Genomic DNA, 542,533 nt, shown 5'->3' on the forward strand with positions numbered 1-542,533 from the left:
ATTATTATTACTTTTTATATAGATATTAAGGGGCTATAGAGAAGTCCCTAAAGAAGTTTATAGTAATAATATCTAGATACTTATTAGAGTTATTATTTTATAATAATATAGTATTATTCTTATTTAGAGTTAGATAGTTAAGGGGGGTTTATAAAAGATATTTAGAGGAGTTTCTTTTTAAAAAGTCTTTATAGGTATTTATATAGATAGGAAGTTATAAGAGATAATAATTAGACTTTTTAATACTCTTTTATACTTATAGCTATATTAAGCTTTTCTATAAGCCCTAGAGGTAGTAGTAAATTAAAGCTATTACTATTTAGGTTATAGCTAAAGGTATCTCTATTAGGTTATAGGTAGGAACGCTATATATTTATACTATATATTTACGCTATATATTTATACTATACTATAGAAAGCTAGGTTATAAATAATATTAAATAAATAGGAGCTAAATAGGAGCCTAATAGTATAATAAGTATATTAAGTTATTTAGTTAAGGCTTCTTTACTAGGTATATATAATATAAGGTATTATACTATTTTATAGGTTATTTATACTAAGTATTTACTTATTAAGTTAATTTGTATAACTAAGACTATATCTAGCTTTAGCTTAAGCGTATAGAACCTTAATTATATAAATTAATAAGAATAAAAATAAATTTAATTTAAAATAATAGATTATTATTATTAATAAAAGATCTATTAATAAAGATAAATAACTTAATTATAGCTAAGTTTAATAGAATAAATATAATCCCTCTTTTAAGATTATCTTATTATTATTATAGTCTCTTATTTAATATTATAATATAGTCTTTTAAGGGGTTTTAATATTAAATAGTAGTTAATAAATTAAAACTAGCTTCTAATTAATAGATTAAGGTAATATAGGTACCTCTTACTCTCTATTTAATATATTACTTCTTAATTATAGCGTTATTATTACTATTTATATTAATAGTTATAATCTTTTTATTTTATCCCTTTTAGTATAAAATAAAATTATCCTTTTCTTAGTTAATAATCCCTCTATTAAAGACTAATAGATTATTATAGCTAATTTTCTACTTTAGCTTTATTAATAATTTAGTATTTTTAAGCTCTTTCTCTTTTAAGTTAAAAAAAGACTTTATTAATAACTTAATTATATTATTAGTTTAATAACCATTATAGTAATACTATTAAATAGTTTTTTTAATATTAATAAGTATAAATTAAATAATAATTATACTATGTAGAGTCTTTCTCTATAATACTTACTATATATTATAAACTAATAGGTTTTAGCCTCTATAATAATATAAAGTAGTTTAATAATATATATTATTATTCCTTTTAAATAGCTATTTTTAATTTATTTTAATAGATATATTAAAATAATTTAATTTAGCTTAATATTAAATTATATATATACTTAAGTAATATCTTATATCTATAGAATATAACCCTACTTTATTAGAAATAGAGTAATTATCAGGATTAATTTCTAGCTATATTATTAAATTATTAGTACTTATATTAATATATTAGTCTTATTATAATTACTATAGCTTTATACTATAAGTTAAGACTTCTTATATAAGATATCTTTTAAGTAATATTTAACTTTATTAATAATATAAAATTAAAAGATTTTATACTTATTATAGGTTTTTAAGTTATAAATAATAATCTTAAAGACTTTATACTTTTTAAAGGCTTTAATTTTATTTTTTATTAACTACTTAAAGGGCTTACTTAATATTATAATCTTATTACTTTTATATAGCTTACTTATAAAATTTAAAGCGTTTTCTTCTTTTATAGAAATAAAGTTTTTAATAGTAATTTTATTAATAAATATATCCTCTATTAGTATTATAGTAACTAGATTTACTATAAGAATCTTATTAAGTATTAATATAAATACCTTTTTAAGTCTTTTATATTATTATCTCTTTAGTATTAATAATATAATTAAAGCTACTTTTATATTTAGTATTTCTATTTCTAATAGATTATTTAGTAGAACAATTAGGGTTTTAATATTAAGATTATAATAATATAGTTATATAACTATAAATTAATCTTTTTAAATAATATTATATATATAGTAGAGATATATATAAGATCTCTTAACTTTATGAATTAAGTTATAAGCCTCTATAGGGACTTTAATTATAGTAGTACCTATAGATATTATTAACTATTTGAACTATTATAATATAAAATCTATTTCTATATTTATAATAAGATAATTTAATAGTTTAATATATATATTAATTTAATATATCTTAATTATATTTTAAATAATATTAATAGAAAAGTTATAAATAAATCTTATAATATTAAATCCTATACCTCTATTTACTATATAGATTATAAAGTAGCTATTAATATAAAGAATATTAATAATAATTTTATAATTAAATTTATAATTATTCTAAATCTTAAACTTAAAGTATTAAAGAGTAGCTACTTTTATTTAGTACTAATAGTAAATCTTTATTAGCTTTAATATTAACTATAAATTAATATTATATTTAGCTCTTATAAGTAATTTATAAAAATAATTAATTAATAGATAACTAAATCTATAGTATAATTATTAAAGTTTAGTCTCTATTAGCTAAATATCCTATTAATACTTTAAGGATAATAATATCTAAAGATAACCCTATTTATAGATAATTAATATCTAAATCTATTAATTTTAGACTAACTTATCTATTAAGTTATTATATTTTATATTACCTTAATTTATATTATTTAAGCTAAATAAAAAGAATATATTTATTATTAAGATATAAAAATAAAAGGGGCTAAATAATATAGTAATTATAATAGTTCTAAGGGATAAATTATCCTTATTATTATTAAAATAGGCTTCTACTTTTTTAGCTCTCTTATTATTTAGCTTAACTAAGGGGATTATTTATTATAATACCTTTATCTATTTATAGCCTCTTATTAATATATTTATTACTTTAATATTTAGTAATATACCTTAAAATAGCTATTTAAAATACCTCCTATTAAATAGAAATTAAGAGGTAGAAACTAAATTTAAATTAAAATAAATATCTAGGTCTTTATAAGCTATAAATTAGTATGATAATAATTTATGATTTATTATAGCTATAATTAGTATTTAGATATAAAACTATTAATTATTAGCTTTAATTTAATCTTATTTAGTAATATAGTCCTCTTTTAGCTATTTAGAGTAATAGTTTTAAGCTATTTCTTTTATATTTAGATTATTATTAATATTATTATAGTTATCTTAAATAGGATCTTCTTAATATTAAGTTAGAAATTTATTATATAACTTAATATTAATATTATTATTTATCTTTATAATTTTAAACTTATTATATACTTATTTATACTTATTAAGAGTTTATTTTATTAATTAATAGCCTATCTTTCTATATATATAGTATTTTAATAGTTTATTAAGTTTTAATCTCTATATAGGTTAGCTATATTATTATTATTAGCTATTATCTCTTAGCGTTTTATTAGTAATAAAATAGTTAGTCTTTTAATAAGAGATTATAACTATAGAACTAATTATAGATTATAATTAATTATAAACCCCTTTAAATATAAATATAAATTAAAATAAATAGAGTTTTACTTTTTTTATTTCTTAATAAGTATTAAGTATTTATTTATAAAGAGGTTTATTATTAATCTATCTAATTAATAGAGCTTATTAAATAGTTATTAACTTAATAATTAATAGATTAAAGTATTTAAGCTTTATTTTCTTTAGGTTTATAGTAATAATCTATTATAATATAAGTTCTTACTATTTAAATAAATAAGCTTATTATAGTTTTAATATTTTAAAATATAATTTAATATATATTATAAAGTTATAAAAAGAGAGGTTTATCTATTAATAGAGATAATTATAATAGTAATTAATAGCTATATCTTTTAATATAATAGAGAAGGCTATTCCTATTTATAGTTATATAATCTTAATCTTTATATAGAGGTCTCTAAATATAAAGAGTTTTAATTTAAATATATTATATATCTCTCTTTTAAATTTAATATTATTATAATATAACTTATTAAAGTTAATAAGTTATCAAGGAGTTAATATAATTAATAAGTTAATATTAATATCAAGAGCTAATATAATTAATCTTTAAAATAAGTTATAATAGCTTAAATTTATCCTTTAGTTCTCTTTAAGTTTATTTACAATTAATATTATTAATCTATTTAGTTCTATAGTTATTAATAGAGTATAAAGTCCTATATATAGATCTTAATTATTTTATTATTATTAATTATTTATAAAATTATTACTATTTATTAATAATAATAGATTTATTATTTAGGTTTTAGTAATCTTACTTTAAAACTCTAGAACTTTTAACTTTATTAATAGCTATTTACTATTAACTATAGCTATAATCATCTCTTTATTAATCTATATATAATATATAGTAAGTATAGTAATGTTATATAGATCTTATTAAGGTCTTATTCTATTATTTTTTATATATATACTATTATTAATAAGATATTGAATAACTTATTTTATAATATTTATATCTAGCTTATTCTAAAAGTTTTATAATTAATTTTAAAACTTATTATAAAAGGATTAATATAAGTTATATCTAAATAGATTATTAGCTTAAAAGATAATAATAATATAATTAATCATAATAATAATAATAGTTTTAAATATTATTATAAAGTTAATCTTATTTATAAATCCTTAATAATATTTATTTATTTACTTCTTAATTCTATATAGAATAAGGTATTTCTTAAGGAGTTTTATATTCTTATTTACCTCTAATAGAGTTAATAAGTATATATTTTATAGAGAATCGTTTATTTTATTAGTTATAAATATAACTAAAGATATTATAAAATTTAAAATATATTAAGTTTCTATTTATTATTAGATATTATTTAGTATTATTTTACTCCCTCTTAATAAAGTAATTAAGTAAAGTAATTAAATAGCTAATAGTTAAAGATAATAATTTTATAATATTATTAGTAATAGCTTTATTATTATTTAAGTTATTCTTAATATTTTATATAAATAGAGACTTTTAACTATTTAGTATTTATATATTTAGAATACTCCTATAATAATAATAATAGAGAATAATAAAGATTATAATTAATATATTATTTTAGCTATCCCTCTAGATAATAGATAATAATATATTCTAATTTTATTAAATTAATTTAAAGTTTTTAAGAATCCTTATAAAATAGAAAGTGAATTATTACTCTATTTATCTTATTATTAATAATAACTTCTTTTTATAGTCCTCTAATTATAAGTTCTTATTATTCATATAAAATATATTATCTTTAGTATTAATAGGATCTATTAGACTAAAATATTATAGTATTTTATTATACCTAATTAAGCCTTATTAAAATAAGTTTATTATTTATAATAGCCTCTTTAAGGTTTTATTTAATATAGAATTTATTATTATAAATATTATTTATTTTATAAATACCTCTAAGAGAGATAATTAATATTAAATACTCTAAAAGTAATAATAATAAATATTAATAATAAATAGAAGTAAATAGAATAATATATTATTATTAAGGTTATATAGACTTATAAGATTTTAAGGCTAAATTACCCTTATTATAATTATATTTAGTTATTTTTATTAATCTATAATAGAGATCTTATTATAAAAGTCTTAATAATATAATTACTAATTAATATTAAATTATAAATCTAATAATATTATATAGATATAAACTATAATATATTAAGCCTAAAATACTAATATAAATAGGTAGTATTTAAGCTTATATAGTATAGATTTATTATTATTATTATAACTAACTAACTAGCTATAGTAATAAGATCTTATTAAAAGATATATTAAGGGTTATATAATATAGGTTATATAATTACTAATTAGCTAATAGGATTATAGCGCCCTACCTATAGGCTAATTACGCTGCGTTGTTCCAATAGTTTCTATGCATTGCTATAGCATCAACCTAGCTAGTGCTGATCTAGGCTCAGTTGGAGAACTAATCCTCTGAGATTGTTTCCTCACTGCGTCCCCAGAACAGTTGGTGGTGATCAAGGGCCCAGTTGGAAGCGGGAAGACGACCTTTCTTCTCGCGCTTATCGGTAACATACAACCGTCTTCCGGGTTACTCGAGGTGATCGGTCCAGTTGCGTACGCCCCGCAGAAGCCGTTCCTTATCAATGGAACGGTGCGAGAGAACATCCTGTTTGGCCTGCCGTTCGACGGTCCCTTTTACGAACAGGTAGTCAATGCGGTTGAACTTAAGGAAGATCTGCGCAGGCTGTCAGACGAAGACGCAACGGATCTGGGGGGCACCGGTGTTACCCTCTCCGGAGGCCAAAAGAGCCGCATCGGCCTTGCCAGAGCTATATACGCCAGAAGGAAAGTGGTTCTTCTCGGCGAACCTCTCGCTGCTGTGGATGCGAGAGTATCCAGGAGCCTTGCCATGAACAAATGCAATACGCCGCGCAATATAATATAGCCACCCTTATAATCTAGTTATAGATATCTTACTTTACCTAATAAGTATATATTTAATATTTTATTCTAAAAGAATAAAACTTTATCCTAATAAGCTTTATAGTATATATAGTAGCGTATTTACTTAAATAGCCTCACTTAAGGTTAGAGGGGGTAAGACCTTAATAAGGGATGCTAGTCTATAAGAGACCATCCCTTCTGCTAAGATTGTACTATAAACTTCATTAGCTTTGCCATAAACGTCTTGGGGCCGGATGGGATCCTTGAGGATTCCACCAGAGTTGTCTTGTCCAACTCGAAACATGTTCTTGGCATTGCAGATGCTGCATACACAATTTTGGATGGTACTCTGAAAGAGATATCGAAGGCATCTGCACCTTATGTCGACGAATTCATGGTAAATCAAGACCTTGGGTCCTCAGCAACGGACGATACAAAGAACACGAGCACCAGCAGAACCTTTGCCTATGGCGCCATTGATAACTCGCGACTTAAGCCGACACCCGAAGTGACCCAGACGGATTTAGATCTCGAGGAAGGGGCGCCATTGCTAGGAAGATCTCTTCCTGCACTCCAGGAGCCCAAGACGAAGCCGTACCTCTCGCCACATGCCTGCGATTCACGGGCTTGGCAAAACGGTATGGATGGTGCATTGTCATTCTCGTTGCTTGCATCGCTAAGCTGGTTGAAGTCACAGGGATTTATTTCCTCAAACTGTCAAGCAAGGAGTTTGAGACGAGAGGCTCCTCCAATAAGCTCGCACTCTATGCCACCTGTGGTTTTAGCAGCGCTATCCTCTCGGCCACCTTTATTGTTACAGCGTATTCCAGATGTGTTATTCCTACTGCGCGTTCCATACACGCTGACTTAGTGGATAGTCTCCTCAGTGCTAAGTTCCAATTCTTCGACACGACACCCACTAGTTAGATCCTGAGCCGGTTCACAAATAATCTCAATAAGACTGCTTAATTTAAGTTTTTACTATATAAGTCTATAGTAGGTAATAGCTATAAATAAGCTATAATATAAGGGTACTCTAGCTAATATTAGATCTTAAATAATTATATTAAATAAAACTATAACTATAAAGCTTTATTAAGCTTTATTAAATTATAATTAATAATAATAGCTTTACTCTTAAGGTTCTTAAACTATTTAGAGGTAAGTTGTAAATAATAATATAAATATATTTTCTCTTTAGAGAAATTATAAAGTAAATTAAACTAAATAATATACTTTTTAAACTATCTATTTTTTCTTTCCTTATTTATTATTTATTATTGATATAATAGATCTTAATAAGATGGACCTTATAGTAAGCAGTGGCTTTATCTCCCTAGCAGCCACGTTTGTGTCGGCCTCGGCCTCTATTCTAGTTATAGTAGGGACCTCATGGCTCAGCTTGCCATATTTGGTACCTCTCGGCGTTGTCTACGTCATGATCCCGAGTTACTATTTGCACGCGTGTCGCCAAATTAGGCGACTGGAAAATGCGGCGCGCGGTCCCCTCCTCAACGTCGTCTCTGAGATGAGAAATGGTGCTGCGGTGATTATCTCATTTGGACAGCTTGAAATGTTTCAGCACAGCGCAAGACAGAGAATCGACGATTATGTGAGGGTATGGGCCCCGTTTCTGGCACTGGACGTCTGGCTTCTACTTCGACTCCAATTTCTTTCCAGGTAAGTATGATTGGCTTGCGATGGAGACTCGGAATGCGATACTGACCACCATTGTTCCTAGTTTGATTCAATTTCTCTCCGCCACTCTGTTGCTCTGGCTCGACAGCACACCAAGCACCCTAGGTCTCATCATGAACTTTGTGATTCAAATCACGGCGCAATTCAACGTACTGGTTCAGAACCGAGCCAATCTCGAAGCAGACATTACCTCAACAGAGCGAGTACTTTCGTATGTCGACCTAGAGCCCGAGGAGCGTTCGGATGAAAAAGCCGCTGTACCCTTGACATGGCTGCGGACTCCAGTTATCCAGTTCAAATCCTTTACGATGGGCTACCAGCCCAACCAACCTCCGTGCCTGCGCGACATTAATATCACCATTAACGCTGGCGATCATATCGCCGTCGTGGATCGCACTGGAGCCGGAAAGTCTTCTTTTGCGCTCGCTTTACTTCGTGCCATTGATAGCGAAGCAGTTCATAATGGAAAAATTGTGGTGGATGGGCAGGACATCTCGAGTCTCAGGATTGATGACGTCCGCCAGAGAATCACCCTTTGGCCGCAGGAAGCTCCCATATTCCGAGGCACACTACGGGACAACGTTGACCCTAGCGGTATGGTAGCCGAAGAGAGAATTCGGAATATTGTCAATGACTGCCTCATACCCAAATTATTCGGCATGGAGACCAACCCGAATCCTCTGGAGCTACAAATTAACAGCTCAGGGTGAGTCGTCGAAACATTGAATGCTTGTGCAACATCAGTATCTTGAAAGAGGTGACAACTGAGGAATGATAGGTCCAACTTGTCTGCGGGACAGATACAAGCTATTGCGCTTGCTCGGGCGATGCTGTCTGAGAGCAAAATAGTGATACTAGATGAAGGTGAGTACGTGATCTTTATGTCTCCTGCAACTCCGAGAGGAAAACGCCTAGAAAGCTAGGTATAAGACACAAAGACCAAGCCTACAATCTAAAAACACAACAGGAACCGCGACTTTTGACGCTTCCATCTGCGGTTTGGTTGAAGAGGCAATTCGGACCAGGTTCCAAGGGTGCACTGTCGTTTCCATCACGCATAGCATGCAATCAGCAGTGAGTCGGGTCTCATATATGACCGATTAAAAGACGGGAGAGGCAAGTTCTAACAGGCTTTATGATATAGGTGACGTATGATAAAGTATTGGGATTGGATGCGGGACAGGTGGTTGACTTTGGCCCTCCAGTGCATCTACTTGCGGAGAAGGAGTCATTGTTTTTCCAGATTTACAAGGAGGCACAGGAGATTCTAATTGACAAGATCATGAGTTCTTGTTGAAGTGATGATGTAGCCTAATCTTTTACATGGAAAACTATTCCTCAAGTGGTTGCATGAAACGAGTTTTCCTTCTTCTTTCGTCCCTCCCAATCATCGTCACCCTTCTTCTACTTAGATCTTTGCGCTTGTTTATAGATTCATGTAGTCTATAAATTTACAATTGGCTCACTAATCTTTCAATCAAAAAAGGGATATCTTTTGGCATTGGGAAAGAAGTGACATTTAAGAGCGTGACATAATAGAAACATGAAGTGTGGGATTGTGCTGCTGCGTCAGATTTAACTAGACTTTGTGTCTCCCAACCATAATGCCAAGGCGTTATAGACTGACTCGACGCCATGGGAGAATCATTGAGTTGAAAGCCAATCTTTGGGCTTTGTATTCAGGACAAAGCTGAAGCAGAAAAGACAAGCCTCAACCTTCTATGAAATGGAGACTTCTATACTCCTTTTCACTCTGTTGGTTGTATGTATATGTAATATCCACCGATGCGAATCATTGCTGGTTTGAACACCCTTGACATCACATAACATCCCCTTTAAAACATGCACTTTCGATTTGAAGTTGTACCTTCGTCACCACATGCAGCCATTGTTTACTCATTTAAGACTCTATGGAAAATGCTATGTTGGTCTACAAATGTACAGTATGTTACCGATCACCTGGCTTGCTGAAGTTGAGCTGCCCGACCCGCACATCAATTAATGGAGGCAACGGAACTTCGCATCTGACCACCATTTAGAACAAGGCTTTTATTATTACCTCTTATTCCGCCATTTTCAGCGTGGCGGGCTATGCATGTGATACCTAAAGTGCACAACGTGCCTCCAATAGCGAACAAGAAGCCTCGTTTACCATGTGCGTCGCTCGCCTCACTTTTCACGCGTAAACCAATCAAGATCAGAAGATGTCAGTTCAAGTGGCTGTGGGGGTTGCCTTAGTCGTCATAGCATGGCAGGTAGTTAGGCAGCAACGCGGCATTTTCTAATCCTTCCGCGATCTTGCGCATAAAGCTAAGCTTCTCGCTCTGTTCATTCATTATGCCTCACAAGTATCACCCTTTAGGCCACCTTTCGGCATCAGTGCAGTCTAGTAGTCGAACACAAATGCCAGTCGTCTTGAAAAAACAAAAGCACACGTCTTCAAGCATCTTCAAGTTATCTCTCATACTGGCTATTGCCCGCCGTATGAATCTACGGCGATCATTCAAATCAAGCAGCTTTACCTCTCGTAACCGATAGGAACAAGATGTTCCCAGCCCTGGCCCTCCGTCATACATAGGTCATAGCCATCAACCGAGAAAGGTAGCAATCTCCAGCGATGGGGTTCGATAAAAGCCTCCTGGACGCGGCGTTGAAACGTCTGGGCTTTCCGCTCTTCACCCTGATTACTGGGCGCGAATCATCTCCATCTAAAGAAGTCCAAACTGAAATCGAGGAGCTCAAAGTATGGAAGATCTTGGCAGAGGCCTTCAAGTATTCCCCAGACTTGAAACCTGAGATTGAGTTGTTGAAAAGAATATGTGGCCAATCAAGCATGAAGGATATGAGGAACAGTAGGGATGGGGATCCCCAATTAACAGCGTGGCTCCACGACGTGGACCAGGAAAATCGTCCTCGCTCTTACAACGGCGCGATGTCCACAGCTTCACTCTACTATGCTCTCAACCTCAAGGTTGTATTCCATGTTACTCTTAAATTTTCAAAATAACTGTCAAATAATGGCGCTAACCTATGGACGATAGCGCTCAGGCGGAGAAGAGTCCACAGATGCGGTTAGACGTCGTCTGTAAGTCACAGCATGAGTAGTCAACTGCGCCTATGCGCAGGGCGAGACCTTCGAATTGATTGAATGCTTCAAAGGTACATACCGCATCCAATGCCATCTACGCTGGGTGCACTGTTACTAGCGACGCCCCAACTTCAACTGCCGGTCGTCAATGACTTGGTTGCTAAACATTTCAGTGCTTCCACCTGCGTCGCCCTCAATACGTCTGTGAGTCAAGGTCAAAACCAGCACACCGTTGCATGTTCACACTGATGTATTGGTTGACTGATGGCGGCTCTAGCATTCCGAACTAGAACTCACCTTGGAATTCCATTTACCTCACTATGTCTGGAGAGCGGGTAGTGTTTCCATGCACGACAATCGCAAGACAATGTCTGGTGATCCTATCAGGCTGTCACTACAACTTCCCTCATTGACGTCTTCGACCAGTGAAGGTAATGAGTTTCTCTGCGAGAGTACTACATCAATCTGCGTGGCAGCTTCTTCGTACTTCTGGACGGCTATCTGTCTTGCGGACACATATTGCGAAGATCTGGACGATGATCCGTATTCATTGTCCCAATATGGCTACGGTAACGACGAAAGCAATGCCACTGCTTCTGATGTCGACATCGGAGACGGCATTAGCTTGGGTGTTCTCGGAGCCAATCTGGTTGAGGATTGCCGTGTATATTTTCTACTTGTTCTTTCGACGCAACTGATTCGCATCAAAGATGAGTGGAAACACCTGGAATATAACCTCCGATGGAGAGTCCATGACCAGGTAAGAAATTCCTGTCCAACTATGTCTCGATCTTCTGCCTCATGTTGTCCCGCTGAATCTGTTGTCGCCGACAACCATTGCTTCTAAGATGCAAATGTTGAGAACAGACTTCATGACCATGACACTAAGATCAACCTTTTAGCTACAGGATCCCTATGCACGAGCGTTACTTCGAGAGGACGTGAACGCGGCCACCACAGATTGGGTTCAGCAAGCCTCAAGAGCGGAAACATGGGCACTTCAAACCAATGAACTCCTCATGAAGCTGACTAACCTGCTTCGCAAAAGCATTGGGGCATGGGAACAGTTCGTGTTGAACCAGTGGGATCAAATGACAATTCAAGCGGACCCTTCGACAGACAGTCGTATTGAGGAGTTGTACGACATTATCACGGACTCTTTTGAATCGTTAGACTGGGATTCTCGAGCTCTTGCTCGGTTGAAGGACGAGGTAGAAGTGTTTCGAACAAAGGTAATTTCACTTCCTGCACACGAGCACATCGACAGGAATACTTCAAGAACACACCGAAAACTAATCAATAATACAGTTGCAAATTCTTGCGTCGACTAACCGAGCAACTATGGGGGGAATTGATATTGCAGTGTCAGAGGTTGGCTCTAGTACCACCAGTAGCGACGGCTTATCTGGTGTTCCAAGTACGCTTCGCACTGAATTGCAGCAGTCTACGAAAGCCTCCTCTTTTTCCACCGAAACTGAAACTCCGATTGGAACTGCCGCAACTGAAACCGTACAGACTTTCTATCTTCACAAGGATGCCGCGAAAAGTATTGAAGAAGAAATCAACAGTGAAATCGAGTCAATTGTCTCCGACGACCAAGACATACATTCACAAAGCGAAGTTGATCAGACAAGATGGAAGCTCATTCGTGCCGCGACTAGTTACTTAGCAGAGATGCTAACCGACAATGTCGAGCTGGCTGCCTTGTATGAAGAGGCTGCGCTCAGGCTGGAAGAAGATCGCTTTATTCGTAACCACGTCAGAATCCTGAAGAGGTACTACACGTACTTGAGGTCAGAAGCAGTAACTCGCAAGCAAGTAACAGCAATCAATTTTCTCCGACCTCGGATGTACCGAACAATGATTTCCAAGGATATTTGGGACAGAGTCAGGTTATTCGACGCTACAACAAAACAGCTGGTGAAGGCTCAGTTGCCGCAACAAGAGGAAAGAAATTTAACCTTGGAACGCCTGCTCAAAAGCGTTGATGAACCATTGGAACCCTGTACTCCAGAGAGTGCAGGGATTTCAAGTGTCCATGCGGACAACTGGGATATGAACGTGGATGACAGCGTGGGCTCTACTGACGACGAGTGTTCTGATCACGATGAAGTTATTGAATATGTGACGTTGGAGGAGGCTAAAAGCTTTTTCCTCACGGGAACACCATTGCAAGAGTTCAAGACAGAATTGCGGGACTTCGTCTATCCAAAGCCTCCGACTCATCGTTCTGCCTGCACAAAGACTTTATGCACCTGGCAGGTTGAACTGCACAAGTGGTTCATGGGGTTTTGGTCTCCGCCCCGGTCTGGCTACCGAAGAATATGGTTTGAATGTGTAAGTCGCGAAAACAACCCTATTTTGGAGTCCCGTGTTGACAGAGAACATGAAAAGTCCTGTGGAGAGACTTTGAAACTGGACGTTCTGGAGATTAGTCCCGGCGGAATCCAGAGATTTCAGGCGCAGCTGATGGGTCATGGGCGCGATGACACTGAAGGGGTGAGTCGCGAGGCAGCATCCGCCACCACGAACGTTCCACCACGACCCCCTCCCCGTGCTATTATTCGGGATCAGCGAGACCGCAGCAGTCTAAGTACGCCTTCCGACACCGAACATACTGCAGACATATCCGTTACTTCTGAATCCTCGTCAGCGACTTCTTTGTCGCTAGACGAATCGACGCCTGAATCTTATGGGTCAACACCTCAATATCTCTTAGTATGCATCAACCAGAAATTCCTTCCGACCCTCATCCAGATCGATTGTGCCGGCTTAGAAAACGATCAATATGTCTTCCAGAGAATAATGCAAGAATACCGCCAGGCACGCCTGGCATCCGAGTGGAAGTTGTCGTACATCATACCCTGGTCAATCTGCGCAACCTTCTCCCATTTATCAGACTTGATGCGAAGTCGGTTTCCCGCTTGGCTGAAGGGTATGATCAAGTGGTTGCACGCAGGTATCGATATTGAGTTATATCGCATGAATTCGGCATATTTTGTCCAGGTATGTCACTACAACATGTTGGATGCAAAACATCTCAATTTGCTGGTCTGTTAACTGACGTTTCAAAGTTTGAACTTGTACCTGTCTGCGAGGTCTCCGTCCCAACCGCTTTTAAGAAAGGCGAATTTCCCCCACAGAGCGAGGTGGAAAAGGGGAACTATGTGTACAGACCAGTCCCGATGAGCGATGTCAGATTCAGCTCCATTCCACTTGCTCATCTAACGAGACACACACCGCGGCCCGCAAGACATATGGACAAGTTCTGGATTACTAGGTTTCCAAAAAAGCTACAGTCTCAACTGCTTCGTCAAGCTGGGGCTTATGAAGAGCCGATCATAGGTTGGGGCATACGAGTGAACGAGAGTTTCAACTGGAGCCATTTCTTTTTTCTTTTACTTCTCATTTTCCTCCTTATCGGCGCAATTTTGGGCATTTATTTACTGTCGCGGCCAGATGACGCATCTGTGTTTGGTCTGGGTGCTTTTCTGGTTGCTGCTGCTGCTATCTACATTCCTCTCCAGTATTCCGCTTGGAGGGAAATGCTTGATTAAGGAATTCGATGTAGTCTAGCGCAATTAGTGGTGAACATCTGAGAAGAATTCACAATGGTTGTTGGTGTTTTATTCAGACGACTCGGAATAATGGCAAGCGGAGCTGTGTTTGCTTTCATCGTCCGACCCTATGTCTGATGCCGTTGTTCGTGGTGTCGTCCGCGATTCAAATAGGGCGATTTGCCTCAAGTGCTGCGTACTTGGCTAGGTTGCCTATGCGGTGTTAGCCAGCTAATTAAGTCCAGCTATCAATACAATCCAGGCCAAGTTACAACTAGCTGGCGGCAACTAGACCAGTCAAAAACGACTCGACGTCGCCTGCATGGACGCACATGATGAACAGTACAATAACGGGCTCCTTCGCATCCCGATACGGCCCACCTCCGTACGACGTCGTTCAGTCGCACTTTCATCGGATGAGGACCCAAGTGGTTCGCATGGGCCCTATCGTATTCGTTCTTATGCAAGAATGAGCTCAACATCCCGACGATCCCGGACTTTAGACTGCCCGTCGCGCCCCGTCTGCCGAGGCGACCCACTTTCATCCGCGGGGCACACGGGACGGTCGGCCAAATAGCAGGCGGTGGACTTTCACCCCGGGACATGATGATGCAGTTGGGATGTCGAACTCCGTACCACGGAAAGTTTGATAAATCCCTGCACGCTTTTGAAGTCCCCGTGCGGGGAGATTTATAATCCTTCGCTCCGTTCCGCATGTGCAATTCACGATATACTTCAGTATCCCCATCATCTAGTGCTTGTACGGTTGCTCGAACTAGAGACGAGCAGCGTGTTCGACCGATGCGATTTCCCTCGACATCCCACCACTTCTGACTCACCAAATTCAATATACCTGACGATATTTCAGCATGGCTCACGCATTTGGAACTGTCCCCAAGGGTGCAGCGAAGCAGCCTGAGAAGTACACTCTCCGGGTGCCCGATGAGGAGATCGATGACTTCAAGAAGCTCCTCGCCTTGTCCAAGATTGGACCAGAGACGTTCTACAACAGACAAGAGGACCGCCAATTTGGTGTAACTCGCAAGTGGCTCATTGAGGCCAAAGATGCCTGGCTCAACTACGATTGGCGCAAGCGGGAGGATCGCATCAACTCATTCCCAAACTTCAAGGCAAAGGTCGACCACAAGGAAATCGGCACCACGGATCTTCACTTCGTCGGCCTCTTTTCATCGAAGCCGGATGCGCTCCCAGTCATCTTTATGCACGGATGGCCTGGCTCTTTCCTCGAGTTCTTGCCTATGCTCGACCTCATCCTGAAGAAATACACTCCAGAAACCCTCCCATACCACATTATTGTTCCCTCTCTGACTGGCTACGGGCTGTCAGCATCGTCAGCCCCACTGGATAAGGAGATTACCGTGGATCAAGTAGCAGGTATCATGCATCAGCTGATGCTGGACCTCGGATTCGGAAGTGGCTACGCAGCTCAAGGAGGCGATGTCGGGAGCTTTCTGGCTAGATTCATGTCGGCGAACTACAAGGAATGCAAGGCAGTTCATTGTAAGTCACGGAACGCGGGCTGATCTGTCATGAGCTAATGTGTCAAAGTGAACATGCTTTATCCCAGTCCCGATGACCAACCTGGAAGCACTGACGATCTCACTGCCGAAGAGCAGAAGCACACTCAGCACATGCTCCAATGGAGAACTACGGGAATGTCGTACGCGTTGGAGCACGGTCTGAGACCGGCAACCATTGGGCTTGTCCTCTCGGCCAGCCCAATTTCCTTGCTAGCTTGGTATGGCACCTGAATTCCGGACAAAGGCGTGAAGCCAGCGCTAATCCAGGTCTAGGATCGGCGAGAAATACCTGGAGTGGGTTGACAATTGCTACCCGCTGCAACTTGAAACCATCCTCGATCTCGTCAGCCTGTACTGGTTTACCTCCACATTCCCCAGGAGTATTTACCCGTACCGGGCTCTGGCCCAGTGGATCACCGCTGGGAGTGTAATGCCTATTCCGACATCAAAGGAAATACCACTCGGGTACTCTTTCTTCCCGAGTGAGGTCAGTTTCATGCCCAAGGCATGGGCTGAGAAAACTTACCCCAACCTCAAGTTCTACCGAACTCACGAGAAGGTGAGTGATGGCCGACCTCATATGAATCTTGAATAACATACTAACACTGGCATTCAGGGTGGACACTTCGCTGCGCTCGAACAGCCCGAGCTTCTCTTGCAAGATGTCGAGGATTTCTTGAAGTCGGTGAAGGCTACGTCGAAGATTTGATTTGTAACACATGTTGAGCTGAAGGATACTTTCACATGATTGTCAGTCAATTGAGATACATGTACAAACGAATCGGAGATATGATTGGCCCTGATTGCATTTGTCTTTCACGTTGTGTCAAACACTTAGCACTATATTGAGAAGTGAATACGAGTATTGGTTAAAGTCTTATATCATAGGTTAAAAGAAAACTCATAAATATCTCATATCTAGTGAGTTAGAGCGCGTAGGACTAGGGAAATAGAAGTATATATTTAGGTATATAAAGCTATCTAGAATAGGTATAGGATATATAGCGTAATATATAAACTACCTTATTATATATAGAGTTATATAAAAATATAACCTACTAAAAGGCTAAAGTAGTAAGTAAGGCTATTATAATATACCCCCTTAGACGTTAAAAATAGCTAAATATATAATTTATACTATATTAGGCTTAAAATACCCCTAAAAAGTCTATTAAAATTAATCTAAGATATCCTTTATAATTAGAAAAATAAAATAATAAAAGAAAGATATTTCTAGTAATATTTATATATTATTAATAGGTAATTTTTTATTACTCCTTTTTATTATTATTAAGGCTAAAAAAGGCTATTAAGTACTTAATAAGATAATATAAATAAGGTATATTGATAGTCTAAAGTATAGATATTAATAAATATCCTATTAGCCCTTTTACTTTAACTTTTTTTCCCTATTTATATTATAATAACTATTATAAGTTATTCAAATCTCCTCTTTAATATATATCCTTCTATATAATAATTTTTTTATTATAAGATAATACTTTTTAATATTATTTTAAATAGCTAAATTAAAGAAATTCTATATTATATTTAAATATAAAGAGTATAAATATATAGGCTATACTATTACTACTATTATTATTAAGGTAGCTACTAAAGTAGCTAAAGAAGCTACTAAAGTAGCTATTAAAGAGGAAGAAAAGAAGAAGTAGTTTACTACTATTAAGAGTATATCTTTATTACCCTATTATTTTAAAACTTATTTAGTAATATTTATAATATTTTAAATTATTAAGTATTAATATATTAAAATATAAATAAAAAGTATAAAAGAGAGGAGGAGGAGGAGCTTAACCTATATTATACCTACTCCTATAAGGAGTACCTTTAGTCTATACTTTTAAGTAAAACCTAAAGTTATTATTATAATTAGAAAAAGCTCTCTAAGGAGGCTCTTACCTCTTATTATTATTATAAGAACTATTACTATAAGTATATTAATCCTATTTATATATATCTCTATATCCCCCTTACCCTATTAGTTATACTTTTTACTATAAAATTCTAATAGGTATATAAAGCCCTAAATAAAAAGTCTACTTAGACTATAAGTTATTTTATTTTATAGGTTTAATTTATATTTTAATATATTTCTATATCTAAATATTATTTTAATATAAGGAATAAGACCTAAATTATCAATATTATACTATTAAGTATACCTTTAAGCTAGTTAAAGCTAATATTATTTTTATACCTATTATTAGAGTAATTATACCTATAGTTACTCCTATTATACCTATTACTCTTATATCTACTTTTAGTCTTACTATATTTCCTTTTATACTTATTACTATTATTCTTATACCTACTTCTATTATAATTACTATTTTAAATATACCTACTATCTCTATTATACTTAGTAGCTAGCTTTTAGATATTATATTTAGATGCTTATATTAAAAGTACTTTTCTTACCTTTAGGTAATGCTATTAGGGTAGCTACTATTAGTAGTCTTCTTTATAGTTCTTTTAATAAGTAGGTAGAGTTATAGCTAGAGGCGTTATATACCTATAAGGGCTAAGTCTTTTTATATTTAGTTCTCTTTTCTATTAATATATCCTTAATATTATAGTTAGGCTAATATACTCTAGTTAAGAAAATATACCTTTAGGCTTTAGATTTACTTTTCTAGCTCTTATAAGCTATATTTAAGCTCTCTAGCTAATAAGCTAAATAAAACTTCTTTTTTAGTTAATATATTAATAATATAAATACTCTTTTTACTCTAAAATATTTATAATAAGTAACTATATATTCTAGAGGTTTAAGAGAGTATAAAAGTATTTAAACTTTACTCTTAAAAGGTTCTTAATAAGTCTATTAGCTAACATAAGATCTATAGGTATATATATAATATTAAAACTTCTTTTTTAGAACTCTTATTATAGCTATATATTCTAGATATTAATATACCTTAAGTAGGTTAAAATATATTCCCTATTATTAATAATTAGTCTTATTATCTATTAATTATTATAATTAATCTTTTAGGTACCTTTCCCTACATATAGAGCTATATCTTAAAAGAGTTACTTAAGAGCTATAGTTTCTTTAATAGTATTCTTAAAGCTTAAAAGCTCTACTTCTATTATAGAAGTTAAAATAGTATTTTAATATATAGCTTTATAGTAAATAGCTCCTTTAAAGAGTAAAATAATATATCCCTAAGAGGATCTATATATTTCTTTATTATCTATAAATAAGGTATCCCCCATAATTACTAAGGCTTATTCTATTTTACTCTTTATATTTCTAAAGTATATATAGAGAAAATATATTAAATATAGATATTAAATAGCTTAATTAGCTATTATAATATAAGCTATAAAGGGATTTATAAGGAAATAAAATAGATATATAGCTATAAAAGCTATATTAAGGTATATTATAATAATAAAGTATAAAATAGATCTTATTTTCTCTTAGTATTCCTTAACTTATATTAGAAAAGCTTAATTTAGGTTCTTTTTAAGCTTTATAGTTAGAAGTAGAGTTAAAGAGAAGAGCCCTTTTAAGAGATTAAAACGCTTTATAACCTTTTTAGTATATAAATTATATATAAAAAAGAGTTTATAATTTAAATAGTTTTATAGAATATACATTCTAAAGTAGTAAGATATTAAATCTTAATTCTTAAGTTTATATATATTTATAAGGCTATTAATAATATATTTTCTTTTTTAAAGGTAGTCTTAATAATATATTATAAGTATATTATTAATATAAAATAGGATTATAACTTTATAGTCTAAATTAGTAAATAAATATACTTCTTCTAGATAGAGCTAAAGTCTAAAGCCTTTAAGAGTTATAGCTAGGTATTTATACTAAAGAAGTAGTATATCTTATAGTCTATATAAAGTATAATTTAGTTTAATATACTTCTTAAGCTAATAGAAACCCTCTAGAAGCTTATAGTAGATTAGAAGTCTATTAGGATCCCTTTCTATATTTAGAAATATATTATTTATATTAAACTATTAGACTTTAAGGTTAAACTATATTATAATAGCTATTATAATATAAAAAGTCTTTATAGCTAGAGTTATAATATATATTATTTCTAAAGAGGATTCCTCTTATAGGTTGCTATATATATATATTTAAGCCTTAAAGTATTTAAGAAAGCTATTCTTATTAATCTTATATATAAAAACCTATTTTAGAGGTAGAGGTTTTAAGGTTATATTATTTTAATTAATAATTCTCTATATACCTTTCTTAATAAGCTTATATATTTTAATATATACTACCTTAATATAGTATTCTTATATATACTTAGGGAGCTTTTTAAGGTCTTTTTAATATATAGAAGGCTTCTAAAGTTCTAAAAGATAGATTTAATAGTTTAAAACCCCTTTCTATTTTAGCTATTATTAGCTTCTAACTTAACTTTAAATAAATAAGTAAAGTATTTTATATCTTAAATCTCCTTCTTTAATAGCCTTCTTTTAGTTTAATATAAATATAATAAAAAAGGTTTTTTAAGTAAGTTAGTTTTTAATTAGGATAAATCTTTTATTATATTTAATTTAATTAAAAAGTTATTTTAAAATTATTTTTAAGTTAAAATTATCTTTTAGACTAACTATATTATTAATATAGAAAATTATAATATAGAATTAGTTTAATACTTTTTATTTATATTAACTTAAGTAGATAGTAGGGCTATAATCCTTCTATTTATAGCTCTATTTTAAAACTATATTAGAGATTATTATTAGGGCTAAAGGCCTTTTTAAACTATTAATATATAATTTTAGTTTCTCTATTAGAATAAGAGCTTTATTTTTAGTATCTTTATTTAGAATAAGTATTCTAAGTCTAACTTAAAGTTTATTAGTCTCTTTTAGGAGATTATATTAATTATTAAGAGATATACTAAAAGTATTAATCTCTATATTATATATAGGAAATATTATATTAATAGTCTTTAGTATTTTAGCGTCTTTTATAGGCTTATCTTTAAACCCTATAGGGTTAAGAGTTAGCTCTAGAGTAAATAGACCCTTTAGAACTTTATTTCTAGGTTCTATATATATCTTAACGTCTTAAAGTAATATATTTAAGATCTCTTACTTATTAAAAATATCTTTTCTAACTATTTTAGTTTCTTTTTATATACCTCAAAGCTTAAGAATTTTATTTAGAAATTATTTAATCTTTAATTTATCTTCTATAATATAATAGATAATATTAAAAGTTAATTCTATATATTTATCCTTAAGTAAATAAAACTTAAACTTATTAAACTAAATATTTTAAGTAATAATAACTCTCTTAAGTATAGATACTTAGATTTAATAGAGATTATATATATTTAGTATATATCTTACTAGATATTTAATATATTCCTATAGATATACTTTATAATACCTTTTTCTTTAGCCCTTTTCTCTTTTCTTTTTAAGTAGATATATATAGTAACTATAAGTATAGACCTATCCCTAATAGGGCTAAAGGTCTCTTATAACTATAATAATATATAAGGGTATTTATTAATAGAAGTACTAAAGATATTATTCCTCTTTAGCTTAATTTAGGGACTTTTAATTAGACTTTTTATATAGACTTATATTATAAAGGTAGATTACTATAAGTATAGCTTTAATTACTATTTCTAGAGGTAAGTTTATATTAATCTATATCTTAATACTATATATAATTACCTCTTACTCTATATATTTATTACTACTAATTAGTTCCTTTATATCTAAGGGAGGATTCTCTATATTAATATTATTATTCTATACTTATTATTAATACTTTATAAAGCTATTTATAATAATAATAGCTATTTTATTATTATAGTAGACTATATATACTATTAAGCCTTAATACTATTTAACTTAATATTTAACAAAGAAAAGTATTAAAAAGACTTTCTTAAGCGTTTTATTAAAAAGGGGAAATCCCTAAAGTCTTTTAGTAAACTTATTCTTAATTATAAGGAGGTAATTAGCTCCTATATATATTTAAGGGTAATAAAAGATATTCTAAAAAATATAATAATAAGGTTAAATTGCTTTTCTTTTTAATATTAAATATAAAATAACTTATTTAATATAGATTTTAATATAGTCTTTATATTAAATATATATTAATCTTTATATTTTTACCCCCTAAATATTATTAACTATATATTTAAGAGCGTTAGAACTAAAGTATCTACTTTATAGGTACTAGAGGTAAGTATTATTAGAGCGTTCCTTATAATAGTTATAAGAGTTATATTTATAAGGGAGCTTAATAAGTTAGGTAGTTATAATAATAGAGGTAAGGCTTATTAAAATATATTTAAAAGGGTAGATAGAAAGTAGCTTATATTTAAAGAAAATAAAGCTATACTTTTTATATAACTTAATAAGAATAATATTTTAAGAAAGCGTTCCTATATAGAAAGTATAGTCTAAGCTATAGTATTAAACTTTACTCTTAAGAAGAGTACTTTCTAAAATAATATTAATATAGAAACCTTTAATATATATAACGTTCCTTAGAGTAAGGTCTATTAATATCCCCTTATTATTTAGAATACTCTTTATAATATAGATATTATATTTAAAAATAGGAATCTTAGCTATTTTAGCTTTTATAAAGTTATTTAGCTTAAATAAAATAAAAGAGTTATTTTAGAGACGTTTTCTATTATTTACTAAGTAGGTTATACTATAATTATTAAAGATAGTACTATCTAAAAGCTAATAGGGAGATATAACTTAGGTTAATAAGAAAATCCTAAAAAGTATAATAAAATTAGTATCTTAATTCTTAATTAATATATTAAAATTAATAAAGATTATAATAATATTTTTAGAATATTAATCCTATTTACCCCTAAGTTAAAAGACCTACCCTAAGTATTACTACTCCTTCTACTACCTTATCTATTACCCCTCCTATAGGCTCTACCCTATTAGCCCTATTTATAACCCCTATTATAAGCTAAAGTTACAAATAGGTCTTAAAGCTACTCCTTATAGATTAGAGTAAACTTAATATATAAGAATTCCTAACTATTAATAATAATAAGGGTTTCCTAAATATATTTCTCTTCTATTTTAATATTATAATACTTAAAATAGCCTTAATATATATATTTAATATATTTATAGTTTTTAAGAAGCTAATAGTATTTATCTCTATAAGGGTAAATATAAAGTTATCTTAATAGCTAATCTATTTATCTTATAAATATAGTAAAAATACCTTAGGATCTATACTATCTTTTAGCTTTATATTTTTAAATAAAAGTCCTAAAAATAAGGGTATATTCCTCTATACTTTATATTAAAAAACTACATATTATATTAAATTATAATTAATAAAGTTTCCCTCTAGCTTATTTTAAGCTAAGTTATTAACTTACTACTTTTAAGAAGCTTTAAGCTATAAATTCCCTTTATATTTTAGGGATTATATACTATTAAGCTTCTAAAAAGTTATAGTTTTATTTCTTAAGCTAAATAATAAAATTAATATTTAAATTTACTTTTTATAATATCTAGAGGAAAGCTAAATAAACTATATTAATTATTAATAAGTCTATTAGAATTAATTACTTTTTTAGAGTATAAATTAGGTTTTAAACTATTACCTTTAAGTTAAATAGGTCTTTAAAGATAAGCCTCCTATTTATAAGTAAGTTCTAAATATAGATTATAAAGAAAAGAGCTATTATAAATATAACTTAAGACTAAAGATTAAAATAATATATTATAAAGACTTAATACTCTATAGCCTCTATAGTTTACTCTTTAGTCTCTACTTTATATTTATCTTTAATATTACTAACTAAATATAATAGGAATTAATTTCTTTAGCTTATAAAGCTATACCTAAATATATTCTACTTATTAAGCTTTAGTTATATTTTTAAGAGGTTTAAATATATAAGAAAAAATCTTTAGCTAATTAAAGACTTTAGCTTTATATATTACTTATTATTAAATATCTAACTTCTAAATAAATATATCCTTATTTAGTTTCCCTATAAGTATATCTAAAGGGTTTTTCTAATTAAATCTTTTAGGGTTAATAAACTTCTAGATATTTCTTAAATATATATAAAACTTAAGTTATATTTACTATATAAGCTACTTACTTAGAAATAAAAGTATAATACTTATAGTTAGAATTATATTATTAAGATTTATTATTATAATAAAAAAAAAGTTTAAAATATTAAAATAGTTTTTAAAAAGAGAGTTCTATATATAACTTATAATAGAGGGGTAATTAAAAGTAAAAAGGTATTTTTAAAGCTAAGCTTATAACTCTAATAAGTTAGAGCGTATAAGACTAGGGAAATAGAAGTATATATCTAAGTATATAAAGCTATCTAGAATAGGTATAGAACGTATAGTATAATATATAAACCACCTTATTATATATAGAGTTATATAAGAATATAACCTACTAGAAAGCTAAAGCAGTGAGTGAGGCCATCACAACATCATATTTGCTAGGTATGCCGTTATAAAACCTCCTCTGCATAGGCAGAAACTTCCTATTATGTACCTAAACGCTATTAACTAACGGGACCAGCTAGTACTTATCATTCTATTCCGATACCATTGGTCATGGTCTGACGTAGACATTGACCTGAGGCTTATCCTTGATCTGATTGTATTCACCCAAGGGAAATGAGTCCCTTGCATATGCGATCTCTCCAGCGGATTTCGCTACAGGAGAGTATTTCTTCTTCTGTCTGAAGTATCTGCACAGTTTACTGTCAGCTGGGTTCAGAATAGCTTGTGAGGGGAACACATACAAGAGAGCTCCAACAAGGACACCCAGTCCAAGAAGACCAGCACCGACGCTGACGCCGATGACGACCTTGTTGTCAACACCGCCGACCTTGCCATCAAGAATACTGGTTGGACTCGATGTGCTGCTGGTCGAACTGGTTGTGGGCGGAGGAGGAGTAAAGACCTGCGGAGTACCACTTGTCGAGATCATGGATTGTACTCCTGACCCGAATGACTCCACGCCCTGTACAACGGCATTCGTTACCGTAGGGAATGTGGCTGTCACACCAGATGCCACAGCAGTAACAAAGGTCTCGGTAGCAACGAACTTCCTCAACGTCTGCAGCGCTGGAGGGCAGTTGACGAGGCCGGTAGTCAAGCACTCGACGCCGGTATAAGTGAACTTCTCTTTCAATGTTGTAGTTGTTAAGCCCTCGTCTCTCTTTGCCTTGGTGGTAGTAGCCGAGACAGTAGCAATCGTCGTAGTCGGCACTCTGCGACTAGCACAGCCATCCGCGAGCGTGGTGTAAAAGATTGGGATCTGGGTGTTTGGCGTGGGGCCCCAGATGCGATTTCCAATCTCGACCGACGCACCTGCAGCAGCACCCAAGGCAAACTGGTAGGCATTGACGGCTCGGAGAATGCAACCGTCTTTGTCGGCTTCCGGCAGGACGGTCACGTTGGTGCTGAGCTCGGCAATGTTGGCAAACACGGCGACCTCGATACCGGCGGACGCTCCAGGAATTTCGACCGTCTTGTTGAAGAGCTCGATCTCCTTGCTGTCGACGGGAGAAGAGATTTCGATGCCGGCGTTGATGCCGACTCGGAGAACGGCTTTCATGACTGCGCCCGCGCTTTCGATGATGACGGGCAGAAACTCAAATTTCCCGCCCTTGCTGAATGACAGTCAGTATCAAGTATGAGAACAATGTTCCGGGATGGAGGCACTTACAAAGCAACACTCGAGACATTCTTCGAAAATAGAGCGATGTCAAACATGACACCATCATCCATCTTGATGTGGAAACCACTGCTCATCTGAATCTCAGTCTCGACGCTCAGAATCAGATCAACATTGAACACGACTCCAAGCAGAAGATCATCCCCAATCTGCGAACCCAGGGGAGTCTTTGAGCTGTAGATATTCAAAGTGTACGTGAGACCAGCGGACAAGGTAGTGTCGAGCTCCATATACATCTCGAAGTCGTCGAAGCCGAATCCCAGACTGCACTCAGGGAATTCGGGGACGTCGACATCGAAGGTGATGTTGAGGGGAGGGAAGTCGAAATCCTCGGCGTCAAAGCCATCAGATAGCTTCTTCGCCACCCCGGAGACGTAATCCTTTGCGTAGGTAGTAAGATTGTCGAAAGTCTCGACGAATTCGTTGCCGATGTCCTTGGCGACCTTGGTCGCGTTGAAAGTGCCATCTATGGTGAGGTGTGCGGTGGCCTTGCCCTTGACGTAACACTTGACGCAGACAATGTTGATACCGGCTTGTACTGTGGCATTTGCAGTGCCGACTTCCACGTCCTGCTCACTTCCATTCGAGTACTGTCAGTAATTGCAGTCGACGGGAAAGGACAACTAAGCGCACGTACAACTTGAAAAGGACTGCATTATTGAAACTCTTCTCCAGTGACGTGCTGTTGCTGAACTTCTTTTCTCTGCCCTCAAGCCTCGCGTTGAAAAGGTATCGGCGGATTGCACGAAGCGTATCTGAAGGTGACCGGCCAGGGCTGCTCCTTACTACCAAATCAACTGGTGTCGGACTTGAAGCAGCCACGAGGACGAGAGTGATCGCCAAGACAAAGGTGTAAATGAATCGCGGAAGCATCATGATGGCAACTGGTTCTCATCAAGAGAATAGTGAAGCACAGCCAGCCAGGATACTTATGTCATTGAAAGGTGCGAACCACCCTTCTTTTGAACAGGGCACCCTACATCACGAGAAGTGTTCTGTGGCTGTTTGATGTGCAAAGGGATGAACTCCTGTCGGGACCACGACTCTGGTCTGGGTTAGCCCCGCAAGTCTTGGCAGCCCATGCGAGTTGATGTTGTTGGAAAGGTTGACGGTGGGCGCAGCAGGCTGGGTTCAGCTTCTTGGCTGAGCACATGCACGTGTATGTAGATGCAGGAAGTCACTGCATCTGCATGCTCCGAAATAGACTGCAAGAATCCTTCCCATCCCACAGCCTTATGATAAGGCAGTCGAAGAAGAGACTGGAGCGGTTGGGGCTTTCAAGGGTAGTTCTCATGATTTTGGGTTAGTTATCGGCGACATGGTCATGGACTAGGATCAACAGAAACGGCGCCGTTGACAAGCGGCTGTCCGTGCTCGCGAACTAGACGAGATCGCGACATGAGATGGCGTGCGCGATGCCCGAACTGGCCTTCGAGCAATTAACAGTTTAATCGCTGAGAGTTCTGACGGCTCAATCAGGCAGCAGTTTGATCGAGTCAGGCCGGGGTTCTCGGTTCTTGGCTGTTGTCGAAGGGGATGTAACATGGTCTGGCTTCCTCGCTGTAGCCAACGTTACTGAAACATTGTTGGCACCAAGACAACCCTCTGCGATTTCACGATTCTCAGTAGAAATAGCGATTTATTAGCCGGAGTGACCAACAGCTGTATGCACGGCGGCGGCGTTATCAGTGCAAAATAGAAACTCATGCTTCTGTTGGCCCCCACGTCGTGTTGGTTGCTACCCATTTGCTACAGCGCCTCCACTGCTGCGACCCCGAATCATGGCACTGCATGCTGTTGGTTTCAGGCATGTTTGCTTTGTCTTCTTGGAGGGCTGTTGGAATTGAAAGCAAACTTGCAGCTCGAGATGGCGAAGCCGGGGCGGAGTACTCATTTGGCCGCCACAGCTTTCGAGCCAGCTGGTAGATCGAAGACTTTGCCCGGGTTCATGATCCATCTGGAAAGTTATCAACGTTGAGCTCTGTGGATATTATGACAATCATAGATGGACTTACTTTGGATCGACCGCCTGCTTCAGCGTCTTCATGAAGTCAATTGCCTCAGATCCGAGCTCATCCACGAGACAATCCTGCGCGCATTATTAGTCTCGCTCTGTATGCAATTAAGACCCCAACAAGGCAATCATACCTTCTTGCCAATACCAATGGCATGCTCGCCCTTTAAGATTGTCAACTCACGAGCACAAAGGTCGACTGGAAGAATAACGAACCGATACTGTTCCCTCCATCTCAAGTGCTCGGCTCATCATGTCGTGAACGCATTGGGACACCGAGCGCTGATGCTGTTCGTTCTTCGCATCGTACATGACAGCCTGGTGAAAGTTTCCGTCACCAACGTGACCAATGACAGACGCAAAGAGTCCAAGTTTGCTTGAATCCTCCTTGGATCGATCTTTACGCGATACCAGTATGTTAGCTACGAAACGATCTCTCAAAAGTGAGGGTAATGCCGTGCTCCGCAGCTGGCTTCTGACTTACTGATAATCTCTGCGAGGCGAGAGATCGGTACGGCGACATCTGTCGACCACATAGAGTAACCCTCCGGCTTGATCGAGGTCATGGTCCAAAGCGCCTCCTTTCTCGCGGCCCACAAGTCTGCTTCTTCTTGCTTATCCCGTGCAAAGAAGATCTTCCGGGGTTGGAAAGGCTGCACGATACCCTTCACCCTGGAAATATCGCCCTTGATCGCATCCGTCGTGCCCGAGAACCTAACATGTGGCAATCAGACTCTCAGCCCTGACCAGATGGGAAAGTCAACGTACTTGAGGAATAAAGTCGGACTCTCGTCCCACGCAGTCCTACGCACAGCCTCGCTCCCGTGCCGATTGATGACCTGCATCTGCACTTCATCCATGAATTCTAGTGCTCCCAGCTGGATTCCGGATCGAATCAACTTCGTCGCCGCCTTTGCAGCCTCGTCGATACTCGGGAACGAGATGACCGCCACGCTGGTGTCCTGCGGCACGACAGCAAGCTTGAGAGTGATCTCCGTCACGATCCCCAACGTTCCCTCAGCGCCGACAAATAGCGATGTCAGATTGTATCCGGCAGAGTTCTTGCGAGGGCGCCTTCTGGTCTTCAGAACGCTCCCATCAGCGAGGACGACAGTAAGGTTGATGACCCAGTCTTTCATGGTGCCGTAGCGGAATGCGTTCGTGCCGCTGCAGTTGGTAGAGACCATGCCGCCGACCATGGCTGTCGGTGAGGGGTCTAAGGGCAGAAACAAGCCAGAGTCTTCGATGGTCTTATTTAGGTTTACCCAGTTCACTCCAGGTTGCACAACAACGTCCATGCTATGATGATACCATCAGCACAGGAAAGCATACTGACACAAGAATATGGAAAACTTACTCGTCGGGGTGAAATTCAATTATTTTGTCCATGTGGACAAAATCAATGCAGATTCCGCTGTAAGGAGATGAAAAGCTTCCCTCGACAGAAGAACCCGCTCCGAACGGCACTATGAGAGTGAGCATGAGTTGTTACTCAAGACTAGAGCGTGACTCTCACCCATTGGAACATTATACTTGTGACAAACTTTTGCTATCATCGAGACTTCTTCCGTAGTCTTTGGATACACGATAGCAACAGGGCGTCCGCTGGAGTTGGACGTTGACCAGTCCGAGTGGCCGTGCTGCTCAATGACGTCTTCGTCAAAGCTGACCGCATCCTCGGGTAAAACAGCCTGAATCTCATTTGCCGCCTATGCGAATGAATTGTGAGTTTAGATGGAATCGCCGAGGAGTACGTGAACATCACCTTCAACATGTGGTCCCTATCCGCAAATTCCACTTGCGAGGACAGGCCGATCTGACGTTTAGTCTCCGAAGGAGAGAATATATAGGTCGTGTAACATCCAGCAACGAATGCGGCTAAGATGAAAGGGGCGGCTGCAAGGCCTGGGTTGCGTCTGTCTTCGGGCTTGGTGTGAGCTGCGCGGTATTGCTGAGGTCGTGGGAGGGCCGGCCTTGGCCCCGCTACTCGGGGTTGAGGGCGGCGCGAAGTGCTTCGCAGCGCACTCAAGTTAGGACGCATAAACGCCCGAATTGTCATCCTGGTTTATTGTATATGAAGTCAAGATCTGGAAAGTTGAACGATGGAGATGGACTGCTGCGATCGCGTCAAATCTCCCACTCGGCGGGGACGGACGGAGTTGGGGGAGCCGCGTAAGGACCTGCCTTGAAGCGCGGCAGGATCTGGTCGGCACTGGAAAGTAGGCAAATTAGACGTGCTGAGAATGATGATATACAAAGACTGGATCGCAGACGAAAAGAGGGATTGCAAGGCCGTTGATGGAAGGAACATGCGAATGCTGGGCTACGATGCGTCCGGGACCGGCACAGCGGGGGCCATTCGGCTCCGGACGAAATTAGGCCGAGGTAAGCCGCCCTGAGGCGATAGTAACCAAGAATATTCATCCATGGCATTGAAAAGGAATACATCTATTATCTATCATCTTGAATCGAATTGAAATTGCTATTTACGTCAAGAAACATAGAATACGCTCCAAAAATTGCGAGTATTCAAACTTTGGCCCCGAAGAACCGGACCGGCGGCGATGAGTGGAGCCGGGCTCCGATACTTCGGCACCGAGACCACCGTGGAACGGCATGCCAGAATCTGATTCGGCCGAGATCTGAGGATTCAGCAGGTACGCCATCCGACCTTCCTCTTACTGCGCAAGTGACTCACATTTCATACCTCAAGATCACGACCTAATATATCTCGACTCCAACCCTCACGTGAAAATCATCTGGTGAACGTGAGCATCAACCCAGCGATGTCCAAACCCACCAACATCATCCTCCTCCCGAAATCCCACCCCTCCCCGTCTACATGGCTCCAACTAGTCTCCCGCTACAAAGCCTTCCGCCTCCAATCCCTCCTCCTCTCCCCCGAAAGCTTCGGCTCGACCCACGCCCGCGAAGCCGCGTTCCCGCCAGAGCGCTGGACATCTCGTCTCGCGAACCCGCAAGCGAATACCATCATCGCAGTTAACAAATCCCCCAATTCTCTGTCTGAAAACACTGAAGGAGACATTGATCTGGCCTTGGAGTCAGAATGGCTGGCTTCGCTGGTCATCACCGGGCCTCTAGACGCCGGGACGCTCGCATCCCAGCTTCATCTTGAAGAGTCCTTTGTAGACTTTGGAGAGGCGCATCGGGATGGTGAGGCGAGGGCCCAGTATGTGCTGAACGGGATGTACGTTATCCCCTCTGCTCGAGGAAAGGGCATCGGCGTCCAGATGTTGGAGTATGCAAAGCGCTTCGTTGCTGCTGAAGTCAAGCGTTCTGGTGAAAGGGGGCGGATATCTCTGATTGTGGACTATGAGAACCCCCCGGCGAGAATTACGTATGAGAAGTGTGGGTTCAACATTGTGCACCGGTACTGGTTCGATGATTATCGCGAGGGTCGAGAGGCTCGGACTGAGGCTGCGGTCATGATGATTGATCTTAATGATGATGCGAAAGTTTAGATGGTCTACGAAATTGTACAGAGATATTGCAGGCACGGGGTCACTTTAGCACGTGGATGGCAGCCTAGGTAATAATTGTTACAATTTTTGATGTTATTCTTTAGCTACTACAGACCTCTTTTGGATCTAGCATAGAACTACGATAAAACACTGCAAGTTTGTGAAGTGCATTCTTTCTCCTCATTATTCCCAAATTTCCTCCTGTCCACACGTCTGAGACAAGAAATCAGAGCAGACCTTCAGCAGCGGTCAGCAGCTGCTCGGTTCTCTCATCTCCCACCTCGCCCTGAAGCCATTGGATGGCTTTCTCTTCCATCATGTCCCAGCTGTCCTGCTCTTCAGCGAGCTTCTTCCGCAAGTAGGCAACAGCCAACGCAGTGGCCATGGCATCACCCTTGCTCAGCAAGATGCCCAAAACCTTGGTGACATCCTCCTCGGACAAGCCAAAAACGTTGAGCAGCTTGGACGACCAGCTCCAGAAGCCACTGAAGTCTTGCAGAGACACAAGAGCCGAGAACTTGTCGCTGCTGTCAAGCTCTTCTCCGTTTGAAGACGTCGTCTTTCTCTTTTTCTTCTTCTCTCCGACGGACATGAAGCCATCCAGATCAGCGTCGTCATCAGAGTAATCAATAAGATTAGCGTCGTCTGACAGATCCCGCTGATAATGGGCCAAGATAGCCTGGTCGATATGTGCCTGGGGGACTGCGGGGGCAGCGGCTTGCTGGAGTTGGGGCGGAACTGCGCCGAATGCTTGCGTGCTGGCAGCGCGAGAGGCGAAAAAGCCTCCCGACGGAGGCGGGGGTTGGGGCGCGCGACCTGGAGACGTCAATGAGTTTCCAAACAACCCAGACGATGTAGATCTGCTTGCAGAGGCAGAGGATGATGCGGAGCCAAAAGCAAACGAACCGCCTACGGCAGGAGTTCCGGTTGGTGAACCAAACAACCCGCCAGCAGTTGGAGCTCTGGAGTTCAAACCGAACAGACTACTACCACTAGTAGGAGCTGCTTGGGAGGATGAGCCGAACAAGGCAGACGTAGTCTTAGCTCTAGGGGGTGAACCGAACAATCCACCGCCAACAGGAGGAGGAGCTGCGGAGGATGAACCGAACAAGCCGCCTGCGGTTGCAGCTCCAGATCCAGCGGATGAACCGAACAAACTACCGCCAACAGGAGCTGCGGGGGGTGAACCGAACAAACCACCACCGATAGGAGCTGCTGCAGGGGATGAGCCGAACAAACCACCCGCAGCCGGGGATGTATCAGGGGAGGAATCGAACATACCCATACTTCTGGTTTGAACAAGATTGTTCTGGGAAAGACGAAACGCACCTCTCTTCTGCGCCTGGTGTTGTTGTTGCTGCGCCGGCTGCACTTGCTGCATCTGTTGCTGCATCTGTTGTTGTTGCCTCTGCATGATTTGTGCTCTCGCAGACGCGGCTGTGTTCCTTCGCCTTATGTCCTCTTGGAAGGGGTCGAAAGCACCGTACGCCGGAGTCTCCGAAAACGTCGACATGTCGTCGGCCTCGTGGTTGTTGGTACTGTCGGCAGTGTCCTTGTCGTTACTCTCCACGGCGACGAACGAGCACCATTTGCCTCCGACCTGGAACCCAACTCCGAGACGGACTGCCTCGCGCTCAACCATGGAAGAGAAGCGCCCGGGGTGGCTCTTTTCCAGCAGCTTGCCATCTCGGCCCTTCGCGTGGTAGATCCATCCGCGTCCTTCCTCAAGCTCTTTGACGGCTTTACGGGCGGCCAGTTGGTGAATAGTCTCGCCAGCCTCGGAAAGAAGGGTGATGGGGATCTCCAGCTCGAGGGGACCCTGTGACGACGTTCCACGGAGAATCACGGACGCCGGAGTCTTATCCCTCATGGACCTCTCGGGTGACAATAGAAGGTAGACACTTGTCCGGCTGTAGGGGTAAAGCGGAGGAATGCGGAAGGGTGCCTGGAGGACCTTGGGAGGTCGGACCGCGGGAACATGGGAGAAGCGATCAGTGCCGGTGCCATCAGTTTTCGCGTCGGTATCCTCCATCTCTGCGTCCTCGGAACTGGGGTCGAAAAGAGAAATTGGGTTCTTCGGTTCCTCGGTCAGCCTTGCCTCAGAGGCACCCTCCTGAGCTGGTCTGGTCTCGATGGTTTCGAAGTCATCCTCAGGCTCCGTCTCGGACTCGGCGTCGGCGTACTTGATCTCCAGAGAATAGTCGTTGACGTGGGGAGTAAGAGCTCCCTTGAGCATGCGGACGACCTTTCCAGACATCTTCTCTTGTTCAGAGACGGACTGCGAGAATCCATTACCTGCTCGGGCTAGGCCTTCGATCAGGGCGTGACTGACGCTACGACCAATACCCAACGTGAAGATGCGGACAGCTCCCTTTGACTTCTCGATGTTCTTGTTGACCATGTCAAAGAGGGCCTCCTGGTTCCAGATCTCGCCATCAGTGAGGACAAACACCTCGAGCTCCATATCCTTGTGGCGACGCTTGAAGGTCTCCTCGATGGGGGCGTACATCTCTGTGCCGCCAAAGTTGGAGGCAAAGGTATCAATGTGCTTCATCGCCTCGTTCGAAGTGTCTTGGTCGTAGGTCTTGGAATTCTTGAACAAAAAGGAGTGGCGTGAGCCGAAGCTGCAGATGTTGAACATACACCCAACAGGCAGGGATTTGATGAAGATCCGCAGAGCGTTCTTTAAGTCGTCGATCTTTCCACCCATGGAGCCTGAACGGTCACAGATGAAGACGATCTCGGGCTTGGTCGCGGCCAGCTTGAACTTGGGTACGAGGGTAGCCATGATGGCTTGCTGGTCGGGGATGGTAGGGTGGGTTTCCAGAACGGCGATGGGGTTGGATGTGTTGGTTGCGATAATCTGAACGATGAAGTCGTTGTCCAGCTCCGTGGTTCCCAGAGAGAGAGTAGCCGATGCGAACTGGAGGGAAGGGGTGGCGTTAGCTGCCATGGTCGAGGTCGTTCCGACAGATACACCTATCGGGTGGGAAGGTGACTGGATGGACTTGATGACGCTCCCAGCAGGCATCTCGGCGTCAACAACGATTTGAATGCCCTGGTACGAGGAGACATTGGTAGGCTTCGCCATCATAGTGCCGGGATAAGAACCGTAGCGAGGGGCGATTGAGGTGGGAATGGTGAATCTGATGCCGTCGACCTCGGCATCGTGCTTGAGCTCGCCAAGGTAGGTGATATCGACTCTGATCTTTGCACCGGGCGGGACGTTTCCAATTGTAGTAGTGAAGACATCGCTGGCGTCGGGCAACTGTTCGAAGAGGCCGGCAGTCTCGCCTTTGGCAACGGCCTTGTCGTACGTCTTGCGAGCGGTGTTTTTCTCCTGGACGACTCCATGGATGACGCGGTCGTCATTGATGGTGCAGGTGAAACCCACAACAGAAACTCCATCGAACAAGGGAAAGGTGTAGCGGAGCTCGGGGATGGCTTCTTTGGTGGACGAGTTGACGTAGGTCTGTGTGAGAGTTGTGCGCGAGGTCGAAGCTACGACGCGGGCGTGAATAGACTGCGAGACGGAGGGGAGATATTTCCTCCTGGGGTGGTTGAAGATGGAATTGGGCTCTCCGTTGAAGGGCTCCAGAAAGTATAGACCGCAAATGTAGGGGCTCGCCATATTGTTTCCAAGCGAACCAAACAGACTGCCGGGGGTGTTCGTGCTCTGGGAAGAGTTTCCGAATAGGCTACCGCCAGAGGTCGAGTTGGAGTGGCCGAAGAGACCTCCAGAGGAATTAGCTAAAGCGCCAAATACCATCTTGTTGATGGGCTACTTACGAACAGAATCAGGAGAAGATGTGTGCTTGAGGTGTGCTGAGGAAAGACACCGGCTCGTTCTCGTTTGCTCTGCTGGGTGTGTAAAGTAGGTAGCCAGGTGCTGCCAGCTGAAGTGATCTGGTATGTCGTAGCAAGAGTGACTGGACCGTCACAATTCTGTCGAAATGGAAAGATGGATGACGATGAATGCTCAGGAGGAAAGCAAACAGATGAGCTGTCCCTACCTTACTTATAAATTAATGGGATGGGATACGTTGAAAGGGAAGAGGCATCCTTTGACTGTCGGTCTTGAGCTTCCAGGCGCAGCCAAAGTGCAGGCAACAGCTAAATTGGACAAAGAGCCAATCACAGCTCATAATTTTCGCCAAGACGGCCTCTCATTGGTCAAAAATCTAGATGGACGTCTGCCTGCTGCGCTACAGCAAGGATCAATGATTCCTCCCAACGTTTTCCGCCGCCGCGTATTACACACAAAGCTTGACTTTCTGCAGTAAAAGGCCAATGAACGAGACTGCTTTCTTCAATTTATGTCTATAAGGGTTCTTGCTTAGAAATGCATTGCAGTCTGCCTTATGAAAAAAGCTTTGGATTTGATTCATCTCTTCTTTACCCCATTGAATTCAAACTCAATCGGCCGAAGCCGTCTGCTGCCCTCTGCTGTAGCTTAGGGTCGCATACCATTATTGGGCGCCGCCTGGCCGCCTGTAAGGCACACCAGATCCCTCAATTGGTGACTCACAACTCCAATGGCTGCACCCTCATACGAGCGATGTTGATCTGAGCACTCTAGACCAAGATTGTGTATTTCTAAGCGTCTGATGATTTAATTCAACTTGGCATTGGAATACACGTTTTCTGAATCCGCATGCGTCTTCTCCTCCTTCAAGGTTGTCCAAATCCTCCTCTCAACCGTGACTCACTAAGCTTGGCTGCAGCTATCGTGGACGACTTCGTCATGTTTCCCATGGGCTTGCTCAGAGTAAAAGCTTCCATAAACTTGGATTTCAGACGAGAAGCATCCAATAGTTGGGTTGAGAACGAAATGGCTACATCCTCATTGATTTTGAAGAGTCACTTTCAATGAACAGTGCCCCCGACAATCAGGGACGCGACCAAGCTTGCTTCAACACTAAGATTTCACAGAATAGTGAGTCTACTGATCTCTCATCAAAACGATGTCAACCTCGTCTCCCGTAACCTCCAAGTCAATCCCAAAGCTTTCGCTCCTGCCGCTCATCTCGAACGTTAGCCGAAGCTTGCCGTTGTAATACAACCCGTAATTCCCCTGCTCAAGTCCAGATACACGAGGCGTGATCCTAGATCTCCATGTTAGAAACTTTCAAAACAACGGCACTACAAGACATACCGTGTGCTCTTCCCATCCCAAGTGCGCATGGTGATGGCCAAGGCCTGCATCTCGCTGTCCCAGCTGCCACGCAAGAAGTCCACCCCGTTCGACAAGTCCACGTCCATCACAAACGGGCAAGTCGCAAAGTGTTCCGCGTCCCATGGTTTCTCGTAAATCTTCCTCTGTCCATCGATCACGTTGAATCGTCCATACGCGATGCCCGCATTCCCAGTGACTACGTCGACAGCTGGTGACTCATAGTCATACGGCGTCGCAGACTTCCTGTAAGGGTAGAACAACCCTCCGTTCTCCCAAGTAGGGTTGAACTTGGCATCAGCGTATGATAGCATGCCCTCCAAATCAGCGCGATCGCCGAGCTCGGACACCCACATTACCCCGAAGGCGAAGTGAGGTTTAGTAAATGGTATCATGCTCTTGGGCAGTCCCTCTTCTGCCACTGCCTTAGCCGCCTTGGTATAGGTGACTGGATCCATGGGGTCGACATGCTCCGAGGTGACTAGCTCGCGGATCTTGAAAGACACCTTCGGATGCGGTATGAATACGTGGTCGTCGGATGGCTTCGCGAGAAATCCCGGCTGGAGGTTTCTGCTGGTCTTCTGCACAAAGGTTGGGTTCCATGAATTCATGAAAGCGAGTGCCCTGAAATATCACCTTAGCTGCCACCTCCGAGGTATCGAGTCTCGTTGTCACATACCACGAGGAAAATGCCAAATCATCTGCCGGCTTCTTCTGGTCCTGCTTGGGCGAATACCAGTCGTAGAACAAGCCGTCTTCTTCTTGAACCATGCCCTTTGCCTTCCAAGCAGCCTGGTATTTCTCCAACACTTCCGGTGAAAAATTAACCTTGTCCCTGACATCGTTGTATCGGAGTGCGATCAACTTGACCGACGTTAGCTTGGTTGAAATACCACACTCGAATACTGGATTAGTCTGCTTACGGGAAATTGGTTACAAACCACAAAGATACTATTGGGCTCGCAGCAGACACCCATCCAGTTCTCGCGTTCCATTTCTCTCAGAATGGCTGCTTGCAACGACTTCCTCGTGTAGGAGAACTTTTCCGGGCCCATTCCCCAGAACACGGGGTTCCAGTTGAACGCGATGGCATCCTCCTGATCGTACTTGCCCTCGTTGAACAGCATCTCATGAAGTGACACCATCAAGAGTAGATGACCGGAGTACTTGAAGGCTTGTCAGCGGATGGTGTTGGAAAGAATGTTGAGTTCGACTACAAACCATGATGTTCTCTCGAACCACAGGATCCGCCCAGGGCTTCCTCAGTTCCTTCAGGTCCGGGTCAAGCATAATCCCACTGTGACTCGTCAGAAACCAGTAGCCCCAGACGTCTCTCAACAGCATCTTGTGGATGATGTTCTCTAAGAGCGCCTTGAACATCGACCTCAGTGCAGGCATGTGGTGATAGTGCGCTGCGCCAGCGGTGTAAGCCATCGTGGCCAGCTGATAGCGATACGCATCGAGCCATTCCTGACCCGGTTCCTGACTTCCCATATGTCTCCATTCACCGTCGGTATGTGTCGTGAGATTATGGAAATGGCGTAGGTGTCCTGCCTGCTCTCGTGAGAGTTTCGGGCAGCGGGCGAGGAAGTCGGCAGGGAGGGTTTCTGGGAGGTTGTGAGGGAGGTCGCCACGGAGCCGGAGTTCCGCCTGCTTGTCTGGCAACTGGGTTAAACTGGTCGTTGTTAGTTTATAGTCATGGTATCGTGATGGAGGCGTACGTTATGGTGGCCATGGTCAGATTGTACCGACACCTAAACCGAAGATGAACCTGGAGTAGGCTTCCGCTGTTCAACGCGAAGATAGGATTTGCCGTGACATCGACGCGATGTTTTCCACCAGGATTAAATACACTGCGGTGCGTGGACGGACTAATACACCACTTATACATATTGACTTCCACCGAAATGGAGGAAATGCAAGAGGATCAGATCATTAAGATGTCGACCCTAAAATCTGACTGTGTCCACCAGCCCGACCGACGCGAATAAATCCGTGAGAGAAACATCGTCACTCGTCGCTTTCGCGAGAATACCAAAGTCCCTGATACGCAAGCCATCTCAGAGAACTCTCGATGCATCACAGCTCCACGGGACCGGGAAACAATGGAACCATTCCCACATTGTGGATGAACGGAGCATGGCTGACGTTACTTGAGTCCCGGCAGGCCGACCCCGCAAACAAGGAGCACGCGGGTCTGAGGCACGGAGTGATTGTCCTATTTAGGATAATCGTATGCCAAAGTCCTTCTTCGCCATTCAAACTCCTCCACCAAACACAATTTTCGTTTGTGTGGGAAACCCGGGGGTCGTCTTGAAGGGGGGTATGGCGAGATATCAATGACCAGATTATAAGGGTGGCTGCATTGTATAGCGCGGCATATTGCATTTGGTGTCTATTCATCCCGATTGTTCTCGTGTGGTTGGTCGCCTGGCACGATGGATGAATGCTTGGTTGAGGCTATTGTGGATGCGTCGTGCCGATACGGCAATGCGGACTGGGCTTTGCTTGCATGATGGATACATATAAATATGTTTTTTTCGGCACTCAAATCCCTCGAGAAGGGTGTCTTTCTCGTACTATGAACGAATCAGAAACCATCATTTCTTCGATTTCGCGAGGATCAGGTTCGCCCACACTCTGTCATGCTGTAGGCTTCACCATGTCGCCAGCCTTGCAAGTCAGTGAGATAATCCAAAGATGCTTCATTAAGTACAACCGACGAGGTAAACCCACTTCCCTCGGTCTCCGTAGATCCCCTACCCATAACGCCCGACATGGAACGGACGACCATCAACCGCCGAACCCGAGAATATGCCTCTCCAGTTCCCCAAAGTCTCCCAAATCCTGCCCAGTAAGCTCAAGATCCTGATTATGATATATCGAATAACAATTGTACGCATCATCAGGCAACAAGTCCATCCCATTCGCCTGCTCAGACGGCTGCGGGTCGTCACTGCTCGAGGGCTGTATCCACAGATACGAGATGTCATTCCACAGGCTCGAATCCAACAGACTTCTCGAACCCAGTTGACTGCTCCGCCCAGAGGGCGTCAGCACTTCGACCCCGCCCGAGTTCCTCGGCGTCAAGCCCGGGAAGGGTTGCTGTCGCATTTCAGAATCCTCTTCGTTGCCCGTTGACACTGTTATGCTCGAACCTCCTTGGTTCACCGCAGTCTTGGCTGCTGGGTCCGGCCTGCTGGTGCGCACCTCGCTCGGGCTGTTCTTGGGGATATCCAAGAATGTCGATAAGTGGTCCCTCATACGGCGGACTTCGCGGGCTCTCTGTAGCGCAAACTCGTTACCACAGCCGACCAAGTAGTCGAGAATTTCCAGCGCCTCAGAGAGCCCAGGAGTAGGCGCGAGCTTTTGGCTTCCATCGCAGGTCGAGTCGATAATCAGGGTTAAGATCATGATGAACGCAGCGGAGAAGATCGCGTCGAGATCGAAGAAACCGAATGTTGCTGAAATGCAATGTTAGTATCAATTCTCTGAAGGGACAACAGCACTGACTCAGCATGTTTCCCTTCCGTAAGGCCATCAGTACTTCCAACAGTCGTCTCGCCGCTTCAGAACAAGTCCGACTTAACCGGTTGAGTGGCGATGAGGCAAGACCAAGATTGGATCCATTCTCATCGTCGAATATGAGCTTTGACACGTGCAGCATGACGGGGCGAATCGTGAGAAGGATTGCCTTCGCCAACTCGTCAGTAATAGAACGAAACTGTCGTTAGGGCTTGGGCAACATACTTGGTATAACATCATGTGAAGATAAGCCGATGTCCTCAACGACACATCTCCCTCCATGGAAGGAATGTCGAACAGCTTGCTCGAAAAGTCTCCGGGGACCTCTTTCGCGATCCAGTAAAGCGACTGCACGATTTCTTGGACGTTCGGTACGAACATCTCTTCTGGATGGTTACCCGGGCCGTAGATGGCTGTTGGTAGAATGAGCAAGTTGCAAAGGGTAATTCTGGATCTCGCGTCTTACTGGATAGAATTCGACCCGTGACCCTTGCAATTTTGATGTTTGTTCGCAATGGTAATGCCGGAGGGAATCCAGGTGAGTCGATTGGCATCTCGATCTCTATGACATCGTCCACGATACCAGAAGGGTTGCCAGTCGCAGCAGCGAGTCGCCTAGCGAAACCAAAGCGATTAGTAACTCAAGCTGTCGAGATCATTCATGCAATGTGTACCTCTCTTGCATATACACCGTCCACCACAGTCGATTCAAGTGTACCTTCTCCGACTGCAACAAATGCTTCGTCCCCGACTTTCGGTGGTACCCATGGGTCGTAGCAAGTCGAAGAGCAGAACTAATCTGCGTTCCAAAGTCAACCGATGAAAAGCATAGCACTCGGGCGCGACAAGTACTCACATATAAGTACGCCTCCTCCTTCCTGTTCGCATTCTGCAGATACACCGCAGCCAAGGCATGTATCTCAATCCCCAGCTTCCCCAAGCCGTACAACTCGCTCAAGCTCGGCAGCCTCGTCTGGACATACGTAAACATGCCCCAGCCCGGCAACTCCGTTCTCTCACCACCGTCAAACTTCCCCGAGAACAGCTTCCCGATGGCGAATACCAGTATCATCTCCAGATACCACGGCGTCTGCGTCTGCGACGGGTCGCCGAGGTTGGCGTAGAAGAAGGCGAGCCGGTCGGAGAACTCTCGCGTGTCGATGTGATGTTGCGTGTAGCCGATGAAGAAGGACATGCTCTCGAAGAGCTTCCGCCCTTCTTCTTCTGACGGTAGAGAGGGTGCTTCATCTTTCGGACGAGGTGGCGGGGGCTGCGATAGTTGGCGACGAGGAGGCTGGTTGTTGTCTACGCCGCTTAGACGTGGATGCTCGAGGAGGTTCTGGAGGCGGGATCCGAAGTTGTGGCTTGAGCTCAGGGTCGAGTCTGCGGGGATAGCTGGTGGATGAGGTGCATTAGTGCTTGAGAGATGGGCCTGGTGAGGACACTCATGTTATCTTACTTGAACCCGGCGAAGACTCGACAATGTTGCTCACACTTCCTCTTGGTAATGTGCTTGTCGACGGAGGAGAGGTAAGCTGGTCCAAAGCCAACCCAAGCAACGTGGAGGCAGCATTGACCTGCGTGGCATTATCAGTAGGTGTATGCGCCGTAGCGCTGGTCGTAGGTCGGCGAGAGTTCTCGGTCGGTTCTCCAGCTACTCTGATTGTCTCATTATCTCGGTCTGTGAATCGTGTTAGCAAGCGACGGATCGGTCTTGTATATCTACGACCACCAACCCTCTGTAATCGCAAATCCCAGCCCGTGATTCTCATATCGCGCCAACCGTTCCTGGAGATCCTGGATTCTCCTGTCGAGACATTAGAGAAAAGATGAAATCTGTGATGACATCTTGAACTGACGTGACGGAGTAGACCCGCTTCTTCCCCGGCTCGGGGAAGCTGCACTCCAGGTCGCGTTTGCTGCAGTACGTGCATGGCTTGTCGCCGGAGCACTTGACCTTCTTGCGCCTACACGTCAGACATCTACCGTATATTTCATGGCGTCAGTAGCTTTCTTCCAGGCGTTTCGCGACGTAAAACAGCCCGCCTTCCAGCATCGGGGGGCCTGGTTGCCTGCGTCACCGGACGGTCGGCGGAGGCCATTCCCGGAGTGTATTTCGGAGACTTACGCCGAAATGGCCTTGGCCGCGTCGCGGCTCCCGCCGATTCTCCCTCCCAGAGACAACCTCCTGGGCGATGCGCGAGACTCCGCGTCCATGTGTAACTAAGGTTTATGAGATATGTCCCAGCGGCGACGGCGGTGAAGAACGGTTCTGCCGGCTTGATCTGTCGTTTCTGTTTGTTGATGGGAGTCTCGGATGTTGACTGAATGAGGGGTCGGACAAGGATTCTTGGCGGGGGGCTCCGAGGCTCGGAGCGGAGAAAGCATCGCCAGCAATCTGCGCGATAAGGACCAACATCGCGAGATGAACCCAACAAGTTGCGGCTCTGTCCAATGCTCAAAGAGGATTAACTCTAATAACTCGCGATGTTCGCGTACGTTATCTTAGATATCTTATTTCCATATTTGAATCGAAGCAATATGTCGATTGTGCCCCGCAGCAGCGATGCCACCGGGCACGGAGTCTCACTTTCTCATCAACACCACATCGACAAGCCCTTAACCCTGTGTGGCTCGATGCGTGAACTCGTGCTCACATGCGGATAGCTTTAAACTATTCTTTCTTCCATCTACAATTCATTACAAATGTTGGACAGGAATGAAGTCGATGAACACAGCCCTTCGCCCATGATTTCCCATGATTGGCCAGCATCGGTCACCTGCCTAATCCGGCAACCACCCGAATCCACTGCTGTGACGAACACCTACCTAGGCATCAACGGCATCTTCACATTTTTCCACTTTCAAAGACCACGGAAATTATGACAAGTCCTATACATCTACAGTACTAATCAGCGTGAAAAAGAAGCCGCCTCTACGTTGATCCCGTGCTGTCGACACTACCGGTGAAAGCCAAGTCCTAGTGATAAGTGTTGAAACTAATTGGACATGACAGATCCGTCTTTGGTATCCAGGTTTGACGAGAGATTTCAATTTCAAGATCCTCAGTATGAATCCGCATATCGACAATAGTCAGAAACCGATATATCCCATCATTCTCAGCCCGCAAAGAAGAATACGTAGCCAGGATATTGGCGTGGGACACTACTGACTGCGTACGCCGTACGCGTACGACAAGCCACCACGGACAACATCTCAGCCAGCAGGAAGACGAAAAGGTGGAAGTCATGGCATGGGTCAACAGAAGGACCGGAGATACGGTGAGGGATTCGTCCAGGCGGTCGGGGGACGTGAGTAAGCAGTTCGAGCCCCGACGCCGTTTTGTGCCCCGAAAGTCAGATGAACCTTGACTTGTATTTTTTGGCTCCTCGAGAGGAAAATGATTGATAGAGTTGTGGACTTGGACGTTTGGGTGTCGAGCGTTGGGACGGGTTCGGTGGTGTGAAGCGGTCGGCGGACTGAGGTTTCGTGTGCACCAACGCCGAATTCGGTAGAGTCTGCCGCGGATACCTTTACGTTCCAGTCAAGGTTTGGGTCCGTTGATATCTTTCACTCTTGAATGTTTCTGAATAAGTGACTTCGCATGTTCGTGATGAGATCGCCTCTGTGTCGCATTGCTGAGGAGTGTTCAGCAATAGTGAGACTGATCGTCAAGTGAGGAGGGACGCAAACTCGCATCACACTAGGAAGATGAAGATTGTAAAATTTGCTTGAATTTCTTTCCACAAATGACCCGATAGTTACAGGTCTTAAAAAAGGAATGATGCATTGCCAAACATTCGTAAACAATATCAACCATCCGCCGCCTTCACCATGACCTTCCCAATGTCTATGAGCCCGCAAACTCCATGCTTAGTGCCTAAGGTATTGAGGTTCCAATTCCGTAATCCCTCACTCCTATTCGTGTATGTATATATGCCTGGTTGTAGGATTCTAGAAAACCCTCTGTGATGCGCGCGCCTAAGTCTCATCGCTAGGGATCTGCTCGCCGCGTAGCGCCTGACGACTGTCAAACATCCTTGATACACGGTTCTCTTCCAGTGTGTGCTGAGTCTCGTGAAGCCTGTTGAGGTCGTAATGACGAATCAGGAAGCTCAGGAAGAATGCGATGACGGCCAAGGAGACATAGACGCCATGTACACCCTTGAAGCCGAAAGCGTACGACTCCAGGATCGCATCCTTGAACGTGCCGTCGGGCAGAGTCTTGATGACGAGGAGGTACTCTTCAGCACGCTGGGCAATGTCCTGGGCGATACCCTTGCGCTCGAGCTTAAGCGCCATGACGTTCTGGAACGTGGTCGAGCCCACGTTGACGCCGATAGCGCAGCCGAGCATGCGGAGGAACAGGTACATGCTCGCGGCATGGCCCGAGTTTTGAGGGTCGACAATAGCGCCCGTAACGAATGTCTGTGCGTTGAGGATGAAGCCGTGGCCAATACCGCCGATAACGAGGGTGATCACATGCACGGCAACGGGAGTGTCAACGTCCCAGTAAATGAGGAGACCAGAGGCGAGGGCGAGCAGAGCCCAGCCGATCCAGATGGACCAGCGGTAAGCGTTGAAGCGAGAGACAAGAATGCCGGAGATGATGGAGCCCGGCAGAAGCAGGAGGGTGACCGGCAGCATTGCAACACCAGCCATTGTCGGGCTGTACTGCGAGACCGAGAGGAAGTAGAAAGGGACGTAGTAGAGTTGACCGTAAAGCTGGAAAATCAGTAAATATCAACGGAAGAAGCAGGATATCAACTTACAATGAAGCCTTGCAGGGCGCCGAGGATGTAGACCGTGATAGCGCTGACATCCGCGAAGAGGACCTTCTTCAAAAATGGCACCTTGGCAAATCTGTGCTCGTAGAACAAGGCGACTGCCAGACCTGCAGCGCCAATGAAGACGGGCACAAGCGTCTGGGCGCTCCTCCATGGGAAGTCATTGCCTCCCCATGAGATTCCGATGAGGAAGGTAACCATAGAGCCAATGAAGAGAAAACCACCAAGCCAGTCAACGCGCTTGAGCTTCTCGCCAAAGGTGGCCGTGGGTGGCTTGAGGGTCAAGAGGACGGGGACGGCGAGCAGTGAGTAGCCGCAGATGGGGAAGTTGATGTAGAAGATCCACCTCCAGGTAGTGTGCTCGGCGATGGCACCGCCAAGAATGGGGCCGACGAGAGAGCCAATTGCCCAGGCCATTTGACTGAGAATGTTAGTGAAAATCGACAAAAGACCGAGAATCGCAACTCACATGATACCGTACAGCTTGGGTCGATGGCGCAGAGGCACGATGTCGGTGAAGACGACCAAGCTAAGAACGTACATACCACCAGCACCGATACCCTGGATGACACGTCCAACCAGAAGTAGCGTGATATCGCCCGCGACGCAGCAAAGAATTGTGCCGACGGTGAAAAAAATCAGACTCCCGATGAGGATGATGGGTCGGCCGAAGATATCGCTGAGAGATGCCAGGAATGGCATGGCTACTGCACAGGAAATTAGGTAGGAAGTTCCCACCCAGAAGGCTTGTGTTGATGAGCCTCCGATATCTTGAATGATGGCCTACGATTTTATCAGTACCATGATCAGAGTTACACTCAGTTGGTTTGCCAAACTTACACTCAGAGACGTGACGATAACGTTAGCGTCCAAGGCAATGACAAAGGACATGATAGACAGGGTGACGATGATGATCATCTGGTGCTTCGAGGCCTTCCATGGTTGAATGGTAGCAGACTCGTCGATCAGCATGGGATCCGAGATGCCCCGTTGCTCATGTTCCTTCAATTCTTGATCCTTGATCGCCGTGTATGCCGCCGGATCATACGCCGTGGAGGCGTAGGTCGACGTCGAAACGACGCTGTCGTGATTGTTGCGCTCTCTGTACTCCATCGTGACAGTTGCTGCCCGAGACTGTCCTACTCGAATGGAATAGAAAAGGTTGAATGGTTGACAAACTATGGAACGGACGAAGGGAAACCTGCAGGTACTCGCCCTTCTATAGTATCTTCGCAAGCACACACGCTCAGTCGGTGCTCAACGGGGACTAGACGTGGCAATCACGTCGTCGGACTGTGCTGCCGTGCGCTGGCGTCTGCGACGAGCAGGGGAGCAGACTAGCGCATGGCAGGTAGCTGAGGTACATAATGACATTTGCACGCTTCTTGCAGGTTGCAGGAATCGTGGGCCTCGAGGAGTATCATAGATCGGCCCAAAAGGGAACTGACAGCAGCCAGAATCCGAAAGACGACCAGCGGTGTTCAAAGCGACAGACAGGTTGACGCCCACCACTCCCGTGTCTTGAGGCTCGCTCGACTGCGTGCGGCTCGGCGTTTGCTTCGTTGGCTTCCACACTAGTCCGTTGTTTGTTTCATTGGAGACCGCCGTGTTGATCAGTGCGAGATAGCGTCCACTGACGCCACATGGGTTTAAAGCAGGGCTGAAACTCGTTTGGGGTGTAAGGGCACTGGATGTGCGTGGTCTGGTACCGACTGGTCTGGTTCGCGGGTGCTGACTAGATTGATATCTTGGGAGCAGGGCTCGGGCATAAGCCACTCGTTGATAACGTGGCCGAACTCGAATCGGTTGTTCGTCAGAATCCATCAAGATTAAGCTGATTATGTTGGAAACATCCACCGTTGCGATGTACATCCGCTCCAGTCATGGCGCGCGATAACCTTGTGGCTGGGCCTTTGAGTGCTGACGGTCTGACAGAACCGTGTTGTTGTCATGAGGCTCAATGCTGACTTGTTTGGTGCCCACACAAGCTCATGTCAACCCAGCTCCATGGGTGGCTTGGCCGAAGAAACCCAACGACTGGGTCGTAGCCGCTCGCTTCCGACCACTTTCGACTAAGGTAGTCCGGGTATGTGGTGTTGTACCCGAACCCGACACTCGGACACACCCTGAGTGGCGGCAAACCTCAAAGCTAACTTCCATCTCGCTGGAGCAGCCGGTTGGCTTACTGTTTTGATGTCTCAAGATATCAGACGATCGGACCGGGATCTCGAACAGACAGCCTTGGGACAAACCCAGTGCGAAGCTGCTAGCTGGCCGAAGAGGTCTGATGGCAGCTTCATTCGTTCTCTACCGATGCTTTGGGTCTCGTCCGACTGACACACGCCTGCGCTCAACCGTGGACGAATTCTCGAAAACAGAATGTTGTTGCCTATTGCCTGCTGCCAGCTGCGAATCGTTCGAGGAATTGAATTCCAATCATCAGCTGTCGCCGCGTTTAGCACGCGAACCTGGCCCAAGAAGGAGCGTCAGCATATGCATCTGACATGCTCCCAATTTGTCGCCAATAATCGAGACTTGCTGCTACCCATTCCGGCAGCCCCTACATGTCATTGCTGACAGACAGCGCCCAACCGTGTAGTCTCACCACACGTCATGGTTGATTGGAAACAATACACAGCCACCGACATTGCTCAAGCGGAGAGATCTTGAAGGTCGGTTCCTGTCCCAGGCGGAGAGTCGGCGCGCCCGGTGGCCGGCAGGGGTTTAGACTTTGCGACTCGGCGTACGATGTTGGTCCCATCTTCGGGTGCGCGGACCCTTTTGAAGGTTCGGCGCTGCCAGATGCTATGTTCATGATCCGATGACGCTGCAGGATGCCGAAGTGCCCTATTAGACGAAGGGTTTCCTTGCGAAGGAGCACACTTTCAACGACGATCGCACGTCTAACTTCAATTACTGAGATTGCCGGGCTGCGTTGTTCGACTTGGGTGCTGATGGCAGCGCCAAAAGAAACAAAAGCCGTTGTACGACAGGTAAGGCTCACGGACGAAGATTCGCTCGACGGTCGATGCGTAACGGTTACAGAAGCTTGGCAACTGCATCTTCAGACGAAGACGCTCGCCAGCACGGTGCGTGCAGATGAGTTTCATTGCAAAACAAAACGTCTCAACGAGCGCGCTTGAGGCGCGGCCTGATTCCGATTGTCCGTACAGCAGGAGAATCGCAGGATCATGCAATTCATGCATTCTTGACAGGTAAGAAAACGATCCAACCACTACACACCAGGGCTCTGAGCTCTAGAAGCACCATTCTCTTGCGCGTCTCCCGTTGAATTGGTCCATTGTCGGAACTTCCTTGCCGGTAGCCTCGACTCGAACATGCGATCAATCTCTGCTGGCGTTCGTCCCTTCATCTCGGGAATGCAGAGGAAGGAAACGACGAGCCCGAGAGCACACAGCCCCGCGTACACGAAACCGGTCTTCGCTTTAAGGTTCCCTTTGTCGGGGTTGAAAATGTACGGCAGTACAAATCCGAAGATGGCATTGTTCGCGCCGGCCGTGAACCAGCCGATACCTTGGGCCTTGGATCTCAGATGTAGAGAGGAGGTTTCGGCACCTACGACGTGCGAAGCAGGCCAAACACCCAAGCCGGCCACGATAACAACCACTATCAGCGAGATGGAAGTGTACCTGCAATCTTAGGTCAGTCCATGTATCGGGACCCCCACAGCCTAGAACGACTTACCAAACGGTCACAGGGCCCGACCAGCATCCCGAAATACCCACGGCAGTCCATATGACAGTTAAGAGAGACAACGTGCTCAAGATGAGTTGTCTGCGTCCGACCTTGGAGAGGACCCAGACACTGGCGATGTTGGCAATCAGGCCACAGACGATTCCGAGGATGAGCACGATGATACTCAAATTGGCCTTCATACCGACGACTTGGACGAAGTAGCTTGACTTTGAGAGAATTGTCAAGCCAAAGATGTTGGGCAGCGAATTGGCGAACATGATGATCAACGTCCGTCGCAGATTCGTCCCTCGAAAAGAAGCGAGATATGTTGCGTCTGTCTGCCGGCGTTCATGCTCGATGTTCTGCCGGATGACATCGAGCGTCTTCTCCGGATCCATTCCCGGCGCGTCCAGCCGCCTCTGCGCCTTGGAAGCCCGCTCGTCCTGGTTCCTTCGGATTAGGTATGTTGGACTCTCTGGGATGATGAAGGCCATCAGCAATGGGATAGCCGAGAAGGGCCACTGCGACGCAAAGGCAATGGTGTATCCGTTCGAGAGGTTGAGGCATGCGAAGATGACGGCGGCGCCGATCAGCTGGCCCAGCAGCGTAAAGATGGGGAAGAATGCTAGAAGGGGACCTCGAAGGTTGGGTGGAAGGATCTCGGACATGTACGTTTGGCTAGTTGCCATCACCATGCCGATAGCTCCGCCCTGGAATCCCTTGCCTGCGAGAAAGATGCCCCGTCGCTCGTGGATATCGGAAGAGAGGTTCGAGATGAAACAGATTGCGACTCCCACAGCTGACAGAAAGGAGCCTACGGCGAGAGAGCCGCGACGTCCGTACCGGTCTTGGAACAGACCACCGATGAGTGCGCCGACCATGGAGCATCCAGGACTCACGAAGTTCCAGAGTCCTAGCCAGAGAGACGGCAGGATCCACTTGTCTTCATACTGCTGGCCGAAGTCTCGCCTTGCAAATTTGGGTTAGCCGTTGAGGACAAATCTCTGAGGCAGCGGTCATACTGAAAGCTGGGCATCGCTGAGACGGTACCGACAATGACATAATCGTATCCGTAAAGCAAGATGGCAGATGTCATGCCGATGCAGTAGAAGACGACGCGACGCCATTTCTTGATGGATTGCCACAATGTGAGGTGGCCATACTGGTTAGTCTCCGGCTCCGAGGTGCTGGCTATACTGTGGACGGTGTTGAAGCGGCCCGGGTTCGCCGACTTATCGCTTATGCTGCTTTGGTCCGCCATGGCATCTCTCGTCGGTAGAGCAGAAGCGTCGAGAGAGGTCGGGAGGCTATCGGCTTGTCGTCGAAAACCGGAGATGGCGCTTGTTCGGAATCGGGCTTGAAAACAATGAAGGGGGTGCGTCGAATTGAAGAAGAAGGCGTCTAGAAGAGCGAGAAAGCAGGCGCCTTTTGATGAAGGATATTGGCATGCGATTTGCGCCAACAAATCTAACTTCACATCCCCTGGCTATGCTAGCCCGCTCCCAGAGCTTGGCAAGCCTCTTGGGGGCATTCGCATGCCTCCAAGACAGATTTTGGTCGCACTGCAGCAGCGCCAAGATGGTGTATTAGCCAGGATGAGTTCGTGGCTGCAAATTCCCCTCGAGACCATCCAAAAGCTAGCCAATTACAATAGAGTGACTTGGGCGAGATGCTGCAAGTCATTGTCGGCCGAGAGAAAGACTACTGAGCAACTGCGACATGCAGAGGCGGCCGTTTGAAAATAGAACGACCTGCATCAGCCTGGCAAAGTTGCTGTGGAAGATGGAAGCACGAAGCCGAATTGTCTGAGGCAAGACACTTGCATGCGGTCGTATTTCCACGTTGTATTCTGGAGAGACATACTGGGATGGTTGATGTGTCCCCTAGGAGTCCTCATTCCAGCCGTGGAGAAGAAACTTTGCGCCAGGGAGACAGACTCGCACCGAGTCGCCTCGTGGCTTGTGGACTTTTGTCTCGCCTCGACATGTCCAGGACTCGCACCGAGTCGCCTCGTGGCTTGTGGACTTTTGTCTCGCCTCGACATGTCCAGGCCAGAGCAGTGAACGGCATCCAGGCATTCAGGGTCGTGGATTTGACTGCCGGGCGATTATCCAACGCGTTCACATTGGAGAGGGCGGACAAATGGGAAATGTGTCACGGCTTCGGTCGCCATGCTCGGTCTTTGACGCATCAAATGGCAGCATGTCGGCGCCGTACGACGAGTGCTCCCTTCCGTGTTGCAGTAGGTCGCCGGTCTGAGTCCTGGAGTTCCACCGAGTGATACGTGATACCGGCTTCTCTGGGCAAGACTGTCTCTTGACATCCGATGCCCATCCCGTCTAAAGTGTCGTCGTAAAGTTGCCATTTTCAGAGCAGGTGACGGCAGAGGCCCGCCAGTGTATCGAGTCGCATAGTAGTAGAGGTAAAGTGAGCTGTGAGCATCATGGCCTGTTCAGGAACTGGTCGAGAGGTTTCCGTGACCCCTGTAGCACGCCCTCTCGTACCTTACGGCCGCGACAGTGGATCGACAGGCATTTCAACGGGCGAATATGCACGTGGCCGCGGTGCCGTATGCAGAGATGCGGAGAAGGATTGACAGCGAGTGCGAGATGCGGCGGTCAAAGGATTGGCGCGAGAGATGGGTTGGCGGGGAAGATTCCGAGGCCTGTCCATCGACGGCGATGGTGGCTTGCTGACGGAGGCATTCACACCTCGAATCCCGGCTCGGAATGCGTCGTTGAGGAGGAGCGGAGACTGTCTGTTGACATGCGAGTGGCCAGCAGACAGATGAGATGCATATTTGTGATGATTTGGATAGAATTGCAGGAGGGGAATGATGCGCCAAGATCGACCACGCTGCGGGTGAAGAGCAGAAGGAAAAAGCAAAACTCGAGTTGGTGACAAATTACTGGGGGAGAAGTTTTTTCGGCGCAGAAGACCGGGAGTCTGCGTTGATGTTCACCAGGAGGCGGTCACGCTTTCTTTCCTCTTATCGAGCGGAATTACAGGAGCAGGAAGGTGCAGCAACCGGACCGATCGTGCCTGCCTTGAATTCGATTATTCCAATTCAACAGAGAAGAAGGAAGTCGCGATGAAGCAATCGCAAGTCGCGCCTTCCTCGGATTCTTACTACCGGTACGTACAGTTGCTCGGTGGAGCTGATTCCACTTTCTGGACCGTCCTTCTCTCTGAATGGTCAGAAAGGCGCGCTAAGTGCACGTACCACTGGATCTCGCTTAGGATAGCGCTAGTCTGTAAACGGGTCTGGTGGATCCAACTCATTGACATCACCACTCACAATGTAGCTGCGACTGAGGCTGATGATGCTCCTTTTTGATCTTCAGGTTTGCCCCTGGATTTCCATGCAACTTCGAATTCAACTGCGACACGCTTTCGTAACATCCAACTCCTTCACTCAAAGTATCGAATGATCAATACATGCGCTCCAGCATAATCAGCATGGCGAGAGCGACACGGTCCAGTGCCCGTTTGGCCGCCAGTGCATCGTTGGCCGACAGCTCCGAGGCCAACTCCAAGGCAACTACCAAAGCCACCACACAAGATTCAGCCAAGAAATCAAGGTCCTCACCACTACAATCAGACAAGAGGAAACGTGCTTCTTCCAAGGCGGCCAATGGAACACCAGCGAAGAAGGTGAAGACGGAAGACGAGGCCCACACGTCGTTCCTCTCCGATGTTCCTCCTTCAACGCCTATCAAGAAGGAAGACATCAAGTCTGAAAGCCCTGAGAAAAAGCCAAAAGTACCCAAGTCACCTCACGACTTGCAATCGAAGAAGCTCAAGGCCTACTCCCAGTATTCTGACAAGTCTCCCTTCCCGGACTTCCTACACCCGACACCGGAAGAGTGCAAACTGGCCCATCGTATCCTCGCCAAGTTGCACGGCAAAAGAGAACGTCCCGCGGAGGTCAAGGCCTCGGCGGACCGAGCCGGATGTGGAGACTCACCCAGTGTTCTCGACGCCCTCGTCCGGACTATCCTCAGTCAGAATACGAGTGACACTAATTCCACCCGCGCCAAAAGGAGCATGGACTCCGTCTACGGCGGCAGTGATGAGTGGGACAAGATCGTTGAAGGAGGCATACCGAAGCTCCAAGAAGCCATTAAGTGTGGCGGCTTGAGTGCGGTGAAGAGCAAGGTCATCATCAGCATCCTCACTCAGGTCAAGGAGAAGTACGGGTCGTACTCCTTGGATCATCTCTTCAACGCCAGCAACGAGGACGCCATGCAGGAACTCATCAGCTTTCAAGGAGTTGGGCCAAAGACAGCAAGCTGCGTGTTGCTTTTCTGTTTACAACGAGAGTCTTTTGCTGTTGACACCCACGTGTGGAGAATCACAGGCTTGTTAGGGTGGCGTCCCAAGAGTGCCTCTCGAGACGAGACACATGCGCACCTGGATGTGAGAATACCGGACGAGGACAAATATGGGTTGCACATTCTTCTCGTTAAGCATGGCAAGGTATGCAGCGAATGTAAAGCCGGTGGCAAGAGTATTGGGAAGTGCGAACTGAGGAAGGCCTTCCGAGAAGAGAAGGTCAAGAAAGAGGAGGGAAAGCCATCTGAGCTCGATGAATAGTATCGAGACCTTAATATCAACAACATTCAAGTCTAGGCCTGTTTTCTATTGACTTCTCGGAGTCGTCGCTTATCCATCTCGTGCTCCGTAGACTTCGGAGTTCACTAGAACCAGGGTGCACTACGTCGAGGTCGGCCTGGGAAACGTTCAGGTCTTACATACTTCTCTTGACTATCAGGTGAGTTCTGTTGATGTGTCTAAGGCAAACGGCGTCTATCGGACTACGTAGTGCGATCACCAACGCACTTGACTACATGTACTGAGAAGGAGAACATGGCTCTCTTCACTGCGAGGCCTCAAAAGTAGCCAGAATCCTGCTGAAGAACAAGTTTATCACATGCGCTGAATCGCTCAACATCATGCGTATTCAGTTTCGGGGACTTGACGATCTGTTGTCACAGCCAATATCAAGACATGACGGCTCAAGACAACCTCTCATAGATCTGGGCTCACAACACCACATGGCAGTGCACATACTGCTCATTGCCGACACCGTTTATTGCCAACAATTGCATCTATTTCAATTCCAGACGTCATTTCCAACTACACAGGTTACTCAACGAGAAGACATTAGATGCCAAGACGAAGGCAGAAATCACCGAGTGCGCCCTCCAAGCCTCCCGCTCTCAGCGGTCACGCCCGATGAACAACAATTCACTCGATCGTGAACACTGAAATGGCTATTTATGGTCTATGACCTCAGCGCCAAGTAATCTTCTCGTGATTGAAGCTTTTCAAAGCGCTAACTGGTGAGGCTACATCAAGCCACAACGGCCTCGGTGCCACCGTGCCTTGGAGACTAAGCGCGTCGTCAGAACTGTACAGACTAGTTCGTTCTGGTCGATCTTTCTAGTCAGGTGTCTAAGCGGCCGAGCTATCGCGTTCTTGGAAGTGTGCTCGAAGCTTTTGGTTTGTTCACGTCTCATGAGCTCTGTGTCTCGACCAACTCAAACCATCTGGCCGGTCTTGATTGACCAAGTCATCACGGTGACTGACAATGACACTGGAAGATCGACAGGCAGGCTACCTAGTCTCTCACCTGAATAGCTCACGTGTCGTTTGACAAGGTAAATGTGGTTGGAATGTGGTTTCCTACATCGTCCTGCTGCCATCTGAAGAGCTCTGATTGCTTGAGTGTATGATTGAAGGAAGCCCTTGCTGTGTGAGCAGGTTAGTCCAAGAATATGACACCGAGCAGCGTAGCGATGCAGTCAACTTAATCACTCTTTTCAGCTCAGCTGATTTCCGTTATCCCTGTGTCATCCCGTCGTTCTCGGCAGAAGCATGTTTGACTTTGGTTTCCGCAAGCTTGTTCACGATTCATCGCAGGGTCTGCCTTGACTCGACAGCCGCCTTGGGTCGCAACAAGCAACGGCACCCTACCCGACGTCGTTCCAGTTCTGAAACTTGACCTTCCGGCTATACCGACAATGCCTATAATGACTGCTTGCACGGCGGCTGTTCCGCCAATTGGCCGCTGTCATCTCAACTCTTCAATGTTGACATTTTGACACTCAAGCAAGCTGAGGCTTTGGGTGCCGCGTGATTCGCGTTCTCTTAAATAGCAGTCAAATAGCACAAATTCGAGAGCTATCTGGGTCTAATGATGTTCCTTGAACAGCAGCGACAGTAATGATGTTCTTATAAGAGCTGCAAAGGACGTTTGGTGGCATTTCTTTGAGTCCGATAACATCCAGTATGATGAATGGAGAGGCATGCTCAGCCGAGAGATTTGCGTCGTAATCGGCAGCGAGTATGGAAACGGATCACCGTGGTATTGCTCCATTAAAACGATTAAGCATAGTGTTAACCGTTTGACACCTGCGAAGCCCACCAGCGTCGATCATACCCCTCAAAGCTGGAGATAGCTGAGACGTTTCACTGCTCCCGACGGACTGGAACTCCAGCCAACCAATGGTGTTCCAGACATGTCTAGGTCATGGAGGAGCCCTTTTTTCCATACGCGTGATAAGTTGTATAAATGTTGTCATTCCGCTACTCTATCACGACGTCTACCAACATCGACATCTCAACTTCTAATCAAGCCTCATATTCAGTCTTCTTCTACGGTTGCCGGTCAACCCTACTTTTCTCGCTCTACTTTAGTCTCTTACATTCACCAAAATGCAGCTTTCCATCGCTTCTTTCTTTGTCGCTCTTTTCGCCATGAGCCAGCTTGTTGCTGCCGCTCCTGTGAGTTCCTCTCATCTACGCTCAAGACATTATAAACACAACATGCTGATGATTTCATGCAGCAGCAAAACAACGCCCGGCAGAAGTTCAAGAACGAGAAGTGTCAGAGCCAACCTTGCAGGGATTCAGTCGACTCGGGATGCCCTCTCAGCAACATCAACTTCGTCCTCGGTGGCTGCGATGATCCTAGCCAGTAAAGAGGCCAATCTTTGAGAGGGGGCTGCGGGACATCTGAAACTTAGCCGGAGAGCCCAGTCTCTAGCTTGAATACAAGATTTTCCAAAGCCAATTCTCGCAGCTGTAATGCTTGGGACTGTACTCGTTCTAGCTTCGCCCAATCATTGACATTCAGGCTTTCTGACACGAACGGATATCTTGTGCGGGATATGCAACTCCACAAGTCAGGGACTGTGTAGTGCTCGAGCCGGACAATTTGTTCACGGGAGTTTATCTACCAAAATAGGCATTAAATCAAAGGGTCCGAGATTTGCCTCGGGCGGGTATCATTAGTCCAGCAATCAGGTGATAAACTGGGTGCAGCGACCCGGCCCGATACGAGTTGGACTCAACGCGAAACCGCCGCCAACAGTGACCCTTTCAGGGACGGCGCGGGTCTCAACGTTCGATTTCTTCTTCTACGGCGATCACGATTTCTTGACGGGAAGTAGTCACATCGCTCAAACAGACGACTCGCGCCACCTACGACAAATTGACACAGTCACCGGCCTATCGCCAGAACTTCACCAAGCGGCACAAGCCAGTGACGTTGTTGAGCAAACTCTCAACAACCCACTTCATTTAGCTGCGACCCGCGCCCAGCCGGATGGGCTCCGGTCAGGTATGGCCCACGGTGGATGAACATTCGGTTGCGCGGGAACGCAGGGGAAACTAAGCTTATCGCTCCCGGCCTCTCTCCCCATGGCCTGGGCCGCACGATCATGGAACCTTCCGATGACTATCCAAATCAGCCAAGCCGCTCGTTAGCGGGGAGGCTTCAACCGGCGCCGTGCCATCGGTGCACCGCGCTACTGCCAGGAGAAACGTCCAGGATTTGACGGGCCACGTGTTTTCTGTTTCGTTTTCGTGTAATTCCAGATTGCCAGTCCTCCGTTTGCCGTATTGGTGCCAAGAAACCCGTCTAGTCTAAACCTCCTCGGGTGCAGTCCGCCATGATTTCCACATCAGCTGTCGATGCAGGGGAGCACAGATGCTTCTTTTTCCCTCCCACGGGATTTGTTTGCCTTCACCCATGTTCACGATGCAAGGTTCCATGACGATGGTGTGGATGCGCTCTAGCTAAGACGGCGGGGGCGTAAGCCGTTTGCTTTTCTCGTCGTTGCCGAGACGCTACTCGGTCCCTTGCATGACACTTTGTTTTCTGGGAGAGAGTGAGGCGATAAGCTCGAAATAATTTTCAGATATATAACAAGAACTTCTTGCGATGCCCACTAATGATGAAAGTCTCATCAAGCAGAACAGCATCTTCATCTTCACTCTCACTCTCTACCCAACAAGAGGATTTCCTCTGTGTCTTTCATTTTTCACATATCCCACAATCGTTTAAGATCTCACCATCGTTTTCAACACGATGAAGTTCCTGGCCCTCTCTTCACTCGTCGTTGCGGCATCCGCTGCGGTTGTTGACAAGCTGGAGGCCCGCGGCGACGGCTGCAATGCCGACAACTGCCTCCGCGCAGTGAGGGCAACCCGCTTCGGAACTGCCACCATGGTCCTCCGCATGGCCGAATGCAGCTCTTACCTTGCCGTCACTGAGACTGCGAGTGCCTCGTAGGTCCATCCTCTGCCTGACAGGAGTTGCCACCAGACTAACCCCATCCACAGAACCATCTTCGTCACCGAGACCAGCATCGCGACAGTCACAGCAAACACCACCCAAACCATCTACCAACGCGCCGTCGAGACTCCTCTCCCGACCAAGGAAATCCCGGCCTATGCCACCGCGTGCCCGGACGACGCCGCCTACCGCAGCGCCTGCTCCTGCTTCGGCGCCACCGCGGTGACGACCACGGCCCCGGCCCCCATCGTCACCTCCACCGTGTCCTTTGTCGCGACCACCACCGTCGCCCCCTTCGTCAACGTCACCCGTCCCGCCGTCTCGTGCGACAAGCCCTGGACTTGCGGTGACAACGTCATCCCCACCTGCTCTCTCGACTTGACGGCTGGCGAGAAGGGCTGCGTTTGCTTCCGTACCGTGGAGGGCCGCGATGTCTGCGCCGTGCCCAACGACTGCAAGCCCTCTTGCGACACTACCAACGACTGTGGCAATGGCGAGGTCTGCATCAAGCAGAGCTGCTGCTTGGGCGGAACTTGCATGAAGGTTGATGTCTGCCTGAACCAGGTCCTTCCTAAGATGCTGTTCAAGAAGCGTGCCGGCAACCGCGCTTGGGTCAAGAGGCAGGCCAACGCTGACTTCTCGAAGCTCAGCTTGATGCCTCACGATGCCAGCTCGGAGGAGGAATGAGGTGCTCACCTGAATGGAAGAGATGGATGATGATGTAGTTGTTGGTTTGGAAAAGTTGTGTACACACTGGATACCCTTCACACTTGCATATTTTTACGATGGATTTGCAGATATGCTGAGTAAATATCTGCCAATAAACATGAGAATTACTTCTACCACATGCGCATACCTACTTGTATGATCCTGCAACTTCATGCAGGGAACTGGAGACCCAGCATGATTGACCACGCCTTGATCGCTTGGTGTGGCGGTGTCCGGGGTACAACATGCGCAACATGCAAGCCGGGATAGGTGTTCCACCTTATTGACATCTTCTGTCAGACGTGAGTCACCTGAACAGTGGCTTCTTCTCTTTGCGTTGTCATCCCAGTGATGAAGGTCTTGAGGCGTTGAAGTTGCCGGCCACGGCCTGCATTGAAACTCTCACTTCTGGATTCATAGAAGATATGGACACCGAAATACGAACATTTCGATTGGACGCGGTTTGGGGACCGCGACCCTGGGCTGTCAGCAAAGTCGACGAGCTGCGATCATTTGGCAGAGCATTCACCCAGGACCCAAAACCGGTCCAATTCCAAGATGGAAGCGAAGACATCGTCAAGAGCATCGAGGCGTTGGAGGAGCTGACTTGGATACTTGCGACTGCCGCGGCACGATTGATCGAATTCTTCGAAGCTCCAGAGGGAGACAACGCAGTATTAGAACTTTGCAAAGATGCTGGAAAGATCTGCGAAGAGGTGCAAGCGCTTAAGGCGAAGCTCTTTTCATTACAGAATCTTCCACGCATCCGGGCTTCTGCAACTGGCGCCCATGACATTTGTCAGTTCTGTTGGTGGGCATTTCAACGGATATTGAGAGGGCGGGAAGCCTTGAAAGAGGAGCGACGTGAGTGGAATTTTTCGCAGATAGAGAGAAATGCCTAACTTCATCTTTTTAAGCGGAATATGTGTATTCATACTTCAGCGTTGCCCATCTCTGGCAAGCAGCCTCTGAGGCCTCTCTCCATTATCACGAAGAATCAACGAGAGATGCTTGCCAGTCTTGCTCGTGTGTACGAAATACCTTAACGCCTCATGTCGACGAGCTTGGCCAAATCCAACCCGTGACTACTTGGATTAAATTCTGTTGGCGGGTTGTGTGGCTTAAGAGTCCCCAACCGGAGGTTCACCTCTGGTATGTCAGCTTTGAGAGTCTCTCGTTGCGCACGGGAGATTGCAAACAGTCATACTTCCATGTCGAAACGACCGGTGGTAAGCTTGAAAACCGCAACTATGTTCATATGATCCCTTCTAACCAGAGAGGAGCTACAGAGCCAATGCAATACATCGATAGACTCTTTGACAGAGTGCCTGAGCCTGAGCCTCTCTCCGAAAGAAACATTGAGTTCATTCGCAGTAAAGTCGATAAAGATCTGGCTGCTCACGTTCCCGGATTTCAGCCTTCCCGCGTTATTGACTTGGGAACGAGTAATGATGCGTGCCCGAGACTCAGAACCACAGCAGCCGAAAAGGATGCCACGAGTCCACATCTGTCGGGGGCATACGCCGCCCTCAGCTACTGTTGGGGACCTCCCGAGCATGCTGCGAAGCAGTTGAAATTGACTAGAGACAGTCTGTATCGGTACCGCGAAGGCATATCGCTTGACATAATGTCGCCAGTTATGCAAGATGCGGTCAGAGTTTGCCGGGTGTTTGGTATCCGATACTTATGGATCGACTCCGTCTGTATCGTCCAGGACAGCAAGGCCGATTGGGAAGTACAGAGCTCCCAGATGAATGAGATATACGCAAATGCATTCATTACGATTTGTTCGGCTTCTTCTTCATCCTGTCTTGAAGGATTTCTCCAGCCGACCCCAAGCCGTATCAGTCATGGTCTCCAAATCGACCTGGAGCCCATAAACACGAAGGATGCATCGCCCTTAAACTTAACGCTGAGATTCGAGCCGAGAGAAAGGGAGATCATACAGCTAAATGAGCCGCTTGCTCTAGATCTGTCCACGACTTTGTGCTCTTGGAACCAACGTGGATGGACTTATCAGGAGAAGGCCCTCTCTCCGCGAAAGCTGGTCTTTGGAAGCGCTAGACTGCACTTTATTGGGTTCAGGCAGCTCTGCTATACGGAAGGGCACCGCAACTACCTCAAGATCAACGCTACCGGAGACTACATAAAAACCGTTGATCCAATGGCTGTCATCTATCCATGGTCACTGGAGAAACAAGAGAACCTCGGCCATTTCCGTCCGTTGATGTGGATACACCTTGTGGAACAATACACCACGATGCAGTGGTCATTTCGAAGAGACGCACTACCAGCTCTGTCTGGCGTCGTCAATTGTTTCGTGCAACATATCCCCGACAGGTGGGGATGGGAGAAGGACGAGTATCTGGCCGGCTTGTGGAAAATGGACCTTCATTGCACGCTAACATGGTACGGCTCCGACTTACACGAATTACCAAGCAAAAGTCTTCACGAGCTTCTGGGCAAGACACGCAATCAGTTTCGACAAGAAGCTCCAATGTCGAGTTCACCAACCTGGAGCTGGGCCAGCCGAGAACATCCCGTCAAATTCGCCATCGCCAAGGGAGACGGAAGACCCGTCTGCAGTAACAGATACCACATGCGGCCTGAGTTCGAAATCATCAGATCTAACGAGCAGGCTGAGGGCTTGAACCCCTTTGGAAGGCTGAAATCTTCTTCCCTGCAGCTTTCGGCGAAGTTGCTTCCAATGAAGCCTGGGCATATGACCACGACATGCTACAACGTCAATCGGCAGCATTTACCAGTATGGAAGTACCAACTCAGTCCCGAACAAGTCGTGCACAATGTGACAGACTGGACGTGGTCTTCCTGTGAGGGAGCAGATCGGTTTGCTATCAACGAATCTCTGGATGGACTGCAGCTTCTGCTGATATCAAGCTGCTGCACCTACACAGCGAACCAAAAGCCGAAAGCAGGATCTTTGCCCGATGAAGAGGTTACGCCGGGGAACTTTATGCACCCTTTCATCAGCGAAAGGGGGATATACCCTCATTATCTTCAGACCATATATACATGCCCCTGGCCGCAGCCGCTGATTTGCATGGCTTGTAACTACGACCCCGCGTGGAAGAAGGATATTTGGGGCTTGCTGGTCTATCCGGTTGACACCGAGCCTGGATCCTTCTATAGAGTGGGTATGTGGTTTTCGTACGCAGATATGGGCGGTTCACCAGTCTTTGAGGGCGCAGAGAAACAGGTCGTTACATTGGTTTAGAGGACACAAGGTCATAAAAGACTGGTGCTCACGTGTTGTTTCAGATAGTTGGAAACGAACGGGCTTATCATGTAAGCATATAAAACTATTGAGAGAGGTTGATGTAGTGAACCCAACAAGTCCACAGCGTTAAAGGGCATGGCAGGCATATGCGTGTTATGGTTGCAACAACATGAAGCTAATTCAAAGCCCATTTCTTTTTGAGCAGGGCTCGTTTCTTCGTTACAACCCTCCGCTGCCGGATAGTACAATGTACAAAACATGTTATTACATACAGGTAGATTATCCTTCATTCAGCTACGAAAAGTCTAGCTGCGCCCTGTTTCTTTTCATCAGGTTTAATCATGCAAATGCCGAAGCATGTATGCACTTTGACTGCAAATATGAGCTTCCCGAGCCCAACCACACTTTCACACTTTCGAAATCACAACATCTCTTCTGTCGAACCAGATTAGGCCGGAGGCGCTGCTGCGGGAGCTTCCGCAGGGGGCGCGGCCGGAGCAGCGGCGGGGGCTTCGGCGGGAGGCGCAGCAGGGGTGGCCGGAGCGGCCGGGGCGGCAGGAGCAGCTGCGGGAGGGGCCCCTCCAGCTCCACCGCCGCCGCCGCCGCCACCACCTCCGGCACCCTGGGCCGGCGCCGGAACGAACGCTGCGTTTGCCAAGGGGATCTGTCCAACCGCTCCACCAACCACCGTCTTGCCGTCGACGTTTGCCTTGGCAGCTGCTGCGAGTTTCGAGTACTGAACGACTTGTTGGGCGTTTGTACTAGTCAATTGTTAGTTATGAACCCCGAATAACTGGTGAGAAGGCACTCACGGGTTGATGACCAGCACCTGGCCCTCCTGACAATGAGGTCCCGTGGCACAGTACATGAACATCGTTTCGGTACTCGTAATCGGCATGTTGAAAGTTCCGACCATCGCTTGACCGTCCTTGAAGGGAATGTGTCCGCTGTGAATGGCGGTGGGTACGGTGTCCTGAAGCGGTTGGCACGCAGCGCCCTCGGCGCTCTGGGTCACGGTGTGGTTGCCGTTGCTGAACTGGAATTGTACGACATCGCCGACCTGGGCCGTGATCAAGTTCGGTACGAAGGTGTCTTGCGGTCCGCCGACAATCACCGGGATGAGTTGGTTTCCTTGAGGAGTGGCCGGTGGTGCGGCTGCCTGTCGTCTGACTGATGAGATTGTTAGCTGTTTGTAGCGAACGTCTATAAGCCCGTGTTACTTACTTCTGAAAGGACGATGAGGAACGCCGCCGACGACGGTTCCATCAGGCGGGAAAGGGTCTCTCTTGTGAAGCGGTTGAGGGATCGCGGTGACGGTCGCGGCTGCCATCAAGGCCCAGGCTGAGAGAACTCTCATGTTGAAGATGATCGATCGCTGATCGAGAAGAATCGAAGGGAAATCCGAAGGAGTGACTGAAGTTAACACTGCGCAGCAGCGACCTGTGTCCGAAAGATTAAAAAGGTAAATGACAGTCAATGCCGATCAGGAAGATATCACGGCTTGTCCTCACTAGGAGGTAGGAGAAGAAGAGAAATGAGAGTGAAGATGGAGACAAAGATCTGAGACCCAACTTCAAGTAACTCTAAATTTTGAATTATATTAGCTGCGGCGGAGGGTACATATTTGCATCCGAAAAGAAGCGAAGCCAAGACCCGAGAAGCCTTTTCTCGGGTTTACTAATGAATGATGAATTGCCGGCGCCAGGGGAGCGGAGATGGGGCCCGGTGGCTCTTCACTGCAAAGTCAAGACAATCCAGGATGAACTACTCGAAGGTTCGGGCTCGGCGTCATTGAGGCTCGTGCTGCCAAGATGTCTGATGGTGTTCCGTGACGGTTTGAGGCTCTACACGACGATTCCTCTTCTGGCAGTCGGAGGCTTGCAGGGTGGGTGGCGATCTGGCGGGAGATCATGTCGATTGGATCGTCGCCGTCTTGTCTCTCCACCGAGGATCATGGGATGGCGTAAGTCTGCGTTTCCGAGTTGAGATGTCAGTGGGGCCGAGGTGGGCGGACGGATCCCGACGAGGAGGATTGTCGCGCGCTTCTGGCGTTTCAAGACGACTTCAGGTTGTCCTTTTCGGCTTATGTGACAGCCCCTTCTCCCTCCAAGAGACACCAAGAAGTTCATCCATGGCGGTTTGGTGGTCTGGGAGGGTATCCACCCCCGAGACTGCGACGGCTTGTCAGTGATGGCATGACAGGCCTTGACAGCTTTTCTTCAGACTGAAGTTGTCGGCATCAGAGTTCGGCACTGCTCAAGGAGGGCGCCAAGATGCTTGCTTTGACCGCTTAGTCAGTTCGGTTGACGGGTGAAACGATGCCAGGATGAGACGAAGAACTGATCAATCCATGCTTCGGTAACATTCCGGGGCGCGCGGACTGCTCGGTCGCAATAAATGCTCCGCGGCCCTCGTCAAAAGTTGGGGGAACTCGCCAAAAGTTGAAAAACATCGACGGGTCCCCAGGAACATCTTGCTGAAAGATCGACGGCCGGCGCGTATCAACCAACTCGTCTTCGGCCTTGGTCCTTGAGGAGCCACGACGGCCATTACGTCCACCTCTTTGCTTTTGCGACAGAGGCTATGCTCTTGTCGGCTCAGAACGAGCTGCCTCCTCACTCCTTGACGGTTTCTGGATGTCGCTTCTGCCCCACTGCTTCACTCGCCAAGCTACCCATCGCTCTTGGTAAAATCTCGGAAATCCCGCTCGGCCTTCGTTTCTTCAATGCTTGTGTCGCTCTTTGGGCGAGACGAGGAGCACCCTGCCTCATCCAGCGCCCGGAGCAGCCCGTCAAGGGGAGTCTCGACGCATGACTTCATTTTTCGAAGAGAGAAAATCTGCAACGACGAACGCGTTGAATGTGAGGGTTTGTAAGCCATGCCCGCGGGCTGCGTCATCCAGCATCAATGATTGACTTTGCCTGCCGGTAATCAACTCTTCGAGTTTGCTGCGTGCAAAACTTCCCATAACCCACAGTCGCAAACTGCCATTCCTCTTACGCTGCAACGAGGAGGAACACGTTCGCGTCAGGCTTACCCCTTGTAACGCTGCCAAGGGACATATCGACGCTTCCCCGGCGGCCGAAAAAACCGGCGCCGATTCCGATCCACCTCTGCCCTGTTGATATTACTTCCGTTATCGATTTCCGGCCGATTCCGACTGGACCCTGGGGCACTATGATTTCACTCACCGAGACGAGATAGAAAACCACCACGCGAACTACGAATGGGCCGCAATACTGAGCACTGACATTTCAGCTTTCAGGGACTGGCTCTGCGGATGCTTTGAGATCCTCATTGTCCGCTCGCAAAATGAGTGCAATGAGTCTTCAAATGACCCCCGTCTCGACATCTCTCAAGACCATATCCAACTAAATGACGAGAAACTCATGGAGTTCTAAGTGTTGTCTCCCAGAAACATCTCACACATAAGCTTCACATTTCGATCTATGCATTTCATCCTTCTTCAAAGGGCTTGATTAAGTTGATCACTCGAGGCGTAGTACGTCACATAAGCCCATAAGTGTGGTGGGGACTCCATGTCGTCCAGGCTCATTCCGAAGGTCCATTCCGAGCCTGTCGCCGATGCCACATCTTATCCCATCTCAAGTCTTTCACACCTGCGATGAACGTCTCCTGATTTCGCCATCAGGATAAAACAATTCGGACGGGTACTAAACCATCCGCTGTTAGTTGCCGCAGACATGCGATGAGCTCTCGTCAGTTAGATGGACCACGAATCCACATGCATGTGTTTGTACATGTTGGTTTCATGCGTACATGTCGTCCTGTCAACGCCGGCTTACAAACTCAGTCTGAGCTTGCGCGATATGTGGGTTTATGCGACCAGAGCCTGATCGATGACTACCCACATTGCCCCGTTTCTCCTCTGCTCATCGAACACATTACTTCTCGCCAATTAGCAGTCCCAGTCTCTATTTCATCACCTTTTACTCTACTGGTCGACGAGCTATCGAAGTCCAGGAAGGCTTACCGAAGAGCTTCAGTCAAGAGGATGGGTACCTCATGGATCGTTGTTGCTGTCGATCGCGTAAGTGGTTACTGAGCAGAAGTTTCTGCATGTTTTGTCATTCCAGTCTATGTTGCAAATCTAATGCACACCATTTACCCCGTTTGCTTTCTTCGCCTGAAACTCCTTCTTGAAGATGCCCTCCATTTCTTTCCGGAAAGCCACCGCCTGGGCCTTCTCGCTGTACTCAACATCCTGCCAGCTGAGTCCTTGGTCTTTCTTAACATCGCGCTTCAGAACGAAGCCGTGAGCCAACCCGATTGGCAATCCTTCAATTGCCATTGAGTCCTCGGCGGTCATCAGTTTGCCATAAACTGTAAATCCGCCTTCACCATCGAGCTTTTCTCCTGCTTTCAGATCACGCTTCGCCGTGGCAACGACGTCACCAGCCCAGGTCTTCGTCTGGCCAGTCGGCTCACCGCGAACCATGATCGTGGCAACAGAGATGCCCAGCTCCAATCCAATGAGATGGTAGGGCTTGTACTGCGCAGCATACCAGCCTGAAGGGTCTGTCTTGAGGCCATACTGCTTGAAGCATTCTCTCTGGTACTCTCCGGGTGCTATGTAGAGGCGCCATGTTAGCGAACTGGAGTTGACAGCATTCGGTAGGACTTCTCACCTTTGATGATCACATACACTCCCCAACGCAAATCGTTGAACACCCATCGTCCGTCCTTCTCCATACAAGAAACAACCTCGACAGTTCCGTTCTTCTCCAGCTGGCCTCCCTCGCTGGAAGGTTTCAACACAGTTGGAAGGTCCCAGACACCACAAGGAGGGAACCTCAGACCGTTTGTTGGAGGACTCAAGTCACAACCATTGGCAACAGCCGCCATCTCCAAGGCGCTCTTAGTGCCGTCGAGGAAACTGTTGAACATCTGGGGGTTGAAATCTCCGCCGGCCAGTTGCTCTTTGGTGAATCCGTAGTGGTTCCATACCGTATCCGGGGTCGAGTAGTGGTACTCAGGCAGATGCTTTGTGCCCTTACCCGCGCAGACGACCTCAAAGCCAGCTGTCCTCGCCCAGTCAACCATCTCAGCAATCAACGCTGGCTGGTCTCCGTAGGCCATGGAGTAGATGATGCCGGCCTCCCGGGCCCTCCGAGCCAAGAGCGGTCCTGCCAGAACATCGGCCTCGACATTGATCATGACGATATGCTTCTTATGCTCGCAGCAGAGGAGGGCGTGACGGATACCCGCCGCCGGGTTTCCAGTGACTTCGAGGATCACGTCAATCTCGGGCGTGGCGATCAGGGCTGCGGAGTCTGTCGTGATACCGGTCTTGCCGGCGGCGATGGCTTCAGAGATGCTCAAAGATGCAGTGGCGTCGAACTGGCCTTCGGGATAGCCAGTGCGCTTGAGAGAAGCAAGAGCCCGCTCGGGCGATAGATCGGCGATACCGGCAAGGTGGACACCGGGGGTGCGGTGGGATTGAGAAATGTACATGGATCCAAACTTGCCAGCACCGATAATGCCAACTTGAACCGGCTTTCCAGCCTTTTCAAGATCGGCGAGTTTGGTTGAAAGACTCGTCATGTTGATAGATGTGCGTATAAGCTTTTGTTTTAAAAAAAATTGAAAGATGAGCTTCCAACGAGTATGCGAAACCAGTGATTTACCGAGAGCTTCTCATGAGTGTGTACTCAGCTACTCATTCAGTCATAAGCCTTCCTGCGCACTCGACACTTTTATCTTATTTCCTCGGCATGAGCTCTCCATCCGAACTTCGTGAGGCTCTCGATGATGTGCAGCTTCTCCACCACGGCCTCCAATAATGCTCGGTCTTCCCCATCGGCGTTTCCCCGATTTCCCGTGCCCCCCTGCGCCAGATGGGAAATGGACTTAAGACTTCATGTTCTGCAATGCCGATGACACATCCTGGCTGGAATGATAGTATTTCTTTTTCCGGCTAAAGGAATCAACTCATGAATGCTAGCCTATGCCGGCCGTGGCACTTTTCCACGAAGCCGTCTGAGGTCATTCCCTTCCGTCTGGCCGACGGTGAATCGGTCTTTGAAATCATTCGGCAAAGCTTTCCCCGGATTCTCTTACCCCAGTGGTTCATAGGTGTTCATGGAAGCTTGGGAACAACTGCCTTACAGTGCACACGTAGCCGGGAGTGTTGGTAATTGAGTTTGAAGGCCGAGCCTGATTACCGGGTATAAGATGGATGGCCATCTCATTTAGATACTGCCTTACTTTAGACAACCTTGTGTTTCTATCGTTACCTGAGCGAATGTGTGTCAATTTCTACGTCTCGCGGAACCCTACGATTCTTTCCGGAGACCCTATTCCAGGCGCGCCTTTCGTGACAAATTTGGCGTAGAGAAGAAACTGCTACCAACATGTCGAAACCTCAGAATGAGGCCGTCATTGCCGCATCTCCCGTGGACTTCGCATCAATTGTCGCGTCTTGGTCTCCGGAGGAGCGCGCCGATCGAGAAAAGAAGCTTGTTCGAAAGATGGATTGGAGACTCCTCCCAATATTGGTAGGTTTCCTTCGCCTCCCAGAGGACGTTTTCTATCACACTTGTTGGGTTATAAACTTGCTGCAGAAGTCCTAACCGATTGAATAGATCATTGTCTACATCATGAACTACATCGACAGAAACGCTGTCCGTAGGTTGTCATGATCTTTCGTGTGTTAGAAGCATAATCGCTAATAAGAAGTAACACCTAGCGCATGCAAGAGTCCAAGGGCTTGAAAAGGATTTGAACATGTCAGGCTATGAATACAACATTGTTCTTTCGGTGACATTTGTTGGATACATCTCCATGCAGAGTACGCGACCGTCAAACACGAAGATTACAAGCGAAGCTAATGAGACTTAGTCCCAAGCAATATGATTCTCACCAAAGTGCGTCCCAGCTGGTATCTGTCTGGTTGCATGGTCGCATGGGGCATCGTCAGCGGCCTTTCTGGCGCGGTTCACAACTTTGCTGGACTAGCTGTGAACAGATTCTTTTTAGGAGTTACGGAGGTTCGTTTTGCATTCCGTTCAGGGTTTCTCCTTCTTAAGCGATGACACTAATCCGAAATCTCATATAGGCACCCTTCTTCGTCGGCTGCGCATTCTTGTTCAGTGGCTGGTACACTCGGAGAGAACTTGGTTTCCGTCTTGGATTGCTGTACTCCGCGGCCATGATCTCCGGAGCCTTCGGCGGTCTCTTCGCCGCAGGCATAGCTGCCGCATTCGCCAACAACCGACTGGAGTCATGGCGCTGGCTCTTCATCATCGAGGGCATTGCGACGGTCGTGTTCGCCGTAGTGTGCGCTTTCATCATCCCGGATTGGCCTTCCAACACGAAGTGGCTTTCTCCCGAAGAGAAGGCCATCGCCGTTATGCGCATCATCGAAGATGCCGGCGAGGAGGAAGAAGACATCAGCACGGGGACGGCCTTCAAGCTCGCAGCGAAGGACTACCGTGTCTGGCTCTGTTTTCTGGGACAGACTTGTTTGCAGGCCGTGGCTTCATTGACCAACTTTCTACCGACGCTGGTTCAGAACTTCGGCTACAGCACGATACATACCCTTCTTCTTACCTCCCCACCGTACATCTTTACTGCCCTCTTCTGTCTTTCCAACACGTGGTGGTCGGACCGCACTTCTAAGAGGTCAACCCACATCATTTTCCCGTCTGCCGTGGCCCTTGTTGGAATCATTATTACGTTGGCGACTACCAATACAGGAGCACGGTACTTCGCCTTGTTCCTGATGCTGCCAGGAACCTACGGCTGCTTCCAAATCTCGAATGCCTGGATGGCAAATATTGCAGCACGACCTCAGAAGAAGAGGGCCATTGCTCTCGCCGCCAACAACTCTATCGGCAACCTGGCCCTCGTATGGACTCCATATCTCTATCCCGCGAGCGCGGGACCACGGTACACCGCAGCTTGGTCAGTCAATCTCGTGTTGATGGTCATCACCATAGTCAGCACCATTGTATTGGCGTTCTTCCTCAGAAGATGTAACCGGCGAGCAGAAACGGAGAGAAATGGCATCAACTTGGAACACGGACAAGGAGATTACAAAGACAACAGTGCCCACATTGAGGACAGTAATGGCGAAGGGGACCACGTAACCCCGGTCAGAGGTTTACCAGTGGTATACCAGACATAAGTCAAGGGTTGAACCCTTCAGTGCGACTTGGACATTAGACGACGTGGCGTGCACATTCTATCATCTACAAACATCGTAGAAACTCAGACTTCCAGACTCAGTTGCAAAATGCATAAACGAACAGTTCACACAATTGCTCAAGTTGAATCTTCTACCGGAACATGCCTCTAACTATCATTCAGGTCGTACGACAACGTCTGATAAGGATCCACAGCTACAGCACTAACCCCGCGTTTTCATCGCAGCATCATCCTCAGTGTGTCAACACTCTCCACTTTCCCCGCCATCCGGTCTCGGTACACGTCTTCCAGGCCTCGGTCTTTTCCCGATTTCCCGTCAGCACGAAAGTGAGGATGGGGACTCGTCTCATCCATTGCACCGTCTGCGATATGCGTCGGAGGAGTGTGAGCGACTGGTGGAAACCGACGAAGCAATGCCAGAATCACCGGACCACTCATCGCAGCCGGCGACGACATCCAACATCAGCCCCCGACCGGCCGAACCCAATAATACTCCGAAAGATGGCCGGTTGGGTGGCCCGGGAAGGAAGTCAAAGGCTTGTAAGTCGGGAACACAAACGAAATGCTTCTGGTCCATATTTTAGATGCTGACGATGGCACCGCTCAAGGTCTCGATTGCAAGAAGCTCAAGATCAGATGTGAGGTTTTCCCCGGGGACAAGAAATGCAAGCATTGTCTTCGACGCAATGTCAGTTGCATTATCAAGCGATCTTACGGTGCGGATGTCGATACGGAGGAGGATTTCTTGAGACCCGCCGATGTTTATGAGTGAGTTTTCTCGTCATGAGAGTTCAAGGCAACTCATTGACGCCTGGTTTCCCAATCAAAGCAACATCGACTCTATGAGATCGGAGATTTCGCAAATGAGGGCTAGCCTTGATTCTGTTTTAGCTGAGGCTTCCAGACTCCGAGCAGAGTCCGTGAAAGACACTCACTCACAGCCACGAGACCAAGACGAACGACAACCTCAGCCACAAGGTCATCCTATCCATCTCTTTCTAGATGATCCTCCCACAGCAAGGTATCATGCATCGCCGCAGCAGCGTGGACCTCCTTCTGGCACCCCCGGAAACACGACTAGCCCTGCTGGTCTATCGGCAAGAGAAGACAATATGCAAATGGCCATGACCCGAGAGAATTCTCCAGACCTGGTGTCGAATGGCGACCCTGGCAGTGGCTCGGTAGCTGTGGAAGAACCGATGGGCAGTCTCTACGAAGTCACTAGGCTACGCAACATCCGCAGCAACAAGGCGAAGATGACGAGACCCCAACCGGCAGGTCAAGAAGAGTTGAATGATTTCATCTCAAGGGGGGTCATTACAGAAAGCGAAGCTGAAGAGTTGTATAGAATGTGGGTAATATCGAGTCTTTGGGGTGGCAGATGGCTGACTGTTACTAGTTTTCACACTTCGTTGAATCACTACCTATGGGTTGGTCTGGAGCAGACGCATCCATCATTCATCTCGGTCCGAAGGTCTTCTGAGCTTCTTACTGCGACGATTCTGACGGTTACAGCGTTGCATATTCCGACATCCTCAGCCGCAGCAACGTTCGACATTTGCTATAAGGAATTTCTGTCCCTCATATCCTCGTCCATGTTTTCTCGGTACCATTCCATAGATGACGTTCGGGGTCTATGTATCGCTGCATTCTGGCTGTCCGAGGTATCATGGAAGTTGTCCGGCCACGCGATACGTATCGCCACGGAACTCAACATACATCAGTCCTTTACAAGCGCCCTGGAAGGGGATCGAGAGCACTTTTTGAGAGCACGGTTATGGTATATGCTGTATGTCTGCGATCATCACTTCAGTATTGCATACGGACGACCGCCGATGATCGCCGAGAGCCTTCAAATCCGGGAGCACGAGCTCTTCCTGACAAGCCCCTTCGCCAACGCCCTAGACGCAAGGATTCTGAGCCAAGTCAACCTGATGCAAATACTGACAAGAGTCTACGACCGGTTTTCAGAGCGCAAAGTTCCTGTCTTGAACCAGATCAGAGCAAACGGAGGCTCACTTGGATCTCATAGGGAGACTCGCACAGGGTCGAATCAGAGCAGTACAATGGGCGGCTTGCCTTCGGGCGGGGCGAACGGGTTCCCTTACGATAGATTCAACGCGAGCGAGGATCGGCGATCTAACAACGATCCATCAACGGCCATGCTTGCCGAGTCTGACTTCGAAGCCCTCCGGTCCTTCAATCTGGAAATCGACCAGTGGCGCATGCGCTGGCATCCTCTCCAAACGCAGAACTTTTGCATTGGTAGTTTCCCTCCACTCGGAATCATACTCTACTCCTACTTCGCAAAACTCCAGATCAACTCGTTAGCAGTGCGCGGCATCTCTCTTACGACTTCGTCGCCGGACCAGTTTCTCTCCACTGAGCGCAAAGAATTCGCCAACCTTGCCGTGTCTGCCGCCGTCAGCATCATCACGTTCGTCCTGGAGGAGGATGATATGCGCAGAGCTCTCGTTGGCACGCCGCTTTACGTGCATACGATGATTGCGTTCGCGAGTGTGTTCTTGATGAAGGTAGCAACTAGATGGAACTCGGTCATGGGGCTGAAGGTGGAGGAGGAATACGTTGCTAGACTTCTGGGGAGGATGATTGGGGTGCTCAAAAGCGCCGTCACATCTGATCGACATGTTTTGAAGCACATCGCTACAGGCCTGGAGAAAATGCTGGACAGGATGGAGGAGTCGCGAGAGCGGAGGCATTGCTCTGAAGGTGAAGGAACAGTCCGAGAAGGTATGGATGCGCGACGGGCTGCAGATCAAGGGGGAAGTATGGCAGGTTATCTGTACGAAGGTGGTTATGGAGGCAACATGGCGACACCTCGCGGAAACGAGTCTGGATTTAATCGGCCTGTGGGAGGGCCTGCCGCACTGGAAGCGCAGTTTCTCACACCGGCAACATGGGTTCAGGGAGGACTGAGCCAGTCTTCACAACCTTCGGGACAGGACATCTTTGACGACGACCTTGCTTTGATGAACGACAACTTGATCTTCGAGGCTTTCGGCACGGGGTCAGCAAATGATGTGTATAATCTTCTGTCGAGTCAATTCTCGTTGGGATAATCACCGCTCCTACGCGGAACATGGCTTTCTATTTGAGAGATACTTCTGACGCTATCAAGCAACTCTTTTCCTGCCTCACCATCACTGCAAGAACATCGTCCATCGCATCGGACGTTTCCTGCTCGGCTGGATTGTGATACCATAACCCCTTCCAAGCCAAGGTCCTACATGCCATTCTTTGCTCTGGCAATCGTGACTAGTCGATCACTCCTCCTCGGTAGGCTCGCTGGGCCAGTAGAACCACGACAAGACAATGATGAACTTCATCACGGCCGCAGTCCACAACGCCCCAGCAATGCCGACGGAACTATGCGCAAACAAGCCTCCGCAAATGGCACCGATGAGAAGCAAAACGGGTGCGCCCACTCTACGGTTCCTCTCCGCGTTGCGTGCCGTAAACAACTCGGCGTCGGAGAAGAGATCGCAGTAGATGCTAGTCAGGACGACGCTGGTGAGCGCGTTGTACTTGAGCGCACGACTCGTGACGGCCTGCCCGCAGCTCTGGAACGCGATCAGCGCGATGGGGATGAGCACGTTCCACGCGATCTCGTCCTTGCCGGCCTTGGGGCCGAAGGTCAGGATAACGGCGGCGGCGACGCAGAGCAGCGTCTGCAGCATGAAGGACGCGCAGAGAACCCAGCGGCGCTTCGGCGAGAAGAAGCGGTGGAAGCGGCTGAAGACGAAGGATCCCAGGCAGAACGAGCCCAGCGAGGTGGCGGACTTGATCCACCGGGTCGATTCTGTGGGGGCGGCGAGGCCGAGGCCGATGTAGACGGTGTTTCCTGCGTGTTCGTGTCAGTTGAAACGTTTGCTTTATGCATGATTGATGGGGGGCATGTTTACCTGTTTGCATGGAAACGAAAGAGCCCCAGATGGATATCGACGAGCTGTCGAGGAGGCCGGTAATGATGTAGCACGCCAAGAGGACGAGGTCGGCCCAGTCGCGCTGCACGTCGGTCGTCAACTTCTTGCGAAGGGACTTGGAGGGAGGTTTTCTGCCTCCCGCGAGGAGAGGTGCTTCTTCATCGGCATGGGCGCGTGAGTCGCCGTTGACGACCGGCGCCGCGTTGGTGACGGAGCCGTAGCTGCCCCCGTTTGAACTCATCTTGGGATCTACCAGAGTTGTCACCGAAGCTGAGAAGTTCTATCGTTTGGAAGATGGCGGGAAAAGCCTGAGAACACGAAGTTAACAAGATATCGTCACCGAGCTATGACCTCAATCCGGAAGCTTACCCACTGAAAAACGTCTGACCGGGTGACGGAGTTGCAGTTATGAAATAAAATAAGATCGATGTTACAAACTGGCAAGACGGGACGCGCAATTGCCAATGCCGGATCTGCCGCGAGTCCACAGAGGCCCGCGAAAAGTTTCCAGGTTTTCCAGCCTGGTTTATATGGGCCAAAGGAGACGCCGAGGGTCGACGATTGACGAAGGACAAGACGAGCGCGGATAGCAATGCCGAAGAAAAGCCAAGATCTCACCCCGCCCTGAGTCGACACAGATGCGCGGTTCTATCTTTGAATGAGGGGTGAAGGATACCAGGGACCTCACAACAATCAAGGGGGAAAATGGCACATGGGATTCAGTCATTGGAGAAACGAAAGCCACTTTGACTAGATTGGATGAGATATGCAGCAGCTCGCTGCAGATGCAGTGAAACCAGTGATCCCGGAGCCTGGCCGGGCCAGCTTCTTCTCCAGGATCCCCGACATATTCCCCGTCCAATTGCAGCGGGTGGTGGTTCTTGGAGTTAAGCTCAATCCGCAGGAACCTGCGTCATGGCCGCTGCAGAGTCCCCCCATGTTGCATGGAGTGGATTCTCTCACAGTCTCATCGCGCGGAAGAACGATTGCGAACGAAGGGCAGGAAACAAGTGGGATTCAAAGTGATGAGCATTGAGAAACGCTGAAGCTTTACCGAATCAGGGCCTCGGTGACTCGGTTTGCCCCCCTCGTTCCCCGTCATTCCCCCTGGCTCGCTTCTCACGAAAAGAGACAAACTACGCGGTCCATCGTGGTTCATCCCCGCACGATGAGCGCTCGCTCGCTCTTTGCCGCGTTTCAGCCTGTGGGAGGGGCCGGTAGTTCAGAACTTCAGCTGTGCCAGTAACACCTGTGTAAGTCAGCATTGAAGCAGATATGGAGGGTGACATGGAGATGCAGTGTGTGTGCCTCGAAGCTACTACCTTGCCATGCTGCTGTAGCTGCGGGGGAGCTTTGGAGCTCGGGGGTTCGGCATGTGCGTCGATGATCTCTCGTTGGTGGTGTTGGATGGACGGATATGCAACCCGTTGTGAGGCGTGTGTGACGGCCTGCAGCGATGGACAGGCGAGGTGATGCGCCGATGACTACGAGGTCGACCTTGCCCTTGGTAAGCTCATCCCTCCGTGTTTACGTACCATAACACGGTTCCGACGGCCTGCGACGAATTGGCAGAGCCGAGGAAGAGGTCAAGGCAAGGTTCTGGACTGGCATGACATGACAATGAGCTGCGAAGAGAGGAGAGATGACGCGACGAGAGGAGGTATAAAGCCTACTTGCCTTCCTGCTGTCACAAGCTTTGTAGACTGTGCTTTGCATTCGTAAATTCTCTTCCCGTCCCTCTCGTTCTTATCGCGAGAGCTTCCTCCACCAAGTGTTCCCTGCCGAGGTCGTTTCTTGGCAGAGAGCTCGATTTCACGTCGCATCCCTTCTGAAGCTCCATCAATCCGCGCCCAGCCATGCAGCTCACCCAACCCACGGCAGCCAAGCTGCTGCTCCTCTGGGCGTCCGTGGCCTCGGCGATGCCGCACTTCGACAGCCCTCGCGAGCGTCTGCTCCGGGGCATGGAGATCCCCGAGAGCTACCGCAAGAAGAGCGCCTTCGCGGACGACTCCAACCCGAAGAACCCGTACACCCCCGGGTTCCGGGACCCCAACGACGGCGCCGTCGACTCGGTCGGCGACGGGCTCGACCCGCTTCCCTACCGCAACGGGCTGGGCTCGTCGGTCCTGGGGCCGTGGAACAAGGAGCGCTCGCGTCAGAACCCGGATCTCGTGCGCCCGCCGTCGACGGACCACGGTAACATGCCGAACATGCGCTGGAGTTTTGCGGATTCGCACATCCGAATTGAGGTGAGTTGCGACGTCTCAAATGGTTTCATTGCAGCTCCAATTGAGTTGTCAGAGAGGCATTGAAGCTTAGGTGCGATGATGGCAACTAACAACCCTCTCTCTTCGATAGGAAGGCGGCTGGACTCGCCAGACGACTGTCCGTGAGCTTTCCACGAGCGTCGAGCTCGCAGGCGTCAACATGCGTCTCGGCGAGGGCGTCATCCGCGAATTGCACTGGCACAAGGAGGCCGAATGGGCATACGTCCTGGATGGCGAGGTCCGCGTGACGGCACTCGACTACGAGGGCGGCAACTTCATCGCGGACGTCGGCAAGGGTGACTTGTGGTATTTCCCCAGCGGCGTCCCTCACTCGCTGCAGGGTTTGAGTCCCAATGGCACCGAGTTCCTCCTCATCTTCGACGACGGCAGGTTCTCGGAGGAGTCGACTTTCATCCTGTCTGACTGGCTTGGTGAGTGACCCCAAACGCACCTGAATTACCCCTGCAACATGCTTCGGATGCGCATATTACAGCGGTTTCGACCCCCCGACCGTCGTCCTTTTAGCGCTTACAGCATGTGTTCGCGCTTCATCAACTTCAATGCGTGAATATCTCCATGGCTCAGATTGACTAACACTGTCAAGCCCACACACCAAAGTCAGTGATCGCCGAGAACTTCCACCTCGACCCCGAGATCTTCAAGCACATCCCCGAGGGCGAGAAGTACATCTTCCAAGGCACCCTGCCCGGGTCCATCGAGGACGAGAGGCCCACCGGCAAGCACGCGAAGAAGTCCAAGTACAACTTCGTGCACAAGATGCTCGCCCAGGAGCCCGAGATCACGTCCGGCGGCGAGGTGCGCATCACCGACTCCAAGAACTTCCCCATCTCCAAGACGGTGGCCGCCGCCCACCTCACGATCCAGCCGGGCTCCCTGCGCGAGATGCACTGGCACCCCAACGCCGACGAGTGGTCCTTCTTCATCAAGGGCCGCGCCCGCGTGACCATCTTCGCGGCCGAGGGCACTGCTCGCACGTTTGACTACGTCCCTGGTGATGTCGGTATTGTGCCTAAGAACATGGGCCACTTTGTCGAGAACATTGGCGACGAGCCGATTGAGATGCTGGAGATTTTCCGGGCGGATGAGTTCCGTGATTTCTCTCTCTTCCAGTGGATGGGCGAGACCCCAAAGAAGCTTGTTATCGATCATCTGTTCAAGGGCGACAAGGAGAATGGCGAAAAGTTCTGGAATGAAGTTAAGGAGGCACAGAAGGATCCCATCACCAAGTACCAGAAGACCGACGTCAAGGCTGGAGGTTCTGTCCTCGACGGCGCGTCTGATGAGCTTTGAGTGAGTGGTTCGAGGGATGAGTTCACGGAAGTCGGGCAAAAGTGCATTTAAATATGTAAAGTAGACTATGGTCATGACAATCACACGTGTTGAGTTAAATGGAAAATAATCACTTCATATCAACATTGCATACGCCCCTATAACAGCTATGATGGTAAAGGTAAACCTCAATTGGAATTAACGTGGTAAATACTAGTACACCACAAAATGACCAGCCCTAACTATACAGAACCTTTCCTTCACAACGCTGCCTTTAGTTCAACTCATGGTTCGACTTGATGGCCTTCGATTTTCCGGTGTCCAATACCACTGCCGGGTCGTCAGGGTTTCCGTCGCGCGACACCTCGTTTCCGCGCTTCGTCTCGATGGTTGTCCTAGAAGATTGTTAGCACCAAGAATCACCACTCTTCGCCTGCTTCTCGACTTACTTCTCTTCCTTGACGTCGAGCACCTTGCCCTCAGGCTGCCCATTGCCCCAGTTCCAACTAACGGTATCACCCTTCTTCGGTCCCTTCTTGGTTGTCTTGCCGCTGCCATTCTCCTTATCATCACCCTCTTCACCGTCGTCCTCCATCTCCTCGTCGCCATCTTCGTCACCACCCTCGGCCTCGGCCTCTTCCTCTTTCTCATCATCTCCGTTCTCATCGGACTTCTTAGCAGACTTGCCCTCGCCCTGGCGAGTTTGCCGCTTCTTGTTCGATCCATTCTCCTCAGATCCGTTCTCCTCGGTGGACTTCTTGCGCTTGTCGCCGGCCTTCTCTTCCCCCTCATCCTCAACCTCCTCTTCCTCTTCCTTATGATCGTCGGTCTTCTCAGCCTTCTTGCTACCGTTCGACTCCTTCTTGGATCCATTGGACTCGGCCTTCTTCTCATCGCCCTTGGACGACTTTCCGTTCTGCTCGCCGCCATCCTTGCCTTGTGCCTTCAGGAAGTCGTGGCCCCAGTTCTTCAACGAGGCGTATGACTTGGTCTCCTTCACCTCCTCGGGGGACTTTTCGCTGTTCGACTTGGTTTCTTGGGCCAGGTGACGCTTGCTGCTCCCGGTCAACACGCGTCATCCCGACACAGCATGAACTCGCACGACTCACCAGTACGCGACCACCTTACGCATGTGTTCGACCTGCTCATCCGTGTACTTGTCTTCCTTCTTTTCCGGGTTCTTCTTGAGAATCTCCACAATCTTGCGCCCACTGTCGTGCCCAACGGTCTCTCCGTCTCCCTCGGCATCGTCCTTGGGCCAGCCGGCGCTGTTCGAGTCGCCCGACTTGAGCCATGTCTCGAGCTCCTCGGCCGTCATGTTGACGTACTCGTTGAACTCGGAGATGACCTCTTCCTTGCCCTTCATTTTGACGGTTTTGCGAGATGTAGTGTTTGATGAGGTTGTGTAACTGAGGCTCGACTCAATTGACGTAAATCACGGCGGCAGCAATATCAAAACGGATGAACTTAGCAACCCCCGGCGACAGCGGATTCGATAGCTATTTGAGAGAAACTCAATTCACATTTCTTGCTTCCTCGTTTTCCCCTCCCGGCCCTTGTGTCACTGTTCCCAATAGCCCAGCCTCCTCCACAACATCTGAACCCACCGATGCGTTCACACATGGACCCGGCCGCAAACGACCAACATTCGTCATGATGTCTCATGTGGAATGGTGTCGTCATAGAAACACCAGCGCGACCCCTTGCATAAGTGGCTGAATTGGCCGCACCAGTGCTACCGTGCCCGCAAAAGAATGAGCTGACTTGACTACATCTGACTACAGCTATGCCTCACGAAGTAAAAAAAAGCAATGGACGAGCTTAAGCTCAGCTTTGAGCTTCTCTTCCCCTCACTCCCATTGACCAATGACGAGCTGTCATCGCAGAGCTCCGTGAGCTTGATGCTTCACCTTGTTATCTGAGCCCCTCCACCCCATCGTCTGTCATTTGCCGTCACTGGGTTCATGGCTGCTGTCATGGCAATTAGAATTTCCACGGATCTTCCGATCATTACGATGTATTAGGTATGGAATGTGTCTAGATGCCACCCGACCGCTGCTTGGACCCTTCCGGGTTCGCGTCTCCCCTCACTCATCTTCACAGGTTCAAGCGCCAGGCACTGGCTTCAAGTTACCCCGGAAAGTTTCATTCCTTAGCCTGCCTGTTTTCTCCATGTCTCAGGTGAACAGGCAACCGGTCTGGTCGGTCTTGACAACGTCGTCGAGGTTAGAGCCGAGCTGGCCGGCGCGGGCGATCCAGGCCTGGCGGGTAGATATTAGCGGCTGGTTTCTCTGCGCGACGTTTCGCATTACTCACATCGAGAACCTCGTCCTCGGGGTTCTGCTGGCGACTGAGCACAAACAACGTGCTGAAGTTGTAGGCTTGGACGAGCGCGAAGTCGGGCGTGTAATCTGCGGGGACGCTCTGTCAATGACCTATCCATATGACGGTACCTGATACTCCGTCGTCGGGGTGGGATTATTCGATGTGTGTGTGACTCACCTTGGACAATGTAGTTTGGTCCGGCGCAGGCGGGCCCGGGCTGGCCGGGGAACTGCACGCGCAAAACACCCTTGGCTCCGTAGGACGGGTCCGCAGGTGCGGCGTTGCCGAGAATGTTGATCGGGCGGTCTCCGGCCTGGCAAGTGTTGTTTACCTGCACCGTGCCGTTGTCCTGGGACAAAGTTAGCATACCTTGCTCTTGGGAATCCAGGACTAAAGCGAAACCTACATTAAGAGAGTACTGCGCGAAAATGCACTTGCAGCCGGCGGTGAACGGCGCGACGGTGCCAGCGACCTGGTACCATCGTCCAAGATAGGACTCGAGATCGAAAGCAGCGTCCGGTGTAGGATAGAAACATTGCCCGTCCCAGACCGAAGGCACGACGTTGGGGATGGCGGGTTCCGGGGATGTCTCGTTGGTAATAGCGGCCGCTGTTGCGACAGCAGCGCAGGAGAAGACGGCGGACAGGGTTGAGGGCTTCATTGTGCAGTCTGATAACTTGGTTCCAACTCTAGAACAAGTCTAATAACTTCTTGCCGGCGCGTCTGATGTGTGCGAGATGCAGCGTTCGTCTCAAATACGACTGTAGTGTGAGGTGAAGGATTCTATTGCCGGTTCATCCCATCATTCCCTTTTAACTAATTCCTCCCGACAGTCTGACAGGCCTCCATCGTGGAGTCGTCTCATGGCGGTGTTGATTTTGTGTAATGATGAACGCGCCAATGTCGACCTCGCACAACTCAACTGCCCGAGGTCCGAAGTCAAGAAATGAGCTGTTGGATGATTTCTCTGCGCAGAAGCTGGCGGGACTTTGAAAGTGGTGACGCCATTGATGCCTCTTTTGGCTACGACCTCGCTGTCGCCAAGTCGGCTGGCTGCAGCGATGTGGTGCTGGTCCCTGAGCCGCCCATTCAGGGCGGTCTTGACAAACGGCAGACCCTGTCTTGGGTGGATTTCCAGGCTTGGAGGTGCGCCGATCATCATGAGGTTACCCCTGTTAAGCTGGCCGTTTCTCCGCATCTGATGGGCTTTTCCATCGGCGATTTCAGTGTTGGATCTGGTGGTTGGTGACACAGGCCCACGACGACCAAGATTGCCCGTTTTATGAGAGGATTTTTCATTGGATAGATCTAGACTTCCGATGACTTGAGGTTGGCTTCTTTGACAGCGGCACGCACCGTTGGCACGTGGCTTCGCATGTGTTCGTCGGAGTATTGATCTTCAGGTTCCAGGGGAACTGGACGCAAGTTCGATCCGCAAGGCCAGAATCAGTCTGGAGAACAAGGCCGACACAAGCAATGATAGGAGCTTCCGTCCGTTTGCTGGACATTTTTATCCCGCACGTCGAGCGTCATGGAGAATTGCCTCGTTTTTCTCATGGGATACCACATGAGTGTGGACCTTTTTGATTTTCTGAACCCATTGGAGGCCATTGGGGGCCATTGGGGGCATCTTACCGATGGACCATTCAAACAGCGCGCTTAGACCGTGATAGCTGTCCTGCTACGCTGGAAACCCTCGAAAGGGGATGCCCCCGAGCGCCCCGGCATTAGCACCGGTCGGTACCCGGCGAAAGTGGGGCCGGGGCCGTGACGCTCGGAGGAAAAGTGGAAAACAATACCCGCCAGCCATGGCATCACTTTACCCGCTGCTGCAGCCCGTCGGTTGATTAGATGTCAGTCAAACCAGGACATGATCTCGTATTCCCTTACGCAAGATCCCGAACTCTAGAACTAGAATACCACTATGTGCCCAAGACAGACATAGGAAACCGGAACGGTTTGAGAATATTTAAAAACGCATCTGCGCCCGGCCGTTTCTTTTAATTTATTGAGTCTTTCGGCCGTCCAAGACCGGAAAGTCATTAGCCGGCATACATCCGAGCGATATACTTATACTCAAGGACTGCAGCTTTCATCGTCCGAATAATTTGTGCATCAGTCTATCTTGTCAAGCAACCATGGGCTCCAACGTGGCCGATATCCAAGGCCCCGGCCTCCTCTTCGTGAACTCCAAGATCACTCGCCCTGGCCTCATCGATGAAGATGCGTTCTTCAAGTGGTACGACGACGACCACATCGTCGAGATCCTCCAGACCAGCGGCATCCAGTCCGCCTTCCGCTTCAAGGATGTCACCGGCAGTGATGCGGATAGGCCCTTCCTGGCCATGTACCCCATGAAGGACATTGCGTTCACCCAGACCAAGGAGTTTCGCAACATCAGCGTTCATAGCGAGATGCTCCCGCATGGTGGTCCCGTCTACGACATCGCGGACTTTGACACGCGGTACTACAACCTCGTTCAAGTGATCGATCCGACGAAGAAGGGCAGAGGTATGTTCTTGGACCGGAAGGATGGTGAATGCGTACTGATAAACTCAGGTTCTGTGAAGAGCGTCGTGGTGGCTCAGTACTCCCTTGATGTGGCCGATGATGAGTTTAAAAGCTGGCTTGAGAGACGGGTGAGATGCCCCCACAGCATAATGAAGACATCTCACTAACTTAATGAATAAAGCTCTTTGAAGGCCTCGCGGGTACATCGGGACATTTGCGGACAACGATGTACAAGCTCGTCTACGCCAGGTCAAACGCCCAGTCCCGCGCATTGAAGGGTCTGTCAACGACCAATGAGACCTCTGAACGACCGCCTCTATGGCTTGTGGTTCATGAGTTCGAGTCCGCGGACGTGAACCCGGAATGGCTTGAGCGACTAACTTCGTATGTTTACGGACCGCTAGCTTACGATCTGGGAATCAAAGTTCGTCCAAGTGCTCAGAAGCATGGTGTTTTCAGACTTGTCAAGACTCGTGGCCAGGGTGACTTCTTCCACGGGGTCGATATGTAGTAGCATCTAGCTGGATTGAGAGGGCCTGTCGCATTCTATCTTATGAAGCCGTCGTGAAGACTTCGAAATAGACTGATTATGCAATGTCTTTGCTTTGGACAATGGTACCAAATGCGTCCCCAATTTCACTCAGCGCAACCTTGGTGAGCTGCGCAGCATCGACTCCGGGAATGTCCCGATCGCCAACTGCATCTTCAGCCACAAGAACATCGAATCCTCTCTGCGCAGCCTGTCTAGCCGTCGTAGAAACGCAAACATGCGCCTGTAGAAACATCAACATCTCATCCGTCACACTGCCTCAGCGGAATCAGCTCACCATGTAGCCCGTCAGAACGACCTTCTTCCCCTGCGTACCCTTGCCTTCGAGATGCTCCTGAAGGTCCGTACCCGCGAAGGAACCAGGGAAGTTCTTGCGGACGACCTTCTCGCCGTCCTTGGGCTTCAACTCGTCAAACTCCTCCGCAAGCCGCGTCTTGGGCGTGAAGACGGGCGCGCCCTCGGGCGTGTCGTGCACGATGTGGACGATGCTGCCCTTGGCGTCGCGGTACTTCTGCAGCAGCGCCGCGATCGCCTTGCGAGAGGTTTCGACGTTGGAGACGGTCAGCTTGCCCTCTGCGTATTCATTCTGGGCGTCGATGATGACGAGAGTGCTGTCGGTGGGTGAGGCGGTTGACGGCGGGGCGCCGATGATTTGACGGAACGAGGTTGCTGAGGCCATTGTCGTGTACTTTGAAAGTGCTAAAAGTGAAACTCCAATTCTTTTTCTTCAAACGAGATGCCGCAGGATCGATAAGCTTATTTGAACGAAGAATTGATCAGATTGATTTGGTTTTATGAACTACTCGCCTACGGCCAAGCTGTCATGTCTCCGCACTTTTGTCATTGTGTCCCCCGCATTTGTCATCGATCCCGTCATCCAACCCCGGTGGGAGAAGCAAGACATCCAGCAGCCCCGCCCCGATTCCGAGCTCGCTTTCCGAGACCATCGAGGTTGAACTTCACTACCGGGGTTTGACAAAGACGCTTTGAGAAGTGCATTGTCCCCATTGTCACTCAGGTTTGGAGCAACCTAAAGGATGGCGTTTATTTCAAATTAGCTTGAGTTGAGCTATTATTACAAGCCAAATTGGGTCAACAAAGCCTGGGGAGGCCAGTCTCCTGTGACCTCCTCGCCCAGAGCGCTCTCAAACATATAGTCGCCAGAGCCTATAGTCTTCTCACTTCCATCAGGAAGAGACACTACCGCAGAAGTATTGGGAGGGACAGTCAACTCCAACACCAGCTTTCCCTCAGACGTGATCGCCCATCGACTTCGAACCCGACCGTTCGGGCTCAAGTACTCAACCTCTGCGTGCTTCAAGTCTCCACCAGGCCGCGGTCTGACCAAGAATTTCTTCCACGCCGGCTCCAGCGGCGACAATCCGCCGATACTAGCATGCATCCAGTTGGCCACGCTTCCCAGAGCATAGTGGTTGAAACTGGTCATCTCGCCGGGGTTGATGGTGCCGTCCTCCAGCATACTATCCCATCGCTCCCAGACCGTAGTGGCACCCTTGCTGACGGGGTACAACCATGATGGACAGCCCTTCTCCAGCAACATCCGATAAGCGTGCTGTGTGTAGCCCGTCTCGGACAAGGCGTGCAGGATGACCGGTGTCCCCGCAAAACCCGTTGAGACTTTGAACTTGGAGTACTGCACCAGCTTCGCCAGCCTCGCCGCTGCTGCTTTTCGTTGAGCAGGGGTCTCGTGTAGGCCGAACAACAAGGCCAGGGCCAGAGCCGTCTGCGAGTCGGCGACGACGAAGCCTGCCTTGGTGATGTACTTGTCCTGGAAGAGCTGTTTGAGACGCTGGTGTTTAGCGGCAAACTTCTCCGCATCTCCGGTGATGTCCAGGACGCCGGCGATCTGAGACATCACGCCGGTAACGTGAACGAGATAGGCATCTGCGACAAGAGTACCATCCGTTCTCGCGAGTCCTGGTTCGGCCGGCGGGGCGTTGGGGTCCAGCCAGTCTCCCAGTTGCCAAAGCGAGCCATCCCAGAGTCCGTCTTCGCCTCTCTTGATTGAGTTGAGATAGTCTTTCATCCCGGGGTAGGTCTCCTGCAAGACGCCGGCGTCTCCGAACCACTTGTACATCGTCCACGGCACCAGAATAACAACATCATCCCAGACGGCTTGCGGCAGAGCAGGGAACGGTCCATCTTTCATGACGTTGGGAACAACAAGCGGAACAACTCCGTTAGCATCCTTCTGGTCGAGAATCACGTCCCGCATCCAGTTGCTCAACATCCCGCCGCAATCATACAGGAACGACGCAGTCGGGCTGAAAATCTGAATGTCGCCCGTCCAGCCCAGACGTTCGTCGCGCTGAGGGCAATCCGTCGGGATAGAAACGAAGTTTCCTCGCATGCTCCACACGACGTTGCGGTGCAGCGTGTTGACGTCCTCGTTCGAACAGTTGAAAGACCCGGTCCGCTGCATGTCGGTGTGCATGACGACCGCGGAGATCGAATCCAGAGTCACCTCGTCCGCCGCCCAGCCGTCGAACTCGACGTAGCGGAAGCCATGATACGTGAAGTGCGGCGACCAGTTCCCGAGGGGCCGCCCACCGCCAAAGATGATAGTGTCGGTCTGCTTCGCTCTGCGCAAAGGGCGGATGCCGAGATAGCCGTTCTCGAGGACCTCTGCGTGGCGGATGGTGAGACGGTGACCGTCGGGCTTTTGGAGGTTGTGGATGACCAGCTTTCCGACGAGGTTCTGGCCGAAATCGACGAGCGTCTTGCCGGAAGGGTCCTTGAATACTTTGATCGGTTTGATCGTTTCTGTGATGCGGACCGGCGGAGATGAAGATGCTACGAGTGCGGGCTTGGGGAACGGAAGAGTCTCCACTGCAGACCATGTGGACTTGTCATGGTGCCAGTCGTCTACCTCGAGACCAAGATCATACGTCTCGCCGTCGTAAATATCGCTTCCTACGATAGGCGAGGGCCGACATTCCCAGGTCTCGTCTGTGGCGAGGCGAAAACTCGACGGGCCATCGAGGACGTCGAGCTGGGCGAGAACACCGATCCGGTCGCCGTAGAAGCACGTCAGGCCGTCACCCCAGAGAACACGACCTGCATACCATCCTTCGCTCACTTCGACAGAGAGAACATTGGGTTGTCCGGGCTTCAGAAGCGAACCAACGTCAAAAACCTGGTACTGAATGCGGTGCTGGTACGCCGTCCAGCCAGGAGCGAGCCACTCGTCTCCGATTCTCGTGCCGTTCAGGTACGCTTCGTAGATTCCCAGGGCGGTGATGTAAAGTCTCGCACGGTTTTGGCCGATGTCAGGCGCGTTGAAAGTCTTGCGGAACCGAACGGGGCGAATGCCGCGTTCATCGGCATGGCGGTCTGATCGTATCGGAGCGGTGATGGGCCTGGCTGTCCAGTCGTCGCGGGATTGAAGACCACTCTCGACGGTGGCTGGCTCAGACCAGTCGGTATCTAGAGGCCCGTCCTCGGCGATGCCGTTTGACTTGACGCGAATGGTGACAGCTTCTGCGGAAGATAAGGGGGTGCTGGGCCATTTTACGAGGACGGTCGAGTCGCTTTCGACATGGAATGTTTCGGGCCCCTTCCCTTTCCGCGTGACTTCGACGTCGTAGCTCTTTTGCTGCCAGTTCTTGGGCTGCGAGCTGGACTTTACTCGCCAGGACATACGAGGGGTCGGAGTAGGGACACCGAGCCCGCTTGGGAGTTGTTCGAATCTTAGGTCTATGATTTGCAGAGAAGACATGATGATTTGATGTACAAAAGAGGAACGTGAAACTAGAGAGATAGAGCTAGATCCGGGAAATGGTATTTAGATACCATGGGCTTCCAGGGGTCCGAATACCGCGAGATCTCGTCAGATCTGACCCAATACCGTGCATCGGCAGGTGGTTTCGGCTTCCTCTTTCGACTCAACGCTGGCCGAGCCCCGCGGCCGGTGACATCAGCACCGAGATGCCGAGCGGAGAGGCCCACCGGCCCGGGGGAGTTCAGGCCGAAAGTGAGTGTTTCTAGCAGGCATCTCAGCTTCTACAGAAGTCTTGGGTCTCGCATTCTTCAGGTTCGTGGGAATACACCATCGAATATGGTTTCGCCGAGAAATCTGAGATGCACAACCCCTCTTCCGGCCTGGTACTCCCGGCATCAGAAAGCTTCCGGGGTCACCAACAGGGAGGCTCAGCCCCGGACCTGACTTGGCACCGGCTGTCATCAGATCATCAGCAGGAGTATCTGTCGAACTGAGTATCTGTCAAGACAAGCAAACTTATTAATCACCACCACGATATATCGGAAAACATCCTTCTCACCGACTCTCACCGGCCACCCCTCGGCATGTAGCCCCTTTCCGGCTAACACGCTGCCAAGTGGTAGCCATCGCCGGCCCCCCCTCGCAGCAAGTGGAGATGACAAGAATTAATGGTCTTTTAGTCTCGGAGAACCGAGGAGAATACATCCATGACACCCAATCACCAACGCTCAGTTCCCCCGCAGTTTCCGCTAACTTGGGTTCCCCGCAGCAATCAATGCGTTGCTCCATGCATTTGCGACTCTCCAAAGGCCCCAGTTGTGAGAGGTCCATTGTTTTTCTCCTCCGCATGACCATCCGAAACCTTCTCGTCGTGGAAAAGGGTCTCGAGAACGTCGACTTTCGGTCTATCAAGGTGCTTTTGCAGATGTGTCGATCACTGCGCATACTACATTACCTTCTACAGGCTGTGTTCGTTTAGACTGGATTAAGCAGAATGCTTTCGCCGACGACGGTGAACGACAACGACTCGACCACGGCTCCCCTCGACCGAGTTGAAAGCTCCGGTTCTCAAGCAACCCAGGCTCAGTCCCAGGCTCAGTCTCACGCCCATTCTCGATCCCAGGGCCCCTCTCACTTCGGCGGCGGCGCCGTCACTCCGGCGGCCTCATCCACATGGGGCCTTGGCGACCCGACTCCATCACAGCACCTGTCTTCCGAGGCCTCGACGTCGCCGGCCGAGTCATGGAGGCTGGATGAGTTTGTCACGGACCCCGGTTACCTCGCTTACCAGGAGGAACTGAGATGCCTCATCTTCAACACGGCTCAGACGGCCGCCCCCACGAGAGAGGGCACGCCCGAGGCGGCTGATGGCGGGTTTGCCGCGGGAGGCTTCGCTGCCCCGGGGTCCATTCTGGGCGATGATTCGGCCTCGAGACGGCAGGCTGGGCAGACTTTGGGAACGGGACGAAGGCTGGAGTATTTGAAGAACTACGTGGGCGAAGTTGCACCATGGGTAAGTGGGCATACGTCGCAATGATACCATGTTGGGGAAGCTTACGCCTATTTAGCTGGACATGTTTGATAGCGATCGTGCTTTCGGCATCCAAGTGCCGGTACTGGCGCGCAGCTCACCGGCTTTATTATACGCAGTTCTGGCGTTATCGGCTCGCCAGATGGAGCGGAAAGAAGGAAAACAGACATCGTTCGACAGTCTAGAGCTTTACCAAGAGGCCATCCGCCTGCTGACGCCGCTGCTCCAATCGCGAGACCAGAAGATTATCCCCATTTGCACCATACTGTGCTGCCTGGAGATGATGTCCGCCAGTGCTCAAGATTGGCGGAAACACCTCGAGGGATGCGCAGCTCTCTTTGACTCGTTCTACGTCCACGGATTCAGCGGCGGTCTCTTGCAGGCTGTCTTCTGGTGCTACGCCAGGATGGGTATGTGTGGCCTCTTACTACCTACATGCTAGTTCCGAACTAATCGTCTAGATCTCTGCGGTGCACTCATTTCCGACGGAACGGAGAACACTCTCCTCACTCCATCAAAATGGCTCCCGAGCGGCGCTTCTCACAACGAGGCACGAGAGCTCTTTCACCAGTCCGGCACACCCGACATGCACGCCAACTACGCAGTCTATCTATGCGCCAAGGTTTGCGAGCTCGTTGCAGACCGGACGAGATACTTCGAGCTCGGCGATGCCAACGGCTGCAGTCCAGACGAGTTGACCGAGCGCTGGATCCGCCTCTGGGAAGACCTGCAAGCGTGGACAAGAGACCGTCCGCCAGAGCTTCTGCCCGTTCAAAGCATCCAAAGCAGTCCTTTTCCTCAGATTCTGTTCCTCCACTGGGCGGCCATTTCTTCCAACCAGCTCTACCATACGGCTTGCACACTCCTCCTAGGATCAATGCCCAGACCCCTCAACATCAAGCTGGGCGTCACGGGCTCGGCGATTTGGCATGCAAAGTGTATCTGCGGCATCTCGCTGGCGAACCCTCACCAAGGATGCTTGAATAACGCCATCCAGCCTCTGTGGGTTGCCGGACGGCTTCTCAGTCACAAGTCCGAGCACGCGCTTCTCGTCAAGCTTATCCGCAGCATCGAAGCAGTCACTGGATGGGGCACATGCTGGCGAATCGATGATCTCGAAACCGCTTGGGGCTACAAAGTACGCAAAGAGCTTAGAGATGCCGGCATGGCAAGATGATCGTATTTGACGTCATTTGATGCGAGTATTACTATCGTCGAGGTTTTGTCCAAGGCCGCCTGGTCATTACCTCATTTTGATTATCACGCCTACATCAACCCCCAATCCTCCCGGACCTTGGCCGAGAACCCGTCCACGTTCCAGCCCGTCAACGACTTGACACGATCAAAGCACTCCAGTATGGCGCGTTGTTGCGGCTCATACGTCATGCGCTGCGCCGCGAGATACAGCGACGCGACAAGACACAAGTCCCAGCTGTCCCTCCGGTCATTATTCAGGGCGATACCACATACGCGCTGGGCGTGCCACAGCGGCGACATGGACGACGACTTCTTCCCCGCCGCCTGCAGCGTGCGCGGCTTGTTCTGCAACAGGAGGAGCATGGCGGTGTGGTAGAGCTGGTTCGCGAAGACGGCGGCGCCGTTGGTGAAGAGGATCGTGGGGAACAGGTTCTCGTCGCCGTCGATCTCGACCATCGGCCGGAACTCCTGCGCCCGGTTGGTGTACCACGCGTTCAGCGCGTCGTTGAGCATCGTCCAGCGGTGGACGGGGGTCAGGGGCACGCCGAGGTCGGGCGTCTGGGGCGGGAAGCTGCCGGCGCAGAAGTTGACGACTTTGGCGCAGAGGAGGAGCGGCTCGATCGTGTTTTGGAATATTTTCTCTGCGACCGGGGAGGAGGTGTTCCATTGCTGGGACATGGGGTTGTAGTTGAGCTGTTCGGGGACGGATATGGGCGAACCGGTTACGAGGGCTGCGGCGAGTTCTAGGGCGGAGTTAGCATTTGTTTTGATCTACAAAATTGGAGGTTGTTGAAGGATTTATACCCAGTCGTATTAACACAGAGAGAATCGAGATTGTCTTTTGACTTGCTTCGGCAAGCGTCATTGCCCAGAAGTTATCGCCGGTGACGATGGGAAGTTCATTCCAGCCATTTGGAATATTTGCGATAAATCGGCACGCCGTTGACAGAGTCAAGTGAACAAGTTCTCCGTCACTGATAGATTGGACGCCATTATGCTCCATTGACACATTCCCAGCTAGAGATTTGAGGTATTCGACATCGTTGGAAATCGTTCGCAAGTCCGCCTGTTGAACAGTTGCTGCCACCGCTAGAAGAGCATGAAGGACACCCTCAGACTCGATTGCGAGGCGGGGAACATATAGGCCGAAAGTCTGGCCCATGTCGCAGAGGTCAAGCTGGCATGGTGTCAGTTGATCCGCAGCATTATTCTCTCAGTATGACGAGGAACCTACCCAAGGCGCAACTTGGTACCTGAAATGACGCAGCAGCTGCAGTAACCTGTCCTGGGATATACTGTTGCTTGTCGGAGCATGTACAACACTCGACCCTCGTCTCTCCCTCGCCGAGTTTGGCGAAACAGACATCAGATCTCTGGGACTCAAGCCGATTCCATCTGTGCTGATCGCAAATGCCCCGGAACCATGTTCGGGCGATTGGCCGAGGCCATTCGTGCCTTCGCTACCAAGTGACAGTAAGACATTGAGCGCAGTCTCATATGCTGCGTCGTTGACAGGCAACGCGCCGTTCACCTTGCCTGCGATGTCTAGATTCCGCACCGGAGATGACAAGCTCTCATGCCCGAGACTCGGCGCACGCCATTGTGTCGGCGGGGGTTGTTGATTAGGTGCGATGCTCGGTTCGATGGGATTCGGCTTCGGAGTCGGTGGCTCAGATGGCAGCGGGTGCGCTTGGAACGTTAATACGGTCGGCGTTTGCGCTGAAGGTGGTAGCGGCGGCGGCGGCGGCGGTAGTGACGGCGCATCCTTTGCGACGGTAGGATTTTGATGCTTCTGAGCCGGAGATGAAGGCGACGCTTCTTTTGCACCCTGTTTTGATGCTCCTGGGCTGACAAACTGGCAACAATGTGAGTCGCGGTGACGATGTGGTGAGATCGGGCGATCATCTCATACGCGTACCTGAAGCCTCGAGTACTTCGGCGTCGTCGCCGCCGCTTCAGGTGCCCTCGGCGAAGGCGAGACGGTCAACGCATTTTTGTTTAAAAAGGTCAATCGAGGACCATACTGGCAATCGAAATTCCCGTCGATGCATCGCTGGCAGCGTGGTTTGCCTTCGTCGCCTGCGCAGTGGAATCATGAGGTCAGTTCCGTCTTCACCGAGTATAACCGAGGGATACGAGGAAGTGAGTGAAGAACACCACACCACGGTGGGTATACCTCCCACGTTCTCAAATCAACCAGCGCAACGATAAACAGGACGACGAAATGAGACGGTGATAAGAAACTCACATTTGCGCCGTCGGATCCGACACTTTAGACAGCCGGTGCGCGTCCTCTTGTGTCGGGGCTTGGAGGTGTTCGTTTGTTGACTCCCACCGGTGCCTCCGCCAGCTCCTCCTCCCGCCGCGGTTCCTGATGCTGATTCTGTGTCGTCGGCCATTATCTGTGACGACCGTGCTGCTGCGCTGGGTGTGTGCCATTGCGGGAGGGATAATTTTGTCGGATTGGGAAGGCAGAAGACGTCCCCAACAAATAGTGGAGGACGCGGAGAGACGCGGGTGAAGGAGGGTACCTGACGAGGGGCGAGGAGGAGGAGCAGGGAGGATGGCTCGAGGCGTGATGGTGGTGTGGCGGGGAATAAGACTGGAAAACTTGGGGTTTGATTTCACGCGATCACGGCAACAAGGATGGCGTTGACAGGGAGATGAGCCGCAGGATGTTGGATGTGGGATGGGAAAGTGAGCTGGCAAACACGGCTGGTGGAGGGACTCACTCACCGTTTTCTCAGAGTGGACTGAATGTCATCTTCTTCAGCCTAAATTGAGACGATGATGACGATGATGATGAGTTCTCACAGAGCCCGGCGTATTATCGGCGAATCTTTGACACCAACACCAAGTCACATCTCCGAGATGCCTCAATATTTTCCTTGAGGACATAGGATCCGTCCAAATAGCATTTCGCATTGGATAATTGGCTCCCATCTCATGTGAGCGGTCTGTCTCTTCACCAATTTGTTACCCCTCGTGGAACCCCGTCGAACACAAGTCAAACAGGGGGCCGCTAAGCGCGGGGATGCTTGCCCTTTTCTGTTAAGAGTGCTTAAGATTACCGAAATGGGCAGTTCTTAGCACCGGCGAAGATGCCCCTCCAAGACGATGCGTGAGAAATGAGGCCGGGCTGCGACGCAATGAATCTGCCCTGAGGCGGGGTCGTTGTGAAAGGTTCTGAAATATTTACATTTGCAACAGAACTACAATCTGCTCATCTTCAACCAACTTCATCCTCCTCACTCCAAGACAACTCTCGTTCTGAGCTTCTTCCCAACGCATCTTCTTAGCATCTACACCCTTTTTTTCTTTCACATCTTTCAATCACAATGGGCAAGGACACCATCACCCTCGCTTCCGGCCGCGAGATGCCTCTAGTCGGTTTCGGCCTGTGGAAGGTTCCCCGCGAGACCTGCGCCGACACCGTCTACAACGTGAGCCCCCATCATAGAGACCAGAATCTGTGAGAAGCTGTTCTAATTCGATATCAAAACAGGCCATCAAGACCGGTTACCGTCTCTTCGACGGAGCCTACGACTACCAGAACGAGAAGGAGACCGGCGAGGGTGTTCGCCGCGCCATCGCCGACGGCCTGGTGAAGCGTGAGGACATCTTCATCACCACCAAGCTGTGGAACAACTACCACCGCAAGGAGCACGCCCTCGAGATGGCCAAGAAGCAGAACGAGACTCTGGGTCTGGGCTACATCGATCTCTACCTCATTCACTTCCCCGTCGCTCTCAAGTACATTGAGCCTTCCAAGATCCCCTACCCCGTAAGTCTCATCGCGCAAGCAGTTCCAAGCTGGCACGCTCAAAACCACGCAAATACTAACAAGTCATGTTCTGCAGGCTTGGTGGCAAGATGAGGCCCAGACCATCGTCGAGACCGACAACGTCCCCATCCGTGAGACCTGGGAGGTCCTCGAGTCCCTCGTCGACCAGGGCATCGCCAAGTCCATTGGTGTCTCCAACTTCCAGGCCCAGTCCCTCTACGACGTCCAGTCCTACGCCCGCCACCCCATCTCCGCGCTTCAGATCGAGCACCACCCCTACCTCGTCCAGCCCGACCTGATCGCCATGGCCCAGGAGAACAAGATCGCCGTCACGGCCTACTCTTCCTTCGGCCCCCAGTCCTTCCTCGAGATCTCCAACAAGCGCGCCATCGGTGCCAAGGGTCTCTTCGAGGTCGACGCCGTCACCAAGGCCGCTGCCGCTCACAACGTCACTCCCGCCCAGGTCCTCCTGAGATGGGCCACCCAGCGCGGCATTGCCGTCATCCCCAAGAGCAACAGCCAGGGCCGTCTCCAGCAGAACCTGGAGGTCAACGGCTTCAACCTGACCGCTGAAGAGATTGAGGCCATCTCTGACCTTGACCTCGGTCTCCGTTTCAACGACCCCGGTTTCTACCTGCCCCAGAAGCCTCTGCGCATCTTCGCTTAAGCAGCATTAACCTTGTAATGACTTTGGGATGAACGCTAGGAAATTTAGAGGGTTTAATGGTGGGCGGAGGTGTTAAGAGGACCATATCAGGATCATTTGGTATCATAGAAGCGGCCCTGAAGAGGCCATGAATTGACGAAAAGTTTCACGCGCACAGATTGTCGCAAGTCCGAGTGCCCTTGGATGATTCAAGTGACAGTGTCATCAACAGTATTCGTAGATGTACTGGAGAAGCATCTTTCATGTCAGTGTGATACACGTTGATTATGTTTGAAGAAACGACAGATCTTTGAACATGAATGGACTACAAGATCGGTTTCACAGCATTTCATCGCAAGAAGCTCAAGATCTAAGCTCCAAGCTCCAAGTTCCCGCCTCCAAGAAAGCTCGGAACTCGGCCGATGGAGGGGCGGGCATCGGCACCGGAACCCGGACCTAGCAACCCCCGGCGTTTTGCCGAGTGACATTTGTTCTAGAACTGCCGGGTGCTTCAGATTACCATATTCGGAAGTTTTTACAAGCCAAGAGACGATGAGGAAGTGTTACTCGCTCGGTCAGTTCCCCGCTCTTCCTCACACTCAATTGGCATTGCCCAGGCATCTCCCCGATTGTCCGGTTCTCGACATTCTTACCGACCGGGACATATCACACGACGAGAAATATTTGTTTAGAGCGGGACGGGACGCATAAGTTTAGACTTGCTGAGCTAGCTTCTCATTTCTTCTCAGCGAATCGAAACGTGGGAGATTATCCGGCTGAGCTCTTCTTTAATACCTTTTTCCGTTTCAACTCTGACCTTCTCACACACTTCTACCTTTTTGCGACGCGACTCTTGGTAACGAACAGCTCCTCGCCGTCCACCTTGAATACCATTCGGCAATTTCCATTCTGTCGCATTCAATCCATACCAAACGAAATCCAGAATGTGCGGCACAATAACCTCAAGAGCGCCCGTCAACGGTGTCGCGCCGACTAAGAACGGTGTTGTCGTTGTAACAGAACTGGAGAAGCCCGCCGAGATCCTGAAGGCGCCGCTCCCGAACCCTTCGCTGGTGGTCACGGCCGACCACCAACTCAAGGCCGAGGAGGCACCCGTTCTGGCGCCCAAGAAAGGCGAGGTTTTGATTCATGTCAAGGCGACTGGTGTCTGTGGGTGAGTACAATGATGCGACATACCTTGCGCCAGCTTGCGCGAGCCGCGAATGGCACACGGGGGCTAATAGTGATCCTTCATCAGTTCCGACATCCACTTCTGGAAGACGGGCAAGATCGGCACCCTGGTCTTCGAAGGTGACTGCATCATCGGCCACGAAGCCGCCGGCGTCGTCCTCCGCTGCGGCGAGGGCGTCAAGAACCTGAAGCCCGGAGACCGCGTCGCGATTGAACCCGGCGTGCCCTGCGGCGAGTGCTTCCTCTGCACGGAGGGCCGTTACAACCTTTGCGAGGACGTCCAGTTCGCCGGCGTGTACCCTTACCACGGCACCATCCAGAGATACAAGTGCCACCCGGCCAAATGGGTTCACAAGTACGTTTTTTCAATCACTCTCGACGAGGGAAACCGCTTTGACTGACAGGATCCAGGCTCCCCGATAACATCTCCTACGCCGAAGGCGCCCTCCTCGAGCCCCTCAGCGTAGCCATGCACGGCATCCGCACCGCCGGCCTGGCTCTCGGCGTCGGCGCCGTTATCTGCGGCGCCGGCCCGATCGGCCTGATCACCCTCGCCGCGGCGCGCGCATCGGGCGCACACCCGCTCGTCATCACCGACATCGAGCCCTCGCGCCTCGAGTTCGCCAAGTCGCTCGTGCCGAGCGCCATCACCTACCGCGTCGACCCGGCTCTCGGCAACGAGGGCAACGGCAAGGCGATCCGCAAGCTGTTCGGCGACGACGAGTACAGCGCCCCGCGAACGGTTCTCGAGTGCACGGGTGTCGAGAGCAGTATCTGCACGGCGGCATTCACGGCGCGCCGTGGTGGTACGGTCATGGTGATTGGTGTTGGAAGGGAGATTATGAACAACCTCCCTTTTATGCATCTTTCTCTTGCTGAGGTGAGTTCCCTTGGTGGCTGCAGACTATTGAGACACTTTTCCAGGAGACTGACAATTGCGCCTTGTAGATCAAGCTCGAGTTCATCAACCGCTACCGCGACACGTGGCCCGCCGGCATCGCCTGCCTCAGCAGCGGCATCCTCGATCTGAAGAGCCTCATTTCGCATACCTTCCCACTCGAGCAGGCCGTCGAGGCCCTCACACTTGCCTCGGACTACAGGAATGGCAGCATCAAGGTGCAGATCGTGGATGAGATCGAGGCTGAGATCTTCTAAGGCCGGTGCATGATACATGAGGTGCGGCGTAGCGATCGGGGGTGGAGGATTGGTGTTGAGGGGTTGTGTACTCTTTTGGCTGGGCAATGAGGTCAATCATAGCATACTTAGCGTTATCGGTGTTACGGTTAATGGATATAATTTTGAGATTTGACTGTGCTTTGCGGTCGGTTCAAGATGGAGTTGCTTTCAACATGGAAGCAGGTTAGCGCCACTCACCACCTTTTACTTTACCCAGAAGTATTGCTTTTTTCTTCGACCATAGTACCATGGAGGTCTTTTTATGAGCCATGAAAACCATATTAAACCTGAAGGGCTACTCTGTTGCTAGAAGCAATTTCCATTCCTGTGTGCATGCGCACTTGAAAACTCTCCTGCTGTTGCCCTGATCTCTTGACTCACCAAGCGATGTTGCCGATGTTAAAACCATCAAAATCAACAAACCCATTACCTCTTGTTCCTTCCCTTCGCTGCTCCTGTGGTTGCCCTCTCGTTTGCTCCCTTTGTTGATCTCCTGGCTCGTTGATGGGTTCGTTCTCCAAAGATCTGATACTCAGACCATCCCCGGTGTATGTGATCTCCACTTGCCGCTGGTGCTCGCGGTGATCGGACCATATGCTCATATCCCAGGGCAAAAGGAGATCAGTCTGCATTTCATGGACAGGCTCCACCAATTGTAGTCGATACGTCCGTCTCGTATTCGTGGCAACGAAGGTATGAATCCATCGGTAGAATGACCTTGTGACGAGGTCGCCCAGATCGTCGAGACAACGTCGAAAGTCGTCTCTGAGAGCGATCTCATCTCCGAATCTGCTCAACAGATCTTGGATGGGACTTAAGTACCCCAACGTCAGGGCGGATTGCCCTCCGGTAAGTCTGAACGCGGTGACTAAGAGCTCGAAGGTGGAGCCACCATATCTGATGGTGAAGGTGGCTTCTGGTTGTCTGGTGAGATAGTTGTCAGGAAACCGAGCGCCTTGATTACGCCAGACGCGGGTTAGTAGGGTTTGTGCTGGGGTCGTGGACGTTCCAAGAACCACAGACGTAATGATAGATGGCTGAGTTTGACCACCATCTTGATCGCCTGGGGCGACAGGTTGACGAGGGCGATCTGGCTCGGGATCCATTGGGGTTGTTGTTGTGGTTGCGCAGATATGATTCTTAGAGGGCGAGCTCTCCGTCAACCAGTATCCTTTCGCTTCAAGGGCTCCAGTCAACAAGACAGCTTTTTTGCCCTGTTACTGGCTCAAATTTATGTCAATTCACCCCGCAAGGCTGCTTGAGAGTGAATCGCACAGCACGGTCTTCTGCTCGGTGAATGAATAGTCGAACGACTGTTGGAACATCGGTGAATGAGCTAACCAGCCAGATCGCCAATGAGGTTGAAAAGTTAAGATTGTTCAACTCAACGTACATGGCAAACATTTCTCTAACAGTTGTTTCGGTCTTAATGTGCTGGGCCTGTTAGAATATGTTAATGACTAGCTAGGCAACTCATGGTCGACAGCCGAGGAAGGAAGCAGAGGCTGGAAAAGGCATAGCATTTGTCCGAGAAACTCTATAGCGTGTCTATCTCTATGGTCTATTTTCTTTTTCAACACAGGCAATGAGAATTGCTCTGCTCATGTGCGCTCAGTTGAAGGCCTCCGTGGCCCGACTGGGATGCCACGTACCGTTACTTCAACTTGAGGTCTACGCCAAAAAACCACCAAATCCCAAATCAAACTTTTGTTCCCATTTTCTTCTTCTCATTCTCCTCCTTGGCCATCATACGCTCAGCCCTCCATTGATGACCGTAATTCCAATGGATCACCGCGAGCGGCGTCATTGACACAGTGATCAGCGCCAGGCCTAAGAACGTCGGCCCCACGCCCGTGAGGGCAATCATCTGCTCAATGAAAGCAACGCCAATAGCACCGAGACTGCACCGTACCAGGTTGTTGATGGCAGTAGCGCTCGCACCCTTGCCCGGGCAGAGATCAGACACCAGGGTCTGGTTGAGCGCGAAAACAGCGTTACTGGTAGCCGCGATGAAGAACTGCAGGACCAGCGGGACCGCAACCCAACCGCCCAGGCTTGTGATCGAGGGGTATGCCAAGGTGAAACCGTAAGCTGCTGTGGTGATGGTGAAGATGACTACGATCCATGGGAGGCGCATCAAACGGGCTCGTTCGATGGGGAAATCTGCGGGCACGTCCTTGGACGATAGCTTCTTTGCTGACGGTATGTTTCGCGCAGACTTATATGCGGCCTCGAAAGCTGCAAAGTCCTTGTTCATGAGCTTGCCAACAATAGTAGAGCCCACAATGGTGCCGATACCTATCAATGTGAGAAACCGGGTTAGTCACAGGCAACACTAATTTTAAAGACGACCTAAACGTACCATTTGGAAGAAAGCAAAGACCGATCTGAAGTTCGCTCAAGCCAAAGCTTGTCTTGAAGAGACCGCTTGTGCTTGATGTTACCATACTCCAAATAGCATAGATGACGCCTCCAAAGACAAGGTTGATGAGAATGTCTTTCTGAACTAGTAGCCTCAAGGGCTCCAAAAATGTCGCAAGAGTAATTCTTTTCTTGGGCTTTGTTGTTTCATGACTCGGCTGAGTGTAAGTGGGCTCCCCGGTGATGTACCACACCAAAGGCTTGTATATCCCGTTCTGTTGAATGGAGCCATTGCCGGCGATACTTCGCATCGTCTCGGGGAGGAACACAACAATGACTGCAAGAGTGATCGTCGAGATGATGAGGAGGAAGACGAATATCGAACGAAACCCGAGGAAGTTGGACAAGAGCCCTCCAAGGACGGGACCGACTGCGATACTGAAATTTCGGACTGCGAAATATTCTTAGTGGGCATCCAAAGAATAACATCAATACTGGTGAACATACTCGCTTGGTAGAAGCTGATGAAGCCACCTCTTTCCGAAGACGGGGAGATGTCCTGGATAACACCATTTCCTGTTAAAGCCCTATTGTCAGTCCCTGTAGGCCACGGCTAGCAAGACCAGGATTACCTACCAATACTGACAGTCGATGCACTTCCAGCTGCTTGCAGACCCCTGAACACAAGTAATATCGTGAAGCTTGGAGAGAAACTCAAAGCAATGTTTGAGACGATGTATACTGCGAACGAAGCGATGTAGATAGGCCGACGTCCAAGAACATCGGAAATCGAGCCCCAAATCAGAGGGGAGATTCCTTGGATGATCAAGTACGAAGTTATGGTCAGAGAAACCATGTTCAAACTAACATTCAGATCCTGTCACAAACCAAAGATGAGTCAACCAATCAACAAACTTCTGAATACACTGACAAACATACCTGTGCAATAGCGTTCAAAGACGGAAAGTAGATGTTGGAGGAGAGGCCCGAGAACAAGCCAGCGACTCCAATGATCACAATAACCATCCATTTCTCGTTCTTCGAAAAGACGTGATACGGCACCTCGGGCGGTGGGCAAGGGGTTGTGGCTCCGGAGGAATCGGAGTCGTAAGGCGGGAGCGGGCGATCGTTGGATGGTATGTAAACCATAGGCGGTTCAGAAAGGGACTTGGCCGACTTGTGATGACTTTTCTCTCTAGGGAAGAAGTCGTATTTGGTAGAAGCGGTGGGGGACTGTGAGTCCTGACCGGAGAGTACATGATCAGATTTGGTAGACCTGTGGCCCAAGTCCTGCGCCGGGCGGACTTGGGCATTGGAACTTGACGACATGTTGCTAGGAACATCTTTCCTGAACTTCGTGTCAAGAGTCGTATCTCGCGGGAAAGCCATCGTTGACTTCTCTAAAGACTTCAAAGGGAAAGAAGATAAACAAAAGACACCAACAAGACTGAAGAAAGCAAAGAAAACACAAACTCAAGTGAATGAAGAGCGAGGCATGGAGATGGAGTACATGGCTTGATAATATTTCACCCGCCGCTCTGGAGTCTTCTAAATATCTAAGCCTGACAGCACGTTAACGCCAAGAAGATAAGTGACGGGGGCACTCGGACAAGCTTTCTACAGAGCCCGGTCACATAGCCGGGGGGCGTGGGCCAACGTAGTAGCCACGCAAGTTCTCCCTCAGCCGCTTCAACGGAACGGCGCCGGTACGAGTATGGATAGGCCCCGCCGGCGGTGCCCGTGGGTCAAGCAAGGAGTCTTCGGTTACCTTAAACGGAAACAGCAAGGAATATCTACCGTCGGGCTCGAAGCACGTATCTTCTCGTGTTGCAGGTGGCGCGTGTCATTGGTTGGTACCGTATCTTCTCTTTTGAAATTCAGAGGCTGAGCGTGTGTAATATTCTTCCGTGTAAGGGTCCATCAAGACAAACTCATGTCTTGCACACAACTGGTTCAGTGGCTCCCGACACGTCCCGTTACAACTACCGGCCTACCCGCATCTTTCCCGTACGTCGAGCCTGTTTCGATCTACGCCGAAGACCGTCTTGGCGCCTGAATTCTCTTCTATTCTGATATTAAATTATGGACCGTTTACGCTTAGCTTGACGTCGTGCTCCCAGAGTTGAAAACTCAAGCCGTACAGAAGAAGGTACATAAGTGCAAGCATTATCAACACCGACACGGTTTGCACGCCAGAAAGAAGTGACAGGTGTCACAGCAGTCCCTTCCAGAACCCAGACCCGGACACTTGAGTATTCAGAAACCGCAACTTGCCCTCCTTCACAGTTCAGTCTCCTTATCCACATACTTTGACAATGGACAAGCGATCAACATACGTACCGAACACGGGCCTTGTGTTAGTGGTGATTCTAGGGAGTGTCGGTAAAGTAACACCGCTGGGACCGATTTCCGCGAGTTCTGTTTCTAACGGTCTCATTCAGCTGGCGCGTCGATCTTAGCTGGAGTCTTCATGCTCTGGCGGAAACGGGCTAGAGGGTAAAACAACGGGTGAGTTGCTAATCTATCTCCTTCATTGAACAGGCCATATCCGTGACAATGCTGATCCAAGCCCATCAGAAGGGAACCATCTCGGGTGACCGGGATAAGTTGGCCTCAATGACACAATCAACTCAGTCGGGTTAGTGGTTGTAGGGGAATATTGTGTGGAGAAACACTTCAGTTGGGTATCTTCTTTAGAGGAGATCATGGAAATCCCTTACACACGCATATGTAGCCGCGCAATGAAAAGCCTCAGCTCAGAGTTCATCATGTCTTAAGCCGCGTGTAAGACTCAGACGAAGTGGAGATAAGCATGATGAGCTAGAATATGAGATGCTCACATCCTTGCTCCGGGATGTGAGTGTTTTGGAGGGGTTGAGGGGGTCCGCGCCCAGCCCGGGGCAACCTAATTTTCAAGCTAGATTGGCTGCCGTGGCGGAGTGGGTGGTGCTATAAATGGATCTATCTGCTTCACGAGTATGCAAGATGAACGCTGTTGACGCGGGAAAGGGGAGATCACTGTTCGCCAGGACTCAAATTCCCGACGGCCGTGTGGGTATAGACGGATCGAAGCTTGTCCGTACATGCCTCTAGATGCGCCTAAGCTGAAATGGGACTCGGTGACACTTGCGATGTGTCGAACAGGACGACGTGGAATCGGTCTTGGAGACGGGTGCCGATGCAGATCGTAGTCCACCTCTACCCGCACGCTTGAGGTCAGTGTGCGTTGGAGCGATTTCTATGTGCCAAGGAGTGCTGCGCGACAGTCTCCGGCCGGATCTTGTGTGATTAGAGACGGCCTGGAACTTCTCACATCTGTTGTGTGATGCGGGAATAAATTGCGTATGAGACACTATCTCCTGCCAACTGATGCCTCAAGAGTAGGGAGACGGAAGGCTAGAGCCCGTTGCCGATCTGTTTGTGTTATGACAGCTTATAATAGAACATCAAGGTAGGAAAGACCCTGCAAACATGGTATCGTTACCGAGACTAAGGTAAAGGTTTGAGGAGACAGGACTCAGGTCAAGATAAGCCGCGCCCGGACAGTCTCATAGTTCGGCCCAAGACCTGAGTCAAAGATTGTAGACGAGCCAAGATTTCATTGATCGCTTCCCTCTCATTCGGAGCCCGGGTCATGTTACGGCACCTTTGGGGAAGGGGCAGTGACTCTGTACGAAGCCACCTTTGACCTCCAAGACCAGCCAAACGAACTTGTCCTCGTCTTGGATCAAATTTATTGACCTGTGATTGACTCACGTGTATCTCCCACGTTCTCAAGAGGTCAGGATGTACTGGGGTGATTGGCATGATGTTATCTCAAAAGTTCAGGACGAACTGATAGTTCGGAGCAACAGCTGCCCAACGAAATCCTGACGTTACGTTCGTCTAGTGTTCTTCGCATATCATGATCCGGGATCGACAAATTACGTTCAGAAAAACACATTAATCTGCCCCAGAGTTACAGTTTGGCGGTAGTCGATATCTCCTTGCAGAATTTTCAGGGGCTTGCTATGTCATTCAGGACTGGGAAAAGTGTGAAGCCAAGTAGGATAACGCAGCAAACCACAACGTGCGGAAATGACCCATGTCTCTACCCGTGCAGATTCTGCAGTCACATTTTGATTTACGTTTTGCTATGTCCCTTCGGAGTTGTTCTTATTCAACGATGTGGTCATTGTGCTTTGGCGATGTTGGCTGCAACTTGTTAGCCGAGAGAGCAGGCCGCAAGGTATGAGGTCACATGCTCTTCGACGAGTTGGGATGATGAAAATGTACCGAAATAATGGCCGGAGTAAAGTAGGTAGACAAAATGACGATTTTGACGCAGCACGGCCTAAAGACTTTAATGAGCGAGCCCAAAGCAGGTCGGGCATATATCAGGGGGCGATTTTCGTCCTACACAGAAGCGAGACCGAGATTCTTCTGTCGATAGAGATACTCGCCTCTGATAGATCTCGCCATTGCCACGTGCCTGTAAATTACGTTTATGGGACGTAACGAATATCATGACGGTGCGAGGTCTGTAGTGGGCAGCGGACGCGGACCAGCTCGGCGTTACCCCTTGATATCACCGAGGTCTCCGAGGGCTACGCGATGGCATCGGGGACTGAACTAGGGCCCATATAAGACCGTGCCTGTACTGGAAGGTTCCCTTGGTACCATGAGCTTCGTTCATACCCTGCCACAGTGTTTTGTTTTAGTTATTTTGGTCGCATGCCTGCGTCGGCGAGAATCTAGCTTCAACTGCCAGGGATAAGCGTCTCCCGTTGATGAAACAATCACACTTGCCTCTCTGGAGTAAGTGCTCGGTTAGAGCCGAATAAGTGGTCTGATTGCTTCTTAGATACCTGTTCCAGGATTGAGATGACAGGAAGGTGCTCTAGTCTAAGACTCTAATGTGATGTGACAAACATACAGGCGGGCATCCGACGGCCGTGTCTTCATCCTGTCACCTGTGTCATATCCGAACCATCTTCCGAACATCGTGTTCGTTATGACTCGTACAATCAACCTGATTTGTACTTGGGACGTTACCAGTTGTCTGGTTTGACAATGTGGCTATGACCTGGAGATAACTAAAGTCACATTCCAAGGCACTGAAAGCCAACCACTTTTGCGCCCGAGTCGGAACCCTTACGTGGGATATCGGTGTAATTTTCAACAGAATCCGTCTTTCGGTGCTGATCATTGGAATACTGCTTCTTCTACCTGACTATTTCGTCTCTCGCCGCCGGCCGTGCTTGAACCGTCTTTCGCCAGTAAGCAAACTGGTCATCACCAAACCAAGATCTACTCTAGCGCCTGCCATGTTTGCAAGCATACCCTGCAAGACTTTGATGCAGATCATCTGGAAGAGGCCGAGACTGTCCCGTTGTCAAACAATAGTGAACAACGTCGGCTTCGTCAGCTGCTCAGCCCCTAAGCAGCTTCCCTATACCCAGCCGGGAGACACTAGTTCCGAGACCCCCAAGGTCCTACCTGGCGAGGCTGCCAATATGATCTGTGCGAATGTCAAAATTCTTGGGAAGGGAGTCGGCATAGAGCAAGGGGGGAAAGCTTCAATATCTTGTAAGTTGGATGGTTAAACTGAGAGCTCGAGAAAATGCCAACACATGGTTCCGGCAAATATCTGGAGCGTGGGTGTACATAGAAAAAAGGGGGCTCGCACCACAAAATTACCCCAGCTCGGTAGGCATCTGTGATACTGAGAGAATCTCACAGGGAGAACCACTTGATCCCAGCGCCTTGCCTGTCTAAGGACCTCTTGTGCGTCGCGTAATCCTTATCACCGTCAATTCCATTCGTCCATAGCGCTTGGTCTCTTCGCCTCGATGGCTTGAGAAAGATGCCCACAATACACCCTCATTCCCGAATGGGTGTTGCTGATGTGTCGAACTTCATCTACAGGAAACAACCAGAATAACATCTAAAAAGGAAAGTTGATGTAATATTCGTAAAGCTGAAGCTAATAAACTATATCGGCTTGTGAAATTGTAGCTGGATTTGAGAGTCTAGCGTGAGCATGAGCATGACGCCTGACATCAAGCTTCCACAAGATCTTCATTGGAGGGTATCAGCCAGACGCCCGTCACAGCATCAGTTAACGGTTCAGGGATATTTGGAAGTCAAGATAGCCACTTATGGCTAAAGACACGACCAAAGTGAGCACGATCGCTGTGTCCTTTGCTCACAGTGTGGTATCAGTCGAAGTGTTGCCAAGTTTGAGAGGTGAAATGTTCATACATGATCCAAGAAATAAAACCACGAACCAGGGTAGCTGATTGCAAATAGATTTTCCTTATAAGACCAGAAATCCAGCAAGACAACGGCGGCGGACATTGCTAGAATCCGTGAGAGTATCTCTGTCCGCTCACTCAGGCCCAGGGAGCCCTGGCCATCATAGCCACAAGGCGGGCGATGTGATGAGCAGTAGAGACACTCCTGGGACCAGGGCAACCATACGTGTTCCATTTGAGTTCGGCTTATCGTATCCCGGGGAGCTGTATTGGCCTTTGGGGATCATGGACAGTTCTCAGTCCGTTTCATGTAATTGACAATACCCCAATAACGCTGGCGACCACAAGTTTCTTTAAAGCTGGTTCTTCTTGACACTGACAACCCTGTACAAGCTGTATCATTCCTGATTCTTTTTGGGGAGCGAATTTGAGCCATCGCCGAGGCAGGCAGCAAATAAAGTCACGGCCATGTCACGTTTAGTGGGGTCTCAACCACGCAGGCGGCACGCTGGCGAGGATGAGTCCAGGAGAATCACCCACGCCAATCCTTAAATAAATAGCATCCCAAGGAAATCCAAACTATTTTATTGTTTTCTTCACTGTTCACTGCAATCAAAGAGATTCAAAATAATCCCCGGCACCTTTGTAACATCGAAATTGGGGTCTCAACGAGACCATCCACGGCAGCCATTCTACACCCAGCGACGAGGGCACCGGAGAGTAGGCCTAGTTTTTCGAGGTCAGCTACAGAGAGTAGGTAGATAAGGATGTATTGACACTGAGTTTAGCTTGGTTAGCACGTTTTCAAAGGACCACGCGGTAACTTGAATGTTGCTCGAAGTGTTGGAGTGACATTACTACTGACGTGAGGAGCCAGCAGAATGAGCCACACGTCTCTATTAGAGCTGGTGTCTGACGTGTTGACACTTTCTTCACGCTACCTTTGGATGATTTTCATGGTGTCCTGGTGCGACATGAATGATTTCAAACTTTCTGAAGACTTCGATCTGACTACGGACTTCGCGACGAGACTATTATCCACCGTGAGATTGCCAGAGAAACTACCCACACGGGCCATAGAGTCATTCTACCTTTCGACACGGGCCCAGGCGAAGGATCTATTGGCCCTTTTGCCTGCGAAGTTGGTAGCCAGCAGGGGGTCATCGAGCCTGTCGGTTTCCCCAGTGCCTGCATTTAATCTCAGTTCCTCCCATGTCTTTAGCTCGTTCTCTGGTGTTTCCATAGACTCGCTCGCGTCTGTATCTGACTTCTCTTTGTTCTCGTACATCAACCATCCTGACAACGGTCGAATATTAACAAGGTCCGCGGACTCTGCGTGGCTGTCGACGCTCGATGAGTCGTCGGAAGAGCCCCTAACAGCTTCGGGCCTGGAAAACCCCTGGATCCCAAAAGAACCCGCCAGGATGGTGCACTTGAACTCGTCGCCGTGGTCGCGGACCGTGACGGGGACGGAAGCCATGCCGGTCGGGATGTCGTCGAAATCGACCGAGGGGTAAGGAACACCATCAAGCACGATGTCTTGCCTGAAACGCGGCTTGGCTATGCCTTGGGGACTCCAGTAGCAGAAGGCCGTGATCCATCCGGAAATGTAGTCCATGCCGCTTCCCACTAAATTGCGCGTCGCAATCTTGTTCCAGAAGTTCACGACCTGTGGGTTAGCAGGAGCTCCGAAGGAGAGAATCATGTAGCGCAATATCGGCCTCAGCATCTCGGCAAACTGCGTCGGCTCGTCTCCTAGCTGCTCAATCCTGTCTAGTCGCGCAAGAATGTTCTCGTAGTCCGCGACCTCGCCCAGCAGGGTAACCGATGGGATACCGCAGTCCAAAGTCCAGTTGTACGAGAAGTACTTCTGCATCGCGCCCATGAACAGAACCGAGGCCACGACCTGATCGGTGGTGGTCGTCGTAGAGAAAGACGGCATGACCCAGTCGCGCAGTCCGGGATCCTTCACGTTCTTGGCAATCATGTGTGTCATGCGCTCAGCGAAGACACTAAAGTCGGCGTAGTCCATCGACCCTGCGTCGACAACCTCCAGCTCTTTGCTCCCCTCATGTTCCACGAAGAAGTAACGCAGCTTTTCGGAGTTGCCATTGATATGAAAGCTCAGCTGGGTGAGAATGGCGAACCAGATGTCTTCCGGGCGGAGGGTAAGGTGGTGATGGTCGCTGTACGCCCGGCACGCGGCCCAAACGAAGCCGTTCTCGGAAGGGGACGTATGGGTCTCGCGCAAAGTTCGGCGCGTCAGTGAAGTTTGTATGATTCTCTCGCTTTGTGGGTAGTTTTCCGGACAGACCCTCGCGAACAGTTCCTCCGGCGTGGTCGCTTTTGGAACCGCCCACGACGTGGCAAGGTGATCGACGATTTGCAAAGTGACGGGCATTTCGCTCGTTGTCTTAATCTTCAATTAGTCTTCTAGATTTCAGACTTTCTCTTCATAAATATAGCGGGAGAATGAAGTTTTACAGAGCAGATTTCACCGCGTATCATCCGCGTTATCTTGAGCAGGCTGTGGAATTCTGCTGTGTGCCCAAAGTGGATGCTGCATGTCAGATGGTTGCCCGACTGGATACTGCGGAGAACTTTTCAGCCAGTCAGATAATGAGCTTACTTCGATTATTTTATCTACCGGTGTTGCTAAAGGAGACGTCACAGTTTAGAGACTATGGGCTTGACGTTTGTCCCCTCCGTCTTCCTCAACGACGGCCTGCAAATTGTATTCAAGCTTATTCGATTTACTCCGTCTTTGTGGCATGAAATCAAGCAAGGAAGAACGCGCGCTGAATCCGCCGGTCCTCCGCGGCCTGTTGCGTGATTTTCACAGCAGCACCAACGTACTCGAGTGGACCGGAGTTGTACATGTAGGACCCGAGCGTTATGATCCTTCGTCGGAGGGCGCTCAAACTTCCGGATGGTTGCTCACGTACCAGGCGGAACGCCTGCAGAATGAGACCTATATCGAGTGTGGCACGGAGAGGTTTGTGAAGTTTAAGCCTCCCACAAATCAAGAGCTGGTGCCGCACACCCCTGGTCCTGGAGATGCATGCCTAGCTTGCGAGGAGGTTGAGCTAGAGAAGCTGCTAACTTACTTTCCCGGGCGAAAACATCATCTCGGCTGGTTCAGAGACGTTGCTGCCTGCCGCAGCTGTAGCCTTTGTCGCCTGCTTTCGAGGGCGCTCACGAAGGAAGTTTCCAGGCACGTCGCCAGTCACCCTCGTCCTCAAGACGACGACTTTGTGGTCGTTACGACGAGGCCTTCAGCAAGGCCACTCCCGTCGCGAAGAAAAGACCGCACGTACGAGCTCGAAGTCCTCTTGATACGATCCAGCGGAGTGATCATATCGGAAGTCAGCCTCCGCCTTCAAGGCGACAATGCAATCCGTCTCCGAAAATCACCGCGGTTCTATGGACGGCAGGTGGAACGGGACGTTGCCAACCTGAGCCTTGCGAAATTCTGGATGCAAGAGTGCGCTCAATGCCACGCCGATTCCAGACCTTTAAAAGAGAAGCGCGAAGCCGAGCTGCAGCTCACCGTCATCGATACCGAGAGAAGCTGTCTCGTCTCAGTCAATTGGGATTCCGATTACGTGGCATTGAGTTACGTCTGGCCCCTTTTCGACACCACGAAACTGTGCTTGCATAATTTTGACCGACTACACCAGCCTGGATCCATTGATTCGTCTCGCATCAGTTTACCAAAGGTTATCATCGACGCCATGGATGTTACCCGGGGCATGGGAATACGATACCTGTGGGTCGATGCCCTGTGTATAGTCCAAGACGATCCCATCACCAAAGGCCGTCTCATCGAGTCCATGGATCAAGTCTACGGCAAGTCTTTTTTCACTATCATAGTAGCCTCTGAGTGCGACTCCAGTCAGAACTACGGTATTCCTGGCATCAATGGACTTCCTAGGGCCAACAAGCAACTCTCAGAGCAGGTGGAAGGTCTTGACATCCTTGTCGCTCTGCCAGACTATGACCGGGCACTAAATCGCAGTCGTTGGTCGAAGAGAGGGTGGACATTTCAAGAAGGCGTACTCTCACCCCGGTGCTTATTGTTCACGGACTATCAGATGTACTTCCGCTGTCCACACGATTCGCGGTGCGAAGATGTCCACGCTGAAGGGAAGGACCGATTCGAGCAGCACACCGCCAAACCCGTCGAGCGCCGTGGCCAGCTCGACTTTCTCGTAAACTCCGACTTCCTCACCAGGGTGTCATCACATCGGAGTTTCTCGGAGTACGCCTTGCTGGTATCTGGGTACAGCTCGAGAAGCTTGACTTTCGACACGGACATCCTCAACGCCTTTACTGGCGTCATGCGCCGTCTCGCGCCCCATATGGGACCGTGTGGTTTCTTCCTCGGCATGCCACTGGATCACTTCGACACGGCGCTGCTGTGGTATCCCATCGACCAACAGCAGCGGCGCTTGGAGGCCCATAACGTGGTGGAAATGACACGGTTGCCGACATGGTGTTGGGCGGCGTGGAAAGGCAAAGTGGACTACCAGGGAGACATGATGATGATCCAAGACAAAGAAACGGTTTTGACAATGGTGCAATGGTGGGCGAGAGGGGGAGGAGGGACGGAACTTGGGCGGAACTTGTGTCCCATCAGAAACTATACCGGCACTCAGCGCCCGGAGTGGGCGCTCAGCTATGGAATGTTGGAAGCAAGGGTCACAGAACTCAGTATTGGATCTTTGATTTTCTGGGGGACTTGTATCAAGTTCCGAGTTGACCCTCGGCCACGTAAGCTGTTGAACTGGTTGGTCGACTGGCTCCAGGAACTGCCTTGCTTTTCCATTCTGGACAGCGACGGCGACGTCTGCGGGTTGCTGCCCTCCCCAGATCGTTCCTGGATAGATGATCTTCAAAGGCAGGGAAACGATCAACTGTACGAATTCTTGCTACTGTCGTTCGGCAACCAGTCAAAGCATGATGGCATCGCTGAGCGTTCTATCTTTCTTCATGAAAAGTATAGCAGCGAAGGAGACGCGTATCGCTGCTTTTACTACGTCATGCTTGTGGAACATATTGGGGACGGCCGTTATGAGAGGAGAGGTATCGGCCGTATTCACTGGGATGCTGGAAATGAAGAGTTATGGGATAGGTGGGAAAGGAAGATAATGGTCTTAGTGTGAGCCCTGGTATTAGTTCATTCCCGTACTATCCGGTGCGCAAATTCAATGCTAGGCGAGGACTCTGCAGCATTTAATTTGTCGCAAAATTTCTACATACACGACATGATCGTCAACTACCAAGCAAACGGTTCCTCGATCAGGTCTACCGCATAACCATCACGCACGCTGTTGACAACGTGCTTCGTGGCTTCATCCGCCATCCCACTCGGCCCGCAAACCAGTACTGTTGTTCGGCACCCTTCTTCCAAGTAGTGTCTTATGACGGCCTCGGTATCCATTCTGCCAAATATAACCCCTGTCGTGATGGTCGTCTCCGTGTCCCGCCTGCTCGTTCCCTTAAAGGCCGCCATTGGAATGCTGGCTCCTGTACACCAGAACGAGCATTCAACTCCAAGGGCATTGTCCAGAAACCTTTGTCTGACGTGTTCGATGAGTGACATTTCTTGGGCAGACCAGGCTAATATGAACCGCTTGGCCTTCTTCACAGCACCACGGCTCTCCTCGTCGCCATTGATCACTGTGCTGGCGTACTCTTGGACGTACCCAAGCACACCAGTGACGCCAATACCTCCAGCGATGCACAGTACTGTATCGGCAGTGAGCAGCGGCCAGTGTCTCGCTCTGTGGCCTCCGTAAGGTCCTTCCGTGTAGACTGACAAGTTTATGCTGGAGGACGTCGAAAGAGCTAGTCGACGATGAAGGTGTGCGGTAGTACCAGAATGTGAACGAATCAAGAAGCTGACAGATGCCGGAGTCCCCTGTTCAACCTCACTGGTGGCAACCTTGACTCTTGGATCTTTGGCGAGATCTTCTTGAATGGCTGCGGTATCAACAGACACAGGATTCGTCGCCCCCTTCCAGCCAGCTACACTGAAAGGATGGTTCTCCCAAAACCTGCCTAGACCTGGAAAGTAAAGAACGCTGTGCTGGCCAGGTCGAAACTCCCATGCCACATGGGGATAAACCGTGAGATGCATGACGTTAGAGTCCGGTATGGCCTCCAGGACGGCTTTGGAACCGAGAAGCCGATTGTAGTATGCGACCCGAGTTATCCTTGCTAGGCGGTCGAAAGCCCAGAAGGCGAAGCAGATGTAGAGCCAGGTCTGGTAACCGAAGGCATAACCGAAGTGAGGAACTATGTGATACCAGCACGCAACCAAGGCGAAGCCGACTAGGGCTATATGGAGGGCCAGAAACGCCTCATAGAAGTTGATACGCATCGGAAGAACAGAAAACCCTGCAACCAAGCAGAAACATATTGTTGCAATAATACCCCACCACTAATACGATACGTCAGCGCACTCTCTTGGATTGAGGCCTTGGGAAACGGGGTACAAACATAGAACGGTTCAGCTGCTTTTGCGACGTAAGCGGAGGCTCCGTCATATCCCGGCTGCCAATACGCCAATGTGTATACGATAGAGTGGACGACGGCTTGTACGACAGCGATTCGCGCGGTCCAACGATGCAAAGTGAGGAACGTCGTCAAGCTCCATCCCGTCCAGGCGATCAAAAGATTGTTGCGTCCCGCAAATAGAATAGTAATACTCGCGTTTACGAGGCTGAGGATGCCTGTTCGGTTGCCGACGTACTCACATAATTCGAACCCCTTGGACTTGAAGTTGATGTTCGGCTGGAAGCTTCCAAAGCCTACTGCCGAGAAGATGATATTGAGAATGACATATACGAATATGAATATACTCAAGGTTCTGCGCGGGACGTATCCAATCTGTCCTGGCAAGGGCTCGAGGCGCCGCGATCCGGTGAGAGCAGGTAGAAAAACATGTTGACGTAGCTTAGGCCAGAACTTCGAACTTTCAAGCCTTTTCTGCAGCACAGGGAAGCCGACGGCTATCTGAGACAGAATGCCGCAGGAGACGCAGGCTCCGATGATGAATATACACAGAGTTAACCTGAAATAGCTTTGTCAGTGACTGCAAACGACGACGTATCGGGTAACGGTTCCATACGCGTATTTCGAATGTAGATATTCAGACCTTGCGAACTCGCCCTCGCTGCCATGAGTGGCATAATAAACGTCCCTATTTACCAAGCTCGTCTCGTTGAGCCACGTCGCATTGGCGGTCAGCTCGACCGTGGGGGCCATCGCTGGCAAACTTTGCTGAAAGGTTGGGGTCGGAGCACCGTTCACAGCCTGGTTCCGAAAGCATTCAGCCTGTTTGTTGGTAGGATAGCCGTCGAAATCACAATTTTGCTGGATGCAGTACGCCATCGTCTGGAGCCACGGCGTGTTGGAGGCGTAGCATTCCGGACTTGTCATGCCCATTGACATCATGCCCATCGGCATGCTCATCTCTGGCATACCGCTCATACTCGACATGTTGCCAAACGTGGTGCAACTGAGAAAGAGAGTGGAGAGTGAGTCGTGGCATGCCTGGCAACATAGGTCCTCATAGAGGGTGATGCCGAAGCCGATGATGCCATTTCCGCTTTGACCGTGGGTATCGCGAACCAGGAAGGCAATGAGAATGACCAAGAGAGATCTTACGTTCATCATCTTGATTGATGCGAAGTTGCCATTGCAAGTTGGCCAGTATTGAAGCAACTGACGATGGCGAAAGATAGACGTGCAATCAGCTGCAATCCTGCTAGCTGTGAGACGCGCGCTCCCACGTGAGCGGGGAGCAAAACCCAACTCTAATACTGCTGCGTCTTTTAGTAAAGCACAAATAAAACACTGCGAAACGTCAGTAACTCAATCAAGAAGTTTGTCTTCATCAGCCACGTTGAACGCGCCAAGGGTGCGAAGGAGCAGCATTTACGTTTCTAAGTAAGCCAGGGTAAGCTATCATCCTCTCTGGTTTGAATCGACTTGATTCTGTCTCTCAACATTACAGCCAGCGGCCGCTGCGGCTTAAACTTTCAACCATGTGAATCAATACGCCGGGCAGAACCTTCCCCCCAGATCTTGGATGGAAGGGAAACCCGTTGACGCGGTTATGCGGCTGAATGCTTAAAGTGCCTTTGTAGTGGTGATTTCGGCAACGGCGACATAATCAACTAAACAAGTTACCTTTCTAAGCGGCTTTTCGTCTCATCCATCAGACACAGAACAGGACAGGCAGTCCAAACATTTCGCCGGCGATCCCCACGGAACCGCCCGTGCTTGGGAATTGGAGTGGGATCCTGGACCTATTGGTGCATGAGCTTCGCTCTGTAGAGCTCTCAAAGTTTGCTTTTATGGGCAGACGCATGCCAAGACAACTTCCGCTGATGTGCCATCCTTCTCTTGCTTTCATTTCCTACAGGTTGTTATCGTCAATTCTTTCTTATTATTTGCTCTCATTATCGGGTGCACATATGTCAGTATGGTGTCCCGGGTCTCGATCGTGGGCGCAGGGCCAGCTGGTTTCGCCCTTGCTGCCGACCTCCAAAATCACGGTCTCAACACACTCGTTTATTCGCACCAGACTCATTTGCGGCATGCCAAGGATGTCATGAAGAAAGGCGGTCTGCAGCTGAGCGGCATGATGGAAGGGTTCATGTACCTGAGCTTGACTACCGATATTGGCGAGGCGGTAGAATTCTCGAGAATTTTGATTCTCACGGTCCCTTCCACTGGCCAGCAGACAATCTTGGACGAGTTGAAGCATTACGACTTGCGTCGCCACACGATCATTGCGGTCCCGGGGAACCTCATCTCTCTGCTGATGGATGCTGAAATCGAAGTGGGGAATATCCTGGAGACCAACCTGTCACCGTACTCCTGCCGCATGGACGAGAACAATTTGCTTGTTTTCGGGAGGAAGAAAGTGGTCTTCATCACAGCCTTACGGAACGACGTTCACCCCAGATTCTATGACGATATTCAGAGCATCTTTCCAATGCGGCTCAAGTGGTGCAGCAGTGTGATCGAAGTCAGCTTGTCCAACGTCAACGGGGTTTTCCACCCGGCGATGATGTTGATGAACGCTGGTCGTATCGAAAGCACTGCAGGCGACTTTCTCCTGTACCACGACGGCCTGACTCGATCAGTGGCCAACACGATGCTTGCCATTGACCAGGTCCGCATGAAGATCGGCGCGGAGTTTGGACTTCGTCTCGGAAGCGCCGTTGACATATCCAACGAATGTTACAATCAAGGCTTCACTGACCTGGTTGATCTGGCCCGTAACTCTCCGCCTCACAACAAGCTCAAGGCTCCAGGCGATATTGAGAATCGAAACATTTCAGAGGACGTCCCGGACCTGCTGGTGAGCTGGCATGGCTTGGCCGAAAAGCTAGGCATCGATGCTTCACCCATCGCCGCGATCATTGTTCTCGCCGAGATGGCTACCGGTATGGACTTTCGGAAATCGGGCAGAAATCTCAGAAGGCTTCACCTGGAGGGTGTAGGACGGGGCGAGCTGGTTGCGATGTTCAGCCCCTTTCTCGCCACACAGAGTGAGGCCCGATTGTGAGAGACTGCACGTCCTTTCTCCATGGCCTAACGCGTGCATACTGTCACGAGCATATATTCAGAGCTTTTGAATGTACATAATACATAGGCATTGAGCTTTACATACAGAAAAAAAGAGGTTGAGACATCTTGAAATAACACACACGAGAGTAATTGGTCATTCAGTCTCTGGCCCATCAAACCATTAATCTTCCGCAATCTGTTACTTTCTTAACCCCATTTTGTTTTGTTTGTTTGTTTCTCGATAGAGGAAAGTTCTAATATTTATTATCTACAACTTGACTTTGTTGCAGCCCAAGTTGCGTATCTTAGCACCATAAATAGCTAATGTCCATGGTATTGGCGCACATGCTAACGTTAGGAAAGCCAGTAAGCTGTTTCCCCATCCCCATCCGAGAGCATGATACATGCTTAGGCCGCTCAACGGGAGAAAAGCCCCGACAAGTCCCCTTAGCACCGCGTTCGCTCCAACAGCGCTGGCAGCATAGCCCTCAAACGCATCAATGAGATACGTCTGAATGCCTGAGAAGATGAGGATGGAGCCAAACCCAGTCACAGCCGTTCCGATCTGAGGCACGATCCAATGAACGTGATATTCCACGCACCACCCGTACATCAGCAGGCCGGCAGGAAACGTCAATGCCGCAGGAACCGTGATGATAAGTGAAAGGCGGTCCTCGGGCGTGCTCATACCCCCGGCAGCTATTCGCCTTCGGACTATCCTGTCGCTGAGCGTCCCAATGTAGTAAGCCCCCATCAATGTGCCAATCCCACCAGGGAGGAATACCAGCCCATCATACAGGGCTGAGAACTTGTATACCTCCGTGAAGACGAAAGAATAAGTTGCATAGAGAAGATAAAGAGTACCATAGGGGATGGCGACGTAGGTGCACATGACTGTGACAAGCGGGCAACAGAGAAGCAACTTCACAGGCCGCACAATACTTCTTCGGAAAAGCTCGCGAGGAGTCAAGTCTGTCGCGAGATAGGACCGATAATTCGGGTTGCTGGTTTCTTTTCGCAGCTTGGCTGCCTTCCACTCCAATAGCACAGGAGGGTAGGTCTCCCGGAGGACCAAGAAGGTGAAGATTGTGACAACAGCAATCTTATCCAATTAGCCAACGCCGAAACCATCAAGACGGAAGATCTATCGGTGACTTACAACGATCGATATTGACCAGAACACCCATCTCCAACCAGCGCCCCTGTCGACCACCTCACCACCGATGATAGGACCTATTGTCGGACCCAGGATAGTACCGACGGACCATATCGAGACAGCCTTGCCTCTTTTCTCCCTGGGCATGAGGTCTGCAATTGTCCCTGAGCCTATAGTGATCGTTGCTACCCCTGAGAAGCCCGCAAGGAACCGAAAGAAGAGCAGCATTCCCTCATTTTGCGAGAAGCCACAGAGAATAGTTGCAATCATAAATATGACGTTCGTGACATTGTAAATGATCTGACGGCCATACATCTCACTGAGCGGAGCGAGTATCAATGGCCCGCAAGCAAAGCCCAAGACGAAGATGGATACGACGAAGGTTGCGAACAGGCTTGAGGTTGTGTTGAAGTCACTCATGACCTGCGGTACTGCTGGTGCGAGCATGGCCGACACAACGGGCCTTACTTCATCAGCTAATGAACGGTCCAAGTAGATGCCTAACTTACACCAAGAAACTAATGGTTGCTATCGTGAGCACATGAGTCCACTTCACCAGGGGCGACCAGTTCATTGGGTTCTCAGGGTCCTGGTCTTCTGGCTCGGCCCATCGAACTATGAAATCTGAGCTACTCTGGTGTTCATTCTCTTCGTCAGAGGACTCGATTTTCGAAGATATGCATACTTGAGGGTGGTTCGTCCCAGTGTTATTGTGCTTTTCCTGGGAATGTATGCCAGACTCGGCCTCCTTAGGTTCTTGCTCGGTTTCCATGTCCAAGAAGCAAGCTAATCGGCAACGAGAAGACCAGCCGTCAGCGTTAGTTCTCGTGATACCAGAAATGAGTCAAGCTATAGGAGGGAAAGTACTAGCTAAACGCACTTAGGATCGCCCGAATTGAAACTTTTGCTGAGACTTACAACACCGCGTGGACAGACAGGGGCTATTAAGTCTACCAGAATTCCTCTTTCGCAACAACATGCCACACAGTCTGAAGTGGCAACTTATGCCGTGTCATCAAAAAGCTCTGACACTCCGTCACAATCCCCTGACTAACCTTCCGGATTCATTATATGCATAACATACCAGAAGATACATGGTTTCTTACCTCGAAAATGAGATCTCACGTTGCGTCCCTGGCGATAGCGGCCGCGTCGCCTATCGTTCACGGGAATATTTTCCGTCCAAAGAAAGCAAACCAGTCATTCTACTAACCAGACTTCAATGCAAACACCCAATTCCAGAAAGCCTACGCGAGAAACCGTGTCCGAACACATCAGATTATTAAACTCTGTTGCAGAGTGGAACGAAGGGGTGGCACGGATTCGGCGAGGAGCCAATGACTTGCATGATCAGCAGGTCACATAGGGAAGATGAGCTAGCTTTGCGATCAGTCCAAAGCTTGTCTGAACATCTCTCGCCGGGACAAAGCGTTCCGACAACTTACCCAGCGATCATGACCCAAAACATGACAGTATTGACAACCGCGTATTCCGACTTCACTGACTAGTCGTTCTACATCAGATCCGAAACCGAATTGATGACAGCAGTCATGTCGGTCAGACGTTGCTGTTTAACATCACAACTTGAAGTCACGATAGCTTCGTCACAAAATCACTCTATGATAGTCAGTTTCTAGTTGCCACAGTCACCAACAGTTCCATGTCCATGTGAATCCCATCCTTCGTGGTAAGCTTATCCCACTCCTGTAGCATCTCCTCCCGCACCTTCGCCTGTAACTCCGGAGGAACACCACCGTAAGTCTTTCCAGATGAGCTCGTATCCAACCAGTTTATCATGGCATCTCCGTCTTTCGCGATCTTCACGATCTTGTTTATGGTGAAGTCTTTCTCGTGAAACCCAGCATCCTCTAAAAGACGTTCCAAATCCCCCCGTTTGATGAATTTTGGTCCGTTCGACACTGGGAAGTTCTTGTAGGGTTCTCTCGACAACACTTCCTTCTTGATCTTTTCGTGTGCCGCAACGAAGTCGCCGGAACCGCCAGACATACCGAGTCGGCCCCCCGGTCTCAGGACGCGCGCGAACTCCGCGACTGCCGCGGGCTGGTCCTGCACCCAGTGGAAGGTGGAGTTCACGAAGACAATGTCGAAGCTACCCGAGGGGAACCGCGACAGGTCCTCGGCTTTGCCCTCGTGAAAGGACAAGTTCGGACTCGTCTTCTTTTGCGCGAGGGAGATGCGTTCCTTGCTTGGGTCGACGCCGGTGACTTTTCCATCAGGCCCGACGATGTTCGCAATGTGGGCTGTCAGGTCGCCGGGTCCGCATCCGACGTCAAGAACGCGCATGCCCGGTGTTACATCTAGTCTTTTGAGGAGAAACAGCCCCGCGTTGTGTTGCGTGTCGTTGACGAGGGTGTAGCCTCTTGCGAGCTCGTCGGAATCCGTCATGGCCGCTGCGTAAGGTAGTACGAGATTGATGTGTCCAGGGTGATCCGGTCACAATCACACGATTTACCGGCCGCCTGGTTGACGGTCAATCTTATAGCTGTTTGAACACATCAGTCAGTGCGTTGATCCATCACGGGAAACGCTGCGATGGGACCGGAATTCAAGTGCCTCGGTAGATGCAATATGATAGTAGAGTTACAAGCCGGCGGGATGGTGCCGCTTGCCGCCCTGAGAGTCCTTGTTCATGCGGGGATCGTGGGTTTAGGTCTGTGTCTGGGTATCCCAGGGGATGGTTTAAGCTTGTCCCCGGAATGTTTCTTTGGCTAGCATTGTTTCGAACATGTTTTGATTAGAAGCATAGGCGCGCCCGCCGCCGGCCACTAAGGACAAGATTCAGCTTATCTAACTGAGTTTTTGTTGTTGAGACGTTTTGGATAACTTCCTATCCTAGAGAGGACGCACATGACGTACACCATCCGTCGACTCTGACGCGATGAACTGCCAAGTCGCCAAGTTACAAGTCGTATAGATCTAATCATGAACTTTAGTTCAGTACATAACGTCAAGTCCGCTCTAATGCTTCTCTAACGTGATTTAATTCTGTGTCCGCCTATGGACAAATATGACCCCCTTCAACTTCGTATGAGTTAGGATTGCGATTCTCTATACTGCGACGTACTCATCCTAAATAGTCACCTCTATAAAGTAAGAGGCAGATGTAGATTAGAGATCGATTTTCCACAAGTGTAATGACGCCATTGAGCCTTAATTTGGGCTCAGTTGGCTACATAGCTGTGGCATCTTGGCATCTTGATGGACGGCCTTAGATCACGGGAGTTTAGACGCGCTCCCGGCTCGCTTCTCATGACTCTCCAATCCTAGAACGCGTCAACATATCGGTTGACTGCATAGAAATATGAAAAATGCGGCAGGCGAGCAAGAAACATTTCGTTTTGTTTTCTCGCGGCCGGGTACAGGAGTGTTCCCGTGTCTGATGGCCATCGGCAGGCAGGCCGTCCCCTGAAAGACGACGCCTCCCGTCCCGGCCCGGTCTCCACCGCATGTGGGGCCGGACTTGGCGGCCGCCGGACCGGATATCTGATCAAGCCAGAACCTTCGTAGATATTCAGAGTATGCACGCCTGAATTAATTGAGCCCTGAAGATTTCCGATGCAGAATACAAGGGTGGTTTGCTTCCGACTTTCATCGATACTGGTTCGGTAGCATTATGAGACTTCTTGTGGTGGAATACTATCAAATCACCGCTTGAAGCTCTCAGACGGACCCAATCCATTTGCCTTCACACCACCAAGATCGACAACAACCTTCTGCACCACAACTCCCGGCTCAAGCAGCCACAACCCCAAAGAATGCTTCCCAGCCGCCAAACCCCCCTCAACACTCGTCGTAACATTCCACCCACCAGTAATCACCGAATCAGCCCATCCTTCGGGGTTGGATCCCAACGGGCTGTCCCCGACAGGTTGGACCGTGACCACCTCCCCATCGTCGACTGCAAAAGCATATTTCAGCGGCCTTGTGCCGTCGAAGTTACGCGAGCCGCCTAGATACACCCGTACGCTAGCATTGTCGTGGTCTGAGAAGGTGTAGAAGTCATACGCCAACCTTGGTGCTGTCTCCTGGGAGAGCGAGGGAATCGTTACAGGCCATGGTGTGATCCCCGAAAGCGTCTTGCCGTAGTACGGGATCTCGACGTACGACACCCCATTCTTGGTCTCAGCATGGGTGAAGTGGGCCGCCTCCATCGAGACGATTCCATTCGACTCTAGAAACCGTCCCTTCAGACTGCCCTCCGGGACGGAAGGATTGCGTAGAGGGAGCAGTGCTGTCACCTCAGTGTCGTTTCCGTCGGTCTTTCGAATGGTGAGAGAGATGATGCTATGCCCTGTCGGTGCTGCTTTCCAGTCGACCTCGATGACAGCTCGCGCATCCGAGTGATTGCTCGCTGACAACACCCCCGTAGATTCACTCACCGACACCCATGAAGCGTTCGCATGCACGCTGTAGGCGAACGTCCCGTTGGCCCTCGTAAACACATCAATCCACCGTCTCTCCCCGGGCGGCATGTACGGGTCCATCGGCAACAAGCTCAGCTCCGTACTCTCCGGATCGCCCACCTCGCCCTGCGCCGCTACACCCATAATTCCCAGCCCCGCCACGTCGCCGTCACTCACGTATGATAACGTAGGCATGATATCCCGGCCCTGCTCATACCACCTCGTGTACCCGATGTGGACCTGGCACATCATTCCGCTCCATTCTCCGCCGTTCAGGGCGTTATACTCAGCCGTAATCTCCGCGTCGCGTGAAAAGGCCGCCCGCGCCTCCGCGGCAAGCTTGTTGGTGCTCGTGCGGCGCTGAGCTGCGTATAACTTCCCCAGCTCTGCTTTGATATATAATTCGTTGACCGTCTTGCCCGCGGTGACAGGGTGGAGGATCATTTCGTAGAAAGCAGCCCTTGATGTTTCTGGGAGACCGTCGTAGACAGCCTGGGTGTAAGCTACAAGCGAGGACCATTCGGCCAAGGCGTTGGTCGCCTCGTCGTGATAGATCGTGCTGTATACGAAAGGCGGCATATTGAGCGTCTCGTACTTGCGGCGGTTGACGAGGCGGCCGTAACGGTTGAGGACTTCCGCTATGGGCGCGGCGACATCGGCGGAGAAGGTCTTGGAAGCCCACGTCCGGAGCCAGGATGTCGTGCTTGAAGGGGTTTTGTGGAGGGACATGTCGTAAGCCATGTCTAGAAAGTGTGTTGCGGGGATTTCCTGGTGATTGTCAGCGTCAGTAAACTGATAGTACGAGATAGAAACAGGGAGAACAAACGAGCGGCTTGATATCCCCTACGTTGACAATCCAAACCTCTCTCGCTCCGGCCTCCCATGCCAGGTGCATCTGCTCCCACGTCTTGACGAGCTGAATCGTGTTAATCCATTCGTACATCTTCGGCTCTCCGACATAATTGACGTGATAGTACACGCCTGCCCCGCCAGCACGGGACGTTTCATTGGGATACGGTATGCGGAGGAGGTTGCCGAAGTTGTCGTCCGTCCAGAGCAGGGTCACGTCGTCGGGTGCAGTAAGCCCTGCTTGGTAGTACTTGCCGACCTCCTTCACAGCTTGTCAGCTTTCCATATGACCAGATCAGACCAGATAATGTTAAACTTACTTTATATAGAGCCCAGACTTGAGGGGCTCCCACGTCAGAGGAACCGTTACGGGTGAAGGCGATGATGTCCTGCTGCACGGAGATGATCTCCTCAAGTTGCGGCGCGGTCAGGGTGGGCGACTCGCGGTCTCCCTCGCCGCGCATCCCAACAGTGTACAACGTCTCCCAGCTTTTCGTCCTCTCCGCCCCTACACGCATAAACTCCGTGATGTTGTCCTTGTTCAGGCTCCAGTCCCAGCGGCCGTCGAGTTGATACGTCTGCTCCGCGTATGCGCGCGCCATCGGCTCGTGGTGACTCGTGCCCACAACCACGCCAAAGTCATCCGCAAGCTCGCCGTTGGCGTCGTCTAGGTAGAACATGCTGTACTTCATGGCGGGCCAGATGGAGTTGGCCTTGAGGCGTAGGATGAGCTCAAAGACGCGCGCGTAGAAGGGTGAGGTGAAGGGGCGGCGAGGGTCAGAATCTGCGAGGGGGAAGCGAGTTTTGGCCCAGGAGGTCAGGCACTGTTCCTCGTCGTTGATGAAGATGCCTCTGTATTTCACGGAGGGGGGCCCTTGAATTCTGGGAAGGGGTGAGATGGTAAGTGTGGGAGATGTCGCGACAGGGACGTTGGCCCAGGAGGACCATGGCGATACACCGATTTGTTCAGAGAGGGCGTAGATGCCGAAGACTGTGCCGCGTCTGTCGGAGCCCGTGATGGCTAGGGCTTGTGCTGAGGAGGTGCCCGGGTCGGAAGGGGTGACGAGCTCGTGGGTGTAGGATTCCCATTTCCCGGAGATTGAGGAAGTTGTTATGACATCTGCCGGGATCAGTTGGGAGTGAGAGAGCGTGCCAACAATGATGAGTGGTGAAGTTGTGTTTTGGGGGAGAGTATCGTAGATCAGGGTTGTGTTTGCGCCAAGGACGAGAGTGATGTCTTTTGCCAAAGAAGCCGCTGCGAGCTTGACGGCTTTGGCTTCATTAGACGACAGGATGATAATTGGAGGGTGTTGGGAAGTGATCGTGAACGAATCAACGGTTGCAACTACACCGAAGCTGGAGGTGAAGACAGTGACGACAGTCACCAAAAGAAGTAAAAGCTTCATCGTGACGAACTTGTCGCGTTCCTTGGGAGATTAAAGAAGAGTTAGTTCAAGGAGCATACATACAGACTTCCAGATTTCAAGGCTGATATTTATAAACACTCATGCCAAGAATGTCTGACGAGGCCTACATCTGGTGATAGATCCAGGATCAATCTCATGCCTATCCGGGCACTTGATGTTGTCCCGAAGAGTGAAGCCAATATTGAGGGCTCCCCTCCAGTTCGGCTCTCTCTAAGACGATAGAGCGAAGCTATGCTCATCCATGTTGCGCCGCCAAGAGATCATCCCCACGATTGCGATGGCGTGCAGAAGCGCGCGGGTTGATCCGAAGGGAACGGAGCTGCCCATGGCCGATCATAGCTGCACATCATGTCAGTAAGGCATTTTACACCATGAACCAATCAGAGGTAGGCTTGACCACGCATGGGTATTCAGCTATCGACTCTGGCGTAACGAACTGCTAAGTCTTTAATGCCGGCGAGATGCGTCTCAGGTGTTCGTGTCTGACAGCTTTCAAAATCTTGACGATATCGAATTGCTACATTTTTTCACACACGGAAGCTCTTCCGAGAGAAGGCTTCTAGCCTTGAAGCAACCCAATCGGTTATGACTTCAAGATGTGATCTCATCTTTGAGGTCTTCATGAATCTCTAATGAGCCTTTAGGGGTGCCCGACGTGACTATGTAGATTCCGAAATGACCTTCGGCTCCATGCTATGAGTTAAGACTAGAAATTCTGCTGGATATCTTGTCTTTTCAGTGAATGGTGGTTGGGACTAACCACATCATCGTATGCTTGGCTCAGAAGCGAGCTCGCAAGTGACTGACACTTTCATCTGAGTTAACTCGGCAGCTATAGTGAATCTCCAACACGCATCGCAGAGATCCCACTTCGCTGGTGAATCATCATGATAGGGAACATACTTAACCTCGACAATATCTGGCTCGATTCAACTTCCAACGCTGCGGACAAGTCAGAACCCGAAGGACCTCATCTACGCGCAGCCCTTCACAGCCTGTGGCACCCATCTCATGCCAACTACCCAACGGATCATCAACTTCACATCAAGCATGCCTTTTGGCGGTCCACCTCTGGGTGGTCGCGACAGAACCGCCTTCATCCTGTCCAAAATCTCCCATCTCATCGGAGAGGCGGTTCTCCAAGCAGAGGTTCGCAAAATGCCCAGAGATTGGTACGATGCCATTCCTCAGCTCGGCGACTTCACTTACCCTGAATTCTTCGACAGACACAAGGGTCAAATCCTCGACGAGTACCTGAGATATTACTGCAAGTTCTGGGGTGACACGCAGCCGAGACCCGCGAGGGAGGAAGACAGACTCGCTAGCGGCGCCGGTGGTCTGCGCCTGTTCAACTATGAGGAGAAGTTGGCCGAAGACGCGATGATGTGTGTCAGACACCGCTTGCCACTCAGCAGCTGGGAGAAAATCGTTGATTACTTTATCGACATCGGTCACGACCACGAGGACTTGGGCCGACACAAGTACTTCATATTGGATTGCTTCCTCGCTCACTGGGCCGACGCGGTGTCGAAAGACCTTGTCCGAATGCAGTTTTTCCTACCGAATGGCGTCGTCTCGGCTCATGGCACCAGAGACTCGGTGTACCTGGTTGCGGATGTCGATAATGGCGAGCCGCGCATTTCGAGGCGCCATGTCCAGAACATGCGTCTCGAACACAGAATTCGCAATGGCAGCATCATGTTGGAGTGTCGGTTATTGGACAGTGCACACATGGGAGAGGTGGTGCGGATGACGTTCGGGGTTATGGACGCGGAGGAAGCGGTTGATCTGTTCCGAGACGGGGTCTGTGTTTCCTCCAACATGGAGCATTGGGGAATGCGACGGCGGCCTATTGATGTGGAAGAGATTGAGATTGAAGAGGTTTGAGTAGAGCTGAGGGTTGACAATACTGAATAATGAGTGTAACCGAGGCAAACAACTAGAACTCACGGGGCATGAGAGAGAGATGCAGATTGACAGCGCTTGAAATTGGTATTACTATGTATCCATCATAACTTTTTTCATCATCATATCATAATCATCCTCTACAGACCCAGGGCCTTGACAATGGCCTTTCCGACACCGTGGGCAGAAGCGGGGTTCTGGCCGGTGATGACAATGCCATCAGTGATGACCTTCTCACCCCAAGGGGCGTCGGCAAGGGCGTAGTTGCCGCCGACCTCCTTCAGGCGGTTCTCCAGCAGGAAGTTCATCTCGGGGGTGAAGCCAGCCTGGTCCTCCTCGGTGTTGGAGAAGCCGGTGACGTTCTTGCCCTTGCAGAGGTACTCGCCGTCGTGGGTCTTCGCGCTGACGATGGCGCCGGGGCCGTGGCAGACGGCGGCGACGGGCTTGTTCTGGGCGGCGAAGTCGGCGATGAGCTTCAGGGACTGCTCGTCGAAGGCGAGGTCGAACATGGGGCCGTGGCCGCCGGGGTAGAAGATGGCGTCGAACTCGGAGGCGCGGCCGACGAACTCGGAGAGGGGCTTGGTGTTCTCCCAGATCTCCTTGTGGTTCTCGAGGAAGTTCTTGGAAGAGGGGTCCTCCTTGAACATGTCGACGGAGACCTGGTCGAGGGGAGCGACGCCGCCCTTGGGGGAGGCGAAGGTCATCTCGACACCGGCCTCCTTGAGGACATCGTAGGGGTGGGCAAGCTCGGGCTGTAAAATTGGGGGTTAGACGTGATCGTTGAAATAGTACGAGCGTTGGTTTCAGCTTACCAGGTACCAGCCGATGGGCTTGCCGGTCTTGGGGATCTTGTCGCAAGAGGTGAGAACAACGAGGACCTTCTTGGCAGCCATTTTTGATGTGTTTTGTTGGGGTTTAGATGGCGGGTTTCAAATAGACGTTGAGGGGTATCGAATGGGTATCAAATCGTAGGAAAGTAGAGAATGCTGGATTTCTTAGACAAAACCTCCTCTCTCTTAGTCGCGGGGTGTCGAGCTCTTTTGTAGTCGTGTTCTCCCACCCCCGTCAGCTCCGTTTCCATCACGACCAACGGTGGTCTGGCCATCACGGTAGAATTCCGCCCTCTCCAGCTTACCCCACCATCAAACAAGTGAAGTCGGTAGCTCGTAAGGTGTTGGTAAGAGTGGCATGGCACGGCAAGGATTGGAGGAGCACATAGCTTCACCCCGCCAATTGGTCAGCTTGACGTCACACCGATGTGATTTCCCCTTTCCGTATGGCGTCTCCGTGGCCCTAGACGGCATTGACATGTGTCGGTCATCGGGTTTGACTCAGTTCATCTCTCGTCGACCCCACCGATTCACTCTCCAGGAGAACGTGGGTTGCAAATTTTCTTCAGTGGTCGAGGCCAACTCCACACGTCGATTGTTGACAAAGCATGCGGACGATTAAACTCTCCGGCTGCTTCCATGCCCTGCCACGTCTTGCCATAATCGGCATCCGGAGACCAGGGACCTGGGGGCGGGAGGAGGACGCCGAGTGGGTGAAGCGGCGAGAGCGAGTGGGGGTTTTTGGAGTTTTGGAGGGGGAAATCTCCATAGAATCATGATAGAACTGTGTCCATTAAATCCGATGGGGCAAATCGTCATAACGCCGACGATCATGTCCTGGAATTTTCTTCGAAAACGAGCCCCGAGACCCCCCGGCAAAGATGCCGTTTCCGGCACGCATCCGCCGAGTTGTCGGGCAACTTGGCAACCGCTTTGTCCATCGTTATCGGTTCCCATCAACCCATCCAATGTGGATCTCCAGCTCATCGGCCTCGGCATCTCTTTCGTCTATGCAACGGCTACACCCGATCATGCCGCGGCTGCCGTGTGTTACGCGCCTTGCGTGGAAGCTTGCTTGAACATATCACTCGCCAACACCCCGCGTTCTCATGATAAAGTTGACCATGAATCGTGCCTTGCATGCGTTTTGATATTCCAAGTCTTGGACGACAGCTATCACGACAGGAATAACAACCCGAGAACGAATTACTCCGCGGGCTAGCGGAGTTCAACACCAGCAAGTCACGATAACGTAGTCTCACGAACCCTTGGCTTCACATATAGTATCTCAACGTTCTTCCGGCCTATCCAGCGGTTTCGGATCGCGTCTCAGCCGCACGATGAGCCCCTCCTGCATTCAGAGGCTTCTGGCCCCAGACCGCCATGCTTCAAAGCGTCAGCATTAACCACGTAGTCATCAGGGTCGGACTCACATCGTCAGATAGGCGTGGATGTTTCTATCCGCCATGTCCCTTCGCACATCCACGAGCAGCATCTCGGCTTCCTCGCGAGTCCATCCCAGCACTTGGGTGAAGATCTTCATCGTGATGCCCTGCACTCCCTCGAGGTTGTTGGTCATCTGCATTGCCCCGAGTATCTTCTGGTTCCGTCCTCTGGCCCACGGCGTCGACGGGACTGCGTACTTTCTTTGCTGGATATTCTGGAACCCGGCCTCGGCCATGTTCTCCGCGAATCCGAACGGCGATAACGCGTTGCGTCCAGCCCGACGAATGCCCTCCAAAAGAGAATCGTTCCAGCGTCGCAGAGCAGTGCCCTCCAGCGAGCTGTCCACAGCCCTGAAGTCGATCACCGTCTCTTGGAACTCGACCCATCCCCCGGGGTTCAGGTTGTCGTAGATCTGGCAGAACAGCTTGGGGAAGTCGAAGATGGAGGTGCACATGTAGCGGCCGTGGATGTAGTCGAACTTATGCCCGTACATCCACTCGTCCTCGGCGTCATCGATCTCGAAGCGGCAGTTTCCCGGGACGTATTCGGGCTGGATGGGACTCAGATCGCTGCCAAGGACCTCCGACTCCGGGTTCAGGTCGGCGAACTCGATTGCCCAGATCCCCGTGCCCGTCCCGATGTCCAGGACGCGGTGGGGCTTATCAACGGGGGCCAGGCCGAGCTTACCGTCGAGTATGCGGAGGGCGATGGCATGCTGTAGGTCCAGACGACCCTGCTCTTGCTGCGGACGAAGCGTGTCAAATTCTGTGTTTCCGCAGCGTGTCTGGACAGCACGGTTTCATACCTCGTCATTGGGAAGAAAGTATTCTGAGAAGGGTCAGCCAGTGATCGATGCTGGATTCAGACGTCAACTTACTTCCTTCTTTATACCTATGGTACGTCCGTCCAAACTCTTCTACAAACCTGTACACGCTTGAGGCTACCGACGCCGACGACGAAGCTCTTTCTCCGTCGATGCCCAGAGCCGAGTCGGCGTCACTGTCATCGGTGTCGATACTAAGCTCAACGGACGAAGCGCTCGCGCCGTTCACGGAATCTACTTCGTCCAGGTTCACGAGGGTTGTCGCTATGCTGTTTCTATCGTTGCCGGTTACAGGGTCCGCAGCCCACTCGCCCCCAACGACGTGACGGTCCCCGTCAACCGATCCGTGAGCCGGTGTGCTCCGGTCCCCGGCCCCGCTCTGCGCGTTGGAACTCTCCATCAGTGCCGTTCGCCGTTTGAATCGCCGGTATGAAGCGTCTCAAGCTGTAAACATTCAACGCGCCGGCCAGAAGAAAGCTGGCGAAATGATTATATGCGACTGGTAACGTGAAGGCATCGTGGGGCTGAAGAAACGAGCGCGACGCGACCGCAACCACTTCCCAAGGAGACCGAGGATTTCCCAGGGCGACGACGCCATGGCGTCACACCATGACCCAAATGCATCCCAGAATCTTTGGTGGCTAGAATTCCAGACCGCTGTCGACCAGCATAGCGGCATGATTAAGCGGGCGAATTAATGGCTGCATCGGGAGAAGGATGTCACCACATCCGTCGCGCTAGAGATAGCGTCAAAGATCGTCCTGATACATCATCTATCCTTCTTTGCCGTCTTTCTCATACGGTTAATCGATGTTGGGCGCGAGACCATCATATCCGTAATTCAATGAGTGAGCATGAGGTTTTTTACATATACAGACAGTTCCCAGATGAGCCCTGATCAAGTATCCTTGTTATCAACAACTTCATGCTTAGGACATCTACGACGATTACAAATGCGAGACATTGATCAACTCTACCAGGGTACCATTCTTTGCGCCCGCACGCTGCTATTCTAGAAAGGGAATGGCATTTTCGGGACGTACATCTCCTCGAGATACTTCACCTCCTCAGCGCTCAACTCGAGATCCAGAGCTCCAACAGCTTGATCTATCCTCTCCCTCGTCTCCAAACCGCAAATAGGCATGCATCCCTTGGAAATCAGCCACGCCTGGGCAATCTGAGCCATCGAGACACCCTTCTTAGCCGCGAGGTCTTCCGCCCTTCCGACAATCGCCCTGTCGGCGCCATTCTCCGAGCCCCGGAAGAGCAGCTGCAAGAACGGGTCCTTCTGCTCTCGCGGATCGGTGCGGTCGGTCCATGGGTGCGCCAGGACTCCGGCGGCCAGCGGCGACCACGGGAATAAGCCGACACTCGTGGCGTTGCAGTACGGGTTCATCTCCCTCTCCTCCTCGCGGTAGAGCAGGTTGTACATGCCCTGCATGGAGATGAACTGGTGCCAGCCGTTCTGCTTGGCGACGTTTTGGAGCATCTGGAACTCCCAGGCGGCCATCTGGTTTCACTCGTTGTAAGTTACACGATTGGCACAGGGACCAGGAGCACATGGCCCATCGACGGGAGGGAGGCTTTCAATAGACTTACCGAGCTGGCTCCGATGTATCGGACCTTTCCACTTTCAATAACATCATTGAGCGCTCTCATGATTTCCTCCGGGGGAACATCGCGGTCCATCCGGTGAATTTGCAGCACATCGACGTAAGTTCCGAGCCGCTCGACGCTGCGGTCTACAGCATCAAGAATATGTTTTCGAGACAGCCCGACCTGGTTGACGCGGGGTCCGTCGTTGCTGGTGAGGTTCGCAGGATCAATAGGGCCCCTGTCCTCGTCGACGAACTGGAAACACTTGGACATGACGACGAGCTTCGAGCGCGGGATGTTGTATTCCTTGATGGCAGCTCCCACGATCTCTTCGGACCTGCCGTTGGAATACGTATCGGCGACATCCCAAGTGTTGATGCCCCGGTCGAAAGCGTACTTGAGAATCGGCAGAGCCTCGTCTTTGTCGAGGAGCCATGGTTGCCAGTTCTTGTCGCCGAAGCTCATGCAGCCGAGGACGATCTGGGAGACCTTCAGGCCGGACTTGCCCACGCTGAACGACAGCTTGTTTAGCCTTTACTTTGTGTTCTTTTTGTGCGCTTTCCACTCACCGGACGTATTTCATGGATTTTTCTGTCATCTTGAGCTGCTGTAGACGAAGGACTAAAAGTAGCAAGATGTTGGTATGCGTCTCGATAGTAGATGGAACGATTGCAGTGCAGAGGGAACATCTCTGACGATAATCCAGACCTACTTATACGTCTTTCATGAAAGACTCGTCTCATAGCACTCGATGCTCCGTTCCAGTCTCAGCAAGAGGTTCATAGCATCTAGACCTCGATGTCCCAACGCCGAACATGGGTCAGCCCTCCGGCCCGGCCCCGGCGCATGTCCCACAAAATAATCCAAGTGCATTAGTGCCGTGCCGTTGAGCTGGCGGGGCCGTCGGTACTAAGAATGGAGATAAGGGAACTTGCTGACAGCCCAGTCGATTGCGGATCTTGGGAATGGCAGAATTGCAGCATGACTCGCTTGATTCAATGATCCCAGGGAAGGCGGACTCTCAATGTCCAAGCCAGCGAGAACATCATGTATGCCTCCATTGCCTGTGTTCCAATGCAGTCTACGTCATACCTAGAAAACAATCATCCGCTCTCCGCGTTTTGCTCTCCAGTGATTAGTCGCCAGCAGCAGTCCTGGACATCCTCGTGTCAGGAACCCCCATTTTCGGAAGAAAGCATCGTTGGCTTCCCACGCCGTCTGGTCCCAAGAGTGGCCCCATACTATCAGCGACGGCCTACCGCTGAGCTCTTCGTCCTTCACCTCCAGTATATCGGCACACAGCTCATCGTCATCCACCACCGCAGCCTTCATCCCGAGAAGCACATTGTCTCGGAAAGTAGGAAAGGGGAACAGGTCAATCCACGGGTGATGAGGGACCGTCTTCTGCAGAGGAGTTGGACATAAATCCGGGTGTATGGACTGATCATGTGTGACATAACCTGGTCTAAGGGGCCCATTCAAGTTGAACACGGATACGGAGTCTTCCCGGCAGAGACCATCGACGGGAATTCCTATGGCCGTGGCATTATGTGCCAGGGCAGCGAGAACTCGGAGACGAATGAGAACATGCAAAGCTGAAGGCCTCGGGGCGTGTAGAGAGTAGCCCTCGTATACTTCTCTGATGCGGCTACGAGCCAAGCTCAGTCTTTGAGGGCATGCTATGAGGTCGCACCCTCTGAGAAGGCCTGTCATAACGCTTCTTCTGCATGTATCCGGCGTAAGACTAATGGTGTCTGATGTCGCTGAGCTCTGGTCCCCACAGGACCCTTGGTTCTGTTTTCTTCTCCTGCCTTCACTTGGTCAGTTTCATTATCGTCTTCTGGTATGAGTGAGAACGAACGATAGGCGCGCTGGTTGAGTTTGTTCTGCAGCTTCTTTCTGCGTACTTGGTTTGAGATGCCCGTCCAGACATCACCTGGCTCCCATACATCGCAATGCATCGACATGATGGGCTTGTTGGACAGGCAGCTCGGGGTTAGATCCGAGTGGTATTTGTGAGATGGTGTGTGTTCGAGTAAGACCGTAGAGGCAGAGTAAACTGTGTCTCAACTTCCAGGGTAAAAAAGATGCATCACCAACGTCAAAAGAGTCAGCAACTCTCAGAAGCAAAAGGTTTGGACGAACAGGGAATCGAACCCTGGACCACTCACAAGTTCGGGAATTCTTTCCCACATGCTAAGCGAGTATTATACCACTAAACCATTCGCCCAAGATGATTTCGCCCGGACTTGAACCGGAGACCTTCAGTGTGTTAGACTGACGTGATAACCAACTACACCACGAAACCATTTGATTTGTTGAGGTGGTGTGGACGACAAGATGGTCATGAAGGGTTGGATGTTGTGGGCGAGTAGGGCAGGGCGGGCCGGGGCTTGAGATGGCTTCAAATTTGTGGTTGCACGCGTCCGAGATGGAATGCGGGGCAGCAAGCTGCAAATCGGGTAAATTGGCTCGAACAACGGAATGCCAGTCTTTGAAAACCAACCCTTGCCTGAAAATCCAAGCTAAAGTCAAGTGGACCGGTGGAACCAGATAACAGGGCTTTTGCTGGCGGAAATGAACCTGTTTTCAGCCCTCCGACGCCGATATGGGTCTCTCCGGTCCGGAGCCGATGAAAGGTCGGACGAGGAGTCGCGCAGGCCGATGAGACTACGTCTTCCCAAGCAGTCTGACCCTAAGACATGCGAATGCGAAGAAGATCAATTGTGAGCGACTCTCCAAGACGTCAGTCTCAGCCTAAGTGCAACAGAAACAAGTGATGTGTCGAGCGATCGAGCGTATTTACGCTCAGAATAATAAGCACTCGACAGCACTAGTTCAGAAATCTGCTGGCTTGGCGAAGGATTTGGTCTCCTGTGAGAGGCCGCTCTCGAACTGGATTTGAGGCTGGGCGTGGCGGTGGCCGTAGGATTCTGAAGATCCCTGAGATCACAGCCACGCCTTGTATCTCACAATACGCATTTAGTGTCACAAGCTATGTTTGTGGCTTTGGAAATCGAGGAGAAGAATGACATTCGACGTATCCAATTTCAGTATGTCGTCCGCAAATCCATTGAGACGAAGGTTCATCTCAATTGTTGCGACAGGTAGCTAAGATGAACCAGCGGGCAGCCAACCAGCTCGATACGCCAGGATCCTTGCTGCTTTCTCCAAAGTGACCGATACAGGGGTAGCCATCTTTCAGTGCCGATATCAACTCAGCTGCTGCTTCGGTCTTTACGGTGACGCAGATGAGCGACAGAATAATGCGATAAAATCTCCTTGGCCGAGTATACGGGCCACTCGCAAGTCTCTCGTCTTAGGAATGTCATCATTTGGACAAGAGGATCTCTGCCTGCCGGATAGCGTAACCGCATAACAGGTACAACACAGTACAGACCCTGCAGATCCAGTCAGCAAAGCCAAGAAGAGAATCCATCTCAAGACACATCTCTTGAATACGACTCTGATTGGGCAAAGTAAACAGGCAGCCGGCGCCCTCAGCCCTCTCGCACTCGAACCCCGGACTTTCGCACTCGCTTAATCCAATTCAGTGGGGCCAGATCCCGCTCAAGCTGCCTCCGGGGGCCGAACGTCCAGGGCGCCGCGACCCGATCTTCGGGACCGCCTCAAAGGCATCGCATGCAGGACATCATCCATCAACATATAACATAAAGGGAACTGCGGCTTCTATTCATTGTATTTTCGATGCTATCAGTCAAGAATCGTTTCCTCCCTCAACTAATAATTATTTTCCGACTTCCACTTCAAATATAGAGCTACAGTCCCTACTGCACTTACACCAAAGTTCCACAACCATGGCCGTACGCGAGTTCCGCTTCCGCGACGGCGTAGCCATCGCCCAGATCATAGTATTCGCAGTCTTCCTCGCCTTTGGCATCCTGTTCCGGTTCCAAAAACGAATGGGCTGGTTCGGCATCTCATTCATCTCGACAATACGAGTCGTCGGCGCGGGCTGCATGCTCGGAACGATCTTCACCTCCTCGAAAGGCCTCTGGGCCACCATCTTCGTCTGCGAGTCCCTCGGTCTCGTCCTGCTCACGTTCGTGCTGTTGGACCTGCTGAAGAGAGTGTAAGTCTATTCATCAAAGGATCAACATGACATAATAACAAAGCCCTCGCTTACACATCCCTCAGAAACCACTTCGTTCAAGCCCTCACGCAGTGGCACTTCCGCGTCCCCGAGCTCATCTGCTGGGCCGGCCTCGCCATCTCGATCGCCGACTACGTCCTCGCCAGCAAGAAGACGGAGAACGCCATGGCCCCGGGTTCCCTGACGAAGGCGGGCGTGGGTCTCTTCGCCGCTCTGTATTTCTGGGGCGTTCTCCTGTTCCTCTGGCTGGCGCGTGAGTGGAAGAGGATTCCCGAGGGCGAGAGACGCTCGATGATTGGCTTCGGCGCCTGTTTCCCCTTCATGGTCGTCCGCATCTCCTACACGATTGCGTACGTCAGCACCGGCGAGAGACGGTTCAGCGCCGTCAACGGGGATACTATGCTGTACCTGTTCATGAACTTTTTGATGGAGTTTGCCATCTTGGGGTGTGTGGTGTGGACTATCTGGGGGTTGGAGAGGTTGCATCTGCATGAGCGAGTTGGTCAAGGTCGAGACAAGAGCAACAGTATGGATGAGCTAGTTGGTTCTGGTAGAGGGGATCGAAATGATGAGACCGACGCGGTACATGCGAATGGAGGGCAAAGGGTTTAGGGGGGATGCATGGTTGAGTAGTGTTTGTTTTTTTCTTGTCTAATTATGATACCCTAGACTTTTCGAGTCCGTTGCCTGGCTTCTCTCCTGAGTAAGTCTTCGAATTGTAAACAACTCGTGTGGCAACTCATGGAGTTTGTTAGCACATACCGATGGTATAAAAGTGATCCAGATGATAGCTTGTGCAAGCAGCATGGGTGGACATCACCTACGTCCAAGTTGGTTCGGACAATCCTGGATGTCTCGAAAATCGAAGAACTTGTCGTCAAGGAAATGAACAACTCACACGAACCACGAAGCTAGAGAAAGTGATGCCAGTACACCCATCGGGCTGCATAAACCACACCAAACTCGTGCAATCATAGCAGCCAACGCTCGTTTCCACTTCGCCCCCACGTCCCTGCTTCTTCTCCAGTAGACCGGCACGGCAATCAGTGCAGCGACGGTCATAATGACAGGGGCGATTTCCATGTAAGTTGTCTTCGGCGTCATGTAGTTCCTGATCTTGTAGTTGGGGAACCGACCCCAGGTGACGCCGATGAAGTCGGCGGACAGGATGTACAGGAGTATCTCGGCCACCAAGGTGCTGCGGTATGAGTCGACGTATACGTCCTCCTTTTCTAGGATGCCAGAAACGTGGAACTCCTGGGGTGTTGGCTTCTCTGGAGATATTTGGTCGATGTCCTCCTGAGGTGACATGATGTTGCTTGAATACGTCGTCTGTCCCCCGGTCTTGACGACGGCCAAGCTGTAGAATAGGTTCCCGAGGAATAGGAATGAGATCATGAAGCTGAAGATACACACGTACCGGAGTCGTGCTTACCGTCGGACATTGAACTGAAGATACACTGCTGGGAGCAATGATTCATTCTATGGGAATTGGTGGAAGCTCGTCGGAGTCGGAGTCGTAGGAGCCTTTGCTGCCGTGGACCAGATATCCAGCGTGACTTGATTCGAAGTCGCCAGCCCTTTTGATATCCGAGAGCCCTTGATTCAGAGCTTTCTAACGTGCGGACGGTCGAGATTCCGCTTGTCTGAACCCAGTTGAAGCATCGTCATTTATTTGCTCTCGACTCTTGTGTCCGAGCAGCGCCGCTAAGGGACATTCTGCGTTGCGACATGCATACATTCTGCACCGCTTCCGAGTCACCAAGAGATAACTTCAGTTGACCCGGATTTCAATATCCGATTGGGGTATCAGTTACACTGAAGTATTCAGTGGTTCGATACCGACTTTAAAGATGGACTGGGTCGGTAGGAAGAGTTAAGGTACGCTTGAGAGCATAGGAACAATACCCCCATGACCGTCATCGGAACATGAGGTATCTGTAATAACAATACCAAGAATGAAGATTGCCATCCGGTTGATGTATGAGTAACTCCGATTTGATATGAATCCCCGCCTCATTGAAGTGAGCGAGATGGATTGAAAGGTGAATTCAATGGTTTGTGAGATTGACGTTGACTTCAACTGTGCTTCAGGCGAGCCCATCGCAACTGCCACTGTAACAGACCCCGCTTCAGCACCTTCCTCAGCAAGGTCCAGCGAGCTGTACTGGCTCCACCGCAGCATCTCCTTACCCCAACTTTTCAGCCTCGCCTTCAACTTTACGTCGACACCACTTTACTCTGCGCCTCGTCGCATCACCATCACCCGTCGAAGCACGCCAATCGAACGACGCGATGGCGGCCAACGACGCGCCCAAGCTCCTCTGGAACCCAGAAAACGTCAAGGACGTCGCCGAGTCCGTCGGCATCTCCAACCTCAACGACGACGCGCAGCGCTGCCTCACCCAGGATGTCGAGTACCGCATCGGCCAGGTCATCGTCGAGGCCCTGCGCTTCATGCGCGCAGCTCGCCGCACGACGCTGACCGTTAACGACATCAGCACCGCTCTCAAAGTCCTCAACGTCGAACCTCTGTACGGCTATGACTCGACGCGCCCGCTGCGCTACGGCGAGGCCAGCTTGGGTCCCGGCCAGCCGCTGTTCTACATCGAGGACGAGGAGGTCGATTTCGAGAAGCTCATCAACGCGCCCCTTCCCAAGGTCCCGCGCGACATGAGCTTCACAGGTGCGCCTTCCGTTCAATTCACGTCGATGATTTGACTAACGCTTACCTCGTACAGCACACTGGCTCGCAATCGAAGGCGTCCAACCCTCGATCCCCCAAAACCCGACCACCGCCGAGTCTCGAAGTCAAGAACTCGTACCCAAGGGTCCAGGCGCTAACCCTGCCCTGGCCGCTCTTGCCGGAAACGATTCCCTCTCCTTCCGCCCTGCCGTCAAGCATGTCGTCTCCAAGGAACTCATCCTCTACTTCGAAAAGGTCCAAAACGCCCTCCTCGACGATAACCCCGACGAAGAAGTCGTGCGCCTCCGCCAGGCCGCCCTCGAGTCCGTCCGCGACGACCCCGGCCTGCATCAGCTGATCCCCTACTTCATCAACTTCGTCGCCAACCAAGTCACGCACCGCCTCGACGACGTCTTCACCCTCCGCCAGTCGATGGAGCTGACCCTAGCCCTGATATCGAACAAGAAGCTTTACCTCGACCCGTACGCCAACTCCATCGCAGCACCAGTGTTGACCTGCATCCTCAGCCGCAAGATTGGCAACGAGGACGGCGCCAACTTTATTCGCGAGCAGTACGAGCTCCGCGAGTTCTCCGCTTCCCTGCTCGGCCAGATCGCGCGCAAGTACGCCGCTTCGAACAACCTGCTTCGTCCCAAGCTGGTGCGCACATGTCTCAAGTTCTTCATGGACCCGGATAAGCCGCCCGCCACGCACTTCGGTGCCATCTCGGGTGTCGCGTCTGCCGGCGGGCCTGAGGCTGTCAGGGTGCTAGTGCTCAAGTGTCTCCGGGCGTACAGCGACAACATCTTGCAGCCGTTGAAAGATAAGGAAGGCATCGAGTTCGAGATGTTGGTGGGTGGCATTCTTAAGGCTATTGCTACCATGGTCGAGGACGAGAGGACCGCTGTCAACGGTGTCAATGGCAGCGTCGACAATCACGCCGCAGAGCTCAATGAGTTCATCGGCCCCATTCTGGGCGAGCGGCTGATTAACCTGGGAAACAGGAGACTGGTGCGACAGGTGCTGGATGCTCGCAACATTGAATAGAATTCGTCATTTCCAGCATCCGAGGCGTATGGGCGTTTGGGCTAGGCATGGCAAAACAGGATTGGGAGGCATACCATATTAGTTTGCACACGTTGGTGTAGATATTCAATCAGGACTTTCTTGACGCAGACCGTCTTCGCATGGTTCCGGGGACGTCGTTATACATTCCCGTTCGCGGGCCAAGTATGCATGTGTTTGAACGGATGAATGGATTAACTTGCTTGTTTAACTCAAGGGAATTCATTTTACAACTTTCAGTCTATACAGTCCCTTGCCTTGGGCAATGGGAGGCCTTACGCCCGATAACCTCGAAGCAGGGCGCCGCCCGGTGAAAAACGCCAGTCGCCCCCATCTTCCTCGCAATATCCCGCCCCTCATCCCCTATTACCATTTGTCTTCGGAATCTTCCGTCCTGAAAGAACCTCCTCTTCTCATAAAGGGAACCGTCTACCACGCGAAAGCAAGACCGAGCGCCGAAACCAGCGAGGAGGTCCAGATGACCCAGCCCCACTTGACGATCTCGGGCTTGGCGAAGCCGAGGGCGAAGTCGTAGGTCAGGTGGCGGATGCCGTTGAAGAAGTGGAAGGTGAAGGGCCAGGCGACGAGGAACTTGAGGGCGGCCTTGACGGCGACGGGGGCGGCGGCGGCGGCGCTGACGAGCGAGGCGGACTCGACGTGCCAGCCGAGGAGGGGCGCGACGAGGTAGGTGCCGAAGTAGACGTAGAAGGCGGCGGAGAGGCCGCCGCCGGTGATGCGGGTCCAGATGGAGGCGCCGAACCAGGTCTGCTCCATCTTGTAGATGGTCAGGTGCGGCGAGATGGGGCGGTTCAGGCGCTGCTTGGCGAGGATCTCGTTGCCGTCCGTCGGGGAGAGCTTGGCGGTCGCGACGGGGCTGCGAGGGGCATGGACGTTAGATTCTCATTCTGAACTCTTTTTCCGGGAGATGTTCCTTAATCGAGGAGGGGGAGAGAGAGGCATTGGCGTACCGGATCTGGGTCGTGGACATGCTTGAGGCGACGACGGCCTTGGGGATCTGGGAGTTGAAGAAGACGGAGGGCTTTCCTGCCGCTGTTCGTGCCGCGCCTCAATCGTCAGCATCGCCAATTCCTCTCATAAACCTGCTTCATGACGTTTACGGACCTCGGCGCAGGGCCGACACGCCCACCCGTTGCGCAATCATGTTTGATATCGATGGAAGTTCGAGAACGTAGAGGTGATTGAAGCCAATCAGTTCGTGCGGTCGGGGAAGGGCGGTCGTTGGTCTTGCGGCTCGGCGGCGCTGCTGCAAGGGGTCGGAATCGGATTGTGAGGGTGTTGATGTCAAGCTCTCTCTCAATGGGCGTCGCCGGAGAGGAATCGCTCCTCGGCTTTTCGGCTGCGATCGACCAATCAGCGCAGACTACTTCCTAAGCTTCTGTGCCCACGTGATCATCGCGCAGATGGGTGAGGTCGGAAAGCCAAGGACCGATTCATCTCCCTCTTACCTAAGCAGGACCTTCCGCACAGACCACATCGGGAAAAAAAATTCGAACCTCTAAATTGGCGCGAGGCTTGGGAAGATTCTTTTCCCTTTCTTCTTCTTCTTCTCCTCAGATAGATAATGGCCGGCCTGCCGCAGCATAACTAATGGGTTTCTTCGGGGACCTGATGAAAGGCGCTGTTTGGTGAACCTTTGGGTTTTTGGGGCTGGCCAGAGAGTAATTCTGGGAATGGATCCTTTCGTTGATCTCGGTGCTGGTATCTTTCCGTCTGGACACCGTTTCATTTATGGGTATCTACATCTTTTCGCCTGCTGCTTCGTGATGTTTGTGACCGGACCTCGCATCCACGGGTCAGTTCGTATTCGAGGGGTATCTGCCTTGGAGTGACCGCGTAGCACTCCGAAAACCTCGTTGCGCGTATATTTTTCGCGGCCTTCCCATGATTGGCAAACAGTCGCCAGTCGAACGCCCGCAGGCATCTTGAGGCTGGTCGAGTCATCACGTCGAGCTTTCCGCCGAACGCAACGCAACGTATGGGCAGTCCTGTCATTGGAGGTCCTGTGCCGCCTATGACTTCTGGGTGATGATTTACCCGAAATCACGAAAATCCCGCCGCTGTCTGGCGTCGTTGCCGTCTTCGCTCAAGATCACAGTTGAATACGCGACGGACAACGCTCGTATGGAACTCTCCGGCGTCAAAGGTGTTCATCGTCGTCGGTCTGTAACAGCGGTGGAATTCTTTGGATGAGGCGCCCACTGAGTGCACTCAGCCACCACAATATAGGTACTTTCATCGGGTGCGACCTCGCAATGCTGTCACAGGCTTTGGAATATCTCCGACCCGAGGATTAAATGGGCCGTAGTCTTGGCCCGACGCCGCCTGCTGGATCATGGACGGCAGCTGACGACACCGCATTGGTCTCTTACTTGAGGGCTAATACATTTGCAATTGCGACAGGAGCAGTCGACAGCAGCAGTCTAAGGGGGGTTTAATAACATAAAACATTCCCCAGTCCATCACTGGTGAACCATTTTCGTCGTTCCCCAGATTCGAGTGTCAACTTGAAGGCGAGTTGACAATAACTGACCGGCTGTGCAGCCGTCATATGGATAGCGACCAAGAAGGCACGGAGAAGATGACGGACCCTGTTGTGGTACAGAACGAAGAGATGGAACCTCAAAAGAAGGAGACTTCGGCTGCTTATGCCTGACGGAATACCTGAGAGACACCGCCGCTGACGAACAGAATCGGACATCGTAATCCTGACCCGGAAAGGCATGGCAAATGTCGCTGAGGTTGACTCGCGATCAAGGTCGTTGTCCTACCTTAGGAACTTGAGCACACGAGGCGTCTGAAAGCGTTAGATATGGGTCAGTCCTGCCAGTTGTCGCTGTTCGGCGCATAGCCACGAGCGAGGTAACACGACTTAAATACTCAGATGGTTGGCACATCCGCGAGCGATGCAGTCTTCTGTGAGACGATGTCAAGGAAGCCGGAGGCCAACGCGTCAGTATGGCGTCCCAAGACCTTCGATATGGATTGTATAAAAAGCCGGTACCGCCCCCTCGTTCCATGCTCTTTCAACCAATTGGGTGTCGACCAACTGCCGTGTCACACAAACTCCATGCAGATGACATAGGTTGTTTATATGGAAACCGTCAGAGCCGTTGACTCCATGAGCGCGAACGAATCCCACACGCGGTGACGTTGCCGTATCACACAGTGAATACTAGACAGACGACGACATGAATGCAGAACGGCACGGCATGAGGTTGACAAACCCCCGCGCTGTCACGAGTTACGTGACTGACATGATGAAGTTGATGAAATCGAAGACAGCAGGTGCGCCTTTTCTATGGAAGGAGACGATTGGCCTACAACATTATCTGGTGCTGGAAGCTACCGGATACGACGAGGACCTATCATATATACCGCAGCATTAACCCAATAAGAATGAGCTGATGTGTGATGTCAGCGATACTCGTATATAAACAGTAAACGCAGCAGATGGCCTGTCGAGGTGTGAAAACTGGTTGTTCTTGGGCGTCTTATCTCTGCACCTCAAGCACGGCGAGAAAGGCCAGGAGCTCCGAGTCAAGTCTAATGACCTTGGAAGTCGCAACTTAAGCTCACGTTGATGATGCAGACATACACCCTTCTGTTGGAATACACGAGAGACGCCGACGTTGGCGAACGCCGAGAAGACATCAGCCTCTCGAGAATCAAGATCTCTCAACGCCGCCACATCCCTTACATGAAAGGGACCTTCTGCTTGATGTGAACGACCGTCAAATCGTCATTTGACATACAACCACTTGCTCCAACACTTTGTTAAGGATACACCACCCGCGCCATCGGTATATACCCAGCCACTGACGCGATGATACGACGGGACCTCCTCAAACCCGATGTCCCCAGACCGATATTCCCAGATGCACTGCGGGCGAGCGATATAAATGAGTGAATGGGGCCGCTTCTCCTGGCAGTCTCACAGACACCTCGTAATAGAGGATTCTCCCCTCTTTCCAAATAGCCTGCAGAAACGAGAGCGAAAATCGTCGACGTCAGTGTTGGCTGACATGCAAGAGACCACGCCTCCAGCAGCCCGCTGCGCAAGTGAAAGCTATCAATCACCTCAAGTGCACTGGACGAATACGCAGAGAGCGCTGACAATCACCAGAACCGGACGTCGAGTATAAAGCATCACACTCAGTCCGTTCGCTCGTTCATCCTTACACACATGCACATCCATCAGCTTGCCTGCGATGATGGTTTCTCGGCACTGTCATGCCTGGAGTACCTCTGCCCTTGCTTGAACTCAAAGCTAACAGCGCTGATCAGGTTCTTATACTCCCCTCAGCAGCACCAAATCCGCCTCTCACTCACTTCACACAACACCACAAAAAGACACAGCACTCGCAGCGACACCCAAAAAACGTCAAAAAATGAAAAATGAGTGCCAATCGCGGACGGGGATGGAGCCCGACGTGGGGGTCGAACCCACAACCTTGAGATTAAGAGTCTCACGCTCTACCGATTGAGCTAGCCGGGCGACTGAACCCAGCTGGTTTGTTGAAAGTCGCGAGCCGGAAGCCACCTATCAAGCGCGCGCGTGGGGCGCCCGTCGTGGAGCGCCGTCCTCGCCCGCCGCCATTTTCGCCCGTTGTCTTCGCCGGCCCTCGAGGCTCGACTTTGCCTACCGCTCTCTTTGGCCGTGACTATATTTGTCCGCTATCGTCTTTACCCTCTATCTTCACCCGTTGTCGTCACCCTATATCTTGTCGTCTCTCATCAACTTCTAGCGTTATTTGCCGTCTCGTCCCGCCGCCGTGTCCCGATGTCTTCGCCTTCGTCGCCTTCGTGGCCGTCGGAGTATTCGGCCTCACGCGTTAGGAACTGATGCACTAACAAACAACTCAATTAATCCGCACTTTGTGCCTAACGCCTCCGAATCTAATGCAAAGTGGTATGCCATAGCCCATAAAACCCCTGATCACACAGCCCACGCCCAAAAAAAAGCTTTTCTCCTTTTCTCGCAAAACTCCCCAACAAACAAATGCCAACAAAAAACCGATGCCAGTGCCTGTATCACCAGAAGACTGGTCTGGGAATGCCATAATTGGAAGGGTAAGGTACCCGTGGAGGAGGTGGGGGAGGAGCAGGACGTAAATCCTAGTCACCGTCAAGCAAGGCATCCATGCCATTTCGCTCGCTTTCCAGGCTTTCGGCTGTAATCGGACCGTCGAACGCTTCCTTCTTCTCATCGTCTTGATTCGTCAGGTCGTCAAACATCTTGTTGACGGCCACTTCCTCCTCCCGAGATCTGGGTGCGTCGTCTCTGCCGTTAAGCATGCCGACATCCCCCTTGAACACGTCGGGTCCGAACATTTCTACGGCACGTCTGCGCCCGACCTCAGTGCGACGCAGGATTTCGAGAGCCTTACTCTTCCCAGCCTCGGTGTGCAGGTTAAGCCCATCTTCCTGGCCCTGGAGGAGGCGCTCTTCAAGAGACATCGACGCGTTATCACCCACGAGCTGAGGGCCGCGTCCGCCAAACAAGCCGTGGAAAGTTGGTCCGTTGTCGACGTCCATGGGGTCGCCCTTGCTGCCAATCGACTGGCGATGAGGGTTGCCGTGGGAGGTGCCAGGCGGCGTAGCAGACGAGTGCTCCGACTTGCGGTTGTACGATTGATGAAGACCCGGTATGACAGTGGCACCGGATGCAGAGCTCGCCGCAGCTTGGGCAGCCGCCTGAGCGGCCGCCTCAGCATTCTGAGCTTTGCGCTTCAGACTGGCCGCCTTGGCCTTCATGTTTTCGGGGAGGTCTTCAGCGTCATCCACGCCGAACTGTGCCAAGAGCTTCTGCAGTTTCGTCGGTCGCGGCTTGCGGGTGCTCTTCGAGACCTCGAGTACCGGCGGTGCGTTCGGTGCAACGGGGCACCATTTGTGCAGTTCTTGCCGGAAGAAATTGGTCTCGTAGGCGAGTAAGATCTCTGCGCCTTCGATCTTGCGCAGGTAGAACCGCTGTGTATCCGCCTGAGCTTCGGTCGACATGAGGGGATTGCAGTAGCAAGCGATATGGTTTCGGAATTCCTGAGCATTGTCGATGATCTTCTGCAAGACATCCTCTTCCTCGGGCTGGAACGGTAAGCTTGGGATCTTATCGGACCAAGCAATAAGCTCTTCGAGTTTGGGTCGTGCAGCGTCTCTCGGAATCTTGACTCGCCAGTCGCAAATGGGGCAGGTATATTTGTCTTCGTCCTTGACCTTGCCGCGAGCAATCTTGAGGCATTTTCCGTGATACCTAGGGAAGTTAGCAGTGGACTATGTTCCAACAGGACAAGGAATCATACCATTCGTGGCAAAGCTCACACTCAATCATCATGCCAGCCTCAACCTTTCTGCAAATACAGAAGACCTCCCGGAATCGGGGGTCCTCCCACCGGTGAACCCTTTCGTCCGCAGGGCTGGCTTCTCTGGAGGCCGGTTCGGCAGGCATGCGGGGCTTGTCGTTCTCAATGTCGAAACAGTCCTGGTTACGCTCGAAGACGTAGTCCATATGACTCTTCAGAATATGAAGGGGCGCGTTGGTCTTGCCGAACAACTTCTTGCCCTCTCTCATCCAGTCTTCGTGACGCTTCTGCTCACGCTCCAGGTCAAGTGTGCCGTTTGGTTTCGAGTTCAGGTCATCCAGCTTGCGCATGATGTCGGCCACTTCGGCATACTTGGGTCGGTTGCGGATGTCGCGGTCTCGCGATCTCTCAGTCAAGTCGACAATTTGCCGGTGTGCCTCTCTCTGCTTGTGGAGAATCTGGTCCACAGCAGCCAAGGTCTCGGCTGAGACGGGCAGGAAATTGACAGTGACCTGCATGGACAGTGCCTCCAGCTGAGGGTAGTGGACGATCTCTGCGTTGATCAGCTCCCTGGCCTTCTTCTCCCATTGTTGTCCAGCGTTCATCTGCTCGATGTAGTGTGACAGATGGTCGTTGTACGGCGGGATATCCAGGCGCTTGCCTTCCTCGATGAGCTCGCGGACTTCGTTCAACGACAGGAGCACGATTCTGTTATTCCTGGCCTTCTCGTTCCACTTAAGCTGCTGCAGAACGTGGGAAAGACGTTCGACTTCGGGCATGTCGACGTTGAAAGTCCTTCCCTCCTCAAGTAGGTCTTCGATTTCTGAGAGTTCGGCGAGGTGGATCTGTTCCAGCGCTTTAGCTGCATTCTTCTGGAAGGCCTCGATGGCCTCGGCCCGCTCCCTCAGCTGGGTAATCTCAGGGCAATCGAATCCGATTTGCTCCGCCTCACTAAGCAAGCGGTACACGTTGGAAACATTCCGCGCATCTCGTTCTTTCTGGTCCAGCGAATTCTTTCGGTTGATGGACTTTTCGCTCTTGCGCCTGTTTTGCTGCTTCCGGACCGTGTAGTTGGTGGCCTCCTCCACCCAATCGTTGCATCGTTCGACGAATTCCCGAAGCAAAGGGAGCGAGGGCAGGTCATGGGGTATTTTCTCACCCTCGTGTAGAAGAGTCCGCAGAGTCTTGAGAGAAGGGATCGCCTCCTCTTCCAGAAGTTTCTCATACTTCTCTTCCCAGGCTTCCGGCGTGCGGGCCTTCTCAAGCACCTTTTCATAGACCTCGTTGATGGTCTCCTCGGTCTGTCTGTAAATGACGGCATGCCTTTCGCCATTGAATCGTTGCTGCTCGGGCACTTCACAGCATGGCTGGTGACCAGCGTGCGCGAGACAAAGAACCTTGCCCGACTTGAGGCACTTGAACCTAGACAGGTATGTGAAAGCTTTGCAGTAGGAGCACTGATACTCCTCCTCGGGCACATTCTCCTCATTGACCTCGAATTTCAGAGGGCAGGAGCTCTCCTCTTTGCCCGAAAGAGCGCAGTTGTGCCACTGTGGCTCGAGATGCTTGGCCACAAAGTCAGATCGGTTTGCCATCTCCCGCTTCTTGATTCGGTCGAGGGCAGGTGCCAGCCATTTTGCGGTTTGGATGTTGAGGCCGCCGTTAGTCGTGCCCTCAGCAGCCGTCCATAATAGCTCGTCATGCGAGAAGCACGGCTGCCTGCGGAATACCTGGAGTCTCTCAACGCCAGAGAGGCCAAATGGCTCCCAGTCGCAAGGGGCAAAGTTTACAGCCTCGTTGAAGTTGAAACCGTGGTTGAAGCCGGCATGATAGGCCTGGGGAAAAGTGATGACAAACTGTCCTGCTCGCTGGTCCAAGGCGTACACTCGCACACCAGCCTTCTTCAGTTGCTCGGGGGTGAGAAGAGTGACCAACTGGAACAGCAAATCCGGTTGCGTCTCGAAGAGCTCAGGAACGGCCTCACGCATAGCAGCCTCGAATTTCTCGGCGTCTTCACCCGGAATACCGTACCATGTCTTGGTGGCTCCGAAATGCTGGTAGTTGGCAGAATAGGCGTAATGGTCCTCGTTATGCCAGCAGAAGGTCGAAAAAATCATGCCGACGTAGACCCATGGCACCGTCATGCCAGAGATATCCGACTTGATGTGTCTGAACAAGCTCTCGGGATGGAGCGGCAGCAAGTTGAGGTTCCAGAGGTCAGTCGAGTAAGCGTTGTTGGGCTGCTTCTCAACAGTGGGGAAGCCAGAGCCATGGGTGGTGCAGTGAATGTCGGCGCCATACTCAACCTCGACGGTCTCCTCGATATCGGCAACAAGGCGCCAGAATTCGGTCTCAACATCTTCCTCTGTAACAGGGCGGTGACAGTTGAGGACAGGGTCGAAAGGCATCTTCTTCTCGAAGTAGCCCTGCTTGAAGTCTGCAGCCTTTTGCTGAAACTGCTTGAGAGAGTAAAGGCCGCCTTCCTCGAAGCCATACTGGCCATCGCCGACCAAGCATCGTGGACAGTTCCATTCGGACTCGGGCTTGTGCTTGAGAGGAGGATCGAGACACGTGCCGTGGTAAGCGTGGTCGCACGATTCGCAGACAATCAAGGGTCCTCCCTCTTCTGCCTTGCCGCATTGCTCACATTTCTGTGGGGTGTCAGCGCTATGAAACAACAGTTGGGATGATTGATCGCAACTCACCTCTCCAGGGGCCGACGCTTCATCTCGGGGAATGCTGGGTACGGACGGTCGGAACAGGGACATGTGAGATCCGGCCACCGTAGGAACAGTATCTGCAAAGACATGGGTTAGCGCACACTGCTCGTGCAGTTAAAGGGCAGATAATTGGTAAAAATTTGTCGTCTTTCGGAGCTGGCAGTAGGTAGGGCAGGCCATGGTGTCTGCTGGCATCCGGAGTCCGCCGCAACGGCAGAAGACAGTTGGCAACACACATGCTGACATGGGACGATTGCCGATTGGGACTCGTGCAGAAACGAGGGGAAGTCACTCACCTTTCTTGAGACGCTTACTTCGTCTGCTTCCACCATCGGCGTCTTCCTTGTCCGCGCCATTGTCCTTCTTAGCTGAATCGAGGCTATCGCAGCTCATTTGACGCTTCAAGGCTGCGGGACCCAAACTCGAGGGTCTGTACTCGGGCGTAGCCTTGGCGGAGTTGAGAGGGCTGAAGGACTTTTGAGGAGTGCTTGTGGCATCATCTTGAGGTGTTGGGCGGTTGACGCTCTTGAAGCCCGAATTGACAGCTGTGAAGCCGCCAGAGTTGATCGCTCTGAAGCCTGAAGTGACCGGCGCAGGGGTGGGCGCGGGCGCCGAAGCAGGTGGTGCATCCGCCATGGGAGTGTCCCGATCGCCTTCCTTTTTGAGCCCGTTGATACTTGCTTGAAGGGCGTCGGACGCCTGGCGAGCTGGCGAGTCGCCACGGGCACTGGCAGGCGTATTGACGTTGGAACGCTTCATGGGCGTCACGGCGGGGCTTGGTGTGTAAGGGCCGCCGTTCTCGAGCTCCAGTTGCTGGTGCACACCTGGTTTGGCGAGGCGGAGATACTCCTCATACGGGCAAAGCCATCTTTGGTATGAGTTCTTGAGTGAGGTGGAAAGCGACGACATGATTTTGCCACTATATCCCAAGTCGCGGCCAATCTCAGCCCACTTCTTCAACTTGCAGACCTTATCGAAGCCGCCCCGAGCCTCGACCGCCTTCTTGAGCCTGTACAGGTCAAGGGGCTTCTTGTCGACGTAGGGCAGGCGATGCAGGTTGTTTCCTTGTTGCCGGTGGAATTTGGCGAGCGCGTCGAGGTACGAAATGTTTGCTCGCGTGCCTGCTACTGTCAGCGTTGACCGAGAAGGGTGCGCACGTGGCGACTTACTGCCTTCGACCGAGTTCAACTCCTGTTTTCGCGTTCTGAAATGGAATCTCTGCAAGTCTTCTAGTCAGCACGGTTCCGTCTCTTGCCGACCCTGGTCTCGTGGTCGATCGCGCACCAAGGCGAAGTCGTAGTATCACCCACCTCTGTATCAATAGCGAACTCTGGGTTCCATGAATCGGGAGGGATGATCTTGCAGAGTCCGTAGTTCTGTGCCTCCGGAGAGATCTTCTTGATGTACTCCATCGGGTCCTTCCACTCCTCTTCGGTCGGGCAGTATGTAGGCGCATCCTCGAGGCCGTGGGGGCGAGACTTCTTCTTGACGGGCTCCTTGATGGCGGTAGGCTGGCCTCGTCGTTCGACCGAGGCCAGGTCCAGCGGCGTGCTTCGCATAGAACTGAGAGGGATCTGGGGGTTCGTCGGGTGGTAGCCGTTGGAGTTGACCTGGGCGGCCTTGGACTTGGCCGAGGCGGTCGCTCCGACGGCTGGAGAGGCTCGCGAGCTCGCATTCGCACTGCCGGTGCCGTTGGCGCCGCTTGCTGTAGAGACAGACACCATTGCAGCGATGGTGTGGCCGAAGCCTGTTCAATAGGCGAAGGGCGAGGGCAAGGCTTGTGGTCGGATGAGGGCGTGTCGAGTGCGTGTCGAGGGCTTGGTATCGCGGGTCAGAGGTAGGCGGGTTGGCGGAGGGCTCCGGAGGCGATCATGCGAGCGGATGGAAATGGGTGTGCTAGGGAGACTGTCGCATCACAGCCGGCAATCGCAAGGTCGCAGTCAGACAAGGTAGTAGGAAAAGCCGATTGTCGTTGTGTATTAGAAGCCACTACTTGAAGGACAGTATCGGTCTGAAGCAAGAGCGAGGGATGTCAGCGGAGATACCTACGGTACCGGAAAAGCTTAAAGAGTAATAGGGCCAAGAGGTGCGAACAAATGATATGCACACGGGGGGACTCACTGAGCGATTCACTTCCGGAGAATGCGGTGCAGTGCACTCTTTTCAAAGGCGAGTGAGCGAGTGAAGAGGTCACCTTCAATTATGGCCGGATTTGGTGGATAGGCCGAGTCATGAAGGTGTGTTGTGTGTGCGTGTTGGTGTGTGTAGGTGAAGAAGGGAAGCCGGGGGAGAGGAGGTGGAAATGTGAAAGTGTGGATATGCTTCTAGGGAAGGGAAAGGGAAGATGGAGCGGAAGGCAAGGTGCAGGACATGCGATGAAAGTGGAAATGGCAATGGCAATGGGAATGGGAATCAAGGTACACTGTAAGGCGCGGTGTTCTTTCCTCGTGCCAGACCAACAGAGAAGAGGTGGAAGGTGCGCCTCTGCGGCAATAGTGAGAGCAGGCACGGGTACGGATACCTGAGTACCTTACACTGAGGTCGCAGGAAGGAAGGAGGAACCGTCCACGGTCCACGGGGCAGGCGCGAGATGGAGGGCGAAAATGGGCGGAACGGAAGGGACAGCTCACGTCTGTCGGTGCAAAATCCCACTACAAGTGGGTCCGCACTGGACTTCAAGTCTCCACTCCGTCTGGGAAGGGAAGTACCGGGTACTTTGCTTCATGACGTTCACTGAGTCTTTCCCCTCCCCTTGCCTGCCTGCCTCTGCCTCAAGCCACCAGATGAAGCCTCACCCAGAAGCTTTGCATTTTGTGCGCTCTCCTGCACTTTATCCAAATGGTGTGCCTGGAAACCCCTCCAAAGTCCTGGTTTATGCTTGTCAATTACCCAGATAGACATATGAATCAACTGTCATACCAGGCTAGGGAAATGTCCTCGTATCAAAGGGATTGGACATGTTAGTCCAGCTAGCAGTCCATAGTGCCTACGCCAAATATCACCTCGGCCTGCCCTTTGTGCCTCAGACAACCCTGTCATCATGTCAGCCAATTCGGCCCCAGGTACATAAAACATCCGATCAGCTTAGGTACCGCAGTACATGCGCACCCAAAGCTGGCATTCGACCTTGGAACCTGCGACATCAGACACACACACAAACAACACCAGACAGACACCATGAATCGTTTTTATTCCCCTTGGACTTTTCGCTGTTGGCGCACGGTCGCGAATCTGCCGCAGCCCTTTCCCTCATTCAGGCCGTCGGCAGATGCGCTCAGGAAGGCCGTCTTTTGGAGCCCGGCGATCAACCGACGCTTAATCGGCTATTGGCCGAGCGGCGATACGAAGAGCCGTTCGGGTGGTTTTCCTTTGCCTTCATGAGGTGTTGCCTGCCGGAGTCGATTCATGCAGCGATGCCCATGCTATGCAACAGAGAGATGACGCAGATAACTCCTCTCGCGAATGTCATCGCCTAGCCTGGTCAGCACACTCGGCACCATTGGCTGATTGAATTGAAGCCATCTCCGCCATCACCAACTGAGTGGTTCGTGGGGGCCGGCGACAAGGCGAGGCCGACCAGACTTCACGGGTGCCACGGACCACTCCCAACTCTCGCCTGCAGGAGAAAGAAACCGCACCAGCAGGCAGAAAAAAAAACCCAAACTGAGCATCTGATATCGCCAACTGACTCGACAAGGGTTAGCCATTGTCAATCGCTAAGCGAGCCAATCAAATCCGTATGACGTTGGAGAATCCCGCCTAGCGTCCCCAGATCGGTCCAAGGCCGAGGATAAGCCCTGTTTGCGGGGGCGGGCGACTCAACTTTGCAGCAGCCCGCCTGGTGCACTTCATCTCTCTCGCTCTTGCCTGCAATTGGCTCGGATTAGTCATCCGCGTCCAGACATTGGAATTGGATATCACGCCCATCTAGAGGGCTTTGATGATTCTGGGTTGGGTTGAATCATGCATGGTGTGTTCAAAATGGGCGATATTGAACACCTCGGACAGATATCCCGGAGTCTTTGGCAACATTTTCAGCTGGTCGTGTCGTGAGAGGGACTGACCCATTGGCCTTGCCTACTTGAATCAGTATGACCTTCGTGCTAAGACGAAGATGAAAAGACACAGGGCTTTTGTTGGCAACATTTTCACTCTCCATAGCGGCTGGGACAGGACAGCACCGTATCACAATGGCCTACGCTTCTGCGCCTTGGACCCAACTATTGCTCGGCAGCTTCATGATGTACGGCAGGCACTTCTCGAAGGGTCGTCAAAGATTATGTGAGATATACTGCCAGACACGTTAGACACTATCGGAATGCGTTCATTATCCAGTAGTCTTGGGCTCACTAAACCAGAAACTATGTCCTGGTCATCGACCAGCGCCAGTTATGCGAGTTGGCAACAGTGATCTCTTGGGAGAGGGAGGATGGTTGGGCTGCAGCCGTGGAGCGTCACAGACCCCAACCATCAACACCATTCGCCAGCATGCATTCCGCCAGCTCTAAGTTAGGATTGCTCCTTGTGATAGACTTCTTCATCACCACCGTCTCTGAAACATGCGGGGATGAATAAGGCCAGGAATTGAACGGGATCAGACCGCGTGAACTAACGCATGTGTCGCCACGATGAGGGCACCAAGCAGCCGCAATGTAACCGTAGTGAGGCGTCAGATCAGCTGGCCTAGGAAGACATACACCGCCCGAATGCTCGCCGAGAGATACAATCAGACTCACTGACAAGGTACATATAGACAAGAAGCATATAGAGGCCGGCGGGCTCGTATAAGGCGGCCAGCTCGGAACGCAACGACAGAAGGTTACGCAATAGGTTGAAAACAACGGGAAACGCTTCTAATGAGTAGGGGAAAAGTTCACCGGGCCATGGACCAGTTTCTGGGTCTATTTCAGCTTCACTGGGTTGACTTCACAGACGAGAGTGTCGAAGCCCCGATCAATCACCAGCTGTAACCTTGGGTTTGGCCTTAAAAACATCACAGGTCTTGACTGGAGTGACTTGGGCGAGGCAATGTTGAAAAACCCTGTGTCCTGTTCGTGATTGATGGTTGGTATCAGACGTACATCCAGCTTGATGTTGGCCAGAATTGACTTTGCTCATCTATGCCGCCAACATATCCCACTCACAAATCCAACCTCTCTTGTCAGTTCGGTCCTTCCCTGTCGGCTGCATATTAGATGCGAATACGACAGCAAAGGACGTTAATCAGTCAGCATGCAATATACACCGTTAAGGTATGCCAAAAGGACATCAATACGATTATCTTTGACTGAGAAACTTGGTGGACTGTCATATGTTAACCGGGCACCATAGCCAAACACATAAGTGTTGTGTGGACCCTGGAGAAACAAACTGCCCTTGCCTTAAGTACACCCCAATATGTTGAGTGTCGCCGAGATCATACATGTGCATTGCAGTTACGTTTAGTCGAGTCTTCGGTGCCATTAACCTTTGGGTACTGATGTACCAGATGGGAATCCAACCGCAAGCTATTTATACAACCAAATCCACTCAAACCTGATACGGCTCAACAGGTTATAAGGGAGGGCAGCCCCAGTTGATGGAGATTGCGCGAACCAGGGAGACGAAGAGGTCTGACACCGAGTCGTTGACCGACGTAGTTCGTGTAGTCTCTTCACTCAACCCCTAACCAACAGCCATCGCTTTCCCTCGTCGTCCTTGATTTCTACGAAAATGAATACATCCATGACTCTGGGACTTTGAGCATGTCGTGTCATTTCTACGAGGTGGTCGCGAATGTATTCATGGGCTAGAGTGGTGTCTTGCGCAAAAGCACCTGTGAACAGCGGTAGAAGATACATAACCTTACACCCTACGTATTGGTGACTCTGGAAGCTGTCCTGCTCACATGAGACTTAATCTTTATACCTAATCGAGGAACAGAATCCCAAGTGAGTCAATTCCTCTCACGACATTTTCCTACTAAACACCACAAGACGACTGAGTCTGCCTATTCGTTCCTCGTTTAGCTACTGCTTTCTCATCTTAAACAACCATAGAGTCAGCACCAGCATACGATATCAGTATTTATTGCAGTCTAGATCACGGACTTCAGTGCTAGGTCTCAACATCCGAGGCACTGCCTCCGGTGATCCGATGTTTTCTTCTTGGAGCTCTGCGGATCTCCTTCCGACCAAGTCTGACGAAGGCAAATATCGGAAGAAGCGGGTGCCATCATACTCAGCAACACCATATCATCACGTGTACTTTCGCTACCCAAAGCAATAACCACTCTCCATCACCGCCCCCGTCCCCGGCGTATTCTCAAAGAGTACAAAACCCAAGGACGACACGAGGTTTGTGGACATCTCATCACGACATGATTGCGCGTGAGAATGAGGGTTAGGCAATAGGCGACAACAGCCAATCCGCCATCTTCCTTTGCAACTGTAGGGCCGATAGTGACGCCCGCCTTGACGATGAGGAGAACGACCTTGATGACGTCAATCTTGACGAAACTCAGTTCTCAAGACTTCCCTTTCAGGTGGAAGTAGGGGATCCTCTATCAAGGCCGGCTTACGAAACCGCACCGATTGCTGGCCCGTTCATTTATAGAATCAGCCAGACGTTCACGGAACACAGAGCAACTACACATCTTGATTCTTCGAGGATATGCGTCTGGCGATACACTGAGTACATCACGGCCAGGTGATGAACGTCTACTGAGGCTTGAAACCAAAAGTACATATGTACCAAGACCCAGAACAGCGCACGAATCAAAACTGATACCGGCGAAGCGACGTCGCTCGCCAACGAGCTCTTAATTGAATACGAAGTCGGGAAAGAATCAGCACCTGCGGCGCGCCAACATCACGACGCCCGCGTATTCAAAAAGCCAACTCGAGCACCTAGCTGCCTTTTTACTGGTAAGCTACACCACGTCCCACGACGTGCGAGCTTCATGCCCCTACTAAAGACCAACGATAAGGCATGTACCCAGAACGACCTAAAGCGCAAAGCCCGAGGGACGAAGAAGCTCAGGGGCCATCATCTTGCTGAAGCGCAATCGGACTCTCGGTCGGCTGCGATGAGCAGTCGATGGACTGGCAAGTAGACCAAAAACCCAAACGCGGAGAGTCACGACATTCCCATGAATATCTTAGACATTGCGAACCTGGGGTCTGGAGAAATCTGGGGATGGAAAGGTGTGAGTCTACTCCATGAAAATACAGGCGGAGGTTGAGACACGAGGATTGCGACAGACGTCAAAAACGCGGGGATGCCTCACAAGACAAGTTTGAATCACCCGGAATTGAAAAATATTTGTTTCTGGGGAGCTTCTTCAATAGCTCGAATTTCTGATAACTATCTTCGCATGGTGTTCTGTCACTTGCATTCCAGCTAGTGGCAGCATTTCCACACCGCTTGCAGAGCTAGGTAGGCTCCGGGAGGTCTAAGACCTGTGGCGCCAGAGAGCTCACCGACGTTGAAGATCCCCAAACCGTCTCGAGCTCGTCGTCGGGCTTGTCCAGAGACGGACGACATCGGAGTGACACTTGTGCACCTAGCGCTGGACCTCACCTGTAGCCCCTTCAACGAAGTGAACACTACCTTAGGGTGTATCAGCACTGGGAGTTATCAGACCGCCCCGGACGGCGAATTGTGCCGCAACCGCCTGAATCGCGCATTCCAAATCCAATACTTGGCCGCTGTAATCATCGCGATGTGAGTTGATGATCAGCGGTCTGGAAATCGGATCTGAAGTCTTCAAGAATCTTACCAGACTGCTGGATTGAAAACTGAATCAAACTGGAGGAGAGTAGAACTGTGAAAGCGCAGAATTCCTCGAGGTGAAACGCAAGGAAGAGCAAGTAAACCCTACCGCGTGCAATTGCAACATCCATGAGCAGGTAAACATAGGGCCCTTCTATATTCCAAGATGAGCCCCAAACAATACCGAAGTCCTCCGCTCAGAGGTCGACCACTCTGATCCGTACTAGGGAGGGTGACCAGACTTGCGGGATTCGACCAAGACTGAGGAATGCCACTCATGTTTTCTTCTTTCGGCCCCTTTTTTTAATCGTCAGGAGAGCCGAAATTTCTTTCGCTCCCCTCTCCCTCAACGTCAGTTCTTTCATCATGTCGACCCATCGCACATCACCCCCACATTGAGGACAACGACCCTGAATGGGAATGACAGCTTGCCGTTCTCCTTCTTCGCGGAGAAAGTGACGACTCCAGCATGATAAGTGACCGACGCCCTCGCAACCATTGTTGGGACAGATAGCAATCAGACCCTGGCCATGAGGTAGTTCTTCGTGACAGACAACACAGCTGCCTTCCCTCTCAAAAGTCGTGATGGACTGCCCCTTTTCGACGTATTCCTTCGCCGGTGCATAGTCCAATGGCAAGGCATGGATGCCCCAAGGCGCGGCAGTCTCGTCCGAAGGTGCGGAGGGTTCGGGGGCGAAGTCGGTGACAACGGGGAGGGTGTTCCGGAGGGGCTGGGTCGAGTCGGCGACGGCGGTCAGCCAGGCCGCGTGGACATCTTTTGCGAAGATGTGCAGTGTCAGCGGCCAGCGACAGAAGCTCGGAACGCTTAATAAGAGTTGCAGGTTGGACAGAATCGAGGCCAGACTCGAGCGGGGTCGGCGGGGGTGGCCATTCTTCTTAACTCCAGTCGAAACAGTAATGCGCGAAGCGGTAGGAATGTGTAGAGAGAGATGCGGGTTGTTCAAGGCCCACCTGTTTGTGTCTTGGTTAGCAGTTGCAGTTGCAGGAGCACGAGCACGAGCGGGAGAGGGGAAGCATCGTGAAAGGAACTATGTAAGCTAGGGGGGTGGCTCGGGGAGGCTTCATCCGAAGGCAGAGGAGAGGGAGCAGCAGTGTCCGAGACGAACGGGAAGAGGACTCACTCGAACTTTAGAGCAGCGATGCTACCCGGGAAGCCGGAGACCAGGCCAACCATTTCCCAGGGGCGCAAGCTCGGACGAGAGGTGCGAGCAGCACCGCCGCGAGCCTCGCCATTGTGTTGCTTCAGACGGCGGGGGGGATTGGGAGTCGAGCCGATGTAGAGAGACGCGTGGCGGACGGTGGAACGGAGGATATACACCGTGTAAAGGGCGGGGATGGGCTTGGACTGGACGGGCATGACTCGGCAGGGAAGAAGAGACGGACAGGAGTCAGGACATTGTGCGACGTGTTTTGGAGGGCGGACGAGTTGTGCTTGTGCTGCTTGTGCTGCTTGTGCTGCTTGTGCTGCTTGTGCTGCTTGTGCTGCTTGTGCTGTGTGGTGTATTCGTAGACAACAGGCCTAGACTCGGGGTGCGTACGCGGCTACGGTTTTGGGCGTGTATCGGGGTGGTCGAGGACCGGTGAGCAAGTAATGCAGAGGTGCGCGGTGCTAATGCTGGTGTTGGCAGGGTGGTGCAGTTGCTGCCGTTGCTACTGCGCGAGTCGGCCCTGGTGGTGGTTTGTTGGTGTTGATGGCAATAATGCGCGAAGTGAGGCGAGCCTTGGCGGGGGGAGCGGCGTGGGATGAGGTGAGTGAGGTGAAGGGTGACGGTGAGCGGTGAGCGGTGAGCGGTGTGCAGGCAAGTTTGCGGTTAGAGCTGCCCAGAAAAAAAGTAGCCAGGGAGCGATGTCGGCGTGGGATTTGGGATTCGTGCAGGTGAACCCCGGGGCATGAGACGAAATTGAAAATGTTTTTGGTCTCTCGGTGTCGGAGTCGCACTCGGCCAGGGACCGACAAATTGGATCTGGTCAGGCGCGCACTCAAGCTTGGGGGTACCTAGTGTAGCAGTGTAAGACGCTGCAAGTCGGACGTGCTGGAACGCTGGCAGCAGAAGCGAAGCAGCGAAGGCAGGGGAGAATTGGCCGCTGCTGGGGTGAGATGAAGGTGAGTCAAATGGGAAAAGAAACCGAGATGGGGGAAACAAGCAATTTTTTGGGAAATGTCACAGTCACAGTCACAGCATGATTTTTTTTTTCTATTTTTTCGTTTGATTGGAAATAGAAACGGCGTTCGGGAGTTGAATCGCGCTAGTTCCTTTTTGGGAGATTGATGCTGGTTTGGGGGCAAGGGCGGAATTTGGGAAGGGAAGGCAGGGGCGGAGTGGAAGGTGGAAGCAGACAGATTCTGGAGGGAAGGGACTGGAGGCAGGGGGAGCTTCTTTCCTTCCCTTTGGCGACTTCCTCACGATGCACCAGCTGGAAGGAAAGAACGCACCCCCCTCCCCCTCCACCCTTGCGCCTTCCCGTTGGCAGGTGCCCTAGCATCGTGGTCCGGCTTCGTTCCTCGTCTTCCCCGATTCCCCGCTCTGCCGTGTTTCCCCCATGTTTTTACCCATGATTTTATTTTAAATTCCCATGTCGCGACTTTTCATCCCGTGATGAACAAACCTTGGGGGGCACGGGGGTCAGAGACAAGGGAGAGCTTCCCCCAAAGTATCCGACACCACGCAGCGACACCACCGCAATTGGCAAACCACAGCTACCGACACTCACACCAAGGAGCAATCACGACGGAAAAGCTCTTCATTCTCCAAGCTCCAGACGGAAGCACGCCGTGATGCCGGTTTCACATCCACGACCCCCCGGGCCCTTGCCATCCGTTGTCGAGCAGCATTGCGAAGCAGAACACAGAACGGACGCCTGACCAGTGTCCAAAAAATCAATCCAATGCTACAGACAAATTGCCCAGACGGCGACGTCCAAATGAGGGCCACCAACACTCATCGATCATCGAGGCTGGCTGGCTGGCTCAGCAGACCACGGGACCAGCTTCAGGAATCAAGATGATGAATTCAAGTCACCTCACTTGGCCTGGCCGTTATTACGAAGCACCGCATAGTCACGCGCGAGATGGTGTCAGGGCAGCGCCACAGTCGTGTTCGGTCTTCACAAAATAGAAACGAGCAATTGATTACCCTGCTGGTCTTGCGGTCGGTCTCATGCTTACGCAGTTGTGCCACTACCCTACCACTGCCACCAAATACCAACCACCACCACCGGACGCACCGATCGAGACTTCGAGAAACACAGACTGGGCGGCTGGCTGAAGGAATTGGAGGACAGACTGAGGAAAACACGGAACACGCACACTGAGGTGGTTAAAGCGACAGGAGCTCTCGTCCTTCACCTCTGCCCGCCTGCCTCTCCGCCCCGGAGATCAGACTCCAGAGAACAGACTCATTCCTCGATAACCGCTGGAGCTGCATCCAGTCGTCCCAGCGCACATCATTTTGCCTTCCTGCCCTACAGAACCACTCTCGCCCGCATGCGATCCTCATCAATACTCCGCAAATGATTGGAGCACGGTCAATTGCATTCTCGGATGGGCATTCTCGCTGCTTATCGCTCTTCGCTTGCTGATCAATGACCTGTGCCGTGGAGTCCGTCTTCCGAGTCTGGAGTTGACCTGCATTGGTGCTCTCCAAATGTCGCCATTGTTCGCCTCCGACCGCGGCCAACCCACGCTGCCTGGCATGCTGGCATGCTGGGTTGACTCCGACCCCGACTCGGCGTCTGGGGGAGGAATTCTTGAATCTTGACCGAGTTTGAGACAATGGGCGATGCGGACACCGCTGTCGACAATGCTGCTGTGGACACACCAGGGCATGCCATGCAGATTGCATTGCGAGCGCGCCACCGGTGCAGGTGCAGCTACAGACACCTACGCAGCCAAGCAACCTGTTCAATACTACTAATCCTCCAGAAGATCAAGCAGCGGTTCATACTTTTGGCTGTTTCCTGGGCAAAGCGGCCAGAAAGCCTCCTCAACTGACTGGCGCTACGCTTGCTGCGTGCGGCCTTCCGACTACGCGACGGCGGATGACTGTGGCCGCTGTGGATGAGAACTTGGACAGCCACCGACTTGCGGAATACGACTTGCGGCTCGCTGCTCACCGGAGCCTCCATCATCTTCATATGATCGGTCACCTCATCTACGCCACACCCACCTGACCCGGAAATCTTTTAGATGCAGGTGGTGCAGCGAATGCAACATGAGAACGAGTCCCGAACTGTCCAGCCCGCGACAGCAGGCATAGCAGGCACCGCAGGATAGCGGAAGCAGTCCGGTCTGTCGGTGACAGCGGCATGCCAGCCAACCAGACCACCTGAAGCGGTCACACTCTATCAACTCGTGGGTGCTGATGGTGTCCTTGTGTGCTGGGAGGGTGTCCAGGTTGGCTGCAGGCTGCAGACGTGAGCGCGTACCTGGGAAAAGGAGGAGGGGACCCCTACGATAAAGCTTGTCGAGCTCTGGCTGATCCCTGCGGATCAGTGCTCTCTGGACTCGTCTTCCAAGGTGAAGCAGCTGCAGACCTTCCAAGTACAGCTTACGGCGTCCCGTTTTCGAGCGGTTGGACACTGTGGCAGCAGTGTTTCCGTCTGCCAGCGAGGAGATCTAGACCGTCGGTGGACGGCCAATGCCACGGCGATAGACCGATAGGCCACCCTCCATGACAGAGTCCCAGCACTAGAACCATGCACTTACAGATGTAGCTTGCCATGGTAGCCGTTCGACACGAGCACTAGGAGAGAAAAATCTTTTTTTTACTCTCCCACGGGTATTCGGACCCGGATGACTATTGAACTGTTTCCCCCTTATCCGTACTATGCGGTAGCCCATCACTCAGTCACTCATCAGTCAGTTCACCGATACCAACAGGTCAGCTGTAGCGAAGCCTATTTGACGCCTCACCGCAGACGGCCGCGAACGACCCGTGGCAGCCGCTGGCTCTCCCTAGTTTAGATACTATAGTAGATAGCTACCAAGGTAGAGCTGGCGTCGATATTGATGCGCTGCCAGATGCTATTCCGGGCGATGGCCAGTGCCTGCCTGTCTCTGCCAATGCTGGATGATCAGAGACGGCGCTGATGCCAGTGCCAGTGCTGAGTGCTGCTAGCCAAGCCGCGCCCAGCCGGCACTCGATGATAGTAAAGAAACGTGCCCTTCTCCTCGCAGCTTGATTCACCGTGGCGGGAGACGCTACTCGATAACTCCGGCCGTGGGCTTGCTCAAGCCGCTGGCTGCAGCTGCAATCAGGGGAGAGTCTGGACTTTGAGATGCTGCTCGGGGTGCCACACACCTCAAGTGCCAAACCCAAACCTTACGGGCTTTACGCTAAAAGCTTGCCCTTCTTTCTGGGCCTTCCAGGTGCTTGGCTCCTTCTATTGCTGGCTCTGCCAAGGAAAGATACGTACCGGAGATAGGATCCACCGAGGGTACGTACCGCGCCTTCCAGCCCACTATAAGAACCCCTCCTGTAGCTCTTGGCGCTCACGCCCCCTCCACACCGCATCTCACACCCACGCCCACGCCTCCGCCTCCCCTGTCGCTAGTTCGGTCAGGTACGACCAAGAACCTAAGTACCCGGCCGCCCGTTAAAGAAGCGTTGCTCCTCCGACTCGACTCGCAGTTCTGACTTCTCTGCTCTGACAACCAACTGAAAAACTCGATTCAACCTTTTCTATCTCGACGACTTCGTCACTTTTTAATAGACTTTGCTGTCTTTCCGGATACGATCTACTTGGATGACGGAAACCTCGTGCTAGACCTTTCTTCCCCACAAATCGGCCGATATATCTTTCTAATGACCATTATCGACCTGGTATTTCTCAGACAGCCACCCGAAGCTGTTACATAAAGAAGTGAATATCACGACGACAACGATACCCGATACCGCGAATCGAGACCGAATTTAGACACAAACCACCACATCACAAACACAACACACAACATCGATACAATGATTCCCAGAGGCGTCGCTGCCCTCGGCACTCCGGCCTTGGAGATCGGCCAGATCCTGCTTGGAAATGCCAGCAGATACACCATCCAGAAAAAGATCCGCGAGGGTGTTTGGATCGCTACGTAAGTCTCGAAGTACAAGGCATCGCCGCTCGGTTACTGACCATCAACAGAAACCCCATGGGAAGCAAGTCGATTGTCAAGGGCGTCCAGGGCATCTCGGGTGCGCAAAACGAGCACAATGTCCTCCGCAAGTTCCAGGGCAACCCCTTCCTCCGCCCTGTCATCGACGAGATTCAGCAGGAGGCCCCGATGATTGTCCTCCGCCACATGGACGACACCCTCCTCAAGGCCACCGTCAAGAAGCCCCTGACCAACCGCGAGATTCGCTTCGTCGCCCGCGCCGTCCTCCGCGGCCTTTCCACCCTCCACAAGGATGGATACGTCCACACCGACATCAAACCCGACAACATCCTCGTCAACTACGCCTCCGCCGATGAGGCCGACCCCGACTTGCGCTTCTCCGACGTTCAGATCGGCGACCTCGGAGCGTCTTACTCGGTCGACTCTGATGTCGCGCGCAAGGGCTTTCTGATCGGTGCCCCTATCTGGACCAGCCCCGAAGTCCTGATGGAGGTTCCCTGGGGTACGGCAAGCGACATCTGGGCTTTCGGTTCCATGATGATCGCCCTGCTTCACGGCGGCGACTACAACCCTTTCCGTCCCGCCAATGCCTCCTACCACGACCGCAGCTATATCTTTGAGGTCCTCCGCCAGCAGTCTCGCCGTTTCGGTGCCATCCCCGAGACTTATCTCGAGCGCGCCCGTCCTGGCAAGGCCATGGCCGCCAAGGCCCTCACTGTCGGCCGCAAGGTTGAGCCTCTCGACTTCCGCACCGCCTCGCACTTCATCAACCGCATCATGCGCATGGACGCCGCTGAGCGCCCGACTGCCGACCAGCTTTTGGAGGAGATGTCCGGTCTCTTCGAGGACTAAACATGGCAACGAATTTTCCACATTTTTTACGATTACGCATGATATCCTACGGGATAAAGACATCCGAAAGACGGATGAAGCCAGCGATTTGTTTTTTTGACGGCGTCACAAAAGACCCGATTACACACAACCAGGGGATGATTGCAGCATAAAGATACCTAATGTGGAAGAAAAAACGGTGATGGTCACCAGGTTTTCCATTTGTTTTTGGGATCAGGGACAACAGGCGGCGGGTCTTTGTCACTTTCAGCGAGGGTTTATTACACTACCCGGTACTTGGGTATTCTGGGTCACAATGGGAAAAGACAAAAAGTCATTTGGGTTTTGTTCAGGAATTAAGGAAAAAAGAAAAGGACAAGGGCTGTCCTGTACATTGAATAGAACATAGACACTGGGGACGATAAGAGTATAGACAAGCTACCAGATGCGGCCATACAAAAAAGAATGGCTCGATTTCTACATCAAACACTCCTTCCACTATTCATGTGACGTTGATTTTCCAGATACTGATGGGCGGACGTCGATATGTGGACAAGGTGGAATGAACATGACTCTGCAAACCGCCTATGATGTCAGCGGCATGAATTGTGTCTGAGTTTTCCTCCTCATCCAATTTTTCGCCACCCGCACCCGCTCCCACCACCACCACCGATGATCTCCCGAACCCTGAAGTCCTGAGATGGCATCTCGGTTGCCCCTGATCTGCAAAACTCTGACGCCGATGTTCAGATGGTGGGTTTTCGGGCCCGCTGCGCCGTGAAAGTCTTTTTTTTGAGGCTTTTTCTTCTTGCGTGGAGATGTCTTGCGGATTTGGTGGTTGGCTTAGGTCGGTGACGTCGCTGGGAGGGGTTTAGAGATTGAGGGATTGTGGTAATTCTGAATCGACACGGCCAAATTGAGCCGTGATGGCGATTTTTGTCAAGGTTTCGTTAGTGGGTAGGTGATTGAGTGACGAAAGGAGAGCAGAGGATAATAGTATGGGATTGCTCACACCATACGACTACATGTTGATGAAGAACATGAGACTTGGGTTTGTCCCGTAAGCCTGTTGACCTTATATTACAGACGCAAGGCAGACTCTCCGTTATTAGAAGTGGTGAAGCTGGAACTAACAGCATGAAAACTCGGATTCATACCATGGCGCAATGAATACTGCCTCGACGCGATAGCTTTAGTCTCGATTAACGATGAATGGTATCATTAAATCCATTGTACATCTACACCTCTTGCTTTTGAAATGGCCTTTTGACCTCGACCAACTACATTTATAATGCTGCCCCAAACCACACCGTCCCGAGCTTCACCAACGCCCAATCTACAACAGACCCTGCTTCTGCAGGTCGTAGTACACCTTCTCGGGCATGACGTTGCCCTCGGCGTCCTCCATCTGCACGATGCTGCCCTCGTCGACCTTTGTCTTCTTCGTCTCCCTCTGGATCTTGTCCCACAGGTTCGTCGCCTCCTCGATGCTCGTGATGTCCCGGAACAGGCTCGTGTTCGTGATGCCCAGACACCGCAGCCCGTGGACGTGCCGCGCCTCGTTGAAGTGCTTGTCGAACGCCCGCCGGCCCATGTACACGAAGTTGCCGCAGATCTCGCACGGGAACTCCACCCCCAGCCCGTGCAGCCGGTACAGCCAGAACGGGATCGGCTTGCCGTCCCACGCCAGCGGCAGCTTGAGCGGGTTCGAGAACTTCTCGTCCTCGTCCTCCCCGTCCTCGTCGCCGTCCTCGTCGCCGCCGTTCTGCCCGCCTCCCGCGCCGTTCTGCCCACCCATCGGCGCGTACGCCATGTTCATCAGGTTCTCCAGCTCCTGCTGCCTCTCGCGCTCCGTCATGCCCTGCTTGCGCTCCACGTTGACCCGGGTGTCGCCGCGCTCCGTGGACATGGCGGCCGCGAGGCGCTTGACGCGGTACTCGCGCTCCGCGACGGCCCTCTCCTTCATCCTCGTCGCCGAGATCCTGGCCCCGCCGTTTGTCGTGGCGTCGCCGCCGTCTTCTTCTTGTCGCCCTTTCCGGGCCTCGGCGGCCTTGATGTGCTTGCGTCCATTGAGATGCGACTTGTAGACGTTCTCGTTCTTGAACTCCTTCTCGCAGTCGTCGCACCAGACGGCGTCGGCCGTGCTCGTCTCCTTGGCGCCGCCGCCGCCGGACGACGACGATTCCTCCTTCTGCCAGCCGGGTACCTCGTCCTTCTCCCACGCCGTCTCGAAGTCGCTGTCGAAGCCGTGAAAGACCTTGTCGAGGTTCTCGAGGGGCCGCGTGCGGCGCATGAAGGACTCGAGGTACTCGGACAACTCGCCGACGTACTTGAAGTACTGGTCGGTGAGCTTATCGCCCCTCTTCAGGCCGCCGTAGCCGGGGGCGAAGTTGTCAAAGACCTCGAGGTACTGCAGGTACGACAGCCTCTTGACGTTGGGCAGGTTGAGGTAGCTCTCGTGGCAGGTGTGCAGGTCGAAGAAGCGGCCGAAGCCCTCCTCGCCGGTGAAGATGCGGTCGACGACGTAGGGCATCAGCTCGCCCTCGCCGGGCCTCTTGACGCGGTAGCGCAGCTCCGAGTTCTCGGCCTGCTCGTTGGGGTACTTTGCGTGGTGGTCGCGGACGTCCTTGAGCTGGCCGTAGAACTCCTCAAAGGGGTCGCCCGTGCCGATGCTCTGGATCTCGCGGGAGCGCTGGCCGGCGGCGTCCTGGTAGATGTCGAGCAACTTGACGGACTGCGACTGTATCTGGTCGAGGAGCTGGCTGATCTCGTGGTCGCGGTTGAGGCGGTCGCGGATGTGTTTCGGCTCGTCGGCGATGCGGTCCGCGATTCCCTGCTCGAGGCGCTCGAGATCCTCGTGGAGGTAACGCTGCTCTTCGAGGATGCCGACCATTTTGGCGGTAATTGGACTGGTGGTGGATGGTGTTGGAGAGATGGTCTTTCGGCGAGGCTCTCTGGGGAAAAAGTCGCGGCCAACGAAAGGCTGCGCGCCTGAGTTCGTCGCGATCCACTGAATAAGGTCGCCTTAGCTCCACGAAATGCGCTAAGTGCGCTGTGGGAATTAGTGCTTTCCAGGCGGTTCGAGGCCCATTGTGATCGATTCCAACAGGCCGGATAAAGGATGCGCCGGCCCGAGACAGCTGTCGTCCCTTCTGCAGGCTGCAAGTCGCGCTGAAGCTTCGCGCGCCCCTCTAAAATTTCCGTCTCGACCTTCGTCTTGTGTAATCGACCATTGTCGCAACAACAATCAAACCACCACCCACATCACTCCCTCGAACAATCGACATTCATCACAATGGCGGAAGGCGGCAGCGGAATCGACCGAAAGGCCGAGGAGAGGATGGAGTTCTCCACCTCCAAGGAAGTCACCGTTCATCCGACCTTCGAGTCCATGTCTCTGAAGGGTAAGCAAGCCTGGTTGCGATATCAGCCATTGACCAACCGCGAACTAACATGATGTCCCAGAGAACCTCCTTCGCGGAATCTACGCCTACGGCTACGAGTCCCCCTCTGCGGTCCAGTCCCGCGCCATCGTCCAGGTCTGCAAGGGCCGCGACACCATCGCCCAGGCCCAGTCCGGCACGGGTAAAACCGCGACCTTCTCCATCTCCATGCTCCAGGTCATCGACACCGCCGTCCGCGAGACCCAAGCCCTCGTCCTCTCCCCGACCCGCGAACTCGCCACCCAAATCCAGTCCGTCGTCATGGCCCTCGGCGACTACATGAACGTCCAGTGCCACGCCTGCATCGGCGGCACCAACGTCGGCGAGGACATCCGCAAGCTCGACTACGGCCAGCACATCGTCTCGGGAACCCCCGGCCGCGTGGCCGACATGATCCGCCGCAGACACCTGCGCACGCGCCACATCAAGATGCTCGTCCTCGACGAGGCCGACGAGCTGCTGAACCGCGGCTTCAGAGAGCAGATTTACGACGTGTACCGCTACCTGCCCCCCGCCACCCAGGTCGTCGTCGTCTCCGCCACGCTGCCCTACGACGTGCTCGACATGACGACCAAGTTCATGACGGATCCCGTGCGCATCCTTGTCAAGCGTGACGAGTTGACGCTCGAAGGACTGAAACAGTACTTCATCGCCGTCGAGAAGGAGGACTGGAAGTTCGATACCCTCTGCGATCTGTACGACACCCTGACCATCACGCAAGCCGTCATCTTCTGCAACACCCGTAGGAAGGTGGACTGGTTGACGGACAAGATGCGCGAGGCCAACTTCACGGTGAGCAGCATGCACGGCGACATGCCGCAGAAGGAACGCGACAGCATCATGCAAGACTTCCGCCAGGGCAACAGCCGCGTGCTCATCTCGACGGACGTGTGGGCTCGCGGTATCGATGTGCAGCAGGTCAGCTTGGTGATCAACTACGATTTGCCGAGTAACCGTGAGAACTACATCCACCGTATTGGTAGGAGTGGTCGCTTTGGAAGGAAGGGTGTTGCTATCAACTTCGTTACTAGCGAAGACGTGCGCATTCTTCGGGACATTGAGCGTAAGTCTCTTTTGTAATGTTTCGAGCAACTGATACTAACGAGGTAACAGTGTACTACTCTACCCAGATCGACGAGATGCCCATGAACGTTGCGGATCTCATTTCTTAAGCGTAGGGGTTGATATCGGATGATTAGTTCAATGAATGGACTCAAAACAAGGCAGACGCAAAGGTCGTCAAGCCGAGAGAAGTGGAGGAAGGGGGCCTTCTTCGGAAGCAAGTGAGCATACCACCACAACCAGCACCATCACATCCCTGCTGACTCTTTGATCGCAAGATACCAGATTGTCAAAAATCAATAGTGGACAAAGTTTGAGGACAACGCAAGAAAATGTCATTACTCGTACTACTACAGACAGCCGCGCCCCGCGCTGAAGGGGTATACAATAGCACGATACCCTCGCCTCCTTTTCGTCCCCCAACGCCGTGAAGTGTTACTGTGATGTCGAGCCATGCTCGCTATATAATACATGGCGCATTTTTGCGTCAAATTTCAGTAGGGACACAGCCTTACAATGATGCTGCCCCGTTAATACATGCTCGCTAAATGAACCAAAACGCCTAGCTCATCGTACATTTCTCCGTCATATTAATCTTCTTCCAGGAACAGGCGGAGGCGGCGACGAGTTTTGCCGATCGATCGACTCGTACCTCTCATGCCTCACTGAACCCCAGGTTATTGTCGACCGCGACCCGAGCCGCTCATGCCTCGACGTCGTCGACGGACCCCTCGAGACCATGGGGATCTGCAGCCTCGACCCTCGAGCCCAGCTGGAAAACCGTCCAAAGGGCGACGGCGGCTGCACCTCGGGCAGCCTGAACTCGCTCCCCTCGGCCGCCGTTACCGTGGCCAGCTTCGTCGCGCTCGTCGGCGTCGCAACCTCTACATGCTCCCCTCCACCGCTCTTAACGTCGGCCACCAGGCTCGCGAAGGTGTCCCGCCTCACTGGTGGACGGTTCGATTTCGTCCCGATGGTGAGGGGTCGCTGATAGCCTTCCAGGTCGCCGGTGGTGAAGTTGTCCTCGAAGTCCTTGCGGCGGCGGGCCTCGGCCGCGGCGGTGGTGAAGGCGATGGGGGCCGGGGACACCAGGGCCGGGAAGAAGGCGCTCAGGAGGGGTTTGAGGGTCGTCAGACAGGCTGTGACTATGGCGATGTGGACTTCGACGACGGTCCAGTTTGCGATGCGGACTGCGGACCAGGTGATGTCCATCACCTCGTCCTGGGTCTCGTCGGTGTGGAAGAAGGATGTGAGGCGGGTGATTGAGATTGCGCATACGCTGCAGGGGATTTGTTAGGTTCTTTCTCCGGATTTGAGATGCGAGATGAGATTGGGGGCATGAGAAACGTACAGAAAGGCGAGGCAGAAGACGAAGTAGAGACCCATCTTTTGCCGGCGTGGTAGGCTCATACTGGAGATGACTGGCAGCGGGAGCATGAAGATCATGAAGTCCGTAAGGAGGTGAAGCATCGCGTTCACCCAGAACACGGGCACCGGGTGGCAGTACACGGGCGGGTTGGCGGGGTCGTAATCCCACGCCGCGCTCAGCGGGATGCACGTCGTGAGGATGCTGACGATGATCCAGGTATGCGAGACGAGGACCACGCCCAGCAGGACCTTGCCCAGCAGCCGGACGAGGTCGTAGGTGAGGATGCGGATGTAGAGCAGGAGGATGGAGACCTTGGTGAGGGTGAGCGAGACGGAGTAGAACAGGTTGGTGAAGATGCCGGCCTGGACGTAGAGCGGGAAGGTGTCCCAGACGAACTGGAGGTGCGCGCCGAGGCCGTAGTTGAGCTGGGCGATCATGCCGCCGCTGGTGGCGACGGCGAAGACGAGCGACGTGAGGATGAACCAGTCGTCCCACTTGACGGAGCGCAGGAGGCGGACGCGGACGTAGAAGCGCATGGCGACGAAGGCGGTCGAGAGCACGGCCGCGACGACGGCGACGGGGATGACGGAGCCGCCATTGTACTCGGAGGGGTCCGCGGGCGGGATGCCGAGGGGGAGGCCCGGCGGGGGGAGGGTCGTGTTTGTTTGTGATGTTACTGCGGCGGCGGCGGGGTTCGATGAGCGGAGGAAAAGGAATGGCGGCATTTTTGGTGCTTTTGTTAAGGGTTTTGTGTGGTTGTTTGGATCAACGCGATTCCATGGCTTGTTGATGGACGGCCTCGTTAAGGTTTGGTGAAGTCGGAAATTGTTCGAAATGAAGACGGTAATGAATGAGTGAGTGAGTGAATGAATGAATGTGTCGAGTGTTCGTCTACCAGCCACCTGTGGCTTCCTCGTATTTCGTTCCGGTTCGTTGAGTCCCTTCTTTCGCCTGGAAAGACGATACTACCTCATCATCTTCGTGTATCGTTCGTTTGGTTATTCGTCAAGCAGTACTAGCAGTTCGTCGGAATGAAGCTGTACAGATCCCAAGAGGACGAGAAAAGAGAGCAAGAAAGAGAGCCCTTTGGGAGGGCCGCATGGCGGGTCTCGTTCGTACAAATACCGAAGGCGAGAAAAAAAGGCCACCCTCCTCCTCCCCCTGGCTACTGTTACCGAGAGAGGGTCAACGATGTGAGGTTCCCAGGGGTAATGGATGGGTGGGGGAGAGGTTCGGTTGGCTGTGACGGGAGGCAGACGAGGGAATCCCGGTTTTTGCAGCCAGGTACGGGCCCCAGATTTCGGGAGAGGATCCCGTCTGGCGGTTTGGATTGGACGGAAGGGGGGACCTGGGATTCTGGGAATCCCAAATTTGGCCGCGGCTGAAGGGGACGGGTCTGCTTGGTGGCCCAGGCCAGACGGGAGAGGAAGAGGGAGAGGCAGGGGAGGGGTTTCTTGGTGGTTGGTGAAGGGATGTGGAGGGGGGGAGATGTGCCGTTTTGGTTACATGTATGTGACCGTGGTGCCATTTCCGTGCTGTGATGAGGCGGCGCGGTTCAGAGAGTGCGATTGGTGTGTTGGTTTGAGTGAAGGTGAGGTCTATCGACAAGGGACATCTTCGATCGCCCATCTGTGAGAGGAGAACCGTGTTTTTGGGGGAGTGATTATGAGTATCGGCGCCTACTGATGGTGATCTGCTGAGATCCCCAGTCTGATTCGTGAGATTTCTTCACCGTTGACGCTCCTGCGACTCATGCTCACTGAGTCCAGGCCGGACTGACGGGCGGTAGAAACACCGTGGACACGAGCCGAGCAACGACTTGTTGTCTCGGGATATTTCCATCTCGAACATCATACACGAAAAGGTGAAAACACCCGCGGAAGTCCTCCCGATCACTCGGGTCCAGCCAAGGGGCAGATCGGCAAAGACACCAGCATGAAGGCCGCTTGGCCAGCCAGGAACGCCCTCCCTCGGGACATTTCAGTGCGGTTGACAGTGGTTCAGGCCTATGATTGACAGCGGCCTCGACTGGGTGAGGCCGTTTCAGCTCGTGAGGTGATCCACAGGGTCCCGACGATTTGTGAATTTGAGCGTCCTCACTCTTCATCGCCTCACCCATGAATGAGGGTCATCTTGGTTTCGTTCATCTGACCGTGCAGCAACAGACTCTCAGGTGGCAGTCATCGACTATCGAATCGATATTGACACCATGACGACGGTAACGGGAAGAAGGTGAGAACATCGCAATAGAACATGAGAATAAGGAAGGCCGGTGAGACATGAGATATACCTGAGGAAAAGAAGAGGCAGGCGTCAAGTGAGACACTGTGAGGGTACAGAGTAGGGATCACCCCTTCTCATCGGGGCCGATCGGTAGTCTGTTGCCCCTGAAGCTAACTGAAGCCCGACTGACGCGGCTCCGCGTGGGCTTCATGCCAAACGTTTCCAGCGGTCCGTTGCCCGAAAATAACAACCGCCGGATGTCCAGCCAGGAGGCGAAGCACGGTGTTTCCCAGCAGTTTGGAGACGTCGCTAGCACGGTATTCTGGAAAGAAGAGAGAGAGAAAATGCCCCCTGAGATGTCAATCTCGAACCGCGGCTCATTCTCTCTCTTTCGGACCTTTGCTGCGTCTCATTTCGGAAAATCTACAACATGAGCGCCAGATTGACGGAAATTTTCCCTTCCCAATCCAGTCGGCTGGATATCGCTTAACCCGTTTCGGGTCCATCGCCCAGATTGAGTCTTGACTCGACCATCGCTCTACCGCCCAGAAGTTATACGAGGGTAGCATATAGAACGGAGTCCAGAGCGACGAGACCGAGCACACCTGAACTCAAATTCACTTTTGCCGCCTTCGTCGTGTCATCCGGCGTCTAAGCCAGCCTCTATCGCGAACCTTCGCGGCTGACGATGCCTACGAATGCCTCGGCCACACTCAGCCCATCCCTGTCACCACAGATCCCGGCTGACTAGACCTGTGCTCGGAGCCGGGGACCCCCTGGCTCCCAAACGGTTCCTCGAACGCGAACCGCAGGAAATTAATGAGGCCGCAGCCGCCGTTGGAGCTTGGGTAATTTACGGCTCCGGCAACCGCTGTCTTGGGAACGGCTACCGGCCTGGCGTGACCCACGGAAAATCCGTTCTCCTCGATCTCTCTCTCCGTTAGATTAAGGGAACTTTTGTGAGGAACACCGCATCTGAGGAAGATTGCGTTTTAGACTTTCGGTGTTGTTAATTAATTAGAGCCCGGCCGGCTGTCTGAGTATGCGGGGCTTGGTCACGTAAACCTCCGAAGAAACAAATCGTTGCTGGGGATAGAGGCGAATAAGAACGGAAACACTCTGTGGGATATGAGATGGAAGAAAAGAAGAAAACAACGAGGAATGCCAGCGCAAGCTAATCGCCGCACAGTAGTGTCTTCGAATAGACAGATGGATGATCAAAGGTCAGAGACAGACAGTGCATGAGCGTCGGACGATCGAGTTGCGAGGAAATCGAATCCGGGTGGAGAATTCTGCAGGTGTTTCAGGAGCGACCTGACAACGGCAATTTTCCGCGTAGTTGTGGGCCTATTGTCGGTGAGACGAACCGTTCTCGGTGACGAGACCGAAGACACCGACTCCCGGTCAATTTCTCTTGAAAAGCGTGGGACCCGGACCGGGCGGGGCCGGGATATATGGGGCCATCGCCGTGTGGCGCCGGCAGCAGTGTGATTGAAAGATTCCACGTGGCTATGAATGCACGAGAGTATGCCCAAGTATTGGCGTTTCGGTATTTTAGAAGACATAGGGTTGAAGTTTGTCGTCTGGTTTCAACTCTCGTCCAATTGGATGGACCTTTTACTGCCATCCGGGAAGACCTCGTCAACCATACGTTCCGGACGCGCATATCCTTCAAGAGTGTACCCCCCCCCCAAGTCAATTTGTGCAGTGTCAGCAAATCCCTCTTTTCGTTTGTACTAAAGTATGAATAGTCAAGCTCGATTGTAACCAGGTGTCCAGCATGATGAGGTCAACTGCAGGTTGCGCGGAGAAGGAGGCGAGATGTGACGACGATGATGAATTGAATTACAATACTTTTATAACATCTAAGCAATGGATGGATACGAATATGTCTAAAGAGCTCATGATAAATCTCCATGGAAATCGATCATCGGATCAAGCTGAGCGCCGAATGAAGGCTACTGGGCCTCACGCTTGGCTCCATCGGCCTCCTTGCGAGCCGCATCTTTCAAGTCCTTGTCATCGGGCCGGCTAAGCTCTACTTGCGGCATCAAGAACCATGCCACGAAGAAAGCCAACGCAGCAAGCCCCGCCATGACGAGGAAGATGATACGAAACGCCTTCCTGTAGCCAGGAAGAAGGACAGCTCTGGCTCTAGCCGCATCGGCCTCGGACATCTCCCCTAAGACATGCTGAGGGTTTGCGAGCAACTTCCTCGATTCATCGTCATCCAAGCCTAGCCCTGCTATGCTGCTAGCCAAGATATTGTTGCTGTTTCTGTCAGCATTGTGGCATACGCTAGTTGCCGAAGGTGAACTTACATGAGCGTGCCAGAAATCGCAAGACCTATTGTACTTCCAAGGTTCCTGATGAAACTGGAAACATGTTAGTATTCATTAATTCTTGAAACATCATTATCCTTCAACTTACTTGCGGAATGAGGTAACGACAGCCATATCCCTCCGGCTGACGCCAGCTTGGATTGCAATCAGGGCGCTATGCAACATGTCAGCAGAGGTTGGTATGATGTCTCGTGAGTCATGTTGAACTTACGGCTGAAGCGTGTTGCCAACTCCAGCACCGATGAGGAGAGAGTATCCGACTTGTTTGCCGACGCTGGAGTTCTCGTCAAGTGTCGACATCAATCCAACACCAACTGCCCACATAACCCAGCCGAGAAGGATGCACTCTCTGTAACGCCCGATCTTGTGGACAACGAGCCCAGACAGCGTACTGAACAGAGTTTGGGTCAAGGTGACGGGAAGCAACATAGCTCCGGCTTTCGTGGCGGAGTAGCCGTAGGCCAGCTGGTAGAATGCCGGGATGTAGTAGACCTGGACGACGAAGTTCCAGCCGTTGATGGCCATGGTGATGCAGGCGCCGTTGACGATCTTGGATTTGAAAATGTGCACTGGGGACGTATCATGATCAGCTCACGAAGCAGAACGATCGGGGTTGATGGATACGTACACGGCACAAGAGGAAAAATCGCGCCCTTCCACTGCCAGAGGACGAAGCCCACACAAACGAAGAATCCAACCACGATTGTGGCAATTACATGAGCTGAGTTCCATGGATACTCGCCGCCGCCCCATGTAAGACCGAGCATGAGAACTGCGGTACCGGCCAGAGCTAAGGCACTGCCGATGAAGTCAACCGCCTTCAACTTTCTGGCGTTGCACAACTTGTTAGCTTAGTCTCAGAGACAACGTGAATGAAGCTCAACGTACACCTTCCAGTCACCTTCAACCTTCCTCAAGGGCATGAAGAAGATGACGCAGAGAGTACACAGAAGGGTGAGAGGCATGTTCAGGCGGAAGATCCATCTCCAAGAGTCATGGGACTGCGAGGCCAGGGCACCACCGATGACGGGCCCGATACCGTTTGCAATCGCGACAACTGCTCCCTGTTGTGATCATTAGCTCAGTACCTGACGAATTAAGTCTCTCAGTGAACCTACCAGAATCCCCTGATACTTGCCCCTTTCCCTCAAAGGAACAACATCGCTGACAATCATCTGTGCCACGGTCATGAGCCCACCGCCTCCGATACCAGTCCAGGCCCGGAAGACAATGAGCTGCGTTCCCGTCGCAGCCACGGAAGACGCGAGAGAGCCGATGAAGAAGATCGCAAGACCGATGAGAAGAATCACTTTGCGAGACCAGATATCGGACAAGCGGCCATACAACAACTGTCCCGTAGTCGAAGTTCTATACCGCGATTGTCAGCATTTGGCCGACTCTTGGGTACTTCGCATCACTTACATGAAGTATCCACTGGCAATCCACGCAGTCTGGTTACTGGCGTTTAAGGCGTTGCCGACAATGTTCAAACTCGCGGCCAAGGTGGTTTGGTCCATGAGAGCCACGAGGTCGACACTGGCACAAGCCAGGAAGATCTAATCGCCAATGAGTTGTGAGCTAACGGTGACATACGACGTTTCGACTTACAGTGATGATGACCCTCGGACGAACATAGTTCGTCTGTTCGTTGAAGACAGGGCCGGTGCTCTTTTCGTCCTCCGACTGATTCAGCGTCTTACTGCCACTGTCAGACTTGGTCTCATCCGCTGTAGTTGGTACTTCAGTCCCTTGTGAAGGGAAGACTCCGCTCGACTGTTCGTCTTTCATGGTGTATGAATCTCCGACAACGAAGTTGACCGCAGATCTCCTGAAAAGATGGAAGGGAAGAAACTTCGCATGCGGCGGCTGAAGACACAAATGAAAGAACGACGAGTTGGGGACAGAAAAAGGGACTCCGGGATCGGTTTCCAGCATCGGAGACCGACTTTCTTGCTAGTGACCATCCGGGTGGCCGGCCAAATAAGCACCTTGAATGCTTGATGACGCTTTAGCGCGATGTAGGGGTCGACAACCCTGGTTTTTCGACCTTAAACTGCCGGATGCCAAGTTGAGACTATTTGCTGAAGCTCATGATCATCGTCGCGGTAAGTGGGTTTCAATCCTGGTCTGGAGGGTCTGATGCGCTGGGCAATCGACAGGGATTGGCATGGAAACAAGAACCCTTGTGGATGGCTCCCGTGAAACAAGCTCAACTGGAGATTGAACGGGAAAACCAGCTCAAACTCTCTCTATTGGAACGTCAACTAGCAGGGCTTTTATATATCTCTATCGAATCGAGTCGACTTTTGAATAATTAACTACGGCTACACGGCAGTTTTGCGATGTTTTGCGTCCAAAACTCAGCAATACGCTCGAACTCCAACGTTGCAACCTTCTCATAATGGACCTGCAGGAACCACAAGCGACGCGTCCCCCTTGCTGACCGACACTAGCCTCGCAAGGTGTCATGGAAGAGTCCCGAACGACCTTGATGGAACTTACGACGATCAATCATCTCCCAACGTTGCGTTTCGTGATGTCGACATTGCTGCGAATCGGAGCTAGGTTCTGAATTCCAGACCAATCATGTTTGGAAAGGAGACAACCTTTAGATGCTGAAGAAGGCAGGAGCCCGAGTTCCAATTATTCGCGCAAGTCATCTTTCCTCCAGGTTTCCAAATCAGGCATGATTTGACATGTTTTGAGACGACAACGTCAGGGACATGTCGTCTTCGTACATGTTAGCTCCATATGGGATTGAGAACATTTATGGCAATGTAACCTCACGGAGCTGGCTACTCTATTGTAATGTTAATCCGGTGTCTATGTACCCAGTAATGCTGAGTAGGCTCATATTGTATGCCCTGCGAACCGGGTATTGGTGAAAGCGGCTCAGATCCAACATCCAGCTATAAATCACCGGGAGCCGAAGCTTATTCTTATCAGATGTATCTCAACAGATACGCTTTCTTCAAGCAGGATCATCAAGCTTTTTCTTATTCTTAAACTCCGATATCTTCCACAGGGGTGTTTCAACAATGGCTGACCTGAGCCATCTTAACGTTTACAAAGGCCCCGATGCCGTCAAGAACTACTTTGACCCCGACATCGGTCCTCCGCTGCCTCTGGTCGAGATTCCGGACTGCCTCAACCCTTATCGCGATGATGGCGTTCGGATATACGCCAAGATGATGTCGATGCATCCTGCAAACAACGTCAAGGCCATGCCGGCGCTGAACTTGTTGCAGAACGGTGTTGTGCCCGGAAAGACCAAGACCATCGTGGAGTACAGTTCCGGCTCGACAGTCATTTCCATGTCGTTGGTGTCGAGAGTCTTCTACGGACAATCAGATGTCCGAGCCTACCTCAGCAACAAGACAAGTCAAGCTAAGCTACGACTGATGCAGTTCTTTGGTCTAGACATGTAAGTCTTCTCACTCTGGTCGACTTCCTTCCTTGAGTAAGTCTTGGTATATCAAGGGGCTAACGCAACTTCTTTGCAGCACACTGTTTGGTGGACCATCACAGCCCGAGCCTGCGGACGAGAGGGGCGGTATTCGTGCTGCCAAGGATATGGGAGAGAAGACGGGCACCGCTTTAAACCCGAACCAATACGAGAATGATGATGTGGGTGTCCACAAGAACATGAGGCGAGTTCAAGTGCTGACTTGGATATCCTACAGAACTGGAAGTCACATGTCCGCTGGACGGGACCCCAAATCCTCAAACAGTTGCCAGAGATTACACTTCTTTGCGCCGGAATGGGTACATCTGGTAAGTCGTTCTGCCATCGAGACTACATCGAAGTCCCATAAACTCACCGTTGCTTTGTAGGCACGATGACCGGTCTCGGTACCTACTTCAAGAACAACAAACCATCTGTTTACCGACTCGGTGTTTGCACGGCCCCAGGCGATCGTGTCCCGGGCCCTCGGTCGTTCGCACTCCTTCAACCTGTCGAATTCCCCTGGCGAGAGGCGGTTGACCATATCGAACATGTCGGTTCGCACGACTCCTACTCCATCTCTCTCGAGCTTTGCAGAGAAGGTATTGTCTGCGGCCCTTCATCCGGATTCAACCTCAAGGGTCTTTTCCAGTTCCTTGACCAGCGGAAAGCTGCCGGGACTTTGGCGGAATTGACAGGCGAGAACGGAGAGATTCACTGCGTCTTCGTCTGCTGCGACCTTCCATACCAGTACATCGATGAGTACTTCGCCAAGCTTGGACCTGAGCATTTCCCCCAGATCCACAACGAGGTGAGCACCCCAAGCTGCAAGAGTTGCGAGTCGCTCCGAGTCCACATTGCTGACGTTCAACAGGATCTCCAAAAGGTTGACCTCCACCGATATGATGAGGCCTGGGAGAAGGACCCCATGGATGCGTTCATGTACATTCCGCATACCACGATTACCCCGAACGAGCTGAACGAGAAGCTGCCCAGTACGCCCCGATATGTTGATACGAGCAGCTCCTCCCTTATCCCGCGACACGCAAACACCGTCATCATCGACCTGCGGCGCCAAGAAGACTATCAGACACTCCACATTCCTGGCTCTGAGAACATCCCCGTTGTGGAGTCGAAGGACTGGGAGCCCTTCTCCGACGCGAAGATTCTTGAGACTTTGTGGCTCAAACTTGAGGCGACTTTCGACAGCTCAAGCGAGATTGGAAAGAAGATGAAAGAGCATCGCCAGAAACCCATACTGCTGCTCTGCTACAACGGCAACAATGCTCGAGTCGCAGCCAGCGTTCTACGAAACAAGGGATTCGAGGCAGAGTGCGTAAGAGGAGGCTACCGAGCACTTGAGTCGTTGCAGCAGGATGGGCAGGCGAACAAGCCCACGATTCTCTCGAAAACGAATCGGAGCGTCCATGTCGAGGAGCTCGCGGCGAACGAGGAGAATTACTTGAAGTTGGTATGAAACGTGTTTACGAGATTAAGGAACAGCAATAGCACAAGATAACCATGAAGATCATTTCCTTACAAAGTCCTTTTACCATATTGAATGGTGATTCAACAGTTGAATACGAGAAGTGATTCACGACCACGCATGCTGACATGACTGATGTTCACTCGGCCCTCCTTAAACCTTGGTATCCAAGCCCGGGACGAGCTTTGGCTGCTTCAAATCCCTCGTGGTGGATTGTCGTACGAAGCCAAGTCCTCAGGTGAGTCAATGCAGGTGAGCCTCAATCAGGTTCTCGACCGTCAACCGTCAACCGTCAACCGGATTCCCGCCACCCCGTCCTTCCGTGTGGAATGGTGGCTCTTACACGTCCCAGGCTGAGCTTTCAGCTAGGCTTGTCGGCAGGGTGTTCTGGAATGGACGCTAACTTATAAAAGACCAAACTTGTTCCCTTTTGACTCTAACGCGCATGTAAGGCTACCGAGGGAGGGCAAGCGGGATTGGTGGTTCAACCTCTCACAGTCTATGACCCGTCCCCACGTGCCGGAGTTGTCTCCGTATCCAGGCATCATCAGGATGATTGACACATGGTTGAAAGGTTTCCCGACTATTGAGTCAGCATTCTGGGTATCGCACAAATGCTACGTGAAGTCCGTTCCTTGATTCTTGATGACGACTCGCTTGTTGAAGCATTTTGTTGAGTGACCAAAAAGCTCCTGTGTAGTTCTCCCCATTCAAGGGCACTCTCCAGAATTCTCAAACACAACTGGCGTTTTCACTTCTCAGTTGCCGGGCGAAGCCAGCCACGAGGAGGCTTAACCCACCTCGACTGGGATCGTCAGACCTTGAGACAAGGGAGGACGCCCGGGAAGGGCCCGCTTCCCCGGCCACGCTCCGTTAGCTCACCAACCACCCACTCCGTCCGGATGCCGCCGGCCCGCATACCATATGTTGGGTCATCTTATGAGAAGAGAGATCAACTGAAGATGAAATCTCACGTTCATAACGGGAACCTGCGAGGGCCGTGTCGGCATCTATCTGGATACACAGTCAGCTTCCCTGATCTACAGGGGTAACTGCCCAGAATATAGAATAACACAACACGGATAAAATCAGCCGAACGGTTGAGACTTTGCTTCTCAAAGTTGCTGTCAGAATAACCCCATGTCTTACTCTTGTTCTTACTATTTCGGACAAAACGAGTTCTGCTGCGTGGGAAGAAACGCCCTCAACATTTGCCAGCCGTTTCATCCTACCAGACTGGAATGCCGTTGTCTGAGGCTTCACGAAGGCTCCGGCTTACGGTCTTTGAGCCATCGACCAGACGTTTACCTTGAGAATGAGCAGCACGAATGCTACTTCGATAAACTATATAAACCGGTGCCTCCAAACTCTTTTCAATATCCAGTTCATCATCACAACAGCATCATTCACTCACTACCTAAGCTTCATTCAACTCTTCAGTCAACTCAAGCCAATCACCATTCGCTCTTCAATCATCATGAAGTCCCAAGTCTACATCGCCGCCGCCGCCGCAGCATTCGGTCTTGCGGATGCTCAATGCAACGCTGTAGGTTCCAACTTGATGAACACTGAAAGCTCGCTATGGATGACAGTATACTGACTTGCGAAACAGAACAACTGTGCCAGAGCCGTCACAGGAACTCGTCACGGACCGGCCACTCAGGCTTTGCGCCGAGCCGACTGCTCCTCATACCAGAGGACCACTTACACTATCTTCTCTAACACCGAATCGATCATTCTCACCACCTTGTCTTCAACTTTCACACGCACCGTCGCTCCTACTACGGTCACGGTCACCACCACGGTCACGCCTTTTGTTCTCCCGACCGTAACCATCGACTTCCCCGAGCCCCCCGTCATCACCGCTTTCTCTGAACCGGAGCGCCGTGACCTCGGTGACCTCGACGCTCGGCAATTGGTTCCCAGCTTCAAGCCCATTCCGTTCTACGCATCTGCTTGTGATGGCTCCTTAGCCTACAAGAGTGCTTGCTCATGCTGGGGTATCACGGCCACGGCCACCTTCATCACTCTGCCCGGAACTACCACCGTCAGCCGCACATCTTACGACTATGACTACATCACGATTGTTGACACTACCGGAATTACGACTACCACCCTTCGCATCACATCCACCCCTTCGGTCAGCGCCTCATCGAGCGACGAAGCCTCTCCAAGCCAGACCATTTCCTCCCTCGAGCCCTCTGTCACTTCCGAGAGGTCATCTTTCATTCCAACAGACGAGCCCACCTTCACATCAAGCGAGGAACCCTCCGCTACTCAGACCGACGATGAGGCTTCCTCCACTCAGACCGAGGAACCATCTGCCACGGAGACCGACGAGCCTACTTCCTCGGCTGATGAATCCTCATCCATCACCACACCTCCTACAACCTTGGTCACCAGCGTTGTCTCTGCGACTTCGGAAGACTCCTCTTCTACGGCAGACGAGAGCTCCGACGGGGGAATCGTGATTACCCTGCCTTCGCCCCTGCCTACGCTGACGATCATCTAAACCAAACCACTGATGAAGTCTCTATCTCTTGCACTGCCGGGCCCGAAATTTGCACCCAGCACTATCAGAGACGATTCCCCCCACACTCCTTTGACCCTCTAGTCTCAGGCTTTTGCACTTGCACCTACGCCAACCTGATCCGCGGAGAGGGCTTCAACGCGGAGCCTTAAGATGCTGGCATCGAACCGGCGTGATGTTTGGCCTTCGGGCCATTTCATACCCACACTCGCTTACCAAACAACTGTGTTTTCATCTGGTGGAAGAGTTGACTAGTTGGAATCTACAATAAATGAATTCACTATTAAACACCGTCCCGTTGAATGACCCCGGTGAACATGATCATGAATGAATCTTCCAACCAGCTATCTTATCTCAAACGAAACTTAAAAGGTTAGATACATGAGCTAACTGATTCAACTGATTGGAAGTCATTCTGCCTTGCGCCAACAGTCATGATTAGAAGTGGGAGCATTGAGATTCGATTAAGTAAACAAAATACGATAGATACGGTGAAGACCTCAACTCCAAATCCGTCCCCCACGCTTCGCTTGAATGCCCAAGTTTGAGTGATTACTCGGTTGACAGATTCCACTCCAATGCCGCGCGCAACATGTCCATGACGAAAGGTGGTGGCGAAGTTGTAAACATGTACCCTCTACTGGTGTATCGCAACTCTCTGATCAGGCTTTCAGGGCCAGTGAGGAAGCCCGCCGGCAGCCCGAAGATGCGGTTGAAAGAACCACAAACAAGGACGTGGATGTTTGACCTGGAAGGGAATGAGATGAGTTCCCGGGGGTTCAAATAGTGAGAGGTGCAGTGAAGAAGAATAGTCATGGAAGATTCGGGTCCAGTAATGGTGGCAATCTCATCCAGGACGTTGGAAAGCAAGTGGTGTGCTGAGTCTTCGCCGACTCGAACATAGACAGTAAGGCAAAGTCTCTGATTGGTGCGTGAAAGCCTTCTGACCTGTTGGACAAGTTGGAATAAATCGATGTAGCCCATCAACGTAGTGGCATCCTTTTTCGGGGCCATCACGAGTCCATCACGAACAAACTGGCTCACGCCCCTCTCAAAGAGCAAGTAGTGCTGGTTGTACCCCAGAAGAGGCCTTGAAAGAGCAGCGATGGTCGAAGCGAGTCCTATGGAGGAATCCGCGTAAGTCAGCCCAGCCTCCATACCAGTTGCTCTGGCGATGAGATTCTCCACGGCCAAGTGAGGCGGAAAAGTGCCACAGATCCAGCGAGCTCCACCGGCGCCAATGCCGTACTGCAGCCGGGACTTGTGACCGATCTCGAGAATCTGAGAACCGCAGGTGTTGTCGAATCTTTCCCTCTGAAGGCTCGTCGGGCTGGCAGTGGCGTCCATCTTGATCAAGCCTCGAACCCAGTCGAAAGACTTGGCGGCTTCGTCTGGGTCCTCTTCAACCGTGAAGGAATCGGTACTCGTCTTGAAAAGAAACCGGACTGTACCGGGCGATCTGCACATGCCAACGCTAACAGCCGCACGAATGACTGCTTCGATCAGTCGGTTGACTTCGTCATCCGTGAAGTCAGCGGAGAGGTTGATGCGGACTCTGCTCTCCCAGAAGGGAACGGCTGGAGTGCAGACAGGCGTGGCGAGGAGTCCAGCAACACGCAGGGCGTAGGACAACTTGGCTGATACGCTAGGCCTGCCGGTGTAGACCGGAAGTACCGGAGTGCCGACGTCTCCGTAGACGAAGATACCGAAGCGCTCCAGCTCCTCACGACAGAAGCGAGATATCTCGGCGAGTCGTTGCAAGCTTCGGCTGATTCTTGCAGGTTGTCCGAGAACCCAAAGGGTCTGCACCATGGTAGAGCTTGGGAGGGAGACATTCTCCTTCTCGGCGAGGTTCTCGATGCGTTCTCTTATCGTCTGTTCGAACTGGGACGTTCCAACAATGATACCACCGATACCACCAACAGCTTTGGAAAGAGTTCCGGTCCGAATGTCGATGAGGTCCCAAGGGAGGGTGCTCTCTGGGTGGTGATCGTTCCAGTACTCAAGGCATCCTCGACCGGTCTTGCCAATAGACAGAAACGAATGGGCCTCATCGCAGTACAATGTAAAGTTGTATTCCTTCTTCAATCGGTGAATATCATCAAGAGGGGGAACGTCACCTTCCATACTATCAGACAGGTTAGTGGCGATGCGAATGTTAGTCGGCTGTTAGAGTGCACTTACCTGTATAGACCTTCAATAGCGACGATAATGTTATCCGTACCATCAACACATCCACTCAAGAGCGTCTCCAAGTGGTCCATATTGTTGTGCTTGAACTTCCACAGGTTGGGACAGATGCCGAGAAAGACACCCGTGAACATGGAGTTGTGGCAGTTCTCGTCCATGATAACAATGGTAGCGCAGTCGACGAGTGCCGGGAGTGCGATGTAATTGGAACCATATCCCGTACTCGTGGTGAAGCAAAAGTCGGCGTCGAGAAATTTGGCGATGGCTTGATGTGTTTCGTCTCGAAGGAAGGGAACGGCTTCGCTCTCGGAGACGGGCAGCATCTCAAGACACAAACGCTGGAGCCTCTCGGCCTCGGCGGTGGCCTTGTAGAAGCCGGCATAGTTGTGCGAGGCGCCATTCACCAGCTTCGTCGCGGATCCGAACGCGTCGCGGGCCTCAACACGACCGAGGCACTGCGTCAAAAGAACTCGGTAGTTGGAACCCCACCAGTTGAAAAGGGGCTCGACGTAGTTGTATGCGAAGAGTCCCTTCTGAGAGATGGGCTTGCGAGCTGCGTTGCGCTCACTCAAGAGAACTCGGAGCCGAGTAAGAGCCAGGCGAACCAGTTCTCTCACTTTCTGAGTGCTTCCGACGTGAGGAGGACGGCGCGACTTGACAGAGACGAGACTTGATGTCGTGCTCGTTGAGAGAGTTGAGAAAGTTCTCCGGCGTTCCGATTCCCCAGCCACGGCGGAGATGGAAACCACAACGGCCTTAGTGTCTCCCATGTCAGTTTGACGTGTTCAAAACGACACAGCCTCAAATCTAGGCGTGAATCTGGCAAGGGTTCGTTAGACTTGGAAAGGGGAAGATAGGGGGTTGAGGCGTGAGATGTGTGAACGAGGGTAGCGATCGTCGATTGGAAAGAGAAGCGAGAGATGACCTCACGGAAGCAGGGCGGCTTTTCTAATCATCGTGAGATGACTTGCATCGCAAGTCTGGCAAACTTGAACTAGTCCGATGGGCATGCCGTTGGCTTGGCGGTCAACATAATGGAGAGGCGGGAGCGAGCACGGGGGCCACCAACATGGAGACATGCAAATCACCGCACGAGACCCGGGTCTCCAGTTCGGTTGTCAGCATCAAGCGTCGAACCGGCGGCAATTCTTCCCCTCCATTTCGCCTTCCACTTCTGTATTCCTCTCCATCATCTCTCATCCCTCGTCCTGCGTGCATTGCGTCCCTTAGGCCCTCGTGAGCGATTTCGACCCATTTGGAAAGATCTGTTATTGAAACTGCGACACCAGTGCGCCCGTTGGCCTGATTCTGCGGGGGTAATGCGGTTGTTGGAAAAAGAGGAGTTGTGCGGTTGACGATGGAATTGTTTTTGACAAAGTATCATGAGCTCAGGAGAATTAGACAAGTACAACGAGAGCATCTGGCGGAGGTTTTGTATGAGGGATTTGTCTTGGCGGCGCAGTGGGTTGGGGTTGATTTCCAATGTCTCGTACGCAGCGGGCGTTTTGTTGCATGGAGACCAAGCTTTTTTTGGCCGTCGTTAGTTTCGTCGGATAATTCTCTCAATCCCATTCGCTGATCAACTCCTTGTCCTACTTCGTGTCTGGGGTAAAGGCAAGGCCGTTGTGCGCATATGCAGTGCGGTATTAATCTCCTACCCTTTTCCCAGCTTTGACGGCAGTCTGTCCCATGCGGGATGCACTAGACAGAAGCTCGCCGTGTATCAGGAGGCCTCTTGGATGTAAACAATCCTCAGACCAGCAACGCAAGTGTACTTGTCACATGGCAAAATCCATCAGTCAGATACCTCGACTATCGTGCTGTTTGACCAGCACAGCCACCTTTCTGCTCTGCTTACGGTGGAGATGTTGTACAAGATGCAATGCGGTGTTTTGTTCCTCTCGCACGCGGCGGTTGTTGATTTCCCGGACGCGCGCAACCAACCACCCATCCCCAGTTGTCATCACGGCAGATGTTCTGGATTAGGATATCGGCCTGAGTCCGCGATGCCCACCGAGGTCGTATCGTCGAGGATCTTTTGATGAAAGTTTCAATGAATTCCTATCATCGCAACGGACAATCTGAGTCATTGCCGTGGACTTTCCTGTGACCATCGTGAAAGTTACAATAGTTCCATGCGTCGGTGATGGAGCGGTGAGAAATTTGTTCTTCGCGAAAGCGGCATTTTGACTTTTCTTTACAGGTCATGGGTCGAATGCTTGAGGGAAATATTGCACGGACCTGGGTGGGAATATCATCAAATCTCCCTCGAGATGACAGCAAAGATGCGGATCTGGTAGAAGATCTTGCTTCCGGGGCAAGAACGAGAGACTTCGATGATTAAATCAGAAGGGCCACGTGGAAAGACTTTCGGGATTTGAAGCGATTGACTTCTTGGTATTCTGATTCTCAACCTTGAGTCCTCATCTGTTGGAAACGATCGAAGACTTCTGCACTTCGCCGTTCTGGCTCAGAAGATCTTCCAAACCACCAAGCCCACATACGGAACAGCCTTCTGATTCAATATTAATCACCATGGACAGAGATCCAAGCATCAAGTCAGAAGCCACGAAAGCTTTCCCGTGCACCATCTATCCAATACCAGGACCACGGCGTACGTTACCTGCGTTGACACATGGGTATGGATGGAGGATGACTGAGCGTTTTCTTAGCATTGCCGCTCCTTGGGAACATTCTGGACATCGATCTTGTCAGCCCCCTCGACTCATTGATCAAATTGGTCGGGAAGTATGGTGAGTAGATTTTGTGTTGACTCTGTTCTTGCCTCTGTTATCGACCTGATTTCGACTCTGCTCTCAATCCTGTTCTTTGAGTATTCACATGCATACTATAGGTCCTATTTTCTCCTTGACCTTCGCTGGTAAGAGGGAAATCACAGTATCGAGCCGCGAACTCGTAGAAGAACTCTCCGATGAGTCCAGGTTCTGCAAATTGGTTACCAGCGGTGTTGAGACCATGCGAGCCGCCGCCGGCGACGGCCTTTTCACGGCCCAACACAATAACCATACTTGGGGTGTGGCCCATCGCATTCTCATGCCAGTGTTCGGCCCCCTGAAGATTAGGAGCATGTTTGATGAGATGAACGACCTTTCTGAACAGCTTTGCCTCAAATGGTTTGTGGTCCTCTCCTGTTCCACCACAACCCTCCCGACTGACACTGGCCAGGGCTCGCCTGGGTCCATTTGTACCTATTGAAGTGGCAGATGACTTTACTCGTCTGACGCTAGACACCATCGCACTCTGTTCCATGGACTATCGCTTCAACAGCTTTTACCTGGATAAGAAGACCCACCCTTTCGTCGAGAGCATGATCGCCGTCCTTGGCGAAGCCGACTTGCAGGCAGTGCTTCCTGACTTCGTCAGCCTGTTCCGACCTAGAGCAATGTCGCGATTCAGGAAGCACATCGAGCAGATGCAGAGCACGTGTCGAGAGATCATTGCGCAACGACGCGCTTCACCCATCAAAGACCAGAGCAACGACCTCCTCAACGCCATGCTCAACGGGCGTGATCCTGAGACCGGCGATTCACTAAGCGAAGAGGCAATCGTGCACAACATCATCACATTCCTGGTGGCAGGTCATGAGACCACGTCGGGCCTCTTGTCATTCGCCATCTACTATCTCGTGGAACATCCAGAAGAGCTGCGGAAAGCCCGGGAGGAAGTCGACCGGGTCATCGGCGAAGGACCTATTAACGTTCAGCATCTGCAACAGCTGCCATTCCTGGACTGCGTCTTTAGGGAGACCTTGCGGCTTATGCCCACTGCACCTGGGTACTACGTCACTCCCTTCAAGGACGAGATCGTCGGTGGCCAGTATCTCGTCAGGCCTGGCGAAGCCCTGTGTGTTCTCTTGCATACACTGCACCGCGACCCTGATGTCTGGGGCCCAGATGCAGAGGAATTCAAGCCTGATAGGATGAGGAATCTCGACGATATTCCAAACCATGCCTGGAAGCCTTTCGGAAATGGGATGCGAGGCTGTATTGGAAGAGTCTTTGCTTGGCAGGAGGCTCAGCTTGTAAGTCGGAGTACCATCTGAGATGTATTCTCATTTGCTGACTTGACACTCCAACAACAGGTCATTGCGATGCTTCTGCGCAACTTCGACATGAAGAAGGATGATCCAGACTATGAGCTCAAGGTCAAGCATCTTCTTACAATCAAACCTGCTGGCTTCAAGGTGCGTGTAAGGTTGAGGGACGACAAGCGACCAACCGACTTCCTCAAGAGTTTGAGATCTCGATCAACAGAGAGCACTATTGCTTCTCAACAGGTCCACAGGAACCAAGGCGCTGCAGAAGGCAGACAGATGCTGATCTTGTACGGTTCTGATACTGGCACATGCGAAGCTTTATCGCAACGCCTGGCCGCGGAGGCTTCCTCGAAAGGCTTCAGTCCTACGATGATGTCCATGAATGATGCAGTTGGCAAGCTGCCCAAAGATGTGCCTGTTCTCATCATCACTGCGTCTTACAATGGTTTGCCATCTCGAGACGCGTCGAAGTTTGTTTCATGGGCTCAGACTCTCCATCCTGGAGATCTGGAAGGCGTTCAATATGCCGTTTTTGGGTGTGGTAAGCTTGACGTGCCTTTTTTTCAGGCCTGTCCTCTGACTTCATGCTGACTTACATCTCTTCAGGCCACAGAGACTGGCCTGCCACTCTGTTCAAAGTACCAATGGCTTTGGACACCATGATGGACGCAGCCGGAGCTAAGAGGTTGACCCACCTTGGCACTGCGGATACGGCTACCACCGACGTGTTTTCGGCCCTCGAGGACTGGCTTGAGAATCATTTTTGGCCAAAGATGCTAGACGGCCCGCAAGAGTTTGACGTCAACCACGGCACTGACGTGGACATCGAAGTCACTTACGAGCCTCCGTCCCATGCAACCACGCGCAGCGGCTTCGTTACAGCTGTGGTTCAGGGCACCTGTGTGCTGTCGTCCAAAGGGGCTTTGCCAAAGAGGCATCTTGACCTCAAGCTTCCCGACCATGTCTCGTACGAAGCCGGCGACCACCTTCAAGTTCTGCCAATGAACGACCCTCAACTTGTTCAGAAGGCTTTATCTCGGTTCAACTTGAGCGGCGACACACGTCTCACAATCACCTCTTCAACCGGGCGTTCTCTTCATGTCCCAGCGAACACGCCGGTCACTGCTTGGGACCTGTTCTCCTCTGTGCTTGAGCTGTCACATGCTGCGACTCCCAAAGACATACGGATCCTGGCAGACGTAGCTACTATAGAAGATACGCGTGCGACGTTGAGAACTCTATCAACTCAGTCAGCAGCACCTGGCACTCGAGATAAGCGTGTTACTGCTCTCGACTTGATGCTCACATTTCCTGACATCAAGTTGGATCTTTCGGTCTTTCTCCTCATGCTTCCTCAGATGCGGCCTCGAACCTACTCGCTGTCTTCGACCCCTGGCTGGCAAAAGCGTCACGCAACGCTGACCTACACTGTCGAGGACAAGGGTGTTGCGTCGAACTATCTCGCTTCTCTGCTGGAAGGGGATGTTCTTCAAGTCTCACCGCTACCATCAACAGCAAACTTTTCCCTTCCATCGCCAGCTGTCCAGGCAAACACACCAATTATCATGATCGCAGCAGGAACTGGTCTCGCTCCTTTCAGAGGTTTCATTCAGGAGCGCGCATTGCTCCATCGTTCCGGCCAGGACCTAGCACCCGCTTTGCTATTCTTTGGGTGTCGGGCTTCCGATCTTGACGACCTTTACCGAAACGAGCTTGATGAGTTTGAGTGTGAAGGGGTTGTCATGGTTCATCGCGCATTTAGCCGTCAGGCGACTTCGTCTTACAAATATGTCATGGATCAACTGCGAGATCACATAGAAGAGATATCCGACTTGTCGAATGATGGCGCAAAGGTCTATGTATGTGGCGCAAAGAGGGTTGCGGATTCTGTGTTGGAGATTTTGGAGCCGATACTTGCTGCTGGCAATCTGGAGGGGAAGCAGATCCCAGACGGCCGTTACGTGGTTGAAATCTTCAACTAGCTTGTATGGAATTCAATAGCTAGAATTTCAGGTAATCCCTTTTGGGCCAGAAGGTGTCCCTTGCTGCCGCGACTGCATTCGGCAACGAAACACTCGGGTGGTTCCGAATCATTTCCGTACATGAGAAATGGTACTTAGAGGAAGGTCGTCAACGCATAATGAAAGCTGCCAGGCTCGCCGGCTTTCGATTGCAAATCTAGTCTGTTAGGGAATGAACAGCAATCGTGGTCAAGACATGCTGTTAGAAGTTACTTCACGTAGATGGTATTGCCTTTCTCCGGGCGTCATCAAAAGACCTAGTGGTCATGAAATCGTTTCCATTCGCTCATCTATGTTGCCCTATTGAAAAATTTATAGGGCCATCGTATCTAAAGAGTCCAAACCAATACACCGCTGAACTTTAGTCATCACAACTTCCCCGAAGGACTAAGAGACGTAATCTCGTCATAGAGCAACCTGAGAGTCCATTAGCGATGTTCTCCAATGTTACCTCAAATACGAGGGGTCCTTACGTCGTCACAAAGTTGGCGTAGTCTTCACCTGTCACCTGCGGTCGTAGGTACTTTGCCGCCAGCTCGAACTTGTTGTTCGCCGGGGCAGAACCGGCAAGTTCTTTGGTGAGTTGGTCCAGAGTGTTGAGCACGTAGGCCTTGTCGATCTTGTTGCCTTCAGCGGTGCTGGCACCATGCTTGACCCATTGCCAGATTTGCGTGCGCGAAACTTCAGCCGTGGCAGCATCCTCCTGTAGACTTATTAGTAAAATGAGCCTTCTGAACAAGCTGCCCGCTTTTACTCACCATCAGATAGTTGATGGCGCTGCATCCGACGCCGCGCAGCCAGCCCTCCATGTAAGCCAAGGTAATGTGTAAGTTCTTCTTCACGCCATCGTCCGTGATCTGTCCGGGAACAACGGGGTTGAGAAGGTCGTCACGTGTGACATCGACCTCAGGCCGCACGAACATCTGGTTCGCCGTAGGCATGTGCTCGTTGAACACTTCGCTCGCGATTGAGGCCAGCGCGGGGTGAGCAACCCAGGTACCGTCGTGTCCCGCCTTGACCTCACGAAGCTTATCCGCGCGAACGCTGTCCATCGCCTTTGCGTTGGCAGCGGGATCGTCCTTCCGTGGGATGAGAGCAGCCATGCCGCCCATCGCGTGAACTCCGCGGCGGTGACATGTGCTGATCAGAAGCTTCACGTAGGCGTCCATGAACGGCACGGTCATGGTGACGTCGGAGCGGTCGGGGAGGATGAAGCCGGGGCGGTTGCGGAAGCGCTTGAGGAAGGTGAAGATATAGTCCCATCTGCCGCAGTTCAGACCGGAGCTATGGTCTCTGAGCTCGTAAATGATCTGTGGCTATAATCAGTAACTAACAAAGGAAAAGAATGTGAATGCAGAGTTTACCTCGTTCATTTCGAACACCGCGCTAATGGTCTCGATCAGCACCGTGGCCCTAATTGTGCCCCGGGAAATGCCGATATAGTCCTGAGCCGTGTTGAACACGTCGTTCCATAGTCTGGCCTCGAGATGTGACTCCATCTTGGGCAAATAGAAGTAGGGACCAGTTCCTCTGGAGATGAGCTCCTTAGCATTGTGGAAGAAATACAAGCCAAAATCGAAGAGAGCCCCGGACATGGGCTGGCCGTCAACTGTGAAGTGGTTCTCGTCCAAATGCCAACCGCGGGTCCGGCAAATCAAAGTCGGCAGTGTGCGATCAGTCCTAAGCTTGTACTCCTTTCCGCCGAGCTTGAAGTCAACTTGGCGGCGAATCGCATCATACAAGTTGGCCTGACCCTGAATCATATTTTCCCAAGTCGGCGCATTTGAATCTGGACCAAGGTAAGCAAAATGCCATGCGTTGAGAGACAACGAAATGCACACCTTCGAAATCAGCCATGTAGGCCCATACATCAGAGTTGAGCGCGTTCACAACCATTTTGCGATCTGTGGGCCCGGTAATCTCGACTCTGCGATCAACAAGGCCAGGTGCGGGTGGTGCACCCTTCCAGTTGTTGTCATCGCGAATGTGCTTGGTTTCGGGGAGAAAATCGGGTAGTCTGCCCTGGTCGGTCTCAATTTGGCGCTGTTCTCTCAATTGAAGTAGGCGTCTGCGGGTTGGCTCGAAACTGCGGTGGAGGATAGACAGAAACTTAATCGCCTCCGGTGTGAGAATCAGGCGGGAAGCATCATTGCTTGCACCGAGTACGGCAACGCCGTTTGAGCTGGAGTTGGACTGAGACATTGGGAGCTTTCTGCGGTGTTCGTCTATGATAATTTGGTCAAGTGCCACTGTTCACAGCAGTATGAAAAGGTGATGTAACATGATCTTAAGTATATATGAGGCTTTTCGAGCTTTCTCCGATCGTAGCTCGGCTATCATCCGTTGAGTTTTCCATCATTCGTGGTAGAGCTCGGGTGTCTTCCGATGGTGTTGAAGTGCGGCAGTGAGACTTATTGTCCAGCTCGGCCCGATACCCGAGAGGTGCGGATGCCGTCCGATTGGCCTATCGAATCGCAAAGACGTCTTTCCAGATTACCGACGGCCAAATGGAAAGCTTCTGATTCATGCGGCACACCAATCAGACGTTAAAACCCCAACTTCATGTTTCCGGAGAAAAGGGTATAAGTCGGATATGCCGTTGTGGCAATGAATGTTGCTAATTAGACTTATCATGATCCGAATCCACCCGGTGCCATCATCTTCTCCAACTCGGCCCAATCCAGCTGGTCAACTCCCGTAAGCGGTAGCGTCGGATCGTTGAAACTCGCGTAAATACCCTCGGCCTCCAGACTGAATTCCTGGCCAAGGCTTCCGTTCAAATCCAGCCCGAAAAGCTGGTCAGGGTCATAAGATTCCGCCGATTCTGTGCCAAACATCTCTCCGTCCCATGACGGCTGGGTGGACGGGCTCGGATCGGGCGGGGATAAGACGACCTGAGATCCCGAGCCTTCTCCAGATTGCCCCGGAGTTCCCAGCGCCCCGGGCCCTCCCGTGCGGAGGTGATCATGCGGGGTCCCGGAGTCCTTCATCTGCACGTCACCGTCCTTTTCGGCTTGGCGATACCTGGCCCACACGTATGATTCTAGTTGTTTGATCTCCTTCAGACGATGCGAAGCAGCATTGTTACCTGCTGCTGAGAGATACTCAAGGACTTCCACAGCTTGATGTAGTTCTGGTGGTGGCGGCTTTTGGCTGTCGTTCTTGTGCGCGAAGCCTCGCATGATGAGCACGAATGCTGCTGAGAATGCCGCGTCCAGGTCGAAGAAGGCAAAGGGGGCTGTCGGAAGTTAGCATTGAGTTCTCCATAGACCAGATTCACACTCACCGATTTCGTCTTGTTTTTTCATGGCATACAGAATTCTGATCGTTCTCAAGGCCGCCTCGTTGCATAGTAAGCAGAGCTGGGAGATCGCTGGTGTCACGATTTGCTTCTGAGTATCCTGGACCTTGTCTTTGACTTTCTGAAGAAGTATCGGTCTGATACAGAGGATGATCGCCTGTTTGACACTTTATAAGCAGGAGCGTGACTGGCACTTGGTATGAGTGAACCTACCGAGAATAACCTCAAGTAGAGTGATGATCCAGCTCTCGTGACCGCTAACTCCTTGCTCTTGAAGTCTATGGCTATGTTTGCCGGGATAGAACGTCCTGTGTCGTACAGCGACTGCAGAACGTTGCGCATTTTCTTGATTAGGTCTCCCTGAGACAGACCACCGTTGCTGTACAGTGCTATGGGCGAGTTAGTTTGAACAGAACATTTCTTTATGTGGAAGAGACGCACAAGTCATTATTTCAGAAGTTGCACGGGCAATCCGAACGTTAATATTGAGTGCTTCGGGGGACTCAAAACCAGGTGATGGGCCGGGAAGGTCGAAAGTGATTTGCCGATCATCAACAGACGCCGGCAAGCCAAGTCCTGCGGAGATTCGCCTGAAGCAGTCTTCATTAGCCTGAATGTCACATTACTTTTGAACCTCGAGTGAAGACGTACTGATCGAGCATGTAGGCAGTCCACCATATCCTTGTCCTGTGGGCTCTTTCTGATGGAAGACATTGTTGCTCGGAGAACGGAAGATTACAACCCAGCGTCAGGGCAAGTCGGACAGCTGTACCAACCTGAGAAGTGTTAGCGCTTGGACTCTGTGTTGAAATATGAGAAGTTTGTCATACGAAGAAGTAAGAATCCTTCTTTCTGTCGCACCATTGCAGGTATGTTGTTGCGAGGCATAGAATCTCCACGCCGACAATACCATATTCACTGATGCTGTGAAGCGGTGGGAAGCGCCTCATGGCTTCTGCGAAATAGAAAGCCCCCGGAGGACCGTCGTAAATCCTTCTGTCAGCCTCCATCAGCTTGCCCATGGCCATCACCAGCATGTACAGCGTGAACCAAGGACTGTTCAACTGCTTAGTCCGCGTAGCATGGTTCTGGAAAAGTAACGTCAAGTTGTCCGCGAAAGTCCTCTGGTCGATGAAATGCTGGTTTCCGCTCATATAGTCGTTGAATAGTCCAAGTAGACGATTCGACTCCGCTTCCCCTGGTAGTGTCTGGGGAGGAATGCCCCTGATGAGTTCTTCTGTTGAGGTCCATTCCGGAGTAAATGGGGCGTCTTGCTGCTCATCATGTAGGGGCATTTCCGGGGAGTCATGTTCTGGAGATCCTTGTGCTGTGTCCCTTCCAGAGTTCTCGTGGAACAGGTTTCGCACGCGCTGTTCGAACAGCGGGCCGGGAGCGCGTTCTATTGAGGCTATGACATTGTGTGAACACTAAATATCTGGAGAAACAAAAATAAGAAATGTGAACGTGCTTACAATAACTTGGCGGCGGTTGCACTTCCCCTGTCGGTTCTGTAGGTGCAATGCCCAGAGTGTTCTCTAATGCGACTGAGACACCGCCGGTTGCCGGTGCGGGTGTTGATGACTTGAGTTCTGTAACGGGATCATGGTTAGAAACAATTCATTTCTTTTGAATAGAACGTGAGCGAATTTCTGGAGAATCCCTCACCTCTTATTTGAGACTCATAGCGCGTTACAGTTGCCCTCAACTCTTGGACATAACTGGTAAGGTAAGTCAGCTTAGTCGGCTTCTGCGACCATGATCAGAACGTTATGTACTCACGCTTCCGAGTATCGCTGCCGACCAACGCCAAATTCACAGTCAAGTTTGTTCCGGACGCAATTGCGACACGGCTGTTCCCCTGAACACTTCACCTTGCGACGCCTGCAGGTGTTGCAGCTGGGTTGAGCGTCAGTACCACATACTGCTGCGATCTATGAGGTCATGAGACTGACGCGTTCGCTGACCGTTGCTTGCCGGGTGTTTGAGCGGGCATCTCGATCGCATTAAACAGTACTTTGTCATGGAAAGACGTGCCGCTGAAGTCTCTCGCATGCGACAGGGTGTTATTAAATCGCAACGGCCGGCGCAATTGAGGCGCAAAAGTCTGTCCGATGCCGTTGAGCTCATCGGTGGGTGGCCAATGAGCAACCCGGTGGGAAACTCGAAATGAGGGGTGGCACGGGACTGTAGCCCGGGATACCGACCCCCGATAGTCGGCGTATTTTGATAGCCGGTGTATCGACCCCGCATAAATCTCTCTTATCTATGTACCCTGACTCATGCAACTACACAATGTCCGAGACCCGATCACATGACGATCTTCACAGTTGAGTAGCAAAGTCGAAGATAACGTACTGGAGAATGATAAGAAGCTATTCATCATGTTATCATATTTGGCTGCGCAAACAAGAAAGCATACATATTCTGATGAGGCGAGGGTTGATGGGAGAAGTGCTATTTGTAGGTACTTATTTGTGGCTACAAGCACAAGCCCTCGGCATGTACCCGAACGCATCTTCGGTTCTGGCAGCCGAACCTGAGATGGCTGACAGTGAAGGCAGTTCATTATGATTACAAGCAGCCAATGTCTAGAATAAATTATTCTTTGGGCTGCTTTATAACCGAATAGAATTTAGCATCATACTCGGCCGACTTACTGAGAAAGAGAATAACACGTCAATCGTAGCACCTCATTTTGAGTACGGGCGGAACTGCCTTTTCCCGCCTACAGTACGAGTCAAGGATGCTACAGTGGATTCAAACACCCCGCTGGCTGGCACTCGAAATAAGCCTGCGTTTCCCTCTCCTTTCACCTCGAGCACTGATTGATTGCGAGTCACATCTCATCAAAGGGCAGCCCGTCTTTTACTCGGTTCATTTCCGCTCACCATCCTCCTCAAGCCTCGCTGAGAGGCTTTCACAAAACTGCAAGAATGTCGCAATCACTGCTCTACTCCCCGCTCTACTGGGCTCCAGCCGTCCCTGTCGCATGAAACCATCGAAGGTTGGCCCGCGTTGCCATCTTCAGACCTATTGGCAAAATCGTCTGTCCCGGACCCGGTCGGAGGCCTTCATAGTGCCACTGACAGCTTCAACTACACGGCAACCTTCGGTGACGCATCTTATGACCATGTCGGAAACTGGATTTCTAGCGGCGACAATAGTTTTCTCAGTATGGGCCCGTTCCGCACTCAGCCAGACAAGATCGTTTCGAAGGACTGACCTAAACACAGGCCCGCCGCTCCCTCTTCCGCCTGAGATTGATGATGTCAATTCAGCCCTCTCAGTCACTGGATCTGAGGAACATGGCTCGACGACGGTATTTCCTGTGAATTTTGTCCATGGCTACACCAATCGGCAGGCGGATAGGACCGACAACACCACTTCATTCCCACTCTCATCAAACCCGGCATTTCTCACAGCGCCCGCATCTTCGTGGCACCACGAATCCCGTCCAGATAACCAAACGTTGCGTATTCTCAAACGAGAGCGTAACACGGCCGCAGCACGTCGATACAGGCAAAAGAAGTTGGACAGGATCGCAGAGTTGGAGGCGGCGTTATCAGCGGTTGAAGCAGAGCGAGACGAGTTGCGGTTGGAGGTTGAGCGTCAGAGAGCTGAGTCGTCGGCACTGAAAGCCGCATTGTGTCATAGCCGTAGCGGTATTTGGGCAGACTGGCCAGACGGAAGCTGAGTGGCAAGCCAGCCTGGGAACATGCTCTGGTATTGGCGACTTGCAGTCTTTTAAATACTTTCAGTGCAGTACTCGAATTCGGCATTCAGCTTAGGTAACGTTGATGCCGAGCAAGACTGCTCCATTGAATGCGTTTATATAACGCCGCAAGACACTTACAAGTAGATTCAACTCTGGTTGCTGCGTGAAAGGCGGCTTTAGTGGGATGCTTGCTGAATAATTAAGGCCGGTTCGACAATTACTTTCCGATGACCCAACTCACTTACAGATCACGGAAACGCCAAGAATTGTGTGCTCGGAGGCATCGACGAGAACAAAGAGGATAGATTAGGTTCTGCTGCGGCCGGTGTCTACCAACCGCTTGTGACCAACTGTACGTTACGCGTGTTTTTGATCTATAATCTGTTCTGCAATATAGGAGTTGCAAAATCTGGTTTATCAGATGTTTACAAGAACTACTCATCAATCGCGACAACCTCAATCTCAATCAGACCCTCCGGGCTCCCCAGGGCACTAACACCGACAGCCGTCCAGACAGTCTGGTGATCCGGCATGTACTTCTTGACGTTCTGGACACAAATCTCGAGGGCCTCGTCGCTCAGAGGCACATGGTAAGACGTGACGCGAAACACTTGGCTCCACCCCTTGCCTCCGGCTGTGCGTAGGTTCAGGTCCACGTTGGCGAAGGCGAGGTCGATTTGCGTCTTCAAATCGGGGCTCAGAAATCCGGTTTTGGGATCCCATCCACCTGCTAGCGTATTAGCCTCCTTCAGAACATCAATCTTTGCCGACATCTTCGGGAAGAAGCTGACCTTGACCAGAGGTTTCGATGCGATTGCCGAGGCGGACGGCCTGGGTGTAGTTGTATTTGGCCTTGCGATCTTCACAGTGGCCCTTGGGAATGAAATATTGGAGATGAGACATGACGACTTGTTTGGTGGTGTTTTGAAGGTTTGATTTGGCAAGGAGTTGTTTCTTGATGCTGATGTCCTAGATGTAACGTTCCATGGGAGACATTGTCTTCCTTTATACACGTCGAGATGATCGTGTTTTGATATAAAACCTTTGAATTTCATCTCTCAATCGAACTTCACATATCCACATTATAATTGAAGTATTGAAAGCTGCACGTATGATGCATGCGGTATGGTGCTGCACATCTGATGCGGCATGCATCATACTTGCATCTACAAAGTATGGGTCTCTTGTACTTAAGAACCAATGGCATTTCAATGAACGCCTCGGTCTGTGGGCCTTGGCCGTCTCTGTCAGGGGTGAATCATGTAGACTAGACAGCAGTTGAGGATAATGATACTACAACTGACATACATTCAGAGGAAAGAAATAATCCGTTTGCACTACCCATCTCAAAATGAGTTCCAGCCAGAACGTCAAACAGCCCGACAACAACCTGGCGTGTCGAAACATTTCTCAACCCTGCCAGTCTTTGCCTTCATACTTCCAAAGACGACGTGGATTGGTGACCCAGATCTTCCGGATGAGTTCATCATCTCCAGCACACCACTCAATACACTGGTCAAGAAAGCCAGGAATATCGGGCGTCATGAACTCCTGATGCTGAAGTCTATCACCCCCTGGATTCTTATGAGGACCTCCAACATGCGGCCAATCGCTCGCCCAGACAATCTTGTCCGGCGCTGTCTTCAGCACCTCCTTCACATACTCATCCAGACCCGGAGTCGTCGGAAACCGATACGTCCCGCTCAACTTCACCCACGTATTCCCAGATCGCAGCGCTTCCAAAATAGCTTCCCGCCCGGCCGGGTCGAGCGCCGGGTTCTGCGGGTCCGGGTATCCCAGATGATCGATGACGACGTCCACTCCCAGATCCGGTGTGAGAGATAGGATATCGGGGTACTGGTTCATCGTCCCGAAAACCTGCAAGACCCAGCCGCGGCCGCGGATCTTGTCCGCGTATGCTTGGAGAGTGGATTTGAGTGACGCCTTGTCTGGGGTTGCGCCGAAGCTCCACAGATTGAGGCGGACTCCGACCACGCCGGCGCGGTGCAACTCGTCGAGCTGGTCCTCGGTCACTGTGTCGGGGTGGATGCAGGCCACTCCTCTGCCTTTGCCTTTCATTCGATTGAGGGCGTCGATGATGCTGCGGTTGTCGTCGCCGTAGATAGACGCCGCTACGATGACGGCATGGTCAATCCCGAGATTCTCCTCGAACTTGAGAAGGTCATGGACGGTGGCTTTCTTGGGCGTAAACGGTCTATTTGGGCTGAAGGGGAAGTTCTCCTGGGCTCTTGTCAGTGATGCTTTTATGCAAATTGGGTGTCTCCGAACCCACCTCGTCAACAACGTGGACGTGGGAGTCCCACGATCCCGGGTGTAGCCTCGTAGTCCGTGGCATTCTAGCACTGTTTTATGCACACGTAGAGTGAGAGTTGTGAGAGGTCACTACAATCGTACAACGGCAGCTTCTGAGGCCAGAAAACGTCTTGCAATAGTCAATGTAACAGAAAGGGACGATGGAAATTCGGGATCGGTGTCACACAGCTTTCGGAAGAAGTCAAGATTCCCCGCGTTTTAAAAGGCACGTCTACTGTCCGAAGGTATGGTTATCTGATGGCACCCGGGTGGCATTTTGACATCATGGGTGACTGGTAGCCCCGGCTCTTCGGGAACTCGTCCGAGCGGGGTAGTCTGAGCACTCACTCATACATAACAATGAGACCGAAGCCCGATCGATGATCCGATATTTGGAGGTGAACCTTCCGGTTCCCGGGAGAGACCATTCATTTTACCATTTTGATTTCATCCGACTAAGGTAGTTCGGCTGCACAAAAGACCACAAATCACAATGATCAAACAAGACGATGTCATGTTCGAGTAACAGCGCTGTTATTCTCGGGTTTTCAATGCTATAATACAAATGCCCACGAAATCTCACCAATATCTACAAAGCAAAAAACTCGCCAAATGCCACCGCAATCATCATCAACCTCGATGTCTCATGCCTCCACCATTCCACCAATGTGTGTGCCCTTGACCTTCACTGACTGACCGATGCCCAGCGTCTCCTGGGAAGACAACCCAGACTCAATGTTGTGGTATCAGATTCGCTGCTGTATGGGCAGGGTCGGCTCAGTCTTGTCGTCGTCGAGGAGAGAGAACGCTTAAGCGCTCTGGGTAGGCGCGGGAGGAGCGCCGGAGGGAGGGGGACCGGTGGGAGTGCCGGTCGGCTTGGGAGGGGGGGTGCCGCTGGGAGCAACGCCCTCGGGAGCAACGCCGGTAGGGCGGGGGCCGCTGGGAGGAGTGCCGGAAGGAGGAGCGCCGGAGGGGGGAGCACCGGAGGGCTTCTCAGCAGGGGCAGACTCGGCGCGGCGGGCGTTGCCGGTGGGAGCGGGAGCGTCGCTGGGAGGAGGTCCGGTAGGAGTGCCGGTAGGCTTAGGGGGAGGAGTACCGGAGGGAGGAGCACCGCTGGGGCGGACACCGGAGGGAGGGGGGCCGGAGGGCTTAGCTCCAGACGGCTCAGCGCGGCGGGCGTTACCGGTGGCAGCAGGGGGAGCGCCGGAAGGAGGAGCACCAGAAGGAGGAGGGCCAGAGGGCTGAGCACCGGAGGGCTTAGGAGGAGGAGTGCCGGAAGGAGGAGGTCCAGAGGGCTTGGCTCCGGAAGGCTGAGCACGGCGGGCGTTGCCGGTAGGCTTAGGGGCGTCGCTAGGAGGAGCACCGGAAGGAGGAGCGCCAGACGGGGGAGCTCCGGAGGGAGGAGGACCGCTGGGACGAACGCCGGAGGGAGGGGGGCCAGTAGGCTTAGCACCGGAGGGAGCGGCCTCCTCGGCACGGCGAGCGTTGCCAGTAGGGGCAGGGGCACCGGAGGGAGGAGCACCAGAGGGAGGGGCGCCGGACGGGGGAGGACCCGAAGGCTGAGCTCCGGAGGGCCTGGGAGGAGGAGTGCCTGAAGGAGGGGGGCCGGAAGGCTTAGCACCAGAGGGCTCAGCGCGACGAGCGTTGCCGGTAGGCTTGGGAGCATCAGAAGGAGGGGCTCCAGAGGGAGGAGCACCAGAGGGAGGAGCTCCGGAGGGAGGCGGGCCGCTCGGGCGAACACCGGAGGGAGGTGCGCCAGACGGGGGAGGGCCGGAAGGCTTGACTCCCGAAGGCTCGGCACGACGAGCGTTGCCGGTAGGGGCCGGGGCATCGGAAGGAGGGGCTCCGGATGGGGGCGCGCCGGACGGAGGAGCACCGGAAGGGGGAGCACCACCGTGGCCCTGGCCCTGGCCACCAGGGAAGCCAGTCGGGCGAGCTACACCGCTAGGGAAGTCGGTCGGAGCACCGCTGGGGCGAGGAGGAGGAGTGCCAGAAGGCGGAGCGCCGGAGGGAGGAGCACCGCTCTGCTGGCGACGGTTGAACATGCCACGGCGGCGAGCCGCGGGGGTGCCGGCGGGTGGGGCGCCGCTAGGGGGCGGGCCGGAGGGCCTGAAGGTTCCGGTCGGGCGCGGGGGAGGGGAGCCGCTCGGGGGAGCCCCGCTGCCGTTGGGTGGGGGAGGAAGGCCGGTTCCGGAGGGGGCCGGGGGCGCGGAGCCACCAGAGACCTGGGGCGCCGGCGCCGCTTGGCTGATGGCCGCGATGGCGGTGACGAGAGCGAAAATGATGTTGGAACGCATCCTGGCGACCGAAAGAAGGTTTGAAAGTTGGTGAAAAAAGGTGGTCGAAAAGTTGCGATCAAGGTGGGAAAAAAAGAAGGAGCTTGTTGTAAGTGAGCTGTTGTCGAAGAGAAGGAAAAGATGTTGATGAGATGAGTGTGGTGAGGAGAGGGAAAAAGAAGCCGAAGATGATGGACATCTCGACTGTTTATATCCTCCTTTTTCCTCTAGAGGTAAGCTCTCTGGTATGACGCCTTTTCCATATTGCACAAGTCTGCAATACCTAGATTAGCACGCCTTCGACTCCAGGAGTTGGCGACAACGCGGCTCAGCTCCGCAATCAACCCCGTGGCTCCACGATGTTCTGGGCCCGTCAGGCAATATTCCGCAACGCTATGATCGAAGGACACGGAGAGAAGCCCCATTGCTGCGGGACTGGTCAATGCTTGACTGCAAACAACGATCATCCGCCGTCTAATGGCTGTGGCATGTACGCTTGCGCGGCTCCTATGCCGCTCATCGCTGTCGTTCCCAGTCGGGCGGTGTCAAGTTTAGTGAGGTGGTTCCATTGGGGGCCATGGATCGACCCTCGAAAGGAGGCCGTTCGTCGGGTCTAGGGCATCTGAAGTCTCTGGGATTCGATTGGTATTCCGAGACCGTTTGTTTCGAAACGTCTGGTTCCGAGCATCGCGGTTTGTCAAAGAGAAGTCGTCCCCCCTTGTCAGTCGTCAGGACGGCCCCCTTGTGGCTGGACACGCAAGCCCGCCCACTTCCCGGATTAGGATCCCGGATGGCGCCCCGAAAGGCTGGCTCCCGCCCGGGGCCAGGGGCGGATGGACCAACCATTTCGAGGAGTGTGGCGAAGGCATGCTTCGTCGACACAATGTCGAATTGCTTCTTTTCCATATTGCCTGCATATTGAAGTTGTCAAAAGCATCGGATGATGATGGCCGAGTTTTCCCAAATCGGCGCCCTCGGAGTTGTGAAGTCTTTGGAGTTCCAGCGCATGATTGTGACTGACATGCGGACTAGAGAGACGAAGTTGAGAGCGACGGAAGATTCCATGTCCACTCCCCTTTGAATGGATCCCACGATGACGTGGACTGGTGTTCAGGCGGTTCTGAGTAGACACGCATCTATTCTTGGAAGGAAACATGTTCGTCACATAGTTGAGTCGTCCCAATTGGGAGTTGTCGTCCTCGAGTGGAAATGGAGAAGGCTCTTGTGGAGAGCTGGTGATGAAACCGTTAGCTCGGACGAGGCAACGTACACCACAATCAATTCGATTCAAGCTCTCCTGTGGCGTCGATCAACCGAGATGGAGGAGAAGAGAACGGAGCCTGGAGAGTCTGTGAGTCCACATCCAGGGCCAATCGCGCGTTGGACGGTTTAGCCTCATGCACAGAAGCATAATCGCCGGCAGTCGTCACACCATCGCGGAGAATATCCTGCCATCTATGGATCGACATAGCAAAGTTTATCCATCCAATAGTTTCCTGATTTGTGGGTTTTCTTTTGATGATGATAATCAGTATGCGTACGTGTAGAGCTTCATTTTTGAGCAAGTTAAGCCCCGAGAACGGCAAGAATGTCACATCACGACATTACGGTAGTCGTAGTATGTTGCTTCTTTCCAGATTGCCACCAAACAAATGATTCTCCGCTGTATGACAGATTATCCAGTGTTTCTCTCGGTATCACCATTCCGCTGTGCCGTCCCTGTTCATCTAAACAACGTATCATCGACGACAGGGCATGATATTCCACCACTCTCCCGTCATAGACTTGGTAAACGACGGAGAAAATAAGCTCTGCACTGTGATCCCATCAAGGGATGAAACGAGCTAAAACGATGGGATGCTACTGGCGAAGCTATTTTGATCATCCAGGTTGTTGGATGAATCTCCAGGTTGACGTGGACAGGCCGATCTACACCAGACAAACAAGAACAGGTCTGACCGCTTGCCGCTCAGCGGTACCCTGGATACCAAACCCTTGACGTAGTAGCATATCCAAGTGAGCCTTTTCTAGGGTAATGGCTTCTCTGTCTTTGTTGACATGAGCTTTTGCTTAGAACTCATGGAATCAACTGAGGATGGCTTCCTGCTTGTTCTGGTCTCTTCAAGCATTAGAGAACACAATTGTCAACTTGAAAATACCTTAGCTGAATAAAACGACATTCAATGATCTCTAGGTATTCACACTTCAAGAAACATTCACTTGCTCAGATCCAAGATCGACGTCCATTGCGTGTAAACTCGGTTTCTCAAGCCGGAGGCAAGGAGGGAACCCAGCGAACCACTAATCCGGGCCCGCAACAGGGCGGGGTCTTCCCCTGACGCAGCGCATAACCGCCCTATAGTGCATCCAGCCACAGCGACGTAAGCTGCTGCTAACTCCCCTAGCTCTCGGCTTTCAGCAGGGTGAGCCCAGTAAAACCACCCCCAAGCTCCAACCGGGCTTTGCCCTCGGACCGGCCCCACAGCACGGAACGGTGCAGCCGCCGCCCGCCGCCGCTTAGCCGAAAACTGAATTTTCCTTCGGCGCGGCGCAGCCACTTTTCTTCACCCGCCACATCACGCAACGCAAGCTCACCCACATACCTCACAAACCCCTTAACCACAACTCACCTTGCACAACTCGCCTGTCGCCTTCTTCCGTTCCGAGGCGCCGGCGTGGCGATGCCTTCTCCGGCGCTCGGGGTACACAGCCTGTATCTCGGAATCTGCGGCGTAGCGTTCTGCCTGCTTCGTTCTGTGATCATCACGTCACTCTCAATCGTCTTAGTTGTACTAGCCGTCGTTGCCTATCGCCTGCTCTTTCACCCCCTTGCCGGCGTGCCCGGCCCCAAATCCGCGGCCATCTCTAGTGTTTGGTATGCCTACCATGCACGCAATGGTCGTATGCTCCAGTTGGGCAAGACTCTTCACAAGAAGTACGGCCCTATGGTGAGAGTTGCGCCAAACGAGGTTTGGTTTGACTCGGTTGACGCGTTCAAGCACATCTACAGTGGGTTTCCTCTCAGCTTTACTAAGAAATCACCCGCTAATCATGTGCAGGAGCTGGAAGTGGCTACGAGAAATCAGAATTCTATCGTACGTTTTCATATTCACTTCGTCATAAGCTCGACTCATCTCACAGCAAACCTTTAGTGTCAACCGCCCTTCAGAGACCCGACATCACATTCACCCCTTTCCCGAACTTCACATCCCCAGAAACACTCGATCTCCTCTCTGAACGCAACACCGCCCGATACCGCCTGCAACGTCGACTCATCGGGCCTCTCTACCAGACCAACCACCTGAAGCGCCACGAACCCGCCCTCGACGCCGTCCTCACGCGCGTCATCTCCACTCTTCGCGCCCTCGACGGAGCAGAGATCGACCTCAAAGAATGGATGCACATCATCGCCGTCGAGTCCCTCTCAGCCGTGGTTCTTTCCTGGTCGCCCAACTACCTCAGGGACAAGACGGACCACTCATCGAGCAGTCACGGCTACCTAGGCTGGCGCCGCAAGACCGTCTTCGGACTCTTTCCCCTGGCAGTCAAGGCCGAGCTGTTCTCGAAAGCTGCCGGCAGGGCGTTCGCGAACCTCTGGTGCATCACGTACAAGACGCCCAAGAACTTCAAGCCGTTCTTCACGGGCGTGTACCGCCAGGTCTCCCGGCGAATCACATCCTCCTTGGCCAACAAGCCCGTCTCCAAGAACGACCGCAAGGACGACTTCCTCATAGACCTGATCCAGCTGCACAAGGACAAGCCAGAGTTCACGGAGACGTACCTCCGGCGGATGGCCATCACCAACTTCGGCGCCGGCCACGAGACGATGTGCTCCGCTCTGACGTCCATCATGGCGATGATCGGCTCCCATCGCGAGGTACAGAAGCGGGTTTCCGACGAAGTCCGCTCAGCCGCCCAAGACCCAAAGGCCTACGATAACGCCGTCCGTCTCGCGTATACCCAGTCAACTATCAAAGAGGCCCAGCGCCTGTATCCAGTGCTGGGAATGTCGCTGCCCCGCACGGTACCCCCTGAAGGACTGACCGTACACGGCCAGTTCTTCCCATCTGGGACCACGGTTGGGTGTAACCCTGTGTCTCTGCATCGGAACATCTCGATATTCGGGACTGACGCGGAGGAATACAATCCGGGTCGATGGCTGGATGACGAAAGGGATATCCGGGCCATGGAGCGGTTTAATCTTACATGGGGAGGGGGCGGAAGGATGTGTCCCGGGCGGCACCTTGCGGAGTTGGTCGTCTACAAGACCATCCCGGCCTTGATGGAACACTTCGACGTTGAGGTGGCGATGCCGGCAGAGGAGGATATAGAGTACTACTTCATGGCCATGCTCACTGGCGTGAAAGCTCGATTCTTGCCAAAGAAAACGGTCAAGAACAGCGATGCAACTTGCTGAATGGTGAGCCATGGTTAAGTTTGACTCGGCTAAAGCCCTAACGACTTGACCACGTACGTACAAGAACGGTGCGTCATGAGAAACGATGATCACGACATAGAAAGGCACTACGGTGCCACTGGGATAGACAAAATTCAACTAGATCTCATGAAGTCATGAAGACAGACTTTTCTTCTTCTTTGCGAATACTCGAGAGCAAAACCAGTCCCACGTTAGATCTTGTGGTCTCCTTTGAAATCCGAGGAAGACTTGAATTGCCACATTCAGTCTCGACTGCTGAAGATCTCCCTCTTATAACTGCCTAGAAACCAGCGCCAATGGCTCGAGTGTGGCAAGGATGAATAGTACCCTAAGTGGTAAGAAGATGTCTTCGAAGTCGGAGATGCCGGATTTCTTCAGAAAGGTTTACTTGGTAATGCGACGGTTGATTTGAAACAGGAGGGCTATATATGTATATATTGTAAAGTGCGAGTCTCAGATCTCCAGGTGTTGACCCCAATCAGGCTGACTGAGATGTACTGTGTTCTGTCTGTTTGAAGTATGCATATCTGAAGGTTTACATCACGCATCAATGTTCCTGGTCTGGGTTCCGTCTCGGCTAGGCTCAACAAAAAACGCCATTCGCATTCCTTAGCGAAATAAAGTAAGCCTGGAAAATTCGAAAAAGATCGAATCGCGCATCAATAACAGTTGAACTGCTCTATTCGGAAACAACTCTGTGTGTATTGTCCAAAAGCATCCAACCATGCTTTAACAATGTGAATTCAAGAGGTAAATAGTACAATTCAGAATGAATTATTAGTTGGATTCATTGGATTTAAACCTGGCTAAAGCAACAAACACCAAATTCTAAATAGTAAAAGGGGATTCATTGAGAAATGATTTTAGTGATTAAAAGTGAAATAGTGGTTATTATGCAGACTCAGCTCGATTGTTCAAGTGAGAGTTACAGAAGATGAGGACAACCAGCAACAAAGTCGAGCAAACTGCGTTGATCTTGTCAGTCTGGTTCAAGAACCATCGGATTTACTAGCTCAAAATACATCCCTAAGTTTTTGCCAATATATAAAAAGATGATTTGAATTCAAACGAGGCTACTAAGGACTTCCCGAAACCTTAAAGCTGTAGAAAGGCCTCAGCGATACCAACATCGTGATGGCTTCACAGTAGATGAACAGGCTGTGATCGTCCCACTTCGCACAGTACGTACTATTCGTGCTTACCTAAGAGTCTGGAGAAATGGTCATTCCGAATCCCCGCAATTTGATGAGGTCAGTGCGTCACGGCCAACCCCACCTCTTGGAGGCTCTGGAATTCTGGACGGTGGCACTGGCTTCGGACGGCCTAGCGCATCCCACCCTGAAAGCCAAATTCCCATCTGCAACGTCGCCAACCGAGCATCACGAACCACCACCTACCCTCAACTATACCCAAGTCGGCTCCATAGCCGCAACCGCCCACCATGGTTCTCCAAGATCTCGGCCGTCGCATCAACACGGCTGTCACGAATCTGACAAGAGAACCCAATCTCGACGAGAAGGTACGCACTGCATGCCCCGCAGAACCCCGAGTCGCCTCTCCAGTCCTGTCGCGCGACCATTCGATAAAGACACGTTTGCTGACGGTTCGCTATCACACAGGCTTTCGATGGCATGCTCAAGGAGATCTGCGCCGCCCTGCTCGAATCCGATGTCAACGTGCGCCTCGTAGGCCAGCTGCGAAAATCGATCAAGTCCTCCGTCAACTTCAAGGAACTCCCGCCCGCCGTCAACAAGAAGCGCCTCATCCAGAAAGCCGTTTTCGACGAACTCGTCAAGCTCGTCGACCCCCATGCCGAACCGTTCAAGCCCAAGAAGGGCAAGTCCAACATCATCATGTTCGTCGGTCTCCAGGGTGCCGGTAAAACGACAACATGTACGAAGCTCGCCCGACACTACCAGGCCAGGGGGTTCAAGGCCTGTCTGGTGTGCGCTGATACCTTCCGTGCCGGTGCCTTCGATCAGTTGAAGCAGAACGCCACCAAGGCAAAGATCCCATACTACGGTTCCCTGACGGAGACGGACCCCGCGGTCGTCGCACGCGACGGTGTCGAGAAGTTCAAGAAGGAGAAGTTCGAGATTATTATCGTGGATACCTCCGGTAGACACAGGCAAGAGGAGGCGCTGTTCCAGGAGATGGTGGATATTCAAACGGCGATCAGACCCGACGAGACCATCATGGTCCTCGACGCATCCATCGGTCAGCAAGCAGAGTCGCAAGCAAAGGCGTTCAAAGAGGCGGCAGACTTCGGTGCCATCATCATCACAAAGACCGACGGTCACGCCAACGGTGGTGGTGCCATCTCCGCCGTAGCAGCAACACATACACCCATCGTTTTCATTGGTACGGGTGAGCACATGCTCGACCTCGAGCGCTTCGCACCGCAGCAGTTCGTCCAAAAACTACTCGGCATGGGTGATATGGCCGGCCTGGTGGAGCATGTTCAAAGCCTTAAGTTGGACCAGAAGGAAACGATAAAGCACATCACCGAGGGTATCTTCACGGTACGCGACTTGAGGGACCAGCTTTCCAACATCATGAAGATGGGCCCGCTATCCAAGATGGCCGGTATGATCCCCGGCATGAGCGGAATGATGCAGGGTATGGACGACGAGGAGGGCAGCATGAAGCTCAAGCGCATGATCTACATCTGCGACTCCATGACGGAGAAGGAGCTCGACTCGGACGGCAAGATCTTCATCGAGCAACCGACGCGCATGACGCGGATAGCCCGCGGCTCGGGAACATCGGTGCGCGAGGTCGAGGACCTCCTGACGCAGCAACGGATGATGGCCGGCATGGCGAAGAAGATGGGCGGCAACATGAAGAACATGCAGCGCGCGCAGCAGGCCATGGGCGGTGGAAACAAGGCGCAGCAGATGGCTGCCATGCAGAAGCGCCTGCAGAGTATGGGCGGCGCCGGAGCCGGCGGCGGCATGCCGGATATGGGCAGTATCATGAAGATGCTCGGAGGCGGAGGAGGCGGTGGCGGAATGCCCAACATGCAGCAGATGCAGCAGATGATGTCGCAGATGGGTATGGGCGGCGGTATGCCCGGAATGGGAGGCATGCCCGGTATGGGCGGTGGGCGTGGAAGACGATAGAATTGGCGGATCATATCTGTACATGATCACACAAGAAGACGGCTCTGTTGATAGCGACAACGAGAAGATGTGGATGAAGGCATGATACTGGAGTCGCTGAGGGCGGGACCACATTTGGAGCCCTCTTACATATAGGACTGGCGTTTGGCGGAGGGAAATACTATCAGACCCATTTCTGCACTCTCCACGTATTTCGAGATGGTGTCTGTCTCAAAGGCAGATGCACTCGCCGGCCTCTGATGCCATCCCCGCTCTTCGGCGTACAGCCCCACATAATCGGCGGACCCGCCGCGGATGGGTCCCGACATGCCGTGTAGTGGGTCCCCATACCGGCCGGTGCCGTAAATTTTGCTCGTTCTCCTGCACAGTACTCCCATCCACTAGGCAGAGCCAAGCCCAAAGCTGCAGCTATACTCCCCTTGCCCTGGTTCATCTACAATCCGGAATCCGGGCCAAGGGAGCGAAGTAGCTTTTGTGGCGTCTGTCACCAAATCGAAAGAACCAAGACACCGAGTAGATCTACAGTTCCCACAGGAACAGCCATCTCTTGCATCAAAAGACTCGGTGACAAAACTTAGAACCCCTTCAACCCCGGTTGGACCCCTATTTTGGCCCTTGCTGCAGCCCTACCAGGTCCGGGCCCAGTGGTCCTGCGACATAGCTGGGTCTATGAAGAGCCAAGACTCTTACCGCTCTAAGCAATTGTCGGCCGAGAGACGATACTTTTTCTCGGGAGTACTTATTTTCAACAAAGTATCAGGATGTCAACAGATCGTCCGGATGAGGCCTGGGGCATTTTGTAAGTGGGTCGGTGCGTGTAGTCTCGTTCTCGCTCTCGTACGTCCGACGGAAATGGGCAGGGAAACGAGGCCATGGCACGAGCATGGAGTTCTCTCAATACCAACGAAGAAGGGAGACCCCTTGCCCTAGATGTTTGAAGCATGGCTTGCAGCTTCAAACGACGCGGCTGCGGTTGTCATGATTCAAGAGACAAGAGACATTTTCAGGTCAAGAGGGACGAAGAGAGAGGATATTGTCGAATGAGTGGGTTCTATTTGTTTGAAGTCTCCCCCATCTTCATTTCGAATTTCTCAGCGCCAGGTTCTAAGACACCCTGGAGCTATCAGCACGCTGTTCGGCACAGCGCCCGAAAATCTGCCTTACCATCGGCCGTATGGGGCCGAAGTGACTGACCCTGCCCCCTGCTCTCCACCGTATCAAGCTACCAATCATTCAAGTGGGAAAGTCAGACATTCTAAGGCAGTTTCTGGAAGCTTTGTCGTGGAGCACGGACAAGAAGATGTCCGAGTTCGTCCGAATCGACTTTGTTCCTTGAACGGGCTCAACATAACGGACGTCGGCTCGGTCACAGTCGTAAGCCGAGTTACACCGAAGTATTTGAGTCTGGTATGTATTGACGCACCGTTACTTTGATGGCGTCCAATGGAGGCTGTGTCTGTATTCTTATGCCGCCTGCGTGCTCGCAGTCTGATAGCAAGGTGAACGAAACGGCACGGTACTACTACAGAAACACTGAAGCGAGCCAAGGGCGTGGTAAGTAAAGAGTCAGAGAGCTCGCCGGCTTACATTTCCCGCGTTTCTCTTGGCTCCCCATAGTCCCCGGACTCCGCCGCCGCTGCAACTCGACAAGCGATGCGTCAGCCACCATCCCCATCTTCATTTCGGCCCGTACGAAACGAAAGGCTCAAATGGGGAGTAGTAGATCTTGACTGGACGAGCACAACGTTCTATGAGCTTATCACCACCAAAGAGAGAGATGGTTGAGCTTGGCAGTCTCAGGGTCCACTGGTGGCTAGTCGTACAGGCCCGCAACGTTTTGGCCTCCATGGCATAGGTTTGTGATAATCCTCGTGGGAGGACCTCACAGATCATAGGACAATAAATCTATCACAGATCGTGGGGTGCTAACTTGCTACGATTGGGTACTATGCCTCTGAGTAACTGCAGGACCGAAAATTCGATGTGATCAACGTGCGCTCATCACAGAAAGAGATGTAGACCGTACATGCCGAGAATCCGAGCCAGCCTGGTCAAGCGGCAGTTTCCAGGGCTCTCGGCCTTAGGAGAAATGTCCAGGCTTAGAACCGCTCAAAGCCTGCGCTCCTGTCAGCCGCCCTGGTTCAAGGATCGTAGCTGTGCAGCCCACTGGGATGGCATGGTCACGTTAACCTTATGGCAAGAGTTTCGCGAAGTTTTGTGGTCTGATTCGCATCGATTCTGGTTTACCCCAGCAATCTATCGTAGAGAACGGCTACCTGATGCATGGAACTGTGGGTGACGTCGGAGAGGTATGTGCAGATGCCTTTGTAGACTAAACCAGATTCATGGAGGAGACAGCAAAAGGATGATATTCAGAAAATGACTAGCCTTTGAAGTATGGTTATCACCGTAACTTTACTACCCGATGTATCTTTCCGGAACGCCTTATACGCCTTCTAATTCCAAGCCAAAAGATCGCAAAGTTTCGAGCTAGCGGTTCGAAGCCCCCCTGGGGCCGAAATATGGGTTATGGACTACAGCTGCCGGTAGAATGCCGCTGGCTGGCTGGTGACCCTGATGAATCCAATATTGAAGGCGTTTATTCGTACAAATAGACACCTGGTGAATCTGCTGGAAGTATCAGATCAGCAAAAGAGCAGCGCGGAAGTTGAAACCAGGTAAGCTCAAGTCAGACAATTTGATCGCCGAACAAGCGGCGTTCCGGCGCGATGGGGGCTGTCAACATGTCGGGCCCACTGACCTTTATACTTGATTTGTGGTTCTGGCGTGTTGGCATCCAGCATCATCATATCCTGAAGACCATCTGAAGCACAGCTTGCTTTCCTCCTTGACTTTCTGGTCTTCCATTTCCATGTTTTCTTCCAGATAAGAGACATTGATGATGGCGGTTGGCTCGGTCTAAAGATGGATGTTCTATCTTTCGGGGAAGTCGGCAGCGGAGGGAGATAAATAATAATAGATGTTTTGAGGGGAAGCTTGCTGACTCGAAGTGAACCCTGTAATCAGCTGTATCTGACGCAACTATGTGCGTTCGAGTGAGGCCAACTGACTGCAGATCTGGACTTCGGACGACGCTTCCAAGAATAAGTACTCATGACCAGCGACCTTTCGAGCATTTTTCGTTTTTACTAGTAGTAATTTAGAGGACAGGTCTTGGGGGATCTGAGGCTATGTATTATGGAGGTGAGGCCCCACGCTCATCTGAAAACCGGCCGAGGGGTAGATCTCAGGCATAGTCGCTGCCGAGTTTAGGGGGAGTCTGGCGAGGCCTCACGTAAGGCTTTCTCTGGAAAGAACTCACGTTCTCGATTTGTGAGCAAGCAAGTGGACCTACCCATGAAGGATGCTCTTGCTATTCGCGAGGGACTAGAACTTAGCTCAGGCCAGAGTATGATGATGCAGTGGTAGGTCGGGTCCCAATTCGATCTGCACATGATGCAAGTTGGGATGGCGGCCTTTTAACGGCGTCTCAACGAGTAAGATAAAATGCATTTGTATTCAACATTACCCGGCCAGACGGAAGATAGGGAAGAAACATTTCGATGCGCATTCGGAGTCACGATTTTGCAGTTCCTGATGCATGACCAGTCCATAATTGAGTAAAGAAGACACTAGAAAGCGTCTGTTTATTTGTTCTATCAGATGGTTGAAATGTAGTTGGAGATAAGTAATGAGAAGGAAATGCGATTTATATCTCTCCTAGAGATGAGAAAGTCCAGCAACGGATGGTTGGTTTTCCTCAACCTCTTTACAGAGCAATGGCAGCGGCAGCGGCAATCAGCGCCATCTCCAGTCCTTGTCCCAAGGGGTTGGCGGCGTTGGTGGCAGTGGGCTTCGCAGAGGCCGTTGCGGTCGCCTTTCCCACAGCTCCAGTCATAACATTGGAGGCCGAGGCCAGCGCGGCGGTGTCGGCAGAACCGCGCACACTCTTGCACATGGTGTCAAGGACATTGTTGGTTTCTAGGCGTTCACACTGTCAACTCTTCCCGTTCTGCATCTGCACCAGGCACCAGCAATGTCGGAGGTGCTATTTGGCATGACGAATGAGACACTACTTACGGCCGATCTGATCCCGGGAGCACTCGCTAGTGAGGTTGCAGATGCTCATTTTGGCAATGAGCTCACCATCTGTCTCGCAGAGGCACTTGAGGTCGCCGACGTTGCACCCGATGGCAACCTTGATCTCGTCAAGGCACGACAACGCGCAAGAAGGAATGTTGGATACCAGCGCAGGGAGAGCAGTGGGCAGCGAAGAGGTAGTTGTGGTCTGGGCAGCAGCGTTGGCGATGGCCAAGCCCACAAGCGCAATGATAGAAGAGGATTGCATGTTTTTGATGGGGTGAAGTATCAAGATTTGGGTGAAGAGAATGACAGAGAAGCCCGAACGAATGACTAGAAAGAGAACAAGCGTATGAGGAATGAGAGCGATGCTTGAAGTCCTCGAAGTAAGTACCCCGTATCCTACTTATAGCGAGACTTCACTTTTTCTCAAGTTAGACTCGTCTCGCAGCCCTCTACCCCTAATGCCCCAAAAGGTTCACATCTGTATCCTCACACTAGTTTCGTTCTCAGGATCGGGTGCCGAAGACGCCGTCGCCTGCTCAGAGCCTCGGTCCAAGATCGTGGAAGATTAGCTTGGCAGCTACTTCGTGCCAAACGATCCCAGATTGAGTGGATGAACACCATCGCCAGTTGAGTCGTGGAAGTAAGAGATTGTCCTGCCTCTAAGCGAACTCAGCCTCACCCCAGGCATAGTGGATGAGGTGCCGCATCTGTCAGTCGGAGTCCAGATGTTGAAACCCTCACACTCAGACCAACTCCCGTAACCCCTGCCATACTAAGTATCTTCAGTCTAGGCTGGAGTAGTTCAGCCGTGGGCAGTCTGAGGGGCCAGTTTTACATTTGTCCAATGAGGCCTCTCAGACTTACCTTAATCTTAATTTTGATGGCAGTGCTGCCGTACGCCCTAGGGAGATATGGGGAAATTTCCGTAACGTGTTGTGACAAATGAGTGCCTTTCAAGCAAGCCTAGCAGTTTTTTCTGACCCGCATCGGCGTACCCGGGCGCCTAAGTACCGGGATCCCGGTCTGACTTCGAACATGGACCCATGATACTCTCCACTAGTGCTCTCCTACTAGGAGATGCTAAAGACTGTAATGCGGTCTCCGTACCCAAATTCAAACTTCTCTTCCTTCCCTCTAATTTTTTATGTCCAAGATTTTGACCTTTCGTCTCCTTTGCAGCACTTCTAACCACGTTCGATCTCCGTTCTAGCCACATCGCCAGCCATGCCTATCGTGTAGTCAGCCTTATACAGGGTCTAGCATGCAAGGAAACGGGGCATTCAGGCGCCTTTCGGAAGGTACATTCATGTCTTTTGGTCATATCTTACCCCTACCTATTCTTCGTACGAGTATCTGAAAGGGATAGAGCTGATCTACGAGTACAGGTGGCCCGTCAACTTCGGCTGTCAGCCTTAAAGGCTCGACGGCCAAGCAAGGCAGATTTCAGGGCCTGAGAGCTCGGAGAAAGAGCAGGTTGTGGACCTACTGTGGAATCCTGAGTGGATGGGTGATTACCTGGACCATTGTCGCTGCCATGTACTTCATGCTCTACTTCTATTCGGAGGTAATGCAAATCATGTCAAGCACAACGAAGAAACAATTCAACGCTGTGATCACTGGGTTGTCGATAGCGCTCAGTATCATGGTTGTCAAGAGTCTCAATGACTTTGTTTCGACGCTTCGCTGGTGGATACTCAGCCGACGACACCATTCGCTGCGAAAGGTATGCAAGACAACAAACGGAAGTTTGTTCCCAGACTTTCGGTCCCTCTTCTCTTGACTGGACTCTTGTCACAGACTCACAAAAACTTCGGATCTTTTACCAACTAATAATCAACAGGTTGATCTGATTTTGCAAGCAGAGAGCGCCAGCCGCGTCTTGATGTTGGCGACCAAAACACGCCGCTTCCCTGTTCATGCTGCCGCAGGCGTGTGGTTATGCACAATAATTGTAGGGACATCTCAGCAAGCCATATGTTTATTCATGGCTGTGATTTACCAACAACTAACATGGCATGAAATTAGGCTGCGCAGATTGGCATGGCCCTGCTCGGCCTCTGCTACTCAGTCGAAGATCAAGATGCTCTTGCCCTCGTAGTTACCGAGGGAAAGGTTTCGGTACCTGACATGTCAAGTATACAGACAGCAAAGATTGTCAACGGCCCTTCTTCTCCTGAGGCTGAAGAGTACACTGCCAACAAGTAAGGTTATTTTCTTTTCTTTGAATCGACTTAGTCTATGTATACGTGGAAACTAATTCGGTGAAGCTACGGCCAGATTTCCCTCGCATTTACCACTGGCACCCCCGACGACCATCCGGAAATTGGTACCATCTGGACCCCTTCGAACCCTCTCATGTTTTGCGGCGTAGACTACTGCGATTACATTTTCCACGAAGAGTCTGTCGATTCAAGCGTAGACAATGGTAACGGAGGCGAGGACCAGGACGAAGACAGCACGCCTCCAAAGACCCTCGTCGTCACGACAGACCGAAATATTGTCTCCACAGCTACATGTCACAGCTGGCGCGTCGTGAAGGGAGCCAGCGGCAACGAAACCATTATAACGATAGACACCACCGCCGACGACATCACGAATCGCGATAAGAATGTCACCATTCCTGTCCGAGGTGGCGTCAACCAGACAACATACATGACGGACAACTCTGAGAATTGTGGCGCTGGATGTCGACTCGTCAACGCATTCGAGGTATCAGATGCGGCGGCATGGTACTACAGCTGCAATGTGACAGTCAGCAGAGTAGCCAATGGCACCATCCCCGAGCACGAAGTTTCCGAATCATTGAGGTCAATGGCAGCCGCTTCAATAGCTCTCCAGGGGAGCGCGGTTCTGTCTCTGGACAACGACAACATCCAATACCAAATCTACCCGTCAGAGTCAATATTTGGCCTTCCGAACCTTGGCCAAAACAGCTCGATGGCGATGGTCATGGCCCGCTTTGCCATCGGAACCGTCGCCGTTGCCGCACACGCCAACGATCCTATCGTGGTCAACGGCTTCGCACCGGTAGAAGGCTCACACGTGGTCATTGATCACTGGGACTACGCGATTCTCATCCTCAACTCTGTCGTTTTTGCGCAGTTCGTGCTTGGTGTTGCGACTGCCGTCGTAGCCAGCCGCGTCGTGATACCGGAGGGAGGGCCGATTGCTATGGCGCAGGTGCTGAGGGCCATTGCTGATCGTGTCCAAGGCTGTGACGGAGACGATGCAATGTCATCGGGCGGAGAGGGAGGTGTTTGGATTTACAAAGCTGTGAAGACGGCGGAAAAGGGGACGTACGACTTGTACATGGAAGAGCGACCCTGCGGCCCGAATAACACGCACAGCATGGAGCTGTCTTAGCAGCATGAAGTAGCCTATAATGTGACGTTTCCCGATCGGCTTGCCGAGATGAGGTTTCTCCGATTCAAGCTGTTTGCAGTGCGGCGCCAGCAAGTCGTAAGCTTGTGTCAGATCGACAACGAGGAGTGAACATGACGTTGGAAGGAACGCGGCTTTCACGCGGTGATAAAGAAAACTCTTCCTCAGATGACTGTGATTGGCGGAGTAAGACGGATAGACGTGACATGGATACGGAGCCCGGCCGAGAACCCGGCGCGGCGGTGGACGGGAATGACGTCGGGTTATGTGCCGGGATGGCTCGCGGGTGTATTCTTTGAGGGGGGAGACTAACCTACACTCTCGCCCCGGGAAGTCACCAATGTGTTGCCGTTGTTATCCACGGTTGGTGCTATCGACCGTCTCATTTATTGCTGTTATCCTCGTGTTACTTAGTCCGTATTCAGCCTTATCATTCAGGCGCAGGCCGCTCGACTCTTAGAAGGCAGGGCAGCTATAAAATGCATCCTGCATTAGGTCTGTTGCGGCTAACCTCTACAAAGACGTTTGGTCTTTGAAAAAGCAGTCTAACGTTTAAGTTTGAAGCCACTAAGTCCTTAAAGTTGGGGGCATCATGTGGTAGGAAAAATGTGAAGTCACTCCCATCATCCCGTCAAAGAGGCATGATTAAGATTGTGTGGCCTGGTCGAACTCAGATCCATAGTCTCAGGGCATTAAATTTGCAAGTCTCTGAGTTAGTGAAAGGCATGCGGTGCACCAGTCCATCTGATATTACCAGTCATAAGTGCCTACCAAAAAGTGACATACTTTCGATTTCATGCCTCACCGAGTGCCTGTGAGTACCTAGGTAGGTAGTTTGAGTATCTAAAAGTGGACACCTGGCACCAGCTGCATGAGCTCACGCTTGCCATTATGGTGTTCTCATGTTTTCCCTCTCTTTCTCATCATCATTCTATACCCTGAGTGTCTCAGATTCATCTCAGTGTGGCAGCTCGATCACTACGAATACGCAGGTCGAGACCTTGATATTGCAGAAACGACATCAATAGTGGATGCAATGGGCCCACCAACCCGACGTTGTAAGCCCGCGATGTCGCAAGAAGTGGGCATGTTGGTGATCGGCGCCACACTGCAGGGAGAGTGAATCGAAAGAAGTCAATACGTTAAGCCACCGGAGCAAATCGACCGTTGCCCTGTGCGTGCCGTGAACAAACTGAATGTTGGGACGGGGGTTGAAATTCGACATTTTCATCGTCTCGTATGCCGTGGCTTGCCTCTGTGCATCATCAGGTCCAGACTTTCGCAGTCTCAGAAGGATCCAGGGATTTGATTGGCGAAGTCGGATCTGGAGTGCCGTGACAGGGGCGCCGACGACGGGAACAGACCCGGCTTTGCCCAGGATGCCCACGCGTCTTGGGCGGGATGACGTCGATTGGCATTTTCCTTAGCTTCCAGCAGGGATTCCTCTGTGATTCTCGTCCTGCACGACCACACCATCATGACCGCACCGGCTGCCACAGCTCCTCAGCTCGTCCAACGGCGTCAAGCCACTAGCCACAATCCGGGGTCTAGTGTGTAACAGGAATCCCAAAAGAACCAGAGAAAATGAGCCGTGTCTTGCGTTGCCAGGGCAGGCAAACCGAGAAATGAGTCTCTCAATCTCTGTACCAGACGCTAACGAGGTGCGGCTGGAATGACATACGGAAAACCCACTCCTGATGCAAAGCAGGCGCCTCGGGTGGCCTCTTGCTTGCGCGTGCGTTGGCTTTCCCTTCCCTCGGTTCAGTCGATTTCCCCAACGGCAAGAGAACTTCGTCCCAAATCGACGATGGCCCCCCATGACTGCAGTCTGGACTTAGACAAACATGACGTCAAGCAAAAAGACTTCGACCAAGCAAGCTCCCGCCTGCCAAACACCTTGGGCACCACTACCTTAATTCTGAGCTTAAAGTCGACGTCTGCCCTCCTCTCGACGTTTGTTTCCTCCTAACTCATCAAGCCACACATCCATCCCACACCTCGCCAAGAGATCTTGCAGCTCTTAAGGCACAAGCATAGCCATCCCGCCTTGGCATTGTCTTGTCTGTCTTAGTCCAACATCCATACCGTCGACATCCATACCAAATCATCGACAACACTCATCACCAGTATCACGATGGGTTTCTTCAACAAGCGTTCGCGCGACGCCTCTTCGGCCGAAGGCCACACTGCTGGTCATACCGGCAGCCATGGTCTGCGCCATGATAAGGGCGAACCGTACACCATGTCCCGCCGTCCCAGCTTCGGACAATGGCTGAAGGGGACTCTGCTCGACATCATTACCATGATTTGCATGGGTGCCATCGGCCTCGGTGTACGTTGACGGCTTTCCTCTTGCTAAACCCCTGCTAACGAAGTCGCAGATCTACATGGCGCCCCCCGCCCCGAACCGGTCGTTCGCCGTCACATTTTCCGATGGTGAAGTCGTCTACCCCGAGTTCGCATACCCTCTGCGCAACGAGATCATTCCTATTTGGCTCGCTGCCTTCCTTGCCTCCGTCATCCCGATCGTGATCATTTTGATCATGCAGATTCGCGTCCGCTCCTTCTGGGACGTCAACAACGCCGTCATCGGCCTGCTGTACTCCCTCATTTGCGCCGCTGTCTTCCAGGTCTTCATCAAATTCCTTATCGGTGGACTTCGACCTCATTTCCTTGAGGCATGCAAGCCTGATCTTTCGCGTGTTACCGCAGATCAGGGTGGCATCGCCCGCACCGGCTACAGCCCTGCTGGTTTCAACGCCATCTATGTGACCAAGGAGGTCTGCACTGGCGACATGAAGGAGATTAACGACTCCCTCGAGAGTTTCCCGTCTGGTCACACCACTGCGGCCTTCGCCGGTTTTGTCTACCTGTACCTCTACCTCAACGCCAAGCTCAAGGTGTTCTCCGACTACCACCCCTCGATGTGGAAGTTGATCGTCATCTACATCCCCATCCTGGGCGCTGTTCTCATCGGCGGTGCCCTCACTATCGACGAGTTCCACAACTGGTACGATATTTTCGCCGGTGCCGCTATTGGTATCGTTTTCGCCTTCTCTTCGTACCGCATGACCTACGCCGCGGTGTGGGACTTCCGCTTCAACCACATTCCCCTCAACCGCGGCCAGGCTTTCTCCTATGGCCCGGACGCCGAGCTGTACGATGCCGTCTTCACCCGCAAGGCCGGCTGGGGTGCGCGCGGAGGTGGCGGTTTGCTCCATCGCGAGAAGCATCACCATGGCGCTGCTACCGGTACGCACAGCGCAAACGGTTACGACGCGGGCATGGGTGCTCGCAAGCCTGTTGGCTCTGGGTCTAGAGCGCCCGACACGATGGTTTAATCAAGATGGTTGAGAAGCTTTGCCAGGCGGGATCTTGGCATGATCACTTCCAGACAAGATCTCAACAACTTGTTCTTGAGCCTGGAAATGCGCACTGGTGTCAAGGAGTTTTGAAGTAATGAATAAACGGCCTGTTGAAACCACAATACCCTACAGGAGAGAAGGTTGTATGATAGTTTATAGTCTTATTCCTAATCCAACTACACTAATGCCTGGAATATCGCGTCTATGTTATTTTGGCGCATTGTGCATAACAAGGGTGTAGTGAGCGGTTGGTGTCTTGGCTGTTGGTTGGCATTGCTGCCTGGTGTGGCACGCGCTTACATAAATATGGCCTCCTCTTCACCGCAACATATCCTGTGATCTCAATTCACTATTTAGTCAATCCGTTCATATGAAAGCTCTGACGCGTTCACGATATTCTTTGCCGGAAGAATTCGGCACGATACACCAAGACCACGCTATCCAGTGCCATGTCCTATCTTACTCGAGGTCTGTATCAGCAACTCCGGTTTTCCGACGAAGACCGTTACTCGGAAGATGACGACCCAACACTCGCATACCAGCCATGGGGTTTCTCGATCTATCGCACCGCATACGGGCCCGAGTCCGAAGGTGCATGGCAAACCCTGATCAACACAATAGGCCAGCAAGCTCGCGAGGACCTCAGGCTGTTCGGCGAGACCAAAGCAGATGAAGAGCGAGCTGCACGACTGTCATCGTGTTTCCATCTCGATCTCGGAAGTGACGAGGACGCGCTCCGCGGCGCCGACATGCATCGCGTCCGCCGCCTCCACAGGGAGGTGGCTGCCGAGAGTGGTGTATGGTCGGAAGAGAATTTTGCTTCTCGGCAATACTTCCTCCTCGCCGACGAGGAGGTCTTGGCTGACGTTGCCACTGGTGACTTTTGGGTCAAATGCGTCCAGGCCGACTATGAGGCCGATAGGTATGCCTCGCGGTGTGCACGTACGCCTCAACGCTACTTCGGTTGGATGAAGACGACCGCAAGAACCCTTTCTGAGCTATGGGGTACTTTGGAGGAGGGCCTGGATAGGATTGCGCCGCCGACTATCGGCGGAATGCATTTGGTTACTTGGGAAGGAGATCCGTACAGGTGATTATACGTGAGCTCGATGAAGCCGCTAAATAGGGCAATTAGAAGCTACGAAAGACAAAAACGCGTAGTTGACTGGGTCACGTTCAGCTGATTTATATCACAAAACCAAGTTATCACAGTTCAATATGATCCAGACTCTTGCAGCAAGGCTTATGAAGTAGGCAGTATTTAAGAATCTTATTGCCAAAACATATAACAAATGGAATTCATTTGGCCATGGGTTTAACAGGCAGCTACATCGGAGAGAGGAAACCTTAGTGTGCAACCTTGAATTCCTCATGTTAACGTGCAAAAAGGTAGGTCTCGACGTTGGCCTGATTCGAACAGACGCTCCCGAAGGAACAAGATTTCTAGTCTTGCGCATTAGACCACTCTGCCACAACGCCAATGAGTTAGGAAGCTCGAAAGCGGGTATAAGATGGATGGACTCCACTGGGTACCTGAGCTGTGGAGTTGTAACGATTCGTACTTCTCATTTGTCTGATTGTACACAAGGTAACATAGGAACTTATAACTAAAATCGGCTGATGACGCTATAAGGTATATCTAAAATACCCTCTTATTTAAATCTCGTTGATGTAGGTCAGTGAGGTTGCGTTATGAGGTTATAGGTATCCGCACGTGAGTGGGATACAGCACGAATATTAAGGCATGGAAGCTGAGCTACATCGTGCTCAAGCATTGGTTCATAGACACAACATGAAGTTTTTCATCGACACAAATCTCACTGAATAAAATGGATAAGCGGATGGTGCTCCTATCTACATCATACCCAGATTGGCTTTGAGGAAAACTGATTCACCGTATCCGCGACTGCTTCCAAGTCTCAACCACTTAAAATCATACTTCTGTTTTCAAACGCTGAAGGAGTTCATCTCCATCGCTCCCCTACTCTAGCACTGTTAGTGTGTATTGGTTATTTCTCTAGGAAATGAAACATGCTTGCCTTTCTCCTTTTTATGTTATCGCGCATTAATTGTGCGAGCTGCCGCAATTGCCCCTCGCTACTACCTCATTCTGCTTGTGAGACTCATCTCCACAAGTGTCACATCTTTTTCCTGTGGCCTTGGTGTATTCCTTTCCACATGTTTTTCCAGACGAAAGCTTTTCAGTGCAAGTCTCCCTGTCGTTGAATCGCGACGTGGTCCCCGGGCAATCGGTCCGAGTACACGAACCCATTGTTGACTGTGTTCCGTGTTTGAGAAAAAGGGTGGTGTTGATAGTATAGAATAGATAGCAAGATATTGATCTCGGATTAATTCAATGAAGAGCAAGAAAGGAGAGATTGACGAGAAATAGTCTCTATATATACACGCACTGGAGGGTGGGCAAGGCCCTGGCTTATCGCAAGCCGATGGTTACCTAGGCTTACATGCAGCTGATCGCCCACTAGTTTACCAATTGCCGTGTTCAATCGGTAGGAAAGAAGTCGCAGCTGATCCTACAAATGCATATTATTCCGTAATTGGCAATCATGTCGTTGACGTGTCGTCCTTTGCCTTTTTTTTCCAGTCGTTGATGTGCACCTTTCACTGACCTCAAGTCGCCATTGGTAAACGCGTACGCTCCCACTGACCGAAAATTGCGACGCACATGCTTCATGTGAATTGTATTGACAGGATTATCTGGTCATCGTTGATGTGAAGTGCCCCATTCGGATGAGTCGGCAACATGTCTTCCGCTTGTTGCAACGTGAGTATTTCAGGGTAAGACGGTCCTCTCAACTCTATCATCGTTGGTGTCGTTGGTGTACCTAATCGTTGTCATCGTGGTATTGAGTCCGTACACATTACTAGCGATGAGTCATTGAGATAATCAAGACCGCTATCACAGCTGTGAGGGAAGCGACATCGGTAGCCGGACCCAGTGCCACGAATCCGCAAGTAACCGCAGTCTTACGGTTGCCACGCAATATTACGCCCATTCATCCTTTTTGGGCAGCGTGGCGGCCTGAAATATTGATTGCATCGAGACACATATTGCAGAAGTTTGTATTTTAGTTCAAATGGAGTAGTCGATGAGAGTTTGATGCCGGTCACGTGTTGCCACCGACGCCTCAATGTGAATCACGCGTCCCGACGCGTCTGGGTGCCACACCCCTGTCAAGAAACCTCCATCTTCCATCTCAGGGGTTATCCGAGCCCCTATCGACGACGACAACGACGACGACAGGAACGGCGATGGCATCGGCACTCAGATCAGACCTGCGGCGGCGCCGACAGTTTATCCATGCTTCTCGTGTCATCGGCTTCGATTACGTGGACGGAAAGCTACTGTACGAGGGCATTCCACGTGTCGATGGAGACCGATTGCGCGAGCTGTGTTTCCCAGAGACCATTGAAGATCTCGAGAAGAGAAAATTGGCGATCCAAGAATCCAAAAGACTCTTTAGGAGAAAACAGTGGTTTGCTGCGCAATCAACATTTTACCATTTTCGGCTCACGCAGCTGGAGATGAAGACGCTCAGCGGACTACGCTATGATCTTTGTGAATTAGTCAAGATGGGCAGAGTAAGTGATGTGCTATGAAAATTAAAGCCCGGCCAGCCGATGGATGAAGTTGACGGCCCATAGTGTGAAGAGCCTACCCGTGAGGCTGCAGCGATAGAGGCGGCATTCGAAGACGCTGAGCGAATGTGGCGAGACCGCGAGAAAACTTTCCTGGAGTTCGAATCTCCCACCATCCGAGCAGTCTGGGACTTTGAGCTTTTCAAGGAACATTATTTTCTCACGGAAGGACGGCCAGATCCTACCAAAACGCCGGAGCCACTCGTTCTTCACGACATGGACGATATATTAACCGACAACATTGTGGATTTGGTTGAAGAAATCGAACTTGAACTAGACACAGGAACATATATGGGCAGACCCTTCGCTATTATCGGGTGGAATGGAGCAAAAGTCATGCAAGAAGCCGCGGAACTTATCGCTGAGCCATCTAATCTCTCCGCTCTACCAAATATAGTAAACAAGGCGTGGAGAGGGGCCATGGCATTGCATCGCGAATATCTGGCCAACACCGCCGCAGCGGAGCTCAAAGAAACCACTTCGACCAAACCGCGTTCGAGAAAGATGCGTCTGGATGATGCAGTCGGGTCCTACGTCATCAAGTGTCCCACGATTGTGGGCGACTGGCCCGAGTATGGCCCTGTTTTCCACCTGGAAATCAAAGACCGTCCGGGAAGAGAAGGCGACGATGGCCTCTTGTCTGCCAAGATGAACTTTGGCATCGTCGAGGGCACTATGCTGCTTTCTTTTTCGAAGGAGACGCTCAACATGACTTCAAAGGCCACCCGATTAGACGCTGTGGATCAATTGTCCAGAATCACCGTTGCGGAGATACCCGAATACCATATACCCAGCACCGCGAATGACGAGAGAAAGGATATCGCTATTGAAGAGCGTGTGGCCGAGTCACGGAAGCGCTCGGCTCCCGCTTCAAGGAGCAAATCAAATGGGTCATCACCTCCACACAAAAAGGCCAAGCTGAATACCCGTCAAGTCATGCGAGGTAGAAGGCGATTGTACTTCATCTGGAGAGGTACGGAAAAAGAAGATGAGCTGTCAGTCGAAAGCAAAGGCTACTTGGATTTCAACGATACATGCACCGGATTCAAAGGAGTCACATGGTTGGACTTCGCGGCCTTTGACAGGGACGCTGGCCTTGAGGACTGCACATTTCAAGGGTTCAAATATGAGACAATGAAGCCACGGTCAGTTAAGGAGGAGACCAGAAAGGTTCGGTTGAGTGACAGTGACGAGGAGACAGCAGCAAGCGACCTTGATTTCAACGGCTCAGAGAGTGACCTGGAGGAGATACCTGCGAGCTGCCTGATCAACTTCCAACTGCATCATGGTGCCTAGGAGACCTGAAGCCGCAAGGTAGTATGTGGCGCAAGAAACTACGAATTATATCAAATGATGCCATGCATGGGTCGTTCAAACTTTGAAGCCACCGGGCAGGCAACAGCGCGTCGCTTTTGGCATGGTGCCATGGACGGCTGAAGCAAATCTAAGATCGACGGTCATATATAGATACCACCGAGTGCCTTGCAGGCAGCGTGAAGCATGCCTCCAAAAGACCTCGGTCACATATCTTCATCCCGATCAGCACCTTTTTTCAGTCCTTGATGGTGGCTTAGCCCCCGACTCTCCCTGTCACCGCCAACCGCAACAACCGCCATGGCCACTTTTCACAAATTTCAAGATTTGCCGAATGAGATTTGTCTCATGATATGGCAAGAGTTCTACCTGGAACCGAGATTCTTCATAGCTAGGGATGAGTGGTGGAATGGATTGAGAGCTAGAAGTTCATACTCAAAACTTTGGGCTGTTGGCAACCGTGGCTCTAGTTCCCTTAAACCTGATCCTCTACCGGAGAGGATCCTGGCCTGGACCTTTTATCCCCTAGACAAATCGAAAGAACGATACTACAAATCTGTTGACAATTCAATTGATCGGATGTCAAGGGAGGTCGCTAGGTCTGTTCGCTCCAAGTTCCAACCACCTGCGTGGGGATTTTGGTCACAACGGTCAGGGCAATCGGACAAAATCACTTCTTTGCCACCCGAAAGATATCTCAACATGTTGAACTTGGAGTCTATTGTCATCAACTGGGACGTCGACTTCATCTGCCTGCAGGGCTATGGAAGAATGCGCGACGAGGGGAAGTTTTGTGAGTGGTGGAAGCTCATCCGAAACTTAGTGTTGACCTGCACAGAAGACTGGTATCGAGTCAAGGTCTCAGTTACACAGGGGAACCAATTTTTGTGGTCAGCAAAGCATCTGCTCAGCGAACTCAGAGAGCTGCGGCAAGTATACTGCCCTCTTGTGGGGAAAACAACAGCAAGCTGTGCCGGCGGCGATGGCGCCTTCTTTCAAACAAGATACCTGCTTCGGGAAGCACCTGGTACACCATTGGGATGGAAGTATATCACATTTTCCCAGGTTCTCTCAGCCAATCTGCCACCAAAACAGCCCAAATGGGGCCAATTTGTTCAGAGACTCATCGACAAGCCAGGGAGGCTTTACTCCCCTTCTCATGTGAACTTGAAAGAGTTATCCAAGGAAGATGAGGAGGGGGGAGCGAGAATTTTCTTCGGCAGGATCATTGAACAGATCAGCAGGTAGCATCGACAGCGACGATCAAGAGAACATGCTACAAGCAAATTGGACGATAGGGCTCGGCCCACTGCGGGTGGTTACAGCATATTCTGCCTGGCCTCTCTCTTTCGTCTATTGCACAAATGTCGGCCGGTGATTGTGGGATCTTGGGACCTTGGGACGCACAGAAGACACGGTGCTATTACCCAATAAGCGTCCGAGATCTTACATTCTACATGCGGCGAAAACTGGATCACCAAGTCTCAGTGTCCAGAGTGAAAAGACGCGGCATGTTTTATCGGAGCCCGCGAATACGGACACCTCCCGGGTTCATTTGGTGGAAATAAGAGACGTGCCCTCAACAGTAGTGACTGGGGGTTTCCTATTGACTCAGTGGTTAGACGGTCTGGCATTTTTGTCTCCGCTCATTGGTTTGATCAGACATGTAAAATTTGAGACTGGTGGGAAACCATGAACAAAGGAAGATCATCGAAGATGAAGAATATAAGTGAGCGACTTGATGTACTTCGAAAGTCAAATTACTGAGCCCACTACTTAAATAACACGTGTCCAGTCATCTAAACTGCCTGTTTTCGACTGACCTTTTCTATCTTGATTTCCACAGTCTTAGTGATTCCCAATGGCAGAGTGTTCTGCATTGCATTCACTCCATTGCCACTGTTCTCGACATGAATGGCTTCACCTGTATACTCTGATGGCCCCCGGAACAGTGACGAGTGACTGGTTCCCGACCCCCTTCGGCTGTGTGACCTCACTCTCTGACTAGGGTTCCATGTTGGCGCCATGCTATGGCGATCCGATCGAGGCCGCTCGTATTTTGGTTGCCACCGGGTGGGAAGTTGAAAAGACGAATTATCGTGACTGCTTTGCTCGAACACCAAGCGCGATGCGAGTATGTCAATACTGAAGTACTGTCAGCTTTCCTGATCTTGATTTGTCTTAGCAAATGAAAGAACCCACAAAATCATGACTGGAAACATGCACTCGAGTGTGTAGACGAATCGGTCGATCTGGCTCGCCACAGTTTCGGCCTTCTGCATGGAAGGCTGGAAGAAGTATGCTACCGCTCTGGTCACCCCAATCAAGGCCAGCACGGCGAGGCGGATTTCCGTACTTCGCATAAGATGCTGAAAGAGGGTGGGTGCTATTGAAGCCTGCAATGATGAAGTCTTGGCTGCTGAAAACTTGCGTAGTAGGAAGAAGGCCCCAAGACACTCGAGTAGAGCCATGGAAGTGAAGTAGCCTACGTGGAGCCCATTGATGATCCTCTTGAGCTCTGGCTCGCCGCTGACCAGTATCTTGACTCGAGCAACTAGAATACACAGTCTCAAGACAAATATGGCAACAATAACAAGCCAGAATAGTGACATAAAAGCCACTCGGTCCTTGTTACGTAGAACACGAACAAGAATGGCATAGCTGTAGAAGGAAATGCCAGCTTCTTGAATCTACCCGGAATCAGTCTTCGCGGATGCTAGGGTAACATGGGGAAAATAAATCGGTCTTAGTATACCATCCACATCACATCTGCAAATGCAGATGAAATAGCGGTGTTCAGGAGAGGGTAATCTGCATAGAAGCTGTAGTAACAGAGACCATTCGCAACCGCGCCAGCTGCAGAGACGATAATTGGGATAAGCGAAACAGGGGAGAAGGCTGTGATGCCAGAAACGATGAACCCAAAGAGCACGTTTGCCAAACCGATCGTACTGAGAATGGCCCAGCTCGTCTCGAAGTAAACTGATGCCATGCTTCTTGGCTGGTGAAGGTATTACACCTTGAAAAAGCTGTACGTCGACTCTCAGTTTCCCCACACACGTCTTATACAGTCCGGACTGTCCGAGAAGGCGGGCGCAACGTGAAGGATTCTGCTGCACACGTGAGTATGGATGTTGGTGCTTCTAATGCAAAGGTACGAGACGGCACGAGGCCTGGTCAAAGCAATTTGACTTGCGCTCCAATAGACCTCTGTAGAGCCACACCAAAGAGTTGTGGCTGGGGATGGTATTTGACGCGCACCAATGAATCCCGCGCAAAGCCTCTGCCGGATTGTGGGGAGGAACCTGGGGTAGGCATGATCTACGCTCTTAGTGTTGGTGTGCCTTCAATTCCTGATCAATGAGATTGACCAGGAGGTTGCGTTCAGCTCAGAGTTGGATAGGGTTGCAATGTCAGAACAAGCCGGTGGGATGGGAAATTTCCCCGCATCGTCTCTCGAATGACAGCCAGTCAACTTGTTCCACTTACGTTGTAAGACTGGCATCTCCAGGATGATTCTCACCGTTAGGAAATTATGTATATGCAGCAAAGATCACAGAAGAAGCGGTTATGGCACCCATTGCGCCCTGAACTAGCAGCTTTCGAGATGCTCTGCTGCCGAAACAGGAAACTCGCGGTGGAGAGGCGAGTATTATTCACCCGTTTGATACAGCACCGTCTGGTCAGACGATCTGCGACCCCCTGGCCACTTGAAAGAGAGCCTCGACTTCAGTTGAGGCAACGAACAGCAACCTCAGTCGATGTTACCCGGACTTGACTGCCTAGAAAGAGAAAGCGGCCGGACATGGCCATGCCTTCAAGGAAAAGGTTGCGAGTCTTTCAGCTCACTGTGTCCCCCATATGCATATTTGCCGGCAGAGCACCATCGGCTAATCTCGCAAACTGCCAGAGATGATGACGAGGAGGCAAATGGGAATGGTTAAGTGGCTCTATATGCAGGCTGTAGCTTCTAGAAGAGGGGGAAGATTCTGAAACCGTCCGAACTCAACGTACATGCATATCTTGGCCACATGGTTTCCACATGGCAGTAATATCGGCATGCAATCTTTGCAGATCTTCGACAAGTATGGCACAAGGTCAGCATCGGGAATCGCCTGCCGCGTGCGCTGGTAGGCTGTTCTACTGCAAGTCGTGTCTTAGTTGCGACTCTTATAATCTTGAAGAGTCATCCCGGGTTTGGAGTAAGAGTATATGGCAGTTATTCGGACCGAGCATCCAAATGATATCGTCCTTCCGTTTGAAACGCCACACGACAAGACACCCAATCTTCAAGTGTTATTCGACACATAACCACGATGCTGCTTTTTGCGAAGCCAATGCCACCAAAGATCCGAAAGAAACGAACACGAACGGGTATATACTCCATTCAAGATGTCAAAGTTTCTATGAGCCTCTTGCTAATTCAGGCAAATTGGCAGGTTGTGCTGCTTGGTCGGTAACCCATGTACCCCGTTCTGGTCAGTTACTAAAACAGTCTCCAGCAAAGAGGCCAGGAAAAAGTGCTGCGAGCAGAGACCCCAATGCACTCGCTGTGTTGAGAAGGGATTGAATTGCCTCTACAACCCAGTCAAACCACGTCGAAAAGCCCGTGAACAGCCTCCACAACCACCCAATAAACCTAAGATCACGAACGGCATACATGGTTCTGAAGACAACCATTCCGTGGAACATCTTTATGACGAGCCTTTCGCGGAGGCTTCCGAAGCCCTCCCCACCGAAAGTGTGGCGTCCTCTGACACACCGAATTGGGCAAGTTCTTGCAGCCAGTTTGATGTGTCAGATATCGATGAGCACTTGGACCTCTTCGACAATTTCAGTCGTGGGAGTGGATCGGAAACATCCCTAAGACTTGAAGACAACTTCCTTCCTACCGCTGCATCCTCGCAATTGGAGCCGACAAGCATGCCATCGATACTTGAGCTTTCTTACCCAGACCTATCCACCATCACCAACCGTGTCCAAGACCGAAAGCTCATACACCACTTTTGTACAGTACTTTCTCACCTGATTGTCTTTACAGAGGAGCCGAACAATCTTTTCCAAAGGCTTGTACTGCCTCTGGCGAGCGAAAACTCTCCAGTCTTGCACGCTATTTGTGCCTTTTCCAAGGGCCATCTTGAGTATATGGGGGTGCAAGACTCTAATCATTCAACCAACTTTCGGGTTCTTGCTGCCGAGGGAGTTTTTGATCTCGTGCAGAAGAATTGCCGCTTCGAGGAGGTGTTGGCCGCTACGATGCTGCTCGTCTACTATGAATCGGTAAGTGGAAGCAAAGTACCTATTCGCTTTTCTTCTGAAGCGATTTGCTGACTGACGCACATAAGCTTACCTTGACGGGGTCTACGAACATGGTTCTCCAACATCTCCAAAGCGCCTTTTTCGTCTTGAGTTCAATGCCAAAGTCGGAAAAGACCCAGAGCGTGGTGTTTCTTGAAAGGGTGAGCTTGGCCCCTTGCCGTCTCCAATCTGCAACTTGGGTATCTAACGCAGCCTAGGCTTTCCACTTCTACGATGTAATCACCGCATTCTCTCTTGCCGCCGCCCCTGTCTCAGCCATGTCTGCCTCATCAGCTCCTGATTGCAGTCCACAGCCACGAGCAGCCCGTAGCAGTTCGGGAGATCCCCTTCTAGGAATGGCTGGCGATCTTTGGCCCATTCTGTATCGGCTAAGCTCTTTGAAGCAGCTGAAGGAAGACTTGGAGTCTGCTACTGCTGCCTCCCAGCAGGCGAGACTCCCCGTTCTTCAAGCCGAGTTTGACGTGACTGCCAGGGCAGTTGACAACGCCTTACAAGAGTGGGTTCCACCGGTGCAACCAAGGACCATTGACGCATCACTTGGAAACCTGTCACAGCAACTTTTGCAGGCAATGGTTCACAATTCTCTCGCCTATCGCTACAGCGCACTTGTTTACTTGAATCGGTCTATCTACAGATACCCGCTCAGTCATCCAGCAGTACAGACGAACTGCTACCTCTCACTCAAGAGCTGCGTTGCCGTGATCTCATCAGGCGGGCCAGTGAATGCTCTTCTGTGGCCTCTTTTCGTGGCAGCCTGCGAAGCTATCACGGACCATGACCGAGGCTTGGCTAGGTATGCTTTCATGGAGATTGAAAGACGACAAGGGATGATTAATATCGAGAGAGCCCGGGCAGTGGTACTTCATCAATGGGCATCAACGACAATGGGAAATACCAACGGCGTTGACAATGCCACGGTCGATGCTTGGAGAAACATAGCAGGAGATATGGGTTTGACTATCATCTTTGGATGAAGCCAAATGCGTTATTTTAGAGCCATATTTTTAATGTCTAATACGTGACCGGTGGTTGTGTGGGCTATGACAATGTCTTCATCCCACTTTGTGCCGATTTACACGATGCCGTTCACCTGAAAGTGACATTTGTGGCACTCCTGGTGACACCCAATGACCAGGATCGCGAATTTATGTACTTGAGCACAAGCTCTTTGGCACGGAGATGAGAACTTTCACCAAAGTGTGCATGGCTGATGTAGACGAAGAGGTTGGGTTTAGTTTGGGAGAGTTCATGACTGCCATGGAACCTCACGAGAAGAAGGTTTGCAACTTGTGGAGACGTGATCCATTCGCATTGTGCTATGTGGAAAGTTACTCGCAAGGTTGCTTGATATGAGACCTTTCTTTAATCCTTGTTTTCACGCATTTACCATCTTATGAGAGATCAAGTTACCCCATCTGACAGTATTTTCAGTGTTCGCTCGTTTACCAAAATAAGGGGATTTTATTTTGTTTTTAGACCTCAAACATCACAATGGCAATACGCTGCGCAAAGGTTTCATAGTAAGCTTTTGGGCAATTATAGCTATATAGTAAAGTTTTGCCCCTCTTAGAGTAGCAGCTGAGAACCTTACGAAGGAGGGGACCTTAAGGAGATAGGCTAGACTGCGTTACTTAAGGCGGCTACCTGCACCAGCTAGATAAGACTGGACATCCAAACCCCAGATATCACATCACGCACAGTCATGGACACGACTACTTCCACTCAGGGCCATGCCATTGCTACTGCAAATGGAGATTTTCATCAATTCGCGAAGTTGCCGGTGGAAATTCGAATTATGATATGGCGAGAGTTTTACCTCGAGCCGCGAAACTACATTGCCGAATACAAAGGAAAATTCGTCCAGGACATCAATAGAGACGGCGTTGATGTTGGATCATACTCTTACTGGACCTGGATCCTACGGCCTGTAGGCCACTTTCCTGGATACTACAAAATGATCGACTCAGGCATCGACTCCTTGTCGAGGCATATCGCACACAGTATTCGCCGTCCCCATCTGTTTCCCATTTGGTACAGGGGTAGGTCGCCTACCACTGTACGCTCGCGGCTCGGGACTGATACACGCATCGACTGGGAGCTCGATTATGTTTTGATCGACCGAAAACCTCATTCGAGATTTAAATGTATCTTTGTGGAGTGGAGAGACAGCTGGTGGAGGGAAGTTCGAAATCTCCTCTTGGAGACTGATCCCTGTTCTTCCAACTACGAGGTAAAAGGCTACCGCACCGAAGACAACTCGTGGCTTTGGCGACACAGACACATCTTTCTTGGCTTGAAAGTTCTCAGGCGCATACATTCATCATCCACGCCCCAACTACACACGGAGTGGGCGCACTTTCAGACAAGATACCTGCTCCGCGATGGGCTTCAGATGCCACCACAATGGCGAGATATGAGATACGAGATGGCACCGAATGACTTCCGGCAATCAACTGAAAACAGTTCAGTCATACCCCAATATCCTGTGTTCTTGGAAAGGCTACGGGGCATGAAGGCAGTCACTCCTCGTGGAAACAGTTTTTGGTTTACCGAGGAGATGCTCAATAATGGAGATGAAGTATCTGGGGCCGCAAGTCTGTTCCGCTGGCTTTCGTGGGCCGATGCTTATCTCGACTTTCTTTCGGCTCAACCCGCACTGGTGTGTGCAACTTCATTGCCTTGAGATGCGGCATCGGCACTCGGACTGATCATATGGAAATGGTCTTGAACTCGAACATTCCATCAGAAGACCACCTCGGAGCGAGAGAAATCGTGGAAAATACTGAAATTGGGGGAAAGCCACATTTTCCAATCTATGCAACTTCATTTGGCACGGCAACTCTTCTCTGACAGTCCTACTGGGTACGTCGAGACTAGCGGTGGCAGGTCGGACGGGCGGAGTGTCTCGCAGGAAAGAAGGCGGACAGACATTCAGACGGATGGGCATTTGAGGATAGTACACAGTCACTCGAGAGACAGATCAAGTGTTTCTCGGCTCAATGTAGTCTTTTAATAAGGGATAATACGAGCTCGCCCACACGCATGCGCTCTTGGCTGTAACGTGACACTTATGGCCCAAAGAAGCATTAACATCAGATGTCAGCTCCCGAAATGGTACCGCTCCCCGCATTCTTCTTCGTGGTTTCTGCGGCTCTTGGAAGTTTGGCTCGAATTGCCGTTCTGCACCCCCGCATGAGTCCGAGTTGAGCCTATTGTAACGTAGATGAACAAGCATGCCTCAACCAATGGGACTAGAAATGGCTGATGTCGTTGAGTTGCCAAGACATGATTGTCATATCCCGCTGTTTGTTTAACGGTACCGGTTGAATAGCCTCTTAGCTACTCGCGGCCGTATTTCGAGATAGCATGACTTTGTAAATGTCATTCTTCAACTGTCAACAGCTTCGGAGGGAAATATATAAGCGCTCAGAAACTATGCCAACTCTTCATCTGGTTTTATCATCTTCAACATCCAAATTCCAATCTTAGCACTCGAACATCAGCCGCGTCATCAAGTCAAGATGTTTTCTCTTAAGGGAGCGGCCCTATACGGCCTGGCTGTGACCTCACAGCTTGTATCTGCATGGCCAACTCAGTACCCTGAACACGTCAACATACTCACTCGCGCCGAGCAGATCGCAACGGAGTATGACTATGTTATCGTGGGAGGCGGTACATCGGGTCTGACTGTTGGAGATCGAATTACAGCGGATGGAAAGTGTGAGTATTATCCGTCAGATACTAGAATCAGACCATGGGAATTGACATCTGGTAGATACGGTGCTCGTGGTCGAGTACGGCTACTACGACAGCCAGACTGGCATGAACCCCAGGCGCATGTTCAACATCACGTCCAAGCCGTGTCCGAATCTGAACAATAGGAGCTTCTCTGTCGGTATTGGCTGCGTAGTCGGAGGTAGTTCAAGCGTCAACGGTCAAGTCTTTCTCAGGGGAACTAAAGACGAGTATAATGCCTGGAAAGAGCTGGGAGGACCTGGTTCTACTTGGGACTGGGACAACCTGCTCCCATACTTCAAGAAGGTAAACCCGCTTCCTCTAGACACACCATGCTTTATGCTAAAAGTCCCAGGGCATCACTCTCGCACCACCTGACGCAGCACAAGCTCAAGAGTACAACATCAAGTATGATGCCAGCTACTGGGGCACCACCTCAAAGATCTATGCCGCCTTTGGCAAGGGTCCCCTCACATCCATCATGAGTTCGTACACGCCCAATCATGTCAAGCTGATTCTGGCTGACCGCTCAATCAGAGATCCTCTACAACGCCATGGCCAAGATGCCTGGCATGACAATTCCCGTTGACAGCGGTGCCGGCGAGGCGGGTCTCTACTGGTATCCCATGTCTCAGGACCCCGTCCAATTCCAGCGCTCCTACGCTCGCACCGGCCATTGGGACGGCCTCAATCGTGCTAACTACGAGATGATCGTGGGTGCCAAAGTCAACCGTATCCTGTTCGACGGCGACACCGCCACCGGTGTGCAATTCGTCTCACGCAACAACACCGGCGCTGCCCCTGTCCAAGTCAAGGCCCGTCGAGAGGTCATCCTCGCGGCTGGTTCTGTACACACTCCGCAAGTCCTCATGCTGAGCGGCATCGGACCCCGCGCCCACCTCGAACAAGCCCGCATCGCAGTGAAAGTCGACCTACCAGGTGTCGGATCCAACTTCCAGGACCACAGCTACATCCCCAGCATCTCCTACCAGTGGGGTGTGCAGCCTCCCAACTCCGGCGGTGGCGGCTGGGGTGGTGGCGGTCCTCCGTCTCTCGCTTCCATGATCGGACTGCCTGTCGTTAGTCCCGATAGATACGATACTTTGGCCAGGACATACGAGGCCCAGGATCCCAAGTCTCATCTGCCATCGAGCTATACCGCGGAGCAGATCGAGGGATACAAGCAACAGCAAAAAGTATACGGCCGCCTCATGCGCTCCAAGAACACCGTCTTCTCGGAGATGATGATGTACGGCCCTGGCGGTTCGGTGCAGAACCTTCACCCCATGTCTCGCGGCAACATCCTCCTGAACACTGCTCAGCCCGAGAGCGAGATGCTGGTCGACTACCGCGCTGCTTCGAACACCATCGACCTCGACGTCATGGCGGAGATCATCAAGTTCATGCGCCGGTTCATGACAACCGGTGATCTTGCGCAGTACCAGGCTCGCGAGACATCGCCAGGCACTGGTGTCTCGACCGATGCTCAGCTCGTGAACTGGGCCAAGGGCCAGATCATTCCGTCCGTGTACCATCCCGTTGGCACAACCGCTAAGATGCCTCGTGAGTGGGGTGGTGTGCTCGATGAGAACCTGTTGGTGTACGGCGTCAAGAAGCTCAGAGTCATCGATGCGTCGATGATGCCTACGACCGTGGGTGCGACGACTTCCATGACGGTATACGCTGTGGCTGAGAAGGTTAGTCAACTTTATCACAAACCTACTGCTTCGAATGAGGATACTGACGTTACCAGGCTGCCGACATGATCAAGGCCCAGACTCAGTAGTATGATTTAGATACCTGCTGAACATATTCGGGCATGGTAACTGTGGATTAGGACGTCGTGGTACTAATCTTCTCATACCTCACGATACAATCGCATCTCCGTTGAAGAACATTGTCTCGTGCACTACCTTTTGTGTGACGTGTCCAAAGGGCTTCCGTGGTTTTGATACTCTTGACATGCTGATCGAATTGGATTCCTAAGACTGGTATCTCGGTAAAGCTGTTTGTATATCTACTCGTATAATGAAGCGTTGTGTGTGGACAGAAACGCGTGGCGAAGGTATATACACTCCGCTGAGCCAACAGTCACGACTCAGAGAACTAGTCTGTTGCAGCCTCCTACAGCTCCTCGGAGATCATGCCTGTCATAGTCAGCATACTATTGACATGAGTGGCGGGGTGCGACGTACTCTCTTCTTCGCCCAGGCCCTGCGTCTCCTCCCATTCCTTCATCCAAGCAGTGACAAACTCGACCTCTTGAGCCTGTACCTTCTTGATAGAATCGGGCGGGAAATCCGAGGTAACATCCTTTTCCTTCGCACCGTTCTCATCCCAATGATGAACGCCGAGTGGGATAAGAAGGAACGGCTCGCTGGTAGTCGACTTGCGGTCAAGGCCAATCTTGTGAGGCGTGGCAGCCCTCCATGGGTCAGCTTCTCCGTCGACGATCGCGACGCGAGGGTAGCTGAAGTTGAAGCCACCGTGCTTGTTGATGGCCTCGACGTCCGGGTCTTTGCTGATGTTGAACGCCTTGCGGCAATAAAGCGAGCTGTACTCTAGATCTATAGCACGGGAGATGAGCGGGAGCTGGTCCTTGGGTACGCCCGATCCCGTCTGGAAGTAACCCCATCTTCATCGGCGATTAGCGCTCAGGTGACCTTGTGACGGAGGTGCAAGTACTTACTCTGTGCAAACCTGGTAAGTCCAGCTACGGCCAGCACTCTGGCGGATAGAGGTGTTGTTGTAGTTGGCCTCGTTCTTGCTTGAGAAGCAGCGGAAGAGATCACCATCACGGCAGGCTTGCTTGACATCATCCCTGACATATCCAATGTAGTTGAGCAGATGATTCGTCAACTTCTTTTCGGAACCGCTGGCCGCAAGAACTCTCTCGGCAGAGGCCTTCAGATGACGCGTGCTTCCGAAGAGAACGCTGTCAGAGGAGACAGTGGCGCAGAACTTTCCGAACGAAGCGCTGTCCTGGGAAGGATCCCAGTTCGTCGATTGCAGTCCAGTGATGCCCCAGCTGAGGACGTTGGCGAAGTCGGCGTCTTCAAGAGGCTTGAGTCCAAACAGATCTTTGAGTTCGTCGACATCGGCAGTAGTGACACCATTCCCCTTGCCAAACAGAATGTTGTCAACCACTTGGGTGAGCTTTTGGGTCGTCTCAGCACAGTTACCCGGCGCGAAAAGGCGAGCTGCCTCGAAGTACTCCCAGTAGTCGATGATAGCGGCGGTGACGCCAGAAGAGGAGATCCCACCCCAAAAGACATCGGGATAGAGCTTCCTCAAGAACGCAGCAAACGCGCCAGCGTAGGAGCCCCCGTAGGCGATGTAGGCGGTATCGGGCGCCGTCAGATTGAGGTCCTCGTGACCGGGGAAGCTGATGTGCTTCGCGAAGTAAGCTGTGTCGGCAAGAGCCTGGTCGGTGCTCAGGAATCGCAGATTCTCGGTGCTGAGATCGGGAACAGGGAAGCTTTTGCCATAGTACCGATGCTCTAACACGACTCCGACGCCACCGGTGGCCTTGGCGAGGATGGACAAGATACCGTGGTCGAGGAACGGCAGACGGTCCTCGGCGTCCGTCTCACCAGCAGCAAGGATGATCACGGGACCTCCCTTGCGGTAGTGCTTCGCGTCAAACCAGTAGCGAAGGTTGAAGTATTCGTCGGAATGAGGCTCATATCGTGAGTCGTTGTGGAAGTGGTCGATCGGGACGGACAAGTTGTATTCGGGGTACTCCGCGAAGGCCGAAACCGACTCGGACTGGAGATCCGAGTTCAATTGCTGCAGCGTAGCCCAGCCTTCAGTGTTCCCAAGGTGAAGCGGACCGAGTCCTTGAACGGCCCGGGCCGCACTCAAGAGAACGCAAGCTCCGAACTTCCAGTAAGCCATGACGCCGGCTGGTGATGGAGAAGCCAATTATGTCCTTCCAGCTGATGGAGGTTGGGTCGGTGTTTGTTTTTGTGACTAAAATTGCGGAGCTGACGCGATTGGTGCGGGGTGAGACACAAAGTACACCGGCGCCGATGCGCGGCGGCAGCGTCGGGGAACTTGTGGATTACGCACTAACAGCTTCATTATTGTTCATGACAGCTTCATGTGCCTACGAACCAGCCATTGACATTATTTTTGACGTATACGAGTGATCTAATTATCTGTTGAAATATAGCGAACATAATCTGAGATTTTAACTGATCCAAACTTGCCATTGAGTGAGCCTGTCAGGGTCATGGATTGCACAGCATCATAGTCGGTGACTGCGCGGAGTGATAGAACACAGTTGAACCATCGTGTGCTGATCAAGACGCAAGTGTGGCAGCCAACAGTGAACAGGCGCGGCATGCAGGCAAGCAAGCTGCGCCTGCAGAATTTCTTAAAAGCCAATGATTCCCGAGCTGAATCTGACTAGGCTCTGGTCGTCTCCAGGCTCTCCTCGGCGTCCAGCAGACCTCATCCAGACCCCCAGCAATGAGCGAGAGACGACTGCAATCGCCAGCAGGCCCTCTCACGAGGAGCTCCAAGAGCTATGCGGAAGATGACAAGGCAGCCCTTTCCGAAGCCTTGGCAGCCTTCCAAGCGGCCCTCACCGACGCCGAACGTACAAGGCTACAACAGACCAAGACCAGTTTCTGCGACGCCGATGCTGTCATCAAGTTTACTCATGATCTCGACGGACTTGACCCCGCTCGCAGAGGCAAGAGCATCGCGACAAAACTGTACTCGTTCTTGCAGACTATCCAGCAGTTCTACCAGGTCACGGACACTTACGTGTCTTCTACCCCAGAGATAGCTGCGCTGGTCTGGGGTTCAGTCAAACTAACGTTCATGGTTCGCAATTTCCTCCCAAAAAGCCATCAATGATGTCACTGATAAATAAAGATGTTGGGAAACTTCACGTCATACTTTGAGAAGTTTTCTGATCTTCTTCATGGCTTTGACCAACATTGCCCACGATTCGCAGAATATCGTCTTTTATATCCGGACTCGGTGCGATTAAGACGGGCTACTTATGCGTTTCATGCAGCAATTGTAGTGTGCTGTACTCAGATCATTGCCGCTATTAGGCGTCCTTGTTCGTGCTTGCTTTTCTTGTTTTCTCTAATATACCGTCACGCGAGTCATTCTCGAGATCTTCAATAGTAAACTGATCACTGCAACCAGGGAAACAACAGCTCCTCCATAATCTGACTCAATCTTTCCAAGCCGAGATACGGCCGTATGTAGATGCTATCCAGGCGAAAGCAGACCAAGTCAAGGACGAAATTACACTGGCAAAATCTCAGGCTGATTCAAACGAGCAAGCAAAGCAGGCTGAAGAGCGCCGTGAGGCCGCGGAATCTCGACGAAGGTTCTCTAGATGGCAGATACATTCCCAGAAACAATTCCAAGACGTCAGTGCAGGGCAAGAAGCTCAGGCAAAACGTAAGCAAACTGAAATCGTTGGTGAGAAACAGCGCAACAGTCTTTGACATGGGCAAGCTAGAGCAAAATTGGGAGTCGCTCCTGATCAAACTGTCATCTTACGACCACGCCGCCGCCTTTAGGAAAGCGAGATTACGAAGGCATAATGGAACAGCGGAGTGGGTATTTCCCACGCAGCAATTCCAGAACTGGTTTCACAGCGATAAGTCTTCAATACTTCATTTGACGGGCAAGAGTAGGAAATTCCTTTTGCTGCAAAAAGATGAAGATGAGAACCAAAAAGCTGATGAGTCTAATAGTTGGCTCAGGCAAGACAGTCCTGACGTGAGTGACGCGAGATTATCTCTCGAACTGAATGCGAAGCTGACGGAATCTTTCTGCAGCGCAAACGTTATTGACCATCTTATTGCGGAACGGAAGAGTTGCCAATTGGTTTCATTCTTCTTTGTCGCATTCGATGATGCCGCAAGCCTGAGCGCCGAACACATCATTCGATGTTTGATCAGACAGGCTTTGGACCACAGTTCAGTCAACGACAAGTTCATCCACGGTCTTCGAAAAGCCGAATCTCGGTTCTTTTCCAATGACGCACTTCTGGGGCTGTGGGCTGAGAAGGTGAAATCGGTCGATGAGTTGTTCGTCGTGTTAGATGGGCTGGACGAATGCTCCGAGTCCGAACGAGAACTGCTTCTGGGATGCCTTGCCAAGCTTGGCGACGCAGTTTCCGGAGAGTCGAGAGTGAAGGTACTCTTGTCATCAAGAGAAACAATTGTTGACGAAGTGGACCGATCTGATCTGTCTGTATCTCGCCTTGGCTTAAGCACTGCAAACATCCAGAGCGACCTGTCCAAGTACGCAGAAGAAATATTGATGCAGAGGGTCTCCACCAAGAAGCTCAAAATAGATAACGAACACTTGCTGCAAGAGGTCATTCGACAGGTCCAGCGAGGTGGCGAGGGAATGTAAGTTGTCCAGGTCAAGTCATTAAACGTTCCCATTTTACGTTGCGGACCTAACGAGTGTGCTGCGTCTAGGTTTCTCTGGGTGTTCCTTACCGTCGAGGACTTATGTACCCGTAAATCTGATATCGAGATCCGCAATGCCCTCCAAACGATTCCTCGGAATCTTTCAGGCACATTCGACAGAGCTCTCGCCCGAATCGTAGCAAACGGGCACGAGAAGGTCGCCCATGATACCTTTCGATGGGCTGCTGTTGTTCGCCGGCCTCTCGCAACCGACCAACTCCGAGAAGCGCTGGCCATCGAAATCGGACAAATGTACTACAGACCAGAGCGTTTAATCAACGGAATTGACCAAATAACCGCCTGGTGCGAGAACTTGGTTCAGATCGAGGAGACGGACAACACAGTACACTTCAGCCATCACTCTATTCGAAAGTACCTGTTAGACCCGACTTCTGAGGTTTCTCGGAGCTTCCACATCAACTTACAGGATTGGGACCATCACGTTGGGGAGGTTTGCGTGACCTACCTCAATTTCAATGATTTTAAAGCTGCATTGATCAGATACTCTCGGCTCAGACTGGAAAGCACGATTCCTGATCACTATCCTGCAGGTTTCGCATCCGAGGCCGTTCGTACAGCTCTTCCAGGTACTACCGGCGCACGAATTGCGAAGGTTGTTCACAACGTCATTTCAAAATCTAAGCGACATTCCTACACGCTTCCAAAAGCACAAAATCCACTATTCGGAAACGCAGGAGCTGGAGAAACAACCATTCCAGGGCATCCCTTCTTGCAATATGCCGTTGAAGAGTGGCTGTTTCATACAACGCGGTTTTCGGCATCTGGATCTAAAACATGGTTCTTGTGGCAGGCGATGATCTCCGGCGACGATGCCCCGTGGATGGAAGTTGAGTGGCAGCCGCCCGGCATGTGTGAATTAGACTTCTGGGGATGGCTGAAATCCGATGACAACAACACGGATGAAACCAACAGATCCCTTACAGTCGTATTGCACAAGGCCATTGTGTACGCCGACTTCATCGGTCACTATACCCTCATGGAGCAGTTCATTTCGATGTTCCAACGTAGGGGCATCCGGATGCATTGCGAGATGCTGCAGAGTTTTCTACCACTTCGGAAATCCTGGGTCTACTCTAGCGGCATAGGGATGGAACGCTCTGGAAACAAGGGCGAGATGAGAGACCCTCGTGTCGACTTTGTACATCTTGTCACTGATTTTATTGCTTGGGGTGGACGGTATTGGCCCATCTGTCACTGCGGAAGCCACGTCGCAAAAAGCAGACGAGGGATATATGAGGACGTCTGCACAATGCTAAACGACTCCGACCGTGAAGGCTCTATAGATCGTTGGCTGCAAACATTTGCCCGACTATCTGTCTTCGACATAAATGAGAGGCTCTTCGACGAAATGGTCACTCCCGCTGCTCAACAAAGAGGATACCCCCTCGAGAACCGAACGTATTACGGTAAAACGATTATCAACGTCGTATTGGAACAAAGCGGTGAATGGCCCCTAAAGCTAGCTGCCTGGTTCTTGCGACAATGGAATTCGGATTTCTCTTCCGCGATTGAAAAGGATTTTCTTCTTCGAGACAGCCTGCGGCTTGTTCTCCGAGAAGGGACCTGGAAGACTGCAAGCTACATATTTCAAGCCAGCGTTTTATCATCGTCCAGGCTTGAATGCGTTGATCATCTTCTCATATCGGACGCTACCGAGGCCTACAACCTCACTTCGGAGGGAATGAAGGGGTTCATCCGTACGTGTATCCCAGAACGCTCCTGCGACCTAGCAGATGAAATGACGCAAAGAAACCTGGCCATCTTCAACACAGCTCGCCGGAGGCATTGGGAGATTGCGGTGGCTCTTCACAGGTGCGGGGCACGCTTGAAACCAGCAGATGATGACGACAGCTCCAGTCTTGACTTTAAAGCCTGTGAGCTGTTGAATTCGGTTTTTTCGTGTATCCATCAAATGTCCCACTGTAGCTTGGATGAGATTGAATGGGGAAGGTTAAAGCCTTTGAGGCTGTGTCGTCGGCATCTCAATGAGGCACAGAGCTTGAAGCCACTGCTGGATGAAGACAATTGGAGAGACGAAGCCGGGTCTAAGATCTTGCTGAGTATTCTGGATCATAGATTTGTATATATCTAGTTATTAGGTCAGCTTGAATAGACGTTCCATGCACTTTGAGGTTCGAGGACACTGTCCGGAGGGTGATGAGAGATAGGGCATACGGATTTGCTCGGTGCTCTCGCGTGAAGTGACTTATATTGTGATGCTCCCCCAAGGTCCGGGCAGGCACATCTCCTTCTCCCCGGACAACTCATTCTTACAAACATCTTTGGAAAGATTCAGAACCCGGAAGTGTCTGAACTTCACTCGAACGTCGAAAGCTCGCTCATTCGTAGATGGAAGGGGGTATGCCTTCGGTGACGGACATTGGATCGTAAGAGATGGCCCCATGTCGTTGTTGTTGCTATTCATGTATGAATTCCCATTGTAGCTCTCTGAATATCACCACGTCAAAGATATCGCAAATGTCTAATACTATCTATTAAATTACTTCTTGCTGAGTACTGACTCTTACCTTCCCTATCTAACTATACCTAATCCATCCGCCTGCCGTTTCTCCGAGTCCTGCCTAATAGTCCCGTAAAATTCATCTTACTATCCATTCAAAGGACACGAGTTCTGCCAACCGAGCCGCACGATAACCGTCGTTTATAGACATATCTATCATGTAACATACAATGGCACGAGTAGAATTGTACCTAACACACAATTTGCGAGGTTTGGGGCGAATCCGGAATTCTAAAAGAGACTATGAAGTCACCATCGCAGCTTCGGATCGATTCGAGACGTCCTTTTCGACACCCTGACGCTTTGCACAAGCCATTATCGTCTCCCCCGAAACATACCTAGGCTCTAGAGATAAGAATCTTAGCCAGTTGGAAAAGGATAAGATGTGGGAGTCCGGCGACACGCGAATGGGGCTTGTAGGAGTCGTCGGGTGTAAGGGGTGGCTGATCTTTGAGGGGGCATCACCACAGCCAGGAACCGTGTCAAAAAAATCACTTTCCACGTCGAAATCAAGACCTCACAATGCGTTGCACGACACCAAAGTTCATCCGAGTCCAAGGCTTTATTTCATATCCTAGTCATAATCGTAGAAAAGTGGTATATCCTCCAAGACCATATGCCCGCTGCCAAATGTTCCGCTGTCTACATGGGAAATCTGTCAAAGAAACGAAAGTGCAACTGAGCTCTGTCTTTCATGTCGTCAACCGACGACATTGCGCACAATACTGACCTCCAATTTAAATGCCCGGTTTATATGCCTTGGTAAATGAGACCAAACGTGCCGCCATCATGATGTTCCTAAAGTCATTCAGTGGTAGCTCGCCCCTGGCGCAGCGTACCAAACGAGATGCATCCATGCAAAAAACTGAAATGCAAAAAGTCGTAAACGTAAAATGGGTCCTACCTCGATACCGCACTTAGCCCATGGCGTTGAACTCGTTCTGGCGGAGGAAGGACGTTGCGAGCTCGTCGCCGCCTTGTTCAGCCGCCTGGAAGAAGTGGACGGCGACGCACATGAGTGCGGGGTCGCTTCGCACATCTCCATCCTTCGAGGTGGAATCCTGACCAGGATGTTGGGAGCCAGCAGCACCCAGGCTAGATGACCCAGCCGATGAACGGGCCCGATCGCCAGCATACAACCTACTGGCGCCAGGGCCAGTGCGCCCGGAGGTACCAGCATACTTGTCCATCACTGTCTGCTTGAATACCTCACGGGGCTTGGACAGAGGCAAGGTAGTGCGCTCAACGAGCTCGGGGTTGGACAAGTAGAAGATGGCGAGCTCTCGTTGAGCGGTAGGTAGACCCTCCTTGGCTGTGATGGTCCACATCCTGCCTGCCTGTGCCAGACTGTATGCAGTCGTCACAGGAGGCGGCGAGTCGGTATCCAGCCGCTCGGTATCTTGAATTTGTGTATCGTTCGTTGTTTTCCGGGTATTGGTGTAAACCCCTTGAACCTCGTCGGCCACCTCGATCATGGTACGGCATACCTCTTGCTTCAGACTCAGCGCAGCGAGACCAGTGTCCCAAAATGCTGTGCCCTTGTCGGTGTTGTCCAGAATGGTAGGGTTCACAAAGGCGGCGATGAACTGCAGATCGCGGAAGAGGGTCTTCGGTCGTATCGAAGGGTCTCGGAAAAGAGTGCGTAGCACGTTGGTAATTGCGTCCTTGGTCGTTGGGTTGCTTGAGGCAATCGTTCGAGCGTCCGACGTGCCCGGCCGAGTAGGGCCACCGGCCGATGGCAGCGAAGTAAGAGGTGATTGCTGAAGCGCGTGTGACCGTCTCTCTCTGACATTGTCAATCACCTCTTCCAGAGGGTTCGAGCGAGCATTTGCTGTTGATTCGTCCGCCGCAGGAGACATGAAGTCGGATCTGTTCCACCCAAGCCTGGACCGCTTCGAGCCACTGGCCAACGAGGCCACGATGAGCTGCTCGAGCTCATGGAGAGCGTTCAACTTGGCATGCGGGTTGGGATGAACACTGAACATACGCAGCAGCCGTTGGAAAGCCTTCTTGAAAGGGAATTCCGCCTTCGATTCCTTAGCCGGTTGCTTGGAACGAGTGGATACAGTCTCGCTCGTGGCTGCGGAGCCGTCGTTCCCTGGAGTGCTGCCAGTCTCCGTTGTCTCGGAGTTCTTGTCGGTCTCACCAGCGCCGCGTAAGTTGCCGAAACTCTTCTTCTTTTCGATAACGCGGGGCTTGAGAGACATCTTGCCCGATTTGCCCATTCGTCGCGCTCGTCGGTCGAGAGCATCGCGCCTGTCAATACACTCTTGGCCCAAATTTGAGAACCAATCGTCTGTCTCGGATCCTCGAGCAAAGACAAGCGTGCCAAGGTCAGAGAGCAGCAGACTAACCAAAGTCTGGCGCAACTCGTTGAGGAAGCGGGCCTTCTCTTCAGACTGACGCTGCTGATAGACTGTTTCGTTGGATGATGCCGATGTACCTGGTCGGCCAGCGGAGTGTCCAAGATGGGCAGCGAGGGAATGTGGAGGATTCTGGAACGATGCGGACAGGTTGGTCATGCTGGTTGTAGGGGACTGGGCGCGGGACGTTGCCGAGCTCGGGGAGATCGCCGATTGGAAAGGCGACCAAAACGTAGAACTTGAGTCGATGGTGTGAACTGGCGATGAGACGCCGAAGTAGTCTTGGCCGTCGACAATGTCGGACAGAACGGTGCTTGCCCTCGAAAACCGATAGCTGCCGGAGTCGAATGACTGCTGGCTGGAGTTGTGGGCAGACATAGCTCGAAGATCGCGAACAGAGTTAGGCCGACCGGTAGACATAAATCGCCGCTCCGGGTCGCTCATGACACTGGCGGTATCATCCCAGTGGTGCTCCCTTTCTCGTGGACCTCTACTGTTCTCCAGATTCCGTCTGTCCCGCTGGTACAACTCGCTTGACCAAAGGACGGGACCATCCAAAATTGACTCGCCGATCAACTTGGAGATGCAGGTGTCCACCTCGCAACAGAATCTGTGAATTCGCTCCTCTCCGCAACAGAAGTTCTCAACGCCCGCCTGTTGCAGCCAGCGGGATGTCTTGTCGGCCTGGTCGTCGCTGAGTTTGTTGGGACCACCTTGCTCTTCCGAGGCTGCCAACAGATCCATGATCTGGGTTTCTGTACGGTAGAGATAGCTGGAAGCCGGCGCTCTGGCCAGATGCGCGCGGTTGCGCTGGTAAGAATTGTACCGCCGAGGCATCCCCATGGTCTTGAGGGCAGCGCAGATGTTGCGACTTTGCTCGTATGGCGCGGAATTGCGGACGTCGGTAACATACCACATCTTGTCGCGAAGAGCCCGCAGGCGCTTTGTCATGGTCTCGATGAGCCCTTCGTGCCTTTCTTGGCTTTGCTTCAGCCAAACGAGCCAGGCGTCGTACTCCTCGATCGCAGCCGCGCAACGGCGGATAGAGTCTCTCGGGCCACGAGAGAAGATGTTCAGGAGGATTGCGAAGCCATTCCGCCTGAGAGATTCGGAGCTGAGGGCATTGAGTTGTTGCAAAGTCTTCCAGTAGAGATGCGCCGAGACAAAATCAGCTTGTGCTTTTGACTGAGCAGATGCTGCAGTCAGCATGGCAATGAGGACGGACGGAGGCTCCGTGTCTTGTTCGGGGGCCTTCTCTTTGTCCGAGGTCGACGCGGCATCCTTGCTCTGAGATTCTTCCTGGGCTGCCTGCGCCTCGGCTTCGCGTCTGCGGTAGGGGTTTCTACTGGGCGTGGACTTTTCGGCAGTGATAATCTTGTTCTTCGATCGGTACTTCTTGATGCCAGTCGCCCGATTGCTGAATTGAGCCCGGCTGCCTTCCGGTTCGATGCTTTGTGGGATCTCGTAGTCCTCAACAAGCTTCAGGATGGAATCGCGAAGCTGATGATAGTCCTTGTCCAATTCGGGCTTGTCATCAATCTCCTCATCGTCAGTGTCGCTGGTCGACGAGTTCTCTTCCTCCTCAATGTCTTCTTCAGGGTCGTAAGTCATCTGGCTCGACAAGCTATTGCCATCCGCGGAGATGAACAGGACAGCCCAGCGTTCCGCACAGGGATGACAAGAACCTTGAATCACATCCGCTCCAACCTGGGTGCTCATCTCTCGCAGAGCGAATCGAAGACGGTAGCCGTCGTCTTCGTAGTTGCTGAGTCGTCTCTGTGATAATGGTTCCAACATAGGAGGCGAGTATCGCTGTGGTGAGCCGGTCCGTTGGTCGTCCAAGTTTGTCTCCCTTGATGTGGTGGCGTCACTCAGCACCGAGGACGCGCTCGTGCTCAGTACTGATGCCGTCTCGAAGTTGTGCCGATTGCCTCCCATGGAGATGGGCTGGGATATTGCTGAAAAGCCAGAAATCGAAGGAGCGCCGGATCTCAGTCCGCTGGATTGAGACATGGGTCGACGCTCGGGGAATAGAGCGTTGACCAAAGTGACCAAGTCAGCCGGGCTGACAACCAGGTACGGGTGGACCTCGACCGTCTCTCTCAAAGAGGTGATGGAGCGAGCGGGCAGCAGCCTAGGTGGAGGTCTCTGGGATCGGGATCCCTTGAACCGGTTCAAAATGCTCTCAACATGTCCTTGGATCTTGGGCGGAGTAGAAACTGTACCCTTCTTGTTCCAGGTGATCTCCACGACAACCTGCTGGGCTCTCATGGCAACCTGCTTGAGAATCTTCTGGCGGCCGTACTCGGTGATGTGGTAGTCGCCCATGAGACCGTGGCTTTCTGGGTGAATGACAACGCCAAGGAGAAAAACTGAGAAAAGCCACTTGTACACAAACCAGTTGCGGGTGCCCTCGACGAGCTTGCTGTCCAACTTCTTCAAGATGGCGTTACCTAACTCGATCAGGCCCTCGGGAATGCCTGTCGCATCCTCGTCGTCGATGATCTCGAAGAGCTCATTGACGGCGCGGTCGTAAAACTCCTCTGCGGCAATACTGTCCTTGGCTGTCCAATCCGCAAGGTTGAAGCGGGTTCCGTGCTGATCCTCGGCTTTATCCAGGAGAAAGGCACCATCCTCGAGGATCTTCATCAAATACCACTCCATATTGGACTTCCCAGACCAGTCACGCATGGACGTCCAAACATTGAGGACGGATATCAGCATAGGCTCGCTGGCAGATTTGGACTCTGTAATGAGCCTGGCCAAAGCTGTTCCCCAGATCTCGGTTCGTCTCCTATCCTCTGCGCTGTCGGGCCCAGCGGAATTGGCAAAGCAGGTGTGGACCAAGGCTGACAACGGGTCGTGTCGCTGGAAAGAGAGCAGGCGCTCAATGGCAGTGGGCAGATGGGCGGGTGTCCGACTACTCGAACCAACATGACTCCGCGCGTTAGAGCGGCCGTGATAAGGCAACACGGACTCAACGGGTTCCAGTCCCTGGTGGAAACTGGTGAAAGCGTTTAGTTCTGCTGGGGTTAGAGAACACAACCTCGTGGCCAAATAGTGCGGGTTTGTGCGAATCTGGGTAAGGAAGTTAAGGAAAATCTCCCGAACGGATGCTGGCAATTCTGAAAGAAAGGGGGCAATAGAGCCAAGAGAACTGGCGCCAGATGTCGATTTAGGTGGTGTTTCCAGGCTTTCTGACGATGCCAAAGCTGGCGACTGTAATGAGTCCAATTCCGGCTCCACAAGCGCGTAGCGGCGCAACTCGTCGCAGCTCTTGCGCACATCGTGAATAGCGTTGAAGAGAGCAGAGAAGGTCTTTTTGTCATCGGAACGGAAACAATCGACCAAGTTCTTGCGGGCAATCTCACCACAGCGATTCAGGCGGGCAGAGAGGGCGGTAGAGATGAGGTTTCTCTGCAGGCGAATCCTTGTGTTCGCGCGCTTGCGCTCTTGGTATTTGGAGAGTCTGACCAAATGGGCAAGCTCGTCCAGCGTCGTGGTATCGGGTTCGGCCGCCATGTGAGGGTTCGTGTACATGGAGGGGTCCGGGAGCAGAGCCTGGGGTAGTGCAGGGGAAGCCGTCTTGTCGGCAGCCGGGGCGGGCGCCTTCTCGGGGGAGTCCATGGTGGCCTTGACGGGCGAGGTAGCAGTTGGCGTCACGGGCTGAGCAATCACGGGCTTCTGGTGAGATGCTCTTCGCGGTAGGTCTTCGCTTCGGCGAACGGGCAATGTTACAGCCTCTGTGGTCGGGGTAGGACTCGGAGAGCGCTGGCGGCGGGATCTGAAGGTATTGTAGTTCTCGGCCGGGGGCGTGGGCGTCGGGGATTGAGGAGGGTTCGCGCCATCTTGTGAGGCAGCTATGTCGAGCAGGCAATCATGGTCAGCATGGGGAAGCACACGAGCAAGGAGCCGATGTTGGGCGCCGGGGAAGACGGGTGTGCGACGTACGAGCAGACACTATTCGGACGGGCGAAGAAAGAGAACGCTGCATGGAAATCATAATGCGATCATTAGAAGATGTGCTAGGAGACGGGCGGGCAGCTTCAGCGGCTGCTCGAGGCATGCGCAGGCTTGTAGCTGTGCTGTTGCGACCGTCTGAAGTGCAAGTTGCGCAGTTGGGCGGCGACGATGAAGCTCGTCTTGGTGGATCTGATGCGTAGACGGTGCGGTGCAGGTGCTTGGGTACTTCGCGGGTAGGCGGGGCAGACGTGGACTGGGCGGCAGAGTGAGAGAGAGAGGCGGAAAGAGGGGGAGGGAATAGGAGGCCGGCGCAATGCCAGATCCACGCGGGCGCGTTCGTCGGTCGGTCGGTGGTTGAAGATGTCAAACGTCTGGTGTTGACGGGTTTTCCTGGAAAGAAAGAAAGAAAACAAAAAACACCAGGCCGAAGCAGGAGTCGAGGTCTGGTCGCGGTTGGAGTTTAAGGTATCCGGAAGGAAGGGACGGGACAAGAAAGACCAGGGTCGCAAGGCGAGAATGTGGAAGGCACAGCGCAGCGGCAGCGGCAGCGGCAGCGCGACCAGGAAGGCAAGGAACGGTAGGCGGTAGGTACCATAAATGGTGTGGGGAGATACGTACCTTCCCAGCAGCTGGATGTATCCGTACATTTGTACCTGGAGCAGGAAGGAGGAAGGCACGATACTGACAGGTATCTTGGGCAGGTACGTTCCGCTGGTCAGGCACCTGCCCTGGCGGTTCGCAAGGAAGCGACCTGGCGACGTGCAGGAAAGACGTGGAGCAGGAACGAACGACAGCTGGAAGGCCGCAACTTCCCAACAGGCAAGAACATTGGAGCAAGTGGCAGGAAGTACCCTGCTTGATGCTGAGGTGGGCAAGAGCATACCGTACCGTACCAGGTACGCTGAGGTGAGAGGCGACTGAATGCCGGCGGCAGGTACTCCCCACGACTTCCAGCTCACGACATCTCCACGTCCAACCTGCTGAACAGCGGACATGGAACGGAATTCATGGGTTAAGTCGATGGGGCCGCTGCCCGGACCGGGACCGACCGGAGAGGACGGAGACCAGAAGAACAACACATCGGAAAGGGTCATTATTCTCAACCAGGGAGGGGGGACTACGGATACGCAACTGCCTCGACTGAGAAGGCAGGTACGGATATCTAGCATGGTGGTAGTTTGAGGAAAGAGATACTTCTCTACCTTAGCGTTCTGTGAGGAAGGAAGCATAGAAGCATGCTTACCTCAGGTGAATTCCAATACCTCAGGTAGGAAACTGTTGAAAACAAAGCTAGAAGGAACGAGATGCCACGGAGGAAGGAATATCTGGCTGCACACCTGCCCTGCTTGACTGCTGCGGGTGGAAACAAAAACATTGGACGAAAACGTTGGTCAGCGCCAACGCCAACGCACACCCGCACTAAAAAAAAAAATCACCACAGGAAAGAAATTCCCATCAACAAATCCCAGTCCTGGCCGACTGTCACCACCACCAAAACACAGTCATCAGGGAATCCTTCCTTTGCTTTTGTTTGTTCTAGGCTGTTTCCATTTCAATTGCCACGCGAACCAGCACCCTTTCCAACGGCCTTTTCTATCCAGCAATACCAGCCAAGGATATCCAATACAGCAACGGCCAACCAGAACAACCGCATGACATTGCCTTCTGTTTACTTTGCCATCATCATCTACCCTACTGGAGCTGTCCCTGTCACAGACTCAAAAAGACAACACAGCCAACCCTAAACCGACAGGGAGCCGCCTGAAATGGGGGTCCGGGGTCTGCTGCAGAGTACAACAGAATCGATGTGAAGTGCCTTACTTCACCATCACCATAGCATCCGTCATCTTCATCTTCACCGTCCACCATCGCCTTGTCGCACGCTTCACGACAGGAGCCGCGAACCGCGAACCGTCGCCTTGCGCCGCCTCGGTCCTTCGTCCTCCTGTCCGCCTGCTGTGCCAGGTCGGACACAGCTGTCTGGCGATGAATCCGTATACGTACTCATCAATTATTCGCCGGTTCCAGCGAACATGCAGCAAGGAGCTGTGCACATCCAGAATCGGAAGCATATCTGCAACCACCGAGGCATACCCTCCGGTCCAGAGGCGGTCTGCGTCAACACAACAGCGAACGCGCATATTTCAGGCCCAGAATGCATGACTTTGAGGAGCCGGAGGACGACGACGGCGACAAATCCATGCATTGTATCCGTACAGCCTCCGGCCTATTGCGGTACTCATTCGTGCATCCGCCGGTCTCTCCAGACCTCGGTGCCATGCTGTCTGTCCACTTGGTCTCGTGTTTCTCAACAAGTCGGACGAATCATGTCTTCACCGACGGCCAAAATTGCGGTATGCTACATGCAGCGACAGCAAACACCAGCATGGAAACAGGGCATGCACAGGCACCGACAGGCAAAGACAACGGGGCAGCCGATGCATCAGACAAAAATTACCTCTGCTTCTGGCCGCTGGATGAGCTGGCATGCATAGCCTTTGGACCTCTTGTTTTACATGTTCGGCCACCCTGCGCCCCCCAAAAGCTCTCGAGAGGGCCCCCTTTGGACTTTGGAGCCCTCCATGACCACCGCACAGAAGACTGCCCTGGTCTCCCGCTATCCAATCTGCGTCGTCCACGAGGCTGGCACGCCATGCCAACGCATCACAGGGCCCAATCAATCCCCCGCCAGCCCAACCAGCATCAACCCACACCCACCCGCTTCACCACCACACTCGACAACCTCGACACCATCCCTGACCGCTGTCTCCAATCGTCCACTGCCGAGCCGCTTGCCTCCGGCCACCAGCTTGCACCTCCTGCGACCTCTCGCAGCCGCATCAAGGGCCTCTCCAACCACTGTTTGAGGCCCGCCGCCAGACCGACTGGCCGGCAACTTCACCCTGCCACTCAAAGTTTCGAATTGCAAAACTGCACTGAGAGAGGTCAATTCATCTGGCCACGTTTCGGTCAACTTCTTCAGCCCCCGTCAGACATCGACATTCTCACGACCTTGTCGCCTTCAACAAGCAACTTCTCTTCGCCACATGACTGCTAGCCCGTCAGCTCCAGGCAACGAAAAGGAAGCAGAATTTGTCTGTGTCACGATGATTGGAGACGACGCCGTGCGCTCGACGAGAAGCCTTTTGTCAACTCAGCGGTGCTGCACTTGGTTCGAATCCCGCCAAATCAAAGCTCCCTGTCCGTTCTACGTCTGGACATATCCCGGCTCCGGGTGTGGCATATTCGGCCTCTAAACTGGCCTTTACCATACTGCTGGATACCTAGATCCAGCCACTCGCACCGCCAGCGTGGTATCACCATGATTTCGTACCACAACCATCTGCCGCCCACTTGGAGACTCCGGCCCAGGTACTGAGATACCTACTTCTCCATCCCGCTCCTAACCTAACCACCGACAGATCGCTCGTCTCATGCACGTCAGATTCGCCAGTCACTCGCTACTGTTCATCCGATACCCAACCCCATTCGCTGCACCGTCCCTTGTTCATCGTGCGTCCGGTCCCGCCTCCCGACGACCTATCGAGCCCAAGATGCCACGGGGCCCGCGACTCTGCTCTTCGTTTCCTTGTTTACCTTGCATTCTCTGACTGATTGAGGCCTTTGCTTTGCCTCGGGTACTGCGCCCCTGTCTTGGGTTATTTGTTGACCCTTGGTTCACTGCCAGCAACGTACTCCAAGACGTGGATGCGGCCCCAGCCGAATCAAGATATGGTCATGCCACACCGCGATTTGCTCGTGGGAGGAGCCGTTCCGGGTTCTTGAACAGTACCGAGTTGCATCAGCACGTGGAGGCGTTGTGTCTGGGAACCAACAAATTAGTCGTCTAGCGACAACATGGCGGACCCGTCAGCCGACACATGACCTCTTGACGCAATCCTTCCGACTCTCCATTGACACCGCATTCTAAATGGGTCATTGAGGTTAGGGCTGCATATGCCATCGTTGGTAATCTGCACTCCCGGCGCTAACCCACAGGCATAAGCCTAGTAGATGGCCCCGTTGCCACACTGTCGTGTCACTGCTGTTGTTGCCAGGGTTCCGGCGTGTTGTTGAGGCTATGTAAACATTTCCTCGCACGTAGACAGTCCTCGTCAGCCGAGACCAGCCAGCTTTTCGTCAAACGACTTTGTCAGTGACTAGGTTGCTAACGTGAAGACCAGAGTCGCTAGTCGACACCCGGCCCAACCAGATTTACCATTTAGCATGGTCTCAGGTTGTTCTTCCTTCCCTTAGCTTCGTACGGAAGATATGGAGATGGCGATCTCTCGGTCTGAACGAGGGTGATCCTCAGAATTCTACAATCCGTTGAGGTGTCAATGTGTGAATAACGACTATTCTTGACGCCTTGATTGTAAGCTGCTGTCATGATACTCTCGTCGTCGCTACTGCTGTTGCCGTCAGTGCCATCTTCGTTGCTGGCACTGCTTCTTTCCTCGAAGTGTTCAAGTAATACTTCTTCGTGGACAGCAGACGGTCTTCTAAAAGATCTACCCTTTAACCCGAAGTACTTGTCTCATCGCATCGCGAACAGCATGTTTATGCTCCAGAAATTTCGACTTATCCGCAGCCGCCAGAGGTGTCAACCCAGAACCATCTCTCGCTCCCACATCAGCTCCCCGATCCATCGAGACACGGGCTACACCGACGGCCCCTCGCTCAGCTGCCCAGTGCAACGGCGTGACACCTTCCTTCACAACATCTGCCTCCGTCTCCGCGCAGAGTGAGAGCGTTCTTGCCACTCGAAATCCCCACGGCTCGCTCCCATACAAGAAGTCTCTCACTTCATTCGATATCCGCGGTAGCCGGGTCCCATCAAAGACCCGGGCAGGACTGTTGATCGGCGGCAGAGCATAGTGCCCCGGTATCAAAACGCCGTACGCAATACTCGCGATCGAGTAGTTATCGTTCTCCGGGCCGTCCGGTAGCGACTCTACTCCGCTGTCGAGGTAGCTCCCGATCACATGGAGAACAGTCCACCCCTCCGCCGTGACGACGTTCGTCTCTGCCCCGTTGTAGAGGAGCAGCTTGGCAGATTTCACGGCGTCGATCTCCGGTTTCCTGCGTCCGTTGGGCTGCGATCCGCGATGATATCGCCCAGTGATCACAGGCGCGAGAGAGCAGATTATGGGCGTCCAACCGTTCTCGCTGACGGCGTTCACGTCCAGGCCCCTGGTGATGAGCATCTCCATCGTATCGTACCGCCCCCCGGCGGCGGCGTAGTGAAGAAGCGTCTCGCCGTGGTTATTTGTAGACTGGAGCGCTGAAGCGGGGTTCTCGGCGCGGGCGAGGTACTCGAGGAAGACTTCCCTGTCGGCGTTCATCGCGGCCCAGTGGAGCGGCGTCTCGCCCTCGTCGTCTCCTATCGTGACCGAGGCACCGTGTTGAAGTAGCAGCTGGATGCCGATTGTGTGAACTTCCGTCCTTCGCGTTGAGCCGTTCATGGGGATGGGATTTGTCAGGAGATGGAGTACCGTGCAGCCCCTATCCCCTTTCACGTCGGGGTCAGCCGCGTGTTCGAGGAGGGCTCTCATGGCGCCTTGCAGAACGATGCCGCCTGCTGTTCTGTGAAGATTGGGTATACCGTCCTTCGACCCGTTCGCATCTGCCCCTGCGTCCAGGAGACGAGTACATACGCGGTAATGTTTGACGAGGTCGTCTTCGTTGTAGATGATTCCCGACCTTTCCTCCGAGACCAACATGAACTTGAATCCCACGCCCGAACTCAGCGCCGCGTCTGTCGTGATCTTGTCATAGAACGTCCGTTGCATGAGCAAATCCACGACGTCAGCCTCCCATCTATGAGCGCCGTGTATCAGCGCCGCGCGCTTCGCCATCTCGCTCCATGTATACAGCGGTGACGGCGTTGCTGCCCAGTCCAGATAATCACCAACCACATCCGCATGACCGTATGAAGCAGCTTGAATCAAACAGCGTTCAATCAGCTTCACGTGAGATGTATACTCGGTGTCGACGATGCCATCAGGATACATCGAGCTCAGTCTCTGCCATATGAGCTGCGAGATGACGCGGTTGCCCTTGATGGCGGCCAGCTCCATCGCCGTCATGTACTCATCGCTACTCCCGTTGTCGTCTAGGGGGTCCGCGCCGGCTTCGAGGAGGACGCGGGTTGCGGCTGTGTTGTTGAGGAGGATGGCGACGTCGAGGGGCGTGCCGTGGGACGAGTGTTGGTTGAGGAGGGACGGGGTGGATGATGAGAGGGCTTGGAGGTGGGGGATGTCGTTGTCGCGGATGCTGGCGTGGAGGATTTCTGAGGGCCGGTGGAAGAAGCGTTCCATGGTGCTGAGTTTGCAGGTTGAAGATGAACTTCTCGGTGGAGGGTGTGATGATGAGAGTGAGATGAGGACTGGGGTGAGTTCTGTGCCGCTGCGGCGGGGCTTGGCGGACTTGGCATGAATCCTTCGACTTCAAGCTTGATTTATGCCCCTCTTTTCATTGAAAACGGGTGTTAAATCTTCTTTTAGATACTTTCGCGTCGGTCGGAATTCATGTTCTGTAGGTTGAATTTAGATGAAGGCTTGCGCTGAGCTATGTGACGCACCTATGTCGATCTGAGCTGACATTACCGCTAATAGTCACACATTTTATTCTCCAACTCATCCGGAAGTCTAGGGAATAGTGACTTGCTGACGGGGAGAATCAGTTGACTGCCAATCAATCAAAGTGAGGCTGTGCGTGATGGTTACACGGGACGATGTCACCCTTGAGATGAGGCTCTTAGACAATGCATCCATAAGTATTCACGCAGCCTGCTTGACACTTTCGCAACTCCCCACTCCTTCTATTGCTAAGCCTCATACACCTTGATATCATAGGTGATTTACACTCAAGATGACATCTCCTGAAGAGCGACCACTTGCCCCCAATGATCCGTGGGCATCACTCGTGGATCGCAGCATACGCGAATGGGACGCGCCGAACCGGAACATGTTTAGGATTGCGAGGGACTTTTTGCAAGCGAACACTAGCCTTGACGACTTCCTCTGCAGCCCGCGAGAGCTCCCGCTCTTCTGGTTCTTCCAACGTCGAGAAACGTTCCTGTCACAGACGACCTTGACGAAATGGAGCAGAGATCGCCTAGACGATTACGTTCTCCTCCCCGCACTCAACGGTTTCGTCTTGAGATCGGAGTGCTTCTTCGTCAGCCACTTCTGGCTCACCAGCAACGACCCGGACCCGGACGGAAAATACCTCCGTCTTCTTCAGCAGGAGCTCGAGCCCCAGAGTTGGTCGTACATCTGGGTCGATTGGACGTGCATACCACAGCACCCCCGGACCGAGAGGGAGCAGGCCTACTTCCTGCGGGGACTCGAGACGATGCCGGGGATCATCCGCAACTGCGGGTTCATCTGGTTCTACCCGCCCTTCGAACCGCGCCTGTGGATCCTGTACGAGATCGCGGAGTACAGCCTCACGTGTGACGGCGGGATCGAGAATTTCGACGACATCAAGGAGTTTCTGGAGCATATCAAAGAGATGCAGGAGGTCGGGGTGCGTGCGACGCTGAGCAAACACGGCTACAGGTGCGCGGACGACCTGGACAAGGAGTGTCTGACGTCGTTGCTGGAGTTTCTGTGCATCTTGAGACGGCTGCGTCTTGACGTCGAGGATATCAGAAAACTGATGGATCGCATGACGTGGTCTACCCGGACGCACACCGTGATATGCGGGACTTTGGACGGTGTGGTGGAGCTTTGTCGGTTTGACGGCACTCTGAAATTGAATGGAGAGTGTCATACGTTCACGCCGTTCCCGAGATGGGTAAGTTGTCTGTGACCGTTAGAAGACGTTTGTGGCTGACTTGAGACACGACGTTTAGGAAGACAGCAAATACTTTTCAGCTATCAATACCATATCACACGAATAGAGGTATGATTGGCAATATCCTGTTGTTAGTCATTGAATGAATGGAGTCGACTGTGGGAGAGCTAGTGACAAGAGCAAATTGTTCACAGTTGGAGTGATGGGTAACGAAAACTTCAGCTTTCTAGGCGGGAAGACGGACATAAATCCGTCATCTAGCGTATAGGCCTAAATTTTGACCGAGAAAGAAAGCTTCAACCATGAACTTATGAATATGAACAGATCTGTTTCTATCTTCTTTAGATGATGTCCGAGTATGACTGTATGAATGGGTGTAAGTGGCGTGACCTTGAGGATGAGGCCATTCAAGCAAGCGCCACCACATACGCCGCCAGGAAGTTTATCAGCATAGAGTTTCATACTTTCAGAATAATGAATGATAAATGTGTACTCATTAGGTATGGCGAGCTAAAATAACAAGAGCGGATGCAGTGTAATGCGCAGGGTATTGCATTTGTTAGTGGCGTGACCGTGGTGACTCAAGCCGGTTCAGCCTGGCAAGGCAAGCAGCTATGGCGGTCGCTGAGCTTCGCATCTCTTTCTCCATGTCCCTTTTCCAAGCGATTTGGATTCTGTCTTCGTTTTTCTGCTGTGAAGTAGTGATGTAGTCGAGCTGGCACTGGCAAAGAACGATCCTCGTCCAGCTGGGAATATGAGTAACTGTGCTTTACGAGAGAGCAAGCACACAAACGACCGCAAGAGTTACAGGAGATTTGGGACTCACAAGTAGTTCACCAACATGACGTTGGTGTACAGAACGACGGGGTCCTCCTCCTTTGCGAACGCACCAGAGGATGACACAGCCGGCAGCGTCGACCTGGATTCCGCGAACCATTTGGAAAGCGCCTGTCCGGCTTTCAAATACTGCTCTTCACATGCAGCTTCCGAGCTTTGTGGAGACAAGGAAGTGAAGGCCAGAGTGAGTGTGTCCGTCATCGCCACGCAGAGCCTGACCGTGTCGTCCACGACCCGGACCAGTCTTTCCCTCGTTCCATGACTATACACTCTCGTGCGATTGATCTCAGCACACAATAAAGATGACCCGGCCTCGACGTATTGCTGGGCTATGAACTCTGCAGGACCGATGGAAGGTTTCTGTTTCGAGGCGAGAGCTATGAATCTGTCGCGGATAAAGCAACACCACCACAAACGCCTCAAGGATTCGTCGCCGTCGACGGTCGTACGAGACGCCTCATATGCTTTCGATAAAGCATCTGCCTTAGCTACTCGGGCATTGTCGATGGCCTTTGCTAGCCAGGTGCTCTCGTGGAACTCGGGGCCCGTCGTGTTGAAGGTCAGGAGAAGGGCAGCTTGGGCTTTGGCGACAGGGCTTGTCTCAGCGCCAAGGTCGTAGAGAAGCTTCCGTGATTAGGCGTGTTTCTCGTTCGTTTGGTGGAAGGTTGCATGGAGCTCAACGTACCTTTGCCTTTCGGTAGAAAGAGTCTTTGGCGTTCTGGATGCCATCATACCCCAACATGCTGATCGTTTCCGGCGCAACGAACTATGTATCGCCATCAGCATTCACCAAAGCGTCGAATTCGATCTCAGATACCTTGCAGGATGCCAGAAGCATTCCTTGAAATAGAAGCAGGCTGATCTTCTTCTCCTCTCCGGTGCCGAGGCCAAAGTAGCCGTCCCAAAAATCCGACTCGCTGAGCATCGGTAGAAGAGGATGGACATGTAGAAAGTAATGCACCACGAATTGGTCCAAAACGGGTCGGGAGGGTATTATGAAGCAACCCTCTGTAAGAAGTCTCTCGACCTTCTCCAGCGGAAGCTGATTCAGATCCCTCGTGGTGAGATGGAAAGGCAGCGAGTTGTCTACTCCCGGGCCATCTATAGGGAGGAGCGGGGATGATTCTGTAATGTCGCCGTTGACTATCGCTTCTACATGTTCGAGGAAGTCATGTGGGCTCCGAGAATCATCGTCGCAAGGAGAGCCATCGACTTTTTGGATTCGGCTTCTAATAATTATCACGTAAGTATTATGCTGCTCGAATAATAGAGCAACAGTAGTCCTACATTTTCCCCGGGATTGTGGACGCGATGTGTTCGGAATTCTGACATTGTTGTTCGTCGCCGTCAACTTCGCTTCGGGGTCTTTTAGGCCGACAACTGAGGTGCATCGAAGCGGCGGGTCCATGAAAGATCGGCATCGCGGGCTCATCGCTAGGGGACAATGGCATGTCGTTTTACTTACTGAGCAGCGACGTTTTCACTTGCAGGACGGTGCCAATTGGTCTAAATGAGAAAAGAAATGCGATTCTGGCAAAATTACTTCAACAGTCGGCCTCCTTCTACACAATCTCTTCCGTTATCCGGAATCTGGTCTCCGAGATCAAGTCTCCACTGCTCCGGGAGTGGCCCGATAACACGGCCCGGAACATTGTTTCTTGGCGGCGTGCAGGCGCCTGCATGATGTATCGGAGAAAAAAATGTTAAGCTACTTCCGATGAGGCGCTTCTATTTCAGCGACCAATCCGACCTATCTTGCGCTCAGTTGTTTACTTTTTTTCATCTCATCCTAATCCCCCTGAATTTTCCCAATTTCAAATGTCGGTTCCGCAGCCGAGGCTACTCCAATTCCCTCGCTTCCAATCCGGAACGCACATCGCAAGCGTCGTACTCAGCTGAAATAAAAAAGAAAAGGACGTGAGTAAGCAACGAATACGAATTGGCTCATGATGTCTCAGCGGAACATTCACTCCGCATGAACATGCCTCGCCGCAAACCTGCTTGTTGCCCCCAGAGCGGCCCAATCGAGAGACATCGCGATCTTCCCTCTGTTTTGGTCGCACAGTCGCGTTGAGCCTAGCAACCTTTACGTAGTGATCGCCTCTCCCCGAAGTTCTCGGCCAATCCAGAGGATTCGGTACCTCACGGGGGAAATTTCAGAGTCATCATTCCCGCTCTAAACCCTTGTCGCCCATTGAGATGTGGTTACCAATGGCAGAGCCGCAACGCGTTTGTGCCACGGCCGATCACTCATCGGCCTCTCTCAACGTCATGACGTAGCACAGACAATGGCAGAAGCAGGATTTAATGAGTGTGGAGATGACCAAAGCGACTAAGACGACGCAAGTCCCATTTGGGCCGTGCCGCGTGTGCGGGCTAAGAACGGCTTGTGACGTCGGACTCCGTTGGTGGAGAACCGGGGTCTTGCTTGGCCACTTTTCCCGGCTCCTCAATGATCTCACTTGTTTACCGAAAGCAGCTGATGGATGACATGGCAATGGTGGTTCGAAAAATATAAGTAACTCAAATGAGAGTTCGTCTGAACTTGAGGCTTGGCTATTGAAACTCAAGCCTCCTGCTGTCTTTACCGTTGAGTGCGACTTCGAGATACCCACCGCCCTCGCGCGACCCAACTTACACCATGGCTCGACAGAACATGAGCGCCAGGCTTCTCCAACTGCTGCCTTTGGCGGCATACGCTTCGGCATCATCCCTCTACTCAACTTACAAGTTCAACCCGTTGGAGCATCTCGGTGGTATCGCTCCCTACTTCGAGCCTCTCGACCCCCTGTCATCTCCCGACGCACCTCAGGGTTGCACGCCAGAGCGCGCCGCCTATCTCGTGCGCCACGCTGCCATCTACGCCAACGACTTCGACTTCGAGGAGTATATCGAGCCGTTCCTTGAGAAACTAGGAAACAAGTCGATTGAATGGAGCAAGGTGCCGCATCTGAGCTTCTTGGCGGACTGGGAGGCCCCCGTTTCCGAAGCCGAAACCTCCCTCCTCACTCGCGTCGGCCGCCTTGAAGCCACCCAGCTCGGCGTCGACCTCGAGTTCAGATACCCCAACTTCAAGCTTCCCCAGCGCGTATGGACCTCGTCGGCAGAGCGAACCTACAAGTCAGCGCAGTCGCTCGTGCGCGGATTGGAGACCGACGACAACACGATGAACGTCGTCAGCATCTACGAGTCCAAGGAGTCCGGCGCCGACAGCTTGACCCCGTATAAGGCCTGCCCTGCCTACTCTTCCTCTGCAGGCAGTGAGCAGTCCGCCCAGTTCCAGAAGAAGTTTGCCACGCCCATCATGAAGCGCTTCAACGACTTGGCGTCCGACTTCAACTTCACCGTCAACGACGTCTTCGGCATGCAGCAGTTGTGCGGTTACGAGACCGTCATCCGTGGCAAGTCTCCCTTCTGCGACCTCGACCTCTTCACGCCCGACGACTGGCTTGGCTGGGAGTACACCGAGGACATCCGCTACCACTACAACTCCGGCTACGGCAACAACGTCGCCGGTTACGTCGGCATGCCGTGGCTCAACGCTACGGCTGGTCTCTTGATGGGCCAGGACTCCGACGAAGACCTGTACGTCAGCTTCACCCACCGTGAGTTGCCTCCGATGGTCATTGTTGCCATGGGTCTGTTCAACAACTCCGAGGCCGGCGGCGGCTCCGAGGCCACCATCAACGACACGATGCCCCTGGACAGAATTAACTATCGCCGCGCGTGGCGCAGCTCCCACGTCCTGCCTTTCCTGGGCAACATCGCCATTGAGCGATTGAACTGCAGCGGAAGCTATGGTTACGACGACGGAGAGTACTACCGCGTGCTGGTAAACAGCTCACCTCAGCCTCTGTCTGATTGCGCGGACGGCCCTGGAACCTCTTGCTCGAGGAACGGTTTTGAGAAGTACATCCAGGACAGAGTTGAGAGGTTCACTGGTTTCTCGGAGCAGTGCGGTGTGAAGTACGATAACTCCACAGACGTCATGTCGATCTACCAGGACGCGTCGGTGGGCAACGGGACCACCGTTGGCAAGCGTTATACAGCCACTTTCCAGTAAATAGTTTGAACTTAGCGTTCATAATTCTAATGATTAATGTTCTTTGATACCATCACAATCTTTCGAGCTTAAAATGTGATGAGCCTGGCATCAAAGGCCCACCAAAGTTGGGGATTTGAGATAAAGGATTGCAAATGCTGAACGTAATGATTACTACGGGTTGAGCCAAGATTAAGTATCGAGAAAAGTATGTACAAGAATAACAATTGAGTTGTTCAACAATTGAGTCAAAAATACGATAAGAAGTATTCAAGAGAGCAGATCAGTCGCTGCATCTTAAGTCGAGCTCCTCACATGTGCAGCAGGGGTAGTGCTCGCACTTGTCGGCAGACGGGCGATACTCCCCGCCAATTGCGTTGAAGTTGCGGTAGGCGGTCTTGTAGTCGCAAATAGGGATCGAGAAGACACCCGGAGTCGACACACCATCAGGATACAACGTCGCCTGCTTGTTTCCATTGTGGTCCCTCATCTTGTTCCCAGAGTCGGCAGAGATGTTGTAACCGTTGGCGTTGCCGTTGAGCTGGTATCCTGCCCAGGAGCTGTTGACCATGTCACCGACTTCCAAGCCTCCCCAAAGAATGGACCCGAGCGTGCCCAGACCAGGAAGCCCCTTGAAGGCGTCCTCGTCGCAGTAATAGCTGGAAGTGCCGTCGTCCGTTTTCCAGTTCTGACAGTTCGTCACGCCGACGAGGAAGAACGTCTTTCCATCCTTGATGATGCGAGCTGGCTCGACGTCTTCTTGGTTGAGAGTCTCAGGCTGGCCGTTCTGGCCACCCTTCCACGCGAAAGGGTTGTAGTCCTCGTCTGTTTCATCAGCCATGATGATGACAGCGTCCACGGTGGGATTGGCGATCCAAGCCTGCTGAATGAGGCCGCCGTAGATGACCTTCTTCATGGTGTCGGCGATCTCAGTGGCTGTCACGTTGGGGTTACCCGCAAGCCAAACACCGCCCTTGACCTGCGAGTTGAAGAAGGACGGGTCGGCATCGTTGAAGTAGGCCGCCCGCATGGCTTTCAGCGTGCTCTCTTGGACCTCCTTCAGGGTACTGAGCATCTTCTCAACGTCGTCCACCGTCATCATCTTGTTCTCCTCGGCGTCCTCCATGGCTTTGTTGATCTTGTCCACCACCAATGAGTAGGCCTCCGTCCACGCACTCTCGGCGAGCTCGCTTTCGCCAACGAACGAAGAGAACTTCTGGAAGATGAAGCCGCCGGAGACGTCGAATATCTGGTTCAAGAACCAGTTGTTCAATTGGGTAGCGACATCCTTCGAAGGGTCGTACGAGAAGGTGTTGATGAACTGCCAGTCTTAAGTCAGCAACGCACCACGCAATATTGATTGAAGGATACTCACATTTGTCTTCATTCCGGCCGCATCGTAGGTAGCCTTGTCCACAGCATTGAGCCATTCCTTGAACACGGCGTTGATGCGAGCCATTGATGTCAGAATGAGAGACGCTGCGAGTGACCAGCCGTCGGATTTGTGGCAGGAGATGTCCTCTACGCAGCTGTCACCTGCAGTGTTGTCGAGACCGCAATCGAACCTTTCGTTGTACCTGAAGAACCCCGACGCAGCTCGAGACCAATTGCCATCGGACACGATGCTGTAGTAGTCGAACCGCTTATCCTTCCACCAGTCAGCGAAGTCATCGAGAGCCGTGTCTGCCTTGGCCTTCTGCCAGTTCGTGTAGGCGTTTTGGAAGATGGTGACTTCTTCCTTGGCGCAGGTGATGCATTTCCAGTCGCTCTCGTCGCCTTCGCACTTGGGAACGTCCATCAACTCGTCTTCGGTGATGGGCATGACCTCGGTTCCGATGGGGATGCAGGCTTCATCGTTGGTTCCGTCCTCGAACGGCGAGACCAGGTAGTTCATGTTGTAGATGCCTTGAGGGCAGCCCGAAGAGACGCATCGTTTGGACCGAGCCGTCATGATGGTCTTTCCAGATGGGTCCTTGAGTTCGATCCACTGCTGTCCGGGTTGGATATTCCCAGCACCGTTACCGTAGTTGAGGCCATCGTGGAGCACCGTGGTGTGATCATCCTGTCCAGCATGCACGACGACACTGTACCCATTCGCCAGGCCGGGCTTGAGGACAACGCTCCAGTAAGCCTGGTTCTGACGTATCGCGTCATCGTATCCGTCGGGCTTCCCGGTATAGAGAGAGTCCACGCCCGAGTTGCAAACGATGCCGTCGACGATGGGTCTGTGCCACATGGCACCGACTGCAACAGCTCCGTTCTGTGGAGTCATCGCGGTGGAGAGCTGGCGGTTCTTGAAGGCATGGTTGAAGGACGCGACGAGAGGCTGCCATGCGGTGTGGTCGAACATGTTCTGATTCATGTACAGCCAAGGTTGGGCGTCGCTGTTCTGTTCGGGCCACAGCTCTGCGATGTAGTGACTCTCAGGGCCGTCGTTCCACGTGAGGAATTGCACGAAGTCGGCTTCGTTGAGGGATCCAAGAATCCTGTCCATCCGCATCGGCATTCCGTTGCGGCCGTCTCGGTAGACGTTCGTCTTGTAGCTGTTCTTGTACTGGAGCGGGCTGAGGGGGACCATGTACAGCTTGCTGTGGTTGTGGGCGCCTACGGCGACTAGCTTGTCGACGGAGATGTCGCCGACGTAGGCGCTTCCGTAGCCGTCTCGCTCCGGCCATGCGGATTCCCAGCTGAAGACGCCATCAACCATATCGCCCCAGTACTCCCTGGAATGTCGGTCAGCCTTGACGTCTCTTGTGCGTGTTGGATGAGTCGAGTACTCACCACCATCCAGGGTCAGACTGATAGTAGCCCTCCGTTTTCTCAAAGTCCGGAATGAAGAACATCTCGTTGGCCAGGCTGTCTTTCCAAGATTTCCAGAAAGATCCGTTGAAGTCGGCGGCCGAGAAGGCTTCACATCGAAGATCAGCACGTAATTCGTAAAGCGCACAAAGGTGTGTCACCACTTACTGCTGATGACTGGCATACCATTCCACTGGTAGTAGGATGGGCGCCCCTTGTAGTTCTGGAAAATCCATTGATAATCCATTGGCTAGATATTTCGTTAGGAACACCGCGGTAAGGTCGTTCAAGAAAGATAAAATCACATACTCCCTCGCAGGAATCGCGGCCGTTCCAGCATGCATCTCCCGAAGCCCAGACGTCCATGGAAATGTACAGTCCAAAGCCGCCTACCAAGTCAGCGGCGTCGAAAAGCATGCCGAGCGACTTGTCAACGAAAGAGGCGGTAGGGTCGCCGACGTTGAGGGCAAAGCCGTCGAAGCTGGTGATAGTCAGTAAAATCAGCGGTCAGTATGATTGCAGACAGACTGACCCGATGGCTTTGGCGGATTCGATGTCCTTTCTTGCATGTTCAGCAGTGATAGTTCCAAGCTGAGTCGGACGTCAGTTGAAAGTCCACGGCGCATAAACTCTTGAGGCTTGGCATCCTGAACATGACTATGACCTACCATGTAGTGAGCGAACGCGGCTCTCTGTTGGGCAATCGCCGACCCCGCGAGAGATAAAGCTCCCGCCAGAGAGGCAGCAACCTGTGAGAAGCGCATGGTCGAGAACCAGGTGGTTGCGACTTCGGGCGATGTCTAGAGAATGTGAATAAACGAAAGTGGGTGGAATGCTCTGAAGCAAATGTTGACTGGGCACATCGCCTTTCGAGGCCCTTTTATCATGAAGATTATCCGAGGCATTTTTTCAACCCGTGTAGGACTCGTATGTCTCTGCCTTTACGAACTACAGGATCGTGATCCTTCAAGCTGCGGAAATTTGAAGCCGCAACGAAGCGTCTAGACTGTCTCTGAAGGTCCCTTGGGAACACCAAGGTCCACTCTGAAAACAGCTGGCCAAGCCAGGCTTCATCTCGGCCGATTAGCCCTATGTTCCCAGCAGGCCTCTAGCCATCCATCAGGCACCGCGGGCCTTGGATGGGGCAAAGGAAAATGGACAAAGATAGCTGTTCGCGATTTCAACGCCATGTGGGTGCCAGATATGTCGGCTACTTCCGAGGTAGGTAGGCTAGGCAGAAGTTCCGGGAGGGTTTTGTTAAGTGCAGGATCGTGAACTAGAACGAGAATCTGTCGGCGTCGCCGGGGCGAGTCAAGGTAGGAAACCGGCCACCCATGTGGCTTTACCGATGTCGCCGACATCTATTGCGATCCATTGGCACAAGAGAGCGACGAGCCACGGTGCTCTTGTTGAGATCGCTACAAGATAGAAGATTTCTTTCTCGTAGGACATCCAGACAACAACTATTCGAATGTCTTGATTGCGATTTTACACAGGAGCAGACGCCGGGTCATGCGACAAGTGGCCTATCTGGACCCTGGATTCATCCTTCCAAGGCAGGGTTCACGACGAAAAGACAAAGTCTAATCACATACAACAGCAGGAGAAGCACCGAGCTCATTAAGCTTCAAGTTTAGCTCGACAGCTTATCGACGGTGGATGTAACCATGCTGCCTGGGATCGGGCCGCCTTGTGGGTCGAATTCCACGGAGGTGGTCTCCGTCTGACTCCAGCGATCAGGGGCACCCCCCGCGGCTCAATCTGGGCCGATATGGGATACGAGTCTGGGTTAGACGCGAGCGAGCAATTAATTGAATTGATTGATTCGTCTTGAGAAGCTGTGAAGTCAATTCTTTAATGTTGGGAGATGTCCGCTAGAAATCGCCACCTTGCACCACGGAATCAGTATATCTAACCTCTGCAGACTTTATTCATTTATTCCTAAAGCAGACTATCGCAGATAACAACCTATGGGCAACCTTATTTATGCATATATACACGCATCAATCATTATGAATCGTAGGCCGTTCTAGAATGACGAGAGCGGCGAGCACCGGCTGCGGATTTCGGCTCCGATCCAAAGGCACCGGAAGCGCCCCACAAAGCCGGCCCGTGTACGCGGACAGCCACGGGCTCCAATGGCTCCGTGCTTTCGCGGAACCTTTGGAGAAACCGGCTCCGGTATCCTGATTGTCGGGAACCTCGATAAGTCGTGGTTCAGACAGCAATATCAAGGACAACAAAACACTGCAGAATTCCCACCATGAGCGCATTTGCGCAAATTGACTCATTGGCCTATCCAGGCCGTAAAGGTTCCCATTCGATTACCCCCCGCGATCGGCCGCGCCCTTCCCGTAATACTACTACACAATGAACGTCATCTCTCATCCTTCACAAAAGAATCCTCACACCTTAAACCCAAGCCACTAAAACGTTCAACGTCCAACAAACACAAACCCCCCGTTCCACAAACGACCAAAACGCCACAATGCTCTCCCCGCGCGCCCAAAAAACGTCCTCCGCCCTCTCCCGCCCGTGGCGCTTCGCCCCGACCCAGACCTACACCCCCTCCAACCCCTCCGGCCTCATCTCCTTCGCCTCCGCCCAGAACAACCTCATGCTCCCCTCCGTCGCCGCCCTCGCCGCCCGCGTGCCCCTCCCCGCCGACGTCTTCTCCTACTCCTACAGCACCGCCGGCGGCCCCCGCCTCCGAGCCGCCCTCGCCGCCCACCTCAACCTGACCTTCCGCCCGCACGCCCCGCTCACCAGCGCCGACGTCCACGTCGCGAGCGGCGCGACCGCCGTGCAGCACATCCTCGCCTTCGCGCTCGCCTCGCCGGGCGACGGGATCCTCGTGAGCAGGCCCGTGTACGGGCGCTTCGAGCTGGACTTCGGCAACGAGATGGGCGTCGAGGTCGTGTACGCGGACACCACGCCGCGGAACTGCTTCTCGCCGGACGTGGTCGGCGCGTTCGAGGAGGCCGTGAGGGAGGCCGCGTGGAGGGGCGTCGAGGTCAGGGCCGTCATGATCGTGAACCCGAGCAACCCGCTGGGCCGGTGCTACCCGCGCGAGACGCTCGTCAAGATCATGGAGTTCTGCGGGCGCCGCGGGATCCACCTGATCAGCGACGAGGTCTACGGGCTCTCTGTCTTCTCGGACGCCCTCGAGCCGTTCACGTCGGTGCTGTCGATCGACCCGGCGGGCGTCATCGATCCGGACCTGGTGCACGTGGAGTACGGGCTCGCCAAGGACTTCGCGTCGTCCGGGCTGCGGCTGGGGGCGCTGGTGTCGCGGAACAGGGCGCTGCACGACGCCTTTGCGAGCGTGGTGCGGTTTCACAGTCCTGCCGGCCCGTCGGTTGCGCTTGCCGCGGCCATGTTTGAGGATCGGGAGTGGCATGACGAGTTCATCGCGCTGTCGAGGCGGGAGATCGCGAAGGCTTATGAGTTTGTGACGGGGAGGCTGAGGGAGTTGAAGGTGATGTATCTCGAGGCGAACGCGGGCTTCTTTGTGTATATCGACTTATCGCCTTGGTTGCCGCCGGCGGACTTTGGGTCGGCCCAGGAGAGGGAGTTTGCCTTGGCCGAGAGGTTGTTGGCGAAGGGCGTGTTTTTGCACCCGGGAGAGGAGCATTGTCTCGAGCCTGGGTGGTTTCGGCTTGTATACACCCAAACAGAGGATGTTGTTGGGGAGGGAGTTAAGAGGATTGGTGAGGCCTTGAAAACTGTGCCTTGGAAGGTCACAGCTTAAGGCTGTCAAGAGCATCATCACGCAGTACAGGATATGAAGTAACGAATCTATGTTCATGTAAATGAGCGAAAAATGTACAACGCCCCCGGGCAAGGGATTAAGAAATTAAACAATAAGTCATGTACATGCAAGCCGGCCGTGACTTTTCTTCTTCTCGAATGTTCATGGGCTCGCCCTCGGTCCTCATTTTCCATCGTCTAGTAGTACTTGTTCATGCGGCGGTTGAACTGGCGCTGGCGGGGCTTGCCGTGGTGGCGGGGGCCCTGGGGCTGGCGGCCGGGGATCTTGGTCTGGTTGTACGTCTCCCACTCGTAGGAGGCGAACATGAAGGGGCCGACGCCCTTGTAGTCGTTGGCGGCGAGGGGCACGCCGGTGTAGTACTCGAAGCTGGCGTCGCTGTTGAGGGAGCCGACCTCGACGGTGCCCTCCCAGTTGACGGTGCCGTTGGCGTTCTCGGTGACGAAGTCGGTGAGCTTCTGGTAGCCCTTGGCGGCGGGGGTGAAGTACTTGGTCTCGGGGATGAGGCCGAGCTTGATGCCCTTGAGCCAGGCGAAGACGAAGAGGGCGGAGGCGGAGGACTCGATGTAGTTGGCGGGGTTGCCGACGTACTGGGGGTCCATGATGAGGTACCAGCCGCCGGACTTGTCCTGGGCGTTCTTCAGGCCGTCGGCGAGGGTGACGAAGTAGTTGGTGAGCTTCTCGATGCCGGGGTGGCCCTTGGGCAGGAGCTGGATGACCTCGAGGAGGGCGACGGCGTACCAGCCGACGGCGCGGGACCAGATGAGAGGGGAGGCGCCGTTGACCTGGTTGGCCCAGACGGCGGTCTTGGTCTCGTCGAAGCCGTGGTAGAGCAGGTTGAGGGTGCTGTTGCGGGTGCGGCGGTCGATGATGTCGAACTGGTTGACGATGTCGTCCCAGGCGGTGGCGTTGTTCTTGTCGAACAGGCTGGTGTACTTGGCGTAGAAGGTGTCGGCCATGAAGATGCCGTCCAGCCACATCTGGTGGTCGTAGATGGGGTGGCGGTGGACGAAGCCGCCCTCGTCGGTACGGGGGTGGTGGCTCAGCTCCTCGTGGATGATCTTGGCGGCGGTCTTGTACTTGGCCTCGCCGGTGCGCTCGTACCACCAGAGGATGTTGTTGCCGATGCGGTACTCGTCGAGGGAGTAGGCGGAGGGCTTCCAGTTGGTGATGCTGCCGTTGGCGAGGACGACGCGCTCGTCGATGCGGCTGCGGTACCAGTCGGCGAGGGACTCGTTCTTGGTCAGCTCGTAGGCGGCCTCGAAGCCGTCGTAGAGGACGGCCTTGGTGTAGTGGTAGGGCTTCTTGTTGTCGATCTCGTGCTGGGTGAACGAGTCGGCGGTCCAGGCCAGGTAGGGGCCGGCGGCCGCGGCGGCGGTGGCGAAGAAAAGAACGGACTTCATGTTGATTGTCTCAAAGAGTGACTGTGTCGAGCGAGGTCGAGACTGGGTGAGTTGAGACTGAGATTGAGTGACGGCAGCGTGAGGAACCGAAGCTGAGTCGCCAAGCTGAGCCAAGTTTGGTGGCTGCTGGGGGAGCTCGTCTTTATATCGAGATCGGAACCAAGCCGGTTCGGCAGCGCCATTGTGTTGGCTGCTCGAGGGACCCGCGGGAGGGTCGGGGTGATTAGGGACGACGGTGGGGGTTCGAATTGCCAAGTTCGCCTTAATTCATTGTCAATGATCGACTCGCGAGCGAGCGAGAAAATGAGCATGGCCAGATGGAGATGCGACGTCGAGGGGTCTGCGCAAAAGGTTGCGGGCACGGGGGTCATCGACCGGGGTGGTGAACAAGATCCAGGAACCGGTGGCTCCATCGCGACCATGTCGGTGATTGTACCATGCGGCTATCAACTGGGCGTTGCTTAACGGTCGGTAATTGTTTGGCCGCCAAGTATCGTCGCATTGGTTCCCTGATGGTCATCTCCGCCCATGGCAGCCGGAGGATGGAAAAATAAGGTCCGGAGCCAGTCGTGGACGATGGCTTCGTTGAGGCTCCCCGCCGCGACCTCTTGGCAGCGTCTTGGCACGCCGCAGGAAGATGAACCAGGCCATCGACAGCGACGGCGACAGCAACATCCCCAGCCGGCTCGTAGTAAGCACACCTTTCTTGATCAGTTTAAACTTATGGGCCCTCTGCCGCAGGTAAAGGCCAACGAGAGTCGCGAGAGATTCTGTAATTCGCCTGTCGGGGGCCACACGCGGCGTAATGTGGGCAATGGCCGCAACTGTGCCTGCGAGATGCGTATTCGCCTCTCCCCCTTCATCTCGAGAACTGCTTTCCCATGGGCTCGAGCCTGCAGGAAACGAAGAAACGGCCCCACGTGGAATGCGACTCCGACGGCCCTCGTCTGATTTTATCGAGCTTTTGCGGTCGTTAGATTCTCTGTTGGGGCCATGATTGACGGCCGCTGGACGGGGAACCGGGCGTGGAGGCGCGCCGAGCCGGACAAACTACTCAGTCGAGAGAGAAATCGTCCTGCATCGGGTCGAATCCCGCCAACAACAAGACGGCTTGCGAGAGCAAACTCTGGGATCTGGCTGGCTGCAGACATGCCTGGTGATTAGCGGTATTGCGCAATCTGAAGCCTATTTGCACGGGGACTCCTGTAATCAATGGAACCTGCAAATCTGGAACGGGTTCGTATCGATGACCCCAAACGAGCCCGAATGAATGACCTTGTCGTTGTTGGTGGCAAAAGGGGGACGTTGAAATAAAAACCATGACCGTTGAAGGACGTCGTAAAGCTGAGACGAAGGCCGATCGTCAACGGGCGCGGGCATCCGAACGACAGAGGTCATCGTTGACATGGGAGGTCTTGGCCCCCGACGCGATGCGACTTTGACCGGTTGATTCCGAGAGAACAGACAGAACAGTTTCTCCGCATGAACATCATTCTAGGGCGTGTTTCATGATGAAAAGCAATTGTCGATGTTGATTCGGGGGGGTTGCCAAGACGCCTGTTGATGTTCTGGCTGGGCTGAGCCACGGAGCGAGCCAGGGAGTGAAGGAGGGCGCCGCAAAAGCAGCGGCAGCGAGAGAGTCAGCCGCTGAAAATCATTGATCCACCAAACGGAGCATTGCTTTTGAGACCCGACGAGTCAAATGGTCGTCGTAGATCATAACGGTGCTGATATTCTGCAAGTTGACAGTTGAATCGTTTCTTCTGCTCGGATATCGGGCCGTGAGAGTGACGATGAATTAAGGTGTTGATGGACGAGCCGTCGAAACCTTGTGTTTGGTGAAGGGTGACCATGTCGTGTTTGCTGAGAAAGCCAAAAGGGAGATTTTCGCCCTCTTTTTCCCATTCTCTGAAATTATTTCTCCCTCTTTTTTTTTTCTCTCAGGAAAACCTCCGCTGGAGCAGCCCGTTGACTGGCTGATTCAGCAACCCATCTAATAGTGGGTATCTCCTAATTTGGGTTACCTAAGGTAGGTAGTGGATCATATCGTCAACGTGGGGCGCTGCCGCCTGAAGGTCGGACGGTGGCCCAAGCTCCAGAGACAGTCACACTGGACTCCGGAGAAGTTGTTTGCTCTCACAGATGCTTCATCAGAGGTGAAGGCTTGGTTTCGGCGATAGCATATGGCTGATGGTATTCTCCAAGATTTGGACGGCATGTCGCCTCATCCGACGATATCAAGAACGCAATCAACGCTGAAGTGAACACGATGATGATTGTGGTGGTGGTGATCGGCTTTATTCGTATCTCGTTCTCTAACCCGAAGCCTCAGAACATCATGGGGTCGATCCCGTACGTGTCAATCATGAGCATGTCCTCCAACTCGTCAAACGCGTCTATCACTTCATCTGGATAGTAGCCGTGCATCATCATAAACTCTTCTAGTGAGTCGTCAGGTCAGCGATTATCCTTCTTCACTCGTCGTCATCTTCATCTTCGTCTTCTAGCAGGGGCGCATTAGAGCTGAGTAACACAAGGGTAGAGGCGTAGACAAGAAACAGCCAAGAAAACTGCGGGAAAGGGCAACGTAGGGGAACCGTCGAAACAGCCGAAATAAAACAACTTACCATCCTCATCCGGCCCAGAGTCGTACATTTCGTCGTCGTCATCTTCGTCGTCCTCCTCCTCCTCGTCCGTCTCCGGCGGCGTATCCATCTTGATACGAGTAGTCAGGGCGCCGACGTAGTGCTTCCAGTCAATGCCCGTGTACGATTCCATCGTCAACTTCTTGTCGGGTGCGTCCTTGGGGTGGAACCAAACGTGGCTGTTAACCATGTACGAACCGGGCGCCTTGAAAGAGCGCTGGTTGGGTAAGCCGATCATGATGTGTTCCAGATCCAGGCCCGGGATCTCGCAAAGGCTCTTCAGCATCTTGCTCCACAAGTTGACCTTGTACCTGGCGCTTTGGTCCGACTGATCGACTGCGTTCGTGTGTACGGGTTGGTTGGCGAGGGTGACCCTGTACAGCTCGAGACTTTTGAGCGTGGGTGCAAACTTGCGGACGACCTGGACGAGGTCTTTGTGGTTAAGGTCACAGAAGCCCAGGTTCAGCTCTCTCAGATAAGGAAAGACCGGGGGAGGTGGGGGGGCAAGCAGGCCGGTCGTGGTGTTGGCCGGATGAGGTGCCGATGGAGCTTTGGGGGCAGGTGTGGCCAGCCAGTTGAGAAGCTTCTCAGCACTCCCTCGTCCGTTATAAAAGTTGAGGCGGAGATGCTCCAAGTTGGTCATGTAGCCCAAGAATTGGCGCAAGAGGTAATCGTGGCTGGTATCCTGCCCGTTTGGTTTCCCGGGGATGCTCACAGTACGGGTGGGGCCGATGGCAGCGTTGACGACCAGGATGAGAGTCTTGATACCCTCGAGGACGGGTAGAACCTTGGGCTTAAGGTACTTGGTGAAGAGGTTGAAGGCATCGTCGTCGGGGACGCGCTGCTGTCTGCGCAGCATCTCGAACGTGCTTGGGCGGGCGCCAGCATTGCCAAGAGCGGTGAAGAGGGTGATCATGACTTTGTTGGCGTATTCTTGGGCATGCTCGGAATGCATGGGACTCATGAGGTCGATGCCCGTCTCTTTTTGGATGGTGGTGGCTCCATAACTAGCCCAAGTAGCACCGGGGCCGTCGCGACCGGCACGCTCGCGAGAGTGATAGTCGCGTATGCCGACTGTCTTGAGATTCTTAAGGTTCTGGAAAGCCTCGGTGAGCATGACGACGTCCTGGCCGCTGCTGACGAGAGTGCGGTGGTCGGCATAGGCCTTGCGGTATGCGTTCTGCTCGGCGGTGTGGTGTGGCCGAAAGGGCTGGATCTGGAAGTAGTTGAGGCCAATGATGACATGGTCAAGGCAATCACTCAGACGCGACTTGCTGATGTCGACGAGGGCTTGTAAGCTGTCCTCGGTGAGCATGAACTGGCGCTTGGTGAAGAATTCCCTCATGAAGGTGTTGAACATGGACTGCTCGATGGATTTGCATGTCAGGCGCAGATTGCCCAGCTCGGGGGTGGTCAGATGCGACGATATGCGTAGAAGAACCTCGACGGGCACTTTGCTGAAGGGGGTGACGGCATCGGGGTCTGGGGTCGCGGCGGACGGCATCGTGACCGTCGCTGGCGGCGAAGGTTGGGACATGGCCAAGAGTGATGTGAAGTGTCGGTGGGAACCTGGAAGTGACGATGGGAGGCAGCGGGGCCAAGGAGCTATGACATGAATTGGATGACAAGAAAGATGAGATGAAGACAGACGGGGAGGGAAACCGAGGGCGTTGGAGAGAATGGAAACAAGAAGAAACGCCAGGAAGTGGGATGAAGGACGGAAACCACCAAGGACAACAAGAAGGGCAAGAACGGTTAGAAAGGTCTGAGGGGATACCAACAGAGGTAGTTGGGTTGTTTGTTGGTGGTGATTGGCCGGGTGGCGCGTGCTTCCCAAAGTTTACCTAGGCAGAGGCAGGCAGCACGGAGGTTGGAGATGGAGCTGGAGCTGGAGCGGGGACGTCGTCTCTGGAGAGTGTCTTCCTTGACAATTGAGGTCGGTCGTGACAGGATAACATGGCCAGCTAAGAGAGAGAAAATGACGATGGAGATGATCTTCAGCCTCGCCACAGCCAATCGATTGCATGCTCCTGCCTAGAGGTGGTCAAAATCACGGGTGGTCGCAGTCGAGGGAAAGTGCGACCAACAGTGGGTGGGTCTTCTGATTGGCTCGCATTGTCTTACGGCCCGGTGTTTTAAGGCAAGACCTACCTGCCTATGGAACTAGAAGTAGCACCCTTACACCGCGGCAGTCTCCGTTGTCTGCTGTTTCTTAATGTGTGAATGCTTGCCTATTGACCTGATTTACAGAAGATTCGTATAAAATTATATCTCTCCACGTCTAACAAAATCAATTAAAACATAAATCACCTCTACATCTTTAGAGATCAACCTGTCCGCTCTTCTGAGTTGCGTTTGTTGATAAGGAGCTTGGGCCAACTTGTGAGACTAACATCGTCATTGCTTCTCAGACTGGGGAGGGAGCTACCTGAGGTGGTATTCCTCCATCTGCTGCAGCATTATCTGCAAGGCAAAGTAGATGCACAGCATTTGATCTCCATTTTCTTGTGGTACTCATGCAATTATCGTCCAGGCAGGAAGGACCACAAGAAGACGTGCCTGCCCACGTGAACACGCGACAGACGCACCTTGGGTGGTGGAAATGGCTCGTGCGCCAGGCACCAACGCCGCTGGTGCCTGCTGTCCCATGTTGGTCGGTGCCGCAAGGTGCTGAAAACGTGCAAGTGGCCTTGGGGGTCGCGCTTTCCTTCGCTACCGTCCAGGGGTGAAGGGTAGGGAAAGTACCTTCCTGCTGTTGTTGGTATCGGCTCATACCTTCCCAAGGAAAAAGAAAAAGAAATAAAACATATTCCATCACTGCCGTCAATCTCTTCTCCCATTCTTCTTTCTTCATTGTTCCGGTTCATCTTCAGTATCGCGACATCAATTGACGTCAATTAAGTATTATCATTACTCCTTCCACAACCCTCGAGCTCGAGTCACTCTTTCTCCCGTGTCCCTTCTCCGCACCCGCCCACAATGCCCCCCAGGAGATCGGGCAGAGCTGCTGCTGCTGCAGCGGCCACCCCAGCAGCACCAGCACCGAAGGCGCAACCCCTCGACGGCGCTGTCGTGGCCATCAGCGGCACCTTTGATCAGAAACGGGCTGAGCTCGAGTCTTTTTTGACGTCACTGGGTGCGACCAACGCAAAGTCAATCACCAAGAAGACGACCCATCTCATCACCACCCAGGAAGACTTTGACGCCAAGACGACAAAGGTCGCGTCTGCTCAGAAGAACAACATCCATATCGTCAGCTTGGAGTGGGCCCAGGAGTGCGAGTCCAAAGGCTCCAAAGTTCCCGAGGATGACTACGCCATAGGCAGTGGTAGCCAATCCAAGATGTCACAGCCTCCGCCCCCTGCTGCAGTCGCTGCCGCAGCCAACGCGCCTGCAGCACCAGCGAAAGCTGGAGCTGGAGCTGCTGCTGCTTCCCAGAACGCCTCTCAGACGCAGCCCGCCGCCACCAAAGCCAACGGATCGCGCAAGCGTACCAAGGCTGCCGCCCAGTCTGATAATGAGAGCGACGCGCCTCCTGAGCCCAAGAAGAAGAAGGCTGCCGCTGCTGCTACCATTGGCAAGGGAAAACGCGCTGCCGCCGCCGCTGCCGCCGCGTCTCCCGACGATGACGATGACAAGACCGTCGTGAAGAAGGAGGAAGATGCCCCTGTCAAGAAGCCCTCTAGCGATGGCCAGGTCGCCAAGTCCAAGAACCTAGTGATTCCGCTTGACGAGGGTTGCAAGGTTCAAGGCACTGTCTACATTGCGCCCGACGGCGTCATTTACGATGCTTCCCTCAACCAGACCAACGCGTCAAACAACAACAATAAGTTCTATCGCATTCAGGTATGGTCTCCTCTGCTTCGGTCTCTGCCATGTGGCCCTCCCGACTGTTTGACTAACGCTTACAGCTCATTCAAATGGGATCCTTCTTCAAGACATGGACCCGCTGGGGCAGAGTTGGTGATTCCGGTCAGAACGCAGTCCTCGGCAATGGATCCTTGGATGATGCCCTCAAGCAATTCGACAAGAAATTCAAGGACAAGAGTGGCTATTCCTGGGCCGACCGCGGCAAGGACCCCAAACCCTCAAAGTACGCTTTTGTCGAGCGCAGCTACGAGCCGGATTCTGAGGACGACGATGACGCCGACGACGTTGTCAAGGCCGACGAGGAGGCTCCTGAGAAGAAGAAGGCAGAGGCAAAGAAGTGCACGCTTCCCAAGCCTGTCGAAGAGCTTATGGGTCTCATCTTCAACATGGGATACTTCGCCTCGGCAATGTCCTCCATGGATTACGACGCTAACAAGCTACCCCTTGGTAAACTCAGCAAAGGCACAATCCTGCGCGGTTTCCAGACCCTCAAAAATCTGAGTGAGCTGCTTGGTGATCCCTCGCTTGCCGATACCAAGTACTCCACGACCTTTGCTGCTGCCATCGAGCAACTCTCGAACCAGTTTTATAGCCTGATCCCTCACGCATTCGGCCGGCGTCGTCCTCCCATCATCAGCACCAACGACATGCTGAAGAAGGAGCTTGACCTCCTCGACAGCTTGTCAGACATGAAGGTTGCGTCCGACCTTATGAAGGTCGACCGCAAGCTCAGTGACGTTCATCCTGCCGATACTCAGTACCGCACTCTCGGCATGAACGAGATGACTCCTCTTGAGCATAAGAGTACAGAGTTCGACCTTCTCTCGCGCTATTTGACCGGCTCCAAAGGTTCGACTCACCATGTCAACTACAAGGTGCAGCAAATCTTCCGCATCGAGCGCAACGGCGAGCTGGAACGCTTCCAGAAGAACAAGATGCCCAAAGTCAAGTCCGATCGTCGACTGCTCTGGCACGGTTCCAGAGTCACAAACTTTGGCGGTATCCTCAGCCAAGGTCTTCGCATCGCGCCGCCCGAGGCCCCCGTTACCGGATACATGTTCGGCAAGGGTATCTATCTGGCAGATATGTCGTCCAAGTCGGCCAACTACTGCAACTCACACAGCTCTGGCGGCGAGGCACTCCTGTTGCTCTGTGAGGCCGAACTGGGTGACCCCATTCAGAAGCTCACCAACGCAAGCTACAACGCAGGTGACAGTGCCAAGGCCGGCGGCATGCTGTCCACTTGGGGTCAAGGCCGTACAGGCCCGAGCAAGTGGATGGACGCTAGCTGCGTTGACCCATCCCTCCAAGGCATCCAGATGGTCAGTATTGTCCATTCCCCGTCACTCTGATCAACCATGGGCCCGATCGGTTCCAATGGCGTCTTCCCCCAAGCCACACAGAACATAGCTGACATCTTTCTAGCCCGACACAACGGTGACTCCTGGAGACACTGGCATCCAGAGTGCAGGTCTCTTCTACAATGAGTTCATCGTGTACGATGTGGCACAGGTCCGGCTCCGATACCTGTTCCGGGTCAAAATGTAAGACGGCGGCGCTCTTGCACACAAAATGTGATGGATTGTTTCGGATAATTGCAATATCGTTGAGGGAGTATTTCAAACAGTAGATGAAAGTACGGAGCAGTAAGTCCTGGAGGGCGCTAGAGATTCCCTGAGGTAAGATGTTTCATTCTCTGGGTTGAAGGAAAATGGCACACGGCGTTATAGTGTACAACTAACATAAGGACAATTGACTTGCTATTATCTCATGCTTAAGATGTTCATCTGTGATGACCTGTGAGACGCCGTGATGATTGGCGAAGGCTTCACAGCAACCGGCACATTCCCCATGGCATCTGCCTCGCTGTCCAATCTTGTCACCTCTCTTTTCTCCCAATCAAGGTACCCCGCTCTCCCCAGCTGACTTTTGGGGCTAACGCAGCTGAGACCGACGAGCATGTCACCTGCGGTTCCGAGAAATTGCCGATTTGATCCAAGCAAGTTCAGCCGCACTCGAAAATCACGCGAGGATCGCCTTCATCTCCTCACACCGCCGTCCTCTGCAAGCTTGACCTCAGTCACAGGTATGGGATCCCAAGCTTCAGCAATGATGAAGGCGCCTGTGGTCACCGAGACCCAAACTCGGCCTGGACCACAAGAATTCAAGCCCGTTCGTCTTAGTCTTCTCTTAGAATGGTGTGAGCGAGTGGAAGCAGATCCCCAACTGTTTCACCAAGGCTGCAAAAAGAGCGTAGAGGACGAAGAGTTTCTTCGAAAGGAGGTCGAAGACGGCTGTCCGTTCTGCACACTGCTTTACGAAGCCAAGTGGAAGCTGTACGGCGGATATCTTCTGGCAGGTAGCAAGCTCAACTGGTGGTCGTTTCCTCGCATCATTGAGCAGGTTCGGGATGATGTCGGGAACGCGATTCACTTCTGCATTTCTGACGGTGGGTGAAGACTTCTTTCTCCCCATCACATTGTTTCCATGCCTTCATACAGGATGCTGAATTCGAGATCTAGAGGAAATGCGTCAGCGTCTGCGCCCTTTCCGTAACTTGCAACTCGGCACGGGGGAACCGACTACCCCTAAGGTGATACCACGCAACACCTCGTCACAGGAGACCCTGAACACCATCAATCAGTGGCTCCACGAGTGCACGTCTAGCCATCCTCTATGCGGCGAAGACGTCGAAGTTCCTTTACCAAAGAGGGTCATCTCCATTGGACCATCAGATTCCGAAGTTCGCTTGCTAGAAACCAACGGCGCCGAGGGAAAATACGCGTGTCTGAGTCACCCTTGGGGAAAGAAGCCCCTGGTACGCACACTCAAAGACAACTTCTCCAAGTTCACGACGGGCATCCAGCTATCCTCACTCCCGCCCACATTCCGCGACGCCATCGACTTCACCCGCCGCCTCGGCCTGCAGTACATCTGGATCGACTCCCTCTGCATCATCCAAGACGACCCGCTCGACTGGCAAATCGAGGCCGCGCAGATGGCCGCCATCTACACCAACGCCCACGTCACCCTCGCCGCCTCCAAGGCCTCCGACTCCAGCCGCGGCCTCTACACCTCGCCCCTTGACCCGCCGCACCACGCCCGGCAGCTCTCGCTCGTCAACGACGTCAACGACGCGGACGTCCGCCTGCACGCCTGCTCGGAGCTCGTGCACGTCGGCGACTTCAAGAAGTTCTTCCCCATCACGACGCGCGCCTGGGTCTACCAGGAACGCCTCCTCTCCGCTAGGGTGGTGCACTTCGCCGGGTCCGAGGTGAACTGGGAGTGTCGGTCGGCGCTGACGTGCGAGTGCGGCGGGATCTCGGCGGCGGTCGTGCCTGAGAAGATTCAGTTCGCGGGAAGCCTGGCTGATTTGAAGGGGAAGTTCAAGGCGGTTGAGAAGTCGCAGGGGTCGGAGGCGGACGGTCGAGGATCGGCGACTCCGGATTACACCAGGTTTTCTACGGCTCTGCTGCAGACGCCGAATTGGACGGAGAGCATCAAGACGTGGAGGCACATGGTGCAGCAGTATTGCAAGCTTGACCTGACGTTCCGGAAAGATACGTTTCCGGCTCTTGCCGGCGTCGCGAAGGTATGGAACCCGGACTACAAGGGCCAGTACCTTGCAGGACTCTGGTTGGAGACGTTGCACTTGGATCTCCTGTGGCTCGTCTACCTCCCCGAGCGGCGAGCCGAGACGTGGAGGGCTCCGACGTGGTCTTGGGCGTCCGTCGACTACCACAAGCCTGACCAGTTAATCCGGTTCGACTCGGACTCCGACACCCTGAACACGGGGAAGGGAAGCTGGTTTACGCAGGGCAGAACGGGAAGCGAGGACTATGCGGGCGTGGCGGAGGTCTTGGAGGCTGTTTGCGTCCCTGCTGGTGTTGACCCCTGTGGAGAGCTGAGTTCTGCTCATCTGCTGCTGTCGACGTACGCTATGCCTGGTGTCTTGATCAGGTGGCCTGGAGTGCTCAAGAATTGGGGTTCAAGTCCCATCTGGCTTGTTGTCGGAGACTTGTGGGTTCCCCAAGGGGGTCAACATGATCGAGGATTCCAGCCGGATGCGCCCATCAATGATGATAATTCGGCCTGGGCGATGCCTGTTGCCGTCATCCGCGTAACGGACTTTGGTCTCAAGACGGGCAGGTGTCCCGAGATGGCCTGTCTTGTTATTCGACTTAAAGAGGTACAGGAAACACCGGGTGAGATCGAGTATGAACGCTTGGGTTACGTTCGATTTGTAGAGCACGGTTTTTCTCCAAGTCCTCTTGCTGGGGTAGAGTGCCCAGACACGACTTCGAGCGTGAAGGATTTCCTTACCATGTACCAACAAACCACCCAGACGATGGGAAATATGAGGTCGAGTATGGGCAAGTCGGAGCTGGAATGGCTCAAAACCCTTTTCGAATTGAGGGGACGACAGGAGGTCAAGCTCGTGTAGTGAGATATTGTACAAGATTTACCCAACAGCGTAAAGATCTCAGACTTGCACGGGAAATTAGAGAGTGAGCAATATCTCATAAAAACCTACACCAGAAATGTGTACTGTATGTAGTGTTAAACCGGACACTTCATGGTCCCGGCACGGGATCGGCTGGGACGCAACTCCGGGCCTCCGGACTTCCGGTCACCTGACCCGGCTCCTCGACGTACGGAGCCGATGTTCCCCTATGCCGTGTTGTAACACGGCCAAGCACGTCTGCTGCCCGATCCAAGGGAAGCTATAATTATGATGCGGAGGCGGCATTTCAGCCATGCAAGTGGCATCCATCCTCAGTAAACAGACAAGAAGAGAATATCTCCAAAGCATCCTTAGTCATCCTACACCACATCCAGCCCGTCATTCTTAGAGTCATCATGGAGATCCAAGACATCACAGTATACACATACGATGCCAACTACAGTTTTGGCACTTACACAATGTCCGGAGGCCGCTCCGCGACCGGTCAGCCATCCATCGTCGTCCGAATCCGCACCAAGGACGGCATCGAGGGCTGGGCGGAGACAGCGCCGCTCGACAGCAACTACCTACCGAGCTCCTTCACAGGAGAACTTGCCGCGCTCAAAGAACTGGGACCGCACGTTCTCGGCCTGGACCCCAGATCACCAGCAGCCATCAACGTCGTCATGGACCGTATCATGATGGGCGGCACGGCCGCCAAGGCCGTGATTGACATCGCTTGCTGGGACATCCTCGGCAAAGCAGTCGGGCTTCCCACCTCAACCCTTCTCGGCGGGTGTCTCACCGAGAGTCCACCAGCTTTCGCGGTCATCCCGGTTGAAGACCCCGAAGCCGCCGTCAAGCAGGCCCTGGAAGAAGTCACCAAGGGCCTCACGGCTCTCCAGCTCAAAGTCGGCGATAACCCCCTCAGCGACGCCCGTCGCGTCCGCGCCATCCGCGAAGCTGTCCCCGAGACCGTCCAAGTCTGGGCCGACGCCAACGCCGGCTGGAACCTCGAGCAAGCGTTGACCTTCGCCCGCGCCCTGGGCCAGGACGTCGCCGTGCAGCTCGAGCAGCCGTGCCGCGCGCTCTCCGACTGCGCCGAGTTCGGCAGGCGCACGGGGATACCCGTCGTCCTGGACGAGAGCGCCGTGACGATGGCCGACCTCGTCGCGGGGCACGCGGCGGGGGTCACGGGTGTGAATATCAAGTCGTCTCGCGTCGGGGGGTTTACCAAGGCGCGCGCGATGCGTGATGCGGCCGTGGCGCTTGATGTGGTGGTCGTCGTTGATGATCCGTGGGGCGGCGCGTTGACGACGGCGCAGAACTTGCAGATTGCGGCGTCCACGCGCCCGGATCGGTTGAGGGCTGTGGATTTGTTTGCGGAGTGGACGAAGCCGTTGGTCGCGCCTGAGGTTCCTAGGATGCAGTCGAACGGTAGGGTTAGTCGGACGACTGCTCCGGGAAACGGGGTCGGGGAGGTTGATATGGGTGTGCTTGGAGAGCCTTTGTTTCAGATTGCTTGATGAGGCCTGTGTAACGTTAGCTCCCTGAATACTTGAGCGTTTAGAAAGATAGTCTACAAGCCGAAGATATTTATTGAATCACGGTATACCGACACGAACTTCTCATCCTCGACGCAATCTTCTATCAGCACCCAAACATAAAGCTGGCGTGGCCTATAGTCGACATCGAGTAGGTAGGATAAGAAGCCTCAATAGCCAGCAAACTCAAGCCTGAAAAGTCTGCTAAATACCTAGGTATCTATCCTATTTATCTAGGTACCGTAGTATGCTTCAGCTGTAGTTGGGGTCTCGACAGGGTGTCAGCCTACCTACTGGTCCCATGACCATTCGATCAAGGGTCGTTACGGCCGGTAAGGACTCAGCAAACGCTGACGTGTCACCGCTGAGACCTCATGCCAAGGTATTTACTATTTGATCCGCTGAATGCCTCAGCTGGGGGTCTTTGATCGCAGGTTTGGTACCGCGTCATTACTGTCTTACTTGGTTGGCTTTCGATGAGTGAAAGGCAGAGGCTGTGCTGGGGAAAATCCCAATGTTTGCTGTAGATTGATAAGATTGATCAACAGCCAATCATTTCCCGGGGCGCCGTGATCGTGATGCCTCAGCACAGCCACAGCTGAGTTGCCTTGTTTGGCGAGTGGAAGCTGAATACGGGATGCCTCGTCATTCGTTCGGCTGCGTTATTGCGCCAAGGGGCCAGTCACAGTCGTTTAAAAGCGTGAAAGGTCCTTCTGTCTCTTTCACACTTCCTTCCGTTGTCAGCTGGAATCGCGGTTCATACTTTAGAAAGTGGCAAATCTTAGCCTTCCACCTATTTCTGCAGCGAATATCTGAAACTTACTCAAATCACCCAATCATCATCGCTTCATCATGAATCAGTCAACGGACTATTTGGTCACCAATTCGAACCGTACTTGCGTAAAGCTTGAGGAAACGGCAGATCCCGATGTTACTGGGCTTGGGGTATGGATGTCACACGTTGATTGGCTTCAAGCCCGGGCCTAAGATTCTGTCCTAACTCCCGTCAGGTTGTTACTTCCTTCATGGTCTCTATCACCTTCAACCTTTTTGCCATTATTGTGGCCTACTTTTGCCGATGGCTTCCCGAGTCCCGATACAGTCGGATCGACAATGCATTCGCCCGTAAAATACAGTCTTTTATTTCATGTTTCAACTTTTCTGGGCCCCTGTCGTCTCAGGAAAGCGAGGCTCAAGTTCGACACCGCAATCTAAAGAAAGACAAAAGAAAACGAGCCTTTGAGTCCTTCATGCTAGCCATGAGCGATCAACAGCTGATAACAGGAGTGGCCCTCATAATCACGACGACGTTTATGACGTTCAACGATAAGCTGAGCGAAAAGTTCTCAGTATATTCTTTTCAGATCGCGACCAGGCTCGGATACTTTTCTTGCATCACTCATCTTTGCACTATTTCTCTGCTTCACGAACATTTTGACACCAGCAAGCGCTTGAGAAACTTCCGAGTCATACTCGTGGCTATACTGCTTGTTCTCTTGATCATATGTATGGTTATCTCTGACTCCGTTACTTTCCGATTCAACCGTCACATCTCGGTCAAATGCGCGAGAGAGAACTTCCGCTTCGTCGACCCGGAGAGACCGGGTTATGTCTGGTTCTCTGACGAAGTGGTCGTGATCTTCAATCTGGTGGTGCTCATTCTCGTTATTCTTCTGGGCTATCTGAGACGCTTTCTCGAGTTATACTGCAGACCTGCTCGCACTGACTATCACTACTGGCCTCGGCAGTCTCTGCGTGTATTTTTTGGTCAAAAATGGGAGGAAGCTTATGAGAGAGTGAGCCCCGGAATCGCAACGTCGTTGAGAAAACTTCGAAGTTGTGGATTCCGTCGGAAAGACCATAAACGAAACATCAAGCCTTGGGTTTTAGCCATCGAAATCTGGGTTGAGACCATCTCCACCAGCCTTCTTTGGGACATCGTCTGGTTGTCTTTTTACTTCACCTTCGGCATGGCCAACTTCTGGAATTTCTACCTCGATGCAGACGTGGAGCCTAATATGGAGCCGAACTTTGGTCAAGTTGTTCCCTTGATCCTCGTCTGTCTTCCATTTTTGTCTGCATGGGAGGCTTTCTCAGGCAAGTATCATTGTGACCGATCGATTGCTCAGCTTTGCATTGAAGACGTCTAGCTAATGCCATCTTACCAGCCACATTAACAACAGATACGCCATATTCAATACCCAACCCACAGAACTCCGACAGACCTTTCGACTACACGCAGCCAGATGGACTTGAACTGCCTGAAAGAGCTATGGACCACTCTACTCGTAGATCCCGAGAGCCATCAGAGTCACCACATCGCGGCGACGGAGCCAACGCTCGTCTGCTGCAAGGCAGTTCAGCTCGATCGCAAAACGGTATCAGAACTCAAACTGAGAACGAAGAAGACGAGGGGGGGATTCTGGAAGTGGCAAGAGACCTTCAGATGCCACTCAAGTGGTTCAAAATTTGCACGACTCTGTACTGGTTTGGGCTGATGGTGTGGGCTCTCATGTTCGCAGGTGTGATTCCTGGACATGGAGCATTCTACGTCTCCATTATAGCATGTCTTATTTTCGCCGGGTTTGCTATGGCTAGTGCCGCTGCTTGGTTCAAGGCCGCATTTGATGTCCTTTTTGAGGGTTTCTCATTTACCAATTTGTGTAGTTGTCTGCGACGATGACATCGGCTTTTTCAGTAAAGACGGCCCACATGACGACTAAATGTTTTGTATCAAATAATAGCAGTTGGTACTTCCCGAACTCAGGACGGCGGTTGGCTTTGCTGTACCTAAACGACATCGTTGAGTGAGAAGTTTTTGTCATCTTGAAGCAAAAGCGGGTTCCGAGCCCATCATGACTTCAGAAAACATCTGATTTTCAATGGAAGACTCTTCAAACCGGATGCCCAGGAGAGTGTACACGATACTGCCTTTTTCCAGAATTCGTAATCGCTGTCCAAGCGGGGTGGATGGTGTCCACGAGCTGAACTTGCGATGAACCCATGAGTCTCCTAACTCCCGACGACAACAGCAATGAGATGACGACGCAAAACAAAACAAAAGTCCAATTGGAAGACACCAAGTGAGAGAATTATGATGTCTAGTTGTGCCGATCAGCCGTTGTTCGAGAAAACCTACAAGTCTCGTTGAGGGCTTCGTCATCACCACAGCCGCAGTCGATCACCATATAACAAGTGAGTTAATAGTTAGCAAAGTAAACGGCAACCACAGCCGTAACGATCCAATCGTGGCCATCACAAAAGTGGTTCTTCCAAGCGGATGTCACTGTGCGTAGGGCTTCCCGCTAAGGCATTCTGTCAAAATCGGCCGGGGGAGATTGGAAGCATAATTTTTAGAGCGCAGCTTTACTACTGCGGTTATTCTCTGTGGACTCGTCGTCACTCGATCTGGCAAGTCCTCCGGTCTCAGAGTCCCTTTGAGGGCAACCCGCCGCGAACATTTGGGTAAAGTACGCAACTAAACCCGCGTCCATCGAGGGGTTCCCGGGCCACGGAATGGCAGAAAGGGTCAGAGTTCCCCCTTTCCGGCTCAAGGGGCTTCGGGAGCTATTTTCGTATGTGGGGGTGGGGAAATAGACATCGGGAGCCGCAAAGCTTGGGAGGATGAACGGCAGGGATATCCTAGCACGGGAAGTCCACCGCGGACCGTCTTCCTCCTGCGCCACGGGGGTTGGCAGACCAGCAGGACCTGTTCCGAGATCGCGGTTCATGCGTTTCTCGCTGATTTGTTGTGAAATCAGATGTTGGTTTGTTGACTGCCGCACAGGATACCCATCGCTCGTTCCGCATCAATGACAGCACTGGCTTGGCTGCCAGATGGATATCCCAGCCAGGGGCTCGGTTTTGCCCCAGTAATATTGAATCTGCTACGAAGACTTTGAATTCTTTCCTAATTGGCGCTTCTAGAGACGAGATGGAGGTACCGAAAAAGAGTTGTTTAACAGCTTTTACACATCGATTCGGATGAACCCTGGGAAACGTGCCCACATCAACGGGCTCAGTCCCTCAATTCCCCGGGAGTGTGGACATCTAGAACTATGCCGAACCGCCACATATCAGATGATAGAACCCATCTTATCGGTAACCCCTGGCGGATCATGACGAAAGCCGCACGTCTACAGGGTAGCATCCGGGATCGTGGCCCAGTCACCAACATGGTGTTCCGGGAGGAGGCTGAGTGTCGAGCCGCTTCGACGTCGTCGTAAGCATCTTGCAAGTTGAGTTGACAGAGTTGAACGTGGACCAACAACACATCATCTGTGAACTGAGTGTCTTTCAGGAGAACTCATCTGCAACATAAAAGGCAACCTTTTCCACCTCCAATCCCAACTTTCATTCAGCTCATCACCAGCACACTCAAGCATCAATCAACTATCCAACACTTCGCTCTTCAGCACTAACACACTCTCTCTCTCTCTCACTCATCTTTCAAACAACTTTCAAGTTTCTTCAAACTTCCACCACCACCAACCTTCAAAATGCAGTTCACCATCGCTACCATCATCGCCTTCGCCGCCGCCGCCCAGGCCGGCCCCCTCGCCCGCCGCGACCAGTGCAACGTCGCCCCCTCCGCCGCCTCCAGCGCCAACGTCGCTCCCTTCTCCCAGCCCACCGCCGCCACCGCCGACGCCTGCCAGAAGCTCTGTGAGGCCGACGCCTCTTGCCAGGCCTTCGTCTTCGGCCTCCCCGAGTCCGGCAACACCCCTCTCTGCTGGCTCTACAACGTTCCCGCCGCCCAGATCCCCACCCAGTCCAACGCCAACCTGAAGGTCTTCGACAAGGCCTGCACCGGCGTCCCTACCGCCGCTCCCACCCAGGCCGACAACGGCTCCAACAACAACAACGGCGGCCAGACCGACGCCAACAACGGCCAGGCCCAGAACCAGGACCAGCAGCCCAAGAAGCGCAACGTCTGCGGCGCCGCTCCCACCGGCCCGGCCACCAGCGCCCCTACTCCCCTCCTCACCCGCGAGGACATCACCACCCAGGACGCCTGCCTCGCTCTCTGCAAGCAGACCTCCGGCTGCCAGGCGTAAGTCCAGCCCTTGATCCAAGATCAGCCTCGAGAAACACATGACTAACACACATCGCAGTATCGAGTTCGGCAAGCCCTCCGCCAACGAGCCCGTCCAGTGCCTCCTCTTCAACGTCCCCTCTTCCCAGCTCCCCGCTCCCACCGACGGCCAGACCTTCGTCGCCTTCGACACCGCTTGCTAAATGCATCAACGGCATCCGAAGCCCCGTCTCGGCTCGGGCTCTGAGTTCGCGACGACGAGAACGAGTCTGACGGCGCTTCTCCGATCACCCACCACCCGAACGAAGCTGGATCAACATGCGCGACTAGTTCGGGTCTTGGGGGGTTGTACATCACTTTTTCTTTCCATATGTCCTTTCCTTTGGTCACGGGAAAACGTCTCTCTTTTACTGTCTTGATTTCCTAGAATAGGGCCAAGAGCCCAAGTGTGGTTTATAGATTTACAAATTGAAGCTGGAGTGCGCTCAAATATGTGGTCCATCCTGATATCGGTGACTTGAAACATTTTAACGCCAGAGAAATAAGCCTCAGGTTCTGTCTAATTTAACAATAAATCCCAACTTGTCCGAAATCTGGTGAAGATATGAGGCTGGGCCCGCTCGATATCTAGCATCTCGACTTTCGAGAACTCAGTCGACCCGTGACTTACGAGAGCCCGGCATTAAGAATAACACTGAATATTGACCGTCTCATTATATGCCCTATCCAATCAAAGGCAAATTACTAAACACGGGTCGCCAATAAACATCTGTGTACTACACCGGTCCGAATGACTTTCAAGCCTGGTAAGTCATATTGCAGACACTGAAGCAGAAGGTGCTCCTCAGCAGGTCCTATTACCGGGTCGGCAGAGATCATGCCGGGGGGAATCTCGAGATTCTGAACATTGGCCAGCCAAGCATACTGTGGTCTATAGTCCCGACTGGAACGGGCGGCAATGACGGCGCCCGAAAAGTGAACGTAATCAACTTCCCAGCTGATACGCATAGTGTCCCGGCCCGAACACACGCAGCCATAGAGCGACGGGGTCGCTGACCATTCCGAGGCCGTGGGAAAGGTCGTCCTGGACCACGTAGGGAACCAGAACCTGGGGCGAAGGTTGCAGGCGATCTTCCTCGAGAGGTGGTTGATGGACGTGTCGATTGAGCGAAAGTACTGCAAAGTTGGGTATTGAAAATGGCCGACGTGGCACGCGTGGAAGTCCGCTTTGCTGATTGTTAACGGTAAAGGACACGGCTCCTCGCAGCACCCGCAGCCGAGTTTCCGGCCGAGGTACAAGAATTCTTCGTCCGAGGTGCGCCATACGTCCGAGGCGAAGTAATAGCAACGTGGCTCGAGATAGAATTCTTCCCAAATCAGGGCCTGAATCTCTACTGGGAGTTGCAGGAACCTGGGAAACCGTTCAACTAGCGCCGGGTTGGTGCCGTAGCCTTCGCGGGGTTGAGCGAATTCCATGATTTCCGGTCGTGGGTTATGATTGTGGCGAGAAATGCGAAGAAGGATGGTTGGAAAGGTTACATGTATTTTGAAAACAGAGTGGACATGAATTAGGTAAACTTCTTAAGCTTCTTTGGAGCAATGGCGACGGTGTAACGACACTCACACAAAGAGGAAATGGCGAGTGGGAAGTCGGAAGTGGGTGGTTAATATATGTCTCTGCAGAGCCTTAACGGAGATTAGTTGGGACCCGGATGATGTTCCAAGTCTCGAAACCAGACTCACAGCAAACTTTGTCTCATAGAACGTTTAAATAAGAAACACCGTGATGGGTCAATAACGGGCTGCTAATCATCTGTCTGGCTGGTATTAAGCTAAATCAGCAGCTTCGATACCGCAGCGGCAAAATTGGCTCAGACGAGGGTGTCCTCCATGATGCGAGATTTAATCGATACATATAGCACGTACGTACCGCATGAATTTCTCGGAGGGATCCCATCCCAAGTGCATTTGATCTTGCATGTAAAAATCAAAGAACCAGCGGGATTGTTCTGACTCGAAAATCAAGTCCATGGCCTGCCTCGTCGACTTTTCGCAGGGCATCTGGCAAATCTCCGGCACGTACTCACCTCATGCCATCTCCGTGGCCTATTCAGGTCTAAATACGAAAGAGACGGTGACGAATGACAGAAAATGACCTTGATGGAAGGATGAAACTCACATTTACCAAGGCTGGCAAACCTACACTATTGCCGTGACATGCCTCTTTCTGGGGACACTGGAGAAGCAACACACTCGTCGCAACGTCCGAATTCCAGATCAAGAGGAAAGCAACCTCCACTCTTTGAAGATTGCTAAATGGGAGAGGGATCTGTCATTTATATGCGCACTTGGCCTCTTCCCGTAGTCATACTCAACAGCTATATAGCGTACGACGAGTCCAAGCGGGTGTACACATCGACTCAACCAAAGAAGAGTTCGGCACTGATGCGAAGATATAAGTCCTGAGATGCGTGCGAGGGTAGGGTCTCTCTAGCTGTGCGTGCATTCTCGGCTTTGGAACTCATGTCTCAATTACCTGCACGGCCGACCATGAATGAAAGATGCAATACCGCAGGCTACATGTATATAGCTGACCACGAGGCCAACTATCACGGGTAGGTGCGTCACGACCTCCTTAGCGCAGGACTATCGTTTTGCCACAGATCACACTTCCCAGTATTCCTCGTCTCTGTCTGGGACTTATTCAAACCCAAATACGGTGAGAAAACCATTGCATCTCTTGCTCATCGCAATGCTGCATGCGTGGGATAAGGTAGCATGCACTTAGTGTATGGTGACAATCAGAGATGTCACAAAACCTCGACCTTAGTGCCAGTGCTGCAATACCAGACAGGGATGCTGCCAGGCTTGAAGGTACGACGAGTATTACTGAGATTCAATAGTCAACACTACATCCTTCCTGTACGAACATGCATCACTCGGTGCACAATATTACGAAAAGCATGATGTGATGATCAACTCAAATATATTTCTCGCCTGAGCACATGGCATCGCGAGGTATTGAATAACTAGAAATTCCACGAGCACCACCTGTCATGGCCCGTATTGAAGCCATGCAAATCCTCCTTTTAAGCTTCCGTGCACCATCTGCACTGCTTGAACATAGATACAAGTCTCGAACACCGCAACTCCTTTTGTTCATCCCACATCAAGCCATTCGTGTAATTCAGTAGTCCCAACCACAGCCAGCGCCGGGGTAAATGTCAAGCTTTTGATAACCGCCCACCCAAACCAGAAAGAAAACGGGTATTTACTGCCCTCTTCCGAAGCGTATGTCAAAGTCCTTGAGCACGCTCATGATACTCGCCGCCTCGACTTCGATAGGCAGTCGCGAGGGGGAGGGCAGCTTCTGGCCGGGCTTGGGGGCGGCACGCAGCTTGGGAAGCCAAGAGCCGATGTCATCCGCGGCTCTCTCGAAGTTCCTGTGGCTGGACAAAGTCTGGTAGGCCTCGGCGCAGCTGAGACTCAGTCCGAGCTTTTCTTTGGGGGGAAGACGAGGAGGCGCTGACTCGGACTTGCAGCAGCCACCTCCCGCTCCGGCCCCACCGCAGCAGCCGCCTCCAGAGCCGCCCTTGCGCTCGAAATTTGCCGAGAGGGCGCGGCAGAAGAGGCCTGACTTGGGGTCAGCGAGACACTGGGCACAGGTGCCTGGGCCGTTGGCGCCGCAGCCGCGGGAAATTGGGGCGGTGGGCTGCGTGGTCTGCGGACGAGGACGGAGCTTGACGGCTCCGTCGGCGTCGATTTCCATTGGGGCCGGGGGTGGAACGGCATCGTTCTCTGATGGGGGAGGGGTGGTCTGCTGGCTGTAGGCGGGAGGAGGTCCGTAAGGGGTGGTAGCTGGAGGCCCGATCGACATGGCGTCTTCGGCGCAGATGCAGTAGGTTCCGTCCTTACAAAACCCACACGAGTCCCTGAGTGCCATGGAGGGAAGTGGCTGAGGCTGGACGATCTGAAAGGTCTGCTGGGGGGCGGGAGGTGGTGCCTTTTTGGAAAACATGGCGGTGAAGTCGATCTCCGTCTCCTCTGCGGGAGCAGGCTCGGTGCGGATGCGCTTCACAGATGTAGGCGCGGCAGACGGTGAAGGGGCTCGCTTGAGGTCTGCCATGATCTGGGTCTTGAAGCTCTCCTCAAGGCACGCGCAACGGCCTTCCGGGGTGCAGCCGCCGCATCCCGTGATGGTGTCTGTGAGGACGTCTTCGGCACAGACGCACGAGCCACTAGGGTCGCATGACCCGCAGCCAAACGGGGCCGGCGAGTCTTCCATCTGGGTAGAGTCCTGAGGGGACACTATTTGGGAGATTGAAAAGGGCTGGTTCGAGTGACCAGCCGAGGGAGTCGGAGGTTCATGGTGAACGGTGACGGAGGAGTCGCGGCGGACTGGTGAGGGCAGGCGTCTGGGACCAGAAGCAGCAGTGGTCTGATCGCTCCAGCGTCTCTTCTGGCCCTCAAGCTCGGCTTCGGCCTTGACGCGATCCTTTCTCTCGCGCTCGAGGAGGTTCTCCAGAACAAGGCATCGGGACTTGAATGCCTGCACCTCCATTTCCAGACCGTGGACCTTATCCTTGAGTTCCTTCTCGGTCTTTTCCTGAGCTTCACGCTGCTCGTCCAACTGCTCCTCCAGCTCGCCGACCCTGGCGGCCCTGCGCTCGCGGAATGCACGCTGAGCGGCTCGGTTCTGGGCCTTGCGTTTGGTGGGGGGCGTATCGGTGGCGGGCTTGCGGCCGGGCTTCGGGCGGGGCGGAATAACCCATTCCTTGGTGGTCATGGACATTTTGGGAGCAGCCTCGGTGGGTGGAGGGCTGATGACGGAGGCCATGGACATCTTGTTCACAGGCGGAGGAGGCCTGGCAGAGATGGGGGGAGGCGCTGCGTTCGGTCTGATGGCTGGAAGTTGATGCGGGTGGGAGGCATTTGTCGGGCCGCTGCTGCCGGGGGTGGATGCGCCGGGAGTCGAAGCAGTCGGCGAAGCAGCAGCGGTTGGCGTAGAGACGGCGGATGAAGCAGCAGAGGCAGAATAGACGCTGCTCCGGCGGATTTCGGAGGGTGGTGAGGTGACGGAGGTGGTGGGAGAGAAAGTTGACGAAGAGTGGGAAGAAGAGGAGACGGAAGTGGAAGTGGAAACACCTGAGGCGGCCATCGTGGAAGGGACGAACGAGCAGGGTTACCGCGGGCGGGGTTCGGTATGGGCGCTCATTCGCTGGCGGCTGGCAGAAGACGCCGTTGCAGGTGGCCGACAGGTGGTGACGGGGTGACGGGGTGGGTGGGTTGCAGAAAGATTGATAGCGGGAGTTTAATTCCGAGAATACGGTTCGGCGGAGTGCGTGACGCTCGGCTTAAAGATGAGATGGGTTTTTTCTTTTCTGTTCGTGCTGGAAAGAATCGAGAGAAACCAGACGAAATGGCTGGATGGCTCGTCGTTGTTGTTATATCGTCGGATGAGAGCTGCAGTCTTTTCGGAGAGGAATCGGCGTTGTCCAAGTATTGGGTTGAGATGATGCAGTGATCTGAGCTGATGCCGAGCAGATTCGAGCAGATACCCCAGAAGCGACTGCACAGCTGATAGGCGCAGCGGATGCGGGAGACTTGGTGGTGGTGTTGAAGTTGACGGTTGAATGGTGGACTGACAGTCTGTTGCGGATGATTGATGTAGTGTAGTGTAAGTGAGAAACAGACGTGGAAAGAGACAACGTCTAGGTGAATTGAGACGATGCGAAGAACTGCGTCTTTTCCGGTATTCGGAACAATGTAGGCGAGAAAAGGCTGCGGCAGGAATCTGCGTTGGTTTGGAGGGACCAGAGCAGGACCGGAGGGGATTGGAGGGAGGGACAGCTGGAGGGGAAAACGGGGGGACACCGGGACGGGGGAGAGGTGATTGAAAAGGAATTTTTGATCTGATTGATAAGATTATCTTGCTCGCAAGGCCCCCACTCAGGGCCAGCGCTAGTCCACCACTTTTGCACTGTTTTTTTACGCTGTACCTTCTGTAAACAAGGTACGTACCCGCTTCGCCCTCAGCATCACCAGGTTCACCCCAGCCAAACTGCTTCTATAAGGTACCTTAGTATAAAGTGCCCGTCTAAGGTGTGGTTGAGATGAGTGTTCTCTCACTGTACGAAGTAGGTACTCTCGGGTCGGGTCATGGAGACGGCAGCATCGTTCGATGGACACCCTGTTCCGGCGCTGCGATCTCGGAACAAGTTCTCGTTGGCTCACGATGCCAGAAAGATGGACGGATGGTCTGCACAGCCCGACTTCTCCCACGCCTGTCCGCCCTCGCCCACGGATCACCGCCCTCGTTGACGAACCAACTCCACCAAGGCCTCTGAGTCTTGCAGTTTCCATGGCGTAAGATCCAACCCCTCATGGCTGCCATCGCCGGCCATCTGCGCCAAGCTTCACACGAGTTGCACCACATCCCGAGGGGGTTGATCTCAGGGTCTGCCGATGTCGCAGCTTCACAGTGTCACCCACGACCTGTCATTCTCACCGACAAATAGGAACCGCCCTTTGTCCGATGACTCGCTCGTATGCCGAGAGATGTAAGATAACTGTAAGCTTATTCGGTCACTGACGTACCTATCATATTGAGTTTGATCAAGTTTGATCTTGTCTCGAAAACAATGAAGGTCAAGTCTGACTCGACCTAGTGAGAGTTTAATTGAGAAAAGTGAACACGATTTCCTTGGTAAGGACATGAGTACTCATCGCAAAGTTATCAACACTCAAAAAGCCTCCTGATCATGAAGACCAATAAAACCGAGCCGGAAGTTTATGCCTCAATGGTAAAGACCGTGTCACCGCTAGTCGTCCAATCGCCTCGGAGCAGTTGATCAGGGACAAAAGATCAGGAAAGATCAGAAGGTACTTGATAAGATGTAGCCACCTACCTACCCTCCATCTCATCTCACCCTATTACCGCCGCCTGCAGGACCCTCACACCCATCATGCCATTTCCCTCCAGCCGCTGCTTCCTTCCGGTTACGTCTGCTCTGTACCAAATCCTCAATGCTCACATGAGATGTCGAATTTTCACGTCTGTCCCCCTTTGGCGTTTGATGAGACTCGATGAGACAACCGGCTCGCGTCTCCTCCATTTCTCGCCCCCAAACGTCGACCTGCGCAATCAGATCGGCCCTTCATTCCCACTCGAGCTGATCCAAGTGGAGGCCACCATGTGGGAGACCGGAGCCATGACCTACGAAGCACCGGAAATACTGGTCGACCACGAGAAGTGCCAGTCCCGGTACCACGTTGTACCTCACGGGTCAACGGTAATTGTCGGCGCTCATCACGTTCGTGAGTGGCTCCGAGAACGCCTCTCTCACAAGGGATTCCCAACCGTCGAGTCAGGGGTACGGGCAGCTCGGCCTCCGTGTTGTATTCGTATGTAATTCTCACTAATAGCTTCACACGGGCTTGGCTTTTCGTGAGTGAGGAGCACGGCTGCTAATTCCGCCAAACTCAAGTGCTGTGAGACGTTCGTGAGAGTCTTCATCACATACTGTAAAATCTCATCAGACAGAACACACTCAAATGAGTGCCGTGAAAATAGCGATGTGCAGTCATCGTCGCAATGCAAGACCACAACCCCCAAAGATTTGCGCTCGGCATTGCCCAATCCCAACGCCCACAGCACTCTGACTTGCGCAACCGTGTCCACTGACATTGGTGGGCGCCCCCCGGTGGAGCTCCATGCACCGTTCAGGCCCCCCGAATTCCCACCGTGATGCATCCCCGCGAAAGTCGACGGAAACTGGGAATCCCACTCTCCCTGATCGAATCACCCAATCAACATCCGACACCACCACGAGAACTCTCGAAGCTGCACGACACCAACGCGCAGAAAGGGCACCACGATATCCATCACCGACGAAACATTACCCAGTCCCAACAATTCCCGCGCGTCCGACCCTCACTGGGCTGAAATCTTTTCACACCTTAATTCCAGCCCTTGCTCCGAGCTAAAATACCTTACGCCGACGTCGACCGGCCGAGCCAAAGCTACCTAGCTAAGCTATCGAAGGCTACCGCTGCTATCACCAAAGAAAAACCAACAGAGCAACTGCTTGCGCCCGGGCCGCCCAGAATGGACGTCAAGTCACCCCGCCAGACAGCCGCCTTCCACCTCCCCTCGTCCTCCTCCGGCTCCTCCTCCTCCGCTGCCGGCGAGGACTACGACGACGGCGCCCCGCTGCCCTTCCCCGCCGCCCTCCCGCGCTCCGACTTCCTCGCCCCGGACTTCCACCCGGCCAACTACCTCTCCGCCCTGCCGCACCGCCACCAGACCCTCGACGACCTCAAGGCCGAGCTGCGGGACCGCAGCGCCGCCATCAGCGCCGAGCTGCTCGAGCTCGTGAACGCCAACTACACCGCGTTCCTGTCCTTGGGGAACGAGCTCCGCGGGGGCGACGAGAGGGTCGAGAATGTGCGGGTGGCCATGCTGGGGTTCCGGAGGGCCGTGGAGGAGATCAAGGCGCGGGTGAGAACGCGAGGGGAAGAAGTTCAGGGGCTGAGTGGGGAGTTGAGGGAGGTTCGGAGGAGTATCGAGGCGGGGAGGAAGATGCTGGAGCTGGATGAGAGGGTTGCGGCGCTAGAGGAAAGGCTTGCGTTGGCGAGTATGCCGGGCAAGGCTGCGGAGGAAGACAAAGAAGATTGGGACGAGGACGACAGCGAAGAGTCCGATGAAGAGGAGGACGACGGGGGGCTGGTGGGTAGCAGCCCTGCAAAGCTAGCTGGTTTCGCGCAGGACTTCTGCATCGTCGAGGCCCTGGCCGATGCCATCGGACGAGATGTTCAGTTCGTGGTAAAGACGGAGGCTCGCATGACGAGATGCCGGAACACGATCTTACTCGACCTGGGCACGGCTATGAAGGAGGCACGAAAAGCAGGGGATAAGGGCCGGCCGAGAGTGGTCAAGTACCTCGGTCTCTACGGGCTGCTGGATGCGCAGGCAGAGGCAATCAAGGCCCTGAAGAGCAATTGAGCGGCCAACGCAGAGGAATAGGAGTGGCAAAAGTAGCGATGCATATGATACCCAAATCTCCAACATGTTCTAGAGCGCTATGCCACTTTGATACACGTGTAATAACACATATGATACACTGATTTTGATCTGACGCCTTCCCCGTCTCTTTTTTTCTGGTTATATATTACATAGCGGTGGACAGATGCTCAGGCTTCACGTTCTCGTCCGTCGGCTCAAAGTTACCGTTCAAGCTGAAACCGGGACCTTGCGACGAGCTCAGCACCACCTCGTGAACCTCCTTATACGTGTCCAGCTGCGCAATGTCGTTCTTGATGCTACCGACAAAAGCCTTGACGTTGGCCGCCAGCATCTTGGGCGTGAACCCCAGCTGTCCGATGGCAAGACGGATGACCCCCATGCGCTCGCGGTAGTCGTCGGCGCCCATCGTCTCGCGGATGCCGCTGATGACGTTGTCGGTGATGGTCTTCATGCGGCGGTTCGGCATCAGGCCCTTGGGGCCGAGGATGCGGCCCAGGTTGGCCTTGTTGAGGGCGGCCTCGCTGTCGACGTGGCAGATGAGACGGTTGAAGACGATCTTCTCGTTGCGGATGTCCTCGAAGATGGACTCGCGGCCCGCGACCACGGCGCCGGCCTGCAGGGCCTGCTGGGCGATCGGGGAGCCCTCCTCGCAGATGACGCCGACGCGGACGTCGGACTTGACGGGGTTCGGGAGGCGGATGCGGCTCTTGACGACGGAGCCGTTGCGCGGCGTCTTGAGGTGCACGTGGACCTCGTACTTGATGGCCTGGGGAGGCTTGCCGACTTCGAAGGCGCGGAGGTAGCTGCAGACGGGCGTGTCAGTCACAAAGATCCAAAAGCTTCCGGGATTTGACGAGAACTTACCGCATTGCGTCGCACAGGGAGAACTGGGGAGTGTAATGGGTTTTGTAGGTTGTGTAGTCCTTTGGTACCTTCCTCTTCTTCTTCTCCGTCTTCTTGGAAAAGGCACCGCCGTTGTTGCCCTTGCTCTTACCGCTCGCGCATCTTGTTTGAGAGACGGTCGGCATGAGGAATCGGGGTATCGTGGAGGCCGTTGGCCTTGCGGAGGTGGCCAGACTGAGGCGGGCCATCGAGGCCACGCATTGGGACGTTGACGCCATCGTGGGTTGGGTATCTGTGTGCGATGGGGAACGACACCGAACCGGCCTTCTCGATATCGCGTGAAGCTCTGGCCAAAGGCTGCAGAAAAATTGTGCCGGCCTGGAGTCTCAGGCAAAAAGTTGTTATCTTATCAGTTCAGGTATCTTATCCGAACTGGCCCCACATCGGTATATCGGTGTGCTCGGTACGTACCCTCTTCGTCGAAACACACCACTGTCACCAGAGCTTGCCGAACTTGAAGAGTCATAGGTACGTTCCTAGATAGTAAAAAACATTTTAAAAGGCGGTTTCGTAAAGATTTAGAACAATTTCATGTCTACGATTATAACTTCCTACGATATTCCCTTGTTGTCGTATTGTAAGGCGAGGCCTAGATTGTAGACGTCATAAGTTACCCAGTTCTTAGTCCTCGGTGAAGAGCTTCCTTCGCTGAACCGCCAATCATTGCTCTCCTTTCTGTCCTCCCTCGGTGAACGCCCGCTGTCGGGTGGTGTTACCCCTCCATCAATTTTAACCCCACCACGAAATATCAGCCCCCCAACTTTTGACTCACGAGACATCAGGACCGTCCTGCCTATCACTCGATCTCGACCGCCCGATAGCCTCAATTGGATCCGAACACCGCAACCATGAAGGCCGAGGAGCTTCAGTCCCTGCCCACCGCCCTGAGCGGCGACTTCAAGTCCATCGAGCCGCATCTCCGCGACCTCGACAAGCACTTGACGCTGCGCACCTTCGTCGATGGCTACTCTCTGGGAGAGATCGACACCAAGATCTGGCAGGCGCTTAAGTCCAACAAGGCTGCTATGGGCTTCATCCGCAAGGGCGCTGCGCCCAACGTCACCCGTTGGTACGTCATCGACTCCTTCTCGGCTCTCTTCTGCAGCTAACCTCGGCGACCTAGGTTCACCTTCCTCGAGCAAACATACCCCGAGATCCAGGCCGAGACCAAGGCTGCCGATGCTGCACGAAAGGCCAAGATCGTTGCCGCCTCCAAGGCCGGCGCCAACTACTCCCTCGCCCTGCAGAACGCCGAGGCTGGTGTTGTCACCCGTTTCCTGCCCGAGCCTTCGTGAGTTCCCCGACTGCGATCTCTATAACCGTCACACCCCTAACGATGAACAGAGGATACCTTCACATCGGTCACGCCAAGGCCGCCCTTCTCAGCGACTACTTCGCCCACGAGGCCTACAACGGCAAGCTTCGTCTGCGTCTCGACGACACGAACCCCGCCAAGGAGAGCGAGGAGTTCCAGGATGCTATTGTCGAGGATCTCGCCATGATGGGTATTACCCCTGACGCCCTCTCCTACACCTCCGACTACTTCGACTACCTCTACGAGATCTGCGTGCGCCTCATCAAGGAGGGCCACGCCTATGCCGACGACACCGATATGGAGACCATGCGCGAGGAGCGTGGCAACGGTATCGAGTCCAAGTGCCGCAACCGCCCCGTCGAGGAGAACCTCCGCATCTTCACCGAGGAGATGAAGAACGGTACTCCCGAGGGTCTCAAGAACTGCATCCGCGCCAAGGTCTCCGTCGACAACGTCAACAAGGCCCTGCGCGACCCCGTCATCTACCGCTGCAACATCGAGGACAAGCACCACCGCACCGGAAACACCTGGAAGATCTACCCCATGTACGATCTCGCCTGCCCCGTTGTCGACTCCAAGGAGGGCGTCACCCACGCTCTCCGCTCCACCGAGTACACCGACCGCAACCCTCTGTACCAGTGGTTCATCGACACCCTCAAGCTGCGCCAGGTCTACATGCACGACTTCTCCCGCATCAACCTCATCCGCACTTTCCTCTCCAAGCGCAAGCTCGCCAAGATCGTCAACCAGGGCACCGTCTGGGGCTGGGACGACCCCCGTATGCCGACCATCCGCGGTGTCCGCCGCCGCGGCATGACCATCCCCGCCCTCCGCGAGTTCATCATCAAGCAGGGCCCCAGTCGCAACGTCGTCAACATGGACTGGAACTCCTTCTGGAACATCAACAAGAAGATCATCGACCCCATCGCCCCCCGCCACACCGCCATCCTCGAGAAGGACGCCGTCAAGGTCAAGTGCACCGGCGCCGAGGCCCCCGCCGCCCCCCGCACCGAGGACAAGCCCAAGCACCCCAAGAACCCGGACGTCGGCACCAAGAAGGTCGTCTTCTCCAGCGAGCTCATCCTCGACCAGGCCGACGCCAAGAGCTTCAAGAAGGACGAGGAGATCACCCTCATGGGCTGGGGCAACGCCTTCGTCCGCGAGATCGGCGCCGGCGAGCCCATCGCCGACCTCACCCTCGAGCTCAACCTCAAGGGCGACTTCAAGACCACCGACAAGAAGGTCACCTGGCTGTCGACGCAGGGCACCAAGCTCGTCAAGGCCGAGCTGTGGGACTTTGACTACCTCATCAAGAAGGACAAGCTCGAGGAGGACGACGTGCTCGAGGAGGCGCTCAACCCCGTCACCTCCACCATGGAGACGGCGTGGTGCGATGCCGGCGTTGGTGCGCTGAAGAAGGATGACATCATCCAGCTCGAGAGACGGGGTTTCTTCCGCGTGGATAAGGGTCTTGATGAGGGTGATGTTGTTGTTCTGTTCAACATCCCCACTGGTAAGGCTAAATAAGTAAAAGTAAAAAAGCGAGGGATTTTTTTGTGGATAGATACGTCATGAGCAGATGAGGAATTGAAGCATGAATGTAATTTGAAGTCCATGATTGTTCACGTCCCTTAATTGACGGCGACGAAGTGCCCTTGCATGCTCAAGAGAGAAGAAAGCATTGAGATGGAGAATCAGAACTCAGCAGACATGAGAATAACCCGGAAAACGGAACGAATAAATGAACTGATTCTCATAGACTTGAAATTACGCTGGTTTTCGGATACTAGATACTTGAACAAAATGACGTTGAAAATGAAAGAGGTTCACTGAGTGTTGATTGAGAGCTCGGTCTCCGATATGAAGTCCGACTCACTCAGGTATTGCGCCCAAAGCACGGCACTCATCGAATTCAGTGTTTAGATATCTTCCCTCTTGCCAAAACTTATTGTAACACATTTCCTACCAATTAACAAGAACTGCCATACAGATGGGAAACAAAACTCGTGGTTTTAGCGGCGGGAGAATCCTTCGTGGCGCAAGAAGACGCAGCCAGCTGACCACAATGTCTCAGAAGCCGAAAGCACGAAAGAGGCAAGGGGCCTGCAGCGTGCATCCGACGTTTTACAGCGGCCGGAGACCCCTGAAAGACCGGAGCGCGTCAGGCGGCACGTGCGACGTGTTGTCACGAGCTGAGATGAGCTGAGCTCTTAGCTTGGAGTTGGTCCTTTCTTAGTTGATGAGACTGGCGGACTTCATTCTCGCGATTTCATCCCACCGCCTGGACGTTGTTTTCCCGTTCACACGCGTCGCATCATCTCATCAAATATCTCGTGAGAAGACGAAACAGCGGGATCGAATCAACATGGCGCCCTCAACACGCTGGCCGGCGCCAATCCACGTCTTCTCCTACCGCGTCCTCCTCATCGTCCCCATCCTCCTCGCCATCGCCACGTTCGCGCTCCTCTTCATCCACTCCGACGTCAACATCGCCCTCCTCTACTCGCAATGCGACTCCCGCGCGCGCCTCCCGGGCCTCAGCCGGATCCCCGTCCTCGGCACCCCGGCCTGCTTCGGCGTCAGCTTCTTCCAGCACGCGCTCGACTCGGCGCGCACCTTCGCCAGCATGTCGGCCATCCTGTCCTTCGTCGCGGGCCTGATGACCGTCACCACCGTCGAGGCCGCGCGCATCTGCAACGCGTCCAACGTCATCATCGCCAACCCCACGGGGCCCTGGCTGGTGTTCAACCTGCTGGGCGGCGCCGTCGTGTGGGAGCTCGTCATGGTCCCGGCCTTCTTCCACCGCTCGCGCTCGATCTACCTCGCGAGGAAAAAGGCCGGGCAGGACGCTGTCGACAGCGCGGCGGCCAAGGATCCGGACTTTGGCAAGGACTCTCGCAACCTCAAGGTCGATGCCGAGATCATCGCTGTCCCGGTCGCGGTTGCGTGGGGCTTCGTGGTGCCGTCGATTCTGATGCTGCTGTATAACACGCCTGTAGTCATCGGTATCTGGTTTTTCTTCCCCATATGGGTCTCGCTCATTCGCCAGGCTGTGCGATGGGCTGTGTTGCGCTTCCAGAAGCGTCAGCACCGCAGCTTCCATCTTGAGTCTCACACCGTCTCGTTGCTGCTCGTCTACCTCGTGCCTATGGTCTGCTCCTTGGTCTCTCATGTGCTCCTCATCTGGAGTCTCTTCCAGAAGGACGACCGAAAGGAGATGACCCGGGCCACAGTCAAGTTTGTCGAAATCGACGCGACGTTCATTGGTTTGACGGTGCTGTACTGGCTTTTCGTCGAGGCTGGGTGGAAGGTCGCGTTGGTGACGGTCGCCGCCGCGATTCCCCTCGGTCCGGGTGCTGGTATCTGCATTGGATGGATCTACAGAGACGCTGAGATTCGTGAGCACCTCAAGCACTGGCTTTCTGGAGAACATAGTCATGAGAACCATGAGGAAGGCAGGACTGCTGCGGACGAGGAGACACCGCTGCTACAGTGAATTGCATTTCAGGCTTAATCATGAGTTCAGATACCCATCAAGTAATACGATCTTTCTATAACATGCTTCGTACTGAATGATGTCGTGCAACTACTGTCTCTGCATCTCGATGAAGTACATGATGCTTCAAAACTTCCCCTTCACATGAGAGCCGAACGCCTCCATCTGCCTGTCCAAGACCACATAGTTCACCTCGGACTTCACAAGAACCTTGCCGTTCTCATCGGACATCTCTCCCTCAACGACGAACTTCTTATCTCCGTCTACTTTGGTCAGAGTCGCCGTGACAAGCACCGTCGTGTCCACGGGCACAGGACGCAGGTACGTGACGCTCATCGAATGAGTAACGTGCATCAACGGCTTCATGAGCCCGAACATCTTGTTTGCCACGCCAACGGCCCCGTTGCATTCATCGAGGATCTCGGAACGTCGTGAGCCCGTGGCCCAGTGCGAGGAGAAAGTAGACCTTTGTCGCGAAGCGTGATTCGAGGCTCTGCTTATCGGAGTCTCCCGTTGGCGCATCGTAGACGTTGTCGGTGGCTTCGACTTGCGATGCCGGGGGGTGCATGAAGGCAAGGAAGAATGGGATGGTAGTCGGGGTGTTGAGTGTTTTGGCAAAGTACTCGAAGGCATGGTCCTTGTGGCTATAGGCTCGACTGACGAGGGGTCGAATGATGAGATTTGGATCGGAAAGGAGTTTGGAGCACCATGGGATGGAGTTGAAATGGGCGAGCTGGTTGTCTAGGGAGTCCATGTTGATCGATTCCTGCCCGCAATGCCTGCAATGATGGAGGATCTGGGCATAGAAACGGCTTGCAACTTGAGACGAACTTATTATTTTAAATAGGTATGCTCGGTCGACTCCTCCTCCTCTCCATCCTCCCATCGGTAAGCGTCCTTTGGCCGTGCCGCTGGCGAGCATAGAGATCTTGGTCGGGTGCTTGAATTTGGAAGTATTACTGGAACCGGAAATCAATTGGCGCCTTCGTCATCCGCTTACCTACCGGACCCGAGGCTCCGATAAGAGAAGTTGCGGGAAAAGGCCTACTAGAGGCATCTGATCGAAAAGCAGACCTATCATCCGAACCAGTCAATGCATAGATAATACATGGGTATCAAGTTTACCATCTCCTCTGACTTTATCACATCCTTGATCCGAGTGAGAGCCTCATTTCCTAAGCTTGAGAAGAAGAACCTCCACCTCCTTTCGCGAGTTCTCATAGAATTCACTGTCCTTTCCGACGGCATCTTCGTCAAGTTGTAGACCCTTAAGCGCCAGTTGCCGTGCCTGTTGCGACTTGCCGAGTTTGGAAGCAAGTGTCGCAACATTGATCATCATTGTCGCGACCTCCCGGCCTCGAATCCCCTCAGCTTCATAAGTCTCCAGCATGGCGAGCGACGTCTCAAATGACTTTTCCAGAAACTCTCCCTCATCAATCAAGTCCGCGTCGTGCTTCGAGTGAGCTTCATTGAAACTCATGAGTTGACGGTGGAGCGCCATCCGCCTCTCCTCGCTCACATCCGCCCTCTCACCGGAACAGGCGGGGCAGGCGCATAAAAAGTTGTACTTCTCCGCCAGCATGGCCAGCCTCGGATCGCGCACCGTGAGATTCTCGGGCAGGTATGAGATGGTGATCTCCTCGTCATGCTCGATGTCCCTCGTGGCGTGGATCGTGAAGGCGTCGATGTTCGTGTTGAAGTTTCCCTGGGCGTTGGGCACGCACGAGTGGTTGATGCGCGCGACGTTCGGGAAGAGGGCCTGGACGCCGTTGCCGATGTCGAAGTTGTTGTTCCGGAAGATGTTGATGATGCCGTGGGTGGCCGGCTGCAAGTGCGGCGCGGACCTGCTTTGCCACAACGCCTCCAGCCAGCTCAGGACGCCGAACTTGGTTGTGTTGATGGAGAGCGAGAGGAGCGACTTCAGCTTGGCCGACGGGATCGAGCGGTATTGATGCACGATGGAGCCGGTCGGGTCCGATGGCGAGAGGGTGATCAGGGCCCGGTCGGCGAGGATGCGCGTGCCCCGGCTGATTGGCTTCGCGGCGAAGACGCCGAGGCCTTTGCCGGCGACTGCCCGAACTGTCAACATCGAGGAGGTGTGCTTGCCGATTCACAATGGTTGATTGGGGAGGACAGAAATATTTTGTCGTTTCGTTTGCTTCCGGAATGGGGATGGTGAAAGGGGGGGCGGCAAAACGGGTCTCAGAAAACAAGGGTCCCGGGGAAAGCTAAGGTAGCGCGGAGCCGTCCCACTTCCCCGGGTCCACCTCGCCTTATCAATTGTCCAAGGTCTGGGCAGTATCCTGACAGTGTTTGCTAAGTAATTCTGAGTTCAACCGGAGTCCTGAGAATTTCAAGTGCTTGGGCGTTCTAGGCAAACCAATTTTGAGCAGTCTTGAGTCGCCTTTTGAAAAAAAAAAAAAAATTTCATCTGCAGCTGGTGGTTGGTGCTACACGAAGGAGGGCATTTAATGAGTAGCACTTGGCACGAGTGAGCGTCGGCCAGAGGATGCTAGGTGAACCGCCTTCATAATGTCTGATAAGAGTCGATGTGATTAATGAGAGGTTCAGGTTATAATTGTCACACCATCTAACCAATAATTCAACAGCAAAATGGCAAGATGTGCTTCATACTTCTATTCATAATCTCGAGACCAACAGTAATCATGGATGAAAACACGCAAAGCTTAGCACTTGACTAAGGGGGTTGTACATTTGGTGTGTAACTGTTTAGGGCGACCGTGAATAGAGAAAGCTCATGATCTAGGACGCCGAAGGCTGTAGCCCGATTTTGGTCCTCGAGCATTGGCATCTAGTCGCTCGCATGACTTGAAGCTTGCTGTGTACAACATTCCAAAACATGCACACATGGCTACAAGCAGCAGTTTCCCAGCGACTTCGACGACGCCCTTGAAAGCGGAACCCCACGAAGCAGATGGCAAACATCGTGTTCAATCAAGGTGTGTTACCTCCGGATCAAAGCCGACCTCTCTGAATCCAAGTTTGCGTAATGCGAATAGCTAAGAGATGAGTGAATCAGCTCCATCTTCCATCCACACGAGTGATCTCAGGACGCCCCAACCCAATCGAACTTGACGATCCTCCGAGTTTCCAAAATACACGTCGCTAGTCATGTTTTTGTTTGTAGTCATGCGTCAAGCAATCAGTCTGCGAGTCCGTGCCTAAGCAGTACGATGAATCGAAGTGCGATGACGATTTGCGTCGTTCCCGATTTCCCCAGCTCATGAACTCGCCGAAATTTAAGTAAATACACAAATACTGCCCATGTCTTGGATTTATCTTGCCCATCTTGCTCCGTCCTTTCGCTGGAAGTGTTCAGATTGAATTGTCCAACCTCACATATTCACATCTTATTCTTTTTTTTCTTTACATACAAGATGAAGGTCACATCCTTCGTCGTGACTCTCATTATTAGCTTGGCGTCTGGAAGCCTTGCCGCTGCTGTCGTTCCTGGCAACCCGAACGGAGGACAGTTCGGACTTAGCTGCGATGGGATCCGGCTTGCCACGCATAAAAAGGAATCTGGATTTGACTACGTCACCCTAGAGGCATCCTGCAGGAACAAGTCCGGAGGCAAGAACTTGAATAAGCTTGATCTTACCAACTGCATCGAGAATGACCAAGGCACCACGTTACATTGGAAAAACGGGTAAGTCTACCACTCTGCCTTGTACGTTGTTGCCTAGAAATGGTAAGCTGATAATGTTCTAATGCAGGGGCTCATTCGATGATTCTTGTGTCGCGTGCCAGATCACTAAGAACGACAGCAAGACCGTCGAGATAACTTGCTCATGCTTTCCAACCAAAGACGTCAGAAAACAAAGGTCGACTATCAATCTCAGTAAGTCTAGTCTGCAAACTGTCCCAACTCCCAGTTTATGACTTACAAGGCTGTTGTACATAGACGACCGAGTCCGCAACGAGGATGGAATTCTTTGGTGCGGCGATAAAACCGGCTCCTTGTTTGACTAATTAATTGGTGCAAATAACGACAAGATTTTTCAAGTCCACCGTTCTTTGTTTGCGAAGGAGGATCATTGGAAGGCTAGCTAGAAGTCTTGATTAGAGAGTTTGTAATATTAAAACAATGGATTCAAAACAAGTATGACTCATAAAATATGTTACTGTAATGAATTGGGCACTAAATCGTCGTGCCTTATATGTGACATGACTGCCTGCGGTATATGAGGCTGACGAGAGCTAGGACGGACCAGTAAGAACGACTTCTGATTGCCAAGAGAGGTCATTCCTACTAACGGAGGCCTCCTGAAGGCTGGTTGGAACATACGTGTCGAGGCTGAAATCCAATAACAAGCAGCATGACAGGGGTGATATGCAGGCCATAATACATGTATCTCTAAGTTCATATCCGTACGGTGATCCGGCATCACATGCAGCTATCACACTGCCAAACCCCGCTCCATCGACATATAAACACTGACAGCCGCCCATTCCTGCCTGGCGATTTGCATCTGTTGGTTGGTTACCTTCATTTGAAGGATCGTCTGCAAACCAACGAAAGCATCACAGCGTTTGAAGCGAGTGTGTGAAGCGAAAAGGGCCTCATGACGTCTAGCCAATGAGCCATCGACAACCACGAAGAGCACTCCTTCGTATTTGACTCCTGTGCCCGTCCTCACATACCAGAAGTCAGTCAAGTCTTTCATCAAAAGGAGTCCGTCACAGCTCCGATTCCTGCCTGAACAGTTTGTACGACATCCGATCAAACCACAACTCAAGTCACGCAGAAGTCTCGACAACTTCTAAAACATTCCACTTGGTCTGCAATGAAGAGAAAGGGCGACGAAGCACGCCGGCGCCATGAACGCCGGCAGCGCAGGAATGTGCGCGTCAACGAAAACTGGGCCAATTCCCCTATGGCTTGCAGAATTATTGCGAAGTTGCGCAATCACAGCAGTGCCGACTTCACACCTACCAGACTGGTAGTTGTGTCGTCATGGGAAGTTGTGAAGCCGCAAGTTCCAGTCAAATACATGGCCTTGTCATACGTCTGGACGCAACACCCGGACAGGGAAAGACTACGACATACAGTCACAAAGGCGATACAGCAGACAGGAATCGACTACGTTTGGATTGATGCCATGTGTGTGGAGCAGGACAACCCTGACGATCTGGCCCGCGAGATACCGAAAATGGGTCTTTACTATGAAAGAGCTACTGGAGTGCTAGCAATTGTCCCTGAGCTGCAAACGGCCATGATGCAGTTGGTGGACCCTGTTGGAGACAGACAAGAAGATTGGATAAAGGGAGCCAAAGGTGACGAACTCCTTTTGAGTCGTTGGCTGGAAACTCGCTACCGGGAGCTAGGAAGGCAACTGAGGGGTAGCAGATGGAGTCAAAGGGTATGGACTTTCCAGGAAGCAGTGCTCAACGAGAACACTCTAGCATGGAACGGATGGGGTTTCTGCGCCATGGAGGACTTGGCAGTGGCACAGGTCGTGGAAGCTTTTACAGGCAGAGCCAGAGTGGTCGTACGGCTGTTGAAGAAGGTATGGGCGGTTGGGGACAAGAGGGGAGGAATTCTGACCGAGGCCACTACATGGAACCCCTTTCTTCGGGACCTGCTGTCCCCAAAGGTGGAATTGGCAGACTTGCCGATTCTCTGGAGTCATAACAGGGAAAGACAATGTGCAAAAGAAGAAGACCTTGTTTACGGATACATGGGACTGGTGAGCGATCTGCCAGAGAACATCACCATTGATTATGGTTCGGGCTTCGAGAGTGTCTACGAGAGGCTGATGAGAGGACGAGCCGTCAACCTTACGGTGTTGCGCAGCTTGCCCAGTGCGGTATCTGGGAAAAGCTGGATGCCCAAAGTTGAGGACAACCGGTTGCAGATGGTACCAGATGGACCACCAGCAATATGGAGCAAGGGAACGATCAGTGACAGAGGCCTACTACAAGTGAATGGATTCATGACGAAGTTGGTTAGCGGGGGCCTTGTTGTGGGCTTGAAGCCAGTACATGAGCCAGCTGAGTCGGGACAGGCTGAGAGAGTCGAGGTTGAGAAATCAACGAGCGCATTGGTCTCTGGCAGGTACAATCTGACCAAGGAGCAGTGGGACCGCCATGCCAACGGGGAAGTTCTTTGTGTTGTATTGAAGGAGTCGAAGGCGAACGTTACCTTAGGGTTAGTGGGACGGAGTTCCGGAAATCTGTTCCATCGGGAAGCGACAGTGTTGCTCGGACCTGTTGAACTGCCAAACTCGGCTCAGAGTACTTGGGAGGTGGGATATTAGGACGCGGGAATCCTTGACACAAATGGTTAATTATTTTTTAGCTTAGACTGCTCTACCGACTTTGAAAAACGATCACTGCTCTTACAGCCAGCTATCTGCAAACTTGGCCGTGCACCCGGCGCCGTTGATCATAAACTATCAATCATTTAAGTTTTGTTAAATAAAGAGAATTCTTCAGCTGATAGATAGCTCAGTTTAACCTGTTGCGCTCCAAGTTTCCGGAATGAAGCTCCTCGTCCGTGTGTCGTTTGTTGCGCCGTCATTGAAACCCCGCACGAATGTCGGTGCCGACGCGGCGTCGCACTTATTGCACCAGTTGCGTCCACACAGCTTCCACTTCTGAGCTTCTTCTTATCAAAACTGACTTGCTTGTATCTACTATGATTACAAGCTGATCCAAAAAGAAGGAAATGGCTCAAACCAAGACCAACGATCAGGAGTATCTCGCTAAGCCCCCGGGGCCCTGTTGCTTCACGGGCACCATCCACGATGGAAACCCCGCTGGCAAAGTGGAAGACATAATCGATGTGCCGACCTACGTTGTACGACCCGCCGACGTGAAGTCATCGCCAAACGGTCATGTAGTGCTCTACTTTCCTGACGTCTGGGGACTCTCCGTCAACGCCAAGCTGCTCATGGACGGGTTCGCCGCCGCCGGGTACATAGCGCTTGGAATGGACTACTTTCGAGGAGTACGTACATCTCTCACATGGAAAACCAGCCCTAACTAACAGTCTGAAGGACCCAATCTCTAAATATCGCACCAACAAGTCTGACCCGCTGCCACCTGGGTTCGATCACGCCGCCTGGCGCACCAAGCACTGGACCTTTGCGGTGGAAAACGTACCCAAGTGGACCACGGCTGTTCGTGAGAAGTTCGGCGGGCAGGTTCCGGGTACGGAGACTCGCTATGCCTGCACCGGATATTGCTTTGGTGCACCATTCGTGTGTGATCTGTTGGCCGGAGTAGCTGGAGATGGAGAGCCGGTGGTGTCCGCGGGAGCATTTGCCCATCCGACTGCGTTGAAAGAGGAACACTTCGCCAACCTGAAGAGTGAGTTACGAGAGCAATGTCATGATCCTCTGCAATCGGGAATGTTGAGAGCTTACTTTGATAGAACCGCTACTCCTGTCATGTGCGGAAAACGATCAGGCATTCAACACCGAGTCAAGGCGAAAAGCCATCGATGTCTTACAGCGCGAGCAAAAGGCCTATCACGTTCAACTGTTCTATGGTGTAGGTCACGGCTTTGCCGTGAAAGGGGATCCGGCTGATCCGTACCAACGTAAGTGTTGTTTTCAACTTGCAGCGGTGTTGAAACTAAACGGATGCAGGTTGGTGCAAGGAACAAAGCCTTCGTGCCATGGTCGATTGGTTTGACCTGTGGTTGGTCCACAAGACGCGATCTTCTAGTTTGTAGCCTCATCAACATGGTAGCACGGAAACAAGTACCAAGTAATACCTGATATTCTCAGCATGAAATCAAATGAGCTATCTGGCTCGAATCAGTCAAGTCAATTCTTTATCCAGGTGCCTCGCTAGTTACAAGTGACACGAGTGGTTGGGGTACTTCTTGTAAACGAACTGCCTCGGAGCATACTCATACTTCTATTCTGAGATACACGCTATGATTCTTGCCCTGAAGAGCTATGGAGGAGTAACCTTCATCATCTCTGCCACCAACATGTCCACCTGATCACCGGTGACCTTTGTTGCAGAGGTCTTGAACCCCTCATCGAACGGGAATCTCTCTTGCTCAAACATGACGTTCATGTAAACCGTCGGCGCCTGCGGGTTCTTGAAGTCGCCAGCGAGAACACCCAACATGAACGCGGACTCGGCAAACGACAGCTTCAGCTGAGCAGTCGTCAAGTTGAATTCGGGGTTGGTCATCATTGCCACCTTGACTCTGTCCCTCCTGGCCAGCGCCATCGTCTTTGTATCGATCGTCGGACCGGTGAAGTGTGCCTTGACCCCATTCCAGACCCTCGCGTCGAACTTGTTGGCATTTCCGGTGACGGCAACATCTGCTCGAGACAAGCTCCCATCATGTTCGATGACGTTATGCTTCTCCATGTCCTTCAGGTTGACAGTACTCGCGTTGCCCGTAGTCGAGATAGGGAAGGTTGGCTCGGCAAGCTTAACAGTGACCTTTTCGTCGATGTTGAGGGCCTTCGTGAAAGCGAACTTGAGCTGCTCCATGTTGATGTTCATTCCGTCACGTGGGAGGTAGCCATGGTTGGCTAAGGCGTTCAGGACGGGACATGGTGATCGATTGGCCTTCAAGTCCGGGACCTGATAAGGGAACTTCGGGTCTTCGGCAAGAGAAAATGCGGATGCCAGGCGCAAAATGCCGAGGGCTAAAAGAGTGACTTGGCCCTTCATGTTGGATTACTGCGAGTAGGTGCTGAGAACCTGAGAACAAGTGGGATAACGATGCGTAGGTGTCCTGTCAGTCATCTGTATAAAAACCACTGACCTGTCACGACGATGTGACCAAGGAGGGAAGTACGGTTTAAATGATTCCTTCAATTTAGGACGAGCCATTCCACGTCCACCTATCGGGTGGGATATTAATCTGTTAATAATGAGTCCAGTATAGTAAACTCTCTATGTCTACGACGCCGGCTGACCCTCAACCGAGGGCTTAAATGATAGGCACGACGGCAAGTGGGAGGACTGACTAAAGCGTACGGCCTCTAAGCTCCATTGCGCGCAGCTTCTGACTCTCTAAGACTGAGACTATTTGCCCAGTTGTCTTAGCTCAGATGGAATCGCGTTATGTATAAGGTTACCGGTGGGCAGGGCTTCAATTTCAGCTTCATTCCTGAAATTCAATCAAACTTGAGCCGTTTTGTGCTGGTGGACAGCAAAGTTTACCCATTTCTACTACGTGTGTAGTGCTTCATCCCATATAATGAGAAGCATAAACAAACGCTTAAACGTCCGGAGTAAACCGATCCGATGGTCATTCGGCAACAACGGACTCGGACGAAAGGGGGCATCTGTTCACTAACAGCATCCCATATCAAAGCATCGTCGCACAGTTATCGGTTTGTTCAGGCAAGCGCCGCCGGGTTCTGCCATCTGAAGCCACAACGCTCTAAGCGGAATAGCCGTTGTCCTGTTTCGTGAAGTTGACGATACTATTGGCGAACCTTAAAGTCGTACGAATTGTTTCATGGGATGAGAAACATGAATGCGGCGGATTTCATGACATCTCGTCGTTTGATGCTAGACCTGACAAACATCCGGACTTTCAATGACACGGCTGATGGTTATTCTCCTCGCTTGAGCCAAGTTCCTGATATCGAATATTGAACATCAAAGCCATTCGGTGACGACCGCGGAAGTCCTATCTGGCATGTGTATCAAGGAAAGAACAAATACCAAATCTCTCAAACCAAATGAATATTTCAAGGCATGTTTAACGACCGATGAGGTGATGTAGTGAGGTATCAATTGCGCAGGTAAGGCTGTGTAAAACCTTATTGGACTCTCCCGTTAGCATAGACGAGCTTCCTCAAGATTTTATTGTCAGTCAACACATCCTTCCTGAGTCAACCGGAAAGAATACCCCGTTAGCATGGAACATCATTCGGAGTGATGCAACTCGGAATGGAGGGAGCTTTTAAGGATGGTAGCGGCCCGGGCGATCACTGGGCTCTGAATAGCTTCACCCTCGCCTCTTAAGTTTAGCGGCGCCAGCGCTGGCCTCTTGTGGTAACCTTTGCTGCGTACAATGCTTTCCTGGTAGGGCTTTTAGATCTGTCTCCTTGGTCTTTTACAACATCGTCTCAATAGCACAATTCCATCTGCAAAGTTTCGGGTTGCCTCATGTCCTCAGTGCATTTACGTAAAGGTCACTTGCTTGACCAACCAAGTCGCATCACTTCATGGAGACGCTGGGCAAAATCCAATGAAGAGCGTATTGCGGGCTATTATTGATGGATAATTCTGCAGAAACAGCCTTTACAAACGAGAGACAATCAGACCATTTCACAATCAGCTAACTGCTTGCCGAGACACGTTTCTTTCTGCCCTACAGGAAAAGATGGGCTGAGACGTGAGGTTGGAGCAGGGGACCACGCCGAGCTGGGGCCTGGACCGGGTCGTCATCCTCACCCCACACGAGCTCCATAGCGGGGTGCCCCGGATACTGCACCGGGTTCCCCCAGTCGTCCCCGCGAGCCGGTCCCCAGTTGCAACTTCAAATGAAGACTCCTTATTCACCCCAAAGAGAATTTCACAGATTCAGAGATCAAGTGATGAAGTTCTGTGAAATACCGTGGTGTGTGAACATTCTAGCGCCAGTCGGCATAACCAAAAGAATAAATGCAGCAGGCTCATTCTAAACAGTGAATTGCATAAGATGGCGGGGCGCATCTGCAGCAATTCAGCTACCCGCAGTGTTTACCAGCTCACTAACAATCATGGAATAAGAAACGGTCAATCCAACCTTTTCACCGGACCGGTTGAGTGGAGAGACAATCACCGACCAGTCCCGGAAAAGCGCCCATCGAAGAATCGCCAGAGAGGCCTGATCTCGCCTCATCCTCTCACCGACTTATTCACTGTGAATTCCACCAATGCTGCCCTGCTGTTGTGTTACTTCAAATAGAGGATTCCGGCCCAGTCATTCCAAGTTCCCATATCTTCATCAACTAGTCCTCATCCATAGCCTTATCGAATTGCCTCGAGTGGTCGAACACGTGGTCGTGCTATCTCCCCTAAGCTGTCACTGTTTGCTTGGCTAAAGTATCGGGAGGTATCCTTGTGCTTCCATATCAACCCACCGCGACCCGATCATTGCCCTCAAACCCCTCACCTCATCAAACACCGGGCATCAGCCGTTTTGAAAACATCAACAACTGCATCATGGCAGAACCAAACAACACCCCTTATCCCCCAGCAACGCCCGCATCCCAAACCCCTCGCTCCACCTCGCCTCACCACTCCCCAGCCGTCATCCGCCCGAACCCAACAGCGTCGTCCGCAGCACCCATCACCACGACAAACGGCACCTCGAAGCTCAAGGTCCTCCACATCGGCGACCCCATCAAATACAACCCCGAAACCTACGCCGCCTTCTCCTCCCAATTCGACGTCATCCGCCCCTCAACCCCCGACCGCCAGCGCCCCGCCCTGACCGCCGCCCTCCGGGACCGCAAGTGGGGCGACTTCTCCGCCATCTTCCGGCCCTTCTGGGGCACCGGCGGCGAAATGGGAAAGTGGGACGCCGGGCTGGTCCCGCTCCTCCCGCCCTCGTGCCGGGTCTTCGCGAGCGCCGGCGCCGGCTTCGACTGGGCCGACACCAAACTGCTAGGCGAGCGCGGCATCATCTACTGCAACTCCGGCCTGGCCGCGGCGGAAGCGGTCGCCGATTTCGCCGTCGCGCTGGTGATTTCCACGTTTCGCCATCTGCCATGGTGCATGTCCGCGCCGGCCGATCCGGCGACGTTCCAAGACTGCCACGAGCGCGCGACCGTGGTCTCGCACACTCTGCGGTCCCACGTGCTGGGCCTCGTCGGGTTCGGGAACATCGGGCAGCAGATCGCGCAGCGGTTGGGGCTGGGGTTCGGCATGGCGGTGCACTACTACGACGTGATCCGCAAGGACGCGGCCACCGAGACGCTCTACAAGGCGACGTTCCACCCGACCCTCGAGTCCCTCCTCCAAGGCTCGGACTGCGTCGTCCTGTGTACCCCCGCGGGCGGAAAGGTCATCACCGAGGAGTCGCTGGCGTGGTTCAAGCCCGGGGCGAGGTTCGTGAATATTGCGAGGGGTAGTCTGGTCGACGAGAAGGCGCTGGCGGACGCGCTTGAGTCTGGGCGGTTGAGCACCGTGGCGCTGGATGTGCACGCTGATGAGCCGAGGCCGCATCCGAGGTTGCTGAAGATGGCGGGGACGAAGGCTACGTTGACGTGCCATAATGCTGGAGGTACGGTTGAGACGCATGCCAACTTTGAGGAGTTGAGTATGAGGAACATTATGGCTGTGCTGGGTGGAGGAGAGCCGATTACGCCAGTAAACCTGCACTTTTTGAAGAAGTAGGAGGAGATCAGGGTAAGAAGACTTAGGGGACGACGAGCGATATCGAAGGCAGAGGACGGAGGACTTGGGCAACGGAGACAATGGGGATGATAGTGCAGGGTGAATGACTTGGAGACAAGAACGAGGTGGATGGGGTTATTGGTCTAGATAGTTGAGTCACAGTATATTCACCGTCATATCCATGACTACCGACTGTCTTCTTTATTTATGAAGCTCCAGGTCTATGTGTATCTAAAGCCCGAAATCTTCGTGGCATTCGACACCAACTGCCTCAGTGGAAACACTTCCAGTCAATGAGTTTACCCTGTCCTAATTCCAACCATCCAGTGGCCGTGCCGTGGCATCAAGGCCAAGCCAAATCGCCCATATCCTGATATCATTCCCAACGCCATGCTTCCAGTAATCAACGTGATGCGGATCTAAGCTCTGATGCTCATGTGGCCGCTGGCGCCTCTTGGGGCTTCGCAGCTTCGTCGTCTTTCTTCTCTTCCTTGGGCTTCTTTCGAATCAACCCAGCGCCGAGTACGTTGACCGCTGGCTTCTCGTTACCCGCCTTCGTCTCGTCCACCACCTCTTCAGTCTTGGGCTTTTTGCGGATGAGCCCGGTAGCAAGAACATTAACCTTGCCCGCTGGCTCATCTGTTGCGGCATCTTCGGGTCGCTTGCGCTTAACAAGGCCGGAGAGATTATTGACCTCCCCAGACGACGATCCGTTCGATGGCGGCGCAGTAATTTCCCGCTTGCCTACGACTTCGAGACCCCACGAGTCGCCCATTCCAACTTCGTTAATCCATCGTCGTGTGCTGCCCGTTGCCAGATCAGGCTTTGAGAAATCCAGGTGGAGCAGCAGCTCGTTGACGCGCTTGTAGCCATTCTCATCGACAATCTTTCGACCTCTTCCTTCGGCTGGCCAGTAGTAGTACGCGCTGGAAATGGGCTTGTCTAGAAGGTAGTTGCGTTGGTGCTTCTTGATGCGAGGTTGGCGGGTCATGACGATGCCCCGCTTCTTCTTCTTTTTCGGCTTCTTCTTCTCCTCTGGCTTATTTTTCGACGGCGTGCCGGACGGCGACACCGGAAACAACTTGCGAGGGGTGGACGTGGGTGTGGTGGGCCGTGCAGCTTTCTGGCGAGATGGTGTTGTGGGCGGGTTAGACGGATCAAATGACTGGTTTAGCGTCGGCAGGCTTGAAGTGACGCTTTCGCGTCGCGCTTGTTCACTCTTTTCATCATTTGGGTCAAAGACAACCCAGATGAAGCCGGTCAACCTCCCACTGGAACACTCCTGTCTGAACGCCATCATCTCCCAGAACGCGTCAAGAGTCTTCACACTCTTCCACAAGCCCGTCGTCTTGAGCTGCTTCGACTTGCCAGCCTCCTCATCCAACTCATCTCTGAATCGCGACTTCGGGTCGTCGGGAAACTGGGGAATGAGACAGCGCACAGGCACCCAGTCGTACTCCTTGGTGTAGTGCGAAATCTTCTCCAGCGCGTGTCCCAGAACCCAGTTGGTGGCGCTCTTTGGTCCACGGGGAATGAAGGCTTTGGTCTCGTAGTTGTCGAGACCCGGAATGAGGAGGTACCCTTTTACACCACCCCACGGCTCACCCTTGCCAACAGGGGGTTTGTCAAGAAGGGGATCCAGCACCTTGCACCACCACTTGACGAGCCCTCTGTCATCGAGGACATGCTTGCCATTGTAATCCACGCTACCAGGAAAGAGGTACTGGTTCTGCGCGCGGGCGAATAGGCTGACGACGAACTGCTTGCCTTGACGTCGTCGCTGTTCGACAAGGTAGGTGACAAACGCACTGGCGATTTCCTTGATTGGCGACGGCGTGCCCTTGGGCAAGTTGAGAAGCTTGAGGTATCCAGTCGAGTCGGCCTTGGCGACGAACAGCGTGCTGGAGTGGGCAGTCGTGTAGATGTAGACCTCCAAGGCCAGGACCAGGACCTGCTTAGAGCCGCTGTCTTTCGCCGTGATGTCCTTGGACTGCTCGATCTCGGTGGTCGGGCGGGTATCGATCGAAATGGCGAGGAAGTGCTTCTCGCAGAAGGTCTTGTCGTCTCGTTCCTCGGGCGGCGCAGAGTAAAGCGCGTTCGTCTTGGTCGGGGGCGTGGACAGGTGATAGATGCCGAAGCGGTAGCCCTTGGGTAGAACGGTAGAGAGCTTTTCGAGGAGCAAGGCGCTGCTCTGGGCCCTGGTTTTGGCCTTGGCCCTTCTGGGAGTTGCCATTGTGAGGTGAAAGCAAAATCGTCGCAGAGAATCGATTCTCCCTTTTGAATGATCAAACCATTATTATCGTACCAGCAAGATTTGTCGACGGACGGAAAGGAAAAGAGGAACAAAAACCAACGGCACGCCTCAGCTCGTTCGACGCGTCGCTGACGGGAAGGAGCTCCTTCACATGCGTGTCAGGACAAGTGGAGAAAGCAGGTGGATGCAACGGCCAGGGGCCCCGCCGTTGGTCGCGCGGAAGCTTCAATTGGGTCCAGTCCCGAAACGGAATAGCGCCGGTCATCGCATGATCCTCGTTCCGCGCGCGCAGCCACGTGACGTCGAGAAATTGTTCCGTGCAGCGATCGCGAAAAAGTTCCTGAGCATCAAGAGCTGCCAGCTCTACCAGGACGAGATCACCACCCCCCACCCCGCACCGCAACTTACGACCCCTCAGTTGCCAGCCGTCCCAATGGCAACCAACGGCTCCCGGTCAGCATACGGCCTCACGAGGCATGCCGTCAGGCATTGTCAATCGGCACCCCGAATCGTCTCCGCTTCGCCTGCGCAGCGGTGCATCGCCAGATCCTATGCGACGGCGACCGAAAGCAAGATCGAGGAATTTTCGAGGAGAACCGTGGAGTCGGAGCGGCCCGACGAGCTGCGCCACCGTCCACGATGGTCCTACACCCCCGAGGCTATGAAGGCGCCCTTTTCACCGCACATCACCAAAGACCCCAGGCGTAGTATCTGGCAGGTGAACAACGACCCCAAGAAGCTGGACGAGATGTACGTGCGGTTTTTGGGACGGGACGGAGACAGGCTTCTGCCTGAGGAGGTGAAGTGGTTGGCGGTCACGCACAAGAGCTTCGATCAGGGTCGGAGAGGCTTCAACGACAGGCTGGCATATCTGGGTAGGTTTTCTCTCGCGATTTGGAGCTCGATTTGGGGGTCTTGTTGGAGAGGTTACAATTTTCGCTGACTCGGAGTTTGTGACACTTTCAGGCCGGCAAGCAGTGGTCGTCGAGACGACACGAAGCATAGTATCGTCGGAAAAGGAGGGCGCCATGGTTCCGGATTCATACGGCCGCAAACCGTTCTATCACCCCGCCCTTGCCAAGATCGACAACTTCAACGTGCAGCTGCCGAATCAAGCCGTCACGAAGGAGAAAATCGAGCAGCTGGCCCTCGATGCGGGCATCGACAAGGTTTTGCGGTGGAAGCCGGCAAAGGTAAGCCGATCTCACATCTCGTCTCACCGTCCCCTCAGGAGACCACGCCCGGCTGACCCAAACGTTGCGCCCAGCCCGAAAACCTTGCCGGTTCGGGTCAGCAGATTGTTCTCAACGGGGCAGTTTTTGCCATTGTCGGTGCCATCTCGCTCCAGCACGGCGCCGAGGTGGCGGGTAGAGTTATCAGGGAGAGAATATTGAAGCCGCTCTCGCTCAGGCAATAACGCCCGATCAAGAGAGACGTCTGTTGTATCATAGGTGTAAAACAGTGACAAAAGGATATCATCCCAATACCGCAACGCAACGCAACGAGCAGCCAGACGAAGTCATGTTTCCGTCTTCACTCAACTCTCTCCTCTTCGCATGACGATGTGCCGGTGTCGAGTCGCCGACGAGTGTGGAAGCAGACGAACGGTTATAGAAACATAACCCAAAGCAGTACATCTTTCGCCACTCACGCCGCCAACGGACCCGTGGTCAGGTGCATGACATGGGATATGGTTCGGTTGGGAGGCTGCCAGGCCAGCTGGAGCACCCATCCTGTCGTCGACGACGAGAGGGTATTCGCCAACGAGGTGTTGCGGATGCGCGTGGTCATTTCGACGGTGACGAGATCATCAACAACAGATCGGTCAACTTCTTTTCCTATGGCCAGCGCCTTGCGGATCATGCTGTTACCCGGCGTTCGCATTAGCATGCGCGAGTGCGCCGCCCAATCGACCATCCGCATACCGGCCTGGCCAATCTCGCCAGTCACGGCATGGATGTAGCCCTCGCCAAGCGGGCGGGCCATGTCTGACGTAGACCTCGTGCAGAGGACGAAGCTTTTGAGGAAGGCAAACGATTCGTTTAGAGTGGCCATGCCGAAGCCGGGATCCGGATTCACCTGCCAGATGCTCCTGGGCCAGTCGTTGGACCCGTAGTGCGCCACGCCCTTGCCCTTGGGGTCGTACGCCAACAGGTCGCTGGCAAGGATGGGCATGGTAAGCGTACGGCTGGCGCCCTGGTAGAGGACGAGGTCCCAGTCGGGGTTGATGTAGATCCGGTCCCACGCCGGGTTTCGCTGATTCAGGTACGGGAAGCCATGGCGGTCCGGGTCGGGGGAGCGCATGGGCAGATGGATCCTGAAAAACGACAGCGCCTCGCCGCGGGATTCGGCGCAGACGCGAAAGAGGACGGGGCTCCTGTTCTCGCAGTACCAGTGGGCGTTGCAGGCGACGTTGCCCAGCTCGTTGCCGGATGCCTCGACGCCGGAGCTGCAGTCCATGACGCCGCGTATCACGACGATGCGCGGCCAGGCGAGGTGCATGCGCCAGATCTTGGAACGCAGCTCGTAGGGCAAGTCGGGAAAACGGTGAAAGGTGGCATCGCGGCGGGCGCAGCTGTGGGTTGCCGCGGTGGACAGTGGGAACAACACCGGGGACGGCGACGAAGAGGGCGAAGCTATTGCTGTCGTCGGCTCGCTTCCCAATGCGGAAACCCATGTGCGCAGGTCAAAACCTCTACAAGCCTTGAGAGCCTTCCAGGGCGTCGGGGGCTTTTCCCGTGGAGCGGACGAAGCAGGGATGGCCGCTGCTGGTTGGGTGCGGTGGCTACCGTGCTCGTCGTGCTCGGTCACTCCTCCAGCCTCACGGTCGTCTTCGTCTTGCGAGGAGTAAGATGGTCGGGGTGATGGTAAGGCCAGATCTATCGGCCGATGACTGGGAGAGGCTGATGACGACGCAGGATTCGAACCTGGCAGGCCAGTTTCATCAAAATTGTCGGGGGTCGGTTGCATATCGCCAGCTGGATAGAAGGTTGGATGTCAAACAAAGTGTAAAATTCTGACAGCTCCAGGGAACCGAAAGACGACGCTAGCAGTGGCTCGGACGATGCCAGCGGCGGCCGGTGTGCCGCGCGGTGGGAAGTCGTCGCGGACGCTAGAAGGTGTCAAACTGCGTGGTATGGGTGTACTGCACTGCAGAAGAAGGCGTCCGGTGTATGTCGTGATCAACAGAGTTGGCTGCATTCGGTGTGGGGAAAGGAGGAGGGAGGCTGTACACTAATGGCTGGTGCGAACGGTGCGTTTGACAGTCGGGCAAGGTTCTATGAGAAGCGAGATGTGTTTGGGCTTCATGATACGAAGACGGACACGACGTTGGATGAAAAGGTTCCCTGATCAGGCAATCGGGCGGGGATACGGCACGGTGAAGAAGGTGAGGTACGTACCTCCAGTCTCCTCCCCGGCAGACGCCGAGGTGGCGCACGGGAGAACCTTTGCGGTTGCCGGTGCCGGGCCGGAGGTCGGAGGGTGGCTGGTAACTGGACCGTGGATCTGACTAAGACAGGACATCTACGATAAATGTGGCAGAGCACTGGAAAGACGTCAAGAAAGCTGTCAAGTCAATGGCATGACGGCACCGAGTACGGGCCACTTTGCAGGGTCTTTCCGCTTTGGGAAAGGTTTTGCGGGCAGGTTCTGCAAGACACTCATTCACGTCTTCCCTGACCTGGGCTGTCAGAAAGATCTTGTAAGAGGACTGGATACTTGACGCATAGTGCTTGGATGACGCTGTGGCCCACTGCAACTCAGCGCTCCCGAAGTACCTTCCATCCTCGGTGTTAGGTGCTGTCTCTGTCTTCCCTGTCAGATCGTGTCAGATCATCGCGAGAACAGACCCCAAAGTCGAGACGCTGCAATCTGCCGCCGCCACAATGGGCAAGGCCATGAGGGAACCGTTGAGATGTGAGGCTGGGAACCCATGAGTCGGTTTCCGTCTCTTGCCTCGTCTTCTTTACAACTCGACTGGGGAACTCCTGGCCTCTTCAGCCATGGAACAAACAGCTTAATTCGCCCTTCACATTACATCAGCAACTATGGTTCACCAAAGTGTCACTAACACCGGACTGGCCAATCACCGAGGCATTGCTGGAACGTCACTCAACCGTCTGAAACTCGCAAACTCCAACTCAACTCGTTGACACCAGTGCTTCTTTTCTTTCCTGTCTCTTTCGTGGCGCTAGTCCTCCAAACTCTGCCCATCCCTTTTCCCTGCAAGCCGTCCGTCCAGGATGGCTATGCCATGTCACCTCACCTTTGCCAGTACAGCTCCATGATCAAGTTGCCCCATCCGTCGAAATGGTTCGTATCTCGTACACCAACGCCGTATTCAGCCCAACTTCGCATCGCAGCCACCTTCTCCTTTCAACCTTTTTTCTTCTTCTTCTTCCTAGAGATGTCGGACGTGCACACCCTGCAGACACAACTCTACGTGCAGCCAACTCTGATGCTACGCGCCAACTAACATCTACACTCGCCTTTAGCTTCGATTGACACATCTCTATAGCCTACTGTAACTTCGTGGAAACACTCTTGGCTCCGGTCTAGCGCTGCCACTGACAGAACCTTCTACCCACCCCATCCCGGCTCTCTCCCGACGACGACGGTGGTGGCTGTAGCCTGTCCCAACAACACACACACGCAAGCCCGCTGTGTGAGCCACTCCTTCAAAGGCCTGACGTCGTCGGTCCGCTCGTGCGCCTGTCAATGGACGATGATTCGGCCCCGGCAATGGACGTCTGGGATCCTCGCAAAGGGGTTCCTCCTGGTTCCACCTGCGTGTCCAACCAACGGGCGGACCACATCAGCGTCTGGGCCCTCCCCGGACGACAAGTCAGTCAACGTCCTCTCCGGTCGTGGAAGCGGAATCCCGCTGGCGTGTAAGGAGTACTATCCCCTGCACCGAGGACGTCTCCATCGCGGTGATCGTCGGTCCATGTTTTAGGCTCGAGATCCGGCTGGGACGTGGACCATCTATCATATATCTCGCCGTTCATCCCTCGGCGTTTCTGATTAGGTCTTCTTTCGTTTCTTCACCCTATCTGGTGATCCGGGCTAGGCTAACCATAAACACCCCCCTTTTCATCTTCGTACACGACTGCTGGCAGCCTCTTTTTTTTCTTTTATGGTGTTCTTGATTTCTAGAGATACCCGGATTCCCGTCCCCTTAATGTCAAAGTAGACCCGGCGACTTCCTCCCTATCGCCACCATGGATACCATCATGGAGATGAACACCAAGATATCACCACCAGAGGAGGCCTCGGAAAGGCAACAGACCCCTCCTCCTCCTCCGCCACCCCGACACAACACTATGACAACTATCATGATAGGCTTTCTCATGGTCTTCTCCATCTTCAGCGTCGGCAGGGAGATCAGAGACCAACTCTACCCACGTCCCCAAGCCAACAACAGGGTGATCAACAAAGCAGAGTTGACATCATGGGGTCAAGCCCTCGATGGGATCGTCTCAGCAGAGACAGTCGAAGCCCTCGGAAGCGATCCCAAGTTGAGGCGGACTCTGATGTCCATGGTAGACTTCACCGTCGACCTATCAGATACCCTCGCTGCTCGGTACGAGTCACCTCAACTGGAGGAGACGAAGCAGATCCTGCAAGACTACAAGGAGAAGCTCAAGCGAAACCTCGAGGGTTTGGGAGACGACCTCGACAAGACCCACGACGAGGGCTCTAAACCGGTCAAACGACAATTCCCCAGTTTGGGAGACCTCTTTAGCGCCGCCGCCGGTGCTGCGCCCGGTGCTGGTGGTGAAGGAGGCGGACCAAGCCCAACGAATCCCCTTGGCCTCCCTGGCCTCCCAGGTGCTCCTGCTCCAGGCGGTGGTGCAGGAGGAGGTGGAGGCGGCTTGCCCGGTCTTCCAGGACTACCGGGAGCCGGAGGAGGAGGCGGTGGAGGAGGAGGAGGTAACCCTCTAGCCGGACTCCTCGGTGGCGGGGGCGGAAACGACACAGCAGGCGGCATCCTCGCGCCTCTCCTTCAACCCCTCAAAGACGGCCTCAGCAACATCGGCAACTCCCTCGTCCAGAACCTGAACGGGCCCGCGATGTTCCTCGGTATTGGCGTCGGAGCCGGCGCAGCCCAAGGCCTCAACCTCTCCTCCCAGGAGAGGACGATGGAAGTCGCCGCCAAGGTGGCCGCGGACAACAAGATGGAAGCCACGGGCCTCAATCCAGCCATCCAAAACCTCGGCGTCGGCTTGACGTCCACTCTGATCGGCGCCGTCGACATCAACAGCCTCGGAGCCAACGTGACCAACCAACTCCAACCCATCGCCATGTCCCTCGCAACAGGCCTCGGCAACGGCACGGTAGCAGGCCTCAAGCTCAACGCCAACGCCGCCCTGAGCCTCGAGCCCGTCAACGACTCCAGCATCCCCAACGTCATCGGCACCTTCGGCTTCGGGCTGACCAAGTCCGTCACCTCCAACATCGACATCAACTCCCTCTTCAACCAGGCCAACAACGCGAACACCACCCGCGCCATCATGCGCGTCCTCCCCGCCGCGGCCTCGGGCTTCGGCAAGGGCCTGGGCCAGGGCGCCACCGTCGGCCTCGGCCTGCAGCCCGACTCCGCCGTGCCGATGCAGCAGATGCCCGACGGGCAGATCGACTTCGGCGGCATCACGCAGACCTTCGCAAAGGGCCTGACGAGCAGCTTCCTGCAGAACGGCACCGCGACCGAGCTGGTCAACAAGATCGGCAACTCGATGAACATGCAGAAGAACGGCGGCGGCATCCCCAGCACCATCGACTTCAACGGCCAGAAGATCGAGGTCAGCCGCGTCGCGCAGGGCTTCGCGAGAGGGTTCCTGCAGGGCGCCGGTGATGCCATTCAGGGGATGGGAGGCGTGCAGTCTCTCATCCAGGGCAACGCCACCATGCCCGCCAACGGCCTCCCGGACTCGAAGGTCCAGTACGACGACTCCCTCGGCGGCGCGGCGAGCGGTTTCGGCGTCGGCATCGGAGGGCAGGGCGTCCTTGTCGTCTCGGCCCTCGTAGCGAATCCCCAGGGCACGCCGATGCCGCAGGCCGGATCACCGGCCCAGCCCCAGGCCCCGGCAGCGACGCCGAGCACACCCGCGCAGCGCCGTGAGCTGGGTCTCGTCCCGCGACAAGACCCGAACCAGAACGTGCCGCCCGTGGTCTCGGTGAACACGACCAACGGCTTCAACCTCTCCGTCGTGATCAACGCCCAGACGATCTCCATGGCGGCGCAGGCGGGCGTGAACGCCTTGACCTGCCAGGGCGTGGGCGGCATCGGCTTGGTGATGTTGGGTCTGGTCAGGAGCAAGACGATACCTCTCGACGCCTTCACCAGCAAGGGCAACGTGACAAAGGTGCTGAAGCAGGCGATTCCTTCCGGGACGATCAATCTTGCGAATGACGGCAACTTCTACGCCATTGACGGGCAGATCATCAAGGACGCGTTGGGCGACAACATCATTGGCGCGGCGAACGGGGTGGAGATTAACGGGATGAAACTCCCAGGATGGATTGCTTTCCTCGTTCTTCACAGTAAGTTCATTCTTTGACAAGTGGCGGTGGACTTGGCTAATGAACCCAAACAGTCCTCTTCGCCATCGTGGCCTACATCAACGTCCTACCCCTGGCCATCGGCCTCGAACACTTCCGCAACCTCATGATCCGGGTCAACGTGCCTCAGGTCCTACCCAACGTGCACAAGTGGAATAACATCATGTGGCTGTTCATCATCGCACCGTCGTTGATCGTGGTTCTCGTGTTCGGTGTTCTGGTCTTTGGACAGTCTACCCATTTCCGGACCGCTCACGGGGTAAGTTTCAAACATACACATCAAGTATCATTACTAACAGCACGAAAAAGATCATCAGCCTCATCACGACCCTCGTCGGAATAGGCGCTCTCCTCCTCCACCTCGCAATCAAAGCCCGCGCGCCCCCTCCCCTCCCCAACACCTCCCGCCCCGCGCCCGCGATCCCCCTCACCGCGCTGCCCAACATCAGGGTCTACGTCAACCAGCTCTTCCTCGTCCTCTCCTTCGCCTCGGTCATCTCCGGCTTCGCGGACCTGTCCTCCGTGGCGCTGTGCTTCACGCAGGTCGTCCCGTTCGACCTGGCGCTGATGCTCGGCTTCGGGCTGTCGACCGTCTTCGTCCTCGGCTCGACCGTGTCCGGGCTCGACATCGCGCTCACGTTCAGAGCCGCCTTCAAGAGGAGGAAGGGCGACGCCTCTGCCGGCGCCGTGGAGAGCGGAAGAGGCGGCGTGAAAGGAGGCAGGATATCGCCGCCGAGGAGAATCAGCGACGAGAAGGGCAAGAGTTTTGCCTGATTGAGCTGTCAAGACTTACGGGTACAAGACTTGAGCTGGGCTTGGTCTTGTTACTTTATTTCTGTTTCTGTTTTTTTCTTTCTCTCTGTACATACATACCGGCGCATGTGCTTCCTGAGCTGAGATGGGGAGGCGGGGAACTGGCACAAGGGGTTACGGGATGGGAAAAGACCGGGCGAATGAATCCTGTGCATTGCGGATGGATACGAGATTACGGACATGGATACACTCTTCCTGCTTATGGCGCCGCAGAAAACGGAGCGGCCTTGACTCTCCTTATACCCCGGCTTGCTTCAGGAGGCAAGCTCTGAATTTCAAATTTCATACTTATTCTCACGATATGGTGCGCCTCGCAGATTAACGTATCGTTTTTTTGTACTTATATGTCCGACGCCTTGGTATCTTCTTCTCATCGTACAAACTGCCTAGCCCTCTCCGGCCAAGCCAGTCCCTTGACGCCTCTGCCTCAATTACATATGAACGCCGGCCCTTGATCCCATGTTTTGAAAACCATTCGTCCGTTTGAAACACATCCCATGCCATTACTCGTCGTCCCACAGATGCCAACTACTACTCGGGCGTACTTCTAGCGCGGACCTTCTCTTCTTTCGAGGACCCGCGACTTCTCGCCCATTACTCAAAAAGAATTCTTCTGTTTCTCCTCCTGGAATTTGCCTGACCATGCCCAGGCCAGCGAGGTCGGTTTTCGTGCACTTCATCCGCAGATGCCGGAAGTACTTTCGATAGAACATCCTCTGCATTACCAACTTTTCCGCAACGCTCTTCGGCAAGTATTCTCCGAGCTGCGAGCGCAAATCTTCCAGTGCGTGTCGCTGATTCGCCGCGTCTGGTGGCTCGTAGTCGTTGCTCAATAGAAGCCTTGGTACGTCCTGGTAGAATGCATCCTTTGCAGGAATACCACTCGTAAGATATCCCTCATGGATCATCCAGACCGGGAACCTAGCAGCTGCGCGATCATCCATAAGCTGAATTGCCTCCGTGTACGACTCCAAGTTTGCCAGGCTCTTCGACAAAGGCGCGCACCCAGGGACCGGCGTGAGGTCCCACGTCTCCGGACCGCCCCGGTCTCTGGTGCCGAAATGGCGAATCCCAACACCCAGAGGATCAAACGCAAGGCAGTCGCTCAAAAAGATATCGAGGGGGATTTCGCTGCTCCACGGGAACGTGAAAATGACGGTGTCGTAATCCGGATTGATGATGACAGGCCAGGCAATCTTATTCGTCGGGTGCATGGGCAGTTGCACGCGGTAAAAAGCGCGTGTCTCGGCACGGCACTCTCGGTTCACCCACATCAAGGACGGTAGGGTATTGTCAGCGCTCCAAGCAATATTGGACGCGAGGTTGCCCAGGGCATTCGGCGCGAAGTGAATTTTCTTGAGATCATTCATGCATCGAATCTCGACAATGCGGGGCCGCTCCAGGTAGAACCTCAGGATCTTGGAGCGGAGCTCCGGGGGCAGTCGAGAGAAGGGATGGAATGCAGTTAGTGGCCCGGGCGCGGATTGGATGGCGCTCGCAGCCTTTGGGGCGTGAACCTGGCAGTGCTCATGGGGTAGAGCGACGGTTATCGGCATATGCGGGGGATGGGTAATAGTCCATGGTCCGTAAGGCACGCCGGAGCGGAAGTGAAAGCGGTCCTCGGGCTTCACCGGAGTCGGAGGGCGGTGGAGATCGACATGACGGCGCTGGCCGCAGGTGGGACACGGGGCGGACGAGGATGGGAAGTGTCCGATGGAGGCGCCGACGCTTACGCTAAGGGAGGTGGATGAGGATGACGACGAGGACGAGGGTACGGTAGTGGCCTGAGCGGTACTCGATGTCGCGGGCGAGTGTGAGGTTGTAGTGCCAATTGTCGAGGGATCGGAGTCCGTAAGAGGTTCTGACTCGCTTGGGTGCGCAAGCGTTTCTGATTGCCGCAGTGTTTGCTGACGAGTGGTGGTCTGGGTGCCCCTCTCGATGCCGGCCGCGTCCACAGGACCTCGTCCTTCAAGTCGCCCATTTGCTGGACCATCGGCCGCCGCTGTGGTGGCTGCCCGTCGCGGCGTTTCCTTGCGAGGGCGAATACGAACAGATAGCCCTCTAAGCCAGATCTTCTTCCATTTCTTCTTGAGTTGCTGGTGCTGTTGATGTTCTTGGTCCCGGTTCTGATCCTGGTGTGATGATTGGGCACGAAGCCGGGGCTGGGACTGGGAGGCGATGGCGGTAGTGTCCGGATCCGTCGCCATGGCGGACTGCGTCGGACGTTCCGCCCTCGTCCTGTTCGGCTTGTCTTCCTGGTCAACTTGTTGCGCCGAGTCTCCTGGCGGCCGCGAAAGAGGTGACTCGGGCGATTGGCGAGATGATGGTGATTTGGCGACGACAACGGGAACGCGCCAAGTGAATGCAGGAACGAGGATGTGACGCTCAATTACCCATCCGGATGCTAGGCGTAGGAAATGGGCGTTGTTCCCACCGGCTCGTCTTCCTGTCGTCGCTGTCGGTAAGTTGTGGTTTAGGCGAGACGGCGGCTGTTGATGGATAGAAGTCGAAGAGGGAGAAGAAAGCAGACCAGAAGATGGAGAAGAAGGCTGATCAGGTCGAGGTGAAGAGATGGTAATGGTAGTAGTGGACGCGGGAGTTGGAGGACTGGGCGACGCGGGGGAAGAGGTAGAGGGCATGTTTGTGCAGATAAAGTTCATCCATGTGCCCCGGCCGCGTCTGGAAAGGTCAGTGTCAGTCAATGTCGCTGTCGGAATCGCCTTCGGAAGAACATGGCCATGGGCCTAGACGGGCCCGGCGCGCTGTCTGCTGTCTGTCGTATGTCCCGAGCGGTACGAGAGTCAGGTCCTGCTGATGCGGTAGGGTAAGGTCAAAGGAGGAAAAAGGGCCACGACGGGGGAAAGATGATGTTGGTGCAATGCAAAGCGCAAACCAGTGCGTTGGTTCTGTTGAGTTCAATTCGTATGGATGTGTGGTGTTGAGATTGGATGTTACCTATTGTTTCTATTTTCTGGGTTGGAGCCCCGGCCGAGAGACTGGACGTGGACCTGCTGCTGCTGCGGCAGGTGCGGCAGGTGCACTGCGCAGGTGCGCCTGCCGTGTGGAAGGTGGAAGGAAGCTCTTTCCAGGCAGTCTTCCAGGCCGTTCGTTCCTAATTTGCAGGGACAGCAAAAGGCAGGTGCGCTGCAGCAAAAGTGGCTGGGTGAGAGGTGCCTTCCTTCCTCCTTGCCGGCATGTCACTGCTCGCTTCAAGCCACCTGTCAATCATTGCCTGCCACCTGTCATCCGCGTCCCCGAAACATATCATTCAAACGCCATTGAAAATGAAACACACCCGTTGATTGTGCTACTTTAAAGTGCCTATAGAAAACTCCCATGTAAGCTTCTACCGGGCTATAGTTTGATTCGAACGGAACATGGAATATTGGGACTGAACAGACCGTGCTCACCGAGACCGCCTCGTACGCCCGGTGGGCCGACACAACTCCGCCAGGACCTCCCACGGACTGAAACACGCAAAGGGGCCGATGCGACGTTTGTGAGAAAGGATGACGCTGACAATCTTCGATGGAACTTTCTGCAACAAGAATGAGTTTGCAATGGATTTCTGCCTCACATTCCCACCATAAGCTATCATTCAGTGCAACTTGAAAGTTATCCCGGTCATGAACCAAGCTTAACGAGCCACCTGCAGAGGAAGCCATGGAATATTCCATCACACAGACTGCACACCCACTCTTGTTCAAGAGTGCACAGTGATCCCCGGCCGACTTAGACCTTGAATACTTACTGTACATCAATCCAATGCTGGGCTAGTCGGCAGGTACGGAAACGGTCCGACCATGCGACCCACACGGGCCGTTCGATGGCCCCGCTCGACCTAGATTCCGGGCCCGGAGTGGGGCCGGGCCCTGAGCCCCGACGGGGCGGAGACACGGCGAACCACACAGCACTCAGTGTTGTTGAAGAGGGAGGGAGAAGGATCATGAGATACCGGCTTTCACAACTAATCATATTTGAACGCATCCAGTTAATGTCCTACTTCCATGGATACGCCTCAACTACAGGACGATCCTACGTCAAGTTTCGGTTCACGAAGGCCAAGTCATGGGAATCTCAAACACAATTCATTTAGTGCGAAACAAACGCTTTATTGTCTATATCGTCAGAATCATTTATCAAGTCATCGGCAGCCCAGCAGTGAGGTACATAAGCAACCGTCCGCGACCGCTAGACATCTGTCGAATAGAATACTTTCACCTCCTCAACAATCCACCATGCGAAAGATTACCGAGCCCATGAGCGAGCCGGGAGAAAAGAAAAAGGAAAGACCGTCTCGATGTACAATGCCTCTCAGACGAGGATGGCGAAGCCGACAGCGACGCTGAGGGCCAGGGCTCCGAAGCTGGCAAAGGACTTGCCGGAGCCCGCGGTAACCACCTGGGAGGGGCCAGGAGCCGGGGCGCCGTTGTTGCCTCCGGGCTGGCCAGCACCACCCTGGCCGCCAGGAGCACCGCCGGGAGCGGGGGCACCGCCAGGAGCGGGAGCACCGCCGGGAGCGGGAGCACCGCCGGGAGCGGGGGCACCGCCGGGAGCGGGGGCACCGCCAGGAGCGGGGGCACCGCCAGGAGCAGGGGCACCACCAGGAGCGGGAGCGCCACCGGGAGCAGGAGCACCGCCAGGAGCAGGGGCGCCTCCAGGAGCGGGAGCACCGCCGGGAGCGGGAGTGCCGCCAGGGGCGGGGGCACCGCCAGGAGGGGTTCCAGCCGGGGGAGTCTGTCCAGCGCCTCCGTTGCCACCGTTGCCACCGTTGCCGCCATTTCCACCGTTGCCTCCGTTTCCACCGTTGCCACCATTGCCTCCGTTGCCTCCGTTTCCGCCATTGCCTCCAGGGCTACCGGAGCCGCCAGTAGGAACAGGAGCGGGGCCAGGAGCAGGGCCGGGTCCGGGTCCGGGAGCAGGGACAGGGCCGGTAGGGTAGGGAATCTGGGTGACGGGAGGAGGAGTAACAACAACCTGAGTGCACTGTCCGTTGGTGCAGGCGGTCTGGGTAACCGGGGGAGGCTGGACGACGATGTTGCAGGCGTCACCAACGCAGGGAGGCTGGGGCTTGCAGGTCTCGCAGGGCTTGACAACGTCGCACTTTCCGTTGGAGCAGTCGAACTTCTTGTTGACGTCGGTGTAGGGGCAGGTCTGGTGCTGGCAAGATCCGTCCTGGCAGACGTACTTCTTGTTGCACTCGTCGCCCTGGCACTTGTCGACCTTGCAGACGTTGCCGTAGCAGGTGATCTTCTCCTTGTTGCAGCTGCCGTTGCACTTGGCGTACTCGCAGGAGTCGCCGTTGCAGATGACCTTGCGACCGCAGTCGTCTCCCTTGCAGACCTCGGGCTTCCAGCAGCCGCAGTCGGAGCCCCAGACGAGGCGGCGGCCGCAAGAGTCTCCGTAGCAGGGGTAGTCGTACGCACAGTAGTCACCGTAGCAGACGAGCTTCTTGTAGCAGTCATCGCCCCAGCAAGGACGCTCAGGGTTGAAGGGGGGTCTGGGCTTGTAGCAGAAAGGACCCTGGCAGTCGGAGCACAGAGGGCAGTAGGTGGTGGTGACGACGGAGACGCCAGTGCCGGAAGTGACGGTGAAGGTGGTGGTGAGAGTCGCAGTCGCGGTGGCGGTAGCGGTGACAGTACCTCCGCCGTCGATGCGAACGTAAATGTCGAAGCGGACGTCGGACGGGATGAGCTGGCGCTTCTGGAGCGGGGCCGAGCTGCGGCCACCGCAACTCTGGGCTGGGTTGCCGGGGCAGGGGATGTTGCACTGCGCGTCATCGACTCTGACCTCGTTGGTGTTGTCGACGAAGTCACCGCAGAAGCAGTCCCTTCCGAAGAGAGCAAGGTAGCGCTTACCGGCAGGGCAGGAGATAGCGCAGCGCTCAATGTTCATAGAATCAGCGGATTGAACCAGGTCGAAGGTAGGGAAGCTGCTGGAAGAACCGAAGCATCCGAGGAAAGAGAAGTCACCAACGACGAGCGGGTTGGATGTGGCGGTGGGGACGCCGGTGGTGGAGACAACTCCGGTGGATGAGACGGAGTCAGTACCGGTAGGAGGGAGGTCAGTCGAGCTATCAACAATGGTTGATGTGTCGGTTACCGGTTCGGTCGTGAAAGGCGAGTCCGTGAACTCGCCGGTGGAAGTCGTCGCGACATCGATGACCGAGGTGATGGTGGTTGACGGCCCAGTGATGGTGGTGGTCAGGCTGCTGGAGATCACAACGGTAGAGCTGATGACCCTGGCAGAAGACGAGCTGGAGCTGCTAACACCGGCCGAGCTGGAACTGCTGACACCGGCCGAGCTGGAGCTGCTGGCACTGGACGATCTGGAGCTGCTGACAACGGCCGAGCTGGAGCTGCTGACACCGGCCGAGCTGGAACTGCTGACACCGGCCGAGCTGGAGCTGCTGGCACTGGACGATCTGGAGCTGCTGACAACGACCGAGCTTGAGCTGCTGGCACTGGCCGAGCTCGAGACCGAGACGACGGCAGAGCTGGAGCTTGAACCCGTGGAGCTGACAGTAAGCGAGGTCGAGAGACTGACGGGGCGCGAGGAGGAGGAGGAGGACCCAGAGGAGGAGGCAGAAGAGGACGCAGAGGAAGACACCGTCGTTGTGCGAGTGGTGCTCGAGTTTCCCGCGACCTGGGCGTAAGCGACCTGGCCCAGAAGGGCGAGCACAGCAACGCGACGCATGACGAAAGAGCGAGTGACTGAAAAAACAAGTAAAGAGTGACTAGATACCTCGGGTACTAAACGAAAGAATCGAGGCTGAAGCGAGAGTGAGGAGGCGAAGGATGCCGGAGTAATGATGGTGGGTGAGGAAGGAAAGAAGGCGTTTGGAACTCGGAAACGAATTCGTCTCTTATACATTCTGACCACTCCCTTTCCCTCCATCTAAACAAACCAGAGAAGCCCTCATTGCTCCACTCCTATCTTCGTCTGGTATTGTCTCCTATGTGACAAAATGAGCTCACATGCCAGCATTCAATGCTGACACCCACATGCAGACCCCACTGCCGGTCTTCCATCTTGGTGACCACCATATCGTTGCTATCTTGAGTTGAACATGGTTTGGACCTGTTGGGTTTAGCCAGGAGGTGAAGAATGGATCGCCTCGTCTGGGAACTCGCCAGTTCGTGTTGTCTCACTTTCTCCACAGTTCAAAGGAGGGAGGCAGAAACCACAGAAAGAGACCAGTTGATTGGCCCAAAACGAAGAAATGAAAACAAATCTCTCGCTTTCACGCTTCAATAAGCAAGCATTCCCGCCGGCTAAGCTTGGAAATTGGGCTCTGCCTTCGGCTTTCCGCCCGGCGCCCTTCCCGAGCTTCTCCTTGACGATAGTTTGCATTTCTTGCATCCCTGGGCCAAAAAGTCATTCCACTTCAAAATAACCCGCGCCATCTTCGGGAGGCTTTCCTCACATGCCTCACCTCTGCCCTCTCCCAGGAATCTGTCGCCCCTTTTTCTTTCGATCTGCCCCTGTCTATCTCCATCTGGCTCCCGATCCCGAGGTGATGCTTCTACGCCACGGAAAATGAATCATCAATCTTGACTGCCATGGTCTCGGCCCGTTATAGATCTCAAGCCGCAAGCGGATGGAACATCGGCAGGTCTCATTCAACGTTCTCTCCGAAGGACAAACAATTCTTCTCTCGGGCTAGATTGAGGCTACCTAGGACTGAAATCGCAAGTGACTCTTGTCCCATGTTGACATCTTACGAGATGAATAGGTTTATGACTGGCGTGGCATTTTTCAATGATCCGGACTCCGACTATCATATCGTATTCTCCACAATGACGATATCATTACCAGATCGAAGAACGCAAGCTGTAGTCTATAGCAGCAGGACGCCTAAAATCTTCCACGTAAGCCAGTCATCCCTTGAAAGGCAACTTGGCTAACATACCGACATTCTGCAAAATAAATACTGAAGGGCTCTCCCTGAGCAGCACCCTCCTTACATGTATGTGTGGACCTCCTTCAACTTGCTCGAGTCTTCGATTTCGTCGCCATCGTCATTATCTTCCTGTTAGTTTCTACTTCTACAGTGTTACAATGCATCAATACCAATACCGATTCCACCACCCCGGCCGCCGCGGCCACCACTACCAAAGTTACTCACCCCGGTTTCGTCCTGTTGCTTTCTGTAACCATGGAGCATGCCATATTATTTCAAGATGGTTCTCTAATAGGTCAAAAGCCTGCAATTTTTCAAGTGTTCCACGCCTCGTGAATCGTCGCAATATCAATCTTTCCGATCTCCCGTAAATAGCCTGTGATGTCCTCTTCGTCCCTCCTTACCTCCCGTGCAGTCTGCCCGTTCCCAAAATACTCGAACCTATTCTTCTCAGACCCAGGTCGCCGGACGAACTCAAAATCTTCCCATCGGGGATCACGAAGAATGTCGGCGCGGTGATGGAATGTTCCTGGCCACGCGATGAGCACGTGAGTTGCGCCGGCCCCCTGCTTGAACCAACTATTGCACCGGTCCGCCGTCACCTTGTTGTCAAAATAACCGTTGACGATGTCGTTGAACTCTTGGGCAGCATCCTCACGCGGATTCAAAGATGCATAGCTCTGGGTTTGAATTTTGCGGATGCATTTGGCGATGTAAGTGGCCGAGATCTCAATCTGCACCGGGACGGTTCCACCACGCGCGTTGCCTTGAGCCTGGAAACAAGTCAGTCATATCTCCAACCCATTGCAGACTTTCTCACCTGTAGAACGGTAAAATAGTTCGGGAAACCAGGTGCCATCATTCCGAGATATGTCTCCGGATACCCAATCTCACCATCTGTTGCCCAACGTTTGGCCAGATCCAGGCCGTTGTTCCCTAGAAGTGGAAACGCAGCAGAGTAGGTTGTGTCGAAACCCGTTGCTGCAATGATAACGTCCACTTCCCGATGGGTTCCATTTGCATCGATGATTCCCGTGGCATTAACACGGCTGATGGGCCTCGCTATATAATTTGCTTTATCGGATTTCAGCCCCTCCAAGTACCCAGGTGCAGGGGTTAACCGCTTGCACCCTGGTGCGTAGTCGGGTAATACTCTCTCGAGCCACTCTTCGTCGCCTCCAAGACGCTCTCTCATGCACTGAACTAGTTTTTCTCTTAGATCGGCGTTTTCTTTGCTTCCAAGTACATCCGCGGCAAAGCGGTTGTGAAACTTGACTTCAAAGGCTCTCCGGTGCGCGAGATAGTAGGCCGGGTCTTGTCGAAATCTTTGCTTTTCTTCGTCGCTATACTTTGGTCCACCCGGAGAATCTGAAGTGGCTTCATGTAGGTCTCCAGCAAACGTAGGCGTGACCCAGGTCTTTGTGCGAACATAGTGGTCGAGATGCGCCACCTGGGGGAGAATATTAGGTAGTATTTGTTGACCTGACGCACCATTCCCAATGACGGCAACTCGCTTCCCCTCGATGTTTATGTCTCTTGGCCACCTAGCGGTATGAACCACCTGCCCTTGGAAGACATCGTGAAGACCGGGAATGTCTGGATACTTCGGATTGCTGATGCGACCTTGAGCGTTGACGAAGAAGTCGGCCGTTTTCACGAAGACTTGGCCGTTTTGTAGATTTCGTATCTCGATAGCCCATTGAGACGCCTCGGATAACCATGTGGCTTTGACAATTTCATGACGTAGGTGCACAGAATCCGTCAGACCATGCTTTTCGATGACTTTGTCGTAGTAGGCTTGAATTTCAGCGCCTTTTGGGTAATACTCGGACCATTCTGTGTTCGGCTCGCAACTGAGTTCTGTAAGAGTCAGTGAGTTCTTTATACCCTTTCAGAAATGATATCTTACGGTAAGCATGAGAAGGCACATCACATCTGACTCCTGGATAGACATTTGCTGCCCAAGTACCACCCTAGATTTGGAATCAGAAATCATCTAAGTGTGTACCAGCCGGGAAAAATAGACTTACAATCTTGGGCAGTCTATCGAACACATCGATGGTTGCGTTATTGATCTTGTGAGACAACATAACGGCCGAGGTGACGCCGCCGATACCAGCGCCGACGATTATGATCTGTGATGTGTCAGCTAATTGGAAATTCGAGGTAGCGCAGCAACATAGTGGCACACATTGACGGGACGAAAAGGCTCCCAGGGAGCATGGTTCGGAAAGTACTTGTCATGCCCCCGTTGATGGCTTTTGGTGTCCTCCGCTCGAAATCCCGTCCGTGTACTTGATTTGTCTTGTGGTGTCTCGGTTGGAGACATGATAAGCTGATTTCAGGTCGCAGTACCTTCAGAATGGAGAGTTGCGTGAACGTGCTGTTTGTCATTGACACAAGCCTTGGTCGTGAGTTTCTTCGTTTCTTCAAGCAGGTTAGAGTGTATTTCTTGCTCTTGAAATCGTAACAACCTCTTCAGTCCACGAAACCCCAGCTCGCTTCGGCGCTTTCAGTCGTCCCATAACAGTAGCTGTCTCCGATATCGCCCATCGCTCGTTACGCCATGATGGAGGCTGATCACGTTGATCCAACTGTCCCCGTCAATACGCCAACGACCAGCACGACATAATAGGTCCACATCGCCTCAGACGAGGCATGGCGTTGAGATAAGGTATCAGCCATCAACGACGATGGTACCATCTTTGTGGAGCATCTATATATCTCCGCTGGTTTGTTCAATGGATCTCCGTCTGGCTTACAATGCGCCATCTAGGTATCCTCAAGCCCCGATGTGTTCCCCACGTGTCGGGCCTGTGAAATTCGGAGCTGCAACGGCTTTGCGTTAGCCCCGAATATGACACCGGGAAACCTACTTTACACCCAATTATCGGAGACTAGGCTGCTATTCAGCCCCTGAAATGCCTTCATTATGTGAGAAGATGCTTGATTTGCGCCATCGCGGCACCCTGTTCTAGTTAGCCCGATGAGAACGCTGTTGCTTTTTGTTTGATTCAGGCCTTGCAGATTCACACACACACCTTGAAGGAGATCCCTCTTTTCGCGTTAATCTTAGTTTTCTTGATGGCATGTACATAAAGGCTTGTCGAAATTATAACAGATATATCTTCCGCTTCAATCTTTTAATCGTAGCGATCTAAAACCGACCTCAGAAACTGTGATTGCACTATACGCAATAGTCTTCATCATGGCGAAGGGAGGAGACACTCCCATGACAGCAATCGCATTCCCACAGGAAAAAGACGACAATGACGGCTCAGGTGTGGGTGTTCCCAGCCTCAATCCAAAGCCCAATCGCCAATTCAGCAAGAAGAAGTTCTTCTCTTGGTTTGACGCAAATGACGGGCCTTTGGAGCGTCGTGTGATATTCAAGTTGGATTTCTTCATTCTATCATACGCCTTCATCGGCTTTTGGGTGCGTTTGATATTCTTCACTTATTGCAGACTCGAAATTCAGTCTGACGTTGACAGATTTTGTACATTGATCGAGGTATCTTGGCTAATGCGTACATCAGTGGCATGCGAGAAGGTGAGCTCGAGAGGCGCTGCGGTAACCGAACTAAAGGTTAACCTATACGCTAGATCTGCATCTATTCGGAAATGAACTTGTGCAGCTGGGATCTATCTTTAGCGTCGGATATTGCGTGTAAGTTCACTCCATAATGCGTAGTCTTTGATGTTCTTTACTTACATGCTTTCTAGTTCCATGATTCCAGCAACACTTCTTGTCACGAAATATACCGCTCATTATGTCATTCCAGGGGCGATGACCATATGGGGAGTATTCACACTGTTGTGTTACCGTGCCAATAGTTTCTCAGAGCTGGCTGGCTACCGTTTTATGGTAGGACTTCTTGAAGGTGATCAACTCTAGTCACATCTTAACTCCGGTGCCCAGAAAGTTGACTGACTCATGAATCAGGGCCATACTTCTGCTCAATACACTATGTTTTGGGAAGCTGGTCAGTCACCTCATACCCGCAGCTACGGGACAACGCCTGCTGATGTACGGAAAATAGGTATCGTAGTGATGAGTTGGTGAGACGAGCTGGCATCTTCTATGTCAGTTCAGGAATTGGCACCATGACGACCGGTCTTCTTGCTGCTCGTATATATGAGTCGCTCGACGGGGCCTTGGGACACCCAGGCTGGCGTTGGATGTACATTGTCGCTTCCATCATGACCTTTCCAATCGCCTTGTGGGGTGTTGTCAGTTTCCCTGGAACTCCCAAAGACGGCAAGAGGTGGTATTTCACCGATGAGGAGTTTGAGATGGCGAAAGAGCGAATGGCTCTCGAGGGAAGACTTGATCCTAAAGGAGTAAAGTTGTCCTCAAAATCACTTAGGCGATTTTTTGGACGCTGGCATTTCTGGGTGCTGGTGCCCTGGAACGTAATGTGGCTCATGGGCTACGAAAGTATGGTCACAGGGAGCCCAACATTGTGGCTGAAAAGCAATCAGCAGTATTCCGTGGTTCAGGTAAACAACTTCACAGTAAGTCGGATCAATCTGGGTGAAACATCTCTGTTCCCTAGCTAATCTGCTCTTTAGGCTATTAGCCCGAGCTTCGGTATACTTTTCATCCTCGCATTCTCATGGACAATCGACAAAGCGGGCCAAAGAGCAATTGTTCCTCTGATTGGCCTGGTCAGCCTAGTTCATTTCATCTCCAAGTTCGCGTGGATTCTCTACGATGAAACATCATTTGGCTTCAAATGGTTCGCAGTTGCTTTGAGCTACATAGAGGTTTCGCTGTCGCCTGTCAACTACAGCGTGGCCAACCTTGCTTGCGCTGGCGATGCTGAAGAGCGAGCTTTTGTCATTAGTTCTATGCTTGCTATCAGCACGGCCTTCGGCACTTGGGTACCGATCGTAGCTTTCCCGACTCTTGAAGCGCCTCGCTTCTTGAAAGGCTACATTATGGAGGCTGTCATGCAAGTCACTTATTTTTCATGGACATGCTTCGTAGTCTGGTACTCAGCAAGAGAACATCGTAAAAGCGACACTGAGGAGAGACCAGGGGAAAAGGCTTCTGCTTAGAACCTCGACTCAATGTATATTGGTTTTGTAGAAAAAACGAATACAAAGTGAACTCTGTCTCTCCCGATGTTCATGGGCGCCGTCTTAGAAGGGAGAAACATCTTGAGAAGTAGGAAAAGACTGTTCTAAGTTCTACCGAAAAAGGAAAACATGCTGGTCACTTTTGATACTTGCTGATACCAAGTAACCATGATGCAGCAACGCTTCAGACTTCCGGTATCGGACCAGCTTTGTTCGGAGGATGTCCGACACTCCATGTCAGAAAGCTGAGCAACGAAGATAATGTAGTGTGCTGACGCGGTAGAGTTGCAAATGCGGGGTGCTTGCGATTGCGTGCTGCTTGCACAATAATCGTCTGAGGATCTAGTCCTGCTATTATCAATGCGGCCGCCGAATACGCCTTTGAAGGATCAATCACGTAAATTTACGTGACGTTGGCCAGTATTATTGATTCCAAGGTACAAATTGGAATCAGGAAAGCAATTTGGAGGCAAATGCTTGTCTTATATCCGGCTTTCTGGAAGCGTAAGACTGACAAGGACGAGTAGCATCCTCGCATTTACACCGAAAAGCCAAAGTATCCAGGGACAGTGTTGTTATCAGCGTTACACATAAAGACAATGGCGCCAGACTCCCCCCTTCCCAAGGTTGAGGCCACTCCAATCCAAGTCTTGCAAGGCAAAGTTGAAGGCGAAAAGCTATATGGATATACAAAAGATGGCAAGAAAAAGAGGATCTTGCTCAATGCATTTGACATGAACGGGATCGGCCATATTAGGTAGGACTTTACCCAGAGGTTAGCCAGTGGTGTCCTGACCGTTTCTCAAAGCATAGGACAATGGCAGAACCCAGAGGACAAAAGCTCAGAGAAGAATCGTCTCCCGTACTGGATAGAGTTGGCGAAACTACTCGAGAAAGGGAAGTTCAACGCGCTGTTTCTCGGTATGCATGCTAGTTGAAGCCTTCCAGTCTTAATATAAGTCCAACTGACGTATGCTGGGCAGCGGATAACTTCGGCAGTCACGATGTGTATCAGAAGAGCCATGCACCAGCGATCCGATCAGGCACTCAGTGGCCGCTCTATGACCCCTTTGTTGTAAGTCAAAACTGTTCTCTTCAAGTGTTCTTGAGGTTTGAAACTCACTGATTGAGGTTATTTCTGCGATGGCCGCTGTCACCAAGAGTCTTGCATTTGGTGTCACTGCTTGCACAACATTTGAGCCGCCGTTCATTCTGGCGAAGAGGTTTTCAACGTTGGACCATGTAACTGATGGCAGAATTGCATGGGTAAGCTCGCCACACATTGATCCTAAATTTGTGACTCTAATACCCTTTACAAGAACATTGTAACATCTTGGAGTGATAACGCCGCCCGCGCGATGGGCTTGGATAAGCTGCCTGAGCATGACCTGCGCTACGAGATGGCAGACGAGTACCTCAGTCTAGTTTACAAGTAAGTCACCCTACCGTTTACGGTAAACCTATGGTGACGATTGGCCTGCTGACTGATGGTATTATCAGACTCTGGGAAGGATCTTGGGCAGATGATGCGGTGGTCAAAGACCCTATCACGTCAACATTTACCGACCCCTCCAAGGTTCGCAAGATCGTTCACGATGAACGGTTCTTCAAGTCGCAAAGTGCCCATCAGGTTGACCCGAGTCCTCAACGAACCCCATTGCTTTTTCAGGCGGGGATGTCTCCAGCGGGCTCAGCCTTCGCAGCAAAGCACGCTGAATGTATCTTCATCGGTGGACCGAATCCAGCGTTCCTGGCCAGCAAGATCAAGAAGACTAGGGAGCTCGCAGTTGCACAGGGCCGAGACCCCTACGACGTTAAGTTTTTTATCCAGTTTACTCCGATCCTTGGTGCAACAGACGAGCAGGCCCATGAGAAGTACGAACGCTACAAGAAATATGCAATCGGCGAAGGGGGCCTCGCCCTTCTCGGTGGTATCTCGGGCATCGATGTTAGCGAGTTTCCGCTGGATGAGGAGTTCCCTACGGACCCGAACCATCCGCTGATGGCTAAGCTTACTCCGCAGCAACGCGAACGTCTGTTGTCTCGTCCACAAGGGTACGATAAGTGGACACCGCGCATTCTTTCCGAGTTCCAGTCCATTGGAGGGAGCGGAAATTTCAAAATTGGAAGTGGAAAGACTGTCGCCGATGAACTAGAGAAATGGCTTACGATTGCCGACGTTGATGGATTTAACATTGGCCATGTCGTGGTGCCTGGTGCTTGGGCAGACGTGATTGAGTTCCTCATTCCTGAGCTTGAAGCAAGGGGTTGGCTCGGAAATGGAGATTATGAGGTGCCCGGAGGAACGGCAAGGGAGAACTTGTATGCAACCCCTGGAGACCGGAAGCTGAGAGCCTCTCATCCAGGTTCGAAGTTCAAATTCGGCGTTTTCGACGAGCAGGCTTAGATACAAACATTACCTTTTTCTCTTTTCTTAGAAACAGTTTTTGTTCTCGTTCATTCTGTGCTGTTCAAGAAAGGAACGTCAAGATTTTGCTGGCCTTATTATCTTCTAAATCTACCTAGACACTTAATGTCTCAAACGATGACGAGATCAATGAGGTGGCGGGCATCAGTCAAGTGCTTGAACAACCTGAGCCCAATCAGCATCGTTGTAGGCACCAGGAACGCTTTCTCCATCAAAAAGACTGGCCAGGACCACCCGATCAGATTGTTCGCCTTGCCAGGGCTGCCTCCCATGCTGCGCAATGATATTGTCGTAAACAAGAACATCGCCCTGGTGCCATTTATGAAGCACTCGTATTTCGTCCGTTATCTTTGCCAAGTGCTCCAGGTACTTGTCTGGAATGGGGGTTCCGTCCCCGTACAACTGTCTCGTGACCTCCTTTCTTGAACCGTTGCCACCTTGCGAATTCTTCCAGTAAGCAGCAAGGCCTGTAAATAAAGTCGGGAGATTCGACCTCGGCTGAGTTCGGATGGCAGGCAGCTTATGCGTCAGAATCACACCATTCTCAATCCATTCCCACGTCGTGTGCTTGCCTCGACCATATCTGGCAATCTGGGCTTCGATCTTCGTTCTCTTCGTAGCCTCGTCATCTTCATCATTGAAATCCTTGCCGAAAGCCTGCCTGAGCGTGGAACCGCCAGCATACTGCTTGTCGAACTTGTAGGTGACTTGACTAAGTATACCCTTGGCGGCAAGCTCGTCAATAAAGTCAGGAATCTCTTCTTTGGCACGATGAAACAACTCAAGTGACGAAGAGATTGGGGTTTCACCGCCTCTATCGGGTGCCTTGTGATTGTAGAAGAAGATATACTCCGGAGCGTGCGGCACCTGTGGAGACTCGTTGTGGTTGTAGATCAGGACTTCCTTGGGCGACTCGTTCGCTGGGGCCACGTTTGGTGCTAGCAAAGGTCTGTTGACAACGATGCCAATGATCTCATGTGGTTTATATCCGAACGCATGGGCAAATCTGCTGAAGTCGTCTGCATTGCGCACGGGCAACCCTCGGAAAAGCAGCGTGCCGTGAAGTGCAAGTTTCTTGGTAAGAATTCCATCTTGGTCTTGCAACACCTTGACTGCCTGAATAGCCGCTTGCAAGTCAACTTCTTCATCTGCGCTGGAAGGTCGCAGAGCTAGAGGTGCGACCGTTCCGCCGGGATGAGGTGATCCAAGAATTCGTTGATTGCCTTCTGGCAGTTCGAAGGTTTCGAATGTGACTGATGATGCAGCTCCATCAAACTTGAGAGAATCTGCGACAGGTGTAAGAACGGAGGTCGCCATTCTGTGTGTCGCTGTAAATCATCCAACAATTTGGGTATTAAATCTTCGAAGTAATGGCTAGCTCCAGCCGGTTTAAAGTGAGGTAGAAGGAGGAGATTAGCTCCTCTATATGGACTTACGAAGCCTGTCGCACACAAAATCACGTTATTCCTGACTTCAATAACCATTGGATCGCTTTGCATGACGCAATACACCCTCGAAATAACCGCGGCTTAGGCACATTAGGCTCCTAACCTTCCCATCTCGCTCCGAAGTGGTTGTCATCCTAAAAGTTCTGAACATGCCTCAAAGTCGCAAACTACTTGAGTGTGTAGGTCTGGCATCATGGCTGAATCTTTTCAAAATATGAGTTTCTAAAGACTCGTCCTTGAAATCATGAGAATTGTTGTGACGTTGACGTTTCCTCCCGCGACCGGCGTCATCCGGGAAGAATCGCCGGTTGACCAAACGGTGCGGGGTTCGGGTTCTGAATTGGATGCCGACCGAACAACTTTGAACGGAGCGGGGAACCGATTATCGGCACCGCTCGGCCCAGGGCCAGAGCACGCAATTTTTGTCCCGCAAGTTACTCTTATCATTGACCTCCCGTTCATTGGTTATGATATTGGATGACAGCTACGCAGGGAGATGGAGGTCTTGGCGTCGATGATGCTGAGCTCCGGCAACGTTGCGTGATCCCACGACGCAGTCTCTGGCGCTGATAAGAAGGGCGGGCAACCCATGAACATACTACTTACCCCGCGAAAGTCCTTCTTGCCTCGAATTACTTGTTTTTCGAATCATCAATATTGCAGGATCTCACTTATCAGTATTCACCACCCAGATCGCTTGGGTCATTTCGCGGGCCCCCTTTTCCAGATGTCCCTAGAATCCGCGAGTACACGAGAGAACGTGCTTCAGCCACAGGAAGTCCCCGAAACTTTGCAGAAGACAGCATTCCTCCAAGACGAAAATGTATCTACACGACCCCCGAGTCGAACTCCGTTCTTTAGGGGAACCCTTTTCCAAATCCTAGTCGTTGGGATATGCGCCTTCAGCGCTCCTGGCATATGGAGTGCAATGAACGGTCTGGGAGTGGGCGGCTCACAGAGTCCAGATCTCGTCAACGCAGCAAATGCTCTGCTTTACGCTTTCATGACAGTGACTTGTTTCGCCGGACCTTGGCTGACCAACGTCATCGGCTTTCGATGGACACTCGCGATAGGCTCATTGGGCTACCCTCTGTACGCTGCCGGTCTCTACGTCAACAACCGTACAGGCTCTACATGGTTCGTGTATTTTGGCTCGGTTGCTTGCGGCATCAGTGCCGGGTTCTTTTGGAGCGTTGAGGGAGCCATCGCGACTGGATACCCCGAACAACACAAACGCGGACGCTACATTGCGACATGGTTCACATTTCGCAACTTCGGCAACATTATTGGCGGAGCAATCTCTCTGGGCATCAACCATAACGTCAGACAAAGGGGGAAGGTTGGATACCAGACATATCTCGGCTTCATCGCGATTCAGTGCCTCGGATTCTTTTTCGGCCTGTTACTTTCAAACCCCGAGAAGGTCCGACGCAACGACGGGACGAGAATCGAAGCTCCTCGGGGAATCCACTGGCGAGCTGAAAGCAAGGAAATGTGGAGATTGCTCAGAAGCCGCTCCATACTTCTTCTTGTTCCCTTGTTCTGGTACTTTGGCTGGATTCAGGCTTATCCGGGAACATACCTAGCCACTTACTTCACTGTCAGGTCTAGAGCTCTCGGTAGCTTCATGTCGGCGGTTGTGGGGACCTTCGCGACATGGGTGGGAGGTACTCTCGTCGACTTGCCGTGGGCCAAGAAGCGCCAGACCCGAGCCGTCGCGACATATATCCTGATTGCCTCACTCAATAGTGCGACTTGGATATGGGCTGTCATCATCCAGAACGAGTATCGATTTACACTGCCAGTCCTGGATTGGGCTGTCCAGAGCGATTTTGGTCGCGGCTTTGGTGTATACATGTTCGAACGGATCAGTCTCGGCATGGTAGAGAACTACATTTACTGGTGTATCAGCAATCTCTCGGACTCCCCTGGCGACCAGATAAGGTATAGCTCCCTGCTTCGAGGTATCGAGACGGCTGCCGTTGCCGTAGGATTCGGAGTCCAGGCTGTTCCAACCGCCCTGATTGCTACGGCAAGTATCAACCTTGGCCTTTGGTTTGTTGCTCTGCCTTTCAGCTATTTTGCCACGCTTCAGGTTGTACGAAGGTTCGGCGAGTTGAACGACAAAGGGATGGCAGCGGAGTCAGTGGGTCGATGATGCCCGACCCGAAAGCTGTGAATGTAAAGTGCGCGAGTTACTTGCCTGTCTGGTGATTCGCGAGAATAATCAATGATCTGGTTCATCTTGGGATAGGCCGGAAGCAAAGGCAGGGCGTCGGTCTGGCCAGCTGAAGCACAAGCCCCTTGAATAATTGACGTTATACTTTTACACCGCATGAGATTCAACTGCTTCATCACGATACCGGTTTCCTAAACTGTCAATTATAGTTGGATAACAGCAACATCACTGTATCTGATTGGCGGCAAATGTGAAAGCACACTTCTGCAGCTCGTCCGGACTAGTAGCTGATATGGGTCGCTAATTGTTGGGGTTGTACGTTTCAGCCTTTGCATACAACCCTGACATCACACTGCGTCAAGTATGAAAGTGGAATGCGTGGAGCAATTTCAAGTCCAGCCGTCAGCGGCGCAACATGTCAAGCCCTGCCAACAAATCAACTGGCTTGGCAACTCGGCAAGCCGCAGTTTGCCCAATCCACTTAACGAGAATGGAATTCTAGAATAGGCTGTTCAATTCAAAGCATCGGAAAGAACTTCGGCGAATAACAGATACAGTTCTTACGATTCCCAGCGGGGAAGGGATCTCCCTCACTAGTGGTCTTGGACGGTTGAAGTCCGAGGATGTTCAGTGAAATAGCAAGCTACTTTCACTTTGATCCTTTCCGCTTGATATCACGTCGGTTCGGAGTGTTGAAGGATTCACTCTCATTCTGCCGCTGCTCAAAGAAAGAGACCCTTTTAACAAGTCAAGCTGTTTCTCTCCGAGTCATTGGGTATTTTGGTTAGTTCATGATATGATTTTCCACCGAGGGCAGAAGATTGACTGGGTAGAGAGCAGGGGATAGATTGACAGGGCAGTGGAAATCATTCGCCTAATAATGCCTGTCGATCAATGTCGTATCCGCCAATTATCCACAGTAAAAAGGCCGGCGCTGAAACGGTCGTCAGCCTTGATTCGTTCTAAGTCCAGCTGAAGGCGGGGAACGTTGCATTTAGCACACGGGAGCGGCTGTAGCCGAGTTCAGGTTCAGCTCCATTTTCTCCATTTTCTCCATTTCCTCCACACGGGTTGATATTGCTGCATCCGCGGCGGCGTCAAGATTTTCTCGGGGCATTCGTAGAATCTTCTGTCACATATCGAATCTGCAGTGGCGTGTCGAGGGCAATATTTCTCCTAGAGAGCTCGTGTCAAGTGGGTTGCTGCAGACTGCAAGTTGCAGACCGGCGCGGCAAGAGTGGAAAGCCAAGCCAATATTGAACTGCATAGCTAAGTCATCGAAACGGGGAACTTCTTCCGACCTAGCCGTTAGTATCGTGAACGTGATTTGTCCAGTGAGTCTACGGCCTCGTCTTGAGTTCATGAGGACACTATTCCGGTATGCTTCACGATGGGTCTAGACTCATGTCTATGCGCAGCATGTCGACAACGAGAGCAAAATGTGTACTGACTGCAGTCATCGGGAAGACGGAAAATAGTGATTCTTTTCCGAATCAAGTTGCATGGCCCTTGACAAGCGTCTTGTACAGTCCATTCTCGAGTATATAAACCTAGGTTATCAGCAATCTCGAAGCTTCATTCTTCTCATCATCAGCATTCACATCTATCTCTTCAGTCCCCAGACTTCAACAGCCTACCAAGCTTCAGTTTTAGTTCCTCTTGCCGGACACTCTTTGACTACATACATCAGAATGCAATTCAAGATCGCTCTCGTTGCTCTCTTTGCCAGCGTTGCCATCGCCGTGCCTACTGGCGGTGACAAGCCCGGCCACGGCGGCGGTGGCGGTGGCAGCGGCGGTGGCTCCACCCCGTACGACCCTTGCTCTGGTCTGTACGACAGCGCTCAGTGCTGTGCCACCGATGTTCTTGGAGTTGCGAACCTTAACTGCGGTTCTCGTGAGTTTTCCCTATATGTATTCAAGCTCAAGCACGCCTCTAACCTCTAGAATAGCCCCGGCTGTCCCAACTTCTGCCGATAACTTCAGCAAGGTTTGTGCCTCCATTGGCCAACGTGCTCGATGCTGTGTTTTGCCCATCGTAAGTAATCAACCTCGCTTTCTGCCACAAACTGATGTTGACGTTAACCTTTTCCGCAAAACAGCTCGGACAAGGAATTCTCTGCCAAACCCCAGTTGGCGTCAAGAACTAGACGTTCAAAGCCTCATTCACGCAGGCATGGTAGTTGCAATCTACCGACCAAGTCTGGGGAATAGTATCAGGAGATGGAACTGAGGTGGACCTGGAATTTCTCTTTCTATCGCGGGAGCTCCATATTTTGAAACGAAACACGAAGCTGGATTGAGGCACGAAAATAAAGTCACTCCTTTACCACTGAAAACTTGCGATCCGTAACAAAGTTGCCTATTAACTCATATGAAGCGTGTAGATGACATGAAATCCTTGTGGGTGATAAGGAAACGAAATAGGCCTCCTTTATCAGTTTATGGCTGGCTGATGTGTACTTGTACTGAGTATCTGTGAACAGCATTAGTAGGGGTCTCTTGAATTGGTGGGAATAATTACGCGTTACGTGGGATCATTTCAGTGCCGTATTATCGAGCAAACACAGACTCAGCCCCCATACCGTCACTGTTTCTAGCACAACCTCTATCATCGCCATGGTGCAAAATCTTTGTGAAAACGTCCTTTTTCCATTGTATATCAATTTACCGTTTTAGTTACAGCAAGTCTCGTGAGAATAACAGCTTATTTGTAAATCTGGTGGCGCTTCGAAGATTTCCATCCTTCTCTGTGGACGTCCTATTCAGAGGAGACCTCGGATTCGGTGACGATTGTCATGTCCAGTCAAATAGCATTATAAAAAAATTGAGTTTAAACCCTGCGAGCGAACGTCAAAGTGATACGACACACGGGCAAGTATCGCGGACCGTGTAAACCTTATCCGATGAAACTACACTTCTGATTGGAGACGAGCTAGGTTGCCATGTGACTACGCTAATCACCGAGTCTAACATCAGCTTGGAACTTCAGTGGTGATAGGGATATCCATGTTTCTTAAAGCTGCGGCATGGAGCTACCCCGATTGAAGTTGGGGTTGCGAAGATTAATCATCACGTCTACGATCTTTTCTGGGAGACACACACCCGTTGTTTTGAACTTCTCTCCATGAAATTCTCTGTTCAAACGGCTCTCGACCTGACACTATGTATTTGGTTACAGCCATCTAGAAAAAAGAATTGCGATCAAGAAACCTCCTCGGAATGGTGTCAGCGTTGGACCCAGAGCCAGGGACTGCCACCTTTGGCGCCCGAGATATCCTCGGACTCTTCCCTGAGTGTGCGGTGAGATTACCCCGCAGGTCAAATGTTCATGGACCGTGGACCAATGACTATACAATCAAACTCTGCTGTTTCTTCAAAGCTGAATCTGGATTCAGGGAAAATGCGTTAGCGATGCTCTGTCATCTTCATCTTCTTCGGTCTCCCCTATACGTTACCTATGCTCTGATACTCAGCTTTCCGGGATAGTTGGCTGTGCGTTCCAGAATTGCACCGTCATTGATGGACTAAGTGAGTTTGCAGAGGAAACCCACACGCAGAGTACACGATACCTTAGGAAGACATGCGACTCAACCATACCTGAGCTTACAAGGTCCATAGAAACGCAGAGAATACTATCCGGAATATGCGGCTTGCCAGTCAGAGACAAAGGCACCTCCGCAACTGCTAGCGCTGTTGCAGGCGCATTGGTTGCCATTGTGAGCGTTGGTATTCGCGAGTACTCCCAACTCTCGCGAATTGACTACAGCATGGGACTTGATGACTATGCTCTTATCTTCAGTGTGGTATGGTCAAACGCAGATCTTACACATTCATACTGAATTGAGTTGTCATATGTACTGACAAATACCTATCCAGGCGTTGTCCGTGCCTATGAGCATTCTCGTGGTTATCAGTGAGACATTTCGGGTGGGGTTTCTGCGGAAGTTTAGCTAACTTGTATGCACAGCAGTGCAGTCCGGTCTTGGAAAAGACATGTGGACACTCACGCCAGATCAGATTAACGGGTTCTTCAAAGTGAGCCAGTGCTTTGCAAATTTACGGATCCTGAATCAATGAGTGAGTAACCGTTAACATGCCTACCTTAGCTTTTCTACATCAGCGAGCATTTTTACGCATTCACGGTTCTTTTCGCCAAAACCAATTTTCTTTTCTTTTATTTACGCCTCTTTTCCGATAGCCGATTCCGCAAAATGACATGGGGCGTCATCTGGGCTTGTATCATCTCGGCGATCTGCTTTCTTGGCGCTACGATGTTCCAGTGCTGGCCAATCAGCTACACGTGGACGAGATGGGATGGACAGCACCAGGGCCACTGCCATGATATTAATCTGCAAACTTGGATTCACGCCAGTGTAAACATCACCTTGGACATCATTGTAGTTAGCATGCCGATCTCACAGATCTTGAGGCTGAACTGGCGTTGGAGGCAAAAGATTGGAGCCGGCATGATGTTTGCAGTGGCGCTTCTGTAAGTCTAGAGGGGCACATGAGGGTCATCTGAGTAACACGGCTCTCAGTAGGATTGGAGATTGGCTTATGTTTCCTAGGATCACTCTGGTTTCCATTCTTCGTCTGAGTACGATCAACGACTTCATGAAAACATCTAATCCGACTTGTAAGTCGAGACTAGAAACTGACTTGCACTCGTAGGTACTGACTTCTACGCAGGGGATATTGTGCCGATATCTAACTGGTCATTCGTCGAGCTGAATGGCTTCATATTTTGCTCTTGTATGCCAGCATTCAGAGACTACTTTCGGCGAATCTTCCGGCGGCGGAGAAGAACTCTCGTTGAAACGTCATTTGTTAACCGCGTGAGAATGAGAACTGTCGGGGAAGCTGCGACCAGACGCGACAATAATCTGCATGAAATTGTCTCAATTGATAGCGACGAGCACGATGCGGAGCATCAGCTCGAGGACTTAGATCAGAGAGACATCGCTGTCGGACGTCTTTCAACAGGCGTTGCCAATTCGGATGCAGAGGCCACCGCAACAAATCCCAACGGAAGATTAGAAGACGACGTCGTCCAGATGGAACCGCAGCCGGAAGAGATGGATCTGACAGATTTAAAGCACTTAGCCACACTAGTTTCTACAGGTGTAGGGGACGGGTAGTCCTCTCGTTCAGTTGATATGAATTGCTCCTCCCTCTGACTTGAATAGCATACGTTTAATTTCAGACTCGTGCATATTGAGGTGTGGTTTCTAACCACGAAAGCTGCAATGACGTTGTTTCAGTGAAGGTTGAGGAAATCTTTCAAGTATGACATAGCCCTTACATTGTTCCTCTACTTCATGTTGCGAGGGGAAAATCCTCACAGCCTTGAGTTGCATATTCCTGCCCCAGTACGACCGGCTCATTTGACTGTCTAGTGTGTCTTGGCGACTCCTACATGTCTGAGTGGCTGCGGCTAATGGCATAGTGTCTTGGTTGTGTGTACTAGAGTTCGGGATAAGATGGTGAGCTTATGTCAATAAACCCGAATACGCACTAAAGGTGCCCAGCCATCTCACTCGTACCGAGCTCCGAAACTCCGACTTTCAGAGCATGCTTATGAATTAAGGATTTCAATCAGTGGCTAGAAGTCTTGGAAGATGGTCTAATGTGCGATGAAGTACGCAAAAGCTACTACACAGCCTTCAAGTTGCGCGTTCGCAACATCAAATGAATGAATGATCTCCGCTTGGCGAACATAGAGTCAAGCCCTGAGACTGCGCCGCAGTCTGTTCATATACAATATCACAGAAACACTTATGATGTTCATTCTTGGCGTTGGGATATAAGGTGCCGCCCACACCTCTTGGTTGTTGCCCCGATCAATCATAACTACACAACCAACAATCAAGAGAACCCAACAACTCAACTTTCACAATGAGGTCTATTTTCTCGTCAACGATACTTTTTCTGAGTTATTTTGCTGCTGCCAGCCCGATCAATGAGACTGCATACGATTATGTCGTCGTCGGTTCAGGGCCTGGCGGAGGTACCTTGGCGTAAGAATTGCTCTTACATACATCAATAACACTTGCTCACTTTTTCCAGTGCGAACTTGGCAAGAGAAGGATATTCTGTCTTCCTCATCGAAGCCGGCGGAAACAACGGAGACAACCCTCTTCAGCAAATTCCGGGCATGTGCGTAATGATGGTTCATCATCTAAGTGTCATGTGTACTAAGATAGTGTTGCAGGGCAGATGTGAACGCTGAAAATCCGGAAATGTCTTGGCAATTCTTCGTTTCGCACTACCGCAACGACACCCAGGCTCGTCGCGATCGCTATTTCACCTACCGTCTTGCCAACGGCACTTTGTGGTACGGCCTGGAACCGCCTGAAGGATCTACTCCGTAAGTGTAGTACTGATAAGATTCCTCATGCGATTGGAAACAACATTGCTTACTCCCCAACCAGGCTCGGCATTTACTACCCCCGAGGAGCTACTGTTGGGGGTTCTGCAATCTCTAATGCCATGAACGTCGTACTACCGCCTGACAACGACTGGAACTACTTTGCTGAGATAACAGGAGACGAGTCCTGGGCATCTGATAACATGCGACGACATTTCATGGAACTGGAGCGGAATACCTACGTCCCGGAAGGAACCCCAGGCCACGGTTTTGATGGATACATCTCGGTAAGAAGTCCACAACCCTTCGTGTCGTTGTCATTCAAACTCATCAACATCAGACGAACCGAAACAATATCTCATATGTGATCGACCGCCCCGGTGTTCTTCGCGTAGTGCAGAACGCGATCTCGCAGACAGAGGAAACTGAAATCCCCAGCGTTGACCGGGTAGTGGAACTGATGGAAAGGGATTTGAACCGCCCTGATTCTAACCGCTATGAGATACCTGGTCTCTACCAAATACCCCTTCATATTGACGAAAGACGACGAAGGAGCAGCCCTTGGAATATCATTGCCGAAACTCTGGGCGCCAGGAAGGAGGATGGCTCACCACTTTATCCTCTAACCCTAAGCACTCACAGTTTAGCAACTCGTGTTCTGACTCGAAAGGTCGGTTCCATCGTCAAGGCATACGGTGTGGAGTATGTTGTCGGTGAAGGCATGTACGAAGCTGATCGCCGTTACGACCCGTCTTTTGAGGGGGAGTTGAGGACTGTGAAAGCCAAGAAAGAGGTCATCGTTGCTGGTGGAGCCTTCAATACCCCTCAATTGCTCAAGCTCAGTGGTATTGGACCGCGTGAGGAATTGGAGCGTTTTGGTATTGACGTCCAGGTCGAGCTTCCCGCAGTGGTGAGTAGCGAATCCTTGCTTATCTTCCGTGGCGCTATCCTAACAACAGAATCAGGGAGAATACCTCCAGGAAAATTATGAAGCTGGCATCAACATTCGTTCTGCGACTTTGTGGGAGAACAGCCGCTTCCTGGAGTGCAACCCGGACACTGCAGAAGCCGATCCTTGTCTTCAACAATGGCAGGCTGGGTACGGCCCATACGGCGAGGGGGCAGCGCCAATGTTCATGCTATACCGAACGAACCAGTCGAAAAACGCAGACGCTGATCTTATCATGTTCGGAGGAGCAGGCGGTGTCTTCGATGGACATTATCCCGGCTTCAGTCAGGTCTCATGGCCACCTTCGTCTTTCTTCTGGGCAGTCGTGAAGATGCAAAACGGCAATCCGACGGGCACTGTCAGGTTACGATCAGCCAACCCAAGAGAAGCACCAGAAATCAACTTCAACTTCTTCCAGGAGGATGCTAATGTTGACATCACTGCTCTCTCCGAAGGCATACAGCATCTCATGTCGGTTATGAACGCAACGGGAGAGCCTTACCAACCGTTTGAGATTATCGACCCGCCATCTGATCGCTCTCTTGAACAACACATCCGAGACCATACCTGGGGACACCATGCAGCTGGTAGCTGCCGAATGGGAAGAAATTCGTCAGACAGTTGCGTTGATTCGAAGTTCAGAGTTCATGGAGTGCAGGGCTTAAGAATCGTCGACGGCTCGATCTTTCCAAGAGTACCTGGAGGTTTCCCCGTTGGTGCAACTTATGCTACCAGTCGGAAGGCCTTTCATGATATTGTGAGTGGGGGTATCTAGACGTAGCTATTCGTAAGCAATACATTTCACAGAGGGTGTCGTACCCAGCAATACAAGTCACTCTTTTAATGAAACTTGAATTTTGGAATCACAACATCCTCTCGGGCTTAGTCCGGTACATACTTAAATCAGCTTCATAACCTTGTCATACTCTGAAGTCTATAATACGTGCTTTCAAGAAAACTATCACAGGATAGCTGCAGATCACCGGCCACTACCACCAAAAGGTCTGCCAATCTGTTATGAGGTGTAGGGACGCTGGTAGCGGTAGTTTTGACGTCCGTTCGCCCGGCTTCTACCATCAAAGGAGGCCGGTCAGCGCCGGGGTTATGAGTCAAGCATATCCGACGTCACTGCCAACTTGGGACGGCCCATCGGCGTTAAGGGCCACTGAATTCGGCGCCGTCTAACCGGTCCTGTCTCTCTTGACTGCAAACTCTATAGTCGAACGATATCTTCGTTGCTTTAATGAGGACTCCATTATTTTCCAAGCAAGTGCCCGCTTCAAAGACTTGTTTACTGCTGTTAGAGGTAGTGCTTCTGTCCAAGAGGCGCTCGTTGCAGCTTTCCCGCAACCACACAATGCAACTACTAATATTTAACAAGAAGGTTGCAAATGCCCGTCGTTCCCCCAAATCATGGTTGCTTGTGCCCTTCGGAGCGCTGCGGCACGTCTTATCTGAGTACGGATAATGTCCAGCAATATGCAAGATCTTTCAAAGGTGACACCCCCCAATGGTTCATAACGACATCCCGAAGGGCTGGGTATAACATCCCACGAGATTGCGTGATAGCGGGGGGACATCGCGCTGGTGGGGCAAAGCCCGGTGAACAGCCCAGCACTGGAACGACAAGACTTTAAGTCGATTGCGCCTTTCGGAATTATCATCTTGAAGCTCCACCACATCTGGAAAGGGGCGCAATATAAGTCGAGATGCCACGCATAATCTTCATAGACCTCTTTCGTGATGCCGTTGAAGTCAGACGTGTTCACATTTTCCCGGCATCACAGCTTCCCTCCTCTTTTGAGTTTGACCTGGAACCATGGCCGGCGAAAAGGACGTTCAGCCCTCTGTGACGAGCGCTCCCAAAGCGAAGACCGTGACGGAAAAAAATGCGGATGTCACATTACGACTTCTCGAGCAACATGGAGACGACTTCGGGCCGTTGACTCCCGAAGCGGAAAAGAAACTGCGTCGAAAACTTTACCTCCGCGTGATGACGCTGTTGTCTGCCATCAACATCATGCTATTCGTAAGTACTGGAAGGATTCGCTTGACGTATGTCTTCTCTCAAGTATTGACCATCGACTGTTACGTAGGTTGACAAATCGACACTCGGATACGCTGCTATTTTGGGCCTTTTCGAGGAAACAGGTATTCGACAGGCGCAGTATAACAATCTAAACACTATGTTTTACGTCGGTGTGTAGCCTTTTCCCCAAGGAACCGAAACAACGGCTTGCTGACCACCAAAAAGGTTACTTGGCCTTTCAATGGCCGGGCCATTACCTTATGCAACGGTTGCCGTTCGGCAAGTATGTTGCTATCACCGTCTTCACCTGGTCGGTTATCATCTTCCTTCACTGCGTAGCGACAAAATACGCTGGACTTGTTGTAATGCGACTTGCCTTGGGCGCAGCAGAGGCTGTCATCGTACCTGCCATGGAGGTTACCATTGGCATGTTCTTCAATCGTCACGAGCAATCCTTCTTGCAACCCGTCCTCTGGATCACTTGCCAAGCGGCGCCTGTGGTCACCGGCTTCATATCCTATGGCCTTCTCTGGGCCACTGGTCCAGTTCTTCCATGGAAATTTCTTCATATCGTCACAGGAGGTCTCACACTCATCCTCGCTATCTGGGTGTGGGTAGACTATCCCAGTAACCCTGCTGAGGCGCGGTTCCTTACTCTAGAGGAGAAGGTGCAAGTCATTCGCCGTGTCCACAAGGCTCACCAAAGTTCCATTGAACAAAAGCAGTTCAAGAAGGAGCAATTCATCGAAACCATGAAAGACCCCGTCTCGTGGCTTTTTGCACTGCAATCCTTCACGCTGATGTACTCAAATAATCTCAACTATGGCCAGAAGAACCTCATCACAACCTCGATTGGCATCAAACCCCTAGGGTCAACCTTGGTCGCAGCGGCGGGAGGCGCATTTGGCGTGGCATGTTGCATTGTTGCCACGCTAGCTTTGCGCAGGTGGCCTCGCAACCTGGCTTTGCACGGGACAGTATGGTGTATGCCTGCGGTGGCAGGCGGAATAGCAATGACTACTGTCGACTGGGAACAGAAACTCGGTTTGCTAGCCTGTCTGATTCTCGCAGCGTCGACATACGGTGTCACCTACATCATCGCCCTTGGCTGGACTACATCCACTGCTGCTGGATACACCAAGAAGCTGACACGCAACGTCATGTTCATGCTGGGATACAGCGTCGGGAACCTTGTCTCGCCACAAATTTGGGTGCCGAGCAACGGGCCAAGGTTCTACGGTGCGTGGGTCTCCATGATTGTCGTCAGCTGGATTGGGACTCCGCTTATCCTCTGGATTATTCGCTTTATCCTGGCGCGGAGAAACGCTGAGAGGCAGGAGTATATTGCGGGCTTGAGTGATGACGAGCGGGAGGGATATGTTGAGCAAGTGGACGAGAACGGAGAAGTTATTCGGGTGAAGGTGGATATCGCCGTGCTGGACCTGACGGACCTGCAGAACAAGCAGTTCATATATCCTCTGTGAGATAATATGATGTAGGGGCTGACTGAATTGGACTGTACCAACCTGTCCTGGCTAGCGATAAATGAAACATACCCCCATGATATGTTTTTCAGATCCAGAATGTTACATCCCCAAGAGATAATGGGCCAGGGAAAGGAACGGTCGTAGCCATGCTTCATAAGCTCCATCCAGGGCCAAGCGCACGAAACATCCACTAGCTCGAGCCGATGACGATGGGTGTGAATCGAAATGGACATTGAACAGAATGAGATGTGGCGGCAAATGTGGCAAAGAAAGTTCAAGCATGAAAAAGGTATGAGTTAAGAGGAAAACGGATCAAGCAGACTTATCACAATGTAGGTACAAAGATACGAAAGGATGTCTGAGAGTGTTGAAGTCAACATTGGGGGACTTCGTATTAAGTATGTAATATTGGTGAATGGGTAATATTGACTCAGAAAAGATCAGTCATGCCCATCCCTCACTGCAGTCATGTCTCCCCTGACTTGCTGACTCGGGCGTTCGTGTTCAGCATGCTAGCGATTGGCATAGAGGGAGGCGAAGGGGAATCTTCTTCCCAGCCCCAAGCCTCTTTGAGTTGGACCCGTCTACAAAACTGTCAGCGTAAACACATCCATCATTGGTACAGGTGTGTACGGGGAATATCAAGAGGGAGCTCCTACGAAGCATGGGTCGGCCATCCAAGTCGTCTGTCGGTTTTAAGGAGAATTCTGTATAATTCTTCCTGTTCTTTCCGGTCGGTGAAACGATCGCCAGCCATTGCTATGGCTATGCATGCATTTCTGTGGACTCTGGGATTAGCTTCTGTCTACCTCGGACGCTTTCAATCTAGGATTTAACTCACACATATGCAGGAACCGTTCGTTCGTTTGCCTGTTTTTCAGGAAAGCAATGTCAGGTTGAGTGTAGTCTTGCATGCAGGTCGAACTTGGACGACATACCACGGCAAGTCCACATACGACACGGACCGTCTCTTTTAGCTCCTCCTCAGTTGTTCGAAAAGATGTTCCAAGCCTGGGGACTTTAGGATTGTGTGCAATCAACAACATTCGAGACAGATGATAGTTCTGCAGCCCGGTGACTGCGGCATCGGTGATATACTGCTCCTCGGGTAAAAATCCGGCATCTTGGTTCGCCCACATTGGTTGGAAGAACCACGGCTTTTCCCTCCACCAATCTTCCAGCTCTTGCTTCAACTCCGCATAAGTCCTACCATGATGGTTTTCGTGGCCGTAGCAGTGGCTGAGACACGCTGCGCAGATGGCGATGACTTTGTTGGCGTAGAAACAATCTGCGGCGTTCTCGTCCGCGTCGTTGCGTTCCAAAATCTTGCGTATGCTCGGAAAGAAGTTCGGATGTACAGGACGAGTGTGTACAAAGGCCATGTAAATCTCTTGGCGTAGCGCCAGCCAGAATGCCGATAGTCGAAGGCTACTAAAGTCAGCAGCGTTTGCCTGGGCCGCGAGGAGAATTCTTGTGCCCATCAAGTGGGACTGGAGAGCCATTGAACCCATGTCTACCTCTTCTGTGAAACGGAGAATGACCACGGCGGCCAACAGGTTATCGTCGACCACAGCTGTCGAAGATGACAGGGCCGGAATCAGCGACCGAAGACATCTTTGGTGATACCTGTCCGCGACGACGGGGTCGACGCCCATCGTACGGCTCAGTCTTTTCGCTGATGCCGAAAACATGGCATTCAACAAGGTCGGGCAGTACACTGCACGTTTAGGAACTATGTTGGCAAAGTGTCTCCCGCTATCGCATAGGTCGAAAAGCGGCGCAAGTATGTCAATAAAGTACCGATACAGGAACGCCTCTTGCCGGTCTCTGAGAGGCCACAAAGGCGTTTCGACGTAGGTTCGGTCATGGGGAGTAAGTGTCGCGTCAAAGTTCGGATCGATCGGTTCGAGTGCAAAGTGAATATCGTAATTGAGACCGCTTCCAATGTCCAAACGCTCCCATGGTATGACAATGGAGGCGGCGCTATGTGCGTTGCTCAAACTGCGCGTCTCGCCGTGCAACTCGGGTGAATGATTGGTCCCCGCTGGAATTGTTGAATTCGCTGTTCGTCTCGGTCTGGCTGGGCGTCGCTTCCTCTCGTTGCCGTACAGATCACCGTGTGACGCCCTGGTCGTCAACACGGAACTCCTGAAAGCAGGTTCTAAATTCTGGGAAGTAGGGTCCGGGACTGGAGATGTTGGTGCTGACAATAAAGCCAGATAATCTGGAGGCGAATCAGGCCGTCGCGGCGCTCCTAGATAGAAACTTGGCTGTCCATCGCCGTCACCGTGTGATCCGATTGCCGAGGCGTGGATGTTGACAACATCCTCCGTCTCGTCGACGAAGCTGAAAGATCGATTCGAGGTCCGCACCCAAGTCTGATTGTTGGAAAAGCTGTACTCGCTGCGGGCAGCTCCTGTTCCCTTTTCTGGCTGAACACTGATGGAAAGAGTCTTGCCTTAGCCTTTGGATCCTTTACACAGAGCAAGATTAAAAGCAGTCAGAAGCACCAACCTAGGGTTTAGCGTGTGCCTAAATCTGACAGAATAGCCGCGCGTGCACTCTACGCCAGACTTGCGACAGTTAGAGCAGGTTGAACGACTGGAATCACCTGATTTTGGTTAACAACAGACCGTAAGATCAGGGTAGTGTTCCTTGAGCTCGAGGGGAAGCAGCATGGCTACATCCCCAACGCTCAGTGGTCAGGTCGCCAGTCGACTGGCACAGGAAAAATGACCAGTCGGTATTCGCTGAAGGGGGCGGCTTACATTTGAGATGCCTAGAGCGTGAAGCCAGCAAGCCGGTTAGATAACACTTTTTGTGATAAAACGAGGATATTGGTGTAAGGTAATCGGCATGGGGAGGCAGGCCGCATCAGCCCTAGATGTGAATGAATAGCTGGGAAATGGCGCAGCGTGTGGGCAGGACTCATCCCACCGGTTGATATCCCACCGGAGGCTACTCACCTTAACCTGCAAATCTATAACACGAAGTGCATTATTAGCAAGCAGTCGAGCCGGCGGCGCCTTGAACTTCAGTTGGCTTCAAGAGGCAAGTATGTGTGAATACTTTCCATCTCATCCCTAGCGGCGAGAGAAGCCAGATATGGCAAACACCAAGCCACAACAAAACAGGAAAGACATGACAGACAGGGAAAGACTTACGTTACACGGATTTGTTCGGGTTTGAATTCGGTTCACGTTTTGGACCCGCCTAGCGCCGGACGCATCATGCATCGCTTCGAAGCGACGACGTGCGGACGCCGTAGATGTACAGAAGACAATGACGTACAGGAGTTAGCGGGCAGATATTTGCTACTGGTTGACGACGTGGGATTCATGGGGGGGAGGAGAGACACCAGGTGGTTGTGTGTGGTTTGCGGTGGAGGCGAGACGTCTGGTGCAGCGGTGGCGCCCCGGCGAAGTCTGCAGTTCTCGGTTTATGGCAACTTTGGGAATTGCTGAAATAGCGGGTTAACGGGCTAGTAGAGCCGTCTCGGCCCAAGCGGGAAAGTCAAGGCAACGAGTTGGCTCAGAAAAAAGCAAGGGAGAATGGTGGATTGAAAAGGGGTCAAATAGGAAGTGGGAGGGAATTAGTACCAAGTTGCCTATTTAATACTCAGTCGGCAACTTTCCCCCGCTCCGTATACATCCACCGCCCAACTCCACAGGCGCCGCTCCAACCTCGTGGCGATTTCCTGCTGCATCGACGCCGGGGAACTCCTCAGACAGAGAGTCCCACGAATTGCAATCTGCGAGAAAAGCCAGCAGGCTGAGCTGTCAGTCTAGTGTAAGTGTAAGACCAAGGGGGAATCTGGGGTAAGCGGCCTGACTCGGCTCGTCTGAACTGATTACCTCATGTTGGATGCGCCGGTACGGGTACATTGCGCTTGGTATTAAAGTTCGATAACTCTAGTTCACGACATCATATCACCTTCTGCTTCCCCGGGTTTGATATCAAACGGAATTATCCCGTCTCAAAGTCAATTTCGCCGAAAACGAGCATGCTTCATTTGCGTGATACGGGGTACGATCATACGTGTATTACTGCACAGTCGGGGTTGCCCCGGAGGTACTCTTGCAGCCTGTAAAAGCTACTAGGGTACTACTGTATGGCTCTCTGTTTCGATAGAAGGAAATGTGCGTATATTTTCCCCGGACGTTGATGCTGGAGCTGTGTTGCGGCTTGATGAGCTCGCCTCTTTCAACAGACTCAGACAGATGTCGGCGGTGTGCTACTTGGATACGAAGCCGAGATCATTTCAGCTACTGCGGTTAGCACCACGAACTCGGAACCAACTCAAGCTCGTCTGAACAAGACCTCGTTGCGTCCACAACATCCGATCGGCCTTCTTCGGTACCATGGTTGCGGGAGCTACAGCGGACGCTTCAGATGAAAGATTCAATGTTGCCATACACGTCGTCGGCCCCGGTAACTTCTAGGCAAGTTCTCAGGTCACTCCATTTTCCCTAGCACCAACAACAGGCGGCCGCCTCGTCGTTAGCCCCGGTGTACGGGGCAGGGTCCTCTGATATACCCCGGAACTCAAACATATCAGAGGCAACCAGGGCATTCCGGAAACTGAAACGGAGAGAATTCTTTACCGATTATTGAGTCGTAAATTGTTGGATTTTGTCTCGAAAAGTCAGGAGATCGCAAGTTTGCCTGGACACTCTACACGTCACGGGCAATGGGCTAGTCAGCTACGGCGTCAGCGCCGGTTTTGCGCACGTCCAATGCGCGTGGCGCTTCGTGGTGGGAGATTGCGCCATCCCGGCTATCATTCTAGCGAGTACTGTTTTGGTTCTCAGAGTCTCTTGAACATCCTGTATATCACGAGAAACCTGAATGAACCTCGGAAGTCAATAAGACTGCGGTTTCTAACAAACAAGATGGAAAGTCAAGTGAGAGTGAAGTTCGAAAAAGGGAACCGTCGCTACCCGAACAGCTCTGCGCGGTTGCTACAGCCCTACGCGTCGTATCTCGGCTTGTTGTGTTACGTGCGCCTCGCAGTCAGGGGGCTTCAGCTCGTGTTCTTCGCTCTTTGCGTATTGGCTTCAATAACCAGCTCGATAACGATCGGAACTATTCTTGCTGGGTGAAACTCTATCTTTAGTTTTGTCGATATCCTGCGTAATGACAAGGTTGGGCGACAGAGAATTTCTTTTTGCACGGGGCAGTTCATGAAATCCCGCTGATTACAGGCACGGCGTTCAAGTGCTGTGAACACCGATCAATCATGTTGTATCTCTCGGAGCCGGAGTCACGGTTGGACCTCCCCTCACTATGACCCTCATGAACATTATCTTTTTCGGTGTGTATTTGTCAGGTATCGGTAACACATCCAATTCAAATACCTGGTGTGTTCTGTCCTATACTAGGACACGGCATTCGAATGATGACCTACAGGAGTTCCGAGTCCCGACTTTATTGTCGCCTCTTCCTACACAATGTGAGTAGACAAGGTGAGTCCCATCTTGAATAAGTAGCACGAAGACTCTTCCGCATCATGTCGCTTAGAGCATGACTAATAAGGATAAATACTGTTGTTCTTTTAATGAGTACGAATGTCACATAGCAAATGAAACTGCTCACAACCGAAGACGTTCAGGAGTAGGGCTGAGAGAGTTCAGGTTTACAGTTCGACGGGCGGCGGTCGGTGGGGTGGTCCCGGCTTCGGCGTGTTTGGGAGGTATTCTCTAGAGTCCGGAAGGCCTGAGTATAAGCTTAAACCTGTACAGCCGTAGTCTCTAGAGTACAGGATGCAAGCAAGATCACCCACTTACCGCTGCCAAGTTTCTGATCTCATCAGACGAAGTTGAGGCGTATCGGAAGGCCCGGGTGCAGGCTTCAGAGTAATAACGACGAGTATTTGCGCGAATATGCGCAGAAAGTGTCCGCGGCGATGGCTTCGTGGTGATGATTCAGAGTACCAGGCTCTGTTTGGAATATGTCGATCTCTAGAAACCGCTCCAAAGGGAGGCAGACTCAAACGGGGGCGTCCTCGGAATATTTGTCCAACCACACTGTTCCGCCCACCTTCTAATTGCCGTAGTTTTTCACTGGTGTAGCTGACTGGGACGAACTGGGTAGTCCGTGACCCCGAAATCCACGTTCTTTGCTAGAATGTCTTGTTTGGACCGTGGAAGCGTACATCGTATCCAATACGGAGCACACACCCACCCGACGTTAGCTTAAGCGCACGCTCTGAGAGGTCAGAACGGTCCTGGACAGGGACAGGTCTTAGTCGCTTCGCAGGCGAGCATTACTTCCGCGGGGTAGCCTTCCCTGTCAAGCTACATGGTCTGTAGATGGACTTGCCTAAAGTAGACAACCGCGTAGTACTCGACTCCCTTTCGACGCGTCGATGTATAGGTAATCATTACCTACTAGACTGTAACACGGCTTCTTAGTCGAGTCCGAAAGAATCTCCCAGTTTCGGTTGGAGCCGATATCTCGGTATTCTTTTGCCCGCACATCTTTTTCCCGGCGGCCCTAGGTCAGCGTCGATTTGGGGCGTTGTGCATGTGGCTCTTACTACCTAGCTTCAGCCGGGGGGGATCCAAACCATCTCGGGACTGCCCGACGAGCCTAGCATAGTGCATAGGCCCGGCATATTGTAACTAATCTTTCTAGTCGATGTTGAAACGGCCCGGTTGACCGCCGGTACTGTCTGTTAAGGCACGGGCTGACATGACTCCAGAGGGTGACAGGCGCCTGCACCTTGGTAAGAGTTCTCATTGTGTGCTTCACTCTATTCCTCAGACTCTAAACCGAGAGGAGACCCTTGAAGAAGTACCAGCTAAAACCTGTGGACCGTACTTACAGCAAGTGTACCACGGTTGCATTGGAAAGAGAGTCGTTGCGGAGGTTCCCGTGGTGGATTAGAGAGAACGGCTTGAAATTGCGCGTATCATGGCAAAGTTATTTGAAGACTATTCTTGCGAACTTCTCCCAGCACGAGGAGATGGACTTTACAGTTGGTAGATCTTGATTGGCAGTGGTCAAACCTTGTCCCAGGGTCTGGCTAACAGAATCTGTAGAGAATTGCTGGATACGGTCAACCCAGGCCGATAGAAAGGCTACGATCCCGATTTCGTTCCGAGCCGACCGACACCGTTGAATCCCTGGCACCATGTATTCATCGTACTTAGGATTCCGGGCGTAGTTGAAAGCACGTACTGTTGCATGAGTAGCTGTTGCGTCGTTTCATTGACGAACCAGGGAAAAAAACATTACGTGTGTGGTTTGTTTCTGACGCCGAGTCAATCGATGTAAGTAGCGACTGCCATAAAACTCGAAGTTTAGCAACCGAGAGAATCCCGAGCAAAGTAATGTGAGGAAGCAGGCATGATGGGTAAGATTGACCAGTGTGGGAGCTTCATTATCTCAACCTATCCTCAGCAGTACCAGTGCGAGTGCACCGCTCGTTCTCTTCCACAGAGATTAGACATCTTCTGTCACCACGAGCATGCATTCCGGACATATTAGAGAACGATGGGGTCTAAGAATAAACACAGTTCAACGGGATCATGATTGCGTGCATTCCAGCCTCCTTACTAAGTTGAGGGCCGTGCCACAAGATCATCGGGTTTCCCCGGTTCCCGTAGCGAAGTAAGAGAGAGGTCTGGCTGTAAGATATCGTGGAACTCTGACTCGAACCTAAATCTCCCTACATGGCTCTAAAGTCCGTAAAATCAATTGGGATTGGCTGCATTCACCACTACGTATGCCAAACCCTTGTCGAGAATACGATCTCAAGTCTAAGATTTCAGTTGGCTTTGACACCCATGACGGCGCTTGGCTGGGGCGCCGACGACAGTTCAGTTCGAGAAATGGTTGATCTAGAAGCCGTCGGCCGGGAAGTGGAGGCAGGCGTTCCTTGTGGATCCTCGGTCTCTAGGACCAGAAATGGTAAGAATCGCCCCAAAAATGGTCACCGAGTAATGACGAAATCCAGGCCCTAGAGTTAGCTGAGGTTCGAAACAGGTCCGGAGATCCGACGAAGACTTCAGCAAGTCGGCGGACGAACTACGGTGCCGCGGGAAATTCTTTGACGGGGAAACCCTTTCCCGGTTAATGATGGACCGTCTTTGGGCTGTTGGGTAGGAACTGTGTAGGTCGCTAACGGAAAGATCCGATGCTTCAGTCGAGTTTCCGGTGAAGATGTCGGTGAGAGTCTCTCGTCGGTGAGACAATCGCTGGGTGTTCGGTGAAGCGGAAGCGGAGCCTCGGTAAGCTTTCGGTCAACCACATGTTATCGGGGTCCGTTCACCGCTGATAAGGCAAATGCCCCACTCTGATCGCCCAAAATTTTGACTTTTGGTAGGACGACCTGGGGACTTTTTTTCTATCGCCAAAAACAAATCATCAACCAAACAGCCCATCCGCAGCCAATTGCCCCCAGAGGAAAAAGCCCGCAATCATGGCCGGATCGACAAAGAAGAGAACAAACGACGGCCGTCTGGCGCCCCCTTCCAAGAAGCAAAAGAGGCAAGAGAAGAAGCAAGTCGAGGCGGCTTCCGATAACGAGGAGAGCTTCGACGCGGTCAACCTGCTCGACTCCGACGACGATGACATCCTCAATGCGACTGTTGACGATGGCGCTCACACAGACGACAACGACTCAATGAGCTCTGGCGACGAGCGCCCGGCTCCCAAGAAGAAGTCGACAAAATCCTCCAAGACGACAAAGTCGAAAAAGAGCAGAGATGCACCCCTCGATACCGACGAATTCGAGTCTGGGTCAGAAGAGGAAGACTCAGATGGCGCACCGCGCAAGAAAAACAAGCGAGATGATCCCTCCGCGTTCGCGACATCCGTTTCGAAGATTCTGTCCACAAAGTTGTCTAACTCGAAACGCGCGGATCCCGTCCTCGCCCGCAGCGCTGAGGCACACGAATCAGCCAGGGCTGCCGTTGACACTGCACTCGAGAGCAAGGCTAGGAAGCAGATGAGAGCCCAGAAGAAGGAGGCTCAGGAGAAGGGACGCGTGCGCAACGTCTTGGTCGCGGGCGAGGACGAGGGCACGTCAACGGGGGAGATGATCGAAGGCGAGAGGAGGCTGCGCAAGGTGGCGCAAAGGGGTGTGGTCAAGCTATTCAACGCTGTGCGCGCAGCACAGGTCAAGGCGGTCGAGGCGGAGAAGAAGGCGCGCAAGGATGGTGTCGTGGGTGTAGTGCGGAGGGAGGAGAAGATCAACGAGATGAGCAAAAAGGGTTTCTTGGACCTCATTGCGTCTGGCGGTGGAGGACTCAAGAAGGGTGCGCTCGAGGAGGCTTAAGGTGGCTTGAGAGAAGTAATGCCATGCCGATTGCCTGGATATGGCGCGGCCAAGTTCTTGTTTCTTCAAATGTGTGCTTAGAGGAGTGATGCCATTCCCTCCCATCGTCCTTGATACCCGCCAATATCTAGCAAAAGCCCAAGCTTGATGTATCCGTCCCCAATCCGTGATGCCGTGTTTGATGAAATAACACGCCCTTTTCTCCAGAACCCCTCCTTTTTCTTTCGCGGTATTGCATGCTATAGTACAGATGATAATTAAATAATGAGGTATGCAGCCAACGCCTTGCTGGAAAGTTTCTCATCAGGAAAAGTCGCTGGCCTGAAGATTGCGGGTCATTGGTGGCAGCTTGATCCTGAGGCCGTCGAGCTCCTTTGTCATCGTCACCTGGCATCCCAGCCTACTTGTCTCAGTGAGACCAAACGCCAGATCGAGCATGTCGTTCTCGTCGTCCTCGGGCTCAGGCATTTTCTCGTAATGTTCTTCGTCCACGACAATGACATGGCAGGTCGAGCAGGCACAAGATCCTCCGCAAGCACCTGGTTCGCGTCGTCAGACACGTTGCTTTTTCAATTATGGAACTGTTGACGTACCTTCCATCTCCAAGTCGTTCTCTTGCGCAATTTCGAGGAGGTTGTCTCCTTCGCTGACAGCGATCTTGTGTTCATCGCCATCCTTATCGACGAAGGTCACCCACAGCCTGAACCAAAAGTCAACAACAGTCCTGGCAACCCTCAATATGACGGCTTACTCTTCGCCAGGCTTCGGAGGTGTGATGTGGCCATGCGGCTTCACAGCCGAGACCGAGAAATTGCGCGCCGAGGGCCATTGCATGCGCCTCACCGCCGGGACTTGTGTCGTCCTCGAGGGCGCCGCCGAGCTAAAGAGGGATCGAGTCTGTCGCTGCAATGGACGAGCCTGCCTGCTTGCGCTGGCGGCGAGTCTGCAGAGGGATCTGGGGGAAGACATGTCGCTTGTCCGTTCTCGGCGGACTTTTCTTCGGTGTAATCGCGAAAAGGGTTGAGTCGGTTCGGATGCGCTGGAGTCGGTATTCGAAGCTTATAAGGGGGTCATGTACCCTGGTTCTGGACTGCACTGACGTCGGCAGAGCTGGTAAGCGGTCATTCGTCGATGTTTGCTTCGTTGGTGGCGCTGTGAGCAAACATACCAAACTTGTTGGAGGGCTTTAATGAGTGCGCAAGGGACCGATGGGGATGTATTGGATTCAGCAAAATTTCTATAGGTTCGTCGCCCGCGCGGGAGCTCCGATAAGGCCCGCACCCCTCGGCCTTATCGGCCGGCGACTCGCGATGTTCCTTCTCCGGCGGTACCGTCCCCGCGGATGCCGCGGTTACTTAGCCGACTGATGGTCCGGGCACAGCGCGGCTACTTTGTCATCTTTTTTTTTTTCCCTGTGGCTGGGTAGGCGCCTAAGATAGGCGCCCCCCGCTAGTCTTATCTCCGAGGATTCCCATTTCATCATGCAAATTTGGGTGCTTAAGTGGGAAGTTGCCGGAATCATGCATCGGTGAGGGTTGAGGCACAAAACACCACTCATCCGCCCAACATGTCGACACCAAGAGAGGGCGTAAACCCCCTCAGACCATACTACAAGCCTCCTACCATCGGCGAAGCTCCCGATCCGACATCTGCTGCTTCGGCTCCCAACCCGTTCGCCCGCCATGCTGCCAATGCGACCAGCGAGAAGTACGCCTCCAAGGCACGCGACATATTTTCCGACATAGATTACAAGGACTACATCAGCGAACCGTCTCCCTCTGTCGTTCAGACCGTCAAAGACCTCGTTGATGAGCTTTTATGGAAGTACACGTCCGTTCTTATGGCACAGCCCTTCGAGGTGGCCAAGACGGTTTTGCAGGTTCGCAGCCATGATGATCTGACCTTGAGCCCCGCGGTGCCGACGCCTATCACCACACCGGTGCCAGAGAGGAGGCAGCCCGCCTATGGGAGCCCGATGTACGACGAGGCCGAGTCCGACTCTGATCTGGACGAGCCTGCATACTTCACCCAAAATCTTCCGGCCACACCGTCCCCTTCGCACTCCAGAGACCGCCGAAACCGCCAGCCTTCCCCTCCCCGAACACCGGCTGCCAAGGAAGCGATCCCTCCGCACCAGCTTACCATACGCCGAGCCGATTCGTTGATGGAAGCCATCGGGCAGCTCTGGCAAAAGGAGGGTGCATGGGGCGTGTGGAAGGGTTCCAACGCAACGTTCCTCTACTCCATTCTCTCTTCGCTGCTGGAGAACTGGTCACGAAGCGCCCTCAGTGCCTTGTTTAATGTTCCAGACCTCGGTGTCAAGGAGGATATTGATCGTCTGATTGACATCGCGTCACCCTATCCTTGGGCCTCGTTGTGCGTAGCCGCCGCTGCCGCCGTTGCAACTGGCCTCATTCTTGCACCGTTGGACCTGGTCCGCACAAGGTATGTCATGCAACCCTTCACGACTGCATTTTGAGGCCTTTGCTAACCCTTGGTAGACTCATAGTCACCCCGACTTCAAAGCAGCCTCGACGAACACTGTCCACACTCCGAGCTCTCCCCTCCTACGTCTGCCCTCCGCTTCTCGTCATTCCCACGGTCCTCCACTCGCTGATTCACCCGCTCCTCACCCTCTCTACACCGCTGGTCCTCCGCACGCGATTCCTGATCGACAGCCGTGTTTCCCCAACGACCTTTTCTGTCGCCAAGTTCTGCGCCTCATCCGTCGCCTTATTCGTCAAGCTTCCTCTTGAAACTGTCCTCCGACGTGGCCAGGTCGCTGTCCTGTCCACCGCATCCCATGTCCGCGCCCTCGCCGGAAACGACCATAAGTTGGAGACGATCGTCCCCCCTGGACGCTACAACGGTGTCTTGGGCACCATGCTCTACATCATGAACGAAGAAGGCACCCGAGCGATTCCTGCCCCGCCCGCTACGGTTAGAAAGGGCAAGGCCAAGCCCAAGGTCGCAGAAACAGTCTTCCGAAAGGGCCAAGGACTCGATGGCCTCTGGCGTGGATACAAGGTCAGCTGGTGGGGTTTGGTTGGTCTCTGGACCGCGGGAATTATTGGAAACAGCACCGAGGGTGAGTTCTAAGCACCGGGATATCAGATCATGAATATCCGCAAGTCATCCGCTACACCACCACCACCACCACCACCCACTGCTACGGCCGGCTGCGAGTTCAAAAGCGAGAAAGCGGGGACATAAGACGAAAAACTGCATTTTTGTTGAGCTAGACATGTACTGGGACTCGGCAACTTCGGGCGTTGAGGACATTTCTGGGGACTCTGAACAACTCTCCTCCACGACGACCATGATGAGATACGGTATGATATCCTCCTTCTAAAAACTGCTACTGTATAAAACGAGTCAATTCAAAGAACAATCCCCATCCGGAAAACGCTTTCCTTGTTTTCTACGGTCGCAATTTGTCTTCAGCTAGCATCTTGCGCTGAGCCATACCCCTAATAGAAACTCGTGCATTAATTTTAGTTCCTCTTACTGTGTATTCGTCACCTCAACCTCACGTGCATCATGTCGTGCGGCGAGCCGTGTCACGTCCCCGTCACAATTAGACCCGACCCGTATCTGTGGGATTTCGCTAGAAACTTCTCAGTACGACTTGGAGGCTGGCTCAGAGGGGACAATGATGGGACCGAGACGCCCACGAAGGAGGTATGGTAGGACGGGTGCCTGCATCGAGGATGAACTGACGCTGCTGGCAGTCACACATCGGGGGCTTATTGTGGTAGTCGTTCCGGCGAAAGGGACTTCGGATTGAATCTATTGTTTTAGGAGTTGATGACAGGAAGAGGGGCAGAGCAAGGGCACCAAAGTGCCGCTTACGCGCGCCCCCTGCCAAGGTCGTCGTCTGCATGCCTCGCTTCATTATCCGAGGCTCAAGGGGGGAAAGAGGAATGTCGCGGGCCGGAGTGTTGGTTCTTTCGGTTCGTATGGGATTCCGGCTGCCTTAAGATGGATGATGACAGGCTGACGGGGGCAGGGGGCCTTGCAGATATCACTTTGGGTGGCTTGGGGTCTAGAAATGGAGGCGATGCTAGGCGACCGCGATGAGTCCATCACAAGACCACCGCAGAACTTGATAAAGCTGCGCCATGGACCAGACACTCGTAAATGATTCCAAGCAAAATCAATCATCACATCTTACCGTGTCTCACTTCTCGGCTCCACCACCACTCAATTTCCCAGACATCGCAAAGCAAGCAATCATTCACAATGGCTCGTTCGTCTCTATTCCCTCTCACTTCGGCCTTCAATGCCTTTCTCCTCAGCTGCATCATCCTCAAGCATGTCGCACTCGGCGTGGCCCGCTCAACGCTGAGACATGCATGCATGGCAGTTCTCTTCCCTGTCATGCTCCTGCACGTTCTCATCTTTGAGGGTTGAGGCACGTCTCTCGCCCAAACACAAGGGCGTTGTCACGATGTCGCCCGCCTTTCTCATCTTTACCCGCCAACCGGTATCGACAGCATTCAGCACACACAAATCCGCACCGGCCCTAACACCTCGGTCTTCGAGATTTAACTTCTTGTCCCTCCCTGAGTTGTTGGCAATCGTTGGCTAGAGCCAAACACCCCCCTCAGCAGCTGGTGGCAGGCAGGCCGCTGCCGCTGTGCTGGCAGAACCAACGACAGCCTCATGGCTTTTCATCGGTCAGGACCATTGCCGCTGTCATGTTGTCCTCGTGACGCGCAAAAATAAGCCGGCCATGCTTTGGTTAATGGTTGCCTCTGCCAGCTGATTGTTCCCGCTGGTTCATGGCATGTGGTTATGATATGTTGGTCAATCGGACGCAAAGATATATTGCTTTCTACTATGTTTTCGTTTGACGCAATCACGACATGGCGTTGAGCCCTAAGCAACAGTGGCCATGGCTAGGCCGTTCTGCGACGAATGCGTTTCCTCCAGCGCCCCGGCGGACGGGAGACAGTGCAATCAGCCGTCTTTCCGGCGCTGCGGCCTTGGGATTTAGCTAGCTACATCAAATAAATCATTGTTCTGCCAAGTTTCTTCGTCTTACAAGGGGCGGCATAGCTATCCCTTTTGGGTCATGTCAACACCATAGCATCACAAATTCGGACGTCTGGTGAGACATTTTCGTCTCCTAATTAAGCCAAAACGCCGATTGCGGTGGTCAAAGACATGCCTACTGTACGAATCCCACGGGCCCGACTGCGTGGTGATAGTATTATGTGAGCTACGCGTGGTGTTCGCATGGCGAAACTGGTCCCAACGATCTATGTAAGTCGCTGACAACTACTAACGTCTAGACAACTAAACTACTTCGAGATGATGGCCACGGACGAATTATACCATGCTTGGCGCGATCTACTCTAATCCAGGCAAGGCTTCTGAGTCGGCCTCATGACCGAGAACTCTCCCTCGTGTTCATCGTGAGTATGCCCCTCTCGACTCGTTCCTGCCGAGGCCTTTTGTGTCATAAAAGTCAACGATTGGCTGCAGGTTCCAATGGTGGAATACGTCAAGTTGAGACATGTGGCCCCAGATTTACTCAGTATCGATCTTGACGGGCGACCAGACTGCGGAATAGCGCTAGTCGGCGAGTAACTGAGACTGTGCCATGAGGATACAAGGATTCGGCCAGCCCAGACTTTCCATTTTGTGGAAGATGGTGGCCGAGGCTCTCCAACACATTAGTCGCATGAACTCTGACAGCTCAACATTACATTGAAATTGACTTATGCAGTAAGTGGTATGGTTGACTGTGCGTTATTACTCACGAGTACCCACGGGAGGCACACTCCGAGCACACGTCTCTCGTTAAAGGTCTGAAGTGACAAACTTCCTTGCTCAACTACGAAACTGGAGAGACGCTTGTAGTTCTGGACGATATGCTACGTTGAATTCTCGCCACAACGGATCTCATCTCATTACCGAATTGGATACCGATGGCCGTGGCAAGCCACATGGCCAGGTTCTAGACGCGGGGCAGGTTTCGCGACTAGTTTGCCCTCAGTTGCCGCATTCGAGCAACACTAAACCTTATGACAGGCTTTCTTGAACGGCCGAGAGACTCATTCGTGGGAATTAGTACTCTCCTTCCTCATTCAAAGATTGTGGCGTGTTATGTGGCTTCAGCTGTATCTGGTTTCGGTAATATTTCGTTGGCAGGATTCTTCGAAGCTGACTTCAATCCTGCAGATATTTCCATATGCCCGGAGCTCTCAGCGAGACCCATGGTACCCCGATGAGAAACACAACCAGCCCGGTCCTACTCCCTTCCATTCACTAATATCGCATGAGAGGAGACTCCCGAGGGGGTTTGTGTCTCAATCTCTCCCTTTCTCGCCCGTATTTACTGCCGGAAGCCAATCTGGAGAACCATCTCGGCGACATTGCGAGTATAAGACTTGGACATCAGCTAGTATGTGAAAGACCTTGGAGCGGAGCATCATCAACTACTTCACGAGCCTTCCCAGAGTCACACTTCAACTGCAGATTCATTTTCATTTAGCATATCTAACCATCATCTCGCTCCTTTCGAATCAAGATGGGGATGCATACGACGTCTGGTCTTTTGGTCGCCTTGGCATCAGTCGCTTCCGTGGCCGCACATGGTCATGTCACCAACGTCGTCGTCAACGGTGTCTCTTACAGAAACTACATCCCAGTTCAAGACCCTTACAACAGCAACCCACCCCTTGTTGCTGGATGGTCTACCAACCAACGCGATAACGGCTTTGTTGAACCAAACAACTACAATCAGCCAGATATTATTTGTCACAGAGAAGGGGCATCTGGCAAAGGGCGGATAACAGTTACCGCTGGCGACACGATCCAACTGCAGTGGACTGAATGGCCCGATAGCCACAAAGGGCCGGTCATGGACTTCCTTGCGAACTGCAACGGCCCATGTAACGGTATTGACAAGACTGCTCTTCGATTTTTTAAGATCGATGGTGCCGGCCTTATAGATGCTCCCCAGCAGACCAATAAATGGGCCGCTACCGCTCTCATCGACAACGGCAACGCCTGGCTTGTGCGCATTCCGGAAAACATCGCTCCAGGTCACTACGTCCTCCGCCACGATATCATCGCCCTTCACAGCGCTGGTCAGTCCAACGGAGCGCAGAGCTACCCTCAGTGCATCAATCTTGAAATCACGGGAGACGGCACGTATTATCCACCTGGAGTTCCCGGCACTGCGCTGTATGGAAAGGACGATCCTGGTATCTTCTACAACATCTACCGCGACAAAGTCAATGACTACGTCATTCCAGGGCCATCAATCATCTCGGGCGGTGTTTCCATGCTCCCACAGAGCAAGATCACAATCACTGCGTCGGGAAGTGCCACTCCTTACGGCACAAGCCTTGCCTCATCGATAAAGGCCTCTAACAGTGTTATCACATCCAGCTCTCGTGGCGCTATCACTTCAGCTTCTGTCCAGCCCCCGAAGAGCGTTGCAACTTCTGTGGGAGCAACCAATGACTACACTCCATCAACTAATACCGTCGTCCCTCGACCGACAACCACACCGACGACTTTATCGACACTTCGGACGTCAAAAAGTGTCAGCACACAGGCCCCTTCCAGCGACGAACAAACCCAAGGGCTGTACCAACAGTGCGGTGGCAAGGGATACACTGGCCCATCGAAGTGCCCGCAATATGCAGCTTGTTCCACCATGGATGCTTACTATGCGCAGTGTAGACCAACTCCTGTCTCAGGAGGAGGTCAGCCATTGTATGCGCAGTGTGGTGGCAACGGATACACAGGCGAGACCAGCTGCGTGGCGGGTTCTTCTTGCAAGGTCATCAACCCTTGGTACTCTCAGTGCCTTCCATAATGGTGATTTAATGGGGGAAAGAAACCAAAATGGCCGGCGATTGATTATATGTTGAAATGCTAGATGCCATGGAAGAGACAGCGCCTAAGTGCATGGTCTTGAGGGGTGACCTTTCTGCAATCTTCCTGTATGATTTATCTCCTGAGGATCATATGCAAAGTCGCTTCTTATCCGAATACAAATGATAGGAAATGTCTGTCAAACAGCAATCATCCATGTCGAGCGCCAATACTGAATCCATAGTATACACAGTACGCCCGATTACTGCATTTGGATATGTCTTCAACAAGGTCTTGTGGTACGACAAGTATGTAGCTAACCAGGCATGAGACATCATCAGAGTCACAGCTATGAGCAAGGTATAAAAGGCCTTGTCACCCACGCGAAAGCTGCAATATCAGCAGACCTCATTTAAACAACATCAAGGCTAGATTTTGACAGCTGTAGCACGAAACCTGGCAACTCTTCTTTCTATACTTGTCACTCTAGTACTTGATAGATACGGAAAATCATGGCACTACATTACGTCCAACTTTGTATCGTACTCTTTCTACTACATGTGTTTGCTTTGCCGCAGGGAAACCAGTGCGGAGTTACCACACGATCATACACAATTGATGTACGTCTAATGCCTTGACGTAGAATATTGGGATGTCGTTAACAAAGGTGATAGTTCAACCAAACTGGTGCCAACGACCCTGTGTGGCCTGGGGCCCCTCTGCTCCAAACTCCTTACTTGGGCCTGCGATACAGCGGATTCGGCATTGAGAATCTGAGAGACCAAGACAAACGATTCAGTGGTCAGTATCTCGTCTATGGTGAACCGACAAAACTCCCAACGCGTCGAGACCATCTGATCAGCAAGGATTACGACGGATCCCCGGTGACGACCTTTAGCTTGGAAGAATTTCGCTTCAAGTGTGTCGCCGCCATTTCGGAGCCTAAGAGACGACGATGCAAGATCACTTTGACCGGCGTTAGGGAGGATGGCAGTGAGATTGTCCGTAGCTGTGTGAGTGATTGGACGGGGACTGATGGCAGCTTGATGTTGTGTGATACAAGGGGGCTCGATGGTATTCAGAGGGTAAGGTTCAAGACGACAAGTCGAGAACCTCCCACAACTGAAGTTAGCAACATGAACCTGATAACTGTGATAAATAGTCTGAAGTTCACAGTCAGACAGCTCGTATGCTGAGGAATAGATATCACATCACATGATATCAGTTCTGTCGCGATGCGATAGACTCCCGAGGATTGCCGTAGGGCTGGCAAGACCGTTTCATTGAAGTTCCCAAGAATATCTGGCGACTGCAAAGTGCATGTTTCACTCATGAGAGCCCACTAGAGGGCCGTTACAACCATTAGCCTTTAGTTCGAGACTTTTCGGATACACCACAGCCGTAAGAGGTAGCTGGCTGAACATTTGAATAAAAATCAATTTTTATCGTCTTGAATAATCAAGGGCATGTTCTTAGCCATTTTAGATGATCTATGGCCCTTACATGTTAAGCATAATTGACGGTTCACTCATCGTTCCCATTGTCCAAGTCGGCATCAGAATCAAGGCCAGAATCCTCTGAATCCTTGCTCACCGAATCGTCACTGTCTCCTGAGCCGCTATCGTCCTCTGAGTTGTTGATGTCTGACGCATTCTCGATGTATGCGTTTTCTTCGTTATCAGAGTTGTTCCCGCGCTCAGAGTTGTCATCGTCCCCAAGGTAGTTGTTGCTTTTACCAGAGTTGCTGTGATCCCCAGAGTTCGTGTCGTTCTCAGAGCTGCTGTCGTTCTCGGAATTATTATCGTTGTCGATATTCTCGTCACCATCAAAGTTTATGTTATTCTGAGAATATTCTTCGCCCTCTGAGTTGTTGGTGGAATCCTCCTGGCGGGTATCGAGGGAGTTTCGTGTGACAATACCGGCTCCATCAATGGCCTTGGGCGAACGTCAGTTCGAGTAGTCCAGTAAGAACTCTTGCTGACTTACAGAGGCATCGCCAGATCGCTACAACGACTGTTAGTCAAGAGCTCATACGACGAATCTGGAAAGATGACACACCGCGACTAAACCATTATCGACCATTTTGGTTATAGGAATAGCCATAGAGGTGGCAACGAAGCAAGCCATACCAAAGGTAATAATCTGGCCAACATTGAGAATATGCATCTGTAGAGAGCTAAGAGAGCGTTATGGAAACAATGCGTAGAGTTTGAAACAAAAACGATTGGTATATAAACTTAATCTCATAGAATACCATGCAATTGAAGAAAACAAGGTGATTCCGAAGTTCGAAAAAGTCGGAAGATAGGTAGCACTTTTACTCATTTATACGAATTCTCCCGCAAAGATTATTTCCCAAGGCTTTCTAGATTATAAGCCTTTTGGGTTATTTCACCCCATAGTCGTCTACTGTTTAATCTAGAAACGATGGGAATCTGGTGGGAATTGTGTCCTAGCAAGGGCAAGATCGTAGTGTAAACTTAAAGTCATACTAAATCAGCCTAAAAGTAGCCGGGTTCGAGGGTGGTCTAGAAGACTCGACTCAGCGAGGCTCAGCTGCGTTAGTGTCAGCTGCGTTTGGCTTCAATAGTCTACGCATTAAGCAGATAGCTCATTGAGTCAGTTACATGTTCCCGATGTAAGACTGTTCGCTATAAACAGGCTTCTACATGTAATTTTACTTCCGGTTGGTGGTTATTACCTTGGCTGATGTGGACGGCCTCGGGCCAAAGTCAGCCCAACATCTGGTCAAACTACTCCAATGAACGTCTACGGAGTGATTAAGATGATGGATCGCATGGTTCGTGGGGACGGAGAAGTTGACGAGCAGTGGCGAATTACTAGGCGATAGTTTGCTTTACTGGCTCGCGTGGTAGCTACTGCCTAGCGGGTGGAGCCGTCGCCGAGTGCTTTCCCGCGTCAATGCGTTTTCACTTGATCACGGCTCTAGCAACCTGGAAGAAAAAAGAAAACGTTGCTGACAATATAATGACAATGTTTCAAGTAGTTCCCCTTGACGCATACATCCAGTACGACTAGTTAAAGCTTTGCATGACACATGCCATGAGTCCGCTCTCTTTTGGGCAAAGACGACGCCGCCTCCGAATCATAAAACTTACACTATTAGAGACTATTTTAAGGGCCAAGCTAAGTTACACCCACCCGAGGGCAAGTCAGGGCCCCTGATTGTTGGCAGTATTACTCTCATCGTTACTCTCGTTGATGTTGCTGTTAGTTTACTGCTGTTGTCGCTGTAGTATTTGCTCTGTATACTGCCTTGTGTCATAACGACGTGAGAAGTGTTGAATTCACTGGGGATGGGTGCCATTTAGCCCGTTAATCTTCTCATGTCAGTATGGCTATTCACGATTATAACCTCCTTCAACATGCCGCGCTGTAAATGCCCGTCCATGGAATTAGTCTGTAGTGTTGGCGGGCTCATTTTGCAAGGTAGGATGAGAAATTGGGAGATCAAATGTTCAGACTTTGTTCGTCCTTCATAATTAGAGTTTGGCTTTCAGGCGTCTTTGGCGCGGGCGCAAACGCTGAGCAAGGCCTTTAAGGCTCGCTGCCATCTTTTACTGCGCTTCCCTTTGGGTGGCGGCGCCCACTGAAATGAATTTCTTATTGATGTTCTCAAATGTCGACTAACTGCGACGTATGCTGCTCTTATGCCCGGCCAGCCGGTCCTCAGACGTCGGGCATCCGTGTGCGGGGCATCCCCGGGCCGTCTTCAATGGGTCCACCCGCACCCCCCCCCCCCCCCCCACACACGGCGCCGAAAGCAAGATTTCGGCCCCGGTGTGCCAACAGCGTGCGAGCGGAAGATTATTCCAGATGAGTAGACAATACACGGTAAAAGTCAACCACACAGTTGAACTCAGTCCAGAGGTCTGTACTGTATTACAGTGCTCATCTTCTCTCAAGTTACGAAACAAACGCATACGGACGCCCAAAGCACGAATCCCAGTTTGTGTGCTGCCCATCCCAAAATTTACGCAGTACACCCTTTGCATGCATCGGCATAGGGGTGCCGAAGTCAGTTCTTTGCTCCAGGAAAAGCTCAGACACCATTTGACGTTTTTCAACCCTTGCTCCCGCTTCTACCCCGGCGATTATGAGTGGCCACTGTACTGACTTGTGAATTACGGGACGCTTCCTTGACTGCTCCAGAAGAAGAAACAACCGGTTGCTGTGCACCGTTTTTACCACCATCAGTCGATTTGACGACGGCAGAACAGACAAGCTCTGCAGGGAAGAGATGCAGAATAGAGCCACTGCAGACTGAAACATGAGGCCGATGATTTCGTTGTTGCTTTGGTCTTCGTAGTAGCCATCCCAAGTCCCAACCTCAAAGGCTTCGATGCGCTTGAGGATATCCGAAGCTGTTGACTGGGCCATTTCTTTGTCAAGACGTCTATTAGACACCTCGTCCCGGATGTTGTTGATTCTGATAATCTCCAGGAATAGGGGCATGGGACAGGGAAGGTTCGGATGGAGCCCGAGAGGGTACAAGTCTTCGGTGAGCTCAATCAACTCGTCGTGGGGTGCTATTCGCACGTGGTCCCCTGGAGGACTGGATGTGTTGGCAAAGGTTGCGCATCTATTCAGATTAGCTCCAGAACATGGCTGGGGACCGAAGCTTAGGATAATCTGCGCTTGAGACGTACATCAGGAAAGAGAGTAAAATTCCTTTTAGCAATGGTGAGTCTCTCGCCCACTGCAAGGCACCTCCACGACACTGAAGCATTGCGAGAAGACCATTGACATGCTGCCTCCAGTTAGGTGAGATACACGATTGAATCTATGATAAGAATTGGTAAGCGGAATGCGGATCGTTGAGAGAATGGTCGAAAAACACACCTCTGATTGAAGGAGCATGATCACGCCTGTCAGTACAACGTCGCTGCTCTGAGTCTTTTCATTGGCAATATCCTCATTCAGAGCCCGGATGGTGATTCCTCGGTGGTGATGTAAGCGCGCCTCTGCGTGCTTCACTGACGGGCAGTCTATCTTCCACTGTGTCTGTACACACACCCGGTGTTGAAAAACAACGCAGACTAAGTTGTGTGCAATTGCTGTTGGAAGATACCGAACCACTCCTAGAGGTATCTGGTCCACGAATACGTTGATTTGATTCATTTTGTGGCCAAAACTGGTATGCGGGTAGAAAACAGAATTGTCTAACTCGCCGTTAGTGGGACTGGTCCAAGGAGGATTCTCGATAACTCACAGTACTGCACGGCATCGTACACATCGCAGACGTCCGTTCTCAGTGGTACGTGAAGGATACACTCTACGCCGCCGAAGAGTTCTGGTTTCCTGTTCTCTGAGGGGTCCTCTTTCTTCTTGTCTGCCTTCTTGGGTACAGCTTTGGTGGTACCGGTGTTGCTTGGCTGAGCACGGCTCTTGCGTCGTGTACGACATGTGACCTTTCCCGGAGCAAGCCAAGTGAGCGGCTTCTTGTCGTCATATCCTGGACAAACAATGCCAGAAACCCGGCATTTGTTGCATACGGGCCGGATCGAATCGCAAACTAGTCGACGGCGGAGGCATTCCCAGCAACGGCGTCGTTCTGGAGCTTCTGGGGATGCCGATGTAGATGACATATTCGGTTGTGTTAACACTAACGTCTGGGTTGACATGGCGCTTAGGTGTTGGGTGTGAGCCGATGCTCGGGTAAAGCCGAAATACTGCAGATAACCTTCTTTCGGGTGAGAAGTGGCGCACAGATGCTTCCTTATCAAGCAATAGAAAGTAAATAGGACAAGGCCAGTCAAGATTGACAGTGTAGAGCCCGGGTCCAGGTCCGGCCCCAGGTCCGGTTCGTTTGGTGGATTCTTATAAAGGCATTGCTTCGCGCCCGCGGAAAGCCTTACTGATTGCCACGATACCCACCCCCGGGTGAGACGCCTCTCTTGGCGTTGGTCTTGGCCAGAGTATTATCCTAATCCGGTATAACGCAATTGAGTTGTATGCGTGTGTACAACACTCACGGGTAACCGCCCATCCATCTCCAATCAGCCCTAACAGACGCAGCCACAGAGGAGACATGATTTCGTGGGGGGTTATGTCTCGAAAAACGGCAAATCAACTGGTCGAACGGGGACGGCTCCGAAGTGAACCCCCGATGACTTCACTGTCTAACACCAATCAACACTGATCCACAGTCAAGGAGAAGGGCTTGATTGGCTCTACTCGTCGGGGACCTCGAATGTCCGTGGGATTACACCCCAGCATCGCCGCCTTTTGCCAATTTCCCTCGTCTGCAGGGCAAAGCCAATCGGCGGTTTCTTAGAGTCAATATTCGCCGTATCGAATTAAACATATCAAGTTCAGCTGAAGGCATCAATATAAACGTTGCGCCTAGCTAGCTCCGCAGATATGCTATGAAACAGGTTTTGACCCAATTTTCTATCAATTGATAGCAGCCTAAAATGCTGTGTATTCTGCGTGCATTCGTAACCGAGTCTGGGCCCGGACCTCGATAAAATGCCACGTCTTGGTTGCCTACAGCCTCAAACATGACCTGAGGACGCGAGCTGGCAAGTGCCCCATCGCTATCACGAAGGCCGCGGAAGCGTTTAATTAGTTGACAGTTCAACGATGACTGGAAACGAAGATCACGGGATGCGCGCTTGGGCTGCAGAAGTGAGAGTGACAGCTCCCCATTACCGGGCTCCTGCCCTTTGAAGTCCGCCTGTCCTGATGTATAGGTGAAATCGACATTCAAAGCTCAGATAGTTGCAGCATAGGCGTTCAAATCTTGGCGAGAGGGGCAGCAAAGTCGGCCGACCTTTAATGCCACCTTCCGCTTACATCGCCGTAAGGTCGTTGCAACACACCATCTTGACCCCACCGTAGCAATGTTGACATCAGCCCTATGACGGCCCGCGGCGTTACGTGGTAGGCTGAAAGATGCGAGTTTTCTTTTCTGAAGCCAACCACGCGTCTCACGCCGGTACATAATACATATCCAGGCCAGCTGAATGCCAGGCAAGTAGTACGAAGTCTCACGCCAGGTGCAGTACTGCAATGCGGATGTAACTCCGAGAAATTTGTAAGACATTGATCCTCTGCTTCATATGTATTTTGGCCCACCAGGCTCTGTCGGTACCTCGTTCAAAATTAAATTTGAAGGTATTTTGTTGAGCCTCATCGGGTCCATGCAGAACAAACAAGCAGCCTGCTGGTCGATCTGTATTTCTATCAAAACTAAATATCGAGAACGTCAGATTCAAGTAATTCAAATGATTACATGTACCGTTCTGCTAGACACTGGCTCAAGAGAGGAAGGTTTCCGCGACAAGATCTCACTCATCCGATGCGGGGTAACATACGGGTGAAGTTACTGGCAAGCACCGGCTAAGTAGCAAAACCGAGTAGGGGAACGTAACTAAAGCACTTACCTTCCAGTGCAATTGAATAAGTAGGCCTCTTGGTTCCGGGTTTCTTTCTGAATTATCCGCGTTCTGGTGTCATTACAGCACCCAATCTATTCACGTCGACTGTCGAAGTAGAAGCCTTCCAGGCTGTGTTAGCCCAACATGAGATCTACACGCACCATCACAGTCGTCGGATGTCACGCCGAGGGAGAGGTGGGCGACGTCATAACCGGCGGAGTCTTGGATGTGCCTGCGCCCACCATGTGGCACAAGCTCCAACACTTCTCAAAGCACCAAGACGACCTAAGGCAAATGCTTCTCAATGAGCCTCGAGGAAGGTCGCCCAAGAATACGAACCTGATACTTCCGCCCTGCAATCCCGATGCGGCGGCGGGATTCCTCATCATGGAGAGTGATGAGTACGCGCCAATGTCCGGTTCCAACACCATTTGCACCGCGACCGTTTTGTTGGAAACAGGGATGATCCCTACGAAGGAGCCTCTGACCACATTCTCCCTTGACACCGCCGCAGGGCTGGTCGGTGTGACCGCGGAGTGCCGAGGCGGTAAATGCAAGTCTGTGGCGTTTGATAATGTTCCCGCATTCGTCGACAGACTTGATTTGCGCGTTGAAGTCCCGGGGATCGGAGCCGTGTCTGCCGACATTGTCTGGGGAGGCATGTGGTACGCCATCGTTGATGCTGCATCCGTGGGCCTTCGTATCGAGCCAAATCAGGCCGCAAAGATTGTTGAGCTTGGCGAAAGGATCAAGCAGACAATTCGTGCAACGTATACGCCTCATCACCCAGAAAACCCTGAAATTAAAGGGGTGTCGGTGCTTGAATTTACCGAACCGATACAAGATGGCTTCAACAAGGTTGCCAAGAACACCGTCGTTGTCTCTCCTGGCCGGCTTGACAGGAGTCCATGTGGAACTGGCACGAGTGCGAGACTTGCCCTCCTTCACGCCAAGGGACAATTGGCCGTCGGCGAGGGCTTTAAACACACTAGTGTCATTGATACGGCCTTCGACTGCCGTATTTCCAAGGTTGTGAAGATTGGAGATCGCGATGCCATCATTCCAACGGTGAAAGGGAGGGCTTGGATTACGAGCTACAAGCAGGTTGTGCTAGATCCTGAAGACCCCTTTCCAACAGGTTACAGAGTTGGCGACCAGTGGCATGTCTACGATGCCGCTGCATGATCGAGGAAGTTGCTCCTTCGTAAAGTTTCAGGATCGATTATTTCGCCCTGCTTGTATGTAAGACTGCGGAATTTATTTTATGGAACCAATGAGACCTTGCACGTCTACCACCTTGCTGTGTTGGCCTGTGGTCTGCCTCATTCCCGGGTAATTCTGGCCTCAATAATGGACTCAGAAGTCCAATAGTATTCTGACTCGGCTATGCATGCCATTGATCTGTAAGAGAAATTCTTGAAGAAATTCTTGAGGCCTGACCAAATGCCAAGACGGGCGCCACCTCGTGGCTTGAAAGCTGCCGCTCCTAAGATGTGGCTGTCTTGGTTACTATGAGGTTGATGGAGTTCGTTGGGTTTTCGGACCAGATCTGCACTATTAACGTATTTGGCAATAGACAAAAGAAAGCGAGCAAGCAAGCTGGTGCCGAGCCGAACGCCAGCGGCATCTTCACCATGAACGAACCGAGCCGAAGTTGTGTTAGTGCCAAGTCCGGGGTTGATCTCCAATTAACCCCACTTCGGGGAACGGGGGTCGCCCGTGTTGGCCTCCAGTTTCCGACGAACACCTCATCAGATGACAACATGCGGCAATTTGAAAAGAGAGCCTTTTCAACTATTTGAGTTCCGGACTGTGACATGTACGTCTCTTCTCTTTACATAGTAATAGAGTTGGCTGTCTTTACTACCCCTGCAGTTGCGACGGTTAATCGCAGTCGTAACGTGTTGTGGGCTACTCTTTGGCAAAGAGCTACTTGGAAATTGCGACGCGCGCACGCCTCAGCCGATTTGGCGAGCTCCAGTTTCCTTGACGAACATTCAGGACACAAGAAAATATGTCTGCGGCAGCCCCGATTCCCGAAGACACCAAGATCGACAGCGGCGTTGAACACCTTGAAGATCTGAAGCCGGATGTTGGCAACAACCACGGCCATGTGGACGGCAATGCACTTCTCATCAACAGAGATGGCGAGATTCGAAAGATTCCAATTCCATCTTCGGATCCAAACGATCCTCTGAATTTCAGGAAATGGGAGAAATATGGTCTGGTCTTTTGCTGCTGCTGGTTCTCCAGTATGGGCTTGTCGATCGCTAGCGGCCTCGGCGCCATCCTCAACGTCTTTTTCCAGATGTACGCCCCTCAAGGCTACTCATCTGATGAGATTGTTCTCCTTATAACAATCCCTACGCTCTGCATAGGTCTCGGTAGGTTGCCTCAACTCTAAGACATTAGGCCAGGCTGCCATCAATCAAGGGCTTTGCTGACATGGAAGCGCAGGGAACTACATCATACTTCCGCTTTCGCTCGCCTACGGCCGCCGTCCTGTGTTTCTCGGCTTCATGGTCATCTTGCTCATAGCTACTATTGCTGCGGCTCTGCAAGACAGCTATACCGGACATCTAGCCTCACGTGTAGTCCAGGGTCTGGCTACTGGTGCTTCGGAGTCACTGCTTCCACTCATGCTCACCGAAATCACATTCCTACACGAACGGTCTCGGATATTTGGCCTGTACTGGATGGCACAAAACGCGATCTCTTCTACAATCAACCTGGCGTCTTCTTACATCAACCATGACTTGGGCTGGAGGTGGTATTACTGGGTTTTTGTCATTACAGTGGTTGTCGGCCTGGTAATTGCTTTCTTTTTCGCTTTCGAAACGCAGTTTACCCGGCCACCGGAGTCATTGGATGGCCAACTTGTCATTACAGACGAGTTCGGTGTCACCAGAGTCATTCCTGATTCAGAGGCACAGGCATACCTGGAAGACATGAACCGCTCTGGATTGACGGCACCCAACGCCTCCAATGCTGCCGGTGCCATTGAACGGAAGACGTACATGCAACGGATCAAACCCTGGTCGACGCCTCATCCTCAACCAATGCGCGTCATGTGGATGAGCTGGAAGCATATGGCAGAGTCATTCTCCTCACCTGGAATCATCTATGCCGTTCTCACCTCCTCAATCGCTCTCGGCTGTGGAGTAGGCATGTCACTGACTTACAATGCCGTCTTGATGGAGAACTATCACTGGCAAGCCGCCGACATTGGCCTCATCAACGTTGGTGGCGTTATTGGCGCTGTTCTGGGAATGCTTTTCTGCACTTTCATTGGCAACCCCTTTGTGATGTGGCTGGCTCGTCGCAACCGAGGCGTCCACATCCCAGAACACCACTTGGTCACAATGGTGCCACCTGCTATTGTTGGTGTTGGGATGTTGTTGCTATACGGTTACACTGCACCCGGAGGAACGACATGGTGGGGGCCTTACATGGGCTGGACCATCTTCCAGTACTCGTTCACGGCGATTATCATCATCTCGACGACGTTTGCTTCCGAAGCGGCTCCCAAACATCCCGGACCCGCACTGGTGGTGGTCGTTGGGACGAAGAATGTGGTATCATTTGGAGTGACATATGGGCTGACGCCTATGGTTGAACGGTTTGGGTATGAGACTGCTTTCGGTGTCCTGGCTGGTATCTTCGGTGCCATTTTCTTGCTCGGTATTCCTGTGTACATTCTCAACCCTAAATGGCGTGCTTACATGTCTGAGAGGGATAGCAAGAAGGCTGAGACTGGTTCCGCTTAAGCCAGGCCTAGTTTGCAATTTGGAACACATTGTATCTAGATAGCTTCGCGAATGAAATTCAAAGCCTACGAGGGCTTCCTCATAATGAACTACGATCATTCATAGAAGTGTATTCACACCTAACTATACTGACTTACATCCCTCGCTCGAAGGTTGTGTCGGGATCAAGTCTCGCACTTTTTAACGCTACCATGGAAGGTGTTAAGTCAAGGCAGAAATATGGCTTCTTCCTTTAAACTGTCTGGTCGGTCTATATCTACGCTACCAAAGATCTAACACAAGCCTGTCGTTCCTGCATCTCGATACGCAGGTCATGATTGTACTGCCTTCGGCTCTTTCAAGTGGGGTCAAAACGGCATCGCGATGGTCGGGCAGGCCACTCAACACTCTCACTTCACAAGTACCGCAGAGACCCTTGTTGCAAGTTGATATCACTCCAGCACCAGCCTCATTGATGACATCGAGGATTGACCTATCCTCAGGCACCCTCAGCACCTTCCCACTTCGACCCAAAACAACATCAAATGCAGTATTCTCTGTTGTTTCTTGTGAGGTGACGGAAAATCGTTCCACTCGCAGGACGTCCGGCGGTGCATTTTCCAAGCTTCGTTCAACTTGAGTGAGGAGGCTTTCGGAGCCGCAGCAGTACACTCGAAGACCATCCAACTCCATGGAGTTGAGAAGACCATCTATATTCATTCGGCTTCCGCCGTGATCGTTGGTGATCCAGGTGATGCAGCGGTTTCCGTGGTGTTCGACAAGCTCGTCAACAAACGCCAGAGTCTTCCGGTCGCGACCCAAGTAAATGATGCTATAGTCCCTACCCTGCAACTTTGCCTCATTAGCCATGGGCTTGATGGGAGTGATGCCTATTCCCCCTGCGATGAAAACGGTTTTTCGGAGTCCGGGTTCGAAGTGGAAATTGTTCCTTGGTCCGCGAATGACCAACTTGTGGCCCTTCTTGATTGTAGTATGAATGAATTGAGAGGCTCCCGATTCATTTGTCTTGAGCACCGCAATGTCAATTGATCCAAGATCATGCGGATTTGAACAAATTGAATACTGCCGGAAGCCCAAGTGGCCAGCATCCACATCGATGTGGGCACCTGGAGTCCAGGCTGGAGCCTTCGTGCCATCGAGAGGTTGCAAGGTAAGTCGCATCACACCAGAGGCAATTTCAGTGGCATCTCTGACCAATACTTCCAGATTCTTGTGCTGAGCCAGCAATCTCTTAATGGTGTTGCTTTGTACACGGCGACCTGTCTCACGAGAAGCTGGGGGATCCCACAAGACCCTGACCGCCTCTGGCCCGCGACCTTCGTGGACATCGCTGTACTTGATCTCTTCATAAGATGTTTCCAGTCTCAGATTAGCGAGACGTTCATGAAGTACCGAAAGCTCTGTCCTCAGAAGTAGCCGGGCGAAGGGAGCTCCCAGGCAGGCGTGAACTCCCCGCCCGAATCCCAGGTGCTGAGTCTTTGAACGGCGATCGATGTCGATGTGATCTGGGTTGTCGAACTTGGTGCTATCTCGACTGCCCGAGTTGTATGCGACGAATAGCCTCTCTCCTCGGTGCAGAGTTTTGGTTCCAATAGTCGTCTCTCTTGTAACGACGCGTGGCATGCCTGTTATGGCAGACTCGTAGCGTAACAGTTCCTCGATCGCAGCCACTCTGGCCTCACTACTCTGATTGATGCGTTCCCACAGTTCATGATGCAGTAGATGCGCGAGGCCCATGGATAGCACGTTGGTAGTCGTCTCATGCCCTGCAAGTAAGAGGCCGGGAATCATGCTCAGATGCTCAAAGTCGGTCATGCGGACGTTTCCGGCATCTCGCTCGTCCCAAATGTGACTGATCAAATCATCCCTGCGATCATTTCGGCGGTCTTCGATGACATTGGCGATGTATGAATGAAGGTCCAGAACATCCTGAACCTTTTGCTGGATGCTGACGTCTTCTCCTGTCTTGGTGATACCGCCGAATAAAGAGAGACAACGCCCAATCCATTCCCACTTAGATGGGTCTAACCCAGCCACCACCACGATGCATCGCAAAGGCACCGGTAGCGCGAATTGACTCTTGATCTCAACGGAGCCAGACTCGATGAAACCATCAATCATGTCGTGCGCAGCGGCGCGAAGCATTGGCTCGAACCTCTCTAGTCTTCGGGGCACGAAAAAGGACGCGACGCTTTTCCGTAGTCGATCATGATCCGGATTATCGTGAGCTAGTAAAGTACCCTTGTCAGGCACTTTGTTGGCGAACAGATCACGGACCATTGGCGGGAACTCGGGGACGGTGGGTCGGGAACTGAAGAATTCCGGGTTGTCAAGTACAGATACGATATCGTCGTACCGAGAAACGACATAGCCTCCGAGTTTTTGGCTGAATTTAATCCCATCACTTTCTCGGGCGGTAGCCAAATCCTGAAAAAGGAGTCGAGAATCGCTGAACGGACAGGTCATTGTGTGAGATCGTAGCTGTCGAGGTTTGTCCCAACGATATACCGTATCTTCACCCTCCGCTTGAGGAATGGAAACAGGTGGTATTGAGCTAATTTGCCCAACAGGCTGGGAAGACAGTGTCGTATAGTTCTAAGAGTCGCTTCAAACTGCAGCAGGAGTAAGAACCGTCCAGGGGTTGCAGTTGTTATCGGGTCGGCATGAGTACATGTACTCATCAATTCTATACATTACCGTGCCGAACCGAAAGTGGAGACTTCGGAGCGCCGAACCTCGGCCCCCACCAAACCGGCCTTCCGGGGTATTCGAACGCGGGGGGCCGGCGGAACCGAGATGGGTTAGTCTAAGTCATCCGCCGGCCCGACTCTCGCGTCTTGCCTGACCAAGTTTCAATCCTCAACTCACCTCTCCGTTCCAACTTGACTAATTGTGATTGAAATCGGCTGGGGTCTGTGATGTCCTGCACCCAAGGATGGTATCGGCCGACCTGACCTACGCTCCACGCTGGTCATCGTAAACTACAGTGGTTAGGGACTTGCGTCTGCCACGTTTGGTTGATATACCGCGCATCACTATGCACTGCTGTAGTCACCGTCTTTCGCTGCATGGCAAAGAGATACACCCTGCGCTCGGAATCCTAACTCAGGATTCCGGTGGTGAAGACATGAGAAGCCAGGGTGAACCGGTGGGGGAGCCGAAAGATAGTACGCCGTGGCTGGATACTTATGTATTTGTTATGACACCTCTAATGTCTCGGTTCGGGTTGATCGACCGAGCCTCGGCCGGACGATACCACTCGGTCAACCACACTGGCATGCAACGGCTTGCTGATCAAGGTTACGGGTTCTCGGTAAAGCCTTAGTTAAAGTTGATTGAGTGTTTTAGTTTGGAGTTTATTGCGACATCAATCACTTTAGCCAAGTGTGGAGGACAAAGGTTTGCACTTGAAAAACAGATTGCCAGTGAGCGAGAATCAACGAAACTGGCCGAATTAGACGCCGCACACTGCTGTATCTATCACAGCAACCCCTGTAATTTTTCATCAGCGTCCAAATCCGGAAGACCTATTTCCCAGTTTCCAGTCTCGCAGATGATGCGAAGGGGCATCAAGGCACAGGTGACGATTGCGAACCCCAATGCTTTCTTCTTATTATGTAGGGTATGTAGTACTAGTCTGCATTATTTCATTAGACTCTGAATCATCCATATCGTCGTGAGGCGTCTGGATTATTTGAGGATGCTCAGATATTCCAGAACAGCCCCAACCATGTGCCGCAAGACACAGTGCCTCTCTTGGCAGACCCGAAACCGGGATCAGGTTCAAGGCTGTTAGGCGTGAGTCCAAGTGAGAACATTTCGCAGACGTCAACGTTATCATTGGCACATATCCTGCGTCGCACATGGTCGTGGGCGACCGCCTGAAATCCGCTCGGAACTCCGGATTTGTGATACCAAGGCCGTCGAATATTCGGTCGAAGGCGGCTAGGTACTTCTCATGGTCGTAACCCTCCAAGCTCGGCGCCGTTTCTGCCCATGTCCTGCAAGATTCGTAGCGACACTGAAGGATGAACCGCAGCGTCTTCGTTAGGTTTTCCGTTCCAGGAGAGTTTCTTCCCGGAGGTGATAGTGGCCGAGCTTCAAATTCTTTGAGAAGTCTCTTCCACTGGTCCAACAAGAGAAGCAACTCTGTTTGCTCGGCAAGAAGATGTTGTGGCGGCGGGCCGCTGTTTTCTGGATCGATACGATACCGGTCGCTGCGGCGTACTAGTCTCAATGTGCGGCTGAAGAGATCGTCGATCATTACTTGTGCGTCAGTAAATGTGAAGAAAGCGTCAGGAACGGGATGCTCCAAGCCGGCCAAGTCTGGAAAATCTGCTGGGTCGTCGGTCCATAGAAAAGCGCTGATGGCAACGCGTCTGAAGAGAGGTAAGAGGTATTGTCGAGTCCAAGCATACTCGGATGCTGTGCGTTGCAATAGTGAAAACCCGTGTTTACAATGTTGGATAAACGTCCCACGGTTCTCCTGAAGAATCTCAATGCAGATAAACAGTATACAGACTAGAAGCACGACAGGATGCGTATCCGTCGACGTTAAGCTTCTCACATTCTGTATCGCTGCGTTGTAATGATGGAGAGCGAAAGTTTGCTCGCGGAGGCGAACTGCTTGGCCACTCAAGCCCTTCTGAAGCTGCTCAGCAAGTGTGCTGATGGCCAGAACAGAGTGGCGAGCTGCTGGCTCGTAATTTGTGAATTGCATGACGAGTTTTGACATGAAAAAGGGGTCTACAGCGCCTGAGAGCTGCGGGCCCGCAGTCTGACAGAAGTACTGCAGGGCCCGGCTCTCGCCGGCAGTCTTGATCCCTGGGAAGCCATCTGGCCTGTACAAGCTGAGTTCTGAGTCCGAACTGTTTGCCGAGCCGGAGTGGCCGGGAAGGTAGCCGTCGCAATGCCGGCCGGTCGCGGTGCAGCGGTTGCATGTTGGCTTGGCCTCGTCGCATTTGACTTTGCGGATTCTAGTGACCGTTAGACGACTGTTCGCCTTGTATCAAGTTCAATTCCCTTCAATCCAACACAGCTTTCTGGAGAAATGACATCGGAGGGAATGTCTCAGACGCACTCACTTGCAGGTGATGCACCCCGTTCTGGTCTTCCGACTACCCTTCCGAGGCATTGTGAGTGCCTGAACTAGGTAGGTGGATGCCGTGAAACCCCTCCGATGTTCCCTTTCGCTCTGTTTGAGCCTTATGTCAAGCCACTTGCGTTCCTACACAGGTGCTGAGGGTGGCGGAGGAGGAGGCACAACCCAGCCGCAGAATGGGGAGAGAGGACATTGAGAGCCAGAGAATTGAGGCGGAGAAAGAGAAAGTCTGGACGCGTTGGTGCGTTCACTTCCGTTATCCCTGCAAGGAGCCACTGTGGGACGACCAGGGTCGAGTCCGAACGAACCAATGTGACCAAGGGTCCGTTGCAACCATGAAGACTTCAATGGCTGTTCAAGGCTAATCTGGTTTGAAGAGTTCGACGACTATGTGAGGAAGCGAACGTTGAAAGTCAAAGCTAGATGTCCAAATAGCAAATAATATGTGATAAGATAGGTTTGCTTGCTTTGAGTTGTAACTACGGCTGGCTATTGAGTTTCCTTCGCCATTGGAGTACCTTCATCCAGTCCTCTCATCAGGCAGCCAGATCCAACGGACGCAGTGAGAATCCATCTGAGTGGAAGGATCATCTCAAGGATGGCATGATGGTTACTTTGCTTTGTCATGGTTATTTCAAGTTGTTTCTGCCTAGCCATGTGTATGTCTTCTCCATGTCAAGAGAGTGATGCCAATTAAGTGCCGATGCGACCACTGATCAAGACCAAACGATGCGTTTGTTAGCGTGTTTTTATTTAGACTCGATGCTCTATGTCTAGATTAGACAATGACATAGAGTGGTGGGTGAACTTGGTGAAGCGTATTGAGATGGATCAAGGTTACAGGTTGAGTTCTGAAATAAGTAAGACAAAACAGTAAGAAACAAGAGGTTACTTCAAGAAATATACGATGGCTTTAGACCAAAACCTTTGTTGTAGTTTGAGCCTCAGTGTCAGATCAGTAATTCAAGACGCTGGGGGTATCTATCATCTCATCTGCCCTTTCCAAACACAAGTGGGTGAGTGAGTGAGTGAGTGAGTGAGTGCCCGTGCGTGGGTCGATCCACCGGCTGGTGACATGATGACTAACCATCACGTGCGTCCGCGCGTACGTCGTGTTCCCAGAGGGCGCGACGGGTCCCAACTTCCCAAATGGGGGACCACACCACCGGCCGTCGCTGCCTCGACTCCAACCCCGGCCGCCGCTACTATCATCCAATCCATCTACCAATACCACCCTGGTCATCAAGTAAGATACACAGCGTCTCATCATAACACCAGGTCTGTCATCGACGATCATGGATGACGACTTCGGTTTCGATTCGGGAGACGAGGCAGACCTGATCGCTGCTGCCGAAGCTGTCAATCCCGGCGCCAAGCGCTCTCAGAACGACGACGCGGACGGTTCCGAAGAGCCAATCTCCAAAAGGCTCAAGTCGGACCCAGAAACATCGACACTCTCCCAGCGAGTACTCAACGAACGCTTTGGCTTGAAAAGCTTTCGTCTTGAGCAGGAGGCCGCCATCAATCGGATCATTGGCGGTAAAAGCGCCGTTGTCGTGTTCCCTACCGGCGGGGGCAAGAGTTTGTGCTACCAGGTACGCTCTATCCTTCGGCTACGAGCTGGCCTTAGTCGACATTTCATGACTCAACATCTCAGGTTCCCGCGGTTGCTATCAAAGAGCTCGATCGCGAAACAAACTCCAGAAGCCCAGAAGACAGCGGCGTCACGGTCGTCATCTCTCCACTTATCGCCTTGATGAAGGATCAAGTCGACGCTCTTCGCCGTCGTGGTATCAGTGCTGCCGTACTTGACTCGACCCAATCCAGGGAGACGTTCGTGGACATTCACCAGAAGCTCTCGTGTGGGAAGCTTAACTTGCTTTACTGCGCACCCGAACGCCTTAACAACGAGGGTTTTCTCGCTTCCCTTAAAACAATCCGTGGTGGTATCCGTCTGCTGGCGATCGATGAAGCACATTGCATCTCCGAGGTGAGCTTTTAACCGGTCATCTTACCGCTCGTCTCTGAACCCATTGGACTTGAGATTCTGACTTGTTTGTGGTTGTAGTGGGGTCACTCCTTTCGGCCAGACTATCTCAAGAGTGAGGAGGTTTCAAGTCTTCGACCCCTTCAAGCGCCTTGCTAACAGACTGTGTAGTTGCCCGGTTCGCCCAAGAAGCCAATGTTGAGAGAGTCGTCTGCCTCACAGCTACGGCAACTGCTGCGGTTGCTAAAGACATCCGCACGACGTTTGATATTCCTCCAGAGGGTTTGTTCGTCACAAGCATGTACAGATCAAAGTCAGTCATCACACAGGATACTTCTCCGCGCTCTCGTCTAACTGCTTTAGTCTTCGTCTAGCGGTCCAAGCGATCACTGAGAAAGATGACCAGGTCGAGATCTGTACCAGCTTCTTGAAGAAACATCCCGGCCCATCCATCATCTATGTCACTACTCACGCGGTGAGTAAGGCGGGTCCAAGATCATGCTTCTTCCGCTAATTATGCCTTCAGGGCGCCGAAACGCTTGCCAAGTCGTTGGCCAGCAAAGGATTCAAAGCGAAGCCCTATCACGCAGGCTTGGACAAGGATCTTCGCACTGACATCCAGGATAAGTTCCTCCACAGCCCTGACATGGTTGTAAGTCGAGAAATGCCCTGAGCTTGTCACGAGACCTCTGACATTCTTGTGTCTGTGCAGATTGTTGGCACAATTGCCTTCGGCATGGGAATTGACAAGGCGAACGTTCGGACTATCATCCACTTCGACCTTCCCAGCAGCATCGAAGCTTACAGTCAACAAATCGGCAGAGCCGGTCGCGACGGACTACCCAGCACTTGCATACTGTATTTATCCCATAAGGATTTCTTCTTGAGGAATGTTCTCATCCATGGAGAACGTCCCTCGCGGCTGGCTCTTCGAGCACTATTCGATGAGATCTGCAGCAGTGAGAATTGCCAGCTGCCGCCTGGGGAGACATTCTCTGTTGGGATAACATCGCAGTCGAGACGTGTTGACATCAAGGTTTGACAACGTTCTGTCCTGAGATGCCCTGCGCTTACATTATATGGTAGGAGACCCAGCTTTCAATCATATATGCCTATTTGGAGCTGAAGTTCAATCTTCTCCGCGCCGGAACCCCTCAGTACTCCGAGTACAAGTATCAAGTCCTGCAAGATAGGGCCTACGTCACCGACAAATCTCCAACGGCAACTGCAATAATCAAAGGGTCTCGCAAAGCAAAGTTGTGGACCAATATCAACATAGATGAGGTGGCAGACCGCAATGGGCTTTCTCGCGCCGACATCACCAGAAAGCTGGACTCTTGGGCTGAGTCTGGGATCGTCAAACTCCAGAAATCAGGGGTATTGAATGTGTTTCGCCTCCAACGGAAACTGCCGCGAAACAAGACGGAGATCGACAGCATGATCGACCAGATTGACAAGGAGATCACTAAGAAGGAAAAGCAGGACCTGCAGCGAGTGCAGGATCTTGTCAACCTCCTGACAGGGACAACATGCTTGACGCGGGCTCTCGCTGCCTACTTCGCTGATACCACCCATGCATCGATCAAGGAATGCGGGCACTGTACCTGGTGTGAGACGCACCAGCAAGTGGTGCTGCCTGAGTTCAAGCCAAAGCCTCTCGACAAGAGTCTGATGCAAAGCATTGCAGGTTCCTGTAGAGCTCTTTGCAATGAGGAGGCGAGGAAAGGCAAGGGAGGCACAACACCTACTGCTCGGCAGTGCCTTGCGAACAGCACGGCAAAGAACGACCCGCGCTTTATGGCCTGCGTGGCTTTTGGCATCAGGACCCCCCGCATCAGCAGTATGCAGCTGTGGAAGAATGAGGCGGTTTTTGAGAAGATGAGTAACTGCGATTTTGATGTGAGTAACGACTGCGCCATTCAATCTTTGACTCAAAACGAGACTAATTTAACAACAGGAGCTTGTCCGCGCGTTCGAAAAGATGACAAAATAATCAACTATACTGGCAAATGTGGACATTTCTTTTCGGAAGAACGACGACACAGGCACACTGCCCTGTGTGTCTACTACAATACGGGGAACTATGAGGGCGGTGCGGTGCATTCAGAGGTGCTGTGGTCATGTAGTGAAGTGTGGCAAAGGTAGCAATGGCATGGCCTATTAGCGTGTAAGCGCGATGCGATGGTAGCTTCATTCAAAATGGTATTTGCAAGTTAGGTATCGACAACGCACCGTCGGCCTTGACTAAGAGGGAAACTGGGTCAGCAACCCTCGCTCGCGGCAAAACCGTTGGAATGAATCCAATCTCCACCTTTTCCCCTCTTTCATGCGTGATCATAGGCAGCAACCGTTCGATCAGCTGAAAATAATGCCAGGCTAAAGTCTGACAACAATGAACTCGGTTCAACAACAAACTTCGGACCAAGTCAACCAACCGTCATGTTTGCCCTGTTGGACTTGCCAGTGGAAGTTGTCCGGCACATCATTTCGACACTGGCTGATTCCAACCGGGGAAGACACCGCTGTTCCGACCAGATCAACAACTCTAACCCCGTAATTCTCGATGTTTTACGTCTTGAGGCCGATCTCGCCACGATGTCGGCTCTTTCTAGAGCTTGTCGCTTGCTTCGCCATTTGACGAGACCCTTTCTGTGGAGTTTTCTGTGGCTTCCGAGGCCGACCATCTCGCAGCTCGTGTGTATCCTGAAGACTTGGGATGCAAACCCCGAATGTGCCGGATTAGTTCGGCGTCTCCATTGCCATCCGGCCACCGTAGACAGATACATATCGGAAAACGACACAGACTTTGTGGAGGGGATAGCTATGGAGATGGGCCTTGAGCTTCCCGTTCGTTGGTCCACATCTTTCCAACTTGTTGAAGTTGTTGTCGAAATAATGGCACTTCGAGCCATCAACAACGAGAGCCTTGAGCTGAACTACTACTTCGTCGCTGGTACTCTCTTCAAATGCCTTTTCCCGACTGAAAACCACACCTTGTGGGCCAACGGAGGTCCTCGTTTCAGCAATTTACGACATTTGTACCTGGCAAAGTCAAGTCTAAGCACACCGTTTGCTGAGGACGGCGGCATCCAGCACATTCTAGATGAAGCACCAAATCTCACCAGCCTGGAAACAAATGGCTGTGCCTACCGCACGCCTTTCAACTCGCCGAAAATCGCTAGACTCAGTCTAGCGTCTATGTGCTTCGAAAACGACTGGTTGCAGGGGACTCTTCTATCCGTTAACGAACTCGTACACTTTGAAACAGACATATTATATGATTCTTCGGAAGTGGGCAGTGTCTTATTGGCCCTCGCACGGCATTCGGGCACACTGAAGACTTTGGCGATGTCTTTCGGCAGGGAGAACAGAAGCTTCAATACACTGAGCCCGTTGAGGAAGTTGGCCAACCTGGAAATAATTACTACTTATCTCACGGATGTGGGTTCAGGGTCGACGAGCCTTCTGCAGTTCTTACCCCCCTCTTTGCTCGGATTATGGCTCATCGAAGACTTCGGTAACCAGCACGGATGTCTTGAAGTTGGCCCTTGGATCGCAGAACCCTTACTGGAGAGGAAGAAATTTGGGCTCACTGGTCTTCGAGTTTCGCTCATCAGCTCTTCGCCTGACAATAGAGGTTTAGAGTCGGATGTCGATTATGAGGGTATCGTCAAAAGGCATCGTGACGAAGTTGGATTGCGTGCGCAGGAGGACATTATTGAGGATGTGGCTAAGATGTTTGGGGACCATAAGCCTTGGAGATTTGGGACATTCAAATTGACTCGCAGACTTGCAGGTCATGCATCTGCAGAGGGGACTCCCGCGTCAACATAAACAAATGATAAAGACTGATGGAATTCCAACAAGGGAGGGCAAAGACGCCAGTGATAAATCAACAATAGACAGAGTTTCTTTCTCATTGACGCAAGACAAAAAAATGTATAGACAGTACATGTATGAACATGCTCCTGGACAACAGTGTTCGCGTATCAGGCTACATATGGTGTTCTTGAGCCTTGATTTGTGACACTCACCGCTTGGTGGATTCTGTTCCCCGCTTTCTAAGCCCATTACCAATTTCATCCTGTCCGTAGACAACGTTCCATTTCCCTGAGTGGCTTCACAATCCCATGGTAGTAACTCTGCTTGAAGCCTTCCTCAAAGGTTCCTCCAGTATCACCCCCGAGAGCCGACAGGCTAATGCACTGCTGAATAACTTTAAGGTATCCGGCACCCATATGAGTTTGAACGTCTGGGGCAACTCTTTTTATGTAGCTTCGCCGACCCCTGAGATCTTGAGGAGGATCATCTCTTACACGTGTTTCCTTCACGAGACCGAGCTGTAGCAGAACGTGCCCCAGATTCGCTAGTAAGTCTGACCTTCTACTAGCAGAGTTATCCTCTGCATCGACTGCATGGTCGGGTTTCCTGATCACCTTTTTTAAGAAGGGAGCAAGGTCCATGTCCTTGTGAGGCAATTCGTAGAAGACGACGCATTTTTCTGGGCTAGGATCTGAATCTCGAAGATCGAATCTCAGAACTGCTTCAGCGATAAGTCGAGATAATCGAAGAATATACTTATTTCGCTTATCTCGGAGAGTGTGTCGGCCTTGCCTCTTGCCCAACATCGCAGATAGGGTGATGGGATCTCCTGCGGCACTATTGATCGGTCTCTTCTCCTTTGGAAGGTAGAAGATGTTGTGGTTATGTCCGCAATCGTCCGTAAAATTCATGACAACCGTATCAAGGTCATGTTGTGCCAGAAGCTCTGGACATACTTCGAATCGGCTGGGCGGGCTCGGCGGAGGGGCAGGCTCTGATATTCTTCTCACACTCTGACCGGATCGAAGTTTTGGCGCCTTCAGAGGTGGTTCAAGTGGCGTGGAAGCCGCGCGACGCTTTCTGGGGTTGTTTTCGGTTGATTCTGCCGTAGTTTCGGAGCTGTGGATTTCGCTTTGCTCAGGAGCTTCCAAGCTTGCTTCGGTGAAAGGATTCTCGGCGGAACCAACGACAGATGACACCACTCTCAGCCATATGAATGGGTCCTTAGCTATAGTCGACCTGAAGGCCATATGGCACTGCCAAATGACTCTCGCTATATCAGATGGACTAGACAGCGGGGTGGCATCCATATCTTCTGGTTGAAGACTGAGATATGTGGTGTGTAGATCGTGACATTGCTCCGGGCAGGCGCGGCACAGACACTGATGGAGCATACTTGACACGCGGCCTTCAACTGATAACTTTTCCACCTCTTGTAATTCAAGCCTCATGTTCTGTGCATCCATCTGTGTTGTCGGTGGCTGAGGGATCGGGTCTCTTGGAATCATGGAGACAATGGCTTTCTCGAAAGTGTCTATATGTGACACGAGGGAATTGAAGCAGTCCGCCAAGTCTTGTTTCTTCTTTTTGTGCTTAGTGTGGCACATGGTTGCGTTAGTCAAGGTCTCCAGGATATGTTTTGCGTCTGAACTCTTACCTCGGCCGTACGAAATCTCTCCACGTTGACACGCAAGTTGTGTATCTGCGCCCAGACACTATCCAGGGCATCACAAGCTCCATCGCACAAGCACTTCGTCTCAGTATCCAGCTCCTGTTGCTCAGGGGACATAGCCATTAGCGTCGTGATGAGCGACTTAGTGACCCTAGCAAAAATGTCTCTTTGAAGCTCAATGTCGCGCTTGAGTTGCTTCTTCTGCTGTCCCGATCTTCGAGCACGCGTTGCGTCTACCTTCTGTAGGACGTCTTCACAAGTGTCTTTGATTCTCTTGCCCGCTTCCTCAAAGTGGTCTGCCCATGTTTGAGGTCCTCCCATTTCAGGGCGCTGCAGAAAGTTGAAACTTTCTGGGCCAGGGCTGTGCAGATCAGAAAAGAAAGAGCGAGATGTGGCGGCGTCTTGAAATGCAGTTGGGGAAGACAGAAGCCCGGTTGTATTGTTCAAGGGAGTGGTTTGAGACGGTGACAAGGGAGTCGTCAGCCTTCCCTCGCTACTTTCCTGACGATTAGAGTTCGTTGCCCCTTGTACAGAATGGTTGTAGTCGCCTGCGCAGTAAATGGTGTTGTAACTGATCGTATTGTTCTCTGCTTCGTTTTTCAGGCCCGTAGCAGCAGTCGTAATGCTCCTGGTCTGTTCAGTTGCGAGGACCGCCCCGGTTGTGAACTGATTACCATGTACACCAACGGAGTTGGACCTCTGTGAAGAGTCCGATGCTGGCGGTAGCGACATCTCAAATGCTGTAGGGCGTCAAAAAGAAAGTCTGAGGATGTATGAGAAACAGACGGGGAAGGGCTTTTTTTAACTGAACGACAACGAAGGGGGGATGACACAGAAGAAGGAGAAATTGGGGTCTTCCAGCAATTTTGTCGGTTCCTTTGGATACAACACAGCCAAGCACCCTCTACGGAACGCCCGGTGTGAGGGATATGCATTTGTGTCGGCTTATCAGTCAGGTTGGCAATTTGAGTCTGTCGGTGGTTTTCGGAATAAAATCATGGGTTTCAACCACTCACAACCTAGTATTTTGTGACAGTGTTCATGGCCTTAGACCAGCTATTTTCAGCAAAGTACACAGTATTACTTCTCACACTGCATGTCATTATCGGTCACATCATTCTCCGCCAATGGACAGTGCCTCGTGGTGGTGTATGATTGGTGCATGGGATCTTTCAACTGGATGGATTTTCCTGCAATTATTGGTTGAGCTTACCATCCTTCTTGACAGCCTGCTTGAAACATTCAGCAGCTGCATGTATGTGGTGCATAATAAGCTCAGCATATGACTCTTTTTGATCTGGGCCTTTTATCCGGGGTACATAGCAGGACTTATCTGACGATTCGTATAGGTTGGTCGAAATACTGATTAGCTTGGCATTTGGAAAGGCCAGACTCGCAAATGTGCCGTGCACTAAAAAGGCCCTCTGTAAGTCTTTTCTCCTCATTTCTTGGTGCAGATAGACTAGCTTTAAGTAGAAGACCTCCTTGGTCATGCGGACATCCAGTATTTCTTGGGCTTTGTCTGCCTTGGAATATCAACCGCCGGGACTTTCCAACCTCCAGGCTTCGCACGATTGCTAGGGGCATCACGCATCTGCACTTTGAACTTATACCCAGGTCTGCCTTGCGCCACTTCACGAGGTCCACATCGTTAATTGTAAGCATTTTTGCACAATGGTAAGTATCCGTGAAATCGATCGTTACAAGAGGTCATGAACGCTTATTTCCTGCAGGAGGCTCTCGGGGCTGTAGCTGCATGCGTCGACATTCTCGCCCGCGCCTTGGGAATTCTCGAACGAGCCAGAACTGCTTGGGTGCGTCAGAAAAACGGCATAGCCTACCTGGACAATGTTCACAAGGATGTGGAAGCTACAATCACCCTCTTGAAACTGGTGGGTGCGGAGAGAGAACTCCATCAAGAACATGTCAATCACGCGGTCAATCTGGTTATGGCGAAAGCACGACAGCTGTTCGATGTGATTCGCGATCTAGGGGAGAAATCTGACATAGGCGGTGGCTTCAAGAAGTTCGTGGGACATTTTCTCGATGGCTGTAGCGAGCAGATAAAGCTGGATGCCATGCGTAAAGAACTGAACGAGTCGAAAGCGACGTTGATCCTCGCTTTGCAAATGGCACAAGTGGGTTTGATCAGATCTATGGGAAGAGGCGACATCATTGTCAACATCGAGATCGTAAATCAGATCGACCAACGAGTCCAAATGTGCCCTGGCCTCGAACAGGGACTTCGCCTCGCTCAACTACTTCAGCAGCGAGCTTGGAAAGACGAAAAAGGAAAATGGCATCTCAACGATCAGGACCTTGTCGAGCTCCAAAAGCCACCTCCGTACGAGTACAAGCCCGCCCCACTGGCCCTTGGCCAGACACGGGGTGTGGTGCAATCGAACGAGGTGGTGGGTGCTACCTTTGTTGGTATGGGAGTGGGTAGGGACGGGGGCAACGAATTCTCTGTGAATCAACCAGACGAACTCATCGTCATGAACAACAAGGCCTCCCAGGGTGGGTTGTTCTTGGGTGGCGGCATATCGGCAAGCAACCTGGTCTATCTCTTTCAGCATGGAGTTATCAATTCCATGCCCACTACGCAGCAAAAGTAGGGTCTTGTCTATTTAGCGGAGGACTGGAAAGCTGGCCTTAGTATTGTCTTCAGGTCCATGGTTCTCCATTGAAAGTAAGCAGTGTAGTATTTTCCAGATAATTCAGCAACGTTGTTTCCGTTCACTTCGCGTTGTAACTGTTGGGGATTTTTATCAAATATCTTCACGCTTGCAGCGTCATTTCGGCCTTTCAAACGTCGTTCCATGCCGCCAAATGTGACATCTATGGGTATCATAGTTTGATAACTCGCTGGACTAAATATTGCAGCTCCTGCTTTTTGAGTTCCCATCATAACCTGTTGTGATTTCCGAGATTCTCATGGCACATGTTCATAAACTTCCGAGGTCTTCGGATGGCATGTTCCTGCCGTAAATTCCTTGTCGACCTTTTGGTCTTAGCTTCTGGCAGAATAAGAGATCTCTGGTGTGGTTGCCTACTTACCTAGTTTTCCATCTCTGTCAAAGTTTGGGAAATTGAGAAGCTCAATCTTTGGAGCTTGCCAATATCGGTTTTGAGAACTTGGTGCAAGCTTGGTGGTGTCTCTTCCGATGTTGGGAAGTCGGTCATAATCGACTCGTAGGTGCTTGCATGAGTCTCTGCTTCTCCATCATAATACACGCTGCGTCCTAGACCCTTTCCTCTGTTTATCAGAGATTCCAATTCTTGCCGAATTCTTTTCAGCTCGCCAGCAGAAACACTAAAGCTTTGTATGTCTTAGGAAAGTTAGCTTTTGCTTATAATCCTCAATACAATTGCTGAGCATAACGCTTAAAACCTTGATATGCCGCCAAAGGTGCTTGGAAATTTGACCTGTAGAACTCCTGATACACTTTGTACTTACCTGCTTCTTCCATCAAAGCTTGCCCAATGTTCACAAGGCTCTGAATAACAGCACCCCCAAATAAGCTGGCCTGATTGCTTGTGAGACGATCCAAATCTTCGTCAGTGAAATTGAACTTCCAAAGACAGAGTCGATCGCACTCTTCAGCTAGCAGAAAACGCTCCATATTCCAGTGTCTGAGCTCTTCGTCAGGAGTGGTCGAGTTTTGGAAGCCAGAGGTCATCTCGGAATCTTCTTGACCGCTACCATCTCCGTATTCGACATCGCCTACTGACGACTGGAGATCTGGCTTCGAGACCAAAGCCCATGATTCTTGTTGGAGAACCAAAGACCAAAATTCAATGATCGTGGCAAAAAGTCTGGAGGCAGTAGTATCGGCTGCCTGATCCATCATGAAAAAGAGAAAGACAGCACGAGGAAAAGACGTTTGAAATGGCGAACCATAAGGCAACCAGCACTGGGTATTGTTTCGGCTTAGAATACTCGAGAGAACACAGAGATTCTGGATCATTCGTGCCCATCGATGGATAGATAAGAGGGGAAGAAAACTGGCGGTGAGAAGGAACAGGGCATGGCAAACCCCCTCTGATCTTGCCATACCCTTGACCCGTGTGGTGGGTGTAAAGCCGACAGCATACCACCACACCACCAGCATCTTCCAAGAACAAAGGTTCCACGCATATGTACCAGGTTACATACTTGGTTCATGAACTCCCTCGAAGGTATCAGCTCGTGTACAGGGGAACCATTGCCACGGTCACTTCAAGCAGCCCATCATATCCCAAGTCGCACTTGACCGACCCCTCAGTACAACATGCAGGCTCTGCATTAGTGAAGTCTTTGTAATCCTCGTACATGATGGCAATACCAAGTCTGGATTAGTCTGAAGGGAGTGGATGGAAGAGAGTATGGGACGTAAGATGCATACTGCAGCCATGTGAAGTTCCCATGCAGCAGAGACTGGGAGTTAGAAGAACACCCAATCATCAATGACTTTTATATTCCCTCATAGAATGCAATGCAATGAATGGACGCTGCCGGCTGGTCACATGGCGTGATTGCTACAGCATGATGCTTCCGCGACGTTTAAGTGCCTAGTCCGCTTGAAGTACCGAAATCTGTTGATGATTCTTTCGCACTGTCTTCCTTTTATTATCACTTCATGCTTGGTTCCGAGTTCCATTGCTGTTGTCATCAAGACTCCACTCGCAACAGTAGTAAGCTCGGTGTTGAGTTGGGATGGAGAGGAAGTTGCCACACACACGCACGTGATACATTGCTTTCACATTTGAGGCTCTAAGCCTCCTTCCAAGTAATATGAATAAACTCATGTGATACATTTGAATCACTATACTGCTTTTTGAAGGTAGGTTATGGTTGATGATTTGGTTTCTGGGGACTTTATGGAAACTTTCCTCGCCAACACGCATTTCTGAGTGATCAACTCCACAAACCCGTGCAGCTGACTATTATTTTTCATTACAAGCTCAGGTCCTCGGCGAGTGCGGTTAGTAGTATATGGTATCTAAAAGAAGATTACTTGCCACGTAGTCTTGAGAGACTTCCCCAGAAGGTGGCTATATTCGCAAACAGTGATGAATACCAAAGGCATGTTTCTTAAGATTAAGTCGCACTATGCCTCTTGAATTCCTCATTTAAGCATGACACATACCTAAGTCTGAGATATTTTACGACGAAGAAAGACAACAGAATGACCGGCAGAATAGAAGGGACGTGGGGCATTGCAGGAAAGACAACATAAGAAACACCAAGTATCCAACATATCGGTCTTAATCTCGACATATTTCTTGATTTAAAAGTGCTCAAGTTCTATCGTGCAGCGTACAGAATAATAATCATCTCTGCTCACTTGGCAACGAAGAGTCCATCACAAGAAGGCCTCAAGTGCTTCATTTAACGTCCGACCTTCTCTCAGAGGTTCAGCCTGCCCTTTCTTTGGCAGGCCAACCTTGTTGTGCCAAACGACCTTGAACCCTGCGCTTGTCGCGCCCTCCACATCTCCATTGCTTCCAGCCACGAAAAGCACCTCGTCCACCGCGACGCCGAGCCTCGGCAAAATAGCTTGATAGGCCTGCTGGACCGGCTTATAGAAACCGCTTTCTTCGGCTGTTATAGTAGCGTCGAACTCGAATTTGCCATGGCCCTTGTCTGCAGCCGCCTTCTCTGCATTTCTCACAGCCGCAGTGCCGCCCTCCAACGAACAGTTTGTGATGACACCCAGTTTGTAGCCCTTCGACTTCAGGCGAACGAGGACGTCGCCAACTTCGGGCCAGGCTGCGAGTCGATACCAGTCACGAAGCAGGGCTTCGGGCGCTGACCGGGGTAAGTTGACGTCGTCAGCTGCTTGGGTGACAAGCGTCGAATACGGCACGTAAGCGCCCTGACCGAAGGTCAGCTCCAGGTATCGCTCACGCCACTTTCGGCCTTCGGCCGCTGTGCCTGTTGGCGTAGATTCGTCCCATAATGTCCAGGAATCAAGCAAGGCCGTCAGTAGATCGAAAATGATTGCTTTGGGAATGAACGGAGTTGCAGATGAGGCCATGATGCAAGATTTGTTGAGAGTTTTGAACGGCGGCCTAGAGAGAGTGTGGGTTGAATGTCATATCCAGCCAAAATACAAAAGCTGTAGTTTCCTGTGGTGTATACCGATGGAGGCGGGTTTCGATGGACAAAGGCGAGGAAGTTCTTATTTGCTTCCCAATAAAAGGGAAGTTGCGGAAACGCCGGCCGAAATCGGGAATCCTTCCTCAAAACATTGTGGCGTAGGTATGATGAAGATTACGTGATCAAGAAACTAGCCGGTCTAAGTATAAATCCCGTATCCCTCAAAGAATGCCTACTTCAATTACATTTACAGATGGTAAAAGCTGTGGAATGACGCGAATGTCATAATGAGACTGCCCGAGTGAGTCAAGCGGGCCGAGTCTAAAAGGACAGTCAAAAAGGTACCACGGTAGGTCTGCAACATCGGCCCTAGATAATCAAAAGAGAGTGAGAATATCATATTTAAAAAATTCTTAAACTCCTCATTCAGCAAAGTTATACAACAAATTCAGATACATCATGCTCAATTTCAACTGTGTTAGAGTTCTTCATGCTTTACGGTTGACATGGTGATCTGGGTCTCACGCTGGGGTCGGTGGGTTAGGTGAATTTGCCGCGACCAAACACAGTGAATATGTGTGAAGTATTTTCTTCGCACAGTGTTTGCCGCAAAAAAAAATTCGATCGTTGGATCCGCGACGGCGTGAAGAAGTACCGACTCACTAAGCTCACGAATTACAACATTTTCTCGTCTAAAAATCATTGGTCTGGGTCGAGTCTCAAATTCAAGCTGAAGAACCATCTAATCATCGACATCATGGCCGACGAATTCCAATCCAAGTCGCAGAGCTTCCTGGCTTGGTTCAAGTCGCTGCCGGGCGCTACCTTCCACAACGATATCGAGATCGTCGATCTGAGAGGCCAACACGCCGGGAGAGGAATTGGTGCGCTCACCTCCTGACCAAACCGTTCTCCTAATGCTGACCATGAGATAGTTGCCACCAAGGATATCCCCGCCGAAACGACTCTTTTCACCATCCCAAGAAAGAGCATCATCAATGTCGAGACATCCGAGCTCCCTAAGAAGATCCCTCAGGTCTTCACTGGAAACGACAGCGATGACGAGGACATGGAGAATGACCCTCTCGACTCTTGGGGCTCGCTGATCCTGGTCATGATCTATGAGTACTTGCAAGGCCCTTCCTCGCCCTGGAAGCCGTACTTCGAGGTCCTTCCCGAAAAGTTCGACACACTCATGTTCTGGAACCCTTCCGAGCTTGAGTACTTGAAGGGCAGCGCCGTATTGTCAAAGATCGGAAAGGACGAGGCCGATGAGATGTTCCGTTCTCAGATCCTGTCGGTTATTTCTGCCAACCCGACCATTTTCTACCCCGAGGGAACGTCGCCTCTGGCCGAGACAGAAATGCTGCAGCTGGCTCACCGCATGGGAAGCATCATAATGGCTTACGCATTCGATCTGGAAAACGACGAGGAGCCGCAGCAGGATGAGGACGACGAGTGGATTGAGGACCGTGAAGGCAAGACGATGCTGGGCATGGTTCCCATGGCCGATATTCTGAACGCCGATGCCGAGTTCAATGTGAGAGAGAGGATGGCATACAGAATACGAGCAGGAGCTAACATATTCCCAGGCCCATGTTAATCATGGAGAGGACGAGTTGACGGTGACTGCGCTCCGCCCCATCAGTGCCGGGGAGGAGATCCTCAACTACTACGGCCCTCATCCAAACTCGGAACTTCTCAGAAGATACGGCTACGTCACCCCGAAGCACTCGCGGTATGATGTGGTCGAGATTCCGTGGGATCTCGTTCAAGCCAGCGTCACAGAGTACTTGAAACTGTCAGATGACGTGTGGAAGCAAGTGGTTCGTCGACTCCAACCCTTGATCACGAGGAAGAACAGCTAACATGGAAGCAGGCAGAGCAAGTCGACCCTGAGGATCTCGAGGACGTCTTTGTCCTCGAGCGCGAGACCGGAGAACCCGATTCCGAAGGCCAGTTGAGGACGGCCGCAGTTGTCCGCGAAATCTCCGAGGAGCTCGAAGAGCAGCTCAAGGCCGTTCTGAAAGCTATCAAGAAGGTCAATGCTGATTTGATCCCTGACAAGCGCAAGAGAGATGAAGTTTTCCAAGCGGCCATCGTGTCTACTTTGCAAAAGATTTTGGCACAATACCCGACGTCAATCGAGGAAGACCAGGCTCTACTGGCCTCTGGTAACCTGACTGCGAGACAAAAGATGGCCGTCGAGGTCCGGCTCGGTGAGAAACGGCTGCTGAAGGAAGGACTTGTGTTTGCTGGATCAGCGGGAGCGGCGGAGGCCGAAGGAGAACCCGAGAGGTCGGCCAAGAAGGCAAGAACAGCCTAAGAAGGCAGAAGTAGTACAAAATGGAAGTCAGCATTGCCAAAAGTAGTAAACGGGTCTTGCCATGATGTAAGACAAGGAGACCAACGGTCAGCAGAGGGTAACAAATCAGGCAGGAGATGATGGGGACGGACCACCTCTTTCTAGGAGCCGAGCAGCGCTAAAAACTGCCAAATTCAACGTCACACAAACAACCAAGGCAAAGCACAACAGTCCCCAGACTTCATCAGCCCCTCCGTTTACTCAAGAAACACGCAAGCTGGATCTCCATGATACTGTATCCTGTCTCGCCAAGCTACCGTAGATGCCAAAATGTTTTCAGGTTCATCATTTGCATTAGCAACGGTCGCCCCCGAAAAGATGCCGCACGCCGTGCCAGCATGCAAGCACCTCCCACGTCGCGTTGGTGTGCTGGCAGACGTTCCTGACACCCAATAATGCACCATCTCCTCGGCCAAGTCCTGAATGAACCCCGCATCGGTTTTCTCCAAACCAAGCGTGGTGGCTTTTCCTTCATTGGTGCTGAGAGTTTGCCGGTCAGCCGTTTGCAGACCGGTGTTATCAGCACGGAGGAACAGATAGGTGGACGAAGACTATGGCGCTCAGTACAATGTAAGCCATCACTCACCGGTCTGTTCATACACCCGTGTCAAGCCTGGCGTATGACGAGTCAGTTCCGTACAAGCAGGCCAGAAGCCGTTGGATGTCTCCGCCGCCGCCCTCGAACACCGAATGCCTTGCTCATTGGACAACATTGCATTCGCTACTGTCGGCGAGCTCGCACAGAAATCGCGCCTACCTACCGCTCCTCAGTGCCATTAGCAGCAAGACCCGGCCAAGGAAAACATGCACATGCTGAGCTTCCCAACAGCAACAGTGCAATTTCGTCTCTTTTCCATTTATATGGCCAATACCCGCAAGATAATTATCAAGCTTGCTTCTTAAAAGCCTATTTCGAATGGCTACTTCAAAGTTAGAAAAATAGTCGGAGGCAGCAAGAATCAACAGGGAAATCTAGGAGGGTAGAGTTGTTAATTCCTCCCAAGATTTCATCGCCGGAGCTAACCATCATCCTCCCTTAACATCAGCAGGACAACGACCATCTTATCCGCAGCCCTTGCGTGTCTACTATAACTGACATTCTTCAGGCGTTCAGCCCCCCTCGGCTCATTGTCCAGCCGGATCTCGCCAGGCTTCATGATCTGGCGAGGAAGCCGAAGTTGTCGACAATCCGCCCTCGGGGTCCTAAGTGTGGGGGAGCGTCGCACAAGCTTACCAATGGATTTTTCAAAGTCTGTTACTTCAGCCACTGATAGTTCGGTTCTTCGATGGGTCCAGAGAAGACGGCCGTTGGTTGTTAACGTCATTGGACATGGCTGTGAGACAACGGCTGTCGAGCTGGATATTGACTCACTCACCGCTTGCGCGCCTTTCAAACACCCTCTATCAAGCCTTGAAGCGCTTATTCTTTGCTTTTTAAAGTTCTGAGGGCTTGTATCCAAATTTCAGAGTAATCTGGTCCCCCGAGTTGCCGCCAACACCGGCATTGCCAGCGGCTAATTGGTTTGCCCAACGAACCTCAAGCATGTGGGAGATGGTTACTTGCACCAATTGGTCTACTTTCATGCAAGTCATCCCCTTCCACAGGCTCGAGAGAGAGAGACCCGCACACTCGCCCAGCCTTAGAGCAAGCCCATCCTTGTTGGCCAGCTCAAACTCCTGCAGTCAATCTCAATCATGACGACGCACCCGCAGGCACACGTGGAGGTGTCGAAACTAGGTTTCTACCCGATAACGAAGGATATGCCACAGCAGTAGACGTCTACAACTGGCAGAAATCTGCATCGATATCGCTAGCTTTCCATTCGTTGGGTTCCAGCGGCACAAGGACAAAAGAGGCCGATATTGCACGTCTACGGGTGCTGGATACATCGCTGTTAATCATGGAATAGCATCGAAGCCCATATGGGGCCCCATGCAGTCATTCTTCACCGGGGAAAACGTGGCCGCATGCAAGCCAAACGACGTTTGACCACGGGACCAGTGCGGACCACCGCCTTCGCCGTCATTGGGACATTAGGAAGAGATCATGAAATGCCTTGTTGATCTTCTGCAGGAAAACACGTTTACAGGGCGTCGAAGGCCAAGAACTGGCCTCGGACACTCCGTAGAGTGCCGAAGATGTCCAATGAGACGACTTACCGCTGGAACGGTCAGAGCCACGTCGTTGAGGCTCACTTGAACCAAGAACATCAGGCCGCTGCTTTGGGCACGTTCGACATTATTCCGATTCCACGTCAAGCCAAATGGGCGGACGACGCGAGATATCTATATTTCTATCACTTTCGGTCAGATCGCCTAAGACTTCACGAGGCAGCCGCGGCCGCTGTATTTCTGCACTTAGCTTGACCAGTTCAGACTATATCCCTCGCAACCTGTCTTCTCAATCGTGAACGTCTCAAGAAAACCCAGTGCCCCATGATCCTTCCATCAGGAGTAGGTGATATCCCCGATCTTGTACAAGATTCAAGACTTACAATCAGAGCAATAGCATCGCCACGGGAAGAAGAGTAAGAAAGACCGAGATCACAGACCCAAGGAGCCCGGCACCAAACAAGAGAAAGTCTCATCTCTCCCAACTTTCAGCTTCCTTTTCGTTGTAAATGAGCTGGAAATCATCGAAGAGGGAAATGGCGAAGCGCCGAACGTGGATAGATGGGGCAACCCCCTTCCGCCGAACCTGTCCACCGGCTACGGGGCGGAGAAAGTCGGCCGAGTATGGCGGTATAGCAACGGGGTCATCTCCCCAGCAGATGGGTATTCTTGGTACCGCGAAGAGGTGGGATTAGAGGGCAACATCTGTGGCCCTTTCGAAAACGTCACCGAAGACGGGCAGCCATTTTGGGATACCGGGCCGCTCGAAGCGTACTCGACATACAGCGTGTTCAACTGTTGGCGTTTTCTTCCCTGCTTATACACCGATGACGATGTATCGACTGTTCCAGAGATGAACGTCGACAACCACTGGTTCACTCTGGAATTCTCCCGCGATGCTAACGAGCCGGGGACGACTCGGATAGACGGGTGCGGCGGCTCGCGCAGGAATGTAGTAGGAAGCAAGCCGGCTTGGATCCCCGGAGTCCTGCCCGCGACCTACAGCGCGCCGTCTTCCGCTCCCAGATCGACCGGCCTCGGCGGGTGTTTGCCCATCATCCTAGGGCTGCTCGCCTTGACGACGAAGCCGGGACATACGGACGACGTCTTCGCGAACGGGCTTTTGGAGAGGCATCGTTGGAGGGGCGAACGGCACAGCAAGGCAGGTGGGTACCGCGTGGCTTCGCACATTTCGTGTTTCCAGGTGTTCGTGGTGGTAACATTGGCTCGTGGTGCTGATTTCAGTTTGCTTGTAGACCCTCCGGCAACAGGACCTGTAAGAGGGGTGATGGTGCAGGTCTGTTGTGATACGTACAACTCGTATGGCTCGACGATGGAGGCCATTGAGGATTTCGAACAGCATGGAAAATTCATCCTGGAGTAAGACGGTTCGTGTTGGATAAGTGCATCGCCACGATTGAGGGTTTGCTTTCGGTTCTTGACGCATATCTGGGCTTTACGACATTATGACACGCACGACATTATGACACGACGGTTTTTCTTGATACCTACCGATGGCAGCAACTTCATCAAATTTGCTTGGCATCATTTACTCATGGCGCGTATGGAGTCGGGCATTTCTCATTAGCGACGGCAGAGGTTCCCTCGGATACTCATCTCTCGGAGCTCCACGTCATGGATTATGGCGTTCACAATCGTTTGAGAACTTGATATATTTCATTCCTCCCAACATGATCCATCCCCGTCCCCGTCTATTGACTCTAGGCCGTGGCGCCCACTGACATCCCAGAGGTCCTCCCGTGAGCCTTTTCGACGTGTCTACCATCGCCCAGCAATCGAAGATGTTGTGACCTCAGCCCGCCCTTTTCGCTCAGTAATACAACCAAAGACTCATTAGATAGATTTGAGTCTTTCCTTCTCTTTTTCAAATCGCAAAACAAATAAAACCGACGACACTCGCGCCTTACACTGCGTCGGGCAGTCTCACGGCTATGTCTCCTGATTGAGTGATGTATCTGACCCACGGCAACGAGGGGTATTGCAGCTAGACGGGGTCAGCTTCGGTTCGGGATGGAACGAGGGGAATGATCTTACTTTTGGCTCTGTAATCTTGAGGTACCGCACCTGGATACCACTTGTCGTGAAATAGGGGATCTCGAACTTGACCTGGATCGGCCTCTTGGCACCCTTGCCCGGCGCGCCGACACCGCCCATGCTGCCGCCGAAACCACCAGTCATACCACCACCGTGCTCGTCGTCGCCCCTAACAGACGGCAGACCCAGCTCCGCCCTCATCAGGAACTCCTTGTTGCCGCCAAACTGCTTGATCTTCCATACGATGGCGCTCTGCTCGGGGGCGTAGTGGACGGCGCCGATGTTGGTGCGGAAGCGCGGGGTGTCGGCGTCGTCGGGGACGGGCACGATGATCTCGACGTTGTTGGCCGTACTCCTCCGCTTGAACTGGGCCTTGGCCTTGAGCATGTACTCGATGCGCGACCCGCTGTGGCTCTCGACGACGCACTCGACCCAGATGAGGGGCTTGACCTGGGTGTTGAGGCGGTAGCTCATGAGCTCGAACTCGCCGTCGGGGGGGATGAAGGAGATTGTCCTGTCGTTCTCGAAGCGGGAGAGGCGCACGCACTGGTGGAACTTGACGTCCTCCATCTCGATGGCCTTGCCGCGGGTGGTGCGGCCGGTGGTCTCGAACATGACCTTGTCGTTGAGGCCGAGGCGCAGCTCGGGCATGCCGGAGAGGTAGCACTTCATCTTGATGGCGCCGAGGATCTCGGAGCGCAGGACGTTGCCGTTGGCGCTGACGAGGAGGTTGAGGCTCTCGACGACGTCGAGGAAGACCTCGTTCTTGCGGTAGCGGATGCCCTCGGAACGCCACGAGACGGCGTTGGTGACGGCGATGGGGGGGCGGGCCTGGATCTCGAGCTTGTGCGACTCCTGGGTGATGTACTCCTGCAGGATCTTGGATTCGGTGGTCTGGGGGTAGCCGAAGTCCATCATCTCGTCGAGGAGTTCGTAGATGATGACGAAGTTGTCGCGGATGGACTCCTCCTCGAGGGCCTTGAAATATTCGGTGAAGACTTCGACGATCTTGTGGAGGAAGAGGAGGATCTCGGCGGCGTTGGTGTTTCGTTTCGTGAGCGCGAGGAGGTAGAGGTTGTTGTGGCGGATGTAGAGATACTGCAGTTTCCGTCGGTCAGTTCCGAGGGTGATTGGAGCTGTACGATAGGGACGCGGATACGTACGTTGATACCCTCGTGGGAGAAGCATGGAGGGACGGCGGATGATTCTTCTTCTGCTTCGCTAAGGAGGACGGGGAACTGCTCGACGGCAGACATGGGAATGTCACCGCGGTAGTTTCGGGCAAGGAGGGTCTAAGGCGAGCATAATCAGTGTCTCCATTCACTACAACGTGTAGCGCAGCTTCAGGTGCGCACCTTGCCCTTGAGATCGAGGAAGAAGACGGCGGAAGCCATGGTGAAGGTGATGCCAAGGCGGGGGATAGATCGAGGGGCAGCCGCGGAGGAAGGCGGTGGAAGTCAATTGGCGCGCTGGCCAGACGAGTTATGATAACGGAGAGGCTTGAATCATGCGGTTGGTGAGGCGAGGCAGCTCAGGACAGAATCAGATGGTTGGAACGGCAGTGGTTGGCAAGGTGTCATTAATTCGCGGATCGTGTCGTGGTGACCGCGCGCAGGCAACTGGCGATATTGAAACCACGATGTCTCCTTGGAGGTCCAGACGCACGGGCCAGCGTAATGACAGCCTTACGTCTTGGGCGCGGAGGCTACTGTGGCGTCAGATCCCGTCCTGGCAGCTGCAGTGGCTGGTGCTTCCCCTTCTTATGTAATCAGGGGCCTCAGTCGCACTCAGCGCGAGCGCACGTGATTTGACCGCAGATGTGGGGCTGGCGGCTGACCTACATCCCGCCGAAATTTTCACGATGGTCTTCCCCCTTCTCTTTCTTTTCTCTTCACCGCGTCCTTTTAGACAGTGCAGCGCATTATTCAAACCACATTGGGACCGGCATTCTGTCGGATTTCAAACGTGTCGTCGTTGATGTGATAACTGCGATTTTGTGACGCGCAGAGGAAACAAATGGCTCCATAAGAACTGCCCGCGTACCGCGTTTTTTTGCTTTCGAGCGAGAAATGCATCCGTTGCTTGGGCGGTGTCAGAGGTGCCGAACATACTCACGCCGTGAAATCCTTATTTTTTCTTATGTCGTATTCGCTTTGCTGCTTGCTCGGTTTGACACGAACCTGATTTGCCAACGGTTCGTAGTTGTTGAACGCCTGCCAGATCATTGTCGCACGTTGACGGGTTCAACAATGTGTCGTGTCACAAGCATGCTTCCACGCATGGAATGTTGGGTGCGGCTGGCGCCAGTTCCTGATGCTTGCTGACGCCGAGGCTCGAGTTCAGGCGCACTCACAAGCTGAAATGTTGAAGTACCTTGCTGACAGGTGCTCTTCTGACGCCAGCCAGCGGAAGGGTCCTGCTTGAGACTTGCGGCTGGCGTGTGGAGGAAACCCTCACGCAAATGGATGTCCTCCTGACTGACCTGACAGCCACCAGGGCCAGGCAAGGGGAATGTTGGGTTGGGCGAGCGCCCGGCCCGTTGGCAGATCTTAGATGCTGGCACATCACATCACACTACACCACACCACACCACACCCCCGTTGGGAGGCCGTCTCCTGCGAGTTTATCTCGTGAAAACCGAACATCGGGAAGGACGGGCAAGCAGGTTGCCCGTGCTTGGATGGGAAACGCGGCGGTCCACTTGTTCGGGTCTGAGATGTCATCACATGGCCAGAAATCGTGCCGGAAAACTAGTCAGGAATAGCGGGTAGCAGATGCGCCTGAGTCGCGCGGTATCTTGGGCCAGTGATGATCTCTGTGTTGTGCGGATGGCGGGACTCGGGGGAAGGAAGGAAACGGGATTGTTTCCAAACGCACGCAATACCAGGAAATCTTGGCAATGGCGAGAGAGTCCTCCGAGGGTCCGACCCCCGAGTTCCGTGATCTTGGGTCGGGAACTCGTTGGAGTTGCAGGTTGCCACCGGCTGGCGGTGTTGGTCTGTATCGCGTGTGCGAAGAATCCGGCACGCATGTGCTTTTCTTGTGTCTATCGCGTCCGTCTATGGATATCTGGTTTCCCCACACTTTGATCTGACATGGAAAAGCAAGCAGAGTTTGGTCGGGTCAGGGCTGTCAGGACTCAGGAGAAGCGGGCAAGTGGCGGACGGCGAAGTGCAGACGGGAGGTGGTGTGTGGTGAGGGTGAGGGGAGCGGAAGGCAGCGGAGGTGTTGGAGAAAGAAGCAGGCATGGAAGTTCCATGAAAAGGCAAGAACGAATTGGACCCTTGGGCGGATCTCGTGAAAATTGCGTGGTCATTTGATGGTCATCTGGCCTGGTCTGTCACCGACTCCGTTTCTCCAACTTTGACATGTTTGGCACGTGATTCTCGATATCGCGGTCCGGTGTCGGTGATGTTCCCGTTGCTGGGAGGGAAAGAAGGGAAGACCCGGCCGCGAGAAAGTCAACAGTCCACCGGGCAAGTTGGCAAAGGGAATTAAAGAAGAGAAAAAGGACAGAGAATTGTCCACGGAAGTCTCAACGTGGCGTGGGTGACCCAACATGGTGCCTCCTGCCTCCTGAATGGCAGTTCCGTCCTTATTGTCTCGCTTTCACATGGGAAACTGAGTCCGTGCCCCAGGGTGACGTAGCAAGAAGCGAAGTCTGGACCAATGAGATGATGCGCTGGCCGTTGCCCGTGCCTGGGGCCGAATGCCGGCTAGGCGACCGTTGGTGCCTCGTGACAATGGAGAGCACCTTCTGTTAGTGCCCCTTCTGTGACAGTGTGGTGCTGCTAACATCGCCAGCTCTGCACATGTTTAGGTAACTTGGTTGTTCATCCCGTCCACTCAGATAGATGCATGTGATGGCGGCCCCAAAAAGTCTGACACGTGCTTCCCCAACTTTGGCCTTGATCACCTCAACACCCCTGAGGACCGGGCTCTTCCTTGGTGTCTCCCTCGATGGACGAGTGTGAGTGAGAGAGACGAGGTTTGTCCCTGCGATGGGTGGCCTTGGAGCTGGGAGGAAAAGAATTGACGGACTTGGAGCATTCTGGCGATCAGCAGCAAATAGTTGTCACGAATATTCCAAGACTTGTGTGGGCGCTAAAAGCAGCTGACATTCATTGTGCGGTTCCCGTCTCACTGACTGAAACCGGGGAGAAAAGCAATTATTTCCATGCGCATGGCCAATAGTCAGCGCATAAAGGTGCGGTCTGCAGATGTCAGGCCAGCGGCGCATCGTGAGACTTTTTCGAGGCCATCAGCAAACCTTGCTCGATGGGTGTATTCGTACATAGTAGCCCCATATCTACCACCGATTAACTGCCTGTCTCTCATTTAACCGAAGCACGCTCGTCGAGGTCGGCTAATATGCTCCAACTCGTCGGAGAGAATCTCTTCCTCTCAAATGATAAACGACAACGACAACGACGTCGTGCCCGTGTCCCGTCTCGATTTAGCGTCCATCGACAGCGGCCAGCGCCTCGGACCCTGCAGCCTCCCAGCGAGATGGATTAGTTTTAGGCACAGCAGGGCACGCAGACACGCAGAGCACAGCACAGCTACGGACGCGAGCCTGCAGACCAGACGCAAGACTGCAGATGGTGGGCGGCTGACCTGTCCAGAAAGGGGAACGTGGACGCGGCATAGGCTGATGATTGGATCTCTGGGGGCCCGTCACCGTCGCTACTGAAGTCCTCGGAGGCTGTAAGCCCTGGAATGTGGGCACACGAAAGGCGATCTGGTCGCCGCCGAAGTCTCTGATGTTGCACTCTGCCTGCCTTCTGGGAATGTTATCGCCCCCCACGTATCATGGGTGAGTCGGGGCAGCTGGGCAGATGAGAGGCGGGCAGAATTCCCATTGGAATGTCACCAATGCCGACGATGGTGCTTCTCGTATCGACGAGAGACGAAGAAGTATCTGATAGTGCCTCCCTCAGAAGCATCCCCCACGACGACGATGATGATGATGATGAAATATCAAAAAGCCGAATCCACTTGACCAAGATTAAAAAATAAAATAAAATAAAAACAGCAGTTGGTTGGGGCCAGTCCCAATTCGGCGGTCTCCAGCTTCCATCATCTGGAACTTTGGGGCCACCGGGTACCTGGAGCCCCCGCTGATGATGCGCCCATGTTGAGGTACCTTGTTTAGCCCTGTTTCTTCACCTCAGCCGGGGCCGGCACGAGGACGAGGGCCGGGAAGGCACCTTGGGTCCAGTATCTTCGCTATCGCGCCTGCTCAATCAATCACCGACGGGACGGGAGTCGTCGCTTCCTTTCCTTACAGTGTGGTGGACATGGACATTTCCGTAACGTACCCTTCCCATCTCACCCCCAATTATCATTTTCACATTCACATTCAATCATCGACAAGTCAACCCGTCATCCGTCCCTCCCTCTCACTCGCACACCACACAGCAAAAAACACACGCTGGGGAGAGACACTGCAGCACAGTACCTTACTCTCCGTCCCATCCCATCCATTCTCATCCCATCTCGGGCGTCTGGGGGAAGAATTCGACACCAGCCATTCGAGCAAACCAACACCAAACAAACTACGGATATACTCCAACAGGCGACCTAGCATCTGGCGCTACTCGACGGACGGACTCATCCTCCCACCACTATACCATACCATCCATCCCGAGCCATCCACACATCCATTTTCTTCCCCCCACCAAATCCAAACCAAACCAACCCAGCGCGCCGCCAACCATCAACCATTATCCATCCGCCATCATCCATCCACTCGGCTGTACCCCGAAACTTGTCTCCTCCCGCCTGCCTTGTTGTTGGTGGAAGTGAGGTGGAATCCGCCTTGTCGTGTACGCAGTATCCGTACTCACTCGCAGTACCTACCTTACCGTACCAGCGTGCCGACAGAACAGATCCTTCGCCACTTTCGCCCAAACCGTACTACATGAACCTCTGTTGCGCCGCCGGCAGCCACTCTCACCCCTTCTCCTCTCCCTCGCTCCCAGTCTGACCCGTCCCGCGCGTCTGCTTCTGCGTCTGTGCCTGTGTCTACCTCTGCACACGCCCTCCCGAAGCCCGAGTCTGAGCCAAAAAGCCAGAGTCTGAGTCTGAGTCTGAGTCTGAGCCTGAGCCTGCGCCTGAGCTCCCAACCTTGTCAGCACTCACCACCACTCACCGGGAGGGAGAGAAGAAAAAAAAAAGAGACAGAAAGAAACGCCAACAACAACAGAGCAGCAAAGAATTCCTCGGCCATCTCAATCAAACCAAACGGCGCCGGGCGAGTCATATCTCCACTCATGCCAGTCCAGAGTTGACCACTGAGACACCCGCGCGCCGGTCTCGCTCCTGGTCCTCGTCGTCGATTTCCGTCCTCCCTTTCGACTGGGAACTCCTTGGATTCTTTTGGCGGAGGGCAGCGGCATCAGCAGCAGCAGCAACACACAATCAGCAGCAAAACGGCAGCACGACCTGTGGCTGCCGGCCCAGAGTCCCTTGCGTCGACCCCCCTCCTCCCCGCCAAAAAAGATATTCGGCGCGCCGTCTGATTATACTTTGCTCTGCGAAATGGACTTGAGCCAGAACAGCAGAAGCCAGAGCCAGAGCATGAGCCAGAGCATGAGCCAGAGCATGAGCATGAGCCAAAACCAAAATCACATGCTGCACGGGCCCAACTCTGGCGACCGCCAGCTGCCGCCATCTTCCTCGTCCGTCGCTACTCCCACCACCACAAAGTCACACACCCATTCTCGCGCTACTTTTTCTCTCGTTTCTACCACCAACCCTTCTACTATTACGTCTACCTCTGGTACTTCTTCAACAAATAATACCGCCTTCTCCGCTTCTACTATTCCGTCGTCCACGAACAAACACGCCCTCTCTCACCCTCGCTTCGACACGGCACACATCTCGTCCCAGCAGCTGCCCTCATTCGCTCCCCCGAGCTATGCGCATGTTCAGTCCCACGATCCCAACTTGCTGAGGTTTCCCGACGCCCCGACTACCGAGCTCGCACCCATTCTTCCCGCCGCCAAACACAATGATAACGTCCCTCACAACTTGCCATCTCTCTCTTCTGTAACAGGTCCCCCTCCGCCTCCGCGCTTTGCACCACCACCACCACCAACACCGTCGTCGCAATCGATCGAACCACAACATCGTCACCAACATCAACCACAACCACAACAACCTCCGCCTGCTCTTACTCGAGCCTCCACGACAACCGTTCCGCTTACTCACTGGCCGAGCCTCAACCCCCTCACCACCTATTATACCCCCAGTCATGCTCAGCCTGCCCCCTCTTCTGCGAGAATGGACCTCGACATAAGCAACAACAGCGCCATGAGCGCCGCATCGCCAGATCGTTATTACGAAGGACGAGCCGCCAGTGTTAGCCTCGATGACCCCGATGTGCGAATGGCCGCCGAGGCTCTCGGTGACCTGCGAGCCGGTATGGATCAGTTGCCCTTCAGACGCAACAAGACGTTTACTTGACTAACACGGGAATACAGACTTCATCAACTCACCACCAGCCCGTCATACTCCCCTACCGAGAGGCTCCCCGGCAGTCTCCATCACGTCGAACCCGCAAGCGAAATCTCTAAACCCTGCCGAAGAGCCTCTGCTCTCCCTCCTGACGACATCCCACCCTCTCATCGCCAACACCATCGAGGGTGCGACTTCAGCCTACAATAACTCCAAGAACTTCTCTCCTCGCTTCAAATCCAGTGCCGAGTATGTCGAAGGATACCTGACGCCAATTGCCAACACCGTCGGCACTGTTGGACGGAAGACGGGTGTGGAAGGGGGTGTCCGTTGGTTCTTGGGCGCTGGTCGACGACACCAGTCGACTGATCTGGAGGCTGCCGATGGAGGATCTCACAAACGCCGCAAGGTCGACACGGGAGGGGATTTGGCCAGGCTCATGGCCGACTCGCAAACAAATGTCATGCCCGACGTCGACTCCCCTCGAGATCCCTGGGTGTTCAAGCACGACCGCCGCCTGTCTCGGGCCAGCACTATCGATTCTCTGCCGGCCTATGACGACTTCCGCTCGCCTGCGTACGCCGAGAACGAGAAAGCCGAGAGACCCACCAGCTCTTCCAATGCCGCTTGGCAATCTCGTCTCATCATGTCCACCTCGGGTCTCAGCGTCGCAATGAGCGAGGAAAGTCTACGAAGTCTGAAGTATTGCTTGAGTCTGTTGCGTTGGGCTAACGGCCATCTTGGCGGTGTTATCAACAGCCTGAAGTCTGCACTTGAACAGTACGAAAAGGCTGGTCAGCCGGAGGAGCAGCTTGAGGCCGGGGCTGATGGCGATCACATGATGATCGACAGCCAGACCGACTCGTCGGAACAGGAGAAACGCGCAGAGTTGTCCCGCCAGATCGACAGCTTCAAGGGCGACATCCTGAAGACTCTGAAGACCTGCATCACTACCTTATCCAAGTATGCCGGAGGCGCCCTTCCCGAGAATGCGCGCAACTTGGTTCGCCGTCACCTGACGACTCTCCCCCAACGCTTCCGCTACGCCAGTGCTGTCGAAAAACAGCAAGGTGACAAGTCTGACGACGAGGCGGGAGACAAGGCGAGGCGCGAGGGAGCTCAACGTGTACTTGTTCTCGCCAAGGAGGGCCTCGACATGATGTTCCAGATCAGCGGTGTTCTCGACGGCACTATTGTCAGCGCCGAGGAGTGGTGCGAGCGACTTGGCAAGAAGAGAAAGGAAGACTCCGAGTCTGATCTCCCTCAGTCTCAACCCTACGAGGGGGACTTCAAGGTCGCCCCCGCCTAAACGAGCAACGATTTATTTTGTATGTGGTCAGGATTCATTGGATGAAAGGTTGGCTGGATTTACCCTTTCCTTTTTCTTCAAAACCAAGTGGGTGATTGAACGGCGCAGAAATGGCACACGGAAAAAAAGAAAATCAAGAGAAAACCCCCCGGACACGCTGCTGCGGCAGACACAAGACACTATGATACCATCCCGAGGACAACCTCATTCCCATTTCACTTCAAGTATACCATATCATCACATTTACACACAAACAACAAAACCTCCACGGACATTTTTCTTGCTTTTTTAAGTCTTGTTTGCATCCGTTGATTTTTTAGCAGTTCGTCTTTGTGGTTGCCACCCTCCTGTCTATCTGTCTTCCTGTCTCAAGTATTAATGGACGATCTACAGAGTACGGGGCGTCTCTGAACTCGAGCTCACTTGAGCTAGATTGGGTTCTCTGTGTATAGAGCTTGACATCGTCTTTGTACAAAGCAAAGTTTCGTTTCAAAATATGCTACCATGTTCCCAATTCTCTCGCTCGTCTGCTGCCACTGCCTTTTCTCCGTTGCTTGTGATTCGAGACGTCATGCGATCAACAAGCAGAGGTCTTCCAAAAAAGATCAAACTTTGACAGCCAGAAGCGCATACTGCGGATGAAGAAAGCTCGAAATCCCACTACCCACCTCGGGACGCTTCGTGCCGCCAATCTTATTTCCACCACATTGACGGCCAAACACCATCTGATCTACCGCACGTACATAGCTCCGCGCGTGCGGTCAGCCCGGCACGGACTATTCGAGCTAATTCCCACTGCGGCAACCCGAATACGGGAGTCTGAAAGTGCGAACGCGACAAGCTCATCTAGGACGGACGGACGGCATACCGTCACAATTGCCGTTGAACGACTGGTCGGGTACCCAACGCTGAACGACATACCCGTCGCCGTATACCCGTTGCGACCGAAGCTTTGGTCCCCTGAGGCCGTGCTTGTGATAGGGCTGAGCGGCCGTTTTTCCTACCGCTTGTCTTTTTCCTCCGTTTGATGGGCCGCCCTTGGACCTCATCCGAATGCGCTTTTTCGCCCCTATTGTACGTTATTTGTCTTGGGGGGTAGGTCATCCCGTGTGGTCCTCAGGCCCTCAGACCGTGTCATTTGTGATCTCCTCCGTCGTGATGCGTAATCCCGGGGGTGGACCGCTCGTCTCGTCGTGTCGAGATGATTAAGAGGGTATACGCTTGGACGTAATCGGTTAGAAAAAATATGGGTAAAAGGGGGTAAAGATACATATAGTGTCGAGATGATGTGCGTAGGGCGCGCGGCACATGTTTGTCGAGTGAAGTAGAAATATTGCAGCCGAGTTACTTCTTGAGGGCAACTGAGTCTGTTGTTATGGCTGGGGAAAGTCCGACGATGGCGAGGATCGTCGAGACACATGCCGAGCTTTCGGAAATCGACGCCGGGTGCGTTTGGTGGAGTCGACGAACATGTGGTCTGTTCTCTGATGTTGTCTACTGGAGCAAAACTTATTAGATGATAAGGGTGCATCATATCGGCATCGATTTCCGTGTCGTGGTGACGTCTTCGTCGAGGGTTGTCGTTAGTGTAGACGTAGAAAGTACTCTAGTCTGCTCCATGATTCGCCCGTCTACCTCCTTTCTACCTTGAACCTTCCTACAGCCAGCTAGGTGGAATTCCACGTGCTCAAGTCCCCGTTGGAGATGCAGCCCGAAAGCACTCTGAGATTTAGATGTCCTACCCTACAGCCCATATGCTCGTTGCTCAGCGATGCCACATATCTGTCCAGACAAGGTGATATTTCACAGTTGGATTATAGCCTTACACTATAGCACAGCAAGTCCCATTTTACATGTTTGACTACTGTATGATATCTCGGTTTGAACTTCGCTCTTTGTCGGCATGTATTCGCATCATTCAGGGACCCTGTGTTTGGGGCAGCGATCACATTTTGTCCGGACGTGGCTTTTTGATTTCTACTAATAATCTGAACTTGGTTCAATGAGCGAAGAGAAGAAAGAAATCACAAGCAGTGTATAACATAGCAACTATTCTCCCTTTACCGATTAGACGAAAGCGTGAGTGCTGTTTGGATCCTACCGCTTCCAATCCCACCAAAAAGCCATCGTCGAGAGCTGATCTACTTCTCGCCCCAGCTTAGAACCTTGTCGAATTTCATCTCAGGGACAGCGGCAACTCTGCCAGTCGAACCCTTGGCGATGACCTTGTCCTCCTCCTCGGACCAGCACGCCCCGCCCTCGACGTCCTCGCAGAAGGGACAGACCGTCTTGGTGGGCATGTAGCAGAACATGCGCTCCTCGAGAGACATTAAGCTGGGACCGACCGACCCGCCGGCCCCGCAGAGGCCCGAGGCCGTGTGCTTCGCCTGTTTGCTCTTGACGAGGCGCGTGTCCTTTTCGAAGCGGCGGGCAAGGCGGGCGTGCTGCTTGTCGACGGCGCGGCGTTCCTCGGAGCGGGCGGACGAGGACGAGGTGGAGGGCTGTCGGCTGAAGAGGTCACGCTTGCGGGTCCATAAGATGACGTCGGAGGGGTCGGGGTCCTCGGTGAGTCTCAGGACGGGGTCGTTGTTGCAGTAGTAGTCGAGGTCCTTGGTGCCGGCGTCCTTGGAGTACTCGGGCCAGTGGACCTGGATGCCGGTGGTGTCGACGTCTCCGTTCTTGTCGACCCAGGCGCAGAAGACGGTCTCGTCAGGGCCGTCCTCCGCAGGGACGTATATGTCTGAGTAGTACCTGGTAATGTGATGTTAGTGGCATCTAAAGAATTAACTGGGGAATTCGGGCTACTGACCAGTTACCGCCTCTTCCGTAGGCTTCGTCACAACTCTGAGCCCAGTTTCCAATCGTATTGGCGTAGTTCTGGCCACTCGGGAAGGTCACGGAAGCCCAGGAAATGCAAATGGCATCGTCGTTGCCGGTGAAGAGGGTGTAAGTGGGTTGCTGAACCACATCCGAGACGCTCGTCTCGCGAAGGTCGACACCATTCTCACACTTGTTGTTGTCGTTGGTGGTGATGCCGAGGAACCCGCCCTGCTCGTTCCAGCAGCGCACATCGGGGATGTTCCCGCCGGCGTTGCTCAGGGGCGGATCGCCAGCTCCGTCGAGACCGATCTTGAAGGCGAACTTGGCGCTTGGGTTGTCGGGCTCGGGGAACATGTCCTTGAGGAAGGAGAAGATGGTGATGACGCTTCCGACGACGCCGATAGCGGTAGCCATGTTGAGTAGTGGTAAACGACGGTCTGAGGCTTTCAAAGACGATCTGAACTTGAAATGATGCGTCAGAGACAAAGACTGGCGGGCCAAGAGGTTCTCCTGAGGTTGTTGTGCGATTGTCACCGGAAGGTCTTCTTGAGTTGCTGATTTGAGAGAACAAAGGTAGTGGAATAGGGGCTTCTTATAATCGATTCATGAGATATTTCGTTTTCTCCCACAAGGACGCCTAAAGGTTCGGTTGGTTTGTTTCTCTCGGTTCTTCACGCCTTCGGTCCATTCAGTCCGCCATCAAATCGCTGATTTCGGTGATACTGCTCGGGTCCAGTGACCTTGGCTGTTCTGACCGAGGGGCACCATCGCGAAGCGGCTTAAATGGTGGATTGCAACTCGCCCCCAACTGATACTAGGCAAAGGGGCACGGGGGCTGCCGTAACAACTCCAAGGCCTTGTCGTGACGCACCTGGCTGCCTGATTCTCGACTTGATCTTTGACCCCTCCTGAGGCGTATCCGCGTAGATGAGAATGAAATGGCTCTGGGCAACAACACAGCTGACTCTGGGAACTTTGACATGGCTTCATAGCCGCGTGTTTCCGCTCCGCCCGGTTCCCTTCAGCCTTAAGCTTCCAAGTCTGTCTCGGCCTTGCCATGAAGATCGAGATCTTGACCAAAGTTGGAATTCGGTTTGTCTGCGCCAAGTCAGTAGATAATCCTACAATGTGTTGAGCCTGCTGAAAACTCCTCCAAGCTTCCGAAAGAAGAAGAGTCTGGCCTCAAAACTTGGCCAGTTGGGCTTCAAGTCATTCACCTTGGGAACTTCTGTAGAAGGAGCTGTTAATGGGCCGCAACATATCTAGAAAATGTTCAACCCGTAAAGGAATCATTACACCTGCCAAGCGAATTAGAAGAGAACCAACTCGTGCAGCCTAAACCTATGATTGGACAGAGTTAATACGACGGAATTTCAAAGTAACCATCCAATACCCACTTGTTCAGGCAACAACAGAATGTTGGCACACTGGCACGCCGCACACATCGAGAACGACTCAGCGCCACTCATAGCAGATGCTCAGATGGGTATTCGAACAACAACTATCACACTTCTTCTTTGACGAATAAGTCTTCGCGACGATTCAGAGCTTGAACCAGTATCAGTTGATGTTGTTGTTGATGAACAAAATAAGTTCAAGATGTCTCCAGGGCTGACGGACTGTTCAACATTACATTGATCTCGACAGCTTCTAAAAGAACATTTGAAACTGAACTATTCCATAAAACGGAACTCACCGCTCGATATACCGCCTTACACAAGCCAGGAGGCCTCAGAGCCTCCTGATAGGTGCACGTGTACGGACAAGAACGTGGATCCAACTGTCTATCTACTTACCTGAAATGGGCGGGCGGCTGCATATTACTGCCTGCATCAGTAACCATGGGTCGAAACGCCCGACGTCAAGGAGAATAAGACTAGATCAAGCTATCCGATAGAAGATGGACGCTCGAATTACGCTTTCAGACGTTCCTCTGCCCCTTTGACCACCTCCGATACGGCGAGATTCCGGGTGAACTGTTTGTTCGAGGCTACAATGTTGCCCAAACGGGGACGTTATGTGACCAAAATGGATGGGTTGCAAGGGGCTATGTCGATCGTTTAAGCAATACGCTCGCGATGGTGGCTGACCTCAAATGGGAGCGGCGCGGAGAAAAGGGAGCGGGACGGGCCAAGAGCCAAGAGTTGAGAGCCAAGAGTCAGGACGGAATCCGCCTTGCTGTGCCGTCGGGGGCACCGGATTATTGACGTAATGTGAAGAGATTTCGGCTCTGCTTTATGTGGCTGTTTGCTTTTGCGACGTGTTGGTTCTCATTTGCCGCGTGTTGGACCTTTTGTCATGTTATTCTTCTCTGCCTAGCTTAGCCGTTGGCCAAGGCTGTCGCCAAGCAAGGGGACATCACCAACGTTAAGGTCGAAAATGGTCACACGGCAGTGATGTGACATCATGCTTGCTCTCGCAACCACAAAAGATCCCGGGGGATCTTTTGACCCAAACACAAACACAGCATATTTCAACCCGAAGACAGACTTAAAGAGCAGTCAGGTCCCAGAAGATTTTGCCAGATATAGGCTATCCACAGCGTGGGCAACTAACGTCTCTCCAACTGCAACGGAGAAACCAGTTCAACACACCATAGCACATACTTTGCAATCGTCCAACTCAACCCACCCTATCAGACCATGGTGTTATACATCGCCATGAATACAAAACTTCTTGCTGCTGTGGCTCTCGCAACCTCGGTTGCAGCCCAGGACAGAGAGATCTCGTCGTGCAGCGCCCTCTCATGCATCAATACCGAAAGTCAGGGTGTGTGCGCGTCGGGCAACTCATCTCGCACTGTTGGAGTGGGAATGGTATCTGAAGTGCTCGACATCTCTGATGAGAAGCTTTCTCTTACTCTCGTTGATGGGAGCCCGGACGGCATCCTCGCTACTCAGGAAGGCTATCAATTCTCCACTCAGACGCTGTATGTCGGCGTGCCATCCAACTTCAACTCCAGCAACCAGGGGGCCGGCTGCGCCCTGATGATGCAGTATCAGGAGCAGGCGTTTGAGCTGTCCGAAGACAACACGCAAAACACAACTTCTTGCAGCTCGGTCATTTCGGACGGTTGCCAGAACAGTGTAGCAACTTTGGTGGAACAATTCCGATACACTACGAACGGCCAAAGCAATGACACCGGGAGCGACTCGCTGCCACGATGCGAGTCTCTAGCGCAGTTCCTCAACACCAATATCCACCGCGAACTATCTTTCTGTGATCGGTTCGCCGGCCACATCAACATCACCGGAGGCCCCATCTCCGGTGAGAACCTTTCCCCTAGCTCAGTCCAGCTCCAGAACGAGGGTTGCCAGCCCGTTATACCCGAGAGCTACGAGCTGCGCAGGGTAGCCGAGATGCGACAGATTCTTCCCACAGGAGAGAACAGTGACCAATCTCTGGGTGGCCGCTCTGGCGTGACCCCCGTTTTCACCGTTGTCTACGACGGTGAGAACGATAACAGCCCTGAGGTGCAGTTCACCTGCATGAGGACGTTCACCGCCGAGGGTGAGGAGATGCCTGATTCGTTGAACGGCGACGACGACAAGAGTGGTGCTGTTTCCACAGGTCATGGTGCTACAGCTGCGGTTGCTGCGACTCTTCTAAGTTTTGTCTTCCTTCTTGGTTGATCAGCATGATTGGACGGTACACTCGCAGGCTTTTGAGTTGGCCGCGCGGTCCTCGAGGCCCTATGGATAGAGTGGGAATGAATCGGCCTACGAAGATGGCGCTTATTAGAACACAACTTTTCGATGTTTTGTATGGAATGAATGATGAGAATTGTACTTTTCAACATCGTAAAACTATAATGAATTAGTGACATCAATACTTCTGTGTGGGAAGAAGGGCGTAGAAAGTCAGTCGTTTACAAGCCTAATGGCTGATTCCTGCCGTGCAGGATGCAGCGTGAGCCAAACTTCACAACATTCAGCAAGCTGAGCCGGAGGCCGGAAATAATATGCAAGTGATACAATATCGACATAAGATAGACTATGCACGTAGTGCCTGTAGGTAGGCAAGACGGAACGTTCACAGTTGACAACCTTTCTGATTGCCAGCCCCTACATACGGTGGAAGTTCGTCAACCAGGCCACAGTCAAAGCAGAGCCTGAACACAGCAACTGACCTGCTTATAGGCTGGATATTCCAGAGTAGAGCTAAATTTCACTGTGTATCTTGCAGTGGTTTTGGGAAATCGAGATGTGTTGCCGCCCCCTTTCAATGGCGACTATCTTCAATAACATGAAGGATAGGACTTATCCAATCGGACAACTGCACTAATCCTGCAAGTTGCAGAGAATGAAGAGGGATATTTGAAATAAGAATTACCAGCAAGTATTATGAGGTTCACGGAGTACCTCCAACTCTTTAGCCGAACTCTTACAGGGCTGAGGGCCGCCAGATGAACGTACATGTTTGGCCAACATGAGGTTCGCCGACCACTTGTATCGCCGAGTGAACCTGTCTTCGTTTTCGGATCACCTGGAACGTGTGATTTTTATTGGGACATTGAGGAAAAACCGTTTTGATTCCACAGTTATGGCAGTCGGGAGACATAAATAATACCCTTCTCAGGAAGCGCCGTGCAAAGGATCTTTTAACGTACGTATCCCTTCGAGTGCTACAACACGCCATAGACACCTCGTGAGGAGCAGAGTCAATTAGCGCAGCTGGTAGTTTATTATAAGCTACTTACTAAAATTTAACTCAAGTGCTTTTAGAGAAACACTGGGACAGGGCTTGGCTGGCCTGTTGGGGCACTTGATGAGATATTCAATCTTGATTGCTCGGCCTTTTTACTTTCTGACTAGTTGGGCTGTCCTCTATAACTAATAATAGCATCCATATAGTCTCGCTATTGAGTGTAACTGCCCGCAGGTCTTCTGCCTCGATATGAAGAGCTTCTTGTTCGTACAATTCTGTGCTTGAAAAAGCTGAATCTCCGTTCGATTGCTGATTTTTAGCCGCACAAACAGAAAAGATGAGATGAGAACCCCATGGAGCTCATTCAAGGGGCTGTGTATTGCTTCATTATGTAGGGTATATAAAGGAGTTGATTCAACGACGCGGTGCCTCCCCAGTTCGACGGTCACATCGCATAAGACGGCTTTTTTTGACGGCGAACCAAGGTGGCGTGGCAAAGATTGTAAGGTGCTCCGGAGGCATCCATTGGGTTATCGAAGAGTTTATGAAGAACATGATGACGCTCTTGTTTGGAAATCTCCAAATAGGTTGTAGCAGGTCGATGCTAATGAGAACACAATCTATGGTTTGCGTCCCCCATTGTAGGATGATTTAGCCTTGGACACAAGTCCACACTGAAATCTAATGTTTCCATCACTATTCTTCCTCGTGTTGTACAACGATTCCGTAACTCTTAGTGTCGGTAAAATTACCCTTCTTTCCTCTTAGCCCAAGCTGGAGAATTTCGCCGGTGCTGACTATGTGTGGATGTGCTATGGATATCTCACTCAAGTGGTTGCTCGGACTGGCGTCTTTCACCGAGGATTCAAGCCCGTTCGCCGACTCCGAGAATAATGCCGAGAAAGCATCCGTCTGCCGAAGTATTACCGGACACAGAGACCCGAGTCAACCTCGTCAGTGAAGGTTCGGTTTGGTGAATTACTGTATACCGTTTTAAATTTTGCCATCATTTGTAATTATGCAAGTTGTACTGTTTACCAACCAAAGCTTGGTGTGACTAGAAACGCTTTAGTCAAAATCAAAGAAATACATAAAGAGTTTAGAATCTTGACATCTCAGTGACTGGCATCCACATCTTCTACCGCACACTCACAAGAATCACAACCTCGTAGTCATGGATTACCCATTCGAAGTTTCTGTGAAGCCGGGAACGGACATTTGGAGAAAGCCTCCTACATATTCGTTGGAGAATGGTACAAGTGTCAAGTCCCATCGCCAGATTCAAAATTAACAAATTGCAGCCCCAATTTACCGAAAACAGGACCTGCCTTTCGTCTCCCTGCTTTCCGCTTCGATCACATTCTCTGCTCGTTACACATGCCAGTATGATCAAGCTGGTCTCGCAGTCATACTTCGACACGAAGGTTCGCTGTTGACGAAATGGATCAAACTGGGTATTGAGTACTTCGACAACGAACCACGACTAAGCGTATCTTGCTGCGACAACTGGGCTGATTGGTGCGTCGCATCATTGCCGGCATCGGCATGGGATGATGTCACACTTGGTGAAAAGAGTTTGACTTTCACTTTGGAGAAAAAAGAGGGCGCTCTGTGGGTGTTCTTTGTCACTGAAGAAGGGAATAGAATTTCTCTTAGGGAGATTACTTGGGTTTATGGCCTGGAAGATTTGCAGAATTGGACGGCTGAGGTTGGCGCGATGGCTGCCAGGCCCAACACGGATGCCCAGTCGGATTTGGAGGTCATTTTTCACGCACTTGAGATTACTATAGACGGCAAGTAATTGCCTGGATTAGAACCTTTGCTTGAAGATGAAGCAACAACACGAATTAGGTAGCGATATGCAAGGAAGTTACGGGGCAAGCTCACGCGCATTAACCACTGTGTATTCCTTTGAAAACACGTATTTAAGCCCGTCAAACCAGATGTCTGCAGATGTCTGATTGGCTTGTCTGTTTGGAAATTTTGGGGGTTCTAAAGCATACTGATTGCCTTAATTCCTGAATGGTTGGTGACACTAAAATACATGGTCGTCAAACGCACGTTCAAAGGGATGTGTCGCAACGGTATGATTCGATCGAGACGGCTGGCCGGCCCGAGCATTGACTCGGCCCGCAGGATACCCTGACTCGGCCCACGTCAACGAGTGTCAATCACTTACATAGTACAGAAAACGATGTAAGCCTCTGGGCCTCTCGCTGGCTGGGGCTAACCCAACTGGTATTAGCACCTCAAGAACGGTCGGCCGTGCTGTCATTAGCTGACGGATAGTCTTCGGTGTTCCGCTTCGCTTCCTCCAGAGCACCCCTGGAGTCAAGACACCTCGTGTGGGGTCCTATGACAAGCAAACATCCTCACCACCAGAGGAGGTCGCTTATGATGGTCGTAGGTGGTCATGACAGGAATTACCTCGGAAGTGATCTTTCCCTGCATAGCAAGTTTCCAGTAGTAGGTATTATCGCCGAAGTGGCTTCTGTGTTGCGGACAAGGGGAATCTACTTAGACGAGAACTGCGTGAAGCAACATTTAAAACCTTCCATTGCACAGTGATGATGGCCAGCAGCTTCTGTTATCTATAACCGCAAAAGATCATTTGCTCACTGCTACCACTACCAGAATGACTACTTCTGACTCTACGCAAACACACCGGCTGTCGCGCCTGGCCAGAGAAGACGAGACTGGTCGTCCTGCTCACTTGGACACTGAATCCCCCCAACCAACTCCTCCTAGCGGCGTCTATGCAAAGGTCCTCACTGGAAGCTTTTCTTTTCTGGTCGCTGGTGTAAACGATGGCAGCGTCGGAGCCTTAATACCGTATATCATCCGCGAATATCACATTGATACCGCGGTTGTATCTAGCATGTAAGCAAACTGTGTCGCCTCACATCTTGCGATTGTCATCTGACTATGCTAAAAGCTACGGTGCAACGTTCTTGGGCTGGCTCTGCGCTGCGCTGATCAATACTCATCTGTGTCAATTCATGGATCTGGGCGCGATCATGGCGTTTGGGGCGTCTAGTCAGCTTGTGGGACACGCTCTCCGCACGTTCAAGCCGCCGTTCCCTCTTCTGGTTGTCAGCTTCGTGTTTACAGCACTTGGTCAAGCTCTCAACGACACTCACGCCAATACCTTGGCAGCTAAAACGAAAGGGGCGCACCGTTGGCTGGCCTTTGTGCATGCGTCGTATATGGGCGGCTGTCTCATCGGGCCGTTTGTTGCTACGGCAGTTGCGTCTTCTGGCACTGTACCAAGATGGTACTTGTTCTACTTGTTTCCCGTTGGGCTGAGCATTGCAAATCTGGTGCTTATTACTTGGGCCTTCCGCGATGTTCTGTCACTGAAGCGTAGGCTTCCCATCGCCGCACCAACTGATGGGGAGAATCCAACCACGGACATGGATGCATCTCGGAACAAGGGCGCCGTGACTTTGATCAAGTCAACCCTAAGCCTTCCCGGCTTATGGCTTCTGAGTATCTTTTATTTCTTCTATGTTGGTTCACAAATCACAATCAATGGCTGGATTGTGGAGTATCTTGTTGAGGTACGACACGGAGATCTGGCGCACATGGGATTCATCCCCGCTGCGTTCAACGGCGGTTGCATGATCGGAAGATTGACATTGGCTGAACCAACGTATCGATTGGGTGAGCGCAAAATGGTCTTTATATATTGCCTTCTCGCCTTAGGTCTTGAGCTTGTTTTCTGGCTGTAAGTGCATCCAACTGGACTTGGCTTTTTGTTATCGCTGACGCCAGTAGTGTCCCCAACATTGCTGTGGCCGCAGTAGCAGTTTGCCTCTTAGGTTTTATTACTGGGCCTTTGTTTGCGACGGTGAGCAACACATACCACACTTGCATGCCTGCTGGAAGTCTGTGTTCGCTAACAGATGTATTATAGGGTATATCAGTTGGCACAAAGCTATTTCCCAGAGAAATTCACGCGACAGCGTTGGGATATATTTTCGTTTTCGCGCAAATGGGTGGAGCATTCTTTCCGATCCTGACTGGCGTTGTGGCTTCTCGTGCTGGCGTACAGGTCCTCCAGCCCTTCGTCGTCGGCATTCTAGGAGGCGTGACTATTAGTTGGCTGCTGGTTCCGCGATCGAAGCCGGCATAAAGGGCACATGCGGCGGAGTCAGCGACATCAAAAGATCAAGTAACAAAAACATCAACCGAAGTTGTCGGATACACAGCATGTAGAATCTGGCAGTGCTTCTAGTTTACGTGTAGAGAACAGTAGAACTTCATTGATAAAGTATCTATTCCTCCCTTTTCGGACGCTGCGGTATTCCGTACCAGCAAACCAGCATCACCGCCATCAAAAACATGACGATAGGATGCAGCACGAATGTTCCGGAAAGCTGGGCTAGAAGGCCAGTGAAGAAAGGCGCCACCGCACCTCCCAAACTTCCAAAAGCGCTAATCGTCACCATCCCTCTTAAAGCCTCCCTTCTCGTCATGTTTCGCATGAAGACAGCTGCGGCACAGGGATAGACAGGCCCCAACATTAGGCCAACCACCGATACTGCAACTGCGTTCCCGATAACATTAGGGACAAGCCATACAAGAAGTTGCAAAGCAAAAGCAATAACAGTAAACCCATAAACGAAACTCTTTTCACCCCAACGCTGCGCTGGCGCTGACAAGACGAATCGTCCAACCGTAATGCCAGCCCAGAACCCAGCTGTGACGTTACCAACCTTCGCGGGATCCCCATCTCTAGCCTCAATCAGGAACGAGATCACCCATCCGGAAATAGATACCTCGGCGCCTTGATATGCAAAGATGAAGATTGCCCCTGATAGAACCAAGCGCATGCGAAGAGTGGCTAGGATACTAGAAAGAACGGACGCAGAGGTTGCCGTCATTTCGTTTTCTCGTGCGCCTGGATCGAGTTCCCGCTCGTAGTCCCGAAATACCCATACAGAGGATAGAAGTGTGCACAAACTGATACCCAGAGGAACCAAGTAAAATGTGCTCCAGGTCGCGTTCGCGGCCCCAACAATGGCCGTGGCAATAAGAGGGCTGATGGTCCCGCCAATACCGTAAAAACCGTGCAGAATACCCAAAATCAACGTGCCGTTTCGAAGGCCGCCACAAAAGATGTTTCCCAAGGCCATGTTGATAGCAGCCCCAAAACCAACGAAAAAGAACGAGATGGGGATGAAGGGATAAGGGGCGGCGGCAGCAGCGGGAATGGAGCCGCAAATCAGTGACACATTGCCCACAAACAAAACTGTGGCACGGCCAAACTTGACTCGGAATGAATCGAGGACAAAAGCAGCAACTATGAAACCAAGTGCTTGCCCCACGAAGATGAGCGAAACCACGGCATACCCTATGCCATAGTGCCTACGAGATTCGTTAGCGGTCAGCGTTTCCTCTACTGTTGCACCTCAATGCCACAGCCAGAATATTGTCTTACTCCTCCACGTAAGGGATTATGGCACCGGCACCGGCATCGCTGAAACCGTTTAAAAAGCTGGACAGGCATACGGCAGAAAGCCTGGACCTATTGATGCTCGAGTGCCAAGCACTCTGAGTCCGTTCTGTAGCCTCCGTGACAGCATGGTTGCCGGGATTCGTGTCGGTGGTGTGGTTGCGTCTATCCGCCTCGGAGGCCGGTTTTGTTGCAATTGATTCGATTCGAGCCATCTCAATGGCTTCACCATGAGCTGATCTCGTTGTGGCGAACTCGGGAGTTGGCATTTCGACAGAGTTGAATGCTAGTAGAGAAATACGGGATGCTGAAATTTCTCCCCTTAACCTCTGTCCATAGGAGATGATGTGCCGATGGTAAGGTTGACAATGCTAGTATCCAAAGCATACAAGAGATAATTACAGATCAGTGATCAGCCTGTCACCAACAGGGTTTAGCTCCCGATTCATGGCCTTGCCGCGCATGCGGCGGAGACTCCGCGTTTGTCCAAAGTCCTTGATTCAGGTTTGGTTAAAAGTAGTTCCCGGAGCTGATTTCTGACCGTAAGAAGCAATACTCTCAACATCGACTTGACACAGCCCGTCTATATCGGGAAATTAAGCTGGGTGGCAAGGGGGGGAAAATGGTGAAAAACCGCGATCATACGGAAAATTCCGTCCCGGCTGTGGACTGTGCAGGTTTTGCGGAGTTACAGGCCAGGGTGACTCCTGTATTGGTTTGGGCAAATTTCGGTCCTGAATTCCCCGTTGGCTGATACCTCATCGTCGTGGCGAGTAGTATGTGAGTTCATACTCTCACCAACTTTTAGGGCGACCTTCCGGCTGACCTTTAATGAACAGTAGTAAGTGAAAGCGCAGATGACAGCATAATCCTTCCCAGCCTGCTCCGAACTTCTGTTCGGCGTCAGGTGGCGCCTGGGTGCGTGGATCATCGTTGCTGCCGGTGTCGGATTTCATGAAATCCTTCTAGTGACAGGCATCGATGAGGATTGAGGAGATGATGATCAGTTTTAAATCGCGTCCAGTCCACGAGAGATGTTCATTGGCCGATCGTTGACCTCGCTGCGGCGATTCTCATATATTTCGATTGAAGATACATAAATCTGTCAGCTTGACGCTACATTCTGTCAACGCTCCCCGATTTAGGCACTGGAGGCGCATACTCATCAGAGACGACGATGGAGCAGAAAACACCACTTACAGGCCAAGGATTGGAGCTTCTCTTTAACACGAGACCATCATTCGTTGAACACACAATAGCAGTACTGGTGCCTACTAGGCCCGATGCCGTCGCACCTGATGGAGGCTATCTTACATGAGCACATGTTGGAGCTGGATGGCTCGTAATACGTACGACCTCGGGTTTTGTGAACTCATTCGGCAGTTTTCAAAGCCATTATGGAAACGCATTGCCAAATTCACACTCTGAGATTTCATAGATCGGGTCCGTTCAGACCTGGCTGCTATTCTTTACTGGAGTCCTTTCTGGCAGAATGCTCGACGCCGGTTTCATGTTCTTTCGCTCAACCTTCTTCGCTGACGCCGTGCTTTAGATCATGGGTATTTTGACTCTCAGCGTTTCCACCCAGAATTATCAGCTACTTTTCACCCAGGGAATTCTAACAAGACTTGGTGGAGGTGCTTTCACACCCGGCCTGTCTGTGGTTACGACCTACTTTGCAAAGCGACGCGGTTTTTCCGTAGGCTCGGCAACCACGGAAATTCAGCCGGAGACATAATCTACCCGACATTTGCTTCCGTCGTCAGTTCCATTACTCCCTAAAGTCGGCTTTGGGCGGACTTTCAGAATTCTTGGATTTCTCAACTTGCTATGCGCACTGGCCGCACTACGTGTGATGCGCCCCAGGCTACGCCCTTGTAAGACTGGCGCACTCCTTGACTTTTCTGTACTCAGGGAGCCAGCTTTCTTATCTTACGTTGTGGGCGTTTTCTTGTTCATATGGGCGCACAACTTCATCTTCTACTACGTTAATCCATGCGCCCATCTGGCTGTAATATCTGCTGACAAAGTGACCCAGATAACATCGTACGGCATGGTTTAAATCAAACTATCCTATTCAGAAGCCGCCGTCTTGGTCATGATCACAAATGGCTCAGGAATGCCTGCTCGTGAGAACCTCTCTAACTGCTTGCTCCAAGTCGCCCTTCTCAAGCCTCAACTTCTCATCCCATAATCCCCATGGTCTTGAATCTCCCAGAGCTTGTTTACCAAAGGCCGCACCTCCAACTAGATCCGTGGCACCCATCAAGTCTCCCTCAGCTATTCTCTTATTGCCTTGGTCGATCAGGTCCTCAGATGTAGTATGCTTCACTGTCCATTTCTGGCCGTCAATCTTCTCCACTACGTCAAGGAGATCTTTCTGACTTGTATGGAAGGAAGATATGTAGACGTATTGGTTCTTAGTCCCATCAGCGTGTTGTAGTATCGCCAGGGTTGCTTTTGCGATGGTCGGTAGGGTCGTAGCTGTACAGACGGCAGTTCCACCGTCGATGAGTGTAACCGTTTTGGACTTGATGTCGAAGCCGAATAGGCCAAGGCGCATACCCCAGTCAAAGAAAGCGCCTGGAATAAGAGCCGACCAAGAGATGGAAGACTCCTTGGATCGCAGATAGTCGACCGTAGCCACCTTGGGCGGTAAGGCGGGATGCAGGGCGGTGAACTTTTCATCGCGCGACGGAGGCCCAAATTCGCTAGGCAAGAATCTCTTCACGCCCGCAGCTATGGCCGCATCAACCAGATTCTGTTGACCACCCGTAGCAAAGACGGCAACCATGCTAATCACCACATCCTGACCTTCCATGGCATGTTTGAGTTCGTTGACGTCGGAATAATCCGCCCTGATGATAGGCACACCTTCGGGGAAGGTTGATTTCGATTCCTTGCGGGTCAGGATGCTGACATTGTACGGAGCATCCATGAACAGTTTCAAAACATGGGCACCGAGGTTTCCGCTCGCCTTTGAAAAAGAATTTGTTAGTAAACTTATTAGAGACCTAGAGGCGACAGGAGACATACGCCAATGAGAAGAACATTTTTGAAAGAAGAGTTCATTTTGAAAATAGGTGAAGTAATGAACCAATGGCAATTGAAGGGTTGGTAGGACGTTATTGGCGTGTAGAGAGCACGGGTCGAACATGTAGCGTAACATGATGCCTTATATAATCTACTTATCTCTGTAGGCTCCCAAAAGGCTCATGGGTACCCGAGCGTGTAAAGAAAGTAGTGAGGTTGGCAAAGACCCACCCAGGTTTTCAGATTAGTATACATACTTACACACCATTCCATACCAAGCGATGATATTCGGTTGACCAATTGCTGGGGAGTAGTGTGTACATTAATTATATAATTCGTTCGTAGTCGGGCTGCATTACGGAGTGCTAATTCGGAACTAGTTTCTATGATGTTTAAACTCACAAGTCAGTTGTCTAAACACCTGGAGCTCTTAAGGTCGTATCAAGCCAGTCACGGCAGTCAAACTTGCGTTCAAAGGCGTAAGGATTAGTATTCTTTCAGTTATCACAATAACTATAGAGCGGCCGTTGTAGCACTATTGTAGCCCAACCCTTAAGGTACTTAGGAAAGGACCAGTGACCACAAGAAGCAATACATGCATACAAGCGTATTTCATACACATACATACAATGTATATTACGTCTGGTGGTGAAACTGAAAGGGCTACTAAATCTGACTATCTGTACACTGCTAAGTGTATGTCTTTGCCCCCCTAAATCCCAAAAGTGACGTCCCCATTTCCTGCTTACTCTACCGCATCTGCCTTCTCGCTGCGGATTCACCTGAAGCTTTTGTCACGAATGGAGTTCTGAGCTGCAGAACAGCGAATTGAAACGAAGTGAATCTCACATCAGTAGAAAAGCTAGATGTAGGAGCAACCCCGGAGATATTCCTATATAGAGGGAAAATCTCATTGAGTCAGCCACCCTGACTAGTGCCTGCTGAATGGAAGAAAAACACAACAGGCTGGACCAGCGAACAGAAGGACCTATTTCCCCTCACGTAATCGATTGGGCCGTAACATTTAGCTCCGTCCGGCCCTCCCGAGCCCTCTAGAAGCAGAAGGTCGGAGCTTCCAGTATGTGCCAAAATGTTAGCGGGATAGATAAGGGGCCTTTAGGGAATACTTGAGGCATTTGTATCGCATTTGTGATGCGTTCTTATCTTGGCTGCTGGATCAGTAATCCTGAGAAGGGGCAGACATGAAAATCAAAACGATTGATTTGCCAAGAGTTTACTAGTCTGAGTTACTTTTCTAGGCCAAGGGCAAAACTCTCTTCCGCTACGTGAGCACTTCCATGCAAACGGAGCGCCGCAGCTATTGCTTGAGCTTCGGCAGCGCATCAAACGCAGATTACAAATGGCCAAGTCCAGTATTCCGAAATCGAGCACAAGTTGAGAGCCAACTGGTGTTGAAATCGTTGCATTCGCGTCACGAGCCCCAACTTCCCAAGCAAATGAAGTAAATGTCATGTGGTTGGCCATAGTATGACTTTAAAAGCGCGCCTTCTGCGATACTGGCATTCTTTATCTGGGCCAATATATATTCTAGCCCGGCCTCAACATCGAGTGCGACTTCTACTAATGCAACATCCTATGCAATACAATGCGGCCACCTACGCTTATTGTTCTGGCTCGTCAAACCCAGCGAGTACACATTTAATATTCAATATTCTGAAAGAATAAAACTCTATCCTGATAAGCTTCCTGACGTACTTGGTAGCGTGAATGGCCTCACTCTCAAGGTCGGACGAGTGCGATTTCTACCGCTACACCGAATGCCACAGAGAGCCTTTTGACGTCAAACAGACCGTGACAACCTCTGTTCAACCGACTACAGAAGTAGCAGTTGAAGTCATTTTATTATCACTTGAGATGCTATCTGCGTCCCAGCATTCATCCTGGCTGCCACCATATGATTCACGTTAGGCAATATGCGTACGGTACTATACAGTAAAGAGCGCCTAGAATGCTGCTCAACCTCGCGGTAGCGTCAAACAAATCAGGGGTATGGGAGGGCAACCGGCCTTCCACTGCATTATGGCAAAGTCGGGATGACGCCGGGTTCGCCGCCTGGATATCCAAAGGCAACCCACCCAGGATGACGGAAAAGATGGCAACACGCGCAGAACTGACGCGATCCAAGGCCGGTGGCCGAGACGGTGATTGCGGCGAACCCCGCGTTGACCACGCCGGGGGCTCAGACCCCAAACACGGAGCTCGCAAGGATATGGTCGCAACTCGCCGTCACTTCCCCGCTTCTCAGCACGGCAAGCCGGGACGGCCGGTTAATAGAGTTTGCCGCTCTGATTTCCACTGCCCGGCAAATGTATTCCACTCGTGCTGTGGCTAGATAAGGACCTGGCTACTGATCGAACCACCCCACATATCGTGAATCTCTACCTCATCTTATCTTCCCTCGTAATGTATCCGTCCTTGCTAACATTGAGCAATCTTCCAGTGTCACTGCCTGCGCTGTTGGGCTGTGTCGCATTTGCAGGATGCGTTGTATACATCATCTATCAGAGATACTTCCATCCACTCGCCGACTTCCCGGGTCCGTTCTGGGCATCGGTCACAGACCTGTGGCAGGTCATCCAGTTTTTGTCCCTCAAACAGCCATACAACCTGACAGAGCTCCACGAGAAGTACGGCGAGTTTGTCCGCTACGGTCCAGATAATCTAAGCATCACCGCCGAGGAGGTCGTTCCCCTTGTATATCAAAAGGGCGGGAGACGCATGCCCAAGACGGAGTATTACGATGCCTTTGGCTCAAATATCCCAAATGTCTTCGGAATGAGAGATGTTGAGGTAGGACGCTAGCGCAAATCACGCTCTGAAAATGATGTTGAAAATGCCACAGCTTCACTCCATCCGCCGACGACATATGTCGAACAGCTTTTCGCTGTCAAGCGTGAAGGGAATGGAACACCATCTCGATGAAAACATCAAGCTACTCCGCGAGAAGATCACAAAATTCGCCAACGATGGGGAGTCTTTTGACCTGAAGAAGCTGCTTCACTACTACACCATCGATGTCCTCGGCGAACTAGCGTTCAGTCGTTCTTTCGGCGTCCAGATTTCCGACGACGAGTCTCTTGTCCCTCCCGTAGTCCCCCATACTCTGCTCGGCTCGATGACAGGTTCCTGGCCAGCGATGACCCAGACTCTGAAGAAGTGGCTACCTAGGATCCCACATCCGGGCTTGCGGGCCTTGTTTGAGGGGCGGGCGAAGTGTGCACGTCTGGCGGTTGAATGCGTTCGGCGGAGGCTTGGGGAGCTGGAAAAGCAGGAGGGCGAGAGCGCAAAGGATGGGAGGACGGATCTGTTGACGAATTTGATCTTGGCCAAGCACCCTGATAGCGGGGAGAAGCTAGCCCGGATCGATCTTGAGGCTGAAGCGTTTGGGTTCATGTGAGTAGAACTTTTAGCGGTGTTGCTGTGTTGTTTTCTATGGGGATTGGCGTGCTTACTGACTGGGTTTTGCAGTATCGCGGGAACGCACACAACGAGTGCTACGACGACGCTTCTGTTTTGGAACTTGCTTCACAACCTCGAGTCTCTGAGCAAATGCGTGAGAGAGATTGACCAACATCTGACACCGCTCGACGACGAAAAGACCGCGTATTCGGTAACCGAAGTAGAGAATTCGTTGCCTTTTCTTAGAACATGTGTCAGGGAGAACTTTCGTCAAACTCCGGTTTTCACCATGCCGCTTCCAAGACGTGTGACGGCTCCGGAGGGTATCGTCGTCGCTGGGCGTCATATCAAACAAGGGGTAGGCAGACTTCTATCAACGGAAGGTCTTGATGGCTTGCTTCGTCCTTGTGTCTGTGAAAACATAAGCTGACTCCCTAAATCCAGACGTCCGTTGCCGTTTGCAACCACGCGTTCCACCACAATCCTAGAGTCTGGGGCGATGATCATGGCAACTTTGACCCGAGTCGCTGGGAAAATGAAGAAACAGCGGAGCGAGCGCGTTACTTGATGCACTTTGGTCTAGGGGGTCGCCAGTGTATTGGCAAGGCATTGGCACAGACGAACATTTACAAACTCGCCAGTACGCTATTGGGCGAGTTCGACTTCCAACTTGCCGATGCTCAAGAGAGAGACGAAGTCAAGAAGGGTAGTTTTACTGGAAAGCTACCCCCAATGGCTGCAGTGGGAGGCAGTGATTTGGACGGACCATTGATGGTTACTGCTAGTACCAGACTTTCTAAAGATGACTGACGCCCGGAGCGGAGCGATTTCACTTATACACACATTTGACACACGAGAATGTTGGAAGTAGCTTGTCAAATACTCTCGTTCTGACTTATTCACTATCCATATCAACCAACTTATACCCAAAACCCATCTGGACGGTATTACCCACCCCTCTCCAAAGAATTGAAGCCCGTTATGTCCATCTCATGAAGTCTATGTACATCATCCACGGCTAATAAGGCCGTTCCTTTGAGCAGAGCAGCTGCTTAACCAACGTACTTGACAGTGACGGAGCTGCCGCTGACGGAGGCCGAAGCAAGGATGGTAGAGCCGCGGTTGGGGGAGATATCAATGATATCGGCACCGGCGGGAGTAGTAGAGCCGGAAGATCCAGAAGCGGAAGCACCAGTGAAGGTGACGGTGCCGAAGTCAGCAAGAGTGACCTGGCTGCCGTTCTCCTGGAAAGCCTCAACGATCCACTCGGCGTTGGTCTCGCAGAGAGAAGAGGGGGTGCTGGTGAAGGAGTGGGTGACCTTCTTGCCGGTGGTCAGGTTCTCCAGGGTAGCAACACCCTTGGTCTTTGAGGAGGCATCGACGGTCATGCGGATGGAGTCGCCGACGCTGACGCCGAAGTTGTTGAAGTTGTAAGCGTAGTCGGGGATCCACTCGTACCAGGCGTCAAAGGTGCCGTCGGCGTAGAAGGAGATACCGGTCTGGAGGATGGCGGTCTGGCAGGTGTCGCCGTCAATACCGACCCAAGCGGAGGCGGCGGAGCCGCTGGAACCGCTGACGTCGGGGACGACGATGGTGCCGGTGACGTGGTTGTAGCCGGTGCCAATCTTGACGGCGCCGGCCCAGTTGGACGAGTACTCGACGTTCTTGTCGGTGGATGCGGTGGAGGTGGAGTCAAGGGAGAAGACATCGGACTCAAGGCGCTGGTTGGGCTTGGAGCTGAACCTGGACCGGCGGTCGGAGCGGGGGACGAGCGGGGAGTAGTTGCGCTGGACGAGCTTGGTGCCCGGGGCGGCGGAGACAAGGCCGGCGGTGGCGGCGGCGAGGAAGAGAGAGAACTTCATCTTGATAGGATGGGGAACGAGACGGGGCGGGACCGGAGACGAAAGCTGGGTACTTGAGGCTCTTGCTTGGCTGCTGCTGCTGCTGCTGATCAAAAAAGCTTGGCTATCTTGGCGATCGATCTAGTCTTTTATAACCATTTCACGATGCGCTGGTCTTGGCGTCTCGGACGACAAGTTATGGCATGGCCGTGATGTCCCCATTGCCGCTATTCTCCTTATCGCAGGTGAGAAGACATCGCGATGCCGGTTTGCCGGAGGTCGTTCATGCCACAGCATGAGCATTTCCAACGAGGTCTCCATCGACGAAGAAGCTCCTGCCTGTTTAGGAAGTATCGTGAGTCCCCCTGGTGTTGAGGTCGCATCAAGTTTCAATCGCAATCGGCAGCGGGGCGGCAACACGGCAAGTTCGGCACCTCGAGGACCCACTTCGGCTCCGGGGATGCCAAGACGGGAGTTGGTGATTGGCGGGGGAGACAACACGATATCCTCCTTTCATTAACGCACTCTCCACACCATTATCAGCTCCCGAGCAGCTGCAGCAAATGGAGGGATTACCACTTTCCTTTTTCGATCGGTCTTTTGCAATGGCGCCATAACTTATAAGCATAAAGTGCCGAGTAGGTTTCCCGAAAGTGGGACTCGGCCGACGGATAAGACTGGCGCTAGACGCCGATTGGAGTAAGGTTGTCATGAGGCCGGGATGTGCTGGCGGTTAGGGATTGGAAGTTGGCAGGAATCTTTGTCCTGAGCACGCGGGCAAGAGCACAATTAGAGCATAGTCCGGTTTGTTTTTGAATACGAGTATCACGAGAGATCATTGCAATATGCCATGGAATGGCGCGATGTCTCTACGACCACAGCGTGAGGCCGTTGCTGGTCAAAGTTCTCGCATTGTTACCGGCTCAACGGCTTTCTTATCGTAACTCCCAAGTTCGTTGATGTCTTAATCTCGGCATTCCTCTGCTTTTTATCATTGTTCTAGATCTAGGCCCAGGTCCTGGATGATGATATCCGCTGCCTTTTCTCCAAGCATCAATGCTGTGTTGTAAAGGTTCGCGGCAACCTGTTTGGGCGGAGTACTCAAGTCAGCGATCTTAAAGCCCGAAAGTCCGTACACGTTCAGCCTGGGGTCGACTTTGAAGTTTAGTAAATATTTCAACCCTTTTCAGTGCGAGTTCACATACCAACACCGGTCGCTTCCAGCGGCGCCATCTTGCATGTACCAAGAGGATGTCTCGAGGTGCCGATATTTTCTCGGATGTACTGCACAATGACTGCATTGTCTTCGGTTGAATAACGGATCTCGTCTGTTATGGGGCCATCTGCAACTTCGACAATAGAAGCATTGGAGCCTTCCGGGAACTTTGGATGCCCTGACGCGAGTTCACCTCTGAAGATTTCCATCCGGCGTGACATGGTTCTCTGCGTTTTGTAGCCCCAGATGTGGCTCTTCAAATCGATGTCGTCTTCGTCAAGTAGCCACCCTGGATCAAAGTCATAATGATCATCGATGCTAGGCCCGGTGATGTGAACGTGTCCCCTAGCGTACGGATACGTGACCCACGGCGCTGTGGTGACGTATTCGGCATCATCTGGTAACGCAGCTGGGTCGCCAAAGAAGGCGTTGAAGAGACCCCAGACCATGAGAGGTCGGTTAGGGACATCCTTAAAGTCTCTGTCCCAAACAGCTTGAAATTCTGGGCCAAGGGCTGCAACATCTGCAGGGGAAGGGCGCAATTTGCTCGAGACATCGTGACCGTTCCATCCGAGTTGCGGGTCATCTGCGGCGATCATGGCCGGGACGTCCCGGCCCCTGTCATTGCGGGCGATTCCGTTGATGGTTTCATTTTGAGTAAGAGAGGTGCGGTAGACGTAGCCTACGAAATGGTGATCTTTGGACTATTAGTGCAGGTATTTTTGTGGCTTCGGGAAGTGTATACTAACCCTGAAAGTCGTTTCCTACACCCGGAAGAGATTCAACAACGGGTACTTCAGCTTTCTCAAGTACCGCGGGATCCCCGACTCCGGATCGTTCGAGAAGAAGTGGGGTACCGAAAGAGCCGCTTGAGGCGACGACAAGCTTCTTCGCCGTAATACTTCTGGTGCTGTTATCCTGAACCCCCTTTGCAAAATTGGGGTTCGGTCGGAATTCGACGCCGGTAGCGCGCTTAGTCTCGTCAAATAAGACGCGAAGGACCTGTGTCTCAACCAGAACGTGGAGATTGGGATATTCACCGCTTTGTAGTGCAGGATGGAGATAACGATGGCCGACGTCCTGTCGACGCCCGTCTTCCGGAGAGACGTAGCGGTACCACGGGCCTGAACCATTGTTGGAGTGCAAGCTTTGAAGGTCTACGATCTCATCGAATCCAGTACTGACGGCGCCCTTGATGAAACCTTCTTCGGCGCGTGGTGCTTGGTGTGTTCCTTTAGAGATGTGAATTGGGCCTTCGTAGCCGTGCGTTGATATGTTTGTAGTCGCGCCGTGATACGTCTCTGTCTTGATGGTGCGTTAGGCTTCTCTTGAACCTGAAGCAAAGGCCAAACCTTGGTTTTCTGGACCTACCTTTGCTAAGTACGGTAATACGTCCTCTGCAGTCCACCCGGAGGTATTCCAGGCATCGAAATCATCCCACTGGCCGCGTGTGTAAACCATCCAGTTAATAGATGATCCACCGCCCAGGATACCGCCAGTCTCGACGACAGGCTCTCGATCTGCGAGTTGGGGAGACTTGTTTGCTTTCCAAAACAAGGCCGTGTCAGACCCAGGCAGGGTGTTCCTCTCAAAGAGTGCCGGGTAAATGACATTGGTCACGTTGAAGCTGTCTTGGCCCTGTTCGATGACCAGGATAGAAAGGGCAGGATCCGCCTCGGCGAGGCGAGTCGCAATGATGCTTCCAGCCGTACCGCCTGCAATACCGTTAGAGTTCTGAAAGTCGATAACTATTATTTGTTCAATACCTACCTCCGGCTATGATCACATCCACTTCGGTCAGATTGCTCGGAAGTTCCGTATACACTGCAATGGCAGTATTGGCGGCTATTAAAGCCCCGACCATAGCTGTTGTGAAAGTTCCTAACCCCATGTTGACCGATTGTTGCAAGCAGTCGTACGCCCGCCGGCAGGAACGAGGTTGATGGAAAGAGCCAGACCTTTATTTAGGCCTTTTATCGCCGCTGTCGGCCACTCGCGGTGCCCAATCTCACAGTTGGAGGCAAGAGATCTGCAAGATGGCTGAGTACGTGATGAATTCGTTGATCTTTTACTGGCTATATGCACTGTCACCACCGGACTTCCAGAGACATCAGTCGGGGTTGCTTCCGATGTTGCATTACCAGTTGGCGAATTGACTTGGCACTTGCAAAGTGAGCCTGAAGTTCTACTTTCTCTGAGACTTGAGTGGGATTAAGCTGCCGCTTGTCCCTCGGAAGCCTGGTCTGTGAGGGGAAATATGCTGCAAGCTGTTGATCACCCGGTCAGCGTCGCAACAAGGCCCGCTAAAAACGAGAAAACATGCCGATAATGGACAACGTTAGTGAGGACTAGATTGTGACAGAGTCGTATGATTCGCTTGTTCGCATTCTACTTCACTTGCTGGTGTGATACCTCGTCGAAGGGAACTCTGATCTTCAATCACTGCGAGTTGACGCCTTGAGAAACCCTGTATGCTGAGAAATGTTCCTTACGATCCGCTCATATCCCACGCTTGATGCTGCTAGCGGCGCTCGCGGCGAAGGCGTGATCCACCTTTCGGCGTCGGTGCCGGTCAGGTCCGGCCCGGTGTGGGGACTGGGTGTCTAGTGTGCTGTGTCGGGGGCCGCCAGTGGCATCAGACATCCACAGATGCATAAGCGCTCCATGAATATTCGTAAGTTAGATCCGTAAACTTTATGTTTAGGATTAATTATCAACCTCTTTCGGCGAGCTCGCTCTCATTACACCTTCATCGCCACTTTCTCATCTGGCCCTTTCGTGTCGAAGTTTTCAGGCATAGGTACCGCCTCAATGACCCCTTCATCCTCCTCAGGCCGAACATAATCCCTCGGCTCAGCCCACTTCTCTTCCATGATTGGAGGCGGCCAGATCTTGCATGTGATCCAGAAACTGAACCCCGACAAGGCCAGACCGACCCAGTATGCAAAGAAATAAAACCTCGAAATGCCGACGGGTGCTGACACGCCCATGTTGTTGAGGAACCCGTAGAAGTTCGGGATGATGCCGATGATGTACGCCACGTACGCCCTCACGTTCCATCCGTGGGTGTAGTAGTACGCGCCGGTCTTCATCGAGGTGAAGGCGTCCGGGATGTGGATGCGGCCGCGGCCGATGATGTAGTAATTGACCAACAGCACACCGGTGATGGCGGACAGGAAGGTCTGGTAGGATGAGAGGAATGACACAAATACCGAAGCGGAACCCTTTTTCGACATTAGTCACCGGCTATTTTTCACATATGACTTCGACTTACCAGAAGGAACCAGGGGTTGATGGCGAACGACAGCACAGCGCAGACGAAGAATCCCCTCCTGACGGTAAGATACTTCGGAAACAAAGCGGCGATATCGTTACCAGCAGGCAGCGAGTTCTCAAAGATGGACGAGAAGATGCAGCAGTAAGCAAAGCAACCAGCGATGAAGAAGCATCCCGCCCGGTTCGCAGCCGTGTACTCCGCCGTCTGAAGCATATCCAACATTGTCACCGGATTCCAGACCAACTCGCCAAAGATCAGCTCACTCGACGCACACACCAGGTTTCCCACAGCAGCGACGATCAAGTTGGAGACCGGAAACCCAAAGATGTTGCCGAGGATAACGTCGTTCTTCTTCTTGGCGTAGCGCTGGAAATCCGCCGCGTTGCTGGCGAAGGTGGCGCAGTTGGCCGCGCCGAGCATGAAGAACTGCACGATCAGCCAGGCTCTCTTGGATCCCGTGGCTGTTCCTCCTCGTCGGACGACGGGGCCGAGACCGCCTGCTTTCGTGGACGTCCATGCCAGCATCGCAATGGCGGAGATGACGAAGACGACGAGCTTGGCGTAGACGAGTCCCTTCATCTTCGGGACGGGGATGACCAGGAACGCGCAGGTGATGAGCCAGAAGATGACGAACCCGATCATGCCCGCCGTCGTCAGGGCGCTGCCTTCGCCCATGGTGTTGGGGATATTGGCGATGCCGGGGATGATGGCGTGGAGCATCACATAGATACACTGGCCTCCTTGCACGGCGTTGACGCCGTTCCAGACGATGGCCATGACGGCACGGTTGAACGTGGGCCACCACGCGCCGTAAACACCGAAAGCCGTCCTGCAGAAGACGGGAAAGCCGACGTGATAGGTGGCTCCCGGGCGACCGTTGAGGGTGATGATAATGGCGATCAGACACTGGCCTCCGAATGCGCAGCCGAGGGACTCCCACATGGAGAGGCCGAGGGCCTGGGCTGTCGAGGAGGCGTACCAGTTGGAGACGGTGGCGACGGCGGAGAACCAGAAGGTAAAGTAAGTCCATTGCGTCCAGGTGCGGTCGGCGAGCTTGAGGGGGCGGATGTCATCGTTGTTGAGGAGGGCGTCGCGGCCGTGGATTTCGGGGGTGCCGGCCGCCGTGGGCACGCGGAGGCGGTTGAGGAGGCCCATTTTCGGAGCCGTCTTTTCTCGGGTGACTTGGATTGAACTTGGTGCGTTTGATGTGGAAGTCGATGTCAAGCCTGAGGGAGTTTGCCCACCCGCCCGCGAAGAATGATGAATAGAACAGCACCAGACAGCGGACAGGATGAGATGACCAACGTTGACAACGACTTATATCAAATCACATCCTTTGCAAAAATAATCATATCAGAGGCTCTTCGTCAGCGATAGTGATAAACCAAGATACCGGAACAGCCCAAAAGGATGTGGGATGTGGGGGAGATAAGAGATGCAGGGATGCGAGTCCGCGATCTGCGCGACTCGTGGCGCCGGGCCTCTCCGCGAGTGCGACTTGAGCATGTTGCTCGTGATCACTGGTGTAACTGGACACCAGCCAAAGTTTGTGTAATACTCTATGTGACTTCAAATCGCGTAGGGAACAACAGTGTTGATGAACTCGGGGAGGTTGCCAAGTATTTCAAAGAGCAGGTCAAGCTTTGTTAGTCGGCCGCGGAGACAGAGCAGCCACCCCGGAAAAGACCCCTGACCCTCCGAAAACCGGGGTGAACCCCGTACCCCACACGGCCGCTGTCGGCCTAGACCTCCGACCGATAAGGGGGACCCGACGGCCGCCAACGAACCGCGTCGCACACCATTATCAACCGCTATCGTGCAATCTCAGCTGCAGCTTAGGCGAGGTCCGACGATGTCCGGTGGACCACGGACAACGACTCTCATTGATCGGCATCTCGAGCGAGCTTCAAGGAATCAAAACTCGTCGCCAAGTTGAGTCAGGTACCGGAGCGGCGGAATTAACAGGAATACGGAATTCATCTGCAGCTATTTATCCGTGCGACTGAGCCCCCTCGACATCGATCTCATAGATCTGAACGCAAAACTAGCAACATCACTTCGGATTTCTACTGTCTAAAAAAAAGAAGAGAACAAAACAGCAAGGATGTCGACAACAGTAACAGAAACGGCTCCGGAGAGCTACAAGCTCGAGCTGATGTCGGCCTACGGCCCCGTCTACCGCGACGTCCTCCGCGCCCCGCCCCGCGACTGCGACGCCTCCGAGGTCCCCGTCATCGACCTCTCCGGCATCCGCGGCGCCGAAGCGGACCGCCGCGCCCTGGCCGCCACCATCCGCGACGCGGCCGAGAACACGGGTTTCTTCTACATCAAGAACCACGGCATCCCCCGCGAAACCATCGACGCCGCCTTCAAGCAGGCGCAGGCCTTCTTCTCCCAGCCCGCCGAGGACAAGGCCCTGGTCTCGCAGAAGAAGTCCAAATTCTTCAACGGCTGGACCGAGAAGCGAGCCGCGCAGATCTCGCCGACGGAGACCAAGGACCACCGCGAGGGGTTCAGCTTCCGGTACGACCCGGCCCACGACCCCGAGGCCAAGGACCCGGGCGCGGTGCCGGAGGAGGTGAAGCCGTGGATGAAGCACGAGGACTTCGTGTGGGAGGGCACGCGGCACCTGCCGGGTTTCAAGGACGACATGGTGACGTACTGGCAGAGCTGTCTCACGCTGGCGAGGAGCATGATCCGCATCTTCGCGTTGGCTCTGGATGTTCCCGAGGACTACTTCGACGATGTGATCACGTACCCTGGGAGCGACAGCGTGTGCAACTTCTACCCCAAGAACACGGAGCCGCAGGATGCCGTTATCGACGTCGGCCTTGGCGCGCACACCGATCTGCAGTGCTTCACGCTGTTGTGGCAAGACAGCGTCGGCGGGCTGCAGGTTTTGACCAAGAACGGTCAGTGGATCAAGGTGCCGCCTGTCCCTGATACCTTCGTCATCAACATCGGAGACTTCTTGCAGAGGTTGTCAAACGACCGATTCAAGTCCACGGTGCACCGCGTCTTCAACTACGCCCCGCAGGATCGGTACTCGATGCCGTTCTTCTTTGGCTTCAATCACAACGAGCAGTGTGCAGTCCTCTCCACTTGCGCGGACGAAAAGAACCCGCCCAAGTATGAGCCCATCTCCTGTGGCGAGGTAAGTCGAAGTCTCGACGAGCCGCAGATGACTACTAACATTGATACAGTGGTGCCGTTTGAGATTTGAGAGGACTTTTGAGTTCTCTAGGAAAAAGAATCAAGGAAAAAGTGAGGATGTCGCCCCTTACTGATCGATACAGACTCTGCGTGGGGTTAAGGAGATCGGAAGCCTTTAAGGTAGCGCTGAAAATCATCTTGCTTGTGTTGCGCCTCTGAAATGGTCTGTAAATATCTATAAAAAAGATGCGCTCCCCCTGGTATCCGTACACATTTACTATACAATTCCCGCCTGATTGACCCATGAGCGGTCCTCTAATACTACGTTATGGATGTCACGTGGACCACAGCGTCAATATACGTCCGATTCTCGACCGAGCATGCCACCCCGGGTTTCAGCTTGAACATGCCGTTCGGCCCAATCGAGAATGGGTCAGTCTTGTCCAGCTTGACATTGACTTTGCCAACGGCCAGCGAACAGATCCGCACTTTGTCATCTTCGTCAGCCCATTGGTGGGAGCCGCCCGGTTTGATGACAACGACGTTGAAGGAGATGTCTTCCGAGACGGCGACAACCTGATTCGACGTCAGGTATGCATTCGAAAATGCAACATCTATGGAAATGTCAGTGAAGGCTGCAATGCAGAAGAACCATTAATGACTTACTCGTTGGAGTCTGGCTGCGCTCATCGCGCACACGTCCTGGGGCTATCTCCCAATCTTCCATCTCCAGAATGTCTGCTGGCATTGTCTGTTCAGCTGTGGCCGAGACAGCAGAGACAGGGGCTGGCTTAGAAGCGGATGTGACTGCGGCCTTCGTGGTCGAGGAGTACCTAGTGACTCGCCGTGGGGGACTGCTCGGTGCGGGTGCGTCGATGGCTTCCCTGGCGGTAGGAACGGCGGGCGTGACAGCACGCGACGAGGCGGCGGAGGATGAGTCGTCTGGGCGGCCAAGAGTAGAAGGAAATGGAAATTTGGCATTTTTCGGTATGGGGTCGTACGCTTTTGACGGCACCACTGGCGGCACAGCCGGGGGCGGGACAGGCGTCTCGACCCTGGCTGGAAGTGTGTTAGGTTGATGTCGCCTCGGAATAGATCCGTTATCAACCTTGTAGAATTCGCAAGTAGTCTTGAACCGCTTGAAGCTGCAATTCCACTGGCAAGAAGCGCAAGACTCGCTGGCAGTCTCTTTCAGCCACGACGGCGCACTTTGCGATAAGACGATGCAAGGATGTAGAGTGGCGTTGATGAAATTTGGGGACTCGGCGCATGTTGAGCAAGGAAGGGGGGCCGGGTCGCCGGTCAGGAACACCAAAAGAGACAGTGCTGCCAAAGGCGCAAGGTTACCAACTCCCGAATAATTCTTCTTCCAGTCATCGGGAAATTCACGTTTCATCGGCAACTTGAGGAGTGCTTTGATATCCGGCCTCTCTGATGGAATCCCATACGTAGTCGAGAGATGTGAGGAGACGTATTGGTGAAGAGAGGTGTACCCTGGAGGTGGCCCAGAAGTATTAGAACCACGGGTGACGGGCGATTGTCCCGCTGGCGAGGTATTCTGTGACCGGGCCGCAAGTATAGGAGCAACGGGTAACTTGTTGAATGGGGAGGGGGAGGGTTTGGTGGGCTTGTACACCGTTGTCTCTGGCTGGGCCATCGGTGGCTCGTCGCCTCGCAGTGGATTCCTCGACACAATGACGCCTGAGCACCTGACTTGACCTGGCATTGAAAAGGAGCCGACTTCGGAAAGAGTTCCGTCAAGATTGTCGTTGAACATTGCGTTTTTGTGCCTAGACTGTAAGCATTGTCAGTTCGACGCTCTGTTAATGAAGGGTTGGAGCAGGGAAACCTACCGTGAAATGCTTCCCAACACCAATGATTGACTTGAAAATGTTGCGGCAACTTCGCACAGGGCATATCCAGGGATAGGCTGGGTCATCCCATAGTTGGTACCCTGTGGGCAGCAGGGCACCGCATGTAGGTTCAATCAACCCGCTTGGCCCTTTCCATTGACTATATAGCCGATCTGAGTCTTTCGTGGTGAGGAGCTCTGTGGGTTTTCCTAGGACCTATACCGAGGTATCAGTAACAACATCCACAAGACCGTTGAGATGACGGATTGCATCCACATTTTGTCTGGACCGACGAGTATCCTGTGCGACATCGATATCTGGTCCAGGGACGTCGTCATCCTCGGTCGTAAGATCTCCATCAAGGTCCCCATCATTGTAGTCCTCTTCGTCGGATGACTCTGCTACTTGTACTGTCCTCTGAATAGGAATAATGCCGGGCTTGACGACGGGATTTGGGGCGTCGGCACCCTGAGTTGCCGGAGGAACTTGCGAACTGCGAGTTGATCTTCTCGCACCATCAGACGGCCCAGCTGAGGCTGACAAAGGGCTTGATCCTCCGTTGGTAACTTCAGTCAGGCGACGCTTAACGTCACCGCCCTGCACTGTTCCCATTGAGCGCTTTCTTGAGGGTTGGGAGGAGGAAGAAGACACATCTTCCGAAGAGAGACCTGCGATTGCGTGAGTAGATATTCCCTAAACGTGATTGCCAGGCACAACGAGATGCCCCAGCAAGATACGTGGAGATCCTGTGTTGTACTCACCTCCGCCTAGCCAGTCTCTGGGCGTCTCTGCACCTTCTAAGCCTCCCAAACCTGAGCTGGTCATCCACGACTGCTGCAATGCCTGGATCTTGGCGCTCCTGGCGAGCGATGACTTTGGTGCCATCTCGGTCTCCAGAACCGGGCTTTCTTGGGCCTCCTGGGCCTCCTGGTTGGTTTTCTGTGGGAGAATGTCGCTCACAATTCGAATAGGTTCCGGGCTTTCGAGGATGGGGTTGTTGGCGGTAGAATCCGATGGTGAGAAGGGGTGATTCGAAGCGGACTCCGACAAGGAAGGTATCGTCGCCGCAGTGGATGGTTTTGAGTTGAGCAAGGAAGTAGCCCACGATGGCGCCTGCAGGAAAGAACTCGGCCTGACGCTGACTTTGGCGCCGGTGCGCTTCATCTTGCGACCCTCTCCCGTGCTGGATACCGAGCCTCCTGAGGGTGAGACATGGCGGTTGCCCGTGGTTGAGCCCAGCGGTGTCGGGGTCTGGGTCTGGGAAGCCGGAGGCGCCGTACGACCCGTGGGTGAAATGCCTTGAGTAGGGATTGGAACTGGTGTAACGCGAGGATTGGAGGCCATCATCGGGGTTCTTTGTCGTCGAGGGTTGCGCAGGTGTCACCTCCACAAGCAAGGCATGCAGCGCTGAGGTTTCGAGGTCGGTGCGGAGAAGCTGACGCCCGGTTTTGTCGACTGATTGGCGTAATTGGAGAGTTCGAAACGTTTTATATGAGATTCATGAGGTCGTTAATTGAGAAGTGAGTTCCTCCTGCCTCGTGAGTGTTGCTTTTTAGGTGGAAATGCGAATGTTCGTGAGGCAAGAATGAATGAAGATGGGAGAGACCTGGAACTGCCAGCTGAAGCACGGGGGACGCGACGCGACTAAAGTGGCATGGACTCCTGGTTGTACCTTCCCACCTAAATTTCGCGGGGAAGTACCAAGGGAAAGTCCGACCCCACATGGAATTTGTCCACGCTCATGGAAAAAGCAACCACTTGGCCAGGTTTGGATAATTGATTCACGCCCCTTTTTCCAAATGCCATGCCATGCCGCAAACATGATATCTAAGATGTGAAGATTTGCGTTGTCAACACTGCGTTGATCCGGGTTTGACATCTCTGCACCGCACGCCAGTAGAGAAAGGTCAATAGTGACAGGCAAAGGTCTCTTGTGGATGGCCAGTTTGATTTGTACATGATATTCTACACTCTAGAAGCCCAAGACGCCTTGATCTCAAGCCATGATACGCTCCCCTCCCCTCATCTCACCAGCAGCAGCGATGCCCTCTCTCGTCCGCATCATTACCGCTTCTGCTTCGCCTTGCTCGCCTTCGCAGCCTTCTTTGCCGCCTTGTTCTTCGCCTTGACGTTCTTGGCCCTGTCGGCCGCGTTCCTCTGCTCCTGAAGCCTCTTGGAGGCCGCGATAGTCCACTCGTCAATCTCCATGTCCGCGTACCTGGCCTCGGCGGCCTTCTGTCCGGCAATCGTCCGCTCCTTGGCGTATCTCTTGTGCGCGAACCTCTTCCTCCGGCTCATGCCCGGCACACGCAGCTTCACCAGGCGTCCGATGCGCCAGTTGTCCTCGCGGTACGAGTAGTCGTCACGCAGCCTCAGCACGCGCGGGTGCTGCGAGACGCCCTTGCGGCTGGGCGACGTGCGGATCACCTCCGTCGGGATGCCCGAGGCGGAGATGGCGGGGACCTCGACAGGCTTGGAGATGGGGTGCGCCGACATGTTGAGCTTGCGCTTGCGCTCGGCGTGCCTCGGGTACGGGAGGACGTCGTCCTTGTTGAAGACGACGCCGATGTACTTTCGGTCCGGGTGGCGGGCGGGGTCGCGGTAGTACTTGACGTAGCCGGTCGCCATGGCGTGGATCGTGTGGTCGCGGCCCATGATGCAGTTCTCGCCTGGCCACCAGAGGCTGCCTTTTTGCTTGTAGATGATGTTGCCGGGAATGACATATTGGTCTGCGGGTGGGTTAGGCATGTTAGCATCCAACCCTGTCTCTCTCTGCGTTGTTCTCGCTCGCACCACGCTCAATTGAGCTGCCACGACGTCCGAGTTGACCACGTACCACCCGTGCGCTTCGCTCCCAGCTTCTTCGGTATCGTCCTCTTGGGCTGCAGCTTGTAGGCACCCTGCGACTTGACGGAGGCGTATCGTCGTCCGCCAACGAGGGCATTCGCGGCGGCCACCACGCCGGGCTGCGCAGTCGGGACGGCTGGCCGGAGGAGGCCGGCGGCAGCGGCCCTCAAGGGCTGCTGCAGTTGGATCAGACGCATACGGTGTGCTTCGGGGACGAGCTGCCCATTCGATCGGGATGGATTGCTCGGAGTTTGCCCTGGGCGATCGCGTTTTCGATGGAGCTCGCTGTTGGAGTTTGGTGCACAAGGGAGATGACCTGAGGATATTTTTCCGGCTGAGTCAGCGGTGCGCGATAACGATAAGGAGCAATGGAGTGGTGCGGTGCATCTGGCTTTAGGACAGCTGGGCGCATGCAGGAACAGAGCAGGCGAACAAGGACGAAATAATCTCCCTAAAGCCACTCCAAACTATTCAAATCGACCGATAGTTGCTTTCCTTTCAATTGCCCAAGATGCGCTTCTTCGCCTCTCTCCCGATCGTTGTCCTCTCCCTCGTCGGCTCGACGCAGGCCCAGTTCGGGTTCTTCGAGCAGATGTTCGGCGGCCAGCAGCAGCAACAGCAGCCCCAGAACGTCCCGAGCGATCCTTCGCAGTACCAGCAACGATACGATGGATGTAAGTCGGCGTCTGGCGAGTGTTTTGCAATGCGATTCGAAATTCTAACGCCGTGCAGCCTACTGCGAACACTTCCTCTGTCCTGATACCCTCGCTTGCGTCCACTTCCCACACCACTGCCCCTGCCCCTGGCCCGCGAACCAAGACAAGTTTGAGCTCGGCGAAGGCAGCCGTATCTGCGTGTCGAGGGGCGGATTCGCTGCCGGCGAGGCGGCGAGGAAGGTCGAGCTGGCTCGCAAGGGCCTGTTGTAAGGAGTATCGTGGGAGGAGCTGACAAAAGAGACCACGTAGTTGTGGACACGAAGCATCGCAGGCGCAGGATACCAACGTCCCAAGAGACGACAAACACATTGTATTTCACACAAAGGGAACGGAGTTATTAGGCAATGGAGACTCTATTGAATATGCCATTTGCTGGCGGAAGCAAAAAGCCTACCTGCTCGTGCTGAAATGCTCCTGTCCGGCGGCGGTAATGATGACGCCTGACCGGGACGCGGAGCGCGCTACTGCTGCTGCTGCTGCTGCTGCTGCTGCTGCTGCTGCTGCAATGACGGCGAATCGCGACGACTACTGACACGAAGGCCCCGGAACGCCGCAAAAACCATCCGTGATAACCACCTAGAACTCCTTCGTGTGCCACCACGCCGTTGCCGGATGCTGATCTCAACCTCGACCCCAAAACAGCCAAATAATCCGTGAAAATGCTCGTAAAACGTCTCCCGTAAAGTGTCCCTCCGCTGTGGCGCGGCATACCCGAAGCGACGGGCAAGACGGCCGAATCTCGATTCATGAGCTCGTGGCTCAGGCCTGGCCGTTGGTGGCCTGACTGGGTCGTGGAAGAGGAGGGACAGCAGGCGGGTTGGCGCTGCTGTCGTCGTCGTCGTCCTCGAGTACTTCCTCGGGGTGGCCCAACAAGTGGGCCACATCCTTCATTTCGTAGTGCTTCTTGCGCAACTGCTCGAAACGTCGGTGCTTCTCCCTCTCCTCGGGCGAGAGGCCGGCCAGGTCGTCATCGTCGCCGCCGTGAGAACTCGCGGTTTCGTCGACGTGGACGGCCTTGAGGGCCTTTTCTTTTGACGACTCGCTCTCCGGGATCGCCTCTTCCGGCTCGCCAAGCGACATGACAGGGATATCATCTTCCACGCGAGGACCAACACGAGCCGTGCGAGGCTTCCTCTCAACCGAGGGGTCCGCCATCTCTTCGTCGTCGGAGGGGTCTTCGGCGGGGTCATAGTGCTTGGCGTAGGGAGTCTTGGGCTCGTCGATCTTCATAGTCGAGGTGCGCTCCTGCTCGGTGAGGTAGAGGTTGGCCTCGTCCCACTTGAGGCGCTGAGACGACTCCAGATCCTGCTCGTCGTCGTCACCCTGGGCCTCGGGGGTGCGGCTGGACTGACGGCGAGAGGCCGAGGGGCGGGCGGCGGAAGAGGAGCGGCGATGGCCGGCGTTAAACTGGGTGTTGACGATGGTGAGCTCCTTCTCGGTGAGGGGATGCTCTTCGCTGGGCGAGACGGGAGGGGATTTCTGGAACGAGTTCTTGAGGATTCCTGTGGCAATGATTGTCAGCTTTTGGGACCGGTCGGGTCGGACATCCAAGGCAGCTTACCTCTGGGTCGCTTCGCAGTAGGTCCCGGAGGAGAATGCGACGGAGGGCTGCGGTCGACGATGGCTGCCATTTTGAATGAGATCGCGCAGGCCTAGCTAAGGCGGGTCGGACGGGTTAGGTCGAGATGATTTGGTGGTGTTGGTAGACTGAGGAGGCGTAGAGCGTGATGTGAACCTCGTGAGGAATGGCGGGTGAAGTGTCGGTCAAGTCCAGTCTGGGGTAGAATGGAGGGAAGAAGGGATGAGGTAAGAAGGTAGTCAGAGTTGTGGGAAGGTAGAATAAAGTAAAATGCAGCCAGGTGAGGTACGAGGGAAAAAATAGCGGGGTTCAGAAACCTGGTGACGAAAGGTTGGTGATTTTGCCTGGGGGCCTTGTGCTTCGGATTGGGGGGTGGTGCAGGTGGTTCGTGACTTGCAGCAGTGTCTCCAGGTCTTGAACCCACTAACAGCAGCAAGGTCTGGTGCGGATGTGGTGCGGTCGATGGTGTGGGTGCGTCGGACCAGGGGTTTGAGGGAGAGGGAACCAGAGAAAAAAAGGGCTCGTGATGTTTGTGAAACAGGAGGGAAGAGGACGAAGGATACGCCCGGAAGTACCCTGATGCACTGATACAGGACGTGGAATGAGATGGAGAGACGAAAGGTTGTCGAGGAGAAGTGGCGTGTTGGAGGGATGATTCAGAGTTGGGAGAGAGCAGAAGGCAGAATGTCGAATAAGACGAGAGGAATGTAGCGATAGCGGTGTGTGTGAGAGTGGCAGGTGAGGCCTTTTCATGTCTTATACAAACAAGCTGTTCACATAGATGGACATGCACCAGCTGATACTACGGTAAGTCCTCTCAATCATTTGCAGATACCTTTCTGATATGTCGATTTCTTGTTTTCCACCTGGCAATGAGAGATCCAGCAGGGAAGTATCTTGATACGGTCTCCAGCGCTGATGCTGATGGTGGTGTGTCTGGACGGGGATTGCATTGCTGGTTTCACTGCAAAGTCGCTCGCTCACCATGGGCACCTCAGAACCCCCAATATCAACGTCGGGTGTCACTGCAGCATTAGTCTTCTTAGGTTCTCACTGTACTGCGTAAGATAGGTTAAGGCAACGATGAAGGCGAGCAAGGCACAGCCAGGTAGTCGCAGTAGTACTTCGCAGTAAGGCAGGGCATGTAAGACAACTCGTCGACCATCTCAGCATCTCACCTGAGGTACCTCACAACGTCCACGTATCTCGGTACTTGTTCCGTATACATCGTCCAGGAAGAGGTTGGGCTGTTCAGGCTGCAGCTGTGGCCGCTATGCCTTCAAAACCGCGACTGGTGGAATCATCTGGACGCCTCGATGCTGGCGACGATGGAAGTATCTAGTACTTAATAAATGTTAGCGACTCACAGCTCGGATTGGCTGAGGCCAGCTGGTGTGGACCCTGGAACCAAAATCCACCTCTGTCATTGGGACCCGACACTCTCATTCTCATTCTTCTGCTGGCGCCTGTCGCACAGAATCGCGATCGCCCGCAGCGCAGCGCAGCAGTCAGCATCTCAAAAAGTCTCTCATGGCAATTCATTCTCCGGAAACGAGGCGATGATCGCTTTTTGGTCGCTGCTGCCGCTGCCGCTGCCGCGATGCCTTGTGCACTGCCCGGAAAGTGTCCTATTTCGAGATCCGTCGTCTTTTGCATCCGACACATGCTCACCTCACTTTGAGAGCCATCGCAATCAACCCTGAACGTCCCTGCGCCACTGGCTCAATTCACTTCCGACTCTTTCCCTCGCCTCCGGAATCACATCCAGCCCAGTCCCAAAGCATCCCCGGCTTGAGCTTCATTCGGCCCGCTCCTGACTTGAGTCCGTTCAACATGCACCTCGAATCCAGCGGCGCTATTGCGCTTTGGAAAGCGCTAGGGAACACACCACACCCCTCACTCGAGTCACCAATTCTCGTCGTCCGCTCATCCCCTCACGATCCTCTCTCACTCAGACACCTCCAACCTCTCATTATTCTCTGCCCCCCATCGTGACGACGTCATTCGACATGCATCACCCCTCTCTCGTCACTACCACCGCCCACTCTCCGTACCACGTTCCGCCCAGACTCTTCGGATTCCCCCTCACTTTTACGCTTTCTTCCACCAAACTGCGGCTGTCATCTCAAAAGTGACCTCATCCAACATACACGGACACACACGAACCAACTTAGTTCGTCCCCGGCTTTCATGCACTCCAGCTTCTGCTAGCCTGCACCATGCCAGAATGTCGTCTCGGTAGGGGCGTTCCTCACAGTAGACCAAAGGTAATCGAGTAATAGCGACTTCTATCAAGTTATCAACGGCCCCGGCTTAGGCCCACAAACACCCGTCACATCGTCAGGCCAATACAGAATCCGGGGTACATCAACGCCCGCCGTCAGCAGGTATCCGTACTTACATCAACCTTGAATGCTGGGTTTCTTCTCATGGTGCATTTGAGCTATTTACAAAACAGATCACCATCTTCGAGTCAGCAAATCACCAGCCTTCCTCTCATCTTTCCTCTTCATGAATTGAATTCGGCCGATCCGTCACGGATGCTACCCAGCCACCAGACTTCTGTGGCTGCCGAAGCGCACACCGGCACATTTACCTTTTCTCCTGCCCGTCCTTTCCGCCTTCGGTCTCCGTCCCAAGTGTCCGACGTCTCGGAACCAAGATGTTTGCTTTGACCTCCGCCCATCATCACATGATCCAGCAACGGCCCGATCGGCCGCACGCCGTTCTCTTTCCTCATCCGGCCCACCCTTCCTTCTGCCGCGTGTTCTCCGTTGAGCCGCCCGCTTGGGTTCCACCTAGCCTTTTTGTTTGGAATCTTCTTGAAACATTTCGCGAGTTACGAGTAAACAAACATCCCGATGCGGGTCCAAAACAAGACCGTTGCGCATGAGTTGTTTATTCTGTGGTCCACATCTGGCGGGCTAATTAGGACGGGAACATGAGTCTGAGTGGAGTGCTTGTGCAAGGTCTGTCTAGCCATCTTCACGATGCGGCCGTTGTTGTTTTGGTTGCTCTGTGAGTCATTTCACCAAAACACTCCAGTACTGGGCAAGTACTTACCCAAGAAGTATTCAATTTCTTCCAACGATCTTTGCCATCTTCCTCCAGCTCCGACAAGTGATCGCCAACACCATAGAGATAGTGAACTCAGGCTTCGGAACAAGCAGTGAAGGTGAGGACAAGATGAGCAGCTCCTGATTCAGAAGGTGATATCAAAGTTGTGACGAGCCGGTTGATCGCCAAATAACATGCTTTGCGGAACAAGTGCTCCGTTCAAGTTACTGGCAACGTCTGGGAAGTATTGCGCTGATATGAGATGTCCTTATGATCGTGCCTGAAAGCATGCCATGCTTTACCGAGTCTCTGCCAATATGCCGTCTATGCGTCTATTACCCCGTCTAACGCCAAATATGCCGCACTCAGTCTCCTCGTCCAAGACCAATCTACAGAGGAAGAAGGCCTCTGCCAGTTGCGGACTCCAAGAGGTTCGTTGACCTCAAATGTCCCGATACTGACGTACAAATTCATGCAATTCTACAAGAGACTCATGGCCGACCTTTTGCATATACGCAGAGCTCTTGTCGCCAGCAGTGGCCACTTTGATCAGCTTCTTGGCCGCCCAGCACAGCTCGGTATTGTACCTGACCATGCCGCTCCTCTCGAATACGCCAGGGTCCATCCGGCCACGCGTCGTCTCCCACATAAACTCCCATCGAGAAATCGCCCGCATGAGATTCTGGGAACTTGGACCAAGGACACCCATCAGGTTGGAAGTCAGCACCATTGCGTTGATAGCTGCAGGTCGTCAGCTTGCTGTAATCACGGGGAGAAGTGAACTTGTCCCTACATACCGAATATCAGAATCTGCAAATCTGTCGGGTTGACGTCCTGGAAAGGGAAGCTTCCCATGCCATTCCAACTGTCACCCATCAGGGCGTCCATGCACTGCTTGATTGATACTATCCTTCTTGCCGGATTAAGTCCGTGATTTTGAGCCAGTTCGAAATACTCCTGAGAGTCTTTGGCGTCCCACAGCTCCAGTGGGCAGGGGAGGTCGCAGGTCATCTCTGCGGGGGTGATCATGGCTGGCACGTTGAACATGCCGGTCTGCTGCCAATCGGAGAGAGCCATCCATGTTGCCAGACTATCCAGTCAGCTCACAGAACAACACGGGCGGGTGGGATTGAGGTTACGTACCGTATACGAGACTCGTTCCTCACGAAGTCCTCGAACTGAAAGACCGGCGCGTGCCTCGTCTGAGCCAATCCAAGACACCTAACAGCGGTGACTAACACGGGGAATCGCTTCATGCGGTTCTTCCGCCTCGTCGCCATGTCGTTCCTGAAGAACTGCATGCTGTGGATCATGACCGCTGCTTGCAGGCTCTCCTCGAGCTCGTGTGTGAACTCGGGCGTTGAACCGTGTGGTAGCTGCAAGTGGAGCCTACGGAAGATGTACTCCTCGATGAGACTCAGATACCCCCGAGCAGCGAGTGCGTCGTCGCTCGGCGGTGATCTCAAGGCGCCCGCGATAGCTACGGAGAGCAGCAGCGTCTTGGTCGTGCGATCTGTGCCGAAGTCTGGCCGGTGTACGATGGAAAAGTCGATATGGCTTACACGGAAGTACGTTGCTGCGAACATGCACAGGTTTTGAGGCGAGAAGACCGCCGTGGCGGTGGCTAGGTCGAAAGACCCGTCGTACCAGGGGTCGCATACCTTGAGCGCGTTGTGAAGCTCTTGGAGTTCGGCGATGATGGCACTAGCCCGCCCTTCGAACGACACTGGGTCAAAGGGGGATGTTGGTGGGTTTCCAGGGCTCGTAGTGGTCGTGGGCAGCGTTGTTGTGGATGTTGGCAAGGTCGTTGGGTCTACATGAGGTATTGATGTGTTTAGTACAGGGCCCGAGTTCATCGAGTATATGTCAGCTAGCGAGTAAACGTAGTCGAAGGAATCGATCGTGAAGTTGGACGTAAAAGGAAAGGGTAGAAAGCCAGCAAAGTCCTGGTCGATGGGTACACCGGGAGGAAACGGCGTGGACGGGACGGACTTGGTACCCGAATCGACGCCATCCCCTTCTGTCCTCGCAGCCGCGTCGCTCGCGAGAAACTCGAGGATGTTTTCGGAGTTGGGGTTTGTGAGACCCAAGAGGAAACCAACGGTGATCTTTGTGCGGTCTTTGTCGTTGTTATTTGAGCGAGTCCCCGCGGCAGTGGTCTCCAGCGTTGAAGTTGAGGAGTCGGAAGCAGTCGAGGGTCCGTCTTCTAGTCTGTGATATGTGCAGGGAAGTTTGCGTAACACACAGCGCTCACAAGGGTCCGAGGTGTCGCATGACTGTTTGCTGTGAAAGCAGGCATCGCATGCACGTGGCTTTTGACCGCGCTTGAGGATTGGAAGTGCTTCGTGGTCTTTCTTGTTCGGGCAGTGAATGGTGTGTTTTCGACAGACGTCGCTGGTATTTATAAGTCGTCTTGCTTTCCAAGTCTCTGGGTGAGATATGCGTACCGTCTGGCAAAAGTCTTCTCGCAATAGGGGCACTTGTGACTTGCACCCTGAATGTCTGAGTGGCGTCAGTGATGAAGCTTAGATCAGATGAACTCATTCGTTCGCCTGGTCCGAAGTTCCAGTGATTGAACTTGATCAACAGGACAAGGGATGAAGGCTCTCCACAAAACCCTGAAGCCGACCAAGCCTCATCTGGCGAAGCGGCCGGTACCAGCTTCAGGGGAATGTCTTCTTCTTTGGGAATGTCATCGCGCCTCGAAGATGAGCACCCAATCAATGGAACGGGAGTTCATTTATCAAGCTAGGAATCGATAGCATTGAAATAAGGTTTCCTAACTTACGAGTGGATTCATGCCGCCGCAAATGAGCACTTCGTTGATACTGCTTACCGCAGGTCCCGCAGGTGTACCCGCGGGCCCCGGCCAAAGACCCCGACATGTCGGGCCGTGACGAGCTCCCCGGAGGCCTTCCGATTCTTCTGACCGGGAGATTAGTTCGAGAATGGTAAATCCTCCAGAATCATCGCGGTGTTTGTTGGTGGGTTTGACGAAAAGGGTGTGAAAGGCGAAGGCTGGGCGGGCGAGAGGTGAAGGAGGTGGGTTTTATCCGGAATGTCGGGCAGCCCAGACGGCCGTGATTGGAAGGGGTCTCCACGTCAGCGCGCATCTGGCAGCGGGCGAATCCCACCCGGCCATCGTTGGCTGCGACGCCGGTGGGTTTTCACCTAAAACTTGACGATCCACTCTCGGCCGGATACTGGGGCTAAACCGCATTTGGAACTGTAAGAGCGTCGTGTAAGACGGTGGTCGGAGACGTCGGGACCGGCATCGAGGGCCGCTTTGCGTTCCGAAAGGACTTCGTACCCTTATTATGATTTATTGTGATTTTCTCTGTCTTCTTGTTCTTCTTTCGGTTTGAGAATACTGTGTCATTTGGTTCCAACATCCGCTCGCGTCCTTTCCAGCGAACGAAGTGGCTATCTGTGAGGAAAGTCTACGAAGCGTCTTCTGGCACCTTTCTTCAGTTTTTTCTTGATTTTTCTGCTTAATACGCCTTCACTTACTTCGTTCATTTCAGTTTCGTTGGACACTTTCCCCCTGAATACTCGCGCCTTGAGGATAGGTAGCCAAGGCTCGCGATGCAGGCAGCGACCTTATCCAGGGGTACGCCGAAAGGAGACCGCTGACATTATTAGAAGACCCACGCTGACTTATAATAGCCATCCTCAGCCAAGGCATTCGAACTTCAGCGGTGAGGGTTGGCCTTCCTGCTATTTCAACATCACCATGCATGGCCCTCCCCCGAGAGACTCGACGCAACAATGCCGACGCAGCACCAAGATCTGCCCCGCCGTTCAAGAAGACACCTGGGTCCACTGCTTTATCCAAATACCAGCAGCCCAGTAATGCTGTCCAGCATGTCCTGTAAACTCCTTCCATCCTCCTTCTGACACGCGTTCCGAGTTCCCAGCGGCTGACTTCAATGCCCTGCAGCACCTCACTGGATGCGATCGTGAACTGGGCTCGACAGGGTTCCTTATGGCCTCTCACCTTTGGTCTCGCTTGTTGCGGTATCGAGATGATGCATGTGTCCATGCCACGCTACGACCAAGATCGTCTGGGAATCATCTTTCGAGCCTCGCCGAGACAAGCCGATGTAATGATCGTAGCTGGGACGGTCACCAATAAGATGGCTTCCGCAGTCAGACAATGTTACGACCAGATGCCGGAGCCTAGATGGGTTATCAGCATGGGGTCTTGTGCAAACGGCGGCGGATACTACCACTATAGTTACTCAGTGGTGAGAGGAGTCGATCGGATCGTCCCTGTGGACATCTACGTGCCGGGTTGCCCGCCCACGGCAGAGGCGCTGATGTATGGCATTTTCATGTTGCAGGCCAAGATGAGGAAAACCAAGATCACCAGGATGTGGTACCGGAAATGATTCCATTCCTCTTGTTTCGTATTCATGTAGTCAGCACATATACAAGATTGCTCACATTGGAGTTCCTCCGTGATGACTTGTAGGACTCTGTCGAGCTATTAGCTGAGAGATTTAGCTGAGAGATGTCATCATCGGTTGTGTTATCTTGTTAATATGTTGTAAGCGGAGGAAAGGTTATCCTTGGAAAGACAAGTTCAATTCAGAGCTTTTCTAAGACCGTCGTTCCATACAAACGATTCCGCTTGAGTTCTCCTTTCGTTCTTGTCTCCAACCTCCAGACCTGTGCAGCAACATCATCTGCGGCCTAGCACTGCGGATACCTGACGCCGTTCCCGATATCTTGGATTGAAGCATACACAATTTCTTCATATGATGTCCGCTTCAGGAGCGACTGTCTACTCAACACCCTTGTAATACCGACGTTCCAAGCAATATGCCATGCTGGATTTTGACAAGCCTTTCCGATCAACGATTCCGGCCACATGTAGTTTGGACTGTCATTACCAGAACTTTTCTTAGTATTAGCCGAACCTTTTCGGCAAATTTGACGATAGTCTTAGCCATCTTCCACGCATGTACATTCGATTCAGATAGGATCGACTCAAAGACACTTATTTGGTTTATGCTACAAAGACTTCAGAAGGTGACGGGTGCGCAATAATCATGATTCCATGGAGCCCTCTTGCTACTTTTGCTTGAACACACTAGTGTCTAAATTAATCATTCTGAACTGTCAGCGTTCTCGTGAATCCGAAAAGCTAGCGTGGTTTTCTAATGGTCTCCGCAGCGTCTTCTTTTGCCGCGTACCTTAGCGAGTTCGATGTCATTTCAACCCTCCGGAAGGATCACGGGAGTGTCCCCCACATTTCCGGCCGGCGCCAAGCCAGGATCGGACACGGCACCGGCTTCCTCAAAGCGAGCAGCCGTGACCGAATCCCTGACTCGCTCCGCAATCACTGCATGGAATCGTTGATTGGGCGCTATTAAAGGGTGTACTATCCGGGAATAAAAGCGACGCGTAAAGCCCCGCAAAAAGGGGATGCCAAAAACTTTGTACATCAGAGACTTCGTCCTAGAAAGACATCACAATGATAAACGAATCAATGTCTTGCTATTCAACCGTCGAGTAGAGAATATCGTCGTTAACTTGATTCGATTTTTCGCTTTTTAACGTCTTCATCGACGCCAAAGAGAGTCACTAGAGTCAACTGGCTCGGCTTTACCGAACCACAATGACAGCTCTCGGCACTCCGACGGAGAATACGCCAACGAAGCCGGCGGATGCTACAGGCGAGAACACCAAACACGATGAAAAGGATTACGAGGCAAGCAAAGAAGACTCAGCAGAGTCAGAATCAGAGGATGAGATAGGCCCTCTGCAAAAGATCCTCGACAAACGCCAAGTATTTATTTTGTTCACAGTGTATGGCACCACCGAACATCATCGCGTGGCATTTTGGCTTACTTGAAGCAGACTCTGGATATTCAACTTCGCTTTGGCATTTTCGTCTGGCATCTTCAAGGTTCTGACTCCTTATGTCACAAGCGATTTCAGCAAACATGCCCTCACGGCAACGACATCAGTAGTGGCGAACATCACCAGCGGCATTGTCAAGCTGCCGTACGCTAAGCTTCTGGATGTCTGGGGAAGACCCCACTGTATGGCAGCCATGGTTGTCTTCACAACAGTCAGCTCGGCCATGATGGCCGCTTGCCAGAACGTCGAAACTTACTGTGCGGCTCAAGTCCTCTACTACATCGGCTTTTTCGGTATCCAGTTCAGCTTCATCATCCTCATTGCCGACGCAATCGCTCTCCGTTACCGAGCTCTTGTCATGGGATTCATTGCCACTCCAACGATTCTGGCGATTTGGGCTTGTGGTCCAGCAGCGGAAAGTGTTCTGTCCAACATCGGTTTCAGATGGGGCTTTGGGATATGGGCCATTCTTGTTCCTATCTTCTCCGTTCCTCTGTTATTTCTGATGTTCAAGTATGATAAACAGGCTCGGGAGGCCGGTTTCATCCCACCGCGCAGCAACAACCGGACGATTCGAGATGGAGTCATGCACTATTGCAAAGAATTCGACGTAATCGGACTTCTGCTGCTCGCCTCCGGTCTATGCTTCTTGCTATTGTCGATTAGCATATACTCCTACCAGTCTGAGGGCTGGAAGTCTCCGATGATCATCAGCTTCATTGTAGTCGGCGGCCTTCTACTTATCACGTTCCTTCTATACGAGAAGTACCTCGCCCCAGCCACGTTTCTTCCTTGGCAGCTTATCAAAAACCGAACTGTCGTGTTCACTAATCTCATGGCGCTGGCCTTGTATGGTTCAGAGGGACTTGCTTCGGCGTACATTTACTCGATGCTCGTCGTGGCTTTCAACCAGTCAGTGACGAATGCAACCTACATCACCAACGTCGAGATGGTCGGCTCTTCTGTCGCGAACGTTCTGCTCGGTGCTGCACTGAGATACGTGAATGGCCGTATCAAATACTATGCCCTCTTTATTGGAGTACCCCTTTTCATACTCGGCGAAGGACTGATGATCAGCCTGCATATCCCGGATCCATCAGTCGGCCTCATGATCCTCTGTCAGATCCTTCTCTCTGTGGGAAGCGGCATCATGTACCCGATCGAACAGCTGTCGCTTATGGCTGTGTCACACGCTCATACTCCAGCTTTGCTTGCAGTTGAGACAACAATCGTAGCATGCGGCAAGGGGGCTGGCGGTGCTATTGCGACGGCCATATGGACTGGATTATTCCGGAAGAAGTTGGCGGAGTACTTACCCACGTCGGAGCTGATCAATCTCGACGACATCTATGGCAGTTTAGAGGTCCAGTCGTCATACACTATTGGGACATCTGAGAGAACGGCCATCAACCGCGCATATGGAGAGACGCAACGTGTCATTTTCATAACAGCAACATCTATTCTGGCCGTGGCTCTGATTTCGGTGCTATTTTGGAGGGACATCGATGTTAAGAAAGCAAAGGGCTGCAGAAAAAGTGTTGGCAACTAGTTGATAGGAGCACGATGAACCCACAAGTCGGGAGATGTCTAGAATATAGTGATCAAAAATCATAGCGACTTTCAAAGGGGCGGTGCGGGACGGTGCGGGACGACGCGATTATAGCGATCTAAGTCATAAGAACGCCACGCCCTAGGGCGAATAATGTCGAGAATAATGACTCATGATAAGTGAGGCCCAGGATTAGAGAAATATCAGCGGCCACCGCCATGGAACGCACCTGGCGGTCTAGACCCGGACACTTTCCTTGTCAAGAGTCCGAGGACTGTCGGCGAACCAGGTCTTCCGCGAAGCCGATGCTTCTTGTCGAGCCCGAGGCCGATGCAAGTTATTCATTCTCAAGGTCTCCCAGTAAAACGCAACGATTATGACAAAAGTTGTTCTTTTAGATGATTGCTTCTGTTTATCCCATTCATTATGCAGTTCAATGCCCCCTAGTATACGACACCAGACATGTACATCCCATCGAGTGTTACAAAACGCCAGCTAGGCCGAGCCCACAGTAGCACCCAGTTTTCTTTCGATTTTGTGATTATTCTTCGGGGTTTGAGACTAATCAAGAAACTCGTTCCTAGTGACCGAACTGACGTGTTGTGGAACTCGGCGAGACGATGGTTTCATGGGTTTGATGATGTTGCACCATATAAAACAGCCATTCCTGTCCATGAACTTGGATACGAAAGTTCCAACTGCAGAGCATATGAAATCTTGAATCTTAGACACCAAAAACATCATGGAGTTCGCGCTGGATTTCAGACTGTCGTCCGCGACAGGGCTGGCATTGGCTTTTGTTGTTCTGGTGAGGATCTCTTCCCAAGTCCCCGAGTAAGAGTGTAGAAAGACTGACCAAACCAGCTTTCGACGTACGGCATCGCGACCGTTATTTACAATCTCTTTCTTCACCCTCTCCGGCGATTTCCGGGCCCAAAGCTATGGGCTGCGACTCCTATACCCCTATCTCTCAACATCATGCGGGGGCAGCCTCACCTCGCCATCTTGGAGCTGCACAAACGCTATGGCGACGTCGTCCGCACCGGTCCTAATGAGTTATCCTTTTCTCACAACGAGGCATGGAAAGAGGTGTGTGGGCATCTGAAGCGCGGCCAGGACGAAAACGAGAAGGACCCCAGAACCTCCAGCGACGAATTAGACAAGAGCATTCTCTCTGCGCGCCGTGACAGACACGGCCAGTTTCGGCGGCTTTTGTCGGGCGGCTTCTCAGCCCGGGCCATGGCTGAACAGCAACCACTGATCAACAAGTACATCAACCTCTTCATCAGTCGACTACGCGAGCATGGTCAAGGCGGAACGAAGGTGATGGACGCATCCAAGTGGTTTGAGTGGACGACCTTCGACATCATCGGCGACTTGTCCTTTGCCGAGCCGTTCGGATGCCTGCAGAACTCGAAGTCGCATCCGTGGGTCGACAGTCTGAACGATTCTGTGGGTTTATTCCCAGTCGTGCAGGTCATCAGCGGACTGCCTTTTTCTTCCATCCTGAAACCTCTCTACTTTTGGCTCATGACGCCCAAGGGTGTTGCTGAAAAGCGCGGCTTCAGCCGATCTTTCGCAGAGGAAACTCTGAAGAAAAGAATCGCACTTGGATCAGATAGACCAGACTTCGTCGATGCGATGCTGAAAGCTGACAAGGAAGCTGTGAGTGGCCCTGCCTTTTTGATCTTCGAGCTTTCTTCTGACAAACAATGCACAGAAATTGACCGACGACGAGCTGAGAGACAACAGTGTCATTCTGACGACTGCTGGTTCGGAGACCACCGCAACGACACTTGCCGCGGTCACTTACTTTCTTGGAACCCATCCAGAAGTCCTGGCCAAATTGAGCGCAGAAGTCCGATCTGCTTTTCAACACGAGGATGATATTGATATCAACAGTGTCCAGAACCTTCGGTACATGCTTGCAGTCCTTAAGGAAACCATGCGAATGTATCCCGCTGTTGCCCTTTCCCAATCTCGGCATGCACCGCCTGGCGGAGTGCAGATAGCCGGGGAGTTCGTGGCCGGAGGTGTAAGTTTTGCTTGTCACGGTCTTAAGTGCTTTTTGCTAATTACATTTTTCTGCAGACAATTCTGGGCATCTGGCAGTATTCCATTTATCACAACCCGGCCAAGTTTCTGCTCCCTGACTCCTTCATACCGGACCGGTGGCTGGACGACAAACGGTTCGATTACGATGAGAAAGCTCTGCACCAGCCATTCTCGTACGGACCGCGCAACTGCATCGGAATGAAGTGTGTATCTCTGGTTTTCAAGCCCCTCAATCTTTCGTTCTTGTGCGATGTGTTGCTAATACTTTTTGACTTACCAGTCTGGCGTATGCTGAAATGAGGATCATTCTCGCTCGCATCATCTGGAACTTTGATATCGAGCTGGCGCCGGAGAGTCGATCTTGGACTGAGAACCAGAAGGTTTACTTTTTCTGGCAAAAGCCCCCTCTTTGGACCTACTTCAAACCAAGGAACATGCAAGAGGAGCCCGAGTACTTGGCCCAGTAGGTTTGTCGGTGTGAAAGACGACACATCTGGTATTTCTGGGCATTCCATATGTCGTACATGATACAAGCAACGCTGCAGTCTTTTTATAGATTAGGAAGCTTGTCGTCGCTCAGGTATCCTTGTCGTCATCTTTGCGGCGTGGATGAATCGTTCATGCGTTTCGTCACGAACACTTGAGGCTGGAAAGGAGCAGGAACGTCATGATGCCAGGTCTTTGACTGATTGAACATGGACTTTTTCACAGCAATGTGTCAGACACAGGAAGAGTCAGCAGCATGCGGTATGTCTATAGAGAAATAATTGGAAGCGTCAACGCGTGTTTATTGAACGGAAATAAAAACTGGAGTCTTCTCACGGTACTTTGACTTAGTGAGACGTCAGCTTCGTCTTCATGCTCGGTTGTGAGGTGCCTCTAGCAAGTGACGACCCACGTTACTTGAGTTTCATCCGTATTGTCGCTGTTTCCTTCCCAGAGTCACCAACAAGAGGCAAACCGAGATATGCTCTTTCCAAGAAACCAAGTGAGTGCACTTTCCTCACTTACATGGGGGGATAGAGTAAGATCCCAGGAAGCGTGAGTGCCGTTACCTCATTCTCGATGCAGAACTACCTTACTCAATTGTTAACGTTATAATTCCTCTGACTATCTTAGGTAGGTATGTCATACATTCATGCTTCCTCACACCAACAGGAAGGAACAGCTTGTCGCAGTTGTCATGGACGCTGCACGTAGTTGGGGGTAGCTTCCTCGTATTTAGTGTTCGATCTCAATACCAACTTCCTGTTTTGTTTGAAGCACCTGCGCTTTTGGCACTTGCCACTTGCTCGGAGCTGAGGATTCCACAGAAGAGGTCATCACAATGACGGATGAAGAAAAAGAAGAAGGCAGTCGGGCCCTCCACCCATCCCCTCTTGACACAGCGTTGCCTTAAGATCCCCCCCAACATCCAACCCTTCTCCTTTCTCTCTCTTCCAACACCTCCAACCTCACACCATCACTTTCACCGACGTCCTGACCTAAAGACCGCGAACCACCTGCATCAGAATATCTTTCTGTTCATCTTTACTCGTCTTGCTACTGGCATTCTAACTCTTCTCGCCTCGTCACCACCACTCTTGCAGCACCTGATCCTCACAGGACGTCATGGCCAGCCGCAACGACAAAGCCACCCAGGGCGATGTTGCTGAACCACCAAAGAACGACACTGTTGAACCACCCAACGGCGATCAACGCTCGAATAATCATTCCTCGGACTCTCGTCTCTCGGACGCCGAGACTAACAGCACCTCCGATTCCAATGCCCTCGCCATTGATGGCCACAAGTCAAACCCCGACGCCATTGATGGTCACAAGCCAAACCCCGACGCCATTGATGGCCACAAGTCAATTGCCGACCACCCAGCCATCCCAGCCGGGACAATGGCAAAGTTCCCATCACAATTCTACGCCAGGAAAGAACACGTCAAGATCAACAGAAAGAACCATGTTCAATTCCTTCTTTGCCCTTCTTTCAGAAGGGACGATCCCGAACTTTTCAACGTATTTCACGAAAGGATGAAGCATGCAGAGAAATCGAAAGGGTCGTTTCGATTCTCCATCGCGGACGGACCTATCTACAGCGACCCCGTCCTGGCCAAAGCCGATGGCGTAAGCCGAGTAGGGCATCTCAGGAGCAAGGGCGGGAACACTTTCAATATCACTTTGCCTCCTCTCGGATCCCTTCCTGAGTCCGAGATAAAGCTAGGGTCGGTAATGAGCACATTGACCAACGGCGTCAGAAACCTCGGTTTCAAGATCGACATCGACGGCAAAACGGAAACATTCGAATGGAGACAGACGAGAGGCAGAGAGGTCAAACTGACTCATCGCGTTCATGAGGGTTGGAAACTGGTTCGGACATCGCGCTTCAAACCCGAAATGGGAGGCGAGCGGAAAAAGCGAGTCTACGGCTTTTCCAGCGACGGAGCTGAGATTTTGGCCATTCTGTCAAAGAAGAAGTACGTGAAGGACAAGGAGAGCAAGGAAGAGAAGACGGACAGGGCGGCCTGGAAGGAGAAGAAGGCAAAGGAGGGGCCCAGAATCAAGCACGGCCGCTACATGTTCACCTTCATGGGCAAAGGTCTCACAGGCACTCTGGGACAGAGATGGGAGACCATGGCGGTCATTTCAGGTCACATTTTGTGGCTTGCACATCGTGATGAACCCTCAAAGGCTCTTTTAGTGGCGGGGGCCGTGGTTGCAATCATAGTTGTTGTCTAGGCAGCATTCCACCTGAATCCCTATGGAAAAGTTAACTACTTCGCGTTTTCTCCTTTCAGTTACTACTTTTCTACTGGATCTTACGTGACGTTCCCAAGATTGTGTTGCTTCCAAGTCAACTACCTCGAATATCACGTCGCCTTTGCCTGTCAGCACAAAGCTTCCCTCTTCCGCAGCATTTGAGCTATATCTGACATCCTTCTATTCTCAGCCATCTCCAGCGGTGTCTCGTTTGCTTCGTTCCTTGAGTCCAATCTTGCTCCACGCTGGATGAGCAGCTCTGCCGCGCTGAAGTTGTCAACCTCCACGGCTTTATGCAACGCCGTGAGCTGCCCGGAGCCTCTGTTCGTCTTCACCTCTGGATCGGCGCCATGGTCGAGTAGAAGATTTATCAGCCGCTGGTTGCGACAGGCCACTGCCCAAAAGAGCGGGCTTTTCCCCTCGATATTCTGGTGGCTGGGGTTTGTTCCAGCTTCGAGAGCCAGTTTCGAGGCGTCTGTAAACTCTGGGGCGCAATGCGGAATAAGGAAGTTATCGTCTATGACACGTCAGTGTGAGTCTCTTCGAGAAGTCCGCCACCTTCACGAAGGAAATGGACGCATACTTATTGGTGGGAACAGAGCGTTTGGGTCACCGCCGTTTTGGAGGACAACTTTCAATGTCTCCGTGCCCTGGTGTAGCGGACAGCACATTAATGGCGTGAAGCGACTTTCGTTGGCTATGACATCCAGAATGATCCTATTATACGGAATGCTTCGTCTCAGGAACTCTTTTGCCGTGCTTGGGATGATCGCGTTGGGATCTGCACCGTGTTGGAAAAGTACCGACGCACACGCAGCGTGGTTCATTGCGGCGGCGACATGGATGGGGAGGCATCCTGCAATTATATTAGCTTTCCATGTGCCACGATACCTTTAGCAGGTGAATCGAGCATAGACATACCGTATTCTGACATGTTTGCGTCAAATCCCTCTTGGAGCAGTAGACTGAGATATCTGGGGTCATTCCTCTCAACGGCCTGGTGAACCAAGAACGGTCCATCTTCCAAGTCCTTGAGTCGATCTGCTAGTGCTCTCAAAGTTGGCCTTAGAGATGACAGGTCATCGATGGTGTCCAGAAGCTCAAAGAAGTTGGTCATCAGGGGCTTCAGAGAACACCCATGGCCGATAACCAGCGCCGCCACGCCCCAAGACTGTTCCTTGATACAGACAGCGAGCGGCGTCATTCGATCCACGTCGCGAGCATCGGCTAGCGCGCCGTGCTCTAGAAGAATGGTTGTGACGCCGGTGGAATCGTACAGAGCACACCGATGAAGAATCGTTCTGCTCGAAAGGCTCTTGTCGAAGTCCAAAACCGCAGATTCAAGCAGCTCCGAGATTCGGTCAGCATCGTCAACTGCCAGTATGGCGGAGATCTCTCTGTTGAATTGAAGCAATTAGCATCCCGCGACCATGTGAAACGCGCCGACTTCAGTTGTCGTGCTGAGAACCAGGCACACTCACCGATCGTCTAGCTCGAAAGGCCCTGTTGCGGCATTTCCACTACCAGCAGCCTGCACATGGACCCATCGGTCCAGCATCTCTTCCCTGGTATCACCAGCGACTGTGGTAGCGGCGATGACGGTTTCCAAGTCATCCTCCAACGTCTTTCGCAGAGCACGACTGGAATCTTGGTGTCGAAAGTCTCGACGAAGCTTCTCAAACCCACTCGCCATCTCTCTGATGATCTCATTCTGGCCCTTGCCGGAGACAAATCTACCGTGGCTTTAGTTCGCAGCAACAATCCGTCGTGGGCCCCTCGCGGTACTTACCCATTCAAAACCATCACGGCGACGCTCAGAGACGCCATGGCATCCGTCAAGCGCGCCTTCATCGACATCACATCATCCCTCTTCCAGTTCCACAGCAGCCTGACCATGACGCTTTGGCTCCTGATCCCGCCGCTGGCCATGGGCCGCAGGAGCTCCTGCAGCGGCTCAATTGCATCTTCGCAGTTGATGACGCATTGCTTCACGGTGTCGATCAGCGGCTTCGCGGCGTCCGTGACACGCGCATCTTGGAAAAGCGCCTTGGTGGAATCGAGGACGGAGAGAAGCGTTTCGACGTTGGCATTGAGGCTGTTGACCTCGACCGGCGCATTCTGGATGTTGGAGACGATGGTGATGAGTTTGTTGGCGGCCGCCGCCGCGACGGAGATTGTACCGATGATGCCGAGCGGGTCGGGCATTACGTTCCGGGGCACGTCGCCGGCGGTTGGTGAAGTTTCGGGGTGACGGTCGGAGTTGAGTCCTGGCACATGAGACCCTTGACGATTAGGTGACGCTTACAACAGAACCAACGCCAGAATAGATTGCTTTGAAAGATGAAAGGTCTCTGTTTCAAGGGATTCCTGGGTTATTCATGGACATTGTCCACTCCAGACAACGTTAAGGCAACCGCTGCTTATGCGTGGTGGCATTTTCAGCTGGTCTGCTCCGCTGCGGATTGTGATTCGGGGAATCAGATTCCAGCAGGCTGTGCTGCAGGAGACGATTGCCCACGGTCGACTGTTCAAGTTTGAGCGAATAGAGAGTAAGCAGATCTCAACTGTTGGGCGGTGAGATCGGCTTGGGTTCAATCTTACTCAAGTAGTCTCTATTTACAACTGTCGTGTTCATAGAGCACACAAACAGCCTGGAAACTTACATGCTTCCATAGCAAGAAGCAACCCCAGGTCTGATGGATCACCGCCTGTAAGTCTACATAGGTCGAAACCAACCCAGGAGCCGCTTTGCCCTCTTGTTATGCCAAAAAGCTTTCAAGATTGGCAAAAAGTGACCAGCCTGGGGGTCGAACCCAGAATCTCCTGATAACACAACGAGTCGTAGTCAGACGCCTTGCCATTGGGCCAACCGGCCAATTATATCGATTTGGTGCAAAATCTTGACTATGACTCGTGAGCGGGGTAGCGGGGTAGCGGGGTCAATTCGCTGCTCCGTCACGCGGGTTTGCAAGCTTGCATCACGAGCGTCAGGATTAGTCGCATCAGGGTCTTTTTTGGCGCAGGGATTCTTTTTTCTGAAAAGGTAGTTTCATTCCCGCCGTTTCAGGCAAAAAGTTGTTGATACCTGGTACCATCTTTACTTCTAAATCGTCATGAACTTTCATAAGGCTTGGTGCCATACGTGAAGCAACATTATCTCATTCAATCATGCATAAACTCTTAGAATCCAACGCGCTCCAACACGAAACCAAACTTGAAGTCTCCAACGTGGACCTTGAGGTCTTCACGGACATTGGGACCGCAAGCAGCGGAGCCGACACCAGCGACACGAGCATCAAGACGCAGGAGCGTAGCATCCTCCTCAAAGAGGTCGCACGGGTGGGCCGCGTTCTGCACTGTCTCAGCCTTGTAGTGGCTGACCTGGAAGCTGAACTGGCGCCACTCCTCCTCGGACCAGACGGCCGCATCAGCCGGGGTGGCCCGGATACCGCGTCCGTAGTCCTCGGTAAGCTTGACGTAGCGCGTTTCCAAGTGGTTGCCGCCCTCTTGGGGTACGTCGTAGTGTTGGTGCAGTTCCGGCACGGTGGCGTTGTACACGCCGAGGCGCTGGCTGGACTTCTTGTCCGGGTAGGACTCGCCGGGGCCGAGGGCAAGGTACTTGACGTTCTTGAGGGCCTTGGGCAGACGGAGGTTGAGACCGACGCGGGGAATGTGCGTGGGCTTGATGCCTCTCGACTTAAGATCGACGGCGACGGTGAGACGGCCGGCAGCGTCGATGGTGTAGGTGGTGACAGTGTTCCAGCCCCAGTCCAGAACGCGAGGACTGAGATAAGTAGTGGCAACAATCTCGACCTTGTCGCCAGACTCGTTGATCTTGAGAGACCGGAGTGTGCTGTCGAACTTGTTGACGCCGTAGCGGACCCAGTAGGGCACATCGTTGGGCTTGTCGTTGTCGGTCGGGGCTCTCCAGAAGTTGGGAGAGATGGCGGCATTGGTAGAGGCGTCCTTCTCAAGCAGAGGCACACCCGCGGCAGTCCAGGAGGTGAGGTAGCCACGAGCAGTGTCGAAGGTGAACTCGAAGTCGGAACCGGAGATCGTAGCGGTGGAGCGGACCTGCTTAACCTGCAGCTTGGAGCTAAGGGTAGAGTGGGCCAGCTTGGGGACTGCCGCGACACCAGACAGCTTGTGCTGGATCCAGGCAATCTCGTGAGCGGGCTCAGCCCAGTTTGTAGAGTCCTTGAGACGGAAGGTAACGGTGATGTATGTCTCCTTGTCGGACTTGATATTGGCAAGAGTTGTGGGCAGGTCGACCTTGACGGTCTCACCCGCCGCGATCTTAGGGATCTCGAGGTTACCCGCGGCGAGAAGAGCAGAGCTGCAATACATGTGATTAGTTTGTTTGTCTCTGGTAGATGTGGACAACGATGTAGACTTACTTCTCATCCAGCTCCTCGACCTTGTAAGTAGCCGACAGGTGTTCGACACCAGCGAAGTCGTACTTGTTCCAAATGACAAGCTTGTTGTCCTCGATGGACAAGGCAAGAGGCTGGTAGGCCTTCTTCAGCTCGATCAGACCAGGAGTAGGGTCATGGGTGCTATGAAGAAGACCGTCCATGACGAAGGTGCCGTCATGAGGGCGTTCGCCAAAGTCGCCTCCGTAGGCGTAGTACTTCTTGCCATCGGGATCTTCCTTCCAAATACCGTGGTTCGCCCACTCCCAGATGTAGCCACCCTGAAGACGAGGGAACTTCTCAAACACCTCAATGTAATCGTCCAGGCCACCAGGACCATTGCCCATAGCATGGCCGTACTCGCACAAAATGACGGGCTTGTCGAAGCTGCCGTCCTCCTTGACTTGCTCGGTGGTGACGAGGCGCGTCAGGCGGTCGATGGGAGGGTACATGTAGGAGAACATGTCTGCGGTCTCTGCGTTGACATCTCCCTCGTAGTGGATGGGACGGCCGGGATCAAACTTCTTAGCATAGTGGTACATGGCCTTGTGGTTCTCGCCATAAAAGGCCTCGTTACCGAGAGACCACATAATGATACTGGTGTGGTTCTTATCGCGCTGAACCAGCTGGACCATACGGTCCAGGTAGGCCTCGCGCCAAACAGGGTTTTCACTAGTGTACTTGCCAGCCTTGGGGAAGGTGACGGCTTTCCGCTCCTCGTAGTCTGCCTCTTCTTGAACGTCCTGCGGACGGGCGACGCAGTCGTAGAAGCCGTGGCACTCGAGGTCGGCCTCGTCCATGACCCACAGACCGAGCTCATCGGCAAGCTCGAAGAGCTTGGGGTGGGGTGGGTAGTGAGAGTTTCTCAGAGAGTTGATGTTGTGGGTCTTCATGAGAAGCAGGTCTCTCTTGATGAAGTCCAGAGGGACGGCACGGCCGAAGTGGGGATGGTGCTCGTGACGGTTGGTACCACGGATGCGGATGGGCACACCGTTAACGGAGATCAGACCGTTCTTGAGCTCAACCTTGCGGAAGCCAATGTTCTGGAAGACGGTATGGGAGCCGAAGGTGATCTCGGCGCGGTAGAGGTAAGGTGTCTCGGCTGTCCACTTCTTGGGGTTCGTGACCGGGATGCTGAGCTCGACCTTGGAGTCGTTGGCGCTGACTTCGGCCTCCTTGGTAGCAATGACTGCACCGCCGTTCTTGCCCAGCTCGCTCAGAGTGAGCTTGACTGTGCCCTTCTCGGCAGCCTTAACATCGACGGTTGCGAGGAGAGTGGCGTTCTCGTACTTCTCGTCCAGATCTGTGCGGAGGAAGAAGTCCTCAATTCTGGTAGACTCGGGAACAGCCAGAAGGGTAACGTCGCGGAAGATACCTGCGTAAACCAATTAGACAGCATGTTCAACACAGACGCAAGCGCAAAAGTGCATGACTTACCGGACAACCACCACTGGTCCTGATCTTCAATGTAGGTAGCGTCGGACCATTGGTAAACTCTTACAAACACCTCGTTCGGGCCATCCTTCTTCAGAATGCTTGTGACGTCGAACTCGGAAGCATTGCGCGAGCCCTGAGCGAAGCCAATGAGAACGCCGTTGACCCAGAGGTGGTAGGCGCTGTCAACACCATCGAATCTCAGACGAAGCTGCGACTTCTCGTCCCATGTTGAGGGCACGAAGAAGGTGCGTCTGTATGTGCCCGTCGGGTTCTCGGTAGGGACGTACGGAGGGTCGACGGGGATGGGGAACTGTGTGTTGGTGTACCACGGGTAGTCGTGGCCCTGGAGCTGCCAGTGTCCGGGGACGTTGGTAGTCTCCCACTTGTCGTCCTTGTCTTCCGGCAGCGGAGCCTCGCCGGGAGTGCTCGCGTAGTGGAAGTCCCAGACGCCATTGAGCAACAGCGATGTCTCGGGGATGAAGTACGCGCGGGGAGGAAGGGTGTTGCGTCGGAACACCTCAGGGTTCTCGTAATCGTGAACACCCTCCTTGGCTTGGAGGGGCAAACTCTGAGGAGCCATCGTGACGAGTCAAAAGGACGACGATGGGGAAAATGACAGTTTGGGGAAGGGTTAGAGAGGGAAGAAGACGGAGCAGATGAGCGCCGGGCTGTCCAAGGTCCTCCGGTTATTTATTCGTGCTCAATGCTCCACGGGAAGTAACGTGTCTGGCGCGAAACGGGGAACAGGCCGTCTTCTCATCTGCAAGCTGCCTCTCGTGAAGCTGTTGTGTCCCGCCATAGGTATGACGAGCGAACGTGGGGCAGTCAACAGACAAACCCTTTGCCTCGGGGTAGCTCCGAGTCAGGTGGTGTCGGTGTAAAAGGACGACCCCAAAATCCTTGCGGTTTTACCCCTCGTCGGAGCATCTCCGCACCAACGTTCCGTAAACGGCATAGGTTCCCCGGACCGGGAGCATGTTGATTGGGTCCGGGGAACTCGGGGCCGGCCCCGCACTACCTTGGGGGTCAAAGCCGGTGCAACGTCTGCCACCCCAAGCATCCTCTTCCCTGCTTCCTTCTGGCAGGCCCTGTTCCCTGGTGTGTCCTTCGAACGGACGGAAAGTTCTCTCGCCTTTTACCCCAGATCGAATTCTGTCTAGGTCCCCCGGCTAATGTGGGCTGAAAACTGCAAGCGCTCCCGTTGTGTTGGTCTGATGCTCGGCCATGACTGTGTCACCCCAGGTTTTCGACGCCTTCAACTCGTTCATCTCAATGATATGATGGCCCGAATGCGGGGAGAGCTCGAGTCTTGACGGGCCGGGGTACAGCGACCAGCATTTAAGAGGGCCGCGTTATCGCCCTCTCCATCTTTTGTCTCCATCGACGGACTCCATCCCAGACTCGATCTCTCCACGTCTCTCCACTGTTCCTGACCACTTGGTCCACTTGGTTTGAGCCCGTGTTCTTGGTATCTTGCAGGTCAATCCACCATGTCCGCCGAGAAGTCCGACCTGGCGACCGGCGATCACTTCGCCGAGAAGCCCGGCGGGACAGGTGCTTCACCGGAGGTCCACGTCGACGCTGCGGTTCAGATTGCACACGAGACCCAGGAGGGGCAGTACTCGCCGTGGACGAAGTCGATGTTCCGCCTGTATGGCGTTCTTTGCATTGGTACTGAAGAACATCTGAAAGCTGAGGAGCCAGTCGATGTGCTAATGACAGCCTAGCCTACCTCGGCGGTGCCCTCAACGGTTACGATGGCTCTCTCGTGAGTTCGGTCCGGTCAAACATGAAGTCACAAAGGCTAAAGCCATACACAGATGGGAGGACTCAACGGAATGAAGTCGTACATGGACTATTTCAATAAGTGAGAGGTTCTTTGACATGTCTTGACCCAGCAACTAAAACAGCCCACAGAGAGACGGTCGACGAGAGCACTGGTATCATTTTCGCCATGTAAGTGAAGCCAAGGACAGATCCAGTTGGATGCCGGAAGATACTAAAACTGCCAAACCAGGTACAACATCGGTAGTGTTGCCGCTGTCTTCTTCACCGGACCCACAAACGATTATCTCGGGCGTCGTTGGGGCATGTTCATCGGCAGCCTGATTGTCATCATCGGCACCTGCGTCCAAGCCCCTACGAAAACGTAAGGAGCCTCATGGTTGTGGCTGTCTCGGGTTATTGACAGTACCTAGGTCCGGTCAGTTCCTTGCAGGCCGTTTTGTCCTCGGATTTGGTGTCAGTTTCGTATGCGTGTCCGCGCCGACATATGTAAGTATCGAGATCAAATGTTCCATGCTGGAGCGTGAGTTCTGACCAAGATCAGGTCTCCGAGATGGCCCATCCGGCTTGGCGAGGAACCATTACCGGCGTGTACAATTGTACTTGTCAGTGAATAGATACGGTACTGCATTGTTGAGTGATCCATGTCTAACTTTAAACTCAGGGTACGTGGGGAGTATCATAGCTTCTTGGGTTGTTTACGGATGCGCCTACATCGAGCATGACGGTGGTTGGCGCATCCCAATCTGGATTCAGATGGTAAGTGGACCTAGAACATTCTCACGCGCCACTCATTGACAACAACAGGTCACCTCGGGAATCATCTGTATTGCCGTCTTCTTCATTCCGGAATCCCCTCGATGGCTGATGGCAAACGATAAGTACGAGCAAGCCGCCCAGATTCTGGCGACTTACCACGGCGAGGGATCCATCGACCACCCTATCGTACAGCTTCAGCTTAAGGAAATGGCACAGCAAATCCGAACCGACGCATCGGATAAGAAATGGTGGGACTACCGAGAGTTGTGGAACACTCACTCTGCTCGTCGCAGACTCATTTGTGTCTTGGGAATGGCTGTTTTCGGTCAAGTTTCCGGCAATTCTCTCAGCTCTTATTATATGACGGGTCAGTTAAAACATCTTAAACCCCACTCTGTGAGTTGCTACTGACGGAGACGACATAAGCGCTGCTGAAAAATGCCGGCATCACCGACCAGAAGAGGGTATTGGCATTGAACGCTGTGAACCCGATCCTCTCCTTCGGAGCTGCGCTGGCAGGAGCTCGTATGACTGACGTGATCGGTCGCCGGCCTCTTTTGATATACTCCATCATCTTTTGCTCGTTTTGCTTCGCCATCATTACCGGCACTTCCAAGCTGGCCACAGAAGGTGCCGGTAATGACGCAGCTGCGAACGCCACCATTGCGTTCATCTTTATCTTCGGCATCGTTTTCAGCTTCGGTTGGACACCTCTGCAGAGCATGTACATCGCCGAGACCCTCGACACTGCTACCCGTGCCAAGGGAACTGCGGTCGGCAACTTCGCCAGTGCCGTTGCAAGCACGATCATTCAGTACTCCAGCGGACCGGCCTTCCTCAATATCGAGTACTACTTCTACATCGTCTTCATTTTCTGGGACCTTTTTGAGGCTGTCTTTATCGTACGTAATTCTCCTTGCCGATGCCGATGTCTGTCTTACTAACTCTCACTTAAAGTACTTCTTTTTCCCCGAAACCAAGGATCGTACTTTGGAAGAGTTGGAGGAGGTTTTCAGCGCCCCAAACCCTGTCAAGAAGAGTCTGGAGAAGCGTTCCGCGCAGACTGTGTTGAACACCATGAACGTGGACGAGAAATTGGCCGGCGTCTGATACGCGACTCCGGGCCGGGTTTGACGGTAAATGTGGGGCGATGGCGGCACGGACTCCGGTCTGATGCCCGGTTTCACCTGCAGTATCTCATCCTCCATCTGCCTATTTGATCAGCGAGCAAAGATAGCAATTTTTATTCTCTATTGAGGGCCTCTATTGAAACGCCTCATGACTTGAACCTATAATAAGTCCAGGGTGGAATCTCAGCCGAGGTTTACTTTGCACTTCGTGTTGGTGCTGCCATCCCGGCGAACATGATTGGGGTATCCTTGCCCAACTTCTGATTGGGGCGGCACGGCTCTTCTGCAGGAGTGACACCAGAATCATTCTAGCAGCGCCATTGTGACCAACTTAAGCAACATTGCCAGACAATTTTCCAAGCTTTTCAAACTTCCAATCGGTAGGAGCCATTTGATCATTTATAACGGCAATTCCGCCAAGCGCTGACATCCATCACATGTGTTTCCCCAATGCGTGTTGCCGTGAACGGACACATCTCCGACCATTTCCCCAGCGACAGCACCATGATCCATCCCTCAAGCATCTCCACTGCCTCTCAGAGGCGGGGGGAATGGCGGAGTGAGGCAGCATGTAGTTAGTTTTCCGCAAGTTTTCCTTCCTGGGCCAAGCCTGTCCAGATTCTCCAATTCTCCCATCCCACCCCCTTCTCCACAGCACGTCTCCCCGCACCACACGTGGGTTTGCATATGTACCCAATGCATCTCCTTTCCTTCTGCCAGGATTCTCTGTCCGCCCCCTTGTGCATCCATTCTTTTTTTTTCCCACTGCCCACAAAGTCAGTGGCTTCTGCACTCGGTCCGCTTCGGATCGAAGCTCCTCGCAGCGGAACTGGCTGCTACGCCATGCCTCTCAGAGCTCGCGACTGATGCAATGGAGACGTTAGACAACGAGTCAATTACTGAGCCGTCCAGGAAGAGACTGAGGACGAGCCACGCAGTGAGTTGATCACATCATATTGTTCACTTCGTGTCCCTTGGCCGCGGTGTTATAGTCCAGCTTGGTTGGCTCAGCCTGAAGAGAGGGTTGGCGTCTAGGTCTAGACCACCGAAGACCTTTTCGCGATATGCCTCGTTGTCTCTCAACCCATGATGCAACGCTCACAGCCACCTTGCTGTTCTGACTTCCATGATCCGTACCATGGCCGTTCATAGAAAAAATCATCCCATTTACCTTCGATGGCACTTTACGGCAACTTATCCAAGTGAGCATAAGCTGACGGACCTTACGCCCTGCAGTGTGACACATGCCGCGCCAGAAAGATCAGGTACGTCCAGCCGAGACCAAAAACCAGGTCCAGGTCGTCCCAAACTCTCGGGTCAACATCAAGATTAACGAAAAGCTTTGTCCAGATGTAACGGCAACACGCCATGCGCGTCCTGCTCTGCGTCGCAGCAAGAATGCACTTATGGATCCGAGGCGAACTCGTAAGTCCCGCCCGGTCATCGGCGCCGTGTTCCCCGGCGAATCAAACATGCCCGGGGGACTCGGACGGAGAAGAAACCAATGCCTGACCGTTCATGTGCTGCATGTCATCAGACGCGGGAAAAGCGATCTCATCCTCGAGAGCGTGCTGAGGGTGGAGAAGTTCCTCCATGAGATGAAAGCAACCATCGTCAGTCCCGCCGCCTCGTTCCACTTTTCACCGAACCCGGCTCACGATGGGGGGTTCAAGGGAGTGCCTCCTTTCACCGAAACCCGCCCGGCCGTTGTCTCACCGGCCCTCCGCTCGGCATCGCGAGGATCCTTCTCCGGCTCGCCCCTGAATGAGATCCACCACCCGCAACGCACCCCCATATCCGAGCCCCAGTACCAGAACAACTATGAGAATGCCGTACTCGACTCCATGCACACAAGCACGACTGAGTCGATCCTACAATGGCCTCACTTCGAAGCCTTTCCGAGCATGAAGGATGGGTATGTCTCCATCTTCCATCTCGAACAGTCCAGGCCGGCGGTCAAAACGCGTTCCACAACCATGTACCCGTACGTGACTACTGAGGACATCGACGGTATCATTGACTCTTTTGAGCACACGGTCAACTTCTGGTATCCCACAATGTCCCGTAGCCAGCTTTCCCAAGTGCGGGATCTAATCGTGGATGGTATCACGGAGGAAGATAGCATTCTCGCCTGCTTGGCGTTGTTGACGATGGCCCTAGGCTGCGCCGGTCAAGTCACCGCTGGACTGACGACAGGGCATGCTTTGACTGACGAGGATCGGAAGCGAAGGACAGCAAGGAGGGCCATGGGTGATATGTACTTTGACAGCGTGCTGAAGAAGCTACATGTCGTGCATACTAATGTTGGTAGCACCGCCACACATTGCTTGTTCTTCACGGCGTAAGCATCCGGTTTCCCATGGCCTTGTACCAGGCACTGATGAAATTTGCAGCATGTACTTCGCCTTTCTGCGACGGCCGTTGCAAGCGTGGGAATACATCAACGCGGCCTCCGCAAAATGCCTCCTGCTTCTGGCGTACCCCCCTGAATCTGAGTCGGGCGAGGACCAAGAACGAATACGAAGGATCTTTTGGTCTTGCTATATCCTAGAAAGGTTTCAATTCTCCTCTTGCTTCTAGAGACGACGTTATCACTAACATCAAGTCCAGCGATTACCTTGCCGAACTCAATGGCCTCCCTCAGTCGGGTGTTGCCCGTATCGAGTCTTCTACCCCTCTGCCAGGAGAGTTCAACACCCATCGAGACCCTCAAGTTGAAGAGCAGTCTTCGCTGTACTTCTTAGCCTGCATCTCGATGCGTCGCCTTCTCAACCGCGTTCATCAACTTCTGTATGCCCGTGGTACCGGTGCAGCGCTTGATCACGCACGTTTCCCTTACGTCGTCGCCGAGTTAAACCACCAACTCGACGAATGGCGGGAGGTTCTTCCGCCTGCGTTCGCCTTCCGCGTCGGCTTCGACGACATTGGCGGCCAGAGTACCGCCACAGAGCACGGCGGGTTCCTGCGCCAGAGGTATCTCACCTGCCGAAGTGTCATCTATCGGCCCTACCTAATGTGGATGTTGAGCGGCATGGCTGGTGGAAACGGTGCAAGCTCTGAGCTGCTCGTCAGCCAGGATGCGTTGAAGAATTGCAAGGCTTGCTTAGACGCATGTCTGCTGCATATACTCAACTTGAGAGGCTTTGGACAGACGGTTCTAGTCGATACCTGGATCTGCTCGCTCTCGTAAGTTAACTATGCCCAGAGAAAAGAGAAATCACTGAACTAATATTACTGTTCCAGGATGGCTGGTGCGATGCTCGTTTTGCTTGCAGCTTGTCGTATTTCGTCCCTGAAAGACATGATTGGGCCTGAAGTGCTCGGAGCAGGTGATCATCTGAAGCAGCTTTTGCAAAGCTGGCAGTCTGTTATGGGAGATCCCCCATCTCCAAGTGTGGATCAGAGCATCAGGATGATTAAGGACTTGGATCGGTTCATCCAGGAGGTCTACCGAGCAGGAGACTCCTACTCTATGAGGAGGCGATGAGTGACAGAACGTAACTTCTTTCATCAAGAAAAGTCCAGGATATACGCAAAAAGGGTCGCAGAACAGGAGCGTGACGGAGCTTTCAGGTCAGAGTGATGAAATCTCAATGGTTTTGGCGGGCCGTTGTCGACGCTAACATTGTTTGAGGTCGTGTCAATCGGTAGTCTTAGACTTCAATGGGCTGACGAACTGAAATACAACGTCCTCAACTGTGTCTACGCAAATCACCAGACTCCACGTTCGCGGAACATGAAGCAACCCTTGAGATATGTGCTCCCATCAAAAAGATTAAGAATATCGCGGGTTGGAAAATACTTCTTTCTGGTAACAATCTTCAATTTGAGGCTACTGGCCTCTGTGTTCCTTTTGGCTTGTGTCGCCTGAAAGTAAAGCATTACACGGTGTTTTTTTGAGTATGCCCGGAACAGATTTCGATAACAGAGGTTATTAACCGCAATTCCCATACGGAGCCAAGTATCATCCAGTTCATGCGTGCGAGTAATTGGAGCTGTATCAAGTGACCTTTGTTTCATCCCATGGCTGGACCCTGTCGATCTCACATTGAAATACGAATGTTTCCCGACTTAAGGCTAAGGACTACCGCGATCAAGTTGCTGACGGGGACACAGCAGAAGCGCCGTCAATCCAAATTGATGAGAAACCAGGAGGTCTCAGCTGCCATGTTTGAGATCACTCTATTACATCATGACGACTTCCTACATTTCTCTCAGGTGAAAAGGCAATGAAAATCCATAATGATTCTTCCTTTCATTTCCAGAATATCTCCGCGTCACTGCACGGGCCAGGTACACGTTTCTTTGTAACGCGCCAAAGACCCCTGCTTCGAGGTCGATACCGCCCCAGTGTGCCAAATTACTCATCATTTCGGTTTAATGATTTGGCGCGACTTTTGAAAAGGGGGCAGAAACATGGAATTCATGTCCGACGACACACGTTATTCCAAGCTTTTGCAAGCAATCTATCTATCCGGACTCCATTTGACCGTGTGTCATTCCGGATAGTCTGTACTACACTGCATGTACGGATGCGACGTCCCTGAACCATCAAGACATTCAACTTGCTTCTCCACTCGGTAGAGTAAAGAAGCACCACGACTGCGGATCTTGTTGCTTTTTTGTCGGCACGTCGACTCCACATAACCTGTTGAGCAGGGCTTTTGCTTGAGTGAGTGCGAGGAAATCCGTGCGACACGCTCCGCGTCCGAGGTCATAGCTAGCTTGACCTTCGTCTCACGACCTGTACCACGGCCTGAGTTCATGTCACTCATCTGCGCCGAGTGCATTGGGTGACGGAGAAGATCCGGTTTCACATCCAGCGCAGCCGACCGACGATTCAATCTCTCGACGAGTTCGACGCACCAGCTACGACTAGCCACCATGGAGTCTCAGCAACCCCCAGCAGGTACTGCTGCTGCTGCTGCCTCTCCGTCTCATCGCAAGGGACACAAGCCCTCATCCTCGCTGGGCTCTCTGTACGAAGTCCTGGCCGACCTCGACGAGAATCAACTACAGTATCTCATCCAGGAGATGAACCATACTGGCCACCAGAATGTCCCCGTATCCAAGGCAGTGACGGCATTCGAGACCAAGAACCCGACGGACTCACTCACCACATTGAGGTCTAGCATGCTGCCACCAGCACCTGGTCAGTCGGCGCCAGACGTCTTTGCCCCAGGACTGCAGCGGCAGTTATCCAAATCTCAACAAGGGAAGCTGCGTTTGCAGACGGCTTTTCAGCGAACACCGTCGTTACGCCAGAGACAGCGTCAAGACAGCCCCAGCACACATCAGCCCTTACACAGCTCACCCCTCAAGGACCTTGAGCCGCAGCCTGTCAACTCTCAGCCTACGCAGCCGGTGGAACACCACCCTGTTCAACACCCTGCTCAGCAATCTCGTCCCGAGAAAGAGATTGATAAACGGGCATCCGATTTCTCCTTATTTGATTTCGGATTTGCCGGGAATGAGTCCCGGGAGCCGGCGACACAGCCGGAAAAGGAGGAGCAGCAGGCTCAACTTCAGCCGGAACACAAGACGAATGTCGACACCCAGCCGCCGGTCGGTTCCTCATTCAACTTTGGATTCTCTGGCAGCAAAGTCGAACCGAGGGAAAGAAGCGAAGAACGTCGGCCAGGAGAGCCGGAGGCGCCGCGGGGGAGGAAGGAGATTACCGTTGAGACCAGCAACCTGCCGGCGCCCACCGGTAGAAGCAGGACAAAGTCTGTCGCTTACAAACGGATTCCGCGACCCGATTTCAATCTGCCTTCTGGCATCACGGTCACAGACCTCCTGGAGCTCCTCGAATTGGAGTATCAATCCGCGAATCCGCAACAGCCTTCGAGGACCCCCAGCTTCTCATCTTCGCCGTCGTCCACGCATCTTTCTCCGGCATCGCTCCCCCTACCGCGTGCTAATGCGGCCAGGCGGGCCAACATTCAGACTCCAAGCTGGCCCGCGTCTCGACCTCTTCGCAGGCATTCTTCCAGGTTGGACATGATGCTAGATGCCGAGCGCAATGTTTCTGGCGCTGAGGAGATTGGTCTCGGTATGCTTGAGCCCCGGCCGCTCAGGTCGTCCTCCGTCGGGACAAGATCGGCCTCTCTGGGCAATTCCGCGGCTAGCACTCCGATCATGTCGATGGACTCTTTCTGCTTCGACGGGCCTGTCAGGGCGGATACGACTCCTCCTGTCATGGAGGGAATCTTTGACGTCTTGGAGAATCAGTAGAATGCATATTCAAGTGGGAAGTAATCTTGTACATATTCTCCTTCGCCCGTATGCACTTTCGCAACTAGAGGCGAGAAGCGGGTTGTATTTTCTGTATTTTGTATTAATACTTGGAGGATAAGATACCACAGCTAGCAATAGGGGCAGATAGGTTTGGTCAGAATCTTGGAAACGAGAATCTACTACACATATACAGCGCACCACCAAGGCCGCCTGAACTTGGGCTATTAAAGTTAACATTGCCGTCGATACGTACTCGAGCTCTTAGTTGGAGCTTTGTGCTTGGACAACTGATACTGATTCTGGGGCAATGGATGCAGGATACGTTTGCAAATCGTTCTGCGAGAAGTGTTACTACCATATCCATGGTTCCTTGGCCCCGCGGCGTGGTCCTCGTCTCAGTCTGTCTTAACATGAAAGCCCAGAGCTACTTCTCGTCATACATCGACACAATATTCTGTGACCTTCCAATGCTTTTTGCGGTATGCATACTTCGATGCGTTCAGAGATCAATCTTGACCGCCACCACGTTACTCGAGTAGAATCCCGTCACGAATAGCCACGCCTTCCTCTTGGAATCCTCCTTAGCCGGGTCAATGGCTACAAGAACTGCTGCAGCAGCCGACCGAATTCTGGTTCCGTCATCTTGAAACAGTGACCGTTTCTCCCAGCATTCGGCCTTATCGGCCGCACCACAGTTCGCTATGGGCTTCGCAAACCAGACAACCGAGCCGATACTCGCAGTCGGATCATGGGCCTGCTTCAAGAAGTCGACCGCCTTGATGATGCCTGGGGCGACGAACCCGCTGGCATCTTGGGTCTCTGAGCGATACGGGTCCTGGAAGTAGCTTGGGTTGTCGATGGGAGAGTCGAACGGGATAGAATCCACGATGCCAATGGTGGCATTCTTGGGATCCGAAGGCAACTGTCCAATATGCATCACGCCCTCGACGCAGTTGTCGATGAGAATGTGTCCGGGCTTGTAGTGACCCAAGCCGTTGTTGTTGCGCATTCGGTCGATGGCTACATCCGCAGCGACCCCATCAGTAGGCTTCAAGGCGGAGAGCTCATCAACGCGAACGTGGATGGTATCAGTCCAAGTCGCACCAGGCCAGAGGTCCTCGGCGTGACGCAGGGCTCCTTCGCGGTAGAAGTGGTCATTGGTGACGTAGAAGGAGTGTGGGTCTTTGATGAAGATGTCGTTGGGAGTCCTGATGAGCGGGTGCTGCACGGATCGCACATGCTTGATCGTGGAGGTGCCTAAAGTGTGGTAGAAGATTTCAATCTGGGATTGAGCTTTCTGTGCGACGTTTTGGTCTCCCTGACCACCCGCTTTGGCGGCAATGAACTCGGGGTGAGGAACGTGGTTGACGGCAAAGATGTAAACTGCGTCTGCCTTCTCGGGATCGGTGATAACATCGATGCCGTGTGTGACGAAAGTGCTATCGAAGTTCTCAAACTTCAGTCTCTTCGTAGTCATATCCTGTTGATAGTTAGATTGGCTGCTCTCAAGCTTCTTCCATAATCCAGTCTTACCTTAGGGTCAATGACGTGAATAGACCCCTTCGACTTGCTTCCCTTGACCGGATCTTGGAATTGCGCGAGTGGCGGGAACCACACCTTGCGAGTCTCGGCATCATCCTCACATGCGGTGAAGAGAAGCCCGCTCGCCTCGTGATGATGGATATCCTCGCAATGAGTCGTGTCGCCAATAACCGTGAAATCTCCGCCCAGAACGACGGTGTTTTCGATGGTCCGTGACACGCCGACGACCGTGGCCGTCCGCTTAACGACCGGTCCGTATGTGTAGCCACCAAAGATGGCTAAGCCAGCCACAACGACTGACATCAACGCCGCCATGGTGAATTTCAGTGGTGGACAAGCGATGTTTGAGTGTCTCAAAACTTGTTCTTTGATGGGCAGCCGACAGCGAACATGTATCTGTCAGAGCTTGAGCTCAAGTCTTTCGCTTCCGAGATGATCCGTCAACTCGCAAGTTCCAGCTTGATTTCAATGAATCTGTGAAGCTTCTCTACGAAGCTCGGAATCAACGGGACGGGGCGTCGAGCTGAGATGAGGGGGAAGCGCCGGAGTTTGGGGGTTGCGGGGAGCTGTTCGGGTGTGACCTCGGCTCCGCAAAACACAGTTCAGGGTCGCCGCTGCGGAGGATCTCAAACAATTTACGTCATGCGCGGAGAAGTGCTGACATGCAGCGCAGCGGGCTTCATCAGGGGGTTTGACGAATGATGGCCTTGGTTTTCGCGTGAATCCTGGTCCGGACTTTCTCACAATCTCCCTACTCCTTGAAAACATCCTGGCGAAGAGAGAGGTGAGGGCGACGCCGTCGGGCGGAGTTCATCCCGACGGCCCAAGAACCAACCGTCCACCGTAAGCTGCACTGTAAATGATCGATTGACACATGAATGCTGAGCCAGATCTTACTTCATCTTTCAGTTGGATAATCGGCGCGATGCAAGCCTTTGGCTTCCTGTCAAAAGAATGCTCATCATCAAATTTCTCATGTACTTCTGACATATTCTCAAACAACTGACCTTCCTCATCGCATTTTCAAGCAGGTCACAGTATTCACTATGAAAAGATCGAATTTGAATGAATTAGCCGCTGAGCTCACAACAACTCATCCATGGATCAGCTCGAATGAAGCTCGTGGCAACCAAAAGGCTGGAACCTTTCAAAAGATAATTCGCTGTGGTCTTTTCTCTCGTTGAACATCCAAACAACCGTTTTGAAGGTCGAATTTTGTGGTTTCATGATCAACTGACAGTAAGGTGAGGTCGCCTGAATAGTTGCAAGACTTCGAACTGAACGTAGTTGGAGTAGCAGTCACTCATGTCACCTATCATATATACCGATTTTGATCTGAGCCTTGACAAGTACGTGTTACACCGCTTTAAGCTTCACTGATCTACCGAGGTGTTGTGAGAAGAGTTGCGGCAATGCCTCTGAGCCGCAACTGAGATGCCCGGGTACAGGACCCTTCAACCCCAGACATAAGTTCCAACAGAGAGGCGCCGGCCCTGATGATAGGGCGCTTCCTGCAATTTTACTTGACAATGTCAGGGATCATCCCCTGTATGCGTGGTGAAAATGCAACTATGATAAGTCCTAGGTCATTGCCCCATATCTTCCGTTGTCGTCAACTTCATCCCCGGATCAAAGGAAGCTCGTGATCTGAATTGAACAACAGACTTGTTTCTCTCAGAGGCTGACAGATGAAATTGAAGCATGAGCCATCACAATCTTGAAACCCCTGACATGTGCTAAGCAGGCTCCAGCACTTGAGCTTACCCATTTTCGGCGACGTGAAAACAACCTCGGCACTCGGGCCAGAACTGCCGATCCCCGACGCCAGCCGGACTCCTGAGCTCTTTCAGCTGCCCCGGAGACGCGCATCTGACCAGGCAGCTCGCGTTGCTTCCACCTTCTAGAAACGATACAAGAGTTCTCCCAAAGCCGTTGTGATCTCACCTGTCATCTCATATTCAGCTCAACCCGTTCCCACACCGAGTTTGACAACGACAGAATGGTCACTGTAGCGAAGAATGCGCCACGTGGTGCGACCGGCGCCCCGCGCCAGTCGTTGACCGTCATCGACAACCGCACCGGCAAGTCTTACGAGTTTCCCATCAAGAACAACTCGGTTATGGCGACGGACATCAAAAAGATCAAGTCGGCTCGTGGTAATGACCGCCCGGAAGATGAGACCGACCAGGGTCTTCGCGTCTACGACCCGGCCTACATGAACACGGCCGTTGTCCAGAGCAACATCACATACATCAACGGCCAGGACGGCATCCTGCGATACCGTGGATATCCCATTCAACAGCTGGTCAACAAGTCGCATTTCTTGGAGAGTGCGTTCTTGCTCATCTATGGCGAGCTTCCGACCTCGACACAGTACAGCAAGTGGCAGGATGAGATCATGCACCACACCTACATTCACAGCGACATCGAGGGCATGTTCAAGTCATTCCGTTACGACACTCACCCCATGGCCATGTTGCAGTCTTCGTTTTCTGCCTTGGGTGCGTTCGCGCCCGAGTCAAACCCCAGCTTGCAAGGGCAGAAGCTGTACACCAACGCGGCTTCGGGTGACGTGGAGGCTCTCAAGATGCTCGACAAGCAGATCCTGCGTATCATCGGCAAGGCCCCTACCCTCGCGGCCGCGTCGTACCGCATGCGCCAGGGCAGACCGTTTAACCGTCCGGCCCAGGGACTCAGCTACACCGGCAACTTCCTCTATCTCCTCGACCATCTCAGCGGCCACGAGTACCAGCCTCACCCGGTACTCGAGAAAGCTCTCGACGCGCTCTTCATCATCCACGCCGACCACGAGGTCAACTGTTCCACGGCCACGGTTCTCCAAGTCGGCTCGAGTCTGGTCGACCCTTACAGTGTCGTGTCCGCCGGATGCGCCGCTCTTTACGGACCCAGCCACGGCGGCGCCAGCGAGAGTGCCATCAGGATGTTGATGGAGATTGGCAGCCCCGAGAATGTGCCCGCATTCATGGAGAAGGTTGAGAAGAGAGAGAGGGTCCTGGTTGGATTCGGTCACCGCGTCTACAAGAATGTCGACCCCCGCTCAACTGCGATCCGCCAGCTGGCCGAGGAGGTCTTCGCCGTGACGGGCCGCAACCAGCTTCTTGACACGGCGCTGACGCTGGCCAAGTACGCGCGCGAGAGCGAGTTCATGAAGAAGAGAAACCTGTACCCCAACGTCGACTTCTACTCCGGTCTCATTTACCAGGCCATGGGCTTCCCTCTGGACTTCTACCCCGTCCTGTTCGCCGTGCCCCGCTGCGTTGGATGGTTGGCGCACTGGAGACAGCAGATGCTGCAGAAGGGTGGTGTCAAGATCTGGCGCCCGAGGCAGCTCTACATTGGCGAGGGAGAGCGGAACTACGTCGACTCCAAGGACAGGGAGGAGAAGGCGAACAAGTCTGTTTTCGATGAGCCGGTCCAGGTCAGCCACGGCGGAGACAGCAAGAGGAATGAGCTCGCAACTTATAAAGATGAGATGGGCCAGGCATGGAAGGGTCGGGCGAAGCTTTGAATTACGGTTTTCGACGGCGTACGGCTACTAGAATCTTTTGCGGAGGCTCTGGTTGTATATTAGACAGCATGTTAGAATTAGGACGCGCATTTCACCGTTCAGAGTTTGAAATTTTGAGATTCTGAAAATTGCTATGATATTCAAAGTTCGAACAATTTGATGACTACTATAAATCAAAATCACACTCTAATACAATTTTACCGCTAGTCATACAATGAAATTCATACACGTTATCCCACGTCGCCCTTAGGCGTCCCATTGCACACGCATTGTCGTCGGGACAGGCCACAACGAGCTCTGATCAGCAGTCATGAGCGCCCTCAGACCAATCCAGGGCTGCTGGTGGTATGCGTTTCCATTCTGTCCCTCAACAGGCAGGCCAACTTGTCCGTTCCAGGCACCGGCGGGGAAGTTCTTGAGCTCACCCCTGCCACCTGGAGAGCGGCGTAGGTTCTTGAGACCGACAATCTGCTTGAACAGACTTGTCTGCCCGACCCTAGACATCTCCTTGCCCGCACACCAGTGCGGGCCGAGGCCGAAGTGGACGTAGGAGTCCAGCGGGCGGTCGAGACGCACCTCGTTGGGGTCCTCGAAGATGGCGGGGTCGCGGCTGGCCGTGGCGAAGTTGCACATGATCTTGTGGCCCTTGGGGATCTTGACCTCCCGCTTGGTACCCTCGATATCGGGGTTAGTAACGGGACTGCGGCCCAAGGGGTCGGCTGGGTTGACCAGGCAGGGAGAGTAGTCGGTGATGATTTGGTCGGAGGCCGCTTCTCTGTAGACGGCGACGGTTCCGTATAGACGACATCCCTCGAGCATGCTGCTTATCGTTAGAAATGACATGTCAAAGAGTTGCGCGAGATATAACTTACTACTTCATCAACGTCTGGTCCGCCTCCTCCGTGTTCTCGTGGGCAAGGCGGTACAGCTCCGGCAAGTGCTTCTTGCCGGCCTCCGTAAGATAGTAATCGATGCAAAGTGAAGTCACCTGAGACTGGTTCGTGACGTTTGCAGCAATCGTGGGCATAATGGTTCCCCACACGACGCTCTCAATGTCGGTCGCGTCCTGCAGCATGCGCTCAATCAGATGGTTGCCAAAAGTGGGCAATGAAGCCTCTCCCTCGCGGATCTTGGCGACAATGTCCGTAATCAAGCCAGCCTTCTTGATCGTCTGCGCAACAAGCACCATGACTTTACCCAGATCCTGGGCAAGCTCGCGAGCGATGGTGCGAAGCTTGTGGCTGCTGCCAATGTCGGCATCCATGAAGACCGACTGGAAGAGGGCGCCGAGGACCATATACAGCTCCTGGTCCGTGTAGACACCCCAAGGTGACTCCTCGTTCTTGATAGGCAGGCAGAACAGAGCGGCGTTGAAGCGGGTGTTTGTCGGGTTGATAACGTCGCGAACAATGTCGACTTCCCTCTTGTTGCCGGGGATGGGGAAGCTGCTCATCTCGATCATCTTTGGCGTCTGGTGGCTGAACCACTTCCAGATCTCCTTCTCCCACGGGCCTGAGACGAGAGACTTGCGCACGAGGGTGCGGTTCATGGCGTTTACCTTGGCATCTCCCGACAAGCAGAAGTCCTTGCCGTAGTCCTTGCCGTTGCCGGGTTGTGCGACCAGGTGGCGGATGGCCTTTCCAGTGACGACCTTGAAGTCCTGCTGGTTGTAGAGTACATCGCTGACAGCCTTGTGGGAGAGAATGGGAATAGTAGGCGTCATGGCCTTGGGCTCATCCCAGGTGTAAAGGTAGGCTCGGTCGATGCTTTCAAGAATCTTCTTGTTCTCAGAGGGGATGACGAAGGGGAAATGGGCGTAGATGCTGTTGTGCTGGAAGGAGTTGGGGAAAGCACGGAAAACAAGCTTGTACAGGACGTGACTCTGGTCCACGTTGAGATCGTAGCTGGCTTGGTCGAATCTGCAATTATTAGCGCATGCATGCTTCGGGGGCGAATTGGACACTTACCCCCAGTTGGTGTAGTTCTTCGGGGTATAGTCAATGGTGAAGAAGCGGTCGCCGCGAACCAAAGCAACCGCGTCGGACAGAATGGCTCTGGTCATGGTGAAGTTACCACAGAGACCGCTACCTGGAGCCATGGGAGGCTTGGCCTTCTCGGCCATCAGGCCAGGGTACATCTCAACGGCATCGGGGGTGCCGTAAAGGTATCTGAGCTTTGCGACGACCTCCTCATCGGGGTTGATATCCTCGAATGTCTTGTGTCTAGTGAGACCGAAGTGTTCACGTAACTCGTTAAGCGTGGCGCAGTTCCAGTTTCGAGCGCTCACGATACCCATCAGTTCGATGGGCCGCATCACCTCCGGAATTCTGTTTGCGCCGTACGAGCCGGCGACGTCCTCGACTGACTCCTTGAAAATCTTGGCCAGGTCTTCCTCACGGAGCGTACCGTCAGCGTTGCGCGGCAGATCCATGAAGCCACGCTTGGCGGGGTCATTGGGGATCTCCTGTTCCCAGTCCCTCATGGCATGGCCGAACTCCTTCAGAGTCATGTCCGTGGGGTCCTTTCCGAGAACCTTCTTCATCACGTCCTTGGTCCACTGCTCATCCTTGGGAGAGATGGTGTTGTGCCACCTGTAGATGAGGTTAAACTCAACAGACACCTGGTTGCCGGTGCCCTCCGGAGTCTGCTGGCTGAGAATGCTCTTGCCCTCGTTTGTGCGGGGATCCAGAGCCCAGCTAGAGTCGGTTCTGTTCATGCCCAGGATGGTTCGGACGTAGTCGCGAAGAATGATGCTGACGTAGAGACCGGTCGTGATCAGACGGGCAGTTTGGAACAAGTCGTTGTCGTACTTCTTCCATGCATCCGAACCCGGCTCGCTACCTGACGGTTTTGTGAAACGGTTGTTCTCATTAATCCTACTAAAGTTAGCATGGCGAGCAAAATCACTCTTGTCGGTTCACTCACATTGCCAAGTTCGTAGCAGTGTAGTTGTGAAAACGGTTGAACATGATCAGCAAAACACCGACACCAGGTGGGAAGCCCAACACCCTCTTGGAAGAGAAGGTGTCGGGCTTGAGAAGACCGTTGTTTCCGGTCCTCATGGCGTCTTGCTCTTCTTGATTACGGCCGTACAGAGGTGCAAGATCCAGATATGAGGAGGTCTTGTTGACACCGCTGAGGCCATCCTATTATTTCGTTAACTTCGTTTTCTCAGGAGCAAGAAAGGTCAGTCTTACGGTCTGGAAGATGTCATGTGTGATAATTGTGGCAAGATAGAACATGAAGCTGGAGATCTTGTTCGGGTGAGGCTTGAACTCGTCGCCGCGCGCAAACAGCATATCGAAAATCATTTCGGGCTCAGGCTGGTTGGGCGTTTGATAGCTCTTGGCCGGTGCCGAGCGGGCGTATGCTGTGTTTGCAGCTCCCATCATGGGGCTGTGGATTGCGTTGCCCGAGCCATCGGCTGAGCGGTACTTGTGGTTCTCGCCGAGGGTGGTCATGGGCGGGTGGTCGATACCGTTCCAAAGTTGGTGAATCAAGCCGTTCGCTAGCCTTTTGCCCTTGACGCTGTTCTGCGGCAGTTTGGCGAAAAGCTGGATAAGATTCTCCAATAGCAACTCGTTATCGTTGATTTGGCCTTCGACGGCTGATGTGAAAAAGTTGATGAGCGTGTCGAAGTCCTCAAAGCCTAGCTTCTTGACATCTTGGAGCAGGTTGCCGGGCTCGCTCTGGTCAGAATTGGAGCTAGTAAGTGGTTCGGGATGGGCAGGGACGGGGGAGATAGCCTTAGAGACCAGCTGGCGAGCTGAAGCCAACCTCTCTGCCAGAGGCGGCTGGTTCCTTGGGAACTGTTCTTCTAAAGCTGACGGAGACATGATTGGGTATATGGTATATGCCAGATCGATTGGAACTGGGTGAGAGAGCGTATCGATATATCAAACAAGAGAGAAAGGTAAGAAGCCGAATCCTGTGAAGGGAGGAGGGCCGCATCCTCTATATACAACTTCATGTTGGGGCTGAATACGCGGCGACGGGGACAGCCGGTGCGATCCATGGCGAACCTGGGATAGAAACGCACCCTACCCTCCCTCCGTGAGTACAGAGTAGTGAGGCGCCGATGGAAATTGAGAAGCAGTGACTAGCCTCGGTGCTAGCTGGCGTTGAGGATCAGGCTCTACGAGGTAAGGTAGCTCCAACAAGATTGGTGCTGAGGTCAGATGTGTGAAGGTCCACAAGGGTGTCATGGATGCACGTTTTTGCTAGGCAATGGGGCTAGATGATGATCCGTTTGCGATTAGTCTAGCCGGGGGCCTCTCTAGGCTTCCCGCCATTAGCCTTGTCTCTTCGTAAGGCGTGGTTTCCGAGGCACGTCCATCGTTGGCCAATCCTGACCGGATGAAGCAGACCGAAGATTGATGAAGAGACGCAAGTTGGTAAAACGTAGGCAGCCATTGGACGGGGTGCGAAGCGAGGGGACCAACTGGCCCCCTGTCTATTGTGCGTGGCCCAGCCAATAATGGCTGGCATCGCGCTTGCATCTCCTGCATCGTGGGGGCCGCCAGGGCGCAGCTGAAGGGTACCCTGCGTGCCTGGTCGTCTGCCTATTTTGCGCTGGGGTCGAAGGAAACGAAGCAGACGGATGAGCACTGCGATAATCGAGTTCCCTGTGCCAAGTTGAATGGGACGAAAACGGACAACACCGAGGCACCGGAGAACCACTTGGGGGGCGGCTGAAGACATCGAATTCCAGCTCGCCCTCAACGCGATGCAACGGCAGCCAATCGTTGGCGCCTCATCGTACTTGGCTCTGGTTGCCTTTAACTCACTCGTCACATCCCTGTGCTCCGTACTCTGACTCTCATCGGCGGTGCGATGACTGTCTCATACGGGGATTTCGGTGAGTGTCTCGCGCTTCGCGAGGAACTGTGGGGAAATGAAGGCGCATTTGCGCGGGATGAGTCGATCTCCCCTGGCCTCAGCACATGTGACTGTTGTGTTCGTTGAAGGCTGTGAGGTTTGTGACTTCATTCTTTGACGTTGTCGTAACCACGTTCGGTGGAAGATGGCGCTGCAATGTCGCCTCTAGGCGTACGCCATTCCCGTAAGGCAAGGCGTTGTATCGTATCGTCCCTTCGAACCCCAGTGAGCCCAACACAAGAAGTTACCAGACGAGGGTTAGCACTTCGGTTCGGGTTAGCGGGCGTCGGGCCGTTGTCGAAATCTGTAGATGGTGTCCGTAAACGGGGGCCGCCGACTTACAGGGCGTCCCGGGAATAGCTCTAGCCAGCCTGATGTTGATTTTTCTCATCAGTTCTCAACAGAGCTCAGAGTCCGAGTTCTGCGCTGTCATGAGGTCTCACTGAGGCCCTGCCGGTGTGATGCGGAGTGCAACTCTGCGCCAACATGCATATACTGCGCAGCGGCGCCAACATGTAAGGAATGGCTTGACGTTGAGGCCGGCCGGTGATGTCCGTCGTCGTCGTGATGTCAGCATCTTGGCTGTCAGCACTTTGTGCACGCAGCACACCCCTCGATTTGAAGCTGGGTGTAGTGTGTACGAATACAGATATCTGTAGGTAATTAGCTGGCTGCAGAACAGGCAACCCTTTCTTTTCTCCCCCTCGTGGGGGCCCGCAAACAAATCGAATCCTCCGGCCGTCGTCGCCGAGTCCATTGACCGGTTGCGTTGCCGTGCCGCTGGGCTGTGCTGAGGTCGGGGGTCGCGTTCATATTCCATCCCGTCATCGCTTACAGGTCACTGTGTTGCGATTACACGAGCCGAGGTTTTTGCCTGCAAGTCAGCCTCCACCGGGTAGGACCGTTGCCTGCCGCCTCCGCCTCCCCCATCCGACCTCACCAACAACTCAACTCGCCTCAATTTGTATTTTCACGTGTGTAATTTGCTGAGATGAGTGGTATGGTGCATTTTCCAAAAGATGTTGGCAAGCGGAGCGAAGTTCCGTCTCTTTGGATTGCGGGGTCCGAGACACCACTGATCAAGACTGGCTTACAGCGCCCAGAGTCTTCCGGTGAACTTCAGTGGCATCAATATCAGGTTCTCCGCCTTTTCCGAAATGTAAAACGATACGCCAATTCTCGTAAGTCGTAAGCAGTGAAGCGTTGCGCCGATGCAGCTGACGGCTCCGTGACGACACAAGAAGATTGAAGACGGAGAATCAGTCGCTCATGGCACTGACAGGTGGTTTGTGTGAGGTCATTCGCTACATGGAACTTCTACAGCCGGACTCATGCACCGCTACTGACACCGGTGAACCATGTCACGGCTGACGGCCGCTAAACTAACAGTTTTGGGCTGTAGGGCTGAGATGTTGGCTCTCTATCGGTGCGGTGCTGGTGTTTCTAGTCTCGTCTGGTGCGATCCTCAACCCCCGCGGTCAGCTTACTGCACAAGCGTGGAAGCCCCGCGGCGGCTTGAGCGCGTATTTTTGAGGTCATTGGCCAATCCTGGTGGTACGGTCTAGTAATCTGGAATCTTTCCCTCTCATGGATAATGAACAAGATGTGCCGGATTGAGGCTGAAGAAGTCTTTGCCTAGAAACGCATGTTCAGGGCATCGGCAATCAAGAACCTGGCGAATGAACGACAGGCGATCGTTAAAGATGAGATGAGAGGCTGTTGTGGCTTGCCCGGCCTTGATACATACTTACTCAGGCGAGTACGATAAGAGTCGTTTACAGATGGCGTGCACAACGTCGAAATGTAAGAGTCTATCGAATGCGCACTGGTGCTCCGACTGAAGACTTCCTCCCAGCTAGCATACCCTTTCAAGCGAGATAGGTTGATGAGATGACGCATGGTTCCCGACTGCTAAAATAAGCATTTGTGATGCGTGTCTTGGCGCTCGAGCGTTTAAAACGTGAAAATGACGTGGTGAGAAGCGTTTGTAAGCATCCTCGAACAAGAGACGTCTGGTCTGCGTCGGGAAGAAGTGCTTCGCCATAGTGATTGTCGCCGGACTCCTCCACTGCAACTGCAGCAGCATCGAAGGGCGAGGGGCAGCGAAGTGAATCAACTCTCTGCTTCCCTCACGCGAAACAGTTCGTTTTGTGGTTCTCTTTGTAACGTGATTCAATGGAGAAAACAGCATCCGCGGAGCTGTTTCGCTGAAGGACTGGACTGAAGCGCTGAGCCACTTGTCTGAGTTGAAATATGCGCAAGGGGCTTGACGCCGAGCCGAAGATTGAGACGAGACGCGTGGTCATGGCCAAACAGAGTTTGGAAATAGATGAGCAAGGTACTGTAACTGTAGCAGAGTCAATCGCATCCTGTATGAGGAGTGGCAATTATTCATCCACTACAAGCAGCAAGGTCAGTAAATCGGGATGGATTGAATCGGTTAAGAGCACACCTGTGACTCTTGAGAAAATAAGGCAAAGTGCTCCTGTCGTGTGAGCGCTAAGGAGTTAAGATTGGGATTCCTCAAGCAGCGCTAGTGACAGAAGCACACTCGACGCTCCAGGATCCAGACAGGTGCCATGAACCGCAGATTGTGGGAGAAAACAACAGTAGCCGCAGCCAGCGTAGTGAGATGAAGATTGAGTTTGCCATGTCGTTGCAGCGAGATGATGAGTTGATTATTTTGGGCAGTGATTGGGTGATTTTGGGGTGAGCTGGTCAAAATACAGTTTTAAAAGTCGCCGTGACAGGCGCCTCCCTGGCGGGTCCCGAGCTTCAGGGTCGCAGTGCTAAGATGCTGGCTCATTGTAGGTACTCCGTGTCTTGGAGAAGTCGAGTTTCGAAGAAGCACGTCACCCATTCATCGGCTAACGAAGCCTAGGAGAAGGAAACTTGGAGATGATGTGAGGAGGAGGAGAGGTAACCACAGAGGAGCCAGCATTGAATGTCACAAGAGCAATCTGGAATCGGGCAATCAGCAATCTGAGGGAAGGAGGAATCGAGACCGAGGCGTACCTTCCATTGCGGATACACTGCAAGGTACCTACCTTAACCAGCGGAGTCGTCATCTGGGGAAGGAAAGAAGGACCCTACAAATGTGGGAAACGGGAAGGACCCTACCTGTGACCTAGGGACCTGCTTCCTTCCAGTGTTACAAATCGAAGGTAAGATGAGGGAAGGAAGGAAGGAATTAGGCAAGAGGTAATTCGCCTTAAGGTGGAAGGTGCCAGGTAGGTAGGGGGTAGGTACCAGGGAGGAAGGAAAGAAGGAAAGAAGGAAGGAATCGTTCTTTCCGCGATTGAGGTGTCGCATTCAGCATCAGCAGTTGCACTCGTGCTTTTCGGTCCTGGCTGCTGTTTCTCGCATCTTGACGCCTTGCATCTCCGCAGATGTTCGTGTTCCGTCTCATCTGATTTCAGTAATTCTCTGCAAAAAGTCGCGTATTCGTGTCTCGACCCGACATCCTTCGTATTCTCTCACCTTTTTCTCCCCTCGCGTGCCCTGCTCACCTCAACTCACCTGGGCTGGTTGGAGAACCAGACAAACAATCTCCCGACACCTCACTTCTTTTATTCCATCCAGTCATCCACCATCCCGCCCATCTCTTACGCTGCTTTGCGTAAGGTATCTCGGGTGACACGACACCTCCCATACGGACTACGACCTGCAAGTCGCAAACACCTTGGTCACGTCGTCCGTCTCCTTGCTTTCCTCCAACCCCTCCCTACTTCTTATCGGCAAAACCATCAGCACAAAAGAAACACAACACACGCCAATCGCCGACGGAGTACGAAAAACGCCTCCTCCTGAAGAGGTTCCTTGCATCGCACCAAACGCTTCTTGGCACCTTGCCCCCTTTCCCGCTCTGAAACTAGCGCCAGGTCGACAATCCGCTGCGCCAGCTAGCAACGGCCGACGCTGGCAATTTCCACCCTCAAATCAAACCCTCCTCCCTCCCTCCGTCGCGCGCCGACAGATCTCGTCCTCGACAATCTCGACATTCCTTCCAACTGTTTGCTTTGCTTTGCTTTGGTCAAGCCGGCTTGCGCGCTCGCGTAACGTGCTCTTGCTTCGTCGTCCTCGGCTACCCGCCGCCCTCTGCGCTGTCGACGGTTACTCCCGTCCGCTGTCTACCCACAAACCACGCCCATTGTCCTACCGCGCGCGACGCTCGATAGCCTCCCTGTCCACATCGTCGACGACGACTTTGGCTGGTACGAAGAAAAGAAAGAACGGGAAGAGAACAAAACGAACACGACGATCGACTTCGATTGACGACCGTCCGACACGACTACATCCACCCTCGACGGGCATGCCTTGGACATCATCATCATCATGATCGCTCTCGCCATTCGCTCCATTCGCGGAGCCGTCGCTCGCTTCTCGCCAAACTCCTACTCCTATGCACCCTTGACCAGCGCCAACTCCGAGCCTTCATCGCCTGGCGGATCCAACAACCTGCCACCGCAGTCTCAGTCTTTCCTCGCTCGGTTGACGGCTATCCTCTTCTTCCTCCTACCCTCGTTCGTCCAGCGCCGACTTCGACCGAACGACTTCAAACACCGACGCTTATACCCGACATCATGGCTTGATGGATTGCGCGGCGTCGCCTCCCTCATCGTCTACTTCTGCCACTTCACAGAGAAGCATGTAGGATGGTACTCCCAAACCTACGGCATTAGGGAGGACGACGACCATGCCGCTTCCTCGCCCTTGCAGCTGCCCTTCCTGCGTGTCATTTTCTGTGGCAGGCCCATGGTCCACATCTTCTTCGTCATCTCCGGCTTTGTCCTGTCCCTCAAGGCCCTGAAGCAAGCGAGGAAACACGACTACGACGGTCTGCATCGCACACTTTCCAGCAGTGTCTTCCGCCGCGGATTCCGCCTGTTTCTCCCCACCACCGCGTCCACTTTCATCATCATGATCATGGTCCGCTTGGGCTGGACCGGAAAGCCACTTCCCACACTATGGGAGCAGCTGATTGACTGGAAGAACGCCGTTTGGCAGATCACCTTCAGCTGGAAATGGGATATCACCCAGTTCCTGCCTTATGACGTCCACCTCTGGACCATCCCCATCGAATTCTCTAACTCGTTGCTGCTCTTCGTCGTATTGACCGGTTTGAGCCGCATGAAGACGTACTTGCGTCTTGCTTCAGTCGTGGCCATCATGGTCTACTCACTCCAGTGCGGCCACTGGGCCGCGTTCGAGTTCGTCGGCGGCATGGGCATCGCCGAAATCGGTCTCATTCAAGAGGCCCGTCGCGAGCGCGCTGCAGCTGTGGTCCAAGACAAGGAAGCGTCCGATATGGAGGCCTCTGTGACGACGTCATCCAAGTCTGCCTCCATCGGCAGTTTGGCCTTGAAGGCTTTTCTCCTTGGCAACCTCGTCTTTGCCCTGTTCGTCGCAGGCTGGCCCAATCACCACGCCGACGTTTCCCCAGGTATGTCGAGACTGTGGCACAACACAATGGAGCCCTTCTTTACCATGGGCGGTGACTTGGTGTCTTTCCCCTGGTACGCCCTCGGCGCGATTCAGATCGTTATTGCCCTGCAGCAGATCAAGACGCTGCAGAACCTCTTCGTGACGCCACTGGCACAGTACCTCGCCGATATCAGCTACGCCCTTTACCTCGTCCACGGACCCGTCCTGGATGTGTTCTCCCATCGCTGGATGCCGGTTATCTGGGCCATAGTCGGTGGCAGGGACTCCGCGGGCATGTTCGGGCGTCTTTTCGCGTGGTTTGTCGGAATTGTCGTACTCGGAGTGCCCACCATCATTGGCAGCGATTTATTCTGGAGGACGGTCGATGTCAGGAGTGTCCAACTTGCACGATGGATCGAGTCCCTCTGCACACGAGACGAATAGACTGGACTTGTTGCGTGAGGGTTGAATAAGGCGTTCCAGGTTGCATATTTCGGAGTTCGGGCCCTTCATGTCGATATAGACATTGTTTCCTTTGTAAACTGACAGACCTGTAGAGCCACAATTGGCATACCAACAATGAGATTTTACGTTCTGCAGTAGTCGGTTCTGATCGGCGGTAAATGGAGTCTCACATGAAATGGCAAGCAAGACTAGCTCCGGTTACAGTTGACGCGTGTTCGACGGGGAGACGGGGGGGAGACGGCAGAAGAAGGAGACGACTAGACGCACGAGAGGCGCGACACAGACGGGACGACGTTGTTTTATGAACGGCAGTGACGGACCAAGCCGCCTGGGTACTGCAAGGCAGTGCGGCACATAATAAGCAGTTCGAGTGCGACGAACGAGCCGCCGGGTCCGAGTTGGAGGCTTCATTGGCCCTTTTTCCAACTCCCGCAAACCCGCGGTCCCCCATATCCCTGCCAAGACCCGATTAAAAGCTGCAAGACAAGGGGCCGGGCAGCAAGAAGACCTCGGAAAACGATTCGACAGCAGCGAGGACGACTTGGCGTTGGTTGAATAGGTCTGGTATTTTTGGTTGATGATGACGGGCGCGCAAGGGGCCAGGTCTTGGAAGAACCACACAAAACAGCGCAGCGCACACACATGGGTCTGTCCGGCCCGGCGCAAGATTGGGCCACTAACAGAGAGGGCGACAACCAAGACACCTTGGCGATGCAAATAGGATGACGCCCAGAGAATTCGTCCTATCGTCTGTCTTGACGGGTCAGTACAACTGTTTTGCGTTCATCACACGAAGTAGGCGTTGTGCTACGAGCAGGACACTCATTGCCTGCGTTTCCGTTCGGGGCCCCTACGGAGGGTAGGGGACGGGCGGCTTTTCTGTAGCGGCAGCGACGCCGGCAATGCCAAGAAAACTGCCGGTGGGCGCTGTCTCTACAATCGGGCGTTGACCCCGGCGACAGGGGCAGAAGCATTTGCCATTTCGGGCCCGGTTTCCACAGAAAACACACGAGCGCTGCTGGGGCCCTGGAAATGAACGTTTCAATCCACCATCTGGGCAGAAAAAAGGCAAAAGAAAGACATCTCGCTTTCTTGAAGCACACGGTATGGCACAAGGAGAATTTAAGCTGTTCTCATCGGGTTTTGAGAAAGAGTTATCTCCAAACTCCGGGGAAGAAGCTAGACAAATAAGCAAGTCTGTGTAAGTCTGTCTCGCCATCTTAATAATCATGTATCCAAAACCCGAAGGAGCAGCCCACAACATGTTCGGCGATAGGCGAGCCAACTAGTGGTTAACAACCAACAAACAGACCAAACACGATTAGTTCTTCTGAGTACCTAGCCTGCAGCGTCACCTAACGCCGATGGTGTCTGACACCGTGCTTCTCCCGCTGCCAATTGCCATGATCTGGTCAAAGCCACCGACATGTACACCTCGCCCGATCGACAGTTCCAGACGTCTTATTTCCGCTTCAAACCGTTGAATGCCTTCCACAAACTCTTGGCCCACAGTGTGATTGGGCTTGAAATGATGTTGGTCAGACGGGATGGCTTTAAGCTTGCTTGCTAGCTGAAGCCTTGACGGCAGCTTTACTCGCCCCGTCAAGGGGTAAGCCCAATGACTTCCTGAGAGGCATGCTGACCGCAGGTGTAAATGACGGTGCAGTGGTTGGTGAGAACGCCATGAGTTTCTAAGCCAGTGCTCGACAACAATAGTTGTTGTTGTTGTTGGGCGCATGGTCATGTTCAACACCACGGTAACGTTTTTTTTTTTCTTGATATAAGACGTCGCTCCCTCTCCCTCTCTGAAGCCTCGATGAAAGTGGCTTTCTTTCCAGGCAGACTTGTCATCGCTCCATCTTTGTATTTTCAGTAAATTGTGCATCAACTCGACATAAGACGCCATGGCACCTCAACTGAACTGGGACACCAAAGGCAGTGACCTCGTCACAACTTACGCCGACCACATCAAGGGCAAGACGATCCTCGTAACCGGCGTATCCCCCGGCGGCCTCGGCGCCGTTTTCGCCGAGGCCGTCGCCGCCGCGGCCCCCGCAACGCTCATCCTCGCCGGCCGCAACACCGCCAAGGTCCAGCAGACGGCTGACTCCATCGCCGCGTCCCACCCCTCGGTTGCGATCAAGCCCCTCGAGCTCGACCTCGGCTCTTTCAAGGGCGTTCGCAAGGCGGCCGAGACGGTCAACGGGTGGGGAGACGTACCGCACATCGACGTGCTCGTGAACAACGCCGGCATCATGGCCGTGCCGTTCGCGCTCACGGAAGACGGGTTCGAGAACCAGTTCGGGACGAATCACCTCGGCCCGTTTCTTTTCACGAATCTGATCATCGGGAAGGTGCTTGCCGCGCCTGCGCCGAGGGTTGTGATGGTTAGTAGTGACGGGCACAGGGCTGGCCATATCCGATGGACGGACTACAACTCTCACGTACGATTCCCCGTATCGCAGCTCCAAGATCGTGATAGCCCGTTATTGACAACGGAAACAGGACGGCAAGCATTACAACAAGTGGTTCGCGTACGGACAGTCGAAGACGGCGAATTGCCTCATGGCGTTGTCCCTCGCCGAGAAGCTGGGTGAAAGGGGTCTTTTGAGTTTCAGTCTGCATCCCGGTGTCATCTGGACCAATCTCGCGGACCATATCGAGGATTTCGATTCTTTGAGTAAGCTTGAGGCGACATCTGATGGGGTTTTTTACTGACAAGTGGATAACAGAGGCACACGACATCAGTATGGGCAACAAGTACATGTGGAGCGAGTTCAAGGCCAAGACGCCTGACCAGGGCATTGCGACGCATGTCTATGCCGCTTTCGCTCCCGGTCTGGAAGGTAAGTGACTTTGAGAGTTGATTTTTACATAGCTAACCAGTGGAGGTAGACTTGAATGGCAAGTATTTCAATGACTGTCGGCTTGCGGATCAGTATAAGGAGGAGGTGTACCCGTGGGCTACAGACAAGATCGATGCCGATAGGCTTTGGAAGTTGAGTGAGAAATTGGTCGGGCAGGAGTTCAAGTTCGAGTAGCTTTATAAGGGGGCATAGTCAACGGTCTTGAGATTATGGCGCAGAAGAGTCACAGACATCAATCACATAGCCACAATCTTCTCAACACACTTGGAATATGCAGTTGTTTAAGCCAAAGAGTTTTTTTATTATTAAGCCCGCTCGATTCTTTTCATATTATGATTATATCATCCTCCCACCAGTCCTCACATCACTGCACAAGGCGTGTTGAGTTGAAGGATAGTCGTCAAGTGATGTTCCCCTCCAGAACATGCATACACTCCAGCAGATACTGCGCCGAGCAGCACCTCTTAAATCGAGTTCGGGAATTCCGCCAATAGCAGAGTCGTCAGCTTACTCCAACTTGGACTTGATCCAGTCCGCAACACGCTTGTAGGTGCCGTAGCTGGAGTACGCGGTGTAGGTGGTGGGCTGGGGAGGAGGAGGAGGAGTAGCGTTGCCGTAGCTGCCGTAGCTGGAGTACTGCTTGTAGGTGTAGTCTTCGTAGCTCGCGTAGGCGTTGACCGCGGCCGGGACGGCTGAGGGGGTGGGCTGGGCGTTGTCGGGCACCGGGGCGGCGAGGACGGCCGAGGCGGCGGTGATCATGAGGATGGCGTTGACCTTCATTTCTGCGGTGGCCGGAGGTTTTGAGGTGAGCTGGAGAGGCTGGCTTGGACTGGTGTCTTGACGACTGGCTATTGGAGTAGCGAGAGGATGAGAGGATGATGCTGGTGGTGATGAGGAGAAACTTGAAATGAGCGGGCGGATGGAGAGGTTCTTATGGAAAAGTTGACGTGAGTGACTGGACACGAGCGATGTATCTTTGGTCAAGTAAAGACGTTAACGTCCTCTTGGTCTGAGATCTTCCTCCGGGCAGGAAGGTGAGATGGAATGTTGTTCGGTGGCTGCTCACGATCTACCAGATGGCGTTTTCCTCTCTCTTCCGTCCAGGGTCCTCAAGCTAAAGCGGAACGGTGAACAAAAAATACAACGAGAAATGAGACTCGGCAAACGAGGGGGCCGTAAAGTGACGTCTGCGGAAAGCGTTGCGTTCGATGACGGGAGGCATGGAGATGGTGAGATGCGCGTTGACCGGACTGCGGATGGCGTCCTGGATTGGGCCGAATGCGGACTCTGCGGTGGGATGGGCACGGGTAAGTTTGAGATGTCTTAGAATTCATCATCAGTGATGTACATGAAGAGTGTTAGGGGCAGTTCGACGCTCTCGAGATAGCGAAAGTCTTAATTGAGGGATCGACATCGTGTTCAATGATACGATCGTGTCGACTTCGAGGTTGTCATAGGCCCGAAGGTCTGCAGCAGAGTCAGCCGGACAGGCCAAAACGCTCACGAGGACGTTCCCTGCAATTGTCGGATCTAGATGAAGGGAGGAATGTCTTTCGATGCAATGAGCTACATCGAGTGTCTTGTCACCCAGTCACAAACTCCTTGACACGGTATTTCCGGCCACGAAGTTCTGTCTGAAGCCAGCCACTATGGGCTGGTGACTTACACATGGCGTTGCAGAAGGGTAGGACGTACGATACCGTCGCTCTGGCTACGGGCTCCCTCTCTCATCCTCACGAACACTTGTACAAGGTATTAAGATTTTGACTGGGTAACAACGATGCTATTCTCGGAATGGCCTCAAGCTGTGTGAAGAGGATTGTGAGATGAGGTTGCTCAGACGGCAGCTCTCCTCCAGCTTCATCCTTGGAAGGGAAGATCAGCCCTACTAACGCGGAATTGGCTGCGGGAACATGGCGGTTGCAGTAGCGTCTACCCCCCCTGCAAGTCTTGCTTTTCCCAGTGGTAACGAAGGCGCTAAGCTTGGAGCTTGGGGGCAGCTGCGTGCTTGACAGCTGAGCTGAGATGAGATGTCTGCAGCGAGAGACACATCTTCTGCATGTCTCTGTGTCCCGCAAGTTTACCATCGAAGGACCTCGTGGCAATCGGTGTAATCGACAATTTCTTTGCCTTTCGAAGGAATTCGATCCCAGCCGGACTCTGTGGAGAGGTCTGATTCGGATCCTGGGAGACAGCCCGGCAGCCATGCGTAGAGTCTTCAAGAAACAGATACCTCAAAGAGAAAGGGATGATTACAACCAGTGACAGTCGCACGTTTGAATTGGGGGATTTATTTTGTAATTTGGCACGGACTGGACGTTCTCTTCGCAGGCCTCTTAAAAAACTCCAATCTCAAGTATTGGCCCAACAGAGAGATATATTGTCGGATGTAGCTGAAGTTTTTCAGATGGCATAGAGAGGTCATAACGATGCCCTGAATTACCCATGGTAGATAATCACAACTATCATTCTAGTATTCGAACGATTAGCTCAACTCATTGGTCGAACGATTCGCCAACCTCAGTAGTCAAAGCGCCGGTCATCAGCCATTCCACGCTTTTCTCGCGGTAGCCCACCACATTGCCCTCCTCACGGGGGATGTACTCCGGGAAGCCGTCGTAAATCTCCTTCAGTATACCCCAGCTGGTCTGGCCATTGATCCTGTACGTTTCGGTGAGATTGAAGGATGTAGTGTTGGCAGAGGCGTAGAGCAGGGGGGTCTCGGTCATGTTCACGGCAGCGTCGATGCTGGCAATAGTGCTGCCGAGGGGGTCGAAGGCGCGGGCAGCGCCGATGGCGGCCATGAAGTTGTAGGCACCGCTCATCCCGGCATATGCGCGGCCGTTGGCGGCCTCGACCAAGACGTTCTCCCACCAAAGGGACTCCTCGCCCTCATCCTGCAGGTATGGGAAGGGCCCGAGATGCAAGTGCTCGACCTGGGCGCCCATCAGGTAGCGCGTGGTGTGATACATGTGTTCACCGCACTCGAGCTGGCCGATGCGGCCGTGAGGCGTCGCGACCACCTTGATCTCGCTGATGTTGCCGTCGGTGAAGAACCATCTCTCGGAGCCGGAGGGACGCAGCTTGTGGCGGTGGTTGATGATGCTGCCGTTGGGGGCGAGCAGCGTCTGCGTCATGTAGATGTGGTCACCCAGGCGCTCGGAGTATGCCAGACCACCGTAGATCTGGGCATGGGCGATGGCGTCGACAATGCGGTTCCAGTTTGCGTCTCCAATAGTGAGGGAGTTTTCAATGTAGCTGGGGAGGTAGTCCACAGTCCAGTTATTCATGGCATTACCCTTGGGGAAGCTGAGGTCTGTTAGTACGCTATGATAGATATTTTCAAAGACGCAAGAAAACTAAGTTGTTTTACCCTGGAAACCACAGCTCGGGAAACGTGATAAGGTCAGCGCCCTCTGCTGCGGCCTTCTGGATGAGCTCGATGCCGTAATCGACCGTCTGGCCGATGTTGAGGGTGACGCCGGTCCAGTCCATGTTCATCAACGGCATGGGCCAGTTGGGAGGTGCGCTGCGGACCATGGCAACTGTGAAGTTGCCGTCAGTAGTGACGGCGCTGCTGAGACCGACGAGGGCCGCCATCACCTGGAGTTTGAGTGAAGAGATCATGATTCTTGGTTTGTCTTGCAGAAAGAGTTGAGTTGAGCCGAAAGAGATGGCCGAGTCTCTGTTGCCTGGTTTGAAGAGACCAATGTAAGAGATCTTCGAGAAATCAAGTCTTTAAGTATTCATGGACTTCTCTATTTTCCTCGCCATTATCGTTGTTATCACATCGCCATCGCTATCATCAATAACATCTCCACCATTATACAACCTCAGTTGGTGATGGACTTGATTAATCGCTCACCGCTGAACGTCATGCCAAGATAGAGCTTATAAATCGAGCTGGCATAATGCAAGACGTTGCGTAAGTTAACACATGGGCAGCTCTCCAGATCTCTGATCTCGGTATCTCGGTTTTTGGTGTTATCACAATCACAATCCCCGACGACCATGGGCATCAAACGCCGAACGCAAGATGCGAGTCGTAAATATAATGACACATTTCCCGCGTTCACTTTCCTCTTTTACTGAAGAAGGAGACGATTACCGTCACCTGTTCGACTCCCCTCGATGCAAATGAGAATATCTCGATATCTCCAACTACCACACCACGGACGTCGCATTCTGAACGTCAACCACGAGTTTGGATGTACTCAACTTGGACATGTGTTGAATCCCAGCATCAAAGAAGCATATTATATGCCATCTCGACAAATTTTCAGTACGGGCTATCACAACTTGCAAGTTAATACCTTCGTGTTCTCGATACTATCAGCCAAATCCCCTGCCCGAGTCGGACCAGTTCACCAACCGTATTGATCATCAATCTCGGTAACAAACACTCCTCTCCTTATCTGACAAGGAAAGCTTTGGGAACATTGCGATTGGTGCCCGCAGTTTTCGACGTTGACTAAGCCTATCATTCAACGGCCTATAAGTTCTTCAATACTTCATGCCATGTTCCCAGGCAGTCTTCGGGAGACAAGAGGCATTTAGTCACAGGTTCTGCTTGTCAGCCGCATGTGCTGGTAGATCCCGTGTCGCAGAACGCCGTCGAATACGGCATTCCTACCGCGATTGTCATGTCTTGATGCCAATTTTGGAGGTTGGCAGGTGTGGGTGGGAAGGCAATTTGGGTTGTGTGCGTTCCAACTGTTTGCGGAACCACGCGTGGCAACCGGGGCGATGATTTTCAACGCCCCGTCGTACGTGGTACCATGTCTCAGTGTTGAATGATCTTGTGTGTGAATTTTCCCATCCCCTCGGCGCCGGGCGGGTGAAGCATTCCTGGGGAGAGACAATCTGGTCGTTGTGGTTTCCTCTCCCTTTCCTCGATCGCGTTCTCCCGAGGATTCCAAGACCGTCGCCCCTCCCCTCTTTTGAATTTTGGAAAAGGCATCAGGTCATGTTGCAGAATACTTTCTTTTCTTCCCCTCATTCTCTCCGTTAGATCTCACGACGTCGACCCCCTTCATCGACGATGATGCAGCCAAAGGAAGAGGAATCCTACTCGAAGCCGCTCGCCGAGCGGGTCGATGAGTCTGAGGAGGACCTCGAGTCGCTTGATACGAACAGCAAAGTCTGGGAGCACAGGGAAGGGAGGAAGAAGGTCTTGGTGTATGCCGCGGCTGCTGCTATCCTGATCGTGACCAACTTCATTTCTGCTCGTGTCGGTGCTCATCTCGCCTCGGGCACGACGGACCTCGATAACGCGTGTGCTGAGCATACGACGCAATGGTCGCCGCTTCTGAAAGATGTCGACGTTCGATACGACTGGAAGCACTTCAACGGGTCGTTCTTGGAGGAAGACGTGTTTCGGAAAGAGGGCTCGCCCGAGGTTGATGCCGCGTGGGAGGCTTTGGGCGTGGATTGTAAGTTCAGTACTGTTTCAAGGGTATGAGTGACAGAGTGCTAACACAGAGATAGATCGCGCGGGAGTCATTTCGATTGAAGACGGCTTGAAAAGTGGAATGAACATGTCCTTCGTAAGGAGGTCAGAGAAGTACGGCGCTGGGTTCTATGTCAACGTCGAGGGGATGCACCACCTCCATTGCTTGGTCCGTCAAACACTGCTTGACTCCGGTAGAGTGCAGTGAAGGCTGACTTTGAGAACAGAATCTGGTGCGGAAATCACTTTACTATAACTACGACTACTACAAGCAGATGGGCATGCACGCGTTTGCCAACGACGATCACATTCTAAAGCTTCATGTTTGTAAGTCTTCCAACCCAACAAGACGCCTTGTACTAGCTCGGGGCTTTTCTAACCTCTCGAAGCACATTGTCTAGATGCGGTCCGACAGGTGCTCATGTGCAACTTCGATACGGGCGTCCTTGGCCAGGTCTGGGCCAACGACCCTCCCTCGCCGTTCCCAGACTTCCATACCACGCACAAGTGCAAGAATTACGAGGCCATCCGGCAGTGGGCTGAGGAATTGCAGGTTAGAGATGACCCTATCCTGGTGTCGTAAACTCTTGAACTGACGTGAACTTCGTCCAGGCACCTCCGGCTGGCGAGCTCCCCAAGGATTACACCTCTCCGCCAGGGCCGGGTGATATTCTCCCGCAAACTCCGTAGATAGGTACCAACGAGACGTTGCTAGAGAGTTTTGAGGAGATGGGCCTTGGAACTTGACAGAATTGAGTTGCCATGTTTGGGCTGGTCCGTGAGATGCACTTTTGAAGACGAAATAGGTGAAAAGCAGCCTCGGTGCTGTCGCCGGCCGGATCCTAGGATTGGAGCATGTTTTCAAGAATGTCTCTTCAGGGGATCCAGACGACAGAGTTTGAAATGAGAGATCTAGGACAAAACATCTGCGGAAAGAGTCAACTGACTTACACGCTTCATGTTAGAAACGATTCATGGATTTGGTGAACTGGACGTGGACTCAACCTGTTGCCTTGTGAACACACAATAATCGAAGAACTATGTGACTATAGTATTAGTGCGAGTGAAACTGAGGATGAGATGCACGAGAACGAGGACAATTCGAATTCACACAAGATTATTGCACCTCACGAGGAAATTCATCTCGAACTAGAGGAGTATCTGCCCATCTCGGGTTGGTGAAGCTATCATTCGGTGGCCGTGACGTCGACGACATCACACGATGTTTGTGCTCATGAACAGTCCTTGAAGGTTTGTGAATAGCGAGATGCCGGTGGTCAAGCCACTGAAATTATCAAGTCAAAGGACTCAAGGCCATTGAGTCGGTCACAGGCAAGCTAAGCATTGAGAGACCTCGTTCCAAACTTCCTCGGATGATCATCGTTTCATCGACCGTGATATCCTCACTAGGATAATTGAATCAGTTTCTCCCATTCAAACAATGATCGAAAATGTTTGATAGACGCAAACCAAAATTGGCAAGCGACCTCAAGCCTCCTTCTAATCGTGCACAGATCGATCTACATCAATCTCAAAGCAAGGGATGAATCTCGACACGGGCTAGCCACGTGTCAACCTCTGAGCAAGCTCACAGACACAATAAACCGAGTTCCCCTCGGACAATGCATTCAATGCAAACGTCCAAAGGTCACACTAGCCGACAGGTTTGCGGTACTACTGTAGGCCTCCATCAGTCTGCAAGGGAGCGTCGGTCGGGCATGGGAATCCGCACACGCAGAGATTTATTTGCTCCTCAGAGGGGGGCAACATCCAGCTGCCGCGTCCGTCCGTCTCACCTTGGAGAAAATCGAGAGGCTGGTGGGATCCCTGCTCGGATAGAGATTTTCGATCTATCCCAACCTCCTCATTTTTTGTATGTCTTTGGAAGAGCCAGAAAATGTATCGGCCGAGATGTTCGTCTGAAACGCCCCGAGGTGAACGTCAATGCGCGCTGCGGCGTGCCCGCTAGCCCGGAAGCCTAGTGGGTCCACACCGTTCGTTCCCCGATTGTTCGGCGGGGTCGATCATCGGCGTAGCGGGCAGTAGTGAAGATTGCAGAAGAAAAATATTGTCTATGAATTGGTTCTTTCTTGCCTGGGCCAACCTCCTCCATTAATTCGTTGATAGTAGTACGTTTGGCTTTAAAGTGGTGATCTGTAATTAGCTCTTGTCTCATCGCGGGTCAGGAGTTTGGGTCTTGTGTTAACCGCCACCTCTGGTGTTGGTGACGTTGAGATGGAGATGTTCATCGTGCTGACGATGAATAGATGGAATTTTCAACTATGGTCATCAAAATGCAGCCACGTAATGCAAGCGAAGCGCTCATCAAGAGCGAGCCAAGTGCCTACCATGTTGTGAGCGTGAGCTGGATGTTTTACGGTAGTCTCTGCCGCTGGCAAGAGGCGTGACGCCAACGGCCAACTTCGACATGAGTTGCTTTTAGGGTACTGGCCCTTGCAGGTGTTACGCTGACCTGCAGCAGTCGAAACACAGAAATCAGTCCGGCCCCAAGTCATCTTGCCAGATGAAGCGGTGGCGACATGCAGACCAGCCTCTTGTGGGCTCACTGGGCTGTGTCGTGCTTCCGTACTACTGCAATATGCATATCAGTTGCATCATTGTGAACAGGAAGTGTCAGAGCCTCGCATGGCGAAGCCAGGACGGCCGGCGTTAGCTGAAGATGCTTTCGGGCACACAATGACAGAGTTAGTGGTGTTGGATTTGACGACGTGGCACGAGGTATCGCTGTCCGTGTCGGTGGACGCATGAAGTGTGTTGGCGAGCGCAACCACCTCAGCCAAGATGTCCAATTGGGATGTGGAGGCAGATAAAGAAGTGGCAGGAGAATCTGCGGGAAGTCAAAGACCGAATTACGATCCGAGTCGAGTTGGGTATGGTTGTTTCGCATCAGTACAAGTGAGGCAGAGTTGGCAACGCAACGTTGGCTGGTCCCAGTTCTATGGGCCATGCATATCTGACAGTCGAAGCCTGAACTCCAGGAAAGTCAAATTATTGAAGCATGCTGATCATGGACCAACAATCTCTCAAGTACCTCAGCATTGGTGCTAGATCGTCATGGCTCTCGCCATTGTGGTTGGTGAGGGGCGACTTTGGCCTCGACAAACGGCCAGCAGCAAGCCAACGAATGGCAACGCCGAGGTGAAGGCCGTGGCCCGGTGTTGAGGCCTAGAGGTCGCAAGAAGAGGAGAGGATCATCCGGGATGAGCGAGAGGTCGATAAAGGCTGGCGTCACCTCGTCGACGCAGGACCAATGATGACATTATACTTTGAGGATGGTTGTGGTTGAAGACGGCGCGGAGGCCCGGAATCCAACAGACCCGGCCGGCGGGAGGCGAGAGGCCATCGACCAGACCAGTTGGCCATGCGCGATGAAGAGAGGCCGCGATGGAAGACCTGGCGTGCCGTTCTCCTGGTGCCTGTCAAACGACCCAGTCGAATTCCAGCATCAGCTTGGACGGACGTGAGGACGTGTAAGGTCGGGCCATGGCTATGACACTTGTCCTGGAGGAGCTCGAGCGGGGAAGTGGAGGGCGAAGTACCGATACGAGGGCGAGGGCGAGGGTGAGAGGGCAGCTCATTTCACCTGCATCTTACCGGGCCGGGCTGTCTTGGAGTCTGAGGTGAGGGCGGCTGAGCCAACAGGCCAGTCTATGAATGGAATGAGGGGCGGATAGTTGAGAGAAACGTTGGATGCTGATGCCTCGACCTCTTTGTAAAATCCATGGTTGTGGTGAACTAATGTTTGAAGGGATGACCATGGAAACAGGAACTGGCAGCTGTAAAGCTTTGATACGCATTGAGATGTGTTGGCAGTCGTTTGGAGGTGACAATGCAAGTGAACAGGTAGACAATGTCACTGTCACTGTCACTGTCCGTGGTCGATGGACGGCAGTGGTTGCAGCTTGTCGGCAGGTGCCATTTTCGCGTCGCGCTTGCCGACGGATGCGAGGGGGTAAAGTGGACTTTATCAACGCGTAAGGAAGGTACGGATATGGATGGGCATGGGTGTGCGCATCTGTATCTGTAGGGCAGGCACAGACCGGGTGATCTGACGGTCTTTTCCATTTAAAAATGAGAGAAGTTCGCGGTGAGAAACGAGCAGGAAGGGAGACGTGATTTCCCTCGCGCCATTCGCCAGTCGTGTCGCATATACCCACTTAAACACGTCGCGTCTGATTGGACGTCTGATTGCAGGTCGCGGAAGAGGGAAAGAAGCTGCAGTAGCACCGCCCTCGCGCCTGCCAATCAGAAGCGGAAAGCGGCCGTCGCATGAAGGTCGTTTTCCGTGGAAGGGAAGGAACCATTGAATCTGCGGTCTGCGGTCTGCCTTCCAAGTTCAGACTTGGTTTTGGATGGCATTCGATGTCTCTCACTTGCATTCGAGTGTCGGCAATTGATTTCCATTGGTTCCTGTCACGAAAATGGCACGTTTTACCACGTCTGCGGCCTGCCATCGCCTGCCATTGCTGGTGGACGGTTGCTGATTGCCTGTGTCGTGCTTGCTCAATTTCGCAACTGCAGCCAGCCAGCAAGACCCGACCTGAACCATCATCTCCTTCCTCTTCCTCTATATCCGTACTCATCATGAATTCATTGTAATCAACATGTATCTACGGTAATGCCAAACAGAACCGTCTGAGGCCTGAGCGAGCCCTGCCAGTGATTGCCCTTGCCTTCGGAAGGACTCCCTGTCATTCGTCCTACGGTACTTTAGCATCCCAGCTGGAGTAGACCAGGGGCTCGCTTTACCCAGTTCCCTGCACCCGCGTCCTTCCTTCTCCACTCCGCTGATGGTGTTTTCCCTCGTCTCGTTTTTAGAGCAAGGTACCCGTCATCCCGTCTTTTCAACGCCCACCGCGTTTGTACTCTTCTCCTCCTGTTGACAACCCCATCCATCCAAGCCGCGGCGCCTAACGAGACACTCGGACGAGACACGCTTCCAGCTCACCACACGCCGGCTCTCTCTTTTTTGCTGCCTCTGCCTAGCACTGCTTTAGCCTCTCACCCAACACCAACACCAACGCCAGCACCAGGGCCTCGCATTAATCGACCAACACCGCCTGCTACCCATCCAAGACGATCCCCCTCACCATTCACTCCCGTCGCCCTCAATCACTGGCCGAATCAAGCCCGCCCCGACCCTTCCTGGACCTGGACCTACCGATACCTACTGAAGTACATCCATCTCCGGTTCTGTGCGCGCGCGAAAGAGAACGAGACATTCATGAGCTGCTGATCCCTGCTCCCTACCTTATCGACTCGGTCTTCGCGACCTCTCACACTCTTTTCTCCCTCCATCCCCCCCACGCCAGCTGTCCGACTCGCTCTCCGTCACTCTCAGTCTCTCGCTCTCTCATCCACTTCCTGCAACAGGACCCATCCAACTCCTCGATTCCTCTGCGTGGACGAGAACAACAAACAAACAAATACGCTCCTTACCCCATCACGCCTGACATCGCCTTCCGATCCCAAGGAACGTCAACCAACGTCTGTCTGGCACCGACTTGCTTCGCCGGGGAATTAGATAGGTGCTGAGGGGACACCCGACTGCAGCAAGCTCAAGGTCCCCCGTTCGACACCCCCGTTGTCCCCGTTCCCCACGAATCGAGTATCGACGTCGATCAGAAGACGAGTCTAGAATTGGGTATCGACAACACTCAAAGTCGCCGCCTGGTCGCTGACGCACCACAACACCACGCAATCCGCCTCGCTGTTGTGCGTCGCCTACCTTACCTCGCACATCCACTTCGCCGCGCCAAAACAACACCGTCCACGATCCACACAATGGCTACCATTTCCCGTCAACCATTCGCACCTCTCGACGGAGCGAGACTGCAGAACCTGACGAGCATCAAGAATAGACAGAATGGTATGTTTGATCCGTCACGACCAAACACATCATTCCTCTCCTCCCTGCCGCTGCCACTGCCATGTCATATTCTTGTTCTGCCGCCCCCGCAACTCTCCTCTCAGCATATGGCCCTGTGAGATGATCCGTCAGACCGCTTGAAAATGCGCCCAATGTGCCAGCCTAAACAACATCTTGAGATTCACACAAAATTACCGCTATGCAATTTTCTTAGACTGACTGTGCGACTAGCTATTTCTCCCTCTTCTGGCGCGAAGCGCAAAGCCGCCGATGTCGACACCGACGACTTCGAAAATGTCGACCCAGGCAGCCTCTCTAAGCGGTCCAAGGGCTTGGACAGTTTCTTCCCCTCCAAGGACTCCCTCAAGCCGTCCTCTTTCGTCCTGACCAAGGCCACGCCTCTCGCCGAGAGCCCCTCACTGATGAGCACCAAGCCGACTCTTCCTCGACCTCGCAGCCTCCTCCAACCCAAGTCACCCGCTGCCAGGCTCAACACCGGCATCACCAAGTCTTCCCCGCTCTCCGCACCCGCCGGCCGCTCGCCCACCCGTGGCAAGCGCTCCGGTCTTCTGTCCACCCGTCGTCGCACTGCCGGCCCCTACACTCGTGTAGACCCGCCTCTGTTCAGCCTGTCGTCAGCCGCCGCCCCCTTCAGCCTCGATGCCGCTCTCAAGGGTACCATTCCCAGCTATGCCGCCCGTTCGTCAGTCGCATCGTCTTCGCGCGCTGCTACCAAGGAGCTGCACGAGCCTGACCTGAAGGCCTCGTGGTTCTTCGACATCCACGAAGACACACCCGAGCAGGAGATGACCAACATGCTGCAGCATGGCACCTGTGTTCTCGATATCAGTTCCGATGAAGAGAGCGAGCGCAAGCTCAGCCGGGACCGTGCCGAAGGCCGTGACAAAGAGAACGTGCCACCTGTCGACGACGTCAGCCAGACCTCGTCTAGACGTACCGCGCATCGCGCAACCGAGGACGACATGATCTTTGAGAAGGAGAGGACAGCGCTGGGCGAGATGGACGCTAGCGAGTTCTACGCTCTGGGTTGCGACGAATCATCAGTCATCATCATCCCCGCCGATGAAGAAGACGAGGAAGAGCAGCGCGAGCACGCTCCAATTCCAGAGATGGACGAGCCAGTACCAGAGCCCAAGATCGAGTCTTGCGAGCCTTCTGTCGAATCCAATGACGTCGACGAGCTCATGGGCAAGTCCGCCGAACCAGCAGCGAAAGCAGCCCTGCTGGAGCCTATAGAAGGCACCGGGGAGAGCTTCGAGTTGTGGGAGAGCGGAAGCGCAAAAGACGAGACAGAAGCGGTTGCTGTTGTGGACAGCTGATATTTCATTTCGGTTTGCTTGGCTTGACTGGCTTTTTCTGCTTCGCTTCCAACTATTCACCATCATTTTTAATTACGGGTCCACGATTCATGCGGCGTTGGCTAGGTTTTTAAGGGAGGGACACTCGGCTGGGACTGGATGGACGACGACGAAGCGAGGGAACCCGGGAACACTTTTGCGTAGGATTCAAGGGGCTTGGGACTGTGTACAAAGGAGGAAATGGAGCAATGCTGTCTTTTACTGTTCAAATCATTGATATCCTCATCAATAGAGCGTTGATGCTTGACTTGGGTTCTGGTGGCTGTTGTTGGTGGTGGTGGTGAGATCCTGTGAGGGAATTTACCATGTATGGCGCCACGACATGATGGTCCAGCTTCCCATATAAGCACATGGCTCTTCTTCTCCCATTACACGAAAGATGCCTAGCGTGGACGACTGCCGCAAGTCGACGACTACCGGTGTACTGCATTTGAGCTGACGATGGATGCGCCAGAAGACGCTCCAGCTCCACGTGACGCGCACCTTCCAAGGGCACCCGGGCGGGGCTTCGCAGCTCCGTCCGTCGCGAATGCTCTACAGTCCACGTCCTCCAACGGTTATTTTTCCCTAGGTTGCAACTACTTCTGCCTACCTCTATGCCAATCCTTACTGCTATTCGCTCTCGTATCGGCCTTGATATCCGTTGTTACCCCTGAAGTATTCGACCAGGACTCATAACCGTGGAGTGGTGTACTGACACCTCTCTGACAGCTGCAGTGACCGTTTTGCACTGCAGCGCCTACCGGAGTTGACAACACCTCAACTTATTTCATCAACTCCGAATCCACACTGATTCCTGGTGTGCTACCTTACCTTTTATTGCAACCCATTTTATCCACTACGCCAATGGCCTCGATTAATGACTTGGCTACAGCGGCCATAGCTTCATCGGTCACCATGAGCCCCGGAGACGGCGCAGCTCCAACGACCCCTCCCGCCGGCGTTGTCCGCGGTGCCTTAATCGCCTTTGAAGGACTCGACCGGAGCGGCAAGACGACGCAGGTCAAGCTCTTGGAGCAGCGGTTTGTCGAGCTGGGGAAGAAGGTCAAGCTCATGCGCTTCCCGGGTGAGTGGTCTGCAAACAGCAGTATTTGGACTTGACTGACCAGAAGACTGCGGCGGTGTGTAGATAGAACGACGCCTATCGGACAGATGATCGATGCCTACCTCAAGAGCTCAGTTGAGATGGAAGATCACGTTATTCATCTACTGTTCAGCGCCAACAGATGGGAGGCGGTGTAAGCATCATCTTACTCTCTCCTCTTTCATTCACTCTCATCACCATGAGCAAGGGCATATTCTGACACACCAAAACAGGAAAAATATCCAAGCCCTCCTCGCATCAGGCACAACAGTCATCTGCGACCGGTACTACCACTCCGGCATCGTCTACAGCGCCGCCAAGCAGAACCCCTCGCTCAACCTTCAGTGGGCGCGCGCCCCCGAGCTGGGACTGCCGCGGCCGGACCTGGTCCTCTTCCTCGATCTCGAGGAGTCCGACGCCAAGGAACGCGGTGGTTGGGGTGGCGAGGTGTACGAGAAGGCCGAGTTCCAGCGGCGGGTGCGGGAGCTGTTCTGGGGCCTGAGCCGTGGACAGATCGGAGCAGACGGTGTGCTGGGCGAGCAGGGTCGCGAGGACGCCGAGTTCAAGCAGGAGAAGGAGGATTTGGTCGTCGTCGATGCGGGTGCGAGCGTTGAAGAGGTTGCTGAGGAGATTTGGAGGAAGGTGGAGCCTAGGGTCGAGGGCGTTGAGAAGGGTGAAGCGGGGGATTCCGTGAGGACCGTCTCGTGAGTTTCGAGGGCTAACTCATGACGGAACTGAGCTTTCAAGAGTGGTGACGGTCTGCCAGATGGTGCGACGTAAAATTTGGGCCGAGCTTCTGCGACGGCCAGTCAATGGTGCAAAGTCGACGGGGAATGGAATCGGGACAGTGATAGAGAAAAGACGGAACCACGCAAAAGAACCAAAAGGTTAAGACGCAGGAAAGAATGAGCACTCAATCTTCACGATCTTGCGTCGACAAACGGCGGAGAATGAACTGAGGCGACGGCCCAACCCCCACTCTTGCAGGACGCTAGTTAGGCTACGAATCAGCCGGTATCGTCAACTAATCACCGAGCGGGGCTCAACCCCGTCACTCCCCTTGGTGTAGTTGGTTCATCACGTTCGACTGTAATGGTTTCATTGTCATCGAAAGGTCTCTAGTTCGATTCTGGAAGGGGAGAACCAATATTTTTGCCTTTTTAACAATCATCCATGTGATTGGCATTTTCTTGGCTTGCCGATGCCGGACGATTCTTTTTGGACTTAAGTGCTCTACGCCGTATCCTTCATTCGTCATCCGCATATTATTTTGTGAGGAACGCTCTGTTTTGCAAAGGGAAATACAAGATGGACGTCCCAGCTGCCGCGAATGCGCTTGGCACACTCGGTGCAGTAAGATCCCGTTGCCCCTGAACTCGCCGAAGAAAGGCCCAAACTCAAAACATCGCAGGTCTGCTGGTCAATCCAGCTCATCCCCCAGATCGTCATCAACTACCGCCGCCACAATGCGACTGGATTGCAGCCGTCCATGATGATGCTGTGGGCCTGGGCCGGAGTGCCGCTGGGCGTCTACAACATTGTCGAAGACTTCAACATCGCCCTGCAAATCCAGCCTCAGATCCTGACGTTCCTGAGCCTCGCCACCTGGATCCAGTGCTATTACTACGAACGAGTAGGCTATCTTTGTTGTCCTTACTTTCGCTCCAATACTGAACGTCGCGAACCATAGAACTGGTCTGTCATTCGCTCTCTTGCGGTCGTCACGCCCATAGCAGCGGTCATGGCTGGCATCCAAGTCGGCCTCGTCTTCGCCCTTCGCATACCCAAATCGCGCGGTATTGAGTGGCCGATGATCATCATGGCGGTCCTCTCCGCCGCCCTGCTAGCCGCCGGCGTGCTGCGGCATTATTGGGACATATACGTCCACCGTACCGTCCGCGGCATCTCCTTCATCTTCGTCGCCATCGATGCCGCCGGCGATGTGTTTTCGCTCGCGTCCCTCTTCTTCCAGCCCTCGGTCGACATCCTGGGTATCATAATTTACGCTACCGAGTTCGTGCTCTGGTGTGGTGTTTTCGCGTGTGGTGGGTACTACAACTTTCTGCCGTGGTTCCGGAAGAAGCTCGCCGCGAGGGAGGAGGCTTCGCGAAATGGCTCTTCGGGGGAGACACCGGGTAATGGCATAGCTTTGCATGATCTGCCTTCTTCGACATCCGTCTTTCGCACAGCATCTGTTGAGGACACGGGGTTGCGTTCGAGGCATGCCGCGTCTCAACAGAGCCAGGGGATCGCCATCTGATAGCTTATGTGCGCGTGCGTGTATGAGGAGGAGCCATAGGTAAATTCAGTACAACGAAGCAAGCTCCGCAGTGTCTACTTCAACCTATATGATACAACGCGTCGCCATTCTGCCAGCATGCCAACACGTAAAGAAAGTCCGCCATAGACAAATTTGGCAAGTATGAAGCCGTCATCTCCGCCAAGTCCTACCCAAGAAAAGAAAATGAAAAGAGAACTCCTTTCCCGACGCTTTGCCCTCCGCTGCCCCACGATATCTCCGTCACACTCTTCTTCTAATCCCGCTTACAGCAACAACACGGCAGCGAAGACGGCAGCGAAGCTGACCGTCACGGTGCCGGCTCCGGCCTTGGCAGGGCTTGACGTGCGGGGCATCGTGCCGTTGCTCTGCATGCCGCCGCCCATGCCGTTGGCGTTGTTGCACTTTCCGGGGGAGAAGTTGTCCTTGGCGTCGCTCAGGGACTTGGCGAAGGAACCGGCGAGCTGGGCGGCGACTTGTTGGACGCTCTGGGGCACCTTCTTGACGACGGCGTCGATGAGCTTCTGCGCGCTGGTGCCGGTCTGGTCGACCTGGGAGACGATGACGCCGCAGAGGTTGGCCTTCTCGAACTCGGGCTTCTTGTCGTTGAGGCCCTTGATCAGGGCGTTGCCGTCCGACTGCAGACCCGTGACGAACTGCTGGAGGTTGAGAGCCTCGTTGAGGGTGATCTCGCTCGTGCCCTCGACCTGCTGGGTGCCCTGCTGGAGGGTGTTGACGAAGCCGCCCGCCGCCGTGGCGAGGCCGTTGATGTCGCCGTTGAAGCCCTGGACGGCCGTGTTGAGCATCTTGAGCTGGTTGTCGACCTGTTGGATGACGCCCGAGATGGTGGCCAGGTCGCGCTCGACGACGGAGGGGACATCGCGCTGGACCCGTGTGGGCATCTCGGCGAAGGCGCCGGCGGCCAGGGTGAGGAGGGTGATCTCGGTGGTGAACTTCATCGTGGGCTATGTGTATCGACGGTTGTTGTTTGAAGTGGTTGTTGTAGGATTATAGGTGTGTAGGCTAGGGGGTATAAATCCGTACGTATGGTATCGTCTCTTCCGTATTTGACCAGCAATCGTGGAGGATCAAGACGCAACCCAAAAGGAAGAGGAGAGGGCTACGAATGGCTTATAGGCATGGCACAGACTGGACCCGGGACGCACGATTCTCGAGGACACAAGGAGGGGCAAAAACAACCTTCCTCGCACAGACGGCAACATTATCTGGAATCTCAGCTCATCACTTTCCCAAAAGCGTAGTCCGTCTCACAATGTATCCCACGGTTCACCCTCGTAGCCCAACGCCGCACACAGTTTGGAAGAAGAGGGGGGAGGCAGGAGGCAGGGGTGGTGGTGGGATGGAGTCAGAGGAGGGGAAAAAGTACTCTTCGACGGCGCTTCTCTTCGACCGGGGCAAGCCTCCCGTGCCGCAACCGCATTGACTCGACTTGCTGTCTCTTGCTGCCTGACGTCAATGCATGGATCAGTTAGGGAGCCTGTCACGGCTGGCGCGCAGCTCTTCAAGGCGGGACGCGAGCATCTGGCTTGCTGAGCCACTCGCATCGCACGAATAGTGAGACTCTGGTGTTGGTTCAGCCTCTGCGCAGGTTGATCGACGACTGGGTGCCATAACCCTGTTTAAGGTAGGGTGCTTATTCCACACAAGCTATGAGTAGCCCACTGATAGCCCGCTCGCTCTGCAGGCGTGGGAGGATATGCCAACATGAATAAGCGTCCACCAGCTGGGGCATGTTAATTCGATCCATTTCCTCTCGTACCTGGTGGCAACTCTTGTCATCTTGAGTTTGCGAGCTCTGGTTCTTCCCAACATGCCGGCCAAGCCTCCTCACATCGCCTGAACAACCCATCGTTTACACCGGAAACCACCACCACCACCACCACCGGCGGGATTTATTTTAAAACATCAAACGGAACCGTCCCCGAAGCTGGACCGGGGGTGATGTGAAGTTGAACGCTGCAAACCCGTCGCCCCGCCGCTGCATGATACGACGTCGCTCGCCGAAGTGAAACGTGAAACGTGCGGACAGATCCTTGCTCAACTCTCTCCCCGAGCCCAGCGGCGGATCTGACGATCCCCCACAGGCTTTGCAGCCGAACCAGCACCACGTTCGCTGTGGATTTCCTCGCTCCAAAGGTCTGCAATAGGAGAAAGACTGGAATCTTTCAGGTTGAAGCTGTCCCAGTTTGTCGTGACAGCCCCAAGTTGACTCAGGCAATCCAAGGCGAGCTACGGCTCGATAAGCCCGGAAGAAAGACCACACACTGGCGCGAGCTTCCTTCCCTTGGCAGTGTCTCTTCGACGTACGAAGGGTCTTGCCAAGGGTCCTATCAAACGGATCAAAGGCCTCGACGATCCCGGGGGCATAGCGGACGCGGGATATCGAATGCTCTTAAAACTTGAGAGCTTTTTTATTTCAGTTGATTGACGGTTGACGTGAAGTCCGGGCCTTGTGATAATCCTCGTCTTTGCAGTCTCTGTGCGATGCGTGGGCGATGGCCTCGCTGGCCAATGCTTTAACACCGATCGTGTTTAGGCGAGACTGATCTCAGGCGATGCCGGCGAAAAGGTTTCGCCGTCACAAGTTTTGGTAGGGCGGTCCCGCAACTCAAAGGCGCGACCTGAGTCGACCAGAGGAAACATCTCGCGTGAAGCCGAGGAACCACTCCCCCCATGAACTCTTGCCGAATGCGAAGGTGTTTGGTGACCACGCGGTATTGTATGGACTGGTGTTTCTCCAATGCCTCCCAAGTGCCCGGTGGGTGTGGTCAGCAACAGGTCGTGGGGGTGGCTGAGAAGGAGTTTGATTGAGAATTGATTCGTAGCCGACAGTACCAGCGTCTCAGAGTCGCAGAGATTGTCTTTGCAGCTCGGCATTCAAGTTTTCTGCGCGAGTATCAGAGTCCAGGTGAAACGGGATGGGAGGTAGGCACGGCTCAGGCCACCCACGAAGACATGAGCAGAGCCAATGTATCGTCAGAGAGCCTCAGGGTGAGGGAGGGAGGGGGACTGCAGACTTCCGACCTTCAGCCGATTCTGCCGCGCAGAAACGCCAGACGAGACTGATTGGGCCGGCCCAGCTGCACCGTCGCACGGCGCGTCAAAGTGTAGGTGCCATATCGCTTGTCGGATTGAAACTGGACGCAACCCAGCCTCGGCTCCGCGTGCTCCTCGCATCGGAGTGGCCCAAAAGGGAACCCCATCTTCGAGTCTGTCCAATGGCGAGGGTCGTTCCGGCTTCTGCTTCGTTTCTGATTTCTCAAATTCCAGTGAGATTTCCAGTCTCGGTCTTGCCGTCTTTCGTTTTTGGACGATTTGATCATGGGACGGCACTAATATGTCTTCCTGACGCAGCAGCCGTTCGTAGTTGATTGGAGGTTCTGTGAGACGCCCAAGTCCAGACGAACCCCTTCACCAGACACTCTTTGCTAGATATTTCTGACAATCATGGAGGCGAGGGTAGATGTAGGAGTTGTTGTCTCCCAGACCGCCGGCGCATGTCTCCGGAATGTTTCTAGGCCGCCCGGACCCCGGCAAAGCGACGGACTGCGCGAACTGCGCTGGGGCTATCGAAACTTGAATGTATGGGTAAGCATATTTCCGCACGTACAAAGAAAGGGTGTTTTGTGATAGACACGTCAAAGAATTTGACGCGGGTGTCATCCTTAATAATAATACTAACTTGTGTTAGATGGGTATCATGCAGAAGCCTCCAAGCCTGGTTCTTTCCCCTTAGTCATCGCCAACTTCCCGTAAAACTGTAAAACTCCTTGCTCTCTGGTATTATTTGAAGATTCGTCGTCCACCAGTTCGGACGGGAAACCTCTCGACGCCGCTGGACTGCTGTTCGTGCCACAGGCCCTGAATACCAACCCATCCACCATCGCCCGACATCTTGTACCGGCGCCACGCCTCTCGGAGGTGGTCCGGACGCAGGGGGCCTCTCTTGTCCTCTTTGGCGGCCTGGCTCGCCTCGCCGTTCTCGTCCTTGGCAGAAGGCGGTGGAGTTGGCAATTCGGCCTGCGTCTCGCCGGTGTTCGCGATCCATTCTCCTTGGACATCTCGGGCTCTCTCAATAAGTTCGCCAATGAAAAGCTTGGATACTGACTTGACAGCCAGAGCGACGTTCGGTGGGACGGACTGCGATACGGTTGCATTGACGACCTAGGGTGCGTGAGTATAATGCGTAGGAGCGGGATGACAAGATGTCAAGAAAGTCAGAACACGGGAAGAAGCTTACTCTCTTGACCACGGACTCCGTAAGCTTCGCGGCGCGCCAGAGTTCGTAGCGATCGTACTGTTCTGGGTCGAATGACTCGACTAGCATGGCACGGAGTCTGATCTCTTCTTGCTTCTGCTCTTGGGTTCTAGCCGTAGTATCCACAAGGGCCATGCGCATGTCGTTATCGTCGTCGTCGTCGTTTGCGCCCTCCTCCTGTCCTTCTGCTGCGGTGCCTGTGCCGCTGACGGTCGTGGGTGCGCGTCCGCCTACGAGCGAGGGCGTCTGTTCTCTCGTTTCCACGTTCGTCTGGTTCTTGGGCTTCCTGCCGCGCTTCTTCTTAGGAGGGGCGCTGACTTGGCTGCCACTGACCACGCTCATGGTATCGGCGGATGGTGATCGAGGGAATGGTGATCCGGCTCCGTCGGGAGGGAAGGAGGTCTGTCGAAGAGGATGCGCCGAGGCAGCGGCGGAGGTGACTGAAAGGGTTGAGGCCTTGCGGCGCTTGACAGACTGCTGGGAGCCGCCATCGGAGGCGCGCTTCTTGGTCGGAAGCTGTGCGGATGACGGGTATGGAGGAGAGAGTGCGGTCGGCGAGTATGCGTAGGGAGGAGACGCCATCGTGGCGGCGGGCGGGTGTGCTCTTCGGTCGTCGCTGGATCAAGAAGGTGAGGTTGAGCGCAACCGAGTAATTCGCGTTATAAGCTCGTTTAGTTCGAAGGAAAAAGATTCTTGCGTTCACCCGGATGAAGCGCAGAAGGGTAGTAGTTGTGGAAGTTAAGTTTGAAGTTGGGTTGGCAGTTCACGATCGGCAGGCAAGGCTGGAAGCGCGACTGACGGAAGGTGCTCTGCTGAGGAAGGAGGAAGGCTGACTAAGGCGATATCACATGACCCGATGGCTTGACCAGTTAATCTTGGCGGCCAAGCCACGATGCCGCCTTATATAATCAAGAACCCACTTTGGACCCTTGTGTCGGAAACCTGGGGTGCAATGACTGCTACCTCGCGATAAGATAACGCCGTTCGTAACCGAATTTTCTTCTCCGATTTACCTCCAGGCAATGACTCCAGCGGGTCCCTTCCCGATCCATTTCTTTGGTTTGGAGCTCCCCTCTCCATCCGGCTTCCCACTTACACATCTCATTTCTCCCCGCCGTCGCTATTTTGCCCGGCAAACAGCATCAGAATGACCCAATCCGAGGATGTTGAGCTCAAAAAGAGCAAGAAACACCGAAATAACAACCACAATGGCTCCAGCGCATCCACCGACGGAAGCGATGCCGAGACCGCGAGCCAGACCAGCAGCAAGCGGGGCACCAAGGACAAGAAGCGCAAGGCAGATGGCGAGGTCAACGGCCACACAAGGAAAGCTCGCCGCGAGAGCCTGAGCCGACCTGCGCGGGACCCTCGCGATACTACTTCTCCCAAGTCCAAGAAGAAGAAGAAGAAGTCAAAGCCCGAGGGAACCGTGACGCGCTCTCCCAGCCCGGTCATTGACTTTGACGGTCTGAGTCGCCCGAGTAAGATCACACCATCCCCAGCCCCGCGCCAGCCATTGACTGACTCCCCACTCCCATTCAGGCGTCGGAACCCGTGAGCGACTCGAAGAGAGCCCCGAACTCGCCGCCGTAAGACTTGCGAAGCTCGAGGGCGCTGTTCGCACTATTCTCGAATGTGTCGGCGAAGACCCCGCCAGGTCCGGCATCCTCGACACCCCGAGCCGTTACGCTAAGGCCATGCTCTTCTTCACCAAGGGCTACCAGGAGAATGTTCGCGACATTGTCAACAATGCTATTTTCCAAGAGGGGCACAACGAGATGGTCATCATTAAGGACATTGAGATCTTCAGTCTTTGCGAGCACCACCTGGTTCCTTTCACTGGCAAGGTGAGCACCAACGAGGTTGGCATCCAACATCCATGCACAAAGCTAACAGAGATCCCGATAGATGCACATTGCCTACATCCCGAAAAACCAAGTCATCGGCCTGTCCAAGATCCCGCGCATCGCCGAGATGTTCAGCAGACGTCTGCAGATCCAGGAGCGCCTGACCAAGGAGGTGGCCAACGCCATCATGGAGATCCTCCAGCCGCAGGGTGTCGCCGTCGTCATGGAGTCCAGCCACTTGTGCATGGTCATGCGCGGCGTGCAGAAGACAACCACCAGTACGATTACCAGCTGTGTACTGGGTGCCTTCGAGAAGAAGGAGAAGACGAGGAACGAGTTCCTCAGCCTGGTGGGGTTGAAGACATAGAGCAGGCTTCAAGACACACCGTCTTGTCTAAGACAATCCTCTTCCCAGGGAGGGGTTAGAGGAGGGGCTTGATGCCGCGTCATTTACATACTCCGGCGTTTTGGTTTATAAGGGCATCATGAAATGGTAGTAAAGACCATCTTTTCAACATTGGGTCAAGCATCGGCGATATTTTGGGGTAGATTTCATGAGAAGGGAGCTCAACGCTCGTTCTAGGTAAAACGTTTTGTCTTCTTGCTGCTCAACGGCGCGAGTACAGTTTCAACGGCGCAAACACAATTGAACATTATGTCGCGAGCCGTTTGCTCGCTCACATCCAGCCACCTACGTCCACTTCCGGCTGCCAGCATGTCGCCGTGCTTGTTTGTCTTCACGTTCAGAAGAAGCGGTGAGACCTCCCTGCGTCTCAAGTGCAGGAGGATCAGCCAAACGAAACCAATTGATGCTGTTGGGAGCCCCGGACACGGACGATGTCGCAAGTCGCAAAAAAAAGGAGGCTTGCAATGTCTCAGAGATCTATCGGCAAACACACCCAAAAAAGAATTGGTTCTCCCCTTCCAGAATCGAACTAGAGACCTTTCGATGACATTGGATAAACCATTACAGTCGAACGTGATGAACCAACTACACCAAGGGGAGTAACAGGGCTAAAGCCCCGCTTGGTGAGATGTTCGTTGAGTCGAATTGCGCACCTAAGGTGGGCATCGTCTTAGGGCTGCATGCATGCCCACCACAATGCACATAATGCAGTGAGACTAACCGCTTTAGATCCGGGAGATGACGGACCTCCATTTCAAACCGGACTCGCGCATCCAAAACTCGTGGCTTGCGACTTGCCATTGAAGGCCTCAATCAGTCCTTCAATGGAAGAATACATGCCCAGTACTGTTGTTACGACCCCACCCAGCATATAGAAGATGTTCCATGAGTTGAAGAATGGCTTCTTCATGAACCCCCTCCAATACCGCCAGAACCCGCCGTCAGCGTAGCTGTATACTCCCGTCGCAGGATCAAACCGCTCTTCTTCGGGCAACATGGCGTCTTTACGGATCCAGTAGCCCAGTCCCAGGAGCGCGGGCAGCGTATACGTGAACGACAAGATGAACAGGGCGCCGATAAATCCCGACACGAGTGAGAACTGAGGAACAGCGGCACCGACGATGAACGCGACGGTCCAGTAAACTGGGATGACCAATGCCCAGAGCATCTTCCCAGCCGAGGCCGTCAGCGGGGGAGCGCCGCACACGGGTTGGAGGAACTCGATGTAGAGGACCTTCATTCCGATGTTTCCGTACAACCCCGCGGCGATCAAGCCGGTAATGAGACTCAGCACGTTCGTCGCCGTCTGCCAGGCGTAGGGAGACAGGCCCTGCATGACGGGATTGAAACTGTACTGGCCTTGGTACGAGTACACGTACATTCCGAAGATGAGGTAAATGGAGTAGATGAAGATCTCGCCGCAGAGGAGGGCTTTCCAGAAGTCCATCGGATGGCGCATCTCGGACATGAAGGCGGCGAAGATGAGACATCCTCCGTACGAGTATACGGCCTGGTTCAGGCCGTTCAGAGAAGCCAAGAACCCTGTCCCGCCGGATGCCAGTCCTTCGGGTGGCATACCGACGAAAGTGCGGACCGGACCGGGGCCGAACGCATCGCCAAAAGAAGCCTTTGTGGCGGCAAAGTTGGGTGGGGAGTGTGCGACGACGCCCATGCTGTTCAAACAGTCAGATAACAACACAACGGTTGATGAAAAAGAAGAAGGGTACATCATGCACTTACCAGATGAAGAGGACTAGCAGGTTAATCCAGACAGACATGTTCGCAATCCACGAAAACCTCTGCAGAGTCCGGATCTGGCCGAGAACGAAGCCAGCCACCATGAAAATGATGAGGCACGCCACGAAGCAGATTCCCGCACCACCGTTCGACCCCTTGGAGATCTGCGAGATGGACTGGCCGCTTCCGAGGATCAGCACACCGACGAAGAGCATCAGCTGCAGAGCCTGGGCGAAGTTGACAAGGTGCCGCGCCCAGGTGCCGAAGACGCGGAAGTACAGGTCGCCGTAGCCTTTCAAAGGGTACCGGTCGGAGTCGAGGCCGAGAAACGACCTGTAGAGGATCCAGCCGGAGCTTGTCGTCGTCAGTAAGCTGCTTGGCCTGGCAATTGGCAGAGAAGGAGGTGTGTGCGCTTACTAGAGAGACATTACGCCGAAGACGGTGTAAAGGGCAACGCCTGGTCCGTATCCCATTTGCGCAAAGGCCCAACTACCACGAGTTAGCGACAGCATCGTCAGCCGCGAGGATCGTATACACTCACGGCGTCGACCCCGGGCCCAAGATATCCGTGGTGATGAGGTAAAAGATGGCTCCCCAACCCGCCGTCCTCATCGCCCTGCTCGCCCTCTTCCATTCTTCAGGCGTTACGGTGCCAACAACCCCCTCGTCCGCCGGAGTCAAAGTCTTGTCGCTCCCACTCTTCTCGACCCCGGCCACAGAGACGCCGCCGAGATTTCCGAGTTCGAACTTCCCATGTTCATCCCCCTTTCTAAAGCGATCCTTGACCACGCTCTTCAACGTTACCGGGCCCCGGGCCTGCACATATCTCTCGTTGGCCTCCTTCTCCTCGGCGCGGGTGATGCTCGCCCAGTACAGGTATTCCTCGAACGTGACGTTCGGGTCGTGCAAGTTAGGCGTCTCCATGATGTCGACAATTTGCCCATGTCCACTGGAGCGAGAGCTGGAGTTTTCATGCGTCGACTTTGACATCTCGCGAGGGTCGTGGTGGTGGTTGCGGTCCGTGATCGCCGCGGGCGCGACCGGGTGTGCGGGCATGCTGCTTCAAGGCGTCTCAGACTCGGGACGATTCTACGTGCGCGATGTCATTGGGGCAAAACTGGAGAGAAAACAACCGATGAAATAAACAACGCTGGATCCGAGAGCCAAAGACGGTCGATTATGGGGAGCATAGATGTCGTCTTTATGCTTTTTCTTTCTGTTCTTTCTCCTTGGCTCATCTTCGGTCTGATAACGGCTCCTTCAGCTCAACTCATCTCCCCCCGGGACGTAGCATTCCGGGATGCCCAGGCCGAATGTACCTCAAATCGATGAAGGAATGTTTCGAACCCCGCGATATCGTCCTCGACCCCAAGTGGTCGTTCAAGGGATCCCCCCCTGCCTCATCCCGTGCTAAGCTTTCGTGCACCCCTGGACTCGTTGTAACCTAGATAAGGTGCCATGCAACCCAGCCTGTCCGGTGCTTTACTATGTACTAGATACTCATCCAGCCTGTCCGGTGCGATGACGGGGAGAGTATGCTGATCTGTCTGGACGTTCTTGGACCTCACCGTCAATGATAAGAGTTAGCTTATCTGGAGCTAACCGGCTGTGTTTCCTCCTGTCGGTAGATGAAGAAAGATGTTTCGTTGTCATGCATTCTACCACGGTCGACGGACTAGAGAGCTTCACTGTATTATTGGTTGAACTTGGAATGATGGAAGGTCGGCAGATGAGGTGTAGAAGTTGAGAAGGCCTGAGAAGGCGCTCACATTGGATTCGAAGCCTTCAAACGTTGTGACGACGACAACATCTACCAAAGACCTCATTTTGGTTTTGAACGACGGGGAATCGGGTCACTACAGGCGCAATAAACATTGAATCTGCAGACGTAGGAATGTTCGTCGTACACCCCAAATTGGTCGTCATAACCTGTTCTCGCCAGTCAAATAGCTAATATGATGTCTTCACGGCACAGAACGTGTTGCATGCTTCAAAAATGAGCAGATCCAGCTGGACCCCGCATCGCATATCGAACTATCAAAAAGTTGAATCGCTTGCCACTTCAGCAAGTGGCGACCCGACTCCACCAAGACGAGGTGAGATCATCGTGAATTGCACAAAGACTGAGACGGTTGGAAAACCAATATTCAGATGCTGTCCTTTATAATTTCCCGAAACGCCCATTGCCGATGGACTCATTTCGTCATAGCGTAATACGCAAGTATTGTACATTTTGATGATATTATACATATCCGTTCCCATCTTACGACTCTTCATTGACAGTGGTGGTCTGCTTCCTCTTGATCTCCCTCTTCTTCGGCTTCAACCACTCCTCCATACCCTCGGGCCAGTAAACCCGCCGCGAGGGACCACCCATTCCAAACTCCTCGGGAGGAATGCTCTTTGCTTCAACCTCTATGGGACCAGCCTCGCCCATTTCGTCGTCGCCGTCCTCGTCCTTCACTTTCTTCTTTGACTTCTTGGGCTTCTTTGCGCTTCCGTTCTTGTTGGCTCGAACCTCATCCTCTCGTTCAAACGGTATGATGTCGTTGATCAGGTCATATCCGGGAAGCTTGAACGTGCGCATTAACTCGAAGACGGCTTGCTCCTTGTCCTTGGCCTCGATCATGAGGTCCATATCAGGAGAGCACGGAGGCAAGGTTCTCACGCGAGGTGAGTGCTTCCTGCGATCGCGAGGGCTGATGGCTCCCGGACAGGATTCGCTGTAGTGCATCTTCTGTCGGATCCCCTTGCGAGTCCAAGTCGCGCGGATGCGGTCGAACACTCCTCTGATATCCTCCGTGCCCTCGCGTAATTCTTTTGCGTCGAAAACAATGTTGTGATGATGGAAGTCGAGAACCATAGGAATGTTGAGTTCTTCGCAGATGGGCAGGAGATCGTGAACCGACCAGGACACGTCGTCGTTTTCCAGAACTAGGCGGTTCTTGACGGATGGTTTGAGCTTGGCGTAGTTGGCACGGAACCGGTCTAGGGTGGCTGCCTTATCGCCGTAGGTGCCTCCCATGTGAAGGATCATGATGGCATCTCTATTCTCTTGCTCAGGAAGACGCAGGAGTGAGAGCAGCTCATCGTGGTAATCGAGATCGCGAACCGCGTTTGTAATGACCTCTTTGCGAGGTGAGCCCAGCTGTGTAAATTGGCCAGGATGAGTGGTTAACCGATGTCCAAGCCGAGTGGCGACTTTGCCGGCTTCTGCGAGAACATCTGCGGCAAATGGCTCTAGGCGATACCCATACTCTTCATGACTGGCGAAGGGGAACATCTCTGAGCTGAGGCGCATGAACTTGATGCCGTACTTGTCGTTCCAACGGAGCATCTTGACGATATCTCTGGCATTTGCCAAACCGAGCTCCTGGACGTACTTCTGGCCCAGTGCGATATCGGCAGGTTTGGTGTCATCAGGGCGATTCTTGGTAGCATGCTCCGGTTGGCTGGGATCGGCAAGCGGATGCCGGTGTTGTATGATGGAGGCAATGCGACAGGTCCTCGAACTGAAAACCGGAGGATTCGCAGCTCGTAGGTATGTGTTTAAACAAGCCTCCAATGCCATTAGTTCAGGCCCATAACGTGATTACAGAAGACTTACATATCCTAACCGACCTGTCCACGGCAAAGGCAGATAATCACTGTTGACGGGTGGCACTCTCGCGGCCCCTCTCTCGGGAGCATCATCCTCACGATACTTGTCGTCCTCGACGTCTCCTATGGCGCCTTCGGCCTGAGGGCCTTCGATGGGTGCAACGTCCAAATCTGGCGTTCCGGACCGTTCTTCTTCGACCTCGCGTACGCGCTCTTCGGGGTTGGCGGGACCAGTTTCGATAGTAGGGCGCCAAACCTTGCCCTTTCCACTTTGCTTGTCGGCGCCGGTGACGTGGCTGGCTTCAATGGTGAGACGTTGTGTCCTGGTGGAGTTCTGAAGACGATTTTCCATCTCGCTGAGCTCCCTCATGGCGAAGCGGACGCCTGTCTGAGAATGGTCTTGCATTTTGCGACTGAGCTGGCGGCGCTTTGCAGGTGGTGCTGTCGATACGTCGGTCTGTGTGGGGCCCATGCCGGCGCCGGGATCGGTGACCTTTTTGACGTCGTGTATACGACGACTGGACCTGCGAGGAGGGGCAGGCTTTTGCTCGACGGGGTTCTTTATTTCTTGAGACGGGGACGGGGAGCCTTTGGATGGGGGCTGCCTTCTTCGTTTTGGAGCGGCCATGGCTGAGGCTGAGAAGGAGTGGAGGGAGGTAGTTATGTATGAAGGGGTGAAGCGATAGAATGACCAAGCGAGTGATGAGTTCAGGGGCGGGATGAGTGACGGCACCGGTCTGGTGGTACGGAGAAGTCGTCGAGCGCAAAGGCAGTGATTGGCCAGTGCGGAAGAAAAGCTCCTCATGCAGTCAAAGACCGGGGGCACGGCGGACGGCAGAGAACGATTCGGTTCGAGATGGGTTGAAGTCCAGTGTGTCTGGACCACCTCTGGGATGCGTATGCCTGAGCTAGGAGTGGGAGTGGGTGTTTGTGCGGTGGACACTGTCTGAGGTATCTTACGGATGTCAGTATGTAGTGGTACATGAACTTTCATGTAAAAAATGAGAAGCGAGGCAACGGTCAAGTTCGGATAGGTTGAGGCTGATTACGTACTAACCTGCTTGGGGGAGCGAAAGGTCCGGTAGGAGAAATAACAACAGAATGGGAGGTGCAAGAGGGACGACAGGATGTTGAGAGGAATACGAGAGGGAAGGATGAGAAGGGAAGAAAAGGTGCAGCTCGCTCGAGTAGGAGGGAGCTGGGATGGCGAGAAGAGTAGTGCTAAACGGATGGCATGGAAAGAAATGTCATCAAGGGCCCGGAGATGGAGATGGCTCTTTGTGGCAGTAAGGTGATGAGGTCAGTCAAATCTACCCAAAGTACTAAGAGTAGGTAGAGTAGGTAAGGTGAGTTGAGGGAAACGGAAAGTACCAGGGCGCTAACGGCTCGTCCACGGGTACTTTGTCCGTTTGCCTGCCGACTTGGACTTGGACTTGGATCTGGACGGGATGTTGGACTGATTCTTTCTTACGGGGCTAGTTGCATCTCGGTAAGGTACAGTGTAATAAGACCAAGTGGCTCAAAATCCAATGTCAGTCGGTGCCGGTGCCAGTGCCAGTGACTGTGCCTGTGCCTGTGTTCCGACCTAAGCTTCACAATGCATATTGTTTGGAGCTGATGCGATGGCGACGAGACGAGAATCACCCAGATGATGTCTTTCCACCGATCAATATCTGTAAGGTAGGTAATTGCAGCATAAGCCGACACTTCCTTACCCTACCGTCATCAGAAAAGAAAAGAGAACATGACGAATGGAAGGAAAGACGCGACGCGACCACTTGCCTCTTGCCTCTTGGGACTGATTTGATACGCACCTTCCTCTGAGACAGAAACTGAGATGGAAAGCAGTAGATTCCGGGGAGGAAGGAGCACGGTCCAGGCCAAGTGCGTCATTGAATGCGGCAGGAGGCGAGAGCTCCGACGTCACTGATGCCCGTGGACCACACCTCTTTCCACTTTCCACTTTCTTCGTTCCACAGACCGGCCACAAGAAAAGAAGAAAAGAAAGAAATAGAACGGCAGGAACACACCGAAACATTGAAAAAGGAAGAATTTTACGCCTCACTGGCGGGTCTGGACCCGATTCCGAGCCTGCCCTGAACACTGCCCGGACAACACAGCACCTGCACAGTGAGGTCCGGGTGGACCTAGGTACCCGGGGCAGATCTGACCGAGCCACTGCACCTACCCTCTTTCGGATAGCTTCAGCCTCAATGAGCTCATTCATACCTCACTATCCTCTACCTCATATTTTTACATCTTTGCACTACTTTCTAAATCTACCTTGCTGAAGCCGAGGGGACGAGGCAGCGGACATGCTATGCCCGAAATATATGTATTTTGTCTCAAAACACTCCTTAGCCAGGTGTCAACGGTGAGTATTTCCATCCCCTGGTCAGCCTCAGCGCTGGACCTTAGCTCACCAAACTCACTCAAGCATCTAAGCTAATCGAGGCTATCTTATCTTAGAACTGCAACTTCACCCAAACCTATCCTCGAATGGAAAGCCGGTAATTAAGACTTCCTCTCCACTACGAGTACCAGAGATGCATTCCATTAATACCTTCAGGTCACTTGTTTACCAAGGCCCAAATTTCAGAGACAACCGGAACATCCATCACCGATACATATCGTCCGAGACTACATGGACCCTTTTAGCTCGACGACAACGCGTCAATTGATGGTGTAGCGAGCATCTTCTCACTCGGTCAAAGACTTATCCAACGCTTCTCATCAAATCATGCACTCAATCGCCATCGGACCCCCCTGCTCTAGCTGAGCAAAACCTCCGGCACTGACGCCGCAATCTCGATGCTGCAGGTCGTGTCACCGTCACGTCACGATAATAAGGACCCGACAAGCCATTTGATGCACCACCTCACCCTTTCCCCTCCTCGTACCCTGCCACCTGGGTTGCAAAAAAAATAGCCGGTCTCCCGCGCGCGCGCGCCCACCCACCCAAATCTTCCCACACCCACCACCCACCACCACCCACCTCCACCACCCACTTCTACCCTTATTATTATTATCAAATTATACACAAAAAATCCAGGAAAATACTAAAACATTACAATATGCCTAAGAAAGCACGTCTATAAGGTATATACAAATTTCTTAAAGTAAAAAATATTAAATATAAAAAAAAAGACCTCTATACGCATTTTAGCTTCTCTAAGAGGTCTAGTTAGTATATACTATATAAGGAAGTTATAACTTCTAACTAGCGCCGCTATAATAACCCTTCCCTACCTAAAATATATAGGTATAAGAGACTCTTTAATAATACTAACCTTAATAGTATTAAGTCGCTCTATAAAGTTGAGGGATTTAAAGTAAAGCGTCTACTATAGGATATAGTCCCTACTGTTGCTAACCTTAACGTTAAGGCCTATTACTAGACTCTTTAATACGCCCTTAAGAAGAGATAGATTACTAAGCGCGTAGCTAAGTAAGTTAACTATATTAATAAATATATAGCCTAGCGCTATCTTAAGTATATAAAAAAAGCCCTAGAAGAACGCCCTACCCCCTACTAGTAGTATAATACTATTTTCTCTAATAAATACTACTTTAGCTTTACTAATAAGTAATTAGTATATATTATAAGGAAACTAAGTATATATAATAACCCTTCTAACCTCTAAGAGCGTTATAAGCCTAATAATAATAAATATAAGGCTATTTATTACTAGGCTACTATTAGCTATAGGTTTAAGAGCCCTCTAGTCTAATATAAAGTCCCTACTAATAAGAACGGTAAGATAAGCTAGGATATCTATATTAATAAGATATTAAAGCTTTATATTAAGTAATAGATTAAAGAAGCCTATATAGAGGGTAAGTACTTTATACTTAAAGAGGATAGTAATAGTAGCTATAAGCCTAGTAAAAATAGCTATATAAGGGCTTAAAAGGATTAGAATAGGCTAGAATACTACTTTAATTACCTATAAAGTCTAGATCTCTTACTTATTAAGAATATATAGTTAGTACCTAAATAATAGGTATATAATACGCCCTATTAGGACGTTAAGACCCTTAAGTTAATTATAAAGGTAGTATAAGAGTTAATTACGCTTAAATTAATTAGTAAATAGATTAAATTAATACCTAAATAGCTTTATTAAGTTATTAAGCTTAATAGAGGCATAATAGGCTTCTAAAATATAAGTTATTTTAATGTTTTCGCAATTGCGTTAAGACCGGCCATTTTTTTTGCAACCCGAGTGCCTGCAAAAAAGGCTACGCCACCTTTTCACTCGCTCTAGTCGACGGACCAGTTCGTTCTCTTCGAGTTCTACCCGACGCCTGATTGAATTTGCAATAACTTCATCACCTCGCTACACCACAAAACCCAGCTGCAACACCACCCCCAGCAGGAAAGACGAAACATCACCAGCAGGCAGCGTCCTACCATCGCACGTGTTCGCTACCGTTCTTCATTATGCTACCTACTTTACTCACAGAGTCTAGAGGTACAGTGGGTATCTTGGAATACAGTCATCGCTGAAAATCAAACAATTGGCACACTCAAACGCTCGATTGTGAATCCGGAGAGTCTGGCCGGCGGTGGTCTAGCAACCCCGGCGCCGGGTCCTCCACTCGTCCCCGGCGGTGCCGATGCTGCCCGGGCTCTCATCTCCCGCGTCTGCCAATACTGGCTCCGGCATACAGGACAGTCGTACCTTTCAATCAGGAACCACGACGATAGGCACCTGGCGTGGAAGGCGTGCTGGCATTTCTTGAGCGTCAAGATATCGTCCTCGGGACTCTCGTCTGGGGCGCTCTCCGTTCCCCATAGCTGCGATATCCTCCGCTTGAACGCCGCGAGCGTTGTTCTGACTTTACCGATGGCGTTTTGAGATCCTCCAACGTTGACTTCCCCGCCCTCTTCAGCAGCGTGCGAAGATGCTGCGTGCGTCGGTAGGTCTCCGTTGGTCGTGCTGTGATCGCTTGAGACGAACAATGGCCCAATGCAGATGGGACTACCAACAGCGACAGTCAGTAATGCAACTCAGAGTTTCTGGCGCCGTGTTTCCCCGCCTGCCATTCAGTCTTTTCTGGGGCCCTTACAGGCCTATCCTCGCTCTCCAATTCAGAAGTACTCACCATTCCAGCCCTGAGTCGTGCTGATTGAGATTCGACTCAATGTCCAACTTCTCCTGGCCGCCAGTTGTCGTGCGCTCGGAGACAGTACTCAGCTTTCGACGCGCGTCTTTGAACTGGGAAGTCCGAGGATTAAATTTACGATGGTCTTTGACTCGAGCATACGTTGCGCATATCCTGTCGCGATGGGCACGTCAGCTGCTGTCACCATTTGCTTGCGGAGAAGGCTTCAGTACGGTCTGTACAGGGGCCCCAAAATGAGGAGAAATAGGAAGAGCGTAAGCAGAATTATGCCAACTTCGTCCATCCTTCCGGCGGCGATTCAATGGGGAGCATCGCAGCGTCCCCCTTTTCGATTGATATTATGCTTCTCGACGATGGATTTGTTCCTCAAGGCAGCGAGAGCGAGGCGCTGGAGTTATTTGCTGGCAGGATCACTGAGTCGACATTTGATTGCGACCAGGGCACTTCAAAGCGGCCAGGCGGCGCGCATGACCATTTTTAACAGACTGTCTCCAAGAATTGGCAGAAGATACACATCTTGGTCAGATGACGGCTAACGTTACCTTCTGGCGGCATTGGTGTATGGCGTGGCAGATTCTACTGGTTTTCAATGGCCGGTTGGCAAGCTAAGACAATAAATCTGCAGCAAACGCAATCATCGATTCGGCCAAGGATTCACTCATCAAGTCTCTAGCAGCACGCGGACGCAACACAAACTTTTCGTGATCGGCGCCGTCGCGAACACATCATCAACAAACAGCCTAACGCCGGTGGTCTTTCACGGGCACGGCGGGGTTCTTACTTGTCATGACCAGTATCGTTCTCTCCAAGTTTCCCAGCTTGTATTAAGCGATTCCGCTCTTCTAAAGCTCGAATTCTGGGCGACAACACTCTTATCCCATATCTCAGGCCAAGAAGCTTGGCTGCAAATTCAGCGACTCAGGTGCCAATTGGAAGGCAACGCACACGATTGGACAGAAGGATTCGTCTTCTGTCGTGACGTAAACTCTGTGGGTGGTGCAGCTCTTGGTCTTCTTGGAGAGCGGGGGAACGCCCCCAAGAACCCCGGAGGTGGACCAACCACCTCAACGTCGCTGTTGGGGAGACAGGCCAGGGTGAGTCTGGATTTCTGGGCAACAGCTGAGGCGCGAGAAGAAACTGCAAAACGAAGCAGCTTATCAGCATCAGTGGATGGGCGGGGGAAATGCTGGGGTGACAAGGGCCTGGGGACGAGGGTTCTTCATGACCTCACCAGGGAGAGCCCCTCCATTGCCCCTCTGCCCCTCCAACAAGACATTGGCATCTTCAAAACGCCGAGATACCAAACGAACCCCTCCGAGGAGGAACCGAATTGACAGCCCAGAGCTCCATACTCGGGGCTCCTGTGGCTCTCCGTCTACAGAATGTCACCGGCAAGACAGGGAATGGAACACGCAGATGAGCCGGCCGACGGCGGCGGCGCTGAAGTATGGAGGAGAGGAAAGTGGACTCCCGAGGAGCGGCGGCGGCGGCGCTGGTGCCCAGCCCAAGGATCAAGTGAGTGTGACACGCTCAAGTTTCTGAAGCCAAGAAACCGCCAAGTTGCCCGGCGTCCCTTGGCCTGCTATCCAACAGTCAGTTGGCACTCCATCCGGTGTCCACCACCGCCGGGGCGGCCAAGACGTCCGCCGTCCAATGTTATCGTCAATCGTCTGTCGGTATGCTGAAAGGAGCAAGGTTGGCATGCCGGGTGAGATTGGCAGAGGACCCGACCGAAGGACCCTTCTCCGAACAATCCGCAAACATGCGGTATCATGATGCGCCATTGGTCGTCGCCGGAGCCGGTAAGGCGGGTTATCGACGGTCTTGGTCTCCTTGGGTTCATCCCGCCGAGACACTAGCCATCACCCTATCTCAGGATCCCACGATAACTTCGACACATTTCCATGAGTCTCCAAAACCGGGCCACCGACTCTCCTCCTCCAGTCTCTTCCGCCGCCGAGCATCTGGGCGTCTCAGTCGGAGTGGCTGTGTTTCTCGGCAGACCCGTTCTCCCCCGCCCGTATCGCGCCCGGCACGTCGTGTGTCGTTCGTACCGGGGCAGCATCCCGGTTCTTCCTCCCTCTCACTCCACGATGCTCGCAGCGGCAATTTGGACGCACCTCTGGGCGCCTGTTGTCGTGTGCGGGGGCCAGAAGCAACTTGGGCCGGCAATGATGAAGAAAGGCAGCGATGGCTGTTGCTCGGTCTGCAGCGCAGAGATGGTGTGACAAAACGACGAGGTCGGGCAGAGGGAGAGACGGAGCCCGCCGATCTGATTCGATTTCGGGTCTTCACGGTCGCCGTGTTGGATGAACGGATGAACGTTTGTCGGCGGTCTCGAACTCGTAAGGCGGATTCCCGTGGCATCGTTCACATCGCCGACGACGGCTTCTCTGTGAACCTCCGTCGCCACTCTCCCAGGGCCGGACAAAACACGGCGCTTTATACTCGGGCAGTGCTCTCAGAGGCCTCCTAAGCACACAAGCAGATGGTGCACGCGCGTCGTATGGTGCGTACGTCACTTGCTCGCGGCGGACACTAACTTGGGATCTTAGCATGGCCCTGGGGCTCTTGTTGTGAAAGGTTAGGTAGACTACAGGACGCAACAAGCCGGGCGCCGGCAGAGAAACACAGGAACGGCGCCAAGATCTCGGCTCCATACCCCGAGGTCCTGTGTTTCTCCTCTCGGCTCTACGAATACAAGACGCGGGAGGAACGAGTCTCGTCAGCCGGACTCCAATCCGCGCCGCCAGGAAACGGCTTCTCGGCATAGTCTTGGCCGCTGGAAATACCCTGCAGCTACCATCACCGACCAGCGGCGTATCCACATACCAGCGTTGGAGGTGAACTCGTAGTGTTTCCCCTGCGTCCGGGAATCCACGTCCCACGGGGTCAGCTCAGTCAGATTAACCCGTTTGTTTAACGAAACAAGAGTGATGTTCATCCTTCCGGGTTTCCGCTCGGCGCAGTGCATGCAGAAATAACTCCTCATACTGACTTCAGACCTGCCGCGCTACGGAACTCACGTCTTCGCGAGCGTCCAATAGCCCGAATATCATATGTACTGCATAGTACAGACATATCTCGATGCATACATGTACCCTTGAGGCACACTACTGCACGCCCCGAAGCACCCTGGTAGTCTTCTAGAAGGAGTGGTCCCCCACACATGGCGTTCTTTGGGAAGGCATATTCGAGTCCTGAATGGCCGATTCTCGGTGGAGAAAGCCCAAAGTCTCGTCCTCTATCTTTCTGGGCGCAGCCATTTTCATCACCGAAAGCATCACAACCACATCCACCCCCTCTTTCCCATGTCTCGGGGCTATCCAACATACGGAGTGCTAGGTAACTGGAAAGCAAGCATTCGGGTAGCGAATTACAATGCCCAGAATTTGCATACGGCCTCGCAGGATACCAAAATGCCCAGAATGAGGCCCGCTGCCTAGACTCTCGGCGGCCAAACATGGCAGCTAGGAGCGTAGAGTTTCCACCAAGATCTGGATTGCGTGCTCGCAAATGGTAGCTCGCGTGTCCTCGAGCAGCTTTTGGCATTAGATTCCCAGCTCCAACGCCATGGAAAGCTGGCACCGGGGTCCCCATGTTGAGAGCCCCGCGCAGAGCCGCCAAGGCTGAAGGAACACACCTAGACGAACACTCACTCGTCGAACGTCGCGGCTTCGAGAGGTGAGATATACAGGGAACAAGATGTGGGCGCCTCGTTCCCGCCCCGTTGTCTGCCTATCGTTATGAAGTCATAACGCCGAGAGAGGAGGACGCCTTTCCCGGCGGACACCTCGAATACATCTACTCAATCTCCCCCCCAAGTTTTGGCTTTATTTCCCCCCAATTCTCTCGATATCAGCAGAAATCGTCTCTTCTCCTCGGGCACTCTCCCCATCTTCTCTTCCTTCCTATGCTCGCCTGTTCTCTTAACATTAAGGGGGTAGAAGTGCTTGAACCTGGATAAGAGCACTCACACTTTTGCCCGTTCCATGCCTCATTCGTCAATAAAATAACTATATTCCCACTACTCCGATTGGATCCGACTTCAACTCTTGGCACCGTCCGGAAGCCTCTACCCAGGGACCGCTTTACACCGTTCCGCTCCGATCCTCCGCCCCCAAATCACAGTGTCCCGACTACTCTCCGGTTGACTTGAAACGATATTCAACATGGGAAAGAAGGACCCTGAAGCCGAGGCGATGGCCAACCACGTCTCTGGCCAATCCAATAAGCCCATGTCCCGTCCTGCCCATGCCCTGACTACAGACCAAGTTGTCCAGGAGCTCAGGGCCAACCCGGATGATGGTCTAACTCCAGAAGAGGCCAAGACTCGTCTTGACGAGTATGGTCGCAACGAGTTCGGTGCCGATGAAGGCGTCCAACCACTCAAGATCTTCATTGGACAAATTGCCAATGCAATGACCTTGGTAAGAACACTCACTTCCTGGACGTCCTTTTAGGAGTAAGCTGACCTTGACGTCCCAATAGGTCTTGATCCTGGCCATGGGTGCCTCCTTCGGTATCGAGTCATGGATCGAAGGTGCCGTCGTAGCAGGCGTCATCGTCCTTAATATCACCGTCGGTTTTCACCAAGAGTTCAAAGCTGCCAAGACAATGGACTCGCTCCGCTCTCTCAGTTCACCCACTGCCCAGGCGGTCCGTGAAGGCCGCAACGTCACAGTTCCTACCGTCGAGATAGTCCCCGGCGACATGGTTGAGCTGAAGACCGGTGACACCATTCCCGCCGATGTTCGCATTGTGGAGGCTGTCAACTTCGAGACCAACGAGGCCCTCCTGACTGGCGAGTCTCTTCCAGTCCGCAAGGAGGCTGCCCAGACGTTCGACGACGACACCGGCCCCGGTGACCGCCTGAACGTGGCCTACAGTTCCTCGACTGTCACCAAGGGACGCGCCCGCGGTATCGTCTTCGCTACTGGTATGTTCACGGAGATCGGCCAGATCGCTGCCGCCCTCAGAGGAAAGAACTCTCGCCGCCGCGACGTCAAGCGCAAGGAGGACGGCTCTGCCTCTTTCGCTCGCTACCTTCAAGCCTGGACCCTGACTCTCTCTGACGCTGTTGGACGCTTCCTTGGAGTGAATGTTGGAACACCACTCCAAAGGAAGCTGTCTAAGCTTGCTATCCTCCTCTTCGGTACTGCTGTTGTCTGCGCGCTGATCGTCCTGGGAGCCAACAACTTCAACACCACTCAGGAAGTCGTCATCTATGCTGTTGCTACTGGCCTTTCCATGATTCCTGCCTCTTTGGTCGTCGTCTTGACCATCACCATGGCTGCTGGTACGAAGCGCATGGTCCAGCGCCACGTCATTGTCCGCCAGCTGAAGAGTTTGGAGGCCCTCGGCGGTGTCACGAGTAAGTCAGTTTCTAGCTCGACGCAGTCACGTACTAACTTGCTTCAGACATCTGCTCCGACAAGACCGGTACTCTGACCCAAGGCAAGATGGTCGTCCGCAAGGCCTGGGTGCCTGGCAAGGGTACATTTTCCGTCAGCAACACCAAGGAGCCCTTCAACCCCACTGTCGGCGATCTTGGCCTCCAACCCGCCCAGCCCAAGGACATCGACTTCCGGGGGCAGGAGGCCGAAGGCGAACAGATCTCGAACGGCGAAGAGATGGTTCTCCAGAACAGAACACTGACTGACTACTTCAACATCGCATCGCTCGCCAACCTGGCCAACGTCCACAAGACTGCCGAGGGCGAATGGCACGCCCGTGGCGATCCCACCGAAATCGCTATTCAGGTCTTTGCCTCTCGCTTCAACTGGAACCGTCTTCGTTTCTCTGGCGAGACCAGCCGATGGAGACAAATCGCCGAGTTCCCCTTCGACTCTGACGTCAAGAAGATGTCTGTAATTTTCGAAGACACCGAAGCCGGCAACGACGGGAAGACTAGCAAGACCTGGCTCTTCACCAAGGGCGCCGTCGAGCGTGTCATCTCATCCTGCCCGACGATCCAAATGGGAGATGAAGTTATCGAACTCACCAAGGACATTGAGCAGGATATTCTTTCCAACATGGAAGCTCTCGCTCGCCTCGGTCTGCGTGTTTTGGCCTTCGCCAGCAAGTCCGACATTGGTAGTGTCGACAACCACGAGAACCTAGACCGCATGAACTTCGAGAAGGACCTGACTTTCCGTGGCCTGATCGGTCTTTACGACCCTCCTCGTCCCGAGTCCGCACCCTCCGTCAAGCAATTCCATCAAGCCGGTGTCAGCGTCCACATGCTGACTGGTGATCACCCCGAAACTGCCCGCGCTATTGCCCTCGAGGTTGGAATTCTGCCGACCCGCATGAACGAGATCTCCGCCAACGTCGCAAAGACCATGGTCATGGCTGCTCACGACTTTGATAAGCTCTCCGACGATGAAATTGACAAGCTCCCACGCCTTCCTCTGGTCGTCGCTCGTTGCGCCCCTCAGACCAAGGTCCGCATGATTGAGGCTCTTCACAGACGGCAGTGCTTCGTTGCCATGACTGGTGACGGTGTCAACGACTCTCCCAGTTTGAAGCGCGCTGATGTCGGTATTGCCATGGGTGAGAGCGGCTCTGACGTTGCTAAGGAGGCATCCGACATCATTCTCACTGACGATAACTTTGCCTCTATTCTCAACGCCGTCGAGGAGGGTCGCCGCATGTTCGACAATATCCAGAAGTTCGTTCTGCATGTGCTGGCCTGTAACGTTGCTCAGGCTTGCACCCTTCTCATTGGTTTGGCGTTCAAGGATGAGACTGGCCTTTCCGTCTTCCCCCTGGCGCCCGTCGAGGTCATGTGGATTATTATGATCACGTCTGGTCTCCCGGACATGGCTCTCGGATTCGAAGTCGCAGCGCCTGATATTATGGACCGACCTCCCCAGAACGTGAGTCCCCTGAACCATCTTCTGAAACCTTAGATGATGCTAACGCAACAAACAGATGAAAGTCGGTGTCTTCACCTGGGAACTCATGCTCGACATGCTGGTCTACGGACTCTGGACTGCTGCTCTCTGCCTTGCATCCTTCCTTCTTGTCATGTTTGGCTGGGGTAACGGCGATTTCGGCGTCAACTGCAACAACTCATACTCGGACCGCTGCGATACCGTCTACCGCGCCCGCGCTACTTGCTTCGCTTCCCTCACGTGGTTCGCCCTCTTCCTCGCCTGGGAGATGGTCAACATGCGCCGCTCGTTCTTCCGCATGCAGCCCAAGAGCACCAAGTACTTCACCCAGTGGTTCTGGGACACCTGGCGCAACAAGCTGCTCTTCTTCGCCATTATTATCGGCTTTGTCACCATCTTCCCCCTCACCTATATCCCGGTTCTCAACACAACCGTTTTCAAGCACGCGCCCATCACCTGGGAGTGGGGTATTGTTTTCGTGTGCGCCATCCTCTTCTTCGCTGGTATCGAGGCCTGGAAGTGGGCGAAGCGTATATACTTCCGCCGCCAGGCTCGCAAGCAGCACGGCGTCAACCCGGATCTCGAGAGCCGTGTCTTCGGTCACTACTACACCATCGGCGGCGTCGCGCTGGAATCATCACCCACTCTGACGATGGGCAGCCGCACCATCACAAACGAGAAGGACATGCGGGAGAAGGGTGCGAACGGGTACTCGAGTGGGTAGATGGCGATGTTGTTGTGGTATCGGACAAAAGTGTTTTAATTCCCTTGCGACTCAAGTCGATTGAATCTTAATGTGTCATGGGAAGGAAAAGGCGAGAGGAGGAAAAGAGACAAGAGCATAAGGTAACCGATGATAGTGAATACCCCGTAAGCACATTTCACACGCCTTATAGAGAGGCGGGTAACGGCAACTCAAAATGAAAGATTTCTGCATCTAATCTAATTGAATCCCTGATCATGTAATAGAGACTTTGACAGTTTCGTCAAGACACATCTTTGTTCGGCCAATGTTCGCCGAGCTGGTACTGAAGTATGAAAACAATTCCTGCCTACCTACCGACAAGCCATCCCCACCATGCGACAACCCGCGACTCCACAGAGTACCCGCCACAATTATCATGACAAGTACAGAATTTTCAACAACACATCCGATATGGTGTAGTGGCCAACATGATGCCCTCTCATTAACTTGAGAGGTTAGGCATAGCCCCGAGTTCGATTCTCGGTTTCGGAACGTTTTGATGTTTTCTTTTGCAAGTTCGGTGTTAGTTGTATGAAATACACTTGTAGAATAGCTGATCACGCTGTCATCTCACACAACCAACACAGACAGACATACTCATTACTTTTAGTGTCATAGGTAAGCTTATAGAATCAGTCTATAAATCAAAAGCCTTTCATTCTTTTACTATGAAACATTCCATCGTACGAGCCTGTTTGACCTTATCTAAACGCCAAGTGGATCACAAGCCCGCCTTCTCAACGCCTGGCCAGCTCCAGGAGAGAGTAGATGTCCCTGTACAGGCCGCATTTCCTATCCAACAACGTACCATTCACCGGGGAAGCAACGGCTGGGACATCCCCAGCATCTCCCAGAACCAAAGCATCAAGAGGTGCATCAGCAGAGCCAACGGACGCCCAACCCGGCCCGGCAGTCGGGTTCCTCACAAATCGGCCGATGGCACCCCGCAGATACTCGTAGACCGAGTAGGCTTGGGGTGTATAAGGGGTACTACTAGGATCCGTGAAGAGGAGTATCACCTCTGATCCGTGAAACTTGCCTAGCCAAGCGTACTCTTCTGGCAATAGGTTCAAGATGGACGTGTTGAAGACGTAGCGCCACGTTGAGATTCCCTTCGAGGCTGCCGTGGTCGCCAAGATGGATTGAGGCTGGGATACGTCAGCGCAAATCACGGAGAGGAAGTGGGAGCCTCTACGCAGGACCAGAAGTAGTCTGTATAGATAGCGGAAGCAATATCGAAGTCGGATGTCAGGCTCGAGCGGTAGACTGACACAATTTCGTCCCTCGTCTCCTTCGCAACGAGACCAGTCGGCAAGTAAGCGTCCAGAAATGTCGTCAAGTTAACTTGGTCGTTCACCAAACCCCGCCCCTCCTCAGCCACCGTTCCCGTCAGAATTGGCACTTTGACAACCTGTCCGCCCCTCCAAAGCTCGGCGGGATTGCTCAAGACAGTGACGTTATCGGTTTGAGGTCCGAATGAGATCTTCTTTTCCCGCATTGCATTGACGAGCTTCTCGGATGAGACATCCTTCATGCAGTCCAGGCCGGCATCGTTCGCACAGCCTACCGCGGAGGCAAGCTGCTTCCATGTCTTGTCGTCACTGGCAAACGGCAAGGCCAAGGGTCCGAAGCTCATCTGCCCGCTGGACGTGATTGCCGCCCGGAACAATAGCGGTAACTCGTTTGCGTACGACTTGAGATGTAGGTCAACCGCAAAAGAGCCCGCGGACTCGCCCCAGATTGTTACTTTGCTTGGGTCACCTCCGAAGGAGTCGATGTTTTGCTGGATCCAGTCGAGGGCCAGACGCTGGTCGTATAAGCCCAGGTTGCGCTCTGTGACTGGTATGTCGGGTGAAGACGGGAAGCCAAAGACTAAGATTCCGCATTAGCAGCTAAGCCAAGATGGTGTTATGAGTAACCCACCGTTTGTCCTGTAGTTTAGAGTGATTGCAATGATGTCTTCGTAGGCTGCGAAGGCAGAGAGATCCGATCTACCGTGACCTAGCTGCCAGCCCCCGCCCGGTATGAAGACCAGAACGGCGCGGGTGCTTTTGGGCGAGTTCGTAGCTGGTGCGAAGATGTTTATGGTGAGGCAGTCTTCACTCTCAGGGGCTTTGGGTGTATTGAAGAGAGTTTCTAGCAGTTCAGGGCGGGGACCGAGTTCTGGGGTCTCAGTTAGAGTGATGGGCGTGAGACGTGTGAACAAGAGAAAAAGTAGCTACCGTTGAGACCAAAGTTCTGTAGACACGCCGGGCCGAACTCTGTAGTATGTAAGAATTCCATCCATGGCTTCGGCGGCTCGGCACGTGAGAATCTGGTCGGCGGTGCGGCGTAGGGTATGCCAAGGAACTTGTTCACTGTTGCTGTTCCGTTGGGGAGGTTTGTCGAAATACCCTGGATGACACCGCCCGATATTGTTGCGGTCGGCTGGGTCGCGGCTGTTGAGCCAGCTGAGAGCAGGAGAAGTTTCTGGGCATGCATGATCTCAGCTGTTTTGGACGAGAGCAAGCTTTCAAGTACACCAGCAAGTTTTTGAACACATTTCAACTCGTGATATAATCTGGAAGCACCCGTTTGCCCTTTATAAAGATACAAACAAGAATCCAATGGACTTGTAGAAGTTGGAAATGATGAGAAGATGTATGCATCTTACGATATCCCTCGCCAGGAAAGTCTGCCCTGTCTGGCATCAGCTTTCGCCCGAAGATCAGTGACTTCGACTTTGAGGTGGCGCTCACCAAAGCTTCTCT

General features: G+C 52.3%; 152 protein-coding genes across 152 annotated transcripts; 75 read left to right on the forward strand and 77 right to left on the reverse strand.

Moving 5' to 3' along the window:
* Positions 1 to 8,093: 8,093 nt before the first annotated feature.
* Positions 8,094 to 17,113, forward strand: CkaCkLH20_05364 (epoxide hydrolase; the record flags this gene model as incomplete). The annotated part of the gene is made up of 6 exons (XM_038888083.1): positions 8,094 to 8,200; positions 8,262 to 8,924; positions 15,732 to 16,384; positions 16,433 to 16,622; positions 16,678 to 16,963; positions 17,021 to 17,113. 6 exons carry the CDS (start codon positions 8,094 to 8,096, stop codon positions 17,111 to 17,113), a joined length of 1,992 nt encoding a protein of 663 aa, XP_038746559.1.
* Positions 17,114 to 25,009: 7,896 nt separating this feature from the next.
* On the reverse strand, positions 25,010 to 27,016 carry CkaCkLH20_05365 (uncharacterized protein; the record flags this gene model as incomplete). Its single annotated transcript, XM_038888084.1, has 4 exons — positions 25,010 to 25,148; positions 25,203 to 26,075; positions 26,132 to 26,716; positions 26,778 to 27,016. The coding sequence occupies 4 exons, from the start codon at positions 27,014 to 27,016 to the stop codon at positions 25,010 to 25,012; spliced, it is 1,836 nt and encodes a 611-aa protein (XP_038746560.1).
* Positions 27,017 to 28,030: 1,014 nt separating this feature from the next.
* CkaCkLH20_05366 (glycolate oxidase) lies at positions 28,031 to 29,353 on the reverse strand (the record flags this gene model as incomplete). The annotated part of the gene is made up of 6 exons (XM_038888085.1): positions 28,031 to 28,097; positions 28,156 to 28,229; positions 28,289 to 28,318; positions 28,371 to 28,552; positions 28,639 to 28,868; positions 28,923 to 29,353. 6 exons carry the CDS (start codon positions 29,351 to 29,353, stop codon positions 28,031 to 28,033), a joined length of 1,014 nt encoding a protein of 337 aa, XP_038746561.1.
* A 1,587-nt stretch (positions 29,354 to 30,940) lies between these two features.
* CkaCkLH20_05367 (uncharacterized protein) lies at positions 30,941 to 31,636 on the forward strand (the record flags this gene model as incomplete). Its single annotated transcript, XM_038888086.1, has 1 exon — positions 30,941 to 31,636. One exon carries the CDS (start codon positions 30,941 to 30,943, stop codon positions 31,634 to 31,636), a length of 696 nt encoding a protein of 231 aa, XP_038746562.1.
* Positions 31,637 to 31,862: 226 nt separating this feature from the next.
* On the reverse strand, positions 31,863 to 35,405 carry CkaCkLH20_05368 (von willebrand domain containing protein; the record flags this gene model as incomplete). The annotated part of the gene is made up of 1 exon (XM_038888087.1): positions 31,863 to 35,405. One exon carries the CDS (start codon positions 35,403 to 35,405, stop codon positions 31,863 to 31,865), a length of 3,543 nt encoding a protein of 1,180 aa, XP_038746563.1.
* A 1,173-nt stretch (positions 35,406 to 36,578) lies between these two features.
* CkaCkLH20_05369 (uncharacterized protein) lies at positions 36,579 to 42,551 on the reverse strand (the record flags this gene model as incomplete). Its single annotated transcript, XM_038888088.1, has 15 exons — positions 36,579 to 36,741; positions 36,792 to 37,433; positions 37,489 to 37,673; positions 37,733 to 37,975; positions 38,031 to 38,484; positions 39,616 to 40,273; positions 40,395 to 40,503; positions 40,560 to 40,747; positions 40,801 to 40,949; positions 41,009 to 41,133; positions 41,191 to 41,729; positions 41,794 to 42,015; positions 42,071 to 42,141; positions 42,194 to 42,301; positions 42,463 to 42,551. 15 exons carry the CDS (start codon positions 42,549 to 42,551, stop codon positions 36,579 to 36,581), a joined length of 3,945 nt encoding a protein of 1,314 aa, XP_038746564.1.
* A 1,764-nt stretch (positions 42,552 to 44,315) lies between these two features.
* Positions 44,316 to 46,234, reverse strand: CkaCkLH20_05370 (major facilitator superfamily transporter; the record flags this gene model as incomplete). The annotated part of the gene is made up of 4 exons (XM_038888089.1): positions 44,316 to 45,059; positions 45,107 to 45,542; positions 45,591 to 45,904; positions 45,962 to 46,234. The coding sequence occupies 4 exons, from the start codon at positions 46,232 to 46,234 to the stop codon at positions 44,316 to 44,318; spliced, it is 1,767 nt and encodes a 588-aa protein (XP_038746565.1).
* Positions 46,235 to 48,356: 2,122 nt separating this feature from the next.
* Positions 48,357 to 50,078, reverse strand: CkaCkLH20_05371 (maltose permease; the record flags this gene model as incomplete). Its single annotated transcript, XM_038888090.1, has 3 exons — positions 48,357 to 48,771; positions 48,827 to 49,786; positions 49,840 to 50,078. The coding sequence occupies 3 exons, from the start codon at positions 50,076 to 50,078 to the stop codon at positions 48,357 to 48,359; spliced, it is 1,614 nt and encodes a 537-aa protein (XP_038746566.1).
* Positions 50,079 to 52,276: 2,198 nt separating this feature from the next.
* Positions 52,277 to 53,413, forward strand: CkaCkLH20_05372 (base excision DNA repair protein; the record flags this gene model as incomplete). The annotated part of the gene is made up of 1 exon (XM_038888091.1): positions 52,277 to 53,413. The coding sequence occupies one exon, from the start codon at positions 52,277 to 52,279 to the stop codon at positions 53,411 to 53,413; it is 1,137 nt and encodes a 378-aa protein (XP_038746567.1).
* A 2,124-nt stretch (positions 53,414 to 55,537) lies between these two features.
* Positions 55,538 to 55,803, forward strand: CkaCkLH20_05373 (uncharacterized protein; the record flags this gene model as incomplete). The annotated part of the gene is made up of 2 exons (XM_038888092.1): positions 55,538 to 55,606; positions 55,669 to 55,803. 2 exons carry the CDS (start codon positions 55,538 to 55,540, stop codon positions 55,801 to 55,803), a joined length of 204 nt encoding a protein of 67 aa, XP_038746568.1.
* A 1,391-nt stretch (positions 55,804 to 57,194) lies between these two features.
* On the forward strand, positions 57,195 to 58,088 carry CkaCkLH20_05374 (uncharacterized protein; the record flags this gene model as incomplete). The annotated part of the gene is made up of 2 exons (XM_038888093.1): positions 57,195 to 57,394; positions 57,449 to 58,088. 2 exons carry the CDS (start codon positions 57,195 to 57,197, stop codon positions 58,086 to 58,088), a joined length of 840 nt encoding a protein of 279 aa, XP_038746569.1.
* Positions 58,089 to 61,795: 3,707 nt separating this feature from the next.
* On the reverse strand, positions 61,796 to 62,704 carry CkaCkLH20_05375 (uncharacterized protein; the record flags this gene model as incomplete). The annotated part of the gene is made up of 3 exons (XM_038888094.1): positions 61,796 to 62,108; positions 62,160 to 62,517; positions 62,572 to 62,704. The coding sequence occupies 3 exons, from the start codon at positions 62,702 to 62,704 to the stop codon at positions 61,796 to 61,798; spliced, it is 804 nt and encodes a 267-aa protein (XP_038746570.1).
* A 2,754-nt stretch (positions 62,705 to 65,458) lies between these two features.
* CkaCkLH20_05376 (saf domain-containing protein) lies at positions 65,459 to 66,912 on the reverse strand (the record flags this gene model as incomplete). Its single annotated transcript, XM_038888095.1, has 2 exons — positions 65,459 to 65,937; positions 65,997 to 66,912. 2 exons carry the CDS (start codon positions 66,910 to 66,912, stop codon positions 65,459 to 65,461), a joined length of 1,395 nt encoding a protein of 464 aa, XP_038746571.1.
* An 809-nt stretch (positions 66,913 to 67,721) lies between these two features.
* Positions 67,722 to 69,496, forward strand: CkaCkLH20_05377 (major facilitator superfamily transporter; the record flags this gene model as incomplete). The annotated part of the gene is made up of 5 exons (XM_038888096.1): positions 67,722 to 67,865; positions 67,953 to 67,995; positions 68,057 to 68,158; positions 68,209 to 68,357; positions 68,426 to 69,496. The coding sequence occupies 5 exons, from the start codon at positions 67,722 to 67,724 to the stop codon at positions 69,494 to 69,496; spliced, it is 1,509 nt and encodes a 502-aa protein (XP_038746572.1).
* Positions 69,497 to 71,351: 1,855 nt separating this feature from the next.
* Positions 71,352 to 72,596, forward strand: CkaCkLH20_05378 (uncharacterized protein; the record flags this gene model as incomplete). The annotated part of the gene is made up of 1 exon (XM_038888097.1): positions 71,352 to 72,596. The coding sequence occupies one exon, from the start codon at positions 71,352 to 71,354 to the stop codon at positions 72,594 to 72,596; it is 1,245 nt and encodes a 414-aa protein (XP_038746573.1).
* A 204-nt stretch (positions 72,597 to 72,800) lies between these two features.
* On the reverse strand, positions 72,801 to 73,701 carry CkaCkLH20_05379 (uncharacterized protein; the record flags this gene model as incomplete). The annotated part of the gene is made up of 2 exons (XM_038888098.1): positions 72,801 to 73,378; positions 73,440 to 73,701. The coding sequence occupies 2 exons, from the start codon at positions 73,699 to 73,701 to the stop codon at positions 72,801 to 72,803; spliced, it is 840 nt and encodes a 279-aa protein (XP_038746574.1).
* A 1,615-nt stretch (positions 73,702 to 75,316) lies between these two features.
* CkaCkLH20_05380 (oxalate decarboxylase family bicupin) lies at positions 75,317 to 77,038 on the forward strand (the record flags this gene model as incomplete). The annotated part of the gene is made up of 3 exons (XM_038888099.1): positions 75,317 to 75,709; positions 75,819 to 76,158; positions 76,332 to 77,038. 3 exons carry the CDS (start codon positions 75,317 to 75,319, stop codon positions 77,036 to 77,038), a joined length of 1,440 nt encoding a protein of 479 aa, XP_038746575.1.
* Positions 77,039 to 77,291: 253 nt separating this feature from the next.
* Positions 77,292 to 78,383, reverse strand: CkaCkLH20_05381 (DNA-binding protein; the record flags this gene model as incomplete). The annotated part of the gene is made up of 3 exons (XM_038888100.1): positions 77,292 to 77,412; positions 77,467 to 78,072; positions 78,127 to 78,383. 3 exons carry the CDS (start codon positions 78,381 to 78,383, stop codon positions 77,292 to 77,294), a joined length of 984 nt encoding a protein of 327 aa, XP_038746576.1.
* Positions 78,384 to 79,194: 811 nt separating this feature from the next.
* On the reverse strand, positions 79,195 to 80,003 carry CkaCkLH20_05382 (uncharacterized protein; the record flags this gene model as incomplete). The annotated part of the gene is made up of 4 exons (XM_038888101.1): positions 79,195 to 79,278; positions 79,334 to 79,428; positions 79,520 to 79,691; positions 79,749 to 80,003. The coding sequence occupies 4 exons, from the start codon at positions 80,001 to 80,003 to the stop codon at positions 79,195 to 79,197; spliced, it is 606 nt and encodes a 201-aa protein (XP_038746577.1).
* Positions 80,004 to 81,480: 1,477 nt separating this feature from the next.
* On the forward strand, positions 81,481 to 82,364 carry CkaCkLH20_05383 (putative alpha/beta hydrolase; the record flags this gene model as incomplete). The annotated part of the gene is made up of 3 exons (XM_038888102.1): positions 81,481 to 81,853; positions 81,902 to 81,981; positions 82,035 to 82,364. The coding sequence occupies 3 exons, from the start codon at positions 81,481 to 81,483 to the stop codon at positions 82,362 to 82,364; spliced, it is 783 nt and encodes a 260-aa protein (XP_038746578.1).
* A 76-nt stretch (positions 82,365 to 82,440) lies between these two features.
* CkaCkLH20_05384 (uncharacterized protein) lies at positions 82,441 to 83,082 on the reverse strand (the record flags this gene model as incomplete). Its single annotated transcript, XM_038888103.1, has 2 exons — positions 82,441 to 82,626; positions 82,681 to 83,082. The coding sequence occupies 2 exons, from the start codon at positions 83,080 to 83,082 to the stop codon at positions 82,441 to 82,443; spliced, it is 588 nt and encodes a 195-aa protein (XP_038746579.1).
* Positions 83,083 to 83,478: 396 nt separating this feature from the next.
* On the reverse strand, positions 83,479 to 86,142 carry CkaCkLH20_05385 (uncharacterized protein; the record flags this gene model as incomplete). Its single annotated transcript, XM_038888104.1, has 1 exon — positions 83,479 to 86,142. One exon carries the CDS (start codon positions 86,140 to 86,142, stop codon positions 83,479 to 83,481), a length of 2,664 nt encoding a protein of 887 aa, XP_038746580.1.
* Positions 86,143 to 87,139: 997 nt separating this feature from the next.
* On the forward strand, positions 87,140 to 88,853 carry CkaCkLH20_05386 (uncharacterized protein; the record flags this gene model as incomplete). The annotated part of the gene is made up of 3 exons (XM_038888105.1): positions 87,140 to 87,658; positions 87,714 to 88,086; positions 88,138 to 88,853. The coding sequence occupies 3 exons, from the start codon at positions 87,140 to 87,142 to the stop codon at positions 88,851 to 88,853; spliced, it is 1,608 nt and encodes a 535-aa protein (XP_038746581.1).
* An 89-nt stretch (positions 88,854 to 88,942) lies between these two features.
* Positions 88,943 to 91,272, reverse strand: CkaCkLH20_05387 (uncharacterized protein; the record flags this gene model as incomplete). The annotated part of the gene is made up of 6 exons (XM_038888106.1): positions 88,943 to 89,616; positions 89,720 to 90,050; positions 90,108 to 90,168; positions 90,238 to 90,728; positions 90,792 to 90,952; positions 91,122 to 91,272. The coding sequence occupies 6 exons, from the start codon at positions 91,270 to 91,272 to the stop codon at positions 88,943 to 88,945; spliced, it is 1,869 nt and encodes a 622-aa protein (XP_038746582.1).
* A 939-nt stretch (positions 91,273 to 92,211) lies between these two features.
* CkaCkLH20_05388 (nad h-dependent d-xylose reductase) lies at positions 92,212 to 93,324 on the forward strand (the record flags this gene model as incomplete). Its single annotated transcript, XM_038888107.1, has 3 exons — positions 92,212 to 92,316; positions 92,379 to 92,657; positions 92,734 to 93,324. 3 exons carry the CDS (start codon positions 92,212 to 92,214, stop codon positions 93,322 to 93,324), a joined length of 975 nt encoding a protein of 324 aa, XP_038746583.1.
* A 923-nt stretch (positions 93,325 to 94,247) lies between these two features.
* On the forward strand, positions 94,248 to 95,649 carry CkaCkLH20_05389 (uncharacterized protein; the record flags this gene model as incomplete). Its single annotated transcript, XM_038888108.1, has 4 exons — positions 94,248 to 94,477; positions 94,562 to 94,849; positions 94,906 to 95,374; positions 95,443 to 95,649. The coding sequence occupies 4 exons, from the start codon at positions 94,248 to 94,250 to the stop codon at positions 95,647 to 95,649; spliced, it is 1,194 nt and encodes a 397-aa protein (XP_038746584.1).
* A 1,720-nt stretch (positions 95,650 to 97,369) lies between these two features.
* Positions 97,370 to 99,420, reverse strand: CkaCkLH20_05390 (major facilitator superfamily transporter; the record flags this gene model as incomplete). Its single annotated transcript, XM_038888109.1, has 5 exons — positions 97,370 to 97,968; positions 98,033 to 98,482; positions 98,539 to 98,607; positions 98,668 to 98,908; positions 98,971 to 99,420. The coding sequence occupies 5 exons, from the start codon at positions 99,418 to 99,420 to the stop codon at positions 97,370 to 97,372; spliced, it is 1,809 nt and encodes a 602-aa protein (XP_038746585.1).
* A 5,934-nt stretch (positions 99,421 to 105,354) lies between these two features.
* On the reverse strand, positions 105,355 to 106,668 carry CkaCkLH20_05391 (uncharacterized protein; the record flags this gene model as incomplete). The annotated part of the gene is made up of 1 exon (XM_038888110.1): positions 105,355 to 106,668. One exon carries the CDS (start codon positions 106,666 to 106,668, stop codon positions 105,355 to 105,357), a length of 1,314 nt encoding a protein of 437 aa, XP_038746586.1.
* Positions 106,669 to 107,038: 370 nt separating this feature from the next.
* Positions 107,039 to 109,432, forward strand: CkaCkLH20_05392 (uncharacterized protein; the record flags this gene model as incomplete). The annotated part of the gene is made up of 1 exon (XM_038888111.1): positions 107,039 to 109,432. One exon carries the CDS (start codon positions 107,039 to 107,041, stop codon positions 109,430 to 109,432), a length of 2,394 nt encoding a protein of 797 aa, XP_038746587.1.
* Positions 109,433 to 109,545: 113 nt separating this feature from the next.
* On the reverse strand, positions 109,546 to 111,950 carry CkaCkLH20_05393 (ferric-chelate reductase; the record flags this gene model as incomplete). The annotated part of the gene is made up of 3 exons (XM_038888112.1): positions 109,546 to 110,712; positions 110,772 to 111,345; positions 111,430 to 111,950. The coding sequence occupies 3 exons, from the start codon at positions 111,948 to 111,950 to the stop codon at positions 109,546 to 109,548; spliced, it is 2,262 nt and encodes a 753-aa protein (XP_038746588.1).
* An 811-nt stretch (positions 111,951 to 112,761) lies between these two features.
* CkaCkLH20_05394 (nad nadp octopine nopaline dehydrogenase) lies at positions 112,762 to 113,853 on the forward strand (the record flags this gene model as incomplete). Its single annotated transcript, XM_038888113.1, has 1 exon — positions 112,762 to 113,853. One exon carries the CDS (start codon positions 112,762 to 112,764, stop codon positions 113,851 to 113,853), a length of 1,092 nt encoding a protein of 363 aa, XP_038746589.1.
* A 270-nt stretch (positions 113,854 to 114,123) lies between these two features.
* CkaCkLH20_05395 (major facilitator superfamily transporter) lies at positions 114,124 to 115,585 on the reverse strand (the record flags this gene model as incomplete). The annotated part of the gene is made up of 3 exons (XM_038888114.1): positions 114,124 to 114,957; positions 115,015 to 115,474; positions 115,521 to 115,585. 3 exons carry the CDS (start codon positions 115,583 to 115,585, stop codon positions 114,124 to 114,126), a joined length of 1,359 nt encoding a protein of 452 aa, XP_038746590.1.
* A 1,052-nt stretch (positions 115,586 to 116,637) lies between these two features.
* Positions 116,638 to 121,690, reverse strand: CkaCkLH20_05396 (uncharacterized protein; the record flags this gene model as incomplete). Its single annotated transcript, XM_038888115.1, has 4 exons — positions 116,638 to 117,422; positions 118,841 to 120,203; positions 120,262 to 120,546; positions 120,605 to 121,690. The coding sequence occupies 4 exons, from the start codon at positions 121,688 to 121,690 to the stop codon at positions 116,638 to 116,640; spliced, it is 3,519 nt and encodes a 1,172-aa protein (XP_038746591.1).
* Positions 121,691 to 122,761: 1,071 nt separating this feature from the next.
* CkaCkLH20_05397 (uncharacterized protein) lies at positions 122,762 to 123,598 on the forward strand (the record flags this gene model as incomplete). Its single annotated transcript, XM_038888116.1, has 1 exon — positions 122,762 to 123,598. The coding sequence occupies one exon, from the start codon at positions 122,762 to 122,764 to the stop codon at positions 123,596 to 123,598; it is 837 nt and encodes a 278-aa protein (XP_038746592.1).
* Positions 123,599 to 123,756: 158 nt separating this feature from the next.
* CkaCkLH20_05398 (DJ-1/PfpI family protein) lies at positions 123,757 to 124,509 on the reverse strand (the record flags this gene model as incomplete). Its single annotated transcript, XM_038888117.1, has 2 exons — positions 123,757 to 124,368; positions 124,429 to 124,509. The coding sequence occupies 2 exons, from the start codon at positions 124,507 to 124,509 to the stop codon at positions 123,757 to 123,759; spliced, it is 693 nt and encodes a 230-aa protein (XP_038746593.1).
* Positions 124,510 to 125,750: 1,241 nt separating this feature from the next.
* On the reverse strand, positions 125,751 to 127,115 carry CkaCkLH20_05399 (methyltransferase domain-containing protein; the record flags this gene model as incomplete). Its single annotated transcript, XM_038888118.1, has 4 exons — positions 125,751 to 125,832; positions 125,880 to 126,634; positions 126,698 to 126,720; positions 126,770 to 127,115. The coding sequence occupies 4 exons, from the start codon at positions 127,113 to 127,115 to the stop codon at positions 125,751 to 125,753; spliced, it is 1,206 nt and encodes a 401-aa protein (XP_038746594.1).
* A 612-nt stretch (positions 127,116 to 127,727) lies between these two features.
* On the reverse strand, positions 127,728 to 128,909 carry CkaCkLH20_05400 (uncharacterized protein; the record flags this gene model as incomplete). Its single annotated transcript, XM_038888119.1, has 3 exons — positions 127,728 to 128,225; positions 128,315 to 128,822; positions 128,881 to 128,909. 3 exons carry the CDS (start codon positions 128,907 to 128,909, stop codon positions 127,728 to 127,730), a joined length of 1,035 nt encoding a protein of 344 aa, XP_038746595.1.
* Positions 128,910 to 132,129: 3,220 nt separating this feature from the next.
* Positions 132,130 to 133,037, forward strand: CkaCkLH20_05401 (uncharacterized protein; the record flags this gene model as incomplete). Its single annotated transcript, XM_038888120.1, has 2 exons — positions 132,130 to 132,404; positions 132,470 to 133,037. The coding sequence occupies 2 exons, from the start codon at positions 132,130 to 132,132 to the stop codon at positions 133,035 to 133,037; spliced, it is 843 nt and encodes a 280-aa protein (XP_038746596.1).
* Positions 133,038 to 133,319: 282 nt separating this feature from the next.
* Positions 133,320 to 133,823, reverse strand: CkaCkLH20_05402 (uncharacterized protein; the record flags this gene model as incomplete). Its single annotated transcript, XM_038888121.1, has 1 exon — positions 133,320 to 133,823. One exon carries the CDS (start codon positions 133,821 to 133,823, stop codon positions 133,320 to 133,322), a length of 504 nt encoding a protein of 167 aa, XP_038746597.1.
* An 897-nt stretch (positions 133,824 to 134,720) lies between these two features.
* CkaCkLH20_05403 (TATA box binding protein associated factor) lies at positions 134,721 to 136,158 on the forward strand (the record flags this gene model as incomplete). The annotated part of the gene is made up of 2 exons (XM_038888122.1): positions 134,721 to 135,111; positions 135,167 to 136,158. 2 exons carry the CDS (start codon positions 134,721 to 134,723, stop codon positions 136,156 to 136,158), a joined length of 1,383 nt encoding a protein of 460 aa, XP_038746598.1.
* A 447-nt stretch (positions 136,159 to 136,605) lies between these two features.
* On the reverse strand, positions 136,606 to 137,338 carry CkaCkLH20_05404 (uncharacterized protein; the record flags this gene model as incomplete). Its single annotated transcript, XM_038888123.1, has 3 exons — positions 136,606 to 137,050; positions 137,145 to 137,241; positions 137,299 to 137,338. The coding sequence occupies 3 exons, from the start codon at positions 137,336 to 137,338 to the stop codon at positions 136,606 to 136,608; spliced, it is 582 nt and encodes a 193-aa protein (XP_038746599.1).
* Positions 137,339 to 141,312: 3,974 nt separating this feature from the next.
* Positions 141,313 to 154,343, reverse strand: CkaCkLH20_05405 (PLU-1-like protein; the record flags this gene model as incomplete). Its single annotated transcript, XM_038888124.1, has 8 exons — positions 141,313 to 142,444; positions 142,494 to 145,144; positions 145,199 to 145,290; positions 145,510 to 146,334; positions 146,383 to 146,431; positions 146,524 to 146,960; positions 153,447 to 153,937; positions 154,108 to 154,343. 8 exons carry the CDS (start codon positions 154,341 to 154,343, stop codon positions 141,313 to 141,315), a joined length of 5,913 nt encoding a protein of 1,970 aa, XP_038746600.1.
* Positions 154,344 to 158,946: 4,603 nt separating this feature from the next.
* On the forward strand, positions 158,947 to 159,941 carry CkaCkLH20_05406 (serine/threonine protein kinase; the record flags this gene model as incomplete). Its single annotated transcript, XM_038888125.1, has 2 exons — positions 158,947 to 159,068; positions 159,119 to 159,941. 2 exons carry the CDS (start codon positions 158,947 to 158,949, stop codon positions 159,939 to 159,941), a joined length of 945 nt encoding a protein of 314 aa, XP_038746601.1.
* A 1,315-nt stretch (positions 159,942 to 161,256) lies between these two features.
* Positions 161,257 to 162,813, reverse strand: CkaCkLH20_05407 (splicing factor 3a; the record flags this gene model as incomplete). The annotated part of the gene is made up of 1 exon (XM_038888126.1): positions 161,257 to 162,813. One exon carries the CDS (start codon positions 162,811 to 162,813, stop codon positions 161,257 to 161,259), a length of 1,557 nt encoding a protein of 518 aa, XP_038746602.1.
* Positions 162,814 to 163,215: 402 nt separating this feature from the next.
* CkaCkLH20_05408 (eukaryotic initiation factor 4a-12) lies at positions 163,216 to 164,535 on the forward strand (the record flags this gene model as incomplete). The annotated part of the gene is made up of 3 exons (XM_038888127.1): positions 163,216 to 163,324; positions 163,386 to 164,426; positions 164,477 to 164,535. 3 exons carry the CDS (start codon positions 163,216 to 163,218, stop codon positions 164,533 to 164,535), a joined length of 1,209 nt encoding a protein of 402 aa, XP_038746603.1.
* Positions 164,536 to 165,128: 593 nt separating this feature from the next.
* On the reverse strand, positions 165,129 to 166,519 carry CkaCkLH20_05409 (uncharacterized protein; the record flags this gene model as incomplete). The annotated part of the gene is made up of 3 exons (XM_038888128.1): positions 165,129 to 165,290; positions 165,347 to 165,704; positions 165,777 to 166,519. 3 exons carry the CDS (start codon positions 166,517 to 166,519, stop codon positions 165,129 to 165,131), a joined length of 1,263 nt encoding a protein of 420 aa, XP_038746604.1.
* A 3,456-nt stretch (positions 166,520 to 169,975) lies between these two features.
* On the reverse strand, positions 169,976 to 172,147 carry CkaCkLH20_05410 (MFS drug transporter; the record flags this gene model as incomplete). Its single annotated transcript, XM_038888129.1, has 9 exons — positions 169,976 to 170,288; positions 170,339 to 170,392; positions 170,448 to 170,513; positions 170,571 to 170,928; positions 170,988 to 171,187; positions 171,248 to 171,423; positions 171,478 to 171,727; positions 171,782 to 171,915; positions 171,968 to 172,147. The coding sequence occupies 9 exons, from the start codon at positions 172,145 to 172,147 to the stop codon at positions 169,976 to 169,978; spliced, it is 1,731 nt and encodes a 576-aa protein (XP_038746605.1).
* Positions 172,148 to 173,397: 1,250 nt separating this feature from the next.
* CkaCkLH20_05411 (cysteine synthase K/M: Cysteine synthase B) lies at positions 173,398 to 175,281 on the forward strand (the record flags this gene model as incomplete). The annotated part of the gene is made up of 5 exons (XM_038888130.1): positions 173,398 to 173,783; positions 173,863 to 173,986; positions 174,043 to 174,133; positions 174,194 to 174,615; positions 174,679 to 175,281. 5 exons carry the CDS (start codon positions 173,398 to 173,400, stop codon positions 175,279 to 175,281), a joined length of 1,626 nt encoding a protein of 541 aa, XP_038746606.1.
* Positions 175,282 to 176,767: 1,486 nt separating this feature from the next.
* On the forward strand, positions 176,768 to 177,802 carry CkaCkLH20_05412 (uncharacterized protein; the record flags this gene model as incomplete). Its single annotated transcript, XM_038888131.1, has 2 exons — positions 176,768 to 176,836; positions 176,903 to 177,802. 2 exons carry the CDS (start codon positions 176,768 to 176,770, stop codon positions 177,800 to 177,802), a joined length of 969 nt encoding a protein of 322 aa, XP_038746607.1.
* A 570-nt stretch (positions 177,803 to 178,372) lies between these two features.
* On the reverse strand, positions 178,373 to 180,780 carry CkaCkLH20_05413 (aminotransferase class I and II; the record flags this gene model as incomplete). The annotated part of the gene is made up of 2 exons (XM_038888132.1): positions 178,373 to 179,948; positions 180,005 to 180,780. 2 exons carry the CDS (start codon positions 180,778 to 180,780, stop codon positions 178,373 to 178,375), a joined length of 2,352 nt encoding a protein of 783 aa, XP_038746608.1.
* Positions 180,781 to 182,545: 1,765 nt separating this feature from the next.
* Positions 182,546 to 186,049, forward strand: CkaCkLH20_05414 (cytochrome P450; the record flags this gene model as incomplete). Its single annotated transcript, XM_038888133.1, has 6 exons — positions 182,546 to 182,624; positions 182,683 to 182,763; positions 182,865 to 183,144; positions 183,197 to 184,052; positions 184,113 to 184,608; positions 184,674 to 186,049. The coding sequence occupies 6 exons, from the start codon at positions 182,546 to 182,548 to the stop codon at positions 186,047 to 186,049; spliced, it is 3,168 nt and encodes a 1,055-aa protein (XP_038746609.1).
* Positions 186,050 to 186,456: 407 nt separating this feature from the next.
* On the reverse strand, positions 186,457 to 188,290 carry CkaCkLH20_05415 (uncharacterized protein; the record flags this gene model as incomplete). Its single annotated transcript, XM_038888134.1, has 5 exons — positions 186,457 to 186,505; positions 186,562 to 186,791; positions 186,847 to 187,398; positions 187,453 to 187,877; positions 187,930 to 188,290. 5 exons carry the CDS (start codon positions 188,288 to 188,290, stop codon positions 186,457 to 186,459), a joined length of 1,617 nt encoding a protein of 538 aa, XP_038746610.1.
* A 6,224-nt stretch (positions 188,291 to 194,514) lies between these two features.
* Positions 194,515 to 195,460, reverse strand: CkaCkLH20_05416 (amidohydrolase; the record flags this gene model as incomplete). The annotated part of the gene is made up of 2 exons (XM_038888135.1): positions 194,515 to 195,345; positions 195,398 to 195,460. The coding sequence occupies 2 exons, from the start codon at positions 195,458 to 195,460 to the stop codon at positions 194,515 to 194,517; spliced, it is 894 nt and encodes a 297-aa protein (XP_038746611.1).
* A 766-nt stretch (positions 195,461 to 196,226) lies between these two features.
* Positions 196,227 to 197,714, reverse strand: CkaCkLH20_05417 (basic proline-rich protein precursor; the record flags this gene model as incomplete). Its single annotated transcript, XM_038888136.1, has 1 exon — positions 196,227 to 197,714. The coding sequence occupies one exon, from the start codon at positions 197,712 to 197,714 to the stop codon at positions 196,227 to 196,229; it is 1,488 nt and encodes a 495-aa protein (XP_038746612.1).
* A 2,792-nt stretch (positions 197,715 to 200,506) lies between these two features.
* CkaCkLH20_05418 (cytochrome P450) lies at positions 200,507 to 202,110 on the forward strand (the record flags this gene model as incomplete). The annotated part of the gene is made up of 3 exons (XM_038888137.1): positions 200,507 to 200,702; positions 200,753 to 200,788; positions 200,846 to 202,110. The coding sequence occupies 3 exons, from the start codon at positions 200,507 to 200,509 to the stop codon at positions 202,108 to 202,110; spliced, it is 1,497 nt and encodes a 498-aa protein (XP_038746613.1).
* Positions 202,111 to 203,572: 1,462 nt separating this feature from the next.
* CkaCkLH20_05419 (uncharacterized protein) lies at positions 203,573 to 205,253 on the forward strand (the record flags this gene model as incomplete). The annotated part of the gene is made up of 2 exons (XM_038888138.1): positions 203,573 to 203,650; positions 203,751 to 205,253. 2 exons carry the CDS (start codon positions 203,573 to 203,575, stop codon positions 205,251 to 205,253), a joined length of 1,581 nt encoding a protein of 526 aa, XP_038746614.1.
* Positions 205,254 to 209,022: 3,769 nt separating this feature from the next.
* CkaCkLH20_05420 (uncharacterized protein) lies at positions 209,023 to 209,601 on the reverse strand (the record flags this gene model as incomplete). Its single annotated transcript, XM_038888139.1, has 2 exons — positions 209,023 to 209,234; positions 209,334 to 209,601. The coding sequence occupies 2 exons, from the start codon at positions 209,599 to 209,601 to the stop codon at positions 209,023 to 209,025; spliced, it is 480 nt and encodes a 159-aa protein (XP_038746615.1).
* Positions 209,602 to 211,221: 1,620 nt separating this feature from the next.
* On the forward strand, positions 211,222 to 212,702 carry CkaCkLH20_05421 (uncharacterized protein; the record flags this gene model as incomplete). Its single annotated transcript, XM_038888140.1, has 3 exons — positions 211,222 to 211,290; positions 211,365 to 211,540; positions 211,607 to 212,702. 3 exons carry the CDS (start codon positions 211,222 to 211,224, stop codon positions 212,700 to 212,702), a joined length of 1,341 nt encoding a protein of 446 aa, XP_038746616.1.
* Positions 212,703 to 214,854: 2,152 nt separating this feature from the next.
* On the forward strand, positions 214,855 to 216,061 carry CkaCkLH20_05422 (pap2 superfamily protein; the record flags this gene model as incomplete). Its single annotated transcript, XM_038888141.1, has 2 exons — positions 214,855 to 215,052; positions 215,102 to 216,061. 2 exons carry the CDS (start codon positions 214,855 to 214,857, stop codon positions 216,059 to 216,061), a joined length of 1,158 nt encoding a protein of 385 aa, XP_038746617.1.
* A 473-nt stretch (positions 216,062 to 216,534) lies between these two features.
* On the forward strand, positions 216,535 to 217,179 carry CkaCkLH20_05423 (uncharacterized protein; the record flags this gene model as incomplete). Its single annotated transcript, XM_038888142.1, has 1 exon — positions 216,535 to 217,179. The coding sequence occupies one exon, from the start codon at positions 216,535 to 216,537 to the stop codon at positions 217,177 to 217,179; it is 645 nt and encodes a 214-aa protein (XP_038746618.1).
* Positions 217,180 to 219,961: 2,782 nt separating this feature from the next.
* CkaCkLH20_05424 (uncharacterized protein) lies at positions 219,962 to 221,041 on the forward strand (the record flags this gene model as incomplete). Its single annotated transcript, XM_038888143.1, has 1 exon — positions 219,962 to 221,041. The coding sequence occupies one exon, from the start codon at positions 219,962 to 219,964 to the stop codon at positions 221,039 to 221,041; it is 1,080 nt and encodes a 359-aa protein (XP_038746619.1).
* A 2,174-nt stretch (positions 221,042 to 223,215) lies between these two features.
* CkaCkLH20_05425 (uncharacterized protein) lies at positions 223,216 to 224,051 on the reverse strand (the record flags this gene model as incomplete). Its single annotated transcript, XM_038888144.1, has 2 exons — positions 223,216 to 223,749; positions 223,815 to 224,051. The coding sequence occupies 2 exons, from the start codon at positions 224,049 to 224,051 to the stop codon at positions 223,216 to 223,218; spliced, it is 771 nt and encodes a 256-aa protein (XP_038746620.1).
* A 5,848-nt stretch (positions 224,052 to 229,899) lies between these two features.
* On the forward strand, positions 229,900 to 231,899 carry CkaCkLH20_05426 (glucose oxidase; the record flags this gene model as incomplete). Its single annotated transcript, XM_038888145.1, has 5 exons — positions 229,900 to 230,098; positions 230,154 to 230,419; positions 230,469 to 230,598; positions 230,651 to 231,810; positions 231,867 to 231,899. 5 exons carry the CDS (start codon positions 229,900 to 229,902, stop codon positions 231,897 to 231,899), a joined length of 1,788 nt encoding a protein of 595 aa, XP_038746621.1.
* A 338-nt stretch (positions 231,900 to 232,237) lies between these two features.
* On the reverse strand, positions 232,238 to 234,010 carry CkaCkLH20_05427 (extracelular serine carboxypeptidase; the record flags this gene model as incomplete). The annotated part of the gene is made up of 2 exons (XM_038888146.1): positions 232,238 to 232,748; positions 232,803 to 234,010. 2 exons carry the CDS (start codon positions 234,008 to 234,010, stop codon positions 232,238 to 232,240), a joined length of 1,719 nt encoding a protein of 572 aa, XP_038746622.1.
* A 576-nt stretch (positions 234,011 to 234,586) lies between these two features.
* On the forward strand, positions 234,587 to 237,102 carry CkaCkLH20_05428 (nacht domain protein; the record flags this gene model as incomplete). Its single annotated transcript, XM_038888147.1, has 7 exons — positions 234,587 to 234,888; positions 235,417 to 235,540; positions 235,598 to 235,775; positions 235,840 to 235,864; positions 235,924 to 236,502; positions 236,575 to 237,016; positions 237,067 to 237,102. The coding sequence occupies 7 exons, from the start codon at positions 234,587 to 234,589 to the stop codon at positions 237,100 to 237,102; spliced, it is 1,686 nt and encodes a 561-aa protein (XP_038746623.1).
* Positions 237,103 to 240,024: 2,922 nt separating this feature from the next.
* Positions 240,025 to 251,753, reverse strand: CkaCkLH20_05429 (uncharacterized protein; the record flags this gene model as incomplete). The annotated part of the gene is made up of 2 exons (XM_038888148.1): positions 240,025 to 245,330; positions 250,100 to 251,753. 2 exons carry the CDS (start codon positions 251,751 to 251,753, stop codon positions 240,025 to 240,027), a joined length of 6,960 nt encoding a protein of 2,319 aa, XP_038746624.1.
* A 553-nt stretch (positions 251,754 to 252,306) lies between these two features.
* Positions 252,307 to 253,342, forward strand: CkaCkLH20_05430 (uncharacterized protein; the record flags this gene model as incomplete). Its single annotated transcript, XM_038888149.1, has 2 exons — positions 252,307 to 253,236; positions 253,295 to 253,342. The coding sequence occupies 2 exons, from the start codon at positions 252,307 to 252,309 to the stop codon at positions 253,340 to 253,342; spliced, it is 978 nt and encodes a 325-aa protein (XP_038746625.1).
* Positions 253,343 to 253,795: 453 nt separating this feature from the next.
* Positions 253,796 to 254,998, reverse strand: CkaCkLH20_05431 (uncharacterized protein; the record flags this gene model as incomplete). The annotated part of the gene is made up of 4 exons (XM_038888150.1): positions 253,796 to 253,982; positions 254,063 to 254,697; positions 254,759 to 254,839; positions 254,891 to 254,998. 4 exons carry the CDS (start codon positions 254,996 to 254,998, stop codon positions 253,796 to 253,798), a joined length of 1,011 nt encoding a protein of 336 aa, XP_038746626.1.
* Positions 254,999 to 256,729: 1,731 nt separating this feature from the next.
* Positions 256,730 to 258,136, forward strand: CkaCkLH20_05432 (histidine acid; the record flags this gene model as incomplete). Its single annotated transcript, XM_038888151.1, has 1 exon — positions 256,730 to 258,136. The coding sequence occupies one exon, from the start codon at positions 256,730 to 256,732 to the stop codon at positions 258,134 to 258,136; it is 1,407 nt and encodes a 468-aa protein (XP_038746627.1).
* Positions 258,137 to 258,398: 262 nt separating this feature from the next.
* CkaCkLH20_05433 (uncharacterized protein) lies at positions 258,399 to 261,678 on the reverse strand (the record flags this gene model as incomplete). The annotated part of the gene is made up of 7 exons (XM_038888152.1): positions 258,399 to 259,436; positions 259,491 to 260,838; positions 260,897 to 261,023; positions 261,083 to 261,164; positions 261,224 to 261,395; positions 261,447 to 261,505; positions 261,583 to 261,678. The coding sequence occupies 7 exons, from the start codon at positions 261,676 to 261,678 to the stop codon at positions 258,399 to 258,401; spliced, it is 2,922 nt and encodes a 973-aa protein (XP_038746628.1).
* A 1,724-nt stretch (positions 261,679 to 263,402) lies between these two features.
* Positions 263,403 to 264,665, forward strand: CkaCkLH20_05434 (ACC synthase; the record flags this gene model as incomplete). Its single annotated transcript, XM_038888153.1, has 1 exon — positions 263,403 to 264,665. The coding sequence occupies one exon, from the start codon at positions 263,403 to 263,405 to the stop codon at positions 264,663 to 264,665; it is 1,263 nt and encodes a 420-aa protein (XP_038746629.1).
* Positions 264,666 to 264,862: 197 nt separating this feature from the next.
* CkaCkLH20_05435 (cell wall glycosyl hydrolase) lies at positions 264,863 to 266,086 on the reverse strand (the record flags this gene model as incomplete). Its single annotated transcript, XM_038888154.1, has 1 exon — positions 264,863 to 266,086. The coding sequence occupies one exon, from the start codon at positions 266,084 to 266,086 to the stop codon at positions 264,863 to 264,865; it is 1,224 nt and encodes a 407-aa protein (XP_038746630.1).
* Positions 266,087 to 268,414: 2,328 nt separating this feature from the next.
* Positions 268,415 to 270,235, reverse strand: CkaCkLH20_05436 (F-box domain-containing protein; the record flags this gene model as incomplete). The annotated part of the gene is made up of 2 exons (XM_038888155.1): positions 268,415 to 268,527; positions 268,714 to 270,235. 2 exons carry the CDS (start codon positions 270,233 to 270,235, stop codon positions 268,415 to 268,417), a joined length of 1,635 nt encoding a protein of 544 aa, XP_038746631.1.
* A 1,475-nt stretch (positions 270,236 to 271,710) lies between these two features.
* On the forward strand, positions 271,711 to 277,045 carry CkaCkLH20_05437 (uncharacterized protein; the record flags this gene model as incomplete). The annotated part of the gene is made up of 5 exons (XM_038888156.1): positions 271,711 to 272,577; positions 272,643 to 273,923; positions 274,027 to 274,145; positions 274,854 to 275,050; positions 275,124 to 277,045. 5 exons carry the CDS (start codon positions 271,711 to 271,713, stop codon positions 277,043 to 277,045), a joined length of 4,386 nt encoding a protein of 1,461 aa, XP_038746632.1.
* A 416-nt stretch (positions 277,046 to 277,461) lies between these two features.
* On the forward strand, positions 277,462 to 278,571 carry CkaCkLH20_05438 (o-succinylbenzoate synthase; the record flags this gene model as incomplete). The annotated part of the gene is made up of 1 exon (XM_038888157.1): positions 277,462 to 278,571. The coding sequence occupies one exon, from the start codon at positions 277,462 to 277,464 to the stop codon at positions 278,569 to 278,571; it is 1,110 nt and encodes a 369-aa protein (XP_038746633.1).
* Positions 278,572 to 283,088: 4,517 nt separating this feature from the next.
* Positions 283,089 to 283,827, forward strand: CkaCkLH20_05439 (uncharacterized protein; the record flags this gene model as incomplete). Its single annotated transcript, XM_038888158.1, has 2 exons — positions 283,089 to 283,642; positions 283,704 to 283,827. 2 exons carry the CDS (start codon positions 283,089 to 283,091, stop codon positions 283,825 to 283,827), a joined length of 678 nt encoding a protein of 225 aa, XP_038746634.1.
* Positions 283,828 to 286,895: 3,068 nt separating this feature from the next.
* Positions 286,896 to 288,782, reverse strand: CkaCkLH20_05440 (bZIP transcription factor; the record flags this gene model as incomplete). The annotated part of the gene is made up of 1 exon (XM_038888159.1): positions 286,896 to 288,782. One exon carries the CDS (start codon positions 288,780 to 288,782, stop codon positions 286,896 to 286,898), a length of 1,887 nt encoding a protein of 628 aa, XP_038746635.1.
* A 2,949-nt stretch (positions 288,783 to 291,731) lies between these two features.
* Positions 291,732 to 292,628, forward strand: CkaCkLH20_05441 (uncharacterized protein; the record flags this gene model as incomplete). Its single annotated transcript, XM_038888160.1, has 1 exon — positions 291,732 to 292,628. One exon carries the CDS (start codon positions 291,732 to 291,734, stop codon positions 292,626 to 292,628), a length of 897 nt encoding a protein of 298 aa, XP_038746636.1.
* A 166-nt stretch (positions 292,629 to 292,794) lies between these two features.
* On the reverse strand, positions 292,795 to 293,677 carry CkaCkLH20_05442 (putative ribosomal protein L1p/L10e family protein; the record flags this gene model as incomplete). The annotated part of the gene is made up of 2 exons (XM_038888161.1): positions 292,795 to 293,452; positions 293,514 to 293,677. The coding sequence occupies 2 exons, from the start codon at positions 293,675 to 293,677 to the stop codon at positions 292,795 to 292,797; spliced, it is 822 nt and encodes a 273-aa protein (XP_038746637.1).
* A 723-nt stretch (positions 293,678 to 294,400) lies between these two features.
* On the forward strand, positions 294,401 to 296,394 carry CkaCkLH20_05443 (glutamyl-tRNA synthetase; the record flags this gene model as incomplete). Its single annotated transcript, XM_038888162.1, has 3 exons — positions 294,401 to 294,621; positions 294,676 to 294,843; positions 294,897 to 296,394. The coding sequence occupies 3 exons, from the start codon at positions 294,401 to 294,403 to the stop codon at positions 296,392 to 296,394; spliced, it is 1,887 nt and encodes a 628-aa protein (XP_038746638.1).
* Positions 296,395 to 297,232: 838 nt separating this feature from the next.
* On the forward strand, positions 297,233 to 298,363 carry CkaCkLH20_05444 (uncharacterized protein; the record flags this gene model as incomplete). Its single annotated transcript, XM_038888163.1, has 1 exon — positions 297,233 to 298,363. The coding sequence occupies one exon, from the start codon at positions 297,233 to 297,235 to the stop codon at positions 298,361 to 298,363; it is 1,131 nt and encodes a 376-aa protein (XP_038746639.1).
* Positions 298,364 to 298,489: 126 nt separating this feature from the next.
* Positions 298,490 to 299,117, reverse strand: CkaCkLH20_05445 (uncharacterized protein; the record flags this gene model as incomplete). Its single annotated transcript, XM_038888164.1, has 2 exons — positions 298,490 to 298,783; positions 298,830 to 299,117. 2 exons carry the CDS (start codon positions 299,115 to 299,117, stop codon positions 298,490 to 298,492), a joined length of 582 nt encoding a protein of 193 aa, XP_038746640.1.
* A 414-nt stretch (positions 299,118 to 299,531) lies between these two features.
* CkaCkLH20_05446 (uncharacterized protein) lies at positions 299,532 to 300,452 on the reverse strand (the record flags this gene model as incomplete). The annotated part of the gene is made up of 1 exon (XM_038888165.1): positions 299,532 to 300,452. One exon carries the CDS (start codon positions 300,450 to 300,452, stop codon positions 299,532 to 299,534), a length of 921 nt encoding a protein of 306 aa, XP_038746641.1.
* Positions 300,453 to 305,054: 4,602 nt separating this feature from the next.
* CkaCkLH20_05447 (dienelactone hydrolase) lies at positions 305,055 to 306,065 on the forward strand (the record flags this gene model as incomplete). Its single annotated transcript, XM_038888166.1, has 4 exons — positions 305,055 to 305,336; positions 305,386 to 305,698; positions 305,763 to 305,930; positions 305,980 to 306,065. The coding sequence occupies 4 exons, from the start codon at positions 305,055 to 305,057 to the stop codon at positions 306,063 to 306,065; spliced, it is 849 nt and encodes a 282-aa protein (XP_038746642.1).
* A 227-nt stretch (positions 306,066 to 306,292) lies between these two features.
* On the reverse strand, positions 306,293 to 307,030 carry CkaCkLH20_05448 (chloroperoxidase-like protein; the record flags this gene model as incomplete). Its single annotated transcript, XM_038888167.1, has 1 exon — positions 306,293 to 307,030. The coding sequence occupies one exon, from the start codon at positions 307,028 to 307,030 to the stop codon at positions 306,293 to 306,295; it is 738 nt and encodes a 245-aa protein (XP_038746643.1).
* Positions 307,031 to 309,523: 2,493 nt separating this feature from the next.
* CkaCkLH20_05449 (D-isomer specific 2-hydroxyacid dehydrogenase) lies at positions 309,524 to 310,699 on the forward strand (the record flags this gene model as incomplete). Its single annotated transcript, XM_038888168.1, has 1 exon — positions 309,524 to 310,699. One exon carries the CDS (start codon positions 309,524 to 309,526, stop codon positions 310,697 to 310,699), a length of 1,176 nt encoding a protein of 391 aa, XP_038746644.1.
* A 433-nt stretch (positions 310,700 to 311,132) lies between these two features.
* Positions 311,133 to 312,932, reverse strand: CkaCkLH20_05450 (DNA damage response protein; the record flags this gene model as incomplete). The annotated part of the gene is made up of 1 exon (XM_038888169.1): positions 311,133 to 312,932. One exon carries the CDS (start codon positions 312,930 to 312,932, stop codon positions 311,133 to 311,135), a length of 1,800 nt encoding a protein of 599 aa, XP_038746645.1.
* Positions 312,933 to 313,221: 289 nt separating this feature from the next.
* On the forward strand, positions 313,222 to 314,370 carry CkaCkLH20_05451 (RNase III domain-containing protein; the record flags this gene model as incomplete). Its single annotated transcript, XM_038888170.1, has 3 exons — positions 313,222 to 313,828; positions 313,920 to 314,146; positions 314,221 to 314,370. The coding sequence occupies 3 exons, from the start codon at positions 313,222 to 313,224 to the stop codon at positions 314,368 to 314,370; spliced, it is 984 nt and encodes a 327-aa protein (XP_038746646.1).
* Positions 314,371 to 314,600: 230 nt separating this feature from the next.
* On the reverse strand, positions 314,601 to 315,923 carry CkaCkLH20_05452 (pectinesterase precursor; the record flags this gene model as incomplete). The annotated part of the gene is made up of 1 exon (XM_038888171.1): positions 314,601 to 315,923. The coding sequence occupies one exon, from the start codon at positions 315,921 to 315,923 to the stop codon at positions 314,601 to 314,603; it is 1,323 nt and encodes a 440-aa protein (XP_038746647.1).
* Positions 315,924 to 318,175: 2,252 nt separating this feature from the next.
* CkaCkLH20_05453 (uncharacterized protein) lies at positions 318,176 to 321,290 on the forward strand (the record flags this gene model as incomplete). The annotated part of the gene is made up of 3 exons (XM_038888172.1): positions 318,176 to 320,498; positions 320,552 to 320,775; positions 320,826 to 321,290. 3 exons carry the CDS (start codon positions 318,176 to 318,178, stop codon positions 321,288 to 321,290), a joined length of 3,012 nt encoding a protein of 1,003 aa, XP_038746648.1.
* Positions 321,291 to 321,832: 542 nt separating this feature from the next.
* Positions 321,833 to 323,968, reverse strand: CkaCkLH20_05454 (uncharacterized protein; the record flags this gene model as incomplete). Its single annotated transcript, XM_038888173.1, has 1 exon — positions 321,833 to 323,968. The coding sequence occupies one exon, from the start codon at positions 323,966 to 323,968 to the stop codon at positions 321,833 to 321,835; it is 2,136 nt and encodes a 711-aa protein (XP_038746649.1).
* A 1,675-nt stretch (positions 323,969 to 325,643) lies between these two features.
* CkaCkLH20_05455 (wsc domain-containing protein) lies at positions 325,644 to 327,536 on the reverse strand (the record flags this gene model as incomplete). The annotated part of the gene is made up of 1 exon (XM_038888174.1): positions 325,644 to 327,536. The coding sequence occupies one exon, from the start codon at positions 327,534 to 327,536 to the stop codon at positions 325,644 to 325,646; it is 1,893 nt and encodes a 630-aa protein (XP_038746650.1).
* A 49-nt stretch (positions 327,537 to 327,585) lies between these two features.
* Positions 327,586 to 327,984, forward strand: CkaCkLH20_05456 (uncharacterized protein; the record flags this gene model as incomplete). The annotated part of the gene is made up of 1 exon (XM_038888175.1): positions 327,586 to 327,984. The coding sequence occupies one exon, from the start codon at positions 327,586 to 327,588 to the stop codon at positions 327,982 to 327,984; it is 399 nt and encodes a 132-aa protein (XP_038746651.1).
* Positions 327,985 to 329,546: 1,562 nt separating this feature from the next.
* On the reverse strand, positions 329,547 to 331,561 carry CkaCkLH20_05457 (4-hydroxyacetophenone monooxygenase; the record flags this gene model as incomplete). Its single annotated transcript, XM_038888176.1, has 5 exons — positions 329,547 to 330,005; positions 330,053 to 331,092; positions 331,142 to 331,205; positions 331,263 to 331,367; positions 331,424 to 331,561. 5 exons carry the CDS (start codon positions 331,559 to 331,561, stop codon positions 329,547 to 329,549), a joined length of 1,806 nt encoding a protein of 601 aa, XP_038746652.1.
* An 879-nt stretch (positions 331,562 to 332,440) lies between these two features.
* On the forward strand, positions 332,441 to 334,293 carry CkaCkLH20_05458 (uncharacterized protein; the record flags this gene model as incomplete). The annotated part of the gene is made up of 7 exons (XM_038888177.1): positions 332,441 to 332,668; positions 332,725 to 332,782; positions 332,836 to 332,899; positions 332,956 to 333,097; positions 333,176 to 333,215; positions 333,326 to 333,747; positions 333,805 to 334,293. 7 exons carry the CDS (start codon positions 332,441 to 332,443, stop codon positions 334,291 to 334,293), a joined length of 1,443 nt encoding a protein of 480 aa, XP_038746653.1.
* Positions 334,294 to 334,913: 620 nt separating this feature from the next.
* CkaCkLH20_05459 (HK97 family phage prohead protease) lies at positions 334,914 to 336,721 on the forward strand (the record flags this gene model as incomplete). The annotated part of the gene is made up of 6 exons (XM_038888178.1): positions 334,914 to 335,071; positions 335,123 to 335,235; positions 335,298 to 335,389; positions 335,446 to 335,580; positions 335,634 to 335,746; positions 335,815 to 336,721. 6 exons carry the CDS (start codon positions 334,914 to 334,916, stop codon positions 336,719 to 336,721), a joined length of 1,518 nt encoding a protein of 505 aa, XP_038746654.1.
* A 165-nt stretch (positions 336,722 to 336,886) lies between these two features.
* On the reverse strand, positions 336,887 to 338,059 carry CkaCkLH20_05460 (taurine catabolism dioxygenase; the record flags this gene model as incomplete). Its single annotated transcript, XM_038888179.1, has 1 exon — positions 336,887 to 338,059. One exon carries the CDS (start codon positions 338,057 to 338,059, stop codon positions 336,887 to 336,889), a length of 1,173 nt encoding a protein of 390 aa, XP_038746655.1.
* A 1,059-nt stretch (positions 338,060 to 339,118) lies between these two features.
* On the forward strand, positions 339,119 to 340,348 carry CkaCkLH20_05461 (duf895 domain membrane protein; the record flags this gene model as incomplete). Its single annotated transcript, XM_038888180.1, has 1 exon — positions 339,119 to 340,348. One exon carries the CDS (start codon positions 339,119 to 339,121, stop codon positions 340,346 to 340,348), a length of 1,230 nt encoding a protein of 409 aa, XP_038746656.1.
* Positions 340,349 to 342,060: 1,712 nt separating this feature from the next.
* On the forward strand, positions 342,061 to 351,200 carry CkaCkLH20_05462 (gmc oxidoreductase; the record flags this gene model as incomplete). Its single annotated transcript, XM_038888181.1, has 13 exons — positions 342,061 to 342,265; positions 342,321 to 342,358; positions 344,248 to 344,284; positions 344,339 to 344,406; positions 344,478 to 344,860; positions 346,438 to 346,527; positions 346,583 to 346,738; positions 346,803 to 347,025; positions 347,079 to 347,648; positions 347,704 to 348,274; positions 349,556 to 349,716; positions 349,784 to 349,886; positions 349,942 to 351,200. The coding sequence occupies 13 exons, from the start codon at positions 342,061 to 342,063 to the stop codon at positions 351,198 to 351,200; spliced, it is 3,864 nt and encodes a 1,287-aa protein (XP_038746657.1).
* Positions 351,201 to 359,628: 8,428 nt separating this feature from the next.
* CkaCkLH20_05463 (uncharacterized protein) lies at positions 359,629 to 360,486 on the forward strand (the record flags this gene model as incomplete). Its single annotated transcript, XM_038888182.1, has 1 exon — positions 359,629 to 360,486. The coding sequence occupies one exon, from the start codon at positions 359,629 to 359,631 to the stop codon at positions 360,484 to 360,486; it is 858 nt and encodes a 285-aa protein (XP_038746658.1).
* A 303-nt stretch (positions 360,487 to 360,789) lies between these two features.
* On the reverse strand, positions 360,790 to 361,455 carry CkaCkLH20_05464 (2fe-2s iron-sulfur cluster binding domain protein; the record flags this gene model as incomplete). Its single annotated transcript, XM_038888183.1, has 3 exons — positions 360,790 to 361,025; positions 361,080 to 361,186; positions 361,238 to 361,455. The coding sequence occupies 3 exons, from the start codon at positions 361,453 to 361,455 to the stop codon at positions 360,790 to 360,792; spliced, it is 561 nt and encodes a 186-aa protein (XP_038746659.1).
* A 598-nt stretch (positions 361,456 to 362,053) lies between these two features.
* On the forward strand, positions 362,054 to 363,585 carry CkaCkLH20_05465 (uncharacterized protein; the record flags this gene model as incomplete). Its single annotated transcript, XM_038888184.1, has 2 exons — positions 362,054 to 362,931; positions 362,988 to 363,585. The coding sequence occupies 2 exons, from the start codon at positions 362,054 to 362,056 to the stop codon at positions 363,583 to 363,585; spliced, it is 1,476 nt and encodes a 491-aa protein (XP_038746660.1).
* A 3,439-nt stretch (positions 363,586 to 367,024) lies between these two features.
* Positions 367,025 to 368,323, forward strand: CkaCkLH20_05466 (uncharacterized protein; the record flags this gene model as incomplete). The annotated part of the gene is made up of 1 exon (XM_038888185.1): positions 367,025 to 368,323. The coding sequence occupies one exon, from the start codon at positions 367,025 to 367,027 to the stop codon at positions 368,321 to 368,323; it is 1,299 nt and encodes a 432-aa protein (XP_038746661.1).
* A 1,523-nt stretch (positions 368,324 to 369,846) lies between these two features.
* CkaCkLH20_05467 (uncharacterized protein) lies at positions 369,847 to 370,425 on the reverse strand (the record flags this gene model as incomplete). The annotated part of the gene is made up of 3 exons (XM_038888186.1): positions 369,847 to 370,257; positions 370,309 to 370,326; positions 370,381 to 370,425. 3 exons carry the CDS (start codon positions 370,423 to 370,425, stop codon positions 369,847 to 369,849), a joined length of 474 nt encoding a protein of 157 aa, XP_038746662.1.
* Positions 370,426 to 375,869: 5,444 nt separating this feature from the next.
* Positions 375,870 to 376,910, forward strand: CkaCkLH20_05468 (proline racemase; the record flags this gene model as incomplete). The annotated part of the gene is made up of 1 exon (XM_038888187.1): positions 375,870 to 376,910. The coding sequence occupies one exon, from the start codon at positions 375,870 to 375,872 to the stop codon at positions 376,908 to 376,910; it is 1,041 nt and encodes a 346-aa protein (XP_038746663.1).
* Positions 376,911 to 377,739: 829 nt separating this feature from the next.
* CkaCkLH20_05469 (uncharacterized protein) lies at positions 377,740 to 379,492 on the forward strand (the record flags this gene model as incomplete). The annotated part of the gene is made up of 2 exons (XM_038888188.1): positions 377,740 to 378,109; positions 378,183 to 379,492. The coding sequence occupies 2 exons, from the start codon at positions 377,740 to 377,742 to the stop codon at positions 379,490 to 379,492; spliced, it is 1,680 nt and encodes a 559-aa protein (XP_038746664.1).
* Positions 379,493 to 379,753: 261 nt separating this feature from the next.
* CkaCkLH20_05470 (cytochrome p450) lies at positions 379,754 to 381,637 on the reverse strand (the record flags this gene model as incomplete). Its single annotated transcript, XM_038888189.1, has 1 exon — positions 379,754 to 381,637. The coding sequence occupies one exon, from the start codon at positions 381,635 to 381,637 to the stop codon at positions 379,754 to 379,756; it is 1,884 nt and encodes a 627-aa protein (XP_038746665.1).
* A 4,251-nt stretch (positions 381,638 to 385,888) lies between these two features.
* CkaCkLH20_05471 (RecQ family ATP-dependent DNA helicase) lies at positions 385,889 to 388,573 on the forward strand (the record flags this gene model as incomplete). The annotated part of the gene is made up of 9 exons (XM_038888190.1): positions 385,889 to 386,188; positions 386,251 to 386,583; positions 386,662 to 386,695; positions 386,752 to 386,893; positions 386,944 to 387,055; positions 387,107 to 387,232; positions 387,293 to 387,616; positions 387,667 to 388,479; positions 388,538 to 388,573. 9 exons carry the CDS (start codon positions 385,889 to 385,891, stop codon positions 388,571 to 388,573), a joined length of 2,220 nt encoding a protein of 739 aa, XP_038746666.1.
* A 5,213-nt stretch (positions 388,574 to 393,786) lies between these two features.
* Positions 393,787 to 394,689, forward strand: CkaCkLH20_05472 (uncharacterized protein; the record flags this gene model as incomplete). The annotated part of the gene is made up of 1 exon (XM_038888191.1): positions 393,787 to 394,689. One exon carries the CDS (start codon positions 393,787 to 393,789, stop codon positions 394,687 to 394,689), a length of 903 nt encoding a protein of 300 aa, XP_038746667.1.
* A 2,730-nt stretch (positions 394,690 to 397,419) lies between these two features.
* CkaCkLH20_05473 (had-superfamily subfamily variant 2 protein) lies at positions 397,420 to 398,094 on the reverse strand (the record flags this gene model as incomplete). The annotated part of the gene is made up of 1 exon (XM_038888192.1): positions 397,420 to 398,094. One exon carries the CDS (start codon positions 398,092 to 398,094, stop codon positions 397,420 to 397,422), a length of 675 nt encoding a protein of 224 aa, XP_038746668.1.
* Positions 398,095 to 404,557: 6,463 nt separating this feature from the next.
* CkaCkLH20_05474 (ap-1 adaptor complex subunit) lies at positions 404,558 to 406,082 on the reverse strand (the record flags this gene model as incomplete). The annotated part of the gene is made up of 4 exons (XM_038888193.1): positions 404,558 to 404,638; positions 404,689 to 405,786; positions 405,852 to 405,980; positions 406,044 to 406,082. 4 exons carry the CDS (start codon positions 406,080 to 406,082, stop codon positions 404,558 to 404,560), a joined length of 1,347 nt encoding a protein of 448 aa, XP_038746669.1.
* A 5,893-nt stretch (positions 406,083 to 411,975) lies between these two features.
* CkaCkLH20_05475 (uncharacterized protein) lies at positions 411,976 to 413,458 on the forward strand (the record flags this gene model as incomplete). Its single annotated transcript, XM_038888194.1, has 2 exons — positions 411,976 to 412,114; positions 412,176 to 413,458. The coding sequence occupies 2 exons, from the start codon at positions 411,976 to 411,978 to the stop codon at positions 413,456 to 413,458; spliced, it is 1,422 nt and encodes a 473-aa protein (XP_038746670.1).
* A 2,141-nt stretch (positions 413,459 to 415,599) lies between these two features.
* Positions 415,600 to 416,692, reverse strand: CkaCkLH20_05476 (uncharacterized protein; the record flags this gene model as incomplete). Its single annotated transcript, XM_038888195.1, has 2 exons — positions 415,600 to 416,209; positions 416,268 to 416,692. 2 exons carry the CDS (start codon positions 416,690 to 416,692, stop codon positions 415,600 to 415,602), a joined length of 1,035 nt encoding a protein of 344 aa, XP_038746671.1.
* Positions 416,693 to 418,920: 2,228 nt separating this feature from the next.
* CkaCkLH20_05477 (uncharacterized protein) lies at positions 418,921 to 419,910 on the forward strand (the record flags this gene model as incomplete). The annotated part of the gene is made up of 1 exon (XM_038888196.1): positions 418,921 to 419,910. One exon carries the CDS (start codon positions 418,921 to 418,923, stop codon positions 419,908 to 419,910), a length of 990 nt encoding a protein of 329 aa, XP_038746672.1.
* A 5,292-nt stretch (positions 419,911 to 425,202) lies between these two features.
* Positions 425,203 to 426,652, reverse strand: CkaCkLH20_05478 (Bypass of stop codon protein-like protein; the record flags this gene model as incomplete). The annotated part of the gene is made up of 2 exons (XM_038888197.1): positions 425,203 to 426,295; positions 426,369 to 426,652. The coding sequence occupies 2 exons, from the start codon at positions 426,650 to 426,652 to the stop codon at positions 425,203 to 425,205; spliced, it is 1,377 nt and encodes a 458-aa protein (XP_038746673.1).
* Positions 426,653 to 428,496: 1,844 nt separating this feature from the next.
* On the reverse strand, positions 428,497 to 429,455 carry CkaCkLH20_05479 (uncharacterized protein; the record flags this gene model as incomplete). Its single annotated transcript, XM_038888198.1, has 2 exons — positions 428,497 to 429,360; positions 429,420 to 429,455. 2 exons carry the CDS (start codon positions 429,453 to 429,455, stop codon positions 428,497 to 428,499), a joined length of 900 nt encoding a protein of 299 aa, XP_038746674.1.
* Positions 429,456 to 431,840: 2,385 nt separating this feature from the next.
* On the forward strand, positions 431,841 to 433,646 carry CkaCkLH20_05480 (cytochrome p450 monooxygenase; the record flags this gene model as incomplete). The annotated part of the gene is made up of 4 exons (XM_038888199.1): positions 431,841 to 432,227; positions 432,280 to 432,830; positions 432,906 to 433,047; positions 433,281 to 433,646. 4 exons carry the CDS (start codon positions 431,841 to 431,843, stop codon positions 433,644 to 433,646), a joined length of 1,446 nt encoding a protein of 481 aa, XP_038746675.1.
* Positions 433,647 to 433,888: 242 nt separating this feature from the next.
* Positions 433,889 to 434,698, reverse strand: CkaCkLH20_05481 (peptidase A4 family protein; the record flags this gene model as incomplete). The annotated part of the gene is made up of 1 exon (XM_038888200.1): positions 433,889 to 434,698. One exon carries the CDS (start codon positions 434,696 to 434,698, stop codon positions 433,889 to 433,891), a length of 810 nt encoding a protein of 269 aa, XP_038746676.1.
* A 970-nt stretch (positions 434,699 to 435,668) lies between these two features.
* Positions 435,669 to 437,784, reverse strand: CkaCkLH20_05482 (alcohol oxidase; the record flags this gene model as incomplete). Its single annotated transcript, XM_038888201.1, has 5 exons — positions 435,669 to 435,832; positions 435,883 to 436,575; positions 436,643 to 437,198; positions 437,265 to 437,608; positions 437,664 to 437,784. The coding sequence occupies 5 exons, from the start codon at positions 437,782 to 437,784 to the stop codon at positions 435,669 to 435,671; spliced, it is 1,878 nt and encodes a 625-aa protein (XP_038746677.1).
* Positions 437,785 to 438,634: 850 nt separating this feature from the next.
* On the reverse strand, positions 438,635 to 440,325 carry CkaCkLH20_05483 (NCS1 nucleoside transporter; the record flags this gene model as incomplete). Its single annotated transcript, XM_038888202.1, has 2 exons — positions 438,635 to 439,117; positions 439,168 to 440,325. 2 exons carry the CDS (start codon positions 440,323 to 440,325, stop codon positions 438,635 to 438,637), a joined length of 1,641 nt encoding a protein of 546 aa, XP_038746678.1.
* Positions 440,326 to 441,274: 949 nt separating this feature from the next.
* CkaCkLH20_05484 (uncharacterized protein) lies at positions 441,275 to 442,393 on the forward strand (the record flags this gene model as incomplete). Its single annotated transcript, XM_038888203.1, has 1 exon — positions 441,275 to 442,393. One exon carries the CDS (start codon positions 441,275 to 441,277, stop codon positions 442,391 to 442,393), a length of 1,119 nt encoding a protein of 372 aa, XP_038746679.1.
* Positions 442,394 to 442,644: 251 nt separating this feature from the next.
* Positions 442,645 to 445,523, reverse strand: CkaCkLH20_05485 (uncharacterized protein; the record flags this gene model as incomplete). The annotated part of the gene is made up of 4 exons (XM_038888204.1): positions 442,645 to 442,937; positions 442,990 to 443,382; positions 444,440 to 444,844; positions 444,938 to 445,523. 4 exons carry the CDS (start codon positions 445,521 to 445,523, stop codon positions 442,645 to 442,647), a joined length of 1,677 nt encoding a protein of 558 aa, XP_038746680.1.
* A 717-nt stretch (positions 445,524 to 446,240) lies between these two features.
* On the reverse strand, positions 446,241 to 447,220 carry CkaCkLH20_05486 (putative ribosomal protein L27; the record flags this gene model as incomplete). The annotated part of the gene is made up of 2 exons (XM_038888205.1): positions 446,241 to 446,905; positions 447,013 to 447,220. 2 exons carry the CDS (start codon positions 447,218 to 447,220, stop codon positions 446,241 to 446,243), a joined length of 873 nt encoding a protein of 290 aa, XP_038746681.1.
* A 314-nt stretch (positions 447,221 to 447,534) lies between these two features.
* Positions 447,535 to 447,949, forward strand: CkaCkLH20_05487 (uncharacterized protein; the record flags this gene model as incomplete). The annotated part of the gene is made up of 2 exons (XM_038888206.1): positions 447,535 to 447,697; positions 447,756 to 447,949. The coding sequence occupies 2 exons, from the start codon at positions 447,535 to 447,537 to the stop codon at positions 447,947 to 447,949; spliced, it is 357 nt and encodes a 118-aa protein (XP_038746682.1).
* A 549-nt stretch (positions 447,950 to 448,498) lies between these two features.
* Positions 448,499 to 449,370, reverse strand: CkaCkLH20_05488 (glc8 protein; the record flags this gene model as incomplete). Its single annotated transcript, XM_038888207.1, has 2 exons — positions 448,499 to 449,241; positions 449,301 to 449,370. 2 exons carry the CDS (start codon positions 449,368 to 449,370, stop codon positions 448,499 to 448,501), a joined length of 813 nt encoding a protein of 270 aa, XP_038746683.1.
* A 3,447-nt stretch (positions 449,371 to 452,817) lies between these two features.
* Positions 452,818 to 454,540, reverse strand: CkaCkLH20_05489 (uncharacterized protein; the record flags this gene model as incomplete). The annotated part of the gene is made up of 3 exons (XM_038888208.1): positions 452,818 to 453,116; positions 453,173 to 453,465; positions 453,519 to 454,540. 3 exons carry the CDS (start codon positions 454,538 to 454,540, stop codon positions 452,818 to 452,820), a joined length of 1,614 nt encoding a protein of 537 aa, XP_038746684.1.
* A 3,458-nt stretch (positions 454,541 to 457,998) lies between these two features.
* On the forward strand, positions 457,999 to 459,792 carry CkaCkLH20_05490 (major facilitator superfamily transporter; the record flags this gene model as incomplete). The annotated part of the gene is made up of 2 exons (XM_038888209.1): positions 457,999 to 458,189; positions 458,241 to 459,792. The coding sequence occupies 2 exons, from the start codon at positions 457,999 to 458,001 to the stop codon at positions 459,790 to 459,792; spliced, it is 1,743 nt and encodes a 580-aa protein (XP_038746685.1).
* Positions 459,793 to 460,770: 978 nt separating this feature from the next.
* Positions 460,771 to 462,314, forward strand: CkaCkLH20_05491 (trichothecene c-15 hydroxylase; the record flags this gene model as incomplete). Its single annotated transcript, XM_038888210.1, has 4 exons — positions 460,771 to 461,457; positions 461,513 to 461,827; positions 461,884 to 462,086; positions 462,128 to 462,314. The coding sequence occupies 4 exons, from the start codon at positions 460,771 to 460,773 to the stop codon at positions 462,312 to 462,314; spliced, it is 1,392 nt and encodes a 463-aa protein (XP_038746686.1).
* A 1,144-nt stretch (positions 462,315 to 463,458) lies between these two features.
* Positions 463,459 to 464,574, forward strand: CkaCkLH20_05492 (uncharacterized protein; the record flags this gene model as incomplete). Its single annotated transcript, XM_038888211.1, has 1 exon — positions 463,459 to 464,574. The coding sequence occupies one exon, from the start codon at positions 463,459 to 463,461 to the stop codon at positions 464,572 to 464,574; it is 1,116 nt and encodes a 371-aa protein (XP_038746687.1).
* A 149-nt stretch (positions 464,575 to 464,723) lies between these two features.
* Positions 464,724 to 466,800, reverse strand: CkaCkLH20_05493 (uncharacterized protein; the record flags this gene model as incomplete). The annotated part of the gene is made up of 5 exons (XM_038888212.1): positions 464,724 to 465,112; positions 465,179 to 465,451; positions 465,517 to 465,992; positions 466,077 to 466,328; positions 466,385 to 466,800. The coding sequence occupies 5 exons, from the start codon at positions 466,798 to 466,800 to the stop codon at positions 464,724 to 464,726; spliced, it is 1,806 nt and encodes a 601-aa protein (XP_038746688.1).
* Positions 466,801 to 467,775: 975 nt separating this feature from the next.
* Positions 467,776 to 471,024, reverse strand: CkaCkLH20_05494 (glycosyl hydrolase family 2; the record flags this gene model as incomplete). Its single annotated transcript, XM_038888213.1, has 3 exons — positions 467,776 to 468,931; positions 468,993 to 470,382; positions 470,445 to 471,024. The coding sequence occupies 3 exons, from the start codon at positions 471,022 to 471,024 to the stop codon at positions 467,776 to 467,778; spliced, it is 3,126 nt and encodes a 1,041-aa protein (XP_038746689.1).
* Positions 471,025 to 471,934: 910 nt separating this feature from the next.
* CkaCkLH20_05495 (uncharacterized protein) lies at positions 471,935 to 474,098 on the forward strand (the record flags this gene model as incomplete). Its single annotated transcript, XM_038888214.1, has 11 exons — positions 471,935 to 472,115; positions 472,172 to 472,212; positions 472,265 to 472,311; positions 472,362 to 472,400; positions 472,462 to 472,593; positions 472,643 to 472,718; positions 472,774 to 472,834; positions 472,894 to 472,988; positions 473,037 to 473,355; positions 473,415 to 473,890; positions 473,946 to 474,098. The coding sequence occupies 11 exons, from the start codon at positions 471,935 to 471,937 to the stop codon at positions 474,096 to 474,098; spliced, it is 1,620 nt and encodes a 539-aa protein (XP_038746690.1).
* A 1,264-nt stretch (positions 474,099 to 475,362) lies between these two features.
* On the forward strand, positions 475,363 to 477,605 carry CkaCkLH20_05496 (putative C6 zinc finger domain-containing protein; the record flags this gene model as incomplete). The annotated part of the gene is made up of 4 exons (XM_038888215.1): positions 475,363 to 476,459; positions 476,512 to 476,613; positions 476,729 to 477,304; positions 477,362 to 477,605. The coding sequence occupies 4 exons, from the start codon at positions 475,363 to 475,365 to the stop codon at positions 477,603 to 477,605; spliced, it is 2,019 nt and encodes a 672-aa protein (XP_038746691.1).
* Positions 477,606 to 479,002: 1,397 nt separating this feature from the next.
* On the forward strand, positions 479,003 to 480,352 carry CkaCkLH20_05497 (uncharacterized protein; the record flags this gene model as incomplete). Its single annotated transcript, XM_038888216.1, has 1 exon — positions 479,003 to 480,352. The coding sequence occupies one exon, from the start codon at positions 479,003 to 479,005 to the stop codon at positions 480,350 to 480,352; it is 1,350 nt and encodes a 449-aa protein (XP_038746692.1).
* A 502-nt stretch (positions 480,353 to 480,854) lies between these two features.
* CkaCkLH20_05498 (serum paraoxonase arylesterase family protein) lies at positions 480,855 to 482,212 on the reverse strand (the record flags this gene model as incomplete). The annotated part of the gene is made up of 2 exons (XM_038888217.1): positions 480,855 to 481,835; positions 481,889 to 482,212. 2 exons carry the CDS (start codon positions 482,210 to 482,212, stop codon positions 480,855 to 480,857), a joined length of 1,305 nt encoding a protein of 434 aa, XP_038746693.1.
* Positions 482,213 to 483,896: 1,684 nt separating this feature from the next.
* CkaCkLH20_05499 (uncharacterized protein) lies at positions 483,897 to 485,426 on the forward strand (the record flags this gene model as incomplete). Its single annotated transcript, XM_038888218.1, has 1 exon — positions 483,897 to 485,426. One exon carries the CDS (start codon positions 483,897 to 483,899, stop codon positions 485,424 to 485,426), a length of 1,530 nt encoding a protein of 509 aa, XP_038746694.1.
* Positions 485,427 to 485,672: 246 nt separating this feature from the next.
* On the reverse strand, positions 485,673 to 489,262 carry CkaCkLH20_05500 (fatty acid oxygenase; the record flags this gene model as incomplete). Its single annotated transcript, XM_038888219.1, has 5 exons — positions 485,673 to 486,246; positions 486,299 to 487,345; positions 487,394 to 488,302; positions 488,352 to 488,572; positions 488,624 to 489,262. The coding sequence occupies 5 exons, from the start codon at positions 489,260 to 489,262 to the stop codon at positions 485,673 to 485,675; spliced, it is 3,390 nt and encodes a 1,129-aa protein (XP_038746695.1).
* A 5,377-nt stretch (positions 489,263 to 494,639) lies between these two features.
* CkaCkLH20_05501 (hard surface induced protein) lies at positions 494,640 to 496,172 on the forward strand (the record flags this gene model as incomplete). The annotated part of the gene is made up of 1 exon (XM_038888220.1): positions 494,640 to 496,172. One exon carries the CDS (start codon positions 494,640 to 494,642, stop codon positions 496,170 to 496,172), a length of 1,533 nt encoding a protein of 510 aa, XP_038746696.1.
* Positions 496,173 to 498,097: 1,925 nt separating this feature from the next.
* On the forward strand, positions 498,098 to 499,234 carry CkaCkLH20_05502 (short-chain dehydrogenase reductase family; the record flags this gene model as incomplete). The annotated part of the gene is made up of 4 exons (XM_038888221.1): positions 498,098 to 498,580; positions 498,699 to 498,873; positions 498,926 to 499,039; positions 499,089 to 499,234. The coding sequence occupies 4 exons, from the start codon at positions 498,098 to 498,100 to the stop codon at positions 499,232 to 499,234; spliced, it is 918 nt and encodes a 305-aa protein (XP_038746697.1).
* A 333-nt stretch (positions 499,235 to 499,567) lies between these two features.
* Positions 499,568 to 499,840, reverse strand: CkaCkLH20_05503 (uncharacterized protein; the record flags this gene model as incomplete). Its single annotated transcript, XM_038888222.1, has 1 exon — positions 499,568 to 499,840. One exon carries the CDS (start codon positions 499,838 to 499,840, stop codon positions 499,568 to 499,570), a length of 273 nt encoding a protein of 90 aa, XP_038746698.1.
* A 1,715-nt stretch (positions 499,841 to 501,555) lies between these two features.
* On the reverse strand, positions 501,556 to 502,687 carry CkaCkLH20_05504 (uncharacterized protein; the record flags this gene model as incomplete). Its single annotated transcript, XM_038888223.1, has 2 exons — positions 501,556 to 502,369; positions 502,434 to 502,687. The coding sequence occupies 2 exons, from the start codon at positions 502,685 to 502,687 to the stop codon at positions 501,556 to 501,558; spliced, it is 1,068 nt and encodes a 355-aa protein (XP_038746699.1).
* Positions 502,688 to 504,101: 1,414 nt separating this feature from the next.
* CkaCkLH20_05505 (tat pathway signal sequence) lies at positions 504,102 to 505,199 on the forward strand (the record flags this gene model as incomplete). Its single annotated transcript, XM_038888224.1, has 5 exons — positions 504,102 to 504,492; positions 504,548 to 504,678; positions 504,737 to 504,836; positions 504,899 to 505,062; positions 505,122 to 505,199. The coding sequence occupies 5 exons, from the start codon at positions 504,102 to 504,104 to the stop codon at positions 505,197 to 505,199; spliced, it is 864 nt and encodes a 287-aa protein (XP_038746700.1).
* Positions 505,200 to 510,314: 5,115 nt separating this feature from the next.
* On the forward strand, positions 510,315 to 511,739 carry CkaCkLH20_05506 (uncharacterized protein; the record flags this gene model as incomplete). The annotated part of the gene is made up of 2 exons (XM_038888225.1): positions 510,315 to 510,399; positions 510,631 to 511,739. 2 exons carry the CDS (start codon positions 510,315 to 510,317, stop codon positions 511,737 to 511,739), a joined length of 1,194 nt encoding a protein of 397 aa, XP_038746701.1.
* Positions 511,740 to 512,624: 885 nt separating this feature from the next.
* Positions 512,625 to 513,570, forward strand: CkaCkLH20_05507 (putative thymidylate kinase; the record flags this gene model as incomplete). The annotated part of the gene is made up of 3 exons (XM_038888226.1): positions 512,625 to 512,844; positions 512,908 to 513,016; positions 513,096 to 513,570. The coding sequence occupies 3 exons, from the start codon at positions 512,625 to 512,627 to the stop codon at positions 513,568 to 513,570; spliced, it is 804 nt and encodes a 267-aa protein (XP_038746702.1).
* A 600-nt stretch (positions 513,571 to 514,170) lies between these two features.
* On the forward strand, positions 514,171 to 515,122 carry CkaCkLH20_05508 (uncharacterized protein; the record flags this gene model as incomplete). Its single annotated transcript, XM_038888227.1, has 3 exons — positions 514,171 to 514,215; positions 514,274 to 514,495; positions 514,553 to 515,122. 3 exons carry the CDS (start codon positions 514,171 to 514,173, stop codon positions 515,120 to 515,122), a joined length of 837 nt encoding a protein of 278 aa, XP_038746703.1.
* Positions 515,123 to 515,406: 284 nt separating this feature from the next.
* CkaCkLH20_05509 (uncharacterized protein) lies at positions 515,407 to 516,099 on the reverse strand (the record flags this gene model as incomplete). Its single annotated transcript, XM_038888228.1, has 1 exon — positions 515,407 to 516,099. One exon carries the CDS (start codon positions 516,097 to 516,099, stop codon positions 515,407 to 515,409), a length of 693 nt encoding a protein of 230 aa, XP_038746704.1.
* A 2,845-nt stretch (positions 516,100 to 518,944) lies between these two features.
* Positions 518,945 to 520,001, reverse strand: CkaCkLH20_05510 (uncharacterized protein; the record flags this gene model as incomplete). Its single annotated transcript, XM_038888229.1, has 2 exons — positions 518,945 to 519,325; positions 519,402 to 520,001. 2 exons carry the CDS (start codon positions 519,999 to 520,001, stop codon positions 518,945 to 518,947), a joined length of 981 nt encoding a protein of 326 aa, XP_038746705.1.
* Positions 520,002 to 520,566: 565 nt separating this feature from the next.
* CkaCkLH20_05511 (uncharacterized protein) lies at positions 520,567 to 521,633 on the forward strand (the record flags this gene model as incomplete). The annotated part of the gene is made up of 3 exons (XM_038888230.1): positions 520,567 to 520,900; positions 520,962 to 521,266; positions 521,328 to 521,633. 3 exons carry the CDS (start codon positions 520,567 to 520,569, stop codon positions 521,631 to 521,633), a joined length of 945 nt encoding a protein of 314 aa, XP_038746706.1.
* Positions 521,634 to 522,426: 793 nt separating this feature from the next.
* On the reverse strand, positions 522,427 to 524,465 carry CkaCkLH20_05512 (transmembrane amino acid transporter; the record flags this gene model as incomplete). The annotated part of the gene is made up of 4 exons (XM_038888231.1): positions 522,427 to 523,345; positions 523,413 to 523,763; positions 523,827 to 523,898; positions 523,951 to 524,465. The coding sequence occupies 4 exons, from the start codon at positions 524,463 to 524,465 to the stop codon at positions 522,427 to 522,429; spliced, it is 1,857 nt and encodes a 618-aa protein (XP_038746707.1).
* A 1,207-nt stretch (positions 524,466 to 525,672) lies between these two features.
* On the reverse strand, positions 525,673 to 532,326 carry CkaCkLH20_05513 (uv-endonuclease uve-1; the record flags this gene model as incomplete). Its single annotated transcript, XM_038888232.1, has 5 exons — positions 525,673 to 526,968; positions 527,017 to 527,533; positions 531,695 to 531,994; positions 532,119 to 532,224; positions 532,281 to 532,326. The coding sequence occupies 5 exons, from the start codon at positions 532,324 to 532,326 to the stop codon at positions 525,673 to 525,675; spliced, it is 2,265 nt and encodes a 754-aa protein (XP_038746708.1).
* A 3,985-nt stretch (positions 532,327 to 536,311) lies between these two features.
* Positions 536,312 to 539,762, forward strand: CkaCkLH20_05514 (potassium/sodium efflux P-type ATPase; the record flags this gene model as incomplete). The annotated part of the gene is made up of 4 exons (XM_038888233.1): positions 536,312 to 536,569; positions 536,631 to 537,513; positions 537,561 to 539,020; positions 539,076 to 539,762. The coding sequence occupies 4 exons, from the start codon at positions 536,312 to 536,314 to the stop codon at positions 539,760 to 539,762; spliced, it is 3,288 nt and encodes a 1,095-aa protein (XP_038746709.1).
* A 758-nt stretch (positions 539,763 to 540,520) lies between these two features.
* Positions 540,521 to 542,264, reverse strand: CkaCkLH20_05515 (uncharacterized protein; the record flags this gene model as incomplete). The annotated part of the gene is made up of 4 exons (XM_038888234.1): positions 540,521 to 540,931; positions 540,979 to 541,655; positions 541,707 to 541,946; positions 542,006 to 542,264. The coding sequence occupies 4 exons, from the start codon at positions 542,262 to 542,264 to the stop codon at positions 540,521 to 540,523; spliced, it is 1,587 nt and encodes a 528-aa protein (XP_038746710.1).
* Positions 542,265 to 542,533: the final 269 nt, after the last annotated feature.

This window comes from Colletotrichum karsti (assembly GCF_011947395.1).
Source record: "Colletotrichum karsti strain CkLH20 chromosome Unknown Scaffold15, whole genome shotgun sequence".
Classification (NCBI taxonomy): domain Eukaryota; kingdom Fungi; phylum Ascomycota; class Sordariomycetes; order Glomerellales; family Glomerellaceae; genus Colletotrichum; species Colletotrichum karsti.